Source organism: Diceros bicornis, chromosome 33, assembly GCF_020826845.1.
Source record: "Diceros bicornis minor isolate mBicDic1 chromosome 33, mDicBic1.mat.cur, whole genome shotgun sequence".
Taxonomy (NCBI): Eukaryota; Metazoa; Chordata; class Mammalia; order Perissodactyla; family Rhinocerotidae; genus Diceros; species Diceros bicornis.
Genome location: NC_080772.1, coordinates 8,956,879 through 9,533,594, shown reverse-complemented (window position 1 = coordinate 9,533,594; position 576,716 = coordinate 8,956,879). Strand labels below are relative to the sequence as shown.

The 576,716-nt window shown below is 39.7% G+C and overlaps 1 protein-coding gene across 1 annotated transcript; it reads right to left on the bottom strand.

Moving 5' to 3' along the window:
- Positions 1-107,707: 107,707 nt before the first annotated feature.
- On the bottom strand, positions 107,708-505,653 carry XKR4 (XK related 4). Its single transcript, XM_058528716.1, has 3 exons — positions 504,501-505,653; positions 252,500-252,699; positions 107,708-112,386 (listed from the first exon to the last, which is right to left on the bottom strand). Exons 1-3 carry the CDS (start codon positions 505,304-505,306, stop codon positions 111,440-111,442), a joined length of 1,953 nt encoding a protein of 650 aa, XP_058384699.1. The 5' UTR covers positions 505,307-505,653; the 3' UTR covers positions 107,708-111,439.
- Positions 505,654-576,716: the final 71,063 nt, after the last annotated feature.

Sequence of the window (576,716 nt, the reverse complement as noted above, 5' to 3'; positions counted from 1 at the left end):
GAATTTATTAAAATTCCTTTAAACATTAAACATAAATGATTAAAATTCCTCTAAGTATTTACGGTCTACTTAAGACGAATAAATCAAAATATACACAGTTAACCCAAATGCTTAAGCATTGATTGCAAACTTATTGTTGGTTTGCAACCTCCTCGGGAGCTTCTGGGTGTAATCTGAAACTGGCCTCTGTAGAGGAGGGCAGAGAGACCAAAGAAAGAGGCGGGGCACTCCAGATCGGTGGGTGGCACGTTTAACAAGCAAGGGAACTTACTTGTGAGGCTTGTTTGGGGAGGCTACAAGACAAGTGGATCTCCACACCCACCCACCAAATCTTAAAAGTTTATATAGAGGCCTTAACAGAGGTCAGTCAAGTGTACTGTCCAGATGGTCTCAACAACACATTGCTTTCTCAAGGCTGTGTCCTTGAAACAGCTCCCACTGTGGGAACGGTGGGTGGACTATACATTCCAGGCACAGGAGAGGGAGTGAGCAGCCTCTGACTGTCCGGGTCCAGTTGTCAGGTCAACTGGAGGTCGTGTCCTCTCATCACCTTCTCCAACACTTATTCAATCAAACTCTTCTCAACATTAAATAAAATCACAAATCCCATCTATCTAATGCTTCAAATGCCTTAAGAAGCAGAAAAGAAATGCACAGAAGTATAGCAATAATTATAAAACTGATTACCCTTACTGATACCAGTTACAAATGTGCTAATGCTATGGATTGACTGATTGATTGATTTCTTATATTTTTCTGGACTTGTCCTCCTAGAGTTGTAGATAGTTTTACAAAAACTAGGAAAAAAAGAATACCTCCTCAGACTAGCTGAGGTTGCAGAATCTGGTTGTTAAGCAATTGATTCTTGGTCAGGACCCAACATCCATTGTGCAGTCTAAGACTTAAATGTGAGCCTATATAAAAAGGCTGAGTTGCTCTTTATAATTCGGTTTCTCTTTTACATCAATGAGAACTTTAAGTCCATATCTTTCAGGAGGCTTTTGGTTCTTGAAGCTTTATGTATTTCCAAAAAATGATATATTCTTTAACTTTCATGTGGTCTGCATTACCAAGCTTATCTTGCCATTATGACCCAATTTCTTAATATTACTGCAAATTTATGAGTTGTATGCATTATATTTAATAAGATCATTCAGAGTTTTCATCTAGATGTGAATAAGGGATAATTAGGGATAATTCCATCTTTGGGACGTTTGGCTAAACTTGGAACAGTTATGTATGACAACTAGTATTGATGACCTGCTAGATCCTGCTTTCACATGTGGATCTCATAGTTTGCTGACGATCTGTTCACTTTTTAAAATATTTTTTTTTATATTGGATAATTTTTATTTTTTTATTTTATTCTGACATTTTCAATCTGCTCTTAAGCTCACCCAATGAATTTTTAATTTCAAGTATTGTACTTTTCAGTCATAGAATTTCCCTTTGGTTCTCTTTTTCTGGTTTTTATTTCTTTGCTGAGATTTTCTGTCTTTGCGTTAATTATGAGCGTATTTTCTTTTATGTCTTAGAGCGTAGTCATAATAGCTGTTTTAAAATCTTTGTCTACTAATTCCAACCTCTGGATCATCTCAGAGTTGGTATCTGCTGCTTGTCTTTTCTTTTAAGTACGGGTCATGTTTTCCTGTTTCTTTGTATGTCAAATAATTTTGGAACATGTCCTGGATATTGTAAGTGTTATACTATATAGATTCTGAATTCTGATGCTATTACAAAAAGCATTGATGTTTTGTTTGGGCAAGTAGATAATTTGTTGAACTCAAACTGCAAACTCTGTCTTCCCTGTTTCACTCTAGCCTGGAATTCGTCCATGCAAGTGTGATTTGGGGGTTGGCCATGTTTATACACAGAATTTGGTTCTCTAGCTCTCTTCTTTCTGAGATTTTCCTCCTCGTTTTCCAGCTGTTGATTCTGCCCAATCTCAGTTCTCTTATTATTCAAGCCAATAAGACAATTTTTTTTCCCCTTAAATCCTATGTTTAGCCACATGGTATAGACTGGGACCTCCCTTCAGGTTAAAAACCATACAAATGGGAAACTCACTCAGTGCTTTCTCTTCTCCCTCGTGTTGATCTCTTTCTACTATATTCCTGCTTTTGTTTGTTCTTTAGTATCTTCAGTATCTTTAGTATCTGTGGTTGTTTCTACATTTCATCCAGAGTTTATAGTTGTTATTTGTGGGAAGATTGGTCCAATAGGATCTACTCACCCATTGCCAGAACATCTTTTTAAGATCAAGGGTTCATCCTAATTTTTCCGATTTACCATAATATATGTTGCTCTCCCTACTCTTTTTTACAGTATAAAGTCTCATTGGCCATTAAAACCTTTTACTGCATTATTAGCAATGATTGCAAGGGGAAGGCTTCCTCTAAAAAGGAAGTACAAAAAACGTTGGCTAAGTCTTGTTTAAATGTAATCCTATATTGTTTTGCAAGAGGTTCTGGTGTAATGGTCTGTGTAGATCCTGATTCCACCTGATGACAACTGTATGATTCGGGGCAAGACTGTTAACTTCTCAAAGTTTTAGTTTTCCTTTTTCTAAAAGAAAGACAGTGACTCACTGTTCTGTCTATGTCCACAAAGTTGATATTAGAATTAAGTGATATGCTACACTTAAAAGCATTTTAAAATGAAAGCAATTATAATAACTTCTCCACCTGGTCTCACCAAATATTCTGAGTGTTAAGAGGGAGGATGAGAACATAGTGGCTTTAGCCCCAACTCTTGCCCTCTCGTCCTTCATAGGTTGCGAGTAGAGGACCAGGATAGGGCAGTACTCTCAGGGAGGCCTGAGGCTGGCCACTGAGAAAAGACCTCACCACAGGGCAGTACTTTAGGATGGTGTTCCAGCTTCTGATCCTCAATTTTACACATATTTAACTTTAGTTTTACCAGTGTTCCAGAACAGATCAGACTGACTCAACTAACCAAACTCACAAGACTCTAGTATGCATACCAGAAAGCTAATTTATTAATTTGTAGAATATTTGTGTCTGATGTACAGGGTGCTTTGCATCAAGGTATCAGTACTTCTGTAAGCTAAATTAATAATTCACAAGTTGTTTCCTGACACAGAAATGGGGCAAAGAGAGATGAATAATAATTATTATACTAATAAAATTTCTGCCATCGCCGAGTACTTTTTGTTCCTTTTTGTTAATTTTCACAACAACCTTGCAAAGAAGATATTATCTTTCCTATTTTGCAGTTGAAGAAACTGAAACTCAGAGAATTTAAAGGTCTTCCTCGGGGTCATAAATCCTGGAAGCATTGGAGCCACTTCTCTGGCTGGGGTGAGATCAGACGAAGCATCTTGGCCCTACAAGAAAAAGCAGAGCTCTCTAGGGATAGGGAGATTTATGTCTATGATGCTGTGTCTGCACATTCGAGGTGCTGGATAAAGACTTGCAAATTCTCTTTCTCGGATGCCCTATTATCTAGGCTCCATCTGACTGTTCTTCTTCGGTATCCCATTGCTTTCCCGACTGTCTAAGACAATTAATTTGTTAGTTACGTTCACATTCCAGTCCAACCTCCTGATGTTATGGCCAACACCGAGCTTGTTGGATTAGTGAGTGTCCCCAAGGCTTTTGGGGAAAACAGTCACATGCATTTGCTAGGCTGAGACAGTGAGACTCTGCCGAGGGCTAATAGTGTTGTTCCCCTCAAGCAGGTATTCTTTACACACAGTTCAGCATTTGTTAAATGAGCTCAGGAGAAACTGATATTCTATTACCTAAAACTGTATCTTTCTTTATGTTCAAAATAAGATAATGAATTTCTGATATACACTGACATTTTAGCTTATTTGGAGTTATCTTTCATTTTTTAGTGTTGTTTTCACTCATAGATGGACCATACAAGTGATCCAATTCACTGAGGGCAGAAGTCAATTCCATTGAAATATCCATACGTATTATGATAGTAACATTTTCTGAGCTGAACAAATGCCTGTTACTGCCTATGTGCCTTTTTTATCTTCATAAAAATCTCTGTAAGGTAGATACTATTATCTCCATTTTTACAGATGAGGAAAATGAGGCACTGAGATGGTAAGAAATTTGCTTAAGGTCACACAGCTTGTTAACGGTGAAGTTGGAATCAAACCCAGGCCTTCTGCCGATATAGTGACCTTCCTGGTGGTTAAAGTTATTAATTGCTACGGGCTGAACTGTGTCCCCTCAAAATTCATGTGTTGAGGCCCTAACCCACAGTACCTCAGAATGTGACTGTATTTGGAGTAGGGCCTATAAAGAAGTGATTAAGGTAAAACGAGCCATTAAGGTGGGCTCTAATCCAATCTGACTGGTGTCCTTGTAAGAAGAGGAGATTTGGACACACGAATTTCCTCTCCTCCTCTCCCTCTTCCTCCTCCTCCTCCTCCTTTTTCTCTGTCTCTCTTTCTTTGTCTCTCTCTGCAATCTTTCTGAACCAGAAGACTTCTTGATAATCATATTAAAGGGTTTAAATTTTAGATAGAAAAAGAAATCATGGGTCCTAGTAGAAAGCACCTGGCCATGCATGGTTGATTCTAGCATTTCTGAGGTCTTTGCTAACTTTTGGCCTCCCTCAGCTGGCCGGCCTCAGCGTCTCCCCACCACCATGGTTGCCTTGTGTGGCAAGGATGTGCACGTGGCAGTGAGCCTCAATGCATGTGAACCAGCTTTCAGCTCTCCTCCAGGGTCTGTCTACTTTGGAGGAAGTGGGGCAGGTTTGTATTCTGCCACGTAGGGAATCCTGAGATGGCCCATGCTACACTTGTGAGTTAGTCTAGTGATGCTCTTGTGCCCTCTAGAACTTAGCTCAGGGTGGCTGACTGGCTGCTTAGTGTGGCTCTGACTTAAAATGCCCCAGGAAGCTTTTTCTTATTTAAATCCTCAGTACCTAGCTGTTTTAGTATAGGTTTTATTATTATTCAGATATGGTGAGGCCAACAGATTAGAAGATAATCACCATTGGAAAGATAGTTTGCTACTCACAGTTCCCAAGAAGAGGGGACATATCATGCCAGGCAGGGCCATATGGGGAAGCACCAGGGTCAGCCAGGGGGCAGAAGGAGTGAGGGGGTAAATGTGAGCAAGAGATTTTATTGTGGCTCCCACAGGAGAGGCAAGGTGAGGCATGGTGAGTAGACTCAGGATTGGCCTTAATTTGCATCATTTCAGTGGGCTCTGGGGCATAGGGGCTGTCCTTGGTTGTCTGGTACCTGGCTCTGGGATGGTTAGGGCAGGGGGATAGTGGCTCAGAGTGTGAGTGCCCCATAAAGGAGGCAGTTGGGTGTCAGCTCTGAATTGGTTGGTTTGCATTTGAAAAGTGCACTGGCAGGCAATCTGTTTACTGTCTCTAGGAATTGACTAGGGACAGTCCCTCCAGGGTCAGCAAGGCCCAAAGATGAAAGCATCAGAATAAAAGATAGGATTAATACACCAGCACAAAGTTATGCTCTGGGACTAATGAAATTTTGCCCATCTCCCGCACTAAAACACAGGGTCGCAGTGCTGACATGAAAGGCAAGGTGCCTGCTCTGGTGCAGTGGAACTGATGGAGCATGTGATCCTCTTGGGTTTCTTTTACTACAGATTTCGCCTTTGCTATTTTCACAAGAATTTTTGGGGGATTTGTGCATGAAAGAGAGGCAGCAGGAGGATCGTTTCCTTGTGGCTTTCAGGCCCATGTGCACCTGGCCAGAGAGCGCCCTGTGCAGCGCCCCCCGCCCCAGGCAGGCTGTGGAGGTCTTCTTCACCCCATCTGAGACAAGAGGGCCATTTGAGTGCGGACACGTTGCTAAGTGCTGTAATACACTTGACTTCATGGAACCTCACATCGCCCTCTGAGGTGGATATTATATTTGTTCCAGCTCCTCAGATGTGGAAAGGTAGATACCGAGAGATGAATAACTTGCCTGAGGTCACACAACTGGTAGATCGGGTGGAATTTGAATCCAACTTGTGTGAGTGCAAAGCTATATTCTTGGCTGTCATGCAAAGATGCAACCTCGGTTCTTGGTGTGACACCTACCTTGGCTCTGATAAAGCAAAGAAGTTGACATATAAATACATTTACACCTTTTTATCTCCTCCACCCCATACCCAGACCAAGGTATAGCATTGCAATATCTTTTACAACCTGAAGCATCTTGCTGACAGTTTGGCTATATGGACTTGGGACAGTGGAGAGGGAGGGAACTCTTCTGAGGACTTTCCAATGAGCTTCTCTCACCCCAGATCTCTAGGTTTATGATGACAAGAGATTTTCACATATTGAGGTATGTGGGGTAACTAGTCAGGTTCAAAACTGATTCAGCTTGAACTAAAGAAGCCTGACTTGAACTAAAGAGGCCTATCAAACATATGTTGTACATCTGCTTTAACCATTAAAGTAAAGAATACACTCTCTTAAGATAAGAATCATACTTCCCCTCCTATGAGGCCAGTAACGCCCTATCGGTAATGCCCTATTGGTAAGTATCATATTAGTATTCCTAAAATCAGTTCCCTTTTTCCGACATCAGGGTCACATCAATCTGCTAATTTGAAACTGAATACCTCTTTGAAACTTGGATGAATATGTATCCCGGGCGTGTTTAATGTATGTTCTTTGTTCTAAAAATGTATAAGACTATATTGAAAACCATGCTTCTCTGGACACTTTCTTCCATTCTGGAAAAGGCCTGCCTGGGTTATAATCCTCACTCTGGCTCAAGTAAAACTCACCTATCTCTCATATCTATAGAATCATTGTTGGTTATTTTGTATTGGCAATGAGTTTAGGAAGAAAAAGAAATATTGACAGCACATTTCCTGGAGCCTCAACACCACCAGGATTTTAGGTGGAACGTGAAAGAGTCTGGCAGGAAGCCCCAACCAGGCTGCCCCAGATGCCATCTTGTACCAACACGCGGGTAGTCCAGCCCTACCTTCCTTTCTGACGGTGGCCCATAAATCAAGGGGTTGGGTCCAAAGTAAGTCCTAAGTGGGGATGATCACAGCGTTTATTCTGGCTGTTGTTTTCTGCTTTTCCAGATTTTAGGGAAGTTATGCAGAAGAGATGGGAAAGGAGACAATTTGAGGTCCATCCTTTATTGCCTGTGGCTGTGTTTTTACAGAGATGTCCACATAGTGGTAAGGGTAAGTGAGAAGAGAAAAATGAGAGTTTCAGTAGGGATTCTAAATGGGTCTTGTTTTTTCAGGCTCTATCAGGCCTATTCTTAAGGCAAAATGATGCCAATTGTCACCCTTGCCGTCAGCAGTTCTGCTGCTCTGAGAGCACAGATGAATATGTGGAGTGTTGACACGTCTCTTTGTTCACGCTCCTGCCTGGAAATCCGGAAAACTTACCTCATTTCTATGGCTTGAATGCATGATATGCTAGCTTGTCAGGAAAGGTTTTAACAAGAAAAGTCAGGCAATTGCAAGTCAAATTGCCTGTCCTGAGGAACTAGAAAATCTGTTCCAGGGAAGAAGCTTTCTGCGGGGCTGCCCCTGCTGGCGTTGGGGCTCCCACAATGCCTGTGGGTCCCTGGCTGTTCTTCACGCTAAGGATTCCTACATGAGTTTGGTTTGTCTCACACACAGACACTGGTCTCTCCCCGCTTCCTTGCAGGTTCTTAGCCTCAAAAAGTCTAGAGTGTGTCTTAGAATTCTGCTTTTTGACAAGAGGAAAAAGCTCAGGTCAATGGCTAGGTGAATGCCACGGGCATGGTGTAGTTAGGTCAGAGCAGGGCATTGCCCTTACAGACATGTTAGGGACATTGTATTAACTAGATTATCTCATTTTCTCTATTCTTTTTTTTTGGTGAGAAAGATTAGCCCTGAGCTAACATCTATTGCCTGTCCTCCTCTTGTTGCTGAGGAAGACTGGCCCTGGGCTAACATCCATGCCCATCTTCCTCCACTCTATATGTGGGACGCCTGCCATAGCATGGCTTGATAAGAGGTGTGTAGGTCTGCACCCAGGGATCCAAACCTGTGAACCCCAGGCCGCCAAAGCGGAGCATGAGAACCTAACCACTACGCCACTGGGCCAGCCCCTTATTTTTTGTATTCTTAATGCTCTGGCATCTGGGTCTCACTGACCATGCAGAGAGACTGCCCCTCTCAGGGCTAGCTAATTCCTAGAGATAGCAAACAATTTGCCTGCAAGCCTGTCTTTGATATACAAACCAACCAACCCTAAATCCATACACCCACCCACCTCCTTTTGTCAGACTTCTGCAGTTCCAGACACTATTCTTCTGCCCTAAATGACCTCGGGGCCAGGTACCACTTAACTAGGGACTGCCTCTATAGCCCAGAGTCCCCTGAAATTATTCAAACCATGCAATCCCAACCCTGCTTAGCTGCTTACCCTGCTTCACCCATTCCTTCCACAATAAGGCTTTTGCCCACACGTTCCCATAACTCCTTCCACCTCCTGACTGGCCCTGATGCTTTCCCATGTGGCCCTGCATGATGTGGCATGGTCCTCTTCTTTGGAACTGTGAGTTACAAACCAATTTTCCAATCGCAGTCATCTCCTGATCTGTTAGCTTCACCATACCTGAATAATAATAAAACCTGCATTTAAAACAGACATGGGAGAGCTTATATCCCCTTAGGTGGAGTCATAACTGGTCCACAAAGACTATTTATTAATGATAATCATTTTAGGAAGATTCTATAATTCATCATGATCTTGTCAATATTTTTACTATTGAATTGGGTAAAAATATAGAAAGCATATCAAAATTTTGGATGAAAAAGTTTGGGATAGCTTATAGGTTAGAAGATAATACAGTCATGTGTTGCTTAACAACAGGGATATGTTCTGAGAAATGTGTCATTAGGTGATTTCATTGTTGTGTGAACATTATAGAGTGATGTACAAACCTAGATGGCACAGCCTACTACATATTGAGGCTATATGGTACTAATCTTATGGCACCACCATCTTATATGTGGTCCATGGTTGACTGAAATGTCATTATGAGGCTAATGACTGTATCAAGTTTTAAAAGTATCTTGACACTTTAAATTTATCACTAATGCAAACAAGGGAAACTTGAACAGAATAAATGTAATGAACTCTATTAAGAAATCAATTGCTTAATGGTAGCTTAAATGTGGTTCATATGAAAAAGATCTAGAGGTTGTAGGATATAACATGGTGGCTCTAAAAAGTACAACATAAATATGGGGTTCAGTACAACCTGTGTTAATGTCCAGGTCAAAGGATCTGATAGTTTCACATCGTACACTTACATATCATGTGGAAAAGGTTATATCCTGTGTGACCGTTGCTTTTTGAGAGAGCTGCTTATGAATTGGAATATATCCATAAAAGGATGACCATTCATGTGGATGAAAAGGGTTAAAAATATCTGCCTAGGTGCAGGGAGGAGGAGAGTTGGAAAGCAGGAACCTCTTAATGGGGTTCCATATTATTAGAAACTCTCTGATGGATGGATGATCAGGAATGAAGTCCTAGGGTCTCAAAATGGAAACATTTTAGGCATAATTGGAGTGAATCTGGGCCCAACTTTAAGTCCAAGTAGTTGTGTGTGTGTAGGCTCAGCGGATGAAGGCAGGCGGAGTAGGGTTGAATCTGGTGTTGCTTGTGACTGAGTGGAAAAGTGAATGATGTTCCATTTGAAAGTAAACTAAAGATTTGTTAACTTAGGGAACCAGTGAGACAGCTACTGTTGGTCTGATGCAAAACAGGAACTCTACAACCTGCACGGAGCCTTGGGCCAAGAAGAGAAACAACTCAGTAATGGCGAAGGAGGCACTGAATTTTTCAGATACTATTTTCCACAGCAAAACTTGTGTGAGAGTAGAAACAGCAGACAACAATGTTTCAATCTCTAGTTCTGTATTTGCCGTGAATTTGAAAAGAGGATTAGTTTCTTTGGATTTCTATAAGGACAAAAATGGGGTGGGAGGTTCCAAAAGAAAGAAATTGGATGTCCTATTAATGTGAGAAGATGAGGTCCCCAGAATTGAAGGTAAATATTAAAAAGAGAGGTGATTTAATTATTCCCAAGGCTAGTGAGTTGGAACCTACTAGTAATACTAGAATTGTCTACATTTGTGTATGTATTTCCTCTTTATTTAAAACCATGAGTCTAAATAATTACTAAATTCTTCAATAGAAAGTGGGAAAAATTGTGTTTAGGAAATTTGTATAACACATTGGCAGGCTGCTTGGAAACACGTATCACCATTTAGCCTTTGAGAGCTAAAATTTCACTCTTGTCTTTGGTTTTATTTTGGAGGAGTTTATTTGGAAATATAATTTATAAGCTATGCAACTGTGAGGTTTTTTTTTGTCCCTCTCTCCGAGCTTTAGTTACCACCCTGGAACTGCTATGAGATTGCATAACATCATGTTTATGGAAATGCTCAAAACCAAACCAAACAAAAGAATGACCAGAATTATAATGGGGTGGAAGCCGTTGACTGAAATAAACACATCCAGAAGGTTAAGGCTTATACACGTAAAGGGGTTGGATTCATTCTGTGTAGACAGAAGGCACAGAGCTAAGACCCACTGAGATGTTCATGGAGAAGTGGATTTTGCCTTTACACGAGGAAGAGCTTTCTAGGAATTAGTGTTGTTTGAAAGTGGAATAAATGTTTCTGAATCACAGAAAGTATTCAAACAAGGAATAAATAATCACTAGTTGGAGATGTTGTAGATGAAATCTCTGCACTAAGTGAACACTTAGACTTGCTCACTTCGAAGATACTTTCTCACTCTAAAATTCAAAGCAAATTTCTTTTTTTGCAGGGAAATATTCACCCTGAGCTAACATCTGTTACCAATCTTCCTCTTTTTCTTTTTTTCCCCTCCCCAAAGCCCCAGTGCATGGTTATATATGCTGGTTGTAAGTCCTTCTAGTTCTTCAATGTGAGCTGCTACCACAGCATGGCAGCTGACAGACTGGTGGTGTGGTTCTGTGACTGGGAAGTGAACCTGGGCCACCAAGGTGGATAGAGCACCAAACTTTAACCACTAGGCCATCAGGGCTGGCTCCAAAGCAAAATTTTAAATCCTTTTTGGGCCTAAGTTTTCTCACATATAAGATAGTATATACTTCATAGGATTTTATTAGTCTATCATTCTTTTTATTATAAAAATATTTTAAATGACTAAATTATTTTTCTTCAATCACATTGATAATATTTCTTTGGGAAAAGAAGCATAAATCAGAATAATTACATAGGGTAAATCTGATTTCCACTCTGAAGCTAATGTTAAAGACAAAATGATCTGCCTCTTCATACTTACTCCCAGCCCTGGATTACATGGCTTGGCCTGAGTGGTCAATTTTGTCCCATCATCTCGGCCTCTGTTCTGTAAAGGCGATCAGCAAGATTGGGGGTGTTGGAGAGGGAGGTAGAATGAGGCTTTACAATGTTATTGCTGACTTTTTGCTGTTTGAAGATCTTGAAACTAAGCCTCAACTTCTTTGAGAAGTTTCTCTTCTTTTCAACAAATTGTGAACAAATTAAACTGGCTTTATCAATTTCATAGCTGGGGAAATTGTAAATCTTTTTCCTACAAATTTTTGGCTTGATAGGACTCTCTGTTAGCTTGAAAATAAAGAAAGAAGAGATTAAAAAAAAGCCCCCACACTGACCAGGTTATGAGTTATAATATGAAACAGAATTTGGAAGAGGCCTTCCCTGATTTTATTTTAAATCGGTCACTACTTCCGAACTCAAGTATAACAAATTCCATGTGAGAGGCTCTAAGTCTGGGCATCTGAAATGAGATTGATGGCAAAATGGTGGACAAAGATACCTGTTTATAAATTTTGTGAGTGAAATTGGAGAAACATGGAACTTTTTATTGACACTCTGGAGTCCTCCTTGTCTTAGTTTTATAACCTGGGGAACAAAGTGCCCTGAACTTTGGACACACCTCCTTTATTTGGTTTGATAATGCTGCCTCATTAATGTAGTTATTTAGACATGAAAGTTAATTAAAACACCCGATGGATACGCCCTGCTACCTGAATTCTTCATGGTCTATTATAATGGATGGTTATTTTGTTTATTCATAATAACTCTGTTGGAGTGGCCTTTCTGGTTGGACTCAGGATAATTTTTCTATGTTATAGTCACACCTTTTACAAGACAACTTTTTTCCTAGATGGAATCTTGCATGGAAGAATGGCCAAAGAAAACCGGTGAAATAAGATCTATTGTGGCTGGAGCAGTGGGGGGAGTCCTGGACCCCAACTTTTTGGCCCTTCTCTTTCATATGATTCTGCTTAAGAACACATTGGTCTGTCCCATATTTAAACAGGAAAATTCCATACCCCTCTAAATTACTGACCATTCAGGACATCCTATTTACAAATAGCGGTTGTTCCCTGGCAAATTGCTAGTTTCTTTTCTCAGGCTGATAAGTGGGCTTTGAGAACTTATTCCACTGTTGATGGTTGCTATGGAGAAACAGGTGAGGGACTAGGTTGTTCAGAGTCTTTGCTGCCTTTGCTTTTGGAAGGAACTAGTCACAGTTAAGTCACACGAACTGCGTATGTATCCCAGTTACTGATGTGTACACACAACTTGTAAATTAATACTATTGTGAGATTCAGAATCAGCAGGACAGACAGTCTAGTGAGAAATTAGACAGGTATAAGGAGTTTAAAAGAGAAATATATTTTGCTTTCCTTTTATTCCCCTTATAAAAAATGTACATTCATGATTTGAACTGCTTTTAGATGCATTAGGATCATACCCTCTGGTCCTATTTGCTGAAGATATGGGTTTATAGTCACAAGCAGAAGTAGTCTTGAGAGGGGTCCTGCTCTATAAGTACTGTCAGAAAGAACAGTTTAAAACAAACTACTCTCAAATCTTTTACGTCAACATTTACGAGAAATGCCCTTCAAAATTTAATTGGCTGATAGTCAACAATTGTGTGCAGTTGGATCAACTCATTTAGATACCCAGGAGTACATATTCCAACTAATTCTGCCCTGGAGGCTTTACCAGCACACTGTTTAATTGTTTCATCATTGGGTGCATCATTGAGATTTTATTTTTTATGGCAAAAGTGAGAAGTTTATAAGTGTCATATATTTTTTCTAGGCCAAAAGGATATCAGTGATGTCCTCCAGTGTGGAATTTTGGGACCCAGCCTTAAAGCAGGCATAGATTCCAACAACATTTTTCACAGAAATAGAACAAAGAATCCTAAAATTTTTATGGAACAACAAAAGACCCCAAATAGACAAAGGAATTCTGAGAAAAAAGAACAAAAAGCTGGAGGTATCACACTCCCTGATTTCAAAGATACTACAAAGCTATAGTAACCAAAATAGCATGGTTACTGGCACAAAAACAGACACACAGATCTATGGAACAGAACTGAGAGCTCAGAAATAAACCCACACATCTATGGACAGCTAATTTTTTTGTGTGTGTGTGTGAAGAAGATCAGCCCTGAGCTAACATCCATGCCAATTCTCCTCTTTTTGCTGAGGAAGACTGGCCCTGAGCTAACATCCATGCCGATCTTCTTTACTTTATGTGGGATGCCGCCACAGCATGGCCTGACAAGCGGTGCGTTAGTCCGCACCCAGGATCTGAACCTGGGCCACCAGCAGCGGAGTGCGCACACTTAACTGCTACGCCACGGGACCGGCCCCTGGACAGCTAATTTTTGACATGGGAGCCAAGAACATACAATGGAGAAAGGAAAGTTTCTTCAATAAATGGTGCTGGGAAAACTGGACAGCCACATGCAAAAGAATGAAAGTAGACCATTATCTTACACCATACACAAAAATTAACTCAAAATGGATTAAAGATTTGAATGTAAGACCTGAAACCAGGAAATTTCTAGAAGAAAACATAGGCAGTACGCTCTTCGACATTGGTCTTAGCAACATATTTTCAAGTACCATGTCTGACTGGGCAAGGGAAACCATAGAAAAAATAAGCAAATGGGCTACATCAAACTAAAAAGCTTCTGCACAGCAAAGGAAACCATCAACAAAATGAAAAGACAACCTAACAATTGGGAGAAGATATTTGCAAACCATACATCTGATAAGAGGTTAATATCCAAAACATATGAAGAACTCATACATCTCAGCAACAAAAAAACTAACAACCCAATTGAAAAATGGGCAAAAGACCTGAACAGACGTTTCTCCAAAGAAGATATACAGATGGCCAACAGGCACATGAAAAGATGTTCAACATCATTAACTACAGGGAAATGCAAATCAAAACTACAGTGAGATATCACCTCACTCCCATCGGAATGGCTATAATTAACAAGACAGGAAACAACAAGGAGAGGATGTGGAGAGAAGGGAACTCTCCTACACTGCTGGTGGGAGTGCAAACTGGTGCAGCCACTATGGAAAACAGTATGGAGATACCTCAAAAAATTAAGAATAGAACTACCATATGATCCAGCTATTCCACTGCTGGGTATTTATCCAAAGAACATGAAAACACCAATGCATAAAGATATATGCACCCCTATGTTTATTGCAGCATTATTCACAATAGCCAAGACTTGGAAGCAACCTAAGTGCCCATCAAGGGATGAATCGATGAAGAAGATGTGGTATATATACACAATGGAATACTATTCAGCCATGAGAAACGATGAAATCCAGCCATTTGTGACAACATGGATGGATCTTGAGGGTGTTATGCTAAGTGAAATAAGTCAGAGGGAGAAAGTCAAATACCATATGATCTCACTCATAAGTAGTAGATAAAAACAACAACAATCACATAGAGACAGAGACTGTATTGGTGGTTACCAGAGGCGACAAGGGGAGGGAGGAGGGCGAAAGGAACGATTAGCCATATGTGAATGGTGATGTGTTACTGCACCAGGTCAGTTTTTGCCTGCCGCCCAGAAAGCCAATCACCGGGATGAGATTGCAGAGAGAGAGGGTTTAATTACAAGGCACCCAAGTGAGGAAAACGGGAGAACAAGTCTCGAATCTACCTCCCCGAAAATAGGGACTCAGGAGTATTTATGGGGAAGGGGGCAAGGTGGTCTGAAATGATTGGAGGTGAGGAGAGATGAGTCAATTGATGATCTGTGCAAGCGTAGTCAGCCTTCATGCCTCTTCATAGGACACATGTTCACAGAATGGCGGCATTAGCATGCCCTGAGGGTGGAGTTCCAACCTCTTGCCAGCAAAAGGGCCCAGTTGATGGGTTGGTGGTCTCAATCAGGCCTGAAGTGGACGAGGGGTTCAGTTCCTGAAAAAAATAGCTCAAACACCCATTCCATGGTGACCCCGGCTCCAGGGGGATATTACCTATAGGAACCTAGTGGGAGTCAGATAGCATATTACCTAAACAGCACCTTAACAATGGGTAAGTTTATCATGCATATTTAAGTCCTCATCTTCCGTTCTGATAAGTTTCTAGGTAAGGCCATACCCCCCCTTCCTCTTGGTAAAGGGAAGAAGATACTTTACAAATGGAGATTTTCTTTACAAATGTAAATATCTTTTATAAAGGGCAACCAGAACTAAGAATGGGCTTAGCACAGACCCACCCAGATACTGGAGATGTCTATGGCGATGTCCTGTTCTGGGGGCAGGCCTCCCATCCCAAACTCCTCTGGTTAGTTAGTGGGGTTGGGGGCCAATTCTGATACCCCATAGTTACTAGCTTCTTAATCATCAATGGCTAACTGTTTGCCGGTTTCAGATGGATTGTAATTAGCCTTTGGGTGGTGAACATGATGTAATCTATACAGAAATTGAAGGATGTAAATTATGTTAAAAATTTAATATGTTAACACCTTAAGGGGCAGTTGGGGCGAGTCTTCTATGAATAGAGTCTATCGATCCTAACTGACTCTGTTCGCGGAAGACTCACCCTAAACTGTTCAGAGAAAATTGAGAACAAGGGAGTGCTACAGAGGGATAAGTTTGGGAGGGTCGGGGTGGAGGGGGGCCAGGTGTGCACCTTGATAGCTGTTTCGCGCCGTAGCAATTCGCGCCATAAAATGTAACTGTCTGAATGTTTTGAATTAACCAATCATGTAAAACCGCGCCAACCTTTTCCCGCTTTATGCTCCCAAATCCTATAAAAGAACTTGCCCCCTAAGGCTCGGGGTCGACCCCTCTGTCTCCTGCGAGGGATACGAGTCGACCCGGAGCTCTGCTCAATAAACCTCTTGCGTTTGCATCAAGTTCGGTCTTCTGTGTCTGTGGGCCCGCGTCATCCCGAGACCTGGTGAGTTGGGATTTCCCTCCCCTTCCCCTTGGGAATCCAACATTTGGGGGCTCGTCCGGGATCCACGCGGTAACCCCAGACTCCGAAGACCCCTTGGAGGTAGGCCTGAGTGACTGAGTGTGTGAGTGTGTGCGGCGCCGCAAAGTATTGTTTTATTGTTTTGGTTTCAGTATTGGGCAGCCGCCGCTTCGGCCCGTGAGGACCGAGCGGCTGCAGTGGCAGACGTGCTGGGAACTGCAGGCTGCAACCCTGGGGGACGCCCCAAGGGACAAGGGGAGTCAGGAAAGCCTGACTACCCCCTTTCAGGTAGAAAAAGAAACGGCACTCTTTTTCCCAGGGAGGACACGAAAACCCCTCCCGTCTGAAACTGCCTTCGGTTGGCTTGTACGGACACCAACCGGGCAAAGTTGTTTTTGTCTTGCTGTGTTTTTGATGTTCATTGTTCTGTTTTTGTTCGTTACGTGGACCTCATTTGACGGGATGGGACAGACTATGACGACCCCCCACTCTTTGACCTTAGACCACTGGACTGAAGTGAGAGCGAGAGCGCACGAATGGGCGGTAGAAATAAAGAAAGGGCGTTGGCAGACTTTTTGCACCTCTGAGTGGCCCTCCCTCAATGTGGGTTGGCCCCCTGAGGGGACGTTTAATCTAACTGTTATCCTTGCGGTGAGGGCTATTGTTTTCCAGGAGAGACCGGGGTCCCATCCTGACCAACGACCATATATTACAGTGTGGCAGGATCTGGTGCAGAACCCACTCCCGTGGGTTAAGCCATGGGTAAAAGCAGAAAAACTAAGCCCCCGAGTCCTGGCGCTGCAGGATGCGGAGACACGGCAAAAATCGAAATCAACTCGAACAGCGGAGTCGGAGACCCCTTCGCCCCCCCCCCCCAGGGGTCTACCCTGAGATTGAGCCTCCTCCCGAATGGCCCCCTTTCTCGCCTCCTCCTTACCCCTCCCCCGCTCCAGGATCGCAATCAGGACGGAGGGCGACTGGCTCGGGTCCCTCCGCTGGAACCCGAAGCCGCCGCGGAGCCACTCCGGACGGGCCTGATACCACGGTGGCGCTCCCGCTAAGAGAGTATGGAGCCCCTGTGGGGCCCAACCAGCTGTCACCCCTCCAGTACTGGCCTTTCTCTTCCTCAGACCTGTATAACTGGAAAAATAACCATCCCCCCTTTTCAGAAAACCCCGCCGGATTAACTGCCCTGATAGAGTCCCTAATGTTTTCCCATCAGCCCACTTGGGATGATTGTCAACAGCTCTTACAGGCACTCTTTACCACGGAGGAGAGAGAAAGAATCACACAGGAAGCAAGAAAGAATATCCGAGGCACCAACGGGCAGCCGGCAACGATAGCGGAAACGGAAGAAGGGTTTCCGCACAACCGGCCCAATTGGGACTATAACACGGCTGAAGGTAGGGAGGCGCTGTCCGTTTATCGCCGGGCTCTAGTGGCGGGTCTCCGAGGGGCCGCAAGGCGGCCCACCAATTTGGCTAAGGTAAGAGAGATCCAGCAGGGGCCCACTGAACCTCCCTCCGTTTTCCTAGAACGATTGATGGAGGCTTACCGCAGGTATACGCCCTTCGACCCATCCTCGGAAGGGCAAAAGGCCTCTGTCATTATGGCCTTTATTGGACAGTCTGCCCCAGATATAAAAAGGAGATTACAAAGGCTAGAGGGGCTGCAGGACTACGACTTGCGGGACGTGGTAAAGGAGGCTGAAAAGGTGTATCATAAAAGAGAGAGTGAGGAGGAAAAGCGAGAGAGAGAGAGAAGGGAGGCTGAAGAGAGGGAAGATAAGAGAGATAGGAGACAAGAGAAGAAACTGACCAAAATACTGGCCGCAGTGATAAAGGCGACAGGGCCAGATCATAGGCAGTCAGGGAACCTGGGCAACGCCCCACGACCAGGCTCGCGCAGACGACAGCCCTAAGACAAGGACCAATGTGCCTATTGTAAGGAGAGAGGACACTGGGCAAGGGAATGCCTGGTTCCTTGCCGGTCTCCTTGGAACACCCCTCTCCTGCCTGTAAAAAAGCCTGGAACTGCTGATTATAGGCCGGTCCAGGATTTGAGGGAAGTGAACAAGAGAGTGCAGGACTTACACCCTACTGTGCCAAACCCATATAACCTACTCAGCTCCCTCCCCCCATCACGGAAATGGTATACTGTCCTGGACCTGAAAGATGCATTCTTCTGTCTGCGGCTGCACCCAAAGAGCCAATTACTTTTTGCTTTCGAGTGGCACGACCCTGACATGGGGGTCGCTGGACAACTGACTTGGACAAGACTGCCTCAAGGGTTTAAAAACTCCCCCACCCTGTTCGATGAGGCTCTCCACAGGGATTTGACTGACTATAGGGTTAAAAACCCTCAAGTGACTCTTTTACAGTATGTAGATGATCTACTGTTGGCGGCGGAGACCCCGGAAGACTGTGAAGAAGGGACCAAGCGCCTCCTGGCCGAGTTGGGTGAGTTGGGGTACCGGGCGTCGAGGAAGAAGGCACAGCTGTGCCAGGAAAAAGTAGTCTATTTAGGCTACACACTAAAGGACGGCCACAGGTGGCTGACCGACGCACGGAAAAAGACTGTGATCCAGATCCCGGCCCCAACCTCCGCTCGCCAGGTAAGAGAGTTCTTGGGGACAGCCGGCTTCTGCCGATTATGGATCCCTGGGTTCGCCACTCTGGCTGCTCCACTGTACCCATTGACTAAGGAGAGCGGGGACTTTGTCTGGACTCCAGGGCACCAAAAGGCTTTTGAGACTCTAAAACGGGCATTATTAGAGGCGCCCGCATTGGCCCTACCAGATTTGACTAAGCCCTTCACCTTGTATGTAGATGAAAGAAAGGGAATCTCCCGGGGAGTCCTAACTCAAGCCCTTGGGCCCTGGAAGCGCCCAGTCGCATATCTATCAAAAAAACTGGACCCGGCAGCCAGTGGATGGCCCTCCTGCTTAAGGGCGATCGCAGCCACCGCCCAGCTGGTAAAAGATGCAAATAAGTTAACTCTGGGCCAACAGATAACCGTAGTAGCCCCCCATGCCTTAGAAAGCATTATCAGACAGCCTCCAGATCGATGGATGACTAACGCCCGAATGACTCACTACCAAAGTCTGCTCCTAACTGAGAGAATTACCTTCGCCCCACGGGCCATCTTAAACCCGGCCACACTACTGCCCGAAGCAGATGATGAAATACCTGTTCACCAATGCGGCGACATCTTGGCATCAGAAACGGGGACCCGACCCGATCTGCCGGATGAGCCATGGGCTGGGGCCCCTAATTGGTACACCGACGGCAGCAGCTTTATGGCAGAAGGTAAGAGGATGGCTGGGGCTGCTGTGGTAGACGGGAAAAAGACTCTGTGGGCAAGCAGCTTGCCGGAAGGGACTTCTGCACAAAAGGCTGAGCTTATCGCCCTGACACAGGCATTAAGGTTAGCTGAAAATAAGACTGTGAATATATACACGGACAGCAGGTATGCCTTTGCTACTGCCCATGTTCATGGGGCTATTTATAAACAAAGAGGGCTGCTTACCTCGGCCGGAAAAGATATCAAAAATAAAAAAGAGATTCTGGGCCTCCTAGAGGCTATACATTTGCCTAAAAAGGTGGCAATCATCCATTGCCCAGGTCATCAGAAAGGCACCGACCCCATAGCTCAAGGGAACCGCTTAGCAGATTTGGAAGCCAAGCGGGCGGCACTAGGACCTATGGTCCTGACTCTCCAGGGAGCTAAGGTCAACAAAACTGTCTCCGGTGGGGAACTAACTAAAGAAGAGAAAGTCCTTTCCGTTGCAGAAGGGCGAGAATATCTATCACATCTACACCGGCTAACCCACTTGAGCCCTCAGAAACTAATTAAAATTATTGAGGCCTCCCCGTACCAGGTGCCAGACTTGAGAAAGGCGGCTGAGGAAATTTATAAGGATTGTAGAGCTTGCGCTCTCACAAATGCTGCAGTTACCAAATACCGCACTGGACATAGACTCCGGGGAGATAGGCCCGGAACCTTTTGGGAGATAGACTTTACTGAAATCAAACCGGCCCGGTATGGAAATAAATATCTTCTAGTATTTGTAGATACCTTCTCGGGATGGGTAGAGGCTTTCCCCACCCGAAAAGAGACTGCCTCTGTAGTAGCCAAGAAGATATTGGAAGAAATCCTCCCGAGATTCGGGATCCCAAAGGTAATTGGATCTGACAACGATCCTGCATTCGTTGCCCAGGTAAGTCAGGGACTGGCCAGTCAACTGGGGGTCAATTGGAAATTACATTGTGCTTATAGACCCCAGAGTTCAGGCCAGGTAGAGAGGATGAATAGGACAATTAAAGAGACCCTAACTAAATTGTCTATGGAGACCGGCGGTAGTGACTGGACAGCCCTCCTGCCCTTTGCCCTGTTCCGCGTCCGGAACACCCCACAGGGACCCTTAAAACTTACACCCTTTGAAATCCTCTATGGGACCCCTCCCCCTTTGGCACAAATAGGGATACATGACCCTGACATTATACCCTCTATACCCTTGTTAGCCCGCTTGAAAGCACTCGAAGCTGTCAGGCGCGACATCTGGAGCCAACTAAAGGAAGCCTACCAGCCTGGTGACCTGCTCATACCGCACCAGTTCCAGGTTGGGGACTCTGTCCTTGTGAGACGACATTGGACGGGGTCGCTAGAACCACGCTGGAAAGGGCCCTACGTGGTGCTCCTCACTACGCCTACAGCAGTTAAAGTGGACGGTATAACTTCTTGGGTTCACGCCACACACGTGAAGAAGGCACCCCAGAATGCAGCAGATCTTTGGAAGGTGGAAAAGACTGATAACCCTCTTAAGCTGCGTTTGCGTCGTGGGGACGGCAGACAGACCGTCCAATCCTAACCCCCACGCTCCTCAACTGCTCACGTGGCAAGTCGTCTCCCAGGTAGGAGATATAACCTGGTCAATCCAAAAAACTGCTTCCCCTTGGACATGGTGGCCAGACTTACACCCTGACCTTTGTAAACTGGCTATAGGAACCCCCGACTGGGATTTCATGGGTCGACGAGGGGGGGCAAAACAAGCCGGAGGATGCCACTCCCCCCCTCGCAAGGGTAAACTAAAGGCATACCCCTTTTACGTGTGCCCCGGTCACCACAGACCTCGTTCAATTGACTCCTGGTGCGGGGGCAAAGAAGACTTCTACTGTAAAAACTGGGGATGTGAAACCAGTGGGACTACTTATTGGGAACCCTCCTCTTCTTGGGATTTAATCAGGGTTAGAGCAAATTATAGCCACCAGATGAGTCGGGGCTCAGAATGCAATACCTGGTGCCACCCCTTACCCATTCAGTTCACAGGGAAGGGAAAAACAATTAAAACCTGGATCGGGAATGGTCATTCATGGGGAATAAGATTGTACAAAGAACGGTACGATGATGGCCTGACCTTCTCTATTTGGTTAAAAATAGAACCCCCCGCCAGCAGACCAATAGGGCCAAACGGGATCCTAGCCGATCAGAGGTCCCCTCTGCCCCAAAAATCCCCCGCCAGCAGACCGATAGGGTTAAATAGCCCCAAATCCCCCCAGGTAAAATCCATAACCCTAAATGGGGCCGTAGATATGGTCACCAGATCTGCTCTGCGACCACCATCTACGCCACCTCCCGCAGTAATCATGCTGGCTATGCCTAGCGGTCAGCCCCCCTTATTATGAAGGAATTGCCACCATGGGGGTCTATAATAACACCCCAGACCACACGACTTGTCTTTGGGGCAAAGAAGGGCGGCTAACCCTAACGGATGTGTCGGGGACCGGTTCAGGACTATGCTTAGGAAAAATTCCCCCAGGCTACCAGGCTCTATGTAATAAGATTGAAAAGAGAACCAGTATCCCTCACCCTGGCTGTACTCCTGGGACTGGGAGTTGCCGCGGGCGTAGGGACTGGCACTACGGCCTTAGTCACAGGAGAAAGGGGATTAACTGCCTTGAGCAATGCTATAGATGAAGACCTCAGGACTTTAGAACAGTCCATCTCTAAATTAGAAGAGTCCCTCACCTCCCTGTCTGAAGTAGTGCTCCAGAATAGAAGAGGATTAGATCTGCTGTTTTTAAGAGAGGGAGGACTCTGTGCAGCTCTTAGAGAAGACTGTTGTTTCTATGCAGACCTCACAGGGGTGGTCCGAGATTCAATGCAAAAATTAAAGAAGAGATTGGACATGAGGCAGCGAAGCAGGGAGGCCCAACAAAGCTGGTTTGAATCCTGGTTCGCTAAGTCCCCCTGGGTGACGTCCTTACTATCCTCCCTAGCAGGGCCTTTGTTAATTCTTTTTCTACTTTTGGTTTTTGGACCGTGTGTTTTCAATAGAATCACTACTTTCATAAGAAAAAGAGTCAATGCAGTGCATGCTATGATGCTCCAACGCCATTACCAAGCTATCCCACGCAATGAGCCACTAATAGCAGACACCGAAAACTAAGTTCTAAGATTAGAACTAGGGACAAAAGAAGAAGTGGGGAATGAAGGATGTAAATTATGTTAAAAATTTAATATGTTAACACCTTAAGGGGCAGTTGGGGCGAGTCTTCTATGAATAGAGTCTATCGATCCTAACTGACTCTGTTCGCGGAAGACTCACCCTAAACTGTTCAGAGAAAATTGAGAACAAGGGAGTGCTACAGAGGGATAAGTTTGGGAGGGTCGGGGTGGAGGGGGGCCAGGTGGGGACATGTGTGTGCACCTTGATAGCTGTTTCGCGCCGTAGCAATTCGCACCATAAAATGTAACTGTCTGAATGTTTTGAATTAACCAATCATGTAAAACCGCGCCAACCTTTTCCCGCTTTATGCTCCCAAATCCTATAAAAGAACTTGCCCCCTAAGGCTCGGGGTCGACCCCTCTGTCTCCTGCGAGGGACACGAGTCGACCCGGAGCTCCGCTCAATAAACCTCTTGCGTTTGCATCAAGTTCGGTCTTCTGTGTCTGTGGGCCCGCGTCATCCCGAGACCTGGTGAGTTGGGATTTCCCTCCCCTTCCCCTTGGGAATCCAACAAAATCAAAATATAATGATGTACACCTGAAAATCGTATAATGTTATAAACCAATGTTACCTCAAAAAAAAAAAAAAAAGCATGCACAGAACTGTGTTTTGAAGAAATATTGGCCCTAACTTGGGAATATTTCTTCTTGTTCATCTTCTAGTCTGACATTAGTCTGATTATGTTCTTAATTTTTATAAGGTGATTCAAATCTATTAAAAATACATAGCTCTTTTTAAAACTTGCAGCAAGAACATGTATTCTGGGCTCTTGTTAGCAAATATAACCTTGAACATAACCTACTTCTTTCTCTGGCTCAGTTTCAGGCAGAAAGAGGGATTCTCTGAGGGATGTATAGTTCCTCTGTCCTTCCTAGATTTGTGTTTCAGAAAGTGTGGTCCATGGGCCCTCGGCACAGAATCACTGAGGGGCTCCTTAAAAATGCTAGGCCCTGACCCCACTGTGCAGCTCTGAAATCCGGCTCTCTGAAATGAGGCAAGAAGACTGCAATTAAATGAGGAGCATTACACTCCGAATTAAGATCCCATGCTCTCTACGTTCTAAATCTACCTGGGACCAAGCCAGGTCACAGAATCAGTTTTACTAAAGAGTGTTCTGGCGTTAAGCCCTCAGAGACCTTGGAAGAAGCAGCTGTGTAGAGAAAGGATCCAATTTTCTGAGAAGCCACGAGTGTTGTGCAATTCCTCCCTGCTCTCTGCCATCAGTGTGGACCTGACCCTGCCAGGAGTGGGAGCAACGGAACTCTTAACTCCCCTCTTTGGTCAGGATTCACCCCACTTTTGTTCCCCATTGGGTCTCAGAAGAATCCTCCAGTTCCTTTTTTATTTTAATCATTAAGTAGAAGTGCAAGATTGCTGTAGCTATTGAAGGAATATTCTTTAGGATGTCGTTCACTGTGTCACTCAGTGCATAGTACATCACTCAGTGTCACCTGGGATAATTTGCCTTAGGTCTCGCTGCTACTGACAGCCATAACCTCTCAAGTAAATAGTATTTGTTGCATCTTATGGGCAATATGATTGTAGTAACCGATCACGTTTTTGGCTTTGCTTTGGTAACTAGGCAATTCAGCATTAAATGCATGGCCCACTTTTCATAATCAACTATGCAGGCTGTTATGGCATATATTTCTATATGTTAACTTTCCTTGTTTTTATCTCATTATGTGACACCAATTCTCCCTTTGCCATGAATTTTTAATCTTTGGGGTAAAATCTTTTAATTGTCTAGCATATATTTTTTGATTCTTTACATCTTTTAGGGATGAAGATATAAATTCAACCAGAAATAAATAAAAACAATAATATGAAAAAATTAAATTTTTGTTTTCCTTGTGGTCTGCACATAAAAGGCATTAATAAAAATTTGCTGAATGAATGAGTGGTGAATTCTAGAGGCGTATAAAAAGAAAATCTGGACATACGCTATTTTAGCAGAGGATACAAGAATAGAACCAATAGTTAATAATAGTAATAATAGCTGATAGTGATTGTGGGCTATGTGCTATAGACATGATTTTACTCAATCCTCACAAGGAATGAGTGAGCTAGGTATAATTAATACCGATAAAGACACCACTCCACAAGAGGGCAATGACTTCCCAAGGTCACCAGAGGGTAAGCGGTGGAGCAGGTTAGCTTCTGCCGTCTTTGTTCCAGGTGTTAATTTGCCCTAACTAACTCAGCTTTTAGCTTAGGTTGTTCTGTTCTCTGAGATCAAGACAAGATTAATGTAAACTCTAGCTTCACGTCCTTCACAAAATCCGTCTTCCCCAGGGTCTCTGCAGATTCCTAGAGGCTTTGTTCCCACCGTCAATTCTGGCTCCAAGTCCCTGCTTGGAGGGGGTTCTTGAACTTTTCTCTCCCCTTCAGTTGTTTTCTTCTCTCTGTTCTGTGCTGCTCCAAGGTGGAACTCGGTTTCTTTGGCTGATTTCCACAAGCCCTCTCTTTTGATGCACTTGTGTGTGGCCAACTTCAGGAAGGTCTGGGGAGACAGAGACTGTTTACAGGCAGAATCCCAAACCACTGAACACTGATCACTGGACACTCTCGTCCTTTAATGTCCTTCGGCTACCTTGCCACAGGAGATTGCTCATCGGCCACTTTCTCCAACAGGTGCCAGGCTTGGGGCTCAGCACCTCTTCCTTCTGCCCCACCCATCGCTTACACAACCCAGAGAGTTGGGGGAGTTAGAGGCATGGGCGGGCCAAAGGTGTGACATGTTGTGTGAGCTTGGGGTAATCCATTTTAAGATCATCAACTTGCAGACCAACTGATCTGCTTGAAAAGGCCCTGTGGCCCAGGTGTTTTTCTGCTGCTTCTTTCCCATTTCCCTTTTCATAATGACGCCCTTTCCTGCTCTACAGAGGAAGGACACGCCTCTCCCCCAATTCAAATTTTATTGCAGTATATTGCTGTGGAGGGTTAAAATCTTCGCACAAAGGAATCATTTGAACTATTGACATGGGTCTAAGAAAGCGATAGACTCTAGTGAGTGGGGAGCTGTTCCTTTTTAAGTCAGGTGGTTTCCAATTCTTGCTTTACAACAAAATTGAAGGAGAACTTGATGGAGTTGTCAGCTGGTAGATCATTTAAAAATACATTTTGAGGATACATAACTACGCTAATTTGGGGAAATAGAACTCAGGGAGAATTCAGCAGTTGAGTGACGTTACTATAATGCCTTCATTCCCATCTACTTATTTAGGTGAGTAAGGAGCTTTCTGCATTTTCATCTATAAAAAAGAAAAATCAGGATAGAATGAATGCTGTGTCCTGTGTCATTTTAGCAGTAAGTTGTAGTCATCTAAGGATATGGAAGCTCATCAGAAAAAGAACTGCGCAAAATCTATTAAGAGGAACATTTCCAATTTTTCTTTTACTCTTCCTGTAATACATTTGATCATTTTCCTCAGTGGTGTACTATTAATAATTATAATGATAATTCAATCCACACATTTTTTAAAATTTAGAACTTTAAATTCATAGGAAATAAACAACCAACTTCCAATTTTAACTTTCATTGATTTAGGGTAATAATAAAAAGGCTTTCAAGAAAAAAATACACTAAATTTGAACAAAATTCTATGGCAGGAGTGGAATGGAACTCCAAGTTTAAGGATAAAACACAAATGTTAACAAAGGATAAGATAAACCTAAGAATAAGAAAAAACAAATGAAGTTCTAGTATTTTCCTCCTGCAACTCAGTAGATCATCTTGCACAGGCCCGAGTGCAAATGTACCCAAGCCGCCTTGGCGGATCCTGCCCTAATCCAGCGGCAGGGCGCTTCTCCTCTGTGTGCAGAGGAAGGGAGGTGGGGGAGGTGATTTGTGATCACACTCCTGCACGAGTCCCTGCCGTGGGTTGGGTGTGCTGTGTACACTGACCTTGTAGTTATTACTCAGTTTTTCTTATTTCAGTATAGCTACTCTTCACTGAAAAATGAAAACGCTTTACGAATACTAACCAATAAAAACAATCTTATCTCTTCTCTCCAGATGGTGCAATAAAGACCTAAAAATATCAAGGAACTTTTCTTAAATATTGCTAGTAAGTGGAAGAAAGAAGAAAAGGGTCCTTGAGTCCTCATTCCAGGGTTATTAGACTGTAATTTGTGATTGTAGGTGTGAGGTGAAGCACATAACTGGAAGATTTTAGCATTATGATTTAGTGTGACTTGCTAAAACAGCCTGCTGAATAACAAGCTTTCTTTTGATGTTTCCTAGAATTGCCTTTTGGAACAGGCCTGATCAAGTTTGTCCCTGCCAGATCTCATGTACCCTTCCCCCAGTTCCTCCAACGGTAACGTCGTGCAGAACTACAGAACAATGTTGAAGTCAGGATTCTGACAGGGTCACATGCTGAACTAACAGAGATTTTCATCGATTGTGTTGGCTACTTCCCTCACCTCCTGGAGCTCAACTGAGGTGAGCATGTCAGCGCTGTGGAGGAAGTCATGGGGAACTGCAGGGGGGATGTGGCAGGAGGGGTGCGGCATGTGACAGCAGCGTCTAGCTGAGGAAAGCCCTGCCGTGGGGACATGTTTTGCTGACTCAGATAATGCCTTGAATCCTGTCTAGGCCCCTCATGATATCCCCCAGGATACGAGCACCTGTGAATTTGGGGTCGGCAGCTATCATGTACAAGAGGGATAGTTAACATCACATCCATTGTGGCCCCATTGAGACAGGAGGGAATCCTTGACTTTGAGAGGGTTGGAGTGGAGAATGGGGGTCTGGGCAAGTGATGCTCTTTGAGATATAATTCACATATCATAAAATTCACTCTTTTAAATTCTACGACTCAGTGGGTTTTAGTATATTCTCAGAGTTGTGCAATCATTACTGCTACCAAATTCCAGAATATTTTCACCACCTGAGAAAGAAATCTCATGCCCATTAGCAGTCACTCCCCATTCCTCCCTCCTTTCAGCCTCAGGAAACCATCTTTGTCTCTACATAAATGGGATCATACAACGTGTGGCCCTTTGTGTCTGGCTACTTTTGCTCAGCATAATGTTCTAGAGGTTCTACCACGTTGTAGCATGTATCAGTACTTCATTCCTTTTAATGGCTAAATAACATTCCACTGTGTGTATATATCACCATTTGTCCATTCATCAGTTGATGGACATTTGGGTTGTTTCCACTTTTTGGCTATCAAAAATATTGCTGCTATGAACATTCATGGAAAAGTTTAATATTTTCTAAAGTGCATGTTACTCAGAGCTCATTTTAGTTGAACAATGCTGATGGGCTAGTCAAGATTCATTTACTCTAGACTCTGTGTTTGTCTGGCTAGTCCAGACGCCATTGTGGATTGAGAGTAAGAAGTAAAATAATCTCTGTTTACATTATTATGCATCACGGATGTGAAGATAACATGTTTATTTGCCCATTTCATCTACATATTTGCAAATCACCCTTAGAAATTTAGTTCAAAGGTGTTGCCAGTTGATTATATCTTCATTGTCATGGCCATGTCACATTTGTATTTGAGAAATGTCTCCTTATATATGAGATCTTTTACGGTTTGACTTCAACCTATTCACTGGCCCAGTGGTTCCCAAACTGGGTGCTTGGGTGCCATTGGGTACTGCAAGAAAATTATAGGGGGGCTGTGGGAATATTTTAAATTTTCGAGTTCAGGGTACTCAAAACTAGGTACTACTGGTTAAGGATAAGTTACAGTTTAAACATTAGATAATAACACATTCGATTGAAGTAATGACTTTGTGAAGCTGAGATTTTGGCAGTAGCTCTGATAAAAATCAAGTACCACATGAAAATCAATGAGGAACAGGAAGCAGGAGTGTTGTGTCCAATCTGATTCAAAGATTTGAGAAGTTACGTGGTGGCCAACTGATACACACCTCTCCCAAATGAGTAATTGTGGTTATTTAAGAATGAAGTAAAAATATGTTTTTTTTCTTTTCTGCGACTTAAATGTTATTTAAACCTAACTACTTAATAAATGAAACTTTTAGATATTTCTTTTGGCCTCAAGAGTGCTATGAAAACATTACTGAGACACAAAGGTTGCAATAAACCAAGAAGTTTGGAACTTTTATTCTAGTCATTTTTTTCCCTAATTTCTAATCTTTGCTACATGGAACTCTCATTATTTCTAAAACATACTCTGCCCTTTCGTGGGTCCACGTCCTTGAATGTGTCTCTGTAACTTGCAGTTGCCCCTTTCTCTCCATTCTTCTTCTCCCTGGAAAACTTTTACCCTTCAAGACTCTTCTCAAACATCCCCTCCTCTGGGAAGCCCTCCTGGACCTCTCCAAGTGTAACGGGTTGCTGAATCTTCAGTGCTCTCATCACATCCAGTTCATTCTCCCACTCTAACGCCCACCACGCTGTGCTGTAATTTGTCTGGATAACTCAACTTCCTCTCCCATTCTGAGTTCCACAACGGCAGAACCACATCTTAGCACCTTCGTATCCCTAGCACAGTGCCTGGTGCATTGTGATTGACGGGTTAACTGCGTGAATGGACAGAGCCATACTGCAAGGTACCTATTGAGCTACCCACCTCTCCTTTAGGATTCACATTTTTCACAGGAAGCAATTTACTATGGTAATATTAGAGAGCACGGTAAATAATTGTGATTGCAGTGCCAATAAAGATTTATCACCAACCAGAGAGACCATTTGAATACAAATTGTGCCCATTTCAAAGGCAATTTCCTGACCACTCCCTCAGAGCACATGTCAAACACAAAAGTTGTGTCAGTCTAAGATCTCCATTTTAAATAATAGAGTTCACTGCAAGTTCAGCCTGAACTGGGCTCAAATAAAATGAAATTGATAGCAGATGAAAGCTCAACAGGTTCCAGAATAATTATAGACTTGTTATGATGTTCTCACTAATTGGAGCACTAGCTCAATGAACCTCGGCTTCTGGAACTGCTACTGGGGGAACTGGCAGATGCATCTGTTTGGTACAAATCTGCGTATTTGCTCATTTGCCAAAAATGTAAAGTAGAGCCCTGAATTAGTTTCAGTTCACTTAATCACTTCCAAGCTGAAGAATCAGCTGAATATATTATAATACTACCCCTTCCCCTCAACATGCCAAATTTCATCCACAAGTGAACATTCAGAAAAGGCGGCTTGAAAGCAGGGTGTCTGGAAGGGTGATGCACGGGGACGGCTGCCTCTGTTGGAAGAATGTGTTACTCTCACTTATCTAACTAGGAGCCGAGTGCTCACACCAAAGAGGAGACTGACAAAGAGACAGTCTCTGGAAACTCTTATTTTCAAGAGTAGGGTTAAACTTGCATTTTCTTAAAGAAAGGCCCTTTTAACTCATGTTTCATTTCCTTTGGCAATGTGTGCATTAATAGATAAGTATTTGCTTCGGGGTTTCAAAAGTTGTGCTTCTAACAGAATTAAAGTTTAACCTTCGTTAGTCCCAGTGGTGTTCTCTCTAAAATAACTCCTGTCACAGCACTTTAATGCCGTGTTCACTTTATTTTATCATGGTCCTTAAATTACGGTAATCCTCCTATCCCTTAGATTCAGTATAAAGCAATTTTGTATTTATATTGTACTTGGCAGACTCAGGTTATCTTCAAGTGCTCTACAAAAAATAAAACTATCAGTCCACAGAGCAGTAACCACCCTGCGGAGATGAACTGGTTATAAAGAAAGGGCTTCACTTCCTCTTTAAAACGCCACTTAACAACACCTCCAACGGTACTAATTACGTAACCTTTATTTCAGAGCACAAGGAGCAGTGAGTGACTGAGTGACCTCTGGGACGGAAATTCATTTATGGGACATGTCCTCAGCCTGCAAGGCCAGCTCCATCGTGCCTGCAGGGGCCTGAAGCTCCCCTCCCCAGGCCCCGCCTGTTTCCTTGGTGCCATGAATCAAGGATCGCCCTGGTCCCTACTGTGTGCCAGGCACCTTCTAGGTACTGAGTGTTCAGCAGTGAAGACAGACAATGTGCCTGCCCCAGGAGTTCACAATCTAATGGGAGACACAGACGGAAAGTAACCTAACCAATAGAAATCAAGATCCTTTTAAAATGATGATATGGCTGAAATAGGGTAGTGGGAAAAGAACAATTTGTGGGTGTGGGGGTAGCGCTGGTGGTCATGGAAGGCTTTTCTGAGGAGGTACCATTTGAGATGAAGCCAAGGACAAGAAGAGACGCCAGGGAAGAGCACAGGTAGAAGGAACAGTAAGTGCAGGACCCTGAGGACTAGAAAATGCAAATTTCTATCCCACCAGGCCTCCCCTCTCTCCTGCCTCCCATCAGATCCTCCTGTGCTTTGCTTCCCTTTCATCTTTCCTATATGTAAATTGGCCAAACATCCCATCTGGTAGACCCCCTGGGTGGGCCAAAAGGGTCTGGGTGATCCAAAGAGCCAGCCATACCTAATCCCCAGAAGGCAGGAGGTCTTAACAAATTACAGGCACTAATATTGGGATCCACAAAAACTAAAACTATAGACCTCTTCTAGAAGATAGTTTCACGGGAGCAGGGTCTGTGTTTGATAAGTCAACCCTGTGAAACTTACAGACCTCTAAGGCAGGCCCTGTTTTAACGTTTTCTGAGGTCTACTAAAATTACCATGAGTCCCGTAAAAAGGTGGGGAGTTGCTCTTTTGCCTGTCTCATCTCTTGGAATGTGGCTGGCCTCTTGCATTCTTTTTAGGTACAGGCGGTCTGAACAAAAGGCAGACTCAGCGCTAATGGCTGTGTTCCTAGCCTGTGATCGGCAAGGCATCCCTGTAGCTGTGGGGACCCACAGCCATCTCCCAGTGGCTGTCATCCGCAGTCATCACATCCCTCATTCTTCCTATTCCAAGAGGATAGTTCCCTTGAGAAGAGATAAAATGAGCGCCAATGGTGACAAGCAAGTGGACAACCTGTTGTCATCTGCCTGGGGTATGAAACAAAAGAACACAAAGATGGGACGACTTTGCCTCATGGGAGTGAGCCTGGGTAAGGGCTGGTGATACTCTCCCCATATGCCTGAAGAATTCCCACTGTTGTTCAAGACCCAGTCCAACTGACTTTCCATCAAATTTTGCCTGATGACACCCAAGGGCACCATTAGTCTGCACAGTTTCTGTGTACCCCAGATCCTTGTACTTGCCCATCCCAGTGAACTGAGTGTACCTGACTATAAATCCAGATCCCTATTTGGACCGTGAGCTCGTCTGTGTTTTACTCGCTTAACTATCTCCAGAGTGCCTGCTCAAAGATGTTTGTTGTAAATGAATAAATAAATGCATGCTATATAATAAATACAGCTCTATCAAAGTAATATCAAAAATGTTGGTTGCAAACCAGCGATAGTAGCAGAGCCCGATGCACTGTGATAACTGGAGGAGGAGAGAGGCGCCTTCCTCAGCGGAAGCCCTGTCCACGGGAAATAAGCACCATCACTCACTTAGGATTGTTAATCTTTCATCCACGTAGACATTTTCTTTTCCTCTGCTTTGGAAATTAATGGACAGAAAGTGGAGGGACTGAGATGTTTTGATGAAATTATCTAGTTACTTAATGGGTCAGCCTGCACACTCTTTTTCTTGCTATAAAGTCTGTCCAAAATGTGTGTTGTGGCCTCTCTGTCTTAGTAACTTAGTAAGTGCAATATTCTGAACAAAATGGAATCTTTTTGTGAAGGCTGAAGCTATTGTAATGTCTTGAGGCCATGATAACATCCAGACCTCTGCCCTGGTTTCTTCTGGAAAATGCATAGGAAATACAGCCAAGTCTTCACTGACCCCAGGGCATGACTGGCACAGTAATTTTTTGAATAAATCTTAAAATAATCTGGTTTCCTTATGACCCATGCTTTTGTACCCAAAGTCATAAGCTATAAAATATTTGGATGGGTTTATGTTTCTGGTTAATCAAGCTTTACTGTCTGCTTTAAACTTAGTGCCAAGAGACATCTAGTAATCATTCTTTGTTTGGAGCGTCCCAGCAGCAGAGAAGTAAATTCATCACCAAGTGACAGTTGCACTCACATTCCAGAGGAGAGACATTCATAAACCTCTCATCTTTATTTATTTTTCTTTCACCCCTACCAGGGAATCTTATAGCTTGATGCTATTAGTAGACAGGGCATGACCTTCCACACTACTGTAATATTTCTTCAGTTGGTGTGCTTAGCAAGAAGTCTCTGGAAAAATGGATATGGAGAGAGCAGGATGTATAATTCCTGCCTTCCTAGGAAATGTCACAGTGATAAGTGGATGATGAATGCTGATGAGCACTGACTACTTCCTCAATCAAGCCCTGTGTGTTCTGGTGTGTGTGTGTGTTTTGCAGCTGCTGTCTAGACTATTCTCTCTATTACCAAACCATCAGGATGATCACAAATAATCAGAGAAAAAAACTGAAATGACATCAGATGCATTATTTTATCCATCTACAATATTAACAATGTGGCTTAACAAAACACTCCTGGAACACATTTTGTCTTAATAATATATCAGTGGCAATAGCTGCAAAGAATTTCTGAAATCTCACTCGAGTCACAGATGTGGACATGTTTTTGTCAATTGAATTTTAACAAAATAATTTTTTTGACTAGACAGTATATAGTGGAAATGGGCTTCATTTTTTGATAATCATCTATATCTGAAGAGAAAAGGACCTGGATCAAACACTTACTGCTTGGGTACTTTTGTCACCTTGTTAACCCTCCTAACCTTGAAAACTTGCCTTAAGGGGTTATTGGGAGGATAAAGCTGGAGAGGAAGGGTGTCACAGGAGAAAAACACTGGCTCTGGAGTCTGACCACCAAGCTTCACTTCTCATTGACCAAGTAACATTGGACTAACTGCCTGACTTCTCTGAGTCCCATTTCCTCATTTAATGGATATGAATAACAATATGGACCTCACAGGATTGTTATGAGGAATTAGATGGAGATATTACAAGTAAGATGACTGGAATCTAGTAGGTGCTTCTTGGGTGTAAAGGCTGTTCACACTCTCCTCATAAGCTGGAAAAAACTCTATTCCCCATATAAGACTCAGATCAAATGACTCAAGTCGAATTGCTTAGCTCAATCAATAAATATTGAGTAATAAAAAATGATGTGAGGGGCCGGCCCGGTGGTGTAGTGGTTAAGTGCATGTGCTCTGCTTCAGTGGCCCAGGGTTCGCAGGTTCGGATCCCGGCATGCACCGACATACCGCTTGTCAAGCCGCGCTGTGGCTGTGTCCCATATAGAGCAGAGGAAAATGGGCATGGATGCTAGCCCAGCAGAAGAAAGCCACAGATGCTTTCCTCAGCAGAAAGAGGAGGATTGGCATTGGATGTTAGCTCAGGGCTGATCTTCCTCACACACACACAAAAAAAGGATGTGAAAGTACTCTGTCAATATTGTTATTATCAATGACAAAATTTAACAATCAAGACACTTGCTTTCCCACTGTAAAATCTCTAAAACTGGATGCAACATATGAGGCAAGTCTTTTTAGGCATTGGACAACAGGCAGCACTGCCTGGTGTCCAACGTCTGAAAACTTGTTGATTACTTTGTTTGATCTTTAGTTTTTTCAGGTGGGATGATAAATCCAGTCCATGTTACTCCATTGTGGCTGAAAGTGGTGGACTGACAGTAGTCTGTGATGAATCAAAGACGCATTTACTAAAAAAATAATAATGAGGGGCATAGCTAAAAAGACAATACAAGAAATAAAATGGAATATTAAAAATTATTTGATTAATCCAAATGAAAGCAGGTGAAGAAAAACAGGAACAACAAAATCATATGAAACAATAGAAAACAAATAAAAAGATTGTAGAATAAACCCAACCATATCAATAATTACATTAAATATAAATGGACCAAACATTCCACTTAAAGACAGAGTATTGTCAAGACAATGGTGGACATGGAGCTGCTCTACCAGACCCTCTTCAAGGAAGGACTTGCTGCCCAGGCTGTCAGAAGTGGGTCTTCCTCTGTTAGCTCCTTCAAGGTTTGCCACAGCTGCAGAGAATTGCCTCACTCAAAGCATGTTCTTCTCAGTGTGGTCCACATCAAATTACTGATTGAGGGAGGGGCATAAAGACCTGGCCATTTCAGCCCAGTGTGGGACAACTCTGACAAGCCGTAATGCACCAGAGCTCTCTGTGGGGTGGGCTGAGGCTCTGTCAAGACTTCAGTGTAGTGTGATTTTTCCCTCTGCCCCATCCTACTTCCAAAGTTGCTGATCCCATTAAATATTCTGCACAGCAAACGCCAGTTCAGCATCTGCTTTTGGAGAATCCAACCTGTGACAAAGACCCAATTATATGCTGTCCATAAGAGAAGGACTTTAAATATAAAGACGGATAGATTAAATAAATAGGTAAGAAAAAATATACCATGCAAACAATAAACTTAAGAAAACTGATGTGGCTATAGTCATATCAGACAAGGTAGAATCCAAAACAAGTAGTGTTACCAAAGATAAAGAGAGCTGTTTTAAATGATAAAAGGGTAAATTCAATAGGAAATCACAAAAATCCTAAATGTGTATGTACCTAATAATAGAGTTTCAAAATATAAGAAGAAAATTGACATAAATAAAGGAAGAAATAGACACATCCATAATCATAACAGGAGAGTTTAACACCACTTTCTAGAAGTAGAAAAAAATCAGTAGGAAATGAAAAGATCTGAAAGCAATATCAATCAACTTGACTCAATTTTTATTTACAAAATACTATAAACAATAATGGCAAACTGTACATTTTTTTTCAAGTGAATATGATATATTCACCAAGATATTATATGCTAGGGTACAAAACAAGTCTAAAATATTGAAATATTGGAAAGTACATTTTCTGACTACAACAGAATTAAATTAGAAAGCAAAAACAATAAGATACCTAGAAAATCACCTGAATATTTGGAAAGTAAACAACACACATTTCTAAGTAATTCATGGGTAGAGAAGAAGTCACAAGCAAAATTAGAAAATATTTTCAGTAAAATGATAATGAAAACACATGTAGCAAAATTTATGTGATGCATCTAAAGCAGTGATTAGAGTGAATTTTATAGCTTTAAAGGCCTGTATAAAAAAGAAGAAAGATCTAAAATCAAATAAGTTTCCAGAAAACAAAAAAATAGAGAAAATTGACAAGTCCAAATCAGTTTTTTGAAAATATTAAAAAACTGATAAAATTTAATCAAGACTTATAAGGAAAAGAGAGAAAGAACACAAATCAACAATGTTAGGAATGAAAGAGGGATATCACTATGGATTCTACAGACATTAATTGGATAATAAGGAAATATTCAGAAAAATTTTATGCCAATAAATTTAATAATTATATAAAAGAGACAAATTCCTTGAAAAACACAAACTACCAAAGCTCACTCAAGAAGAAATAAAGAATCTATTTCTGTAGTTACTAAATAAATTGAGTTCATAATCACAATAATCACAAATCTTCCCACAAAGAAAATTCCAGGCCCAGAGCCTTACCTGATGAAGTCTATCCATTAATAAATAAAGAAGAAAAAATAAATAATACCAGTATGACACAAGCTCTTTCAGGAAATAGAGGAAGAAACACATCCTAACTCATTTTAAGCCTGATACCTAAACCTGACAAATATATTAGTGTAAAGAAAATTACAGACCGATATTCTCTGGGAACATGGATACAAAATGCTTGACAAAATTTTAACAAGTCCATTCTAGCAATAAATAAAAATTATAATACATCGTGAAGTGAGGAATACCAGGAATACAAGGGTGATACAAAATTCAAAAATATCAATCAACTTAATTCATCATTTTATAGTTATGTACCGCGAAGCAACATTTCGGTCAATGACAGACCACATATACAATGGTGGTCCCATAAAATTAGTACCACACATTCTAGGTGTGTAGTAAGCTATACCATCTAGGTTTGTGTAAGTACACTCTATGATGTTCACACAAAGATGAAATTATCTAATGATTCTCAGAACATATCCCTGTGGTTAAATGATGCATGACTATAACAGAATGAAAGAGAAACACTATATGATCATCTCAATAGACGTAGAAAAAGTACCCAATAAAACTCAGCATCCATTCATGATAAAAATTCTCAGCCATGTAGGAGAAGAAAGGATATTTCTCAACTTGATATGGCTAACATCTTAGTGGTGATATATTGAACACTTTCCTTCCAAGACAGGGAGCAATGCAAGGACGTCCACTCCCATCACTTCTATTCAACACTATTTTCTAGCCAGTGAAATAAGGCAAGAAAAAAAGTCATATAGAATGGAAAGCAAAAAGTAAAGCTATCTTTATTTACAGATGATATGATTGTATACACAGAATATCATAAGGAATCTACCAAAAAAAGAAAAACCTTCCAGAATTAATAAGTGAATTTAACAAAGCCACAGGACAGAAATCAATATACAAAAATCAGTTGCATTTCTATATACTGGCACAAAGTAAATGAAAAATGAAATAAACTGCATTTACAATAGCACTGGAAATCATTAAATACTTAGGAACAAATGAGCAAATGATGTACTTCCATTTGGGAAATTATATTCAGGCTATACTAGAGGTAACAGATCAGAAGGTTCACAGGCTAAATTAAAGCATTAAAGTCCAAATCACAAAATCTGGGACTGCTGATTTCCAGTTCTCCTTAGAGCTATGTAAGGAGCTTAGAAGGTGCTCCTCTGTCCTAACAATGAGTAAAAAGCTGAACAGACTGAAAAATCAATAACTCTTATTGGATATCTAAGAGAGGGGAGAACACAACACAAACCACTACCTACAATATTGGAGAAATAGATAGGTGAATACAGGGAGTCACGGCTTACCGGAGCAGAGACTCACAAGTAGAAACCACTGCAGGAAGCAGTGCCCGGTAGGAAAACCGAAACTGTAATTGATGAATTGCTGGAGGCTCAGTGTGGACAAGTCTGAGAGCTAAGAACTCTGGGGCAACCCAATCATAGGAGGACCTCCATAATATTGTGAGATTTACTTCCAGGAGCTCGACTAGCTTCCCACGGTAAATATCAGAGAAAAATCTCCTTGTGTTTCTGGTAGAAGGAGGGAAAAGGAACGACTCTGAAACAGGCCAGAGCACTTAATTCTTAACAAGGTCTGCTTCAGGGGGAACTAGTTAACCAGAGCCTATCTGGATGGGTAGTATTAGAGCCCAATTGACCTGGAGGAAGGGAACACCCAACTCCAGCCCACTCTAGCTATCCTGTCCCACCTAAACGGGGAGAAAAAAACCTGAGAAGCACTTGTGAAGTTCACAGTCCAGAGGCATAGGCTCTCTAAAAAACTGAGAGGTAATCATGGGACTATAGAATGTTTCCCCTCCCTCCACACCTCACCACCACATTGCTAAAGGCCTATTACCAGCCGTTCCTTTTATTTGGTACACTATGTCTGGCTTTTAAAAAAAATATAAGCCATGCCAAAACGCAAAAAACACAGTTTGAAGAGACAGAGCAAGCATCAAAACAGACATGGCAGTGATGTTGGAATTATCAGACTGGGAATTTAAAACAACTATGATTAATATGCTGAGGGTTCTAATGGGTAAAACAGACAGCATACAAGAACAAATGGACAATGTAAGCAGAGAGATGGAAATCCTAAGAAAGAATCAAAAGAAACACTAGAGGTAAAAAACACTGTAACAAAAATGAAGAACACCTTGATGGGCTCGTTAGTAGACTGGACACAGCTGAGGAAAGAATCTCTGAACTAGAGGATGTATCAATAGAATCTTCAAAACCAAAAAGCAAAGAGAACAAAGACTGAAAGAAACAGAATAGAATATCCAAAGACAGCAGGACAACTACAAAAGGTGTAACATATACATACCAGAATACCAGAAGGAGAAGAAGGAGAGAAAGAACAGAAGAAATATTTGAAACAATAATGACAGAGAATTTCCTCTGATAAATAAATGGCAAGCAATAGGATATATTGGAACATATGAGGAAGACATTTGGTGTAAAACTAATTTGGCCTGAGTTCGTTTTTTCAAAAGGGCCCATTGCCTTTGAACATGCATTGTGTAACTGCTTTAAGCAATTAACATGTCCTAAAGAGAAGATTAAATGCCCTTAAGATAGGATGCAACTTCCCCCACGTTGCCATTTCCTTAAGGATAAGCATTTCTCCCTAGGCTAGGATTTGATTGCTGTGCTCATCTTGTGACCACCCAACTCAAGACAACAGACCTGCTACCTGCTGTGTCCATCAATAGCTATGCTGACGGGGCAATCTGACAGGGTGATCTTGTGACTATTGTCATTGTGACATTGCAATCATATGTGATACATGCTCTTTGATGGTATATAACCACTCTGTACACCCCACTTCTTTGGTGCCGTTCCTTCCTTGGGGAAGGAAGGCCCCAGGCTATATGGTCCTCAAAAGTTGGCTCATAATAAACTCACCCCAATTTTGATTTATAGATTGATTATGGATTATTTGCTTCGACACCTCCAAACTAATATCAGACACAAACCCTCAGATCTGGGAAACTCAGAGAACACCAAGCAGGATAAATACCAAAAAAACAAAAAACAAAAACAAACAAAACCCTAAACCTAGGCATATAATTTTCAAACTACAGAAAATCAAAGGTAAAGTAAAAATCCTGAAAGAAGCCAGAGGAAAAAACACCTTACCTATAGGGGAACAAAGATGAGTATCACATTTGACTTCTCCTCGGAAATACTGTAAGGAAGAAGAGAGTGGAATGAAATATTTTAAGTGTTGAGAGAAGAAAACCACCCACCTGGAATTCTGTACCCTGTGAAATTATCCTTCAAAGTGAAGGATAAATGAAGACTGGATCAGACAAGCCAAAATTGAGGGCATCTGCTGCCAGGAGACCTACCTTGCAAGAAATGTTAAAATAAGTTCTTGAGAGAGAAGGAAAATAATATAGGTCAGAAACTCAGATCTACATAAAAAAAGGAAAAGCATTGAAGAAGGAATAAATGAAAGTAAAATAAAAATGTTTACTTTTCTTATTCTTGATTGATGTAATAAATAACAGTTTGTTCAAAATAATAATAGCAACAATGTATTGGATTACATATACTTATATATTATATATATATACATACATATACAAACATAATATGTTATATGTAAGTATATATATACACTTATGTATGCTTATATATAAGTGAAATGTATGACAGCAATGATACCAGAGCGAGGGATTAGTAATATTTTGTTATTATAAGGTAGTCACACTACCCATGAAGTTGTATAGTGTTATTTGAAAGTGGATTTGAATTAGCTGTAAATGTATATTGCCAATTCTAAGGCAAGCATTAAAAACAGTAAAAAAAGAAGTACAACCAATATGCTAAGAAAAGAAAATGGAAACATATAAAATGCTCAATTAAACCACAAAAGGCAGAAAAAGAGTGGAAGACAAAAATGGGAACAAAGAACACGGGTACAAATTGGAAAATAGTAATGAATATGGTAGATATTAATCCAACTATATCAATAATCACTTTGAATGTCAATAGTCTATATGCACAAATTAAAAAACAGAGATTGTCAGAGTGGATCAAAAATAAGACCCCATTTTATGTTGTCTACAAGAAACCCACTTTAAATATAAAGGCATATAGATTAAAAGTAAATAAATTGAGAAAAATATACCATGCTAACACTAACCAAAAGAAAAAAAAAGTAGCTATATTAATTTCAGACAGAGCATTCTTCAAAGCAAGGAAAGTTATCAGAGATAAAGAAAGGCATTTATGATGTAATGATAAAGGGGTCAATATAAAGACAAAAATAAGTGGATCAATTCTCTAAGAAGACATAACAATCCTTAACATGTATGCACCTAACAACAGAGCATCAAACTATGTGAGGCAAAAACTAATAGAACTGCAAAGAGAAGTAGATGAATCCACTAACATAGTTGGAGACTTCAACACCCCTCTATCAGAAATAGGCCCAGCAGGCAGAAAATCATTAAGAGCATAGTTGAACTCAACAAAACCGTCAATCAACTGGATATAATTATATTATATTATAATAGAATATTTCATCCAACAACAGCAGAATGTACATTTTTCTCAAGCTCACATGGAACACTCCCCAAAATAGACCACACTCTGGGCCATAAAAGAAACTTTAACAAATTTAAAAGAATGGAAATCATACAATATCTGCTCTCAGACCACAAAGAAATTAAAGTAGAAATCAATACAGAAAGACAATTGAACAATACCAAAGTATTTGGATACTAGACAACACATTTCTAAATAATACCTGGGTCAAAGAAGAAATTTCAAGAGAAAAAATATTTTGAACTAAATGAAAATGAAAACACAACTTATCAAAATTTGTGAGATGCAATGAAAGTAGTGCTTAGAGGGAAATTTATAACATTGAATGCATATATTAGAAAAGAAGAAAGATCTAATATCAATCATCTCAATATCCACCTTAAAAAACTAGAAAAAGAGGGGCAAATTAAATCCAAATTAAGCAGAAGAACAGAAACAATAAGAATTAGAGCAGAAATCAATGAAATTGAAAACAGGACATCAGTAGACAAAATCAATGAAACCAAAAGCTAGTTCTTTGAAAAGATCAGTAAAATCTAGAAGCCTCTAGCCAGGCTATCTCAAAAAAAAGAGAAGACACAAATTACTAATATCAGAAATGAAAAAGGGAATATCACTACAGATCTCATGGACATTAAAAGGATAATTAAAAAAACTACGAACAACTCTGTGCCCGGAAATTCAATAATCTAGATGAAATGGACCAATTTCTTGAAAGACACAAATTTACTAAAACTTACACAAGAAGAACCAGACGATTTAAATAGGCCTATATCTATTAAAGAAATTGAATCAATAATTAATAACCTTCCCAAACAGAAAGCACCAGGCCCAGATGGGTTCACTGCCGAATTCTACCAAAGATTTAAGGAAGAAATTATACCACTTCTTTACAACCTCTTTTAGAGGATAGAAGCAGAGGAAATACCTCCTAACTTATTCTATGAGGCCAGCGTCACTCTAATACCAAAACCAGGCAAAGACAGTACAAGAAAAGAAAACTATAGACCAATATCTCTCATGAACATAGATGCAAAGATTCTCTACAAAATATTAGCAAATTGAATCCAATAATGTAAAAAAAGATTTACAGACCTCAACTAAGTGGGATTTATTCCAGGTATGCAAGACTGGCTCAACATTTGAAAATCAATTAACGTAATCCATCACATCAACAGTCTAAATAACAAAAATCACATGGTCATATCAATAGATGCACAAAAACATTTGGCAAAATCCAACATCCATTCGTGACAAAAGCTCTCACTAAACTGGGAATAGAAGGGAACTTCCTCAACTTGATAAAGAATATTTATGAAAAACCTACAGCTAACATCATACTTAAGGGAGAGAAACTCAATGCTTTCCCATTAAGATCAGGTACAAGGCAAGGATGTCCCCTCTCACTAGTCCTTTTCAACATCATACTGGAAGTCCTTGTTAATGTAATAAGACAAAAAAAGGAAATAAAAGGTATACAGATTGGGAAGGAAGAAATAAAATTGTCTTGGTTTGCAAATGACATGATCATCTATGTAGAAAATCTGAAAGACTTGACAATTCCTGGAACTAATAAGCTATTATAGCAAGGTTTCAGGATACAAGGTTAATATATAAAAGTCAATCGCTTTCCTATATACAGTAACGAACAAGTAGAATCTAAAATTAAAAATACAATACCATTTACATTAGCACCCCTAAAAATGAAATACTTAGGTGTAAATGTAGCAAAATATGCACAATATTTATATGAGGAAAACTACAAAAATATGATGAATAAAATGAAAGAAGAACTAAATATATGGACAAATATTTCATGTTCATGAATAGGAAGACTCAATATTGTCAAGATGTCAGTTCTTCCCAACTTGATCTATAGATTCAACACAATCTCAATCAAAATACCAGTCAGTTGTTTTCTGGATATCAATAAACTGATTCTAAAGTCTATGTGGAGAGACAAAAGACCCAGAACAGTTAAATCACTGTTGAAGAAGAAGAACAAAGTTGGAGAACTAACCCTACCTGACTTCAAGACTTACTATAAAGCTAGAGTAATCAAGACAGTATGAAATTGGTGAAAGAATAGACAAATACATCAGTGGAACAAAATAGAGAGCTCAGATATAGACCCACATAAATACAGTCAACCCATCTTTGACAAAGGAGCAAAGGCAATACAATGGAGCAAAGACAGTCTTTTCAACAAATTGTGCTAGAGCACCCAGACACTCACATTCAAGAAACTGAATCTAGACGCAGACCTTACAGCCTTCACAAAAATTAACTCAAAATAGATCACAGACCTAAATGTAAAATGCAAAGTATAAAACTCCTAGAAGATAACACAGGAGAAAACCTAGATGACCTTGAGCACGATGATGACATTTTAGATATGATAGCAAAGGCATGCTTCATGAAAGAAGGAATTGATAAGCTGAACATCATTAAAACTGAAATGTCTTCTCTGTAAAAGACAATGTCAAAAGAAGACAAGCCACAGATTGTGAGAAAATATTTACAAAAGACTCATCTGATAAAGAATTGTTATCAAAAAATATACTAAGAAGTCTTAAAACTCAGCAATAAGAAAACAAACAACCCAATTAAAAAATGGGCCAAAATGACACCTCGTTATAAAAAAAGATATACAGATGAGAAATAATCATGAAAAGATGCTCCATATCATATGTTACTGGGAAAGTGCAAATTAAAACGACAACAAGATACCGCTACACACCTATCTGAATGGCCAAAATTTGCAACACAGGTAACAGCAATTGATGATGAGGATGTGGAGCAACAAGAACTCTCATTTGTTACTGGTGGGAATGCAAAATGGTACAGCCACTTTGGTAGACAGTTTGACAATTTCTTACAAAACTAAACATACTCTTACTATATGATCAAGCAATGGTACTCCTTGGAATTTACCCAAATGGACTGAAAACTTATGTCCATACAAAAACCTGCACAGGATGTTTATAACAGCTTTATTCATAGTGGCCAAAACTCAGAAGCAACTAAGATATCCTTCAGTTGGTGAATGGAAAAATAAACTGTGGTACATCCATACAATGGGATATTATTCAGCACTAAAAAGAAATGAGCTCTCAAGCCGTGAAAAGACATGAAGGAAACTTAAATGTGTATTACTAAGTGAAAGAAGCCAATCTGGAAAGGCTATATACTGTATGGTTCCAACTATATAGCATCTGGCAAAGGCAAAACTATGGAGACAGTAAAAAGATCAGTGGTTGCCAAGGCTTGGTGCAGGGGAAAGGATGAGTAGGTGGAACAAAGAGGATTTTTAGGGCAGTGAAAATACTCTGAATGATCCTACAATGACGGATACATGTCATTATACCTTTGTCTAAACCCATAGAATGTACAGCACCAAGTGCAGGTTCATCAATTGTTGATAAAGATGTGGAACGACTAGAACTTTTATACTTTGCTGTGGGAGGATATAATCATGCAACTACTTTGGAAAGTAGTTGTGCCAATTTCTTACAAAATTAAACCTACCACGATGTATGATCCAACAATTCTACTGCTAGGTATTTACTCAAGGGAAATGAAAACATATGTCCATGAAGAGACTTGTATCTGAATTTTAATAGCAGTTTTATTCATGATAACTCTGAACTGGAAGCAACCTAAAAATCTGTCAATAGGATAATGTGTAAACAATACATAAAAAACATAAACAACACAAGGGTGTATACTATATATGCCCTCGTAAGTCTCTGAATCCCCTTACAGCCTTCTATCTCTGCTCACTCCTGATGTGATTGATGATAAACACTGCTTTGTGGACCCCACCTCAATATAAGCAGTGTTAAGAAGAGCTTCCCATGGCAGGTAGCTGAAATAGAATCCAGGTAATAGGAAGAAACCTCCTTACTTCTCCCTTTTCTACCCCCAGAGGGTTTTCACACCTTTTTGAGAGCAAGGGATTATCCTTGATATAAAAAATCCATTGGTGTACAATGGAATATTATTAAGCCATAAAAAAGAATGAAGTATTGATTTATTGTATATTACAAAAATGAATGAATCCTGAAAATATGCTAAATGAGTGAAGCTAGACACAAAAGGCCACATACTGTATGACTCCATTGATATGAAAAATCCAGAATAGGCAAATCCATAGAGACAGAAAGTGGTTGCCAGAGACTGTGGGGAAGTGGGTATGAGAACTCATTGCTAACAGTTATGAGTTTTCTTTTGGGGGTGATGAAAATGTTCTGGAATTAGATTATGGTGATGATTGCACAATCTTGTGAATGTAGTAAAAAAATCACTGAATTGTAAACTTTAAAAGGGTAAATTTTATGGTATGTGAATTATATCTCAAAATCCAATTTTTACTTTTCCATCTTTATCTTATTTTACGTCTCTGCTGCTTTTTCAATCTTAGCAATACTCTCATTCTTGATTCACTTTCTTCTATTTTTCTCTGTGATATATGCTGCTGATTTTACCTCTATTTCTCAGATTATTTCTTTTTGATTTCCACTGGCATAGTCATTCCTTAAAGAGATATTGGTGTCCCTCGAGAGCTTTCATAGGCCTCCTCTCTCTCTGAGCATCTCTCCTCTTGTTTCAGTGATCGTCTATGTCATAATTGATTGGTGTGTCTGTATGTCCCACCCACATCTCTGTCCTGAGCTTCATACCTTATGTCCAACTTCCCACACTTGGCTATCCCACAGGCTCCCGATCTCAGTATATGCCAAACAAGTTATGTGCCTTTGCCTCAAACCAAACTTGCTAGTCCTCTTGTTTTTCCCTGTCTTAAAAACTAGGAACCCTCTTGACAAACCCACTGCTCTCAGAATGGCCTCCCAGAGGGGTTGCGGGCCTCCAGCAGAACGCCACAACAACTGGCTTGGCCCCGTTCTGACGGCCTTCAGTCCTGGTGGATAGAGCACCTCGGGGGCAGATGGAGAGAGGAAGCCACTGGTCCGCTGTGTCCTGTAGTTGCAGCTACAAGGCTTGGACCTCACTACTTGTTTATTTCAAGAGAGAGCCCAAGGATTCAGAACAAAATAATTAAGTGAAAAAGAATCCAGTATAATCAGGAAAATAATTTAGTTTCAGTAACAGGTAAATACCTAATTTTTAGTTCTTTGGAGATGAGAATCAATATGAAGAAAGAAAAAAAAATTGCCTAAATAGTGAAACTGCTTAATTCAATTTCCCTCTTATTGCTTCATGGACATTGTTCATGGATTTCCAAACTAATCTCAGAAAAAAGGTAAGTTGTTTTGTTAGGGAAATATCATCTCATCCTGGTGCATTCATCATTTTAGAGTGACAAAGCAAAATCACATCTGTCTAAACGTAAAAGGAGTTAGAGAGGCTGCAACTACAGAAATAAAACTACCAGTGTTCATAACAACATGTAAACGAACGGGAGAGACCATCTGGTGGATGAGGGAAATGAAGAGGGGACACATGTGGATGCTCACAAAATATAAAAACCGTGAAGAAGGAGGCCTGAGACAGTTATGAAAATTGTCAGGAGCAGAGGGGAGAATAAGTTAGAGCCCAAAGAAATAAAAAATGAATATTGCACAAACTGTCTCAATAAGGAGTTTTCAAATCACTGAACACAATATAGATAAAAGATAGCCTGTCTTTGCCAAAGTGGTTTTCAAGGGCTTATTTCAGATTATAAAGAAATACTAGAGCAATGAAATGGTTACGTTGCATTTGTTTTAGAAAAGGGACAGAGAGAATTAAGATCTACTTCAGATCAAAAAGTCGATGTCCTCCAGGAGCTATGGAAACAGAACTAACTAATGCTTAGAGATAACAGAGCAAATGATGCTAAAGGAAATGCATTGTCTTGTCCATTTTCGTCTGATTGTGGGTTTTAGAGCAAAGAATTGGTGCGTTAGTTAGAGACAGGGCTAAATATGAAACCAGACACTAGATCGTGAATTTTAGCCCCGGCCTTGTTACTGAAGAGGTCCTTGATCTTGGCTAACCCATCACCTTTCCCTGTGTCTCATTGTTTTAAATCTACACATTGAGATTTGTTTGCTTATTTAGCAAGCATTTATGAAGCCCCGGTTGTGTGCTAGGGCTGCATGGCCTTGCATATCTTTAGTTACATAGTTAATGAAAGACACTTATTCTGACATGAAAGGCCATTTTTAGTTCACATCCTTCACTTAAAAGATGGCACAAAGCGAGCCCCAGAAAGGTTAAATAAGTTTGTGACATGTTAGCTGGGAACAGAGCTGGGGTGGAAGCTCCCGTCACCTGCCGCTAGGCTGCCCCACACCGCTGCAGGCTGGAGAGGGAGGGCTGGATTGATGATGCTTCAGGAGAAGAGGAAGGCTCCCATTAATGTGGAGTGAAAGTTCCTTTACTTCATTTGGTAGAAAAATAATATCAGCATTAACAAGTTATTTCCGTTTTTTAAAATGCGTAATAAAACCTCACTGCCTTCCGTTCTTCTGAAACACAAATCTCTCAAAGGAGATTAGATGCTCTAACAAGACTAGTTAATGTTTGCTGAATAAACATTATGTGTGGAGAGGGGCGTTAGAAGTGTTACGTTTAGTATCAGCAGTGTTTTGTGGGGTCGTTACTAGCCCCGTTTACAGGTGAGGAAACAGAGGCCTAACACTGAAAAGACGTGGTGCAGTCACAGGACCCCCTTGAGCTGGTCCGCTAGCCCACTGCATTACCCAGGAGGCGAGAGGAGGTTTGGAGAACTAGACGGAGGTGCTAGCGTCCCAGAACGCTGTCTTCCCAGGCAGAGGCAGGACTAGGCATCCACTCATGGAGTCACTGGCTGCCGGGTGGAAGTGGGAAGAAAACTGAGTAGTGAGGCCTGGGAGGTGGGGACGGATGCTGAAGAGGTCGTGGAAGGTGACCGCCTGCATCGCTCCTAAACATTCCAGGCACTAAACGTTGCCTCTCCACCCACTACCGCCCAGGCCAGGGGCCACACTGCTTCCCTTCCACCCACACCCTTCAGGCCCTTTGTGACTGCGTCTCTCTTTCAAAGCCGTCAATTCTATCATAATTAACACAAGTCATAATACGTGTAATAATATAAAATGATATGAAGGTAAATAATATTCGGAGTATTTAAATGTATAAATGTTTAACACGTGTGTACCTAGTATAGATTAATAAATGTAATAGCCACCATTTATTGAATGCTATATGGGAAGCACTATGAGACATATTTAAATATCCATATAAAATATTACTCCATTTTAAGAACTTGCCTAAGGTCACCAGGTTACCGGATGGTGAAGCCAGGATTTGAGCCTAGTCTGTCTGATTCCCAAGCTTATAAGTAGTGCTTAAATCATACTCCTCCTCATGGTCAAGAGAAAGCAAGAGGATGCACGTTCTTTGCCTCACCGCCCAGGAGAGACTATGTTTCAGACCTGTTAGCATGATAGAGCAAAGCAGCAAGATCAGAGTCAGCCTGGTAGGAGTGACGTGTCCTGGGCCACCTGCCGTGGGGACATCAGAACCAGCACCAGGCATTTAACAGAGAGACACTCAGTATGTCTGATTGAAGGATTGAATGTCTGCATGTGAGTCAGCCTGGAGATATGATGTGCTGGGCTGGGGAGTCCGGGTGTCCCCCAGGCTGCCCTGTACCCACTACCCCTTCCAGCAAATGCCCTTGACCCTCCGGGCTGCCTGCTGCTGCCCCGTCTCTTCAGTTACAGAAGCAAGCACTGGTGATCAATGGTACCGGAGGGGTGCTATGGTGTTACTGGGAGCCAGGAGACACAGGCTCCAGTGGCGTATGCTTTCCAGTAGCTTAGTGCAACCCTGATGAGCGATGGGCCCTCCTAGAGGCTCCAGTACATCCCATTTGGAGGAAAAGTTTGAGTCAGGGGGCCTGGAATGGTCTTTTTAGCTTGGCAAAGAAGAAAGAACATTAACTCTGTGGTTACTGGTTTGACTGTCTGCTGTGTGATCTTGAACTTTCAGTTTAACCTCTCTGAGCCTCAGTTTTTTCATCAGTAAAATGGGAAAAACAGTTTCTACCTCATAATGTTTCTGTCAGAATTAACTGCGTCTCGCCTGTCTGGTATTTTCTATCTCAACATCCACCAGGCTGCTCAAGCCAGAGGCCGGGGACTTGCCCTTAACTCTTCCCTCTTCCTCACAAACTCCATTCCTAATCGCATCCCTGCCTGTCTCAGTGGCACTCACTCCTCTCCGACCCGAAGACTACTCCTGCCCCTCCCCCCACTCATTGTCTACTTTGCAGCCAGAGTGATCTTTCAAAAACACAATTTTGGATATGCCCCTTCCCTTTTGACAATGTTTTGGTAGCTTCCCACTGCTCTGGAAATGGAGCCCGGGACTTCCCAGGCCTTCACGCCCTCTCCAGCCTCATCTCTCCCCCGCCCCACCCTGAATTCACCTTCCGGCCAGACTCAGGCTCTTTGGAGTCTTGGACCCCTGTGCTCCCTTTTGGCTGCAGTCTCCTCTGTTGAGGCCACCTTATTTCCCTCTCTGTCCTCTTCCTCCTTCAGCCCTCAGCGCGGAGCCCCTCTTCTTGGAAGTATTGGCTGAGCCCCAGGTATGCTTAGGTGGCCTCTGTGTGTCCCCTTCTCAGAGCTCGCCACACTGTGTTATAGCTGCCTGTTTACTGGTCCACGTGCCCCACTGAGCTCTGAGCACTGCAAAGTCAGGGATGGTATCAGGGACAATTACCCCAGCACGTGTGACAGCAACGGGCCATAGGGGCACTTCATAAGCATTTGACTGAGTATGAATAGGAAGCGCTGGCTACAGAGCCTGGCAGAGAATAGGTGCTAAATAAATGGTAATGGTTATTTTTTATTATTCCAGCTCTAATATCCTGGGACTACAGAAAACTGACTAATTGCATAGCGGGCATCTGGTTGGCACAGATCTTACTGTGATGAGCCTACAAATTTGCACAATTTAAAAACCAAATATAGACTGCAAGGGCAAAGAATTCCCACTTGCAAATGGAGACGTGCCGATGCGTGCCAAATGGCTGGATCTGGGGACCGTCTTGACAGCTAACCCGCTGTGGCTCACACTGCTGGGAGACGTGATGTGCTCTCTGGTGGGCCTGCTCCTGCCTGCGCCCTGCGGTTTCCTTCTCTAATTGTCAATCCATGCTTTGTGCTCAGCAGCCTTTCTTGATTTCCCAGCTAAGCGTGATTTCTCCTTTCTCTCCACTCTCAAAGTCTCTCTCCTCAAAGCACAGAAAACCTGTGGGTACTGAACTCCTACTGGTTAGTCCACACGGTCATGAATGTTCTATGTCATGTATTATTGTGTGTAATCCCAACAACAACCTCTGAAGAAGGTCCCTTGTCCTCCCATTTTACAGACGGGGAATCTGAGGCTCAGACACTTGCTCAGAAGTAGCAGAGCCCTGGGTCTGTCTTGAGCTAAATTCCATGAGCTTCAACTCTACCAGGAGACAAGGTTGTTTTTGACTTACTTAGGGTGGTAGACTTAGAGATATAATTTTTCTTTTGACTTCTGGTTTTTTTTTTCAATGCAGACATTTGAAGGAATTGAATGCAGTCAAATCCCTTCTCTTTTTATTTATTTATTTTTATTTTTTATTTTTTTATGAGGAAGATCAGCCCTGAGCTAACATCCATGCCAATCTTCCTCTTTTTTTGCTGAGGAAGACTGGCCCTGGGCTAACATCCGTGCCCATCTTCCTCAACCCTTCTCTTTTTAAATGGCTTCTGGATTTTGAATCTTTATTACAAAGGCCTTTCCCACTTTGGGATAATACAAGAATCTCCTAAGATTCCTTTAATCCTTTTATAAAGGTTTCATTTAAAAAAAATGTTGAAATCTTTCAGACATCTGGAGTTTATTTTGGTGTAAAGAGGGAGTTAGAGATCTGACTAATTTTTTCCCCAATGGCTACTGGTTGACAGAGATGTCCATCTTGTTTCACTGATGGAAAGCCGCCTTGTTCCTAACTAAACACTCATCTGTTTATGGACTTATTTCTGGACTCTCTTTTCTCTTCCAATCTCCCTCTATTTCCATACACCACTACTCTTCTGTTGATTGTTGCAGCTTTGTGGCATATTTAACTCTTTGTAAGGCTAGAGTTAAATATTTACTCAAGAACAATTGCCCTATTGTTCTTGTTTTTAGAAGAATTTTTCTCCCTTTTTTGCCTGTTTATGCCATAAATCTTTCTTAAAACTTAACTTCACACATATGACGTAGATGCGTACACATTAAACACATCGATAACTTCCCTTAGGGTTTCTGGACACAAGGACTCATGAGTTGCTTTTAAGCTGTGATCTGCTCATAGGTGGAAAAGATGCTGTGTTCTGCACTGGCTCATGCAAAGCTCAGGGCAGCCAACCAAGGAAGGTGAACTTGCAAGGAGAGAGATGTCGTTAGGGAGGGATCTACAGTTGCCTGAGAATCAAGAATATTAGAGTTGGAAGTGATCTTAGAGATTAACTTGTCGTTTGGTAGATGAGGGAACAATTTTTAGGAATTTAAGTGACTTGGCCAAGATCATACAATTAGTTGGTGGCAAAATCAGGATACTCCTGTCTCTTGGCTGAATCTTGTTTCCACTACACGGTGCCTCACCCTCTCTAGAATCATTAGCAGAGGGTCTTATTTTTGAAGTAAAAGTGTGGGAGACTTTAGTTCTTTCTAGTCCCTCCCCTTTAAACTCACCACAAATGGTACATATTAAAAGAAAATGTACCAGATCTGAAAATTCTGTTCAATTTCTTTTTCATTTAAAGCCTTCTTAGTAAGTTTGCAGGAGTTGAAGCATAAAAATGGGCCTCTAGAAATGTTTTTCTCTTTACCCAAATTAGTAAGGGTAACTTGTACATTTTATATGAATTATATACATCTTTACCTCTGCTTTTCATTGTTTCCATTGATAAAATATCCTAAGCCATCTGGAGAGAGCTGGAGCTTGGCTTCATTTCCGTTTGGCTGCGATTACACTTTGGGCAGTGAGGGGAGGAGAATGGAAGGTCTCTGGAGTAATCGTTTTCCTAGCCAGTGACTGCTGGGTCTAGACATAGCTTGGTATTTTTCTCTGCGGTGATGGAGCAGAAGTCTGCAAGTGGACCCCTCTGAGAGTTTGCTTGGGGAGCAAGATCTCCCAAATGCATACTCACTTTACAGAAAAAAATTGAATGATATTTTCAGACAGCGCAGAGGAGACAGATACCTTCTGAATTAAGATTGACTAAAAATAACTGAGTGTGCAGCTCAGAGCCCATGTTTATCTTCCAGGGTTAAATTTGAATAAAAAAATTTAATCTCTGCATGTCATGCTTATTACTTGTGTGGTATATATCTGTGTTAATTATTTTCTATTTATGTGAAAGGCAGTTTAAAATGTGCTAAAATGTAAACCAAACACATACAGCTTTCTTTCATTTGAGCCAATTTTTTTTATGCCCCATTTTCCAATAATACATATCTTATTCCAGGAAGAAGTCGGGATATTTGGCCAGAGTTAAGTATATTGGATATTAACAGTCTCTGAATTGCACATGGCTATTTATAAAATGCTCTATTTTTGCCATCTGTTCTTCACACTCTCTTGTCTCTTATTCTATGTCCTTCTTTTCCTAAAATGCTAACTATGGCTCCTAAATTAATTTCCAAGTCTTTTTTTTTCTGGCTAGGGTTTCTTTTTGATATTTGATATCATTCAGGGATTGTCTAATGAAGCCTCATCCACTCTGCCCAGCCCCAGATTTTATACTGTTTTCCCTTTTCCTCCAGCTCAGTGGAATGCCGAGCATCCTCTTCTCTTTGCCTCCCTGAGACCCAGGGTGGACTGGAGCCTCCAAAGGGATGCTGGAGGCCTCTTCCTGAGCTGACAAGTCACGAGGACCATCATTTTTTCTGCCCCTCTTCCCAGCCCAGGCCTAACTGCTTGTTGCTGGAGCCAAATCCTCCTCCTTAGTTAGCTCCTTTCATCAAACCTGAGTCCATTTTTAAATCACTGATGTGAGATGAACATGATATTCTTAGAGATCACAAAATGTAGTCTCCCTATTTTATGGGTATGGAGACTGAATCTCAGAGATGGTAAATGGTTTGCAGAAGGGCACATGAGTATTGGTGGAGTAGAATGATTTAATTAGTAGATTTTTACCCCATGTTTATGATAGATTTAAAACATATAAGTGGGAAGTAAAAATAACAACCAACAAATCCTATCAACTAAATAATAATAGTGAAACTCATGAATCCTTATTAACTGCGGGATGACCTTGTGTATTGGTTTGCCAGGGCTTCCACAGCAAAGCACCACTTGGGGGCTTTATTATCTCATGGCTCTGGAGGCCAGAAGTCCGAGATCAAGGTGTCGGTGGATTAGGTTTTTTCCGAGGCCTCTCTCCTTGGCTTGCAGACAGCCTCCTGCTTGGGGTGTCCTCGCATGGCCTTACCTCTGTGTGTGCACATACCCCTCTGCGTGTCCAAATCTCCTCTTCTTTTTTTTTTTTTTTTTAATTGATTTCACATTGTGAAATTTTGGGTTGTACATTTTTGTTTGTCCATCACCATATATATGACTCCCTTCACCCCTTGTGCCCACCCCCCACCCCCACCCCCACTGCCCCTGGTAACCATGGTCCAGTTTTCTCTGTCCATGTGTTGGTTTATATTCCACATATGAGTGAGATCATACAGTGTTTGTCTTTCTCTTTCTGGCTTATTTCACTTAACATAATACACTCCAGGCCCATCCATGTTGTTGCAAATGGGACGATTTTGTCTTTTTTTATGGCTGAGTAGTATTCCATTGTATATATATACCACATTTTCTTAATCCAATCATCAGTCGAGGGGCACTTAGGTTGCTTCCACTTCTTGGCTATGGTGAATAATGCTGCAATGAACATAGGGGTGCATAAGCCTCTTTGGATTGTTGATTTCAGGTGCGTTGGATAGATTCCCAGTAGTGGGATGGTTGGATCATAGGGCATCTCTATTTTTAATTCTTTGAGGAATCTCCATACCGTTTTCCATAGAGGCTGCACCAATTTGCATTCCCACCAGCTGTGTATGAGGGTTCCTGTTTCTCCACATCCTCTCCAACATTTGTTGTTTTTTGTCTTGGTGATTATAGCCATTCTAACAGGCGTGAGGTGGTATCTTAGTGTTGTTTTGATTTGCATTTCCCTGATGATTAGTGATGTTGAGCATCTTTTCATGTGCCTATTGGCCATCTGTATATCTTCCTTGGAGAAGTGTCTGTTCATTTCCTCTGCCCATTTTTTGATCAGGTTGTTCGTTTTTTTGTTGTTCAATTGTGTGAGTTCTTTATATATTATGGAGATCAACCCCTTGTCTGATGTATGTTTTGCAAATATTCTCTCCCAGCTCGTTGGTTGTCTGTTCATCTTGATTCTGGTTTCATTTGTCTTATAAAAGCTCTTTAATCTGATAAAGTCCCACTTGTTTATTTTTTCTTTAGTTTCCCTAGTCTGGGTAGGCATGTCATCCGAAAAGATTCCTTTAAAACCAATGTCAAATAGTGTGTTGCCTATATTTTCCTCTATGAGTTTTATAGTTTCAGGTCTCACCTTCAGGTCTTTGATCCATTTTGAGTTAATTTTTGTGAATGGCGATAGCCCATGGTCCACTTTCGTTCTTTTGCATGTGGCTGTCCAGTTTTCCCAGCACCATTTATTGAAGAGACTTTCCTTTCTCCATTGCATGTCCTTAGCACCTTTGTCGAAAATTAGCTGTCCGTATATGTGTGGTTTTATTTCTGGGCTTTCAATTCTGTTCCATTGATCTGTGTGTCTGTTTTTGTACCAGTACCATGCTGTTTTGATTACTATTGCTTTGTAGTATGTTTTGAAGTCAGGGATTGTGATGCCTCCTGCTTTGTTCTTTTTCTTTAGGATTTCTTTAGCTATTCGGGGTCTTTTGTTGCCCCATATAAATTTTAGTATTCTTTTTTCTATTTCTGTGAAGAATGTCATTGGGATTCTGATTGGGATTGCATTGAATCTGTAGATTGCTTTAGGTAATATAGACATTTTAACTATGTTTATTCTTCCAATCCACGTGCATGGGATATCTTTCCATTTCTTTATATCATCATGGATTTCTTTCAATAATGTCTTGTAGTTCTCATTTTATAGGTCCTTCACCTCCTTGGTAAGGTTTATTCCTAGGTATTTTATTCTTTTTGATGCAATTGTAAATGGTATTATCTTTTTGAACTCTCTTTCTGTTAGTTCATTATTAGCATATAGAAATGCAACTGATTTTTGTAGATTGATTTTGTACCCTGCAACTTTGCTGTAGTTGTTGATTGTTTCTAATAGTTTTCCAACAGATTCTTTAGGGTTTTCTATATATACAATCATGTCATCTGCAAGTAGTGAGAGTTTCACTTCTTCGTTACCTATTTGGATTCCTTTTATTCCTTTTTCTTGCCTAATTGCTCTGGCCAAAACCTCCAGTACTACGTTGAACAGGAGTGGTGAGAGTGGGCAGCCCTGCCTTGTTCCTGTTCTCAGAGGAATGGCTTTCAGTCTTTCCCCATTGAGTATGATGTTGGCTGTGGGTTTGTCACATATGGCCTTTATTATGTTGAGGTACTTTCCTTCTATTCCCATTTTATTGAGAGTTTTTATCATAAATGGATGTTGTATCTTGTCAAATGCCTTCTCTGCGTCTATTGAGATGATCATGTGGTTTTTATTCTTTGTTTTGTTGATGTGATGTATCACGTTGATTGATTTGCGGATGTTGAACCATCCTTGTGTCCCTGGTATAAATCCCACTTGATCGTGGTGTATGATCTTTTTAATGTATTGTTGTATTCGGTTTGCCAATATTTTGTTGAGGATTTTTGCATCAATGTTCATCAGCGATATCGGCCTGTAATTTTCTTTCTTTGTATTGTCTTTGTCTAGTTTTGGTATCAGGGTGATGTTGGCCTCATAGAATGAGTTAGGAAGTGTTCCATCTTCCTCTATTTTTTGGAATAGTTTGAGAAGGATGGGTATTAAATCTTCTTTGAATGTTTGGTAAAATTCACTGGAGAAGCCATCTGGTCCTGGACTTTTATTTTTTGGGAGGTTTTTGATTACTATTTCAATCTCTTTACTTGTTATTGGTCTATTCAGATTCTCCATTTCTTCTTGGTTCAATTTTGGGAGGTTGTATAAGTCTAAGAATTTATCCATTTCTTCTAGATTGTCCAATTTGTTGGCATATAATTTCTCATAGTATTCTCTTATAATCCTCTGTATTTCCATGGTATCTGTTGTAATTTCTCCTCTTTCATTTCTAATTTTATTTACTTGAGCCTTTTCTCTTTTTTCCTTAGTAAGCCTGGCTAAGGGTTTGTCGATTTTGTTTAACTTCTTGAAGAACCAACTCTTTGTTTCATTAATCCTTTCTACTGTTTTTTTGGTCTCAATATCATTTATTTCTGCTCTGATTTTTATTATTTCTCTCCTTCTGCTGGCTTTGGGCTTTGTTTGCTCTTCTTTTTCTAGTTCTGTTAGGTGTAATTTAAGGTTGCCTATTAGGGCTTTTTCTTGTTTGTTAAGGTGGGCTTGTATCGCTATGAGTTTCCCTCTCAGGACCGCTTTTGCTGCATCCCATATGGTTTGATATGGCATGTTATCATTTTCGTTTGTTTCCAGATAGTTTTTGATTTCTCCTTTAATTTCATCAATGAGCCATTGGTTGTTCAGTAGCATGTTGTTTAATCTCCACATTTTTGTCACTTTCCCAGTTTTTTTTTCCTGGTTCATTTCCAGTTTCATAGCCTTATGGTCTGAAAAGATGCTTGTTATGATTTCAATCTTCTTAAATTTATTGAGGCTTGCTTTGTTTCCCAACATATGGTCTATCCTAGAGAATGTTCCATGTGCGCTTGAGAAGAATGTGTAGTCAGCTGTTTTTGGATGGAGTGCTCTGTATATGTCTACTAGGTCCATCTCATCCAGTTTTTCATTTAAGTCTAATATTTCTTTATTAACTTTTTGTCTGGATGATCTATCCATTGCTGTAAGTGGGGTGTTAAGATCCCCTATTATTATTGTGTTGTTGTTGATTTCTCCTTTTAGGTTTGTTAATAGTTGCTTTATGTACATTGGTGCTCCTATGTTGGGTGCACATATATTTATAAGTGATATGTCTTCTTGATGGAGTGTCCCTTTTATCATTATATATTTCCCTTCTTTGTCTTTCTTAACCTGTTTTATCTTGAAGTCTACTTTGTCTGATATGAGTATGGCAACACCTGCTTTCTTTTGTTTTCCATTAGCTTGGAGTATTGTCTTCCATCCTTTCACTCTGAGCCTGTGCTTGTCTTTAGTGCTAAGATGTGTTTCCTGAAGGCAGCATATTGTTGGGTCTTGCTTTTTAATCCATCCTGCCACTCTGTATCTTTTGATTGGAGAGTTCAATCCATTTGCATTTAAGGTAATTATTGATATATGAGGGCTTAATGTTGCTGTTTTGTCACTTATTTTCTGGTTCTTTTGCATTTCCTTTGTTTCTTGTCCCATTTATTTTGGACTGCCAATTCAGTTTGGTTGTTCTGTCTTATGATTCTTCTAGTTTTCTCTTTGTTTATCATATGTGGTTTTGCTTTGATTATTTGTTTAGTGGTTACCTTGAGGTTTGGGCAAAAAATATTGTGTATGAGATAGTCCATTATCTGATAGCCTCCTATTTCCTTATACTAAGTCAATTCAGTCACTTTCCTCTTCCCCTTCTAAGTGGTTCTTGTTATACCTTATTCTATCTTGTGTTGTGGCTGTGTGTTTACAGTGATGAGGTTAAATTTATTTTTGGTGAATTTCTTCCTTTGATCTTTGAGTTTAGTATTTAAGTGGTTGCTAACCTATTCCGGTAAAGATCTACTATTTCTCTGATTTTGTCTACCTACTTTTCTCCTTCCTCCAAGCTTTGTGTTCCCTTTCTCTTCTTTTTTTCAGGCCTGAGGGCCTTCTTGAGTATTTCTTGTAGTGGGGGTCTCGTGGCCATGAACTCCCTTAGCTTTTGTTTATCTGGGAGAGTTACTATTTCTCCATCATATTTAAAGGATATTTTTGCTGGATAGAGTATTCTTGGCTGAAAGTTTTTGTCTTTCAGTATTTTGAATATATCATTCCAGTCTCTTCTAGCCTGAAAACTTTCTGTTGAGAAATCCGCTGAGAGCCTGATGGGAGTTCCTTTGTACGTTATTTTTTGTTTTTGTCTAGCTGCCCTTAATATTGTTTCTTTGTCGTTGACCCTGGCTAGCCTTACCACTAGGTGTCGTGGTGAAGTCCTTTGTCTGTTAATATATATAAGTGTCCTGTTGGCTTCGCTTACTGGTATTTCCTGCTCCTTCCCCAGATTTGGGAAATTCTCAGCTATTATTTCCTTGAATAGGCTCTCTGTTCCTCTTTCCCTCTCCTCTCCCTCAGGAATACCTATAATTCTTATGTTACATTTTCTAATAGAGTCAGATATTTCTCGGAGTCTTTCTTCATTTCTTTTTAGTCTTAGTTCTCTCTCCTCTTCCATCTGGAGTATATCTGTATTCCTATCCTCTAAAGTACTAATTCTTTCCTCCATATTGTCAGCTCTGTTCTTTAAAGATTCCAGATTCTCCTTTATCTCCTCCATTGTGTTCTTCATCTCCATCAGCACTGATAGGTTTTTCTTTATGATTTCAATCTCTTTTGTGAAGAAACTGCTAATCTCATTGAATTGTTTGTCTGTGTTGTCTCGTATTTCGTTGAGTGTTTTTATGATAGCTATTTTGAAATCTCTGTCATTTAGTTTATGGATTTCTGTGTCTTTGGCGTTGATTTCTGGGTGCTTGTCATTTTGTTTCTGGTCTGGTGATTTCATATATTTTTGGATTGTGGTTCCTGTGTTGGTTTTGTTTTTCCTCATCCTGGAAGTCTCTGGTTGCAATTTCCACCTGCCGCCACTGTCTGGTGGTAAAGGGCTGTGTAGTCTAAGCCCCCTGCGCTCTGCCCCGGTTTTTCTGCTGCGATCTGCGGTTTTTTTTTTTTTTTTTTTTCCCCGCTGCGATCCTCGGGTCCAGTTGTTTGATCAGGTCTGCCTCGGATCGCTAGGTCTGGTCGGTTGAGTAGCAGAGTCAGGGTTGCGGGGATGGGGGAGCTCTCTCTTTTGCCCTCTGGGTCCCTGACGTGGGAGGCTTCTCGTTTGCCCCTCTTTATCCGCTCTCTGGGGTGCTCAGATGTTGATGGTAGCCCTGTGGCTCCTCTGAGTCCTCTGTGCAGGAGTTTCCCACTGGCTGAGAGAGTCCGAAGAGCCACGGTTTCCCGCCGAGGGCCGCCCCTCCCCCCTCTCTGGGAGCCCCGCGGACCGGGATTGCTGATCTGATGGGGAGGGAGCGGAGTTCTCCTTACCTCTCCCCACTTCCTCAGGGGGCCCAGCACGTTCTGCTCTCAGATGTGCAGCAGTGTGGATCCCTCCGCTCTAGGTTTTCACTGTCTGGGATTCCATTGTTGGTCTGTGACTGTTGCTTTTGTTGTATCTTGTAGGGGGAAGAGTTCACGGGAAAGCTCACTCCGCCATGATGCTGACGTCACTCCCCCAAATCTCCTCTTCTTATGAGGACACCAGTCAGATTGGATTAGGGCCCATCCTAATGGCCTCATTTTAAATTAATCACCTCTTTAGAGGCTCTATCTCTAAATACAGTCACATTCTGAGGTACTGGGGGTTAGGACTTCAACATATGAATTTTAGGGGCACACGATTCAGTTTATAACATCCTGTGAGGTCAGAATTATTAATATCCCCATTAACTCATGATGAAAGAATGATACAGAGACATTAAGTAACTTGACCACAGTTGCACAACTAATAAATGGTAGAATCAGGATTTGAACGCAGGCAATCTGGCCTCAGAAAACCTGCTGAAAATGTTGTTCAGTGCCAAGTCCTGCTTAGAAAATATTCCATAATGACATTATTGTAATGTTAAGACTCTTCCCCTGAAAAATTTGTGCTACATACAGATCTTTTTCTACAAAGGACAGTTTTTGTTCATTTGCTGTGACTTTAGCCAGTCCATTAGGTTCTTCTTCACTGTATGTAAGAAGGTAGGGGGGGTCTGTGTTACCTGAGGAGTGTATAAACACAGCCATGTCACCTGAGACAGGGATGAAGAGGAATAGAAATGTATAGGACATATTCAAAGCAGATAAATTATCTTTCGAACACCTAATCTTAGATCATCCATAACTAATTAAATTTGAGATCAAGGGTGTATGAATAAGTAATTTTAATCCCAGAATTTTTACTAAGGATACTTGATTACGTCTTCATTTTATAGAAGTTTCCTATTGCCTATTATCATAAGAAATGGAAATGGTCCTATAATAGTCTTATAATCTGGAGGAAATTTCCCAAGGAAATTCAATAACACAACCAAAGGAGAGCTGAATGCCTGTCAAGGAATGACTTTCTGTATTGGAAGGCTGTAGATTCATCATCATCACTGGTAATCCTATCATCTAATGCAGCAGGAAGCCTGTCAACTCCCTTCTTAATTGTAACTTTAACACATTTAGTGACAAAAATAGCTTTCATCACTTCTTCAGATCTTCCACAGGGAAAATGACCTGCCCAGGCTCTGCTTTTATAGAATTTTCATGGTCACTGTCAGCTGGATGAGCCCCTACAAGACAGAGAAACTGCTAAAGAAAGAGTCAAAGTCTTTTCCTCAGCTAAAGGGAAGCTAAAATTTAACCCCTGCTTAACACTTGTCATTAAAGCAAGATGAAAAAATGTGCACAGATTTATGCAGCAACAGCAAAATTTTTCTATAATATTAAAATATAAATAAAGTCTTTTTCAGTCATAAATCCCAAATCTCTTAGTGAATAAATAAGAAAATGCATTTATGAACGTATTAAAGTTTTAAGACCTTCACTTTCCAACTTTAGTGATTAACTGCAATATTACAAAATAAAATGTAATATGGTTATGCTATGGGAAAGCTGTCCATGATAATAGAACAGGTGTTTAATTTCCTCATTAATAACAAAATTTCTAAAATAAAGCAGAGTCTAAGTAAACGTCTCAATTTTAATGACTAAGGTCTAGAAAAATCAGTGGTTGTCTCACTTTTTCTTATTGCTTTCAATGGTTGACTTCCAGTTCTCTGAATGAAACCCAGGCACCTTCTAAGAGACTCTAGACATAACCATAAGGATTGTCGAGTCAAATCTCCGATTTGCTTATGAGGAATTTCTGACCCAGACAAATGTCACCTGTCTAAATCATGCAGCTCCTGCTGTATCTTGATGCCAGGACTAAAATCCACATCTTTGGCCTCCCTCGTCAGCCCTCTGTCCACACTTGTCTTTATGGGAAGATGGTACTGGAGAGTGGTACAGAAACACTTTCCCCAGCACAGACAGCTTTATAGGGTCTTTTAACCTTAGAGAAATTATGATCCGTGTACTAAGGACAGTTTTGTCTAAGGTAATGATACTAGGTACTTCCATTAAGCCCAAATATATTTTTTCCTTGTTGCTAAAATCACACTCACTAAGATATTTACAATTCTAAAGCCAGGTGCAGCTTTTATGTCTTGCACAATAATTAAGTAAGGAAAGCAATCTGAAAAATCCCAAAGCGTGCAAGTTTTACTGCAGCTGCAAACTTGTAAATATAGTGAGCAAATACTTAACAACAATTGCAGTTGATTAGTGAGAAATGGCAGCACGCTTCTTTCTAAAAAGGGTTTGAAGAGCAAACAAATACCTGCCCATGTAGAAACTTCTACAGAAAATAAGAGACATTTATCACATTATTAAAATGGTGCCTTCAGTGATAAAATAATCATAGGTAGATTGGGTCTCTGCACAAAACAAGGTAGGTTTACAAAAACGGGGAAGCTCCTGGCATAAAACACTGTAGCATACTAGTAATCTGAGCTGACATGATGGACTTGTGGTTGGGCTGTAAATCCATTTAGTGTTGCAGAGACCGGAACTAGCCATTGGAATTTTTCCCTGAAGCCTGCGCAGAGTGAGATGTTTGGTAAGAATGGATAAGCCTTGTCCGGTTGTCCATTCTGTTCAAATATTGTTGAGTGTTCACAGGCTAACTGATGAGATGGAGAAATTATGTGCCATGATCCACATCAACAAATTATTTGGAATTGATGGAAGAAGAATGATTCTGCCTGGAGGGCTGAGGAAGCATCTGCATAGGTGGAGTTTGAAAGATTGTCCTTAAAGATGAGTTTGAAGTGTTCGGTCAGACAGAGCCAAGATGTTGGGAGAAGAATGGAGGGCTTCCAGGGAGTGAACAACTTGAGCAAAGACACGGACATGTCAAAGCGCAGATCCTAGTCAGGGATGGGGAGAGTCCTGCGGAGGCAATACGTGCACGAGTAACAAACAATAAGGCTGATTAGAGCCAGCTTGTGACAGGTCTTAAACTTTCGTAGTGCATCCAGTGGGGAAGCATCAGAAATAATGCCCCCAGGGGTGTTGTGAGCCTGGTTCTGCAGCATCACTGCCTTTTGGTTGGGCATCTATCCTTTCTAGGATGTAGGTGTGGAGGCCATCGGTCATCTTACCAAGGGGTGCTGGGACTCTGTGATGACTGAGTCACACGTTCCAAACCAAAGTTATGCCCAAAGCAGAAAATTAGTTACCAAGGTGCTTTCCATTTGACTGGGCACAGTTGTCAGTCTTCTGCAGAATGTACCTCCTTTCCAGCTAGATGAAACCACTGTCTTCTAGATCTTGAGTTCCTCGTGCATTTGGACCTGGAGCCCTGCATCCGCTGACTGCAGAGAACACTGTGACAGGTGTCTGTGGCTCACACTGAGCGCTAAGAAGTTGAGTGGTCTGTACAGCAGGGTATCAATTTGTGATATGATGCAACCAGATTGGATCCTAATTTTTTTCTGCTGCAAATAGTGAAGACACAGTTCCTGGTATCGCTGAAAGGGTGGAGGAGTGGGAGCGTTCCCCTGAAGGCTCTTCCAGTGAGCCAGGGGCATGAGGGGCCTGCAGGTCTGGGGACTATGTGTATCATCCCCGCACATGTGTTCAGTAAGCTCTTGACCTCCAGACAAAACGTATTACAGCCACCTCTGAGCCTCACACACTATTGGGTTTAAGTGCCTGTGAGTTTTGTGCTGAGAAAAGAGGCTGCAAGTTCTATGCTTGAGATAGATTTTAAAAGGTCTTTTCTAAACATTCTAGGTATTATCATCTCCTCCTGTCCCCACCCCCCAAAAAGCATATGTTGAAGTTTTAATCCCCTGTGATGGTTAATTTTGTGTGTCAACTTGACTGCGTTAAGGGAAGCCCTGTGAAGGTATTTCTGGAAGAGATTAGTATTGGATTCAGTAGATGGAATAAAGAAAGCCACCCTCACTAATGTGAGTGGGCATCATCCAATCCATTGGGGGTCTGAATGGAACAAAAAGGTGGAGGAAGGACAAATTCTCTCTCTCTGTTCCTGAACTGGGAAGTCCACCTTGGACATTAGAGCTCCTGGTTCTCAGACCTTTGGCCTTGGACTGGGAGTTGTGTAATTGACCCCTTTGGTTCTCAGGAGTTTGGACTTAGACTGAATTACACCACTGGCTTTCCTAGTTCTCTAGCTTGCCTATGGTGGATTGTGGGACTTCTTGGGCTCCATAACCAAGTGAACCAATTCTTATAACAAATCTCCTTTTATGTATATGTCTACATATCCTATTGGTTCTGTTTCTCTGGAGAACCCTGACTAATATATCCTCTGTACCTCAGAGTGTGACCTTATATGGAAATAGAGTCATTGTAGATGTAATTAGTTAAGGTGACATGATACTGGAGTAGGCTGAGCCTTAATCCAATATGAATAGTGTCCTTATAAGAAGGGGAAATTTGGAGACAGACATGCACACACAAGGAGAACACCATGTGAAGATGAAGACAGAGATGAGAATGATGCTTCTACAAGCCATGGAATGGCAAAGATTGAGAGAGGTAAAGAACAGATTCTCCCTCACAGCCTTTGGAAGGAACCAACCCTGCTGACCCTTTGATTTTGGACTTCTAGACTCCAGAACGGTGAGACAATACATTTCTGTTGTTTAAACCACTTGGTTGTGGTTCTTTATTATGGCACCCCTAGCAAACTAATTCAGGTCTCAGTGACTGAGGAGGAGAGCTGCCCCAGAGGAAGCACCCACCACGGCGGAGAGTATGTCTTAAAAGGAGGTTGGTGGAAAATCGTGGTGATTTTTCCAAAGTCTTCAGGGTTTTTTCCCATAATCAGTGACAGGACCACTGCCTCCTCTTTGTGGAATTTCTGCCAGTTACAATTTATCCAAATGCCCAAGTTCTCTATCTTATGGAGAAATTGGCTAATTTCAGTCAAAGTCTGAACTATGATATATTTTTGGCTATTGTTTAATTTCCCGCTGTTGTTGAGAGTCTGAAAATTTCCACATAGGGGCCGCCCCGTGGCTTAGCGGTTAAGTGCACACGCTCCGCTGCTGGCGGCCCGGGTTTGGATCCCGGGCGCGCACCGATACACCGCTTCTCCGGCCATGCTGAGGCCGCATCCCACATACAGCAACTAGAAGGATGTGCAGCTATGACATACAAGTATATACTGGGGCTTTGGGGGGAAAAAATAAATAAATAAAATCTTAAAAAAAAAAATAAATAAAAGGAAAATTTCCACAGGTTGTCTAAACCAGAGCAGTAGCTCTGAACTAATTAGAGTGAAGGTCACGCTAGTTTATTCTTTATTTAAACTGTTATTAATTGCAGACCTAATATGTGCAATATTTTATTTCAGGTACTACGGAAAATGCAAAGTTAAAGAGAATAAGATCCCTGTCTTCAAATTGGTCTATAATGGAAAATGTGGACTATGAATCAATAATTATAAAACAAATTTTAAATTGATAAGAGCTCTAAGTGAAATTCTATTTCTAATAATGGTGGGCTAGGTTATTCAGACTAATCTTTATGAAAATAATAAATTGCACTGGATAAAATATTTTTAAAATGATACCTTAAAAGCATTGGAGAGATGACAAAGTAGTGGGGAACTATCGGGCTGAATCTGAGGGTAAGGGGAACATTGAACAGGAAGCCAATCCTCTAATTCCTTCTCTGCACTCCCAAGCTCCAAGGGCTGATTCAGCACACATAATCTAATCAGAATCAAGGAGACATATTTCCTTTGGGAGGGTTGGGATACTCTTCCTTGTATTTGTCCTGGAACTGTGAGCTGTGAGTGGCTGATAGCTATTTAGCAACTGCAAGGGGAGAACACCCTAGAATGGAGAAAATAATAATAAGATGGAGCTAAGATATGTGGAGAAAGAGAAACGAAGTCCTGGAGACATTTTCGAGCCCTGGATCAAACTGTGCCTAAAGGGTATCAAGCTGATTCAGTTTTGGTTCAGTTTCACCTCCCTTGTAATGGAAAGATCCTGATATAGGAGCCATCTCTGTGACAGAGATAGTCAAGTCATGATTTGGATGGGTTATTTCTTAAGAACGTCCAAAGACAGAGATCTGGGAAATACCTCCATTCAGGGTCTAGGAAGAGAATAAAAAGCTATACACAGAGACCAGGATCGCAGAAGAGAATCAGGAGAATATAGCTTTTCCGGATCTGGATCCGAGGGAGGAGAGGGAGATATCAGCAGTGTCAACTCATGCAGAACTCAAGGATGATGAGCACTAAGAGACAATTGGGCTTGAGGTCTGGGAGTCATTGGTGACATCTGGGAGGGTCTTTTCAGGGGAATCACATGGGCAGAAACCTGACTGCAAAGGCTCTGAAATACATTGGTGGAAAAAAGTGATAAAACCAACTTTCTTGCATGACATCTGACGGAGGAGGGATGGAGAGGGAAAGGGTGACAGCTATCGGGCAGGGTGGCCAGAGGGGAGGTGGTGAAAGACTAAAGGGAACTTTTTAAGAAGGAGACAGACTAAAAAAGTGTTTTATAGGTAGGATCAGAGATGCCAAAAAAAGTAACTTAAGGAGTAGTTTCTGGAAGTGGCAAAAGGAAATGGAACTGAGGAAAAGGAAGAATAAAGAAGAGCTGCTTCTTAGTTGGAGGCATGAATGAGAGGGGAAAATATGGAATAAGGAGCTGTGAAAGGGCCACTTGTGCTCACCAAATTGGGGGAAGACTTGGGAAAAATGAATGTGACGGAAATATTAACTAAAGGGACACACACGCATAGTAAATTCTCAGTCATTGTGAAGTAAAATATTTTTAGAGAAGAAAGAGGAAGAATGAACTGTTATTTGAGTTTCCACTGATTTATCTATTTATTTATTTTTTAAATCTTATTGAGGTCATATTGGCTTATAACATTGTGTAATAATTGTTAGACTGTAGACTGCATTGTGTTCACTACCAATGGTTTTCATCCCTCACCATATGTATGTGCCCCTTTATCCCTTTTTCCCTCCTCCTACCACCTTCTTCTCTGATAACCACCAATCTGTTCTCCTCATCTATGTGTTTGTTTATCTTCCACACATGATTGAAATCAAACAGGGTTTGCCTTTCTCTGTCTGACTTATTTTGCTTAGCATAATACCCTCAAGGTCCATCCATGTTGTCACAAATGGCATGATTTTGTCTTTTTTATGGCTGAGTAGTGTTCTATTTTATATATATACCACATCTTCTTTATCCATTCATCAGTTGATGGCCACTTGGGTTGCTTCCATGTCTTGGCTATTGTGAATAATGCTGCAATGAACATAGGGGTGCATAAATCTCTTTGAATTGTTGATTTCAAGTTCTTTGGATAAATACCCAGTAGTGGATAGCTGCATCATATGGTAGTCCTATTCATAATTTTTTGAGGAGTCTCCATACTGTTTACCATAGTGGCTGCACTGGTTTGCACTCCCACCAGCAGTGTATGAGGGTTCCCTTTTCTCCACATCCTCTCCAACACTTGTTATTGCTTGTCTTGTTAATTATGGCCATTCTGATTGGTGTGAGGTGTAGAGGTTCCACTGTTTTTGACAGTGGTACAAAGGACCCTTGTGGTGGAGCTCTGGGCAGCTGAAAGGGACTGGCTTGAATTTCTTCAGTCTTCTGCTCATTTGCATAAAGGCCTGAGGAGACAGCCCATTATTTTTTCAGAAGTGAGTATTTCTGAAGGCAAGAACCATGCTCAACCTTCTTGAAATTGCCTCTAATTCTATCAGTGTGCTCTGAGAGAGATGCTTAATGTCCCCTTCCTTATAATGGTTGCCATTGACTGCATTTCTTTTCCATATTCACTGGAACTTTCAATAATTCCATCATCAGAACCAACTAGGTCCTTTCTTCTGATAGGACGGTCTCAAAAGGAAGTGCTGCCTCAGTAGTTGAAGGCAGGCCAACCCCAATCGAGCAATTTAGGTGGGGTGGGGTGGAGGCCATTGTCACTCGAATTATTTCAAAATTCAGTCCCATGAGCAAAGTAAGAATTGCCACTCAGAATGCAAGACACACATTCAAAAAAGAACTCCTTTTTGCTGAGACAAGTGATACCATCCTGGTGCCACGTTCTGTGACACATGCTGTTTTTAGAAACACATTAGGTGTGAGCTCTGGGGAATATTTCTATCTACATCTAAGGCAATGCTAGTGTTTGTATCTGAACGTCCTGCTGTGTGGTAAGTTCTTATTTGTGATTTTCAAACTGAGCTGGGAGGAGCTCCTTGGGGAGCTATACTGGGGAGGTGGGGTGTGAGGAAGGAGTAGAGAAGGGGCTCTGCTGTTTCATAGTGAGGTTTTTGGCATCTGAATAGAACTTTATTTGAACAAAAGGTTCTAAGGAAAAAAAAAAGAAAGAAAACCACTATTTTAAATCAACCAAAGCCTGCTACCAAGCACATTATTGAAAATTAAGCAAGCAGAATTTTTTGAAAGGAAAATTATTATCCTGGTCTGTAGATAAGAACCATTAATAATGTCAATGCCACTAAAAGAAAACTGCTGTTTTACAGTTTAAGACCTTAGAGAACCCCCAAAAGCCATATCTCTTCCCTCTGTCAAAATTATACTCCTCTTTTAGAGATATTTCTTAGCCCTAAGGTCTTGCACAAAACACATGTCTTCCAACAGCATATCCCAGATCCCCCAGTTATCATGAATTTCTTCTCTAGAATAACACAACCCTGGATGTGAATTGGGCTCTGCTGCTTCTCATCTGCCTGGTCTTGGCCAAGTTACTGAACCCCCATGCATCCCAGTTTCACCATTTGCAAAATGGTTATAATCACATCTCTCCTTTAGGGTTTTAATGAAGATTAAATCAAATAACATAAATAGAATGACTTTCTCCCCCCATCTCACCTTCCCTTCCCCTGCAGTTTGTCACCCACTGATGGGTATTAAGGATTCTTAAGATAACAGATACAGGCCTTGAGGGGACATATCATGGGATTAAAGTGTGGAGACTGAGAATGAAGCATTTTGTTGACACTAGTTTTAATCTAAGGAAAGAAAAGAATTTAAGAAATAGCTTATTTTTAGAATCTTAGTGAAGTCCCCAAGCAAAGAACAGAGTTCTATATTTATTAAGTGCAAAAATATTAAACACAAAATGAGAATAATGTATCTTAAAATCTTGTATTGACTGACTCTGGATGATTAAGGACTCACCTACAGAAGTACCCTACACCTTTCTTACAAGTAGTTGGAAAAGAGTACAGATAAAATTGGAAAGAAACCCAAGAGCCACTCACGTGAAAAGAAAGACTGCTATTTTGGTATGGAAAACCATACAATGATAATTTTTTAGACTTTCATTTCAGTTTTTACTGAAGAATAAAGTGGGAAGATTTTATGCTCAGTCATCTTGTGAAGCTGATAGCTTGGATAATGCATAGGATGCTCCAGATCCAAATGGCAAGCAGACATGCATTACTATGATTGGCTGAAATTCCCTGGTTCATTCCGGGGACATCATTTTTGTAAGTGCTTTGTCCAGGTGCTTCGAAGTTGCTTCAAAGCTCTATAGTCAGGGTCTCCCTGGATCTTGCATTTATTCCACCATATTGCTGTTCATGTAGCTTTAAGAACTGTATTATTTAATTTAAAGAGGTTCTTTCTCACATTGAGGCTTGCATTTCCATGGACTCCTTTTGATATTATAAATTTTTCTCTTCACTTATTTTTTCCAAATTGGAGTGGTTCCTAATTAAACAATCACTAAACTATGTGAGATTATGTTGTGAGATCATTGAAACTCAAAATGAAAGAAGATTATCTAATCAAAAATATTTTAGAAAATTTTTGCAAGGAAGGATTTAATGATGTGCCTGGAGCCTATATCTTTGTTTCTTATGCATTTCGTTGGTTTCCTATTAGACAACCTCCCCTATTCTGCATAATTCTTAGTATTTTCTAATAGAATGTATTCATCTTAATAAATTATATAGATTGATCAATTTTTAATTTTTTTAAAAACTTATTTATTTCCCCTGTATTGTGATCAATGCCTGCGCATTTTATCTATGTTCTATTCTAGCAGGTTGTTATGGTTGTTATGAACTGAATGTTCAGGTCCCCTCACAATTCATATGTTGAAACTGTAACCTCCAATGTGGTGGCATTGGGAGGTGGGGCCTTTGGTTAGACGAGGTCATGAGGGTGGAGCCCCACAGGAGATTAGTGTCCTTATAAGAAGAGGAAGGGAACTGGCTTTCTCTCTGTCCCTGGTGGGAGGATACAAGAGGAAGGCGGCTATATGCAAACCAGAAGAGCGCTCTCACTAAGAACCAAATCAGCTGGCACCTTGATCGTGGACTTCCAGCCTCTGAAACTGTGAGAAATAAATGTCTGTTGTTTAAGCCACACGGTCTATAGTATTTTGTTTTAGCGGCTGGAGCTGATTAAGACAGGTTTTCTCTCCTTTCAAATAAAGCTGGATTTGCTCAGCTCCTTGTCAACCATTCCTGAGAAGTAGAGCACAGCTGAAAAACAAGGGAGAGTGTGAGTTGATGAAGTTGTCCACCCAGGTGGGAAGGGGAATAGAGGGATAATACACACCAAGGAACATTTGAGAAGGATGATGAAGTGGGTGGTGTGGACATTCTCTAGTAAAAACCTAAACAGTGATCCAGAAATAGTGTCAGTAAAAACCTAAACAGTGATCCAGAAATAGTGTATCAAAGAACAATACTTATTTCTCTGAATTAATGAGTCATCCAATTGTTTTGGTGTTATAGCCATGGTCATTTCAGTATCTTTCAATGATTGATATTATCATTAATTAATGTCATAATTTTGCAAGTAATTTTTTTAAAAGTTCTTGTATTTGAAACACTAATGAACTTCCAAATAAGAACATCTGTTGTTTTTCTGTTATTCACAACTTTTGTTAATCTTAAAAATAAAGCTATCAAATTTGTTGGAGATGGTTTATTAATTTTATGAACTCATGGTGTTATTTTCTTATTATTTCAATATCAATCCTTAGGCCCCAGGGAATTGAATCAAGAGAGTGGAAAGCTCCTCTCTCCTTCTCCACTTCCTAATCTCTCCCTTCTGTAATTATTACTACGTGACCAGTAAAGCTCAGAGTCAGCAATATTGAACTCCCTTATAAATTTGAAGAGGATATATTAATTTCAACAGTCTGGAAATCCATCTTAAGAATGGAGATAAGCAATGAAAGGACAATTATTAAATAGTCAATAATGCCATTCCCTTGGATAGTGAACTAGGAAAAATCCCCATTGGCTTATTGAAGAATGTGCCAGTTAACATTATAAGTTTGTGTTGATAAATGACTTCGGCCAATATTTTCCTTTTTGATTCAAGCAGTTATCCCTGAAGAGATGAACTACGGTGGAGGCAGGCTTTCCAACTGCAAATTCCTATAGGTGAAATTTTAGCAAAATCTATAATTTGTGCAAGAGTGATGTAAACCACAAGTAGGGTGTACCCTCAGGATTTGATGGTGAAATGAAAATAGGAAAATCACCTTCAGAGATAATTTGTTACTGATGGGGCTGGGAAGAAAGCCTTTTAAATCACATGAAAAAATTCTCAAGGAGGTTATATGAATATAATTTAATAAACTTGGTCTAATTAATGATGACATTTATTATTGTCAAGACAGGGGAGTGATATTCTTCATAGACTGGAAAAGAAATAAGAATTTCTCAATATTTCTTGAGTACAGTACAGTTTCAGGTGACTTAGAAAGAAATATTTTCCCTAGATCAGAGAACAAAAATTTATCTTCAAACTGTGTATCTTACAGCTCCACTGCTACTGTAAATGCATAATTTTGGTCTTTTGGTTTACAAATATGAATCTCGGTATATTAATCAGAATCCGCTTGTGAGCAAGGAGCCGAGATCAATTCAGACTAGCTTAGGAGGAAGAGGAGTTCTTCTGAGCTCCTTCGGAGGCTTCACGTACCTGTGGCGCGGGCAGCTGCACAGAGTCCCGCACTCAGAAGGGCCCTGAGCTTGGAGTTTAAAGCTCGTGGTCCCCCTTTTGACATTCTCAGTAATTTTACCTTCGAATCTGTGTTTTGTAAGTGAAATCTGATGGCACAATGGAGTGTGGCCCAGAGGCTTGGAGCCTTGGCTCGCAGGCCTCCTTGCCTCCCCAGGGCGTGTTCTCCACCGCCGCTTCCCCAAGCCCCGGTGCCCAGGGCGAGGGTTCCCAGATCTAGCAAAAATAAACGAAAACAAACCAGGATGCCCAGTGAAATCTGAATTTCACATAAATGATGAATCATTTTTAAGTTTACGTATGTCCCAAATATTGCATGAGATATACTGCAACATGAGCTGAGACTCAAATTTCACGGGTTTCCAGGATTTTGTCTGCCCCCACCTCCGCGGCCCTCAGCGGCAGGCTGCCCGGGTGGGGAACCGCGAGGATCCGGGTTGGGCGCACACGGCCTTGGCGCGGGGCAGGCGCTGTCGGTGCGCCCCGGGGTGCAGGGTCGCCCGCCACTCATTCAGGTACCCCGCGCGTCCTGGCGCCGAAAGTGCAGGACCTTTGGGGCTCCCCTGTCCACGGTGCGAGGGGGAGATGCCTGCTCAGGTGCTCGCCCCCGAGAGCCGTGGGGACGCTGCGTTCCGGCCCAGGAGTTTGGTGGTCAGGGCTGGCTCGCCCCGGGAGTGTGACGTCAAAAAGCAAATGAAATTCACCGTGATGGATCCAGAAAGGGACCGCGGAAGAAAGCGAAACGCGCTATATTTTTAGTACTTTTAATGACACGTTTTTCCTGCTTTTTAACAAGGCACCCCATAAGTTCATTTGGCGCCGTCGCCGGTCCTGGGCTCGTTTAACGGGCTGTTGTGGTTTTGGAATTTACTGCAGGGGGAGACTGAACCGTGACAGAATCCTAGCTCACTTCTTTGCATTTTTTTGAACTTTAAGTTTCTTCGTAGAGCACAGCTGCCAGGAGCTTCCTGACTGCAGCCTAATAACCAGGGTCAAAGGAGAAAGTTCCAGTCTGAATAACGTTGGGACGCAGTCTGATTGCTCTGGCTTTGGTCCCCTGTGTACCCTCGGACCAGCCTCGGGGGAGTGAAGTAGAGATTGCACAGCCAGAGTCCTGAGTTCATCTCCCTGCTAGCAGGAGAGAGGTGGGGGAGTGGGGAGAACCAACCTAGTTATTATCGGAGGTCACTGTGAGATGATTTCATTTTTCTACCTTAATTTGATTTTTCTACATTTAGTTAGTATGACTCTTTCCTAGGGCTCTTTTACCTCTGAATTAATTAATATAATTAATTTTTTTTTGGTTTGATTATAGAGATTTATTTTTTTTAGCAAATTTTCAGAAACATCTTCATTAAATAACATGAAGAAAAGAAACATATGTTCAACACCTAAAATGTTTTAGGTAGAGATATAGGCAAGACTTTTCTAGGTTATCTTATAAAATCCTAATACCAATGCTTTGTTCCTTATTTACATATAGAGAATCAAATCACCAGAGAAGTCAACAACTTGCTGCAGTTCACACAGTTAGTTATGGCAGTTTAGATTTGAGCCCCTTGAGAACTGGAACCACATCTCACATAATTCCATGTAGTGTAGAGCCTGGCACTTAGTAAGCATTCAGTACATGCTTTTGCTTAACTTTCTCAGTTAAGTAAGAAAAGGGAAGGGTTTGATCTTGTTAATAATCAATCAAGGATTGTAAATTTGTTCCCTAGAACTCTACTATACCTATCATTGAATTTATGACTCCTTTTTTTTATTTAATTTTTTGTTTATTGCAGTAACATTGGTTTATGACATTGTAAAAATTTCAGGTGTACATCATTGTACTTCTATTTCTGCATAGATTACATCATGTTCACCACCCAAATGCTAATTACAACCCATCACCACACACATGTACCGAATTATCCCTTTCACCCTCCTTCCTCCCCCCTTCCCCTCTGGTAACCACCAATCCAATCTCTGTCCCTATGTGTTTGTTTATTGTTGTTATTATCTACTACTTAATGAAGGAAATCATACGGTATTTGAACTTCTCCCTCTGACTTATTTCACTTTGCATTATACCCTCAATGTCCATCCATGTTGTCACAAATGGTTGGATTTCATCGTTTCTTAAGGCTGAGTAGTATTCCATTGTGTATATATACCACAGCTTCTTTATCCATTCGTCCCTTGATGGGCACTTAGGTTGCTTCCAAGTCTTGGCTATTGTACATAACGCTGCAATGAACACAGGGGTGCATGTACCTTTACAAATTGGTGTTTTCAAGTTCTTTGGATAAATACCCAACAGTGGAATAGCTGGATCATATGGTAGTTCTATCCTTGATTTTTTGAGGAATCTCCATACTGTTTTCCATAGCGGCTGCACCAGTTTGTACTCCCACCAGCAGTGTATGAGAGTTCCCTTCTCTCCACATCCTCTCCAACACATGTTGTTTCCTGTCTTGTTAATTATAGCCATTCTGACGGGCGTGAGGTGATATCTCATTGTAGTTTTGATTTGCATTTCCCTGATAGTTAGTGATTTTGAACATCTTTTCATGTGTCTGTTGGCCATCTGTATATCTTCTTTGGAGAAATGTCTGTTCAGGTCTTTTGCCCATTTTTTAATTGGGTTGGTAGTTTTTTTGTTGTTGAGATGCATGAGTTCTTTATATTTTTTGGAGATTAAGCCCTTATCAGAAGTATGGTTTGCAAATATCTTCTCCCAATTGTTAGGTTGTCTTTTCGTTTTGTTGATGGTTTCCTTTGCTGTGCAGAAGCTTTTTAGTTTGATGTAGTCCCATTTGTTTATTTTTTCTGTTGTTTCTCTTGCCCGGTCAGACGTGGTGTTTGAAAAGATGTTGCTAAGACCGATGTCGAAGAGCGTACTGCCTATGTTTTCTTCTAGAAGTTTCACAGTTTCAGGTCTTACATTCAAGTCTTTAATCCATTTGGAGTTAATTTTTGTGTATGGTGTAAGGTAAGGGTCTACTTTCATTTTTTTGCATATGGCTATCCAGTTTTCCCAACACTATTGTTGAAGAGACTTTCTTTTCCCCATTGTATGTTCTTGGCTCCTTTGTCAAAGATTAGCTGTCCATATATGTGTGGGTTTATTTCTGGGCTTTCGATTCTATTCCATTGATCTGTGTGTCTGTTTTTGTGCCAGTACCATGCTGTTTTGGTTACTATAGCTTTGTAGTATATTTTGAAATCAGGGAGTGTGATACCTCCAGCTTTGTTCTTTTTTCTCAGGATTCCTTTAGCTATTTGGAATCTTTTGTTGTTCCATATAAATTTTAGGATTCTTTGTTCTATTTCTGTGAAAAATGTTGTTGGAACTTCGATAGGGATTGCATTGAATCTATAGATGGCTTTAGGAAGTATGGACATCTTAACTATGTTAATTCTTCCAATCCAAGAGCACGGAATATCTTTCCATTTCTTTGTGTCTTCTTCAATTTCTTTCAGAAATGTTTTATAGTTTTCGGTGTACGGATCTTTCACCTCTTTGGTTAAGTTTATTCCTAGGTATTTTATTCTTTTTGTTGCAATTGTAAATGGGATGGTATTCTTAATTTCTCTTTCTGCTACTTTGTTGTTAGTGTACAGAAATGCAACTGATTTTTGTATGTTGATTTTGTATCCTACAACTTTACCATATTCGTTTATTACTTCTAAAAGTTTTCTGGTGGATTCTTTAGGGTTTTCTATATATAAAATCATGTCATCTGCAAATAGTGACAGTTTCACTTCTTCCTTTCCAATTTGGATCCCTTTTATTTCTTTCTTTTGCCTGATTGCTCTGGCTAGGACTTCCAGTACTATGTTAAATATAAGTGGTGACAGTGGGCATCTTTGTCTAGTTCCTGTTCTTAGAGGGATGGCTTTCAGTTTTTCACCATTGAGGATGATATTAGCTGTGGGTTTCTCATATATGGTATTTATTATGTTGAGATACTTTCCTTCTATACCCATTTTATTCAGAGTTTTTATCATAAATGGATGCTGTATCTTGTCAAATGCTTTCTCTGCATCTATTGAGATGATCATGTGATTTTTATTCTTCATTTTATTAATGTGGTGTATTACGTTGATTGATTTGCGAATGTTAAACCATCCCTGCATCCCTGGAATAAATCCCACTTGATCATGGTGTATAATCTTTTTAACATATTGTTGTATGCGATTTGCTAGTATTTTGTTGAGGATTTTTGCATCGATGTTCATCAGTGATATTGGCCTGTAATTTTCTTTTTTTTTTGTGTTGTCCTTGTCTGGTTTTGGTATCAGGGTAATGTCAGCTTCGTAGAATGAGTTAGGGAGCTTCCTCCCTCCTCAATTTTTTGGAAGAGTTTGAGAAGGATAGGTATTAAGTCTTCTTTGAATGTTTGGTAGAATTCCCCAGGGAAGCCGTCTGGTCCTGGACTTTTATTTTTGGGGAGGTTTGTGATTACTGTTTCGATCTCCTTACTGGTGATTGGTCTATTCAAATTCTCTACTTCTTCTTGATCCAGTTTTGGAAGGTTGTATAATTCTAAGAGTTTATCCATTTCTTCCAGATTGTCGAATTGGTTGGCATATAGCTTTTCATAGTATTCTCTTATAATCTTTTGTATTTCCGAGGTGTCTGTTGTAACCTCTCCTCTTTCATTAATACAATTAATATTTTTAAAGTACAAAGTTTGAGGCAGGGTCCCCACCCTGCTATGACCTAACAAAATGCACCCGTCCTCTGCAACTCAGCCCCAGGGAACTTCCGACTGTCAAATTCTCTCTTAAAAACTGCAAACTTTCTTACAATTAGAGTTCCCCTATAATTATGTTAGGGAGACTCACAGATGTACAAATTAGTATTCTTCTTTCCATCTGTTCATTCAACAAATGTGTAGTATATGCCAAGAAGTGTCTTGGGGGCTGAAGTTACTTGCAGGAGAAAGATCTGTAAATTTGTAAACCTTATTAAAACTACTTGAAACTGTCTATCTAGTAAATCCACAGCAGGGCACTGAAGACAGACAGAGTGCTTATACTTTCTTTTCTTCCTTCCTTCTTTCCCCCTTGCTCTCTCTCTCCTTTCTTTTCTTTTCTTTTTTTTTTTTTGGTGAGGAAGATTGGCCCTGAGCTAACACTTGTTGCCAGTCTTCCTCTTTTTGCTTGAGGAAGATTGCCGCTGAGCTAACATCTGTGCCCATCTTCCTCTGTTTTGTGTGTGGGGCGCCACCATAGCATGGCTTGATGAGCGGTGTGCGAGTCTGCACCTGGATCCAAACCCATGAATCCTGGGCTGCGGAAGTGGAGCACATGAACTTAACCACTATGCCACGGGCCAGCCCCTTTCTTTCTTTCTTTTTAAAAAAGGTCAGAATGGGGAGAAATAGGTTTTGAATTGTGAAATAAGAGCAAAGTCTGCCTGTTGTTAATGTACTGGAGCTTCTGAGGGGTGTCTGGATAAAAAGAGAAGGGGCTTCGAGGGGCTGAGTTGTCTAACTGTGCTATTGTCGCCGTGACTTGCAGCTGCGGAGATTGTTCTGTGTTGATTCCTGTACACTAAATGTAGGCGTAGCCTAAATAGCATAAACCAGTTTCCTAGGAAATTATTTTGTGTCCCAACCGCAGAGGGGATCAGAGGCGTATTTCTCACTTTCTGTTGTACACATATAGAATGGCTCATTAGTTCCGCTCATAGTGCCTCATTATTTTTCTTTTGCAAAAAAGCATTTAATACTTTGCAGTGAGAGAAGTGTCGAATCGACTTTGGCTGGCAGATATTAAGGTAGTCTCTTAATGATTTTTGATTGTAAAAAAAAAATAGTTTTGACCTCAATTTAACTTGAAACTTCCCTGTGGCAGTGCCTGGATCAATTTATAAAGAATAAAACATCGGTGACAAGGTTCTTCTCAGCGCATGATGCTGCAAATAGTACTTTTTTGGTGTTAACATAAGTTGTATTGTGTTTTAAATTTCAGATTTCACTTGTTCACTGCTGATGTATAGGAAGGCGATTGACTTCTGTATAGTAGCCTTATATCATGCAACCTTACTATAATCACTTATTAATTCTAGAAGACTTTTTCTGTTGATTCTTTCAGATTTTCTGCATGATGATCATGTCATCTGTGAACAAATACAGTTTTATTTCTTCTTTCCTGCTATGGGCTGAAAGTTTGTGTCCCCCCAAATTCATGTGTTGAAACGCTAACCCCCCCTGGATAATGCTATTAAGATGTGGAGCTTTGGGGAGTTAAGTAATCATGAGGTGGACTCCTCATGAATGGGACTCGTGTCCTCGTACAAGAGACCCCAAAGAGCTCTCTAGCCCTCCTTCAGCCGTGTGAGAATACAATGAGATGTCAGCAGTCTGCAACCTGGAAGAGGGTCCTCACCCAAACCTGGCCATGCTGGCTCCCTGATCTCAGACTTCCACCCTCCAAAACTATAAGGAATAAATTTCTGTTGTTTATAAGCCAGAATACCCAGTCTATGGCATTCTGTTACAGCAGGCCAAACTGACTAAGACGCTTCCCCAACAGAATACCTTTTATTTCCTTTTCTTGGCTTATTGCATTAGCTAGGACTTCCAGTGTGATGTTGAAAAGGAGTGATTAGAGCAGACATCTTTGCCTTGTTCCTGACAAATAGTGAGTATGTAAAGTACCATCTCAGAAGTCATCACTTAGCTTGACTTAAAAACAAACCTATTATATTTTGCATGTTGACAAAGATGAAAAGATAATACCCAGGATTGGTGAGGCTGTTTGGCTAAAGGCAATCTCTTACCCTCATTGTAAGATTGCAAACTGTACATTCAGAGGACTTCTGACCTAGGACATCTGCCTACATTTAAATGGACATCCATTTTAACCTAGAAATTCAATTTCTAGGAAATGCTCATACAAGTGCAAATATTCAAGAACAAATATTGTAGCATTGTTTTTGGTAGCAAAAAATTAGTACCAATCCATTTATGCATCATAAAGATGGATCAAATAAATTATGGTAATTCACAATGGATTATACTATGCAGCTTTAAAAAAGAACACTAGATCTTTTCTATTTACTGACATTGGGAAGATGTCAGTGATATATGTCATTGCGTGAAAACCCAAGTTGCAGGACAGAACATGTAGGATGAGTCCATTTGTGTAAATAAAGGATATTTATAAATATGCTTAGAGAAGCACAGAAAATATTTGGTAGAATTCATGACAAATGGTTAACATTGGTTACCTCTGAGTAGAGGTAATGAGTAGATCACTGGAGAAGAAAGAGGACTATTTTTATTCATTTTATATTTTCTACATGTTAATAGAAATCACGTAAAATATTTAGAATTGGGAAAAAACTGTTATAGTTTAAATACTGCAAAGTGTCTATGAAACGTTTGGGGCCAGTCATTTTCAAATGACTAACAAAATATTTTTTCTCTATTGATTTGCCTCTGGCCACTTAAAAGTAGTAAAATATTCTTTTTATTTATTTTGAAATTTTATATTCCCTTAACAGTACTTGGAAAGAATTGTTTTGGTGACAATAATCTATTATAAAACATCATTGAGGCCTCAAAATATTCATTGGTATTTTTGTTCATTTTGTTTTTAGGATCTGGAGGGATCTATTTAATTTGTTTCTTCATTCCTTTTCTTGAGGGAGTAGCCCTGATAAAGGATTTTTTTCAATGAAGGAGACTTAAATATGCTTATATGTAGGAGGGAAGGAACGAGAAAGAGGCAAAGATTAAAGATTAGGGTAGAATTCCAAGAACGGAAGGCTGAATAAATGCAGAGATTTTCTGAAATGAAGAAAGGCAGAGGGAATTTTGACGGTGATTCTCCGTCTGCTACTTGGGGGTCTTACACCTGCAGGAGCATATGAGGTGTGCTGGGTCAGTGTTGTACTTGTAAACGTCTTACAACAGGCTGTCGAAGAAAAAAAAAATTCTGATTGTAGTATTTGCTGATTCTGTGGCATGAATGCTCCCACCAGGGTCAATTTCAGGATACTAATGGTTTAAAAATAAATAAGCTTATAACATTCCTGGAGATTTATGAATCAGAATTCATGAGCTGGTAGGAGCTGGCTACCTCCAGCACACCACTGGAGGGAATATGTTAAGTCACAGAATAAACATGGTACCTCATTCTAGTGTGTCAATTTTATTTGAAGATTTGGCAGAGAAAATGTTATTTTCATATTAAAACAAACATGGATATTGTCTTAGTCTATTCGGGCTGCTATAACAAAAATACCGTAAACTGGGTGACTTAGAAACAGCAAAACTTTATTTCTCACAGTTCAGGACTGGGAAGACCAGGATCATGGCGCTGGCAGATTCTGTGTAAGAACTCTGTTCTGTGTTCACAGACAGCCATCTTTTCACCGTAACCTCATACGGTGGAAGGGGCAAGGAGCTTTCTTGACCCTCTTTTATAAGAACACTAATCCTCCTTCATGACCTAATCACCTCCCACAAGCCCCAACTCCTAATACCATAACCTTGGAGGTTAGGATTTCAACATATGAGTTTTAGGGGGGCACAAACATCCAGACCATAGCAGATATATTATGAAGTAGAATATGAAATATAATGGACCACATTTCAACATAGTACTGGAAGTCCTAGCCAGAGTAGGTAGGCAATAAAAAGAAATAAAAGACATCCAGATTGGAAAGGAAGAAGTAAAATTATCTCTATTAGCAGATGACACGATCTTATATGTAGAAAACCCTAAAGATACCACAAAAAACCATTAGAACTAATAAATGAGTTCAGTAAAGTTGCAGGATACAAAATTGGCACACAAAAACTAGTTGCTTTTCTATACACTAACAATGAACAATGTGAAAAGGAAATTAAGAAAATAATTTCATGTAAAATAGTATCAAAAGAATAAAATGCTTAGGAATAAACTTAACTGAGGAAGTAAAAGATTTGTATACTGAAAACTGCAAAACATTGCTGAAAGAAATTAAAGACACAAATAAATGGAAAGACATCCCATGTTCATGAATTGAAAGACTTAATATGGTTAAGATGTCCATAATACCTAAAGCAATGTAGATTAAATTTAATTCTTATCAAAACCCCAATGGCAATTTTTGCAGACATAGAATAAACAATCCTAAAATTTGTATGGAACCGCAAAGGACCCCAAATAGCCAAAACAATCTTGAAAAAGAAGAACAAAGTTGGAGGACTCACACTTTCTGCTTTTAAAACGTACTACAAAGCTACGGTAATGAAAAGTGTGGTACTGGCATAAAGACAGACATATAGACGAATGGAACAGAATAGAGAACTTGCCCTTTATCTCCTCATTATCAACGACCCTTAGCTCAAATAATCCATATGCCAAAGAGGCGTGTCTTGGGGTAGTATATTATGGTACTCTTCAATTTGCAAGGGCAAACATGCTGTGTTATTCAGTACCTTATATCCTTCCTTATTTTAGTTTACAAAAATCAGTTGATTTATGAGGGAGGCAGATCTATTGTGGATTTTATATTTTTTTGTAATATTTGTAACACTTTATTTATTTTGAAGTTTTGTTTTCACATACATTATCTTATTGCTGAATTGAACCTCTTTATCAATGTAAAATATATTTGTCCCATATAATAAATTTATTTTATCTGATATTAATACTTTCATTCCCGCTTTCTTTTTTGTTATCATTGGTCCAGTATAATCTTTCAGTGCTTTTAACTGTTCAGTGTCCTGCAAATTCTACGTCACTTGATTTTTTTGTTCTTGTTCCCATTTTATTTTTGTAGGTAAATTAAACAACATATTTTAGTAATAAATTGTATGGTTGGTCCTATTCCTGACATCCTGTTTTGTGTTCCTCATTTGTTATATTTTTTGTTGATTCTTTTTCACTTTGAATTTGATGTCCATTTTTTCTTCTAGTGGCTAGTCTTTAAATTTTAGGAACATATTTAAATTTAATATATTGTTCTATGACTATAAAGATTAAATCACTATTACAATATTTATTTATTATTATTATTTTTTTTGTGAGGAGGACTATCCCTGAGCTATCATCTGATGCCAATCCTCCCCTTTTTTCCTGAGGAAGACTGGCCCTGGGCTAACATCCGTACCCATCTTCCTCCACTTTATATGGGACGCCGCCACAGCATGGCTTAGCAAGTTGTGGGTCTGTGTGCGCCCAGGATCCGAACCTGCGAACCCTGGGCCACGCAGGGGAGTGCGCGCACTTAACCGCTGCACCACCGGGCCGGCCTCCACTATTACGATATTTAAATCCCCTCCTGCTTGGTCCAATTATCTGGCCAAGAAAAGACTCTCAGCAAGGGTCTTTTATTTTTTATTTTACGATTGTTCACTTTGTTGTTAGTGCCGTTGAGTCCATTCTGACTCCTGGCGACCTTGTATACAGCAGAGGAACCCTGCCCAGTCTTTTGCGTCATTCTCTCACCTTCCAGCACTATATCAGATGATGCTCCAGTGCTGTTCATAGGGTTTTCATGGCCAGTGTTTTCAGAAGTAGGTGGCCAGGTCCTTCTTCCTAGTCTGTCTAGTCTGGAAGCTCTGCTGAAACCTGTCCACTGTGGACGGCCCTTGTTATTTGAAATGCCAGTGGCATAGCTTTTAGCATCACAGAAACACACAACCAGCACAGTATGACAACAGACAGACGGGTGATGTGGTTCCCTGACCAGGGAACAGATTCATGCTGCGGCGGTGAGAGCACCGAATCTTAACCACTAGACACCAGGACTGGCTAATTATTCACCACCTACAGGTAATTCAAATGACCTATTGACTACTTGCTTAATTGAGATATTCCACTCTCTCCATGTGTCTCATTCACAATTAGGGCATACCAGGCTTCTGATTATTGAAATTTGTTCTTGAACCAATGAATATGACTACAAATCAGAGATGTGCATTCATAGAGTGCATGTTGTGGTAATTGCTCTTATATGGAAGTCACGTGCATATTTTATACTTTGCATTTGTTCTAAAGTAAAGATACATGAATTTTGCTGGGGAAATGCCTCAGATTATAATCTCTTTTGAAACAATAACTGAAAACGTGTGTACATATGTAATTGACATAAACTGTACTTCTGCGAATGCAGGGGGAGCAGCAGATTCCATAATCAAAGGCTGCAAACTCTCTGAGGTCTTTAGAGGCTCTTGCACACTGAAGGGCTTTGGAGTTGCCCTGGCTCACCTTATCACTGAGCTGCCTCTGAGTGAGCTACCTGTAGTTTCCTGCTGGCAGTTGTGCCTCAGTGCCTTTGCATATGCTGTCATCTCTGCTTGTAATGAAGTGGGTCCATGAGAATTGTTTGAAAACAAACTGCTTGAAAGCTGTTCATAGAAAAAAATAGGATAAAATATTAAGCATTATGGTAAGATTAGGTTAAACATATTGTGTTCGTTTGCTAGGGCTTCCATAACGAAGCACCGCTTGGGGGCTTAAACAGCAGAAATTTGTTGACTTACAGTTCTGGAGACTAGAAGTCCAAGATCGAGGTGTTGGTAGATTTGGTTTTTTCTGAGGCCTCTCTCCTTGGCTTGCAAATGGCCACCTTCTTGCTGTGTCCTCATGTTGTCTTTCCTCTGTATGCACACATCCCTGGTGACTTTTTGTGCCCAAATTTCCTCTTCTTATATTGGATTAAGGTTCATCATAAAAATCTCATTTTAACTTAATCACCTCTTTGAAGGTCCTATCTCCAAATACAGCTGCAATCTGAGGTACTAGGGGTTAGGGGTTCACCATGTGAATTTTAGGGGTGCCTGATTTAATCAGCCTATAACAGATATCAATAAAACAGAGTTGCTGGTGCAGGCTTGAAGATCAGGGAAGAAGGGAGATAAACAAGGTTGAACCAGACACTGATTATTTTGTGTCTTTCTTGTGCTCTCCCCCTCACTCTGCCCCCTCCCTACCTTCAACTTGTCTAGACCACTCCTCACCCTACCAAGTGGTGTGGTACCTGGAAAATACTCAAGCATAAAAGTTCCTGGGAAGCACAAAATTCTAGGTTGAGTTTAGGCATCAGTAGACCAGGTTTGGCCATGCTTAAGATGAGGAAATTCAGTAAAACAGGGAGAAGCTGGGAGATGTTTCATTATGATAGAGGTCAGGTGTTGTCACAAAGATGTTTACTAATATCTTGAGGTGCTGTGAAGGTTTATTTCTGAAACTTCTCTCTGCGTATTTTATCCTTAGAAATCAGCCACCCACATGAAGGCTGCAGCAGACCACAGCATTCCGCTGGGTTTTCAGCTCCCGCTCCTATTCTCCCACCTCACTGGTACTTCTTCCAACTTTGCTTCTCGTGGGAAATGGCAACAATCAACATTCATCTTCTCTAAGTCCAATTTGAATGTATTTTACAAAATATCATTGACTATCTGGTTCCGTTTAGAATTATCAAGAGAATCAATTTATAAATAAAGGAGCTGCTATTTGCCAAGTGTGGCTGCCTTAAACTGACTAGATACTGAAACACCTCTGCTATGGGAATGGAAAATAGTAGTGGAAAAAACATTTTGTGGATCTTGATTGAAACATTTTTGGATCAGCAACTTCAAAATATAGTACCTGTACCTGTTACAACATTTCCAGGGCATTATATTACCTGCCTTTTTTTTTTTTTTTACATCAATTGCTGCTTTTGGCAAAGACTTTATTACTTCCTAATTGCCCTAAATTTCTTTTCTTGTTAAAGACAAGTTTAACAATTGAATTCATTATCTCAAGAATTAACAAAGACTTTAGCTTTTCAGTAACTGCCCATCATTGTATGGGCAGTGCTCCCAAGGAAGTATTAATCTAAAGAAATCTGTAAAAATGTTATGAATCTAATTAGGTTCAGTTAAAAGAGAATAAAATTTCAGATCTGGGAATGGAGGGCTGTTACAAATTGCTATGGACTGAACTGTGTCCCTCCCCCCCAAATTCATATATTGAAGCCCTAACCCCCAACGTGGATGGTATTTAGAGATGGGGCCTTTGGGAGGTAATTAGGTTTCGATCAGATCACGAGAGTGGGGTCCTCAAGATGGGATTAGTGCTCTTAAAGAAGAGGCCATAAAGCTCACAATCTTTCTCTTTCCACGACTGAGGAAAGGCCAGGTGAGTACACAGTGAGAAGGCAGCCATCTACAAGCCAGGAAATGGATTCTCACCAGGAACCAAATCTGCTGGTACATTGCTTGGACTTTCCAGCTTCCAGAACTGTGAGAAATAAATGTCTGTTGTTAAAGCCACTCAATCTATGGTATTTTGTTATGGCAGCCTGAGCTGATGACGACACGAATATCCATACATGATGATCATATTTGAGAGCACTCTACAGTTCCAAGCTCTCTGAACTTCAGGGTAGGGAAAGTCTTCAGTCTATGTAAAAAACAGACTCTATTCCTTATTAGCTCAAAAGTAAATGCTGATGAGTCTGTCTGTGCTATCATGATCTCATTAGGATCCCCCAAACGGGATTAAAATAAAAACATGAATCAGCAACTTGGTGTCTGTGTTCTATGTATCTGGCCCTCTGCAAGGCGCTGGGCACGCGATGGTCAACAAGACACATACGGTCCCTGAGGTTGTGCTTATACACTTGTTGAGGAGATAACAAGAAAATAGACAATCATGAGGGCAAGTGTTCTGAAGGCAGGCCAGGATGCAGTGGGATCTCCAGGAGCCTCTGGAAGGAGTGCACTGAGAAGCTGAGATTGAAGGTGGTGAGGAGCAGGAAAAGCTAAAGGGGCAGGAAGAGGTCCAGGTAGAGAACTGATTGGGAAACTGAAATTATTTCTTTGTGGCTAGAACATGGTGAGGAAAGAGTGTCAGGAGAGATGAACCTGAAAGAGTTCTAGGCTGTGCAGGGCCCTCTAAGCCGTAGGAGTATGAAGTTTACTTTAAGGGCACTGATGAACCATTGAAGTTTGATGGCAACAACTTGATCATATTTGCATTTTAGAAAGGTTGTTCTGGTTTCTATGTGAAATGGATTTGATTAGAACAAGAAAGGGGGCAATGATACCAAATACCTGGAAAGGTTGTAACAATCCAGGAGAGATGGTAAAACCGGGCAGAATTTAGAGATATTTAGAAGGTAGACTCACTTTGGTCATTGACTGAATGTTGGAGGGAGGTGAGGCAGAAGCAGGAGTCAAGGAAGACATCTAAATTTCCGGCTATCACATGCTGATGATAGATCAAATAAAGTAGAGGAAAAAAGTATCCATTGGAGTTTGTCATAAAAAAGTCTGTAAGGACCTTGGTGAGAGCTGTCCCAGTGGCGTGGTGGCCAGACTGAAGTGGCCTGAGGAGTTAGTTAGTGGAAGATAAAGAAATGGAGTTAACTAGGGAGGGGCTATTCACTGAAACACACCATTGCCCATTTGTCATATAACATGTAGTTGGGAGAGAATGATGTGGGGGAATATCAAAATATCGTGTTTCCATGATATGATGATGTTTTGATGATGTTTCTCATAATATTCTTATAGGTTGGGATGAGGTTGCACCAGAGGGGATTTTTGACAGCTCTTCACTCTTGTTATTCCAAGACCTTTGTGCTGGATCAGAGTGGCCCAACTTAGCAACTGCTTACATACCAGAGGCCCTGAATCACTGCTTATTGCCTTGAATTGAATAGGTCCTGCTTGAACATCTGGTCAACCAATTCTCTTGGCTTGATCTTAGAGAGGGCTGGGAGGCAGCATGCTTTCCTCTGGCTTCTCAAAAGAAGTAACACTGTTTGCTCAGAGACCTTTGAAGAAGACCTTAACCAATGAGGAGTCATTTCTGCACCTAACAGTCTCTGTTCTTTTAAGACTAAATGGGTGGCTCAGAGGGAAGCTGCCAAGGGAAGAGTCTTAGGTAAGTTTCCCGGGAAGGAGTCATGTCCTCCAACAGGCCAATTATTTTGTCCTGCCCACTTTCTCTACCTACTCAGTCCTGAGCTTGGTGGACAATCGCACTCCTCCCTTTAGACTCCCTCTAAGCCATCAGTCCTGATGAGGTTCCTTTAAGGGACATGTGTTCCTCCTCTGGCCTTACTGTCAGGAGTCCCCTGTGTTTAAGCCCCCTGGCTCACAAATTCAGTGTGATTCCTGTCCACTCCGCCGAGCATGGCCTTCCCCTCTGCTCTCGATCTCGTGGTGCCAGCATACATCTCTCTGACCCAGTTTTGATTCTGGGAGAAACTCTCGGGACTCTGCCCTTGCCCATACATGTTTCTCCATGGCCAATCTGCACACTCTGCCATGCAGACTGTGGGGTTTCTGGCATGATTCAGGTCTGATCATATAAGAAGATGGAAAGTGGCCTAATCCACCTCTAAGTTTTTTGTTTACCTACTTATTTACTCACTCCATAATCTTAGTTTGGTGAGGCCCAGACATTTCAGTTACATGTGTTTTTGAAAGATCTCTGCAAGATATTTTAAAACTGCCCAGTAATTGAGGGCTTGGAGAGGGGATAGTTAGGCCAGGGAACTCAAATAAAATTTAATTTAGTAGTTCAGATGAGAAATGAGTCAATTTAGTAGTTTAAGGTGAGAAATGATACAGATGTGAAGTAGAACAGTTGGGATAGATTTGAGATATTCCTATAATATAATTAACAAGACTTGGTGACAGAGTGGATATTGGGGAGGAAGAAGGGAGTAGTCAAAGATAACACTGAGGTTTTGGCACTGATGTGCCGTTTATTATGATGCTTAAAGAATGAAGAGAAACTACAAATGATAATGACTTGAGTTCTTTGTATGTCGAATTTCAGGTGGACTCATTATGGAATGATTGGGTGGTGAAGTCTGGTCAGCAAAGTTACACGTGTGTGGAGTCAGGGAGAGAGTTCAAGGCTGAGGATGAACACTATCAATCTATTTAGTTTTCTTTGTTGATTTGCCTATTTTTATGCTTTCAAATTTGAAAATAAACCAATTTGAGGCAGTTTTTAAAGATACTGGTATACCATAAAATTTTTAAAAAGAACATATAATGAGGAATTTTTAGAGTGGAGTTGGCAGTGGAGAACAGAAATGTAAGGATTTAAAAACCCCAAAGTCTATAGCGTACACACACACATATATACAAACACACATATATGTGTACCTTTACATTTTGCTGGAGGGAGGCCTCTGTGTTTCCTATGACTCAATGCATAGAGGGAAATATTTGAGTCACAGTATTCCTAAGGTAGAAATGCTATTTGGGGGTTATAACTATCCGTGGAACTGAGATCTGAAAGACATTTCATGGGTTCCCATAAAGAGGGCATCATGTGACTATAGAGAACAAGATTCTTAACAATATCCATAGAAAACATTTACTAATAAGTGAGATTTTTTTTGAGCCATACTTAAAAAAGTCATTTAAAATAGGCCAGTGGCGTAACCCCAAAAAGTAGTTCATTCAGAGGAATTGCTTATGGGGAAGATGGTGGGATCCAGGTTTACAAGCTATCTGGTTTCAACAAAAATAAAAAGTAAAATCTAGATCTCGAAAGATAACAAATGGTTGCCCATAGGCTGTATCTGGTCAGTAGACACTGTTTTTAACATGAAGAATTTAGAAAATTGAATTCTTTGAATGATTAACTATTAAGAGTTCCTATATAAAAATCCGTATTATACTATATTATATTTTATCTTATTTTATTTTTAGTTTTTGCTTCTCTTGAATCGTAAGAAGACCTGGCACCACAAGGCTTGCCTTCCTGTATGGCAGCCATTGGGCAGCTGTCTCTTTAGATGGGGAGTGTGCTCTTTAGTTTGCCGTAGACTCACTCATTTACATTGCTTGCCTGACTCCTGTAGCTATAAAATTTACAGCCTCTGCTACAGAGAAAGATATGAACTGCATGCCATTCAAGCAACTCTTGATGTGTATTCTTCATTCCAAATTTAGGTAATTATTGAGTGGAAGAAAATATCAGGTTATATACTATGATAAAAATTTGGAACACAGGTAGTATATCTATCAACATTTTTAGAGAAGAGCCATACTTCAACAGCCAATTGCACTTGAGTTGTTTATATCTTTTTGTGAATTCAAAAAATTGTGCCTGAATAGAATGTCATTCTCTTTTCACCAGAGGTTGGAGGAAGGAGGCCTGGCATGCAGGGTAAAGATTTTCCTCAGAAAATTGTTTTGGATTCCCACCAATACGTAACGAATTCTTGATGGAGGTCTCAAATGTCCAGGTATGATAATCTAGTCGTAAACACATTAAAGTTGGTGTTGTACCCACAGAATCAAAATTTGGGTAATGTCATTTCCTAATGAACCCTCCACTTAAACATATTGTGTCCTAAATAATTGAATATATTGACTTGCTACATATATTTAAACATTGCTTAAATTTTGAAGAATATTTACAGCATTTATGATCTAGATGTAGAAATCTTAATTTATAGTCAAAGGGTAGTTAGCTAATAGGTAGGTTGTCTGTAAAGGCTTGACCTAGTTCATGCCAGTAAAATAACTTCATCAGCACACAGAGTGATTTTTTCCAATATATGAGTTGGGTAGAAAGAAAGAGGATGTATCTAATTCACCAAAAAAGAATATCAGATTATTAAGGTGCAAGTTAAAGAGAAAGGGCAGGAGCAGAACACATTCCTATTTCACCCACTGGAAAGATTCACTAAACAACACTTGATGGTCGCAGTGGTTTTGCATAAGTCTCAACAGAGGTAGGTATTTTGAGTTATATATTCTATGAAGTCAAAGGGTAATCAAGGTCAATAATACTAACAAACAATCACAAGCAATTCCTGAAAGCAATAAGGAATGGACCAAGATCAGTGGTGAAATAACTATACCCCAAATCTTTCTGCTCTATGTGAAATTTATTCTGGAAAACCCATTCTTGGACGGTATATCAAAAAGGAAATGGGAACACATTTCAGACAGCATACCTAGTGAGTAAATAGTTCTAAAACCTGGGGGAAAGATGATCTTTTTTTTTCTTTGAATAGGAGTGTATATGTCTGAACCCAGCAAGATGAGATTTTTTTGGTGATCTTCTGTGTATAAGATATACCTAAAACCATAGAAGTGGCCTAGGACAGTGCCTAGAGAAAGAAGAGAAGAGGACTGAGGAAGGAACATCAAGAATCACCACATTTAAGTTTGGGAAGAGGAGGAAGTGCCACCAAGAGTGAGGAAAGGGAGAACACAGAGGCAGGACACACTTGGTGGGGAATCACATCCCTAAATTCTAAGAGGGAAACATCCAACAGTGTCAAAAGCAGCCAAGAAAGGTCAAGTAGTAGGAAGAGCAAAGAGGCCATTGAACTTGGGAATTGGCAACTTAGATTTTCGAGAGTTAGTTCAGTAGCAGTAACATCTATTGTTTATTACTATCTACTAAGAAGTCGTAGCCACTGTGCTGGTTGATTTCCATACAGTATCTCTACCTTCACCATAACCATCCTCCTTCAGATGAGAAAAGTTAGGTTCTAAGAATTTAATGAATTTGTCTATGGTAATGTTCCTTGATTCATTCAATCGAAAAAAAACCCACCATGGTCTGATCCCTACTCTGAAGGAATTTACACTTTTATTTCCTACTTTTGAATGAATAACGTTAAATTTTTAAATTCTTCATTGAAGAAGAATAGAACAAAGGGCAGAAGAGGAGACAGAAAGAAGAGTCGGGGAGAGAGAGGGCGGGAGGGACACAACTTTGGGTTTTGGTTTTGTCCTGGGTGATTTCAGCACTATGGTAGATAGAATGGAAGTGGTCTCAGGAAAGATATGAAAGACAGGGGAGAGTAAACGCAGTGATGTCCCATAAATGAAGTTGAAAATATGGAATTAAAAAACAGGTGGGGGGCCCGCCTGGTGGCACAAGTGGTTAAGTTCGTGTGCTCCACTGCGGTGGCCCGGGGTTCGCCAGTTTGGATCTCCGGCGCGCACGGATGCACCGCTTGTCGAGCCATGCTGTGGCGGCGTCCCATATAAAGTGGAGGAAGATGGGCACGGATGTTAGCCCAGGGCCAATCTTCCTCAGCAAAAAACGAGGAGGATTGGCAGATGTTAGCACAAGGCTGATCTTCCTCACAAAAACAAAAAAAACACAGGTGGGAGTTTAAGCCCTGGGAGAGAAGTAGGAATGTCTCTTATAGACAGTGGCAAGGATGCTCGCAAATACAGATAGATTTTGGTTTTCAGGAGGAGGGCCAGAGTTTGTGTCTATTATTTTGTCTGTGAGACAGAAAGGCAGCAACGGCGTCTGGGGTGTGAGGGGTCAGGGTGGAACAGGGCGCTTGGCAGGCTTGGTCGTATATAGAAAAATGATAAGGAGTTGCCTGGAAATGAGTCGGAGGCTTTTAAAGACAGCACTACCTCAGTTAAACTGTTTAGGAGATTGTTGGCTTTTGATTCTTTTATACAACTGAGATCCTCTTGCCTGTAGGAGGTGCTGTTACACTTCTGACCATCTTGAATAACACAGGGGTTTCTTTGCAACACTCCTTCAGCAATCCTGGTTTCCTGCACACATGTTGAAGGTGGCCATTTCTCAATTCCTCTCTTTTTTAGAACTTTGATTATCTGAAAAACGCAGCATTTTCCTGAAGTCTCTCCAGACCCAACCACTTTCTGTAAACCAGCTCTAGGTACACACCCTTCAGAGAAACTTTCACTTGCTCCCCGACATGGTAATATCTTTTTCAAAAACCTGTCAAATAAATTCAATTCACACTTAGCATAGTTGCCGGTTTCATACTCACTGATCAACTGGTGTGTCAGACAAGACCATTCTCAGATAGCTGCGTATTCAGCTAGAGCCAGTTCTCTTTCTTTTCAATATTTTTTGCTCATTATACCATTATTTGCTTAGTATTCTAATGTCTGACTGCATTTTTGTTTATGGCTTATCAAGACACTTGTTTCTTTGTTCTTTACTTTCAAAATGAAGTTTTAACAATTAATATGGTTATTTAATACAATAAGGATACTTTTAAAATATTTATTATTTTAAATTGTTCCAGGGTGTCTCTTATAAGGAGATACCATAGTTTATTTTATTTCTTATTGTTTGTTTTTCAAGTATTTCCAGTAATCCCTGTTATAAATATGTTTGTATATATGTTTTAGGATATTTGCCCAACTAGTGGGTTCAGTTGCTTTTTTCTGAACATCTGTTGCCAATCTTCCTCCTTTTTTTCCTTTTCTCTCCCCAAAGCCCCAATAGATAGTTGTATGTCATAGCCGTACATCTTTCTAGTTGCTCTATGTGGGACACTGCCTCAGCATGGCTTGATGAGCAGTGCGTAGGTCTGCGCCCACGATGCAAACTGGTGAACCCCAGGCTGCTGAAGTGGAGTGTGCCAGTTTAACCACTATGCCAATGGACTGGCCTGGGTTCAATATTTTTTTTCAGTTGATTTTTGGACATTGTGTTTCTCCTTTATGGGAAGTAATGGAAATATATCCTTAGGCTACTTTCTTATTAATTATAATCTCCCTCTGTCTCTTTCTCTCTCTCATTTGGAATAAAACTTAGGAAATATTTCCCACCCTTGGTGATAGTAATATTCTATTTTTAGAGCTGTGCTTTTTCACAATTATATCTTTAATCTCTATGATATGACTTTGGGTAGGAGATGTCCCTAGTGGTGACTTAGTTATCCTAAGACCATCTGTTGAAGAGGCCATCCTTTTTCTACTAATTTAAAATTATCATATACTAAATTCATTTTTATAATATGTACACATTCTGTTTCTCTTTTATATATTCTTGTGCTGGTAGTACAGTCCTATGGTTTTATAACTTATAGTAAGTTGGGAGGGCACCGCTCCATCAATATTCTTATTTAAAAACAAAACATTTGGTTATTCTAGTGCTTTTATTTTTCCATATAACCTTTGTAATGATTTTGTCAAGTTTTATAAAATATTTTTGTGGCTTTGTTTGGAGTTGTATTGTGTTTCTAGATTAATTAGGGGCAATTGCATTCCTTACAAACTAAGTTTTCTAATTCAGCAATATGGTGTGTTTTTCTTTTTTAAAAATTTCCCCTTAAATAGAAATTTTATTTGTTTTCAGATTATAATAACAATACCCACTCATTGTAGTGAACAAGAAATAGGATAGACAAATAGCCAGTCTTTTCCTCCTTGTTTTTGGATCTCAGGCAGAGTTGAGCTAATCAGACTCATGGTTGAGCTACTTGCACATCACTGGTCCATGGAATGCTCCTTTAAAAGTCAGAAAAGGCTAACCGCTGTAACAAACAACCCCAGATGTCAGTAGCTCAACCCAGTAGAAGTTTATATTTTGCTCATGTCCATTTTGGCTCAGCCAGAGTCCAGTGGGGACTCTGCTCCATCCACTCATTCAAGGATCCAGGCTCCTTCCAGGGTGTGACTCCTTCTCCCACCACACTCCCTTGCAGGCTGTGTTAGATGCTCCCACAATAATCTGTGCAGATCTCTACTTTTACTTTTACCACCAAATAGTATAATAATTAGTGTATCTGGACTCATTTCCCTACTAGACTGCATTCTTTAAGAAGAAAATGTGTTTCAGTCATATTTATAACCCCAATACCATGCATGTCAAGTGGTTGTGATTTTCAGAACTCTTTGTTAAGATCACAGCGTAAAAATATAAATGCTTATAAAAAAGACTAGGAAGAAGTAAATACATCAAAATGGTGGGCTTCAAGTATTTTTACATTTAGCATATGTTACTCTTATAGTCAGGAAAAAAGAAAACTCAGATGAATTACTCTAAAAAAGAAACAAGTGAATTCTTGAAAACCTTTTTCAATCTTCCTCCTTTTGCTTGGGGAAGTTTGGCCCTGAGCTAACATCCATGCCAATCTTCCTCTATTTTTTATGTAGGATGCTGCCACAGCAGGGCTTGATGAGTGGTGTGTAGGTCCGTGCCTGGGATCCAGGCCTCCAAACCCCATGCTGCTCAAGTGGAGTGCGCGAACCTAACCACTATGCCACCAGGCCGGCCCCTCTAATAGTTTTGTTTATGTTTCTATTTGTTATCTGTGGCAGTGACTACACATATAGTCAGAGCTCATGGTATAGTTCCCTTTTAACATTTTACAAAGGGAGGCTTTTATAAACCAGTAGAACTCTTACCAACTGCATAGAAAATAGAAAATTTCTTTAAAACTAAAATTTAGAATACTTTAAGAAAAACAGTTATGTAAAGCCAAAATCCTCATTTTGTAGAAGAATCAGGCACTTAGACATATCATCTTTTTAAAAAGTACTTTTGTTCATTGACAATTTTTCCTTCTATTAGTGTCTAACCAAATTATTTGGTTCTTAAGCTTCTTTGTGATCTGAAACATCCCTTTGCTTTTATAGTGATTCTAGAGAAACATTCTTTAACACTTTTCAGAAATAAAATAAGTGAAATAAATAAGTGAAACATATCCTAGAAATCAGTATAATTTAATTTTAAATTTATTTCACATTTGGCAGAACTCAGCTTTGTTTATTTTTAGATTTAAGTCACTTTGTTTTGAGACTCAGCCTGTGAATACGGCCTTCTCCTCCTCTCGTCCCACCTTAGACCCATGATGTCCTGCTCTCTTCCTGGACTTAAAAAGAATTAGGAACTCAGACTTCTGTTAAAATGACCACAGTGTACTTTATTTAATGATTTTGGTACCTTGTGTTGCAATAAAATAAAAAAAAAATCTACAAAATCCAAATATATAAAATTTCAAGTTTTCTTTTTTTTTTAAAGTTTTACAAGAAAAATCATGTAACCAAGGAAATTTGTTCATTATGAAGCACTACTTTCCACTTCATTTCATCACAAATTGCAACTTACTTAACAGACCAAAATAACTATGGTACTGTAGACATCAAATACTCCACACACTGTGCTTTCACTAGAGCACGTGGGACCGCGCCGGTGATGGCGCCCCCAGCCAATAGAGACACTCTTACAATCCGAACGCTAAAGGAATGTTTGGATACATGGAGTTTGAATATATATATTTACAGGAAGGAACAAAATTTCATAACTAGTTTAATTCTTCATTTCAAATAAAATTCCAAATACATTTGTACAATGTTTACAAAGTAAAAGTACAACAACTGCCAAGGTTATCATTCGGGTCCAGGCACTGTGCTGTACTGGGGGGAATGTCTACACTGTTCCCTAAACACACGTGAAGTCTCTCAGACCTTATTCCTGTCATGGTCACGGGAGAGAGAAGCACGGGAATGGCAATTTTGCACAATCAGAATGTCATGCAGAGAGCTGACAACAGGGAACTGAGTAATGATTGGTCCATTCTCTTCAGTTTGCTGTTCGTCTGCCACCTGTTACATTTTCTTTTCAGAGTTAGATTTAAAACGAAGAAAAAAAATTGAGCAGGGAAAGGAGCACAAGATGTTTAAGGCAAATTAAGCAAATATAGATCAGCTTCTCTTGGTGTTGAGTGGAAATGAGGATTTTACCCCAAATCGAACTTAGATACAAACAAACAAAATTAAGTACAACCCTCTGTGGTTGGGTTGCTTATGTCATATACAAAGTTTTGAAAATTGCTTTGCACCAAGTATGCTTTTGAAATTTTAAGTGAAAAACTTGTTGGTTACAAAGTGCATAATTTCATGTTTCTAAATAAAACAACAGTAGCTGAGGTAGTTAGATGTGAAACTTATTTACTTAAAGTAACTGGAGAATGAAGAACAAATGTCAGAAGCAAAAATCCTTGCCATTTGAAAACAAGTTTATTTGTGCAATGGTTTAATGCTGAGCAAAATGCTTCTATATTTCTATTAGATGTTATTAATCAAACCAGAATATGAGTGATAGTAGTATTTGTTTCCAATTTGCTTGGTAGAGTGTCAGTACAGATAAAGACTGTATCCCCAGTAATTTTGTTTGTAACTCATCCTTTCACCATTTCTGCATTGAAGCTATGACATAAAATGGCAATAATTATCATTACTAGAAAGTTCCAATCCAAACTGTGAAAAGAACTTAGTAAAAACTGAAAAAAGAATCAATAGGAAGGATGCGTTTGCTCTTACTTTTACAATGTTTTTGTCTCAGCCCTAAATTCAATGTACTATTTGGTTTCAAAGGGGGAGGTAACCTCTGGCTCATTGGTTCCCCTCTTGGTTCTCAGAATGGGAAAAACCTAATTTGTATATCCTTCATCATATCTCTCTGTAGGCTGCTGAGCTGTCTGGTAACTGAGAAGAAAAGCAGAAACAATTTGGTAGAGGCAAGGTTCTCATCCAAGGTCCTGTCTCTTCCTGCCTGCCCCTTTTACTAAACAGAAGCTACAGGGGGGACCTTTAATAAGCAATTGACCAAAAGCTTCATTTTTCAACCATCTCACACCATCAGGATATGAAAAGAGTTTTGTGAAATTAATACCCCAGGGATAAGAATGGATATAAAAAAGTTGGGAGACATTCCTTTTGAGCTAAAGAGAATTTTCCATGTGTTTTCTACCATTTGTTAATGGGATAGAATGTTAACTGGAAGTAGCCATGAAAGTTGACAATTACATTTAAAAAGCATCACATACAGGATGATTACATAATGACTGGTCCATGGCAGTATAATCATATATATCTTTGCTAAAAACTAGTTTTCTAAAAGAGTCTCTTATTTTCAAGGAGGACTCTGGAGAGTTTCACATGGGCTGGAAAACCTTAAAAAGGGTAAAATTTATGGGGCATCCAAACCTCCTTTTCTCCAGTAATTAGATGTGTAGGTTGTATCTAATAACACGTTGCCTCTACCTGTTTCTTCATCTAGAATTTAGATTCTACCATTTCAAAGAATTGTCCAACTCTAACACTTAGATTCTGTTTTGTACCTTTGTGGTAAAATCTTCCAGTGACATATTCTGCCCACTGCCCTCCTTTCTTAGCCAACCCATCTGAAAAGCTGCCCCACCTTTTCTTATCACCAGGCCCTTGCGTCTAGGCCAGTCAATTTCAGTTTTTCTTGTGCAAAAACAAAGATGTGAATATTTCCCCTCATGGCAACAAGGATATTCTGCCACACTTGGTGGGAAAAGTATTGATGCTAGGAACTGGAAAAAAAAAAAGCCAGAGAAGTTCAGATTATTTTGACTCACTTCCTATACTCATTTTGAGTCTGAAACAAAAAGATACTTATCTTAAGCCTGTTGTGGCAACATACATTTTTTTTGATAGATCAGATAATTGCCTAGGTTAAATTCATGCTTCAGAAAGCTTAATACCATGCATTAGAAATATTTAACCAACTTGAAATTTTAAGCCTTTGATATATAACTAGCAACTAGATTTTAGAATCCAGAAGGGATTATGTTGAATATATGTTATGTCAGCTCCAGGCACAACATGATTTTTTTTGTGTGTGTGTGAGGAAGATCAGCCCTGAGCTAACATCCATGCTAATCCTCCTTTTTTTTTTTTTCCCCAAAGCCCCAGTAGATAGTTGTATGTCATAGTTGCACATCCTTCTAGCTGCTGTATGTGGGACGCGGCTTCAGCATGGCCGGAGAAGCGGTGTGTCAGTGCATGCCCGGGATCCGAACCTGGGCTGCCAGTAGCGGAACGTGCGCACTTAACCGCTAAGCCACGGGGCCGGCCCCGGCACAACATGATTTTAAACCCACTTATCAAGATAAACTTTCTTAAACCGTATTTAGTATTTTTAAGAGCATGCAAATTTTTCTGCAAAGGAATATAATTATTAAATAAGGGCACATGAATGATATTTATGTACAACAACTTTGCCTCATGAAGTTTAATGATGGTTAAAACATTATCTTTATTGCTAGTATAGTTTCATGGGTGTCTTCCTACTTTACAACATTGTCTCCATGACTCAAAAATGACAAATCATGTTATTTAGCCCTAGTTCTTATCAGGACTAAGTGTTTAAGTAAGAGGAAACATGTTACTTTTGGGGGAAGTTGTGCAGGATGTTCTCTGTGGTTGTTTACCCACCATCTCTTTGTCCCTTAGTAGGTACTCATATCAAGGCACATATAAGTACCTATATGTACCTTGTATATCAATGTATAGCTGAAGCTCTTGTGTAAATAATTCTCTGAAATATTTAAAATATATTTATAATCTGAAAATGAATCAACTCAGAAGTTCCAGGCAGAAATAAGGCTTTACATTCTTTTATTGGGTTGTAAAGGGAGAGATGTGTCATCTTAGAGATGAAAAAGAATTTCACTGTAAACAACATAAAATCTAATCTCAGTAATATCTATTAAAAATTTTCCCTCCTGGTAGCGGATTTCAGAATATGCCTTGGCAATCATTAGTACTGAAATTGGGTATCAGTCATGCGTTTTGGAAAATGTAGCTTGAAATCAGGCATGCAAACTTCTTAGGCATCAGAAGGAGCCAAGTTTTCTGGCTACCTTTAATAAATATTTAATAAAATTCAGTTTGGCTAAGAGGAAAACCATCACTCTATATGAAGCTTCTCAATGTTTGTATGAAAGGACTTAATTTTCTCATTAAAAAGCTGATAATTAAAAAAAAGATCTACATAGACCTCTGAAGAACCAGTTTCCCTTTTATTAAGTGATCAAGAATAATCATACTCTGCTTGGTGAGTTATTGCTGTTGTGTTGCTAAGCCGCCCCCACCGCCCCCACCACAGCCTGTTCCCGGGCTGCACACACTTCTCCTTTGTGCCAGCACCAGTTATCAAGTGTCACAGCACGTTACCAACTCCAGTGATCTTCATAACACCTATGAGGTAGGTAGATCAATAGTATCTCTCTTTCACATATGGGAAAAATGAGGCTGGGGATGAGTTTCTGAGGCTGAAGTGACCGACCAGGGATGAGGACTCCAGGGTGCTCAGACTCCCATACCCTGTGTTCCCATCACCAGACCACGCCCTCCAAGTCCTTGTCTCCAGAAAGGAATATATTCCATAGTGTAAAAGGATACTGTTTCCTAGACTATATTTAAGTATATTTAAACAGTCATCATATTCAACACAGGGATTTTTGGTTTTCTACTAAACCGTAAATTCTATTCAATTCTATATGTAAAAAAGATAACTGAAAAAAAATGCCTAATGTTTTTGTAGTTGCTAATTGATTATCACCTCTTTGTTGCCAATTCACCTAAACATTGAACTGAACATCCTGTCAATAACATGAAGGTGAAAAGATTTGGAAAAGAATTTAGTGAAGTAAAAATTTCAAGGAAAAGGGAAAGCAAAGCCAAATAGGATTGGTATGCATGTGTGTGACTGGGCAGCGGCTCTGTGTCCTAGAGGCTTTCCCAAGAGTGTGACTAGCAAAGAGTCTACCCTGCGAAGGAACATTTACAAAACACAATTAGCACAGAGCAGTGACACCTGGTGACTGGAGGCCCTTGCTACACAAGGTGGAGTATCCATTTGATTTCGCGGAAACTTCTGCCTCCGATGGGAGGAGGGACCCGACAACGAAGGGGCTTGCCAATCCCATGAAGTCGTTCTAACTTGGCACTAAACGCAGAACTTGATACAGTCAAAACACTACCTAAGAACCTACAAAACATTTAGATTTTCTCTGGAAATCCTCTCATGATCTTGCATAGCTGAATACCTTCCAGTGCTCTGCGTGCCTGCTTATAGTCAATGCCTCGGAGCAAGTTCCACAACATAAGCGCACTTAAAAGAAAATTGGTCTGAATAGCTTGCCTGTTTTTCTGCCCAGCTTCAGAGCAGTAAATGAGGTAAGCGCACAATTTGAGGAAATACACACACCACCAATCCAGAGCCAAATCGGATGAAACAGGGAAGAAACGACCACACATAACCACAAATACAAAAGTTGTACAAATATCTCAACCTTCCCTTCTGGAAAGTGACTTTCCCTTTGACGTCATCTTTTTCTTTCTTTTTCTGTGACTACAAAGAAATCACTAATATTCAATATGCAATAACAGTTAGTCCTTGGCAATCAGAGTGACATCAACAAACCAAACTAAAAAAATCTGCATTTTTTTAATTTGGGAAAAATAACTTTTACTTCTATTGATACCATAAAATTTACCATGAAATAATTGCATCAAGCAGTTTAAACTATTTTTATGCTTAAAAGGTATAAGAAATCCTTAAAATTAAAACTTCTATTTGAAGAATAAAAACAACAAATTTGTGTTTTCCTTAAACAGTTCCATCAAGTAGACTTTGTAAATGATTAACAGTATGTGAAGACCAAAGAGGCAACTACAAAATTACGAAACATGGAAAAAGGCTGAATAAAAAGCTTCCTTGCCAGGAAGGGGCCAAGTGGCAGCCCCCCAGAACCGTCGCTCTGAAGGAGGTCTAGGCTGCAACCATGTCTGAATACACCCAGGACAGCCTCCTAAACCTCTGGCATTCATGCGTTTGCTGAAAGTACATAAAAACCAAATAGCATTTGCTCTGCATTCTTTATTTCTCTTTGCACAACAAAGAGATTTTTAGCAGCAGAATATCACCAGCAATAGATTACTGCAGAAGAAAGTTAAATTCCATCACCTACAACACCTGAGCATTTTCTGTCTGTCTAGACAACACCAGACAACCAGATGAAAAACTGTATGATTCAAACATCTGGATTTTCCCGAATATCCAGATGTTTGACATCATAAAGACCAAATTTACTCCTTGAGTGCCCTACTTCTTCACTTTTCATTGAGATATTTGCATTCATGTGGACAGTCTTTATTTTTTTAATAATGCCATAATGTCTACTTCCCTTTAATGAAGATGGTTCAGCAATCATCTGGAAAATTTGGATGTTGAAAGCCCCCAAATGAAAAGAAACTTAGTCATGAGGAAAAATCAGAGCTTTAGGGCTATCAATGGTCTAGTGGTTTTGTCTACACTGAAAAATTGCTTAACTGCCCACTTTTTTTTTCACTTCCATTATTCTGAAAGTCATTCTCACAGAATTATTTTTCCAATTTGGGGATAGATACACACACTAGGTGATGGCAGAATCAAGATCCAAAATATGTTTAAAGGATTCAGCTAATACTTGTAAACCTGGTTTAGCGAATTTAAACACAGAGGCTCTTGGGATGTCATGTTATATTTACAATGGGATGATGAGTAAGGCCATGGTAACCCTGAATCTCATTGCTGTTAAAACGGGGGGTAGGTCAATGGTTCATGTTTTACAAGCAAGAGTACTTACAATACCTTAAAATATCTCATCTTGTAATCCATCAGAAGCTCTTGGCATGCAGAGCTAGCTAGCAGCATAGGGGACAATGACCAAGGAGAACTGTTCCCTTAAGGACAGAGTTAGTCTCAGACATGAAGCCACTGACATCTCCTCTATCTTCCCACTTCTGTCACGCCCCAGCCTTTCATAAGTGCATGCATCTATTGCCATAGGTATGGAATGGCAGGGGCGACCTTGAACCTCAGCTCTATAAAAAGGCAAACATTCCTGACAAGCCACTGACAGGTTTCCTCTTCAATCACACCTGCAGCTCTACATTAATAAAACCTTCTGTCCTACTACCACTTACAGTCACTCTTACGCACGAGCCTTGTTTAAGAGGACTGTTCGTTGCTCCTGTGTCCACACAGTCAACCAACTCATTACACATTACAGAATATGTTTGTGCCTATTTTGGCTTTGGAGTTCAGGAAATTAACATTTTCTTCAACTTATTAGTTTTCACTGCCTTGCAATTGAAAATAAGTCACATGGTGGTAGGCCACTTTTTTTTTAACCATTAAGTTTCAGTGCTGTGCCAAGAGCTAGTTCTGAAAAATGGCTTACCGGAATCTGGGATGCAGCACCATACTGTGCCTGTAACTGGGACAATCACTCAGGAGCTCTGGGTACATCTTGGAGCTAATCCCCAAGATGATCACTTAGGAAGGAGAAATATCTTTGAAACACAAGGAAAATGATCCCTGCTGTTGCTGCTTATTTTGATGTTAGATTGCTCATCAGATAAATCTGTAACTTTCACTCATTCGTCTAGGGTTCACTCCTAAAATTATTATACCAAAAGATTAGACAGAAAACTGAACATATGGACATATGGACAAGAACATATGGACGCCTGAAGCTCTTGCAAACTCTGAAACTATGATCTGAAGTACATCATTCTTACCTTGCAGCTCAAACCTTTCTTTAAAAACAGAGAAGCAAGTGGGAAAGAACCATGATTTTTAGTTATGAGACTACCTGCTTGCTTTTAGGTGAACATTTAGGCATTAAGAATATCAGATTGGTGACCTCAGAGCTCATAATCAAGGATTTGCAGGGTCTGAGAAGCAACAGGAGAGCCAATTCCACATACAAATATATCTCAGTTTGAAACTGGCAATGTTGCTGCCTAGGAAGGTAGGAATCAAATTATTCAATAGCTAAATCCATGCAGATTTTACCTCTAAAATTGAATTATAAATTCAATTTTTATAAATTGGTTATTACAATGCTGACAGCAGTACTCTCAAGAAGCGAAGTAAAGGCAGCAACTGTACTCAGACAGATCGATCATCAAAGAGATGACAATGACATTTTTTCATTTCCAAACACAAGTAGATTTATATGCATTTAAAGCGAGTCTCCATGACCAGTACCCATTCTCTGAGCTATGCAAGCCCCCAGGAATCCATTGACTTTTTTTCTTTTTGTCAAAGCAGTGCTGACTGGCAAAAACAAATGAAGCGGATGAATATTCATAGCATGAATGATGAGGAAGTAGGTAGCAGGAATTCATTAGTGCTCTACTTCACAGAGGTCTTTCTCTTCAGGCCTGGCCACGTCACGGCTGACACTGAACGCGTGCTCCTTTCCACTAACTGATTCATTTTCCCTTGCAGTAGCTTGGCTACAATATTACAAGTCAAGAATTTGCAAGATTAAAGGGTCTGTTGAATTAATTAACTCAAATCACCTTCAGTAAAGCTTGACAAGTTCCAAGATGTTTCTGTAAAAAAGAAGGGAATCGATAGCATCAGCAATATGCAGCTTTGTGACAGTTGAGGCTCGAATTTCTGTGTATGACTGGTTTGCTCCCCTTCCCCTCTCTAGAGGCAGGAGAGATTTATTTCTTTTCACAGAGCACCAAGGGAAATGTTTCATCCTAGGCTTTCAAAACATACGTCAGAGATCCATTTCCTTTTCTATGGACAATACTTTAGAAAGGTTATTGAAGGAAATTAAATACTTTTGTTCTTTGAAAGAAGGATATAAAATGACAATTCTTTGACTAGCAGACAGATCTCCTTTGGTTACTGGATGATGTGCTATTGCTCCCAATTTGAATAGAGTAAAAACTCACAGTGGGGCCAATTGAAAGACACAGGTCCAGGGTTAATTCTAAGTTAATGTACCCAACACACCCAAACACAAGTGCTCATTTTCCAGAATCACAATGGATTGAAATGCTGATGTTGATTAAGATATGTTCTACTGGTTTGTAATCAAACTAGGAATTTCTTATAATGAGGGAAACCCGAAATATATTTTCAACACACTTAGGGCTGTTTTAAGACTTTCTGATAAATGAATTAATGTGAAATAATTAAGAATGTTGATTTGATTTGATACAACTCCATACCAGAATACCACTAGAACAGTTAAGTTAAATTAGCCTAAACACAACATCTCCTTTTGTTAATATTTGTAGTACTTAAATGAAATAAGAATTTGATTAGTTCCATTTTAATGCAAATCAAGTAATAAAGAGAGGAGGTGGGCACCAGCTTAATTTGGTAGATGGAAGTATAATAAAAACATGAAACCTTACATTTTCTGAAATTCTAATAACAGAGTACATGACAGGCTTCAATAATAACACAAAAGAAAATTTTGTGTTGTTACTGTGTGGGTAATATTTGCTTATCAAGTTAATTATTTAGTTTTGATGTTGATCTATTTTGTGAAATGTGATCTTTGCTCTACAAACATCTTATCACTAACTATACTCTTCTTGTCTCGTGCAATGGCTAAAATAGCAGTAATCATGGCAACGAACCACTAGTGGTGGTGTGAACTTAGCAATCATGCCTCAGACTTAGCATCATTATTAGGTCAACTGCTTTATGGATGCTTGATAGAACTCACCAAGGAATTCTTTGAATTATTCTGTACTTTTAGAAATTAATATGCTTTTTTCTCTTTCCTTTTACTCCACAGAGGACCTATGGATTTATACATTCGCTGACCAGAATCACTTCACTTAGAGAAGATTAGTTGTGCAAATTAATAGTCATGTTTAAACAATACTACACTCCTTACATCTGTGGGAAGCCAATCACTGTGGACCATATTATAGCAGAGCTCGGACTGGATGTAATTCCAGCATGAGCATCCACACAAGGTGGGTCTGGCCATCTTGATTCCTGAGGGTAACGCAGCACAGTGCTGCTCTTCTGGGCAATGGAAGTATGGCTGTGAAACAACCTCTCAGGTTGCAATAACTGAGTTTATGTCTGGAAATTTGTGATTCCTAAATAACTAGTATGCTGGAGACGTATTGTTTGTGCTAATGAAGGATGTTTCCTCAATCAGAGAAGTAGCCTAGTAGAAAATTCTTCAGACATTTTAGAGGCGTCCTAATTTCATGCCTCTTCTTAAAAGAAATTCTCAGGAATATCTCCAAAATTTATTCAGAGATGACTGTTTTGAGTCAAACATTACTTGCCAAAGGAGTATTTCAATTTTTTTGTTGTTTTGTGACCTTGATTTAAAACTATCTAGTGTTGGAGAGGCATAAGAACAAATTAAAACATTACTTTTCTCTTTATAGGCAGTCTTCCATTGTTGATTTATCTTTATATTTATATCATTGCCTTATGTTTGTCATTGTGTGTGGCAATTTTTTATTGTGAGGCTTACATAACACCATCTTGGAAAAGCTTACATTTCTTTATTAATCTAGTACAGAATTAAATATCAATATTAAAAAGAGAAGCAGTGTGGTAGAGCAGAAAAGAGTTAGAGTTGACGTCGACACACTCTTATTGTGCTACTAATATCCCAAGTGTGAGCAGCTGGAAGGCGGGTTCCTTTGGCTCTTGGCTGTGTGTTGCCCAGCAATACTCGCCACGTAGATCATCCTTGTGGGACGAACGACTGAAGGAATCCCGATTACAAAAATGACCTGATCTCTTTGGATCTCTGTTGTCTCATCTATAAAAGAAGTGTGCTGAAGTGACACTTAGATCTCTTCTAGATGCTCCTTTCTATAACAAACAATTAGTGACTTCTAATTTAACATAACTTCATAAAGATCTGCCTAAATTTTATCAAAGTAGAAAGATAGGTGACTGCTTGTATTTTTAATATATTAAATTCAGATTGACCACTGCATATCTTTAAATTAACACCAGGGTTGAGAAAATTTTGGTTTATTATTGGCTACCTTGTCAACATCAATTCGAACACCACCATGCATAGCTTACTACACAATACCATTGAATGGTTACAGCTCTGTCACCCTGAAAACCTCAGATATGTTACATCTAAGCTGAGGAGGGAAAGGACATGTCAATTATTTTATAATCAATTCAACAAATATTTGGTCAACATTTGCTGTATACTTTCCATCTAATCTTTCCATCTAAGATAATGTTCCTAGATTTACATGATGGGCAAAGCTGGTGGGATAATAATCCTCTTACATGTTAGATTTTGTGATCTGCAAGACATTGAATAAAATTGAGGGAAATATATGGCAATGGAATAGAATAATGTCACTGCAAACATTTGTTGATCTGTCTTTCCTTCCTTCCTCTTTCTCTCTCTTTTTCTCTTTTTTGTTTTTTTGTCAGATTGTCAAAGTAAGTAGTGGGGTTGAGCTATTTTTCAGTCTGTCTAACTGGATGACAGTAGTGTACATGTATTGAATACAAGAGTATAGCCATCAGGTTAATTTATATTTATCACTTACTTTGGTGTAGAGTAGGGCCATGGAGGGGGACAGTTATCTGAAATGAAAGAGTAGCATCTATCTGCCTACTACGAATTAGGGAGTTGAAGTAAAATTCAATTACAGGTGATAGAGACTTCCACTCCTCATCATTGACTTTTTTATTTTTAACTTTTCATTTTGAAAGATATATTTGACTTTTAAATAAAATTTTCTTTGAAAAATCTGATCATCAGACCATAATTTTGTTTCTCCTGAAACCATGCCAAATCAGGAATAGATTTTTGGTGGGAAAATATTTCTTGGTCTTCTAGAAAGATGTGCGGTTGTTAAAAGCTGTTACAAATTGTGTTCAACTCTCAGCTCAGCTGTTTCCTAGCTGTGAGACCTCTGGTAACTTGTATAATATCTCTGAGTTTAAGTTTTGTCATCTGTAAGTGGTACTTAAGTCACAGACGGCTGTGAGGATTAAATGAGATCACAGAGATGAAGCTCTTTAGCAGAGCACTGGGCACATTATGAGCTCGCAATCATAGTAGGCTACTATCAATATGGGGAACTGAACTACAAGAAAGCCGAAGGGGAAAAGAAACAACAAAAGCAAAAATTTGTTTTGGTCAGTGCTTCCGACTTACATTATGTCATGAAAATACCTTAGCAAAACGATTAGACATTTCAGGGACATTAAACTGTCTCTTATTTAGCAGAACACAGGCCACAAAAGGTGGAGTGAATTTTCACATTTCTGGGCTAGATCATCACATGCAATATTAGAACGTTCTGATTTTTTTTTTTTCTTGCTGAATCTAGAGAAAGAGCTTCAGATGGATGGTGAAACAACATGATGTCCAAGGGAGAGTTTCTGAACCCCTCATTTCTGTGGGCAAATGGCTGTTTGCCACTGCTTCCATTTGGCTTTCTGCTGCGAGTGCGGGCTGTGCGCCTGCTCGCCTCATTGCTGCTGCGAGTGCGGGCTGTGCGCCTGCTCGCCTAATTGCTGCAATTAGCAAAATTAAATGGCTCTTTGTGTTTTTATACAATTCCACCCACATTCTGCAGAGTTTGACTTTTGAATGAGTAATCATCCTGTCGAGGCTCTTGATCACAGGCACAAATTGAGTCTTTCCATGTGCTGATTTTTAGGAAAGCCGCTGGATAAGACATGTGTCCATAGAGAGAACTCTGCAGCGGCCAGCGCAGCCTGCCTGAGTGAGGAGGGAGAAGCAGCCCTACTGTTAAGGCCAGTTCACAGCCCGATACAGGTCAGGGCCACAGACTTGGAAACGAGGTGGGGGAATGGGGGCAGGGGCGCGGTGATAGAGGGAAATGGCCCATCCTCAGCCAATTTGAAACGCTCCAGCTTCAGATGGGGAGAAGGGGTGTTAGGAGTCACAAGCTGGCAGAAGCAGTCATTTTGACTGTTCTCAAAAGTGACATTGGATTGCTGAACATAAATGAACATGAGTTGATCTGCATCGATCACTGAAATTATAGAAACAAGCACCTCAATCCTGTTTTGTTTTCACCGTGCACTTCAGCATCCTCTGAGCTATATTTCTAAAAGACAGTTGGAGCTGTTTTTACAAAGGCTTTAAGGAATTCTCCTTAGAACCATAAAAATGCAGGCATCACATCCAAGTTTTATATAGAAACAGTAATGGCTAATGGAAAGATGTGTGAGAATGCAAGGGAGCATATATTTAGCCTAGAAAATGCTTCATTAGAAAAAAAATCTCTGGATTCTTGTCTAAACATTGTGTCAGAACTTGTTTCAACTCAATGACATTTTGGTACATTTAAAGGCAAATGTGTAACCTTACACAACCCTGGTAAGGACACCAGAGGTTTTCTTTGCTCAATTCAATCAGTTCAGAGAAAGAAACTTTAAAATAACTCAAAACTGTTTTCTATTTAGCTGCTTAAAAGATGAGATCCTTAAGGAGTAATAAAGCTCATTCAAGCTAAAAGGGCTAAATTATATCTAGGTATTTCCAACTGAATTCACAAGTTTGTTGATGTCTTATAGACAAGGACACTCAGCCTGGGCTGATGCTGAAAAAATAGTAGTTAAAAGCTTTTTAGGGGCCGGCCCGGTGGCGCAAGCGGTTAAGTGCACGTGCTCCGCTGCGGCGGCCCGGGGTGCGCTGGTTCAGATCCCAGGTGCGCACCGACGCACTGCCTGGTAAGCCATGCTGTGGCGGCGTCCCATATAAAGTGGAGGAAGATGGGCACCGATGTTAGCCCAGGGCCGTCTTCCTCAGCAAAAAAAAGAGGAGGATTGGTGGATGTTAGCTCAGGGCTGATCTCCTCACACACACACAAAAAAAAGCTTTTGACCTAAATGTCATGTGTCAATAACATACCAATTTATACATGAAAGGGTAGTATATACTTTATCCTTTTCATCTCCGTTACTTTAGCTGTGTGTGTGTATATATATATCTATATACATATACATACAAAATACAATATATATATAATATACACACACATTATATTTAAAAAAACAGTCATTGAGATTTCAGTTATTTCCATTCACTTTTAATTGGTCAATGCTATCACTTCATTTATTCATAGAGCAAAATAAATCAAGCATTTAGAAATTAAGTAGAAATACTTCGTTATACTTTTATCTTCACATTATCTTTGCATTTTATCTTTTGCTAATATTTGAATTGCATATTCTAGCCATGTCAGTAGGAGAATTTATTTCATTTGGGTTTACAGCATTACCATAAATGAATAGTAACCGAGTGTCTGCAAAGTCAATGCTACTGAACTGGACAGAACATAGTTAAGTAGGACAATGTAAATGTGAGAAAAGAATTTAAAGGACATAGTCATTTTGGGGGACCAAACTTTGACTTAATGGAAAAAATATTTTTTCTTCCGCACAAATACTTAAAGTCTCAATATAAGATATATATGTATTCCTTAATCTTAAATATGGTTTCATTTAGAAATGCTAATTTGGAAGTGAAAAAGATTTATAATATTTTTAGAAAATTTCACGGTCCTACGAAAAAAGTGAGGACTAAGACCAGACTCCCCTGTAAAGAATCCAGTAGACTCAGGCCTGGGAAGTCGGAGCCCACAGATAGAATCCAGCACTCCTGGTCTGTGTGCTAACCACAGCTTGCTCCTTTTGGATTCTCCAATTACTCTCTCTGGAGGGTTCAATGGCAGATTGAAAATGAAATCTTAGGAAGAACTCAAATATAAATACAAAAATCAAACTTTGTTCCTTTGTACATTGACAATGTCTCTTTAAATCCTAATACTTTAAACTCTCTGTTATCTGTGTATCTAGAAACTAATAAAAGTTCTTTTCACCACACAGTCTGATGGCAGTGCAGTGCTTTCTGAATCCTGGAAGCAAGAACAAGTCATGATTTTCCTCGGAAGTAAATTTTTTTGTTCTTGTAATCTTGAGAAAGTTTGTAATTTATAACATAGCAGAGATGTCATTTTCTTAAGAAGAATTTTTGACGAACTAAAACATCATAATCTTCAAGTATATTGGATAACAGAGTATTTACAGTATTTGGGAAATCATTGAAAAATTCAAACTTCTTACACCTTCCTGACTGCGTTTTCACCTCTAAGACAAAGCACAATACATTATTTTTTATTCACATAGCACTCATTTTGACTCTTAACATGTTAAATGAGGGATCGAGTTGAGAAATAACTTAGGACTTACATGATTGAAGAGTGATGGGGCCTGTTTGGTGTGATGATTGACATTATTATACCATAATCTGTTATTTATTCATGGAATCAAAGGTATAGTTCAGTTGAGCAATTCAATTTCCAAAGATCATGAATTAAAAGTTGTCTTGGAAATAATGAAGCTAAGAACTCATGGTTCTGCACAAAAGTGAAGAATTTGCCAATATAATCATTTTTTCCTTCTATAAAGGGGGTGGAATGTTTTCACCAATTGCTGATAAGGAGAGAGTCTTCCTGGGCCTTTCCTGGTGACTAGGTAACCTTTTCACATCTGAACAAAAGATTATTATTTTTTAGTGGAAATCTTGCTTGGAGGATCAAATCATGGAGTACTAGGAAAGTATGTCTACTGATAAAAATCATCTATTTTTTAAACATTGCTTTGGGGCTTTGTACCAAAAGAAGTCCCAAGTTGAACCCTCTGTCACTTCCTGTGATGTCATCATGGGGACAGCAGTCTCTGTGGCACACCTGTTACAGGTGGTGGCTATAGAACCTGACTATTTTAGGAGAATTGGACAATCCAAATAACTAAATAATTAAGTTAAACTGACTTTTTTCTTTCTTTTTTTTTTCTTTTTTCATTTTCTTTTTTTTTAGTGACGACTAATATTTAATATACCAGTTGGGTTAATATAAAACCAGGGAAGGAAGTTTAAGACATCTTCCACTGTGGTCAGGTTTGTCATAATGGACGGATGAAAGTAATCATTTACATCTTTGATTTCCTGGGAAACATTGGCCAGTCTTGACAAGCCCTTTCTAGTTAAGCTGATTCTCTCGTCACCTGATATTCTGATAGCACCCCTGGCCAGGTTCCTGGGGGCACCAACATTGCAAAGTAGGGTGATCTTGCAAGAGACAAATGTTCTTAATCTGCCGAGGCAGGCTGATGGAATTTGTGGACCAGTTTCTGACATCCCAAGTAATTATGATGCTTAAAGTATTTTAAACGATTCCAGGTCTATAAAAAAAGTGATGATGCCTATATGTATACCCTATATTTTTTATTACAAAAATATTGAAATAATCCATGAGTTATTCCACTCTGCACCAACTATAAAAAAATACTATCAAAGTTTGACCGGCACTTTTAATGCAACAAAAAAAGCACCATGACCGAGGACACTGGGAACAGAAAGCGGGGAACGTTTACTTGCTGTACGGAGGTATTTAAAACCCAGAAGCTTGTTGTAAGAGTGTGACTTTACAAATGATTCAAATACAAATCTTAGCTGGATCTAGTGGCAAGCCTTCCGTCAGTCAGAAGGATTTTCTCATAGCATATTCACCATTTGTCTGCTCATACTTACTAAAAGGTGTCCCAAAGCCTCTAAAAGACACACCACTTTGACCTTGGAGCGGGGGACGGGGGAGGGGGGGGTCTGTACACAGTGGAGAACGTGACTGCTCATGCTCGCTTTTGCTTTCTTGGGGCTCACGCCGCTCGTTCTCGGTCGTTCAGGGCTTGCGTGTCAGTCCTGCGGTTGGACGGTGTTTGGCACTAGAAAGGTGTGGCGTGGCGGGTTCTGGAATCGCGCCCGCCTGTGATCGCAGAGCCGCGGATTCGGCGACCTGCAGCATCCAGTTACAGCCGGTTCCTCTCCCGCCGCTCTGCCCTTGCGTTCCAATGTGAGCTGCACAGGCCGGGAAATCAGATGCTCATTTTGCCTTTTCCCCCCACTTCCTCTTTGTGTATTTATTAAATTTTTGCAGTTGAATACTGAATCATGATTATCATTTAGTTTACATCACTAAGTTATCGAGCTCCTTGGTCTTGTCAAAAGCCACACACGTGCTGCATAGGATTTCTGTCATGTTCTCAACTGAAAATTTAAAATAAAAAACAAATCCTGAAATGTGTCAAAAACAACCAATCCATCAATTCTAATACACGTGTAAACACACTTGAGTTTGCTGTCCATTGGATAGGCTTTTCACGCATGGTATTGGTTTCCCAATGAGAAAATGGTTTATGAATTTTTTTCTAAGCAGTACTATTTGTTTTTCTGGAGTCTTGAGGGATATATTCTCTCTTTGTTTTTATTTATATTCCTGTGGGAATCAGAGGTTTGCATCAAGAAAAATCACCTAAGCTATTTTGACAGAGGACTGGCGTTGTGTGTGTGTACGTGTGTGTGTGTGTGTATGTGTGTGTGAATGACTGAATATATTTCTATGCAAAGATCAGTTAATCCCATCAAAACACCCTATTGATTGGAGGCAACATTTTCCATTATAATAGTACCCTCTGGTGGATGCGCTGAAAGACTGCGCAGGAGGTCGGTAGCAACAAGGAGTCCTGCTAAGCTGGCACGTTCCCTTCAGGTGGAGCAGGAGACTCTCGGGGCTGCTATTTTGAAAGGAGACCAGCCGCAGGCAGTCAGCTGATGGAGGGTCACACAGTAATCATGACGACGGTCAGACTAAACGTTACAGCTCGTTGCCCTACTCTAGGATGAAGTTTCATTATTGCCACAGCCCTGCTGTCACCCCTTCATCTGGAGGTTGTGGCTCCTCCAAGTCCTTTTGTTTCACAAAGTGGTTTCGTACTCCAGCCGCTCCTGAATGAGGGCATCCTCTTTGTACTGCAGCCTTGGAGGAGACGGGGAACATTCAAAGGCTAAAATGGCCTTTCGGAGGCTTCGGTCCAACACATGTCTCTCCCACGCTGGGTACCTATTCCTGAACAGGTCAATTTTAATGACAGATTCTTCAATCCGTGGTGGGCGGGATGATGGGGTGGATGGGGCAGTGGGCCTCACCTGAAAGACGGGCACGCACCCATCCCGCTCTGCAAATTTCTGGTCACGGTCACTGACGACACTGCGGTTGTTGGAGATGGACCGGAGGGTGCTTGTGGCCGCTTCTGGAGGCAGAGTGAAGGGAGCGACCGGGTCCTCACAAGCACAGCTCGGTGACTGCCCGAATCTGGGTCCGTTGGGGTGAAAGAAGGCATAATACATCAGCATAAAAACAACGCCAGTCAAGAAACTGCTGAACACCACACACAGCGCTGGGATGGCAAACGCATCTGCAATCTGGGGAGCCTTGTAGAGGTACCAGAGGGCACTCAGGGCTGTGTTTTCCAGAAGAATGACAAAATAGTAGATGAAGAGCCTGCAGCGTGTCCTGCCTTCCTTGACATTGAACCAGCTGAAGATATAGATGATGCCCACCACCATGTCGAAGACGATCTCCTCCCATTTGGTGATACAGAATTCCGTCTCACAGTGGACGATCCAGAAGGTCATGATGCACCAGTGAAGGACGATGAAGATCCCAAAGTACAGCTGGAAAACCGAGGCAAAGAGGGCGAAGGTGATGACCCTGGCAGCGATGGTGAAGAAGTGCCAGCAGAACTGGATGACAACAGCCATGTAGCTGATGGGCTTCTTGTCATCTCGAGAGTCCCGGAGGGCCTTCTGGTAAGAGGCCAAGGCCCAAGCCAAAGACACGAGGGAGGCTGCTGCTGTGAAACCTACAAAGGCAAACAGGAAGACATTCTGTCAAAAGTGAGATGCAGTGTTGTCTCCTGAAAATAAGTCACGTGGAGCTGGGGACTTGAGACAGCTAGCTTTGACCTCAGCAAAGCTCTTAATTTCTTTGAGTTTTAGCTGGACTAACTGCTCAGATGAGGCTCCTAGTATCTGTCCTCTTTGGGGCCCCAACCATATGGAGAAGTCATGAAGCTAATAAGAATGCTCCTCAAAACCATCATATGGGGTATGGAATCTGGAAATGGAGTGGGTTTAACTTTCTGTGTATTTGGTGTAAATAGACTAAGGAGAAAGTTTTGTGTAGTGGGAATATAATTGTGGACTGGACGTTGACAGAACTGGGTTGCTGTTTCAACTTTGCTGATTATTACCTGCATGACTTTGGATAATCATTTAAACTGGGGTCCTCATCTATAAAGTGCATGATCTCCAGGCTCCCTGTCGGCTTTGAGATTCTGTGATTGAAAGGGATAAATAATCACAGGAAACTTGAGGGGCTAGCTGGTTCACCCTTCTGCTTCTAAATGAGAATAAATGTAGTTCATTCACAAAAGGAAGTTTACTATTTCTTTTTCTTTTTTTTTTGGTGAGGAAGATTAGCCCTGAGCTAACATCTGTGCCCATCTTCCTCTATTTTGTATGTGGGACGCCACCACAGCATGGCTTGATGAGTGGTGTAGGTCTGCGCCCGGGATCCAAACCCGTGAACCCTGGGCCACCGAAGCCGAGGGCGCCAAACTTAACCAGTGCACCACTGGGCCAGCCCCAGAAAGTGTACTATTTCTTAAAAATAAGAAAAGGAGTCCACAGAACCTCCTTGGCAATGTTTCCTGTGATACCTGGTGTGCAGATTGTCCTAATATAATCTGACACTCTTCCTACAGCTTTCTTCTGCTTAGAAGAAGAAATGTCTGTTCACTGACACTCATCTTTTATTTTTTTATAAATTAAAGATGGTATAGAAATCACTTCTCAAACACTTCTCTTATCATTTTCTGAGCCCCATTTGGTTAGTATTCCTCCTAAAAGTATGTTTCCAAATTTTAAAAATTATTTTTATTGGTTCCCTCCGTTCTTGCTCCATCTTCTGTGTCTGAAACATCACCTCTACGGTCCAGACGTGGACAGGGCTCACCAAAAGCCCACTGGCCTGCTTTAGGAGATAGCTTTTTTGGGGAATTCCACTTTGTCACTGAAACGCTATGTCAATCTGCATTGCAGCTCGTTTACTTAACAAACCGTACCAAGACTTACCAAGACTAAGAACAGTTCTACTACTAAATATACTACTACTACTACTACTACTAAATCTACTACTAGATATAACCAGGCCATGTTAAGAGTCTGTCTCCCACTGTGGAAATAACAGAAGGGAGATTGCCAAGAACTTACAATGGAATTTGTACTTTTCATATTTTGATAGAGAAAAGCTGTCTGTGGTCCTTGAAAAACGAATTTAAAAAGATGACTCTTGTGGGAAAGAGCTACTTGAATTGATAGAAAAAATATGCAAACTCAACAATCATTTCTTACACATTTTTCTTATGATGAACTCCAGAAAAACACAATTACTGATAAAATATTTTCCAACAGCCACTTCTCATATCTAATCTCAGTCAAGCCAGCAGAACACCACATCTTACACAGGACCTTCAGTTTTTACTGGCCAGCACAAAAACCTTTCATTACCTTAACTCTCAGGCAGTTATGGCAATATTTCTGGGTCAGTGAGATTCCAGTACACAAGGAGTTTATGTTAATGTAATTTCTATGTGGTGGAAACACCTATATCAATTATAAAGCAAGTTCAGAAGTGAAAAGAAAGGGATGGAGGAAAAGTTAAAAAAAGAAGAAAGAAAGTGAGAGGATGGGAAATAAAAGTTGATGGAATAATGACTATTTGAACCACATATTATCGACTTAGGATATAAGAGCAAAAGTAGTGCCATTTTAATTTGAACACCTTTGTGGTTGACCTCACTCCTCATGACCTTGCTCCTTATCTGTACCATTTGTGATGGCACGGATTGCTGCTTGAATAGACTGTGTTTTTGTGCGTTTAAGCTCTGCACCCAGTGCTGCCTCTCCACAGGAACGGCTCTCCTGTTTTCACACGCCCGCTCCATTCCTTAGGACTTAAAGAACTACGTCCTTAAGCACAGCGCCACCTTCAGGAAGATGGCTGCATTGGTGGTCAGGCTCCCGCAACGGGAGCCGGCTGGATCAGGCTAGTCAGAACGCTCAGGGTAGTCAGCCCAAGGTACTCGTTTGTACAGGGAGATATTATGAAAGAAAGGCTGTTTTCCAAAGCAGTGAAACATAGCAAAAAAAATTTTACGTACACAACATCATAAAATTATCTTTTGTCAGATTTAAAAGAATTGGAAAATTAGCTTAGTCCAAATCCCCCTGTAATCTTCACCTCTTTTATTGTATGTCTTAAAAAAGTAATTCAGCCTGCTTTTGACGCTGCAGGGAGTTGTTAAGACAATATCTGGCAGTAGAAAAATGAAGATTTTCTATCAGCTTTGCTTTCTATGTAGCTTACTATTTAAGAAGTCTATACCAAAGGCAAATGTCACGTCCATCATGACCACTTCCTTTATGAATTCTCCGTTTTAGCAAGAGTTGCCCTTGTTCATTTGATTATGATTTCTTATTCTTCTGTTTAGCAATTAATTTTTGTAAGACCAATATATGCCTGAACAGAAAATATGGGGCCATTATTAGAATTACTCCTTATTACAAATTCACACCTGCCATGAAATGCTTAGTTCTTTTGCTTTTTACACAAATAATATCAGCTCAGTTGTTTCAAATGCCAAGAGACTTCCTCAGCAAGGCACCACGTTAGTACTGGAGTAGAATTCTCCAGAACTTCTGGTGCATGGTGGCACAGTTCTGGAACACAGAACTCTGAGCACTCCTTTGGCTAACAATGTATATTTTAACTTTTTATTTGAAAATAATTTCAAACTTACAGAAAAATTCCAAGGAAAAAAATAGTACGCTAAACACCTATATACTCTTTCCCCAGATTGTCTTTGGCTTCATGTGCTTTATCATTGCCTTCTCTCTCCCTTTCTCTCTCTCTCTCTCTCTCTGAACCATTTGAGTGTAAACTGCATACCTCATGGCTGCTATGGTCTGAATGTTTGTGTCCCCCCAAATTCATATGTGAAAATTCTACCCCCTAAAAATGATGGCATTAGTAGACAGGGCCTCTAAAAGTTGTTTAAGTTATGGGAATGGAGCTCTCATGAGTGGGATTATTGTCTTATAAAAGAGGCTCCAGAAAGATCCCTAGCCCCTTCTGCCATGTGAGGAAGATAGTGAGAAGGTGCTGGCTATGAACCAGGAAGAGGGTCCTCACCAGAAGATGACTGTGCTGGCACCTTGATCTTGGGCTTCAAGCCTCAGGAACTATGAGAAATTAATTTCTGTTGTTTATAAACTACCCAGTCTGTGGTATTTTGTTATAGCAGCCTGAAAGGACTAAGACAATGGTCTTTTACCCTAAAATATATCAGTTCCTATTTCCTATGAATAGGGACATTCTCTTAGATAACCACAGTAAATTTGTCAACTTCAGTCAATTTAACATTGATGCAATACTTTTTTCTTAATCCACTGTCAATATTCCAATTTCATCAATTGACTTTAATAATGTCCACTATAGGATTTCTTCTTCTAGAACAGAATTGAGTCTAGAATCAGGGATTGCATTTAGTTGTCTCATCAATTTAGTTTTCTTTAATCTGGAATATTTCCACAGACTCTCTTTGCCTTTTATGACATTGACATTTTTTGAAAAGTACAGTACCTCAAAATAAAGAAAAAAAGAGTGTTCGTGTTTTGGGTTTGTCTGTTGTTTCCTCGTGGATAGATTCAGGTTATGCATCCCAAGCTGGAATATTACATAAGTGACATTGAACAATATTTTTCCCCCCACACCATTAAAATACTAAAATATAAGGATTCCTTCAGTAGTCCCAGGAAGCATATAATGTGTCTGTCAGTACTTTCTTTCAAAATAATGAATGGCATATCACTCTAAAATCAAACTACAGAAACAGCTACAGAGGATTTAATGGGATTATATTATTTATTAAAATGTTAAAATAGATAATAAGACCTCAGAAATTACCTAGTGCAACGATCTCATTTTACAGAAAAGAGATAGAGTCTCACTTTGAGAGGTTAAATGATTTATCTTCCCTCCTTCGCCCCATTGTCTCGGATGAAAACTGTCCTTCCAATTCAAACCTAACCCTCCTGCTTCCTGGAGAAAGCACCCCATCAGCCATCCCCTCTCTCTGTGTATCCCAGCTCTTCCTCTCCAAGAGCTCCTTCCCTGGGGATTACAAGTGTGTAACAAGCCTCCTTTCATCCCATGAAATGCCCCTGACTTTATCTCTTTTCTTCTCCTTTATTTCAGACTTGTCTCTTTCTTATTGTTCCTCCTATTTTTTGTTTCTTGTTTCCCATTTTAATCTGCTTATCCTAGAGATATTGGCACTGCTAGGGATGCTGCCCCTGATTCTCTTCCCTTCTCAGCCTTTCTCTGAGTGATTCCACGCACTTCCACGCCTTGAATCATCTCCTCCAACTCAGCAAACATCCATCCCCCGACCCGCCGTCTCCAGCTCCAGACTGTGTGCCTCGCTATTGGCCTGAGACCCCACAGGCCTGCGGTCGAGGTGTGCTGGAGGTACACACGATGGAATACTTGGAAGCAATCTGGCTCTACACGACAACGTTTGCTTTCTCGTGGAAAGAAGACAATTTTCCCCTTATGCTCCCTATTGTTAGCTTAATACCCTTCTCAGAATGAGAGGGAACATGAATTTCCAGATAGGTTGCCACAGTTCTAAGAAGATGGTTTTACGTGCAGCTTGACTGAAATACCATTTTGCAAAGCCACCCAAATCCAAGTGTTCACAAGTGTGCCATTTTGGTGCATTGTGTCTGAAGGGGTCTACAATAAACCACAGTGGCATAAAAATTATTTTGAGTTTTGAAGGCATTTGAGTTCCTGAAATTGCTTATTTGCCTAAAAGCAGTGCCTTCCAAAAGAACTCTGTTGTAAATTCTCTCCCTGGGAGCAACTCTAATTTTCTTTTCTGGGAGAGAAGTCAGCACCATACCCAAATAGACATTGTCACAAAACTCTCATATCTCCCATCTATTTTCCTAAGAGTCCTTTACTTTTCCAAAAAGTCATTTGTCTTTTTCCATAAATGCCCTTACTCCCTCACTTCTAAGAAATAATTTGTTCTCCCGGAAGTGCCCCACCCCATCCCCAGTTAAGATGATATATAATCCCCCAATTTTAACCACTTCCTTGAGTCACATTTCTCTACGAAACCCTGTTCGGTATATATGTAATTACATATTTAATTTACATATTTAAATACATAATTACATTGATTTTTGTCTTGCTCATCTGTATTTTGTTGGTTTAATTTGCAGTTGGTTTAATTCTCAGAACCTGAGATGGTAGAGAGAAAGTTTTTCCTCCCAGAAAACCTCTGCCACCGAATTGAGTTCAGTTGTTCCAAGTATTTTTGCTTTCTCACTGCACCGAAGCCCAAACAACTGATCTGAATTTGAATAAAACAATTTAATCACCATAAAGTTTGTGTCACAGTTTATTCCATCATTTTGAACTGATTTTATATATGTATATGTCTTTGGATAAGGATTGGTAAGGGATATAACAACTTTGGAAATATTATACTCCAAGAATTTTGTTTTTAAAACCTCTAAACCAGGAGGAAGTTACTTCTAACTTCTTAGATCTGTGCATTTGAATTGTTTTAGACACTGCTTAGTAACTCAGAGACTAGTTTCTCAGGGGAATGCTAAGATATTTGCCCATTTTGAATAAAAGTTTTTTTCAGAATAAGAGCTATGAGTCTAATACTAGCTAGTCAGATAACTAGCATTTCAAAGGGAACTGACAGAAATTGACATCACGTAGCCCAAGTGAACAGCGAGGTTTTGAATTTCTTCCCTCTCTTCTCCTTGCTTCCTATGGACATCTTTCCCCGCAGGGCGTCTCCAGGTCTTTCGCGTCTTTCTCTTCCCTCTCCTCCTTCTTCTGTTGTCCTCTCCTCCCCCACTTTGCCCCTGCCCCACCACTCACTCTGTTGTTTTCCCTATTTCCTGCTCCCATTGAACATAACATGGAATTGAATTATTTTCTAAAAATAGTTGTATTAATGAAATAATGTTTGGCGTTGCCCAAATCTAACCTCACAACTGTTCTTAAAACTCACATAAACTCCACATAAGGAAGGAAGGTGCCTGATTTAAGTGTCAGTGGTCTGCTGTAACAGCTCTCCTCCTGCCTCTGCTCTGAATCCTACGGCTCTGCTCCAAATCTGGGTTTGCTCTCAAGGCTTCCCACCAAAGGGACTCATCACCCCTAACCTCTGTTTTTCATCACAAGTAACTTGCTTTCCTATAATCTTCCTCTAATTCGGATATAAATGCAATCTTAATGAGAGATGTAAAGAATTCTTTATATTTTATTTAGGCCTATAGAAAATAACAGCTTAGAGTACGGTTGATGGGAGGTGTGGGAGGGGGTTGTGGGCAAAAGCTCTGTCATCTCAATTTAAACACTATTTCCTTTCAGAAATAATGGATAAGGGGTTAGTATGGGATACAAGACCCTTGGAAATACTATAATCCAAGAGATCTTTTTGATTTTGAAACCTCTAGGTTAAGAGGGGGCTACTTCTGACCCCCAAATGTAAATTCGTTGTTTCCGTGAACATGTTTTCATATCAAATACCCCATCCTCTTCCTTCAGAGCACAGTTTATAATTATGTTTCATTTTGTGCTTGTGTAATTATTGTGTTTCGCACTAGAGTGGACCTTTAGGTAACAATATGCACCTGCCTCGTTTACCTTTCTGTCCTCTAGTGTCTTGTACAGTGCCTGGGATATATTAAGAATTGGCTCTTAGAGAGAAAGAAAGGAAGAAGGAAAGGAGGGAAGGAGGAGAGAGATCAAGGGAGGGGGAGATATCATCCTTATATAGAGACGGAACCACAGGGAGAATGAGATATTCAAAAAATTTGCACAATTCTTCATTGCTCTCCTCTTCTGTTTCTTTGCAATTTTAGTCAGAGCTGTGAATGCCAAAACACTGTGAAATAAAATCTGTACTCCTGTCGTGTTGTTTGTGGTCTGAGTGTAAACAAGAATTCTTGGAAATCCCCAGAGAAGGCTTTATAGGACTGATAGCCTAATTCCCTAGATGTAGGAGGTTCGGGAAACTGAACCAAGTACTCTAATTCTTTGATTCTTCAACAAACAGAGCCTGTCTCTTTCCTTCTCCTGAGGAAGGGCACAACTGCAGCTCTTCCCCTGCAACAGGTCAGCCAAAGTTTATATCTCAGGGAAATATACAGCCACTGGCCCAAGTATGCAGCAAAACTGTAGCTAGGGAGAAAGGGCTCTTATTTTTTAACTTAAAAATTAATTATTATGAAAAATTTCAAACATATACAAAAGCAGAGAGAACAATACAACGAATATACACTTCATGTAGCATCCACTAAAGGGCCTACTGAGTTCTGAAACCCATGACAAGGGGAGAATGACTCTTGACCAGCAGGGAGACGCCTCCTGATGGAGCCTCGGATCAGCTCCTTCCCAAGTCTTCTTGCATCTATCCTTCCCGAATGTTCCTTTCCCTTTACTGACAGAGACAGAAGGGCTGTGTGGAAAGCTAACTCTGATAGCTGATGCTTCGTTGGCATGTCTTAGGAAGCCTGACCTGTAGCTCCCTGGGCCACGTGACCTCCCCTGGCTCATCTTGTCCCTGCCTCTCTGGGCTCCAGACACACTGCCATCTCTCCACTCCTCACATGCTAAATAGGACCACATTCTCTTCCCATAGACAAGAAATGCTAGCTCTCCCTTGAAAAGCCACCTCTCTCCCGTTAATCCCTACTCATCCTTCAGTTTTCAGGTTAAGTGTCATTCCTCTCCTCAGGGAAGTCTTTCCTCGCCCCTATCCAAATCCAGTGCCCCTGTTACAAGTGCCCACAACCCTCTGTGTTTGTTCTTCATTGTACCCCACCCAGCACATCCGCTGTAGTCATGCATCCGTGCAGGTGATGATGGACGTGTCTGCCCAGAAGGGCTGGCTCTGCATCCTATGGCTGACCACCGTGTCCCACCATCTGGCGCTCTCTTGTGTATCATTTTCTGAACTTTGCACGTTTGTCACCCAGTAGCTGCTTTCACATTGTCTTCCTGTTTGCCCACCATCTTGACTGCAGATATCTTCACTTCCTGTCTTTTCACCCCATTTCTTCACTCTACCTGTCAATTTCAACATTTTTTGGAGAAAATTTAAAGTATTTTCTCACCAACAGTTTGGGAATTGATGATTTACAACATAACCCTCCTCAGCTATGGAGGCGAGATTCTCGTATAACCATTTATAACATACACAGTCTTTTCACCGCAAACACAATAATATCTTTCCCTAAAGTTACAGTCCCTAAACAAACAGACAAATCATTGACTTGTAGATGACAATATGATACTGATTTCTTGTAGTAAAAAAATTTTATAGTTTCAAAAGTGAGTTTGAGGCTCATAATCATAGACAAATGGAGAAGGAGCAAGCATTTGTTGGGCCCTTGTTTTGTGCACAGGGATGTGCTTGGTACCTACATCCTTTATCCAATTTAAATTTCATGATAACAGTTTGAGGCAAGTACTGTTTTGTGCTCAGGGAAACAGAGACTCAAAAAGAGGTTAATTAACTTGCCCAAGCTCATCTAATTAGCAAGGAGGGCAGGCATCAGCATTCACAGATCCCAAACTCTGTCCACCACAACAACAGACTGGGATGGTTAGCCCCACCAACAATGGGGGAGATGAGGCATGGACAAGGGCAGTGAGTTCTTGAATCTCCCACAAGCCAAATTCATGGGAGAACAACATGGTGGGTTATAGACGACCCCGGAGGTCCTTTAAGTAGTGCCACCTCTTCAGGCCTCTGCCTCCCACACACCTGGTCCTTCAGGCTCACAGCAACCATGTTTGTTCCCAGGCCGAAGGGTCCCATTTTGGATTCTTTTCATAAAATGGATCAGAAGCACAAACACCTAGGAGGAAAACCAAGCTCTTCTCTTTTTCACATTTTCTGAACTAACAGCCCTCGTAGTGTTCCTGGATTTTCACCTGAGCAAAAACGTTGACCAATTTGAGTTGAATTATTTGATCTGAGAGTAGCAGGTTTCAAAATGAATACCCAGAACCAGAATGGTCTTCCATTTCTGCAGTGGGTTTAGAGCTCGTCTCTTAGCTATGGATATAAAAGCAGTAGATCCACTTGGCTGGACTCATATTGAATTCACCTCGCTGAAATAATGTAATAATGGGAAAAATGTAAAGCCCTCTGTGTTCTGATCTATGTTGAGTCTGGTGAAGGGAAGGCAAGTCATACAAGCTCCATGGGTCTAAGATGGCCTAAACCTTCTTGCACTGAAACCATTTTATCTCTGTTTTAAACCTTGTAATAGTTCTGATTAAAAATATTTAAATGCTTTAATATGTTTAGTTTTTGTAGGGATACACATTATTTTCGTAATCCATTCTGAGGATTTCAACTTCTTTGCAAGGCAAATTGTAAGGCTGCTAAGGAGGTGATAAGGGAAACACTGAATTGAAATTAAAAAAATGTTTTAATATGAAAGTAGTTGAAGAAACTTGTTGGGAGAAGCAAGGTGTCTCTCTTCCTTCTTAACAAATATGGAAAGTTATTTCCTTCTGATTGGAAAAAAAAAAACTCAGATAATCTCACACAGCTCTATCTCATTTTTAAATTTTACATTTTTTTAAACTTTTTATTATATTTTCCCAAGAGGACAAGCATTTTGTGTGTAGGAATTTGAAAACATCTAATATTTTCTCTAGGAAAAAAAAAATTCTGTATATAGAAGGCAAGAAGTCATTGTTCTTAGTACAATATTACAAATTGCATGGTTAAATTTACATTGAAAATAAGATGATAACAGAAATTACTACTCAAAAGACATAAAATAAGTATTTGATGCTCAATAGAAGTAAAGTTTTCTTTAGAGTAAGTTTAGTTTCTATACAGTTTTTTTTTTACCATCACACTATTTTTTCTTGAAGTTTTCTTCCTTGGGATGGTAGGGGGTGTAGTGGGGCAAAATGAAGAGGAATAAAGAGGGAAACAGGGATAGAGGCAGCAGACAGAAGCTGTGTCCTCTCACCTGTCAAAGAGGGACATAGCTGGACAACAGCAAGATTAAAATGACAATTTAAAAAATCCCAACATGTATCAAACATTGCTACGTGGCTGATTTTTTCACGTTTATTACCTCATTTATTTCTTACAGCATCATTTCTTTGACATAAGTATTTTGCCCATTTTACAGATGAGGAAACCAAGGCTCAGAGAGGTGAAATCATCTTGCCCAGGAGGTGGCAAACTTCCTCTGTAAAGGGCCAGATAGGAAATATTCTGGGCTTTGTGGGACACATTGGTCTCTGTCACCAGTACTCAGTTTTGCCATTGTGGCGAGAAAGCAGCCATAGACAATACTTAAATTAATTAAAAAGTAGGCAATGGGTCGAGTTTGGCCCACAGGCTTGAGTTTCCTGAGCCCCTCAGCTAACCTGTGGACACATTTTTAATAAATAGCAGAGGTAGGATTTACACCCACATTTTTTCTGACTTTAAAGTCCTTACACTTTTCCCTAAACTCATTGAAACATTTCGGGCCAATCATGACACCCAGTATCTTTGGGAACACCTCTCTAGGCGGCTATAGGTTATAGTGTGACGGCTGTCTGAATTAAAGCCCAGGGGCCCTGTGACCCACCAACCAAACGAAGAAACAGAACCACAGGAAACCACTTGGCGTCAGTGTATCCCACACACATATGAAGTCTGGGCACGAAGAACTCTCCTGAGGGGGACTCTGCACCTGAAGTTATCTGATAAGGAGCACAAATGCCACACGCAAAACCTCCTTGATCATTTCAAGGAAAGCAGGTGGGCATTTGCAGAGTGGAAGGGCAGGCCGGCCCACTGGGTCAGGCTGGTCTCCTGCACGCTGTGTTCTGCCCCGGCCTGGGGAAAGCCAGCTCCTGCACCTGGCCTGGCCCCGACCACACCGGTGGAAGCGTCTGAGACGGAGTCTTTGTTTCTCTCTCCTTACGTTCCCAAGGTGCCTTTGTGGTCTGCCATGCCTGTGAATCTGGTGTCCCACACGCCACAAATCACCAGCTAGCGTCACCAGTACTGACATTTATTGGCCTATTTAGGGGAATCTGTAATTCAGGGCATCCATGGGAGAATGACAGAGTCTGGGTCTCCAGGGTTTATAATCAAGTGTTAATTCTAACGACAACTACCATCTAGTCACCCACATTCAGAGTTATTTGTGCTTCAAGGACTTGGAAGGAGGCCCAGAGGATGGGAAATGGTGACACTAACCCAGGGTAAATAAAACCAACAAGAGTGAGGCACGCTTGGGTGGCAGGTGGCAGGTGTAGTGGTGGGTGGCACGGGGTGGAGGCCGAGCCAAGGTTCTGTCAGATGACACTGGCATGTGATATTCATGATGACATGAGGTGGCATAAATACCGTGTTTATGGACATCGACAGCCAAAGCTCTTTTCTGGTGGGAAAGTTGAGAGTCTGTTTAAGTGCAACTCTGCCTACTTGCGAGAGAGGAAGATGGAAAGTGCCCATGATGGGAACATTTCCAAAGGAGAGGCCATGGAGAGAACACACCGGCAGAGCCCATCTGTGGGGACGCGTGTTTGGCGCTATCTTCCAACAACAAGGGGTTTGCATCCCGAAGGCCCAAACTCAGGTCCTCCCCTCCTTCCCTCCTTCTCTCTATCCCGCCCTCGATTCTTTCCTCTTATAAACATTTACTGAACACCTTGTAAGTGCCAGGTGCTGAAGACACAAACGCAGTTCCCTAGAGGAACCGAAAGTCGGTGTAGGAGACAGACGTGTGTTTGCAGCACACATATCACAACCTGGTGAGCGGAGTGTAGAGAAGGGAGAAACAGCCTTTGCAGAAGGCTCTGTCTAGCAGGGGGCAGGCAGCCCAGGAAAAGACCAGCACATGCCAAAGCTTGTAGATGTGGCCAAGGCCAGAGTGGGGGTGTTTGAGGAGGAGCGGAGAGCTGACAAGAGGACTATGGACCCAATATACCAGACATGAGCACTTGGACTTGGGCCTCATCCGGAGGCAATGGCATCTACAGTAGCCTCGTGGCAAGGTGTGCGCGAACCTTGACGTGGCAGGGTGAATGAGAGTGCGGGAAACACTCCAGGCAGAGGTGGGAGGCTTTGCAACACGTCTGAGGGAGATGGCGGTGAGGATGGGGGAAATTCATACCTATCAGCTGTGTGACTCTGGGCAACTTGCCTGATTTTACCTATTCTTCCCAGGTTTGAGCGAGAATCAATGAAATAGTGTTCTTCAAAGTATTTTGTGAGCAGAACACTTTCTGTGTAATTAGCCATTCCAAATCCTAGCTTTCCTCTTAATTTGCCCCCTTCTGCCGCGCCCCCCCCAAGAGCCCATTTATGTCTGGATTCAGAGGAGGTTTTACTGGAGGAGGTTGGCTTTAACAGAATAAGAGGACAGAGAAAGAATAGAAAAAGACGTACAATCTATAGGGCAAAGAAATTTTTTCCTCTTTACAGACATGAAATAAATTCTTTTGACAGGATACTATTCCTAAAAATCACTTTAAAGTAGGAGGGAAAAACAGTTGGCATTATTTATGCAGATGGAATATGTACTTCATTTTATTTGGATTAAAGGCAGATAACACAGAAGCCAGTCAGTTGGAAGGAAGGAGGGGATGTGGGTGAAATGGTTTCAGGGTTGCAGAACAGTAGGAGGCAGGAACAGGTTGCGGTGGCCAGGTGTTGAGAAAGCCCAGGTGTCAGGAACAGTGTGGGTCCACAGGATTTTCCTGAATTGAATGCAAGAAAGGAGAACTCCTGAAGGATGATGGGCGGGCCCAGAGCACAGGCGCCCTCCAACCCCAGGACTTCCTGGCCCAGGGGGTCCTCCAGGCTGGAGAGGAGGCAGTGGATCCCCAGAAGGAGGCAGGGAAAAGGGGGCTGGTTGAAGAAGGACAGCAAGAGGGGGGACCCCCCCCCCCCCACGTCGTGTTCAGATCCTTGGGAAGGGCAACGGGCATTTATCTGCTTTTGATTGTTTCTTTTTCCTGGTTTCATTCCTCAAACAATTTGTGGCAGAAATGGGTGCCCTTTAAAAATGCCTTGCTTTTTACAGGATGTAGTTTTCCCTAAGGATCTCAATGTCTCATTGTTTCCCTGGCCTGCAGGGTTCAAGGAGAGCAGGAAGAGGCTCTTTTTCGGGGGTGGGGGTGGGGACAGGAACCCTCAGCTTCTGCCCTATTTTCCGGTGTCTTGCCCCTTGGTTGCCTCATTTTTACTCTATCAATAACAAGAGCGTGGCTGGCTGCTGGGACCATTTAATAATGCAGCAATAAATTGTGCTTTCAAGCCCCGCAATGCCTTTCTAGGTGATTTACAAAAAATGACTCAATACCCCGGGGACACGGATTTGTAGCATTATCTGTTCTTACGGTTGGACTGGCTCAGAGAAAGAGGCCCTGCGAGCACCCCAAGGGCTCACAAATGGCACAAAGCTGGGGTTCCACCTCCCAGCCCCCCGCCCCCACTCTCTCCGCCTTGGGCTTGGTCCTGCGTCCTCTCTCTCTCCTCTTTGGGAGGGTCACTTGGCACACTCCTTGTACACGGCTGTCTGTGAGGCACTCTGTGTGTGCTTTTGGGAAGGAAAAGAAGAGTGCAGGAGAAGAAAGGCTATGAGAGCCTCTAATAATATGAAAATTGCCTCGGATTGGAGAGTAACGAGCTGCTCTTTTCCCGGGAGCAGCAGCAGGTTCCGAGCTGACACCATCCGTGATTTAGAATCAGAGGTGGGGGAGGTTTGCATCTGCCCTGCAGGACTTTGGGAAGTCGACCCCTCTGCGTTACCCCCGCCCCTCCCACAGTTTAGAACCCCGTCAGGCACAGCCTCCTACCTGGACTTCTGGTCTCCATCTCCCTGCTCCAATCGCCTTTTCGCTTTGGGGTTAAAGTGAACTGTCTATGACAGACAACTGATCACATCTCTCTCCTGCTGAAAACCCTTCAAGGGCTTCCTGTTACCCCACAGGATAAAGGAGTACCAGGCTGAAACCGGCAAACCGCCATTGATGATTAAACAGTGTGGGAGATCAAGATTTGGCCACCGCGAAATATGTCTCTTTACCTTGTTTTCTCTGACGGACATGCAACCTCCCCCACTAACTGCCTAAAGAATTTGACATAGAAGATCTGTTCCAGGAAGGAGTTACTATCTGATGGCTGTAATATAATGTAAAATAGATGTTACAATAGGAAAGGCACCAACAAGCCCAACTTATCAAAAATTCTGTCTCTCTGGCCACATTCTCTAGGTGGCCCTGCAAGGAGTTGCCAGACAAACATTTACATTTATAAGGGAAATCTCCATTTGTAAAGGTGTCTCCCACTCTGGGGGGAGAAGGGGATGGCCTCTCTAGAAACTTATCAGCATGGAGGATAAGGCCTTAAATCTACATACCCTTGATGACTGTTTTTTTTTTTTTTGTGAGGAAGATCAGCCCTGAGCTAACATCCATGCTAATCCTCCTCTTTTTGCTGAGGAAGACCGGCTCTGAGCTAACATCTATTGCCAATCCTCCTCCTTTTTTTTTTCCCCCCCAAAGCCCCAGTAGATAGTTTTATGTCATAGTTGCACATCCTTCTAGTTGCTGTATGTGGGACGCGGCCTCAGCATGGCTGGAGAAGCGGTGCGTCGGTGCGTGCCCGGGATCAGAACCTGGGCTGCCAGTAGCAGAGGGCACGCACTTAACCACTAAGCCATGGGGCTGGCCCCCTACATACCCTTGATTACTGTGATTTCTGTCTCCCTCCTCACCCCCAACACCCTCCTTTGTCTTTAGCTGAAGATGGTATTTAAGACGAGAATCTCTGCTATTGTGTTGAGAAACTCAGTTTCCCTGGTTTATCCCATGTATACATGTCATTAAACTTGGTATTATTTTCTCCTGCTAACCTGTCTTGTTAATTATTTGGCCAGCCAGAAGAACCTTAAGGGAAAGGGTGGAGGGGGATTCTCCCTCTTCCCCCACAACAGCTAGTAACTATGGGGGATTGGAATTTGTGAACTCAAAATATGTCTCTGCCTGAATGACATTTTGACCCCCACCCTCACTAACTGACCAAAGGAGTTTGGAATGGGAGGCCTGCTCGCAGAAATGGCCATTACTATAGACATCTCCCGGTACTCCCGTGCTAAGCCCATTCTTAGTTCTAGTTACCCTTTATGAGAGACATTTACATTTGTAAAGAAAATCTCCATTTGTAAAGGTATCTTTTTCCCTGTACTAGGAAGAAGGGGGGGATGGCTTTACTTAGAAACTTATCAGAATGGAAGGCAAGGACTTAAATCTGCATGATAAATTTACTCATTGTTAACTGTGCTGTTTGGGCAATATGCTATCTGACTCCCACTAGATTCCTATAGATGACATCTCCCTGGAGCCTGGGTTACTATGGTAACGGGTGTTTGAGCTATTTTTTCAGGAACTGAGCCCCTTGTCCACTTCAGGCCGGACTGAGACCACCAACCCATCAACTGGGCCCTTTTGACAGCAAGAGGTTGGAGCTCCACCCTCAGGGCATGCTAATGCGGCCATTCTGTGAACATGTGTCCTATGAAGAGACATGAAGGCTGACTACGCTTGCGCAGATCATCAATTACCTCATCTCTCCTCACCTCCGATCATTTCAGACCACCGTGCCCCCTTCCCCATAAATACCCCTGAGTCCCTATTTTCGGGGAGGCGGATTTGAGACTTGTTCTCCCGTTTTCCTCACTTGGTTGCCTTGTGATTAAACCCCCTCTCTCTGTAACCTTGTCCTCTCTGTGACTGGCTTTCTGGGCAGCGGGCAAAAACGGACCTGGTGCGGTAACAAAGCCCTTCCAGAGCCGGCCTTTTTCAAACCCCTCGGCTTCTCTCCAACTTCCTGCCTCTCACGCCCTGTTAGCCCCTTCCTCTCTCTCCCGCTTGGCCTCTGAGTCCCTTCCTCCAGCCCACCTGGGCATCGGAGGCCCCAGCTCACAGGCTCCTGGCTCTGAAGCCAGCCTGGTCACTCCCCACCGCCTCCTGTGGCCATAGCCTTCTCCAGCACCTATCACTGCGTGGGAACCGGCCAGCGTCTGTATGGGATGATTAAAAAGAAAGAATAAACAGAAAAAAAAAAAAGGAAGTAAAGAAATTTAACTCAATTTAGCGATTATTCCTGGAAGTATGAGTTCACAATCACGTTTTGACTCGGACAGGGTTCAGCATCTGTTACCGACCCTAGATTCTTAGGCTCTCTCTGTAGCAGAAATTGACAAGAGGCCCAACCAAAGCCTCAGACCAGGTTTTACTGGGGCTTATGCTCCAGCACAAGAGAGACAGAGGCAGAAGTGGCTCCTTGGTGGGCTCTCTGAACGGGGTGGCTTGAGTCTTTTATAAGGTGAAGGGAGGGGACTGGCGTCATGATCCTCCTCCTCCAGAGGCGTTCTGCTTCGCTCTTCCTGGCGGGGTCCTCTTCGCATGCCCTGTTGGGGTTGGTCCCTGTGCCTGCCCAGTAGGTTCAAAATGGCTGCGTTGCTCACTACCGCCACCCCAGGAACGTGGTACTGTGGTCATCTTGAGGCTTTGTGCGCATGAGGGAGTCAGGGTCGACTGCTTGCCGGCAGTCCTGGGGTTGGAAGGTTGCTTATCTTGACTCCAAAATAGCTGGGCTGGGAGGTACCGGACCTGATTGTTAAGGGTGAGGGGCAGAGTCCCGTCCTTATTCTGCTCAGATCCACTACCCCAAATATGACACCTTGGCATAATGAATATTTCAAGCTGAAAGAATTTGAGAAACAGCAGGTACAGAAAGGATTTTCTGACCTTCCCCTGGTGCAGGTCATAAGACCCTCATGTGAGGAGTGCCTTCCTATTCCTGAAGGAAAGGAGCATCCTTGTCTCCAAAGATGGAGGGACGCTGAGAGGAATCTGAGTGAACAGGCCTGGCTGTTTCCCCAGTTACTACACATGCTTAGCTCACACCCATTTTGTCTTATCATATTTTCCCAGGACTTTCTACTCTTCATCAAACGTGGCATAAAAACACTCAGGTTTATCTGCTTTCTCTGGTCTTCATTTCCTTATTAAGGCTCCTGTATCACGCAAAACTTATGTTAAATAAATGTGTATGCTTTTCTCTTGTTAATCTGTCTTGTGTTACAGGGGCTCCAGCTGAGAACTTGAAGAAGTAGAAGGAAAAGATATTTTTCTCCCTATAGCTCTTACAAATCATCTTTTTAAAGCAACATAGTAAGTGGTTATGAAGATCACAATAGCAAATGAGAAGCTGCGTCAGGTGACATAGTCTCTAGTGAGAGCCTCACAGGCCTTTTCAGAATCTGCTGTATCCTAAACAATGCAGGAAGAGGGGAGAGGCAGTGCCCCCGAAACTGTCCCAGATGACTAAAATATGGTAAAATTTCTCAATCTATATATTATTTGATGTGTACGTGTGACTAAATTAAAGAGTTAAATAATATGAATAGACATTCAGCTATTTCATCTTCATTCCCAAAAAACTAAATATTTAAGTTGGCTCAAAACTATTCTATATATCCTCCTTTCATGGAAAAAAATGGAGGGTTGCTTTATATTAAGAATCACCTCAAAATCAGGTAAATACACTAATCCCTAGTTCAAACCAGTTTGTAGCCTGAAGTTGGAACACCTTTAGAGATCCAGATAAAAAAGAGGTAATTACTCCTTCACAATCACTTCTCACACTACTGTGCTTCGTTTTAGATTCCTTCACACTCACTCATTCAATTCCACAAACATTTACTGGGAGTCTTCCTAGCCTACCTTGCTGTGCCACTAGGCTAACACTGGGAATGCTCAGGGAGATGCTAGTCCTCCATCTCTCTTGAACCTTTTGGGTTTTTTGACCCATATCTGGGCCTAGATCTCTATCATGTGTCCTCCAAAGACTGCTCTGTGATGTCTGCTAGAGCCGTCATCTTGATACTGGCTCAAGACAAGGTTGACATAAGGGAAGCTATATTGCAGAAAAGAAAGACCCTATTGTAACTTTGAATGACCTCTGACAAACTAACCCAGCTAGATATGCACCCTCCAGGAGATCTAACTGCTCTGGAGATTTTACAACCCCTGCTTGTGCTTGTACCTCCCAGCTGCGATAAGATGATAACTTTGTTCTTTTGAGTTCCTTAGGAATGTGATGACCCCCAAACAGAGAGTCTATGCTGATAGCCATCATCAGTGAAAACTGAAAGATCTGGTGTGGCACTCCCAGTCTGTAACACCAGAGTGTCAACATTCCTAACCCCCTCCCCTATAACCCACGGGCCTATATAACTGCTGTAAGATATTGTGCCCCTTAAGATGGTTCTTTGAGACATGAGTCAGCCATCTTCCCCCTTGCTAGCAAGCTGTAATAAATTGCCCTTTCTTTTCCACCATCTTGCCTCTTGATGATTGGCTTTTGTCTCACGGCGAGCAGATCGTGCCCTTTGTGTGGTAACAGTCTCCTTTGGAAAACCTGTCCTGCCCTCTCCCCACCGGTGGCCAGAAGCTCTCCTTCTGTGCTCCCTTACCACTTCGTGTTTGCCTTGATTTTAATTTTTGAGCTATTTATCAGCCTTTCTCTTTTTGTGGAATCCATGAAGGTAGGGACTGAGTTCTATTCATTGTTATACTCCCAGAGACTCAGAAAATGCTTAGCACACTTGATAATTACTTGATAAATTGCACTGAATTGAACTGAACTGAATTTGGAGATGTTCTAAATTGAGGTATCGCTTGGATGCCGTTCTTGCCTATAATAAAGAGACACAAATGACCTTGGTCTGGGACTGTTTATTGCTGTCCTGGGGCCGAGCTAACTCTCTGTGACAGACTGTATAAAACACAAATCATCAGGATTCCAGTCATTCCTTCCCTGACCAAGACGTGTTCCTAATAGGACAGGAGTAAATTAAATCTATGCCACCACGAGGTGTAAAGGTTTTTCAATTAGGATTTTGTATGCTAGCAAGCAGTACAAGAACAGTAATTTCCCAAGACAGAGACTTTTAAATGGAAATGACCAACTCCAGACTCAAGGCTCCTTCCAAATCTTCTAAATTCACCAGAATAAATTATTTTAAGCTTTCTAAAATATGTATGGGGCAATTTTGTTTGTATCAAGGGAAACTTAAGTCTGAGGTCTCAACAAAAGCTCTAGGATCATACATGTCTCAGAATTTTTCAATTAGTGCAATACAAGGAATGGTACAATATGGAGATACTGATATGCAAGTGGTCCGATATCCGTGACACTTACATGATCATTCTGAAGCAAATAGTCACCATTCAGTTTATTCTCAATGATAAACTTGTAAAAAAGACTTGAAGCAGACAATTATAAAATAAACATATCTAAGTAAATGATTAATAGAGAATAAGAAAAAAGAAAACAGTGACACCACAACCCTAGGCTAATGTTACTATTCTAATTGAGCACTTAAATTTATGTCTGAGCTTCTAAGACACCAAAGTTAAAGAAAACAATGGGCTAAATAATTCTCACTGTTGAATAAAGCAAGTAGTACTTGCCTGGTAGAATGTCCTAAAAGTAGCGAACCAGTATAGTCACTGCACTTTTCATGGGAAAAGTGCTGGGTTCGCAGACTATTGTTTCCATTATAAACTTGGTCAAAAATCTAAGCTAACTCAAATATACAGCAGGTCTGTTTTGTATGGACTTTTCCTCTTAGGGATGAGACATAATGAGAACAGCATGGACCTAAAATCTGCATCAAACAGGGCATGAAACCAGCTTCTATCAGATATTGGTAGGGAAAGGGGATGTCAATCATGGACAGACAATGGACGAGTGTGCATATAAAATGGTCTTACATTGCAGAAAAGATGATATTTTAAACAAAATCAGTGTTCTCTGCAAGGTGGAAGATAGGAAGTTGGCCTTGCTAGGGCTTCAGCAAGGTTCTTTGTAAGAGGCTGAGAGAAAGCAGGCAGACATGAAGACATTACTGCTACTGCTGAGTAGTGATTGAACAAGGCATCGCAGGACAGGCCTATTGTGCATGCCTGACGTGCAGCTGTTCCATCTGACTGAGATCTTGAGTAGAGGCACTTGGGGCTGGTGTGTGATTTCTACTGTGAGCTCCTCAGGCCCATATATTTGATTTCCACGTAGTAGATACCCTCAGACCCACTCAAGAGTCATTTCTCTGCTTTATTCACTTTCCTAAGCCCTCCTGGGATGCGCTGTGGGCTGGTATAAATCACCATTAGAGTTGCATCTGCATTTTATGCATTCATGGGAGTGGAGGGACACCAAAACCTCTATCAGGATACAGGCTGTGCATGGGGAGGAAAATTGCATTTTGCGCTTCCATTGCCCCAGGGCTATGACGTGCTGGCTACTGGTCTGTTGAAAGCAAAAGCCAATTGCACAAATCCATATTGGATAGTGCACATCCTGTATGACTAAATATAACAGCCCTGGAAAAAGTTGCTTCAAATGTTCAAATATGTATTTTTTGATATAGGAAGATTATTTAATGCGTGGTGGACATGACCCGATTTGGAACAGATTACTTCATGTATTTTGGTGTCTTCTCCAGCTTTCCTAAGATTTTTGTGTGTGTGTCTGTGAGGAAGATTAGCCCTGAGCTAACATCTGATGCCAATCCTCCTCTTATTTTGCTGAGGAAGATTGGCCCTGGGCTAACATGTGTGCCCATCTTCCTCTGTTTTATATGGGACGCCACCACAGAATGGCTTGACAAGCGGGGCATCAGTGCATGCCCGGGATCCGAACCTGCGAACCCCAGGCCGCTGAAGTGGAGCATGTGAACTTAACCGCTAAGCCACTGGGCCAGCCCCCTAAGATTTTTTCTTTTAAAGAAAAATCAGGCACTGAACAACCAGAAAGAAGACCAATAAGGAAATAGACGACTTGAACAACCAAGGTACCAATTGGATCTAACAGACATAAACAGTCATAAACATATAAATAGACATATTCTGACATAAACAGAATACTCCACTTAGCAACAGCAGAATACTCATTTTTCTCAAGTGCTCATGGAACATTCTCCAGGGTAGACTACATGTTAGGCCACAAAACAAGTCTTAATAAATTTAAAAAGATTAAAATTGTACAAAGTATCTTTTTACAATAGAATGAAAGTAGAAATCAATAGTAGAAGAAAAACATAAATATGTGGAAATTAAACAATACAGTCTTAAACAACCAATGTGTCAAAGAAGAAATCACAAAGGAATTAGAAAATATCTTGAGACAAATGAAAATGAAAACACAACATATCAAAAATTATGGAATGCAGTGAAGCAGTGCAAAGAGGGAAATTTATAGCTGTAAATGCTTACATTAAAACAGGAGAAATATCTCAAATCAACAATCTAACTTTACACCTTAAGGAATTAGAAAAAGAAGAAACTAAACCCAAAGCTAGCAGAAGGAAATAATAAAGATTAGAGCAGAGATAAATAAAATAGTGAATAGAAAAACAATAGAGAAAATCAATGAAATCAAAAGTTGGTTCTTTGAAAAGATCAACACAACGGACAAACCTTTAGCTAGACTAACTGAGAAAAAAAGAGAGAACTCAAATTATTAATATTAGACATGAAAGTGGAGACATTATTGTGGATTTTAAGAAATAAAAAGGATTACAAGAAACTATTATGAACAATTGTATGCCAAAAAATTGGATAACCTAGATGAAATAGCCAAATTCCTAGAAACATATAACCTGCCAAGACTGAATCATGAAGAAATAGAAAATCTGAACAGATCTATAAAATTGGTAACAAGATTGAATCAGTAATCAAAAACTTTCCAACAAAGAAAAGCCCTGGACCAGGTGGCTTCATTGGTGAATCCTAATAAAATATTTAAAGAAAAATAAACGCTAGTTCTTCTCAAAGGCTTCCAAAAAATTGAAGAGGAGGGAACACTCCTAACTCATTTTATGAGGGTAGCATTACCCTAATACCAAAGCCAGACAAAGATAACGTCAAGAAAAGAAAACCATAGACCAATACTCTTGGTGAATATTCATGCAAAACTCCTCAACAAAATGCTACCAAACGGAATTCAGCAGTATATAAAAAGGATTATACACCATGACCAAGTGGCATTTATTCCTGGAATGCAAGAATGGTTTAATATTAAAATGAATCAATGAAAATTATGAAAAATTATGATTGATTATGAAAATCAATCAATGTAATACACTACATTAACAGAATGAAGGGAAAAAAACACATGATCATCTCAATTGATTCAGAAAAGCATCTGATGAAATTCAACACCTTTTCATAATAAAAACACTCAACAAACTAGGAAGATGAAGAAACTACCTCAACATAATAAGGGCCACATATGAAAAGCTCATAGGTAATATCATACTCAAAGGTGAAAGACTGAGAACTTTTCCTCTAAGATCGGGAATAAGATAAGGATTCCTGCTTTTGCCACTTCTATTCAACATAGGATTGAAAGTTCCAATCAGAGTGATTAGGAAGAAAAAGAAACAAAAAGCAACCAAACTGGAAAGGAAGAAGTAAAACTATCCCTGTTCATAGTCAACATAATATTATATGTAGAAAACCCTAAAGAGTTCACAAAAAACTGTTAGAACTAATAAATGAATTGAACAAAACTGAAGGATAAAAAGTCAACATACAAAAATCAGTTGCCTTTCTATACACTAACAATGAACTATCTGAAAAGGAAATTAAGAAAACAATTCCATCTATTACAGCGTGAAGAAGAATAAAATACTTAGGAATAAACTAACCAAGGAGGTAGAAGATTTGTACACTGAAACTATAAAATGTTGCTGAAAGAAATTAAAGACACAAAATAAATGGAAAGACATCCATGTTCATGGATTGGAAGACTTAATATTAAGATGTCAATATCACCCAAAGTGATCTATAGATTCAATGTAATACTTATCAAAATCCCAATGATGCTTTTTGCAGAAATAGAAATATCCATCCTAAAATTCGTATAGAATCTCAAAGGGCCCTGAAAAGTTAAAACAATCTTGAAAAATAATAAAGTTGGAGGACACACACTTCCTGCTTTCAAAACTTATTACAAAGCTACAGTAATCAAAATAACATAGTACTGGCATAAAGACAGACATGTAGACCAACGGAATAAAAAAAAAGAGCTCAGAATTAAACTCTCAAATATATAGTCAAATGATTTTTAACAAAGGTGCCAAGAACATTCAATGAGGAAAAGATAATCTTTTCAACAAATAACCCTGGGAAAATTGGATATCCACATGCAAAAGAATTAAGTTGGATCCTTACTTTACACCATACACCAAGTTAGATAAAAAGGATTGAAGAACTAAATGTTAGAGCTCATTTAGAGAAGAAAATGTTAGAGAAGAAAATATAGGGGAAAAGCTTTATGACGTTGGATTTGGTAATGGTTTCTTGAGTGTGACACCAAAGCATACGCAAAAAAAGAAAAAAAGTAGATAAATTAGACTTGATCAAAATTTAAAACTTGTACATCAAAGGACACTATCAAAAGAATGAAAAGGCAGCCCACAGAATGGGGGAAAACATTTGCAAATCATATATGTTAAGGAATTAACACCCTGAATATATATAGAGAACTCCTACCACTCAACAACAACAAAAAGCAAATAACCCAATTAAAAAATGGGCAAAAGACTTCAACAGACATTTCTCCAAAGAAGATGTACAGATGACTGATGAGCACATGAAGAGATGTTCAACATTACTAATGATTAGAGAAATGCAAATCAAAACCGCAGTGAAATACCTCTTCACTCCATTAGGATAGCTATTACCAAAAAAACCCAGGAATAACAAGTATTGGCAAGAATGTAGAGAAATAGGAACACTTGTGCACTGTTGGTGGGAATGTTAAATGGTGAAGCCACTATGGAAGACAGAAGGGCAATTCCTCAAAAAATTAGACATATAATTATCATATGATCCAGAAATTCCACTTCTGGGTATATACCCCAAAGTATTGAAAGCCAGGTCTTGAACAGTTATTTGTACATTAACATTCATAGCAGTATTATTCACAATAGTCAAAAGGTGGAAGCAACCCAAATGTCCATCGATGGTTGAATGGATGAATGGATAATAGATAGACATACAATGGAATATTATTCAGTCTTAAAAAGGAAGGAAATTCTGACATATGCTACAACATGTATGAACTTTGCGGACATTATGTTAGCAGTAATAAGCCAGTCACAAAAGGATACATACTGTATGATTCCACTTATATTAGGCACCTAGATTAGTCAAATTCAGAGATAGAAAGTAGAAGGGCGGTTTCAAGGGGTTAGAGGAGGGGGAATGGGGAGTTATTGTTTAATGTGTACAGAGTTTCAGTTTGGGATGATGGAAAAATTCTGGGGATGGATGGTGGTAATGGTTGCACAACAGTGTGAATGTACTTAACTCCACTGAACCATACATTTAAAAATGGTTAAGATGGTAAATTTTACGTTTTGTATACTTTATCATAATAAAAACAACCAGGTGCTGTTCCCAGTTAAATTTAACAGTTAAAGCAGAAGTTGAACATTTTTAATGTGTATCAAATTTGGCACTAGATATATTTAGGTTTCTACACAGTTTTTTAAAAATATTTGAATTTATTGCTTTAGATTGATTAGTCTCTCCAATCGCTGTAAGCCCCAGAATTCCCTACTGTATTCCACTTTGTCTGTTTCGCTTAACTCATCACCTCCCAGGGCCCCAAAGTTGTTTGGGTTTGAAGTCCATGTAACTCCACCTCGCACCTCTCCTAGTTCTGTCATCTTGCCAGCACGTCCGTGGGGTGAACAGCTGTTCTCAGTCACCTGTAGGAAAGCCTGGTAGAATGGCAAGACATTGGATCTGGACCTTGGTTTAGACCTAGAATTCAGTGCTAGCTCCGCCCCCATCAGCCTCATGGCACATGGAGCTTTAGTTTTCTTATTTGTAACACAGAGTTAACAACATTAATTTTGTAGGGTTTGGTGAGGGTTAGATGAGATCATAAATACAAAAGCACCTAGTATGTGCCTGTCGGGCCAGCGAGTTCAGCAAAGGTTGGTTTCCTTCTTCTCTTTGCCTCCGTAAGTGATCAGTTGTCCTACGAAAGGGAATGGTGACTGCGCCATGCAATTTTCAGATTAGTGGCGAGAGAGGACGAGGAAATTGTTTTGGAAGTTTGCATGAGGGTCTTCTGTGGTAAGCTAAACTGTAAGATCCTAGATGACAAAGACTGGTCATCTTGTCTTCTATCTATAGGTCTAACATGCTGCTTAATATACACTTAGAGAATAATGGTTGAATCTTGTCATTGTGGTACAATAAGCATCAAAATGACATTCATCTAGCTTTGAAGACAATCTCAGGGAGAAACAAATAGGTCATCTAGACCCTTGGGAATAGAATATGGCTTTCAATTCTGATGAAGATAATACTTTATCGTTGCAGAACTCTGGAGAAAAATTAAGGCTAAGAAAAAAGGGAACTCAAGGATTATGAACTTATTCATTTTTTCCTTCTTGCTGCAATTTTCTCATTTCTTTAAGTTTTTGGCCCAATTTACAGGAGCAGATGTTTTCCCTAGAACTTCTGACCAACTTCCTCCTAACTCTGCCCTTCCTCCCCAGGGGCAGGGACAGTGTTTCCTCTCACCCTTACTTTCAGACTCTAGAGAAGTGGGATGGAAGAAATGAAAGAAGAAAGTGAATGTTCTCAAATTTTTGACACTGGCTATTGTTTTTCTTCCCTCTTACTTTCAAAGAGACGTGGGTGCTCTGTTTCATAGAAAGACGAGGAAGACTCACCTAGGGACTGAGACGTTCATAAACTGGAGGAAAATGTCTAGGCTCCATCCTGAATTCCAGCTTGGGCCCAAACAAAACAAAATCAGAAAGGAGAACTGTGAGCTAAAGATGGAGCAACAGCTGGGTATTTAGCCGACCACTGTGTAAATACATAATTAGAGAGCAAATCAGTATTATTAGTGCACGATGGCTCTCCCTGCCAAGCTGCTGCAATCAGTTGCTTTGAATTCTCCCCATCATCTTTGCAAGTTTCAGCTCTGTGGCCTGATGGGCCTCAGGGCCGGCCCACAATAGGTCACTGCAGATGTGGAGAGCAAGCTCTCTCTGCCTGTTAACAGACGACGCTTCTGGAACACGTTTCAGGTTCTTAACTTGTAAATTTGCAAAAATAATAACAGAAAAGATATTCTGCCAGTCATTATTTTTCCACAGATGAAGCCCTCTGGAGCTGAAAAGCTCCGTTCCCAGGGTCCCGAGGACCAAATGATGTGCGCCACATGGCAGGCGGGAAATGCTTTCCAAACGGCAGGAAGAGCCAATATGAAGAGAGTTGCATTTCTTTAAGGAACATGTTAACAACCTGTTTCTCTAATGGACCTCTATAGTCCAGGCATTTCAAATAGTGATAAAGACTCCTTGATCTCAAGTAATGTAATAATATTCTCAAAGTGTTTTTTCATACATCTTAGTACAGACTGTGATTTGATATTTTTCACATTTAATGTTTAACTGTGGTGCCTATAGTTTCCATAAGATTACTATCTAGAAGTCAGTTAACTCTCCTTCTGGATTCAGAGGATATGTGTTAAGAGTTCTTCATCTAAGCAGGAGAAGTTAATCAAATAAAAAAGATGACATTCCATCTTACATTTGATTCAAATCCAGCAGATAAATTTGCAGAGGCTTCATTTATGTCCAGTGAAGACTTCTTTCTCACTCCAAGCTTTGCCACCTGGGAAGGCACTAGAACGATCTAGTGGTTCAGAGCAGGGTCTCCACGGCACGCTGCCTGGGTGTGAATCCTGGTGCTGTGACATTAAGCAAGTCGCTTCACACCTCTGAGTCTCAATTTCCTCATTTACAAAATGGGAATTCACTTATTTAGCAAATTTTCATGAACTGCCACTTGCAAGTACCCACTGCTAGGGATACAGTAGTGAGCAAACCTCCAAATGTCCTTGTTCTCCTAGAACCCACATTTTAGTGGGGAGAGGAAACGATAGACAAGGCCCAGGAGGGTGACAGTACTCTGAAGAGAATTAAACCGGGACTGGGCCCGGGGAATGTCGGAGCGGTAGGTCTCTAGGGCGGGTGGAAGCCCCGTAGGATGCCATCTGCAGAGCCCCTGGAGAAGTCCGGGAGGAGCCCGTGGGGTCTGTAGAGGAAGCGGTCATTGCAAAGTCCTGAGGTGGGGCAGCCTGCGTGTTAGAGGAACAGCGAGGGGGCCAGCAGGGCCGGCTCCGTGAGCGGCGGGGCCCAGCGCAAAATGAAAAGGTGGGGTTCCGGCCGTCACCACCCCTCAATCAGACGGGAAACCCCCGGAGACCGCAGCCTCCGCGCCAGGACGCACTCGGTACCCGGAGGGGGCTGAGCCTGCGAGATGCTGGGGGCGCGTGGCCACTCCAGCCTCCACACGCCCCGCCAGGTTCCCCCCCGGGAGCGGAGGGCGACCGTGGAGCGCGGTCTTCCCTGGACCATGGCACTCGGGTGGTCCAACGGAGGAGGGGGCGAGGGGCCCGGGGCCCGGGGCGGAGCGGGGCCGAGAGCCCAGCCCCGGAGGCGGGACCCAGTCCCCCGAGCAGGCTCTGTCATCTTCGCTTATCAAACGCACATTCCGAGATGAAAGTATTAATAGCAGACAGCCGCACAGACGGTTAAACCCCAAGCAGGGGTCCTTCGGAGCGGCCCTGCCCCTGCACTGGTCGTGGCGGCGCAGGGGCCCCGGAGAGGGTGCGACTAGAGCGGGTGAGGGGCAGCCCGGGAGCGGCGGTGGAGGAGCCCCGGCCAGCGGCTACATGGAGGGGACCTCGCGGTTCACTCTGCGTGGGGCGGGAAGGTATTGGAGGGTCTTGAGCAGAGGGTGACACTATCGGGCTTGTATTTTAAAAGGATGGCCGTGGCTGTTGTTTGGTCACTAGACTGCAGGGGACAAGGATGGAAGCCAGGAGGCCAGTGAGGAAGGAGCCATTAGAATACTCCACACGGCTTGGAGTAGAAAGCAACCGAAATGTGTAAATTTCAAATTTGAAATTTGCTAAGGGATTGGATGTGGGGTGGGAGTGAACCAGAAGAATCAAGGATGACGCCAAAGTTTTGACCTGAAAGACTATGGAAGAATGGAGTTCACATTTTTTGCGATGGGATCGTCTTAGGATGAAAATAAAGATAACAACAGGACCTACCTCATTGGATTGTTTTGAGGGTAAAAAAGTCAATAAAGGAAAAGTTTAGAACAGTGACATATAATGAACATTCAATAAATATTATTTTCTTCCCACAGCTATGGCACATTTTAAAAAACCCAGTAGAATAAATAAGCTGCATATCTGTTGCTATGGTCCATTTTAAAACATATTAAAATAATAAAAACAAACAAACAAATCCTCCTGCAGTAGTTTTGTAGAGTTCTTATCAGAGCCTTTTTCATAATTATATTTTGATTAGCACATACAAGTTTATAGTCAATCCCTTATATGACTTTCACTGTTCAGATTAAGTGCTAAAAATAACAGGGAAATGGCAATTTGATAAATGGGCATCTGGGAAATACTGCTCAGAATCGTGATTTTAGAGCTCAAAGATTTTTCTCTGGTTATTGAAGAGAGAGGAGACACTTTCACGTAGGAACTACATTCAGAAGTCTGTCTGCTTATCCTGATTCCTCCAGGATGAAAGTCTTTACTTAACTTTTTGGGTATGGGGTTGCGGGAGTGTTGGGTAAGCCCGTCCAGGTTTCATTTTTTCCGGTGGAGATCACTACTGAAGGAAGAACAGACTGGGTAGACTGGTGTGAAAATTTGACTTAATTTTTTCCTACAACGTTTTGGATCTAGTGAGTAAATCCTGATGTATCAAATGCTACTTTTTAATGATGGGACTATAATTTGTGAAAATACTTCAAACATTTGAAAAGTATTACACTAGGAAAATTAATTTTCCACTTCATCCAGAATTAGATATTTAGTGTTTTGTTTGAAGTATAGTATGTATGACATATAGATATTCACAAACAAAATCTCATTCAAAAGCCAAATAGGTTGCTTTTTGGAGTCTAGCCTTCTGTTTTAGTTTTTAAGGAGGATAATTGATCCAGGGTTGCCTATAATTGCAGGTTGGTTTTGTAATAAAAATATGCATATTTCTGTGAGAAGTACTCTGCAATCTTGAAACATTATCAATGCCCATATTTTTTAAATGAATAATCTGAGGCTCAGGAGGTTGACTATCTTAAGATCCTTTTATAAGAGACAGAGTTAGAATTTGAACCCAGGTCTCTGGCTGGCTCAAAGGCTGATATTTTCCAAAAACTACAATATGAGGCTTTTTGGCTGCTGTTTAAAGAGATTTTCATGTTATCAGTCTCTGGTGCAGAAATTGGCTGAGATGCTGAATAGAGATCGTGATTCTGTTGGATGTGGAGATGTTTCCAGAGTCTTAATTTTTATCTATTATGCATTAGAGCTGAGAAGCATTTTCCTTAACCTGAATAGCTCCATCCACTCAGTATACCAAGTACTGATTGCCCTCATTATTATCACTTAACATATATCAAATGCCCACTGTTGCCCTGGGTTCCTTACAGAACACACTATCAAGGCCGTTCCAGTGCAGTCAAGCTTCCAGAGGGCCAGCAGGGGAGCCCTGATTGAGCGACTGAATTAATTTATAAGCAAATATTTTTGAGTTTGTATTCTCAAGTTAATTTGACCTCAATGTTATGCCTGTGGCAATTTTTCTAAACTATTTCTCATATGATTTTTTTGAGGTGTGTAACATATGCATTTGGTAAAGAACTTGTTTTACTGTGAATACATGGATGCAGAGGTTATTAACTTACACAGTGTCTGGGGACTACAAGAAATTAATAACACAGTGAGCAGGAAATCAGTACAGTCTTTGTTTTATCCCTCCCTGAATGGAGAAATGAGAACTGTGTGGATGGGTAGCACTGTTGGGCAAAGGGCACAGTCACCTTTATAGTCTGCTTCTGTGTTGTCAACCCAGAGATAGGCTGACTTTTCATTCTATTGTTTATTAAATAATAATAAAACCTACAATGACTTACTTGAGTTTATGTGCCAGACACTTTTCTAAGAGCTTTATGAACCATAGCTCCTTTAATTCTTACTATAACCCTATGAGATAGGTACTATTATCATCGCTATTTTGTGGATGAGAAGACTAAATCTTAGTGGGCGGAGAGGCTGGCCCAATAAACTCTGCCAAGTATTGTCTGTTGACACAGCCCCATACTTGGTCTTTTATACTCTCCCCTAAACCACTGTGGCTGGAAACCTGCAAACTTCATTTTACAGACTCTTTGCTTTGCGGAGTCCGTGGGAGGCAAAGATATGTATTCATAACTAATTAAATGTGGGAGGAAAATAGAAACTACCTTGTTTCCGGCAGTGGCAGGTGACTGCAGACTACCGCAGTAGTGGCCAGCAGTTCTAGTGCTGCCGGAAGATGAGCATGGATTCCTACAGAGGCATTAGCTAGCAGACCCCAGGCCTTCTGGAGCCTACATGCTGTATCAGTGCAGAAGAGTGTGGGCTCAGATGAGTGTTACTTCCTTCCCGGCTGATATGGCTTTCTGCAGTGTCTGATCTCTGGAGACCTCCAACTTTCCTATCTTTTGCTCTTTCAGCCCCCAGATTTTGTCTCTTAATTCCCTAATTTAAATAACTTTGTGTTTGAGATACCTAGAGGGATTTATAGTTTCCCAAATAAACCAATATATCCATTTGGCCTCTATTATCTTCCTGAGCCCACTTCTAACAGTCTAAGTGTGGATGGGTAGTATCTTTTTGCTGGTCTCAAAGAGCTGTTGGTGGCATATTCACCATTTGCCCTGGTACTGAGGATCCCATCTGCCCCGTCTGTACCACAGCTCTTTAAGGCTGTGCTGGCACAGTGCTCACAGATTCACAGGGCCCCTGTGTCAACAGAGTGACTTCAGATGTTATAGCCGGAAGTTTGACAAAGCCATGTGAAATATTTAAAATCCAATTGAATATCGATATATCATCTGTAAGACTTGGGACTGAAAAACAGCAGAACTCCATAGAATTTAAAGGTCTTCTAAGACATAAAGAAAGACATATATCTACATATCTATATGTCTATATCTGTCTATATCTATATCTATCTATCTATCTATCTATCTATCATCTTAGGAATGAAAAATGCAGAATCTGATTAATTGATCAACCTGAGTGGGAGTTGTGGACTTCTGTGAATAGACTGAAGAATTAGGTAATGTCTTTATCTTGAATCCATGGATGTGGGCCAAGTGACACTCCTAGTGAGTTATGGCATCATTGAAAAAGTGATTATGAATAGGACTCAGTGAGTCTCCTCAGCACTGCCAAGATGAACACAGTGTTGTGGTTAAGATCTGTTCAGTTAACTGAAACGGCAATTGTCTTCCTTAATGGATGAGAATCTTTCAAACAGGATTAAGTATAACGATGGGTAAGAGAAGTAAAATTGTGGCATTAGTATTTTAGGGTTAAGAAGGACTATGTGCATACATAGTGTTTAACGTGCTTGCAATTTTTAAGAAAATATAGTCTATTAGAAAGACAGTCTTACGACTTAAGTAAGTTTATAAAATTTTGATAGACTGCCCACTACTGGATTTTCCCTCTTGCCATAAACAACTAGAAACCTGGACAAAATATATCAGGTGCTGTTTCAGATGCTGAACAGTAGGCAGCACAGGCCTGTATGCTACATAGAAAGGAAACAAATCAGGTGAGACCAACAATTGCCTGGTTTTTGCCTGGAGGCACTTTCTAAACTGTGGCCCAGGAAGGGGAACTCAAGTAGAGCACTGCTCTGAAAGACAGGTATCAGTGTTCAGGAAAGCTGAGATGGCTGGAATTTGTGAGGAAGAACACTGGAGAGAAGGGAATGATGCAGAGAAGGAGGTCTGGAAATCTGCACTGCATCTCCTTGAGTTTTTTGCTGAATACTAAGCAACAGATGCATAAGCCCAGCAATAATAGACTATTGGGGAACTATAGGCTAAACAATTCTCAGAGCTTACGTGGGGCTGGGAGACTGTAAGTTCTGACCATCCAGAAATAAAAGACCCGACTGAACACTTGGAGCGTTAAGAAAAGACCCTGGAAAGACCATGCCTTAAAAAATATGGCTAAATAACCCTAGAGTAATGGGTATCCAGACTTGGCTTAACAAGGCTTAAAAACAGGTCCCCAAAGCATTAGGCCCATCCATAAGTAAATCAACTGCTTGCCAGGTCAAAATTCAACATTCTACAAAAGAAGACAACAAAATTCAGATTCACAATATTCAGCATCCAATAAAAAATCACTGGCCATGTAAAGATGCAGAAGAATGTCACCCATAACCAGGAGAAAAACCAGCCAATAGAAATAGAGCTTGAAATGACACAAATCATGGAATTAACAGACGAGAACTTTAAAAGCTCTACTATAAATTTGCTCAAGAATGTAGAAGAAAATGTGAACGTGGTGAAGTGAGAAAGGGGAGATATAAAAAAGACCCAAATGAAACTTTAGAGATGAAAAATACAATGTCAGAAATAAAAAATACAGTGGATAGGATTAACAGACTATTAGGCTGCAGAAGATAAAAATTAGTGAACTTGAATACAAAACAATAGAAACCATCTAAACTGAAGCACAGAGAGCAAAAAGGCTAAAAATAACCAAAACCAATTGAGCCCCAGTGACCCATGAAACAATAGAAAGCTGTCTATCATATGTGCAATTGGAGTGTCAGAAAGGGGTGAGGGACGGGAAAAATATTAGAAAGTATAATGGCTGAAAAATTTCCAAATTTGATTAAACTGTAAACCAAGAATCTCAACAAACCATGGGCAGGATAAACACACACATAGCCACACACACACTCACACACACAGACACACACACCCCTACACATTCCCCAAAGCACTTCATAGTCAAATTGCTAAAAAGATGCAAGGAAGAAAAAAACTCTTAAAAGCAGTCAGAGACATGTCTTTTGTCTCTGTTATACGCACGGGAACAGAGACAAGAATGACTGCTGACATTGGAAGCAACACAGGCCAGAAGAAAATGGAACAGCTTCTCTGAAGTGCTGAAAGCAAGAAAAGGCTCCTGACAAACTAGAATTCTGTATCTAGAGAAAATGTCCTTCCAAAATGAAGGCAGAATAAAGATATTCCAAAGAAATAAAAGCTGAGAGAACTTGTCACCAGTAGACTGGCACTATAAGACATGTTAAAGCAAGTTTAGGTGTAGGGAAATAATATTGGATGCAAATTCGGATCAACACAAAGTGACAAAGAGTGCCAGAAATGATAAATATTTGCATAAATATAAAATACTTTTCCTCATTTTAAACTTATTTAAAGATAACCAATTGTTTAGGCAAAAATGCTTACAATATGTTGTGGGGTTTATAACACGTGTAGAAGTAAATGGATGATGACAGTAGCACCAAGACTGGGAGGGAGTAACTGGAAGTGTACTGTCGTAAGGGTCTTATACGTAGAGTGGAATCAAGTGATCTGAAGGTAGATGGTGATAAGTTAAAGATGTACATGCAACCAATTTAATGTGTAATTGATTTTGACTTGATTTTTATGTTGAAAACTTACTAAGCTTATGCAGTTTAAAATAACATAGATTATTGTATTTATAAGTGATATAGTTCTAGGAATTATTTGAAAATTTTTGAATGTCAGATCAATGAAATACTTAAAACAGAAATCAAATATGTTAAATGCAAGGATCTTGTTTAAAATATTTGATGCATCATCATCTTATTCTTTTCTTTGTAAATAGGTGTTAGACTGAGGTTTAGAGAGGTTAACTGACTTACCTAAATTAACACAATATGAAGAGCCAAGACTTCATTTTTTCACTCCTAGTGTTATTTTTCTTTCTATAATTTTTATTTATTTATTTTTTCCCCCAAAGCCCCAGCAGATAGTTGTATGTCATAGCTGCACATCCTTCTAGTTGATGTATGTGGGACGTGGCCTCAGCATGGCCGGAGAAGCGGTGCGTCGGTGCGTACCCGGGATCCAAACCCGCGCCGCCAGCAGAGGAGCACGCACACTTAACTGCTAAGCCACAGGGCCGGCCCCCTAGTGTTATTGTTAAACATAACTTTCCATGGTTTTTTGTTTTGCAAAAATATCTCCATGTCTTATTATAAATGTTGTTCTTAATGGATATAAGTACTTCAAACCATCTTTTGTGGGAAAGTCACTAAGTAGTTTTTGAGAGGGTGGCACTGTTACTGTTAAGTTATATTTTTAAAAAAATTAATATAAAATCTGTTAAATTATTATTTTTAAATTTTCTAGAGCAGTTTTAGGTTTATAGAAAAATTGAGTTGAAAGTAGAGGGAGTTCCCATATCCACCCTCCCCCCGCCAAGTTTCCCTTGTTATTAATATCTTGTTGTAGTATCAACATTTGCTACAATTGATGAGCCAATATTGATACATTATCATTAACTAAAGTCCATAGTTTACATTATGGTTCACTCTTGGTTTTGTATATTCTATGAGTTGTGATAAATGTTTAATGACGTGTATTCACCATTTCACTATCAGACAGAATAATTTCACTGCTCTAAAAATCGCCTGTGCTCCACCTATTCATCCCTGCCCACCCTGTTCCTGGCAACCACTGATCTTTTTACTGTCTCTATAGTTTTGCCTTTTCCAGATGCCATATAGTTGGAATCATACAGTATGTAGCCTTTTCAGATTGGCCTCTTTCACTTAGTAATACGCATTTAAGATTCCTCCATGTCTTTTTATGGCTTGGTAGCTCATTTCTTTCTAGCACTGAGTAATAGTCCACTGTCTGGATGTACCACAGTTTATTTATCTAGTCATCTACTGAAGGTCATCTTGATTGCTTCTGAGGTTCTGCAATTATGAGTAAAGCTGCTGTAAACATCTATGTGCAGGTTTTTGTGTGGACCTAAGTTTTCAATCCATTTGGTGAATACCTAGGAGTGTGATTGCTGGATCATTTGATAAGACTATGTTTAGTTTTGTAATAAACTGTCAAACCACCCTCCAAAGTGGCTGTACTGTTTTGCATTCCTTCAGCAATGAATGAGAGTTCCTGCTGCTCCACATCCTCACCAACATTTGATCTTGTCAGTGTTCTGGATTTTGGCCATTCTAAGGACGTGTAATGGTAGCTCATTGTTTCACATGGCTTTTTAAATGTTATTTACTTACATGTTACGAATCATTTGATAGGATCATATTCCTGAGTTGTTAACTCAGGTTAGTAACTTCTGTTCCACCCCCAGAGGCAGGATTGCTGTAGAAGAAGAGCGAGAAATCAAAGGAAAGGGCCAAGGACCCTGCGCATGTGGGGGTTGTGCTGAGTGAGAGCTGAGGCCACTTGGTCTTGGAGAAATAGGTGTGACAGGGTGGTAGGATGGTCACCTGAAAATGCCTCTTCTCTCTGTTCAGGCCAGCTTGGCCCAGATATGCCCACCCAGGTGGGTTTATGTACAATTAGGAAACAGCCATTCCCTCTTTCCTCTCTGCAGCATCCCACAAGCTCCGCCCTGTTTTCTCTGCTTGCCCACTCTAGGTAACGGCGCCCATTCCAGACCACAACAGTGGTCTGTTTTCCCCACTCAGTGTCTCCTGCTCAGCTCCTGGGGCCACAGCAGCAGCCAGCTCCTTTCCTGTGCCCCAGGGGCTGGCTGACCTGCCAAATGGAGAGAAACCACAGGGAATACAGTGACCAGCTCTGCAGCCAATGGGAAAGAAATATTTTTCACAGCTTTAATTAATAAATGATAAACATCCTGGCTGTCTTGTTTCACTCTACAAAGGCAATCATCCACAGGTTATATGGATGCAGATAGATTCTCTAACTCTGTTATTCTGTTAGAGCTCCTCAGCATTGCTCAGTGATGGTAAGCGTCACTGTGCCCTGCACACCTGGAAGGGTATAACTGGAGGTGCACAGAGTAGAGGAGAGACTTGGGGGTTTTCTAGGGCCTCCCCCTGGATCAGAGGACTCCACAGACTTTCATTCCTCTTCTCTTGAACACTCTTTCAGCTCTGTCTGGAGATCCTTCTGAACTCACTTTCTTAACACTAAGTAAACCACTTGTTTGCTTATGCTAATCATTGTGTGTGCATTATTATTAATGTTTAATGAGCTGGACAAGTCTTCATCCTTTGCGGCATCCCTGTGCTATTTCTTATTCCATGCAGCCCACTCCACAGTTCTTTCCTTGTTATCGGTCCTGTGTCAGTTCTTCTCTTCGCCTCTCCTCCCCTCTCCACCATGGCGGGGACAGTCTCTTTGTTCATTACCTTCTTTCAGCATATCCCTTCATTTGTTGATTCATTCATTTAATTAACAAGTATTGAACTTCTGCTTCAGGCAAGGCAGCGTGTTAAGGGCTAACAGCACACAAGACTGATGTCAATTCTTGCCCTCACAGGGCTTGCCAGCTCGTGGGGAGGACCAAGGGGGTAAGTTAATGATGATAATGAAAAGTGTTAATTACTTCCGTGGTTAGAAGTGGTGCTTTGAGGGCATGGGGAGTACTGCCTCCAGCTCCTAACTGGAACTAAGGCTTCCTGGAGAGAAAAATGACTAAGTGGATACTCGAAAGATGAAAGGGATAGACAGGTGAAAAGGGGAGTCCTGGGAGACTGTGCCAGGAAAAGGGAACTGCATGTGGGAAAAGCTGCACACAAGAGCAGTAAGGACCTGAAAGAGGGTCAATGTGGCCAGATCTCGGATTGCAGGAGAGAGTCGTGAAGCTGGGGAGTGCAGGGCAGGGGTGTAGAGCTTAGTAAACCAGGCTGCTTGCGCTTTGCTTTGAGAGTAACGGGAGCCATCGAAGGGCTTTAGGGAGAGCTGTGACACGACTGTCTTCATGTTTTGGAAAGACTTACTATGGAGAGTGGATTAAAGTAGAATAAGAATGTTTAAGAAGATGGTTCAGTAATCCAGGGAAGAAAAGAAGAACAAACTAGAACAAAGGCAGAAGGATAGGGAGAAGGTGATGGATTTCAGAGATGCTGAAAATGAACTGGTGCCCTTGGTGATTGATTTGTTGTTAGGAGAGAGCGAGGAATCAAGCACATTGCCTATAGTTTTGGCTTGGGAAACTGAGTGGACAATGGTGCATTCGCCTAGATAGCTGATAATTGAAAAAGACAGTTTTTTAAAAAAAATTCTAAACTTTATTTTTTAGGGCAATTTAGGTTTAGAGCAAAATTGAGAGGAAGGTACAGAGATTTCTCAGATCTCTTCTGCCCCCACACATGCAGAGCCTCCCCACCATCCACATCTCTCACCACAGTGGTACTTTGTTACAGTATGGGACCTACACTGACACATCATCACCCAAAGCCCATATATTAAGTTACATTACATTGCATTAAGGTTCACTCTGGTGTTGTATATTCTGTGGGTTTGGATAATGTATAATGACATGTATCCACCATCGCTGTATCAGTCAGAATGGCTTCACTGCCCTAAAAAATCCTTTGTGCTCCACCTATTCATCTCTCCCTCCTTGCAACCACTGATTTTTTTTACTATTTCCATAAGTTTTGCATTTTCCAGAATGTGATGTCATTGGAATTATGTAGTATGTAACCTTTTCAGATTGGCTTCTTTCACTTAGTAATATGCATTTAAAGTTTGTCCATGTGTTTTCATGGCTTTACAGATCATTTCTTTTTAGTGCTGAATAATATTCCATTGTCTGGATGTACCACAGTTTATTTATCCATTCACCTACTGAAGGACATCTTGGTTGTTTCCAAGTTTGGGAAATTATGAATAAAGCTTCCATAAACATTTGTGTGCAGGTTTTTGTGTGAACATAAGTTTTTCAACTCATTTGGGTAAATATCAAGGAGTGTGATTACTGGATTGTATGGCAAGAGTGTTTAGTTTTGTGAAAAATTGCCAAATTGTCTTCCAAAGTGGCTGTACCATTTTGCATTCCTGCCAGCAGTGAATGAGAGTCCCTGCTGCTCCACATCCTCGCCAGTATTTGGTGCTGTCAGTGTTCTGGGTGTTGGCCATTCTAATAGGTGTGTAGAGCTAACTAATTGTTATTTTAATTTGAATTTCTGTGATGACATACGATGTGGAGCGTCTTTTCCTGTGCTTGTTGGCCATCTGTATGTCTTCTTTGGTGAGGTGTCTGTTAAGGTCTTTTGCCTATTTTTAATCAGGTTGTTTGCTTTCCTATTGTTGAGTTTTGAGAGTTCTTTATATATTTTGGATAACAGTCCTTTATCAGATATGTGTCTTTTTCAAACATTTTCTTCCAGTCTTTGGCTTGTCTTCTCATTCTCTTGACATTTTTTTTCATAGAACAGAAGTTTTTAATTTTAATGAAGTCCAGCCATGACTTTGTAGGTCATGCCTTTGGTGTTCAAGATAGAGTTTTGAGAGAAAGATGAGTTCAATTCTGTGCTTGTTGGATTTGAGGCCCCTTTGCACACCCATGAGAAGAGGCCCCATTTGGGCGCCCAGTTTACAGGGTTTGGGAAATCTGGTTTTCAGTTGCAAGATGGTAAGTGAGAGAGAAATGGTTTAATTTGGATTCTGCCAAACAGTGATTTGTTTTCTGCCTAAAACTAGGGGAAGAGACCATGTCCCAGGCTAGCCACAGTGGAGGACAGATGACCATGGTGGTGCTAGACCTCAAAGTGTGTTGTTAGTTCTTCAGCCCCTGGATGGGGGTTTGCTTGAGCCTCAGAAGCTGTCAGTAGGGAGAGCCACTAAGGCTCCTGGCTTGAATCAATTAATAGCAAATACTTAGAGATGAACTGGAAGGAGTCGCTGTAATTAACTACCTGAACAGATGCCTCTTCCCCGATAATGGACAATAGTATGAATTAACCCTAGAAACTTAGATCACATTCTGGGAGAATCCTGAATTTTACCTTGATAATGTTGATCCCAAACAGACCATGTTGTAAAGCAGGAGGAACTGAGTTGCAGTGCAGGCATGGGGTTAGGAATTTTTGTTTCCTTTTTCCCTTGACCCCCATGCAAATCAATGTTCTTAAGCAAGTTAAGATGTGGAAAATAAAGTTCCCTTTCTGTACAACTGATGTGGAGTGTGAGATTTTGCATCTTCTATACAAGTCCCTGTGTCACTTCTGGAACATGAAATCCTTTGGTTCTTAAAGTCCATACTGTCCAGTTACAGCATCCTTCCCTAACTATGCTGCTCTGATATTTTGTCCAATACCACCCACTGGTCAGCATCTGCTTATGTTCTTCCTCTTTACCTCATTCCCTGACAGCATCTCCAGCCATTTCAATATATTTCAATATCGGTGTTGGCCTTTGGTTACTGCCTTTAGCCTCACGATTCCTTGACCTCCTCGTCATGAAAATCTCCATCTCCTTACAGCAATCACAAAGTAATAACCGTATTGTTACACTATACTGCTCTGTGTTGAAAAGCTTGGAATTTAGCATGCTCCTCTCACTCTCTTTCCCTTTCTACAACCTCAATTCAGCCTTTAGCTATTAGGACCCAACCAACTTACACTATTCAGTAACCTGCTTCCGGTCTCATTTACTTCCCTGTCCAATTTAGATACCATGGTCAGCTAATTTAACTTGTCTTCAGTAATACTCAAGGCCTTCTTAGCATCTTGTTGCGCCCAATTTTCTATCATTTCATATCATTCATTCTTCATTTCTGCTTCTGGGCTGCAGATCACTGGCAAAGAAAGTGCTGGAACTTTGCCAACCCAATCTACTATTGGTTCACGTTAACTTCACCTGGGCACGTGTCTCTGCTCATCAGTTCCATCATTCATGTCTTTTTGTTTCCCTAGAAGACCTCAGTGATCTTCTAAACTCATGTATATCCTAAAATAATTTTGAAAATCTATGTACACACCCATATATTTTTAAATGGACATACAAAAGTTTTCAGGAAAAGTTTAAATGGTTAAAAAGTATGTACTTTCTGGTATATTGTACTATTGACATTTTAAAATATAAGTATTACATTGCTCCTTTAAATGAATCCAGTATAATGTAAATACCATGGTAATTTGACACCTGCTGTCCATTTAAACACACAGACTAAGCCTTTTTTAACAGACAGAAATTTCACATTATTCTTTTTATTTCTTGAGCTCATGTTCCATTCTGCTCCTCCCAAATTTTATCCTAATGTACTTTTATGCTTAATGTCATTTATTCATCACTCTATAAGACTTCTATATAACAAAATGCCTATGTTTTTTATTTATTTATTCATTTTTATTTACTATGACTAAAAGACTCTGTATTAAAACATTTTTTTCTGAAGTGGGTTATCATGAAATTATTACAGAGTTGCTCAAAACGTCATACATGTGTGGTAGAGTTTGAGAAATATTTATTAAGCAAGCATTTTATTGGAAAGGCATCTCTTAATTAGACAGATAGGAATGGGTATCTGGTTACTTGATGAAAGTAACTGCTGAATTTTTTCTTTGTTTTGTGCACCTGTGTTTTTATACCTGGGCAATGTGTGGGATGGACGAGAGATTTGCCTACTTTGAAGGAAGGGAGGGATGTGAGGGGAGTGAAGAGAGAACAGAAGATGTGCTGACCCATAGGGGCTTTCTCCAGCAAGTCACGAGGAAATAGGGGATCTGGAAATCAATTTCCTTAGAACACTCAATGCCCTGTGCTCGCAGGGTTCCTGGATCCCACTTTGAAGACCAATGTCCTGAAGTCTCCTCTCCTCAAGTCCCAGTTTCCAGGCAGTGAAGAAAGTGGTCCAACGAGACTTTATTTTCCATCCCTGCTATTGCAAAACATCTAACCTCCCTCCTGTCTTCTCTTCTTTCCCCCTTTTTGGAAGATGTATCCTTGCTCATAATGTCAATTTATTTCTTCTCACAAATACTATTTTCTCATGTTTTTAATTGCATCCTCTTTCCCACAAACATCTTCAATTTCTTTCTTTCCAGATGCTTTTCTTTCTGCCAATAAATTTGCCAGGTCTCTCTTGTTCGTGTGTTTAAAAAAAAAAAATTCATTAAAAAAATTCTTCACTTGATCTTGCTGCCTCATCGATATATATCCTATTTCCATTCTCTTTGCAGCTACATTTCTAGAATTGTGTATTTGGCTCCAAGATGTCTACCGTCTCTCAATACTTTATCTCCCACCCCGACCTGCAATGATCAATACCTACACTCCTTCCTAGCATGTTTTTCACTGTGTCCACTCCCCTAAGTACACTGATTTACATTCTCTAGATCGTCTACCTCTCAGATGCCAACTAGCCTGTCTCCTGTTCCTGTTCCCACATGTAGTGGGCTCTAAGCACACCCAGGCTGCTTCTCTTTCCAAGAGATTTATCAAATCTCAGCTTGATGTCGGTACTCTCCTCCGATTGGTGATTTCTAACTTCCTCTGAAAGTCTGCCCATTTGTTCAAAAGTTCAGTTACTGTATTTTTAAAATTTCCCTTGAAACTTCATCTTTGACACATTTTGAAGTGTATTGTTTAGTTTCCCCGTGTTTCCACCTGGCTTCCACCAACAACGCAAGAGTGAGGGCATCAGCTGGCTTTTAAATCCTCCACAGTTTGGCTCAGTGTATTTTACAGCCCCAGTTCCCGTTACTGCTTGCAACAGAAACCCTATTTCCTGCCCAACTCACTGCTCCGTACCACTCTGAATAGGGGACTTTCTGGCTTCGCATTTTTGCTTATATTTAGAATTCTTTGAGGATCAAGTTTCCTTTTAGTTTCCCAAGCAGTCTTTTTAAAGCTATTCTGTTTCTTAGTTTAGAACAAAGTTGTAGTTGAAATTATGGAGATAGAATAAGGAGTGATGATTCTGGGGGGAAAGATATAACCTAAAAAGACCGATCAGACTGGTGTCCAGAGTTTGGGTTCCTAACCATACACCCAATAGGTTCCCAAACAGTTCAGAACATCATGCCTTGAGAATATATGATGGATGTCTATTGCCATCTGAGTGAATGGATCTTTAGTCAATTCCCACTTATATTCATTTGCTCTGAGAATTTGAGTAAGTTCCTCATGTTTCTTGAGTTTCTTTTGAACAGAGATAGCAATCATTCATTTGCAAAATGCCTGAGGTAAGAAGATCTCATACCTGCAAAAGTTTTTTTTATATATAATTAATAACAGCATGGCACGAGGTTTCACAGAATATTATTACAGCATTTAATCTGAGAGAACAAACACATCTAATTGAGGTCTGTCAAATAATGAAGAAAAAAAATTCTTTTTTGGAAACCCAAACTACATTCAATGAAAATTATTAGGCAGCAAATTTAATGCAAACAACTCCTTTTTATTGTAACCCTTTGAATTTATATTGTACTCCTTTCTAAGTTCAAAGAACTTAATTAAATGATATTTTATAAAACCCAACATATAATCATTCAGTAAAATCTACTGGTTAGTAATGAATCACAGAATAATACTTTTCAATGTAGGTTTGTACATGTGTTTATAATTTCTAAAATGAAATTTCACCAGTTAAAATGCTATCCGTCTCTTGCATTGAGTGGCATTTTGACCTGTGGAGGGATCATTCTAGAATTCTTATCCCTTCCTCCATACTGCTTATTAACCATAGTCAGGAACACCGGGAGCCCTGTTACAGACTTGCCCTTATGTCACACATGGCTGGTCTTGAGTGAGCACCCTCGGCAGTGCGTATCATATTGGGGTCCTTGAACTCACTCTATTCTTGGGAGACTTGTGAAAGTGCAGTTTTCCAGGTCTACCCCCAGCCACAGAATCAGAATATCCAAAAGTGATCCAGAAATCTGCTTTTTTTTTTTTTTTTTTAAAAAGTACTCTAAGTAAAGTCAGAGCTCATTAAAATGTATGAATCACTGAAACAAGACATTCCATATTCTCAGGTATAGAATTTCTCTCTACATACCATAATTTGGCTCACCTGCTCACATCCCTGAGGCATTATATATAGTATGGCTATTATTCTACTTACTATTGCTCTCTGCTTCTGGGTGCCACTTTACATTACTTTTGTATCGGCTGGTGGGGATGGAGGTCACTACCTCAGTCTTCATCCTATCAGTAGTCATCATCCTTCCTTACTGCCTTGATATCTGCATACTGTTTAACATCATTGATTATGTACTATATTATTTTGCATGTGTTTATAGGTTCTTAGGTTATTGTTTTTAGTTGCATAACTTGTGTGTATGTTTGTCTCCCTGACTAGATTTTAAAATCCTTGAAGACTGAGAGAATGCCCTGCCTCTTTAATATTCTGGACCAGTGCCTTGCTCAGAACTCTGAGGCCAGCAGGTGTTCATTAAACGTATTTTAACAGACTGGTTTTCTGCATACACACATTTAGTTTTAGAAGAACAAGTATGCCCTGGGAGCTCTATGGTAATGCGGGGACTGGATATCCATGTACAGATTACCTAACGAGATATACAGACACAGCATCAGATGCATAGCTCATTTGGCACCTCGTGAGAGGGAAGGGGCCATTTTGGTGTAGCCTGATTAGCATCCAAGAGGGATTTGTATTTAATTAAAAATGTTAGTAATCATCAGTGCCTGAGAGTCAGGGGAGATGGTTATTAAATATCTGCTCTAATTATAACTTAAATGCCAAAAAATTTGCCTATATTCTAGCCAATTCAATGTATAGTTATTCCAGGAACATCTTAGAATAATAGATGACATTTCACTTAAGCCAATTAGCATTTCCTAAAAATCCAAGAACATTTTAGTTTCTTCTTCTAAAAATAACTTTATACTCTTTGTTTTTCTTATTAAATGGTAGAGTGTTGGTGTGTATATATAGTGTGTTTACAAGAGTGTGGACACTTAGAAAGGCTACCTGAATTGCACCTAAATCTAGATACACCCCTTAGCATTTACAGTCAGATGTGTAAATACTCTGAGAGGGCATAGTCCACGAATATGTGCTAATTAGTGCATAGCATTTAACCACAACTATGAAAATTGAGATCCAGCCCAAAATGTAAGGTTTTATATCCTTGTGGTAACTGCCCATCAGTGATCAGTAAATTAGTACATGTGTTTGTGTTGAAAAGTCAGTTTTTAACTTAATGGTATAAATGAGGTTTTACTGAAGGAAATCATTAGAAGCTACCATATGCAATGTTTCACTACCCTGGTTTATAGACATGCCCTCTATGTGAAGATGTGGATCTGAAGTTTCTTTTAGAACTTAGGCAAGGGGGTACTTTGGTTCCTCTGAGAAACTGGCACATTTATTCCTTTATGAAAACAGGAACTGCATAATTGACAGCGTCTGCCTTTTTGTTTGGTTGCCAAAAAACTTAGAGCTAAGTTTAAAGCTAGCTATGCCAATTGTGTAGAGACTCAACAGCTGAATACCTCTGTTCTTTTATCATCTAGTCTTGACATTCTACTCTTATTATTTTTCAGACGCCCCTACCTGGAATCCTTTATGGAAAAATGTGGAATGAATACGTTAATAAAATAAAATAGGATTGTGGCTTTGTGGTTTAGCAGAGGGGATATATTAGACAAGTCATAGAACTTCAATTTTTATCTGCAAAATAAGCACAATAATACTTTCCTACCTACTTCACAGGATGGCTGTGAAGATTAAGTTAGGCTAGGCCAATTGTAAGGAACAATACAAATGGTATTTTTGTAGAGAAGGTCTCAGCTTTAAAGCCTAAGCTATATTTACTCTGAGGATTCAGACATGTCATTCCAGTACGTGGGAGAGCCCAAGCAAGACTGTCCAGGATAAGAAGAATCCTAGAAAGGACCCGATCCAAGACGAGGAGAGGATTAAGCTGAGCTCAATGGTTGACTAGGATCAATGGATCAATATCAGAGGACGGAATGATTTCATTCATAGCATCTTGGCCCATCCTTATGCCAGGGCCCTGGGGACAGGGAATATACAAATTAGAAGAGCTGTTTCACTAGATCTCTATAAGATACTGAGAATGTGAGGTGACTCTTTTGTAACAAAGGAACAGTGCAAAGCATGAATCTGCCCTTGCTGCCTCCATTTCCTTACCTCCTATTTCTGTTTCAACCACTTCAGTCTCCTTAGTCCACTGGCCAAATTGTCCCCAGCTGCTCTACAGAAATGACTTTGACAAAGGTCAGCGATGACAGCCTATGAGCCAAGTCCAAGGTCTCATCTCACCAGCATCTCAGAATATGGCAGTCTTCATCACTTGCTCTTGAGATGCTCCTCTCTTGACCTTTGGGACACTATCCTGTCACCTCTCTGACCATTTCCTCCCCTCTTCCTGGTTCCTCTGCTGCAGCCCACACTCCAGGATCGGAGAGAAAGGGAGTCAACCCTTACACCTGTGCTCTTGTCACAGTACACACTTTAGGATTGTGTGTATCCTGTGTTTGACAAGTTATAAGTACTAACAATACTCAGAATAACAGTGTAGGTTAATTATTTATTTTTAAAAATAGAACATATTCACATTTAATAGACCAAATTTGCATTTTGAGATGCATCCTTGAAGAAGAGAAAAAAAGAGCCAGTGTGTGGAGAATTGCACCTAACCTTAGCTACACCGCTCAGCATTTACAGACACATATAGAAACATCATTTTTGTAGAGGAAAAAAATTGAGAGCTACACATCCAATCCATTCCTGGCTAATCTACCACCTAAATTCTGATGACTCTAAATCTGTATCTCCATTCCAGAACTTTCTCCTGATTTCTAGACTGACACTTCCAACAGAATCACAATACTTGAGGTGTCCCTCGGGAACTCAAACGCCAACTCTATGTTTTCCTCTTGAATGTGTTTCTCCTTCTATATTCACCAACCCACCTGGAGTTATCCTAGATTCCTTCTTCCCCTGTATACTCCATATTTGGCCACAAAGTTGCTTGTATTTCTGTACCATACTTCACAAACTGTCGCTTCCTTTAAATTAATGGCCTTCGCTCTTCACTGAGCATCAGAATCCTCTGCAAGGCTTGTTACAACATAGATGGCTGGGCCCCATTCCCAGAGTTTCTGATTCAGTGTGTCTGGGGTGGAGCTGAGTATTTGCATTTCTAACAGGTTCCCAGGTGATCTGAAGCTGTTGGTTGAGGGGGTAGGAGTGGGCAAATCACACTTTGGGAATCACTGATTTAAGTCTCCACTATTAGTGCCTTATTTTTTCCTCTAATTCTTTCTCACTTGTCGTAGGTAATGATCTCTTTACTCTTCCTCCCTCTATCTCACAGAACTCCAATGCATCCTCCATGCCAGTGTTGTCAATAGAACTTTCTGGGATGATAGAAATGTTCATTCTGTGCTGTCCATTACAGTATCCATTAGTCACATGTGGCTACTGAGCACTTGAAATGTGGCTACGGCAACAGAGAAACTGAACTTTTTTTTTTTTTTTTGTGAGGAGATCAGCCCTGAGCTAACATCCGCCAATCCTCCTCCTTTTTTGCTGAGGAAGACGGCCCTGGGCTAACATCGGTGCCTATCTTCCTCCACTTTATATGGGACGCCGCCACAGCATGGCTTACCAAGCAGTGCGTCGGTGCGCGCCTGGGATCCGAACCAGCGAACCCCGGGCCGCCGCAGCGGAGCGCGCGCACTTAACCGCTTGCGCCACTGGGCCGGCCCCGAGAAACTGAACTTTTAATTATTAAATTACTATTTAATTTTCAATGCAGCTAGTGGCTATTGGATGATGCAACTCTACACTGTTGCTAGACTGTTCGAAGGCAAGAATCCATTCACATTTCTTCTTTGTTTAAAATATTCTAATGGCTCCACATGGTCCACAGACTAAAGATAGATTATAGTGTAATTCATGTTCAACTTTGAAACCAGTTGGGCTTGATTCAAATATTGGCTCCACGACTTAATAGCTATGTTGCTTTAGCCAAGCGAGTTCATCTTTGATCCTCAGTTTCCTCATCTATTAATGTAAATCACTTATCATAGTGATCAGAGCAAGTGATCAATAAATAGAACTCATTAATTATAATGAGAAAGTGATAATCATTAATAAAAATGGTAGTAACAGTAATAATTATTATTCCAAACTCCCTTGTAAGGCGTACAAGTCCCTTTGAAATTTGGAGCTTGCCTTGATTTCCAATTTTATTTTATTTTATTTATTTATTTATTTATTTTTAAAGATTTTATTTATTTATTTTTTACCCCCCAAAGCCCCAGTAGATAGTTGTATGTCATAGCTGCACATCTTTCTAGTTGCTGTATGTGGGACACTGCCTCAGCGTGGCCGGAGAAGCAGTGCATCAGTGGGCGCCCGGGATCCGAACCTGGGCCGCCAGCAGTGGAGCGCGCGCACTTAACCGCTAAGTCACTGGGCCGGCCCTCCAATTTTATTTTTGATATGCCTGTCTTCTACCTTACCTTCCAGACTCTCTAAATTGTTTGCGTTTTCCCCAAATACTTTCACCTAATTCATGCTTTTGTGCCTTTGGTTGTGTTTGTTTCTTGCCGGTATACCCTGGTGAACACAACTTTTCTATCTATATTAAGCCCAAGGGGTTATCTTATCTATGAACTCCTTCTGCTTCCCCCGTCACATCAGGTAGAGTTGACTGCCTTCTCCTTTTTGTTTGAACAACGCACAATGTTTATCACAGCACTGCTCACCTTTCATTACATTTATCTGTCCACACTTATCTCCTCCTCCTTGACTGTGTTCCTGGAAAGCAGAACCATTTCTCATTTTTATATTCCCAAGACCCAGCACATCACCCATTGCAGACACTAAAGACCTATTTGGTGAGGGAATGTTGGGCCAAGTCCTATGAAAAGGTAGGTTCTGATAGTTCTTTGAGCTATAGAAAACTGTTCAAATCGTTGGTCTCAGATTTTTTCCTGAGTAGCTGTGTGACCTTAGTAAGTTGACTCACTTCTCTGACTTTTACCAGTGGAGGTTGGAGTAGAGGTTCTCAAGACCCCATCCAGCTCCAACACACTCACCCTCCAGTGCCTTCTGCACAGGCTTTTTATTTGACAGTTCTGCTGTATTTCACTGATATGTAATATATGTTTTGGCCCCAAGAAAAATAAATATTGGGTTTTTTGAATAAGAATAAAGATTTAAAATGATTATTTATTATTTTTTCTTGTTTTAGCTAAAGTAGATATCCCAAACATATACAGAAATGTTAAGAACCGAAAATAAGAACTCAAAATCAAACCAAAAAAGCAAGGAAACAGCAAAACGCAGGGTGTGTTCAGGAAATAGTAAGTATCCTGAGTGGCTAAGACACTGGGCATAAGCAGAGGGGAAGACAAAAGTTTGGGAAGGAGGCTGGGACATATTGTGAAGGGGCTGCATTGCCAGGCTATGTCGTTGGTTCTTAATTCAACAGACAATAGGGAACTCTGGGAACATCAACCTGACTACAATGTTTTGGATTAATCATATCAAGAAAGATAAAGAGGTTAAAGAATTTTCAACATTGGGTCCTGGAGTGACATGCTAGGAGCCTGAACTAATGTGTTGGTAAGAATTGAAAGAAGGTTTGGGTGACAAATATTGCAGGAGACAAATATTCTGGCCTTGGATACTGATTAAATATGGGAAGAGAGAAAGATGATGAAAAATGATCCCTTATTTCATGTCTGCCTACTGAGGAGAGTGGTACAAATCCTGGGAATATGGAAACCAAGGAGTTTGAGAGGACTGGCAAGAGTTTGGTTTTGGATATATTGACTTGGAAATGAGGGATGTCTTACAAGAATGCATAGTAGGAATCTGAAAATTAAAACAGGGAGAACCTGAAGGTGAGACTTAGGACTGGGAGTTTGGAAGGGCCAAAGAAAGAATACAAGTAGAAAACCTTGAGTCGAACTTAAAAGCAGAATCTGAATGTTAGATCTGAGTAAGACCTGAGATCAGCTAGTGTAACTTTCTCATTTAACGATGAGGAAATTTGATGCCTGAGACTCCAAGGAAGGCTTAAGGAACTTACTCATATCCTTATATTATGATTTATTCATCTATAAATGAAGGAGGGATTTGAGGCTACTTTCGTGTGTGTGTGTGTGAGGAAGACTTGCTCTGAGCTAACATCTATTGCCAATCCTCCTCTTTTTGCTGAGGAAGATTAGCCCTGAGCTAACGTCTGTGCCCATCTTCCTCTGTTTTGTATGTGGGACGCCGCCACAAGGCTTGATGAATGATGTGTAGGTCTGTGCCTGGGATCCGAACCTGCAAACCCAGTGCAAACCCAGAGCATGCGAACTTAACCACTATGCCACTGGGCCAGCCCCTTGAGGCTACTTTTTAACAGATAAATCATAAAATGATTTTGTTTCTGCCAAGGAAATATTTCATCAGCAGGGAGAAGTGATCTTGCCTGAAGGGCATACTTTCTTAGTTATCCAATGTGTTTTATTTTTTAAAAAATATGACTAGTTTTATGTCCCAGATTAAAAGGGGAATATTAAATATCATATGAAATTAGCGCTTAGAGATGGAGATAAAACTCAGGACCAAAACTAAATGCTTTAGGAAAAAGCTGATCTTATGCTTCTGTCTATTTTCAAATATGCAGAGCCGTAATTGGATAGCCCAAGACAAGAAAGGAAAAGAAGTGGAGCTGACACGGCGTCCTGAACGGTTAACAGAAGAATGTGGTATATTTCCCTCGGCCAAGCCATTTGAAGGAATGATGCGTCCATCTCTCCGCTTGGACACCTTAGGTTAAGAACTGGTTTACACAACAATTAGAAGACTGATGGGCACTGCATTATTGGAAACTTCATCTTCGTGCACTGTTCCCCTGTCTAGAGCCCCTAATTGTCATCTGAGATGGAAACTGGAAATCCCATCTGATTCCTTACTTCTCTCTTTTCAGAAATAAAAAGCTCAGGAAAACATGTCAGAGTATAAAAAACAAACAAAGAAAAAAACTATAAAGGTTAGTAAGTCTGATTATAATTTTTTACATGGTGCAAGTCACTGTAACCAAGTTAGAAAATATATCGAGAAAATACTTGCTATATAGACCATTAATAGAATATTTTTAATATTCAAAATGAGATTACGAAGTAGCAAGCAACAGAAAATTATCCCTAGAGAAAAACAATCAAATAAACGAATAGATATTTTGCAGAAAAAAAGTAAACATTGCCAAAGACCATAATAATCTTAATACTAACCAAGAAGTGCAAGATTTGTTCTCTCATTGCCACATCCATCTCCAATGGTCCCAAGCCAGCAATACTTGCCTATCTTTGGCAAAGATTAAGAATAATGATAATAACCAGCAGTGCTGTGGAAACTAGAAACTAGCACTCTGCGGGTGGGGGTATAAATGTTCTTCAGAAAATTTGGCAATCTGAATCATAATCCTAACGAATGTGCAAACTCTTTGTGATAGGCAGATTTCTAAGAGCCCCCTATTTTCCTGCCTCCTGGTGTATGTGTCTGTACAATCCCCTCCCTGTGAGTGAGGGTGGGACTGTGGCTATGATGGGATAGCACTCCTGTGATTAACTTATGGTATATGACAAAGCTTAAGAGATTTTGCAGATGTAATGAAGGTTGCCAACCATTTGACTATGAGGTAACTGAGAGGAAGATTATTCTTAATGGGCCTGACCTAATCAGGTGAGCCCTTTAGAAAAGTGGCCAGAGGTAAGTGACAAGAAGCATCAGCAGATGCTCTCCTGTTGGCCTTGAAGAAGCAAACTATCATGCTGTGAAGCTGGCCACATGGCAGAGAACAGCTGGCAGCCTCTAGGAGTTGAGGGATAGTCCTACAACCACAAGGAACTGAATTTTGCCCACAGTGTTAATCTTGGAAAGGCTCCTGCACCCTAGACAAAATTGTAGTCTTGGGTGACACCTGAATGCAGCCTGGTGAGATGCAGAGCAGAGAATCCAGCTAAGCTCTGCCCAGATCCTACACTCACAGAAACTATGGGGTAATAATGTGTGTTGTTTGGAGCTGCAAAGTTCACAGTAATTTGTTCCATAGCCATAGAAAATAAATACGTACTTTGTATTTGAGTTACTATGTCTAAGCATGGGAATTTATCCTAAGGAAACAATCAGACACCCAAACAAAAATATGTTATATGAATGTTTATTTTAGCAGTAGTTATTAGTGAAAGACTAGATACAACCTAAAAATCCAACAATAGTGGATTGACTAAACACATTCTGGTATATCGTCTATTATGTGGGGGAATGTAAACCAAAGTAACCAAAGTTAACTGATTATATATGTTGTAAGATCATGGGTGAAGAAATTTGTTTTCCTGTATTTTCTGTTTTTATTTTGTTTGATAAATATCTATTGGTTTTTAAAGCAGCCTTATTGATGTATAATTTAATGCCATTAATATTCATTCAAGTGCACAATTCAATGATTTTGAGTAAATTTACACAGCTGTTCAATCATCACCTTAATCCAGTCTAAGAACACTCTATCACCCCAAAACGTTCCTTGTGCCTGATTGCAGTCAGTCCTCACTCCCACTTCCATCTCAGGCAACCACTAATCTGCTTTCTGTTTCTATAGCTTTGCCTTTTCGAGAATTTTCATATAACTGGAACTATATGTAGTCTTTGTGTATGGCTTCTTTTATTTACAATATTTTTGAGGTTCACCCATATTGTTGCATCTATCAGTAGTTATTCCTTTTGTATTGCTGAATAGTATTCAAGTATCAACATACTGTATTTTGTTTATTCATTCACCAATTGATAGACATTTGTTTTTTTCCCAGTGTTTAACCATTATGAATAATGCTGCTATGGGCATTAGTGAACACGTCTTTGTGTGGACATATGTTTCCATTTCTCTTGGGAAGATACCTGGGAATGGCACTGCTGGGTGATATGTTAAGTGTACGTTTAACTTTTTAAGAAACCACCAAACTGTGTTCCAAAGTGACTATCATTTTACATCACCACCAGCAATGTATAAAGGGTTCTAGTTTCTTCACATTCATGCCAACATCTGGTATTGTCGGTCTTTTTTATTGTGTGGTTTTAATTTACATTTCCCTAATTATTAAAGATGTTGAGGATCTTTTTATGTGCTTACTAGCGATTCATATATTTTGTTTTATGAAATGTCTATTCAAATATTTTGCCCATTTTAAGAAAATGTAATTGCCCGATTGCCAAATTTGCCAAATTGCCAATTTGGCCCAATTGCCAAATTGCCCAATTTAAGAAAAAGAATTTGTCTTACTGAGTTGTATGAGTTATTTATATATACCATATACAAGTCCTTTATCAGATACATAATTTTCAAATATTTTATTTCTGTCTATGGCTTCTCTTTTCATTTTCCTAAAGTTGTTTTTGAAAAGCAAAAATTTTTAATTTTTTATTAAGTCCACTTTCCAATGATATTCTTTTATAGATCAGCCTTCTGATATCACACACATTGAATAAATTTTTGCCTAAACCAAGGTCAGAAAGATTTTCTCCTAGAAGTTTTATAGTTTTAGCTCTTAGATTTAGGTCTATGTTCTATCTTAAATTAGTTTTTGTGTTTAATGTGAGTCAAGGACCTAAATTTATTTTTTTTCTCTTGTGAATATCCAATTGTTCTAGCATTGTTTGTTGAAATGACTCTCCTTCCTTTCCCCATTGAATTGTCTTGGTTTCTTTGCCAAAACTCAGTTGACCATAAAGATTAGAGTTTATTTCTGCACTTTATATTCTGCTCCATTGATTCATATGTCTGTCCTCACTCCGATATCATTACACTCTCTAGATTAGCATACCTTTATGATTAGTTTTGAAATCAGTTAATGTACATTCATCAAATTTGTATTTCTTTATTCACAATTGTTTTGGCTGTTCTCTCTGCATTTCCATATAAACTTTAGAATCAGTTTGTCAATGTCTTTGAAGGGTGCCTGCTGGAATTTTGATAAAGATTGAGTTGAAGCTATAGACATAGAATCTAGGGGAGAACTGCCATACTAACAATAATGTCTTCTAATCCAAGAACGTAGCATGTCTTTTTTCACTTGTATCTTCAAATTTCTCTCAGCAATGTTTTGTAGTTTTTCAGTGTATAGATCTTGCTCTTCTTTTGTTAAATTTAATCTTAAATATTTTATTTTTTAATGTAATTATGAAGGGAATTGTTTTCTTAATTTCATTTTCAGATTTTTGGCCTCTAGTATCTGGAATTACAATTGGCTTTCTAAAAAGTAGACTATTTCTTAGTGCATTTTTCAGTTCACAGCAAAATATAAGGGGAAGGTACAGAGATTTCCCATACAACTGACTTTCATATATGAATCATACATCCTGTGACCTTTTTAAATAGATTTTTTTTGTAGATTATTTAGACTTTTCTACATACAGATCATGTCATCTATGAATAAAGATTTTAAATTTTTCTTTCCAATCTATATGCCTTTAATTTTTTTTTGTTGCCTGATTGTACTAGCTAGATCCCCTGGTACAATGTTGAATAGAAGTGGACATCCTAGAGTGGACATCTTTGTCTTGTTCCTGATCTTAGGTGAAAAGTATTCAATTTTTCACCATTAATTATGATGTCAGCTGTGGATTTTTCTTTATACATGTAAGTATCAGATTGAGGAAGTTCCTTCTATTCCTAGTTCCTTAACAGTTTTTAACATGAATGGGTGTTAGATTTTTAAAAATAACTTCTTATCTTGGAAAAGGTGAAGACTCACATTAAGTTGCAAAAATAGTGCAGAGAGTTCTTGTTCACCCTACATCAAATTTACTCCAGTTATAATATTTTACACAACCTAGTTTGCATTGTCAAAACCAGAAAATTGATGCTGGTACGATACTATTAACCTAGGTACAGAAGCTTTATCTGGATTGAGTGTTAGACATTAAAAAATGCTTTTTCTGCATATATTGAAATGATCCTGTGGTCAGTCTTCCTTTCCTAGGATAAATATCACTAAGTCATCATGCATAATCCTTAGTGGTTTGCTAATATATTTTTAAGGCGTTTTGTGTCTACTTTCATGTGAGATATTGTTCTGTAGTTTTCTTGTAATGTCTTTGTCTAGCTTTAATATTAGGGTAATATTGGCCTGATAAAATGAGTTCTGAGTGTTACCTCTGCCTCTAGTTTTTTGAAAGAGTTTGTGTAGTGTTGCTATTCTTTCTCAAACCTCACCAGAGAATGTATCAGGACACTTGACACAGATCTATTCTGTCAATACACTTGATATAGGTCTATTTAGGTATTCTATTTCTTCAAGGGAGAGATTTGTCAAATTTTTCCATTTCATCTAAATTGTCTAATTTGTTGTCATAAAGTTCATAATATTTTCTTATAATCTCTGGTATGGTCTGTACCAATGTTTCATCTTTTATTGCTGATTTTGGTGACTTTTATCTTCTTTTTTCTTTTTCAGTCTTGGCTTATCAATTTTGTTGATATTTCAAAGAACCAACATTTGGATTAATTGATTTTTTCTGTTGTGTTTCTTTTTTCTAGTTCATTGATTTTTCCTCTGATCTTTATTATTTCCTTGCTTCTGCTTAATTTGATTTTGATTCCATTTTCTTTGTCTAGCTTCTTAAAGTAGAAGCTTAGATTACTGAATTTAGATATTTTTTTCTAATATAAAATATTTAAAGCTGGAAATTTCCCTCTAAGCAATTCTTTAGGTGCATCCCATAAATTTTGATATGTTGTGTTTTGATTTTTCATTTGAGATATTTTCTAAGGTCCCTTGTGATTTTTTCTTTGACACATGGGTTATTTGGAAGTGTGTCATTGAATTTCCAAATATTTTGAGATTTCTCACATTTCTTTCTGTTGTTAATTTCTAATTTAAACTGTGGTTGAACATACTTTGTTAGATTTCAGCTCTTTTACCTTTATTGAGACTTGTTTTATGGCCTAGTATATAGTCTATTCTGGAAAATATTCCATGTGTACTTGAAAAGAATGTGTGTGCACTATTTTATATATTAAGCTAGGTTAAATTGGTTCTAGTCTTGTATATCATTATTAATTTGCTATCTAGTTTTTTTCTATCAGTTATTGAGAGAGGGGTATTGAAATCTCCAACTACAATTATTGAATTTTATTTCTCCTTTCAATTGTGTCAGTTTTACTTATGCTTTTTGGCTCTGTTGTGAGGTGCAAATACATTTATAATTGTTATATCTTCTTTATTAATTGATTCTTTTATCATTATGAAATATCCCTTTTGGTGTCTGGTAATATTTCTTTGCCTTAAAGACTATTTTGTCTAATGTTAATACAGCCCCTCTAACTCTCTAATGGTTACTGTTTGTGTAGTCTATTTTTTCCATACTTTTACTTTGAGCTATTTGTGTTTTTTAATCTAAAGGGTGTCTCTTGTAGACAGATTATAGTTGGATCTTGCTCTTTTATCCAGCCTAACAATCTCTTCCCTATGAATAAAGCATCTAGTCCATTAACGTTTAATGTATTTATCAATGTGATTGGATTTATACCTGCTATTTGGTATTTGTTTCCTATGTCTTGTATATTTTTTGTTCCTTTGTTCCTTTTATACCACCTTCTTCTGTGTTAAACAAATATTTTTTAATGTATCATATTAATTCCTCTGTTAACTTTTTGAATATTTTTTTGAGGTATTTTCTTATGGGTTACTCTAAGGAATGAAAGATGAATGTTTAACTTATTACAGTCTACCTCATATTAATGCTGACTTAATTCCAGTAATACACAGCAACTTTGCAAACAATATAGCCCCATTTCTCTCCTCCTCTTTTGTGCTATTACAGTTATATATAGATAAAATATATATGTATATGTTGTATATATGTATATATTTCACCTATATATGTTACGTACTCAACAATAAAGTTTTACAATTATTATTAAAAATATATTTTTAAAGGAAATTAAGAAAAGAGTCTTTTAATTTATCTACATAGTTACCATTTCCAGAGTTCTTCATCTCTCCCTAAGAATTTTAGTTTATGTCTGGGAATATTTATCAAGACTGAAGGGCTTCCTTTAGTACTGTTTGTAGGTCAGGTCTGCTAATAACACATTCACTGTTTTTGTTTACCTGGGAATATGCTTATTTTTCCTTCATTTTTTGAGGAATAGTTTTTCTGGATACAGAATTCTTGGTTGATGGATTTCTTTTTTAAATCAGCACTTGCATATGTCATTCTACTGCCTTTTGGCCTCCACTGTTTCTAATGATAAGTCAGTCATCAATCATGTTGTTTCACTGTACATAATGAGTCATTTTTCTCTTGCTGCTTTCAAGATTTTCTCTTTGTCTTTGTTTTTCAGTGGTTTGACTATGATGTGTCTAGGTGTGAATTCTGTTGTTTATCCTTTTTGGAATATATGGAGGTTCTAAGATTTGTAGATTATTTTTCATCAAATTTGGGAAGATTTTAGGGATTATTTCTCCACATATGTGTTTTTCCCCTTCCTTGCAGTACTTTCTTTCTGGCACTCTTGTTTCATATATGTTGATACGTTTAACATTGTCCCACATATCTCTAAGGCCCTGTTTTCTGTTTTAAGTCTTATTTTGTTTTTTCTCAGACTGAGATAATTTCTATTGATCTATCGTTCAGTTCACTAATTCTTTTTTGTCTCCTCTCAAAATACCCTGTTGAATGTAACAAGTGAATTTTTCATATTGATTATTGCACTTTTCAACTCTAATTCATTTGGTTCTTTTTGATAGTTTCTATTTCTCTATTGATATTCCTTATTTGTTGAGTCATTGTCATAATGTTTTTCTCTAATTCTTTGAACATAGTTTCCTTTAATTCTTTGGACATACTTATAACAGTTGTCTTAAACTCTAAGTTTGCTAAATACATCATTTGGGTTTACTCAGAGTCAGTTTCTATTGACTACGTTTTTTTTCCTGAGTATGGGTCACACTTTTCTGATTCTTTGCAAGTTTAGTAACTGTTTTTCTTAAAAATTGAAATTTTAGACAATATGTGGTAGTAACTCCGAGTTCTGATTTTTTTCCTGAGGATTTTGTATTGTTTAAGTAACTTTCATGGACTTAAACTTATAATATTTCTTCTCCATGACATGCAGCTACTGATGTTGACCCTGTGTCTGCCTAGCATAATGGTCAGTCAAGATTTGAGTAGAGACTTTTCGCAAACACTTTGAGCCCATAAGGCTTCTATTCTCTGCTAGTCAATCTTTGTGTGGCTCAGGAAACACATTCAGAATTCTACCATTCTCAACACTGCCTTGGTTTTAGCTTCCCAGTAGGCTTTCTTGAGTCTCTGCTGCATGTACATATAGGTTCCCAGTAGGCCAGGAATGTTTAGAGAGCTTACCTAATCCTTCTATGGATCTCTCATATCCAAGGTTTTCCTGTTCAATTTCTCATTGGTCTGCCACTTGTCTCAACTAGGCAGGCAAAGCTGCAGCAATCTCAGGCTGGAAAAGCTCCAGGTTTCCTCTTTTGTTTCCTAATGAGTTTGCCACTTTTAGTGGATAAGGCTATGGGATTTTGACCCACTTCCCCCTCACCCCAAATTGAGTCAGCCCCTTCTGGCACCAAAGCTGATTGTTTCCATGTCCAACCTCAGACTCCTAGAACTACTGTTCTCACTGACTGAACTGGGAGGTGGGAGGGGAACAGTCCTTGTGAAGAAGGTCGTAGACTTCCATTGCCCTTACCTGGAGCCCTACAAAATTTTCAAGAATAAATGCATCTCAATTTACTGTCTGCCTTTAGTCAACTTCCAGAGTCCTAAAATGTTGTTTTGGCAATTTTTTCCAGTTTTATACCTTTTTCCCCCTTAGAGGATTTGCTGTGCTCTTAACACCACCATGGCTGGAAGTTTAATTCATCTACTGTTTATATAATAAACAAATCATAAAATTTGATTTTAGGGCTACTGGAAGAGTCCAATGTCAAGCACGCTTTCAGGTCTGTAAGGACCTTCATCACAGAGCCACAAGTAGTTGCATATCCTTCCATTGCCACCGTCTGATTTTTGGTCTGTATACATGGCTGTCTTGGCTGGTTCACCACGGTTCTTTATAACGTTATGAGCAAGACATAATGTACATGTTTGGTCTCTAGCCTCATCCCTGTTTCATGAAGCAAAGCTCCAGCTAACTAGGTTGATCACACTGCATTTCAATTGATTATTGTTGTGTAGTCCATATGGAAGATCTTCAGTGGTGGAGATAAATGGTGGGAAAGAAACCAGAAAATCAAGAATTATAATCATCTTATTAAAGAGCAGAATCCCAATCAGAGAAAACTAAATGAGGTTTGCTAGTTAGCAAACCCCACCTGGAGCCTTCCACAAACCACTAATCAAAAGCATCTCACTTATGAGCTAGACGTTACACAGATGAGTAGATTTGGGTTGGATTAGTCAAATTCCAGTAGCGTGGGTTTGCCTAGATTCATTTTGATTGTAAAGATCCCTTCAATCAGTGACTTGTAAAAGAAATGTTTAGATTTTCAAGACTAAGTTTTATTTTGCACAAAATGCTTTCATTTCATTGATTGTTCATTGTACACACTGCATTTTGTTCTCTGGCTAGAAGTTCAGGTGTACAGGAAGATGAGCACTTCATTGAGTCACTCTTTTCCAGAGCAGTGACTATTTTATATGAATAAAATAAAGTTTAATAAATTGTCTGGTAATGCCAGGCTTATGAATAGGAATGTACAAAGCATAGAAAAGGAAACTGATTTCTGCCAACCTAAAAATACACTGAAAAAGAAAGGAACTGCAAAATTGTACAAGCTTGGCTGTTCCTACTTTTACTGTTCTTTTTAGCAAAATTGACAGACAGCTTGCCTGCCAGGGAGCTTTGTACCCTTGGCTGACAATCTAAGGAGTGAGGGTGGCAGCTTGGTGTTGTTCAGTTGCTGACTGATATTCTACCAAGAGTATTTGACAGACAGGCACCATTTATTGTGAGAGGTCAACACGACCCTCCTTCAAAATGAGTAGTTTAATAAACCAAGCATCAAAATGGAGTTAAGGAAATCTCAAATTCTCCAGCCTCAAACTCCCAATTCTTCTGCTAGAGAGAAAATACAGATAGAAATGTAAGGAGTTTGTTGGATGTTCCTTAAAACTCTATGGGTTAGAAAAGATCTTAAGAAAAAAATATCCTGCCTGAATTTTATTGCAAGCTGAAAAACGACTGCTGGTGACTAGCAGTTTCTTTTCTGTGAAGGGAGACCTATGAGGTTGTCTTTCAGATAGCAGAGGACAGTCATTTCATGGCATTCAGCAAATGCTCAATGAAAGAATAATGATAATGGTAGATAGTGATACCAACATAGCAGCAAAAAATAGTGTCCAGTGACTTGTCAAGTGGGTCTTTGCTTTCACCTCTGCTGTTCTTTCCTCTCTTTCACCACCTTGTTCTTTCCTCTCTTTCTTGGCCAACCTTCTTGGGGAACTACTCTACATTTACTAGTTTCACTTCCTCCCCTTTCAGCTCATAACAAGAGCACTAGGGGTAAGAGCGCAGCATCTTATCTTCCATGATTTCAACCTTGGAATGATGCACGGATGACTGTATCTGATTTAAGTCATATCCTCTTTCCAATCTTGCCACATAAAATGGTTTCTAATATTATCCTGTGCTCTCTGGCCTTTTTACTATTAATACGTTCCTAGATTTAGTGTGGATTGTCTCATTACTGGCAGATCAACAGATCCTGTCCAGGTAAATGGTCCACATAGGTCTCGATCTGTGCATTTTTGTCATTAGGGGCTTTATTCCCCACTTCAAATCTTGCTTTTTTTTTTTCAACCAGATAGGCTATACCATCATTTCAAAAAATTGGGTGAGAGATAAGACTAAGTTTCTTCTCTGGGGTTAATGAAAATTTGATTTTTTCCTATCCCTTTTGCACAAGAGAGGGAGCAGGGTTTTTGACAGTAAACATATCACTGGGGAGTATAGATAACGTTTCTGTGAGGGTCTGCTTCTTGGAGACTCACTTTGTAGGTGTCAATTGATCCAAGCAGGTGGCCATTTCCTTGGATAGCTGGAGGAATCTCTTCCAGAAAGCACTGCCTGGCAAAGGGCTTCATTGTCATTAGATAGGTTTTGTTTGATGGTGGTTACATGAAGCCACTGTCCCCACAACTTTATTGGGCAAGCTCATCACAATAGAATTACTACTGATCCCCTGCTTAAATTGATAAGCTAAAGCAGATTTGTTTCAGTCCAGCTCTTGGATAATCTCCCAGTGCCAAAATTCTGGAGGAACTGCTGAGCCTGCCGCCAGCCCACTGTAGCATCTAGACACGAGCCCCAAGCTCAGTTTGCACTGGGCCAGATATTTCCACGCAATGAATGAGTTGGGTCTTCAGCACACCTTTCCTCTGCCTTACTGGGAATAAAACTGTAGATTTGGGGTGGGGGCCGAGCCAGGCATTGGAGTGGAGGAAGACAAGATGACAAAGTCCAGAAATACTGAGGTTGAGGATAGTAATCTGCCACTGGCTCACTGAATCAGTCAGTCCTTCACACAGAAATGGTTCAGAGCCCCAGATGGCACAAGGAGGCTTTCCTCCGGAAGATTTCCACAGGCATGCAGTTGGGGGCCTTTTCTACTAGGAAACTTGGGCTCATGCAGCTGGCATTGCAGACACAGGACGGCAGCCTGTTTAGTAAGGCTTGGCACTGAGCATCTGTGCACATGAATAAGAATACCTGGAATAATGTTGTTGCTACTCTTACTGTGGGAACAGTTACTCTTATAATTGTTTTTCTCATTCTGTCAAAGGCTTTTGGTGTGTATTATGTGGACATGTTTTCAGTTCTCTCGCATATTTACCTAGGAGTGGAATCGTGGTGTCATGGAGTGCCTTGGTGTTTAACTTTTTGGGGAGCTGTCAAACTGTTTTCCAAAGCGGTTGTACCATTTTACACCCCCATTCAAAGGTATGAGAATTCCAATTTATCCACATCCTTGTCAATACTTGATATTGTCTGTCTTTGATTTTAGCCATCCTAGTGAGTGTGAAGTGGTTTCTATTCATTTTTGAATCAGTAATTTATGTTTTTCCAGAACTTTATCCATTTCAACCAAGTTTTCAAATTTTTAGGCATAAAATTAGCATATATATTGATAACTTCTTTTATTCCTTTTAAAAATTTGTGTGTTCCTCATTAATTTTTGATCAATACTGCTAAATATTGGTCAATTAATTATTTTCAAAAAAACTTTGTTAATCTTCTCCATTGTATCCTTCCATTTTATTTATTTCTGTTATTATATTTATAATCTCATTTTTTATATTTTCATTCTGCTTATTCTGTTCTTTTTTTAACTTCCTAACTTGGATGCTTAACTCATTGATTCTGAGCTTTTCTTCTTTTTCTAATATAATCTTTTAAAATTTAATATTTTCTTCTAAACACTGCTTTAGCTATATTTCACAAGTAATAATATACAATGTTTTATTATTGTTGTATTCAAGTTATTTTTCAATTTCCATATGGTTTATACTTTGAGTCACGGTTATTTTTTGGTTTTTGACTTTGTTCTTTCAGACTTGTATCTTTAAACAGACAAACACTTATTAAGTTATATTTTTTACTGATTTACATATTTTCTACTGACATATAGTTGTAGTTAGAGAAATGTTCTCAGTGTGAAACCAACTCTGAAACATATTGATACCTTATTTATGGCCTAGAATTTGGTTAATTTTCATAAATGATCCATGTGTACTCTAAAAGAATGTGTATTCTTGAGTTGAGTGCAATGTTCCATGTGTCCACTATTATGTCAAGCTTAAAAATTGTTTTTTTCAAATATTCTGTGTATGTCCTCATTTTTGTCTACTTAATCTGTTATTTTCTGAGAGCTGTGTTGAAGTCTGCTTTGATGTTGGATTTGTCAAATTCTCCTTATATTTCTGAAAATCTTTGATTTTTCTATTTTGTTGGTATATTATTAGATGCTTATAAGTTTAGAAGTATTATATTTTCCTGATGATTTATTTATTTTTAATTGTAATTACCTTCTATTGCTATGTGTTTTACTTTAAAGCTTCTATTTTTTTTCTGATAACTGAATAATTGCACTAGCTATATATATATATTTTTTATCATAGTTATCAAATATATATATATTTTATCATATTTTTACCCTTTAATGTTTTTGAGTCCTTAGATTTTAGGAGCATTTTTTTTTTTGGTAGAAAGAGTCATAAAATTCTTGTGTTTTACTTAGTGATTATAGTCCATTTACAATCACTGTTATTTTCAATATATTTCTATTTATCTCTACCATATAATTTGTTTTATATTTGCCGTACTCTTTTAGTCTTTTTTATTTTCTGCTTTTCTTGCCGTCAATTTGATTGATTAATATTTCCCTCCTCATTTCATTTTTCTTGCTACTAGTTTGGAAGTTATATAATCTATTTGTATTCTTTTAGAGGTTGCCTTAGAAATCTTAACATACGTATTTAACTTAAAGTCTAAATCAGAATCTTTGCCTTCCTCTCAAATAATCCCCAGGCCATAATTTCTTTTAAATCTGATTACCCTCTCCAGATTTATATGCTATTGTTTTTGTCAGGATTTTAATTCTATCTCAAAATCTAAAATCCTCTAAATTAGACATTTTTTATTGTTTAATACCATTACTGTTTGCTTAGATTTGCCTATACAGTGATCTTTTCTCCACCTCCTCTCATCATTCCTTCATGCATCTTACATCTTCTTTATGGAATCACTCTTGTCCTACCTGAAGTTCTACCTATTTTATAAGTTCCTTTAGTGAAGGTTTGTTGATATTAAAATTTCTGAGTTTCGTTATCTATGAAAATGTCTTTATTCAGCCCCTGTATTGAAACATATTTTTGCTAGCTATACACTTCTAGGTTGACAGTTCTTTTCTCTCTACACTTTGAAGATATTACTAGATATTCCTCTAACACTGTCTGGCTTCCGTCTCTGTTCTTGAGGACCAGCTGTTCGTCCAAAACTAACTTCTTTGTAAATAATCTATCTTTGTTCTCCTTCCTCCCACCCCACAGCTCCTTATATTCCTCTATTTATCTTTGTTTCTCTGGAATCCTGGAGCTTCACTGTGTTGTGTGTAGTTGGGGATTCACTTTTGTTTATTCTGCTGAAGATTAATTTTTAGCCTTCGTGAATATGAAGATAGACACATTTAATCAATTCTGGAAAATGCTCAGCCATTCTCCCTTCAAATATTGTCTATCCCCAATTTCCCTTAGTTCATTTGGAACTATAATTAAATATATGGTAACCCTTTCTTACCCCATCTTCTACACATTTTAACATTTAAACAATATTTTCTATGTCTTTGTCTCCTTGTGCTGCATTTCTTCAGACTTCTCTTCCATCACACCAATTTCTTCTTTGGCTGTATCTAATCTGCTGCTTAATCCATCCATTGAGATTTTAATTACAACTTTAATGTTGCATTTCTAGACATTCTATTTGGTCCTGCTGTACCTAATTGTCTCTAATTTCTGCACGATTCTCTTATTTCTTTGAAAATATTAATAATACTTATTTTATATTTTCACTCTGATAATTCCAGTATCTACTGATTTAGTAGATCTATTCCTGAGGTCTTCCGACTCTCACTCATGGTGTCTTATTTCCTTGCGTCTTTAGAGAATTTGAGCTGGGAGACAGCTCATGTTCCCTGGGACTTTATATGTGGGCATTATTTGAGGCATGGATTTAAAGTACATTTGTGTTTCTTTCTGACAAGTGCTTCACGGAAAAAAAATAAACCTATGTCACTTTCAATTAAATTTTTAGCTTGAGGATTTTCAGGTCCCATACATAATATGAATTTAAGACACATCCAGGTCAGAGTAACCAAGTGGTTGGAAGTGCTTATAGGAGACACTTTAATCTTATTTGCTTCTCTGCTCAGAGTCTAGGCTGAGCTATGGAAGTTCCCCTGTGCAAGATCATTTCCCACCTCCTCCCTGCTTTGGCTTTCCCACACTTTGAGGTTCTGGCTTTACATGGGTATCTCTGATTGGCCCTCTTCACTACTTGGGCTCATTAAAATTCAGGTTCTCTGCCACTAGGATGAGCAGATGCTCTCAGAGCAAAAACTGGCTTCACACTCACCACTCCGGATCATGCTTTCCTGTTGTTTGTAGCTTCTCTTGTCCTTATATTCCTGCCAACTCAGCTATGCTTCAATATTTTAAAATATATTTTATCCAACATTTTATAAGTTTTTGTACCAAAAGGTTTTCTTTATCTGTATAATAGGCCATATTGCCTGGCATAGAAAACCACTAATCTCTTCTTTAAATTGATTTGGGCAGACTTATTTCTTGGCATCTTCTTTTATAAGCCTCTCTCTTTCTTATTTTCTCTTTGTGTTTTGCTTCCTAGTTCCATATTTTATTCATCTCAGGCCACGAAGAAGTCTGCTCTGAGTCACTGCTCATTGAACACGCAAAGGTATTTTGGTGCATTGCTTTAGGTGTTCTTCTTTGAGTTGAGTTCAGACCTAAGTTAACTTTTTTCATCTGGTATTGTGCCCCTAGCGTTACGCTTACTGAGTTATTCTGGATCCAACCTCTCTCGCTCTTCAGCTGCTCCAGCTATCACACCTTCTCTCATGATTACCCCCAGGACCTTTTCAGTTTTACTCTTTTCATCTTGATTCTGCCCCTTCCTAGTTTCTTTAAAAGAGGTCCCATGATTCTTCACATTTCTGCTTCTTTGCTCTTTGTGACTCACTTAACATTTCCTTCAAAGAATTTCTCATTCCTGGGCCGGTCCAGTGGCATAGTGGTTGGGTTTCTGTATTCCGCTTCGGCGGCCCAGGGTTAGGAGGTTCAGATCCTGGATGAGAAACCTAATCACTGCTCGTCAAGCCATGCTGAGGCAGTGTCCTACATAGAAGAGCTACAACTCTACAACTATAATACGTAACTATGTACTGGGGCTTTGGGGAGAAAAAAGAAAAAGAGGAAGATTGGCAACAGATGTTATGGCAGGGCCAATCTTCCTCAAAAAAAAAAAAAAAGAAATTTCTCATTCCTGTCATTCATACATCTAAATTGACAGGCCTATCTGTAAACCACATGCAAAATAATTCTTACTCAGTCATGAATTTTAATAAACATAGATCTGTTATTTGCTTGAGTTATTACTTGAGTATTTTCTATGTGCCAGGTCTTACTTTATTCACTATGTAGCGTTATGTCATTTAATCCTCTCAACTATCCCAAGAAGCAGGTATCATTTAAAAATCCCCATTTTATAGATGAGGAAGTTGAAGCATCTACATATTAACTAACATGCCTACATTTTATTGGTATTGAATAGTGGAGATGGATTTGACCTAGACACTTGATTTCAGAGCCCATATCTTTACCAGTATGAAACACTGCCTTCCAATAAATAAAACAATGTATGTATAGTAAGTGGCATTGTCCATGTCACATAGTAGGCACTCAACAAGTGTTTGCTTCTCCTCCTTATATCATTCACATTCTCAGATCCATATGACTTTGGGGGACTGGTGGGATTTCTTTACAACAAGGCTCTAAAATTGACCATGTAGGTAGCTGGCAACCTAATTACAGTAAGGGGAGCTTTGGACTCATGTTACAAACCCTTGAGATTAGATTAGAATCCTTGGACCATCAGCTTTATTGTTACTTAACCCTGATTCACAAATCACATGTAAACGTCTAAATTTAATTTCAGCTAGAAACATCCCTCCTCAATATAGCAAATTGAATGAGCTGCTTGCTAAAGTCATCTCTTGATTCAGATTGGATATCAGAATCCTGCTATCAATACTTTTATGCACAACTTACTTCCTTTACAAAAACTCTTTTTTAAAAAAATTTTTTTTGAACATTTATTTATTTAGTGTGTGTGTGTGTGCGCACGAGGAAGATCAGCCCTGAGCTAACATCCATGCCAATCCCCCTTTTTTTTGCTGAGGGAAGACTTGCCCTAAGCTAACATCCGTGCCCATCTTCCTCTACTTTATGTGGGATGCCACCACAGCATGGCCTGGCAGGCGGTGTGTCGGTGCACACTCGGGATCCAAACCTGGGCCACCAGCAGCAGAGCCCCTGCACTTAACTGCTAAGTTAAAAACTCTTTTTTTTTTTTTTTTTTTTACTATGAAGAACACATATTTAATCTTCAATCTCTGTGTTGAATTCTGAGCAGAAATAGCATATCCCATAACTTTTGTAACATACATTTCTTTTCCTTGTTTAGAAAACTAGATATGGCAGCAATAGCAATGAAAGTAATGAAGAATGCTGAGCACAGACATGTGTGTCTGAGAGCTCTTTCAGCGTGCACAGACCCTGGGCTCAGGTGCACTAGCAGCTGGACCTTCTATGGTATCTGGGTCAATCAACTCTTGAAGTTTGAAAGGTCCATAGAGATAATCAAGTTCAATGCCTTTACTTTGCAGAGGGGAAAATGGAGGCTCAGAGAAGAGAAATGATTTGCAGGGTATGGTCAGCCCTGAACCCTGTGCCCAGTGTCACAGAAGCACAGGACTGAGACATTTCTTTCTTTCTTTTTTTTTGTGGTTTAGAATAAAGAACATTTATTGACCTAATTGTTCTTATAAATAGCTTCACAACTGAACGTGATAGCAAAAAAACCGTGTATGATTTCCATTTGTCTCATTAAGTCTGTGCTATCCATATTTTTCTACTTCTCCTGCAGGAGGAAGACCTACAAGAGATGGAGGATTTAGCCCATAAAGTGGAGACGTAGTCTGGCCACTTTTCTGATTACATGATTGTGAATGACAGCTGGCCAGCTGCATGTGCCCGCTTGTCTGCTGTTCAGAAGTCTCAAGAGGAGCCTCGGTGGGGGTCAGCAACGCGGATTTCCCAGGACGCTGACTGTTATCGAGGCCTCCTGCTTAAGGCTGGAGTTTTAACAGTGTTTCTCATTACAGAATCTGGAATAACTGCTGCGTCTAAAACAGCAGTGTTTGACCTCTTCTAATGTGTACAACTTGAACAGTGCTGCAGTTTATTACTTAATCTTATTTGAAAAAACCTTGTATTTATATGGCTATGGAGAGTTACCCATTTGGCTTTTAGGAAAAAAATGTTTCCTTTACGTCATATGCAGCCATGGTAGGAATATGAGTAATGTTAAGGACCGGGTCATTTCTGATGACATGTCCTTGGCAATAAATTATCAATGTGTGAGGTTAGAGGTCAAAAGACCACGGGGAGAAACGTCTTCTTTGAGTTAAAAGAAAAAAAGTGGACCAAAGAAGCCAAAATGTCTTTCCAAAGTAATGGAAGAAGACTTCTGAGGTCAAATCCGAACACATCTCAGGAATTTTCCAGGATAAACTTCAACTTTTGTGCAACACTATTCTAATTTGGTTGTGGTAAATATAGGCTTCTGATCAGCAACTTGTCAAATACATTTATTTTTAAATTCCTCTTTACTTAAAAGCACATCTGCGGACTATTCTTAGCAGAGCTGTAACACCAGTGCTACCCGAAGTTCTTAATTGACTGCGGCCGTGAGGGACACGCAGGGGTTAAATTTTGGTTGGCTAAATAGTCATTAAAAGTAGAAGCACTGTAAAGTAAAGCACCTAGGCATTCTGTGGGACTCGAGAACCTGCTAATTTGTCTTAATAAGAAAAATGGTTCTGACTGAATATATTATACGGTACATTTTAAAACCGAATCCATAAAATGGCTTGTGCATTAAAGACTAATGTAGAGAGAATAGATTTGCATATGTAAGGAAAATGATGCACTTGATAAGTATGTAGCATTTGAGAAAAATATGCTGTATTGAAAAGTGATTTGTAACAGGGTAGCTAGTTCTGGGCAGCTCAACATGCAGATAATTTTGCAGAGTGTTACATCTTTCCATCCTCAAAAGAACAGTAGCAACCCTTCGAGGACCAGCTGGAAGGTTTCAGGGGCAGCTAACTTATCTCTAAGTATATATTTTAAGTGGATTAGAAAATTAGGCCTAGCTGTAGGCAAAACTATGAAATGGGCAAAATTTTCTGGGACAAAATTTCCTTTCCTTCTGCTGCAGTCATATGCCGGAGTCTTCGTGTTGCTCTGCGCCCACTCCACAGCCCCCTTTAGGGGACTCACACGGTCCAAGAAATGCCCTTAGCTTCAAATTTGTCTCCTTTCCTCTTGTCATAGATGCTTTCCTCTATTGTACTCTATTTAAGGAAAGAGACCCCTCCTCTGACTAGGGCACAATGGTTTACAATGAGTCAATAATTCAAACAAATCCTAATTGATGTGTCATCAAACCAATATATTAACTCTATAAGCGGACTAAATATCTTAACCCAGATAAAATGCTTGCATCTTCTGAAAGCCCTGAGCAAGTGACACTAATGCTGGGATTGGTACACATGCTGATAGATGGATGGGGGCATGTTTTGACCAGCTAAGACTTCTGGTAACATTGTGTGTGTGTGTGGCCCTGTGTTCAAAAGCATGAACATTCCTTAGACTTTTAGAAGTGCCTGTAAGCATGCTTAGGTGTGTGTGCAGTGAACTCTTATTGATTTTTGTGGGATAAGGAGTTGTATGATGGGCTGCAGGGTGAACCCCACTTTGCATATCAGGAAAGGGAGAGCTGCCCGTGTGTGCCCCAACACAGTCATCCAGGGCAGGCAAGGACAGCTCTGGGGCACAGTGTAACTATGCAAAGAATTCTCGAGTTCAACTATCCTTCCACTAAATGAATAAAAAAGCAGTTAAGTAGAAACACTGTGGGGTTAATCTTCCCCACACTGAGTGGGTGGAAATCCCATTACCATGAACAGATTTACACATGTAAGTCCAACACATCCACAGGAGGCTATTTGCAAACGCTGTATGATGAATAATAATAATAAAACTAAAATCTTAAGGCTGTTTATTCTATGCATGTTAATGCAGTGTAGCTTTTGTCTTCACATCAGCAGTCCCATGATGAAACCTCATTTTCAAGCTGGCTTATCTACTATGATTGGATTTCATAGAGTTAACTACTATCTAAACAGTCTTGAAGACTATTTGCTTATATGTATCTATATATATAGACACATATATATACAATTACAGATGAAAGTTTAGTATCAAGTAAAAACAACCAACATGAAAGTTTTCAAATTCACACTAAGTTCTGTCATGAGATACTTTTGAAGCTGCATTTAGTTCTTTTCCATTGGTAGGCCTATTCAAATCTATAAACGTTAAACTAGGAAGACTCCCTTCAGAGCTGATTCAATTATGTTACAAGTTTTAGAGAAGAGAAAGAGAATATACTCTAGATTGATACTGTGGTTCATTGTTGACTTTATCTAATGTATATGTAAGTTAATCATATTCCACATTATATATATATATATATTTTAAGGTAAGTAAACTATTTTAAATAAAAAGAGAAGCATATTATCTTGACTAGGTTTTTCTTTGGTAATAGATAATTATTTAAAGAACTGGACTCTTGCTCTCTCTCTCTCCCTTCCATTCTTCAATTAACAAACATTTATTGATTGTCTACCTCGGACAATTAGCTCTCTTCTCTCCTCTTCAACCTTTTGGATTACGCTTGCTTTTCCAAAGGATTTCATTTCCTTTGGAGAGATGACAATGCTTTTTTCTCTGGAGTGAAATAAAGACTTATAGAAACTAAAACCTCTTTTCATTTACAAATGACCATCAATAGACACATAAGAAAGAAGAACTTTGCTTAAATCAGTAGTCTTAAAAATGAGTATAAAAAAGTAAATAAAGCTTGAGTTTATTTATTTTTGTTTGATTTAGTTTAATTTGTTATTACTGTCTGTTCTTATACTAACCATTGTTCAGTCACAATTATCATAAAAGGAACTTCTAGATTCCACAGGCAGATAACTGTGAAATGCCATCATTTAGGGAATTCTCTATAGATTCACTATTTTTGTATGCCATTAACAAAAGAGAAAATTCCATCTATGGTGTGTTATAATTCCAAGGCAAAGCTTGTTTGTTAATTAATATTTAAGATATTATAAACGAGTTACATTTATAGATATTTAGCTCTTTTCCTCTGTGATACATTTTTGTCTTGATATTTTGAATGGAAAAAAATAATTCTTGGGTTGGAAAAAAAAAACCTCTGGTACTGTGAGAAAAATACTATGTATACCTACAAAAATTTGTATTGTAAATTTAAATTTTAATATATTTTCAGTAAACTAAAAGGCAATGCTTCTTTAAGAGCTAGTTTGTCACCTTGCAGAGGGCAGGCCATGGATAGTGATTTAACCTTGATCAGGAAGGAGGGGAGGTGGATGAAGAATCGATCTGCTACCTGGCTGAGCGAGACCTTGAGTGAACCACAGAAAGACCTATATTGAAACATGTGTTTCATGATCATCCTTTCCTTTGCATTTCTCTGATATTAGGAGGGAGATAAAGTCAAGGAGGGAAGGATCTCAGACTTTAGGGGGCCAAGTATGGCCTTTTCATGGAAAAGTCGATCAAAATAAGGTCAAGGGAGGCAGTTAGACAAGAAGGCTTTCTGGAAGAAAGAGGAACAACAAGGATGTAATCAACATAATTTCTCTGATAAATGGAATTTTCTGAGACCTTCAGATTTCCTCCCATAAATGTTTTCATATTCACAAAGCAATGTATAACATGTATACATGCCCAACTACCCACTACTTAGTTTACGCTAAAGATTACTGCCAGCACTAATGCAGTTTCCCTATCCTGCCCCCACCACCATTATCTGCCTTTTTCTGATTGGAGACAAAGCCAGACTGGATACCAGGATAACACAAGGAGTAGGTGGTTTACAACAGCTCAGGGGCAAAAAAATATGCACTTAACACAGTGCTTACTTTGCACCAGGTGTTGTTTTAAGAGCTTTACAAATATTTAATCTTCACCAACCCCCTAGGAAGTAGGTATTGTCCTCACTTTACAGATGAGAAAACTGAGGCACGGAGAGGATAAAATAGTTGCCCTAAGTCACATAGCAAACAAACGGAGCTAGGAGTCCCTCCCACGCAGTCTGTATCCAGAGCTCACGCTCTGAAATGCTAAATCTTAGCAAAGGCAACCCTCCTGCTGCCCCTACCACCCACGACACACACAAGTCAATGTTTGTATTGCAGTGAGCCTTCTCCTGGATAAATTTAGCCCTTGCAACCATAGAGAGATGGTATTTTAAATTATGGAAAGAGCTAAATGTTACAGTCCATAATGTCACGTGGCACGACGGGATTAACTACCAGTGGCTTTGCTCTCCAGTCCATGAAGAAATGATCAGATGCCAGAACAGCTGAGCAACCCCAAGAGATGCATCCTCTCTGTTTTCCAGGGTGACTACTCAAGTTTTCCTTGAGTAGTTTATTAGCTTCTCCAAGAATACCATTAAGGAAAAATATAGAAGGAAGTATATGATGATGAAGAAAATTTAATACAAAAAGTGTTTATGCTAGGAACTGAAATTTTAGATGACTGTATGTGGCGATAGTACTCAACAATGCTCATAGGGTTAAGAAGTTGCATACACATCTATATATCAGATGTTTTTGATAAATGCCAACAAAGAATTCACTTTGACAGCATAGACACAGGCATGCACACTTCACATTCAAAATAATAGGAACAACATGAGGAATCCGTAAGCTGAAAATGAACCTACATTCCTAAAATCTCAGTAGGCCAAGGTAATTGATCTTTAGTTGTAGTTACTGATATTATTAAATACTGGCATTTAAGAGCATTTTGAACTTTGATTCTGAATTCCTTTTAACTTGAAGTAAATTCACATTCAATCTATATGTAAGTTACACAGCCTAATGATGTTTTGGGGATTAAAGAAATTCTGTCAATTAAAATCCTTAAAAAGCTTCTCTATATAAAGCAAACAGAGGCACTTAGATGTTCTTTCTCTCTTCTAATAATGCTTTGCTTTATCTCAGAGAGAAGACTAAGCTTCAATGTAGCACTTTTAATTATTTCTCCCCTTAATCAAGGTCCAGTCACTTCCACTACATTTGACTAATTACTTACTCAAACACCTTTATGAATACTTTTTTAATTACACTTTTCATTTTGAGATAATTGCAGGTTCACGTGCAGCAGTAAGAAATAACACACATAGATCCTGCATACCCTTTACTCAGTTTCCCCCAATGGTAACATCTTACACACTACAGTACAAAATCACGACCAGGATACTGACATTGACACAATCAAGATGCAGAACAGCTCCATCAGCACGGGGCTCCCTCAGCTTGCCCTCTAATAACCACATCCACTTCCCTCTGTCTCTACCCACTCCTCAACCCCAGGCCACCACTAATCTCTTCTTCATTTGCATGATCTTGTCATTTCAAGAATGTTGCATAAATAGAATCATACATTTGTTTAGCCATTCAGCTGTTGAAAGAAATCGGGATGGTTTCCAGTCTTTGAGTATTATGAATAAAACTGTTATGAATATGAATGAACTGTTATGAAGCTGTTATGAACATTGTGTATAGCCTTTTATGTGAACACAAGTTTTCCTTTCTCCAGGATAAATGCTCGGTAGTACAATTGCTGAGTCATTTGGGATTTACATAGTTAGTTTTTTAAGAAATTGCCAAACTGTTTTCCAGGGTGACTGTAATTTTAATTCCTACCAGCAGTGTATGTGGGATACAGCTTCTTGTTATCCTTACCAGCATTTGTATAGTCACTATTTTCTATTTTAGCCATTCTGATAGGCTTGTAGTAATATTTCATTGTGGTTTTAATTTATATTTCCCTAATGGCTAATGATGTTGAACATCTTTTCATGTGCTTATTTGCCATCTATATGTTTCTTTGGTAAAATGTTCTTCCTGTCTTTTGCCCACGTCTTAGTTGGATTGTTTATTTTTTATTGTTGAGTTTTGAGAGATCTTTATATTTTCTAGATGCTAGTCCTTTGTCAGATATGTGGTTTGCAAATATCTTCTCCCAGTCTGTGGCTTATCTTTTCATTCCCTTAACAGGGTCTTCTACAAAGCAAAGTTTTTAACTTTTATGAAGTCCAATGTATCAATTTTTCTTTTTATGGATTTGCTTTTGGTGTTAATTCTAAAAATTCTTTGCCTGGCTCTAGATCTCAAAGATTTTCATATGTATTATTTTCTAGAGGTTTTGTGGTTTGCATTATACAGTTAAGTCTGTCATCCATTTTGAGTTAATTTTTGTATAAGGTTTAAGACTTAGGTTGAATTTTTTTTTTCCCGTGGATGTGTAGTTGTTCCAGCACCATTTGTTGAAACGGCTATCTTTAGTCTATCGAATTTCTTTTGCATCTTTTTCATAAATTAGTTGGTTATATTTCTGTGTCTATTCTACATGAATTCCATTGACCTATGTAACTATCCCTTCGCCAATACTGCACAGTCTTGAGTACTGTAGTTGCGTAATACATCTTAAAATTTCATAGACTGATTCCTCTTACTTTGTTCTTAACTTTCAGAAATCGTTTGAGCTATTCTAGTTTCTTTTATTTTCCATATAAATTTAGAATAATCTTGTCTATATCTAGAAACAATCTTGCTGGGATTTTTTAATAGCATTACACCCATATTTCAATTTAAGAAGAATTGATATCTTTATAATGCTGTCTTAAAATTGATGAGCATGATATATCTCTCCATTTATTTAGATCCTCTTTGCTTTCTTTCAGCAAGATTTTGTAACTTCTAGTATGGAAGCCCTGTACATGCTTACTAGATTTACGCGGAAGGAGGAGAAGGAGGAGGGCTGCTTTGTTACTGCTGGGTGGAGGCGGATGTCCGGGCTCCCGATGTGGTCTCTATTAACACGGGAAGAGGTTGAGAGGAGGGAACCGATTACTGCCTGGTGGGAAAGAAAGTCCAGGTTCTCTACTTGCCTTCTCTAACACCACCCTGATGGGATTTGGGACAACTTGTTACAGCTTGACTATGGGAGAAGTCTAGGTTCCCGACTCAGCCTTGCTGGTTTGAATAGGAGTGGGATGGCAGTATTTACTGTGGTGTTTAGCTGGAGTAGGGCAATTATTGTCTAAAAGCTTTCTGTCTTGCTAGGATACCCCTCTCCTGGTCTTTTAGCTAGAGAAAGCAGGTTTTACTTGGGGCTTGTTCACCTGTGCCCATTGGCATTTCCGGGTTTCCAGGCTTGCCCTCCAAATCTGGGATATATGAGGCACAAAGAAAACTCAGGGAACACATTATCGTGTTGTTCATTTGGTACCAAGGTCCCTATCCAGTCTGGCTTACTCTGTATATCTTTCAGAGTCTTCTTATGATTGCTTATATAGTGTCCAGCGTTTTCAGCTGTATTTAGTGAGAATAGGGATATGTACACATATTCGATCTTCCCAGAAGTGGAAGCCCTATAACTAATTTTCAGGCACAGTTAAGTTATATAAACCACATCCAGTTTCTGTAGACTGAAAAAAATTACACAACATTCTATTTTTCTCAATAGAATTTAGTTCATACAAAGGATAATCTGCACTTAGAGACTGCCTACAGCAGCACCGTTATGAAAATCTGAGTACTGGTCTCTCAATTAGCTCATCTGCAGAGTCGGAGCAATGACTCTAAGCTACAAGAGAAGGGACCATGGCTCTTTTTCTCCCTTATGGACTTGCAAGACATACTAAAGGTTTAATGAATATTTAAGGAGGGATAAACAAATGACATCTCCGGCATTAGGTAGAGACATTTGGAGATAAAACATTTGTTCAAGAGAGCCTATTATTTAGGTGGGGATAACTAGTCCTTCTAAAATTGAATATGGACAATTCCACAGAGCTTATTACCCAGAATGTGTATGACAAATAGACCTTTTTATCATGCTATTTTATAGACAAATGGAGAGAAGATTTCCTCCTTGCATTATATACTTTCCTGTAACCAAAATTTTAACTTATAGTTAAGAATTGACTCTAATTAATACCATAAAAATATAGCAACTTTGATATACTTGCTCATATCCAACCACAGACACTTTAGAGTTAACACATCCTTTTATTTTTAACCATTTTGGTAAGAATCATCTAATATTCTTTTACTTTGAGCATATCTCTTCCATTTATTGGATGTCTACTCTAAATACAGTGGAGCATTGTTGATAACAGTTCTAGGATAACCGCTGAACATCAAATTCAATAATGCTGCTATTATCCAAGTATATGTGTATATGAATGCAAAATGTAGTATTACAGTAATAATCTAAAGGATTGTTACTAACTATTACCATATTTCATATGTAGCACTGACTTGGTTTGCTTTTACTACCTGGAAATTCTGGTAAATAATTTGCTGTGAAAGGTAACTGTAGGCAGTGGTAAGAAATCATTATTCCACAAATATTATTACATCATCTATGAATTTACAGAAAGTCAGTCAATATTAAAAAAATCAATTCATCTGTATGCTAGACGGACACTATTTCTTTGTCTACAAATACTAAGATGTTTGGACAAAAAGAAAATGTATCCAATTGCTCAACTTTTTAGCACAGTTTGGGTTGGTTTCACAATTGCCGGTGGTAAAAATACCGTGTGATTCCAAACTGCTGGTTTGAGTTGCTTCCAGCTCAATTTGTCCTAAATATCAGACTCTTTTTCAGTGTCTGATCCACGTTTAAGCTTTCTGGTGTCATAATTTGCTCACTCATTCATTAATTCATTCATTTAGTAGTTTTGAACTACTCTGCTTGGGTTTGGAGATCAAAGAAAAGTAATATACAGTTTTTGACTTTATGCATGTACAGGTTTAGTAAGGGAGATATAAATGTAAAAAAGATAATTAAAATATGACTTATTAAGTTCCATAGTAAATGTATGGACAGACCTTTGGGGAACAAACATTAAGGGCACCAAACCCAGCGTTTGTAGTTGTGTGTGTGTGTGTGTGTGTGTGTATGTGTGTGTGTGTGAGAGAGAGAGAGAGAGAGAGATGAGTGGGGTATGCTACGAGTTTTAGGAAAGGCTTCTGGGAGAAGTTATCTGAGCAGAGTCTTAAATACTGAGAAGAAATTAGCCAGGCAAAGATGGAGGGAAGAAAAGAAATAGAGTTAGCATTACTGAAGCAAAATAAATTCTGCAATTGTCCACCTCTAACTTTGAAAAGTCTAGTTCCTTTCACCTAAGCAATAGACATCCATTGCTATGTTCATGAACAAATGTCCTACTTGCAAGGTCTCTACCTGTTTAATGTTTCTGTCAGCCCGGAGGTAGCTCCAGGCGTTCATCTGCTATTTACAGAGAACTCAAGGCAGTTTGGTGTTGCTGAGGCACAAAGAGGGAAGCGAAATGTGATGTGAGTTCAGTCTGGAGACAGGGTGAGGATGGAGGGTGCTGAACATCGAGGGCCTTTATTTTAGACTGAGGGCAAAGAAAAGTCACCCATGGGATTTAAGCAGCTGGGGTTACCCAATTATATTTAGTTTTTAATTTGATCATTCTGATGTTTCTGTGCAGGGTGGTCTTGGAGAAGCCTTGGATAGGAGAATGGCTGTTACAGCAGATCAGTTGAGAGCTATGAAGTTCAAACTAGGAAGTGGCAGAGTGGATGGAGGAAAGATAGTGGGCATGAGAAATATTTAAGAGATATAGTCATTAGTTCTCAGTGTTTGAATGTGATGAAATGAGAGCGAGAAAATCCTAGGACACTCAGACTTCTGGTGTGGGTGACTACGAGGATGCCACCAACACCTATCTACCATAAAGGAAGAGATTGCAGAGGAAGATGCACTTTCTGGTTTGGACATGCTGAATTGGAGGTGTTTCCAAGACGTACAAGTCGAGATGTTCAAGGAAATAACATATGATAGCCAGACGCTCAGCAGAAGGGTCAAGACAGGAGGTCTCCATGTGATAATCATCAGCCTCAGGGTAGTAGTTAATCAAGATAGTGAGAGAGGCTGGGAGAGTGAACAGAATGAAACAATTGGGCAGTCACGGATTACAAGCAAGACTCAATTTCCAAAGGGTGAGGAATCAACATCTAGCTGAGCACATGAATTCCAGAATTGGCATTGATACTACTTTCTGTGACTCTTTGAAATCCTGGATGACCTAACTGTAGGCTGGAATCCCGTTACTCTAGATCTGAGCTCACTGTACGCCTCCAGGGGCCAGGCAAGTGACATCAGTCAGTGAGGCTGCTTGGTTGTAAGACAATGAAGAGACAGCTATTGAGGCCTCTATGCTGGTTTAAAGCAATAGGGCATGGTGGGGATTGAGACAAGCTGAAGAGCGTGTGCCTGTCTAAAGAGGGCAACCACAACTCACCTCAGCTGTGGCCATTACAGAGTACAGGTGGAGGTTGCCAGATCTTCCACTTTTTCATGAGAATTAAGAAATCTAGACTTTTATGTAAAATATTCCACTTTTTTAATCTTGGCAGCTGATTAAAATTTCAAACTCTATGCAGAGGCCCAGGGGAAAATAAAAATATCTGTGGTCTACCACTGTGCAATAGGCAACTTGGGTTGGAGTGACAGAGAATAATGTTGAGGGTCAGGAAGTTGTGAAGTCCCATTCACGAGGACTGCATTCCGTCAATAAGGACTTACTTCGTGCCTAATATGGGCCAGGTTCAATGGATTTAGTGGTAAATAAGGGAGTCAAAAATCCTGAAAAGTGAATTACATATAAGGAGATTGTTTTCCCCTGTGGTTATTCGCTTTGTGATATTGACCTGTGGTTGAAACAAACCCCAGTGTTTGTGATAGAAGAAGCAGTCCAGTACGTGGCTGCTGGTGTGAGATGGGTTCATTTTAACTCTGCCACTTACCGGATGCCACGTGTTCAGCTTTGCAACTACTAGAAACAGACCCTGGAAAGGTTCTTGAATTCTCTGTGCTTCTGTTCTCTTGCCTGTAAAGTGTGCCTCATGATAATACCAACTTACAGAGGTATTGTGAGGATAAAGTGAGATGAGGTCTATAAAGTGGTAAGCCTGTGTTCTGGCTCTGGTTGCCATATTACCTATGTAAAAGGTGAGCTGTAATAATGATTATGATGTCCTACTTGGCACCTTGCCTATGTGTCTAAAACAAGTGATTTTATGATGCTCACGGGATGTAAATGTGACTTTTGCTCATGGAAGTGTGAGTAGCTGTTTGAGAGGCAACTCGACATTTCTGAAAGCTGTACTTTAAAGAAATTGATTCCTGGGGTATAGTGCAATGCCCTGAGGGGATCCTAAGCAGGTGCAAAATCAAATTAGTTGCCAATCAATTGCATATGCTAATATAAATAAGATGCCTCGTGCTGAGCTCCTGGGAAGGCACAGATGTATATTTGGATCCCATAGGGATTGGGGGTTGCTCTTGACAATGGAGTTGCTCCAGGAAAGGTTTACTCCCATCACCACAAGCTGACACCTCTTGTCTTTCAAGTGAACCAATTCACAGAAAATCTCTTCCTGACTCTCTGTGGTGAGGCGGTCCAGCCGACCTCATGAAACAGAACCTGTGAGTTTGATTGGGTCAGATAAGAATTATGCCATATCAAAGAGTCTGTCTTGCAATATAAAGCATTTATTACTTCAGGGAATATTAATTAAGCATTTCTTGTGTGCCAGGCACTGAGCCAGGTGTTGGGTATGAGAACAAATTGGACAAATTCCGAGCCTTCGTGGAGTTTATAGTCTAATGAAGAAGTCAGGCTATTTGGGAAGAAATATTATAAGTTCAGGCTCCTAGAAGGAGAACTTAACTCAATCTGAGGGATAAGCAATGGCTTCCCAAAGGAAGTGATGTGAAAACTGACATTTAAAATTGAGCAACAGAGTAAGCCAGACAAGGAAAGATGATGAAAGCTCCAAGATGAGCAGGAGCAAGTGTTTCTGACATTACCAAGTCAAATAAGGCATCTTTTGATGCAGCTGGTCACAATTTCTTAACTATGTGTCAAGATTTGGTTTTAGGATAATTTTCAAGGCATATGTTGTTGATTTAATAGATAATATTCTTAAAGTACATGCTGACTTGGAGCACTGTCTTGGACTTAATGCCATTTTTAAATGAGCATATTATCTGTCAATTTCATAGATCTCAAAGACATTTGTAAGTGCATCGATGTTACAGAGATAGCTAAGCCATCTCCCATTTATCCCTCTCTCTCCTTGCCCCCTCTCACATTTACATCTGGGTACCTCTTACTGGCTAAAGCAACATTGTCTTCACTGACTTCCTTACCTCAAGTTTTTTTTTCCCACTTTCATTCCTTTTATGCTTTGCCACAAAATTAAATTTCCTGAGATGTAACTCTGATTCTATCATTTCTCTGTTTGCAGTTTCTCATGGATCCCCACAGCCTGAGATGCCAGGAATAAACCATTCAGCCTGGCATTCAAAGCTTTTCATATGATTCCAGCCTACCTTCTCAGCTTCTCCTGCACTCAGCTCCTTGGGAGTCAACACAGACTGCTTGTTCTGCTTTCCTGCTTCATTAACTTTTGCTCATAACATCCTTCAGTTTCTACTGCACATCCCCAGCCTGCATATGTTGAAATATACACTTCATGGACCAGCTCAAATGCTCTGTTGATTGTGAAATCATCCCTCAACCTCCTCACTCCCACGACTGTATTTTCTCCTTCCTTTAAATCCCCAGTGCTGCACCCACATACACAGCTTTAAGTGTACATCTCTTATATTGCACTTGTAAAATTATGACCTATTGGTGTAATGTGTGTACATACTCTGATGCACTTGAGGTAAAGGCTGTGTATTTCTCAACTTTGCATCTTTTATATTTTTTAGCATAGGATTCTTCACATTAAAGGTGATTAACATTTATTGAAATCTGTATTTCTACTAGCTAGCAAATTTTTTTCACTGCTAATTTTATTTATGAGTTGAAAAAGACTTGATTTTATGTACTTGTATTTAGTATGGTCTCAATTCATGGAACCATTAATTTTAGCATTTATACATGATTCCATGTTTATTATTTTATTTTACGCCCTAAGGCTCATGGGACATTAATATGTGTATCAGTACAGCATCTTTCTTGGTGCAAGCACAGAAAGGTGAAAAGGCTCTCTGAAGCCCACTGAGTTAGCAAAGAGCTGAGGTGGGATTGGAACCAAATTCTTTCTGTTCTGGGCCCTGCCATTTACCACCTGCAACTGCTTCCCTCGTGTCTCTTTCTTCCTTCTGAAGACCTAGTTAAATGTAAATATTGTTACTGAAATCAGCATTTTCTCACTATACACAGATGTCAATTAAGATTGAACATGGCTTCTGTAGCAAGTTGAGAGGAAGAATTGCAATTTAGCCTGTGTGGGTAGTCAAGCGCCAGTCTAAAACCCAGATGATTAGCCCAAATCACTCAATGTTTTTTCTTGCAGACTAAATTTGTTAAATAACCACCATTACCTAATACTCAATGGGTGTCGTTGCATATAGACCTGTTGCCTGTTGACCAGACCCTAAGGAGAGAGGGAGAGAGAGGTTTGTGTGCAGAAGGTCTGGGTGTTCTCTTTAGTGGCACTATTCTTTGTTGCTGTTGTTACACTAGGCTTTAGCACTAATATTTGCAGGCCATCACTGAGGCCCACTGGTTGAATCCAAAGCTTCCTTTTTTTGGACCTGCCTCCACCAAGTAGGCTATATGGTAACATAGAAATATCCCTGAACTTAAATTTCAAAGAGAAATTTTCATCTTTTATCTAGCTCCATCATTAATGGCTTTGTGACCTTGAGCAAATTGCTTAAGCTACCAGAAGTTTGGCTACCTAATCTCTAAACAAAGTTATTGTGAGAATCAGATAGGATAACATGTAAGAAATCACTTTATAAACTTCAAAGCACTTCACTAAAGTGAAGTGTTGTCGTTAGAAGAGAGAAATAAAGCAAGGCTTTGAATTCAATTCTATTAAAAAGTTTGAATTAAGTCTAATAGACTTACCTGCTAGTATTTTTCTGGGAGGGGAAGCGTTTTATAAAGCCAAAATAGCATAGAGCTTGCTAGATTATTCTGAAGTATTACTTACAAATACTTGATATTTTTCAACTTTATTAATCAGATTTAATAATTAAACCACAGAGAATGAGTAGAAACCTTCACAATTTATAAAGATAATCAAATATAAAAGAAAGATGTAGCTTAGCACGCTGTCTGAAAAACAATAGCAAAAGGGTACTTATAATCACCCCTCTGGACCTTTTTGCTCCAGGCTAGAGAGAGAGCATGGCTTCCTTTTATGCACAGCCTTTTAAAATTGAGAGAAGTTGACTCAATTTATTGCTCTTTTTTGCCTTCTTAGAGAGAAAGATTTAACCTAAAAAGCAACAGCCAGAGCAAATCTAAAACAAAAACCAAACCACAGTAAATCAAAACAAAACAGAGTTTTCTATATTTACAGTAGCTCTTGACTGAAAATACCAAGGCTTTTCATTAAAATATTTGGAGTGATTCTTATTTCAGAAGTCACACGGCAAGAATTTCACTCTAACTTCAAAAGGACTTTGTGTTGTTATCATTGTGTTATTATAAGGGCTGGATATACGAAGAAGAAATTAGAACGAGAAGCTGATGAAAAATAGAGAAGAACAGTTCCAAAATCTTCTGCATTCTACCCATCCAATTCTCTTAAGAATACTGAGTGATAAACAACAACCAACCAAAACAATACAAAACTTTCTTGAGGATTTGTGTGATGAAAAGAATGGTCAGCTATTGAAGAGGCTGAGAGCCTAGACATCACTGAAGAACAAATCAATCTGTTATTAATTTGTTAAGTAGTAGGACCCTAACGAGGCCTCAGGAAATCATTTTATTGATTCATTATCTACTTAAGAACGTATCATTCCCTCTAGAAGCCTCAGGGAGCTGGATCAATTACATCATGCATCAAAAATATTTGAATACAACAGCAGTAACAACAAAACACTACAATGAAAATTGTTAAAACTAGTAGTACGTATTGAATCACGGAGTCTGGAACGGTCAGTTTTAAAAGATGAGTCCAATACAACAGAACATCAATGAGGTGTTCTCCAAGTTTTGCAATTCAGCGTCTCCTTGGTTTTCGTACTGGTTAACTGAGCTTGGATCGTATGCCAGGCACTGATCTTGGAGATATCTTGTAAACTCAATAGACAAAACCCACACCAGTCCTAATGCAGCTTATAGTCTATCGAGAAAGACAGTCAAAAAACACATCTAAAAAGGAAAAATAGGCGATGTTTGACGGAAATAAACGGTAATGAGAAAAAAGTAGGACAAGGACTGGAGAGGCGAAGTGTCAGAGGGATGTGCGGCCAGGAAGGCCTTGCTGAGATGGTGACTGTTGAGAAAGCACCTGTGCAAGTGCAGCGGCTGACCACGGGGTGTTGGGAAGGGCCATCCAGGCAGAAAGAACAGCCGCTGGCGTGACCCTGTGGAGGCTGGGAGCAGTGGGGCATGTGGGTGTGTGTGTGTAGGGGTGTGTGTGTGGGGGTGGGGGGATGGCTAGTGCTGAGGATGCCCTTCGCTAAAGTTGCAGCAGTGACTTTGTGGGGTTAGCGAGGACTTGAGAAGACCTGGGAAGATGTTGACGGATGTTGAACAGAGGGGTGAGATGATCTGGGTTCCATTTAACAGGATCAGTTTGGCTGCTGTGTTGAAAATAGACTGAGGGGCAAGGGCAGAAGAAGAGTGACTTAGACCAGTTTCTCTGCCTATTCTAAGACTTGGGACAAAGTCATCGCGTCAGAATGATGGCAGTGGAGGGAGTGAGATACAGTTGAATTCTGGATCTATTTTTAACTTAAAACTAACAGGATTTGCTGATGGAAGAGATCTGGGTGTGAAAAATAGAATGGAGTCGAGGATAGCAGCAAGGCTTTTAGCTTGAACAACTGGAAGATTGAATTTGCCATTAACTGAGATGAGGAGGTGTGAGAATTAACAGGTTTGGGGAGAACTATCAGGAGCTCATGTCCGGTTTGAAATGCCGTTGCTACTGAAGGCTCTTAGCTGACTTCTTCTCTGGGCCTTGCCCTCTGCAGGGCGCTGCCTTGCTGAGGTTATGCCTCCCCTCTGAGGGCAGCCTAGATCCAATCCAATGGCTACCTGAGGCAGGGATGGGAAGACTCGTGTGTCTGCTTGTCTTAATGAAGGACCACTGGGAGGCTCCCCAGGGTTGGCTCAGTCCCCTGTGGCAACTTCATCACCGTTCAGTTCCTCCCTTCCTCCCTTAGCCCAGCTCAGCCCAGTCCTACTCCCCATCCCTCACAGCGTCATTCCTGAGAGCACACCCCAATAAACTTTCTGTACCCAAATCTCAGAATGTTTTCATGTGACCCACCTTAAGACACCTTCTGTGGGTCCACCAAATAGATGTTATGTCTTTCTTCTTGGTGTAGCTGATCCCACCAAGTTCCATTCAGTGTCTGCTTTGCAGATAACCATAATGATTGTCTCCCCAACCAGATTGTACTAGGTCTGGTACTGTGCTATGTTTATTTCTATACTTCGCTCGTAAAAGATATTGAACGAATAGTTGTTATGTGGTTAATAGATAACTGTGATGCTCCTGAGTAGAAACTAAAAATGGGAAATTAAGAATAAAAAGCAATGCTTTCAAATTGAGTTCAGATATGTCTGTTTTCCTTTGTGATTCATATACATCAGCAAAATCATAACACCCTATAGCTATCGCTTTCTTGAAATTTTGAGTGCTGTAAGCCTGTTAGCATGATGACCAGTTTGCAATTTGTTGGTTTTTCTCCTTAGGCCTCTACATTTGAATCTGCATTCTATCCAAAATTTGAAAACAGAAAAATCTAGGCAACTATAAGCAATTGTTTTTGTTGACATTGTACCAGACATAGGATTTGACTGTATCATTTGAATGGACTGATCTGTGAACTGAATTAACCAATTCATGAAATGTTTGGCCATTTAGAAAGCCTGTGAAGAAAATAAGAGACATTTCTCATAAACTCATGTTCTGGTGCAGAATGGACTGCAATGCATGATCTAGTCCATTCTCAAAATGTCCACTAGGGGAAAACCCATGTGCCCTCTGAAAGCTGTATGAGGTAAAAAGGACACTAGAGTTGACTGAGTGCTCACCACATGCTGGTGACTTTGTGGGGGCTCTTTCATTTAAGTCTCCCTGTTACCCTAGATAGCAGTGGTGCTCAACCTCGGCTGCTCATTGAAGCGTGTGGGAGCTTTAAAACTTCTGATGCCTGGGTCCCACCCAGAGATTCTGATGTAGTTGGTCTGGGTTGTGGCCTGAGCATTGGGATATTTTAAAATTTAAAACCTCCCCAGTTGATTCTAAGGGGCAGACCAGATTGAGAATCACTGCACTGTCAGGTAAAAAACATTTTTGGCTCAAAGCAATTGTATGGAAAGCAGCTGGCTAAAAGAAATTGATGGAAGCCAGTTGCCTGATATGATCTGGCTGCTGTCCCCTGACATCATGTTCATGATCCCCAGCCGTGATCATGAGCCAGCCAGAAAGAATAAAGCAAGCCTCCCTGCTGCTCAGTACAGTCTGTCCCAGATCACTTTCAGTACATTAATGTCGATCAACTTTCTATCAACAAAACTGATCTCAGCCAGATAATTTCCAGTCAGATCGCTGAGCACTCTGCAGTCACTGTAATTCCAGCAAACGAGACTGAAGCTGAGGTTCATCCCAGTTAAGAAACGAGCAGAGTAAGTAAGAGGTGGGCATGTAATTCAGACCCACAACCAAAATATCTCTGTAAAAGATTCTGAAACTTCCTATGTTAATCCAGAAGTTTTTCTCTAATATGACCTAAATGAAATGAGTAACAGCCATCCTTTGTATAGCCTAAGCTAGCATCCTTCACAGCTTTCTCTTTGCCATACTCTGTAGCTTCATTTCTTCAGAGCTTGTCTCATTGGCCTGATTTTCCAGCCTTCTAATCATTTTCAGTGCATTCCTCTAGAGAGCTCTCCTAGTTCTACACATTCATTTAACTTGCAAGGTTCCAGACCCGGTCTTTAATTACAAATTTAAAAATTATGGCAGGAGTGGAAACATAATAACCTCGTAGTGCTTAGTGCTATGCTTGCTCTTAAAGACATCACTTTGTTTCTACTGCATTAGCTTTAGTTCTACATTACTCCAAGACACAAGTTATAATCATTTTTATCAATGTGATTATTATTAATAATAATGATGGCTTCCATTTACTATACAGCTACTGTACGCCAAATACTGCACTAGAAGATTTTCAAGAGTTATGTCATTTAATGCTTATAACTCTATGAATTAAGCCTTACGTCCGTGGTCACAGTTTTTAACTCGCAGGGTCACAATTAAGCCTAGGTCTCTCCGACTCCGTAATCTATGTGTTTTCACTGCATAATTACTCTGCCCTTAAAACAATTTTCTAATGAGGTTTTAATTCTTTGAAAATTAGAAAAGAAAAAATGTTGCAGGCCAGGAATTCTTCTGTAATAGTACCCTTTGAAGGAGTCTAATGGTTTCCAAATATAAAAGAGGATACTAGTTTCCTGTAATGATAAATTGTTGATGTATATTCAGACTTTTTTCTTCTTCATCTATGGATTCAGCACACAGCCCATAAAAGGAACTCAATAAATGCTTGCTGAATGCAAGGTGAGGCCTGAGAATCTATTTCTTTTCCCACACCGTATGTGAAGATAACTCAGTCGTTATGTATTTAGCTTCTGACGTCTTCATGACTTTATATAACTGCGGTTTTTCTGACCGATTCATATAATCCTTTTTCCACCCTCCTGCGATGTGTAGGCCTGGCACTCCCCTGTCCCAGTACGATGTCCTTGATCTCCCTGACTCACACAAACGTAACAGGGCAATCAGAAGTTCTGAAAGGGAAAACGTTTCCCTTATTCCTGATCTGAATAATCTGAGATAAAATCGTGACTTTGAAAAGGTGGTACATATTGTTGTCCGGCATTTCTTTGTTAAGCTGTCTTTAAGATTTCAGTTCTTTCTTCTGCACCATCACAGACTATTGTTAGCTAGGCAAGATGTGCTCTGCCTGTTTTGACAGGACTAAACATTCTGAACAAGAAACAAGGAGGAGAGATGTGTAAAGAAGAGATGTGGGGCCGGCCCCGTGGCTTAGCAGTTAAGTGCGCGCGCTCCGCTACTGGTGGCCTGGGTTCGGATCCCGGGCGCACACTGAGCCACCGCTTCTCCAGCCATGCTGAGGCCCCGTTCCACATACAGCAACTAGAAGGATGTACAACTATGACATACAACTATCTCCTGGGACTCTGGAGAAAAAAAAAAAAAAAGGAGGAGGATTGGCAATAGATGTTAGCTCAGAGCCGGTCTTCCTCAGGAAAAAGAGGAGGATTAGCATGGATGTTAGCTCAGGGCTAATCTTCCTCACAAAAAAAAAAAAAGAAGAAGAGATGCACACCTAGCTCTCCTGTCCTGGAGGCACTTAATCACCACATTACTTTCTAGCACCTACTTTGAGATGGCTGGAGAAAAATAAATATTATAATTCTTTGATAATATATATGGAAGCAGAGGAAGAGACACACAGCAGGTTTGTCCCCTTCCCAGCATTCTTATTAGACTTTTGATTCAAGATGGATTTGGAAAATTGGATGGGTAACTCCAGTTACAACAGTGAATCTTGTTGTCCTGTGTTACCATTTAAATAGGAAAAACAGTGAATTTGTGGTCGGCAGCCTCCAAGACAGCCCCCAATGATCCCACCTCCTGGTCTTCACGTGCCTGTGTAATGTCCTGTCCTTGGATGTGGGCTGAACTTAACATACAGAATACAGCACATCTGAGATTAGGTTATTAAAAAACCATGTCTTCCATCTTGAGTGCTCTCTTAGAACACTTACCATGGAGGAAGCCAGCTGTCATGTCATGTGGCAGCCCTATGGCGAGGCCCACAGGGCCAGGGGCTGAGGCTGGCCAACAGCTACATTAGTGAGCTTAGAAGCAGATACTCCCCTCCCCACCTCACCCCAGTTGAAACTTCAGATGAGACCATGGTCACAGCTGACTTAACTATAAGCTCATGAGAGACCTTGAGACAGAGGAAAGCAGCTCAGCCATACTCAGATTCCTGTACAGCAGTAACTCTAAGATCATAAATATTTGTTGTTTTAAGCCTCTAAGTTGCAGGATAATTTATTGAACAGCAATAGATAATTAATATAATATTAAACACACAAAAGCTTTCCCTCTACTAAACTCCAATTGTGTTCCCTGTCTCTTGTCTTTTGTGATAAAATACTCATAACATTCTTTTGTGGCGTTCACCCCTTTTTAACTAATATTATAAATATGTGTCATTTCTCCCACTTGTCTGTAAACTTCTGGAGAACAGAAATTCACTGTTATTGATTTTTGAATTCCTTGCACATAGCAGATGAGCCTCACACATAGCAAATACTGAACAAATATCTGATTAGTAAATATGTGAATAAATCCTGCCTTTAAGGACCGAGATGAAGCTGGGTAACTTGATGTTAGACAAGGCTTCTGTTTGACTCACTAATCATTTCTTTGATTTTTCACACATCTTAATATATTAATAACTGACTTGCAAGCATAACGTCTGCTGAGAGTTCTCTTTCTCCTGTAGAAGACACAATTAAATCTTGAGTAAATGACGTGACTTCATCATTTCTTTATGATGTAGGGAATTTATAACATGCAATCATAAATCAAAGCATAATCTCTGTTTCTATAATCAAAAGGACACGGTTTATGTAAAAATGAGTAATCATTTGAAAGTATTTAGAAAATGAGCTTGTCTTCATCTGCAGTACACAGAACTGTTACTAATGAGCAGCAAAGCAATATTTTCACTTAAAAATTTACTCTTATATTCTTGTCCCATATTCGTTTGTTATTGTTATCTTTTAATATAACACCTAACTGGTGCAGGAAGGCGAGGAGGTCACTGAGACCGACTTGGAGAAGTGGGAACTGTGGGCCCGAGGTATGCTGGTGTTACCTGTGTACCAGAATATGTGACAGAATATGTGACTCTGGTTATTATGCACACTGATAGAAATCGGACCGAGTTCTGAAGGACTTAAACAGAACCAGGGTTTTAAAAAATTGTTTGTATTAAAGGACATTTAAAGGGTGCTCTTTTGCTAACATCACAAAAGGAAGTAATCAGGGAAAGAAACTTTAATGAAGTGCAGATTGTCAGACGAAAGTGAAGATATGTCATTGTCATAGGATCAATATAGCAACTGACTTCTTTATCGTCATTTCTTCTCACACAAAGAGGAGACAATCAGTAAAACACTGTCATATATATATGATTATATATATATGATTTTGGACTAAATGTTACTAACTAAAAGAGCTGGAAATGTTAATAAAATTATCTAGGGTGAATCTGGTTTCATTTGTCTTCTGATTTCCACCCTTCAGCATAGACCATCACTGTCAATGGCTTTGTTATCTGACTCAAACACGAGGCTAGTTCTGCTGGTGGCTTTAATTACTTTCTCATCAAAGCCACATTGAACAGTTTCAGAAATTTCTTCTTTGCCTCCTAGGACACCTTAAAGGACAAATGATTCTCCTCCCTCAGTTGTTCATCAGAAATGGCAGGAAATCATTTGTGTTAGCCAACTTCAAGCAGGTTCTTCAAGAGCTGTGTGTGCATGGTGGGAATAGAAGTGTGAGGGCAGTTCTGGAGTCTTCTCACATCCTCAATTCAACATGGTTGGTTCTTCCCCAGCCAAGATTCTCCAATTCAAATCAGGTTGACTAGCAAGAAGGTACTAGATGACTCTTTGGTTTCAACTGTTTCAAATATCTTTTTATAAATGAATTTTTTGAGGGCTTAAAATATTTCAATTTCACCAATGTCATATGACGTCTTGTGACTGAAGGAAGGGGACAGTGTGCACTGGGCAAGCGAATTTATACAAAAGTGAATTTTCATTTTCATGGTTGATCAATGAATGCCAAAGCTTGATAGAGAGCTGGTTCAGAACTCAGTCCACAAACCACTGGGAACTTGCTTCCGTTTCTTTTCTGCTTTCCCTCAGTGACTCTGACTGAGCATACCTCCGGGTGCATTAGCATCCACCCTGCTGCCCCTTTCCAATTGCCAGTCACAGATTTGAGAGTTCCTCACAGTCTGGAGTCCTATGAAATTTTTCAACTTCTTCAAAGAGGTTGAAATGTGACACAACGTTTCCCTGAGCAGTTTCTCCACCTGATTTTTGGGAGACTGAATTTTCCCAGGGAAGTGGGCTTGTCGGGGAAGCCAGTTCCCTGTTCCTGAGCTGACAGGATGTCTTGTCACTGTCCTTCATGGACGAGTGCAGCCTGAGAGCCGTCAGGCTGTGCTAGGCCTGGGGGACCTGGCGCCCACTGTGACTGATCCCTTCTGCACCTGGGCCATTTCACTGCACTGGCGATGGGGCCCCAATACCCTTGATCAATTCCATTTCACTCGGCCTGAAGACAGACTCTGATTGTCAGGGAAAGGAGGAGACCTCCTTCACAAGGCTGCCCTCATTCCACAGAGCCAAGGGGAGTGGGGCTTCAGTTTCTAGCCTGCTTTTCCATTTTGTTTTTGGGCATCAGTGTTAGACAGGACCAAGAACTAACAGAAACGTTCCAACCTCACACCATTCTTAGATCATCTGCATGTGACCCGGAGTCTTTTTTGGAATAATTCAATTTTGAAAACTCACTGAGTGCTTTTCTACTGTTCTGAGTACAAAACTGAGGAATAATAATAATAATAAATAAAAGTTCACACTTATGGAGCATGTATTATGTACCAGGCTCTGTGCTAAGCACTTTACGTATATTATGACATTCAGTCCTCTCAAGAATTTGATGAGGTAGCATCATTTATGATCCTCATCTTACCCATCAGGAAAGTGAAGTGAGAGCGATTAGGTCACTTGCCCGACAATTCAGAGCCCAATAGTGGGGGCCTCAGGTTTCAGGTCCCAGTGGTGCTTCTCCAGGGCCTGGCCCCTTAACCTCAACCCAGGACTCAAGAAAATTGCAGCCTCCTTGAGGATGACACTCGAGAAACTTCGGGTCTCATTAGGCATACAAATAACTAACGTTAGTATGAGACAAAATTAAATAATTGCTAAATAGTAGTAAAAGCAATGCAACGCAGGAGCAGCAGCGAGAGAAAGCTGGTGCTAACTCAGGATGCTGCTGGCTGAGGCATGAACAGAGGTTGGACCAAGACGTAAAGAACTGGAGGGGTGTGCTGGGTCTCAGGAATGGCAGAGCTCGGCATGCTGGGGGTGTGAGCCCCGTGGAGGCCCAGGGTGGGAGAACTGCCTGGAATAGAGTTTGGAACAAAGTCACGAGTGGGTTCAAATCCAAACCAAGATGTGTGGATTTTATCTTGCAGATAGTAAGTATCAGCATTAAATGTTAGAGAAGAATGCCATGAGCCACCTGTGTTCTGGGAAGGGAACTTTGACATCAGTTGCGGGATTCAGTCCAAGGAGGCCTCTCAGGGTCCAAGTGAAAGGTGGAGATTGAGGTGGAGCAGGACAGGTGGGGATGCACGTGAGGAGAAGTAGAGACATGGAACTGGAAGGCCTAGTGACAGCTGCCACATCCGGGGGGAAGACACAGAACCCTGGTTTCCAGCCTGCATGGCACAGAGACTTGAGGAGCTTCCGGTCGAGAGAGAGTGACTCAGGGAAGGAGAGGTTGTGGGAGGTACTTGGGAGCTGAGGACTGGAACCCCAGTGACAGACTCGGCTCTTGTGCCTGTGTGAGAGTCCTGCAGTCCACCCATGTGGAGACACCCAGGGGAGCCCAAAGCAGGGCTTGGAGCCCAGGACAAGATCAAGGCCGGAGCTATGAGTGCAGAGATGCCTGGCACAGTCCCCACAGTGGGTGGATGGTTGAGGAAGGTAGTAGAGAAGGAGAGACGTGGAGGAGGACAGGATGACAAGCACCTTCCCCAGTGGGCAGCAGAGGGGAACTCGGGTTGGGGGCCATCTGAAAGATGCAATGAGAAGGAGGTGAGTCAAGAGATGGGAGGAGGAAAGGCCTTTCAGAAAGAGAAGGAACTTTTACCATCTCTATTTCAAAAGGCCTCACTTATTTTTTTAAAACTGATGATAGAGAGGAATCAACTAGCCGTGGCAAATAGAAATAAAGCATCTCCATCATTTCCCACCTCCAGTCAGATTGTTCAACACAATTTACTTCCAACAGATGAAGATGTGTTTCCACGTAGCTGGGAGCAGTCAATTACAGAGATTAAAGGCAGAAGAGCTACCGCAGCAAAAGTATTTAAGTTTTAGTTTTTTTCTGCAGCTGTGCTTTCTTCACTTTTCAGCAATCAGAATTTCCTGCTCTCTCTAATTTCTGGCTGGAATTGAATGGAAGCGATTTCTTTTTCTCCTACAGGTTTTTTCTTTTTTTTTAAAAGTGATCTTAGGCTAGTAGATTTCCATTATTTTCAGTATTTGTATTATGTATATTGTGTAAGCATAGGAGTGCCTTGTTTAGTTTAAATTATGTCTGCATGCCTAAAGAACTCATACCTCTACCCCCAACTTATAGCTGAGCAAATCAAAGTCAAAGGTCTTCCTAAAATTAAATACTGCAGGTTAGGCAGCTTCAAAAAAATTTGAACTTCTGTTTCACGTGCCATTGACCTCTCCAAACAAATCACATTTCAATATCCGTTCTTGTTGATTCAGGATACTTAGAAACTCAGAGACTTAAAACTGGAAAGTACTGTTGAAATCATCACATTGTCTCTCTTCTTTTTACTGACTGAAGCTCACTCTGGTTAACTGTCTTACCCAAATCCCGTGGTCAGAAATTTCTGGACATCACCCGGAAAAGCCTACAGCTCCCACAGTGGAAGTTTCTTCTGGCCCTGCCCACAGGCTCAGTCCACTCCCAGGGGTGAAACTGGACTTGGGCAGGAAGGATTTCAGAAACTCCAGCAGGCAGGTTGCCGCGCTGGCCACCAGGTCCACGATGTCTTTCTGACACAGCTTTGACCTTCTCCCTAAGGGTCAGTCCTCAGCTGCCCAGTCTTGGTAACTGAATGTCTGCATTGTTCTGTGCCTCAGTTTCTACCTTGGTCCTACGTCTAGTATCGTAGTCCCTCCTGGACACTGGAACCTACTCAGCCCCTGTCCCGCCCCCTCCTGATGCCGTGGCTCTGTCTTTGAGCTCTCGCCAGCGCTTGGGACCCTTCCACCTCCCCACAAGCTGTGAGCTTGGACTGCTTGGCTCCCGCTGCCAACTCTGTCAGGAGACCTCAGGGCTCTCTCGGACCATTGTGTCCACATCCTTCCAGAAGCACTTCCGCCTGATGCTTGGGACTTCCGGCCCCTTTTGTGGTTGCGTTTGCTCCTCCAGGGCCTGCACCACCCCACTGGGAAGGGCTATTCCTGGGTCCTGACCCCACCTGGTCTTCATCACCCTGCAGTTCCATGGGCCATATTCTGAGACATGACACAGAATTAACGAGTAGCAAAGCCGGGACTCAACTCCTGAGCCAGCATTTTTTTCATTGAATCACGCTTTTTCTTTCATTTCCTGAATGACCTGAGTCAGCCACTTACAGCAGTGGAAATGTGAGCAAATTCTTCCCCTTCTCTGGACGTGAATTTCGTTGGATGAAATATCGAGATGATAGTATTAACTTCCAAGAGTCACTCAGAGGATTTAATGAGATATAAGAGTTTATGGTACATACTTGGCCCTCAAAAAATGTTTTATCTCAACTCAGGGCTCTTGTTTTTTACCACTCATCCACTTTCTCCTTATGCTAAACAGTGTAACAGGGAGTTTATAGCAGGGCTACACACTACATATGTGGATATGCACTGGAGCAGCAATGTTGATGGGGCTCTATCTTGGCTTGCTACAGAAGTAACTACTCATTCATGCCTTCGCTGACTAAGCTACTAATCTGGGTGAGTAGTGGGAATGCTTTTGACTGTTGGTATCATGTCTTCAGGTTAGCCATAGATGGACATTGAATAAATATATCATGAAATGGAATCAGTTGGCCCTATGTTCAAGGTCCCACTAAAACCTTTGTTGGCCTATGTATTGTCTTTCATGAAAGAACAGGCATGAAGATAGTTCTCCATGGAAGTGTAAAAGCAAAAATAAAAGCAAAAATTCCGTATGGAACAAAATCAAATAAGACCTCTTAGCTGAAATATGAGCAAGAAGTGGAAGCCTACATAGTGCTTGATCTCCTCAGGGATTTCTCAAGCACCTGCCACTCTACGTATGTTACCTTACTTAGTCCTCACGAGAGCCCTGGAAGAGGGCATCTTTTTTTTTTGTGAGGAAGATCAGTCCTGAGTTAACATCCACGCCAATCCTCCTCTTTTTGCTGAGGAAGACTGGCCCCGGCCTAACATCTGTGCCCATCTTCCTCCACTTTATATGGGACCTCGCCACAGCATGGCCTGACAAGCGGTGCATCAGTGTGCGCCCAGGATCTGAACCTGGGCAGCCAGCAGCAGAGCACGTGCACTTAACGGCTACGCCACGGGGCTGGCCCCTGTAAGAGGGCATTTTTAAACTCACTTTGCAAAAAGGGAAACTGAGTCTCAGAGAGACTCAGAAAGTTCCCTGGTGACACAGGAAGTAAGTAAGTGGTGAAGCTGCGTTTTGAGCCCAGGTACAGCTGACCTGAAGGCCACTCTGCTCCACCCTGTGATTCCGCCTCTCAGTTCAGCAGGCCCATGAACACGAGACAGGGTCCATGACACTAGGGCTGACAGCTGATGATGATGGGACCTATAGGCAACATTGAAGCTCTTCTAAGTCAGTAATTCTCAAGTGGGATATCGAAAATCACTTTAACCACCACTGTAACCCCATAATCAGATGCCTGGAGTTCCCTTCCCTCCCTCCATGGGGCAATGATTTAAGGGGATGAGTATCAAAAGCTCACCTTGAATCCCAGCAATTTCCCCCTTTCACTGGAGACTGCCTCTGCCCCGACCAGGACCTGAATACTTTTTATAATCTCAAGTTCTGTCCATATGAGATGACTCTACATGATCCTTTCTGGCCATGGTCTGTTTGGGGTGGGTGTCACCCAGTGCCACCTGCCTCCCAGGCTCCCTGCGGTCTGGAACTCTCTAGCTGGGGTTCTGCAGACACCTCAGGACTTAATGGGGGCCCATGGTGAGTGGTGATAAGGGTGTTTCCAGGCTAGAGAAGGGTAATTGTACTTTGTTATCATTCTGGTTTCCTGGCTCCAGGATTTTGGACAATACGGGCAATAAGTACAAAAAGATGTGAATCCTTTTCTACTAAGAACTCCTATACTAACTTATTTGTATATTTCCAACAAAGTACTTATTGAATATTTTGGTCAATAGTGATTCCCTGTCTTCCTCTCTTCCTTCTATATTTACTGACTCTCTGAAAGAGTGAAAGGAATCAATAGAGTCTCACTTCATTCACTCATTCATTCATTCTCTCATCTATTCCTTCAATAGACACTTAGTGATTCATATGTATCAGATTCCATATTAGACACTATGATCCCATTTCACCTTTTCAACAATGGGTAGATATTATTGTCCTCACATTATAGCTGGGGCAAATGACTTCCAAAGCATTAAATAATTTGCCCCAAATCACAATGCTCAGACAAGATAAGGCTGGGGTCAAATGCTTGTTGGCACATGTGCTGACAAAGGTTCCTTGACAGGAGAGCAGCAAGTAGTTAGACCTTGGTTCTGGGGTCAGGCCACCCTGGGATCTCTGTAAGTTGGATATATATGCTGTGTCTGCACAGGTAATGCTCAGAGATGGTAGTGACTATTACTCTTATCAAGATTTCTGATACTGAATCCAGAGGCTGGAAGAAAAGACGCAGTCAGGGAAGTAGAGGTTTGAGTAACTGCAGCTGTATGGATAAGCTAAACTTTCCCATTAATATTCCTGATTGTCTTTATTATAGTACTGGTTAAATAAATTTTACAAGTCTTATTACTGTCAAATCACTTTTATCCAAGGTTCATGACTCTAATCAGACGTTTTACACGCAGAGGCTGAGGACGAGAAGAGGCACATCTCACTGCTGAGCCAAGAGTCAACTGATCTGCAAATTGCTTAAAATGGTAAAATCCACGTATGTGTCACTGATGGTTCAGAATCACATGGCTTTGATGATGTTTGTCGCTGTGGGTCCAGAGGCTGGTCAGTCCCACATGCAAACAGCAGGGCTCGCTGAGAGAGAAGGGCACCCACCGCGAAGTCACAGACGCCTATTTCCGCGGCCCTCAGAACACACCACATAAGTGGCAGCAGTGAAATTACTACTGTAAAACTACTTCGTTTTGGGTAAGTTCTTGGACTAAGAGTGTGCTTCTGAGCCCACCTCCTTGTGCAGACACCCTGAAAGTAAACATATTCTAAAATTAAAGGAATTTGGGAATTGAGGAGCGTCAAGAGCGTGTGCCATCAAGGACATGACGTGGAGCCCTCACTAGCTAATCAGGGCCTGCTGAGTCCTTCACAGAGTCAATCCCACACAAGTCATGAGTTACGTTTTCCTATCTTAACTTGTTGCTACATAACTGATAGACTCTTGGAAGCAAAGAGGTGATAACACACTGGCATCTCTCAGCTCTCCTCACCTTAAAAAAAGTGATGAGATTTTTGAAGTTTCAGGAAGCAAACAATAAAGCCAGCTAGCTCTGCTTTCCTGATGACAGTTGCTGTCATAACTGTAATTTAAGCTTTTTCAGGGAGCAAATCCCAATGCGGGCAGCGGCTTTACTGAGTTCCCTGTCCTTTCTACTTCTCCTCTCTCGGCTTGCCCATCCAGGCTGTCAGGCCTAATTTTTTGCTACCCATGTCTAATTTGACCATTACAATACTGACAGCTTGACTTCAAGAGAATGAGAGGGTTTCTCCTCTGATCCAGAGTGTTAGGAGAACTAGGGGATCAATGGTATTTCAGACAAACAGCTCTGCATTCTCACAAAGCAGAGAAACACCTTAAAAGAAATGTCTAAGTCACTCGGTGTATTAAGGCATCAAATTCTTGCACAAATTGTAACTGACATTTTTTTCGTTGTGGAGAGACAGAGATTTTGTGAAGATGTCAAATCGCATAAAGCCACAGCACAACACAGCATCAAAGAAGTAATCTGTGCTTGTTGCTTTGTGAGGCAGGAAGGCAAGTAGGCATTAATATACCCCTTGAGTGAAGTGGATCCAAACATAGTTTACGGCTCTGCCATGATGGGCAGGTGAATGCCTTGCAAGAGTTATCCTTCTTCTCTCTGCCTCTAAATATCTACTTCTCTTTTTCATCTACAAAGCAGCCAGCGAGATGGGCAGGAATCAAGAGCTGTGTATGTTAAGATCTGTGATCAAAGTCTGACTATTGAGAAATGAGATGTACTTGGACAGAGCAGTTCAGGTGTGCGAAACGTGGAGCTTGTTGTGTGTTGATCAGAAAAATTAAAATAACAGTAGGATTAGGAAGATAAATGGACACAAGGGCATTTCTGTAGTTGGCATGGAAAAGGATGTTTACTTGATCTTCAGACTAGAAGCTCTTGGGGAATGACCTACCCCTGCCTCCAAACACACAAGACACAAAGCAACAAGGCAACATGCTGCTCATCGTGGTTGCTAAATATGACTTCAGGTTACTTTTTCTGGTCCCTAAACACGGAATGAAGGGATTATGCTCTAAATATTTATCTATCTATCTATCTATCTATCTATCTATCTATCTATCTATCTCCCATTTTACACACCACACATACATCATTTAACCTTTCTATTGTTAATAGATACCAATAGAAAAAGAGTGTTAGTATTTTGAAATAATATAAGGATACTAGAGAACAGGTTTAAGGTAATCAAATATATATACATATATATCTATCTATTGATCCATTGATCAATAGATACACACACACACACACGTATACATATTCATGTGCCCTCTTTCAGAAACTACCCCTGGGACTGCTCTCTGCTCTGCTTTCTCCAAGGCTATAGCAGGTGGGTGGGGGCATAAAGGGGTCCCAGAAGAGTGAGTAATAAGGGCATTGATGACGTCAAGCTGAAAGAAGTGCAGGGGTGCTCTGGGCATTTTGTGAAATTCTGAGATGTGATACTTGCCAGGTCTCAGCAGTGACACCATAAAGCTTTTCACTGTGGAAAAACCAGAGTTCCTGACTACACGAAGGTCTTAGTAAATTTCTTGAATGAAACAAGTGAGAGAGGCAGGGGAAGCAAAAGAGACCAAGAAGAAAGTTGGTGGAAAAAGGCTAAGTGGAAGCTGTGACCAAGTCTGTTTTGAGTCTCAGAAGACGGGTAACCTTAAACTGTCTCCAAAAGCAACTTGCTTTCCACGGTTTTGCTTATAACGGACACTCAGTGCAGACTTGCCAGGTTAGTACATGGTGAGGAGACAAATGGAAACACAGCCTAATTAAACACAATTAATTACTTAACTGCTGGCCATAAAGTGATGGCTGGCTGCCAAAAAGCTAATGCTTGCCTGCAATAGGATGACGTTTTTCTAAAAGTGAGTCTATTTATTTTCTATTTGTCCTTCACTGGCAGTTGTTCATAGTTTGAACAAGTTCTAATTTACTTATCTTACATAAATTATAAATTGTTCCCACATAAATAGCCTAGCTAGAAAGTGAGAAAATGTTAAAAAGTTAGGGAAACTATTTAAAAGCCCAAGTAATAGGTAAGAGATCATTTTGGACCCTATAGGCAAAATTTGCAAAGTTAATGGAAACTGTAATTCAAGAAAGATGTACATAGAAATCTTTAAATTCTCAAAGCTGATGTGAAATACTATTTTAAAAAATCAACAAAATTTAAGTTAACTACTGATAAAGTTGAATATAAGCACATAATATCCTGTTATGGAAATGATGTTAGATATATTCCGTAGGGACACCACATGGCACTCGGTGGAGTGAACCAGGACCTTGATATCCAAGAAGCCTCTTGCTGCCAACACAGTGTTTTAGGATGGGAGCCAAGCCCCGGACTGCCCTTGCCCTTTTGGATTCCGCTCTGTGATGCTCCTGACCGTGAGCTGAGCTGGCAGGGCTCTGTTGTTCTGACCGTGGCAGCCTGACTCTGGTTGGTGGGACTGCCCTCACTTCCTGTCTCTTGCATTTCCCCACCGGGTCCTCATCTCCGTTCATCTGGCTCCAGTTTGTTAACCTGACCCTGGATCCTGTCTGCTTCCCTTGCTTGAAGCTTCAGTTTGACAGTCATTATCCCTAACGCTACCCTCAGTCTGCTTCACCCCACTGAAGGAGAAAAGCATGCAGTGTCCACTGTCTTGCCCCATGACATATGAAGGTCTTTATTTTCACAGTGAAAATTAAAAGCAGCACTTTGTAGTAAATGCCGCTAATTATCCTGAACACAAGCTGCAGAAACTGATACTCAGAAGACGGGGCATATGGCTGGGTCAGTCTGGTACACGTGGACCTGTGCATGGGCTCCCAGGGTGTGGCAACCCCACTTTCTAAGAAGCACAGCCTTGTGGGCACCGTAAGAATGACAAGGTTCCTCTTTTGGACCCACATTGGCAAATGAGAGACCAGGATGGTCTCTTATGTCCTTAGAAGAAGCCTCGACCCTGAGATCCTTAAAGCAATGGTTAGAAATGTCTTAGAAGACCTATGTACACAGTGGTTCATGGTCGAAGTGACTGGCCTGTGTTGGTGAAGGCGTTCCGGAACAAACACAGCCGGGGACCTGCACAGAGCAGACCCAACTCCACTCCCCACACTGGGTGTGTGCCGTAGTGCAGCGGTTCCCAAATGTGGTGTGGAGACCCCCGGGGTCTGTGACACTCTTCCAGGAGGTTTTCAAGGTAAAAACTGTTTTCAAAATAATACTAAGACATTTTTCACTCTTCTCATGAGTTATTTAGTGGAGTTTTCTAGAAGCTATGTGATAATATTGCAACAGATTGAATATAGAAGATACGAGTCTTCTATTAGCCAGACATTAAAGAGATTTGCAAAAATGTAAAACAATATCATTCTCATTAATTTTTTTGTTTTGAAAAGTAAAGTTATATTTGATAAGATAATTAAAAAATTTTTTTTATTAATGTGTAATGTTTATTATTTTATTTTATTTTTCTTAACATGTAATGTTAATTTTATTGTTAATTTAAAATGAATTAATAAATGCATATTTAAAATTTTTCTCAGTTTTAATTTCTAAGATGGTAAATATTGATATACATAATCAACACAAACACAGCCTTTTAGGGTCCTCGATAATCTTTGAGAGTGTAAAGGGGGCCTTGTCATAAAAAGCTTATGATCCGCTGCCCTAGTGGGACAAATATGGGTTTTGGAGTCAAACAGACCCAGGCTTGAATTCTGACTCGTCCCCAAACTCGAGGACTTTGGCAAGTTTCCTACCTTCTCTGCACTTCAGTTTACTCATCTTTGGAAGGAGGATAATGTTAAGCTCCAGGGAGACCTTGCAGATTAGTTGAGACCCGGCATGGGAAGCAGCGGTGCTAGCAGACTTTCAAGGAGGGGGCACCATGGACGAGGCCGCAGCCATAGCTGTGCCCACAGCCACCCCTCAGGTCCCTTAGCCGCCGACTGGGGAGGTGACCGTCGGTGTCTGCCACTTTGTCCTCAGCCTGGAGCAAGGAGGAGGCTGCTGTTGGTGAACTTGAACGACCTGATTCGCTCCTGTGGGCTTGTTCTCCTTTCCTCTTTATCTTGTCCTCTTCTGAAGATTCACGATAATTAAAACGCCTCCTGCTCACCCTGTGCTTTGCGATACCAGATGGTAGGAGACGGACCATTTCACTCACAAAAGGAGCTGCCCTTAGGACGGCCACAACACATGCCAGCTCAGCCGGCACGTGCTCTCCGGTTACAGGTGGAGCAAGTAAAGCGCAAAGCATCTGACCAGCGGCTACAAGGAGGGGGGACTTGGTACGGAAATGGCGCTACCCATGTATCTCCATTTGGCTGCTGGCCCCGGGCTGCTCCATGCAGATATTGTGCTTTCCCCGGGGCAGGTACCAGGAATGGACCTAGTCGAGTACCGTATCTGTATGGAAAGGCATGGGCAGCCTTGAGCCTGCCAGCTGGGAGCTGGGTCTGTGAGGCTGAGTGGATGCATCATCCACTTGTTTCTCCCACTGTCTGCCTTTAAGACTGTGATCTCAAGATCTGTCTCTGGGTGGGTCCACGTGGTGCTCAGGCCTTCACTAGTCATCTTGGAGAGAGAGTTTCACAAGACACTGACAAAACAGCACAGCATATGCACAGGCAGCTCGTGAATGCAACATTGAACAGGAAATGCAAAGCACAATTACTCCAGATTTTGAAAGCAATATGTAAATATGTCTAAGTCTATGTCATTCAGGAAACCAGTGCTCACACAGCTTGTATAATTCTAGGCCTTTGGATTCACTGTTGGAATAGAAAGGATCTGGATCAGACTTATGGATTTGGAAATGTGGAGAGAATCTGACTTGGCTGTGGATTCTCATGCTGTCTTACTGCCATGCCTCTGTCTCAACTCTGCCCTGACCCCCTCAGTACCACCCAGAGGGATTTCCTTCTTTAGCCTTGTCCCATGACCTCAAAGAGAAAATGATCCCAAAGGGACTGTGTGTGCCTTGTGGTTCCTGGATCATTAAGGTGACATTTCTCCAGGTGTGGTTTAGTGATCACTCGCCTTCTTAGGATCTGACTCAGACAGGCTGCATCAGAATGATCAGGGTGGGGAGACTAAAGGGGGAACTGTATTTATAAGGCCCCAAGATGGTTTTTACATAACCCAAATTTAAGAATCACTGCATAACGATATTACATATTTTCATATCGTGACCTCGATTTAGAGGAAATTTTAAGAGCACACTTGCCTGAGCCAATGGGTGGGGTTTTATTTGAGTGTTTTCACAGAACAGTCCAGAAGAGTGTATAGCTGATAACCGGGACTAGGAAGGAATGAATGGTTTTGGGGGTGTGGTAAGTTGCAGCCCAGTTATGAGCAGGGCACCGGAAACTGGAACTGGGGAGGTACAGGGAATCTAGGTCTGAACTAGATTTTTTGCGGCGTTTCTTAGAGAAAGACGACGTTTAGGCAGCTCACTTTTATGGGGTGGGAAGAAAGATGGTGGTCGGGTGAATCTAAAGAGTGAGAGGGAAATTTGATGCAGCCTGTCACAGGCTAGAGAATTTTGGGTCTAGGAAAGCTCTTTGCTGCTGCTCTTGGTTTCCTCAGAATCTGAAAGGTGTAATTTGGAAAGTTGACATATCTGTTGGCTGTATTCTCTGAAATGATTTTATCTTCATGTTCCTTCAGTGTTTATAGGTGTTTGAGACTTCAGCCTGTTGGAACTGCGCCCAGGGCAAAAGTACAGATGACGTCTTATCTGTCCTGGAGTGTGGGTTTTTACAAGAGCAGCAGATCCTTAGCATGTTGGGGACAATGGGGAAAACTCAGCAGGGTAGGAACAAACTGGAGACAGTGAAGCCCCTGACGCTCCCTCCCTGAGCCCTGAGCGTGCTTGGCTGCTCCTGTGTTGGCAGTTTGTGGTCTGTATCCTACAGCTTTGCTGTGGTTCTATAGGGCTCTCCCTCTCTCTTCTATTCTTGCATTAATTCTGCTCATCCAGCCCTTCTGGCCAGGAAGAAGGCATGATCCTTCTGTCTGTTCTGTGGACGTCAACCAGCCGAGCTCCGCCCTCCCCGGTGGCTTGACTGGCAAGAGTACCCACGTCAGAGAACCGTGCGAACAGTTTCCTTCTCAAGGACAGTGGGATTACACATTTGGATTCCTGTCTGTGCCCGTATTTGAAGATCTCAAGGTCTCTAGTGCATTTCTATACATTTTATGGGTGAGGATAGGAATAGGAACATGCATTTTAAATGACAGATGAAATAACGAGAGAGGTTTAATAAAATCAGGCAAAAGTAAAGATCACAGGGACTATTCTGCTCGCATAGTAACATATGAGCTGTCACTGGGAAGAAGTTAACTCACAAACCTATTGTTTAGCTACTGGCTTGCTCCAGAAAAAGTGGCTATAAATGCCACTTGTTCTTTATGCTGAATTATATCTTCTCTCCTTTGGTTCTTTCTACTTCTTCCCACGTCAGACATCCATCTTCCGCACATGTGGACAATAATGGGTGTAGAAAAGCCTAGGCCTGGAGAGTTTGAAGTGGCTATGCCATACAGTCCTGTCAGGACACTGAAGTCAGAGGCAGAAGAAAACTCCAATCCCACTCTGAATAAATCTCTTTCCCTGAGGTGAACCAAGACAACAACTCAATAACTTACTAACTCTAGATAATCTTTGCTGGTGGTAGACAGAAGAATGGGAAGTACAGTGTTTTTGTGTACTAAAATGTTGCCATGATGCAGAATAAAATTTTGAATTTGAAATATTATGGAACTCAACAGGCATGCAACCTTTTGTAGAAAACTGTTTCTATAAAGCCTCAAATACTCCAAAACATTGTTTTTTCAGATCATAATATTTGAAGAAAAGAAGAACCTTAAAGACTCTTGTGAGAGGGTACCCCTGGCTGCCCTTGCAATGAATTTGCCATCGTGTTTTACTTGGCTTTAAAATTTTCAATACAAATGTCTTCGGATTGCCATCACGCCCTATTTCCTTACAACTCTGTCTTTTCACTCATTTCTAATTCCTTCCTGTCTCCTCCTGATGGTTATGAATCTGGTGGCGGATTTTTTTCAGGATCTTTCTTTTAAAGACGAAGGCCCAGAGAAGTGAAGTGATTTGCCTGAGGCCATAGAGCCGACGAATGCCCAAGCAAAGATTAACACCCCCATGCCCACCACTTCTCCTGTGGGTTCATTAATTGCACCATGCCGCCTTGCCTTCATTTTTTTAATCCAACCAACAAAGAACAAATCTATTCTGAAGTATCTTTAAATAGCATGCTATTCTGGACTGATATGGAAATTTATGAAGACATAAAATGATATCTGCAGAATGACAGCGCTGGACAAGATCTATATAATATCCAGACAAGGACCTTCAGCCACTGATAAGCTTTGCTCCCTGATTTGGCGGTAGGGATGGGGGAGGAGGGTGGCCCATGCAAGTCCTCGTCATCTCCCTTTCTGCAGCCGCTCTGGTGTTGGGGGGCTGGCCGCCTCTGTGAGCAGATGTGGGGTCAGCGTCACTCCTGGAGAACACTGTCGGCTCGGGGAAGCCTGTTTTGGAGAGAGAAATGCTTCAAGGAGGGAGAGAAAGTTCTATCCCTTTCATCTTTTCAAAGCGCACATACACCAGATGGGATGTCAGGAGTCTTTTCTACATATAAAACTAGTTTTCTATCTGTTATCATGTTACCTGAAAAAGACCATGTAGGTTTTCACTAAAACTGGGGGATAGTCTGGGTTGGCCTGATTTCAAATAATGCTGCAGCACATACCTGAGGGCTCCCCAAAAAGGAAATCACCCCCCGAGTGGTTAGGTCAGAGCCCCGCAGGGTGGTTCAGGCCCTCAGGGGTCTCATTCCCTCAGGGGAGTTGACAATCCGGGTGGGGGTGCATGCCCTTAGGGTGGCACCCTGGGATGAGCAGCAGCTGGGCCCCTGCTGAGCAGCCCACTAATCCTGCACAGACTTAGCGAAGTCAGTCAGCTAGCTACGTCAGGACACCTAGGGCTGGGCCAAGGCCTCGGGACTTTTCATGACGTGCAGAAAGGCCTGGAGACCACTGGTCAATCAGTGGCTAGTTCACAACTAGCCAACTGTGATAATGGGACTTAGAATGCACACCTGGGCTTGGGAGTGGTGTGCGTGTGTGTGTGCATGTGTGTCCATGTGTGTACGTGGGTCTCTGTGTGCCTGCATGTATGTGTGTGCATGCACGTGTGTGTGGTAGGGCGGAATAGCAGGAGGGTGCTCCTAGGAGATAAAAAGACACTTGTGCTTCATTAACGGCATAGCTCTGATAATGGCAGAGTCACACCCCACTAACTGTACAGTATTGATCATGGTTGTCCCTCACCGGGCCACTCAGCCACCTCTTACTTTCAGGTCACAAGTTTCCAAACCCAAGCTAACCCACCGCAGACAGACACTTGTTGAGCTCCAGTGTGCTGCTCAGAGATAGGAGGCCACAGTCTTTCCAATACAGCCCTGAGAAGGGCTCTGGCTTTCCCTGCATTGTTCCCTGAGAACCTTTCCGTTGAGATTAGACAATAGAAGCAAGAATTACTGCAGCAAGAAAAAGTTTAAATAAGACTAGCGTTATTTACAGACATGCAGTGTCTAGTGAAGAGTTTAACTGAATGTCCACACAATTCACCTCCTAAAAATTTTTCAATTGAAATAAAGAGAATAATTGAGGCAAAAAGTTAACTTTGTTCCGAGTTATCTAGAATATTGCCTTGTTTCTCACTTTGTATGTGCAGAGAATTAGGTGAGCCAATCATAGAGAAATGATGGGGAAATATCAGTCCTTAAATAAAAAGGCAGAATTTGAAAATTAACCTACATCTTACACTGTTCCTTCATCTTACACTGTTTTATGAGTGGCAATACAGAACTACTCCCTGAAGATGAAAGGGTGACAATGATTATTGTCAGATGTTGGAAAATATATTCAAAGAGATTTCTCAGTAGATTTTGTGCTTTACTTATAAATAACGTGAATACAACTCAGCCCACTATGGCAATTGGAAAGTCCAAAGTAAATACATATAAATTCTTTAAATCATGGTTTTAGTTATCAAAGTACTGTTAAACCTCACTAATTTACTCAAAAAAACCATGGCTGGAAAGGGGATGTAAACAGATATGTGCATTCAGGATATATTCTTTTTCAAAGAAATCACAACAAAGCCCTTTCAGGTCTGCTTTACTCTCCCATCCTAAAGTCAATGTCCAAGCGTGAGGAATGAAGAAATACAAAGGGGAGATGCCGTGGAATAGGTGGAACTTTTTTCAGGCCCTTCATCTATACTGTTCTTTTTCTCTCCCACCCCTTGGGGGCACTGGTGACATGGCTCTCTTTCCTTCAGCCAGCGATGGTCCTAGACTCACCCCCAAGGGCCCTGAATTTTCCATGACATTAATTTCATCCCTGGCAATAGACCTTCCCCTTGCCCTTTATCGCAACAAAACTTTGGCAGGGTATCTGCCCAGCCCTAGAGATAAACCAGTGAAAACAAGGTAGAGATTTGCTGTTGCGGATTTTCCCTGCCGAACAGCACATGCATTTCAAAAGAGGCCTTGAGTCCTGTAAGAATTGAGTAATATAAAAATCCTTAGCACTATTTCAGGGTCGGTGGGAAGATATTTTGTGAAGGGCAGTATTCTCCACTGCTGCTTAAATCATACCTCCTGGATACCACACTGCCACACGCTTTCCACCTAGATCTAAGGTAGGCAGGATGCACCTGACTATTTAAAAACCCTCCTAACTGGGTCTTTGTCCTCATCTCTTGCTTCTTCAGCCCATTCATCCTGCTCACTGTGCTGAGTGATCACCTTTGAGCGCTGAGGGCCAGGTCACTGTCCCCTCAAAAACATTCCCTGGTTCCCCATTATCTACCAAACGAGTTTCGTCTTCTGGACGTCCCGTGGGCTGGGCCTGTCCTGCCCTCCTGGCCTCTCGTTTGATCACACCCTGGCACGAGTCCTGTGCTCGCATGGCTTCACACTACTTTTGATTTCTCAGCACCTGCACTTTTCTACTTCATGGTCATGCCCTTCCGTGGCCTGGACTATCTCTCCCTCCATTTTCTGCTTTCAAACTACAAACTCAGATGTCAAGATTTAGCTCACCTGCTCCTTTCTCCATGGAAATCTGGCACGAGCCCTTATATGCTCAGTGTGAGCTCCCACAGCATCTACCACACTCTTCCTCGGTGATCCTCCACGGAAAGGGGTGCTTGTCAAAATTATTTGAGGGACTTTCTCAGATGATTCCCAACCTCCCTTTCTCTACCCTCAGATCACTTCATAAAGCTCCTCAGGTGGTGTGATACCTCCTCCAGGTGGAGAGGCTGCACACGACTGCTTTGATATATACAGGAGGGCTCATTATCTGAGTCCTCATTATCCAGGTCATTATAACTGTACCACTTCCTGGAGAAGTAAATTATTACTAATAAATTGACCACTTACACAGTTAGCTCCCTCAATCACGCCTCCCTGATTAACCCTAGCATCTACTTCGGCGGTATTTCTTGGTCAGTCTTGCTGATTTTTGGATAGCAGTTCAATGCAAGGTGATTATAAAATGAAGGTGAAAAGATAGGGAATTTCACGAAGTTGATGAAACTGATGATGGGGAACCCTAAATCACAAGCAAGATAAAAGGATATTGGCCAATGAAGACTAGATGGTTGAAGAAGAGAAAATTAAAAAATGATAATTAATGATGTGGTAGGTGCTTCTAAAGAGAATGATTTGAAGAGAACTGATTAAGACATGCTTATGGGAAAGCTGATGAAACTTGTGCATGCGTGCATGGTCTGTGTGGTTGTGTTTTAATTACTCTCTTTGTGATCCTGTTGTGAAAATAAAACAGGAAATGGAAGGTATTATATCATGCTATTGTGTAATTTGTTGGTAAGATTATGTCCATGCCTTCCACCACATGTGTAACTCTTTGTTCTATGAATCAGTGCATGGTGTATGTATAAACTATGTCTCATTAAATACAATAAAACAAGTCTATTTTCATGATGTTTAGTTTTGTTTTTTAAGATAAAGGTTCAATCAATTTTTAGGTCTCCATTTTTTCAATGAAGTTCTGGCCCTTATTTATGAGAGCTATTTTAACTTGACCTTTTCTGGTATCAATTTTCTTCAAATAGTAAGGACCTCCTACAGTTAGTTATGCAGATGTCTAAATACCTTCCTAGGCAGTAAGCATCTTGCAGGCTTGAACCATGTCTTCATTTTTATATCCACAGTACACAGTCAGTATTCAAGGGATATTGAGTGAAGGGGAAGCTAGTTAAAATGAACAGTGAATGTAAAAATTGGGTTGGGTTTTTTCTTGCTTAGGAGGGCTCTGAGAATGGGATTCTCTTGGGCTTCAGAAAAGCAGTCTAGTACCATATCTTGGCTACTGAATTAAGAGCTTGTTTTCGTCCTTTTCTTATATCTATTTCTTGCATTTGTTCTATGTTCCCAGGCAAACTTTCCCTGATCAGTGTCTGTACTATGTTCTGAATGTTTGTGTCCCCTCTGAATTCATATGCTGAAATCCTAATGTCCTATGTGATGGTATGAGAAGGTAGAGCCTTTGGGAAGTGGTTAGGTCATGAGGGTGGACCCTCACGTACAGGATTAATGGCTTATAAAAATGGCTCCAGAGAGATCCACAGGCCCTTCTACCATGTGAGGACACTGGCTATGACCCAGGAAGAGGGCCCTCACCAGAGAACATGACCATGCCAGGGCCTTGATCTTGGCCTTCTAACCTCTAGAACTGTGAGAAATAAATTTCTGTTGTTATAAGTACCCAGTCTGTGTATTTTGTTATAGCAGACCAAATGAACTAAGACAGTCTGCTTTCTTTTTCAATCCTCGTTGTGCCAGAAATGCATCGTTCTGTATGCAGGACAGAAGGAGCTTCAGCTGGTGACTAACTTGCTTGGGCAGAAAGGAATTACTCAGGTAGGTTCACAGGCACAACCTCAAGATGTGAGAAAAGAGAGAAAATTCTAGCTGTCATTTATTTACTTGCGAAAAGGAGACATCTATATTTTATGATTACTGCTTTAAGTTGGTTCAATCTCTTTAAAAAGAATGTTTGCTTATTATTACCAATCCAACATCTATGCTTTGGATATTCACCTGAAGCTGGTAACCAGCTTGTCAACTTCCAACCATGACTTCATTGCCAGGTATAGTGTCATCTACAACCGGGTTGATTATTGCAGAGAGCAGAGCAAGCCAAACTGCTCCAAGGTTTCTACGTATGGTAAAAGAAAACATTTTCTTAATTTTTTACTAAGAAAAGTTTCAAACAAAACAAAAGTGGAAAGACTAGTATAATAAGCCTCCATATATGCATCACATAACTTCAACTATCATTAATATTTTGCCACATTTGCTTCATCTGTTATCCTTTCTTTCTTTTTTCCTTAAGAAGTATATTCCATCCATTTGTCATTCCATCCTTACTTCAGAAGAAAAACAAGAACAGCTATGCTTTAGAAATTTCATATTTTAGAATTTTCTGCTTGATTCCTTGTGACGTTATTTAACTTGATTATATTGCCATTCCTTTCTGGAGAGGAAGTGGTGATGTGCCGTTCTTATTGCTTCATTTTAGGAGATATACGATGTCCTGTCCTGCTTTCTGTGATGCTAAGACAATCTGATCTCTACATTATGACGTTTCCATCACTTTTCATCACATGGCTTCAACCATTAATGATCCTTGCTGAATCTATTACTTCCTTTGGAGTTTCAAAATGATGATTTTTCTAATTCTACCTTCTTTCCAGATTTAGTAACTGAAATTATTTTTGAATAAAAACTTCCCCTCATCAGTTGGGCCAACTTGGTTACCCTGAAATGCAGTTCTTGTAGAAAAGGCAAGATAAATGCTTTGTTGCTTATTTTTAATTGGCAACTTTCAGAGTAAGATGTTGGCATCCAAGTTATTTCCAAAGTGTTTAATAAGCTTTTCTCCTCCTTTGGGCTTTTTTTCTTTTATTTGTGAATAACAATTCAAATATATTTTTAATATATTAATGCATTTCAATCAATTGCATTCGTTGTTATTTTAATTAAAATTGTTTCATCTTTTGCCAATGGAAGTCCCTTCATGTCAGCCTTGGTTTCCTTTTTTTTACTTTTTGGTGAGCAAGACTGGTCCTAAGCTAACATCTCTTTTTGCTTGAGGAAGATTGTCACAGAGCTAATGTCCATGCTAATCTCCCTCTATTTTGTATATGGGATGCCGCCACAGCATGGTTTGATGAGTGGTGTGTAGGTCCGCACCCAGGATCTGGGCCCACAAACCCCAGGCCAGCCCCAGCTTTGGTTTCCTTTTAATATAACCTATGAGTCTCTGGTAGCTTCTTTGCTTTCTAGAATAACAAGATATTCCAGGATCATCTTGTATATTTCCTCCCAAGAACGCCCTTTTGGAAGGGAATGATATTTAGACTTGACAGTCAGGGCTCTTCGTGTATTAACTGCAGTTTTTCATTTCTTCTACTCCTTTTTAGTGGACATATATACAAAATGTATATTTTTGAAAAAAATTATGGGCACATACTGGTATGTTAAATTTGAACTGGAAATAATAGCTTTTTACTTATCTTCTTTCATTTTACGCTTATAACTCTTTTCTTTTACACTGATGGTCTTGGTTCCTAATATTAACATAATTACTTTTTTCATCATTTGACACCATATATAGGACAGTTTCAAAATGATTGCTACTAACATTACAACTGCAGATTTGACTGCTGAAGTTTCAGATTTTTGTGCAGCTCTATTTTTCTTTAGAATATGTTCCACTAAGTTAGTGTAGCCAAAATACTGTTTTAAAGACATTTGAAATAAATCTTGTCTTTGTAGTTATGCTACTACTTGACCTAAAGGTAGATTCATCCATATACTTATTTTTATTTTTTTAGGTATTTTTACATTATTTTATGTTATTTCCAAAGTCAGACCTATATAATAAGGTATATTGAGAGAAGTATCTTTCCATTCCTGTCCCTCTCATCCTATTCTTTCTCATTTTTGTTAATTTTGATTTGTCCTTCTAGTGTTTCCTTTTGCAAAAATAAGATTGTGTGTGTGTATAATTTTTCCTTACATAAAGGGCTACATACAATAAATACGTTCTTAAAAAACTTAGTTTTTAACGTGGAAATTGCTCCAATTAGAACATAGATTTCTTTCCCTTTTTCTTTTCTGCTTACAGCTGGATTACGCCCCATTGTGTAGCTATATCTTAATTTATTCAACCAGTCCCTATTGATGGACATTTGGGCTGATTCCAGTTTTTGTTATTATGAGTAATGCTGCAATGAATAAACTTGTTAAATATTGTTGCATATTTTGGAGGCACATATTCGGGGTAGATTCTAAGAAGTCAGTTGCCAGTCAAGAACAAGCGCAAGGGTGAACTTTGTGAGATATTGTTCAATCCTGGTCCACAGGGTTGCGTCATTGCGCACCCCATCGTCAACACGGGGGGCTCCTGTTTCTCCACAGCCTCCCCAACAGAGAACATCGTCAAACATTTGGATTTTTGTCAACGTTATGGGAAAGAAATGATATTCTACTGTAGCTGCTCTCGTTGTAAGAGAGGCAAACCATTTTTGCATGTTTCATATGCCAACAGAGAATGTTGTCAAACTTTGAGGTTTTTAGAGTAGAGCACTTAATCAAACTCACCATGTAACCTGCCAATTTGGGAATTCAAATTTATTTTTAGGTTTAAAAATTTGGTAGCAGGAAAAGAAAAAGATGAGAATGACTTCCAAGTTCCTTTTTATCTATAATATATCTGTGGGGGCTGGGGGGGCCTCCGTCAGATAATTACACAAATCTCTCAGTGCACCTGGCCTCACACAAGGAGCCAACTCATTGTCATGGTCACCACCTTGGTCCTGGGAAAGCAACCAGCTCCAGGTGGTTTAGGGTCAAAAGTTGGTGTATGGAAAATACCAGCAGGGAGAAAGCAAACAGCGTTTTGCAAATCAATACGTGAGAATGTGATTCAAACACTAAGCCGAGGTTCATGGCCCTGAACTTTATCGAAACAGAATCCTTGCCCCCATACCACAGTCTAAACCTACTCAAACATGGGTTTTAATGGAAGGAGAAAGTTCCAAAGACTCAATTTTACAGGTGTGGACAACATCAGGATCTCCTGAATGCTAAGGAAAAAAATCATTTGATGCAAACATAGTGTGTGTTGATGGGACAAAAATGCAGTACGTACTTTGTGAAGAATTTTTTTCAGAATTTTCTACCATGAAAGCAAATGATACAGGACAGAGACTAATTTCTTTTTGATATTAAAATGATATTTATTATTAAGGTTTTATATTGCTAACCATAAACTTTAGATTGAAACCGACAAATGATACCATTAACCTAACTTCCTCAGTTTTTTGGTGTGATTCATAAAAACATCACTAGAAGCCTAAGGCCAAGAAGTTAACTAGAGGAAGAAAGAGATTTTCTTTTGGTTTTTAAATATACCTCAGCCAGAAGCCTCTCCACGCTCACAAATGAGTTGTTAAATTTATCTCTTGACCTATGGGCAGCCTTACTGGAAGTTGAGATAACCACAGGCCAGTTTCCATTTGTCAAAATTGGGTTCTTTCCCTCAGCATTTTTCCCTGGGATCAAGGGTTACTGCAGAGGCCCCTCTCCAACTTGCACATAACAATTAGAACATAGAAACCAGCCCTTGGCAGGGACTTTCACTGTAAGCCTTGGGTCCAACAGAGGGAAAGAGAAACATTAGATGTATGAGTTCTAGCAGGCACTAGGAACCGGAGGACACAGATATGCTTCCAAGTTCCTGGAAATAGCAGTAGCTAAGCAGAGATGAGAGTGGGTTGCCAGGGACTTAAAGATAGGCATGCAACTGCATTTTATTTCAACAGCTATTTAATAAGCACTGGGACTGGAAGAGCCCGGCAAACTAGAGGCACTCAATAAATATTTGTTAAATGAGTAAATGGTTGTGAAACCCTGGGGTAGACTCCACAGAAGATAAAATCTAGCACTGACTTTATTTTCTTACATGTGTAGTGTATTTGTGTTCCTTCTTTATTACTTGCCAGTTGATTTATTTCATTTTCCCTTGAAATTTCAGATTAAAGTGCACTTCTTCCAATACGTTTTCTGATGGATTCCATGAGACAAACAGTATCCATGAGCCACTATGTAGTCTTCCTCTTATGTTGCTCTTTATTTTAAAGGGTCAATTTTATAATAATCTCTGGTCTGCTGAACATTATATAAATGCTGAGTAGGTTTTAGGTGACTTGGAAGAAACTAGCAAGAAATCATTTTCCATCAGTATGAGGATTGTATTAGTTTGCTAGGACTGCTGTAACAAGTACCACAAACCAAGTGGCTTAAACAACAGAAATTTATTGTCTGACAGCTTTGGAGGCTAGGAGTTGGAGATGAAGGTGTTGGCAGGGCCATGCTCCCTCTGAAGGTGCTGGGAAGGGTCTGCCCCAGCCGCTCTCCTAGCTTCTGATACCTCCCTGACTTGTGGCAGCATAACTCCAGTCCTCACAGGGTGTCCTCCCTGCGTGTGTGCACGAGTCCAAATTTCCCCTTTTAATAGTAGATCAGTCATATCAGATTAGGGCCCACCCTACTGACTTCATCTTAATTAATTACATCTGCAATGATCCTATTCTTAAATAAGGTCACATTCTGAGATACTGGGGGTTAGGACTTCAACATATGAACTTTTGGGCAACACAGTTCAGCTCATAATAGATATCTTAGTGGTGAGATCATCAGTGGAAATCAATTAATTGCTATTCAATGCATGAGTGCAATCCTAGGCTGATAGATCTTCATATGGAGTTAATAAAACCATCATCCTCTCATCGTCCTGTGAGGTGGACGCCGCTGAGGATGCCTGTCAACAGAGAAAATTTAAGAATAAAAAATTGCTCTTTTTTTATTCTAGAAGAAGGCTTTTGAGAGTGTGCCAATAACAATAAGAGATATATCTTGGCCTTAATGGGAATGATCTTATTGGGATGACTGAATACATGTATTAGGATTTATAAAGCAACACAATGGTTAATATTAAGTGACACTCTTCTGATCCGACAATGAAAAGAAGGTAAATATTTAGATCGCTGTGATTGTAAGAACTTAAAATTAGGAGATACTGACTTCCTAAATGGCAGAGTTAGGCGGTCGGCAGAACTTCTCGCCAGTGAAACAACCCTTTAACTGCTGAAAATTAAAAAACAAACAACAACAACAACAAAACCAAACCCCTTAAAGTCTCTGAAAATTGTCCTAAGAGACTATATCAAATGGAGAAGCATCTATTCAAGAAAATCTACTAAATTTGTAAGAACAGCAAGACATTGACATTTGAGCCATGATCTGCTCACATTCACTCCTCCCTTCCCCCAGATCAGTGAGACAGAAGCTCTCTTCTGGGTGGGTAGGGCTAAGAAGACGGGGCTCCCTCTCCTCTGTCTCTCAGTCTAGAGCTACAGTTTCACCAGAGAAGGTGCAAGCTGTTGGCTTCACTCATCAACCCCAGCTTCCAGCTTTGTACTGCCAAAGCTCTATTCCAGGTGGGTACAGCCAAGTGGATGGGGCCCCTTATCCCACTGATTCCCCACTTGTAGAGTTGAATGAATCTCTAATCCAGACACAGCTGGCTGAGAATACTGGGCCTTGGACTCCCCTGCCCTGGCTTGCTCATAGGGCAGAAGTTCCATGCCGGGAGGGGCAAACTGAGAGGACTAAGGTCTACCATCCCTACCCAGAACCCCAATAATAGAGCAGGGATATTGTTCTGGGAGAAGTAGGCTGCTGACCCCAGCCCAGCTCCGGTGCAGTGGCATAAAGGCTCTGCCTAGGGGGAGAGGCAGGCCTTAAGAACAGAGGACTCCAGTGTGTCAGGGACTAACTTTATTTGGAACAAGGCATGTGGAAGTTCATGCCTAAGGGCATTGTCAAAAACGATGGAGATTAAGAAGGTGATCCATGATACTCATAGCAAGAGTGAGATGGTAGATCAGCTAGAAGTTTAACACAGGGAAGCAAGGAAGTAGATTGCTGAGAAGAGCCCTCCTGGGGTCAGAGCAGCTCAAAGACTGGCAATGCCCTGCCCCTAAAAGGGGTACAACTTTAATAGGATCAGACTAAGGGCACAGGATGCCACAGAATGTTGTCAAAAACAATAGAGCATGCAGCTAGTAATTAGTAGAGGCTAATGGCCAGGCTTGGTACCAAAAGAGGCAGACCAGGCAGAAGCTTAATGGGAAGAGCAGGGAAAGAGACACAGAGAGCCCAGCTAACCACACTGAAATTGCCAAATTAAGACCAAGATTTGAAGTCTCTGTGGTTTCATAAGGTATTTTATGCAGTATATAACGCTGTTGATAAGATATTTGCTATATGATATTTGTTAGATCTGGATTTTCAGGTAGAGAGAGACTAGGATATATAATACATGTTATAATGAAGTTTCTTCCTAGAAAAGAACTGAAAATTTGTCTAAAAACAAAACGAAATAAATGTGTTAGAAGAGAGAACACTACCAATTTAAAATGAGGTGCATTAATTCCAGTGGTTTGTACTTCCTCCTCCCATTGTGAAATACAGGGATCCAGAGGGTTTCCTATTTATCCAGTCGCATATTTATCTCTTCTTTGTCACTATATCCCATGATATATTAAAACCAAATTGCCAAAGAGGAAATATGAGTGGAATCACCTTGACTTTCATTTTGTCAGTAATGGGTAGGACTTCAACTTACAGAAACTTCTTATTGAATAAGCAGTTAAAAAAGTGGGAACACATACTGCAAAGATGTCAATCTGCCTGGCCATTATTGCAATGAATGCCTTTTCGGTTCATTTATATTCAGACCATTAGATGGGATTTTTATAAAAAGGCTTTAATCAGTGCTTTGTGAGGTGTACTAATTGGCTACTGGAGACAAGCAGCCGCGATGAAAGATCAAGGCCAGAACTCCCTTTGGAGGGACTGTCAGGCTTCCCCACATCATGTGTGAAGGTTATGCATGGAGTGGGGTTCCCTGGGGCAGACTCAGAAAAGGCCCAACTACTGGTGATGCAATACATTCCCTGAGCCCGGTCAGGGGTCCCTAAGGATTTGAATGTGATTACATTTGGCATCAGGGACATTTCCTTCATGTTGGTGATTATTTGCTCTTCCCCAGTTCTATAAAATAAATAAGCATTTTGATGTCTTGACATTTCATTAGGCATGAGTGTATTCTACTTCAGACAGTAGTTGCTCTGTTTTCAGAGTCTCTTTAAATATGCTTTGGATAAAATGGTTTAAAAAGAAAGTTTAAATATTGTACATATGAAATATCTAAGCAATTAATAAAGAAAAATAAAGGCAGCATACAGAATTTGAAGGCATAAAATACATTTTTGTTTCTATTACATTCACTACCAGTTCTTTTTAGATTCTTTTTGTTGGTACAATAGAATGTCTCTCCTCCTGGTTCTTTCTAATGGGTTGAGCATAATATGCCCATGAGTGAAGTTATGTATTTTCTAAAAGTTGAGACTAAAGATGGATCAATTTTTTAATAAATATACCAAAATGTACACAGCGAAGCTAGAATTATTGATTTTTCAAAGCAATTTTCTTAGAAGGCTGTTCTATCTCCTCTCTTCTGTAATGCTACTTTGCATAACATTCTCTGGAATTTGCTTATTTCATTCACTTATTCAGCAAATATTAATTGAGTACTTATGTGCGAGGTACTCTGTAGAACCTACAGGTACAAAGACAAATAAAATATGATTCTTGACTTCAAGAAGCATATAGCTTAGTGAGAAAGGGAAAAGTAAGGTATATGCCAATGGACGTGTGTTCCAAGTTCTACTGAGGGTCAGAGATGGCTTCACAGCAAAGGAGTAATATCCTAGTAAACTCTTAAAGGGAAGAATTTTGCCAGACTAAAATGGAAAGGGGTCAGGGTTGAGGCCAGTGACTAGCAGGTGAAAATCCACATGGGCCTGGAGTATTGAAGCCTGTTTGCTAGCCTTCAAGGAGGCTGTGTTTCTCAAGCAGGGTGCGACGGCAAATGCAGAAAGACGTGGCCAGACAGTTGGCAGGGCTTCCAATAGAAGGGCTTTCAGTCAATAACACCTATCTCTTTCTCTATATCGCAATTCCTGGTTGACCCTAGAGCATATTGCAAATTCAGAGCATCCTTCTTTACTAGCTTTAATTCTGTAATTTGTTTTTTTACATTTTCTAAAAATCACACCTACTCTCAAAGAAAAAGAGATATATTATCTGTTGTATCAATGACATTCAAAAGAATAGTCACCAGTCACGATGGCAATTCTCAAAGAGGAGTCCCTGGTGTATTTTTACCGTGACAATAACTCACTAAGCTTACCTGTAGAATCTGCTTTGGAGGTGACAAAAATTATTTGAAATTCGTACACTGCGTATATTTGCTAAAGAATCAGACTTATTACCTTACAAACACACCTCATGTGGGCTGATAGATGCTTTCAGAGGCACCTTGCAGTGGCTCTCTGCTATTAGTTTGATTGCTTTCTCAACAGCCTATATTTACTGTCATTATGCCTAATTCCCTGTTTACTAATTTGTAGGTAAATGTCTCCAAGGTGTTTTGCTGCCTCACTATTTTCAGGGATCTTTCTCTTTCCATCAGAATAAACTTAACTCCTTTAGTCATTCTACCCAATGGTTCAGTTAAAAACAGACAAAGCAGAAAGCAACGAGTCCTCACCTGGAATTGCCATTTCTCATTCAACTCTTTGCCTACTATTTTCTCCCTTGGTAAAAATAGTTCAGCAGTTCAAATGGTAAGTTACAAGGCTACCATTTCTAGAGCTTTTTTGTTCCGACCCTGCAGCCATTCTTACTCTAACCATGATCTGACGAGTTAAACACAGCCAATGAAATAATATCAAATAAATAACACACTTGATATCTTACACAGTTTTCCCAATGTACACTTTCCTTTCCTGCAGAAACGTAGAAAAGTATTTTCCCTGCATGGTTTTGCTCTTGCCTTTTTCTACCTGAAGGAAGACCTGCCTTCAACTCGCTCCTCCAGACTTGACCCACAACTTCCTATCGTCAACCTCACTCGTCACCTCCAGGCACGTAGAGCAATTTGCTATTCCTGAAACACGCCCTCACGCCCTGTGCTTCGGCGTGTGCTATTTCCTCTTGAAAATCTCTCCCCTCTAATATTACACTTTCTGCAGTCACATTCTGCACGTCCAGAAATGATGCAGTAATACTAAAGACGATTTGCAAAGGAGACTAATGGATTAGGGCTCAGAATTCTCACTTGACCCCTCCCCTCCCTAATTATATATTAAAAAATAAGAGAGAATGTGAGACAATTTGTGGGTAACTACCGTTTGTAGTACAGTGCAGCGGGTACATGTGCTATCTCTGCAGCCAGCTTGCCTAAATTTGAATCCTGCTTCTGTCTTTTTTTTTCCTTTGACCTTAGACAGGTTATTTTTCTGCACCTCTGTTTCCTTTTAAGTGACATTGGAATAATTACGTACCTTCCCAATCTTCTCACCACCCACTTATGTAAAATTGGGATAATATTAGAACTTTGAAGGCCACTGGGAGGATTAAATGAAATTAATACATTAACAATTAGAACATTGTTCTAATTATTAGGAAAATAGGAATCATTTCAGAAATGTTAACTGCTTAATACATATCATCGTAGAAAATTCCAAATTATAGTACCAATTCACTTAAAATAAAAATCAGTCATACTAAAAACTAAAAAACCCAAATCAAAAATTCTTGCTCTTTGAAACACTCAGAACGTCTAAACGAAGAGTGTCTCAGCTATTTCCTCTACACTTGATTAAGTGATTTCCTCCCCTTTCCCTCATCCCTCTTCAGGATCTTAAGCAGTTCCTGTAGCTCTTTGCTGTGTGTACTGAGGATCAAAAAATATGCCCGAGAGTTGAGATACGTAAAAAGCCTGAGTTGAGATCCAGGAGATCAAAGGCTGCATGAGCGCAGTGCTCCTTCTGTCTCTTTAAGTTTGAGCATTTGCATGTTCATTTCCTCACTGGGTCTTTGCCCTGGTCTGTGTTGTATGCATCTACACCTCTGACTCTCCCCACCGTTCAGCCTATCCACCTGAATATTTTGGGAAAATGAGACCATGTACCTAAAATCCTGAGTAAGAAAAAAAGAGACACTAAAAAACAGCAAATGTTAATAAATGGAACTTCCCTCCAGAATACTAGCTGATAAAGTTTGGTATTAGTCGGGCACTCACCTAACCTTCTGAAACAACACAATTTTTCACAAACGAATCTTCCACTTTTAGGAGGCTATAAGAGTCAATGGAATCAACACCTAATTGAAATCTTCCAGAATCGAAGTTCTGACCTTCCAAATGCCCTCGCTTTCTCCTTCCTTTAATGGCTCCACTGCAGTACTCTTGGCGACATTAAGAATCACCTGATTACCTTTATAGCTATAAACTCTAAAACAAACCACCTCAGCCATATCAGCCAAAATATATCACCCTTCAGTAACTCAGGATCATATTTTATTCTGCTTCTCAAAACCTTGTAGCTGGCATTTTATTCTTTGGAATACATTCACAACTGCTTTTAAAAAGTGGTTATCTGAAAATAAGTGCTACCACTTTGTATAATAGTGTCATGTTCAAAGTGATCTTATTCCAGGTCAGCAACCACTTTCATTCATTACTGCAAATTCCTGTTGGACTAGAGTTAAGTACAAGTCACACTTTGAGTTCTTCTACTAAAATATCAACCTCAGCATCAGAAAAATGATTATTGCCTTTCTTGGCCATTTAGCAGGAGAAAAGTTGACAAAGGCATCTCCACTTATAATGTTCTAAAGATTCAAAGAATAACTCTTTTCTTTAACAGTAGTATTTAGAATATGCATAACATTTGATTTTTTTGAGGAGCTTCATAAGAGAAACACAAAATAACTGGAAGACAAGACTCAGGTCTCTTTCTGACCCTGATTTGACCTCTCCTCTTAGCCCTAGTGTTTAACCTTCTGGATCTCAGCTCCCCATTTGGAAGATGGGAACAGAAGACATTCCACCTGCGGGGAGAGGAAGAGGCTTGAAAGAGGTGGACATACTTTGATGAAATGATGTCATATAAATGTTTGTCACTGGACTTCTACTTAATTTGAAAACCTACTAAACATCCACAAAGAAGTCATGTTTAGAAATTGACAACTTATTGATTCTAAAGTATTTTGCTTTCCCTTGGCAATGAAAATAAAATATTTCTCAGTTAGGAGAAAGAGGCAAAGGAAAAAAATTTGGAACCAATTTAATAACATGATAAAGTAAGAAAGCTGAGATCTGAAATTCATAATATTCAGAGTAATTTTAATTTTTTCTTCTTGAAACGAAAATAATCACCTTTTTCCCAACATGTCTAATAAATTTGGACTCTTAAATATCTGGCTTTATTGTTGACCTTATGTACTACATGCATGGCCAAGTCTCTTGCATCGGATGAGCATTTAATTTATTTTTATATGTGAAATGGTTTTAAAGGATAATTGTTACCTTAATATTAGATTCACCAAACCAGATGAACAGAGTAGTAGTAAAGTATTTTTTGGCTGAAATAAACATGATTGCACTGATTTTGAATCTTTGGTTAGAGATGACCTAGATTGATTCTTTCATCGAATGCATACATCACCTCTGCAGTATTCTGTTGAGGATTGACTATATGAATAAATGATCACAGAGCAGTCACTAGAGATACCAGAGACACATCTGTGAACTCAGTGAAAGGAAGTCCTGGAGGCACGTGGTGGGTTGTTAGAGACCGGGTTCTCCTGTTGGTGACTTAGTGGGAGAGCTCAGCTTCTCTGTTTACAGGGGGTTTAAGCTGGACCTAGTGTCCCACAGGAAGTCGCTTACTCGTTCTCTGAGTAAATTGAAAACATTAACAATTACCAGGAATAAACGAAATAAGAAAAACATAGCAGCTGAAAGTTCACCTAAACTGTGTGTTTTGTCATTATCTGGATATTTGCATAAGCAGAAGAATGTCACAGAACTCAGAGCTGATTTCCCGAGGAGTTTCCTTTTTCTTTCAACATTTAGAATGAATGCTTTTCCTTGATAATTTTGATTATTATAGGAACAGCTTCTACTCTTTAACATGTTAGCACAGACATTTTGCAAACTTATTAATCCCACACTAAGCTCTTACTGAAAGGGGCTAGGGTAAGGAAAGTGGCCACATCACCTTCAAAGTAGCCCCTCGATGACATCGGTCTTTTGATTTTGCTTCCTAAGATGCCACAACACATCTGGTGTCCAGCACTGCCCCCCTTAACTTAAGCATGTGCTTAAACCTGAATATTCCTTAAGGATGCTTGGACATGTTTGAGAGAATTGGATGCTGCCAGATTCCCTCAGCCAGGCTCCCATCAGAACCAACGGAGCAGGAGGGCAGCAGGCAGTTCTTCTGAGGGCAGAAGCTTTCCCTTTGAAACATGACTGTGTATTTAATTTGCTAGAACAGTAAGAGGAAGAACATGTAATTTTTATTTTGAGTTAACATTAAGTGCCAGGCCTTGAGCTCAGTGACTTCTGACATTATGACATAATGTGTTCACAGTGATCGTTATAACATTTGAGGTAGTCCCCCATTTCACAGGGAATAAATTGAGCCTCCGAGAGGTTAAGACATTTGTCTAGTTTTCAGAGCTTGGTGCTCAACTTCAGAGCCCAGGCAGTGGTTCTCCTGTGGCCTCTCTCGGGGTTCTGCCCCGGAAGCACCGTGGGATGTGCAGGCAGCACTGCTCTCAGGGTGAAGGCTAGGCAGTTGGTCACGCCCAACGAAAGTGCATCCTGTTGTGACTGACACTGGAGCCTGAAACAAAACCAGAAGTGGAAGACAGCAGCCCAAATCTACCTATTCTCATTTGACACACAAATCCAAACTGATGAGTGAACACCAGTGCCTGGGAAATTTGCTACAATGCCCCAGAGCACATTTGTAATAACCACATCTCCTATCTGTGCTCTGAGAAATTAAGTAGGAATCAGCAGCCAGCATTGGACTTGACCCACAGTAGGCACTCCATTAACACTTGTGGAAAGAATGAGGGAAGAGGATGTCTCTTGTCTTCTTGAGTCTGCAAACCAAAAGGAATCATTTCCTTGAAACCCAACTGGTATGGTGATTAGCCCAGTCCTGAAAAGTGTAGTTATATTTTTGGTAATTTGGGGGAAAATATGAAGCACTTGACAGCATTTAATGAACATGAAATAATTAGACACCTCTTGAGTTTAGTATATTGCTATTTTACATTCAGAGAAGCTCTGAATGACAAGACGAGTTGACAGGCAGAGAGAGGAGTGTGGAGTGTTGGCACAAGACAGGACCTCTGACTCCCACACTGTAGGCTCCATCACTGACTTCATAATATCTCACCCTATAAAGAATCCCCAAAATTCTGCTCAAGGAATAGTAGAGTAACTTAAAGGGGCAAACCTGGGATAAGAGAGTAACTTACTCTGCTAGTGAAGTTGGGGTGGATGGTAAGTGTAGGACTTTTTGTTTTTGCATAACAAAAAGATAGTATTTCCCCAACATGATTAACTCAGCAATATTGTACTCCATGTGATAAATATAGAGTTGGATTGTTTTCTATCTGGAAGGGGATATAGTGACCATTTAGCATGCCTTATTTTACAGATGAGAAAACTGAGTCTCAGGCAGGGTAACACGTAATCACTTAGCTAGTTAGTAGCAGAGTCAGGACTTGAATTCACTGCCCCTAGTCCATCTGCTTGCCATATTCTATCCTCTCTCTCTTTACCTCTTTAAGTAAATTTTTATTGTGAGTGCATTATGTCTATGTAGAGTTCCCAGAGGAATAATAAAATACCCTTCAACTTAAGAAATTGAATGTTACTGATGTCTATGAAACTCCTTCCTCCCTCCACCTCATCCCCATGGGCAACCACTTTCCTGAATTTTAAGTTAATCATTCTCTTGTTTTTCTCCATATCTGGCTACCTCTCTTGATTTGCAATATTTCTTTTATTATGAGAGCCAAATGCACAGATATTCCCTGAAGCACCATGGATATTTTATAGCTCTAATATAAGATCAGAATTTTAAAGCCATAAAAATAGCCAATTAGGCTTCCAGATCAATCTTGCACTTGCACCCCATTAGTCACTGACTCACTCTCTTTGGCTCTGAGATGACACTGCCGCTTCTGACCATCAAGAACTCACTTTTTGGCATTTCCACATCATTTGATAATGTAAATTTATAAGAATAATGAGCTCCTTTGGGCGATTCTTTGTTTCTCTAAACTCGTTGCACTATTTCGTATCCTACTCATTTTAATGGACTATCGTTTCAAAACCAGAAAACAACAACGATGCAAAACCAGACCTCCTTTCTTTCCAAGCACTAACACTGCTTATGGGGACAAACAAAAACAGTTACACTTAAATGTTGTCAGTTTTAATTTCTATTCCCTGATGAAGACAAAATCTGATTGGTACCATGGCAACATGTTGCCTTGAGCATCGAACAGGTATTACTCGCACACAATCTCGCTCAAAAACTCTCTTTATAAGTGTTAGGAGAGGTGTGATCTTCTCCTAGAAGTCACTAAATTAAAAAAGGCTGAAGAAAATCTAATTAGTGTTTCCAAAAGTGCCTTTCTGGGGTCTGATCATATCAGATTACTGTTTCATATTTTTTTCCTCTATCCATGAGGTTGCAGGTGCAGCCTGACGATGTGCTGATAAGCATCAAGTAAGTGAAAAATTAAGGCAACATTAGGCCAGGGAGGCACAAGAAACTCATGGAGTCCTGGTGGTTTTTTTTTTTTTTAATTTTGATATATCAGGTTGTGGAGTTTTTCCCTCTTTCTTCCTTTCTTCTTTCCTTGAGGGAAAAAACCAGTGATGTATTCCTAATTCCCTGAGTTTATTTGGTGGTACAGTCTTGGTGGTAATGTTAATACCTTGGTTATAAATGATCTGCTTCCTGTTGTCTGTACTGACTCATCAGAGTTAAATATTCCCCATGGAAGAGGGCAATTCTTGAGTACCTGCCATATACAAGGTATGATACAGGGCATTTGCCCTTCATATTGTCTCAGAAAATTCTTCCAGATGCCTGCCCTATGAGGTAGGGCTTACTTTCTCTGCTCCTCTGATGAAGAAACAGATGCAGAGAGCTAGTGAAATGTGCCATAGATCAAAGGTATTAAGTGGTGGAGCCAAAATTCACAACAAGGTTTTCGGACTCTGAACTTTCTCTCCATTATGCTCCTTGAGGAGGTAGCCTGCATCTCTCTCTCTCATTCTCTGGGTAGTGGTGGAGGTGGGGGCAACTGCCTTTGCCATTAGGCATATGACTTTCAAATATTGTGTTATAGTTTGAGAAGTAGTCTGTACCTGTAACCTCAGGTACATTTGTGTTTCTGTGTGTGTATGTCTGTGTGTGTGTGTGCAGAGAGAGAGATGGAGACAGAGACAAAGAGACGGAGACCAAGACAGAGTGAGAGAGAGAGAGAAGGGTGAAAGATGATAAACAGAAAGAAATATAATCACTTATGATGATTTATTAGACTAACACTGTTCACTGAATCCAGACAGCCTCTAATATCAAGAAGATATGGCCAGAAAGGAAACAAACGGTGTACAGATTGGGAAAGAAGAAATAAAACTATCTTTATTCACAGATAACATGATTGCCTATGTAGAAAATCTGAAAGAATCAACAAAAAAAACTCCTGGATTTAATACGTGATTATAGAAAAGTTGCAGGATACAAGGTTAATATACAAACTCAATCGCTTTCCTATAAACTAGCAATGAACAAGTAGAATGTGAAATTAAAAACACACTACCATTTACATTAGCATCCCTCAAAATGAAACACTAGGTATAAACCTGACAAAATACGTATAAGACCCATATGAGCAAAACTATAAAATTCTGACAAAAAAACAAAGAACTAAATAAATGGAGAGATATTCCATGTTCTCGGATAGGAAGACTCAATATTGTTAAGATGTCAGTTCTCACCAACTTGATCTATAGATTCAATGCAATGTCAATCAAAATCCCAGAAAGTAACTTGGTGAATATCGATAAACTAATTCTAAAATTTATATGGAAAGGCAAAAGACCCAGGATAGCCAATATACTTTTGAAGGAGAAGATTAAAGTTGGAGGACTGACCCTACTCAACTTCAAGACTTAGTATAAATCTACAATAATCAAGACAGTGCAGTATTGACCGAAAATTGACAAACAGATCAATGGAACAGAACAGAGAATCCAGAGATAGACTCACATGAATACAATCAACTGATCTTTGACAAAGGTGCAAAGGCAATGGAGAAAAGATAATCTTTGCAACAAATGGTGCTGGAACAATTGGATATCCACATGAGAAAAATGAATCTAGACACAGACCTTATAGCTTTCAGAAAAATTAACTCAAAATGGATCACAGACCTAAATGTGAGATGCAAAACTATAAAACTCCTAGAAGATTACATAGAAGAAAATTTAGATGATCTTGGGTATGGTGATGACTTTTAGATGCAACACCAAAGGCATGATCCTTGAAAGAAATAATGGATAAGCTGTACTTCACTAAAATTAAGAACTTCTGCTCTGTGAAAAACACTGCCCAAGAGAACAAAATGACAAGCCATGGACCAGAAGAAAATATTTGCAAAAGACATATCTGATAAAGAACTATTATCCAAAATATACAAAGAACTCTTAATTTTATTTATTTATTTATTTTCCCTCAAAGCCCCAGTAGATAGTTGTAGGTCATAGCTGCACATCCTTCTAGTTGCTGCATGTGGGACACGGCCTCAGCATGGCCCGAGAAGTGGTGCGTCGGTGCGCGCCCGGGATCCGAATCCGGGCCGCCAGCAGTGGAGCGCATGCACTTAACCGCTAAGCCACGGGGCCGGCCCTACAAAGAACTCTTAAAACTCAACAATAAGAAAATAAACAACTCAACTAAAAATGGGCCAAAGACCTTAAATGACACCTCACCAAAGAAGATATACATATGGTAATAATAAGCATATGAAAAGATGCTCCACATCATATGTCATCAGGGAAATGCAAATTAAAACAACAATGTGATACCATTACACACCTACTAGAATGGCCAAAATCCAAAACAATGACAACATCAAATGCTGGAGAGGAAATTTCATTCATTGCCCGTGGGAATGGAAAATGGTATAGCCACCAAACCACCGTTTGGTGGTTTCTTACAAAACTAAACATACTCTTACCATACAATCCAGCTACTGCATTCCTTAGTATTTACCTGAAGGAATTAAAAACTTATATCCACGTAAAAACCTGCACATAGATGTTTATAGTGGCTTTATTCATAATTGCCAAAACTTGGGAGTAACCAAGATGTCATTCAGTAGGTGAATGGATAAACTAAACAAACTGTGCTACATCCAGATGTGGGAGATCAAGATTTGGCCACCCTGAAATATATCTCTTTACCTTGATTGTTTTCTCTGAAGGACATTTGACCTCCTCCACTAACTGCCTAAAGAATTTGACATGGTGGCTCCTTCCTGGAACAGATCTTCTATCATGATGGCTGTAAAGATAATGTAGGATAGAGGTTACAATAGCAAAGGCACCAAACCTCTTTTATCAAAAAACTCTGTCTCTCCCTGACCACATTATCTACAGATGACCCCGAAAAGAATTGTCCTCCTACCCTCTGAAGTCCCAGGCCACTACCCACCCCCAACACGCTCCTCGCCTTTAGCTGCAATACTTAAGCAAGCAGCTTAGACAGAGGGGCGAGTTGCTCATTTCTGAGTTTCTCCCATGTATACATGTTATTAAACTTGGTACTATTTTCTCCTGCTAACCTGTCTTGTTGATTATTTGGCCAGCCATAAGAACCTTAAGGGAAAGGGCAGAGGGAGATTCTCCCTCTTCCCCCGACACAGACAATGAATATTATTCAGTGGCTAAAAGAAATGTGCTATCGAGGCATGAAAAGACATGGAGGAACCTTAAATACATATGACTAAGTGAAAGAAGGCAATCTGAAAAGGCTACATACTGTATGATTCCAATATATGACATTCTGGAAAAGACAAAACTATGGAGATAGTAAAAAGATCAGTGGCTGCCAGGGGTTGGGGGAAGCAGGGATGAACAGCGGGAGCACAGAGGATTTTTAGGGCAGTGAAAATACTCTGTATGATATTATAATGATTGATACATGTCGTTATACATTTGTTCAAACCCATAGAATGTACAACACCGAGAGTAAACCCTAGGTAATTTTGGACTTTGGGTGATTATGATGTGTCAATGTCGGTTGATCCTTGGTAACAAAGGAACCATTCTGGTGGAGAATGTTGATAATGGGAGAGGCTATGCATGTGTGGGAGTTGGGGGTTATAGAGGAAATCTCTGTACCTTCCCTTCAATTTTGCTGTGAACCTAAAACTGCTCTAGAAAATAGAGAGTATTAAAAAAATGAAGAAGATATGCCATCAATTTTAGGAATCCTATACTTTCCCAGGACTGTAGAAAATATCTCAACACTTAGGATGTGAATGCTAATAAGCTTGCAGGAAAAAGATTAGTTTCGATATCTAATGGAGTGAAGATGATGTGCCTAGAAAATTTAAAGAACATGTATAACATTTTCTTCCCTCATAGATGTATATTCTGTAAAAAAAAAATCAAGGCTAAAAGTATTTCGTGCTAAAAATATAGGTCAGTGGACAGAGCAAGCCTAAGTGGCATTTGCTGGAAGATTTCTGAGGTTTCGAAACCCTCTGGGACAACTCTGAGTTTAAGAGACAAGAGCACAATAATTGCAGTCGGTGTTGGCTCTGGAGGGCGTAAGCAACCTGAGGCCTGACACAGAGCTCTTGTGGGAGAGCAAGTTAACATTTAACTTCAAGGTTTGGTGAAATGAGTTCAAATTGGTCGACATCCATTGAAAATAGAAATAAGATGTGAACTATGAAACCTCATTTCATAGCAAATTCAGAAACATGCTGAGGGTGCTCTTCCTCTTCCATTGAGACAGGAAGGAAGGAAGGGAGAAAATGACACGGGTGGACTGAGCATCCTCCTGCCAGACAGGAGGTTTAGGTTCTTTACATTGTTCATTTTACTTCATTCTAACACAACACTGCAATTTAGATCGTTAAATTATCTTCCAGTCAGAGAAGATAATGCTCAGTGTGGTTAAGTAGCACACTCAAGCTAGAAGATGAGTGAAAATATAAAAGATCTTTCATGATGGAATTTCTCCACGCTGAGGTCCTTTACTGATGGGATGGAGCCCGGAACCCCGGGCTCTGGTCCTAGCTCCATTTGTTACTGGTGGTGTCATCTTTGTTAACACACTAACTTTTGTTAACTACTAGGGTAGGGGGGCAGAAATGGGATTAGAGAAAGATCTTGCTTTTGCTCTGCTTTTCAAGTCTACCCTTTAAAGGTTCCTTCACCACAGTCTTAGGTTTATGTCTCTATCCTTCAATTTGTGCTCTTAGCCACTTCACTAATTTTATTCTCCCCTTTATATGCAGTCTAGAAATTCTACCCTTGCTACCACTGTTTCTTCTCTTCTAATTTACATTCTTTACTTGTTTCCTACACTTTGCACTGAAATGTTCTGGTCTGTGTTGCAGCGATGTTGTAATCATTGAATCTAACAGACCATGTTCAGTTCTCGTCTTGACTGGTCCCCCATGGGCATTTCTTTTGAAACATCTGTCTTGGCTACCACATCACTGCGCTCTTCTGACCTTCCCACCTCTCCCTTATTTCCTTCTGCTTCACTGGCTCTTCTTCCATTCTAGACCCTTAAAAGGTGGTGTCTCCCAGGATTCTGTTCTTGGCCCTTTACTCCTCCATCAATCTGTCTCTAGGTGATTTCTTCTATTTTTATTGCTTCAACTTGCAACTTAGCTCAAGCGAAAGTGCTTATGAAGCCTTTCCCATCTTTTCCAGGTGGAGTGGGTCACTTCCTTCTTTAGGTGTCCACTCTCCTCTGGGTCTACTCCTATCACAGTTCCCATGGCAACATTTGCACTTAATTGTTCATATGTTGTTCATCATTACTGGGCTGGCTCTGTGGGTGTAAATGGTGTTAGTCATCTTCTTTTTTCTAGTATCCAAATCAGTGCCTGCCATGGATAGCTACTCCATAAATTTTATTGAGTAAATAATGCAATAATTAATGATTTCCTTCAGGTCCTAAGTAAGACACTGCAGCCTACTGTTGAGAGATGTGTTGCTGGACCTTAAGAACAAAGAGTGATTTTTCAGGACCCTCAAGTTTCAGGATCAAGTTCATGTTATTCGCCTTCTGTTCTCTGGAGTTGGCAGTGTTACAACACAAGTACCTCGTGCTCTGACTTCCTCCTCAGGGCTCAGCATGTCTGCCTCCCAAGCATTTCTGCATTCAAAATCATTTCACTCATTCTTTAAGGTCCAACATGCCCTCTTTCATGAGATTCCCTAGCATCCTTGAATTTGAAGTAAATATCTCACAAAATACTTTAAAAATGAAATTTGTTTCAAATGGTTTTTATAGCTGCTTCATTTTTCTCTGTTGATTTTTTAAATTTGTGATTTTTTAATATTTAATATTTTATTTACTCAGTCATTTATTCTAAAAGTCTGTATTAAAAATATTTGTTTCCTATTTACATCATAGGAGATGTGTTTTAGATTTTTAAAATTTGAATTTTAACTCAATGTTTTAGCTAACAAAAATCTGGAAGTACATGCCTTCATAGAAGATTACACGCTGGAAACTCCTACGTTTCAGCTCTACACTGGAGAACTTCATGCCCCATGGAATTGTCCAAGTGTTTGAACTGATAATATTATGAATGTTTAAAAAGTTTTGGAGTTCGGGAGTCTTGTCAGTCTCACAGACTCTCTGACTTTTTCTACAGCTGAGTGGAAAGCTGTGGAAATTTAGGATCACAATGAAAGTGCTGACAAAACCTTAGGCAGGCAGCGCTCAGCAGGCCCTGTGCTTCTGCAATCAGGGCCTCACTGTGGAGCTTCGAGGAGTGACTCCCCAAGTGGTTTTACAGGAAGGAGCGTTTCCATTCCAATTGAGTCAGTCGCTCCTTTCCCTCTGCTTGCATCTGGCTCTGACAGTGTGCAGAGCTCTGGATCTCTGTTGCATACATACGCTCTCCTATGCGTGAGCAGTCCATTTAAAAAAATAAGCCTTTCTTGAATCATTCAACGGGAAATGATCCCAGCCCTTTATTCCTTCTGTCATCAAGAAAATATTAGCTCACATGTCTAAAGAATTCTTTCAAATTCAATCTAACTCCTATCTACTGAATAAATGCAAAATATATTTCTAGACTGGAATGTACACTTTATGATGGCAACAGTTTGTCTATAGAGAACAGGTCTCATAGAAAAAACTACTTAAGTGGTTGTGGGAGCTTCCTTCATCTACCTACCCAATCAGAAATGGGTTAGAAAATCCTGATCATGTAACTGTCTGTAGCTTCCTAGAAAAAAAGCTATTTGTGAAAATGCCATAGTAAGCCACTTTTGAATTTTTTAAGTTGACCTCACCTTGTCCTTGCTCAGCAAGCATTTTGATTACTATTCACAGTAGTTATTTATAGTATTTAGAAATATGTGACCCCAAAATGTTCCACTTTGGCACATGGATCATTTTAAGCAGAAGGCAGTCAAGACCCAGCAGACTCAAGAAAAACTTTTACCTCTCCCTTAACCACTTAAAAAAGTTTTGATAGGGGGCCTGGCCCAGAAAGAAAGCTATTACCAAAGATAACTTTTATCTGAGAGACCTATCTGTATGGCAAGGCAAACAGCTAATTACCAAACATCTGCTTTTCTTATTGTCCTGTGAATTATCCTCCTGCTCTTTGAAGCCCCAGGCCCCTCTACCATTCCTTAACCCAGGATGGCATATAAACTTCAACTGCCTGACTTGCCCTTGAGTCCCATATGTTTGGGGCTCCTGTGCATATGAAATTAAATTTGTTTTTCTCCTGTTAATCTGTCTTACATCAATTCACTTATCAGACCAGCCAAAAGAACCTAGAAGGGTGGAAGCAAATTTTTCTCCCCTACACACAGTATGTTGATATTCAGTCAAAGTAAACACCTGCTCTAAGTTTGGGCTAAAGGTCAGGTAAATGGAAAATAAACGTGGGCTTCTGCTTCCTTGAAGGTATGAAGTGCTGAAACACTACTGAAATTTGGGCAGGTTAGAGGTTAGTAAATAAAGAAGCCATGAGAAAGGCAGAAGGAACAGTGAGTGTGTGGAGACACTTCACTGCAGACAGCCCTTTATTTATGTTGGCTTCTCTGTTTCAAACAGGGTTGTAGCAACCACTCTGCACCTTTTCACTAGGTCTTTTCTCTCCATAGCTGTGCATGTACAATTAATCACATTCTCTCTTCACCCACACACAGAACCTAGTGTATCACCCTATGCCTGAACATGCATATGTGCTCACTAACATCTCACAGGGAAGCAGAGAGAAGGAGAAAGAAGGAATATTGAGTGGAAAAATTCCAAGATTTGTGCTTGATTATTGGAGATAATTAAGTAGAACCTAAAAATACTCAGGCCCTTATTTCATATTATGTTCAAAATGATTCAAATTCAAAACTATTTGCAGCTGTGCCGAGGGCTGATATACCATACAGAGTTGATTTCAAGCACTTGAATCAATGATAAACAAATGAAGCTTCTCTCTATTCTTCTAAGTATAACTTGGGGTGGTACCATGACTCAGAAGCTATTGAATATGAAATAAAGAGATCAATAATATCATTACCCCCATGACACTCATCGTTTATTCCGCCACTACTTTTCAATAGAGTGGCCTACACATCATGTCAGTTCTGTAAGTCTCTCTTTACAAAATTGTTGATGGTAATGAGTCTTTAAAATTCAACTCTATATATGTATTGATTAAGCAGACTGGTGACTTGCTATTTTATTGATTTATTAATTGATAATCTCAAGTAGTGAGCAATGCAAAAAGACAGGCTGAAAAGTAAGAAATACAGGAAAATAGGTTGTGCTTCTTTTAAAGCATATATGCAGGGATTTACGTTGCTACTAGAGAGATCTTTCAAGTGTGAGGAATAAATCTAATTATGTGCTATAAAATAACACTCACAATTCCATTGCTTTGAGGAGACTATTATCACCAGCACTGCTGAGCAGACATAGGCATGGACCAAATCAACGGCCTCTCCCTTCTGGTTTTTTTCATGTTGCTATCTTTTCCTTATAGAACATGACAAACTGTTAGGCATCATTTGTGACCCAGCTCAAAGGCCAGCCTTTTCATGAAAACTTCCCTGATTCTTCCAACATTCTCTGACATCTCCTCTTTCAAACGAGGATAGCATGGCATTTCTACTTCCCCTGTATCTTTTTCCATAAGAGATCACTCTGTGTCACCAAAGGGCCTTAATATGGCCACCAATAGGACATAGCACATTGAGTTATAATAATTTTTTTGTCTTTCTTTTCCATTAGATTGAGAGCAGGGGCTATGACATTTGTTTTTTGTAGCAGTCACACCTAGCAAAGGGCTTTGTCACATAGCAGGCATTCATTCTTCTTTTTATTCAACAAATATTCATTGATTGCCTACTATGTGCCAAGTGTGGTGGTCCCATGCTGCCAGGAAGGAATGTGTAATAGCCTTTGAGCGTAGAGTCATCACTGGCATCACCCTTGTTTGTGCAGCCTCTTCTGAGTTTGTTAAACCTGGGAGGGAGGACATGATGTCTTTCTTTTATCCCCAGCAGGGCTTTGCACTAAATGCTATTAGATAAATCTAATATATTTATAAAGCCAAAAGAAATCACAAACTGTTCAATGTAGAGGCTACTGTTTCATAATTTTTGTATGGTTCAGCTTTTTACAAGTTTTCTTCAGTCAGATTTTTGTCAAGAGTTTTGAGGAATTTATGTCTGCTTTCCTCATAATTTTGGTTCAAATCAAAAGTCTCTGATGAAGCTTTTCTTAAAATTTGGTTTCATCAATAATGAACTGCTGCTACTCAATAAAATAAATTTAATAAAGTTTATAAAAGTGGATACAATGAAGTAATGAGGGAAGAAATCAGGACCCTTCTTGGAATTAAGCGTTTCATATTCAAATGGACACTATTAAGAGCTCTTTCCCAAATCTCAAGAGATTTGCCCCATTCTTAGTCCTTGTCACATTTGTTGCCCTCACTCACTTTCTGTGCATTTGGATCAGAAACTTGAGTCATTGCAGAATTCTTCTTAAGAAATGCACTTTAAAATTGCCAGTTTGACATAATAAATCAAAAGCCTTCAAACCCCGCTTGCCCTCGGATCTAGCAATTTCATTTTTGGGTATTTATCTTTGAGAAATAATTAAGGCTATCTGCAGAGATTTAGTTCTCAATGTGTTTATCATAGGATTATTTATTATAGCAAATATAGATGGTAACTTATGATATCAAAAACAGGGACTTAATGGAAAAGGATAATCCATACGTTGGTATATGATGTAGTCATTAGAAATAATACAGAATTATATACATTGTCACGGATGTATGTTCATGATGTGTTGTGAATCAAAGGAGTTTACAAAATAGTATCCATATGATAATGTAATAAATATTAAATCATGAAAGAAGTCTATAAAGAGAAGCAGTAAAATATAATCCCTAATTATTTCTCAATGGCAGGATTTTTATTACTTCTGAGTGGCAGGAAGGTAATTTTTATTTTCTCCTTTGTGCCTATTTGTGTTTTCTACTTTATATTCAATAGCAGGTGTAATAGAGAATAAATAGTTAATATTTAAAAAATTCAAAATATGTAGAAATTTTTAAAATACAGTATTTTTGGAAGAGCTTTTACTATATCCGTCTTATGATAATGAGCAGATCCCTGGTGAGACGGTGGACCCTGAGGCTGAACGTCGGGAAGTGATCAGAGACTTGTGTGCCAGTTAGAGCGATGGGCTAGACGCCCTTTAAGGTCCCTTCCACCACAGAGTCTGTGAGTCCGTCAGAACTGCCTCGTAGGGACAATGGGCTCAAGCAGAGGCTGTGTGGCCCCTTAGAGAGAGGGTGAGCTAGATACACTCTAAGGGCTCCTCTCATTTTATATCATCCCATCTAGAAAATGGAACAGCTCATTCTGGAATACACTCAGATAAATTAGGTGTTTCTAAATATGTTTTGTCACGTTGCTTATAATGTCACATTATAAATTTTTTTAAAGAGGGAACTTTTTTAGGATAAATTTTGCAGAGCTTCACACACCATCATGCACACAATAGACATTCGATAAATGTGTTAATTAACTAATGAAAATAGCAGCGGCAAAGTAGACAGACCTAGAGGGACGCGGGACACAGTCCCACTCACAGACTGGCACGCTCGCCTGTGCTTTTCCTCCCTGCAGAAATCCAGAGGTGGAGCCGGGCACATGCAGAGACAAGGCATTTGGCAGAGGAGGAAGGATGTAGGCCTAGGGGTAGCTGGGTTTCTTCTCTAGCCTGAGCCACTTACATGTAGCTGGGGGTGGCTCTACCTGCTTTACTACGAAGTTGAGCAACTCGAAATTCAATGATTTAGTTCTTGCAAGTCCTCATCAGGATATGACAAATGAGGCATTTTTTCCAGTTAGCTCTGGACAGAGTTTGCCAATGTTTGAGAACAACCCCTTAACCTCTGACTTCCCCAGTAGTCTCATGGGATGCAAGACAGAAAAAGAGCTTTCTTTTCTTCTCTTCCTTTCATGAAATATTCAGGATAAACTGTTGGCAAAAGGGGCAACACATGAGGATTTTGGATTTGAAAAATCAGAATCGAAGTTGGTATAGGTGTTTTTTCCCTGCTCAGCAAAGCTTTCCTGGGCACATGGCCTGTGGGACGGCATTTGTTCGTAACTCGCTCTCAACATCGCAGATAAATACACTTAGAGTGTAAAATGAAATTTTCCAGTAATGACGAGTAAAGATGGAAACTGGAAATGAAGAACTAAAGCCATCTGGAAAAAGTAGAAACATTTGGATTGGTGGATTGGCACCCACTCGCATCTAGTGAAGACTTGATTTCTTTTGCTTTACCCAGATGGTTCCTTACAGGGAAACACTGTTTCTGCATGATGGCTCTACCGCATGAGCATGTACTCATACTCACCTGGCTCTGACAGCCAGGTGACTGTGCTGCATGCATCCCGGGCTGTGGTTTATACAAATTCATTGTGAAGCTTACGTGGTGTGCCATGATCCTCACAGGATTTCCTGGGTTGCTCCATGGAGCATACCACATGGAACACGCACTGAGCCATGCTATGTTGCTGGGGAAGGTCTGTGGAGAATCGTTTGTACATGAATCAGTATCTTCTCTGCCAGCTCTGGGAAGCTAGGTTTACACAACCCAAATGGAGCATTCAGGGAACCACACTCACAAAACTAAGTGACTTTAGAGACCCTCCAGCCCAGCCTGCTCATCTTACAGGTTCTCCAGGCCATCCAAAAGTCCAGGTAGGGTAACTTCTGTCTACAGAAGGTAGACAATTAACCTTCTACCTTTGCTTGCACCATTTAGATAGAATCAAAAGTCCAGGATGAGTTTGAGATGTTGTTGAAAATACGGCTGAGGCCTTGGACCACATCTTACATCTTTAATACAAGAGCAGTATCCTCTACTTGGAGACTAATAGGAGTGCCATTGCCCATCTCTGCTTACTGGGCAGTCTTTCTTCTTCCCTCTCTCCCTCCATCCCTCTTTCCTTCCTGCCCTTCTCTCTCTCTCTCTCTTTCTCTCTCTCTCTCCTGGTGGGGATATGGGATTGGATTGGAAAATCATAACAAGTGTAAACTGGAAACTCTCTAAGTACAGGGCACTGTATTATGTGCCATCTTATCTACCATGTGCCATCTTAGCTATGCATGTACAGCTGGACCTCATCGAGTATTTCTCATATTCCATTCCATAGGTAGGTCTTCCTAGGAAAATACTGGATTCACTGCAGAGCAGCGGTTATGTCTAAGGTGACAGTGTGGAGTGAAAAGAACTGGATGTTCACGTTTAAGTTTCCACTCTGCCCTGATTCCTGGTCTCAGAACAGCAGCCACACTGTTCTTCTGGGGACAGTACAAACTGAGAAACACTTATGCTCTACTTAAACAGTTCTCCACTGAGCCTGTCAGCTTCCAGCACAATGAAGTATCTCTGACTTAATTATTCACTAAGTAAGGAGAGCGGAGAGAGGATTTCCACAGCTAACAGTGCTTTAGGGCTACATCAACTTCTATAAGGAGAATACAATTTTTAGCATCAGTTATAAAATGTCATATTTCTTGTTTGATTTTCTTATTATTTTTAAAAATGCCCTTCAGAGAGTAATAGATGGTTGAAATTAGGTTAAAAAAGCAATTTTATTTCTACCCTAAAAAAATAATAATTTTAGACATAGTCACATATGGAAATGACTTGCAGACTTAGGACTGCTCTCCACCTGCTAAATGAGAATATTTTAAAGATTTTAATTCAGAGCTATTTGCAAATACTTCACAGGTTTCCTGCCCATTGATTATTTGCACTCACAGCAGAAATTTGTGTTTTTACATATAAATCCTAAGAATCTTTTACCATAAATATATATGAAATATACGTCAGACTAGGTTCCCTTATCACATTTATTTTTCTTTTCCTAGAGCAGAAAAGCTCTGTTCTTGTAATTCACATCAATTTAATTTAAAAGCTGGTTCATTTGTAAATGGGATCATCTGTCAGCAGAGGGTTGTATTGAGACGCTGTCTCTGAAGATAGGTTTCTCTTCAAAATGCAAAAGGATTTAGATAGGGTAGTCTGAGCTGATCTTTATTTGCTGGAGGTTTTGCTGTTGTTGTTTTTGCTGTCAGGTATTTCCACTCTTTGGTCTTTTAACACAATCTTCTGCCTACCTCCCTTGTTAAAAAATGGCAACAATAAGAACAATGCCATTTACAATTGCATCAAAAAGAATAAAATACCTAGGAATAAATTTAACCAAGGAGGTGAAAGACCTGTACTCTGAAAGCTATAAGACATCAATGAAAGAAATTGAAGATAACAGAAATAAATGGAAAGACATACTGTGCTCATGGATTGGAAGAATTAATATTGTTAAAATATCCACACTATCCAAAGCAATCTACAGATTCAGTGCAATCCCCATCAAAATATCAGTCATTTTTTACAGAACTAGAACAAAGAATACTAAAATTTGTATGAAACTTCAAAAGACCCTCAATAACCAAAGTAATCTTAAGATAGAAGAACAAAGCTGAAGCCATCACATTCCCTGATTTCAAACTATACTAATCAATACAGCATGGTACTGGCACAAAAACAGACACATAGATCAATGGAACAGAATAGACAGCCCAGAAATAAACCCATGCATATATGGTCAATTAATCTATGACAAAGAAGGCAAGAATATATAATGGGGAAAAGATAGTCTCTTCAATAAATGATGTTGGGAAAACTGGACAGCTACATGCAAAAAATGAAACTAGACCACTATCTTACACCATATACAAAAATAAATTCAAAATGGATTAAAGACTTGAATGTAAGACCTGAAACCATGAAACTCCCAGAAGAAAACATAGGCAGCTCTTTGACATCAGTCTTAGCAATAATTTTTGATCAATTTTCTGAGGCAAGGACAACAAAAGCAAAAATAAACAGATGGGACTACATCAAACTAAAAAGCTTTTGCACAGCTAAGGAAACCATCAACAAAATGAAAAGACAACCTACTGAATGGGAGAAGATATTTGCAAATCATACATTCGATAAGGGGTTAATGTCCAAAATATATACGGAACTTACACAACTTAATATCAAAAAAACAAACAACTTGATTAAAAAATGGGCAGAGGACTTAAAAAGACATTTTTCTAAAAAAGATATACAGATAGCCAACAGGCATGTGAAAAGATGCTCAACATCACTAACCATCAGGGAAACGCAAATCAAAACCACAATGAGATACCACCTCACACCTGCCAGAATGGGTATTATCAAAAAGTAACCAGTGTTAGTGAGGATGTGGAGAAAAGGGAACTCTCTTGCACTGTTGGTGGGAACGTAAATTGGTGCAGCCAGTATGGAAAACAGTATGGAGATTGCTCAAAAAGTTAAAAATAGAACTACCATATGATCCAGCAGTTCCACTCCTGGGTGTTTATCTGAACAAAATGAAAACACTAATTCGAAGAGATATTGCACCCCCACATTCATTGCAGCATTATTTACAATAACCAAGATATAGAATCAAGCTAAGTGTCCATCGGTAGCTGAGTGGATAAAGAAGATGTGGTGTATACATACAATGGAATATTACTCGACTGTAAAAAAAGAGAATGAAATCTTGTCATTTGTGACAACATGGATGGACCTAGAGGGTATTATGCTAAGTGAAATAAGTCAGACAGAGAAAGACAAATACTGCATAACTTCACTGATATGTGTAACTTAAAAAACAAAACAAACGAAAAAACAAAATAAAACAGAAACAGACTCATAGATACAGGAAACAAATTGGCGGTTACCAGAGCAGGGAGAGGTTTAGGGGCGGGCAAAATAGGTGAGGGGATTAAGAAGTACAAACTTCCAGGTATAAAATTAATAAGTCGTGGGCTGTAATGTACTGCACAGGGAACATAGTCAATAACATTGTAATAACTTTGGTGACAGATGGTAACTAGACTTACCATGGTGATCATTTCATAATACACATAAATATCAAATCACTATTATGTATACCTAAAATTAATAGGATGTTGTATGTCAATTATACTTCAATTAAAAAAAAAGATCAACTTAGCAGGCTTATTCCTCATCTTGTGTTCAATGATTGTAGTGAACTTTGGATCAACCTGTGTTTTGACCAATTTAGGAGTGATACAGAACATATTTTCCCTATGGCTTTCTGATTTTGACAGCAAGGCTTGCCTTGCCCAACAACAAGGTCCGGCTCCCAAAGTCTGAAGTAAACCTGATGTAAATGTGCCGAGCTTAGCAGATAAATTGGGGACACCAGGTGTCATGGAAGAGGCACAAATCTAAAAAACATAAATTTTGATCTCTATGTTTAGAATGAGTAACTTCATAAAGACTAAGTATTGCCTTTTCTATTTTTTTCCCCTATAAAACTTTACATAAACCTCTCCAACTGAAAAGGTGATATCATTTTCTTAGACCCTCTCTGGCCTTTCCTCGTCTATCTGCATCATCTTTAGGATAAAAACTTCTCTATGATTTTCTAAATCTTTTAGAACTAGTAGAGACACTTAGTAATCTTGGACCACAGGAAGGCGGCTGACAACCCTCCCACTTTGTGCCTGGGTTTTCCTTTCTAGACAGTTCACAATCGTTTGACTGTAGTAAGGAGTGGCCAACTTGTTCTGAAGATTAGTAATAGATTCTTAGACAGAGATTTAGTTTGTTGTTACCTTTCAATTTCATTTATATCCTCATTTACAGACCATTTCCTAACTCATACACCTGGCCCTATAAGCTTACTGGGCATTCATCGATGCAAAGATGGGACAGAGCTGCCAAAGAGTTTGGAGACCATGTAGTTTAGTTTGTGATCTCTACATTTGAGGAAACAGGGCCCAGAGAGATTAAGTTTGACTTCCACAAGGTCTCACAGCAAGGTAGTGAGATAACCAAAGCCAGAACTTCTCCATGCAGCTCGTGGTCTTTCACCACTAAATGCAGTTGTTGACGGCTAATTTTTACACCTTGCCTTCTCCAAGATTTTCTCTTCTGTGTCTGTGCTAACATCTCACTTTCTCTTTCTTCCAGTTTGTTTTCTAGCATATGAGAATTACACCCCATGGATCTCTTTGATCCTTTTCTCAAACCTCTTGGCCCAAAGCTATTCTAGTGTGGAGCCAGGGTTGGGCCAGGAATTCATAAACAAACAGGTCATTGGCTACCAGTACACCTTTCATCTTTCTTTTCCTATAATATACCTCTTCTCTCCCAATTAAAGCACTCAGCCTAAGCTAGTGTGCTTCTTGTTATAAAAACTTATAAGGACATTGTAGAGATTCCCCAGACCAACCCCATCAAGTCTCAAGTTAGAGCATGGCCCAGAACATGACCGCAACGTGTGTGTATATAGAGGAAGTCACAGCAAGGCTCTGCGGAGATTGAAACAAATGGAGCACATTATAAGACATTAACCATTTAACAACATCTATTCAGTTATAGGATCGACAAATTACCAGGAAACTCTTTATTTAGAAAACGAATACCTATCCATCACCCAACCTCCATTTATTCACCTGTCTACCCACCGGTCTGTCTAATCTTCCTGCTTCTAGAAAAGATTCGAGCAGCAAGCCCTAAAGGAAACGTTGGGCAGATCTGTTATAACTGGAATAGTCTAACCAATGAGATTATCAAACAAAAAAGCAAAACACAAAAATATTAATCTGATTATAATCATTTTATAAAAGGTAATAGTATATAAACAACATATTGTCAAATATTGACATTTTTTGCATATGACCTTCTTTTTAAACATTAAGGTAATCTTTACCATTTTCTTTTAATTTCTCTCTCTTGTTGTTTTTTAATGTCAAAAGGGAATGGTAGAGATTACCCTAATATTCAAAAAAAAATATATATATATATAATATCAGAGAGAGAGTTATGGCTTTTTTTCAAGTTTTTGGAAATTACTCTATCATACAAACCAGAAAGCCTCATTTGACTCTATTTTCATATTGACCAAGTATAAAATCATAAATATTTTTTTCCTACTCAGAGGGCAGCTTAAAGGTAAAAAAGAATTATCTTTCTATAAGTTAGCCATGACAACTGATGGTGAGGAAGAAAATATGAATCATTCGCAAATTCACATGTCAAACAGTAGACATATAACAGGGAGCACCGTGGCCAGTGCCAACAAAGGGTATTAGAACCGTTCCTTGGATTGTAACAAAAGCAGCCAGCCAATCTTTCCCCAAATTCAGAAACCAAATTGCAAGCCCTTACCTTGGAGGGCCTGTAAGCTATGAGTCTGTACGATAATGCAGAGCTGCAGGACCAGCTGTGGAGCACTTTCCAGAAAGGTGGCTAGCAAATGCAGCATACTCACATCTGCATACTCATACACCATTTTCCAGTAAAACCTCCATCTGTCATTCTCCCCACTCTGTCGACTTCGAATACCTAAGTATATTGTGTGGAAATATCTAGAAAGAAAACATGGAGAACAAGAAAGAGATAAGTGATAATTTATAATTCAAACAGCAGGGTTGTTTTTCTTTTCTGCAAGCTACCATGCAAGCACACACAAGAAACAATTACTGTAGCGGCTTATAATTTAAGGCCCAAAATTAACCATTTAAGAGTACTCTTTTTTTGGGGGGGGGGGGGCGGGGGGGAGATCAACCCTGTGCTAACATCTGCCAATCTTTCTCTGTTTTTTCTGAGGAAGACTGGCCCTGGGCTAACATCCGTGCCCATCTTCCTCCACTTTATATGGGATGCCGCCACAGCGTGGCCTGACAAGCGTGTGTCGGTGTGCGCCCGGGATCCGAACCGGAGAACCCCAGGCCGCCGCAGTGGAGCGCGCACTTAACCGCCTGCCCCACAGGGCCGGCCCCCATTTAAGAGTACTCTTATTCTTAAATGTTCACTTCGAGAAGTCACTGCAATTTTTGTCCTCACTAAAGGCATTCCATCGAATTGCAATACAAAGAGTGAGGTGAGATGCGTTAGAACCTCAGGTATAGTAGAAGGGATTTGCTGCTTTGAAAATCTACACGTACTCTCTCTCATGTGCTCAATGGTATTCAGAGACGGATTTCTCCTAGGGCACGATGCGAGTCTGAAGTACTAGAGTGCATGTGCTGTAAACCCTCCAGATGTCTTCTTAAAGACTTATTATTGAAAATTTTAAACATTTACGAAAGGAGAACAAAATATGGTATTAAATCCACTATAGTGTTCACCCAGATTAAGTAATTATTACTTAATTATAATTAAGTATATTGTCAATCTTTTCTCATTTATACTTCCACCTACTCCCTGCCACCAGATTATTTTGAATCAAATTTCAGACACTATATTATTTCATCTGTAAATATTTTATTAAAAATAATTTACAAACATAAATCCATTATTAGACATACAAATAAGGATAATTTCTTAATATTTTATCAAATAGTAATGATATTTTCCTGATTATCCTAAATTTTTTACAGTTTGTTTGAAATACAATCCAAACAAGCCCACACATGACGATTATTGGATATGCATCTTACGCCTCTTTACACCGTGGATTCCCCTTCTATTTCTTTGTTATCCTGCACATTTTCCATTGCCTTGATTTTGATGATCGTCTTCGTGTAGTGTGGTTGACATCTCTGTCCTTTGTGTTCTCTTCAATTAGGTAGTTAGTGTTAGAATTTTGATCAGATTCAAGTTTGACCATTTTGAGTAGGTGATGTTCACAACTTTCTTAAGGAGGTACTAATGCTCTTTTTTATGATGACATCATCCACTGAGGATCACTTCCTAGATCCACTCATTCATTAGGGGTTGCAAAATGGTGATATTCTGAATCTATCACCCTTCTTTCTTTATTGGCTAGAATACTTCTCCAGCCTTTAAGTCAATGTCTCTACAGTATGTTTGGTTTTCTTAAGCTTATTCTCTAGTAGATCCCTTAAGAAAGGTGCATAGGGACAATATTCTCTGAGTTCTTGCATATTTTTAACAGTATTTGGTTATCAATCTTGCCTTGGGTGGGGAGAAGTTTCCTTTTACTGTGCAGACTCTAAAGTCTCACAATTTTTTAAAAATTATTTTATTGAGGTCACATTAGTTTATAACATTGTATAAATTTCAGGTATACATTATTTTATTTTTTAAAATTATTTAAGCCTCACAATTTTAATCAGAATTGGTGCTTATTTCTAGAGTCTGTGAAAGAATTGCACCTACACAATGCAAAGATTCTCAGATACCAAGAGGGAAGAATCATAGGGATACAGCAATGAAAAGCAAAAGCAGAAAAGCCTGGGCAAAAGCATGACCCTCACTGGAGGGTCATGTTGGGTGGCTGTAAAATCCATATTCCATGGAAGATCCAAGATCTGCAATTTATTTATTTGAGCATATTAAATCTGTTACTTCATTGCTTACTAGCATCAAGTATTGTCACAGAAAAGTCTGATAAAAATCTGATATTCTTTCTCTTGAAAGCTACTAGATCTTTTTGCTTGGACATCCAAAGAATATTTTGTTTCTTTTTAAAGATGCGTAGTTTTATTAGAATGTATCTTGATATTGGCTGTTTGGCATCTCAGGAATGTTTCTCAGGAACGTGGTGCCCCTCTTCATTATGTAGTTTCAAGTTTCAACATGTAGTTTCAAGTCTTCTTGAATTATAGTATTTAGTATTTTTTTCTAATTCATTGCTTCGGATTTCTTCTTTGAGGACTCCTATTTACTTATGTTATGTCTTCTTTATCTTTTATGTCTATCGCCTTCTCTGAATCCTTTTAATTTCAAACTGCTTTTTGATTTAAAATTTTTCCTCCTTTCCATCTTCTATTCATCTTATAACTGTGGTTCTTGAATAGCGTCACACTCCTTCTAATTGAGTTTTCATTTCTGAGCTAATTTTTTTAAAAATTAGAATTGCATATTGAGTCATGTCATCTTTCTTGTCAAATCTTAGTTTTTTCTACTCATTTTTTTCTGATTTTTTTCTAATTCTGATTTATATTGTTCTCTCATAGCTTTTATAATTCTCTTAATTTCTTTTAGCTCATTTTGAAATATTTTCTTATGGTTTTTATCTGTTTTCTACATGTGTTTTTCTGGTATGTTTTCATTATCTGTAGGAACGTCATTATTTCCTTACAATAATTTTGATATTTTTCTTGTTGCTAAGCTTTAAAAATTAATTTAGTTTTTCTGTACTTTTAGGAGGGGTAAGTGGGCCAGGATATCTTTACTGGTTTCACAGCTCCTTTACTGGTTGCACATTCCTCTGTTGTTCTCATGAAGTGATAAAAATAATGTCTCCTCTTAACTTTCTGAGATCAGCTGCCTCTATTCTCTTTCCCCTCTGCTTTAATTTGGACCTTCTCTTTCATTTCTTGTGGTAGTCCCTGTCCTGCTCGATTTGGAACCCGTTCCCAGCAGATTCTCCTCAATGCGGAGCCTTGTCTTGGAAGGGTCTTCAGTTTGTTAATAATGAGACTGCTCCAACAGCATCAGACCTTATTGCTTTACAGTCCCCTTGGACTCACCATTGCACTAGATCGTTGAGAAGACAATTCTAGACTCTCTTGCTCCTCTGAGATTGGCCCTCTGCACTTTCCAGTGAGTGCCTGTGGCGGATTTGGAGGTTCTCCTATTCTCAGGGGCTTCCTCCTGCCACTTCCTGCATAGTTGCTGATATCACATGGCTCTTATAAGCTGTCACTAATTTGTCTCTAGGTAATTATGGGGGTATCTCAACACTAAGTTTTATTGCAGGTATGATCACAATTCTTCCATTTTGCTCTGCCTGTTTTAATGGGATAATTTTGGTAGATTCAATAACTATGCTGCAACTGACACTATATTTACAGAACAGTAGCATTTTAAAATACAAAACAGATTTAATATTCCCTTGGGACTTTGACAGCTCTCTATCAATTATAAGATGACATTTGCTATAGCACTGTTTATGGGGACATTCATGAACAGATTTCTGTGATCCCTCACCACTCCACAGCTGCAGCTTGTGGTTAGCCCAGTGCAAACTGCTGGTGTTTCCTTTCTTATACTTCCACACCTTTTCACAAGCTCATTCTTGTGTTGACAGGATTGGTTCCTTCTGAAGGTTGTGAAGAAGACTCCATTACATGCCCCTCTCCTAGCCTCTGGTGGTTTGCTGGCAATCTTTGGCATTTCTTCAATTGTGGATGCATCACCCAACCTCTGCTTTCACCTTCACATGATGTTCTCCACGCGTGCATGTCTGTGTCCAAATATCTCCTTTTTATAAACATACAGTCGTATGGGATTAGGACCCACCCTGTTGATCTCATCTTAACTTGATCATCCGCAAAGACCCTATTCTGTTTCCTAATAAGTTCACATTCACAGGTACAGGGCATTAGGACTTCAACACCTTTTAAAAGGGGGACACAAATTTGACCAGTAATTCTCTTCTATCCATGTTTGATCTTGTTCATCTTATGACTTCTCCTCCCCGGTTTGGTGATTTCCAAATCTGCCTCTCCCACTCCAACCCTCACCTGAGATCCAAGCCGTCTGTCCGCATGCTTTCCAGATTTGCCACAGGCATGTGGAAACAAACATATTCAAGCTGGCTTATTAGCTTTCCTTCCAAATTTGCCCCCTCTCTTACACTGGCATCCACACTGCCATCCATTCAGTCTCCCCAGCTAGGAGCTGGGGGCATGTGAGGCTCCCACCTCTCCCTTCCCCTTATATGTGATAAGAGACTATGTTTTGGAACTTTTATCTCCTTAAAATATTTTGTCCCTCTCTTTTCTAAAGTCTGAATCTCTAGGTTTCTTATTTGGTTCTGTAACCTACAATAGTTCGACCTTAGGCTTAACAGCTCTCTTCCTTAGCACTTCCATCACTAAAGGGGGAAGATAACAGTACCAGTCCCATAGGCTGATCTGGGAATTAAATGAAATAAAAGTGAAGGACTGAGCACAGAGCCTGGTAAATAGTAGGCATTCAATAAATGTTAGTTCTTACTATTAATCAACTTTGAACTCTCTAATGGACTCTTTCCATTGCTTCTAGATGTATAAATTGAATTCAATATCTCCCATATTAAAAACCTCAGTGATTCCCCACTGCCTAGAAGATAAACAAGAAACTCAAAAAAAATGCAGATACAAATTTTTAAGGCTTTTAGTTTACCCTTTCTAACTTAACCTTTGGCCTCTATCCCAGGTCCTATGCCCTTTGTTCTCATCATATTAAAACATTTGCTGCTCCTTGGCTATGAAGTCACACATCAATACCTTTGTCCCTGTGGTTCTCTTGCTTGAATGCCTCTCCATACCCTTTATCACCCTGGAATTTCTATTATTTTATAAGACTAAAGTATCACCTCCCCCTCACCCTCTTTTCCCACTCAGGCAGAACTGGCCATGCCATTGTGTGTGCCCAAACTATCTTTATTTAGACTTTCACCAGGGAAAAATAACATCATTGCTGTATTTATTCATTTGTGAGTTCATCTCACATCCCAGAATATAAACTTTTGGGGAGAAAAGAATGTCGTTTGTCCTTGTACCCCAACGTCTAGCTCAGTTTCTGACGATTAATAGGTACTCAATTCATGTCATTTTATTCATTCAATGAGTATGTATTGAGCACACACAATATTTGCAATTTTATATTTTTTTCTGAGAGATGGGAAGTCACTGGAGAGTTTGGAGCAGAAGAGTGATAAATTTGGCTTGCATTTTAACAAAGTTGGTTATTGTGTGGAAAATAGACGCCAGTGTGGCAAGAGGGGAAGTAGGGACGTCAGTAATAAGACTATTGCAATAAATATGGGTGAGAGGAGATGGTGGCTTTGATTAAGCTGCAGTGGTATTGGTGGTGACAAGGAGTCAGATTTGGATATATCATGAAGAGAGCACTGATAGCCTTTGCATGTTGAGTAAACAAATTCATGAATTAATGCTCACCTTCCTTGCGAATATCACAGAAGTTTTAAATCCAGGACCCCTGTGGCATTAACAAAGACGATAGAGTTTCTACAGATGCCTTCTTGAGCTATTTTATTTCTAGTTTTCCCCTGGGGAGGAGATTATGCATACCCTTAGCCCTGCGCCATAGGCTAAAAAGCTACAAACAGTTCTCCCAGGTCTGTGGCCCACAGCCACTTGAGCTCTTCTGCTGCAATGAAACATTTGTTTTTGTAGCACCTGGAGCTCACATTGTCTGGCTTCCTGGAGTTTCACATAATAAGACAAAATTAAGTCTTCCAATAATGTACATACAAAGTGCAAACCTATAAATCAAGGATGGTAAGAAAAGCTATTTCCAGGTCCAGGATGGGGAGGTTTTTTTTTTTTAATTACAGTAAAATACACATAAAAAATTTACCATCTTACTCATTTTAAGTGTACAGTTCAGTGTCAAGTACATTCACGTTGTTGTGCAACCATTACCAGCATCCATCTCCAGAACTCTTTTCATCTTGCAAAACTGACACTCTGTATCCATTAAACAACAACTCTCCATTCCTCTCTCCCCCAGCCCCTGGCAGCCATCGTTGTATTTTCTGTCTCTACGACTTTGACCTCATGTAAGTGGAATCACACAGTATTTGTCTTTTAGTGACTGGCTTTTTTCACTGAGCATACTGTCCTCAAGTTTCACCCATATTGTAGCATGGGTTGAATTTCATTCCAGATAGGAAGTTTTAAAATGACTGAATCTTTGTTTAGGAGGAAACTGCCCATCCAGACCCAGAGGACATGACCACTGGATGCCCCTAGAAGGACTCAATATGAGTGCTCTTAGAGCAAAGCATGGAGGCAACGGGATTAATTCCTAGACTTCTATACAACATAGCAACTCCTTGATGAGTTCAGCTTATAAAAATTGAAATGGGAAAATATTCACCAATAAGGCTCCATCTACTAGCTTGAAAGCCTAGCCACTAGGAGGCAGGGGGCAGGGGCAGTGTGTGTGGAGTGCCAGGGTGGTATCCTGGTCATATTTTTGCTCTTTTAAAATAATAGGCATAGAATGTGCACAAACAAATCCCTAAAAATTAGCTAAAAAGACATATAGCATAGTGTTATTTATAACATAAAAAATGATTAAACTCCAAATGTCCAACAATAGGGTAGTAGACAAATTACAGTGCATTCATTCATTGTACATTGTTAAGGCAAAACACAGTTTAAAACAGCATATGAAAAGTATCCCACTGATAATTTAAAAAATATATATATGTGTGTGTGTATGTATGTGTACGTGTGTACAGAATAAAGATTAGAAACTTAAACAACAAAATATTAACGTGGTGATCTCTGAATGAGATTATAGATTATTGATTTATTATTTTTGAAATTCATAAACAATGCTATGATAAACTTTCATATAGCTAAGGTTTAAATGCATAAATAGCTTTAATATTTTAAAGGTTTTGGTACATACTGTAAAATTGCTCTCCAGAAAGGCTGTACCAATGGACACTATATGTGTCCCTATTTTCTTAAACCCTTATGCATTATCATTAAAAGAAAAATCTTGTTAATTTTATGGGTGAAATATAACATATGTTTCAATCAGTGACTCTCTTATTACTATTGAGGTTTAACATTTGTAAATATGTATTGGCCACTTGTTTTTATTATTTTGTGATTTGCCCATAGGTCATTTTCAACTTTAATATATTAATTTTTAAGGCCCTTATATGGACCACAGTAACCAAATCATTGACAAATTCCCACCTTGTATCTTATCTATAATATTATAGCCTAGAGTCATGGAGTGCTGTGGCTGGAGGGATTGATCAGTGGTCCGAGGTTACATGGCTGAAAAATGGCAGCTGGACCAAGATCCCAGCCACTCTGATGTCAAGTTTCACAGTCTTTCATTATATCCATCTAGCTCTAATTATTCTGGAATTCACCATATGTAAAAAACAACAGCATTCACTATATTTCTTCTGTCTTCTGCATGTTTTTTTTTTTTTTTTGCTGACAGACAATATGTTTAGAAGTTAAGAATTTTAGTTCTGGAGACAGAATAGAACTACAATCTTGGCTCTGGCAGTTTTAAGACTCTGAGGAATTACTTATATTTCCTAAGCCTTAGGTTTCCTTTCTGCAAAAAACGAAAAAAAAAGATGAAATAATTAAAAATAAGATTAAATGAGGTACATAAATTACCTACTAAGCAGTCAATAAATGTTAGATGTCATTAGTATGAAGTTGTTTTAATTTTTCAGGAGTAACATGGGGAGTAGCAATGGTACCCTAAACTTTGGATTTTCTTTTCCACTGCCTGGGACCCAAGTCATCTTGAGACTCAAGGATATGTGAGGGTCACCTTATCTCAGAGAACTCAAAGTCTGTGGACATTATCTATCTATCTATTTCTATCTATCTATCTATCTATCTATCTATCTATCTATCATCTATCCATCCACTCACCCAACCATCTATCCATATATTTCTGTTGGTCTTTACAAAAAGAAACCAAAATAAAGCAATAAAATTACCCTCTTCTTGAAGAAAATTAGGATCCTGACAAACAATCACCAATGTGATAATATTAAATGTTACATGTTAATATTCCAAATGTGTTTGGAGAAGTCTGGGAATGAGAACCAGCTTGGCCACCCTAGAAGCAGAGCCATTTCTGATTGGGTGTGAGAGGTGCTGTCTTTGAATGGCCATCACCTTTTATTCCAACAAACTTGTATTTGTTCTCTAACACCACGAAAAAGAAGCCAAATTATCCCATGGAGAGACAAAGACAAGACGGTATACCACAAAAAAAGTAAAGCCACATAAGTCTTTGATCTAATTAACATTCTGCTTTCTTGTTCCTTGGGTTATACGATAATGCTGTTCCTTATGGATATTGATAAGTTCTCAAAATCCTGTCCTTGAGTACAGGCCAGCTCTGAGAAGGAGAAAGTTTCTGAAATTGGTCCTCCCACAGCACCTATCCTTTGCTTCTGGTTCATTCGCTGAGGGCCACATGGAATAAATTCAATCCATCTTTTCTACACAACCTTTCAAATATTAGAAGACAATTCGGAGTCCCCAGAGATTTCCATTTCTCCCCCTTCCTGCTGAAAGTTCCAGCATCCTCAGCCATCCTTCCCAGGACAATCCAAGCCCCCCGACCACACTGGTCCCTCTCTGAACATGCTTCAATTTCTCCTTCACAGGACTTGGAATTTTAATTACTTCTAAAAAAAATATAGATTTACATTATATTTTCCCTCACTGTGAAGTGAAGGCTTTCCTCTGCTATAATTGTCATGGCCTAAGTTTATCATAGGTCAACATTCTCTTGCTGCTTTGCCACAGTTTTAACTTATTTATGTAAAATTGGTTTGTATATTTTCCTTTGTGTTCCATTTCATCCATTCATTCAATGAATAACATTTGAAAATTTGATTCTGGAACAGAAATAAAAGATGATTTTATTTTCCCATTATTGTATTACAGCACAGGCCAATGACAGTGAGGAAGGTAAAGGGTGTTATCAGAACTGCTGCTGCTGCACATTTAATGCCTATAAATCACTGAATATCAGGGTTGCCTTCTTTTTTTTTTTTTTTAATTTCCCCCCCTGCCCAAAGCCCCAGTAGATAGTTGTATGTCATAGCTGCACATCCTTCTAGTTGCTGTATGTGGGATGCGGCCTCAGCATGGCCAGAGAAGCGGTGAGTCGGTGCACACCCGGGAACCGAACCAGGGCCACCAGCAGCGGAGCGAGCGCACTTAACCGCTAAGCCACGGGGCCGGCCCCCAGGGTTGCCTTCTTGATTAAAGAAAGTTGACAAGAAAGTTGAAGTCCTTAGAATAATTTTATCTACCTACTTAAAAATTCTAAACTTACACAATATGTGTGTGTATGTGTATGTGAACGTATGCACGTACACACGTTGTATATAAATATGTAACATGAATGGGCAAAAGATTTCAGAATTTTCAAAATTCAGAACATGCAAAAAGTTTCAGAAATTTTGGGTCAAGGGAACTACATAGGCAAAGGCACAAAGCTGGGAAAAACATGCCCTGTATTCTGATATGTGTCTGCATAAGTAGTTCCCGTGGCCTGAAATGTATTTTGTACCTTCATGTTACCTTTTCTTAGAATGGCCTTCTCTCTTTTCTGCATTAAGGAAACTTATATTTGTGGTTTAAAACTCTGCTAATATATCTCACCTCAGAAGACCTTCCTTGATGACCCCCAACCAAGAGTCATTCCCAGTACCCGACTTTGAGCATACCTCCAATAGTGTACTTATCTCACTGTGTTGAAATTATTTGCTTATATGTTGACTTCCACTCCAGGCCCTCCAAAGCTGGAGTGTGCCCATTCTTCATTGAAGCTACACCATTTAGCACTATTTTTTGTACACGTAGAGATTCACCAAATGTGTGTTGCATTGACTTGAGGGAAAAAAATCTCAAATTGTATTTCTTTATAATTAGTTATTTTCATGAGACTGATAAATAACCTACATCATATCAATTTTTGCTTCCAGTTGGAAGCACGTAACAATTTGCGATATTTAACTAACACTAGCACTACTATGAATATTAATGTCAGGAGAGTTTTCTACTTTCTCTAAATCAGCAGTGATGGACATTAGGAGTCTTACGTCCACAACTTAGTCATGAGGAAATGTCATATTGGGCTTTTCCCAAGTTTGTGCTCTGAAAACTGGTGAGAATAAAGAGACTTTGCAATCACAATTGGCTTTCTTCCATTTTGTCAATATGTAAATAGTTTACCACATTTTGGTCATATTATTTTTTAATTGATTCTTTATTCACTGTCAGAAGAGAAGGTTGAAATAGAAGAGAAGCAATGAGTGTGAGAATAAACATGTATTATGTGTCACACACGTTCTCATTTATTCCTCACAACATGGAAAGAAAAATTTGCCCCAGGTGAGTGGGGGATGAAAACACAAACGTGTATTTCAATGTCACATTCTTTCCCCTCTGCCGCTGCTACCTCCCATGTGGGCTGTGTTGACACCTGCCTTCCAGTTGTAAAGCAAGCCCCTGAGAAAGTCCACAGGTCTTCAGCTTTATTCAACATTTGACCAGCCTCATGCAATTCCACAATGTGCTTCCACAGAGCAGGTGGCAAGAGGTCTGATTTCAGGGAGATCTGGTTTCATAATAATTTACTTCTCAGGATTAGAAATTTTTTCCATGTTGACAAAGAGCCCCAAACCTCTCTCTACTAACTGTAATATCACCTGTTCTAGAGACAAATCATCAATGCAAAAACAAAGGAAGACTGGTAATATTTGTCACCCAATTCTAACAAATGAAGAAAGATGTTGGATTGTTCAAAGAAGCTAGACTAACCTTTCACTATGTTTTTTATCTAGTAAATTGCATAAGGAATCGAGAAATAAATATAGAGGAATAGATCCATTTTGTATGGAAATTTAGAATGACATGAGAGGGCTTGTGTCCCAGTGAAAAGTACTTGTATTCCTGAAACAGAAGCAAAATTGTTAAGTTTGCTCTTCCGTGGATGTGTTTTTGGTTTGTTTTTTTAATAGCTACCAGGCCAAGGGCCTTGGAGTTACTTTCTATGTTAAGCACTCTTAGGCTTTAGTTGAGTTTCAAAAAGGGAAGAGGTTTTAAAAGTGAGATATCTTCTGTAAAGAATTACTCCCCTTTGGTGAGAACTGACGATGGGCTAGCCGCCAGGCGTCAGGTCTGCAACTGTACTCCGGGAGACAGAGGCCCCCTGACCAGGGACGGCAGTGTAAGGTCACTTGGAATCATAATAGAGACGGAAGAAACTTGAGAGGCACTGAGTTCCACCCTTGGTTATAGACAGATACGATGGCAATGTTAGCCTCTGTTGTATACCATCCCATCACGGACCCTCGTTGTGACTGCCTTTGCACATTCACTCACCTGATCTGACAAATGCTTCCACTATGCTCTATCCAACCCACCAGTGAAGTCTAGGAACTTAGAATGCTTGTCAGAGATGCAGAGTTGGGTGCCCCAGTCACAGAGAAGAGGACAGCTTGGTCCATATGACACCACAAGTTAGCTTTTGAATGGTTCTTGGCAGCAATCTACTGGGTAGACAGAGCCAAGAAGTTCATGGTTGTGAGCGACCCTCCTAGTCTAATCCAGATCCTTCACACTGCACTATAACCACATGTCTAGTCTGATACCAGGGGAGGAGAGGACGGCTGATAGCCTGTCCCTAGAAAATGATGCTTTGTAGACTTGAAGGCAAAGGCCAAGCAGTCGTGTCTTCTTGGCATCTGTGTTATTATCATCTCACTGGAAAGTCTTTTCTCCCCTCCCATTCTTATAGCCACTGAGCTTCCGAGTCAAGTTTCCCTATTAAAGGTGGAGATAACTGTACCTCCCCGCCAGGCTGCTGGAGGGCTCAAATGAGAGGATGTGTCTTGCACCTGTGCCTGGCTCATGATAGGAAAGTTGCTGCTCACCGAGGTTATTGATGTTCTGGGTTCTTGTATAACGCTCATCTTTTTTACTCTAATAACTGAAGGTAGTTTCACCTTCCGTTCTTCTCATTTTCTTTAGGCATTTTATTCTAGGGAGTGTTTCCATCATGCTGCATTTGGCCTTCGCCTGATCTTGCAGAGGGGCAGATGAAGAAGATTACAAGTCTTCTAAGAAATAAGACTATTTCTAGACTTCCTGAGCATCAAAGGGATCCAGATTGGGGTCCAGGTGGGGAGTGGGGGGACTCAAGAATGTTTTTCTCCTTAGGATTCTGCTTTGCTGTGTTGATGAAAGAAAAATCTCTCTGAAGAGGGCATAGGTGACCAAGGAAGTTTATAGTAATGAAAAGCCTCAGTTCTTTTTAGATATTCATACAGATGGCAGGGAGGATTCATAAAAAGCTATATTTAGAGTTAAAAATTTAGTGTAATTACCAAAAAGTAACATTTAAGAAGGAAAAAAAGTTGTGAAGCTTTGCCATCAAGGGTGAAATATGCCCAAGCATGAGAGAGCAGTGGCTTAAATACACCGCGCTCGTTAGTGCTGATGGGAGATGGTCCTGGTGAAAGTCTCCTCTGAAATGTTAGCATGTCCCACCCCTCCTCTGAGGGGAATACACTCAGAGGGCATTTGCCATCCTCACTGTATGACTGATTCGTTTTCTGATAGGGTCATTCTTATTATTTATTGTCTTGGTAAGGATGCTAATGGAAGATATACTTTTCCTTATATCACAAAAGGTCACTAGGAATTCTGCACCAACTTTGTCAACATAACCTCAATCTAACAATTTTTTGATTTTGTAATTTCCTTAGCATTATTGAAGATGTGCACACAGACACATCTACGTACATAACTCTCCATGCACACACAGACACCACACATAACCCACCCCCTCCGCACACATGGGCACAAAATCAAGTCCAATGATTTTCTGAAGATTCAACTTGCATTTAAATTCTCAGCTCCTTTTCAACAATATTTTCCAAGTGCAAAGAGCAACCTGGACTAAAGTCACAGCCTCGTGTATTACCAACTTCAGACCTAAACATAATATGGCAAAAGAGTAAACTTGAGAGAAAAATTCCAAACATTCAATCTGTCAAGTGTTAGAGAGCTAGTATGTGTTTAATCTGAAATTTAATGAGACTGAGATATCTGTGGGGAAATGAGATGTGTATGACTCATGTTTCAGATAGTCCATATTTATAATAAATACTTCACTCCTTAAATATTTGATAAAATGGTAACCACTGGTGTATCTGTAGTAGTGAACAACTGTTATTTTTACTCTCTGAAAAATGCAGACTAAAATCTGTGCAGAAGAGCCTTAAAGAAATAACACCAATAAACAGTGATTCCAACAAGTAACATTTTCTTTTATTGCCTGGCTACAAACAAAGCTTTACACTATATATGTGTAGTTACATTATATATGTATATTTATCTCCTCAACAGTAGGTACTAATAAGTAACAATACTGTATGGTTTGCCATCTTAAGAAGTTCCTTATTGGATACGTTAATCAATAATGACAACCACAATACCTTTTTTTAACATCAGAATGTCATATCTCTGCTGTCTCCAATTATGCTGAATAATAATAAAAATGACTTAAAATTCTGGCCTATATTTCTATGGTGGAACATTCTCCTAATGGCTATTATTTTAAAATTAGATTCTATTTCCCATTAATCATCCAAAGGGGAAAAAAATGTGTATTAAGAGGGAAAAATGAACTGGATGACTTTACATTTGACACTAGCATTAGAGGTCACAGCTCTAAGAGGGCAGTCTGGGGCTGCCCCTCACCCCGAGAGGACAGAGTGAGCTGTCACCCGCACCACAGAGCTACCTGCCTGCTCACACCCTCCAACTCTGCGCTGTCACAGCTCCCTGGGTGCGCCACCTCTCGCCAGAAGCACAAAAGCGCTCCCAAACCAGTGAGCGTGTTTGCAGCCTGCCTCTCATACGCACTTACGGATATTCGCGATAAGAAAAGAGAGACAGGAGAATATACTCCGGATCTCCCGAGGAATCCTTGAGGGCGACAAGCAGCTGAGCACCTTTTCCTCATTTACCACACTTTTGGTTTTTCCCCTAAGGGCATCACTGCCTCTCAAATTAATAAGGCCTGGGCTTTCTCACGTATGTTTGACTCATGAGCTGCACTTCTGTCACCTCTAGCTCCTGCTCGGATAATCGGAATTAATTTGGTCCTAAGAGAAGAAGAGTACTCTAGCAGCTACAGGTCATGAGACATAGCATTCTTCTACAGTATCAGCTTATGCAAAGTAAAATCATGCTCAATTGGCGTCTCGTATGTGATAAAAGGCCTTTTTATAGATTTTCATTTTATTCTTCTGTGAAAATAAAATTTATCTATGGGATATGGTTATTTTTGTTCTGTTTAAATCTCATGCGTACCTCTCATAAGGATACTTCTTACATAAATAGGTACTCTTCAAGTATTTTCTCAAATCTAGAGTAGGAAATAATAGTTTTTCTCTTCACCAAATAATTTCCCCTGTGATGAGCACATGGCCAGAGCCTCTTGGGAAACTTGGTAAGTTCAGCTGAAACAGGTGAGAAAGTTATTGAACTTGAAAGATTCTTTACGCACTCTTAACAGCTCATAGCAACTAGTACCTAGCCCTCAGCGAGAACAAAAGAAGCATTTCTCCCCAAATTATTCTTTTCTTTAGAGTTCCAATATACTAATATTTTAATAGTAAAATGCGTGTTCAGATGGAAAGGAGTGGCTTGGAGCAAATACAGCAGTGACTACTATTTGATATAGTATTGACACAGTGTAACTAATTCAATCCTTCAAATGATTAACAGAATACTGGCAGGAATTATTAACCATATTTTTTTAAAAAATAGGTTAACAGAATATTTGTTCTTATTATTCAGGAAATAGTGATTATGATAGAATCAGAACCTTCAGCCCAAGCCCTGTTGGATTGATTGTACGACAAATGAGGAAAGTTCTGTGTGTGTGTGTATGTGTTCGCATTTATGTAGTGTTTTATTCTTTTTAAAAGACAAGATGTTGTCTTGCAGCTTTTTAATCCTTGGCTTTAGCAGACTTATGGACATTTATAGTTTTAAAAGCTAACCGAGGGGCCGGCCCGGTGGCGCAAGCGGTTAAGTGCGCGCGCTCCGCTGCGGCGGCCCGGGGTTCACTGGTTCGGATCCCGGGCGCGCACCGACGCACTGCTTGGTAAGCCATGCTGTGGCGGCGTCCCATATAAAGTGGAGGAAGATGGGCACCGATGTTAGCCCAGGGCCGTCTTCCTCAGCAAAAAAGGAGGAGGATTGGCGGATGTTAGCTCAGGGCTGATCTCCTCACAAAAAAAAAAAAAAAAAAAAAAAAAAAAAAAAAAAAAAAAAAAAGCTAACCGAAAAATCCAGAGGCCTGGGGCATCTGACACATCACATCCATTGGGGGCCAAGTGGGGAGGGAGGAGAGTATGAGGAGTGGGCCACGGATGCCTTATCGTGGCTCAGGGTGTGCCATGTTCCTGGGTGGCTCTGGGGTCCTGTCTGGAGCGTCCACAAGCAGATGTACATTACAGCAATGGATTTCACCAGCACCGTCGAGTTCTTGGAGCTGTTCAGGTCCAAATGCAAGCATTTTGTATTTTCTTCCAGACACTTTACTATTGTTCATATTATTGTTCATATCAATATTGTCTTGCCATAATTTTATTATTTATTTATTCATTCATTCATTCTAGGGGAAGAAGAGATTCAAGTATGATCTGTATAGAATCTTGGCGGAATTAAGCAACGTAAAATATAGTGCTGTGGAAAGATGGGAAACAAAAGAACTGGAGTTCTGAATGGATTGGGTGGGAAATATTCTAGTGCTTGCACATGGGAGGGTTTTTGGGGAGCAGCAGTGCCCCCTCTCTTTGCGCCACATGCCCAGCAGGCTTTACTTTGCACGGAGGCCATCAACTGTGCCCTGTGTAGCAAGTTCTGACATGAGAACACTAAATGTTTGCCTGCTCCAAGCTGACGTTGGCCGATTTAATCTACAGTTTATCAGTTTGACCTTGAGTACCTAATTTCTGAGAGTGGAGAGCTGAAAGTCTTCATGAACCAGAGTTTGGAGGTTGTGATATCAATTCAGCAGAAGGAAGGCATGAGAGCTTCCTGTGCAGAGAGCCAGCACTTGTCTTAAGGCTGGAATGTTCCCTCCTGGGGGTGGCTTACATGTAATACAGTACAAAGCGGCTCATGGAGATGAGTCCAGGAGAGGGAGAAGACCTTTCTCCATCATTATAGACATAATTATTTTCTCCTCCTATTTGTTTAGCAATCTGTGTTCTCAACTGTTTTGTCATACCACAATTGGCTGTAAGGATTTGGTACATGGGATGTGAAAAAACAATGTGCTAGTCGTGGAAGGGGGCTGATCCTCCATCCGAGTCGTCTGACAGCGTATAGAGACCTGCACGGGAAGACTGCAGTCAAAGCTTCCATGACCACTTACCAAGCTAGTAATGGTAGAGACTGTTCCCTAGGAATTGTGCCTACAAACAAAAACGTCAGCGTTTCCAAAAGGAACATCCCCTTCCCCTGAAATAATGAGTTCGTTTCCTCATCCATTCATTCAGCAAGTATTTATTGAGCACTTATTCAGAGATAGGCACTCCTCTCGACTCTGGGAATATAGCAGTGAATGAAATATGTACTTACATTCTAGTGGGGGATAAGGCCATAAGCAAGATAAACAAGTAGGAGATAAAATATATAAGCTCATGCTAAGTGCCAAGGAAAAAATAACCCAAGAAGGAGGATAAGGAGTGTCGAAGTACTTGTCAGTTTAGAGGTACTCCCAGGGAAATTCACTGGAGAGATTAAATCTGGGTTAAAATCTAAAGGAGGGAGAAGTAAGCCCTCTTCACTTAAAATCTGAGGAGGAACATTCCAGACAGAAAGTACAGGAGGTACAAGGTACTGAGGTGGGTGTGTGCCTAGTTCCTTCCTGGAGCATCAGGTAGATGGGTATGAGCAAAGGGGGAGCAGTAGGAGACAAGATCAGAGAGGAAATGGGAAGGTCTGATCACGAAGGGCCTGGTAGCCCCTGTATGCACTGTGTGAGTGAGAGAGGAAGAGATTTGAGAATTTGAACAAGTGAGGGACGTGATCTAGCCAACATTTCACAAGGACCCTCTGGCAGCTGTGCTGAGAATAGAATGAAGGGAATCAAGTGTAGAATCAGGGAGGCTGTTGCAATAATCTTGGCCAGTGATGATGGTTGTTTGGACTTGGGTAGCAGCAGTGGAGAACCAGGCAGATTCTGGGTGTTTATTTGGAAGTTAGGGCCAATAGAATTCGCTGTCAGATCAGGCATGGGTGTGAGAGAGAAGAGGAAATGTTGATTCCAAGATATTTGCCCTGAGCTACTGAAAAAATGGAGTTGTCATTTCCTGAGATGGGCAGATTAGCAGATGATGATGAGCCTCAGACCCGGTTCGTAAATCTTTAAATGGAGATCTTGAGAAGGCCATTGGAAATGAGTCTGGAATTCAGGTCCAGATGATTTGGGATGCATTATAGTATTTAAAGCCACAAGACAAAATGAGATCACCCTTACTTATAGCGAAACTGTGCCAATCTTAATAAGCTTGGTATGCCTCCTCACCAGACATGAGAAGGCTTTACTTCAAAAGACAGCATGCCTAAATACATCAGGCGACTCCAGGGCCAGGGAATCTGGCTTTCTTTGGGGAATTGCGAATTCTCAGGAGTCTCTTCCCTCCCAAGGCCTGGAGAGGGGAAAGAAAGCTACCTAAGAGGGCACCAGGGTTGTCTACCTAAGAGGGCACAAGGTTTATTTCAAACTCCTAGGAAAATGTTGAACAGTATGGGTTTGAAATTAATGTGATGATAAGGTTTCCATGATGTCTAAACCTAGATGCAGTTTTTGTTAGCTTTTCTCAGTGGATATGTTGGTGAAAATGACACAGTTATCTTCAGAAAGTTCGTTCTTGTAAAGTAGCCAGAAATGGCTGGGCTGGCTCTTAACTGGGAAGGAAGGAGAAGGAACAGAGAAACCAGGCACTTTCATGGCAAGTGTGAGCTGAGATGCTGACCTCCTGCCCATGGCCCCTTGTCACCCATGCTCTGGTCCATGCTGAGGGTCTTTTCTCAACCCATATGCAGGGCAGCATGAAAGGGCTCAGGAGTTAATGCTCTGGGTCAGTCCTCTGCCAATGACAGGGGGAATGGTTGGATAAATACCCCAGCTGCCTCAGGTGATATAATTTTGAAGCGTGTTCTCTACTGCCTAGAAGAGTCCCTGGTGGGCTTGAGTCTCAGCAGCCTGCAGTGGTGACCTGCCCATTAACACACACTCTTTTGACTGCCTTCCCTCCCACCCTGTCCCATTTCCCCACCGCCTACCAGTGCTTTGTGGGATCACCTTCAAATCAACCACTTACACTCAAGTCCTCCTCTTAGTTACACCACAGGTTCACTGCAGCCCCCCCAGTGATGCACTTTCTTCCTCTGGACACCAATCCTCCAAAAATACTACTGGCTTCACATCAGTGCCTTGTTCAATAACCCCAAAATGGCTCCCAGTTTTCCTGTTGCGTCTTGATCCTTCTGCTGAGCTCTCCAGATTGTCTCTTATCAGGTCCAGCTTCACAGGTTATCTCATTGCATGGCAATGCATGTGTGGCCCATGCAGACTGCTCTCCCTCTGGTCCTGGGTGCCCCTTTTCCTTCCTCCCTTGGTGATTAATCACATTTGTCCTCCCTGCACAAAGTGCGCAACCAAATCCAAGTGAAATTCCTCAGGCTTAGCTCACGCTTTCCGTGACCCCTATTCCTACCACAGTGATTCTTACCCCTGGGGTTCTGTTGAACTCACTCAGCACCAACAGTCTTGGTACCCAATGATCTCTAATTCATGAGTGAACAACAGGTGTTGTTTCGCATGCTAACTCTGATTCATTGGAGATAACTGTGTTGAGAAGCATTCTGAGCTGGCCTTTGAGCTCCTTGGTGTTAGTTAGTGACATCTGCCACTCGATGCACAATAGGCAAGGCAGCAGGTATTTGCTCGAATTGCTTCATGGGCTCTTTAGTCTTGACTCCCACTAGATTATAAGCCCCCAAGGTGGTTTTCCTGTGGTACATATCTGCTTCCTCTTTGTGCCTATCCAAATCATCAGTCTAAACATAGATTCATTAATCTAAACTTAAAGCTGAATTATGAGGGTAAACTCATATATATATATATATATATGTATGTGTGTGTGTATATATTCACACACACACATATTGGGTGTGCCGAGAACCAACATCATCACCACACACATATGATACACCACACAGGCTCAGCTGAAAATGCTTCTCTCTTCGCTGGCAACTGATAGTTATGTATGCAATTGAATGTAAAGGATTTTAAACCATTTTTTTGTTCTCATCTTTGAGCTTTCTGCTACACAGATCTTCTTCTTGTGCTATATCATATTTTATTATCAACTAGTGTCTCCTAGCCAATTTTCTTTAAAAACACAAATTAATCAAGAGAGAATGGGCATGTACACTCATTCTTTCAGGATATAATTTGAGCTGTTCTGGTAACTTATGAACTAAAGTTGTGCATTGTGCTTTGGACTCAATTCAGCAACATCAGTGGTCAACGAGACATGATTTTGTGCTTCACAACATAGAGGAAAATCCAACCGATTTCACACTTTACTTAGAGGATGGCTTTAGTTGACGAAAATTAATACTAGTAAAAATCTAACATTCTTATAGGAATTGTTCTTATAGTAAAAATCATACATTCTTATAGGCTTTTCCTGAACATCTATTGTGGTTTATGGAAATGTGATTCATGATGATGTGTTAAATATTAAAACCAATGTAAGATTTAATTGAAATTTATAGGGCAGCTTTTCTTAATTTATTGTCTATCACATAATTTTTAGCATGCTGCATAAATAACAAAAGACTGCCTACATCCTTCTGTTGTTTTATCATAACACAGAATTAAAATTAAACTTGCTGATATTTAAAAAAACAGAGGTGCCATTGCCACCCAGACTCAAACTTTCAACTTGGTTTAGAATGGCAGCTGAGCAGGAGTACAGGGAACTAGCCTGAGAGAGGTACAACAGTGTACACGAGCAGTTTCAAGGTTTCCTTCTGCCATTCAGCATTCTGGAATGAATGCACACGATCAGGCAAAGGGAATTAACTTTCTGCCCAAAAGACACAGGCCCCAGGTAAAATGCTTCCTAAATGTTTTCTTAGTCTGTCTTCTCAGATGCTTTAAGAAGATGGCGTTATTTCCTCCCTTTGGTCCATGAGGAATCCTCCCCATAAGAGGCTCAGGTCCTTTCGAGAGGTCGCACAGCTAGTAAGCAGTTGAATGGACTGTAGACGCCATTTCCGTCAGCCTTCCAAATCCATGCTGTGTAGACACAGCCAGACCCACTTCCACAGCATCCTAAGCCATGAAACAACCTCAGACTTCCAGTCCAGGGAAGTGTCAGCTACCCATCCCCAAATCACCACTTGGTCTTCTCATGTGAAAATGTAATTTGGGTCAGAACTAACCAGTTCCCTTAATATGGACTTGAACCTGACACACTGTGTGGCTCAGAGCAGCCTTTAAAATGTGAGTTTCTAGAAGGCAAGACTGGGATTCCTATACTGGGTCCTCATACCAAGCAATCTGCTTGTCAACAGGTGCATGAGGCAGTTCAATTTATTCATTGATTCACTTTGTCACAAACAAGCATGGTTTTTCTTGAGCATGTTTTTAAAATTGTGTATATGAATCCCAAATAGCCAAAAATCAAACTCTAGGGCTTGACCTGGCTGAGGAGCCCAGACTCCAAGTGTTGAAGTGTGATTGTGCTTGACCTCTCTCACTGTGCTGCGCCCTGCCTCCCAACCTGCAGCCCAGCTTTCCTGCAGCCTGTGCTGAGGTCACTGGCTTTGCACAGGGGTAACGGGACAGCACCTTGGGGGAGCTGTGGTCTTTTCTCCTGAGCTTCGCCACAGGACTACTCACCCTTGTGGCCACTCTTGACCAGGATGAATCAGAGGAGTCACTGGCTAAAAGCTCCCCTCTTCCCCCAAGACATGTCCACAGTGGTGACCAGCGTGACAAAGCATCCTGGGCTGGCAGTCCCGCGTTTCTTGTCTCGCACTCCTGCCCCCAGGGACCACCTCCCCAAATAAACCACATGCACACTAGCTCTTGTCTCAGGCTCTGCTTTCTGGTGGATCCAGGCTAAGTAAGTGAATCTAGAGCTTTATTTTTCTCATCAAGGATTGTGTGGCAGGGGGGATTAGGTAAGTGACAGTTGCTCAAATTAAAAATGCAAATTTTAAAACAAAATTTGGCAGAGCAATTAGCATTTTTAAAAACAGATCCTTTTTCATTTTTAAGAGCAGATCTCTCTCAAATCCATGTGACTTTCCATTTTCAGAAGGCCTGACAAAATTCTTATATTTTTTACTTGTTGCTCAATTAACTTTGTCATACAGAGCATCCCAAACCAGCCTATTTCTGTAATCAGTTTTTGTTTCCAGGCCGCTCATGCAAGAGACAATACAGGAGACATGCTGTTTATAGTGAAAGGAAGATACTTTGTCTTGACTATGGCAGCAGGGTAATCAAATGTCACATGTTTGACTTTCTTACAACACAGTGAGGAAAATACTCCACCCTTCCTGTCCAGAATAAGAAAACTCCTTATCCTGTTCTCAGAAGGACCACAGGATTCAGAGCTGAGAGAAACTAGTAAAGGGTTTTCCTTTAGAAAACCTTCATCCAAGGTATTTCAGGGATGTTTCACATCATGTGAACTTTTCAGAACCACTCCTTTCATATCTACCTATTTATTAAAGTACCGTTTTATTTTATCATTGCCCCTCCCACCACATACAAATTCTCTCTCTCATCTACCTTCTTCCCTCTCTCCCTTTCACTAGCTTCTGTCTTTTCTCCACGTCATATTTAATATGATATACTCTTCCTAGATACTTGCATTCTTTTCCAGCATAAACTTGCAATGAAGAGTAAGAAAATATGGCCCAGTGCACTTCTGAGCAGCCTTTATTACACATTTAAGGACTGTGATTACTAGCTGAGAAACATGGCCTTGATGCAGAAGATATCGTACAGGAATATTAAATCACATGCAGGCCCTCTTAAAGTGAAAGAGGAAAACATAAAAACTAGTGAAACAAAACATGTGATTTGATTAACGGGGCATTCTAATTCAAGAGGCCAGCTTGGGTTTCAGAAACCTCCAGGCTGACATTTCTAGGAGCTACAATTTCTTTTCTGTTGAAAGGCAGATCTTGGTGGTAGGAGACACTAAGGCCCTTCTCAGCGAGGAGACCGTATTGGCTCCTCATCTGTTATTTCCCGCTGAATTCCTGAATATACTGACACAGCTGCATCCGCTGGTGGGTAAGAGATTGGTGTGATGTAACTGCAACATACAGAAAGGTTTCAGACCTCAATATAAGGCATCATGGTTAAAATACGTATTCACAAAATGTCAACATTTCCACCAAAAAACACTTGCAAATTTGGGATTGTTTGCTTTATGGAGTTCAGCACTGAAATAAATATGTTCACTAGCTCATTTGTTTAATAATAGAACGAATGTTCATTGTGAACCTAATATAAACACATCACTATGCTAGTCACTGAGAGATCCAGAAATGACTAATAACCAGTTCTTGACTTCATGGTGTTTATAATCTAGTAGTAGAGAACTGTAGTGTATTCTGCAAAAATTATAAATCAAGTATTTGAATATACTCTGGAATATTTTTCTCCCTCTCTCTATAGTCTCCATTCCTTTCTTCCCATAGGCGACCATTAAAATGTATATAATATGTATTCTTATAATTGGCCTTTGTTCTTAAAAAACTTTTCACTTAGAAATAATTTTAGACTCACATAGAAATTGAAAAAATAGTACTAAGAGTTCCTGTGTGACCTTCCCCCAGCTTCCCCCAATGACAACATCTTATATAACCATAGTACAATTAACAAACCAGGACACTGACGTTGACATTGGTTTAATACTGTTAACTAAGCTATAGACCTTATTTTGACTTACACCAGTTTTTATAAGCACTCTGTTTCTTTTTTGGTGTATAGTTCTATAAAATTTTATTACTTGTGTATATTCATCTATCACCACAATCAGGATCCTAAATAAATTCTCTTGTTCTACCCAATTTGTAGTTATACCCAACACCAACCCTAACCCTGGCAACCCTGATGTTCTCCATCATTGTACTTTTGACATTTTGAGAATGTTATATAAATGGAATGATATGGTGCTTAACACTTTAAGATTAGTTTATTTTCACTCAGCATAATGCCCTTGAGATCCATCTAAGTTGTTGCATGTATCAATCATTCATTTTTTTCTATTGCTGAGTAGGACTCCATTGTATAAATGTATACCACAGTTTGTCTATCCATTTACCCTTTGAAGGAAATTTAGATTGTCTCCAGCTTTTGGTGATTATGAATACAGCGGCTATAAATATTTAAATATGAGATTTTGTATGAACGTAAGTTTCCTTTCTCTAAAATAAATTACTATAAGTGAGATTGCTGGGTCACATGGTAAATGTATGTGTAACATTCTAAGACACTGGCATTTATTCTTGCATTTGGTCTGTTTGCATGCATTTGTCTACTAAATGGCATTGTGTTAAAAACATTTTGCTTTCTTCTTTCACTCAGCGCCATGTTTTTAAGATCCATAGGTATTGCTATGCATATATCTAATTCACATAAAGATTATTTCCTTTAATTGCTGCATAATATTGCAAAGATGCTCTCTACTTCAAAGAATCCTATAATTAGTCATTTTGTAAAGCAAATGATTCTTTGGAAATGTATATACCCCACAAATAATTTGTTTAGTGAATTTAGGTTTCTACTTATTGAGTTTTCTTAACATACTGTTTATCTTTATTGCCTCTGAGTTTGCTTCATGGTTTTATATATTGATGAAAACATTATCAGGTACTAACAGCAGCTATCTAAGTTTAGACCCAGGTCATGCATACAGTAGAGTCCCTATATTGTCTAAGAACTTGCCAGATTTCATAAAAGCAGAGCTAACCACCCATGCATGGAGCAGCCCCACAGACTCATGCTCCTTCTGTAGGTTGCTATCTAGCACAAAACAGCTGATCTTGGGATCTGTTGATCCCAGGGCTATGGCTGAAGGACCCAGAAATGGCATGAAGTAATCCAGGAGCAGTATCATCATTAGCAAAGGGCCCAGAGAAATTAGCTAAAGGCCTCAAGTAAGTGATTTTCACACAAGACTAGAGGTCACATACCCTTACTCCTTAAGACATAAAAATTTTCCTTTTTTAGAGTAGCCGTCTCATATAGAAGGGGGTAATTTTAGGAAAAGCCCACAGGTTATCTATATATCTACACCTACATCCATACACATCTCAGGCCATTAGGTCATCAGTCGCTTTATTAAAAATACAGTCATGTGTCACTTAACAATGGGGATATGTTCTGAGAAATGCATCATTAGGTGATTTTGTCCTTGTGCAAACATCATAGAGTATACTTAAATAAACCTAGATGGTACAACCTACTACACACCTAGGTTATATGGTACTAACCTTATGGGATCATCATCATATATGCAGTCTGTTGTTGACCAGAACATCATTCTGTGATGCACGACTGTACTTAAAACTTCTGGAAGGCACAGGTGTAGAGGCTAATATTTTGGATGATTACAGAGAGTAGGGAAATCAGTTAAAGATCTAGAGCAACGAAATGAATTTCCAATCAAGAAAAAGCCACATAAAAAATGGTAGGCAATTTTGCGGCATTTTTACTCACCCTTGTCCCACTCTCTCCCCAGCACCATGCAGCATGGTTTGGGGGAAGCAGTGGCCCGGTCCCCAGGTCCTTTCCACAAACCAGAGAAAGCAGAGCAGACAAAATTTATAGCGTTCTAACCTGTCCGGGGAAGCCTGAGCGATTGGTCTCTGTGTCACCTAACCTGGAGCACAGACGGCTAAAAGCAGCACAGCTCAGATTTCAGACTAGTGGAAGCCATGGGAGGCAGTGGCCATGGCTCAAGAAAACTGCAAGGGGACTAAAGACCCATAGACACCTGCAGCAAGAGATTACTGATTGAGGAATACAATAGAACAGCTAAGGGCCTGAGAAGAAGCAGGGGTGAGACTCCTAGGGAAATTAAGACATTTAAAAGCAGTCACATACTCAGGAGAATCAGAAAACACACATACACACTTGCCCAGGGAAAATGCTCACTCAGAAAAGGCCTGAGAAGAACTTAAGCCTTCACACTGGGCTGATTAGTGAAGGTCTCTGATTAGTGGCTTCTGCATGGAGCCAGTCTGCAAAGACTGGGAGAGGTGGTTGCTTTTTCAAATGTCAATTTTTCCACAAAAATCACAAGGCATACAAAGAAACAGAAAAACATGGCTCATTCAAAGGTATAAAATAAATCTCCAGAAACCATCCATGAAGAAAGATACGCATTGGACTTACTAAAGACTTTAAAACAACTGCCTTATATATGCTCAAAGAACTAAAAGAAAACATGCATAAAAAACTAAACAAAATCAGAAAAATGATATATAAACTAAAAGAAAATAGCAATAAAGAAACAGAAATTACAAAAAAGAACCAAACAGAAATTCTGGACTGAAAAAATATAATAACTGAATTGAAAAATTCACTAAAGAGACTCAATAGCAGACTCAAATGGGTAGAAGAAAGAATTAGAAAACTTGAAATCGGGTCATTTGACATTATAGAGTCTGAGGAGCAAAAAGAGAAAAGAATGGAGAAAAGTGAACAAAGTCTGAGGGACTTATGGAACATTATCAAGTGGACCAACATATGCATTATGGTAGTCCCAGGAGGTGGAGGAGGAGAAGGAGAAGGAGCAGAGAGGGTAGTTGAAGAAATAATGGCCAAAAACTTCCCAAATTTTAGGAAAGATGTGTATACACACACACACACACACACACACACACACAAATACAAGAAGCTCAACAACTCCAACTAGAATAAACACAAAAAGACTAACACTGAGTGAGACACTATAATCAAACTGTCAAAAGTCAAAGACAGAGAAAACATTGAAGCAGAAAAAAAATAGTGACATGTGCAAGGGATCCTCAATGAGATTTTCATTGGATTTTACAGGAGAAACCTTGCAAGCCAGCAGGCCATGGGATGACATATTTAAAGTACTGAAAGAAAATAACCTGTCAACTGAGAATTCTGTAACCAGCAACACTGTCCCTCAAAAACGTGGGAGAGATGAAGACATTCCCATGTAAACAAAAGCTGAGGGGGTTCATTGCCACTAGACCTAAATGAAAGGATACGAGGCAGTAACTTGAAGCCATATGAAAATATAAAGATCTCTGGTAAAGGTAAATACCTGGACAAATGCAAAAACCAGCATTACTGTAATTTGGTTTGTAATTCTACTGTTTATCGTTCTACAAGATTTAAAAAACAAAAGCATAAAAATACATATAAATCTTTGTTCATGGGTACGCAATATATAAAGATATAATTTGTGACATCAATAACATAAAGCGGGGGATGGAGTTGTAAAAGAGTAATTTTTGTATGCTATTGAAGTTAAGTTGGCATCAGTTAAAAATAGATTGTTACAACTTTAGGGTATTATTTGTAATCCCCATGGTGACCACAAGGTAAATATCTATAGAATATACACAAAAGGAAATAAGAAGGTAATCAAAACATGTCACTACAAAAAATCAACTGAACACAAAAAAGACAGAAATGGAGGAAATGAAGAACAAAAAAGCTATAAGACATGCAGAAAACAAATTGAAAAATGGCACTAGTAAGTCCTTCCTTACCAGTAATTATTTTAAATGTAAACAGATTAAATTCCTCTGAGCAAAGGATATAGATCAGCAGAATGGAGAAAAAAATAGAATTCAACTATGTGCTGTCTACAAGAGACTCACTTTACATCTAAGAACACACATGAGTTGAAAGTGAAAGAATGGGAAAAGATATTCCTTGAAAAACGTAACCCAAAGAGAGTAGGGGTGACTAAACTAATATCAGACAGAGTTTAAGTCAGAACTGTTACAAGAGACAAAAACGGCATTATATAATGATAAAAGGATCAATTCACCAAGAATATATAATAATTATAAACATGCATGCCCAAACACAGAGCTCCTAAATATATGTAGCAAACGTTGACAGAATGGAAGGGAAAAATAGACATCTCTACAATAATAGTTGGAGACTTCAATACCTCACTTTCAATAATGGATAGAGCACAAGACAAAAGATTAATAAGGAAATAGAGAAATTTAACAACATTATAACTCAATTATGCTAATAGATATATATAGAACTCCACCAAACAGCAGAATACACATTCTTCTTAAGTGCATATTCTCCAAATTAGACCATATGTTAGGCCACAAAACAAGTCCAAATAAAATTTAAAAGATTAAAATCATACAAAGTATCTCTTCTAATCACAATGGAATAAAACTAGAAATCAACAGCAGAAGGAAAACTTAGAAATTCATAAATATTTGGGAAATTAGAGAATCTCTTCAGATAAATAAAAATGGAAACACAACATACCACAGCTTACTTGATGCAGTAAAAGCAGTGCTAAGAAGGCAATTTATAGTTGTAAATGCTTACATTGAAAAAAAGATCTCAAATCAGAAATCTAATTTTACATCTTAAGGAACTAGAAAAAGAAGAGCAAACTAAACTCAAAGTTAGCAGAAGGAGAGAAATAATAAAGATTAGGGCAGAGAGAGATAAAATAAAGAACGGAACAACAAAAGAGAAAATCAAGGAAACCAAGAGTTGGTTTTTGAAAAGATAAACAAAACTGACAGACTTATAGCTAGATAGACTAAGAAAAAAAAAGAGAGAAGACTCAAATTCCTAAAATCATAAATGAAAGAAGGGACTTTACTGTTGATTTTACAGAAACAAAAAGGATTATAAGACAATTCTATGAACAATTGTATGCCAACAAATTGGAAAATATAAATGAAATGGATAAATTCCTAGAATCACAGAACCTACCAAGACTGAATCACGAAGAAATAGAAAATCTGAACAGATCCATTACTAGTAAGGAGATTGAATTAGTAATGAAAAACCTCCCAACAAAGAAAAGCACAGGACCAAATGGCTTCACTGGTGCATTCTACCAAAATTTAAAGAAGAATTTACACCAATCCTTCTCAAACTCTTCCAAAAAATTGAAAAGAAGGGAGCACTCCCAAACTCATTGTATGAGGCCAGCATTACCCTCATACCAAAATCAGATAAAGATACTATAAGGAAAGAAAACCACACCAATTTCCCAGATGAATATTTATGCAAAAATTCTGACCCAAATAATAGCAAACTGAATGCAACAGTATATTAAAAAGATTATATACCATGACCAAGTGAAATTTAATCCTGTAATGCAAGAATGGTTCAATATATGAAAATTAATCAATGAAATACACTATATTAACAGAATGAAGAAAAAAAATTACATGATCATCTCAACTGATGCAGAAAATCATTAAAAAAATTCAACACCCTTTTATGATAAAAACACTCAACAAACTAATAATAGAAGGAAATTACTGCAACATAATAGAGGCCATACATGAAAAGCCCGCAGCTAACAGCATGTTCAATGGGAAAGACTGAAATTTTTCTTCTAAGATCAATAACAAGACAAGGGTGCCCGCTCTTTCCACTTCTTTTAAAAATCACACTGGAAGTCCTAGTCCAAGCAATTAGGCAAGCAGAAGAAATAAAAGGCATTCAAATCAGGAAGAAAGAAGTAAAATTGGCTCTACTCACAAATGGCATGAGATTAAATGTAGAAATCCTTAATGACTCCACAAAAAATTATTAGAATTAATAAATGAATTCAGCATAGGTACAGGATACAAAATCAACACACAAAAATCAGTTGTTTTTCTATACACTAAAAATGAACAACCTGAAGAGGAACTTAAGAAACAATCCCATTTATAATAGCATAAAAAATAACAAAATACTTAGGAATAAATTTATCCAAGGTGGTAAAAGACTGGTACACTGAAAACTACAAAACATTGCTGAAAGAAATTAAAGAAGACACAAATAAATGAAAAGACATCCCATGTTTACGGATTGGAAGACTTAACATTGTTAAGATGTCAACACTACCCAAAGCAATTTAAAGATTCAGTTTAATCTCTATCAAAATACCAATGATGTTTTTTGCAGAAATAGAAAAATTCATCCTAAAATTCATATGGAATCTCAAGAGAACTTAAATAGGCAAAACAATCTTGAAAAAGAAAAACAAAGGTGGAGGTCTCACATTTCTTATTTCAAAACTTACTACAAAGCTACAGTGATCAAAACACTGTAGTACTAGTATATAGACCAATGGAATAGAATAGAGAGCCCAGAAAAACACTCTTGCATATATGGTCAAATGGTTTTCAACAAGGGTGGCAAGACCATTTGTTGGAGAAAGGACAGTATTTTCAACAAATAGTGTTGGGAAAATTGGATAGCCGCATACCAAAGACTGAATTTGGACCCTTACCTTACAACATATGCAAAATTAACTCAACACGGATCAAAGACCTAAATATCAGGAGTTAAAACTAAAATATTCTTAGAAGAAAACAAAGAGAAAAAGCTGCATGACATTGGATTCAGCAATGGTTTCTTAGATATGACACCAAAAGCACAGGCAACAAAAGAAAAAATAGACAAATTGGACTTCATCAAAATTAAAGATTTTGTGCATCAAAGGACATTTAGCAAGAGAATAAAAAGGCCAGCCACAGAATGGGAGTAAATATTTGCGAATCATATATTTGATAAGAGATTAATATTTAGAATATACAAAAAGACTTCTAAAACTCAACAATAAAAAAATAAACTGGTTGATTAAAAAATGGGCAAGTGACCTGAATAGATATTTTTCCAAAGAAGGTATACAAATGGCCAATAAACACACAAAAGATGCTTACCATCACTAATCTTGAGGGAGATGCAAATCAGAACCACAAATAGATACCACTTTTATAGTCATTAGGATGGCTATTATTAAAAAAAAATAACAAACTAACAGAAAATAACAGGTGTTGGTGAAGATGTGGAGAAATTAGAATCTTTGTACATTGCTGTTGGGAATGTAAAATGGTGTAGCTGCTGTGGAAAACAGTATGGTAGTTTCTCAAGAAATTAAAAATAGAATTACCATATGACCCAGTAATTCCACTTCTGTGTATATCCCCAAAATAACAGAAAGCAGGGACTTAAACAAATTTTTGTTCACCCATGTTTATAGCAGTATTATTTACAATAGCCAAAATTATGAGCAACCCAAGTGTCCATCAATAGATGAACAAATAAACAAAATGTAGTATATACATAGTATGGAATATTACTCAGCCTTAAAAGGTAAGGAAATATTGACACGTGTTACAATATGGATGAATCTTAAAGACATATAAAAGTGAAATAAGCCCATCCCAAGAGGACAAATATTGTGTGATTCTACTTATATGAGGTACCTAGAGTAGTCAAAATCATAGAGACAGAAGTAGAATGGTGGTCTTCAGGGGCTGGGAGGAGGGGGGAATGGAGAGTTATTGTTTAATGGGGATGGGGTTTCAGTTTGGGATGATAAAAACATTCTGGAGATGAATGGTGGTGATGGGTGCACAACAGTGTGAATGTACTTAATGCCACAGAACTGTACACTTAAAAATGGTTAAAATGGTAAATTTTATGTTATGTATATTTTACCAAAATAAAAATGATTATATAACATGCAAAGATCCCCAGGGACTCAAAAATGCGGATATCTCTGGCCATTCAGGTATGAGCTGGTCCTGCAGTCCTTTCCCCGCCCTGCTGTCCTGCTCTGCTCAGCAAGATTGGCGAATAGTTGAAGGAAGACGCACTTCGTGATGAGGATGCTCATGACCCCCAGTGAGGAAGATAATGAGCCGTCACATGGAGACTAGTGGAAGCTGCCTGGATATGGATGACTCAGGGATACAGAGGTGAAGATTTCAGAAAGTTTAGGATCTTGGTAGAAAGCTTAGAGTGAGCATAACTTCATTATGGTGAACTGAAGTCACTTTGAGTAGAAGAGGCAAACTTTCAAAAGCATTACATTAAGACGATTTAAATGGCACTTAATTTACTGTGGACCATAATATATATTTTTATAGAACAGTATGTATTTACCAATTTTTTAAACCGAGAGAATTCAGGATTAACACAAATGATAATTGACTGCTTATCAAGTACCAGATACCATATTAAGCCCTTATGAGCATTTTCTCATTTAATCCTCGTTTCCCGCCTCTGAGGTGAAGACAAATATTTCCCTCATTTTTCAGGTGAGGAAATTGGATCTTACTGAGATTGGGTAACTGGAGAGAAGTCACGTAACCAGTGAGTGGCACAGCTGGGCTTTACAGTCAAGTCAAGTGTGTGATTACAGTGCCCGAAGTCATAACTGCTTAGCTCTACTGTCTCGTTTATCTTTGCGACAGGTCCTGGGGGAAGAGAAATATTATATGCCAATAAAAACTCACCAGTAATGTCTGATCTGGCTCAAAGATGATGATAAGCCCTTTTACATATGTTCTTTCATTGCATCCTGGAATTAACTCTGTAAATTAGTTATTTTTTCCATTTTTCCACATGTGGCCTGAGGCTTGGTGATGTTAAATGAAAACCAAAAAGTGGTAGCGCTCATATTTAAACCAAACCTTTGTGCTCTATGTCTGGTCTCTTCCACTACCTCATGTTGCCTCGTGTATTCGGGTGAGTGTGCTTTTGGTAGTTGAAAATGGGCCCGAACATAAAAATACAAAGCAATATTCTTGATGATAAAGTAAGAGGATTTATTTTTGTGAGTGGATTGATTAAAGCCTTAACATTTTATAGTTACCTTTTGTATGGAACATTGGGAAACCTTAATGCATCTTAGAGAAAGAGCAAGGGAAAGAGATCCTCTAAAAAGTCTAGGACGCACAGGCTAGTAAATAGAAATTAAATCTTTAGAACCCCTAATTACTAAGTTATGTCAAATGTAATTACATTCCCTTTAATTTAGTGTTCTACTTTTGTTGGTTAACTTTAGTCCATGTAGAATATTTATGTAGACCTTATAGACTAATTTGGGATTGTAGATCTCCCTTTCCCTCAACTCTTTCCCCATTCTATTTTTCTCCATGATTTTAAATATATCAATTATGAAAACTACTATCCTGGGGCAGGGGCAGGGGCATGAGAAGGTTTAGGAAGCCAACTTTCCTGCTTGAAAAGAAAATACCAGACTATTAAATCAGGATTATTATGAAGATTCTACACATATTCATTGAGGGTCTACCTCGTTCCAGGCACTGATCTAGGCACTGGAGACAGAGCTGTGAACGAGAGGCTCAGATACCCTTGTCTCAGGGTGTCTACAAGGTTGTGGAGTAGAGACCATGAACAAATACATGAACAAGGTAATTTCGGAGAGTAGTAATTTCTATGAAGAAAAGAAAACAGAGCGAGTGCCTGTGTGGTGGTGGTGGATAAATTCGACTAAGAGGTAGGAGGGGACATTGCAGCTGACATCTGAATGAAATGGCAATGCTAGCCTCAAGAAGATTCAGGGAAGGGAGCTGTGGGCAGGAGAATGGTAAGTGCAAAGGCCCTAAGATAAGTATGGGCTTGGCATGTCAAAGAGTAGAAAGAAGTCCACGTGGTGGGATGCCGTGAGTGACGGGAGATGAGACTAGACAGGGAGCCTGACCAGGCCAAGCAGGACTGAGCAGCCTCAGTAGGTGGCTGGCTCTTGCTCACTGTGCACTGTGAAGCCACCTAAGTGCTACTGTGTGGACACTGGATTACACAGAGCACAGGTGGAGGCTGCCGTGCTCTTTGGGTAAGAGATGGTGGTGGCGAGGTTGAAAGGAAGTTGATGGGTTGGGGACATATTCTGGAGGTCAAGCTGATGACACTTTCCAAAGGGCTAGATGTGAGGAGTAAGGAGATGCAATTAGAAAATCTGAGAGGCAATTTAGAAAGTCTGAGACACTATTCAAACATTGTTTTGTTACTGGCGACGTTCTCGGGGACAATGATATTACAATCTAGAGAAGGTACACTACCTAAAGACAGGCTTTATCCCTTCCTTATTCACCAAGTACTGCTTCAGTAACATTGTTGGCCTTTCACTTGAAGCCAACATGTGAAAAATTCAATCCATAGAAATTGGAATGTGAACTTTCCTAAGATTCGGTTGACACCATCACCACACTAGCATTTTGATTGCAAAGCTATATCTCATTTTCTGCTGCTAGAGTTTAACCATGTGAATTTGGCAATTGGCGTCTTATTTGTTCTGACTGAAAGGTCAGGCAGACTTATTTTTCTCCATTTAAAATGTCACAAAAGTCACAGTTATTACAGAGAACATTTGTTTTTACTCCAATATTTTGTGGAGTTCTATGTCAAATATGGTTCTTTATGACTAAAGAACGCTAATAAAGTTTGAAAAGATACTATGCTACATTTACACTTATTAAAGGACATAAATACTATTTGATTGCAAGCTCTCATTCGAGAATGGCTTTGGTAAATTACAACCTCCAAGCAATTTAAACCTACAGTGACGTTAATTATCGTACAGTGGGGAGGCTTATTTTAACTCCAGCTTGATTTCTGTGCCATCTCCAACAATGAATTAATAATATTGTTTGTTAGAAATTAAAGGGCAAACTGCTTTACACATAGTACTTGGGCAGTTTGTGTACTTTACAGGCTCTAATTTCCCTTCATCCTCTTGATTTGGGAGCAGTATAAAGAGGCTTTCAAAGCAAGAAATGGATTTTGAGCATATATTGTAAACATTTCATTTTTCTAAATGGGGGAGAAAATCTAGCAACTTCAGTGAAAGGACCCTGACATAAAGGCCACTGCTAGCCAAACTGTGAAGTCACTCAGGGTTCTTATGATTGTCCTGCTCCCCCGGGTTAGGGGCCTACTGACGTTCTGCTTTGGTTTCTGGACAAGCTAGTCATAATCTTTTGGCTAGAAATGATCTGACATGTTTCATATATGCCTTGGAGTGCACTGAACTGATTGTGTTTCTTCTCCTGGAGCTACTGGCATCCCAGGTGTTGCCTTTTGTAAAATGATTTCAAGCATACAGAAGCAAGTGAGATGAGCTTCTTCATTATTCCCGAAATCATCTTGGGCAACAGTCCCACGTTTGACTGTGGTCCACGCTCATTTCCTGGCCTCGTGTGGCCTCCTTGTCCTTGAAAATTCAAATCAATTAGGCTTAGAAGCTCAAATATACTATTGCAGCCTACATCCACAACCTAAATCCACCTTTCACAACTTTCAAAAGCAGTTGAGGGTAACATTGTGTAGTATAGCTTAGGATCCAGAGAGAATTGATTTATGACCTTATTAAACAAATCACATAATCACTGTGACATTCTTTTTTCATCTGCATGATGAAGACAGTAATACAGATCTTACTTGGCTACTGTGAAAATTGGAACTAAGGCTGTTAAGCACCCATGACAGGGCCTGGAATAGTAAGTATTAAACAAACGGTGGTTATTAGTATCACCATATCCCCATCCAGGTGTGTATAGTCTCCTTGACTGGACAATTGCAGTACACCCCTAACAGGTGTGCCTGTCTCCAGTTTTCTTTCCTCTGTATTTGTTTTCCTAAATATCACTCACATCAGATCATTCTGCAACTCAGACATATTCAGTGGTTTCTGTTGACTACAGGATCAAGCCCAAAATATTTGGTTTGGCATTCAAAATTACACGCTATAAAATTTGACTGAATCCACATTTCATCTTTATCTCTACCCTAAACCCTGAGATACTTATGGTACTGATTTGAAATTTATCATATTCCACCTTGTGTAACAGTTATTTTTTCTTGTGAACAAGCCTTATCTCCCCTACTATATATGAATTTCTGAGAGAAGAATTACCATATCTTACCCTTCTGTACAAATTTCCCTGTAGAATCTATTTGTATAGTGTCTTTTACATGGGAAGTTTATAAAAATTTTTCTTGACAGTGATAAGATTGTAGGCCAAGAAGACAGGTAATTATGTATAACAATGATGGGGAAAGTGAACAATATTTTACTAATGAGTGCTTTTGTATTTAGTCACCTCTTGAATCTTTCTGAAATTAATTAGGAAAGAAAAAATAATATTTAAAATTGGTATAAAGGACAGTTTACATAAAACTTTTCTCACAAAGTCTTCAAAACTCTTTAGGTTTTAACACATTTTATTTATATTCAAATTTAAATTTGAAGCTGAAGACCCCACAGAGTAAATTTTTTACTCATGCCTGCACAGTAAATCAGTGGAAGATTTGGGATCAGCATCAGATCTCCTACTTCATTGTCTGGATAATCAAAACAGATTAATGGAAGGAATTCCTGAAGTTAGGAAGCCCTGGAAACCAATTCAAATCTTAGTCCAATATACATAATTAAACCTAATCTATAAAACTCAAAATAAATATAGAGGCAAATGTATAGGAAACACGTTCTTAAAACATCTTCTTCTCTGTTTTTGTTCTCTGATTATAGTATAGCAATACTAACATCTCCTAAATGGACTACCAAGTCTTTGTGGCTGCCAGCCAAAACACAGCTAAAACTAGGCCACATATCTTTCTCTTTGACTAGGTTTTTTTTTTTCCTCCAAATCTCTTTAATATCCATTAATTTAGCATCTATTTTGTAATACATAAATTTTGTGGTACATAAAAGATGTGGTACATATTTTGAGAGATCTGTAAAAGAAATAGAAGACTCAGTTTTGACTCTCGAAAATCTTTTATTCTTATTGAAGAAATAAGATATACTTTAGTCAATGACCCTAAAGGATCATGTGCTGAGAAAAGTGGTAAAACATTTGTATAGGAGGCCAAATTAAAGGCTTTTACAGTCTGGTATGGTAAGGGGAGGCTTCATGAGGTTGTGAAAAGTAGTAGTGAAAGAACTGGCTTTTGTATTAGACCCTGTTGAGTTTGATTTCTCAACTCTTCCTTTCAGGGGGAAGGAAGCAATGGGAGGTGAAGATGCAGATGTAAAGCAGAGAAGCTAAGGGATTCCAACAACTCTTCTTTTCTTTGTAAAGAAGGATGTTTGGAGAAGGTAAAGAGGTGGATGTCTCAGGTTTGAAGAATGTGGATAAGATTTGAAATAGTCCTTCTAGATACAGAGAGTAAGTTGATCAAAAGAAGAGTAGGGTTATCAAGTGATATTGAGGACAGCATGGGGTGGATGATCATGAATTTCTAATGGTACCAATTTGTCTTGTTGTTGGAACCACTCTGACGGTACTTGGTGGTGCTCAGCTGCTCTGGCTCAGCTGAAGAGTTGGGTTCATCCAGGACTGGGACTTGGCCAGATGCATGTGACAGAAAACGAGAGTATTGTGTCAGTTTAGGATCCATGAGAGGAGACTGGTCTGCAAGGCACAAAGAAGGATGTGTCCTACGCCCGTGAGAGGATTATGTATGACTTTATAGAAGGGTTAACATTGAGTTGAGTCTTGATAAAGGATGCTGTATCTATTATACAGGCAGACCAGAAGAAGCTGTGATGGAATCAGGCAAGATTCAGTAAAGATGGAAAAAAAGGATATGCTTCCCCAAAATAACATTAGGATTTTAGGCATAACAAATGTAATGTCATTAATGTCCCCCTAATTTAAAATCCAAATAAAACATTTCTACTTGTGTGAAAAGAAGCCCAACCACTGTGAGTTTTCATAGTACTTAAGCAAAAAGCACAACACTTCTTCCTCTACCCTTTCCCAAAACAACCACCTTCTATTACCTCTACCCAAATTTGCACATTGGTTCGGTACCGAATTTACACTCGAGATTTAGTTAAGGTCTAAGTAAGTACGTTAACTCTTGCACATTATCAGGGCAACTTCTGACCCTAAAGGGTGAGGTACTGAGATTATGTAGAAGTCAAACAAGGGGGTTGGCTTTATTTTTCTTACCAAAAATATTCATTGTTTGAAACTACTGTTAGTTCTTCTGTTTTGCACTGTTAAAGAACTTTTCAATGACTATTTTTCAGATCAATATATAATAACATTTTCCAGCCTGCCTAGCCTGATATAACCCACCGCAATGCACTGGCTGCTAGGTTCTTAAGCCCTTGTGTTCTGCAAGAGATGGCACAAGGAGATTAAGTCCAGAAATGAGAGAGGACCAAGGGAGAAGTGAGTTTCACATTTCCAGCAAGAAATTGGGGAAACAATGATAATAACTGTGGTTAAGGCTCATTTTTATTTTACTTTTTCAATTAATGCTACCTCCTTTTGATCATGCTGCTTTGCTGAGAAGTATCAATTACGGGTCTCACAATCACATAGACATGTTTCATCTCTACCACTGCCTAAACAGGAAAACTAGAGAAAATTATTCCATCATTCCAAGTAACTTTTCTTGATCTCCAAAATAAAAATAATAACTTATTTCCTAGGATTGTAAACATTAAGAGATGAAAATAGCTTTAGCCTAATATAGGTCCTTAATACTTTGTTGTATTATATTATGTGTGTGTAGCACTTACCATGATATGCCTTGAATTTCACAGTTAAGTGTACTTATGTTGTCTCCTCCGGTAGACTGTAAGCTCCTTAAGAGAAGGAATCACAACTTATTCATCTTTGTAGACCAGCAGCACATGTTACAGTTGCTTGCCCACAAATGGATGTAAATTGGAGAATGATTATTTCCACAGGTTCATTCTTATAACAGAATGGCCTTTAGGGGCATGGCAAATTACTTCAGTGTACTAACCTTCTGGCATCCAACAATGCATGTACCAAAAGAGTGATATATTTCACATGCAAAATGAATTTAGATATTTGCATTTCATGATATTTTAATGGTTAAGGAACGATGCTTTTGCTCTTCTGTAGTAAAACTACTTAAAATTCACCAAAGAATCACAAATTGCAAAATATACTTTACTTCTGAGTATCAAGTAAAAACTTATAAGTCTAGGTTTTACTATTCTTTTGAAATTTTATTAGAAAAGAATCACAGAAAAAAATAGGTATATAAGAGTTCCTTTGATCTGACTTGATTATGAATTTTTTTCAGTCTATTTCTTTTTTTTCTCTCCCACTCTGCAACATAGGATGTCACAATGACCTTAATAAGTTTTCCGTGGAAAAAAATAAATGCAGAGAGAGCAAGCTGCCACAAAGAGAAAAAAATGAATAAAAGTCAGACAATTTACAATTTCTGGGGAGGCACTGCTCCTCCGTTTTGACAATATGTACTGTACTAGAACACTGTTATCCTAATTTAAATACTGAAACCAAATTTTATTATTCCCAAACGCTCTTTCTGTTACAGACCCATATTGCTCTATCTGTTAATTTGTCACATCTGATAGTAGAGAAACTTATAACAACTCTTTCCCTGCAAAGTGGGAAGCACTGTCTTATACGAAATACTGGTGTTGAGTTTAGGTGTCTGATGGCAGCAGACACATCTATTCCTAGGGAAACGTTCCATGTGTGTATCCTCCCTTTGGAGCTGAGAGCTATTTCAAGCCGGTAACCATTCTGTAGTCATCTTTACATACCAAGAGTCCAGTACAATGCTCAACACACATAGGTTCTCAACAGTTTCCAGATGGCAAGCATAAATTCCACTTCCCAATTCTGAGATTTCTCATTTCACAAAAAGGCAAAATTGCACTTTGCCTATTCCCTGTTTTGGGGCCATGCTATGGAGAATATTGTTTGGTTTCTGTTTGAAGTTGGAACAAACTGCTAAAAAGAACAGAGGAGAGGCACTGAAGTCAAAATTGCTCTTTTTTTTAATGCCATCATAGCCTCCTGCACTTTTTCCACTTGATCGTAGGTTCTTGACAAACACTTGCTGATATGAACAGGAAAATTTCATCGGATTTTTACTTTACTCAAGAACAACCACATATTGATGATCAAGATATTTATAATGTTCTTTTTGGCTCTGCCAGACTCAGGACTATCTGGTCTTTGTGTACCTATCGTCATTGATTCAAACAAGATGGAAGAGATGGGCCAACGATGCAGGCTAGTCAGGGTAATTTTTGAGGAAGATGTTTACAAAATAGATCATACTGCCTGTTTCCTACCTCCAACTCTAAAATGATCCAGTGTCAACAGAGACATAAATCCAGGCCAACAATTGAAACAACTTAGCACCAAGCCAACATTGCACCAGTTTTAGTCTGACCCTGAACACTGGTTCTACTAAAAGGGATTATTACTCAGTCTCTGTGAATAAATTACACCCTGGTACTACATTTTCAGAAGATGGCTTCCCATCTATCTTTCTGTTTTTGTTTTTCTTTTGGATTCTTCAATTGCATCTAGATTGTAGCCGTCATCCTTGGGCTCAGCGTTCTGTTCTGAAGCCCAGTCTCTGGGCCAGGACCCTGCTACTTCTTGTGGACCTCTTTGCCACCAATCAAGTCTATACTGCTGGGTGATTTCCACAATATTTCCCTGACATCATGCTTTTCCTGACCACCTGCTGCTCAGGTTGTCCACATCAGTCTCTGTCACCCACAGTAGTGGAGTGACCTCCAGGTACTGATCCTTCCATCGCTGCCTGGGCCCAGCATGAATGATCACTGGATGGAAGGCTATGGCTGACTCTCAGTGAACTCTGAGCTGAAAACTCCAAAGTCCCATTTCTTATCCATAGAGATATCAGAGCCAATACTCATAGTTAACATGGAAATGCTATTTAATATGAATCTTGTTTTCTCAGATGTGTATGAATTATTTTTTCTAACAAAAATGAAATGATGGGGGCATATTTTAATTTACCAAAGCCTTGCCCAAAGAACTTAGACTAAAACCCTAGACTCAAAGAGATACAATGAATCTGAAGTTAGAAAAGTGATGGCTAATTGGGGGTAGAGGGTAGGATTTTTTATTTGTTTTTCTATGATCAATCTTTCAGAGACATTTAGATGCAAAACGGACTAATTCCATGCTACTTTAGATGTAAGTAATTGTTTTGGACACTCATCATCTATGATAGTACACCAAGTAATTCAGATAAATATTTGAAATGAGTGACTATAAAATCTCTCAGAAATGAGCAAGCTAAAGATTATCTCAATTTTTTTTTCCTAGTTTGTAACCTTCCAGAACAGATGTCTTCATATTCTCTGGCACAAAAGAGATTTTTGTTATTTTAGAGGGTAGTGGAGGTGGTAGGAGTAATGGGAGTACCTGTGGATGGGAGAGGGGAATAGTGGGAAAGAAAATAAAAATTAATGTTTAAACATAATGAATTGAGTTGTGTTTATTCTCTTCGGGTATTGCACCATTCTGTCCTGCATAACATAGGAACAATAACTATTTTAGGGTGAAAGAGTCTGGCACAAGAAGGCCCTGGATACTTTTCCAAGGATGACCTTAGGAAGTTCATACAGGCAACCTCCTTACTTTGTACATGAGGAAACTGAGGACCCATAAGGTAAGTGAAAGCAAGATGCACCAGAATTCAGATCTCTGGAGCTTCATGCAGATTCTCTGCCCACCGTGTTACTTAGACATTTATACATACATACATTTGAATCCCTCTCTCTTTGGAGAATTATGTCAAGGTTTTGACAAAACACTGCACTTCTGGTAAATCAAATCTTTACTGTCCTGAACTCTATGCAGGACAGACTCAGTGAGTGAAATTTTAAGGACAATTTGTCTTACGGGAAAATGGCCCAGAAAACGAAAAAACACAAAAAGGAGAGGAAAAATGTAAAATGATATGACAAAGGATAGAATGTAAGCAATGCTTAAAGTTGAAAAAATTTAAACAGTAATCAGCAGGTGCTTTAAACAAACAAAGTTCTAGAGAACTCCAATGAGTTATGCACAGAGAACAAGCCACCACTAATTCAAATGTTCATGCAACACTCATTTCGTGGGAGATACTGGTTACAGATTTAATTGACCAAGTGCCTCTCACATGTCAGGAAAGAAAGACAAGTCCTTAACTATTACAAGCAAATGTAATCAATCTCAGGCTATTTTTAACAAAGGCTACAGTCATCTCCATACTTCCCCCTCCCCTTCTGACAGCCTTAGTTTTTAAGCCATAGAAAGTAAATGTTTATTAAAAGCTTCCCAGACAGCAATTCCTTTCAGTTAGCAGTCACCTTAAGATCCGATATCCTTCTGTTATTCCCTTAAGAATCATTTTAGCTGCAATCTGCACTTAATATTGAATTTGCACCAGAGACATTCATTAGATACAAAGAGTATAAGAATTCCTTTAAGCTTCCATTCTTTTAATTCAGCCCAAACCACTGTGCCTCTGAGTCATATCAAAAAGGAGATTGAGGTAGAGAATGGGTGGAGTGGAACAGGACCAGAGGCAAGAACAAAGTAAAGACAGAGGAACTGGGTATTCAGACAGGTTGGCTGCAATACAGGGACGAGGCAGAGCAGGACCAGAGGAAGGGACAAAGGAGAAGAGGGAGGAATGGGATATTCAAGTGGGTTAGCTGCAACACAGGCAGCTGAGTTTTGTAAAACATCTTTCTAAACTAAAATCAATGTGATTTTCTTTCAACGCCATCCATAAATGATAAATCTCCTTAGCAGAGTTTCAGTTTTAAACTGACTTCTGCTATAATCAACTTTGAAAAAGGGGCTTATCCAGACAAGTCACGACTTTAATCCTGAATCAAAGGTGTATGTTGTCTCCTAGGCATGACCACATATCAGGAATTGTGGGCAGAGGCGTGTGGGAGGGACCAGGTGAGGCTGGAGCTTGCATGTGACTGTTCCCTTCTTTCCAGCCTAAGATCTGGTGCTGCTGCTCACAAGACCAAGGACGAGGGAGATTCGGTGTTTCGGTGGGGAACTTCCTTCAACAGATTTTCAAAAATAAGAGAAAATGCATGTAAACATGCTTTAGAAATTGTAAAATATTAGCATGAGATATCATTGTTATTTTGGAGGGGGTCTACATATAATGGTTCATCTGAAAGCAGGCAGATGTTTATGTTTTAAAGATTCCATTAATGCAAATAGCCGGTTTGAATGATTTCTTTACTTTCTAGCTGATTGTTTTGGCTCCATGTAGCCATAAGCCAAGGTCTAAGATCCTGGGACGGCAGGAACTTCATGAAGCTCATCAATGAGTCTTCTTGTCTTTAGTTCAAGTAACACTAAACCATGAGGGTCCATCCAATTTTTAGGATTTCCAGAGAGATGCTATAGTGTTCCTGTGTTAAGGTTTTTACTCAGTGAAGAGCATAGAAAATATAGAAAGTGCATTAAAAACTCTAGTGTTTCTTTAAATTACTAAAATCATGCATAGCCACTTTCTCTTTTTCACAGAACAATTGTTAAGAACATCTTGGGGATTTTCTGGACTGAAAGGCATAACGAGGTGGTTTTGTACAATAAACAATTCTTCCAATTTGAATGTGCTCTAGGTAATTCCTGGGAATGGCATGGCCCAAGAGTGTGGTCACCAGTAGCAGACCCGTCCAGAAGGTTTCCCTCAGAAAGCAGATTAGTTGTTCTTGCAAAGCTCTGTATTTATTCTGCAACATTGCCCAGAAAATGCTCCTTGTTGACACTCCATGGCTGAACAGCAAACTCACCCATTTATTGCATTTCCAAAAATTCCATTGGAGCCATTGGACTGCAAACTTCTGACATCTAGCACCTGGCTTACTCATCTCTGTGTCCTTGGAGCCCAGCATAGTGCTGGGTACACAACAGCTGGTCCATGAATGAGTGCTAAAGCTAATTGCTAATGAAATTAGTACCTGTCATTTAAAATAGGTCTCCCTGTCCCATTCCATTCAGGCATAAAGTTGACACATCGTTCTAACCTGGAATTGCTCTTTCACTAGAATACTCAGGAAATGCATTTTTAGTCTAAAAGATTGTTAGTAATGAAAATGATGCCATAAAATCACCTAGTTCAGGAATGGCAAATGCAGCATTTTTGCTCTCTCTCGCCTCCCCTGTCCTTGTAGTCAACATCGTTGCTCCATCAGGACATTCCTTCTATGTGGACCTCTTGGATCTTGGAGCCTTCAACACACTGAGCCAGCACTGCAGAAGAACCTGCCTTCCCTTCCTGATCTAGTTTATCCTCATCATTTTATGGATGGGAAAACTGAGGCTCAGAATATGAGATGACTCTCCCAACAGTTAGGTAGGGGGAGAGGGGATTAGCTTCCAACCTTTGGCAGGTTGTTACCCATTGTGTTCCCTCTCTCTCTCTCTGTCAAATCGTTTTTTGTTGTTATTGTTTTGGGGGAAAGAGTAGGATCAAAAGGATTAACAGAAAAGGCAAATTTTGCAAAACTATATATTTTCTTCTATAATCATGAGCAAAATGAGGGCACAGTGACTTAAAAATTCTTAATAGAAAAAAATAGAAGCTTGAAATTGTTTATCTTTATGCCTTGATATCACTTCATAAATATCATCTGGTTGCACACTTGCTGTCATAAAAAATACTTTTTTAACATATTGATGTTGAGAGATTCAACTATATATATGAATTTTTACCATGCTCACAGTATCTAAATAATAATAATAAGAATTAGTAGTAGCAGTAATAGTACTTTAAAGGCAGAATGCTTCATGCTAAAAAGAAAATATTATGGTAAAAAAATTCAATTCCTTAAAGAAAAACATTTCCACTTCAAGATCTTATCAGAAATACTAACCAATTGTCCAGTAATCCTTTTGTAATAAACACAGCAAGGCAAATTTGGCAAGCAAAGGCATTTGTGTCAGCATGGCAGTTTCCCAAAGAGGTGAATGTCAGAACAAATGGTGCCCACCTGCTGTTCTGCAAGGTCAGTGCCCCAGAGATGTGGACTTGGGGCAGGAAGGGTGTCCCGGGATATCAGCAGCCCCAAGAAGACCTATTATGACTACCAGGTCTCCTGGGGTCAGAACATGCATGCCTGGGGCTGGGATGTAATTGAATTACTGCTGGTACAAGGAATAACAGCCCTGACCTAAATTCCGGGTATCTGTCTGCCAGTTTTTGGCATAAGGTTGGCTCGTAATTTGATTCACATTTTAAAATCTTAATTGCTATAATAATTGGGTCTGCCAAGTTCACCATTCAGCCAAGGTCTTAGAAGAATTTTAACCAAAGGATGGAATTTCCATCTGGTGTTGGCTGAATCCTGAAATTACTGCCTCTACTGCTGCTCGTCTTCCTCAGATTCATTTATTTAAGGATTGACCACTTTTGGAGCTCACCTATAAATTATAAGTTAATGTCATTATTGGTGGCTGTCATTGACAAGCATGAGTCTCTTCATTGGAAAAATAGAAAGCTGCAGGCAACCAAGGTTTAAATAACTAGGCCAGAAGCACTCATAACTTGGGAGAAAAACTGGGCAGAATGCCTCACTTCTGCTCTAATTAGTCATTCTATATTGCCTGTTTCCCAGAGGAACGCCATTCTCAACCAGGAGCCCGAGGATCAGAAGATCCAAAAGGCGATCCTTCCCTGGTCAAATCATTGGAGGCAGCAGGTGGCCGGAGCAGCCTTGAAGTTACATGTGACATGCAGCACATTTCCCTTTATGTAGAGGAATGGCATTGAGGAATATGGAATTTACCCTCATATTAACCTTTACTTCTTTCATGCCAATTGGCTTTTGGGGTATTTGACCAGATTGAAGGTAGACACCTCCATCTAGTGGCTTCGATAGCACCCTGCTCTCTCTGAGTGTCTTGGGCCTCTTTTCTGCCCAAACATCATGCTGCTTCTATGAAGCTTGTGCACTTACTTTTCCTGGAGCCAGAGAGTGTCCAGGAAACTGCCAAGGGTAGTGCCTCTAAAGCCCTAATGCCACTTTGATCTTTTCCCGAAGTAAAGTTTAGCAAATTGGCACTCCCTTCATTTCACCCATTACTCTAATAGTGTCTTCAGAATGGGTTGGACACTAAACTCGTACAAACCAGTCTTATAGCTCCTTGCCAATTACTGTTTATCCTACCCTAAAATATTCCTCCTACTCAGGATAGTAATGTTGTAAAAAGAACCCAATGTATATAGCAATTTTATTTCGAAGAGTGAATTAGGGAATCTATCAAAGCACTAACAGACTGGGAAATGCATAATAATAACACTTTTTACTTCTATGGGTTCTATCCACCAAGGGAATTATGTATGCTTTATATAAAGCACAAGATTAAAACAGCAATTAAAATGCTATAAACTCAGAGAAAGGAAGGAGAATAATGTAACCAAACAACTGTGTCATGTGAAGTTCTTTAAGAAAAACTAATCAAATGCTCTGTCTTGTTTAAAGAATCTAAATGCAAAACTGTCCTAAGGGATGAGAATAAAAGATTCCCATCTAACAGCCACCACAATCTGGTCTTGTCTCTTTCTCCTTGTCCTGATCCCACCTAGGAGTTGCAGATAATAGGAGGGCTCTTAGGCTGCAGCTGGTTTTTGAATTCTAGTGATTAGAGCTTTATCAGAAAGATTTAAATTAATTTCAGGAGTAAAAAAAAAGTTTTTACCTTCATTATGAAAAAAGATACTCTTGAAATTTGTGAAAAGAGAATACTTCTAAACAAGAGCCTGATGGGCATTGTTACACTGATGATGGACTATTATTCTACCGCTCTCCCAACAGAAGGAATATCGGTATCCAGGTTAAATTCCAATGATCATTCCCTAAATTGCCTGCATTTTTGACTATATAAAGACTTACTGTTCAAATCCCTCCAAAAGTGCTAAACTGTGATCCTAGGATACAGATCTCTGAGGTGGTGGGTATAATCACAGTTTGGGGGTTAGTATCAACTTGTTAAATATGCAAAGCAACTGTAATGCTGTGGTAATTGATCTGATAAATAAATGAAAACATCAAATTTATTGCTTAAAAGTCTGTCATGCAATGAACCTTGGAAAAAAACAAAGGTTTTATTGTAGGTTGACAAGATATGAATTATTGATATTTAACTAACTTGAGGAAATAGTTTAGTAATCTGTATCAACAGAAATATCCAAAGGTGGTCTCCTATTTTTGGACGGAAATCTCTGATTTTTCCTATCGAAAAAAAAAACTTAGAGTGGGCACAGGCAAAAGTTTATTGTGTCCACACCTAAAAACCACAGAACAGGTTTAGAAGTGGCTGCATTTGCAACTAAAAATCACAAGAGGCTTACAGCTAAAAGGTTTTTGGAATAATTATCCTCATTTGACCATGAAATTAAATTGTGCTAGAACAGGCTGTTTCAGAGCAAATCTAAATGAGAATCTACGGATTTAATTCAGTAGATGGTAGACTACTCTGGACCACAAAATGAGGAAAATTCATAACATTGTTAACATAACCATGGAAGCTCTTCTTGTGTCTAGTTTTTGTTGTTGTTTAAGCTAGATCAGAGAGACATTTTTGGTTGTTTTAGGGTCTATATAAATTTTCTTTTACTTTCTATCATGTAAAAGAATTTTAAACCTACCAAGCGTTAATTCTTTAAAAATGATTATATGTCCCCAGTGATTTCTTTCTCTATAACCCATGGATGTTAACGGGAAAATAGGATCCACTCTGTAGGTAATCATCTCATTGTAAATGAAGAAATTTGAATCCTCTTCTCGGCTGATACTTGTCTCTGCTCAAACTGCGTATGAACCTAAAACCCTACAAATTAACTCAAGTGATTCACTTCAAGATCCAGCTTCTCGGGCCGGCCCCGTGGCTTAGCAGTTAAGTGTGCGCGCTCCGCTACTGGCGGCCGGGGTTTGGATCCCGGGTGTGCACCGATGCACGGCTTCTCCGGCCATGCTGAGGCCGCGTCCCACATACAGCAACTAGAAGGATGTGCAACTATGACATACAACTATCTACTGGAGCTTTGGGGAGAAAAATAAAAAAAGGAGGAGGATTGGCAATAGATGTTAGCTCAGAGCCGGCAGCAAAAAGAGGAGGATTAGCATGGATGTTAGCTCAGGGCTGATCTTCCTCACAAAAAAAAAAAAAAAAAAAAATCCAGCTTCTCCTCACTTTCCAGTGTCACCCTCAGCCATTCCTCTCTCCTTCAATTCAATTATACTGGGCTTATTTAAATTCCTTGAATGTCACATTCTTTTCAGCTGGTTTGATCTCCCTATTTTGCTTGTCTAATTCCTTGTCTTCCTTCATTTGCTCCTGAAAGTCCCCACTAAGCTCCTCCTTGTCACCTGAGGCTGAATTAAAGCCCTCTCCTCTGTGTTCTTCATCACCCCATGTGTCTATCTCCTTCTGATTGTGCTGCTACTTGTCACTTTCCCTGCTACATTGTAAGAGAGAGAAAAGCTCTACCTTGCAGATGCTGTCAATACTCTGCTCATGTCCCTTGGATCCTTTTTTCCATTCCAGGCACATCAGCTCCCCGTGTGTTTTCACTCTTCTAAAAGCCAACGCTTGCATCTTTTTGCCAAAGGGCTGCCCTCAGGCAGTCAGAATTCACTTGGCTGGCTCACGCACAGAGCAGGTAGAGCCTGACCATCTACCTGAATGTGGACTGCCTTAAATAACAACGAACTGGTATGAGGGTATAAATACCCCAGTTCCCTGGCCCCTGGTGGAGATGATGCTGGGGATGATGTACATCATCTCCAGTGCTCTCTGTAGCATTGACCCTAAGCGACCCTCTGTGGCTCTTTGCTTGACCTTCTTCTCTCCTCTGTCCCACTTTCCTCCCCTCCCCTCCCCGCAGTTTTTCCTGGGTACTCCAGAATAAACCCTTTCTCATGAAGCCCCTGCTCAGGGTCTGCTTCGGGGGAATTCAAAGAAAGAGCCTAAGGGAATCCTCATAAATGCTCGTTAAGTGAATTAATGCATCTTGGTAACTGATGCAGATACAGAATCACTCCAAATCACAAAGTTTTACCCCTCTTATTTTACAGATTGACACTCAGAGAGCGTGTGACTTGTCCAAACTTACTCAGTGAGCCAATGACAGAGCAAGTCTACTAACACCAATGTTCCTTCCACTGAACTGTTCACCCTTTGTTCTGTTATTTTGAAAAGTTCCTTTGAAAGGAATAATCAGAACTTTTAGTTCTTTCCATTTTAACCATAGAAGTGGTTATTTAACCATAATAACACTAATAAGAGCTAATATTTACTGAGTTCTTACCATGTGTCAGGCACTAAGCTGAATGATGTATATACACTATCATTATTAGAAACATTCTTTCATTTGAAACTCACAATAACCTATAAATAAGAAATATTATTTTCTCCATTTTATAGATGAGAAAACTGAGGGTTAGAAAGGATAATAACCTTGCCAAACATCATGCACCAGTACATGGCAGATCTGGGATCTGAAACTTGGATGTCTGACCCCAGAGCCCATTCTACTAAAAATTACACACAGTTTCTCACATTAAAAAAATCGATGCAATTGTGCATAGTATTACTTTAAATAGCTCCAGGAAAATATATGTTTAAAGTTTATATTTAGTGTGTTTTGAAGGACCTTGTTTCTAAATTATAGGATTGCCAAGTTCTGAGGTGATGGTTCTTGATCTTTTTTTTAGGGGAGTAATGGAACCCTTTGAAAAATCATAGACTCTTTTGAAAGAGGCACACACATACACATATAATATTGAATACAATTTCCAGGTGAATTAAAGACCCCCTGAATCCACAGAAATACGTTAACACTCCCTGCCCTAAGGTATGTTCAAACATATCATCACTAACAAAAAGCATCTAAATGATTAATGGCATATGATGTTGAGGGAGCCAGTGTACAAAGGTAATTCAATGACCTTGCTCCTCTTTTCTAGTTTTTAATCAAGACAGTTCATAGTCATGGCTGTCCTAAGTGGCAAAGATAACAATTTTTTACAATATTTTTTATTGAGAATTTTATTGAGATAATTGTAGATTCTCCTGCAGTTGTAAGAAATAATGTGGAGAGATTGTTCCTACACTTTACCCTCTTTTCCACAATGGTAACATTTTGCAAAACTGTGATATAATATCTCAACCAGATTATTGACATCTACCAATCTTATTCATATTTCCCCGGTTTCGCTTGTACTTATTTGTACATCTGTATTAAGTTCTATACAATTTTATCATCTGTATAGGTTCGTGTATCCACCACAACAGTCAAGATACTCAACAAGTCCATCACTACTAACACCCATTGTGTTGCTCTTTTATAACCACACTCACCTTCCTCCCACATCCGCCTCCCACTCCCATTCTGAACTCTTGGCAACCACTAAATCTGTCCTCCTTTTCGAAAGTGCTGTTACATCAAAAACGTTATCTAAAAGGGATCAAACGGTATGTAACATTTTGTGGCTGGTTTTCTTCACTCAGCATCATTCTCTGGAGATTCATCCAAGTTGTTGCGAGTATCAACAGTTCACTCTTCCATGGCTGAGTTGCATTCATGATGTGTATACTAGTTTTCTATCGCTGCTGTAACAAATTACCACAAACTTAGTGGCTTAAACCAACACAAATATATTATCTTATGGTTCTCTAGGTCAGAATGAGTGTCACTGGGGGAAAATTAAGGTGTTGGCAGGGCTGTGTTAGTTTCTGGATGTCCTAGTGGAGAATCCATTTCCTTAGCTTTTCCAGCTTCTAGAGGCTGCCTGCACTCATTGGTTCACAGTATCCTACATCCATCTTCAAAGCCAGCGAGAACAAGTTAAGTCTTTCCCACACTGCATCATTCTAACCTCCTCTTTGCCTCCCTCTTCCATTTCTAAGGACACTTCAGGTTAAATTGGGCCCACCCAGAAAATCCGGGATAATGTCTCCAACTCAAGGTCAGCTGATTAGCAACGTTAATTCCATCTGTAACCTTACTTCACCTTTGACATGTAACATAACATGTTCACAGGTTCTGGGAATTAGGATTCGGACATCTGTGAGGGGCCATTATTCTGCCCATTACAATATGTATATACCACACTTGGTTTATCCATTCAACTGTTGAAGAATATCTGGGCTGATTCTAGTTTTTGGTTATTTCAAATAAAGTGCCCATGAAAATTCATGTATAGGACTTTTTGCAAACATAAATTTTCATTTCTCTAGTAAAAGTACTCAAGATTGAAATTGCTAGATTGTATGATAGTGGCATGTTTAGTTTCATAAGAAACTGTCAAGCTGTTTTCCAGAGTGGCTCTATCATTTCACATTCCCATTAGCAAAGTATGAATGATCTGGTTTCTCTACATCTTTGCCAGCAATTAGTATTGTCATTATTTTTAATTTTAGCTATTTTGGTAGGCGTGCGGTGATATCTCATTATGTTTTTAATTTGTACTTCCCTAATTGCTAATGATGTTGAACATTTTTCCTGTGCTTATTTGTCACCTGTATATCCTCTTTAGTAAAATGTCTCTTTATATCTTTTGCCCAATTTCTAATTGGATTGTTTGTCTTTCAGTTTTGCGAGTTCTTTATATCTTCTAGAGACTAGTTCTTTGTTGGATATATGGTTTGCAAATATTTTCTCCCAGTCTGTAGCTTACCTTTTCATTCCCTTTAACAGGATCTTCTGCACAGCAAAAGTTTTTAATTTTGATGTAGTCCAATTTATCAATTTTCCTTTTATGAATCATGTTTTTAGTATCAAATCTAAGAACTCATTGCCTAGTCTTAGAGTCCCAAAGATTTTCTCCTATGTTTTTTTCCTAAAAATTATATAGTTTTAGGTTTTACATTTAAGCCTAGGATCCATGTTGAGTTAATTTGTGTACAAATTGTGAAGTTTAGGTTGAGGTTTATTTTTTTTTTTGCATATGGATGTCCAATTGCTCCAATAACTTGAACAGTAATTCAAGGGAATTCGGACTTTGTATATGGAAATGCAATTGCCCCAGTATCAATTGCTCCCATCCCAAGGCTATCCTTTCTCCATTGAATTGCCTTTGCACCATTGTCAAAAATCAGTTGAGCACATTTGTGTGGGTCTGCAATCTTTCATACAGTGTCTGTTCCTTATATGTCCTTTCTGAACTGTTTTAGGAGCTGATTTTCTTAGTCTCAGTTATATTTGATCTTCTTTGCTGTGTCTCTATACTTGAAAGTTGAATAGTTACCTATAGGAGAAGCTGAGTAGCAAAGTACAATATTACCTTAATAAGCATTTCCTTAAATGAAATCAGCCTACTGTTCTTTTTGACGTTTATAAACCATGTAAAGTTTATCTGCCCACGTGCACAGCTTTCTGACAAAAATGCACACAGCTTTTATTTGTCTCTGTTTAGGGATAGGTAGATATACCCTGCTTTAAACTCAATGGTGGCATCTGAAGTTTGCCTTCCCCAAACATTCTCTAGATCTCATCTTACTCGCCCTCTCTTCACCCGAATTCTACAGCCCCTGCTGCTAGTTCCTCATAGTCAGAAAGGGAAGAACTAAACCACTTATTTACATTTCTAGATGGAATACATTGAAATTCATTTACTCTTAAATGTTACATTTGCCATTCGTTTATACTTTAAAGCTTTTGATGGGCCGGCCCCGTGGCTTAGCGGTTAAGTGCGCGCGCTCCGCTGCTGGCGGCCCGGGTTCGGATCCCGGGCGCGCACCGACACACCGCTTTTCAGGCCATGCTGAGGCCGCGTCCCACATACAGCAACTAGAAGGATGTGCAGCTGTGACATACAACTATCTACTGGGGCTTTGGGGGAAAAATAAATAAATAAAATCTTAAAAAAAAAAAAGCTTTTGATATCTCACTTGGGTAGGAAAGAGTGTTGTCTTCACTGGAGGAGAGTGGTAGAGACATTTCCTGAATAAATAAACAAGTCAGAATTTTTTTTTCCTTCAGTGAGTTGAGAATGGCACTGAATTTGGTGAGTTGCAAAGGAGGATTGCTGCAATCCTAGGCTTCTTTCTCTGACATTACTAGTACTATTCCTCATGTTTAAATAGTGCTGTGTTTGTTAAGTCAACAAGTAATTTTATACAATATTAAAATTTAATCCTTGTGGCCATTGTGAGGTATTACTATACCCAATTTACATAGGTAAAGTCCTTAAGTGACATACTCATACTACATGTACACTTAATCCAAGTCTTCTGACCTCAAGTCTAATATTCAGTTTACTCTAACGAACACAAAGGCAATTTGGAAGTAAGAGATGAGAAACTCCACAGCCTTCCTGGCTCTACTCCCTTCCTCTAGATTCCCTAGAACAACGAAGAGTCCAGGAATTCTCACCCCAACTCAGCATGCTCCTTCTAGAGCAACACTGTTCAACAGTACTTCCTGCAGTGACAGAAATGTCCTATATCTGCACTCTCCAATATGGCAGCCACCAGCCACATGTGGCGGTTGAATACTTGAAATGTGGTTAATGTTAGGATGAACTGAATTTTAATGTTAATTAATTAGAATTTAAATCTGAATAGCTATATATGGCTACTGGCTGCCGTATAGGACAGCAAGTTCTAGTCCTTTCCTCTCCCCATCTTCAATGGCTGAGCACAATTTGGGTGCCTCTTCCTTTCCCTTCATCTCTAACCTTGACCTATTCCCTAGCCTTACAAAAACACAAATAATTATTTTAAAATTTTATTATTTTATTTAAGTGTTTAATAATCTCATTTTTATTATCTCTCTTTTCTGACGTTATGAAACTTACTATTTCTGCCTCTGGTAATAAAGTGTCTGATGAGAAACGTGAGAAACATCCTTATGGACTCCACTTCATCTCTATTATTCTTAAATTAAAATAGAATCCACTTTTACTCTTAGCCTTACGACGCTCAGCCTTTCATTTTTCCCTCCCTCCCACACTAACCTTTTGCTGTCGGGAAACCCTATTCCCTAGGAAGTTCTTCTCCAATGATGTCATCTTTGTTAGGGCCATCGTCCCACTTTAATGAACCTGATTCTGTCTTGCAGCCCTTAAGTGGAAGCTTCTTATTACCCCACATTTAGTAAGACCACACTGGAGGACAGGCCAGCATCCACTCCCCTCTTTAGGGCTATTCCACACACTTACACCTCTTCTTTCCTGTAATATCTAGCTTTATCTCTTCTCATTTCTGTCATACTGAAGTCTTTGGTACCTTGTCCATAGATATACTTTTTATTCCAAGACTCATCATCTTTCAGATGTTTTCAACACCCCCGAGGACAATACATCTAAGACTCGAGGCCTTAACCTCAAGGACTTCCACGGTCACTCCACCTTAGCCACCGTCTATCAGCTCTCCTCGACCTGGTCATCATTCAAAAGTACACTCAAGGAACTCTGAAACACAAACTTTCCAGTCTCTGATTTCCACCTCCTATATATAACTCCTCTCTGAGTGGAAAACTCAGATACAGCTACTGCATCTATTGTTTGACCTATAGAAACTTCTAGGCCTGACACTCATCTTTCAGCCTCCATCTAGTTTTACTTCCCTCAATATGCAGCATAGACTCTGTCATCTATCATTTCAATTGCTCATTTGCCAATAATTTCAACTCTCTTCCTTTGTTGCTTTCTATGACACTCACCTGGTTTATCTGAACTACATGCTTCACCTTTCGTATACCTGAGCTATAACGTGCTGCTGGGAAAGTCGCTCTATCAACATGTTGATGTCTACGAATTCATGGTTCTCCAACCTCAATGGGGCCATCAATACTGCTAGACGATCCTACTGTGCTCCCTATTCACCCCAGAGAGATCTCCTCCAGCCCATAGTTTCAGTGACTGTATGTGAGTTGACAATGCCCAAATCTGTATTTCTGGTACATATCTCTCTTTGAGAGTCCTGGGGGGCAGCTCCCCTTGGATGTACCACAGACACCTCAGACATACCATGTCTAAAATGGTATTTGGCCTCTTTCTCCATTCACTGAGCCACTTCCTCTTACGCTCCCAATCTTAGTGGATTACACCCCCTGCCAATCAGTGCACATAACAGAACTTTAGTTGTCACACTGACCCTCCCTCATCTTCAACTCTTTACATCAAATCACCAAGTTCTCTAGATTTTCTACTACATTTTTCTCAACGTATTCCATCTTTTCATTCCCACTTCTACTACAACCCAGATCACAATACTTTAACAAAAGTCTCACCCTTTCTTCTGTGATCTCAATCAGATCGATTCACTGAATTACCTTTAAGACATTATCTTTCTAAGAAACAAAAATGTCCTTGACTGAAATTCTCCAATGATCTCCATTACTCTCAGAATCAAGTTCACATTCTAAACCCTTCAGCACCTGACTCCACATTCTCTCTCTAATCTCACTGTCTGCTTCTCCTTTCACGCTCTAACTCCACAAATAATAAGCAGGTCATACCGAGCCTCTTTAATTTCCTCCTCTGTGCTACGTGCTCTCTCTTGATCTCTTTGCATTATGCTCCTCATGCTGCCAGGAATATCTGTACTCACCGTTTTGTCCTGGTGGGTACTTATTAGCACCTACTTATTAAAATTAGCAAGGCCAGACGAACCAATTTTGAGAGCCATTCTATAAAATAACTGGCTGTTGTTCTCCAAAATATCAGTGTAGTGAAAGATAAAATGAACCCATTCCACACTGAAGAAAACTAAAGAGACATGACAACTAAATGCAACATGTGGTCCTGGACTGGATTCCACGTTAGAGGAGAAAAAAATGTACTAAGGGCTGGACAATTAGAAACAGTGGAATATGGACCATAGACCAGATAAAAGTTGTAAATAAATGTTAATTTTTTGAATTTGATAACTATATATTAGATGTAACATCTATTGTTACATTAGAGAATATCCTTGTTCCCCTTGGAACACACCGAAGTATTAAAGGGGAAAGGAGCATGATACATCTAACTTAATCTCATATCTCTCAGAAAAAATAAATTTTATATACATTATTATGTGTGTGTATATATATATATATACACAATGGTATATATATGGTGATAGAAGCACGTATACGTGCATCTATGATGCCAACAGAGAGAGGGGAGAAAATGATAAAACAAATGTGGCAATATACTAAACTTGGTAATCTTAGGGTTAAGGGTATAAGAGATCTGTATATTACTCTTGCAACTTTTCTGTAAGTTTGAAGTTATTTTACCAAATAAAATTAAAACGGAAGTTCTAGGATTTTTTTTACTTCCAGTTTTGTAACTGTTGTCAAGCAAACGTGAGAAATTCTGTTCTCATCATTATTTTTGGTATATAAGATCTAAAATTAAAAGGTGTCATAGAAGTTCTTATACTATAAAATATTTTATTTTAAAAAAATTGCCGAGTAAACCCAGAACAAGAGACTGTATGCACTATTTAGAAAAATTCTGAGTGTATATAAAATATTATCATCAGATGATGGAATTGTTGATGGAATTTTACATGATTTTATTTTCTTTATTATTATTCATTTTTTAAAATTTAATACAGTAATTATGTGTAAATTGGTTAATAAAATTGAAAATAAATCTCAACTGCTTTAACAATGAACAGAAAAAGAAAAGAAAGCAAATAGGCTCCATCTCCCCATAGCCTTGGCTGACAGGGCCAGGAGTAGAGCACATTTAGACAGAGCCCTCCTTAGGAACATCTTAGGTAACTTGTTTGTCTACATACCTAAGGAGTTTAATTATGTTTTTCTTAGAGAACCAAGTATTCACAAAAATTTTATAGGTTTAAAAATCATGACAATTTTCCAAGTCTCTTTTCCTTATTTCCATCCCTTTCCCAATAAAAGGGCAACCCTGGCCTTTGCCCTGTAAGGACATATTTTGCATTTCAAATCTGGTCACTTATGACCAGATTGTATGACAGAAACTTTACTCCAAGTCTCAAAAACCCTCTCTAAATTCTGGATCTTATATGCCAATGTTGTATGTTGTAGGCTTTTTGAGGACAGGGACCCTGCTTGTTTCAACATCTGTTGAGTACCCAGCACATATTGATTTTTAACAAATATTTTACACAGAAATAGCATCATTCTAACCCATCTTGCCTAAATTGAACTTGTTCTGCCCTTCTAATTTGATTGGCAATTTTAAGTTAGTATTGGATCTTGGTTTTTGTTAATAAAATTATAATTCAGTATTACTCATTCATCAAACCTGATAGTTCCGGTCTGAATTTGGAGCCCCTTCTGAGGACTTCCCCAAGCACCGGATGCCTCTTCCTGCTGTTGCGTTTACCAGACTGTATTGCAATGGCCTGTTTACCAGTCTGCACCAACCCCCCGGGTCCAACCCAAGAGAATAGAAGCTCCTTGAAGCATTGATTCACATGTCTAGAATGTTGTGTCGCACAGAAGGGGTTTTCAAAGAGTATTTTCTGTTGTTGATAAATCTAATCTGACATCCTTATTTTAGGATAAAGAAATAGAGACCTTGGGCAGTTGAACTTCTTGTTCAGGACCAACAGCTAAATATCTACAGACAGTAGTAAGAACCCAGACTTCTTTATTGCTGGCCATTGCTCTTTCTTTTATAGTATAATTCTATTTTTTCTCATGAACATCTACATATGTTCATAAACATGTACATGTTTTGGTGCAAACAAAAGCTGTAGTGAGTGTGAAAATTGCCAATTTTATCTCAGCAGTCCTGCTTGATTTTCCCAATCTTAAGGTCTCCTCTGACCCTGCCTAGACTTACGCAATTTCTTTATGTCTAAAACTGTTGCTTCCATCTTCTGATCGCAACAGGAGCTCAACTATGACCTTTCACGTATGCATGATTGGTTCCTGATTGTTCACTAACTCTCTAAATTTCCACTGGAATTGGATTCCAATGATGAGTTTCTGTGTGGTACCTGCATTTGTTTTCTCCATAAGCAAAAAAAAGGGTAGTGGCAAATTAGGCGGATGGATAAAAAAGCAAAAAGCCTTCATCAGTGAAATGATTTGCTTATAATTTTAATAGATAATTATGACAGAAACTATTACCTGCTGCCCAGCCTCCAATCTACACCTTTATTTCAATAATAAGATGCCACGTTTTAGCTGGTCATATACACATTCAGCCAAAGCCTCCATTTGTAGTCTCACCAGCAGCAGCAGCTGAGGATGGCTATATGACTAACTTCTAAATAATGGAATTAAAATGGAAGTGATATGTGCAATATCTGGTTCATTCCCTTAAAGAGGAAATATATGCCCCCCACCTTTCTCTCTTTCCCCTTGTGCTGGCTGGAATCCTGGTATGTTGGTGGTAGACGGAGCAGTTAGCTTCAGCATGAGATGGAGGACGTGTGACAAGGATGTCAGGCAACAAGATATAAGGAGCCTGGATCCCTGATGAATGTCCAGCCCCATAGCAGCCCTGGACCATTTATCTTCTTTTTGTATGAGAGAGAAATAAACTTCTATCTTATCTATGTCACCCTTATTCTGAATTTCTCTGTTACAGCAGGCAAACTGATAGCCTATGAAATACAATCTTTGTTTAATGCTATTCAATCAAAGTCTTAATAGATTTGTGGAGTACAAAATAAGAAAAATGGAATAAACATTAACTAAAACCACTTTAACATAAAATGAATACATATGATCAATAAATCTACCCCATTTATAAGCTATCAGGAATAGAAAGATAATTCGTATTTATACTCTAATTGAGCATTTAATTATCATTTTTGGCAATAAGCTTAGAAAACAAAATTCTAACCAAGAAGAAGCTTGAAATCCAGTGAGTACCAAGCAAATGTACCCTGTAAACCAATAAATTCTCAATGATCTTATTTTACACATACACAGCTTTACCCTTTAGTTCCCACCACTCCTTCACACAACCCATTGCTCCAGCTAAACTGAATTCTTTAGTTTGATGCAAGAATCACCTAATATATTGTTGCTTTTTCTTTGTCCATGCTACTAGCACATAGTAGGTGCTCAATAACTATGTGTGGAAAGAATGGTTAAGTATATATTCACCATGGAATACCTGTCCCACATGTCCAAAGGTCTGCCTTATCAAACCTAAAGTACAAGCCTCAGAATTCATCTCCTCCAAGAAATAGTCCCTGATGCTTTCAGCTAGGAAAGACGTCCTCTTTCTCTGTTCTCATAATAGCTTTTCTGTGTCTCTCTCATGTCATTTATCACTACCTTCTGTCACAGAAATTCATATTTATCTCCTCTCCCCTCCTATGTGGAGCTGGAAAGCAATGGAAGGAGAGAACCCATGTCAGAATCACTTTTGCATTCCTTGTACAGATAGCATAGTGTACTACCCTTATTACTAGCAGTACTAACACTTATATTAATACACAGTATTAAATACATATATTTTGTAGACATATTTTTATCATGAATTATCTGAAGTGGTTTTGTTGATTAGGCATGGAGAGAAAATAATAAACAGAAAGAAAATGAGAGAGACATATTAATTTAATACTCTTATATTGACCTCTTAAGGAGCAAAGGGATATAGGATTAAATGAGGCTCATTATGGAAATGTGGTAGGGTAACATTTTCAACTGGTTTTGTATAAATTTCCTCACTATGCTGAGGGCTTCATCTTTCCCCTTCAGCATTAGGACAGAACCAGAAACAAAGGCTGCAAATACTCAGCTATTAAGCAACCAAAGCAGGTGGTCCAAGTGACAGAAGAACGCTAAGGAATACTAGAAGAAGAAATTTTCCAAATCTTGAGATACTAGGCAAACAGATTGAACAGGCCTGGACACAAGGAGGGAGCAAGGGAGCAAGAATAAACCATACCAGGAAGTTGTGAGGTGAACAGTCCAGAGTGAATTGCCCCTCTTGATGCCATCTACTGAGGATTACCATTTACCAGATGTTGTCCATCAATTTTCTAGTTGGAGAGATGCTCATTTGTGTCCAAGCTCTTCCCAACGCCCCCTACCCCCACACTATCCAACTAGTCCAGGAAGACCACCACTCATGAGCCCAGACGTGTGTGTTAGGGAGGTGGCAGGGACATAGATATCTTGGAGTGATGATGGTATGAAGGAAAAACCTGCACTTGACCAATATAGGACTAGTTAATTTGAAATTAGGGTGGCACTACAGGGAGTCCCTTTCCCTGTTCAAGATGTTCTAAGAAAAGATGAATTTTCAATTAAGTCTTTATGAAGATGGTAGAAAGGCCCGGAAGGGAATCCTAGAATGGGAAGCAAACTGGCAGGAATGAGCAAATCACGAGGCAGGAGACTATTGATTGATATTGTGAAATAGTGATGATGGTGGATGATAAAAAATAAAATTGTAGATACAACAAGGTGAGTTGATGGAAGGCTTTGAAGATTCTATATGGGTCCAAATGTTCATATTCCTGTTTCCCAGTGTCCTGAGGATGGGGGATTTTAATAAGCTAATGTTTCAAGAAATCAAATTTAGATGTCGATAGGACATTCAAGAAATTAATCTCATGAAAACTGGAATGGATAGCTTAAATTCAGATCTAAACAAATCAAGAATGGATTGATATTTTTTCCCGAGTATTTCATTTCCCAACTATTAGTCTAGACCTGCCATTTCAAGTTGATTATGACAGAGTGAGTTAAATCAATATTCTAAGCTCAGATTTTTCATTCAATCCTATAAATGTTCATCTATACAAAGAAACAAACAAACAAAAATAGTGCACGTTTAGTACATAAAATATTTGTTTAGGAAAACGGCTTAAAATATGATAGTCCCTATAAAAAATGGGTAAAGCTTTTCAAGTTTCTTCCTAAGATAGAAATAAAAATCTGTAGCTTTACTGAAAAAATACTATAATTTTTAATAAACAAAACATATAAACTGTTTGTTTTAATGACATATAAACTGTTTCTCAGATTTTAAGCAGGTATAGTAAAAAATTTATATGACTTGTTTTACATTTTCTTCTCCAGAATGTAGCCAGTTAGTCACGTCGAAAAGAAGAGAGCTTCTTAGAGTAATTTTATCTTACAAGAATTATTGAAACAATTATTACAACTGAACATTTATAATTTCACATTTGTTCCTTCTTCCTATAAAAGAGCTTAAGTTAAACTATTTGGATTTTAAAATACAACACAAAAAATGGCATTTAGTAACACTAATGAATATGTTTTCTGACCACAATGGCATTGACTAGAAATCAATAAGAGAAAGATAGGAAAATCTCCAAGCACATAGAAACTAAACGACACACTGCTAAATAATCTATGGGTCAAAAAGGAAGTTTCAAGGGAAATAAAAATATATATAACTGAATGAAAATGAAAATACAACATGGGACACAGTTAAAGCAGCAGTAGAGAGAAATTTATATCACTAAATCCTCACATTAGGAAAGAAAAAGAGTCTGAAATCAGTAGTATGCTACCATATCAAGAATCTAGGAAAAGAAGAGCCAAATGAACCCAAAGCAAGTAGAAGGAAGGAAATAATAAAGATTAGAGCAGATGTCAATAAAATTGAAAATGGAAAAATAATGGAGAAAATCAAGGAAACAAAGAGTTTTTTTTTTTAAAAGATTGGTAAAATTGACAAACCTCCAAAAGGGATGATTAGGCACATGTGTGTGGTGATGGATTGTAGTTAGCCTTTGGGTGGTAAACATGATGTAATCTATACAGAAATTGAAATATAATGATGCACACCTGAAATTTATATAATGTTATAAACCAATGTTACTGCAATAAAAAAAAAAATTAAAAAAAGACTGAAAAGAAAAAAAAAGAGGGAAGATACAAATCACCATTATCAGGAATGAAACAAGTGATATGACTACAGACCCCACAGACATCAAATGGATATGAAGGAATGGTAAAAACAATTCTCTAAATATAAATCCAAGAAGTTAGATGAAATGGACCACTTCTTTGAAAAACATAAAGTATTATAACTTCTCCATATGAAATAGATAACTTGAATAATCCTATAACTATGAAGGAAATTAAATTCATAATTGAAAAGCTCCCCTCTCCAAAGTAAATCTCCAGGCCCAGATGATTCCATTGGAAGGTTTAATGAATTGATGTCAATTCTACACAATCTCTTCCAAAGCATAGAAGAGGAGGGAACACTTACCAGTTCATTTTATAAAGCTAGTATTACTTTGATACCAAAACAAGACAAAGGGAACACAAAAAACAAAAAATGAAAACAAAAACAAAAACAAATCCAAACAAACAAAAACTACAGGCCAATATCTCATAAAAATAGACTCAAAAACCCTTAACAAATTATTGACAAACAGAATTAAATGATACACAAAAAAATTATATACCATGATAAATGGTGTTTATTCCAGAGATGCAAGATTATTTCAATATTTAAAAATCTATCTATATAATCCACCTTAGGTTAAAGAAGAAGAATCACATGATCATATCAAGTGATGCACAGAAAATATTTGACAAAATTCAACATCCATTCATGATTTAAAAAAGATAAAAACTGACTGTACTCAGAGAGAAGTCAAGATGGCGGTGTAGGCAGACTCTGAACTCACCTTTCCCGCGGACACAGCCAATATACAACTACTCGTGGAAAAACTACCCCTGAGACAGAACTGAAAGCTGGATAAGAGGAACTCCTGCAACAAAGGACAATCCTAACTGAGGTAGAAGAGGCAGAAACTCCCTTCTGGAGAGGAAAAATGCCGCCTTCACAAGTCGCCAGCTTCACGGTCGCCCGGGGAGCAGCCCACAGGTCTGCAGCCCTCCCTGGAGGAGCGGGGTCCTGAGCCGGGGAGCACTCATGCTGTAGACACTTTGTGGACCCAGCACAATCGAGATGAGTGGCATAATATCTGACTTTGCCTGCTACTAAAACATTGGGGAGTACCCCCAGAAAACATGGTTCACAAAGAAATTAAAACCGGCTTTTAAAGTGCCCACGTGCAAACTCACCTGTCTCAGACAGCAACTGAAAATCACCAGAAAGAAAGGTGCACAGTGCTTTGGTGAAGAGACTCACCTTATAGACTCTGAGTGCATCACAGTGAGAGGTGAGACCTCTCCAGGGACTGGGACATTGGTGGCAGTCATGTTGTGGCCTGGTGTGGGCGTGCTGACACAGATGCCATTGGAGTTCTCCCTTGGGCATGCTAGCCCAGGTCTGCCCCACCCACTAGAGCACCGATTTAATCCAGCTCAGCCAGGGCAGGCAGCCCACCCTAGAGACTGGCCCCACCCAACAACAAGCCCTCAGGCAACTTGTGGGCCTGCATAGATTGGTGACTGGATTCTCTGCAGCCTGGCAACTGAGCCCACTTCAGTGGGGCCGGGCGTGCACAAGGAGCAGGTGGAGAGTGTGGGGCAGTGGTGGAGTGTGTGGGGCTCCTGCCGTGGAGAAACTGGGTCCACTTCAGGAAGTCGGGGCGTGCACACGGGGCAGGACTGTGTTGACTGTGTGTGTGGACCTGTGGGCGGCAGGGCTTGTCAGCTGCAGAAGACTTGTGCTTCTCAAAGTCAGACATAGGGGGTTTGCCCCACCTTTCAAAGTCTGAAACAATTGGGTGCTCCTGTGCCTGAGGCCAGCCCCACCCAGCTGCAATCCTCAGAGAGCTGACAAGAGACCTAAAGGCTGGAGACTTATAGCAATTGTAAGGCCCTAAGCCTAACAACCTGCCATGCTGGGAGCCTAATCACTTAAAAGAAATACTGCAACACAAATGTGGTATTAGAACTTGCAGCCAACTGTGCTGGGGCTCCTCAGAGCTAACAAAGAGACTGAAGGGCCCACAACAACTACAAGCAGCTGAGCATTACAACAGCTGGCCAGGAGCATCACTCGGCCTCCCTGGGCACGTACGGGGGGAGCAAACAGGCCACAACAGAAGGACACACGTAGCCCACATGGGGGTCACCCCTGGAACATTGAGAACTAAGGGAAGCACACGGCAGGCCTCCTAAGGCATCACTTATATAAGGTCACCTATCCAAGAGCAGGAGATGTAGCTGACCTACCTAATATGTAGACACAAGCACAGGGAAAGAGGCAAAATGAGGAGGCAAAGGAATACATTCCAAGTAAGGGAACAGGACAAAACCCCAGAAAAGGAACTAAGTGAAACAGAAATGAGCAACCTACCTGACAGAGAATTCAAACAAAGAGTCTTAAGGATGCTCACTGATCTGGGGAGAAGAATAGATGAACTCAGTGAGAATGTCAACAAAGAAATGGAAGATATAAAAAAGAGCCAAGTAGAAATGAAGAATACAATACTGGAAATGAAAAATTCACTAGAGGGACTCAAAAGCAGAGGATACAGAAGAACGGATCTGTGAGCTGGACAAAAGAACTGAAGAAATTACCCAAGGTGAACAGGTAAAAGAGAAAAGAATTAACAAGAGTGAGGACAGTCTAAGCGACATCTGGGACAACATCAAGCACACTAACATCCGTGTTATAGGTGTCCCAGAAGGCGAAGAGCAAGACAACCGGGCAGAGAATCTATTTCAAGAAATAATAGATGAAAACTTCTCTAACCTAAGGAAGGAAACAGACATCCAGGTACAGGAAGCACAGAGAGCCCCAAACAAGATAAACCCACAGAGGCCCACAACAAGACACATCATAATCAAAATGTCCAAAATTAAAGATAAAGAGAGAATCCTAAAAGCCACAAGAGAAATACAAGTTACATACAAAGGAAACCCCTATAAGGCTATCAGCTGACTTCTCAACGGAAACCTTACAGGCTAGAAGAGAGTGGCATGATATATTTAAAGTGCTAAAAGGAAAAAACTTACAGCCAAGAATACTCTACCCAGCAAGGTTATCATTCAAAATGGAAGGAGAGATCAAAAATTTCCCAGACAAAAAAAAAATTAAAGGAGTTTCTCAACAAGAGACCAGTGCTACAAGAAATGTTAAAGGGACTGATTTAATGGGAAAAAAGAAGACCGCAAATAGGAAAAATTATCTATTTCCATGATAAGAGGGTAATGGATACAAATGCACAAAAAAGAGGTTAGATATGATATCAAAAACATAAAAGGAGGGAGGAGGGAGGGGAGTTAAAAAGTAGAGCTTTCAGAGAGAGGTCAAACTAAAGAGACCATTAATTCTGTATAGAAGGAGAAAGGAACAGAGAAGGACTACTAAAACACAGAAAAAAAAGAAGTTAAAAAATGGCAGTAAGTACATACTGATCAATAGCTACTTTAAACATCAATGGACTAAATGCTCCAATTAAAAGGCATAGGGTGGCTGATTGGATAAAACAACGAGACCCATATATATGCTGCATACAAGAGACACACTTCAGACCTAAAGACACTCACAAACTGAGAGTGAAGGGATAGAAAAAGATACTCCACGCAAATGGCAATGAAAGCTGGGGTAGCAATACTCATATCAGACAAAACAGATTTTAAAACAAAAACGGTAAAAAGAGACAAAGGGCATTACATAGTGATCAAGGGAACAATCCAACAAGAGGATGTAACACTTGTAAATATCTACGCACCCGATGTAGGGGCACTTAAATATATAATGCAATTATTAACAAACATAAAAAGAGAAATAGACAGTAACATAATAATAGTAGGGACTTTAACACTCAAATTACACCAATGGATAGATCATCCAAACAGAAGATTAATAAGGAAACATTGGCCTTAAATGATACACTAGAACAGATGGACCTAGTAGATATATACAGAGCATTCCATCCAAAAACCGAAGAATACACATTCTTTTCAAATGCACGTGGAACATTATCCAGGATTGATCACATATTAGGCCACAAAACAAGTCTCCATAAATTTAAGAAGATTGAAATAATACCAAGTGTCTTTTCTGACCACAATTGTATGAAACTAGAAATCCACTATAGAAGAAAACCAGAAAAGCCACAAATACGTGGAGATTAAACAAAATGCTACTGAACAATGATTGGGTCAACGAAGAAAACAAAGGAGAAATCAAAATATACTTGGAGACAAATGAAAATGAAAATACAACATGCCAGAATTTATGGGATACAGCAAAAGCAGTTCTAATAGGGAAGTTTATAGCAATACAGGCCTATCTCAACAAACAAGAAAAATCTCAAATAAACAATCTAACAATGCACCTAAAGCAACTGGAAAAAGAAGAACAAACAAAGCCCCAAATCAGTAGAAGAAAGGAAATAATAAAAATCAGAATAGAAATAAATGAAATGGAGACTAAAAAAACAATGAAAAAATTAATAAAACCCAGAGCTGGTTCTTTGAAAAGATCAACAAAATTGACAAACCTTTAGCTAGACTCACCAAGAAAAAAAGAGAGAAGGCACAAATAAGTAAAATCAGAAATGAAAGAGGAGAAATTACAACAGACACCTCAGAAATACAAAAGATTATAAGAGAATACTATGAAAAGCTATATGCCAACCAATTCGACAATCTGGAAGAAATGGATAAATCCTTAGAATCATACAACCTTCCAAAACTGGATCAAGAAGAAATAGAGAATTTGAATAGACCAATCACCAGTAAGGAGATCGAAACAGTAATCAAAAACCTCCCAAAAAATAAAAGTCCAGGACCAGACGGCTTCCCTGGTGAATTCTACCAAACATTCAAAGAAGACTTAATACCTATCCTTCTCAAACTCTTCCAAAAAATTAAGGAGGAGGCGAAGCTCCCTAACTCATTCTATGAAGCCCACATTACCCTGATGATACCAAAACCAGACAAGGACAACACAAAAAAAGAAAATTACAGGCCAATATCACTGATGAACATCGATGCAAAAATCCTCAACAAAATACTAGCAAATCACATACAATAAAACGTTAAAAAGATTATACACCATGATCAAGTGGGATTTATTCCAGGTATGCAGTGATGGTTCAACACTCGCAAATCAATCAACGTAATACACCACATTAATAAAATGAAGAAGAAAAATCACATGATCATCTCAATAGATGCAGAGAAAGCATTTGACAAGATACAGCATCCATTTATGATAAAAACTCTGAATAAAATGGGGATAGAAGGAAAGCACCTCAACATAATAAAGGCTATATATGACAAACCCACAGCTAATGTCATCCTCAACGGTGAAAGACTGAAAGCCATCCCTCTAAGAACAGGAACCAGACAAGAATGCCCACTGTTACCACTCCTATTTAACACAGGACTGGAAGTCCTAACCAGAGCAATCAGGCAAGAGAAAGAAATAAAAGGGATCCAAATTGGGAAGGAAGAAGTGAAACTGTCACTATTTGCAGATGACATGATTTTATATATAGAAAACCCTAAAGAATCCACCAGAAAACTTTTAGAAGTAATAAACGAATATGGTAAAGTTGCAGGATACAAAATCAACCTACAAAAATCAGTTGCATTTCTATACACTAACAACGAAGTAGCAGAAATAGAAATTAAGAATACCATCCCATTTACAATTGCAACAAAAAGAATAAAATACCTAGGAATAAGCTTAACCAAACAGGTGAAAGAGCTGTACATGGAAAACTATAAAACATTGCTGAAAGAAATTGAAGAAGACACAAAGAAATGGAAAGATATTCCGTGCTCTTGGATTGGAAGAATTAACATAGTTAAGATGTCCATACTTCCTAAAGCAATCTATAGATTCAATGCAATCCCTATCAAAGTTCCAACAACTTTTTTCACAGAAATAGAACAAAAAATCCTAAAATTTATATGGAACAACAAAAGACCGCAAATAGGTAAAGGAATCTTGAGAAAAAAGAACAAAGCTGGAGGTATCACACTCCCTGATTTCAAAATATACTACAAAGCTATAGTAACCAAAACAGCATGGTACTGGCACAAAAACAGACACACAGATTAATGGAATAGAATTAAAAGCCCAGAAATAAACCCACACATCTATGGACAGCTAATCTTTGACAAAGGAGCCAAGAACATACAATGGAGAAAAGAAAATCTCTTCAACAAATGGTGTTGGGAAAACTGGATAGCCACATGCAAAAAAATGAAAGTAGACCCTTACCTTACACCATACACAAAAATTAACTCCAAATGGATCAAAGACTTGAATGTAAGACCTGAAACTATGAAACTTCTAGAAGAAAACATAGGCACTACGCTCTTTGACATCGGTCTTAGCAACATATTTTCAAGCACCATGTCTGACCGGGCAAGAGAAACAATGGAAAAAATAAACAAATGGGACTACATCAAACTAAAAAGCTTCTGCACAGCAAAGGAAACCATCAACAAAATGAAAAGACAACCTAACAATTGGGAGAAGATATTTGCAAACCATACATCGGATAAGGGGTTAATCTCCAAAATATATAAAGAGCTCATGCATCTCAACAACAAAAAAGCTACCAACTCAATTAAAAAATGGCAAAAGACCTGAACAGACATTTCTCCAAAGAAGATATACAGATGGCCAACAGACACATGAAAAGATGTTCAAAATCATTAACTATCAGGGAAATGCAAATCAAAACTACAATGAGATATCACCTCACGCCTGTCAGAATGGCTATAATTAACAAGACAGGAAACAACATGTGTTGGAGAGGATGTGGAGAGAAGGGAACTCTCATACACTGCTGGTGGGAGTGCAAACTGGTACAGCCACTATGGAAAACAGTATGGAGATTCCTCAAAAAAATCAAGGATAGAACTACCATATGATCCAGCTATTCCACTGTTGGGTATTTATCCCAAGAACTTGAAAAACACCAATGTGTAAAGATACATGCACCCCTGCATTCATTGCAGCGCTGTTCACAATAGCCAAGACTTGGAAGCAACCTAAGTGCCCATTAAGGGACGAATGGATAAAGAAGCTGTGGTATATATACACAATGGAATACTACTCAGCCATAAGAAAGGATGAAATCCAGCCATTTGTGACAAGACGGATGGACATTGAGGGTATTATGCAAAGTGAAATAAGTCAGAGGGAGAAGGTCAAATACCGTATGATCTCCCTCATTAAGTAGTAGATAATAACAACAAACAACACATAGAGACAGAGATTGGATTGGTGGTTACCAGAGGGGTGGGGGGGAGGGAGGAGGGCAAAAGGGATAATTCGGCACAAGTGTGTGGTGATGGGTTGTATTTAGTATTTGGGTACATTGGGAACATGATGTAATCTATGCAGAAATAGAAGTATAACGATGTACACCTGAAATTTATACAATGTTATAAACCAATGTTACTGCAATAAACAAAAAATTAAAAAAAAAGAAAAAACTCAGAAAAAATAGGAATAGAGAACTTCAACCTCATAACGAGTATCTACAAAAAATCTATTTGTTCCTATTTGTAGATGACATGATCCTCTACATAGAAAAATCACAAAGAATATACTAAGAAAACCACTCCTAGAAGTAATAATTGAATTAAGCAAGGTGATTAGATACAAGATAATACACAAAATTCAATTATAATTCTATATACTAGCAATAAACTCCTGGGCACTGAAACTAACATCATCATCTCTTACAATCACTCAAAAAAATGAAATACTTAGGTATATATCTAACACAATGTACAGAATTACATGCTGAAAACTACAAAATGCTGGTGGAAGAAATCAGAGATCTAAAGAAATTGAGAGAGATACTATGTTGCTGGATTGGGCGACTCAGCATAGTAAAGATGTCAATTCTTTCAAAATTAACATACAATTTTAACAAAATGGCTATAAAAAAATCCTAGCAAGATTGTTTGTGGACATAGACAAGATCATTCTGAAATTTATATGGGAAGGCAAAGGAACTAAAATAGCTAAAACAATTTTGATAAGAAGAATAAAAGTGAGAGGAATCAGTCTAGTCAATTTCAAGACTAATTATTTAGCTATACTGATCAAGACTGTGTGGTATTGGCGAGAGGTAAACACACAGATCAATGGAACTGAATAGGGAACCTATAAATAGATCGACGCAAATATGCCCAACTGATTTTTGACAAAGTTACAAAAGCAATTTATGGAGGAAAGGCAGCCTTTTCAACAAACGGTGCTGGAACAATAGGACGTCTGTGGGCAGAAAAACCAAAAGCTGCAGCTCAAGCCAAACCGGACACTTTATATGCAAATTAGCGCAAAATGGAGCCCCGCCTTAAATGTACAACATGAAATGATAAAACCTTCAGAATAAACGTGAGAAATATTTAGGAAAACATAGAAAATCTTCAGGATCTAGCACTAGGCAAATGGTTCGTAGATTTGACCCCTAAAGCATGATTTGTCACCAAAATCATGATCCATAAAGGGAGATAAATAGATTATATCAAAATTTAAAACTTTTCCCTGAAAAAGAGTTTTTTAAAAGGATGAAAAAACAAGCTACAGTCTGGGAGGAAAGATTTACAAACCACATATCTAACAAACGACTAGTATCCAGAATATATAAAGAACTTTCCAAATTCAATAGTATACAAAAAAATAAACAATCCGATTAGAAATTGGGCAAAAATATGGAGAGACTGTCCACCAATGAGGATCTACAGATGGCAAATAAGCACTTAAAAAGATGTTCATTGGGATGGCCCCGTGGCTTGGCGGTTGGGTGCTCGCGCTCCGCTGCTGGCGGCCTAGGTTCGGATCCCGGGCGCACACCGACGCACCGCTTCTCCGTCCATGCTGAGGCTGTGTCCCACATACAGCAACTAGAAGGATGTGCAGCTATGACATACAACTATCTACTGGGGCTTTGGGGGAAAAAATAAATAAAATTAAAAAAAAAAAAAAAGATGTTCATCATCATTAGCCATTAGGGAAATGCAAATTAAAACCACAATGAAATATCCCTAAACATCTATCAGAATGGCTAAAATAAAAAATAGCAACAAAACCAAATGCTGGTAAAGATGCAAAGACACTGGATCATACATTATAGGTGGGAATGTAAAATGGCATGGTCACTCTGGAAAATAATTTGGCAGTTTCTTACAAAACTAAATGTGCAACTTCCATGTGACCCAGCAATTGCACTCTTGGGATTTATTCCAGGGAAATGAAAATTTATGTTCATACAAATGTGCATAAATGTTTATAGCAGCTTTACTCATAATAATAAAAAACAGGAAACCAGGCAGGTGTCTTTCAACAGGTGAATGGCAAACAAACTGTGGGGTATATCCATGCTATGGAATACTACTCAGCAATAAACAAGAACAAACTATTGATATACAGAACAATTTAGATGAATCTCCAGATAACTATGATCAAGGAAAAAAACCCATCCCAAAAGATTACATGCTGTATGATTCCATTTACATAACATTCTTGAAAAGAGAACAGAATAGTGGTTGTCAGGGTTGAAATTAGGGGTGGGTGAAGGAAGTGAGTGTGCTATAAAAGGGCCACAGGAGGGTCTTTGTGGCAGTAGAAAGTTTCTTGACTGTATCAATGTCAACATCCTGCTGGTGATGTACTCAAGATTTGCAAGATGTTATCATTGGGGGAAACTGGGTAAAGGGTACAAGGATCTATCTTTCTATATTATTTCTTATAACTGCATGTCAATCTATAATTTTCTCAAAATAAAAAAGTGAATTAAAAAATACAATAGAAACAAACAGTTGGAGAAAACAATGAGCTTTTGCTTTAAAAAAAAAATAGCCCTGTACTGAGCTTAAATATTCCCTGAGTATCAAATTCATCATTATTTGGTGCACTAGGAAGATGAGACTAAAATTACTTTTACAAGTGAATTGTAATATCTAGTTTCATTTCGGAAAAGTATCTTCAGGATCCATTGTAGAAGCCACAATTTTGAAATTTTTAAGAATAAGATTTTTAAGTGAATTAAATAAATTTCACATTCCTTAGTTTTCTTGGCAACACTTTTAGCCATTATTTTTTAATTATTGCAAAACAGCAAAGCCTAAAATGGTCACGAGGCATGATAGTCTTCACAAATAACAGGGCTCTTTCTCTGAGTTCTTGAAAGCTGCGTTGCAGTCTATATGTGACTGAATCCTGAATGTCTCCCTGGTGGGGCCACCCTGCCCCTGATAACTCTTCATATTCTTCTTAGATGAGAGCAGGAAAGGAAGTGGCAATATGTCTTGTGCAAAGGAAATTCAGTCAGGTTCTAACAGAAAGTCAGAGTTACTCTTTATCCTACTAACTAACTGGGGTTAGCAGTGCTCAGAGAAAGCCTCTTTTTTTCTTTTAGCGGGTTTTTAGCAACAATACACTTCTCTTCGACGGGGCTTCTAATTCCCACAAGCAAAGCCCCTCAGGAATGGCTTTCTGTGTGAGGCCCTCAGGGTGAACACGGATGGGAAAGGACTGCTCCCCACAAGGGGCGAGCAACCTGCTAGTCTGCAGAGAAAGCCTTCTGGCGAGCAGGCTGTCTCTGGCTTTGTTAGCACAGCAGGGTCTGCTGAGCACACAGCACGTTTCAGCCTCAAGGCCGAGATCCCCTCTCTCTCAATAGGTGAAAGATCTTCTGCTCTGCGTTCCCTGACAGGAATCCTAAATCCTCTTAGGAGAAGCTGAAACATCTTGGATATGGGGAAGTAGTATTTGGGGATCCCTAATGCCTGTTCTCACCAGCACTTCAGGCTGAGTAGATGCACCTGAAGTCTCTAATATATGCAAATGTGCTTAGAGCTAAAGTGATTTTCCAAATATGGTCTTGAACTTCACAGCCCAACAGAAGGTTGCCCTTCTGAAATCTCCAGTGACCAGTATCTGATCACTTAGTGTACAGTGTATTCCAACTTTTGGCACTTCTAATTTTCCTATTTATATCTTGATTTTTTGAAAATATAAATTGGTTGAAAGTGTTTGGTGATTTGTTCTTGTATTTTTTTTTTTTTTTTAATTTAAAATGCTTCCTGGGTTACTGCAGTTTTTTTCTTTTCGAGAAACATTTGAAAAATCTCTTTTTGGCCTTAAATTTCCAACCCCAAAGTATAACTTTCTCTTCTGCACCTCAGTGGTCTACAAAAAACCAAAAACAGAGAGCCTCTAACCAAACCGATTTTGTTTGCCTAGTTTTCACATAATACAGATATGGGATGAACGAGAACTAATTTACTTTGAAAAGAATCTGTAAAGCATGGGAAGCAAAACGGGGATGCTGAAAATGAAAAACAATGTAAATCAGGAAGTATCACAAAACTATGCTGTATTCTTGGAAGTTAACAGCCCCCTAAACTAAATAACTTTGTTGACTAAAATATAGTTTAAGGACAAACTTTCTGGACAGTAGTAATTTGGTCCTGAGCAAAAGTCCATGTCAGGTCACTTCACATGTATCTTTCTTTACAACACAGACCTTTTCTCATTTGGCTCTAAATATTTTTAAATCTTGGCATTTTTAAGAAGGGCTCTCCTATTTGACGAGGGGATGGTACTAATCTCATGGAAGGATGTTCCCTACATGTCCATTTGCTGAAGGAAGGAACTCAAAGGCTCTGTGATCCTAGGAAAAGAAGAAAGGAGCCCACCCTCCTAGAGGTCATCAGCTTTCAGCTGAAGGCACATTGCCAGAAAGGCGTGCGGAGATTTCCTGGAGAACACCGGCTGCCGACCGAATGCCCAGGCCAACCCTGCTGTTGGAGGGCTGTCCTTCTCCAGGGATGCTTGCTCCTGCCTCCCTGTGCGCTCACCACTCAAAACACGATCCTCACAACCCGGTATCCCTATGAAGCCAGAACACTTGGCCTCCTACCCAGTGTTCCCAAAGCAAAGAGGCTGCCACTCGGCACAGTGCCTTCGCTAGATGTCTGTTCTGTGCATGCTCAACAGGGTCATGAGAGAAGAGACGCTGCCTAATCTCCAATAGGAGCCCTGAGGACAATGCTTTCTCTGGGTTATCTTCTCTCTCTTCCCATTTTCACCAATTCCACGTCTCCCTTCACAACCCAACTCCAGCCTCCCCATCCACTGACCTTCCCAGACAATCCCACTGTGGTGTGACTCCCTTCTCTTTCTATGTCATTTTTATTTTCAGAACCAGAACTACTCATTTTTCAATTGTCATCTTGAGGTAGGAAACCAGAAAAATTCTCTTTATTTTGCATTGGAGCTCTTTGACAATACCTATGACAATTCTTTCTTCTTGTAGGAAGTAAATGTGACTGTTACTCCCAAGCCAGGTACTGCAGGGCTCCGTGCAGCCTCCTCAGAAGACAGACTCATACAGGCAATGGTGAACAATCGATAATGTCTGCAGAATTCCTGTAAGCCCCCTCTTGTTTCTATTAGAAAATAAACGCAGGCTTGCTTCTCGGTGTCTTGAATGAGCTAATGTCAAATGCCTTGAATAAGGCAAGAGGGGTATGATAGGCTGACATCAAGGACAGTTGGAGGGGTGATAAAAAGGTTTGGAGCAAGTGTTCCTATGTGCCCACAGCCTTGGCTTAGTTTGGCTGAGCTAGGCAAAGTTGTCTACATGCCCCCCAAGACCAAGTGAACTACGTCAGCTTGGAGATCAGAAGCACCTCTGGTGGAGAGGTGGAAGCAAAGTGTGTAATATAGAAACACAGAATAAAAGGACAGAAAAACTCTTTGAGTGGGTACACTTCCTGTTTCCTTTCAATCAAAAAGAATCAGCAAGCTTTGTTCTAAATATACCATTTATCTAAGTATTGCTTCCTTCCTTCCTGTCTCTTCCCCCTCCCCCTCTCTCCCCCTTTCTCTCTTTCTCTCTCACTCTCTCTCTCCAACCAGACTAATTCAATTCTTCATTCTTTCACTCAAAACTGTGGGTTACTTCATTTTTTTTCCTGAAATAAATATTTTTTTCCCATTCAAGTTTTAGCTTTAGAGGATTCCCTCCTTCCCATCTTAGACCTCAAGAGTCTCTCCTCTCCCCTCTTCCTACTCACACACATTTCTTTATGAGAGGACAACTGATATCTATGTTCCTATGCAGCCAAAAATTTTGTAGAAGAAGATAATCAACTTTACTTCATGGATGTGTGTGCCTATTTGATGTATTACTTGATTTTGGATACCCAATTCAGCTGAGATCAGAGGATCAGAGAGGGAAAAAAGTAGGAGATACGTCCAAAGATGGAGCCAGGAGCCATAGGCCTTACCAACCATTGTAAGAACTTGGGCTTTTAGTCCGAGGGAGATGGGCTGTGATCTGACTTGTGTTTTAACAGGATCAATCTGACTGCTATATTGAAAAGAGCCTGAAGGTTGGGGCGGGGGGCAAAACAAGAAATTAGGAGTAGCATTTGCGACTTAGGAGTAGTATTTGCATTAGTAGCAGAGGGTTGGACTCTGGATTTATTTTAAAGGTATAGCCAACAGGATTCCCTAATAAATTGGATGTGGATCGTAAGTGAAAGAGAAGCGGCAATAGTCTAAAAATATGTCCACACTTTTTTTGACAATCCTCCCCTCAGAAGGTGAAGACTAATTTCCCTCCCCTTCAGCATGGGCTGAACTTAGTGATTTACTTCAAACAAATGGAAAATGGTGGAAGTGATGATGTGTGACTCGCAAGACTAGGGCCAAAAAGGGTACTGTGGTTTCCTTCTTGCTCACTCTCTCTCAGTCATTCGCTCTGGGGGAAGCCAGCTGCCATGTCATGAGGACACTCAAGCAGCCGTATGGAGAGGCCCATGCCAGTGAGGAACTGAGGATTCTTGTCAACAGATATACAAATTTAGCCATCTTGGAAGTGGATCCTCCAGCCCCAGTCAAGTCTTCAGATGATGCAGCCCTGCATGACATTATCTCAGCATCCTCATGAGAGATTCTGAGCTAGAGCCACCCAGGTAAGCTGCTCCTGAATTCCTGACATGTGGAAATTGTGAAAAATAAATATTTGTTGTTTAAAAAACAAACGAATCAATAAAATTTAATAAAATAATATTTACAAATATTAATAAGGGTTTATATTATATAATTTAGTAAATTTATTGATATAATTCCTGTATTTTCTGACATAATAAATGGAAAAATATTACCTATAAAGAAATCCAACACCTTGGCTATCATCCCATCATAATTCAAGTCGCTGTATCTCAGTTGCTAAAAAAATAAAAAGTAGGTCCCTAGGCATCAGTAAGAAAGAGGAGAGGAGAAAGCATATTGTTTTTTACCCATGAGTTAATCATATTTGACTTCTGCTCTTATCTGAGGAATTGCGGCAGGGTTTGTAGAGTGGAAAGATGGCTTGGTGGAACTCTCATTTGGCTCTCTACTCTAAAAAATTACCAAAGTGCAAATCTCCTGCTTTGTCCTCTTTCACTTTCCTTGTAATTTCTCAGTAATATCAGCTGTGAAATGTACCGGCCTCATATTAGACCTGAGGAGAATGGGTGGGAGTTATACACAGATTTCAAGGATTAATCATTTTATTGGAGGTTATTTATTTAAAAAAAAGGTTATGGAATGCTTTTTCAGCTTGAGGAAAAGATCACCAGCAATCTCTTCCACAAAAATACACATGGCTGTCAGGATGGTAGTTTCTATTCCAGCATTCGTTTGCTAGATAATTTTAATCACAGTCACAGCTGACATTTGGATAGCACTTTACAGTTTATGAAGCACTTTCATACACACTAAGAGATTTGTCATCTACATCACAGCCCTTTGAGGGAGGTGTTGATGTATAATGTTGGCAGACAGGATCCTGAGTCTCAGGAAAGTTTGGAATTGCCTTGGGCCACAGAGCAGTTGGTGGCAGAGCTGGTATTCAAAAGCTGGTATCCACTATTCCATAGCTGCTTTTCCAAATCGTCCATTTGTCATTAAAAATAAAACACTTAGCACCATGCCAGGCATATAATAATAGCACAATAAATGATTATCATTAAAGGAACAAAAATGATACCTTGCTCTATGAAAGACCCGTGGCTAGAGTTCTTTCATTAGAGTTCGGGATTGGGATCTCTCTGACTCCATCCCATCAGAACACCCACTTGGGTGCCCATCACCTCACAGAGCCAACTGGAGCATTGCTTCTCCTGACCAGGCCCTGGGAAGAAGTAAATGGCCACTGAAGGTGTCAGTGAATCTCACAGTTTCTTTGCCAACGTTGGGAATAATGCAGGTTTAGCCATGAAGGAGCAGCTTGAGACCTGCTTGACAACATGCAGTCTGATAGTTGTGCTGATGTTTGGGATGTAAAATTTTGAAGCGGTCTTTCCTTGCACTGGGGGGGTTGGAAATCATGCTAGGGAGTTCATTTGGGGGTTTTTTGACAAAGCACACCAGAATATAAACAACGAGAGAAGCGACTTAAAAAAACTCCCCTCCCATCATCCCTCAGCCCCCCTCAAAACAAGAATGAGTCATAACAAGTTTTCCTCACAAAGTCTACGTTTTTCTCCTTTTTTACAGATTAACAAAACCTGACATTGGCTGTGAGGCTCACAGTTCAATGTGAGTGGCATGTGTGTTTTCAAATTTTTCATCTGAAATAATATTTTTTCCCGTTCAAGTTTTAACTTTAGGGATTTCCCACTTCTTGTCTTAGACTTCAAGAGTCCCTCCTCTCCCTCTCCCTACTTGCACACATTCCCTTGTGAGAAAATAAGTGATATCCATCTTGCTGGGCAGCCAATCATTTTTTGAATAAAATAATCAACTTCATTGAATGGGTATATGTGCCTATTTGATGAACTACTTAATTTTGGCCACCCAACTCTGCTGAGATCAGAGGATCATTAGTTAGGGTACATCAATATTATCACGAACCTAGTCATTTTTTCCAAAATTATGAATAATTAATATTGAAATTCTCTTAGGAAAGTCATTGCCCAACTCCTGCAGAAAGAAAACCTAAAACCCAAAGAAGTTCTATGATTCGTCCTAGAGGCAAATTGGGATTTTATTTTTCCATTGTTACCTATTGTCATTTGAAATCTGAGCCGCTATGAAAGACCTGTCTTTTCTCCCACATACAAAGCCAAAGGTGGTAGCACATGTAGCTCATCATATTGTAGCATCTTAGCAAAACCATTAGTTCAAATTCAGAATAAAATCTTCTTAGACCAACCTAGAACTGTTAATTAGGAAATTTTGCTTTGATGTTCAACAGGAAGTGGATGAATTTTTAGTCTTCAAACCTATATGTATTATAATATTTTAACTTATAGGATGATTATTATTTAGTTCTGTTTTTCAAACTTTTATTAATTTTAATAAAGCCATTGATATCTCATATTATCATTAAATGGCCTCTGAATAAATTTTATTTTCATATCTAAAATCAAATATTATTTTAATATCCTTTATTAGTTCAAAGTGATTGTAACTCCTTAGGAATGATTAGAAATGGTCATGCTGATATACGTACACTCATTAAAAAATTAGAAATAATCAAGCAAAATGTAGGCTTAACTATGCTTCTCATTTATATGGTCTCATTTTCAGTGTCATGAGAAATTGAGAGGTACGGGCAGCAGAAATGCTGAGAGAACTGCAGGAAGAGGACTTCCTACTCTTGTAATAATGTAGCTATTTACAATCTGATTACCAGCAGAGCACTCACCACCAAATGTTTGTGTGTAAGTAACAGGACACCCTGAGCTAATATAAGCTTACTTAGTGGGTTGCCCATTTGTACATTTATTAAATCCTGCCAGTGCTGTCAATTCCATGTCGGATGACTCAGTACACAGCATACTCTTTTGTGCCAGACAGAAAGAGAAACAATGGCTCACACAACAGAAAAGCATGTCAGTTAATTCTTAGGGTCAAAATACACCATGGGATCAGGGATATTGGGATGCTTTTCTACACTCTCCTGACCTTAACAAAATGGCTTTATTTATTTCAAAAGTAGGCAGTCCTCTCATCAGGTAGCTCGTATTTGAATGAAACACAGAAATTACAAAGCCAAAGAGAAATGATCTGACCACCATTAATGATATTGTTACCTTTAGAAATTTGATGCATCTCTCCAAAAACAATTTAGAAAGCTTTGTCAACTCTTTTTCACCTTAACGCTCACATTAATATTAGCTCACATTGGAAAGAAGAGCAAATACATGGCTTTACTCTGCAAAAAAGTACAACTGCTTTCATCTGTTCCACCCATATCAAGTCATTTCTCTGTTGGCATCTAAATGGTAAGCCTCTCAGGGAACAACATCCCAAGCAATTGGCACTACTCTGGAGGAAATGAGCATGACTTCATGATGAAGACTTGATCACACTGGGTGATGAGGTTGAAAGGAAGAGTTGTCCCCAGCACATCATAATGGTTGCTTTTTAGCATTTGAAGAGGTGGCTCAATCAGAAAATAAAGACTCTTCTCAGACGGTGGCAGCTTTCAAGCCAAAGAAACATGACAGATGGGCTGAAACCATATTTGGTCTACTAAACTATATAATTTGCTACCCTTAACACTTCGGATATATCGAAGTATAGGAGAGAGGATAACAGGTTCACCCCGACAGCAGCTGGCCCACTTAAAAAGTGAGCAAAAGGGCACATCACAATTGAGACAACTCCAGTGAGTTCTGCCAGGTTGAGAGTAGAGCCACTGAAGATATTCTCACCTCAGCGTCATTTGCGAATTTACGGACACACAAAGTGCGGAGATCAATGGCACAGAGCCAGTACCTTAGAACACTTTAGACATGGGAAAAAGGAGCGCGTCCTGGGCTCTGCCTTTCACAAACACACTGGTGGTTAACATTTTTCAAACTTCAGGGAGATGCTTCTCTACATAGCTTGCCTGTGTTCTCTAGATAAAAGAAGACCACAGCTGAATGCCTTGAAGTTTTGTGTTCTTTCGCTCTCGGATTTGAATGTTCTTTGGCGTATAGGGAAGATTTAAACAGTGGAATCACTTAGGCAAGAAAACAGAAAAGTGAATTAATCTTCAGTCCTTCTTCTTAAAAGGCATGGACACAACCGGTTCTTGAATAATAGAGAACTATTTCCCAATAACTCCTGAAAGTCCATTTCTTTTTTGGTTTCTCTTCATGTTCCAATTTGTAGTTTCTGAGATACTCATGAAGTAGGATAGTATCTCAAGAGTTGCCCAGGGAAGCTGAAGAACATTTTGAAATATTAAACAGGTCATTATACAGTTAAACTTGTATGTCTGTAGGTGTAGCTGTAAAGTGAGAGAAGTGCCAGGCTCATTCTTTACTAACTGTCTGGATCCAGCTATTGTTCCCAGAGGTGGTGAAAATCGTACTTTGTGATGGTGATTTATACAATGAAATTAAAATATTTTGTAATATTTTATTAAACGATAAGAATTTGTCATGCATGACTCATTATAATATTTGAGTATGAACGTGATTTCCGATTCCAACTGTTGCTTTGAAAACTTCATTGACAATTCCAGTTGGTACTTCCTTATTGCAATGAAGATTCTACAAATTGAAACGAATGAAAAAATCTAAAAATTACAATAACCCAAGACAAATTGCTAATTTGACATTACTATCTTTAGAACAAAAATTGTGTGAAAATATTGACTATAGCAACATATTTGGTGATTTTGTTGAAATAAAGACAAGAAAAATAATATTTTGGAATAGATATATAATAATGTGTGAGTTATGTGTGCTTCATTGTATTACTTAGCAAATGCTGTTAATTCATAGCCGAATGCTTAGCCTTGTGCATTAATAATAAAGCTCAGTCATCATTGATATTTGGATGACTTTCAGTCATATATAAGCAATATAAACAATATTGACAAGTTTTTTGATTTTGATATTTTAAAGGTTTATTTATCAAGGTAGGGGAATGAACACAATAGAACATGCTTCATTTTTCACAGTTTGTAAGACTGATTTATGACGTTTAAATATTTAGAAAGGGTACATGGGCTTCCATCTGTATTCTTGCCCCATAAACTGGAAATGTTTCAGGAGATAGGTGTATGTCAGTATACATACACACTTATGAAATAGCTCCGCCTGTTATTTTTTTTTAAAGCCAAGATTCCTTTATTTAATTAATTAATTTATTTATTTTGTGAGGGAGATCAGCCCTGAGCTAACATCCATGCTAATCCTCCCCTTTTTGCTGAGGAAGACTGGCTCTGAGCTAACATCTATGGCCAATCCTCCTCCTTCCCCTCCTCCCCAAAGCCCCAGTAGATAGTTGCATGTTGTAGTTGCACATCCTTCTAGTTGCTGTCTGTGGGATGCCGCTTCAGCATGGCCTAAGAAGCGGTGTGTCAGTGGGCGCCGGGGATCCAAACCCCGGCCGCCAGTAGGGAGCGTGCACACTTAATCACTAAGCCACAGGGCCGGCCCCATCTGCCTGTTATTAAATAGTATATCAGTGGATATACTGTTCTATTCCATTAGTAGCACCTTAGCATCAAGGATTTATAAATTATGTATAGAAAACAAATAATGATAACTGAGAGATGCACATAATTGAACAACACTCATTTGGAGGACCATGCGTCCACAGCTCATATTGACATCCATGGGATCTGAGTGAGTGTTCTCAAGGGCAGGATCTGGATGTAAATCCTGGGAGGCAGTCATTCTGTCAAACATTGCTCAATAATCCAACTTGGCTTTTAATTGGCTTCTCCAAGTGCTGTGAGCCTCAGCTATACACAGAGGCAGCCAATAAAGTATAGTCCTTCAGTTTAAATCCTCCATAAATAGTTACAAAATACAAATGTTCCATGGCAATACTGAAGTTTACATAGCTTTGCCTAAAATATAATTTATTTTTTCTATTGTCTAACTGGATTTATTTTGTACTTTTCCTTTCCAGTTCAGATACCGGATGTTGATGTATCTCTGGAATTTGCAAGAAAAGTAAAATTGCCTTTAAAAAAAATGACTGCAAAATGCAATAACAGTTGATGATTTGTTTCTGTCTTGACATTTCAAAAACAGCAATTAATGTGTCCAATATTTACTGAAGTAGTATAAATCAAATTTATCTGTAATTATTTATTTAGAAAACAGTTAAGAAAAATAGTTGACTTTCATAGCAAGACTCAGAAACTGTGAGTTTCTAAGGAATGAATAGCAAATAGAAATTACTTTAGATTTTATCTCTGCATCTCCATCTACAAATTAACGTCAAGAGTTGCACTATGGTTTCTTGGTGCTCAAGCTGTCTTCTGAAAAAGGTAGAAGACGAGGAGTGATGATTGATTTCTGTATGAAGTTATTCTCTGGTTATTATAATTGTTATCTCTGCTATCTATGCTATGACTACTTGAGCAAAGGGAACTAGAAAGGCAAGCAACCTTCTTGTGTATTTCTCAGACCACTGGACTAATTTTGTCCCAAATCTTCTGTTTTGGAAAGAGTAGATTTTATTGATAAGAAGTTTGATATTTTTAGGTAAAAGCACCTTTGGCTTTCCAACTACTCATCACCAACCCAATGCCTTCAAAGAAACTAAGCATTGAGGGTATTCTGTTAAATACAGTCTGAGAGACCCAGGAAAAGACTGGCATTTAAAGACTGGCATTCACTGTGTGAAGTGCAGTTCAGTTACGAGGGGTTCACCGTGTGGATTGGTTTTGGACATTCTAGTAGAGGAAACTGTTTTTACCAATTTGCCAGAAGCCTTAAAAATCCTCCTATTAGAAGCACTGTTAAAGGCGGTTTGGAATAATTAATATGCAAATGAACCACCAAAACGTTTAAGGGAAACAACCTTTACCATTCTAATGGGATGAAGGAGAATCTGGAGAAGGATTCTTCTCCATCTGGAGAAGGAGGACATCTTAGAGAGGCTGGCCCATGTGGAGGCTTCTGGCCAATGGTCATCCAATGAGGACAAGGTGTTTGAGGGGCATTCGGCCAAGGAAAAACACTTCACAATTTTTCTTAGGATCAACCCTATACACCAAGTGATTTAGACTAATTAGTATAAACTAGATAAATGTGGTATGAACTCAGTGAACTGGTGGATACTTGTGAAATTTTCTTGGCTGAGCAAATTGCTCAAGGAGAAATTCATGAGGAGTATAAGTAATAACATGTTGAAATACCAAAAGGTATTTTATGACAAAATACCATTGCTGCAGACCTAGATTGTATGTTGCAGGATATATTTCTTTTTAGGATGATCCAGTTCTGAGGAGAGATTATTGGGTCTAACATTACTAAGATTCTTCCCTGGTAGTCTCTAGCTTAATTATACCCAACCAACAATCCTTGTTTATGTTGTTCAGCCCAAAATGAATCTATTTATTATACAATATCTTGGAGGAGTCAAAGATATCTATGTGATTTAAATTTTCTTTCCCTATGTAACTGAAAATCAAATTTAATTATCATATTCCTTTTTATCAAATAGTTAAGCTGAATTATTCTTTACATTTATTATTATTGTTAAAAATGAGTAAAGAAGACAATTTAGGTGATAGAAACAAACTTATTTAATACTTCGTGAAGCAGATAGTCTCCATTCAGAGAACTGCAGAGTGGGGAAGAAGGCAGGAAGCTTTTATAGGATAAAGGATAAAGAACAAGGAAAAGAAAGATAGAAAATATCTGATTGCCTGGGGCCACATAGTCAACCTAGGTTGGGGTGAGAAGGCCCAGAGTTGGGTTGGCATTTGGGGATTGGCTGACCGGATAGACTGCATTTCTGCTCAAGCAAAGCATGTACAGGGACACGAAAGTGATCTAAGTTTTGGTTTGCTGACATGGCACCCCAGGCAGGAGTGCCTCCATCTTGGGCTTAGAAAATTATTTTAACACTATAAAATCTATTCACCCTATCTTTTACAATAATAGCACATAAGATAGCCTTATGAAAATATTGTATTTTAAAATTACATGCTTTAAAAAACTATTTTTAGGCATTTTATTCTAAGTATCTGTCAAAATAGAAATATGAAATGATAAAAACTTTTACTTTCAAAATTGAAATAATTTTCTTTAAAACTAAAATATCATATCTCACAAATATTTTGTATAGACGTTTCATTTTATAACAAAGATTTTCTGCAAAATATGTAAACTTCTTATTAAATTTTAAATAAGATTTTAGAATTCCAGTTTTCTAATATTTCCCTAGAAAACAAGATGTAATTCCAGATTAGTTTCAACACAGGAGTCTTATTTTTTACCCTAAGCACACACTAAAGAAGTCTGCTTTTACTGCAGTAGGCACTTGTTATAGGTTGAAGTGTGTCTCCCCAAAATTCATACATTTTAGTCCTAAGCCCCAGTACCTCAGAATGTGACTGCATTTGAAAATAGGGCCTTTAAAGGAGTGATTAAGGTAAAATGAGGTCATGAGGGTGGTCCCTAATCCAATATGACTGGTGTCCTTAAAAGAAGAAGAGATTAAGACAGAGACACACACAGAGGGAAGACCATGTGAGGACACAGGGAGAAGACAGCTGTCTGCAAGCCAAGGAGAGAGGCCTCAGAAGGAACCAACCCTGCCGACACCTTGATCTTGGACTCCTGGCCTCCAGAACCATGAGAAAATAAATTTCTGTTGTTTTAGCCACCCAGTCTGTAGTATTTTGTTACGGCAGCCCTAACAAACTAATCCAGTACTAGACATATTATTAGTGACAGTGACACTGACATTATTTTGGTTTTCACATCTGCATTCGTGATTCCCATAGTCATCATCCTTATCTTGCTTCAGGTCCTCAACTTGTTCAATGCTCTCATTCAGTTTGCTGAAACTCCTAGGCACGAACAAGCGAAAAGACTGACTCTGGGCAAACAAGCTTTATTCCTGTTTCATCTTTAGGGGCAAGAATTCAGAATTACAGAGCTTTGCATATACTGTCTCCTTTGAGCTTCACTAGATGGTACTGACTCATAACAGATCTACTAACAAAGGCATAATTAGTCAGCAAAGGCATGGCCACACACACACACACACACACACCCTTCTCTTCCCGACACTATACTGCTTTCATTCTATTCTATTCCTAGTACGCTTGTGGGAAAAATTAAGCTAACAGATATTATAATGTTTTCTCCCATTAAACGTGATTACATCACCTTGTCACACCCCTTAGAGCCAGGCTGAGGCATTCTAGGCATTTTCGTTGAAATTCAGTTAACGGGCCCCAAGTGGGCAGTGATATTTATCAGAGGCGTTTAAGTCCCATAGTTTAGATATCTCCAGACATGATTAACTAATAGAGAAAAGTAAGTCATTCTACAGCTAATTAAAATTTACACTAAAACATAATTCTTGGAATTCTTCTTTAAAGGACGGAATAGAGTAATTAACTATGTATCATAACAGTAGCTAAACACAGAGATGTCATCTGCGTCTAATTTTAAGGGAATGAGAATGTTTAAGTGTACCGGAGCATTTGCTGTGTTTGCTGATTTAGCATGGCTCGGGGGGAGGAGAGGCAGAAACTAGGGGAGAGGCAGGGAGACACCAGATTAACAGGTGCGAAAGACAGTTTTGGTGAGAGATCCTGGAGACAGAGCGGAGGCTGGCAGATGGACAATTAACAGAAATCTGGCATGAAGTGCAAAGATCTTGTCAAAGATGTTCCAGAGCTGCAATCTAGGAAGAAGGCTTCGATTTCAACCAGGGGATTGTCATAAGCTCTGTGGCAAATGGAGAGCCCCATAAATTCTGTCGAAGGCCTTCCCCCGTGCCACCGCTATTTTGGGAGGCTATCCCATTACACAGTGGCTTTACCTGGCAGCGTCTTTAAGGCACTACTCACACAGTTCTCAACTTTATTTACTATCCAATTGCTTGTTAATCTTGGGTTACTAACTTACTCTGAATCTTTTTTTTTTTTTAAGATCAAAAGACTTCAATTCTGTCCTTCCTCTAACAGTGGTAGTACCTGGTCTATTCTTGTATGAAGATGCCTCTTGCCACCTTAGTAACTTCCTGTCTTATGGAGAATGACATCATTCCTTGCTCTGTTAACAATTGTTTCCCTTAGAGTCTATTCCCACTGAAACACCTCTGTAAGCAGCTCTCTCCCCCATTCTGTGCCACCACCACACTTACACACAAAATAGCAAACTCTTAGTTTACCTCTTTGTCTTAAGAGACTGAATATACAAATGGACAATGCCCAGACAAATATATGGACAATATATAGATGCACGATCGATACATACAAAAATAGAACTTGGACTCACAACCTGTAGCAAGCTTCCCAGGAAACCAGCCTCTTATCTACAATAAACGGCTCAGGAAGGCAGCCGGCTGCAAGTCAGACTTGCAGGAAGCCAGATTGCTATCTCTAGAAACAATTCAGGAGCCTAAACAATAACTTCTGTAACAGCCCCAAATGGCCAGGACTTGATTAATAACAGACAGCTTCCTTAATTTTTGTTCCTGCTTCCAACTTAGAACCAACCAGAGAAAGCCAAAAATGCTCCCTTAACCAATCACTGGAATACCTCACTTCTCTTCAGCTTCCTACAGCTTCCCCCCATCAACAGCCTCCAATCAGGGCACACCTGAAGCCTCCCCTTTTTTGCTCCATAAAGCTCTCCCAGCTCCTCTGCTGCCTTTGAGTCACTGGCAAAATGCAAGTAACCTGGTGGACTCCCTTGCCATTTAGCAAACTCAAAATCTTCTTCGCTTTTCTCATTTGTTTGGTCTTTGTTTATTTCTACAATCGTTTCCTTCTCCACCGTCTCTCTTTATTGTTACTTTTTGGAGCCCTTCAAACAAAAACAAGCCATCAAAGATACTATCCTTTTCTTCCATGATTTTATTTCCCCTTAGGGTCATAGTTTACTTTATTTAGTAATAAGCTACTGTCATTCTGCTTTCTAATACCCTCACTCCCTTAGCTTTACATGCATTAATGATTAACTTTGAGATATCATGTTCTCTTGAACTATAAACAAAGCAGTAGAAAAGAAAAGGAGACTTTACAGGTCAAGAATATAGGATCTGATGACTTTCCAGATGGGGGGGTAAGAAAGAAGAGTTAGAAGTCAAAGATAATTGTGATATTGTGAAGCCCAATGATGGGGAATATGGTCATGCTTTTAAAGGTGGCAGTCTGGAGGAAGAACCTTGTAGCAGGAACACTAGCTGTCCACCAAAATGCATGCTCTCCACTCTTCTTGAGCACACAAATAGAACCCATGTCCCAGCATCCCTTGCTCTTAGGTATGGCCAGAGGACAATGTTCTGGTCTATGGGACTGAGAAGTGCTGTGGGCTACTGTGGGCCAGAAGCTTTAAGGTCAAGGTCTACTCCCTGCTTACTCTCTTCTTCTGGCCGAGATGGCCATGTGCAGAGTGGCCTGGAAGCCATGTGTTGAAGAAGGAATGAATGACCTTCATTCATCAACCATCAGCAAAATGGAGCATCTATCCTGGTCTGTCAACTGTTCCATAATCTAACCTTCTGAATAATTTTTGAACTTCTTGTTAAAGCAGTTTAGCCTACGTTATCTAATGTAGGTAAGCTTGAATTATATTCCCAGAGGAGTATAATTAAACTCAAACCACATTACTTGAGTACCTGTAATGCTCCAGACATTATGTTAGATCCCAGGAATACAAACCCGGACAGCACGTGGTGCCTCTTTCGAAAAGCTCATGGTGGGAGTGATCAGATAGGCAAGCAATACAACGTGATCAACACCCTGCAGAGCTGGTCTGAAGCACTGAGGCTTTTGTGGAGGGAACACCTAACTCTTCTCGCAAGAGTGGAGAGGGCTCCAAGATTGGAAGCGTATGAGCTGCCGCTTGAAGCCTCAAAGGTGATTTAATCTAACATTTATCAGATGCACAAACCCCCTCCACAGCCTCCCAGGTGGACCAGAGGAATAACCAGAGTGAGGGAACTCGCTGACGCAAGTGAGTGGATGCAAGAGATGGAGTGGATGCAGAGGATGGATGCAAGCAAGGGTCCCTCCTCTAGAACACTCCTAAATGAAGGATATTTTTGTTTATACTGAGTTAAAGCACGGAGTCAGCGACATCATGAGAATGGTTAATTCATGTTTGGCTGATTATTATAAATAAAAGGTCAAGATAATGACAGCAATGCTGATGACTCCCAAATAACGCTTCCAAAACCGCAGCATAATTGTGCCATCAGCTTAGCACAGTGAACCTCTTTACTAGTTTATTTGTTCAGAACTTGTTTACTGACATTTCTTTAAAGGGGTCTCATTTACCAACCTACATAGGGTCCCTGAGCACTGTCATCAGCATGAAAATGTGTAAAAATTCACAGTGAACAGAGCATCCAGGTTCCATATTCCAGGATTGCTTTGGGTGTCTGTCAACTCCATCTGTGCCTGTGGGGAGCTGGAAAGGAGTGGCTTCTTGAAGGCTAGTGGTGGCTCTGATAGGGTGCTGCCTTTAGAAGGAAGGCTGCTTCCCTGGACCTGGCTCTGAGCCCGGCTGTGATTAACCATGACACAACCTTTGGATGACAGCTCTCAGTCTAATCCCTCCTCCCCTCATTTTTCCTCTGTCCACTAACATATACAATATTCTGGGAAAGGAGAATTTATGTACTGTCAACAACTCTAGTAACATCACATGCACACAGAAGTACATTTTTGTCACGGAACCTAAAATTGAAGACTTTCAGAACCATACTAATGATTTCAGATTAAACAATTTATAAACTGTGCTAAGGGTTTAGTGATCATAAACAAATTATAGAAAGTAAACTATTGCTAATGTTTTCTTCTTGCAACATATGCAATAGTATCTCATTTATGCCCCAACGTAACTATTCAAATCACAGCTTAGTACCAGAAGAGAGACCGAAGAGCAAGCAAACTACTAAAAGCCCTAGAGCAGCCAGAAAACAAAATTTATTCTGAAAGTGCATTACTTTGTGTAGAGCAAGTTCGCCTGGACTTCATTCGGAGATAATTGACTCTTATTTTACACAGAATTCTAACTCTTTGGGTTTCTGTCAGTCTGACACCACTCAGAATAGAGTCTGTAGCTGCTAAATCACCAAACTAAAACAAAACGACACCTTTGAAGTGCCTGTGAGTACTCTAAGTCATCAAGGAAAGAGTTCCAGAATTCTTCTGTTCTTGTAGAGCTTGTGCCACATGTTTTAGCTCAAGTTCATCCAAGATGATTAAAACAGATGTAGGGACTTTGAATGTTTCTTCATTTGTATGGAAACTTATTTATGTAGAACAATATTCTCCGATGAAGCTGATAGACACCCCGAGCCTCCATTGCCTCATCTATAAAGTGGGAATAGTGATACGGTATACTCACAGGGTCCTCGTGGGGATGAACGATCGAGTGTTGGTAAAAACAGCATCCTGCTAGGCGCATTGTTGGTGCTCAGTGAATGCTGCTGCTGTTGTTGCTGTAATTACCATTGCTTGCTGCATGTGTGAGCATTGCCTCCCTATTTAGATCACCATTTTTGAATGCAGGGACCATACACTAAAATTCTTTTTCTATGTTACTTAGTACAGGGCCTTACTTTTGGCAGGTATGTAGTAAATATCTGTTGAATAAAAAACCTGATTACATAATACAAGAATTTTATATACCATGTATTAAAGTATTTATGCTAGCACAATTAAGAGTATCAACGTCAGTTGCGAACTCTTTCCGTTATGGTGCTGAATCTCTGCAACATTTTACCTTAAGGCTACCATTGTATCATTATACATATTTACTGTTAAGATAGAAATAAATTCCTTTTAAAATTACTATCTTGTGAAGTTCTCACCTGCTAGATCTCAATTAAAATGCTGAAAATTGGTTATACTTTCATTTTCTCAAAATGAAAATGAATGACTCTAATTTATAGAGAATCTTGTTACTCCCTCCGTTCATTTTAATCTCGCGAAGGTAAGAGTGTAATGCACTCATGATGCAAAATCAATAGACTCATGTCCTGTTTTGACAACATCTTTTCATAGTAATATATCATCCATTAGTTGATGTAATGTGCATCCAATATAGGGTAAAGCCAAACAGCCCTGATTTTTTTCTCCAATTAATCTCTCAATCTTTCATTTCCATTCATTTCCTTACCTCCTCTTTCATTCCTCAACTAGGATTTTTCTTTTTCTAAATTAACATCACTTAAAAGAGAAACAAGGTTATCTCAGTCTATATGTAACTACAAACTGTCCAGTGGGTGAACAAACCGCAGCACAATTGTACCATTGTACACACTGAGATCACTCTTCTTCCCGCAGAACACTTACGTGTGTAGCAGGAGAAAAGATGCCACGTGCAGCACAAAGATGGAAGGGGCTCCTAGGTGAGTTCATCCTCCCAAATTCAGAAAGTGGTAAAAGGATCACTTTTTGTCAATTATAGAATTATTATAGTCATTATAAAAATAATGAAACTATATTACAAAAACAGAAAAAAATGATAAAATGAATAAAATTCATAAGCCCACCACACTATCACAATCCTTGTTAACATGTTGGTTACAATTTAATGCCTTAAATCTCTTAGTTATGCTGTAGCTAATTTTATCTATCTATCATCAATCTGTCTGTCTGTCTATCTATCTATCTCTTTACCATCTATCTATCACAAGAAATATTCTTCCATTTTTTAAGCCACTTTGGGAATCATTTGTTTCAGCAGCTAGTGTGCATTCTATGTCCTAGAGACAGTTGTTTAAATTTTTCTGGGTTTCACTTATTTAACTGGAAAGTGAGGATAATAACACACCTATTCTACAGAGTTACTGGAAAAAGCAAAGTATACATTACATGTAGATGTGTTTTGTAATCTGTACAGTGTCACATAAATGTTAGTTACTAGCATTAGTCTCTTTGTGTGCTCAAATTTTGTTTATTTGTAATACCTGATAGACCTCAGATGCTTGCATTATAGTAACCCACAAGTTTTTGTTCTGTAGTTTGAATAATCCCAATTATACTTTATTTTGTCTGAGCCTCTAAATTGGCCCTCCCAACCTTCAGCTTCTGTTCGCTTCTCCTGCCGTACTCAGCTGATCTCCTCAGCATCCTCATGCTCTGGTTGTACTGAAACCTGCAAAATGCTTCCCTCCCCATCTCCATCAAAGTTCTCCGTCTGCCTTTGTTCCAGCAGTTGTTAATTTACCACCTCCTCTTTGATATTTCCCTGCATGATGGGAGAAGATGCAGCAAATCCGTTCTGACGATCACTGTTAGTGCATGCAAGTCCCATAATTCCTCTCTCGGCCACCACCGCACACGTAACGCAATTTATCCCACAGGCTTGTGACGTTAATGATATTTAGACTTGATATTAACTTTTTATCTGTGCTTTCTACCTGATTTCAGTAAGAAAAACTCAGAGAAAGAGGCCATATCTCTTGAAGTGGATCAAATTGGCCCAGGGCAAGGAGGGGGGTTGAGGAGGGGGGCCGGTGTGTGAAGAATAGATGGTTGTTCTGGTGATTGCTCTGATAGAGAATCTCAGTTTCCTGATCCTTTAATAGCAATACATGGCCGTGCCATCTAGAAAGTCACAAAACCTTTCATTTTTGATCTTGTATTTGAGCAAATTGCTTTTCCTTCTTTCTCTCTGTATACCCTGTATCCGATACTGGTTGAAACTGATCTCATCTTCAACTTTTTCAAGGTGTATTGAATTTCCATCCTCTCTTGAAAGGGCTGAACACTCCTCCTTTCTCAGCGAGCTATCATTAGTAAATGTCATGGGCATTCTTCCTGCTCTATTATCCTGTTCATGGATGTTCCCTGTGGCCACCCCTAACTGTGCGCCTTTAAGTCAGGTTTGTCTCATGCCACGTGACACACTGATGAGTGCGAGAGGTGGCTCAAGAGTACAGACCATTGGAGACACTGGGCTTGCTCTGTCCCTCTCTTCTGCCTTCACTTGCGACTACACTTGCCCAGCTCCTGGTCAGCTTTGCCTCATAACTGCTCTCATGATCGCCCCATCACACTAGGCTATTGGACTTGTAATTTTCCGTTTACTCTTAGCTGGAACATGGTTTTTACACCCTCACTAATTACTTTTCCTGTTTCCTTCTCTAAGCAATTCATTCCCTCCTCCAAACCTAGCTCTGGCCTTCAGGATTCCACTGCTGAAGGACCAGCTTTCTGGATGGGGGTACTTTCAGGCCAGCCGTGGGGCCATGTGGGGGAGCCAGACCTCTGGAATAATTCCTAGCTGCCTCCAAATAGCATATAAGCAAAACTGAGTTTGGCCCTGAAATAAGCACATGTCTAAAGTATCTATTGAAGCAATTGTAGATTTCATGCGACACATATTTGCTAGTCCTTATTTTCTGACACGTTGAAAAACACTCAGCAGAGGTGATGATCTGCCGGTGGTCTATGTGGTGGAGCTCTACATTCCAAATATTTTTTCTATACGGGTCACAGAACTGACTGGACCACCAGAATTGAGGTTCTGGACTATAATCTATCTGCCAGTACGGAAGCCCTACTTGCTGAAATACCCTCTGCTTGATGGAACACAGGTAGACACTGGTTGCCAGTAGCGTGTACAAACCAATGTCCTATGGTGAGAGCAAACAGAGTGGTCAAAAGAAATGCTTCAGGGTCATCCTTTAAGATAGTACAGATGGTCTGTGGAATTCTGGGAAATAGCTGCAGCAGATAGAACCATCTGGCCACCAGTAGAAGAGAATTTTTTGGAAGACTTTGGGATTCTTCATATATAACACCAGGTCTTAAAATTGGTGTCTTTGGAGGCAAATAAATACTACATAAATGCCATAATTATGTGTGTGTATATGTATACATATATTCCGTCTGTGTTCTGTCTAGACAGAAATAGTCACACACAGAAGAGGAGTGATAAATAATGGCCACACTCACGCATGGCAATTTGCACACTAGTTAATGGCTTATGTAAAAGCGTCTGCCTTGATGACAACTTCTAGACCACGAGAATATCTTCCCTTTACATGGTTTCTAGTTAAAATTACAAATCTCATGGAAATCCAAACACAGTTTCATATACTAAGGTATTAATTGTGGCTATAACCTTGATTTAACAATTTACTTTAAGAACAGACAGCTGAGCACAGCTGTAAATAAATATACTAATCATTCTAACTACACTGCAGATATTAGTCAGGGGCCATTTGTTAATTCGCTTATTTATTCATTCATCAAATACTTATTGAGAGCCTTTATGTTTTTGGTACAGTTCTAGGCACTAGGAGACACAACAGTGAAAAAATAAAGTCCCTGCTCTTGTGGAGAGTAGATTATGGAAAGGAGAAAAGAACTATAAACAAATAAACATAAAATCTGCCAGGAGCTTATAAAGGCAAAGAAAAAATATAAGGTAGGGTAAGGGGAGTCAAGGATGGTGTAGGGATGCTGTGTTAGACCCAAACAAAGTGAGAGAGTGAGCTGGGATGACAAATGGGAGAAGAGCCTCCAGCCAGGAGAACAGCAGATGCAAAGGTCCTGAGGCCAGAGCATGCCTAGAATTTTCTAGTAACAGAAGGAAACCAGAGTAATAGGAGTGAGATGAGCGAGGGAGAGAGTGATAAAAAATAGCAAGCGAGGTCAGGAGGCAGACCATGTAGAGTCTACAAGTACTGTGTCTCAGCCATGGTGCCTGTCCTGGATGGTGAAACTAGCGTGCTTTTACAAAAGAACCCGTGCATGGAGGCTGCTGTGGCCCTCAGCATACTGATAATTATTATTTTCCTAATTTCAATCAAGAAAATGAGAAGTGACCCTAATGGGCTTTTGGCACGTTTCTGCACACCTGAGCGTGGCTCGGTGATTGCACTGACTCAGATGTTTGCTACAGCTGAGCACTGCATCTCAGTCTGCAATAGAACAGGCATCGACTCTGGAACGTGGCACCTATGTTGAGTAACTCGCTGCCTATGTTAAGTAACTCAATAAATTACCTAGTGATGGTTTGCAAGGTGAAAGGGAGAAAGAAATTCATGATTCAAAACAGCATTTATAGCATAATTGAATGGAGAATGACGAGGATCAGAGAGAGAATATCTGTAAACTGCTTTACCATCTTTGGGTGAAAAGGTGTTATATAAATAGCATTACAGTGATTACTTTAAATATGCATTATTTATATCTGCATACGATTTCAGTGCAAAATCTTAATTATCTATTTTTGTATTTATTTCTGCCTTTATCCCTAGAAAAGCGTACCTGCGTACCTGCTTACCGGATCTGGCTTATCCCAAGGAGGCGAGCAGGGGAGGGATTGAGAAGAACGGCGTTAGGTCATGCCAAGGAGACACGGAGGCACGGGGCACAGGGTGCAGCCCTCAGCTGTGACAGGTTGTATGTCCCACAGTGATACTGTGGGCTGCAATATCACCCAGCCCGCGTGTTCTCCTTACAGCGGGACACTGACCCCCGCTGTTAGGACGGATGGAAGGGGAAAGACTGAAGGCAGGGAGACCAGTGGGGAGAGAAGGTGCTGCAGCAGGCAGAGCAGGGTGGTCAGAAGGGACAGGCTTGAAATAAGGTAAAGAGGTAGATGCTGCAGGGCTGTGGACTAGTTCTGTGCGGGCTCACGTGGGACAAGGAGACACCCAGGAAGGAATCGCCACTTTCTGGGTTTCTACTTTGCTGAGAAGGGAGTTGGGTTGTAGCGCCAGCTCTACCGCTGTCTTAGTCAGCTCAGGCTGCTATAACAAATATCACAGGCTGACTGAGGGAACCACAGGCATTTATTTCTCACATTTCTGGAGGCTGAGAAATCCCCGATCAAGGTACTGGCAGATTTTGTTCTTGGTGGGACTCTCTTCCTGGCTTGCAGACAGCTGCCTTCTTGCTGTGTGCTCACATGGCCTTTCCTTGTCAGGATGTGCCGATGGAGAGAGATGAGAGACAAAGCTCTGATCTCTGTTCCTTTTCTTATAAGGACACTAATCCTGTGTGGGGCTCCACCCTCATGACCTCAACTAAACCTAATCACCTCCCAAAGGTCCTGCCTCTTAATTCCATCACATTGGGGCTTAAGTCTTCAACACATGTATTTGGGGCGGGGACACAAGCATTCAGTCTATAACAACCACTATTTGGTCTTAGGCAAGTTACCAAACTTCTCTGAGCCAGTTTCCCCACAAGTTTAATGAAAAAATAATATCTCCCTCAAATATTTGTTGCATAGGTTAATTTTGGAAATTTACATGAAGGACTTGTTCAGACAAGGTCTTCATAAATGTCAGCGACATTCAACTTAACATTTTTTATTAACAAATTAATTTATTTATCAACTTCCTGCCTATGTAGTAATGTCCAAAAATATTTACATGCATGTTCTCCTTTAATATTATGTGAAGTCAAACTCATTTTGAAATTTATCTAAGGCAGTTTTCAGATGATATCTGGGCAATGCTGGTTTTGACCTTGTTCATCAAAGTTCCCCAACTTAGTGCTCTCATGATCTCTCATTTTATTAAAACTAACAACTCTCTCTTCCAGGACATGGATAAAGATTGATTACAATCTAAAAGGAGATACTTTGAATATACTTTTTTTTTTAAGCCAAATCTTCTTCAGTGGAAAGAATTTAATATTACCAGCAATGTCTCATATTCCGAAGAGTGATCCATTAGCCTATTAATGATCAAAATCTATTTTTAAATTCCTCACATGCCCCATCCTCCATGGAGAATCAATGTGGTATTTACAGAAAGAAATCTGCTCTGCTGCCTGTTTCCGAATCCCCATTAGTTTCAAACCAATTTTACTTTCAAAGAAAGCTTGAAGCTTTATTTTTCATGTTTTGCATGAGCCTAGAGAACAAATTTAAAAGGTTGCCAAAGGCCACCTTCCATCCATTTTGAAAATTCTGACAGTTTTGTTTCTATTACTCTTCAGAAAATGAAGGGTTGGCCTTGGTGCAAAGGAACTCAAAATAGAAAATCTTTAAGCTGAACTTTGTTGGAGCAATATTTACAGCAGTGAAAGGAAAACCATTTCTTTAGCATTGTAGAAAGAAGTAAAACCTGAAAAGTGTTCCTGACATTAGAAAAGGTATTCTCAGTTATCTTGAGTCACAGGATGTTAGGCCTGGTCAGACCTCTATACGGTGAGACCTATATATGGTTAGACCTCTAGATGGTTAGCACTGGAATATTAGACCATTGGAGAACTTTGAGGTCAGCTAGGCTGACCCACTCATTCCCCGGGGAAGGAAACTTCGTTCCAAAGAAGTACAATGCTTTTCCAAAGTCACATGATCCGTAATTGTCAGCATCGGACTCAGGTACCGTGCCTAGTCTACTATTCTTCTCTTCTCTCTCCTTCTTTTCCCTTCAATATAATATGGTTTCTCTAAAGTCTCACCTCCCTGGGTATAATGATAGAAATACTATACAGCCTTTTTCATACGTTTCAGAGAAATAAATTCAATACCTCTAAGGCAAGACAGACCCATATTATTTATTTACCAGTTTAATTGAGGTCATAATAGGTGATGGAGTAGAAATGAAACATCGTGAAGAATTTTTGGAGCAAATTGTAAAAGAAGGGAGGGAGCCCCATCAGCTGGAGAATTTTGGTTCTGTGGAATAGTCAGGCTGAAGAGTGAGCAGGTGCAGGGGAGACACTGGGGGTGCATTTACGCGCTTATTCTGCAGGTATTAATTGAGCACCAACCGCAGAGGCTTACGTTCTAGTAGGGGAGACAGACAGCAAACAAGATAAATAAGTCAATATAGAGACTCCCAGGTATTAAAAGCGCTAAGTAGGACACGTAAAGAGGGAAGGGCAATGGGAAGTTTCATACGTTGGTTGAGGGTGTGTGTGCACGTGTGTTGTGTGAGATTTTAGATAGGATGGCTGGGGCACGCCCCACTGAGATGCTGTTTGAAAAGGTCTGAAGAAAATTAGATTTAATTAAGTTTAATAAAAATTTCTCACTTGTAAGTGTAATATATAGTCTGTTAGAATTCAGAACTATTAATTGGTATAAGCCTTCACATTCTACACTAAAAAGTGCCATAAAAATGACCAGCTAGGTGGATCAATAGGGCTAATAATTTACATCATTACAGTGCAAGTACCTTTGGAAGAAATAAATCACCTCCCTCAACTCTCCGAATGTGTGTCACACTCACAAGCGTAAGTGAGCGTCCTCACCCACTCAAGGCTCCACTCCTCGGAGCACGGGTATGTCTGAGGGGCTCTGGGTGGTGGTGGGGGAGGTGGGCTTTGGAGTCAGATACACCTGAGAACAACCCCCACCTACCACTTCTCTAAGAGCTCTGACCCTGGGGCAGACTTCACTAATTCTCTGTACCCCAGTGTCCTCATCCACAACAGGGTGGTGGGTGGTAAGGACTAAACCAGTTAATATAATATTAGTAGCTACCATTCATATAGTGTTTATTAAATGCCAGACACAATGTTAAGTCCTTTACATACATCATTTAATTTAATGCTCGTGATTAAACCAGGTATTATCACCCCACTTCACAAATATGAAAGCCAAGGGTTAGAATGGTTCAAGAATTTTCTCGAGAAGGACGTGAACCCAGAATCATGGATCCGAAGCCCCAAGCAAGGTTCACCACTGGGCTGCACCCCCTGCCCAGGCGTTCTCCTAGGAATGCAGGTGCTGTGAAAGGGGCTGAAGCTCAGGAAGTGCTTGGTCAACGTTAACTTCATCTTCTCCCGCCTCATGCACTATGTTGTAGGATACGGTGGCTTAAAGAATCTCAAGTGTTTTCCAAATGCTACAGCGTCCCTATGAGCAGACCGAAACGTGCTTGCTGAACTAACCCCTTCCCAGCGGCCGGTGAGGGCCTGCCACTGAAGAGAACAGGAGAGCCACTGACCTGAGGGGAGCCCTCTCCAACGGCACACATATAGTTTATGCCAATAAAGGAACGTTTGGGCTTAGCGAGCAAATCAATGCTATTTGCTCAATGTTTGTGACACTTCATTCTACAATCTAGAAAAATAATGGAGGTAAAGACTAGAAAGGTCTGTAGTGACCCAAAACTTGCCTGCCAATTGCAGAACCAAAAGGGTCAGGAGAGTTGTTGAGTTTCCTGGAATCACCATAAAATTCAGCTAAAAGCAAACATCCTGATGAGGGAAACGTAAACATAAGGTGCTCCCATAAGATACGAGGGAGAGGAGGTGGAAAAGGAGAGAGAGGAAGAAAAACGGAGGAGCAAGGGCTACAGAGAGGCTGATGGGGAGCGAAGGCGAAAGAGGAAAGGGCTTGGAGTATTTAGCCTCATTGTGCACCCACCCTCCTTCCCCCCAGGGCCTTACACTGGGGTACAGGAGATCCCCAGGGAAATCTTCGAGTGGAGCCTGAAACCGGGGGTCCCTCAGGAAAATCACTTTCTGCTCCCAGGAGTCCGCGTACAGGAATCAGTGCTGTTAGGCAAGCGTCTGTCTGCCACAGTCCACATCCCTTTCCCACAGATGTGGGCCCAACTACACTGAGGGAACTGGTGAGCAGCTACAACCCCCTGCGGGAAGTCCTTTTTAAGAAGGTGTCTTGACCTGAGTACAGCCATGTTTGGCCATTAACCTACAGCCACCAGCACACAAAGAAATATAAAGCTGCTTTCTGTGTGGTGGGAACTGCCCTTTTTCCTGGGAACGGGCCTTTCTCCCACAGAGATAGTTGCCATTTGTAAGAATTTCAAGGTCCTTTGGGCATCACAGCCTGTGACAGACTGGCCATCTGTGCCGGGCTGGGACGATCACAATGCACATACACAGCTGCCTTTTGGGATGATAGCCAGGTGACTCAGTGCATGTATGCCACTGATAACCATTTGTGCACGGGAACACTGAATGCTTGCTCTGTAAACTCTGTAACTGCTTATATAAACTGCTGGAAACCGAGGCCTGGTGAGAGTCTCACCTGTGGAAGGGACGCCTTGCCCAGGACGTGTGATTACCACCCAGCTGTGTCAATTGAAGGGACTCTCCCAGCAGTGGGGCGTGGATGTTGTGAGTAATTGATTTATTGTGAAGTAATTGATCTGATGTGTTCTCTTTTCGGTCAACCTGGTGTTTCTCTTTCTGGTTGATTTGTGTCATTTCCCTTCAGTCAGTCTAGTGTTTCCCTTTCCAATTGATCTGATGTTTCTCCCTCTTATTATATGACCTATTCAAATCTGCCGCTATCTCAGCCGATCTGGTGTTTCCCTTTCTGATCGACCTGGTGTTTTTCCCTCTTATTATTTGACCTATTCGGCTCTGTTTGCAGACTATCACTTTTACTATCCTCTATATAATAAAATATACCTTCAGTCCATTTGTTTGGAGTGGAAAGTTTCTTTTACGTCTCCGATCGAATCCCCGAACCTCTCATAACAGGAGGTCCTGTATATATCTCCCTAAGTGGAATCGGGAGAAACTTAACTCTTTGTGTCCCAAATAAAGCCAAAGAGTGTTGTACAGGGATTTCTTCACGGGCAAAAATTGTAACTGAATTTTAAATGAATGGGTCATCTTGCTCCAGGAAAGGTAATAATATGGGTTGGAGCATTGCTCCCTGCTCCAAGCGTAGCCAGCAGCCTGCGAGCACTCAGCAGTGAGGCAGCCCCTCTGTGGTCAGCCCACTCGGGGCCATACCAGCACCAGGACAGCCTGGAGGGGTCAAGGTCTCCAGGGAGATCTGCAATCAGGGCAGGTCACACCTGAGGTTCCCACTCCGTCGTGAAGACGTCTTTCTTCTGTATCCTGAAATTTCACTCTCATTGTGATGAAGACATTCAGTTCACCATCTGGCCAAGAGATGGCAGTGTTCTTAAATTTGGGCAGATCCGAAACCAATCTGTTTTCCCATGGCTTGCCCCACTCCCTGGTGGCTGCACATTTACTCTACTAGTCCCCCAGCCCCTGAGCTTTTGAGTCTGTGGTTTACAAAAGACAGCAGGGAAGTGAGAAGCACTCGAAAGGCCCATTCCCCATAGGAGTGCAGATTTGATCACTAAAATACAAACGATCATTAACAACTTAAATTAAGATTGTGCTTAATTAAGTAAATAATAGAACTTGTTTAAATAATAAAAACAATTGCTCAGTAAGGAGTGTTCACTCGTTACCAGACACTAGGCAAGTGCTCACATCATATATCCAAAGCTCTGAGAGGGAGACTCTGGTGTTACCCGCACTTTGGATTTGACATAACTGAGACACAGCTTTTAGGGGACTTGCCCAGGGTCCCCAGCTCAGGACCCAGGGCTGGGATTTGAACCAGGCCAGTCTAGTCGTTTTCAGAGCCTATGGCCTGAACCCCTCCACTGACCACAGCCCATCTCCTGTGGCTCCTGCTGGTGCCCACTGGTGGCAGGGAGGAGCCTGGTGGCCACTAGAAGGGCCACCTCAGAAGAGAGAACAGAGTTTGTGTATAAGGAAAACAATTATGACCTAAGAAACATTTTAAAACTCATAGAGGCTCAAAGAAAACACCAGAATGCAGAAACCAATAGTTTTACTCTAAGTCCTGAAAATGTTTTCCCTTCATTTGAGAGTGCATAGCCACTGTATCAATTCATTATTAATAAAGTGTCACATACTGAACACATCCTTAAAAATTTTAAATGGAAACTTGGTGTGCACATATATCATTCATTCTATACATACATGCATAAGAGTTTAAGTTTTTCCACTTTAAGAAGAACAGAAAGAGACTGCCACAGGATTTTTAGTCCATTCTGCAGACGAGTGGCCGGGATCATCCTCAGATTCTCATAAATAGGAATTCTTTCTCCTCCCATGAGATCTCTCTCTCTCTCCCCCTCAGGTCTCTCTCTCTCATTTTCCGTTGTACACTCTTGCTTTCTCTTTTCCTCTCTTCCTCCATGTGAATTGCTCTTTATTCTCTTTCTCCTCTCTTCCTTCCTTTTTTTATGTTTATCCCTCTCTTTCTCTCTAGAAATATGTTTTTTTATATATTAAACTGTCAACATATATTTATTGAATGAACTCTTTTGACACCATTCTTTATTTTACAATTTAAAATTTTAAAGTTGACTGCTTTCTCTAATTCTCAAGGAAGCCCTAGGAAATTTAAAGTAGTTTTTAATAAGCTTTTATCCTCCCCCCATTGGTTTCCTACTTATATTATGTAACCACGTCAACTGGTCACTGTCTATGCCACAGAACTATCACCAAAGTGACATTCCTGTCCTTCTCCGTGCAGATGACCCCACTTCTCTAGTCTAAATCTCTTCTCTGAGGTTTAAGCTTGAACACCTTTAACATCCAACAAGCATCTCAGATTCACTCCATTACCACTATTTCTAAAAACCCATTCCTCCTTCGCCATTTTCTCTCTCAGTGGATAAAATCATTTTACATCTAGCCTTGCAAGCTAAAAATCTCAAATTGTCTTAAACTCTTCCCTCAACTCAACTCCAACATCCCTTTAGTCACCAATTTCTGCTGATATTATTTCCTAAATATTTCTCAAATTGCTATCTCCTCTCCAACCCAACCTGCACGGCCCTGGTTTCCAGTTTCTCAGACTAATTGCAAATAGTCCCTCAATTGTTGCCCAGAACTCAGTTCTGTCTTCTCCATAGAATCACCAGGGGATTCATTTAAAATGCAATCTGGCCATGCCACTCCTTGGCTTAAACTTTTTCAGGGTTCTGACTATCTACAGATTAAAGTTCAAGCCCTTTAATAAGATCCACAGGGAGCAAGTCTTCTTCACTCTCCACTTCCCTCACTCTCAGCCTCATGCTTTAGCCTCCAGCAACACAAGGCTCAATGAAGCCGCCACCTAATTTTGCTAAGTACCTTTTCCTGGGATACCCTGCCCTCCCCCACCCCCAGGTCACCCTCTAGCTTCCCTGACCTACTGATCCTTTTACACTGTACCTAGGCACAACCCCTCCAGGAAACTGCCCCTTCTCCACCGCCCTGCTCCATGCACCCATGGCATCCTGGGCACACCTCTATCACTCTATCATTGTACTTCTCTCTCCCTACTTCAGTTATCTGGCTATGTGTCTCTCTTATCATTTGCCTGTAAGCTTGTTAGGAGCAGGAAACACATCCTTCACGCACTTTTTATCTCCAGCACGTAGAACTTTACCTGGCATGTCATGAAACTCATTTTTATCTCTCTGGCTCTGACTACAGGTAATTTGTCTATCACAGCTCATGTAATTCATGACTTTACAAACTTAAAAACAGAGCCACTCCTTCATCTCTTAAGGTTAAATATCTCCTATTGGTGTAGTCTTTGTCTAGGAGTTTACTTTAACGTTTAATTGTGAACCTTATACATATATAGATGTGTATTTATTATTATTATTTAACATCACTCTTTAAATTTAGTCATTCATTCACCACCAAGCATGTACTAGTTGTTTTCTTTATGCTTCAACAACACTGTAAATACTGAGACTCCAAAAACAAAAGAGCCAGATTCTGTCCTCATGACATTTACAATAAAATATTTATTTATTAATTGGGTAATTTTGTATAAATAAAAAGTTGTGAGGATATATGCTGAGAAATGTGGAGGAAATGATGATGGATGCTAATAAATGATAGGTAGCTAATTTGAAAAATGCTACATCCATTGAACACTCATTATTTACCAGGCACTGTTGTAGGCACTTCACATATTTTCTTTTCAGTTCTTACGACAGGCTCTGAGAAGTAAAATAACTTGTCTAAGGTCACCCAGCTAGTAAAATTTAAAACCAGGTCTGTCAGATTTCAAAACACAGACCCTTCACTACCCAGAACCAGAAAAGAAAATGTATGCATAGATCAGAATTTCCTCTAAAAAGTCCATGAATGCAGTAGTGGAGACATCCAGGTACCTAATGGAAATGTTGCATTTATAGTCAGGAAAGTGGTGCAGAATAATTAAAAACCTATTGGTTGTGCTTGGTTTTAGCTTAAATTCCACAAACTGAGTGTGGTAATGCTGGTTCTTTCATGGCATCCAGAAACTCCACTGGGCTGTCATGTATGACATTGACTAGTAGAGAAGACGTATTATTACTTCCGAAGTACTATTTGTTGGTAGATAAAACCTTTCAATGTTGGGCGCCCATGGGGAGAAGTAAGTAGTAAGAGGAGCCCTTGGTGATCAGGAAGTTTGCAACCAGCAAATAAGGCAATTGAAAGGTGTGGGAAACCACTTGGAGACTGGACTCCATTCCGCGGCGCCGGGGCCACTGCATGGGGACCAATGGAAAAACGAGGTGCTGGGCGGTGGAATGACTGGCTGGTTTTAGATATCATGTGATTCTCAGGGCTCATGGGAACCAGTTTGGCACTCCCCCTCCCCAGCCTGCAGTATAACCTATTCAATACCTTTCCAGCACCAGGGACAAGATTGTCTAGGGGAATTTCTGTATCACTGTCTTTATCAAAGCGTGAACACTCCTTTCTATTTGATAAAGGATCACTTGTTCCATGAGATCATTTGGCAAGCCATTGAAAAAGAGCCATTTATAGATTTTTCTGGAAAAAGAAAAGCACTTAAAGTTTGTACTTTATCCTGTGCTCTTTGAATTGCTACAAACCAGATCCATGACAACCGTGTGTAATGAAGACGAGGTACCAATTGTGACAGGATTACACACACTGGTTATTTGGTTGGAACAAGCAGTTTCAGTGTGTTTAAAATTTGTTCAGGTCCATTCTCACAGGCACTGCACAAGTTAATAATTTTTCGTATTTGGAAAGAAAGAGAAGGGCTGTGAGAGAAGAAAGATCATACCTCACTTCTATTTTTTTTTTTTCCCACACAACACAGACAGAAAGAAGAAGGAAAGACTCAACTGAAAAATTTAATCTATGTCAATTTAACAACTTCACAGGAAGTCCTTTCACATGTGGAAGAGAAAGAGAAGACCCAGCAAAAGTGGAAGAGGGAAATCAAGGCATACAAGAGAACATGAGATGACCTTTGAGAGATCCCCACCAAACACAACACTGTGTCACAAAGACAATAACCCCCTCCCCTCCTGGCTTTGATCTTTCTGAATGAAAACTGACTTGCAGCCTGCATTAAAGTCCATCATAAATCCTTGAGATAAGACTCTTGGAACAAGATGCAGCCTATGCAGTGTCTGAGAACAAACGTTATAGAACTCTGCTAGCCTTTCATTTTTCATAACGGTCAGTCTGAAAAAATTATGGGGTTGATTATTATTCTACCAGTACTTTAATTGTTGCTATAAAAATAAACCCAGTAAAACTTGTGTATGAAAGTCACCAAAAAAGTGTGTTTCCCTACCATTTATGTGACATAAATCCATCATCCTTGTGAAGAAGCATCCCAGGAAAATGACATGGTGGGATGTTGCCACTGCTTTGCAATTGGCTTCCATGATGGATAAAAGTTTAGTGGTAACTTTTTGCTACCATTGCCCTGAGGAAGGAATAGAATATTTACACAGGAAGGAAAAAGTGTAGCATAGCAACTAAAATTTTCAGATCACCCAAATACTCCATTTTTTGCAAATTGTTTCTGTACACGAAACTCTTCAACAAAGTAGTTCAAGTCAGACAGATTCATTTGCCTTGTGTTTTTGCCCCTTCCCTATGCTTTCTTGTATCATGCTCTACTTGTTCTAGTTTTAGGAAACCTGGAGACCAGTTTACGGCTCTCCTTTCCATCCTCTGCCTGAAAATAGTACAAGACAGGGCAGGCTGGAGGCCATGAGCTCCAGGAATAGCCTGTACGCAACGCATTTGGTCTCTGCGCCATCTGATTTTGACCCACGTTCATTCTCTACTATATCTTCTGTCTCAGACACTCCAGCTGGACACATAAACGAGCTAAGTCCCAGCTCCTCACCTTTCATATCACCTCAGAGACTTCACGAGGGGTCTCTTCCTTCCGAGAAGGCTTTCCCGTAGACCAACTGATCAGTAATCAGTAACCAACACACTTTCTGACATGGACAATATGGATCTCGCTGGCACATGGGCTTTGAGGCAGCTCATCCAGGGAACAGCCCAGTTTGGTGAGGGCAAAACGTCACAGTTTATGCATAAGACTGTGGAATGACAAATCTTTCAGACTTCAATTTATCATTTCCAGCAGCTCCTGGTTTTCCATCTGTGGCAAATCAGGCCACATTGTGCAGTCTCTCATGCCATCCTCCACAGTTAACTACTCGTGTGTTCAGCAGACTCTTAAATGTCTGCATTATTCCAAGCTCAGGCAGTCAACATACAATGATAAAACAAAAGTTGTCCCTGCCTCTCAGGGTGCGTGGTTGAGATCCTTCAGTTTGGGGAAAACAGGAAAATCAAAGGCAAGCAGTTTATCCAGTCCTACATCTGCATTTCTTTTGAACAGGAAATTTCAGCAGACTTCCCAACTTGATGTCAAGAATCTAACTGAAAATCCAAAGACGTCATGGACCAATTTGCTTTTCTTATGCTTAGCGTGCAGCTGCTGCTGTTCTGAACAGCACTCTTCTTATCCCAGTGGGACATACTGAATCTAGTTGGGGAAATTTTCTACAAATGCACATAATTTATATCTGTTGGCAGAGGAATGACATTTTTACAAAGTTTTATCCATTCCAACCGAATGTGGGACAAATATGGATTTTCCATATGGGAGGAAACTGGTACTTTTATGGAAATATGAAGCCTCTGGTACTCATGAGATTGCCAGTTAGTATAATGTGCTGTGAAGAAAATGACTATCATGACCAATAATGACAAACAGAACAAGTACATGATATAAATATTGACCAGATATGGGAGCAAGGCAGGCTTGGGAATGAGAAAGCTAATACATTTGTTTTAGAGACTGATAAACTATGTCTGCATATTTTCCTACCGGTGGCTCAAGCCAGACATCTGTGAAGTCCCTAAGGGCAAAACAAATGTTACCCTAATTACTGTATTTGGGAACAGGTATGACAGCAAAAGTATTAGAACAGTGACTTCATGCTCATTCTGATTCTTTTAGGCTACTGTACTAAATCAAATAAAGGGTAATGGACTTCTTCATGATTTAGAGATTCAAATCTGGATTTTAAAAAAAAAAACTGTGGATTTTTTCACTTATCAAGCTTTCAAATAATGAATAAGAAACAGCTACTCACTATCTCTCTAAGCTTTACGGGTCTATAGGACCCCTTCTTTCCTTGCTTTATAACTAATTATCTCATTCAATGGTATTTATGTCTAAACAAAGTTAATAGGTTGACAGTGGCAACAAAGACAATATTCTATATAAACCTTGCAGAAGAGCCAGCTGCCACTTATATGCAATTTGAAATTCAACATCCCCTACAGGATTTAGCAGCTAACAGTTGTCTCTGACCCCACACATCTTGACCTTAAATGATTATGGGTTATTTTCAGAGGTCTAGACAACACCAGAAGGTGACAACATTGGTAGGGGCAGGTAACAGAAAAGGACTGTATCTTTACCTATACTTATAGCTATACCTATTCCTATAGCTTTTTGAGGGTGTATCTCATTCCCCTTTTGCGATCCTTAGCACTGCCACAGTATGCTCAATAAATATTGTGGATCTGTGAATACATTGTTCTCCTAGAAATAAGGATGAATTATGATGACCATTGAAAGTGGCATAATATGCCTAATAAGAGGGTTTGCATTATTTTAAGGTAAAAGATTGTCTATATTTGAATTATTCAAAAAGTATGAATGGCTTGCCTAGTATGTACTAAGTCCTGGCTTCATTTCTATTTTAATTGACCATTCTAAAATTGACATTCACAGTGGATATTACATTTTTTTCCATTTCAAACAAGATGATCACAAGCCAAAGGATGTATTATATGCGAGAAAATTGTAAAATTACAGCTTTAAAAATTTTTTTAATTTAGGAGAATCTGCAGCCATTGGGCCAGGTAGGATGTACTGCACAAACTGAGATGATGACTATGGGTCGGGCCCATGCTAGGTGATTCTACATATCCTCATAGGAGTGAGAAACTCATTCAGTGCTCTTAGAGAAAAGTCTCTTATGAAACTATAAATTAGACACCCAAAGATACAGAATCACAGCATCAAGAGCCATAGTGTGAAAAAACAAATAAATAAAAGAATTAGACCACCTGTTTTTGTAGATATTCCTCAAGATCTATGGATTTCTTTACAATAAATGTGAGTCATTCTGTCATGTTATTGTTGGAAGAGAGATAATTTTGATTCTATGTGTGGAAACCAATCTGCTGCATCCTTTTTGAAAAAAAAATGTGTTCTTTCATTCACATTCAGCTATACTTTAGCTGTCTCTAAAGTTCATACTTCTTAAATATCCATAACAACTTTCTAGTCAAACCATTAGAAACCTAAGACACTTTCTCTGCAAGAGTTATGAAATTTTAAAATGACCTTGAGGGCCGGCCCCGTGGCTTAGTGGTTGGGTGCTCGCGCTCAGCTACTGGCGGCCCGGGTTCAGATCCCGGGTGTGCACCAAGGCACTGCTTCTCCGGCCATGCTGAGGCCGAGTCCCACATACAGCAACTAGAAGGATGTGCAGCTATGACATATAACTATCTACTGGGGCTTTGGGGGGAAAAAAAATGACCTTGAAAAATGTGTGTTAACTCAAATGCCATTAAGATTTTAGTGGATGAAAAAGGTTTATGCAACTTGCTAATACTAGAAAAAAACACATACTTAACTTTTCAGATAATTTCCCTGATCCAGAAGGTACAAAAAAAGCATTAATAAGTAGTTCCTTGATTATTGAAGTTTTTAGTTTCCCACTCACATTCTTATACATTAGAATACTTCAAATAAAATGATGCTATTTAATAATGTGTAATTCTATATACAAATGATAGTAGTCAATATGGATATAAAGTAAGAATCACAAGAGTTGACACATTCTACAGAATATTAAATCTAAACAGGATACTAAGTTTAATGTGGCTACATCATCAGCTGGTTGTAAACAAAGTCTTTCTATTTCACCTTTATGTAAGTCTTTGTGGACAGTTTTTGGCACATCTTCAGCTGATGCTTAGTGCGATGGAATTGCCAGACAGTTGGAAAGAACATAACCTGTTACGATTGAAGTCCTCAAATATTAAAACTCAATGGCAATTTGAAGTTGTCAACCCACAAAACCACATGAGCAGCATTGTGCACTTGGTCTAGGAATGGAGTCGGCCCACTGGGTGGACAGGGCCAATCATGAGAACTGAGAATTCAGAGATTCAACCGGGAGCTCACATGAAGTTAGGCCTACACAGCCATTTTGATTGTTTATAACTCGAGAAGACAAAGCCAGTCTACAGAGAGAAGAATGACATTGGCATAATCAACAACAATAAAACGTCACAAAAGGGGGCTGGCCCAGTGGTGTAGTGGTTACGTTCACGCAGTCTGCTTCAGCTGCCCTGGGTTCATGGGTTTGGGTCCTGGGCACAGACCTACACCACTCATCAAGCCATGCTGTGGCAGGGAACCACGCACAAAGTAGAGGAAGATTGGCACAGATGTAAGCTCAGGGCCCATCTTCCTTACCAAAATACCAAAAAAAAAAAAAAAAAACCCTCAAAAAACCCCACAAAAGCCTACAAGGCTCTAGAAAAAGGGGGAGGGAAAGAATCATCACTTTATCTCCCACGGTTTCTCAATTTCAGATTTAGTTCTTCATGAATATTGATCATATTCCTATCCTTGAATTGCATGGCACACCCCTTGCGTTAGCTTGAGTGGATTTCATTTGTTATAACAAACAACTCCTGACCAGAATATGAGCTTCTTGAAAGCAGGGACATTGCCTGTTTTGACCTTGACTTAAGAATCACATTTAGCAATCAACAAAGATTGTTGAATGAACTGACTACCTAAAGAGAAATATAAATTCTGCCAAAGGAATCTGGAAAGGATAGATGATGAGGATAGAAGTGGAGCAAGGCCTCGAATACTTGGTAGGACTTAAACGCGAAGAGAAAAGGAAGAAGATTTAGGCAGATGGGAGCACCACCAAAGTGTTTCAGATTTGGATTTAACCAACATTTAGTGTGTGCCTATGCTCAAGGAATGGTGCTAAGTGATTCACAGACATAATTAACAGAATAGGTCACTTTGCTGTTATGCCTCAATGCTGTAACCTCACCTTTAAAATCCAATCTTCCGGGCCGGCCCCATGGCTTGGAGGTTAAGTGCGCGCGCTCCGCTGCTGGCGGCCCGGGTTCGGATCCTGGTTGCGCACTGACGCACCGCTTCTCCGGCCATGCTGAGGCCACGTCCCACATACAGCAACTAGAAGGATGTGCAGCTGTGACATACAACTATCTACTGGGGCTTTGGGGGGAAAAAATAAACAAAATAAAATCTTTAAAAAAAAAAATAAAAGAAAATAAATAAAATCCAATCTTCTTTTCTTTATGTCTCCACTGAGACATGATAGCGCAGTGACATGTGGAAAGGAATGGCTCACAAGTCAGTAGGAAATCGCATTGCTCTAGGGCAACTACTCTGAGACTCCAGCCTGCCTACCTCGGTCCTTGTAGAGCTTTATCTATATGTCAAATTAATAGGGACAGGAGAGAGTCTTGTAAAAGCAGAGGAAAAAGGAAATAAAAAATTTAACTTATGTGAAGGAATATTAAGTTTGAAAGTATGCTGATACATATATCTACTTGTATAAGAACATTTAAATTATTTACGTGCAGGTACCCTATGAAACATGCAAAAACACTGAGGATAAATGAGGTAGAGTGAATATGTGAGTACTTGGAGAAGTAGAAAGGCTCTTTACAAACACAAGGCACTGTTGCTGTTATGTATTATTTTGATATACAATAAAATATTCACCACTGATTGAGAGACACGGAGGGAAAAGCTGTGCAAGACAATTTGATTTTCAGACTTGGTTGATAAGTCTGCTAATTCTGAGCTGTGATGCTAGTAGAGGCAAACACATGTATGCATGAATGTCGAATGACAGAAATTAAATTAAGTTAACAGAGGATGAATGCTCTTGGGTGGGGATGAATTGGCTCTTTAGAAAGCAGATATAGCATTGTATGCCAAGCAAAAGGGAAGATTAAAAATACTGGAAACTCAGCTTCATGTGAAGGATGATAAATATTCCAAGAAGAGGCTTCCAGACTCTCCCTGTTGCATCTTTGGTAGGCGTAAATAAGAAGAAAAAAATAACGTGACTAGTTCCATATTGGTTCCTCAAAGAGTAGCCCAGGAGAGCTCTGTAACCCAAGAGAGAGAGTGTAAAGCATTGTGATTGTAATTGTGAACTACAGGAGAAGAGATCAGATCTTTAGTCTGGCAGAAAATGTAAAGGGGATGGGGGCATGAGGGTGACTGGGGAGTTCCAGCACCATCTCCCTGAGTGCTTAGCAACATTTGCATGTTAAGAGAATATGGAACTTATAGTTGGAGGGCTTGGGTTTCCATCCAACTGTCTCACTTGTTGGCTATATGGGCTCAAGAAAGCCATTTACTTTCACTAGACTTGGTTTCTTCATTAGGAAAATGATGATGATGATAACTTTTGCCCTAAGTAAGGAATTGTGAAAATCGAAAGAGCTAATGCTAGTAAAAGTACTTTCAAAATTGGTGTTATATAAAATCTATCATTAAAAAAATTCCTTTGAGGAGTCCTAGGTCAAGCTTGGGGCCAGGCAGTTTGAGAAGTAGTTTAAGTGGCAGGAAAAGGGCTCATTCTCCTACATCATTCTAGGACAGTTTCTAGCTCATAGCCCCTTGATGTTCCTACTCACACCACTGGAACCTCAGGCTTCATTTGCCATTTGGAGGCAGGTTTTCACTTTGAGAACTCCCCTTGCTATTCACCCTAACCCAATTTGTTCCCTTTGGCTTAAACACATTATGAAGGAGAGGGAGGAGGTAGAAAAGGGAGCAATGCTCATGATGATTTTCCTTAGCCCTGGTCTCCCAAAGAATGCTCCTGCCTTTCCCTCTTCCTCCTGGCTTGGATTTTATGTGACTTTTCAAACACTAAGATGTTTTATCTCTCCCTCTGCAGGTGGGCACTCAGCCCACGCCTGGGGATTCTTCTCAGAGAAATCCAGAGCATAGTGAATAAAGAGGAAAATCCATGACGCTCTGGGAGCCAGATTGTGGCAGCTCTTATTATTCTCATGTTACAAACGAGGAAGGTTGGGGGCTAAAAGATTGAGTAATTGATTCAAAGAACCACTGAGTCACTGATGAAGCTTAAAATGGAATCCAAATCTCCTCAATCTGGACTCAAAATTCAATGAGGTCTTTTCTCTTGAGGCCCAGACACCTTCCAGAATGCTTATTACGCTCAACGATTTTTGAAGGAATTTGCTTTCTACAACTCAGATGGAGGAATAAAGGAAAATCTACATGCCCAATATCAATTATATACTTGGCAGGGAGAAGAAACTCTTTCAAGGGATTAGCATGAGGAAAGCTTCTGTTCCATAAGCCACAAAGTCAAGAGCCAATCAGTCCATTTGATTTGTCTGCAGGTATGACTGGCCATGAATAAATGGGACCAGGATACTCTTTCATTCCTTTCCCCAAATTATGTTCCAGCTGCTGACTTGCTGGGGAAACCACACCCGTGTTCTCTCAGGATAAACTCTTCTCCTAGTCCTCCTTACTCTCTGTGCTGCCCGAATGACCTGCCGCAGATTGTGTCCTTTGCGACTGAGGCGTCGAGTAACAGGAGATTCTCCTCCACACCAGCCTTGCTCTGAGTCCTCTTTCAGGCCCTCATCCATTTCCTCAATCTGGCAGTATAGCCAGATACTGTCAGGTGCTAGGGATACTGCAATGAACAAAGCAGATGCAATCCCCAACTGAAAACATAAAAGAGAGAGGCTATCAGAGAGGGGAAAGGGAATAGGGATTGAAAAGTCTGGCGTGTGTGTGTGTGCCTGGGTGTGCAAGCTCATGTGTGCTCTACTTTAGATAGGGTGGTCAGGAAGGATGAGAGCTGAGTGGACACTAGAGAAAGTGGAGGAGTAAGCCATGTGGGACACTGACGTAAGCGTGTTCTAGGTAAGGGGTAGCAAAAGTAAAGCTCTGCATTCCAAGCTGCTCCACCAGGGAAGAGGTGGTGGACGAGGAGGTGAGGAACAACCAGGGGGGCAAAGTGATGGGAACATCAGAGTGTAGTTGCATGGATGGCTGGGCAGATCGTGTAAGGCCCTATAAGCCATGGGAAATACTTTGAATTTCATTTGGGAAATTCAAATTTCAGATGGGTCACTGAGAGGTGGTTTTAGCCCCCCTGCCCCACTGGGTGGTTTTGAGCAGAGGAGTGAAATGATCTAGCTTGAATAGGAATACCGTCATTGCAGAGTGAGAAGAGACTACTTGGACAAAGAGACCAGTCTTAGACCAAATAGTCTGGGTTAGAGATGAGGGTGACTTGGACCGGGGTGTTTGTAGTCAAGATGGTGAGAGGTGGCTGGATAGGGGCATTTCTAAGACAGAGCTAACTGGAGTTGATGACGGGCTGGGAGTGGAGTGTGAGAGAAAGGAGTCAGAGGGACATGAAAACTCATGGCCCAGTGCAGTAGAAGCCTTCATCTGCTCACTGATATGTAGAGACTCTTGAGGCAGCAGGTTTCTGTGGAAAACTCAAGAGTTCTGTTTTGGACTTAGCAAGCCTGATGTGCCTGCTCGACATCCAAGTAGAGATGCCATAGAGGCATCTAGAGCAGGAGAAACGGGGTCAGCAAAAGACCCCCAAATCTGCAAGAAGCAATCAGCAAGCTAAAGAACAAGTGAGAGCCGGAACTGATTGGCTGGAAGACGTCTGGGCCATTTATTTCAAGGTGTTGTACCACACTGTAGATTTTTTTGATATAAAAGAGGTTTTTTCCTTACTCCAAAAGAAATGTAACTGTTTTTTTGGAAAAATATAAAATACCCAAAAATGAAAAATAAGAATCAGAATATTTAATATTCAGTTTATAGCCATTGCCTTTTTTTCCTAAAGGAGCATGCATGTTCCTGCATGTTGGGTGCTTATCACGTGCACGGCAGGCACTGTGCACACACTCACATTTGTTGTATCACTTAATCCTCACCACTATGTGTCAGAGAAATCCCATAGTCACCTTCCTCCTAGAGTTGTCCCCTTGGTAGAGCCGTGACTGGAACTTGGATTTTCTGATTTCAGAGCCTGGATTTTGCCTACTGCACTCTCGAGCCTTACAGAATTGCAATTAAAACCTGCATGTTGAGTTAATTTTTGTGTGTGGTATAAGATAATGGTCTACTTTCACTCTTTTGCATGTGGCTGTCCAGTTTTCCCAACACCATTTATTGATGAGACTTTCCTTTCTCTGCTGTATGTTCTTGGCTCCTTTGTTGAAAATTAGCCGTCTGTAGATGTGTGGGTTTATTTCTGGGCTCTCAATTCTGTTCCATTGATCTGTGTGTCCATTTTTCTGCCAGTCCCATGCTGTTTTGATTACTATAGCTTTGTAGTATATTTTGAAGTCAGGGATTGTGATGCCTCCAGTTTTGTTCTTTTTCTCAGGATTGCTCTGGCTATTCGGGGTCTCTTGTTAGACACTTTTCCAAAGATGTACAGATAGCCAATAGGCACATGAAAAAAAGATGTTCAACCTCACTAATTACTAGGGAAATTCAAATCAAAACTACAATGAGATATCACCTCACACTCATCATAATGGCTATTATTAAAAAGACATGAAATAATAAGTGTTGGAGAGGATATGGAGACAAGGGAACCCTCATACACTGCTGGTGGGAATGCAAACTGGTGCAGCCCTATGGAAAAGAGTATGGGGATTCCTCAAAATATTAAAAACAGAAATACCGTATGATCCAGCTATTCCACTTCTGGGCATCTATCCAACATGAAAACACTAATTGGAGAAGATATATGCACCCTTATGTTCATTGTGGCATTATTCACAGTAGCCAAGACTTGGAAGCAACCTAAGTGTCCATCAATGGATGAATGGATAAAGATGTGATGTATATATATATACATACATATACACACACACATATGTGTGTGTGTGTGTGTATATATATATACACACACACCATGGAACACTACTCAGCCATAAAAAACATGAAATCTGCCATTTGTGGCAACATACCTGGACCTTGAGCAAAACAAGTCAAACAGAGAAAGGAAAATACCATATGATTTCACTTATATGTGGAAGATAAACACACACATAGATACAGAGAACAGATTGGTGATTGTTAGAGTGGAAGGAGGTGGGGGGAGGGTGAAAGGGGTAAAGGGGCACATATGTGTGGTGACATTTGGAAACTAGACTTTCCGTGGTGAACGTGATGCAGTCTATACAGAAGCTGAAATATAATGATGTACATCTGAAATTTACATAATGTTATAAACCAACGCGACTTCAATAAAATTTTTAAAAAATACACATATGGAGCAACAGAACCCTCTTTTATTGCTGATGGAATGCAAAACGGTGCAGCCACTTTGGAATATACTTTGGCAGTTTCTTACAAAGCTAAACATACTCTTACTACACGATGCAGCAGTCAAGCTCCTTGGTATTTACCCAAACGAATTGAGAACTTACGTTCATGCAAAACCTGCACACGTATATTTATAGCAGCTCTATTCATAATTGCCAAAACTTGGAAGCAACCACTGAAAAGACATGAAAGAAACTTAAATGTACATTACTAGGTGAAAGAAGCCAATCTGAAAGGGCTACGTACTGTATGATTTTAGCAATATGACGTCTGGAAAAGGCACAGCTACAGAAACTGTAAAGAGCTCAGTGGTTGCCAGGGATTTTTGCAGAAGGAGGGATAAATAAGTTGAACACAGGGAATTTTTAGGGCAGTGAAATTATTCTGTATGATACTATAATGTTGGATACATGTTATTATATATTTGTCAAAACCTATAGAATGTACATACAACACCAAGAGTGATCCTTAATGTAAGCTATGGACTTTGGGTGATAATGATGTGTCAATGTGAGTTCATTGATTGTAACAGTGAGAGAGCTGCATAGGCAGGGCCTTTGCAGAGAGCTATGGTGGTCAGGCTGCCACCCCAGGAGGCCTGGAGGACAGAGCATTGACCCAAAGAGGATTATTCTTGAGACTTAAGATCTGATAGAATTTGTCTTGCTAAGTTGGACTTGCTTGGGACCCATCACCCCTTACCTCTTTTCTACTTCTCCCTTTTGGGATGGGAATGTATATTCTATGCCTGTTCCATCACTATATTTTGGAAGCACCTCTGGTTTTACAGATTCACAGCTGGAGAGGAATTTTGCCTCATGATGAACCATTCTGCAGTCTCACTCATATCTGATTTAAATGATATTTAGATGAGACTTTGGACTTTAGACTTTAGAGTTGATGCTGGAATGAGTTAGGACTTTTCGGGCTGTTAGGATGGAACAAATATCTTTTGCATGCAAGGACATAAATTTGGGATGGTTGGGATGGAATGTTCTGGACTGAATGTTTGTGTCCCTCAAAATTCATATGTTGAAAGCCCTAATTCTCAGTGTGGCTGTATTTGGAGATAGAGCCTTTAGGAAGTAATTAAGGTTAAATAAGGTCATAAGAGTGAGGCCTCTGTTAGGATCTGATGGGATTAGCATCCTTATAAGAAAAGACATCAGAGCCTTTACTCCATGTATGTGTACAGAGGAAAGGCCATGTGAGGACACAGCAAGAAGGTGGCTATCTGCAAGGCAGGAAGAAGAATTGATGGCATCTTGATCTTAAACTTTTTGCCTCCAGAACTGTGAGAGAGAAATTTCTCTTGTTTAAGCCACCTAGTGTATGATAGTTTGTTATAGCAGCCCGAGCCATGACACTCATTGGAATTTTCCTCACATAATGGATATCTTTAAATAGAAATCTTTGGACATATTTCAGATAACGTCCATAGAATAAATTCCTTGAATTAAAATTGAATGCATGCTTCCCATGGTGCTCACTGTCAACTGTCCTCTAGGACCCTGGGACTAACCCAGAGTCTTGTTGCAATGTAGGCACACGCCCCTTCTCCTGCATGCTCACCAACATTTTGAGTTATTATTTTTTAAATTACTACCATTTTGAAAGTGATAATGGCATCGTACCAATTATTCTATTTGCATTTCCTTGATTATCAATAAATATTTTTAAACATTTTTATTCACTCTAAAATCCCATTCCCTTTTGAACTGTCCAGGTGACTAGGAATCTTGACTCCCCTTTTTCCCTCTTGCACTGTCTTGTTAAATGTCTCATCTCATTTCCTCTCTCAGAGGTGATTCATGAAGTTCTGAGGTCCAGCCTGTCTCCCTCCGAGTCTTAGCAAGATAATTGATGCTGACACAGTAGGGATGGAACTGGTCAAGGCAACTGTGGGCTGGTCCTCACCTGATCCTTTGTACTCAGAACCTTATACATGGTAGAATAAGGACCCCAAAGAGGTGCGGATGCTGACCTCTACTCCCAAGTGGAGTCTCTGAAGAGATGCACACCGATCAGGACAAGAGCAAAGCTATGGAGCCCTATGGGGGACTGAAAAGACACTCAGATGGAATTAAGTTGAAAGAAAGTAAGAACAAAGCAACTATTTAACATGTAAATAAATGAATGAACATAAGTTGCATTCCAGTTTTGGCTCTTAATAAATCATTTAGGATATAAAAGTGTTATTTTTTTATATAGTAATGTTTCTAGAAGAGATAAGAACCGAAAGTTTAGAACTTTTAGATTTGCAAGTACATTTATAGCCATAATTTATTATTATTATTATCGTCATCATTACTGTTGTTGTTGTTACACATAGCCAGGAAGTTGGGATCATGTTTAGAATTTAATCTACATACTAGTAATAATAATTGTATATTAGCTATAATAGTTATCATTTATTGAGGATCTACCACATGTCAGAGGTTAAGCACTGTATAAGCCTTACGGCATTTGATTAAAATCTAGCTCTGGAACTCTGAAATATCAAGGCAGCAAGAAGCAGAGGTATTTGCATCAAGTTTCTTAAGCCAAACATGAAAAATAACGAAGGATACCTCAGCTGAATGATCAGAACTCTGATGTTCTGTTATTAAGATTTTGGCAAGATGAGGGTATAAAGCCAAGCCAACCTCCGAGAAGGCCAGAAATTCTCTTTAAGCGGGAAACAAAATACATATCCAGGGACACTGGCTGTGCCGGGAGTCTGTAGGCCAGTCCCCAAAGGAACTGTGTTCCTGGGCTGAAGGGGTTGCAGTGAAGACAGAGAAAGGCTAGCTTTTAAGGGCTTAAAAGGAAGAACTCTATTCACTTATGGTTATAGTGCTCGTGGGACATTGAGAAAAGTGAGCACAGCAGCAATGCAAGGACAACCAAGGCTGTCACAGGACAGGAAAAACAGCCACTGAGTGCGAATCTCAGGACCCAGCTCAAAGACTCCAAAGAAAGGAGAAGGGGCTGATGTGTAAGTGCCGTGAGGGCAGGGACATACAAGGGAATATACAAAAAGAAAACATAGGAATATACAAGGAAATATACATAGGAATAGACAAAGTGCTCAATAAATTCTAGGTGAAAGAATGAATGATTGAGTAAATGAATGAAAGGGTTGGAGTTCCAATAACAGAAACACGACGGGCTAAGAGCCAAACTCCTCCGTACACTCAAAATCTATTGTACCCTCATTGTCTGAGGTTAAACCAAAGTCAAACACACTCGTTTTGAATAATTCCTCTTCTTTAAGCAGACGTAAGCACAGAAAGCTAGAAATCTTTATCCTTAAAATGAACTGGATGCTTGGTCCCTACTGGCTAAAGACTCAATCTGATTAGCAGGTAAAATCTTCTGTTATAAGAGAGAGCCAAGTAGTCTTCTGCAGGGTTTTTAGGCTTACTTTTCCTAAGCCAGAGCACAACACTGGAAATAAGGAAATTCTCTCAAGTTGGAATTGCTATCTTCAACATGTGTAATTCAGTCATTGTTTTGTTTTTGAGCTGTGTCAGTCTTGGAAAATGTCGTGGTCATAACTAAACTTAGTGTATTGTCTTATGAAATGACAATTTATTTGGAAAAACTTTTTTTTTTTTTTTTTAGTAATTGGCTTCGGAGACTCGAAGCTGTTCCTTTGCCTGTGTCTTGGAATCTACTGATCTGCCTCCCGGGTTCAGTTTCCTCGTGGGGAAAATGAGGCTTTATTTTCCTCCTATCACCCTTCTTAGTACAATGTGGCTCAAATAATTCGTGGTCACATGAAGTTTTAATCTTCCCCTCCATTTAATCATATTCTCTCCTGTTCTTTAACCCCTATATTTTATTTTTCACTGCCCCAGGCTTATGCCTTGCAGCCTTCAAGCCCCTAATACAAACATCCTCCCAATCTCTTGGGCCTGTCTTATCTCTTTGCCAAGACATCCTCCTTTCGATGCTGGTTAAACTGTCCCAAGATTCATCGATACAAGTGATAAAGCCCTCCAGCTCCATGTCTTTAAATATATATATATTTTATGTATCTAAGAACATGTAGATTGCTTTGTACTTGAATGTTAGCTTTGGTGTCCAATTTGTCAAGACTTTGTTTTTTTAGAGTAGTTTTAGGTTCACAGCAAAATTGAGGGGAAAGTACAGAGATTTCCCATATATCCCATGCCCCCACACATGCATATCCTCCCCCATTATCAACATCCCACACCAGATAGCACATTTGTTACAACTGATGAACCTATATTGACACATTATAGCCACCCAAAGTCCGTAGTTTCCTTAGGGTTTACTTTTGATGTTATGCATTCTGTGAGTTTGGATAAATGTGTAATGTCATTTATCCATTATTACGGTATCATACAGAGTAGTTTCACTGCTCTAAAAATCCTCTGTGCTTCACCTTTTCATCCCTCTCCTCCTTCCCAATCCCTGGCAACCACTGATCTTTTACTGTCTCCATAGTTTTGCCTTTTCCAGAGTGTCATATAGTTGGAATCATACAATATGTAGCCTTTTCAAACTGGCTTCTTTCACTTAGTAATATGCATTTAAGATTCCTCCATGTCTCTTCATGGCTTGACAGCTCATTTCTTTTTAGTGTTGCACAATATTCCACTGTCTAGATATATCACAGTTTACTTATCCATTCACCTGCTGAAGGATATCTTGGCTGCTTGCAAGTCCTGACAATTATGAATAAAGCTTCTATAAACATCCATGTGCAAGTTTTTTGTGGACATAAATTTTCAACTCTTTGGGGTAGATATCAAGGAGCTCCATTGCTGGATCATATGGTGAGTATGTGTAGTTTTGTTAAAAAACACCAACTATCTTCCAAAATGGCTGTACCATTTTGCATTCTCACCAACAATGAATGAGAGTTCCCATTGTTCCACATCCTCACCAGCATTTGATGTTGTCAGTGTTCTGGATTTTGTCCATTCTAATAGGTATATAGTGGTATCTCATTGTTTTAATTTGCATTTTCCTAATGACATGTGATATGGAGTATCTTTTTATATGCTTATTTGCCATCCATACTTTCTTCTTTGGTGAGGAGTCTGTTAAAGTCTTTGGCCCATTTTCACTTGGACTGTTTGCTTTCTTATTTTTGAGGTTCAAGAGTTCTTTGTATATTTTGAGCTGCGTTTTTATATTTAGTTTTTTAAATCCTCATGATTCTTACTATTGGGAATATTTAATAAATGTGTTCTTACTGGCTGACTCATGAGAAATCCCTGGAAAAAAATGATCTGTTTAATTCAGCTCAAAGTTGTGTGCACAGAGACTATGCACCAGGCACTGTACACGCTAGGGACAAGAGCATAACCCTATCTTAAGGATCTTACAGTGTAGAGGGGAGGCAGAAACATATGCAAGCTCAATGAGATGTTCTAAGTGCAATGATAGAGATGCAAGCAAGATCTATGGGGTCACAGTAGCAGGGTGCTTAGTTTAGCCTGGTGGTATCAGAGGTGGATAAGTTCTGGGGAAAGAGCATGAGGTCAAGTGTGAATAAGAAGTGCTTTGGGGAAATGGTTTGCAAGAGTTATTGCTCTTGGGACCTTCTTCAAAGTGTCAACTACCATGCAAGCTGCGTGAAGGAGGCCACTTCTGAAAGCTGCAGGATGCAATGGGAACTTAGGCAAAAAAATTGGAGAGGGGATATCATAAAATTATTATAATATGCCAGGAGGGTCATGGCTAGATATACAAATTTGATAATTTTCCAAATTATTGGAGAAATGGGAGTGGATGGGTTTCTAAAAGAGAACACCCAGCATGAGAAGAGTTCCAGGGCAGAACGTTAGAAGAATGTCCACACATAGAGGCCAAGGAAGGAAGAGGAGCACAATGAACGACGTGGAAACCAGGAGGAGGAGCAGGAGCAGAGCAGCACAGAAGCCAAGGACGGTGCAGGAAGCGAGGTGCACAGAGACATGCTCCAGTTCTCAGGGGCTGGAAGGCAGTGTAAAGATGCTGCTTGCTTTTCAGCTAGTAAGAGGCATTTCTAAGTCGCTCTGAGCTGCAGGCAGCTTGTGTTTTGCATATAAAGAAGCATCATCCGGTAGAGCATAGAGTTTATTGGTATTGATTTGTTGCCTTCCTTTTCTATCTGAACACAATTTGAGCTATCACCCATGACCAAACAACAAGATACTTCATGTATAAAGTGACACAAATTCATGACATCTCTACCCAACACAGAGCACTGAAGCTAACAGTGCTTTTCAAGCTCCAATATCCTAAAAATCTATTGATATTTCAAATGCCACTGTAACAATAAATTATATAATTATAAAGAGCAAAGAACATTAAAACAGAGTCCAAATTATTACATTTTCATATGGGTTAATATGAAAAAATAAAACATGCTAGTTAACCAGCAAAAACTGAAAGAAAATCTTAAAATTTATTCACTCAAATGCGTCAATAACTGTAGAATATAGAGGAAATGTATAGATTGTGAAGTCAGACAGGTCTAGGATTGACTCAACTCCACTATTTACCTATTTGCTACCTATATGAACCTAGATAAATTATTAATGTTCTCTGAATCTCATTTATTCATTCTTAAAATGGAATCAGAACAGCTTTGTTGCCAGCATAATTGGACAATATTTGAGGTTTTAATTTACGTTGTTTTTACTGCTGACTGGGCTCTCATATCAATTCTCTCCTCCTTTTAATAAAAGAACCACCTCTCCCACCAGGGTTTTAGCTGGGCTCCTGGCAGACAGCTCCTGACCGTGTCTGCCCTGTCTTGCGGCCAGGTGCGGCCATATTTAGCTCAGGGCAAAGGGTATGTGCAGAGCGGTGTGTGTAACTCCAGGTAGTCACCTTAGCTATGCTTGCCCTGAATTCTGCTCCCTGCTGCTTGCTGGCTAGAAGATGGCATGGCTGAACCAGCAGGCTTGGATCCAGAGTTGGAAGCCACATGTTGAGAATGGTACCATTGACCTCTTGGTGCACAGCTGTACCTCTGGCTGGGTGGCTTACCCACATTTGGACTGTATTAAAGAGAGATAAACTTCTATTTATTTAAGCCACTGTATTTTGGGGTTACTTTCCTACTGGTTAATTCTCATTTTCATCTTTGATCCCCCCAAATCATACTAGTTCATAGTATCAAGTCAGAGAAAAAATATGACCAAGTCTTTTTTTCCTTTGTTTTCCAAAAGCTTAACTCCTTAGAACTTGGAAGATTTTTGGAGGAAGCAAAAATAACAGAAAGGGATTCTTTGGTAGAAAAAAAAAAATGTCTTGAAAAAGCAGCAGAAGAGTGAGTTTCTTTTTTTTTTTTTAAAGATTTTATTTATTTTATCTTTTCCCGCCAAAGCCCCAGTAGATAGTTGTATGTCACAGCTGCACATCCTTCTAGTTGCTGTATGTGGGACTCAGCCCCAGGATGGACGGAGAAGTGGTGCCTCGATGCGCAACCGGGATCCGAACCGGGGCCACCAGCATCACAGCGCGCGCACTTAACCACCAAGCCACAGGGCCGGCCCCAGAAGAGTGAGTTTCTTGATGTGCTCTCTGTACCCTCAGCCAAGACTAAGAAGGGTTTAAAGTCAGAGAAGGAGAGTTCTAGCAGCCAAGATCATGCATTAGGGCCTGGTTTCCTTGTAGCCCTCCAGGCAGGAAACAGGACCCCATAGCAGAAGAGGCAGATAGAACCGTATTCCCACAAGAAGATTTTGATGCCCAGAGAGTGGCCATGAGCGGTGGAGTCTGTTGGACTGGGAAGGACACTTCAGACTATGGAAATGGATGTTTCAGCAGATTCTTAAGTCAAACAATTACCCAGGGCCAGAGGCCCACGTCATCCTGCCCCAGTGCTTTGGTGATACCCACAAGCTTGAACTGGGCACTAGTCTGGGGGTGGAGGAGGAGGGGACACAGAGTATGGCAGATTATTTTTCCACAAGCCCAGAAGCGTGAGGGGGTCAGAGCTATAAATCAGGTGGAGTTATGGAAAAGAAAGAAAGTGATGATTTCGTTCACATTTGAATTGCTGGGCTGAGATTTTGACATTCTACACCTGGATAAAATGACTTAACAAATATAATATGCATTGCACAGTGTTCATTCCCTTTGCTCCTTATATTGATCATTCACTATATGCTGATCCTCTGCTAATGACCAAGATATGAAAGTGATTGAGACACATTCTCTGTTCCCTCCATTCCCCCATCCCCAGTGAAGGAGAGCAAAATGGGTACAAAGTTTTCTATAAAGCGTGTGGACTCAGAGAAGGAAAAAAACTACCTCTGCCTTGGAGAGTTGAAGACTTCAAATCAGAGTGATATTTGAACTAGACCTTGAAGCTGAAGTGTAACTAGAGGGGACAAAAGGAGACGAGTCATTCTCCACCCTGAGCACACACTTTTCAACCATCAATAGGTGATCGGTTGCCATGAGGATGGTTTTGAAGACCATCATCATTCAAGAAGCAGTGGGAACACAGTGATTGAAAACAACTTCAGAAAGAGCAAGATGGACAGACAGATGGTTAAATGGTGGCTGGTTTCCCACCACCTCTTACTCTCCTCTGAAAACGTGGCCTCATTTTTGCTTTAAAGATAAAATAAACATTCCGGGTGGGAAGTAAGGAAGGACAGACTCAAAGACCAAGACGGGGAAAGGGCCCGTTGATCAGGGAACAGTGAGCAGGTGTGGTATAGAGGAGCTGGGGCCAGATAAGGAAGGATGGAGAGACAGACTGGGGGCAGGTGTGAATCATTGGTCCATCCAAGGTACTGCATTGATTTTAGCCAATCGGTGCTGGCCATCTACAGTGTGAGGACATGATCTGTTAGTCACGCAGTATGTGTGGACAGGGAGTCCACCCAAGGCCAGCTCCATGTGCCACCCACTTGCTTATCTTTCCTCAGGATAAGCAGGCTCAGGTAATTCCCTTCACACCTGCATTTGGAAAGATCTCCAGCCTTGTGTGGACTGCACAGGAGTCAGGTTGAATAAATGATCATATGGGTTAATATGAAGTGCTCATTCATGTGGACTGGGAGACACAGGGCCAGAAACCACTGGAAATCCAGGCCAGTGGTGGAATTCATGCAGTCTCGTGGTGCCTCCCTTTAACAACCTTTCCCATACAAAGGGAAGGAGAAGGGGAAAGACAACAAAGCATGGCTTTCCCCTCTTTCTCTTTAGCTTGCACCTGCCCCCCTTGGTTCCCACCTGTACCTGGGTAGTTATAAGCTGGTGTTTATGCTCCTCCACATGCCCCGACTCACCATGGCCTGCAAGGCCATGCTGGGCCTGTAGACTGGGAGCACTTGCACTTTACGATCAGTGCAAACCAGGTATGATGTCCACGCTGGCCAAGCAGACCCGGAGCGAGATGAGTTGGGATTTGAAATACCATCAGACAACCACAATTTTATGCCAAGAGGCCTGAGTCGGCTCATCACAGATCCAAACTCAATATGAAAAATCATAGCCCGAAGCTCAATTTGAGGCAATTTAATCAAAGGGAGTCAGTTATATAGGCCCAACAAGCCTTGCCAATTTGTAACTTGGCAACCAGCAGCCATGCACTGTTTTGACGGATTCTTTGTCCTCTGTCACCCAGGATCAGGCTGTGGATGAGTTTGCCTTCTTTTCCCTTTCTATTGCTGTGGCAGCATTTGGTGCCAAGGTTTGCCTTCAGGTTCTTATTTTAAAACATGGACAGTTTGTAGGTAAAGGAGAAAGGAGGTAGGGACGGTATTGTTGGAAAAAAAGTACATCTTATAAATGTACTTGCAAAGGATTCTATGACAAATAAAAACAAACTTATGTTCATTTAGTAAGTGTGGTCTTTTCACTTACTACTGTAATTAATAGCTAAAACTCATACACTGCTTACCACATACAAAGTACTGTTCTAAGCACTCTGTCTCCATTATCTGATACATTACAGCAACCCATGAGGCAGATACTCTTAGCATCTACTTTTTACAATCGAGGCAACCGTAGTGGGTTGAATAGTGACCTCCCCCAAATTCATGTTCACTGGGAACCTCAGAATGTAACCTTATTTGGAAATAGGGTCTTCGTAGATGTGATTAAAGTAAGGATTGAGATGAAAGCATACTGGATTAGGGTGGGCCCTAAATCCAATGACTAGTAACAATGTAAGGAGAGGACACACGGAGATACAGGGAAGAGGCCATGTGAATAAGAAGGTGAGATTGGAGCAATGCGTCTACAGGCCAAGGGTCACCAAGGACCGCTGGTCCCCAGCAGAAACTAGGAGAGAGGCATGGAACAGATTCTTCTTCAGAGCCTCCAGAAGGAACCAAACCAATCCTGCCAACACCTTGATTTCAGACTTCTGGCCACCTGAACTGTGAGAGAATAAATTTCTGTTGCTTGAAGCCACCCAGTTTGTATAATTTGTTATGGTAGCCACAGGAAACTGACATAGCAGCTGAGGCCCTTGCCCAAGGACACACAGGTGGGAAGTACAGGGCCAAATAGTCTGGATGCAGAGTCTGCTCCTGATCACTCTGCTGTGCTGTCTCCACAGCAAAGGGTCTGTGGATGTCCCGAGAGATATCCCTGGAGCCATCATACCTGGTTTTCGCTGTGTCTTTAATGAATCTGATTATTATATTCTTGGTGATATGCCTTTCAATATCCCCATTTGCTACAATATTCCTGTGTTTGCTTCAGTGGCTGCCAGATTACAATGCCTGTTAAAATAAATATGCTTCAATTACCTTAAAATCACTCAACATTGCCAGTGTTCCTACTGATATAAAACTACTGGAGTGATACAAATTTTAACAAGAGTTTGGATTTGGAAGTAATAAGATTTTGTGATATGTGTAATGTGGGGTGATTTCAGCAGTCTGGTTCAGACTGCAAACATTTGAGTTCAGAGGCAGTCTTCAGACTCAGCCCCCAAAGGTATTGAATTTGGAGTGACCTAAAGATCCCTGTCTCTTTTGTTTTGATTAACAATTTCAGTTCAAAATTCATGTTTGTTTAGAATGAAAAGTATTTTCAAGTAGCTATAAATGGACAAAGATGAAAAACAAAGTATTTTTCCAAAAATCTGACTTTGCATTGCTTGAAATACAGTAAGAACATTTTTTTTTTTTTTTGAGGCTAATATCCAAATCTATAGGTTGGGTACAAGCCTAACAGCATTTTCAGGTCTGAGGAGCTCCAGGCTGTTAAAATTACACCAGTGTGAAATTGAAAGCCGCATCTATGTAGGTAATGAAGGCTTCTCCACTCATGGTCCATGGGAATTACACTTCGCTAACATTTTTCTTGACCACAGTTTCCTAAATTCTGTGTGATATTAATTCGGACTTCAGGGGCTCGATAATGGCATTGACTCTGGTACTCACTCATAAGCTCCTTCTGGCTCTGACCCACATTTTCTGGGTTTCCCATTTAGGACAATTTTTCTTAGGTAATTTTTGTCTTTCCTCGCTAAGTCCATGATGTAATAATCACAATCTCTGAAATACTATCTTTTGTTTCTGCATTTTTTTCATAGTTTCAATTATTCAGAGTGTTTGCAACAAGTATACTCTTGTTGCATTTTCTTAAGCTAGTATTAAAGGACGATGTTTCAGTGGGGTTAAGGAGACAAAGGGCTAAAGCAAATGTGGGAGAAGCTTGTTAAAATGCGTTAGACTTCACCATTTTGCAGGTTTCTCTTAAAGTCACATTTTAGGCATTTTCACATTTTGGGGGCATTTTTCTCCTATAAATAAGCTCTCTGAATGGGAAATCAGGTCCACTTCACTATGGCAGGTGCCATGGTTCTTAGCCATGTAATTAGATGTGCTCTGCATGTTTGGCATGCCCATACCTTCTCAAAGAATCTACTGCCTTCTAGAGCTTGTGGAGGAAGTGCAGGCATGAGCGCAGCTGATTGGACCAAGTGCTATTCCTGACCTGAAAGGGAGCTACCCACAGTCTGGCCAGTAACTTTGGCCTGGTGAAAAAAGGGTGGGCTGATCAGATTCTCCTACGGGGAATTTGGAATGGGATAAGAGACTGAGTGAGTTAGCAGCAGGACAGAAACCAGTAGACATGAAGGAATATAGATGAATTTCATTCATAGTGGAACTGGAGTGAAACTCCTTGAACTATTGCTTCTGAGATCAAGGAACACGCTCTACTTCCTGCCCTTTCTGAGGCCAGGTCAGTGAGACATCTCTGTGTCCTTGTAATGAATTTCTCTTTACAACTGAGTGACTTTAATTTACAATCAACTGCCTGGATCAAAACACAGAGTGAAAAGTGACCCATGAACAGAACTTTCCCCAAACCAGTCTGCCCAGCCCTCCGTATACCCACTTCGTCTCTCACAAATGCACCGTCCCTCCTTCCTGTCCATGCCCCACTCATAGTGGGCAGAAAAGACACAGATGGACACAGCCTGAAAAGGATGCAGGCACCAAAAGGGCTGAGAGCGACAAAGGATCACACAGATCCAGGAGGCAGAGAGTGAGAGAGATTAAGATGTACAAAGCAGAGAGAACTAGGCCCGTGAGGTGCACCAGGCCATGGAGGGCTCATGGACACACACACTGGTTGATCTCCGTAGGGCTAATTTTATGCGCCAACAGTTGCCCAGATTAAACATGATTTCTGGGTGTGATTGTGAGGGTGTTTCAGATGAGGTCAGCATTTGAATCAGTGGACTCAGTCAAGTGTTTTGCCTTCCCCAGTGTGTGTGGGCATCATCCTATCTGTTGAGGGCCTGAATAGAACACAAAGGTGGAGGAAGGGTGAATTTGCCCCTTTTTGCTTCCTGCCTACCTACCTGAGCTGGGACATCAGTCTTCTCCTGCTCTTGCACTGGGATTTCCACCCTTAGCTCCCTGGACTCAGGGGAGGTCTTTGGACTGGGACTGGAGCTACACCACCAGCTCTCCTGGGCCTCCAGCTTGCAGACAGCAGAGCCTGGGACTTCTCAGCCTCCACAATTGCAGGAGCCAATTCCTCATAAGAAATCTCTTCCTGTATATCTTATTGGTTCTGCTTCTCTTGAGAACCCTGATAATACAATCCCTTGTCTCCTCGTTGGAAATGCCCACAAATGAGATGGGAGAGAATAGAGGAGAAAACAAATGCTCTCTTAAGAATACAGAATTTTTGATACATTGTTATTACTGTTATTTTTAATTAGCTCATGAGTCCTTTTTAAAGTATAGGTTTTGCATACAACAAAATCCTATTACGGGAAAAATTCAGGCTTCTACATGATTCTCTGTATGTTCATAAAAATGAAAAAGTTTGGTCATTCGTCTGATGTTTCCATACAAGCCCCTTGTATACCAAACATACAGGAGACTGACCACAGTTTTCATTTTGATGTCTTGGGGATGAAGTGTCAAAGTGATTGTGGAGTGTGGTTCAGCTTTATGTGCTTTCCAAGCCATCTGCAGGATACTGAGAGAAGCACCGTTTTCAGGCTGTGAACACATAGCCTACTCCACATTCCAAACCATGGCTGGCAGCTGGGTGCTAATGGGCTCTTCCCAGCAGTACACCAGCTGATGGCCTCTTCCTGGCACTTGGTCAAGCATCACTAATGACCAGCAAGTTGCCTGCCCACACCAAAAGTGAGAGTGCCACTTTCCTATTTGAAGAGAGCCATCCAGACTTCCCTCCCCTTGGCCACAAGAGCCAGGGGATTGGATGTGCAGCATAATAGGAAATGATTTCTGAGAGTCAAGATGCCATCCGTGGTCTGGAATGACAAGCTTGAGAAGGGATTCAATTTTGAACCAACAATGCCTTGTCAGGGAGACATAAAACTGGAAAGGACAAAATGTCTTTCTTTTATGAGCCCATCCATCAGTTTGATAATGATGTCAATATCAAAGAAGTATTTGTGAAACCCTCAGTTACACTAAATGGATCTGAAATGATAACTGGCCCTCAGGGCTGGAAATCCATACATGAATATATTGTAGTTAAATATCTCAAGCTCTCTGAGTTTGCTGCTCCTCACGTACACAGGGTGGTAGGGAATCTTTCAAATTAGATCAGTTGAGATGGAATTTGTAGGATTGATAAGTATTTCTGCTCTACAGGTGGGGTTCCTACTGTAGACCCTGTGTCCATGTTCTTCCCCACTCAATCTTTCAGTCAGCTCTTCCCGGATAGCCCTGAAAGTCTACAAAACAGACTCATGAGATCACATCCACCTGCCAAGATTAGCGATCACAAGCCTTATAATTCCTTTGCCAAAAAATATGAATTGGTCTGATTGATTGATCGCCCCCTCCTTTTTGTCTTGGCTACCTCAATTTGAACTCTGCCTGTGTCAGAGTGGGAAGGATAGGGCGGGGTGAAGTAAACAAAGCAAAATCAAAGGGATTAAAAATGACAATGTAAATTAAATCAGTGGTTTCTTCATAGTTAAATGACATGGAAGGGTAGATATTCTCTTATGATTAGCAATGATGGCTTTATTTCCCTTCCCCTCACACTAAAATGATGTATGAAATGAGTATTTTCATCATCCTGTCCCACTTCACTCATGATGTTCTCTGCTTTCCCAATTTACAGAAGTCAAGCTAACCAGGTGTGAATAAAGAACGGTTTCAATTTAATACTTTGATTTATTCTTCATCCTCTAATGGGAAAATCCTTGCCTATAATCGTCAGTATTTTAATTTGAGTTTCTGTAACAGAAAACCAGATTTAGATGAATATAGCTATCACCCTTAATTAGGTAAATCAATCAATCAACAATATAGACTTTAGGACTGGGAGAAACCTCATTATCATCAATTTCAAAGCCTTCATTTTAAAGAGGAAGAAACTGAGGCCTAAAGAGTTCAGGCAGCATGTCACACGCCTCTTAAGTAAAATCACAGAGCTCAGACGTCATCAGCTGGGCAGCTGCCGGTGAGAGGAGAGACAGACACAGAACGGACTGTGAGTGCTGCTGGGGGCTCGGTGGGGCTGGACAGCGCGTGCTGCTGCAGGGACGCTGCCACCAGTCCAAGGAACAAGGAGACAAAGGTGAATGATGGTTTGAGTTTTTCATAAAAGTACTGTTTCTAATTTTAAAGGTTGTCTTCTATTCTGAATTTGTCATTCCTACTTTTTAGGATTAAAATGTCTTTCCGTAAATGTAATAATAGCTACCACAGACAGCAATTTTGAAAATGTCTTTACTAGGAGAAAAAAGAAGAGATTTCCCTCCTTAATTTTTTTCTAGTTTTGATTTTTTTTCTAATTGCTTTATTTACTGCTCTATCATATCTAAAATTCTGGGAAACCACTGCCTTAAGCCATAATGAGTCACTGGAGATTTTTAAATCAGAGAGTAACATGAACAGAGAAGTAATTTGGGAAAATTAATTGTTCTTCAGTGAATAGTATCAACTTTAGTGGGAAGAAAATGAAGTCAGAAAGCCTGCTTAGAAAATAATTGCAACACCATCAGCATAGAGTGAGAGGAATGAGCTAGCAAGGGGGCAGCAAAGGCTGAAACAAAGGGAACAGGCAAAGGAGAGGCAAGAGGCAAAGACGACTATAAGATTTCAAGCCCAGGTACCCAAAAGGATGATTTATGTATTTACCAGGAAAACTGGAGAACTTAGGGGGAAAAAAACCTGGTTAATTTGGCAATAGCTATATTTGGTTTAAGGATATGGTAAATGCATAATGGAGAATGTCCAATTAGAATTCGGCAATGCAGGACTAAGATTCTGTAGGGAGGCCAAGGGAATCCTATGGGAAACCCACAAATACGTAGCAGCCACAAGAATAGAGAGAATAGAGACACACAGAGGACCAAGGGCGGGAGAAGGTAATACATCTTTTACAGAAGGGAAGGATACACGGATGGTGATGGAGACAGAGAAGATCAGCCTGAGAGAGAGAAGAAAGCCAGGAAGAAAAGGAGAGTTTTAATATGAAAGAAACAGTGTTCAATTCCTTCCTCCTTTCCTTCCTTCCTTCCATCCTTCTTTCCTTCCTTCTTTTCATCCATCTATCGATCCATCTATCCACTCATCCATCCATCCCTCATCCATTTATTTATTGAGCACTTGCTGTGTTCCAGACACTGAACTTGTCTCTGAATAAGTCAAGGGTATGGGGGAGGCTGAAACAACTAAAGGAAACTATCAGGTTCTAAGGAAGGGTGGAGTACACAGTGGAGGATGTGCCTTACCTCCATCAGCTCAGTGCCTTCCAGATCCTTCTTTTCTTTACTCTGCTCTTTTGCTCACAACTTCTGGTCCTGCCCAGAAGCCTTGGTTAGAGCTGAGCTGAAATCAACAAAATGTGGACAGCAAATGCCATCAACCCTTTCAGAGTGTAGGTCAGGTATCCTTCGCTGCCTACATTACAGGCAGAATAAATTTAAGCAAGGACCATTAGGCTCCTTATCCAGGGCAGATAGGCTCGGTTTGGGAACCCGGCCATGGGTGTCTGATAGCACGTTTCCAGCTGGGGACAGCAGCTGCTGCTCTGCTCCTTTACAAAGCTTTTATTCAGCTCTTTAGAAAGAAAAATGCTTTAATGGCAAGATATAGAAATTTCTGACAGAAGTGAAGTGATTCTTCTTTAACCAAACATCAGTCAAATGGAAGGGAGCCCCATGATCAGGGTTGTTTAGAAACAACCTTTTCTTTTAATAAATTCCTGAATCCAGAATCACATTTTAGAGACAGAAATAGAAATGTGTGTATGTGTGTGTATACATATATATATGCACATATATACATATATTATATATGCATATTCATACATATGCACATATATACATATATTATATATGCATATTCATATATATATACATACTTGCATTCATACACTTCAACAAATATTTAATGAAACACACAAAATGGAAACAAATAAAATAGTTACAACTACGGTAAGCTATGAAGAATATAGATATGGTGCTACTACACAAGGAATAGCAGGAGGGGGGCTACATTAAGTTAGAGCCTATCTCCTCATTTTGAGACTAGGGTGAAGGCCTTATTAAACTGTTTAAGTTGTTAAATGTTTTAAGTGATTTCTTCAATTAAATTGTAAACAATAACATTACATTGATTTTTTTTTTTCGTTTGTGTAGATTTTACTATTGGATTTAATGATTCCATTTATATTTCACACATGTGCCCAAGGCTTCTGAGAAATGAGAGCCCTGGTAAGAAATCAAACAAATAATGCATAATAAATACAAATGATTTTATGTTAAAATTTGACTTTTCTTAAAAGTTACCATTTCCTGTAGGTTCACCCTCTTTGGATGAAGAGTATTTATTTTTTTTCAGTGGTTCTTTTTGATATCTAATATGTAGAGCAAACCGTACTTAATGACTGTGTTGTAAAATTTGATATATTCAAAGATAGGTATGCCTTCTGTCTCCTATCTTTGACTATCTCGGATCCCACGTGACTGGCATGCTAAAAACAGTCATGGCATTATGTGGCGTACACAGAACCAGAGCAAGTCCTGAAGATAAAGATGGGTCTGAGCTGCACATTCCTGTTCATGCGATTGGACATGGAGGAGGCCCTGGGCTGCACTAAATCGCATCCCGGAGCCCTGTGCCGGGGGCTGCTCTTTCACAGTCCCCCTGGCCTGCCACCCTCTATTCCTCCCATCTGTCTCCTCAGGGTTCTCAAGCTGTTTGTGCAGAAGTACCACCAAAATGTCCCACTGTAACCGTGAGTCAGCAGCTCAGCCAGAGCCCTTTCAAGGCTTATTGGTTCAGGCAACTAATTTTGTTTCCCCATTTTAAGGAAGAGGCATTGATTATCCTTGATCAACATGCACCCCTGTGTTCATTGCAGCGTTATTCACAATAGCCAAGACTTGGAAGCAACCTAAGTGCCCATCAAGGGACGAATGGATAAAGAAGATGTGGTATATATACACAATGGACTACTACTCAGCCATAAGAAACGATGAAATCCAGCCATTTGTGACAACATGGATGGATATTGAGGGTATTATGCAAAGTGAAATAGGTCAGAGGGAGAAGGTCAAATATCGTATGATCTCCTTCATTAAGTAGTAGATAATAACAACAATAAACACACACATAGAGACAGAAATTGGATTGGTGGTTACCAGAGGGGAAGGGGAGAGGGAGGAGGGCAAAAGGGATAATTCGGCACATGTGTGTGGTGATGGGTTGTATTTAGTATTTGGGTACATTGGGAACATGATGTAATCTATGCAGAAATAGAAGTATAATGACGTACACCTGAAATTTATACAATGTTATAAACCAATGTTACTGCAATAAACAAAAAATTTAAAAAAAAAAGTGGAGAGAATGTGGGTTTGGACCCTGACAGACCTGGTTGGGGCACTGACTCTGAGACCTCAGGCTGGATGAAGAGGCTTATTTTATTCATCTGAGAAAGGAATGACGACTCTTACCATGCAGTGTCATCGTGAGGTGAAGTGAGCAGATGGAGGCAACACTCTCAGTGCTGGGCCTACCTTGGCCCCTCAATAGTTATTTAATGAATGAAATCATGGTTTGGACATTGCATATGTTGAATAAGTGAAAATTCTCAAGCATTTGTGCATAGTGTAGTGAGACCATCACATCATTAATGTATAAGAATAATAATAATAATGTCAGTAACTATTTGAGGCCTATCCAATGGCAGAGTTGCTCATGGTCTAGGGAAGGACATAGATGAGAAAACAGACAGTCGTGATGCACGTGATAAACGTCATGAGAAGGTTATGCATAGGGCACCCTGGCAGAAAGTGGAGGGCTCCTGCTACACCCTGGAGGGCGGATGGTGTTGGGGTGTTCCTCAAGGGCTTCCTGAATGAGCTGATTCCCAAGTATGCAAAGATAAGTAAGAGTGGGCCAGGTATACAGGGTGCATTTTATGGAGCAGCCAGATAGGAGGGGCAAGGCAATAAAAAGCCTCACATGTCTTGCTCATGTTCTTGACTTTCATCTTGAAGGTGATGGGGAGGCAGTAAAGGATTCTAAGTTACAGGATGATATAATCAAATTCACATTTTAGAAGGATCACTCTGTCAGCAGCAGGATTCTTCTAACAAGATGCACTGAAAGGAAGGTGGGAGGGTAAGATCTGTTAGAGGGCGATTTTAGCAGTGTAGTCAAGAATGATGAGGGCCTGAACAAATGTAGTGACAGTGGGGATGGAGAGAAAGGTAGTGTTTCAAGCTATTTAGGAAGTAAGACAGGTCACACTGGATGATTCACTGGACATCAGGGGTCCTAAAGAAGAGGAAGGAATCTAGGAGGGATCTTCTTTTATTTTTTTGTGAGGAAGACTGGTTCTGAGCTAACATCCATTGCCAATGCTCCTCTTTTTGCTGAAGAAGTTTAGCCCTGAGCTAACGTCTGTTCTCATCTTCCTCTATTTTGTACATGGGATACCGCCACAGCATGGCTTGATGAGTCGTGTGTAGGTTTGCACCTTGGATCTGAACCTGCGAACCCCAGGCTGCTGAAGCAGAGCACGTGAACTTAACCACTACACCACTGGGCCAGCCCTTAGAAGGAATCTTTTAAAAGTGAGTTGGGAAGACATTTTTCACTCAAGGATGCATCCCTCCTTCTCTACCTCCCGCACTGCTGCCATTCTTCTTGACATTCAGAGTCAAAAAATTTCATTCTGTGAGTAGACAATCATTTCATAGGTCACAGCCTACATGAAAGCCCTCCTTTATCATTCTTTTCATTTCACACCTAAGAAAATTTCTCCTTCAGTCTAATTTATATGCTCAGTTACCCTACTGGGTGTGTGTTTTCTCTCTTCCATGAATTAATGCAAAATTCCTGTAGATCTGAGAAAAAATTTATACTCTTGCCTTAATTTTGAAATTCCTTAAACCACATTTCCTGCTTTTCCTGTCTCCTTTCATGAATCCTTAAATAAATTATATTTTGCTAATCTTTGCATGTAAAGATGTTATTGACTTACCTTCAACAGGTTATGTTGAGGTTCTTGGTTGTATTTTGAAGGACTTTAAAAAATATTGCTTCATTGGTTATTTTGGCCAGGCATCCAAATAGACCATGGTCACTGCGGGTAGCCATGGTAGAGGGCAGAGTTATCTGGTTCATATGGAGACAAGGTCCTAAGACTTTGGCCATCTCCACTCTGGCCAATTCTGGCCACTAAGTGCTTTCTGTATTGCTTCACCTCTTACAAAACAAAATAACTTCCTTACTTTAAAAAAGCAAATAAACTAAAACACTTGAGACATTATAACAACACATTTGATGTGGACTGTCTTGTTTCACTTGCTAGCTGGTGCCTGCTTCTAATATTCTCTAGAAAACAACGATGATTGTCAACACCATACAGTGCAATGCCATTTATTCAAAACAACCTGTCACAGCATGGGAATGGGTTTGATGTGCATATGTCATGGGGACATTTGCTAAGAGTGTGATGGTTTCATGCACAGTTCAGCCTTTGGCTCAGGAAGAATATGACTAAACTGAAAACATAAGTATAGGAGCTATCATTGTGGGTCACTGCTAAACCTGCCATCTGTCTCCATAGGAAGAGAATGGTCCATAGACCATTCCAGGTGCAGATTATCATTAGCATGACCACTTGTCACAGAGCACCATCATAGGGTCAATGACAGCAATGATCCTATTACACAGCCCATTTAGGCTGTAGGAAATGCGAAAAGGTTAACAGGCAAAGAACACCATAAAGTTCATTATACAATCTATGCCACCTAAAGTGCAATTTCTAAATATTATAATTGTGCTATACAATACATATGCTTGTATGTAAATAATTAACTTGCAGAATTAGTCATTATCTTCTAAAAAATGTAAATTGTGAATTGAAACATTATACCTCACCAAAATCAAAAATAGCCAAATGAGGAAGCGAAAGAGTCATTCAAGCTTGTGAAATCTGGAATATGCACAGTCACACAGCGTGACTTGATGTTGCATGAATCCTAAATGAGACAGATGCACTCACTTGAGTAGATTAAGGGAAGCATGGAGAAAGCTCCACAATGAGGGTGGAGGGTACACTAAGTTTTACACCATGTTTTATTCTAAATATTTATAATGTACTAAGTTTTAAAATTATTTTATTTAGTTCACATGTGATACCTTATACAAAAACCAGGATGTGTATTGCTCCTAATATCATAAATGACAGTTCATCAATATCAGAAAACACCCAATTTTTATTATTTTAAAAAATGAGTTTATAGCCCCTCAGTGCTTCTGAAATCATATACTGCAGTAAATGCCATTACTTGAAACCAATGTTTCTATAGAATGAGAAATGCCATAAAGCAACATTTAGAAAATCTCATCTAGTCTTTTCCAAAATGTTTACCAGAGAATAATAAACCTTTATGATTTTCTGTAGGAAAAAAAAAAAAGTGTGGTTAAATAAGTTTAGGAAGTGCAACATATACTACAGCTCACCTCGGTGACTCTCAAGTGCACTTGAGAAAAGAAACTTGCATGTTTGTTTAACCCAGCACTCTCCTAGTCCATTCTCTTTCTCTAGTACTGAACATTACATTTTCATGAAACTAGAGCTCCTTCTAGCATATCTTGGGAAATGTTATTTTAAAAGGATTTTATTGCCCAAATCAATTGTGGAGTGTCAAGAATAATTACATGACACAATTGAGAGTGAACAAAATCGTATGACATAATTGTTGAGCCTGTTCCGTAAAATACACAGAAGACAAATATCTTTCCTTTTAATTTTCTAACCCAATTTACCAGTTCGCAAATTCCAGAACTGACACTATGAAACTTTTATATATTTTCACGTAGAAAGGTAAACTTACTTTTTAGACACAAATACGATTATCCATATTCTTTATATGAGGATTATCCATATTCTTTATTCTAAGGTTTGCTAAATTGGACTCAGTTAATGGGAACTAATTTTAGAAGGTAAGAAATTTAACACTTCTGGAGGTGTGAGGACTATTGCAAAATGAAAGGAAATAGGATACTCAGTACTTAAGAGAACAAAAGAATAAAATTCTTAGAGAAGGGAGGTAAAAATGAAGAGGGAGAGAGAGGAGGGAAGAGAAAATTTCAAAGAGCAGATAAATGAATTTATACAAATTTTAGTGAAGCAATGTTCTTTCCATTTCACTCAATATAATGTAAGTTTAAATAATCTTTTTTTCTGCAAGTTTAGTCATTTCTTTTACAGTTCTCTCTCTCTCCTTTGATTTCTTTCCTTTTCTATGGCAGACATTTATAGCTTGTACAGGAGTAAAGAGAATTTCGGCGGAAGATCAAGCAACTTAACTTTACCATGTCCCACACGAACCATCTCTCCTTGCGTTGCAAACTGTTACCCTCCAGTGAAAGGTGACAATAAACGTCCAAGGGCCAACGAAATCTAGCCATCACTCTGAAGTCTTTCTGTCCTTTATCCCTGTATTAAATCAACTAACAACTCAAGCAACTCAAGGAGGTTGGAGTGGAGGCAAACAACTACAGTTTTCATTCTAACTACTCTAAAGAATTTAGAGGAATTTCAACTACTCTCTAGAAATTCACTGGAAGAATATTAGCTACTTTCTAGAAATGCAGAATAAAAGAAATGCCATCATTTACTTTACATTTTTTGATACAAACCTATATTATATCACTTCCTAAATGTGTCAAATGTCTTGACTTCCATTAGGATTGTAAACTGCTGGAGGGGGGTACTGTGCCTCATTTTTATCTTAGAAATTTCCACAGTGCCTCATTTATTACTGAACACAAAATGGCATTTTAAATACTTTTTGGATAAATGGATTAATAATAATACTAATAAAAAGTAGAGTACAACAGAAGTACTCCGTAGGAGACCTATTAGTCTATGTGGATTTAGAGAAGTGAAGGGTTTGTAAGATTAAGAAACACTATCTATCTCAGTTACTTAGCCAACATCGCACCCTGGCTGTCACTGTTAATTCTTGCAAGAACAGTAGTCATAAAAGCATGTGCATAGTGGACATCCATTGGTTTTGTTTATCCAATCTTACCTGTGGTAACAGCATCAGCGTTTTTCTTTGAGTAACTAAGTATGCCTTCTCATTGCATTCAGTCTCGCTGTCAGTAAGGTGCTCTATGCTTTTTGGTCAAGAGTGGTTCATAAGATACAAGTTCAGTCCGATGCTCTTTTCTTCGAATTTAACATTGAGTGGAGATGATTTAACCTCACGATGTTGCCCTAAGAGACAGTCCTCTATATCCACTACTTGGATCCCTGAAGCTGCCTGGCTCCTCCCATTCTATGGCATAAATGACCTTATATTCCTCACACACACAAAATGTCCCTTCCTTTAAAAAAAAAAATAGCCAGAATCCGGTAAATGAAATTGACAGGGAATCATAATGCCCTCAAGAACCAGACTTCCTTATATATACATATGTAGTGAGGGTTTCAGTCATTAATTCAATAATTCAACCAAGGCATGCCAGGGACTTTGTTCTGAGGATAGAATGGGACAAGACAAAGTTCAGCTTGTGGATCTTTCATTTAAGGAGGCAGAAATAAGGACTTAAATAAATGAATAAAATACTTACGGATTGCTATTAATGTTATGAAGGGAATTAATAAAGTTCTGTGACAGGTAATGTTGATCTACTTTAGATTCAGTGATCAGAGAAGGCTTTGTGAGGCGGATGAAAGTGCCCTCACTAAAAAGACTGAGTCAAGTCATGGCAGAATGTCAATAGCTTTATATGAATAAGGTCTTAATACAGTATTTTTCAAACTGTGGGCTGCGACCTATTCATGGGTTAAAAAATCAATTTAGTGGGTTGTGGCCATTATTTTTAAAATATGGAATGGAATGGAGTAGAAAATATTAGAAAGCATTGTACATAGTAAAGATGAGTGTTTAATGAAACTTTTGTTTCTATGGGTCATGATTCAAAAGTTTGAAAAATGTGATCTAAAAACAACTTCCAAGAAGACAATGATTACACATGCTACAACTAACAGTACTAGCACAAAATTAACTAGGATAGGTAATCCTGTCCCCATAAGATCCTCTGGAGAAGGGGCTGTAAGATAGTGAAGAAGACTAATGGAGGAACTATGACACTAGAGTGCTCGAGGAGTGCATGCTTCTCGCTGCTCCTCACCTCACTCCATTTGGGGAGGCTGGTAAGGAGAGTTACGGCTGGTGGGAGAAGAAACTTCTCGAGCTCAGTTGAAGAATGTGAATGATGACAGAAAGAGGGTCACCAAGAAGTAGCGTGAGCGCCACAAAGATAAAAAAGCAATTTCTCTAAAGAAATATAAACCTTGAGATGATGCCCATCTTGGCTTTGCTGACCATGAGGGCAGCAAACCAGGGCCTTCAGGGTGTGGGGCAGAGAAACTACCACACACTATTTGCCAGGAGACTGGGAACGGATGCTAAGGAGAGCAAATGAACCTTGCTTGGACCTTGCAGGACAAAAGGAGATAGTCTCATTGGCTTTCTCAGAGCCAGAGACTGTCATAACTGTCATTTTATCCCTTTTTATTTTATCATCCCTGTATGCAAGTTAGGTTGACAAAACTCACCTGTGACCCAGGTTGATAAAACACACTGTCTGCTTATCTGCTATAATTTTTTAGGTATTTTATCCATGGGTTGGCAGGCAAGGAAAACAAGAAAACACTTGGAAGACTCCAACCAACAGGGCTGGGCTCCATACTGGTTGGCCACCCTTGCAAATCCTAGTGTTCAAAGCCCAATTCAAATCTAATCTTGCCTGGCAAGGACACCCAAAACACCTGAGCCAATGATGGTTTAGGAGGAATAATAGGTACATCTTGGAGGAGGTGATAATTGAAGGTGGTTTGTAGGTAAGGAGAGGTCTGTCCACATTGGACCATTAGTAGCAATAGTATCTACCATTAATGTAGAATGTACTATAGGCAAGGCACTATATTAAGTACTTTACATTTAATCCTCGTAACAGTCTTATAAGTTAATATCCTCATTTTAAAGATTATGATTAAAGATTAAAATTGAGATTAAGTAACTAGCTCAGGATCAACTAGTTAGTAAGTGATAAAGCTAGAACCAGATACTGGGAGTAGAGGATAGAGGTCTCAGCCCCTGGGGAAAAAAGAGATGGCAAGACCTAGAAGACAGCAAGAGCCCCAACCAAACTGACTGGGTTTTAGGAGCGAAAATTGAGGAGTTTAGTGGAAGACTCTGGTGTGGGGCCATGTTGGCCCATGGAGCCCTTCCCAGTCACACCAGGACCTTCCTCACCTCCCCAAGAGCCGGGCTTGATGGGAATTGGCTCAGAAACTGTAGGTGTCAGTACATGAAGCTAGCTGGTGCTGGAGCAGCAGACACTGCTATATCCTTTAGAGCATTTTTTAAAAATTTGTTTTCTAGTCCAAAAAAAGTAAATATTTATGACCACTGTCACAGCATTGCAGTATTTGTATAGGATATTTAACGTCCAAGAAGACTTACGTGCTTCCTTTCCCTTGTGGCATGTAACTGAACATTTTCAGAGTCTTTGCCTTTGCCACACTTAACCACTAGTTTATTTTATTCATTTGATTATGTAAGCCAAGATTTAAAACCTGTAGTTTTCAATGCTATTGTAAAGTTTTGATCTAGCAAATTAAGGACTGAGTCATCTGGAAGAAAAGATAGATGTCAAATTAGAAGTATATACTCCAAAAATTTTCTACGACTTCCTATTTAAGCAATGGATTTGCTATGGGCACAAACTCCAGCATTTTATGAGAAAACATGCTTCCACTTATTTTTTGAGAATTCTTAATTTTAGCAATACCTATTTGTTGCTTGATGTTAACTTTAAGATTCTAGCTTCTATAATTATCAGGAACCTTACAGGAACCTACTTTAAAGAGTTGCTATAAGATTGCAATGAGGTAATAAATCAATTTATTAGGCCCTTCTTTCATGAAACATGTACGAAGTGCCAGTCATGTGCTGGCCGTGGGGCCATGTGAGGAGATTATAAGAAGAAAATGTGGTCCCAGCTTGTGAGAGCTCGTGATCTTGTTGGGACCTAAGGTAAACGCATGTAAAAAAACATGCATAGGAGAAGCAAAAAAGAACTTTCAATTCTTCTCTTTCCTTAAAGCTCCCATAAGCAGAATATATATAGAAAGTTTAACTTTATTTCTATGCCCTTGTCACCAAAGCAAAGGAACTAGTGAAGGTTATAAGAAAGCAAAAGTTTATGGAAAAGCTTACAAACCTATAAGCCTCAGGTTTGGTTTAAAAGTATTTATTCCAGTGGGAAACAATACTTTGTTGGTTGGCTCTGAGAAGAGGATGGGGGAAGTTGTTGTTTTGCAAGGCCTGGAGTCCAGGTATTTTCCTGATTTATCAGAAATCGACTGAGGAGAGAATATCATTCATCATTCAGAGACACACACATCCTTTTCAGAGCCCAGCCAAAATAACTGTGATATTTTAGTTTTTGGAGCCCCTTGGTAAGCAGATCAATGTTGAGAAAGCTTGAACACACTGAAAACCACTAAGACCCACTTCCACCACTCCACCTCAGCCTGCATGCTCACTGCAGAGCACAGTAACATAGGAGCTGGGTAATCCTAGCCACCAGGGAGCCTTTGCCAAGAATGAATTGCTACTCTCAGCATGAACTGCAAACATCCAGACTGAAGTGGGAAGAGCCGATTCTGAATGGGAAAGGAACCAAGATCCATGGCAAGACCATGAATGAATCAGCTATCACTGACTAGTTAAGGGCCCAGCAAACAACAATGCTTTTAACGGGTACCTTAGACATGACTGCCATTTCCCGTAATTACTCAGAGATGATGGGAACCCAGCACCTGATTGCTTGGGGAATGGCTTACAGAAGTCCAAGCTATGGCAAGGGATACAGGACTCTCCTGCTTTGCAGGGTTCATGCCAGAATAAAGGCCCCTGTCTAAAGAAAAAAAAAGACAGCTTCTAGAATTTGGTGTGAGGTGGATCTCACGGTTTTTAAGATATTAAACTTTCTGAACTGGAGGTGTTTGGAATGCCTGCTCTCATATGTGTGTCAGATGTGGGAACAATTCCTGCAGAACACTAACGGCACCTCAATAAACCAAGTCATGATTCTGAGCAGATGAGAGGGATGCTCCTTTTTGCAGAAATGTAACAACATCTCAAAAATTGTGGAATCATTATCTATTGTTTGTTCAGATTTATACCTACTTCAAAGAATATGATAACTTGCTATAAAGGTGCCTTGTGACTAAAATATTTTACAAGAAGTTTTATATCACAAAGAAAAATAAGATCTCTGGACACACAAAGGTTGGAACTATTTTAAAATTAGGTTTCAAAGAGATGTAAAATATTCCTATTCTTATAACTTAAAAGGGATTAGTTACAATGATTTTGATACTAGTTTTTACCCTTTAAATTTAATTCTAGTGGTGATTTTTGTTTATTTTTATCACTCAAAATCTATGCAGAACAAATGAGACAGTGTTTCAGTCTCTTCTGGTATGTGGATAACTCTCACTTAAATTTTAGGTCATCTTCCTTCATACTACGTTTCATAAAGAGTTTAATTTCTTGATAAAAGCAAATTGAAAGGTCACCTCATCCTAGGGAAAATGTCCCTTGGTTTTAAAGGATAATAACCACCTATCACATGACTAATTGAATCATTTGTTAGAAAAATGGGCTTTCATAACACAGATGTGAATTCAAAATTTAGCTTTACCATTTTAGAGCTGTGTGAGTTTCTGCAGATAATTGTACTTCCTTGGCTTTAGTGTTCTTATCGTTAGAGTAAGTAAGGTAATATGCAGCTTACTGGTTCTTGTGAGGAATAAATGAGAATATTTGTTGAGTGCGGACCCACAGTCCCCTTTCTCCAACTTCTATTACATTTTGAGAGAAAGCTTTAAAAACATCTAGTGAAAAATGAAGGGAGAGAGTCATGTGGAAGAGTTAGAAAAGATCATCTATTATGATTTTCGCTTGTTTTCGTCATTCTAGTACTGAATAGAACAGAGTCTTCCTGTGTGTTTATCTCTGCTCCCATTACTTCCCCCGACCAGAGGTAACTACTTTCCTAAAGTGTGTGTTTATGATTTCACTGTCTTCTGCAAAACAGTCTTCTAAAACTATATTACTTATATTTATATCTATATGTATGTGTGTATATATGCATGTGTCTATCTTTCTATGTAATCTATCTATAATACTACCTGGTTTTGCCCTGTGAACTTTTGATCTCTATAAAAAAACGGTATCATACTTATATAGACTTCTGCAACTGGCTTGTATCTACAACTTATTTGTTTATATTTGTAGATGATTCACTTTAATTTTGAGTAATATTCCATCATTTGAATATACCTCAAAAGTGCAAGTGTATTTCCTAGACTTAGGAAAGGAACAGCTAGGTCAGAGAATATTTATGTGTTCAATTTTGTAAGACAATACAAAATTATTTTCTAATATGGTGGTACCCATTTACACGCCCACTGACAGTAGGTAGCAGGTCTATGGCTTCAAATCTCCTCCAGTGCTTGGTATTACTAGATTTCTTAATTTTTGCCAATCTAGATGATATAAAATGGTATCGCTTTGTAGTTTTAATTTGCATTTATCAGATTACTAATATAATTTAGATATTTTCATACATTTATTAGCCACTAATTTACTTTTTCTGTGAAAGGAATATCCATATCTTTTGTGCATAGCTCTTTTGAACTTTTTTTTTGCCAAAGATATTTATTTATTTGCAATTGTAATGCTTTCTTATTTATACATCTGGGAAATATCTTATTCCAGATCAAGGCTGATTCTTCCATTATCTTTATGGTAATTTTACAAACAGAAATTTCTAATTTTAATGTTGTTGAACTCATCAACATTTTAAGGCTAAAGGTTTTTATTGCTTTGATTAAAACTTGTCAATCCTTTACGGATAACATTTTTTATTGTCTTGTTTGAGAAAATCTTTCCCCACCATAAGTTCATAAAGATATTCCCCTATGTAGACTTCTAAAAGCTTTGCCTTTAAAATTTAAGCCTTTAGTCCATGTGGAATTTATTTTTTGTGTGTGGTATGAAGTAGAGTCCAATTTTAACTTTTCCATATTAATAAACAACTGACTCAGCATGATTGATTGAATAGTTAGTTCTCTCCAGTTATTTACAATGCCACCTGTGTCATAATCAAATGACCACAAATATGTAGGTCTGGTTCTGGGCTCTCAATTCTGTTCCATAGGCTTTGTCTGTCCCTGCACCAACACTACACACTTCCCTGATTACTACAGCTTTGTTGTGAGTCTTCATATCAGACACAGCGTGTGCCACCTTAATTACTTCTTCAGGAGAGTTTTGGCTATGTTTGCCCCTATATCCTTCTATGTACATGTTAGAATCACTTTGTCAAGTTCCTGTGACAGTACTCTATGAATTTTGACTTGATTTTCCTTGATCAATCTGTAGAGATCAATTTGTGGAGAACTGATAATGCATGATTTTTAATCATCCTATCCATGAACATGGTATATATCTTCACTTAATTAGTTCCCCCTTTAAAAACTTCCACCAACTTATAAAATTTTCCCATGAAGGTCTTGTTTATTTTTGTTATATATATTTTTCTTTGGCAGTTTATGTGTTTAGATTCTACTATAAATGGTATTTGGGGGGGAGGAGGAAGATAGTTTCCAATGTAGACAAACATGCCATTTACAAGAAAACAGTTTGGTGTCTTCTTTTTCAACACTCATAATTATTTTTCTTGTTGTATTGCATTAATCAATACCTCAAAAGCAATCCTGAATGAAATGAGCATTAGTGGGCATTTTTGTCTTGCTCTTGATTTTAAAGAAGATGCTTCTAATATCTCATTACAAAGAATAATGTTTGTTATAGGTTTTTGGTAGATAGCCTTTATCAGTTTAAGGAAGTATGTTCTCGTCCTAGTTTCCAAGAGTTTGTTTTTTTAAATTATGATTAGATGTGGAATTTTATCAATTTTTTTTGCAGCTAGTAAGATGACTATGTAGTTTTTAACCTCTTTGTTTGTTATTATGGTGAATTACACTTAGAGTTTTTTTAATGGTAAATTATTCTTGCATTCTTAAGATTAATTCAATTTAATCATGGTTGAATTCAGTTTGCTAGTGTTTTGTATACTAGTTTTACATCTGTATCCATGAATGAGATTGACCAGTAATTTCTTTTTCATACTGATCTTTTCTAGTTTTAATATCATATAATAAGTTAGGGGATGTTCCCATTTTTCTATTCTTTGGGGAAAAAAACTAAGATTAAAATAATTCTTACCTGTTTAATCCAGAAAAAGCCTTATTATGCTATATGCACCTGAGGAATTTTGTTGGACCAGATTAAATTATATGGTCTATGAGTGGGCAAGTTACGACCTCAACAGTAAGTCCTCAGGGCTCCCCCTAATCAGTAGGAGATGTTTGAGGAGTTCTGATCTATCCCATGTTGATGGGATACTCTTCACCAGCTGAATGAAGAGTAAGAGAAAAACAAATACACTTGGCCTTAGCTTTAGGAATTGTTTTTATTGTATACTCTAAACCTGAATCAGTTTAAGAGGCATATGATAAAGATGTTAGAATTCACAATATAGGAAATATTAATTGGCAGTAGAATCACAATTTATTACCTTATTTTGTTAAAGAAACATAGCCTGGAGGAGTAATTTCTGGTATATTTTCTTCTTTTGTGTACAGCTCTAAAGTACATGCATTTTATAAAACAGAATTCTTTCTGACATCGGATAGATAACTTGTTCAATAAATGACATTTTGTGTTGTTTTGCTACTAGTCCCAGATGCAACCATGAACCTCCTTTAAAGTGAAATGGAAAGGCAGTTTCTCTTCCCCTTCCTCCTCTACCCAATTACCTACAGAGAAGTAGGGAACTTCAGGATCAGTGCAACCCTGCCCACTCCACTCCCCAGACCTGAGAATTACACTACAGATTACCATGGTCACTACTGGGATGCAAAACCTCAAGTTCAATGGGATTGAAGGACTTGCCTAAATGATATTATAATGTTTTAAAATAAAAAACCATCACCATCACCATCATCATCACTAAATATATTTTGGTGATATCTATGTGCTTGTGTGAATATGATCAATGAAAGCTGGGAATTCAGGAAAAAGTAATTTTTTCATTTATTTATTTACTCTTCATCAACATATATCAAATACTGTGGTCAAGGTATTCAGCTAAGTATTATGTAGGAAACATAAATAAAATATTCCATTAAGAACGCATTTATTAAGTACCTTTAAGTACAAGGCAGTATGTTAAGCATTGTGAAAATTATGAACTTAAGTCAGCATCATTGCCTTAGATGACCTTAGGGACAAGATTGCTCTCAACATGTTTACAATCTGACATTTTTATTCACAATGTGCATACCAGAACTTTTTAAAAATTCGTTGAGTTATATTTTAGTTACTTCATTTTCTATTTTATTTTGTCTGAGCTTATCCTGTATTAATAATGAGCTTTTATTGATTCAACTCTGTTTACTGACTCAGCAAATAAATGGTAGCCTGCATAAAAAAGACCCTGTAGCCAGGGAAAATATTTGAGATCGTTACACAGGAAGTCTTCTCATGGCCTGATTTCGCTACTGAGTGAAAGGCAGGAGTTGGAGAGGTGGATAAACTTTAATCAGTTTGGACCTGTATCAGAAAATGATTCCACCAAAATGTGTTTAAAATGCCCCTCATTGCCACATCATGTAGAACCCACAAGGTCACAGGAGACAGAGTACATTAAAGGATACATAAGACTGACAGACACTTAAAGAAGTCCAGATTAGTGAGAACTGCAAGGCCAAGCAAGCAGGCAGCAGGAGTTCCAGGGTGAGATGTGGGGCAGCCAGCCAGCAGTATGCAGAGGAATATGGAAAGGGCAAATCTGAACAGGAGTCAATTGACAGTGACTACGTACCAGATGCAAAGATAAAGAACTATCTCCTAACAGTAACTACGAGTCTCGTATAAGAAAATGATAAATCTCAACTCAGACTTTGGAACCAAGAATTGGGTAAGACACCCAGAAAAGAATCAGTAAAACTTGAAAAATTTTCATCAATTTTTAATGAGAAAGAACTAGAAATTTCCTATCCAAACTCTATTGGATATTCATTATTGTTCTGTATGTATGTTTATACTTACTTCATGTATAATGAATAATAAATTATTCGTATCCTTAGTGTGCAATAATTTTCAGCAAATTATATTTTGGAGTTTCCATACTCTTGAATCAATGACCTGCTCCAGCTATTGGTGTAAGCTGATATAAGAATTGGCTGAACACTACCGAACAATTTAATCAAAGTCTACGGCTCAGAAGGGAGAAAAGCCAGGAAGGCAACACACCTTACAGAATGTTGCTTTGAGATTCACTTCTGAGTTACCTGAAGCGTGTCTATATTAGCCTCTGGATTTTTAAGGTCCATGAGGAATACTTGTGGAGAACTATCTTTCCCTATCTATAAGTGAAACCAGTAGGTTAATATTTGATCGAGCATGACGTATTTTAGACACAACTATAAATGGCGTTATTTGACCTCAGTAGTAGAGGAAGCACAAACTCTTTTTTTCCCCATCTTTACTGAGATATAATTGACATATAAGCACAAACTCTTTGAAAGAAAGAAAACTGATGTCCAAATTCTTTCACATGGAATTACCCAGTAAAACTGCCTTACCGGTTATTATTAAAAGGAGAGAGACAGAGTTATTTTAAAAATTGAAACTACTATAGAAACATACTATGTAAGGAACCAGCTCAGGTTGGAAGTGTTAGCACTCCCTTCCTGCCCCAGACACTCCTGGCAGGCGCTTGCCAAGGGGTCTGTATATCAAATCTTCATCTGTGCAATCAAATCGTGATGTGTGCAATGTTCATTTTGACAAAGTACTTGGCGTAGTGAATCTAATTAACTAATTTCCAAGCCCAAATAAATTTGGAGGGACAATCAAATTTTCCTCTTCTTTGAAATAGATTCATAAATAACAAAATGGTAACACTTAAAGCCTCAGAATAAATAAATGTAGACATACTGTGAATGATGTTTGGGTGTTTTAGGAACTTCTAATGAAGTTGTCTTTGACCAATTAATAATTTAAGAACCCAATTTGAATCCCTCAAAACTTTTCCGGTTTTTCTTCTTCTCATAATTACTTACAAATCCGCCATTCTGTTCATGAGAGAGAGATGAAAAATATGCACAAGCTCTGCTAATTATCATAGAGAATGATGAAAATTCACCACATTCGTTAACGTTGATCACACTTACGTGTGGCGGATTTGTCAAAGAAGAGAAATGCCAACTACAAGACCAGAACAAAAGAATGGAGAGGGTGAAGACACCAGATTCTAGAATAGATGAAATCTGTGTTTCTTGGCCTGGTCTCCAATATGAGTTTATTGTTCAACCTTTGGGCAAATCACTGGATCTTCCCATAACTAGGTCTGCAGAAAACAAGTGCCACATAAGACTGTCCTTTGTGTCCAAAACTCTTGGACTCATGTCTAGGAAAAGAAAAGTGAGCTTAAAATTAAAAAAAAAAAAAAGACAGGGATTCTAGTACTGGCCCTGCCACTTAAATCTTACTTGGAAGGTCAAGCAGGAACCCAAGCCACTCACGGGCCCTCTCTGGGAAGGAGTCTGCTCTGACTGATGGTGGCCCTCCCCAGGCTGTGACTTGTGCAGTGAAGAGAGGAGGAGACGCCTCCTGGCCTGCAGAGCAGAGGCAGCAGCTGGGGGACCAGCAGGGGGCGCAGCCAGATCACCCTGGAAGCCATATGCCTGGCTTTGGGCCACGCCTGGACCTTGAGATAAAGCACATCTGCTGATCACACCATAGTAGACATGTGAAAGAACTTTACAAACTCTGTAGTTAGGATTACTATCCCTCACCCTGCCCTCCCCGCAAAACTGCCTTCGAAAAGATGTTTTAACACGATCAGGTGGAGGCCACACAGGGTAGTTTTTAAGAGCACAGGCTCTGGAACTGACTGCTTGGGTTCAAATTCCAGATCTGCCACTAGCTAGCATGACACCATAAACAACTAACACATTAACTGACCTCTCTGTGCCCAGCTTGCTCACCTGTAAAATGGGAACAGCGACGGCAATGTGTAAGGGGTGGTTACGAGGAGCAAGCGTGGTAACACGTGAAGCCCTGGGCACAGTGCCTGTGCCTGGGAGGTGCTAGGAGAGGGGGTGAAAGATAAATGTCGTACACAGACACAGCTCTGCCTCTCTTCCTGCCTCTTCTCTCTCTCCTCAGGGTGTTCTGAGAACTCCTCCCCCAAATTAAAAATTCTCTAAATGAAAGGGAGCTTAGCCAATAAGTGCTCTCTATAATCAGGACCCCAGCTGTCTGATCGGGCACATTCACTTTATAGAGCTGGGTAATGTCCTTACTGGAGTGGATTGACTTTCCGAGATTACCCAGCTGGTTACAGCAGGGCCTCGACTACAAACTTGCTTGCCTGTGAGCCAAGAGTGGATCTTTTTGGAAGATATTAATTTGAAACATGAGAGGAAAAAGGAAAAACAAGAAAACCAATAACAGTGCTAGGGCATAGGCTATGGATGAGGCAGAACATCTCTCTTCTCCTCATCCTCTATATCCAGTGTGTGGTATATGTCTGTCCACCAGAAGGATCACGTTACTTATGAGCAGGGGACTGAATAAAGAGCAGCTTGTCTATTCATATACATCTGCACAGGCCAGGCTTGTGGGGGGATGCAGTGAGGGGCTCCATACTGTAGGGTTTTAAGGTTCCTTTCACAAAAGAAAACAAACCATAGCAACTTCACAACTTCATTCTCATTTAATCACTGTATCTAAAATAACCTAATTAGAAATTCTCTCCTTCAGCTTAAAGGCATTTTCTTGAGTGGTTAACAGGTGCATTGGGGAAAAAAACTGAATGTAGGGAATTTTCTCCATATCTCTACAACTATGTGTGTTGTAGAACCAGCTAGTCTGGTTCCATGAACTCGAGTTTCTTTAACTAAAAAACAACAGAGTTACACCAGAGGATCTATATAGACCATAGGCTTCCATCATTCTGCTAAAACAGGAAGCCAACAGGAGGTTTGTGGGTCAACATGGTATCAGGACACTTATGAACTCTTTTCCCAAAGTCGTTTTGATCAGGGGAGCCGAGGAAGGAGAGAGAGGGCCAGAGGAACTTGGGGCCTGAGCAGGACGGGGGTGGAGGTGGGGTCTAGGCACCAGGGTTGACCACACGGGTTTGCTTGGATCTAATCACACTGCCAATATGAAACTGGTTTGTTTTTTCCCTCTTCTTCCTCTTCCTCTGCCTAGTTTTCTCTTCTTGCGGGCCTGACGCACTTTATGAGAAGATGAGCAGGGATTAAGTCTCCATTTACTAAGCATTCAACAGGGGCAAGAGCTACTGTGTGTCGGGGGGCTGGTGAATTTGTGTTTTGCAAGAGAATGGAGGAAGCGACAGAGGAAGGAGTAGGGATGGGGATAGTGATGATAAGATAATAACAATGATTCCTGCTACAGCAGAACTCAAAATGTAACGAGGTTGACAGGAATGTCACACATATAAGATACCTCTGTGCAAGCACAATATGATTCAACCCTGGGGAACAGAGTTCATGGGATAATTAGGGCTGGGAGATGACTGAAGAAAGGTTTGGGGATAGAGTATGCAAGATTTACACAGCATCCTGAAGGAGAACAGCCTCCCCATTTGTCGAGAGGTGTGCGCAGGAATGGTCCCTTGGGAGCACCAGGGATGTTGGGTTGGATGTTTTTCCACCTGGCAGAGATCGAGTTGGAAGCCATTGCCCGTGCCGCCCTGCCCTGCCTGGCCCCCAGGCCCTGTGTGTGCCAGATGTTAAGTTAGAACTGGCAAACTTGGAGGCTGCAAAAAAAATGCTGTCCTTATGGTTGAGGCCAGGACAATTGAGACTGGGCTGGCAGAGCACCAAGCTATTCATAGCTTCGCCTGCCCTCCCTGCTTGGTGCACTTTCAGAAAGGAATGGCAAACTTCAACATGGTTTTGGAATTTGGGGAGTGTGAAATTTTTCTTCCAAGCCTTGGTTCCTAGTTGAAATGCTGTGAGGTTCACAGCCCTCAGGATGCTGAATTTTTCCTGATTAAGCAGACTATTCCCATGGGGCTGGTTGGCATTCTAATATGTGCCAGTTACTCTGTTGAACCAGACCCGCTCCAATTCCCTTCGTGCAGAATTGGTCTGTCATGCTAAGTCTTGGTTTTTTAGCATAATCTCCCTTCTTCCTGTGATAATTACATGGAATTTCCTTCATCACTTCCGACCTAAATCTTTACTCCTGACCATGAAAAAAACAGTCTCCAAACTGTATTTTTTATCAGAAATTGACCTTTTTCCAAAATCATAAATATGTCAAAAATCAAATACTCACTAAGGTGAATTATCCAGCTTTTTTTGTGACAATATTTGCAGTTTATCTGGCAGTTTCTCTTTTTCAGAGGTTGAGATTTTCTTTATCATAGTTGTAGGCTGGTTCCTACTCTCATCTCTGGCTCATATTCAGTAAATGTATACAAATAACAACAACAAAAAACCAAATAGTTATTCTGGACAAAGGAAATGTCACATATTTCATATGCTATTTTTATGTGCCATAAGATGTGCCACATAAAGTTCTGACCATGAGAGGCTCCAGAGACAAATCACTTACTTGAGCTTTTGTGTCCAGTGTTTTATCAAACATAGAAACTTTATTGTGGATTTACCCCTTCCTTGTAATTATTGAATAAACCATATTGCAAAAGAATGGAAATTAAATAGTGTTGATTTCTCTCAGTCAAATTTTTCACTAAAAATTAATTTTTCAAGAGAAGTTGGAGGACACATTCTTTGCCCCAAGCAGATAACCCTGTGATTCTTTTTCCTGAATTTGCTATTTCCAGTCTGCTGACATCCTAAGTACATTTGTTCATTGATTCCACAAGTCTTTATTGAGCCTTTCAGCATGAAAATAGAAGGAACATTCTCCACTTCTGAATTTGAATCGACTTGTAAAACAACAAGTGCATGTCAGACAACCTAAGTACAAAGCAAAATAACACATCTGAAAGTGCAATGTCGTGTATGTCTCATGACATGAAAATGATGAAATGTGATCAACTAGGCAAGAAAGATTTTTGCTCCTTAAAAAACAAAACATAACAGAAGAGGCTGGGCTAATATTCATCTCCTTTACTCAAAATAAGAAAGTTTTTCTTTGCTGTTTATGTTTTAGTAAATACAAGAAAGCATAGAATCAAATGGCTGTTCTTCACTTTTCCAGCCGTGATGGCATTAATCAGAAAACTTCTGGAAAGCCTAGAGAACTGTCTTCACAGCTAGTTAGGGCAGCAGTCAGGAAAACAAGTTACACCTGAACCATCTGATCCAGTAAATGCCTCACGAGGCCCCAGCGTGCACCTGACCAGCCTTCCAGCCCCTCTCCAAGGGGGCCCTGTGGGGAGAGTCTCAGAAGTTTTTTATTTACCTTCGAAAAACATTAAAATGTATCACTGATACATTCTTGTTATCTTCCATTTTATCCTCTCTGTTACTATTAGACACTAAGAAAAGTGTAGAAAATACATTTTTATAAAGTATTCTCAGAGACGAGAAGTTGTACACTTGAGATTCCAGCTCAAAATGTACTTTCCAGGAATCATTTCCTCTTTACCTCACTCCAAATTCTGATCTTTCTTTATTGTCTGAGCCCTCAGATAGGTATTATTCTGTTTTTAACACCACTTCACATTGTGATTTGTTGCTCAAGAACTGTGAATTCATTTCATGTATGTATCTCTTCCAGGAAATTGAAGGCTTCAGAAAGGCAGGGATCTTTCTGTCACTTAAAATAAGGCCACATATTTTCACAGTGCCCAGCGGTGTGGTCTGTACACAAATGTCAGATGAGTGCTCATTAGGACATAGATTTTCTGGACAGCTAGAATCTCCTTTATGAGTCATTCCCTCCAGCTCAGTGGTTCTCAGTCTTGGCTACACATTCAAGTTCCTTGGGGGGTTTACAAGATACCAATGGCTGGGTCCCATCACCAAAGATTGTGAGTTAACTAGTCTGAGTATGGTCTGGACGTTGGGATTGTTTTAGCTCCCTAGGTGTTCTATCTCCAGCCAAGACTGAGAATCATTGCTCCAGCTTCATTCTTCCTCAAACTTCCCTGAGAAGAATAACCTGGAAGCTTATTCACTGTGCAGATTACCAAGCCTATCCTGTCAACTTGATTCAGTGGGTCTGAGATGGAGTCTCCCCATATACAATCTAATCACCTCCCTCCAGTAATTTTCATCATCAGGGAATTTGGGGAGGCATAGACGATGGCTCACGGCTCTCCTGAAAGTAATGAGGTACACTATTGCCAACTCATATTCATCAGCGACATATTATTTTCATCCTACCTTCAAGTCCCTTTTCCCCAGTGACTGCAGACATAAGGTGTGCTCAGATGCAATTTGGGCAGCAGAGGAGGCAGGGAAAGGGAGGATAGTGTGGTATTGGTCTAAAGCCAAGGTACAGGTTTTGGAAACAGGGGCACCGGTTGGCAGGCATTCATGTCTGCTTTATCATTATTACAGACAATGAGTCACAGCTGGTGCCCACTGTGACGTGCACACTACATGCCTGTTGTTTTGTCAAACACTCTGGTAGCTATTCTACACCAAGCTCCTTGCCGCGCATTTTGCTAAGCCTGAAATTGTCTGAACTTGGCTACACATGGAACAAGCACTCAATGAAGTGGTCTCATCAGCCATCTCAAATGCCTGTGACTTAGGGATACCCCTCCAGTTATGCCTGGATTCAAGGGCTCTCCCTAAAGGTCCATGTGAGTGAATGGGCAGAGCTGCTCTGCACACTGGGCAATGACTTTGGGAACTGCCATATCTAATGGCTGCTCTATTGGACCTTTTAGAAGTAGTCTCATTTCTTTCTTCAAATCTTCATCAATGATGACACATTTTAGTCTGTCGTTTGCTTAGAATCAGAATTAAATCTTACCCAAACAGAGGCACTCTTATGCTTTGAAAGGATTACAGGTATGCTGAGATCCCTGGGCATGGCCTGGAAGTAGCAGGAGACCCCAGACCAATGGTCTCCAGCCATAAATGCTGGTCATTTCCGGGTGAGCCATGATGACAAACACTGGGAAGCATGGTCTAAAGAGCTTTACTGGTAAGCCAAATGCTGAGCAGTAAATGTGATGTACATGAGAAGCACAAAGATTATATCACTGGTAAATATTAAAATGTTAATTGTTGGTCTGGAACTGTTTGGAAGGCATTGAAGATGAATTCAGAGTCTGTGAAGGGTCTCCTTGGAGAGGGCATCCTTTTGGGGTATCTCTCAGTCTAGAAAGTACATTGTTTAGCTCTTTCCTATAAACCTCCTAAGGCAACTCCCAGCTTCCCTCGGTAGCCATCCAACCCCGTGCTATAAATCATTTCACTTCTTGTAAGGCCTCAAGCCTATTGGCTGTAATGACATATTGAATTTCAGGTCCCTCACGCCCCTGGCTGATTACGTATTCACTAGCTTTTAAAAGGCAAGTCCAAGCTATTGAGTATCCTTCACATTTGGAACCAATTCCCTTCTTAGGATTTCATCCTTATTAGAATCTGAAGAGCTGTTGGCACCAGTTCCTTCCTCTTCACACTATTTGCCTAAGTGAGAAAAGTTCTTGAGCAGTCACTATTCTTTAATGCGGGTAATACTGAGCAAAACTAATATCAAAGCCTCCATTTTGTAAATAAAGAAATTAAGTCTCGGTTTTAGCAACCAAAGAATGATGCTCCTTTTTAATATTAACGGGACATCTGATTTAACAACAGATTTCCCAAACAACATAAATAGAGGCCCCATTTGGAGAATTAGATATTGATTGGAAGCTTCCCCTTCCTATAAATGCCCAACTATGTCAGCACCAAGAGGCTGTGCAAACTCAGCGGGAACCCACGGCTAGTTCAGTACCGTTCCAGAGCCATCAGAACGTTAGCCCTCAATTTGGCCATGCAGGCATCCCTCATTTCACAGAACACTGGAAAATTCCAGAATCAGATCTAAAGCTTCATTCCTTATACCTCATCATTACAAAGCTCCCCAACAGCTCTCTCCTACAGACCGGGAGGAGGTGAAGCTGGAGGGAGGAGGAGGCTGCCCCCTGCACAGCAGCTGTGTACTCCCCAGTGAATTATAAAAATTCTCTGGGTCTCAATTTTCCTAGAAATGCTATGAGAAAAATGACATATTTTAAATTACTCTGGAGTCCAGAGATGACAGAGATATATAAACCTTACATAGTATTCTCCTTACTGCTTAGGTTAAACTAAGTTATCATTATAACAGCATGGGCTCTGTCACCATACCAAATGTTGGTATAGAAATGTCCCAATGACGTGACAATTTTTCAGATGCATTGTCATCTCAATTCAACTGCAGCCACAAACATTTTTGAGTGCCTTCTATTTGCCTGCACTGTCCCTGGCTCTGCAGATATAAACTGAAAAGACAGAGAAAGTACTGATTAATCTTGATTTCTTCAAGACTTTCAACTATGAGATATAAAGTCAACTTTATTAACGATTTACTTTTAGATTCACATTTGTTCATTACCCGTGCCGGAGCCAATACCTATTCTTAAAACAAAAACGAGCAAACAACAACAGCAACAATGAAATCTCTAAAGAGATTTCTACGATGTTCTGCTGGAAGGAAATGCTACTCAAATAAGTAGTACATCATTATTAGTTAATATGAACTAAAAGGATATTTTGGTTAGATTCAGCTAGTCTACCATTAACTATGATTCAAGACTGGTACAGCTTAGAGCAACTGTTTACAAACATTTAGTTTGTTACCTTACGTTTAAACTGTTTAGCCATTATTAAAACATTAAAAACATAGTTTCTGCTGACATATGCCCCAAAAGTCAAGGAGGTGTAGACTCTGCGATAGAGTCCATTGTGCTACAAACAGCTTCTCTCCCTCAGAACTTTCATAAACAAGGCTTTTTTTTTGTTTAACAGTAAAAATCACACTAAATCATACTACCGTGTCAACATATTATTGCAAATCTGAATTAGAGAATGACCTGATTTATCAGATAAAAAAATGATTTTTAACTCACTTCTAAAATGCTTTAAAAGGCTATGATCACTTCTATTTCCAAAAACATTTTACTGATATTTTTACATTTAACTTTCCTGGCAAATAAATCAAACATAAACTTGCGAGTTGCCTAAAATGTCTATCAAAAGTTCTGAATATTTCACTGTATTTGTAATAATTGTTCTGGTTATCTTTATCCTCAATATCTCTTATTGGAACTATAAATACAGTACAGACGTATCCACATGGTATTGTCTAACTGATGTGAATTGCTGCAGTGAGGTAGTTAGGAGCTGAGGGTTCTGGAACCCGTCAGTATGTTTGATAGGTTCTACAACTTGCCAGCTACATGACCTCAGGCAAATAACTTAACCCTTTTAAGCCTCAATTTTTCAACTAAAAAATGGAGAAAATGATAGCACCTATCTCAGAAGGTATATTGAGAGAATTAAAGGACAATGCAGGTTAAGTGGTTAGGACAATACTTGTCACATAGTAAGCCTCAGATAAATGTTAGTAGTTAATTACACAGCTATTTTATATACAGTCCAACACTAACCCAGCCATTGATCTAGAGGAGTTTTTATTTGTTTGTCTATTTTTTCCAATCTTAGTGGTACTAGCTGTTATCAGGAGAGTTGGGATACTGAAGAGGCCATCAAATGAAGAGTTCAAAGACTTTGTGCGTGGATCCTGTAACTTATTAACTCTGAAACTATGTGCAGGTCATTCACGCCCCTGAGCCTTTGTTCCCTCACCTGCACAATGGTGTCATAACCCTCAGAGAGGTTTGTGATAAAGATGAAATAAAATAACCATATACAGAAGTATTTTGGAAATTGCACAGCCCCTAAGAGATGTAAGGTATTATTAATGAGTGATTCATATAAAAGGAAATAATGATGAATTGATAATGATAACCAACAATTATTTAGTGCTTACCATGAGGCAGACACAGTGCTAAGCACTTTAGATGCATTATCTCCTGTCCCTAAGTGTAATCTGAGATCATATAAAGGGAATTTCGCAGTTTGGCAATCTATAAATAGCTGAATTGCTGATTTTAACCTCTCTTCTTTTACCTTATTATTATCTTTTAAAATCAAAGTCTGACCCAGTCCACTGTAGTTTTGGGAAATGTCTTTGACCTTCCGTCATTGTGCTATTACCTCTAGCTCTGTAATGGACCATTTTACAACACCACATTAATATGGAAGAAGGAGTACTACAAATGCATTTACTGCCTTCATCTTGTTGCCTACATCAAGATAAGTTTTTAACAGCTTCTTTATACGTGAGCTGAATATTTTCTTTGCTTTTTAAAATTGCTTTCCATATCCCTTCCAATTGCAGGGAGCTGAGCTGTTTACAGTTGGTTCAAAGGTTAGACTATCAATTTGCTAAATTTAAGGTCAAATTATATTTTCTGTAGACATTGAGATACATAATATCTCTCACTATAAAACAGAGAGGGTTGAGATGTACTTGTTATATTTGCCCAATGTTACTAAAGGATTCTGGGCCACCACCTACATTTATGAAGTTGTATATTGTACAGCCTGTACAAACTGTAGGGGCACCATTCACACTGTAATGATCATTTATTTATTATGACAAATTTCTGACAGATGAGTATATTTTTCTAATATTTTCTAAAATATGAATATAATAATTTTTCCAACAAAATTGGTATTTTACTACAATTTTCTAATTGATAAATGTATTCAAAGGTGGAACTCTCTTCTTAATTTACATGAAGGTAAATTAAGGTATGGGTTGTATCTATATACATACATATATTTATATAACATATTTATATATAATAAAAAAGTTTATATATTTATAAAGTTTTATTTATAACTTTTCTTGACAGAGTTTCAATAATTTAATCCTCTTTACGAGTTCTAAGTTGTTTTTTAATATTTTTATTGATTTTTGATCATCTATACTATATTCTATAAAAAGGTTATTGAAATACGGGAAGCTGTGTTTTAGATTTGGCATTAAACACCAAGTTGTTCAGGTAGAGAAATGACAGTTAACATCCTTGTCACGACCAGTCATTACTGTGATGAAATCACTCTCGGGATAGCATAGATATCTCAGTCCATAAAGACCCAATCTAGTTGACGCACAGAGAATTTTTACTCTTCACTTTTTGGCAGCTATATTGGAATCAATAGTAGTCATGATGGAGATGTTCCAACACTTCATGAAAATAGTCGTAGGGCCTGATATTATCAATTAGGCAAAACCTTTGATTTTAAGAAAAACACTTTATTTGGACCGTGCAGATAACTTTAGTTGGGCATTTATTTTTTATGACAGTCTCAGGATTCTTAGGACCACCATAAAATTAGACAGATCTTTAGTGAAAATTTCTTACTGTACTTTTAATCAAGTATCTTAGTCATAAAACTTCATTTTTAAAAATTCAGCTGAAGCCAATGCTTTGGTGTTGGACAGATTCCATTTTAAAATTTAAAATATAGAGCTCATAAGGAGCTCATTTTATCCATTCATTTAATTACATTAAAATTATCACAAAAAGTGGATACCTTTTGTTCACAAAGTAACAAAAATCCAGTTTTTGCAAGAAGCTCATTAATGGTTGCTGTAGCTAAGGATACTTCTTATTAAATGCTGTTAATACACTAGCAATACATTACTTAATATGAAGGTGTGTGGATACACTCCATTAAAAGAGTCAGAGAACAAAAGAAAATCAGATTATAATTTGAGACAATGATTGAACTGAATCATCAAGAGTTGTGGCAGCCTTAAACTTGACTACCCAAAAGCATGAGTGACATTATCATAGCACCTAAAACTGCAATGTAAACTACCAGGGCTAGGGTTCTCCTTACTGACATCCATAACGAATAGATTATAGAAAGGGAATATGGATTGTTTTTCCCTCCATACATCTTCTCTCTATTCAAGGCTGTGTTACCAGTTACTTAACTTGTATCTATCAATTGTACCAGAAATGGCTGTAGATGAGACAACTCAGAAACCTCCTACTGACCATACTGTAGAGATGCTCTCTGACCAACTCTTTTAGTGTTCAATTACATGACATGCATTATGTGTATGCCTGGGAAGCACCAAAGAAAGAGAGGTCCACCCTTCTTTCCTTCTATCTTATGCTGTCTTGAAGATTCTAACTCATTCTCCCTCGTTCTAATTCATTCTTGATCTTTTAATAGAAATTTAGATATTAACACTGTTTTTTCTGATTCTTTCTTTTATTCAACAAATTCAATTGTTTCCTAATTTTTTCCAGCACTTAAATTACTTAAATAAATCATGTCTTGATTCCCATATAACATTTGCTTTCACAAACCCATAATCTGGTTGAGTTTTTAAGGTTGTAAGAAAATAATGCAACGTTTTTAAGATGCTCAATTATGAGCTTTAAAAATATGGATTCAAAATCCTTAGCGAAGCACAACCACACATTCATATGGGGGTTACTATATTTACTACAAAGGAGTAGAGGGAAATTGCCTCTTTTTGAGAGATCACCGTGAATCAGCTACTATACTGTCCTCTGAACAGTATAAGAAGGCATTTTGGGGCCCAGAGAAGAGAAACGCTTTGCCTCAGGCTGCACGATCAGCAAATGGCAGAGCTCAATGCAAGCACAGTTCTCTCCAGAACTAGTGGCTGCTCTCTCTACCCCACCTAGTGCTTCCCTGATGTCTCAGATGGCAGCATAAGGACATTGCCCTCAGCTCCGAGAGCTAGAGAAGAGAAGATCTTCAACAGGGTCTGGATAAACTTGGGCTGTGTCCTTGGTGACACAAAGCAGCAGACGGCAAGCCAACCATTTGGCTGACTCACCTGGAGAGACGTGAGAAACCATAGATTCCTAAGCCATGTGACCAGAGATTCTGATTTGGCAGATTTAGGGGCGTGGCCAGAGCTTCGGTATTGATAAAATGTAAAAATACCTTGAAATGGTTTTGATGGGTAGTCTCCTTTAGAATCCATGGGTCAGTATCGTAAACAGTAGTCTTCAAATATTTGTATACTCAAAAGAATTTTGAAAACTAGACACCTCCTCTGACAGTGGAAACACAAAATTTTTCTTTATAAGTTTTAAAAATTGTAAAGGATATAAAATTGATGCCATTTTAAATTTTAACTGTTATATCATCCTTTTAAATATTTGCATTGCAATCTAAATATCCAAGCGATTTGATAGCCAAAACTGTCCATTTAAAAAATATGAGGAAAATACAGAACCACAAAAGGCCCCCAATAGCCAAAGCAATCATGAGAAACAAGAGTGGAGCTGGAGGCACCACACTCCCTGATTTCAAACTATATTAACAAAGCTATAGTAACCAAAACAGTATGGTTCTGGCATAAAAACAGATACACAGATCAATGGAACAGAATAAAGAGCCCAGAAATAAACCCACAAATACATGGTCAATTGCTTTCCCACAAAAGTGTCAAGAATATACAATGGGGAAAGGACAGTTTCTTCAATAAACGGTATTATGAAAACTGGACAGCCACACGCAAAAGAATGAAACTGGACCACTATCTTCCCCCATTCAGAAAACTTCAAAATGGATTAAAGACTTGGACATAAAACCTGAAACCATAAAACTCCTAGAAGAAAACATAGGAAGTAAGCTCCATGGCCTTTGTCTAGGTGATGATTTTTTGGATTTGACACCAAATGCAAAGGCAACAAAAGCAAAAATAAATAAGTGGGACTACATCACACTAAAAAGCTTCTGCACAGCAAAGGAAACCATCAACAAGATGAAAAGGCAACCTACCAAATGAGAGAAAATATTTGCAAATCACGTAAATAAGGGGCGATAAGGGGTTAATATCCAAAAATATAAAGAACACATACAGCTCAATAGCAAAAAAGCAAACAACCTGATTAAAAAATGGGCAGAGGATCTGAACAGACATTTTTCCAAAGAAGATATACAGATGGCCAACAGGCACGTGAAAAGATGCTCAACACTGCTAATCATCAGAGAAATGTGAATCAAACCCACAATGAGATCTATCTCATACCTGTTTGAATGGCTATTAAAAAAACAAGAGATAATAAGTGTTGGTGAGGATGTGGAGAAAAAAGAACACTTGTGCACCATCGGTAGGAATATAAATTGGTGCAGCCACCAATTTATGGTGGTACCTCAAAAAATTAAACAGTATGGTGGTACCTCAAAAAATTAAAAATAGAACTACCATACGATCCAGCAATTGCACTTCTGGGTATTTATCCAAAGGAAATGAAAACACTAACTCGAAAAGATATCTGTCTGCACCCCCATGTTCACTACAGCATTATTTACAATAGCTAAGACATGGAAGCAAGCTAAGTGTCCATCAACGTATGAATGAAGAAAATATGGTGTGTATGCGTGTGTGTGTGTATATATATGGAATATATATGGTATATATACATATGGAATATGGTGTATATATTATTCAGACATAAAAAAGAATGAAATTTTGCCATTTGTGACAACATGGATGGAACTTGAGGACAGTATGTTAAGTGAAATAAGACAGAGAAAGACAAATATCGTGTGATCTCACTTATATGTGGAATCTAAAAACAAACAAAAAAACTAAACTCAAGATACAGGGAACAGATTGGTGGTTGCCAGAGACAGGGGCTGGGGGCTGGGCAAAATGGGTGAAGAGGGCCAAAAGACACAAACTTCCAGTTACAAAATAATTAAGTCCTGGGATGTAAAGTACAGCATGGTGACTATAGTTAATAATACTATATTGCATATTTGAATGTTGCTAAGAGAGTAGATCTTACAAGTTCTCATCACAAGAAAAAAAAATTGTAACTGTGGTGATGGATGTTAACTAGACTTACTGTGGTGATCATTTCACAATGTATACATATTTCAAATCATTATGCTGTACACCTAAAACTAATACAATGTTATATGTCAATTATCTCTCAATAAAAAATATGTAAACATTATTTTTTAAACAATTAGACTTTTTTATAATTCCCTTTTCTTCTTGAATTTTTATTTCCATTTTACATCCTTCATTATATTTTAGGCTAATATAATATATTTTTATTTTCAAAATTTAATTGATCATGCTATTAGACTTTTCTGAAACAAAAATTATGTATACATATGAAAATGAAAAAAATTGATGTGACTGTAGATCTCTTTTTTTTTAAATTTTATTTATTTATTTTTCCCCCAAAAGCCCCAGTAGATAGTTGTATGTCATAGTTGCACATCCTTCTAGTTGCTGTATGTGGGACGCGGCCTCAGCATGGCCAGAGAAGCAGTGCATCGGTGCGCACCCAGGATCCGAACCCGGGCCGCCAGCAGCGGAAGGTGCGCACTTAACCGCTAAGCCACGGGGCTGGCCCTACAGATCTCTAAAGTGTTAAAAAAATTTGTTTTAATTTCATTATGTTATTATTAGTGTACAATTGATCAAAAACATAAATATATTATAGTTTTGATAGATTATTAATATTAAGAGTGACATTTGACGGTAAATGCATCTGTTTAGATGGACAATGCTTTTTTTCAACTAGTTCATGTACTTGTTTGTTAAAAATTATTTATTGCTGGAAGGGACAGGGATCAATAACAACTCCATTCCTTTTTTTCCCCTTTTTTTAGAATTGAGTGCTCAAGAGCTTTATTCACATAAATAGACGGGAATGCAAGGAGTTTCCTTGTAGTGACTTACTCAGCTCATTGTATTCTTTCCAAGTTATATGTCCCAAATCATATAGTCACCTATCAGGAAATAATTTTTAATCATCCATCACCTGACAACTTCCTTAGGTCCTCCTTCACTTTTGTTGAAAGCAAAGAATTGGAAACCACCTAGCTTGTAAAAGGATTTATTAATCATAGTTGTCACCCATTCGTTAGCATCACTGATTTCTTTCAACAACATTGTTCCAGTTATCCCTTTGTTTGACACCTGGGAGGCCTTTGAGTCCCAGGGCTATGAATCATAGTAGGGTTCCACGTGGGTATGTCTTTCTTTTGTAAAGTTGGAAAAGGCTGACTGTGAAAGAGGTAGGAGAAAGGCAGAGCTGTGTAGATTCATTGTAGAATAACGCAGAGGGAAGTGGACGATCTGAAAGCTCTCTGACCCGTGCGCCCTGTTGAGAGCTATTATGTTTCTTCAAAGGAACGTTTATACAGACTACTGCCTTAAAGTATGCTGACAGTCTCTCTACAACAGGTTCATGCCCACGGGGTAGCTAAGGAAAGAATGGTGTCAGACAATCATGGTGTGTGGGCCTGAGGCACCCCAAACCTGAGTCCTCACTGGGGAGAAGGGATGCTTACCTGCCTTGCTTGTGAGGTCCCCTAAGTGGGTCAGCCCTGAGACTCCACGTAGCAGCCCCGTCGTTCCTCAAGGAGGAGAAGATTTCCCTGAAGCAGCCAGAGAGAGTGGACTGGCACCTCGCAGTCGTCAGGGTTTATGAGGAGCTGACTAAAAATATTCCAGGAAAGTCTGCAGGGCTGAATGACATGTCATTTCACTGGCTCCCGGGGGCACCAAACTGTCACTCTGCAGAACAGCCAGATCATTCAATGGGATTAAGGAACCACTCTTTCTCTGAGACATAGGAAATCCGACCTGGCATTTGGTTACTTAGGTACTCTGAAAGAGGGCAGCTACCCACTGGAACAGACCCTGAAGACAGGTGCGTGCTGCAGGGTGTCTAGGGCACAGATTGAAAGGTAGCCTGAGAGGGGACCTGAGCAGGGAGCCCCTTGCTGGGGCTAAACGCCCAGGGAGGCCCTGGCAGGGCCCCACGGGGAAGAGGGCAGAAGGCCAGCAGAGCCTGTGGGGGTCTCACGTTCTCAGTCGTCGTTTGTGTTAGGAGAGTGGGCAGTCGGGTGACCGGCTTAACTGACCAGAAACACAGCGTCTGTCCTCAGCTGTCTCATACCCAGAGCCCCCAAAGGCTGGCAGGGGCACCACTCAGTACCCTGCGGCTTCTAAGAAAATCACAAAGACAGGCTCCTGTCTTTCCCTCGAGCTCGGTGGGCTCTGCATTGCTTTGAGTCTTTTCTAGCCTGGTGATTCTTGTTTCTGCAGACGAGAGTCACTACAGGAGAGAATTCCAGAAACTTGCTCTTAGGGGGCATGGTCAGGAAGGGGAATGCAGGAGTATGGACCCGAGAAGTGTGGGTGAGGGGCCCACAGTGGGACCCCGGGCCACCCCAAGCAGCAGCTCTGAAGACATGCCTTGATAAGAGAACCAAGCCTCAGAGGGAGTAGAGGTTAGGGCACAGGGGGACTGGCCGGTGTGGGAAACGTCCTAGCACTTCTGTAAGTGGGAAAAAGGGAGAAAATGTGCAGAGAACTTGTGTGGGAAGAAGGACTGGGGTAAGCTAAAGACAAAGAAACCGTAGACAGAGACGGGAAAGGGAACAAGAAGTGTAGAAATTAAAAAAGCACCCATAAGATTAATCACACAGAATGACTGGAGTTGAAAAGGAGAAAGAGGAGCATAAATAAATCAGGGTATTTGCCTCAGGCCACAGAATTTGATGCCTTGTGGGGGAAAACGGGAATGCAGGTCTAAACCAGTCCAATATATTCAGATCTTTTGCATCCCAAGACCTCTCTAAAGTCTCCCGAGATACTTTCACTCCCATCCCCACTGCATCCTTTCACGGGACAAAGGGGAAAGGAGGGGAAGGATGGAAGCAGAAGAGATGAAGAAGGGCCTCTGCAGGGGGAGTGGGGGCAGCCCCAGGCCCGCCTCCTTTCTCTGGCTACCCAGCCACATCTAACACGCTCGGGGGAGTTGCTCAGCCACCAAATGGGGATCTGAGCTCCCCAGCGCCATACTCACATCCCCCCTTCCACCCCATGAGCCTGCCTAAGGGCTCCAAACTCAACTGCAGAGTGGGTTTTCCTCTATCAAGTGAAGCTTGCTGCAAACAGGCCACTTAGTGTTCACTTGTTCTCATCCCCATTTGCCCCACAAACCTAACTAGAGTAAAGACTCCATTCAAGATGAACGGAGCAATGACTGCATTCTTTTACACATGTACAATTTACTTGCACAGTACCAGCTAATATGTTGCCATATAACTGATAAAATAAATCTAGAATTCTCCCCCATGGTCTGCCTCAGCAACCCAAGAGTCTCCAGTTATTCACATGGCTCTGTATTTCAGATTAGTTTTGATCCAGTATGAAAAACGTTGGATGTTCCTTTCAATCTACTAGGTTTTATTTTTTCTGCCTAAATGCACAATACACAAGTATATAAAAATTAATTACACAAAGTGTATGCATTCATTTTAAATAACTGATTAAACTACAAATAATTCAAAATTTCCCAAAATTTTGTCATATAAGTGTCAAAGTAATCATTTTTTAATGTTTTGATAGAAAAGAAAAGCCTCCTAACTTACTTTGTGGGTTTAGGTTACAAGACACTTCTGACTATAATTCTCTGTGGAATGGATAGCACAGGAATTCCAACAAAGAAGTTAAGGGGCTTTGCAAGAATTGTATTAAAAAAAAAGGAAACTGGAAATGGAAGCATGGCCCAACCCTGTGTTACAGCAACACAGCACATGTTTATGTAATGGTTGAATGACTTATTGCTAACCATTTACTTGGACATTAAAGCCATACTCATCATACCCTTTAAATGAATACTTGTGAAGAGAATGGGCAGATCCATAGGGAGCAGATCACGGTCTTGAGCAAAAGGCAGGTCCTGAGCACAGAAGGGCTAAAGGTCTACTGGCAGACATTTGGTTCCATATAAAACCTAAGTGACTAAACTATTATGGATAAGTTGAACAAATATTATAAACATGCAGAAAGTTGGCCACTACACAATCCCTTCTATAAGTTGCATTCCACGACAGACACAGAATTTGGGAGTGGCAAGCCTATGGCAAAGCTGACAGGGCCTGAGGGTGGCTAGAGGAGGGGGTTGAGGGTCCTCACAAACACTCAGTGTATGGAAGACTCATCAAAACTCACAAAACAGGACACAGAGGGGTTCCTCAAAAGCATACCTATTCATCCAGCCTTTAAAGGACAGAAGGGGATTTTTCCACGGAGCCATTGACTAAGGCGATCTCCGTTACAAATCTTAGGAAAGACCAGAAAAGCCCTATTAACCTGATTGCTCCTCCTCATTTTAGTTCTACAGGGCTCTGTAAGGGCCTCATGTTTAAATAACATCTGATTTTCATCCTAAAGCCCTATTTTCCAAATTTTAGTAAATAGGGAAGCCCTCTGCTGACAAACAAAAAGGTTGGTATTATCGCTAAGTCTATCTACAGAGAGAAAAGGTGAGTCCCTATATTATATTGTTTTAAAGACTGAAAAAGCCCTGGTTTCAGTATCTTAAAAAATTGCAGTTCTCAGATTTGTCAAGACTGCACACCACATACGTGTTTCCATAAGGCGAAGTAGCCCTGGATTCTGGTGTTCAATTCTTTTTGCTGTTGGTCCAGAACACAACCTACTTGAAAAATATTTGAAGACCCCTGTCCTTCTGCTTTAGCATATCATGTTATCTTTCAAAAAGTATTATTCCTTTCCACGTACACTTTTATTCTCTGTTTAAGCCTACATAGCAGTGTCTCCTAAACTTAAATGATCATAAGAATCAGCTGAGTTCTTCTTAAAAATATAAATTCAGAGTCCCATCTCCTAGACATTGTGATTCTCTAGTTCAGTAGCAAGCCCAGGAATCTAGGTTTGTAAAGAGTGCCCAGGTGAATTTAGGGAAAATTTTGGAAACATTGTGATAAAGAATTGTTGAATTAAACAGGGGCCACTTTTTACACCTCATAATTTTTGAAAAGAAATATTTCTTTTCCTCATCATATAGCTATGGCCACAAAGGAATTGTTCTTCTCTTATTACAAGTCTTTGAAGGCTAGTAATTATTTCCCCTAGATCATTGGGCATAGAAAATAGTACTTGGTGAGCAAAATGCTTGACAGTCATCAGTCATTCTTGCTCTGAGCTCAGCCACTCCAGCCTTCTGATCCTGCTCTCAGATCCTTGGGAAAAGTAAAATGCACCAGCAGCCATGGACAGCAAACCTTCACAGGCTCCGTTCATAAACATGGCCCCATAAAAAGTCATTTCAAAAGGTTCCAAATATAGATACAGATCGAAGTGAACCTGTTTCAGGTAGACTTGGAATTTATTAGGTGCAGTGATATACTTCCTTTAGGTTTGTTTCTCTAAACAAGGGAGTCAATGATTGTTTCCAGAACTGGGATTTTGGTCTTGGTTCATGAAAATCTTTCTGATTAACAAACGAAATTTCTTTAAGAAATAAAAAATATAGTTTTAATTAATTAGAATATGACAGAAGGGCCTGCCATGTGGATTTTCAGGTTGTGTGGACACTCATTTCTAACTCCCTTTTATTTTCCTAATAAGGGATTAGTACAAATACAAACTCAGCATAGATTATATCGCAATATAGATTAGATAAAGATTACATATCTATATAGATGCAGATTTTTATCAAAATCAAATGGTAGCAGAAAGGAGACTTTAAAATGAACAGGAAACATAAATCTTGACAAATACAAACATTCATACACCAGCTGTGCCTTGGCAGACATTTCTTAAGAAGATTCAGAACATGTGCATCTTTGAAAAGAAGTTTGAAAAAAGATTGTCAGCTAACAGGCAAAGCTCTATCTTTTTCAGATGATGCTAAGCCTCTTTTACTAGTTATGTATTTATATTTGCTCATTCTTAGGAAAAAATCTGAAATAAACTAAGTTAAACAGAGGTCACAGTTCCATTGAAATCACAATTAACTCATCAATTTAGGAGTCAGGGACCTAGTAGAGCAGAGGGAGTAGTTCAAGATTCCAATCCTGTGTATCTAAACTTGTACTTTGAATTATAACTGTGTGTTTAGATCTCTAGTTCCCAATCAAGATGAAAAAAGAGATTTGTGTAACCTATCACCTAGCACAGAGCTGGTACCTCATATACTTTAGTTCAATAAACAATAACAGAAATTAATTGAACACCTGCTATGAGCTAGATTCTGTGTTAAGGACTTTAAATTGCATTATCTCATTTAACTCTCCAAACAACTCTATAAGTAGGTATTATTATTATAATAATTGCCATTTTATAGATGGGGAAACTGTGGCTTAGCAAAGTTAAGCAACATGCCCAACTTCACACAATTACTAAGCATTCTAATTACTTGTCACTTCTCTAGGAAGTGGTGGAACAAGGATTTAAACCCTAGCAATTTAACCCAAGACCCAAAACTGTTGAGCATTTCTCTCTACTTTTTTTATAGACACCAACTCCCTTGGTTGAATATCAGGAATTCAGTGTCTCTATTTAAAAAAACTTTAAAAAATGTTCCCTTCTTTAAGAAATCTGAGAGAAAGTGAGAGAACACCCAAGATGGAAGCCACAGTCGTTTTTCTTTTTAAATTTTTTTTTTGTGAGGAAGATCGGCCCTGAGCTAACATCCATGCTAATCCTCCTGTTTTTTTTTTTTTTTTTTGCTGAGGAAGACCGGCTCTGAGCTAACATCTATTGCCAATCCTCCTACTCTTTTTTCCCCAAAGCCCCAGTAGATAGTTGTATGTCATAGTTCCATGTCATAGTTGCACATCCTTCTAGTTGCTGCATGTGGGACGTGGCCTCAGCATGGCCGGAGAAGCGGTGCGTCATCGTGTGCCTGGGATCCAAACCCAGGCCGCCAGTAGCGGAGCACGTGCACTTAACCGCTAAACCACAGGGCCAGCCCTGTTGCCTTCTTTAAAGTTGGGGGGTTGATGAGGTTGGATCTGTTGAACCACTAGACTATCTTAGAAAAGGGTATATTCTCAGCCCGGGGTCTTATTCTTACTATTTGGCTTCTTTTAATCACTAAGGATTACTTTGGACAAATTGTGGACTATTAAAGGGTCTCAAAGAGTTGTGAGGTTCCTTTTTTAAGGGAAATGAGTTTTCTTGAAAAACCCAATTCCTACCATTATAAAGTAAAATTAAGAATAAATCAAATCAAACTGATTTAATGGTTATGGCTAGAAATGTAAGACAATAAATGTGACTATTTCTCATGAAGCATTACTAAACAACTTTAAAAAGAGATTAGTTACAAGAAGTGTTCTATTGATTTAATTCCAGTTGTAACTTTAAATATATAGTCCTATAAGTTTCTATGAATCCAGACCCAAGTGTCTACATAAATATCTGAATTTCTGAAACAAAATTAATAGCATTCTTTTAACAGATTATTTATAGACTTTTGAGAAAATTATACTGGCACCAGGAAAAAGTCATGATTTTTGTCTCCATTGCAAAAAGCAAAAAACATACACACACTGAAGAAGGATCTTAAATTTCCAAGTAGATAGAGAAAATTCAATCTTTAAATGTTTGTGAAAAGATAGTTTATATAAATAATTTGAATTTAAAAAGCAAGGGGAAAAAAGGAAACGACCCTCCTAAACATGTTTCCTGGGACCTCCTTGCAATTTTTGATCCATCATATTATTTTCAACAATTCGTGATCTGGTCTTACTTAGCTCCATTTCTCTGTGCCTACCATAGTTCTTGTTTGCTATATATACAGAATGAATAAACACACAGGATTATCCAGGATCTGAGAAAACATAAAACATCCCCAGACAGAGACAGAAAATAACAGCCTTGAGGTTTATTAGAGTTGTAGGTGTTTTGCTAAATGTAATTTTTAAAAAAATGCAGTTATCTCTAAAGTAAAATTCTTATGTCACATTGTATCACTTAAAACAAGATCTTGATGGCCTGGATGGTCAGATTCCTGAGAAGAGAATACTACTCAGCTAGATTCACACATCCAACAAGGTCACCAAAGTGCCTTAATAATCACAGGCTCATGCTTTGAGAACTTTGAGAATTCCCAAATTCAATCAGACATTTCCAGTATATACTTTCCCCCACTGTTTAGTTTTTCCAAGTATTTATTACTGTCTTAGTCTATTCCTGCTACTATAACAAAATACCACAGACTGGGTGGCTTACAAACAGCAGAAATGTACTTCTCACAGTTCTGGAGTCTGGAAGTCTGAGATCAGGGCGCCAGCACGGTCGGGTGAGGGCTCTCTTCCAGGCTGCGTGCAGACTTCTCCCTGTGTAATCACAGGGCCAAAGGGGCTAAGGAGCTCTTTGGAGCCTTTTTTATAAGGCACTAATCCCATTCCTGAGGGCTCCACCCTCACAATTTAAGCGTCACCCAAAGGCTCTACCTACTAATACCATCCCCTTTGGGAGTTAGAATTTCAACATATGAATTTTGAGGGGACACAGACATTCAGACCATGGCAATTATGTTTCCTTAGTTCCATCACTATTGATAGCAGGTGTTTTTACCTTTTTGTCCTGGACACAGAGCTTCTCCCACTAGACAAGAGACCTGCATGTCATGACACTGGGTGCAATGCTAGGCAGTCTAGGTTCCTGCACAGAAACACTGCAGCAAATGATTCCAATTCGTGCTGTAGAGTAGTTACAGTAAGCCACTGTCCTTCAAACCGCTAGTCACTAGGTTGAAATTGAGAATGTCAAATCCGCGAATGCCAAAGGTTCCTGTATTAAATTGTGCATGACAGATACACATTCTCTCAGACCTAAACAAATGTTCCCTATGGATTAGGCACTGTGTTATGTAAATGCCAGTCTCAAGAAAAAAATAAAGCACAACTAAGAGGGGTTTATCTTTCTTCGTAATTACTTCTTTAGTAATCACAGCTCCTATAATTGCTTGTTCCCTAGAGACTGGCCACTTATTTAGTGACTATGTAATTACTGATTACAAATATAATAGTCTGTTATTTCATTACTATTATTATCCTAATCTAGGGAGCATAATTTCCTTCAAGAAAAGCAGGATATATTATGAAGCACATTTGAGGATGAAAAAGATATATATTCTGTATAAAAGAATTCACAGTTGATTATCTCAGATGGATCACTCCTATTTGGACTTTTAAAGCCAAATCTTGTTTCCAAATTCTTACTGATATTATCATCTCTTTGGCTTCAGCACTTTGTTAACATAAATGGGGTCCATGTATCTGCAGGAATCAGAAGAGAAGAACTTTAAAATCTAAACTATTATTTCCCTGCCCTTTAGGAAAAACACAAATTAGCAATTTTGTCATGAGGGTCAAGCTTGTGCTTATCCTGATCTTTTGCATTATTCTGAAACATGAAACAGTCCATTGCCAGCGAGGGTGGGGAAGCTGGATTACTGAGTTTGCAGCTTGCTTTTATCACTCTTTTTGGGGTACACTGAATGTCTGGAACCTTAGAGAGACCCTTACTGATATAAATACGAAGCACTTCCCAAAGAGAGATATAAATAGTTTAACAATTACCAACCATTTTTTGTGATCAATTTCATGCTTTGGTTCCATTAACAACCCCATTGGCTTTTTTGACTTTAAGTTCATAGAAACTTAACAATGACTTGGTCGCATTAAGGCCTCAAGTGGCCCAAGATGGCAGGAGAGTTAATAGCTGATTAGGTTCCATAGATGGAATCAAACTCTTAGACTGTCTTCTGGAAAATTTCTACTGTCCATTAATAAGTTAATAATCTGTAATTTCAGCTACAGTCATGATGCATTTAGTTCTCTAATGAGAAATCCATATTTTAACCAGGCACTTTTTACCTAACCACAGAAAGTGATAGCAAACCCTTAAGAGTCCAGAGTTCTTGAATTCCAAATAATGCTTAAATATTTACAACTGTTTTTCAACAAAAGTTTACCTAGTTGCATTTCTATTACTCTAAATATTATACTAATGGATATGCTAGCAGGAAGACCTTTCATTAGTTTTGAATTGTCTTACAATTATTAAAAGGTCATTCAAATTGTGGTTATTTTCCATTTGTGTCCATCAGAAAACTCAGTTGATGTGAAAAATGGCTTCATGAAAGGGAGTGCATGTACACTAGATGAATAAAAGAGTTAAAGGAAGAACAAAGCAAGAGAAGATAACCTTTCAATAGGAATTATTGCCTCAATGTCACTAGGTAGAAGTGGGATTTCTAAACTCAAACATATCAATACTGAAAAAATTACTCTAGGTTGTTTACATAGTGATAGATGGGCTTTGGTTTGAAATGGTTTTGCAAATGAGATTGCCTCAAGCAGTAAAAACAGGATCCCCATATTTCTCTGACCGCTTTTCATCATGCCAAGCTATTAAAAAATAAATTTGCTTTGTGTCACTGCTTAACAACACAATGTCTCAGATCAGCTTATACGCAAAACTATTGTTTGTCTGTGTTGTTTTTTTTTACAATTTAAACTGAACCTCAAACGACATAAGATTAGATGAACTATAATTAATGAACGGCTTTCATTATTGAGCATCTTTATTATTGAATATTAAGATATAGATATTAATACCTTTTCGGAGTTAAGCAATTCGTCAGTTGCATATTACTATGCTGTGACTAATAATAATTTAGGCCTAAAAAAGGGAAATAGAAATACTCCTGAGAAGAGTGGTTTCTATTACCTAAACACAACACACATCTTGATTAAAAGACAGAAAAGCTAAGGTTAATGCTGGAGAAACATTGCTTTGGAAACTGTAAAGTGAATGATGTTTACCATAGTTATCACCGAGATCATCACCACCCTTATTTAACATGTACTCAACAGTGAGACCCAGCCTGGCACAGAGATTTATAAGTAGTTTATTTCCAAAAAAGCACCAATGTAATTGTACAGACACATGGAATGGATACACATGAATATGGAAGAGAATAGCAGAAAAATACACAATTCCCATTGTGAAAAGTCAATGGTTAGAATTTTCCAGAAAGAAGTAAGTAATATTCTGCCAGCAGAGCGCTTCAGGGGACCATGATGCCTACAAACAAGGGAAGCCAAAGGGCAAAATAACACAAATTGTGGCAACAAGAAAAACAGAGATTTTCAATTCTCAAAAATATTTATGAGGCATCTGGTTTCAGCTTGGAGATGTGGAAAGTGTCTCTCCCACTTTTACAACAAGGAAAAGGCCAAACAAACAGCAAATTAACACCTTTTTTTAAACCTACAAGAAAATTGAGGCTGGAGAGCAACCAACCAAGATGATATCTGGGGAAAGAAAGGCATCTACAGGGAGAACAGAATCTAAGCATTTGCTTACCTGGAGCAAATACTGCTGGACACCATATGAGCTGGTCAGAAGATTCAGCTAAATACGTTTCTAACAAATTACTAAAGGCTAAATGTGGGCTATCGGGAGGAGTGAAGCCGCTGGGGATGCAGAATGGAAGGATTCATACTCTCTGGTGGGATTCCTCTCCATGAACCCTACCAGGCACCCAGGCAAGTTTGGTGAGAATCTTGAGAAAGCTTCCTGGGTAGAGCTGACTTGTGGGGAGGAACAGTAATTGTCCTAAATGTGTACACACCTACAGAGATTCAAATTACATGAGGCAAAGCTAACAGAACTGAAAAGAGATATAGACAAATCCACAATTGTAGATAGAGACTTCATAACTCACCTCTCTCAGGAACTGATAGAACAAGTAGGCAGAAAATAAGTAGGGATATAGATGACCTGAACAACACTATCTGCCAACTTGACTTAATGGAATTTTCTAGATCATCCCATGCAACAACTGCATAATAGACATCCTTTTCCAGTGCACATGGAGCATTCACAATAGACCATATTCTGGGACATAAAAAAAACCTTGGAAAATTTAGAAGAATAGAAATCATACAAAGTATGTTCTCAGATTATAATGGGATTAAACTCTAAATCAATAACAAAAAGATACACGGAAAATCCCCAGGCATTTGGAAATTAAACAATACATTTGTAAATATCCCACAGATCAAAGAGGAAGGGTCAAGGAAAATTTTTAAATACTTTGAGTAAAATAAAAATGAAAATACATCACAAAAAATTTGTGGGGCACAGCTAAAGGAGCACTTACAGGTAAGTTTGTAGCATTAATGCTTACAATAAAAAAGAAGAAATGTCTGAAATCATTAACCTAAGCTTCCACCAGAAGAAACCAGAGAAAAGAGATCAATTTAAACCAAAAGTAAGCAGAAGAAAAGCAATAATATTATTTATTTATTTATTAAGTATTTATTAGAGCAGAAATAAATGAAACTGAAAATAGAAAAATAATGAGAAAATCCATGAAACCAAGAGCTAGTTCCTAGAAAAGATCAATAAGATGATAAAATTCTATTCAGACTGAAGATAAGAAAAAGGAAAGAAAATACAAATTACCAATATTGAAAACATTGGGAAGGAAAATCAGTATTGACTCCATAGACATTAAAAGGATAATGATGGGATACTGTGAACAGCTGTATCCTCATAAATTGGACAAATTAGGTGAGATCGATAAATTTCTGAAAGATGCAGACTACCAAAAGTCATTCAAGAAGAAACAGGTAATGTGAATAGTCTCGTATCTATTAAAGAATGGAATTGTAGTTAAAAATCTTCTAAAAAAGAAATCCAGTCCCAGATGGCTTCACTGATCTAGAACTAATAAGTGAGTTTAGCAATGTCACAGGATATAAGGTCAATATACAATAGAAAGTTTTATTCCTAAATACCAGCAACGAGCACTTGGAATAAAAAAAAAAAAAAAAACACCATTCACAATAGCAACAAAGAGTGAGCACAAAAACAAGCAAGCATGTGTGAGAAGAAAGTATATGTATGATCTATACGTTGAAAATTACAAAATGCTCATTAAAAAAATTAAAAGTTGAATAAATGACGAGAGATACCATATTCATGGATTGGGAAACTCAATGTTGTTAACATCTCCATTATTCCCAAATTGATTTATAGCTTCTACACAATCCCAATCAAAACTCCAGCAAGTTTTTTTGTAGATATTGACAAGCTAATTCTAAAATTTATATGAAAGGCAAAGGCCAAACCAATATTTAAAAAGAAGAACAAAGTTGAAGGACTCACATTTCACAATTTCATAACTTACATAAATTTATAGTAATCAAAACTGTGTGATATTGGGGAAACTATAGAGACATAGATCTATGGAAAAGAATAGAGGGCCCAGAAATAGATGCACACAAATGTAGTCAGTTGATTTTTGACAAAGGCACAAAAGCAATTCAATGGAGAAATGAATCTTTTCAGAAATGGAAAAATTAGACATCCATATGCAAAAAATAAACCTTGATGCTTACCTTACACCTTATGCAAACACTAACTCAATAAGGATTATAACTAAATGCAAAACATAAAACTTCTCAAAGAAAATATAAGAGAAAAGCCGTGATCTTTATTTTTGCAAAGAGTTTTCAAAATACGCCAAAAGCATTATCCATAAAAGAATAAATTGATAAATTGGACTTTATCAAAATTTAAAGCTTTTGCTCTGTGCAACAGAATGTTAAGAGAATGAAGAGACAAACCACAGACTAGAAGAAAATATTTGCAAATCACATATCTGATAAAGAAGTCCTTTCCAGAATATATAAAGAACTCTTAAACTGGAACAATAAGAAAACAAACAACTTGATAAAAAATTGACAAAAGATTTAGTAGACACTTCACTAAAAAAGAATTATGCATGGTAAATAAGCATATGAAAAAAAGCTCAACATCATTAGTCATTTAGGAAATGCAAATTAAAACCACAAGGAGATACTACTACACATCTATTAGAACAGATAAACAAACAAAAACACTGGTAATGCCAAATGCAGGTGAGGATGTGGAGCAACTGTCACTGTCATACAATACTGGTGGGAATGTATGAGAATGTTATGGCCACACTGGAAAATCGTTTGGAGTCTCTTATATAGTTACACATACATTCCTCACACAACATAGCGAAACCACTCCTAGGTGTTTACTCAAGTGAGTTGAAAACTTATGTTCATGCAAAAACCTATTGACAGCTTTATTAATAAATAATTGCAGCCTTACTCACAATTGCCCCCAAATGGAAACAACTCACATGTCCTTCAGTAACTGAATGGATAAGCTGTAGTACATCTATCCACACAATGAAATACTACTTGGCAATAAAACGGAATGAGCAACTGATTCATGTATCAACAGGGATGAATCTGAAATGTAATTTTCTGAGGGAAAGAAGCTAGACTCAAACAGCTACATATTATATGATTTCATTTATATTACATTCTGGAAAAGCCAAAGCTATAGGAACAGAAAAGCGATCAGTCATTACCAGTCTGGAGGTGGAGTGAGGGGTTGACTACAGAGAGGCATGAGGGAAGTTTGGGATTTATAGAACATCGTGTATGATACTATGGTGGGTAGATACATGACTCTCTGAATTTGTCAAAACCCATAGAACTGTATACCATAAAGAGTGAATTTTACTCTATTTAAATAGAAAAAAAAGTCAACTAGGATGTGGGAGGAATCAAAGATGGAACACAGACTGTGACAGATTATGTTTCAAAGGGACTGCTACATAACCACACTGAAGGGGATGGGGAGGAAAGATGCTGACCCAAGCCACTTTGGAAAACAGAGTTTTGACTAGATCTTGTGAGGCTAAAGACAAAAGAGCTGTATGCAAACACTATATTCTAATTTGTAAATTTGTTTCTCATAGGGTTCAGGTTAGTGACTGTAAGACGACTTTAGATGTACACTAGGGCAGAAGAAATAAGGAAATGTATCATACATAATGAGAGTCAGGGTCTCAATTTTGGAGAATGAAGCTACAAATAAGCAAAGGGGAATGTGAGAATGAACCCTGTGGTGCTGGACTGGAGTTCAATCTATCAGAATGAACTCATGTTTATTTAATAGATAGATAGACATACAGAAATATAGAAGTGTGTATACATGCATTGGTATACTTAAATATATATCCTAACTGTCTGCTGAAAGAGACTAGAAGCTCTGACCCCCAAGTAGCAACCAGCATGCCTAGTGTCCAGATCTTGGATTCTAAATAACATTCTCCAGTAAAAGGAATCAGGGCTTCTTGGAGAAATTGCTGATTATAGGACTGGGATAGGAAAAATAACAGATGAGCCCGGAGCATCTTGCTGTGCCAAAAAGTAAGAAAGTACATAAGTACCCCCTCCCCCCAAAAAACAAATCATGGGTCATTTGAAAAGGACACAGAGGCCATTATATCACTATGGTAATAACTGCTGCAGGCAAAAATCCATTGATGAGTGCGAAAATTAGCAGGTAAAACTTTGAGGAAAAACAGGATAGCCTCAAAGTCTCCTCCAAAATATTAATTACTATGGTGGTTTTAACACATGTCCACTAATTCTTTAACATTCCTTCCTCCAGGAGGCAGAGCTTAAGTCCTCTTCCCTTGAGAATGGGCTGGACTTAGTGACATGCTTATAAAGAATACAGTGTGTAGAGAGAAAATAGCATCTTACAATGGAGGAAGAAACCTGCCAGTACCTCAAAAATATCAAGATCATAAAACAAAGTAAAGATGGATGGAGGAAATTGGAGAGAATGGAGGAGACTAAGGAAAATTGATAACAATTTGTGGGATCCCTGATTGGATCCTGAAACAGAAAAAGAACATTAGTGGAAAAACTTGGAAAATCTGAATCCAGTCTATAGTTTACTTAACAGCATTTACACTAATTATTGATTAATTGCATTCATAATATATACTATATTAATATCAATTTTTAAATTTTGATAATTATCCCATGGTTACGTAAGGTGTTAGCAGTAGGGGATTCTAGATGAGAGTATATACCAGAACTGTACTATCTTTGCAATTCTTCTGTATGTCTAAAATTATTTTTTGAACAAAAACTTTAAAACATAATTGTAAGTTACTCAAGGAATTATGACCCACATTGTATGGTAGCCTGAAAAATTCACAGAAGTAGAGTGTATCTTTAAATGTAAGAAAAATGTGCAAATCAATAACTGGTGCATACAGCATTGAACAGGGATTCGGTCCCCAGGTATCTGCTGAGGACTTGTGACCTGAGGGCCATATGCCATGTGTAGAAGACACAATACTGAACCACATATAACCTCAGCCTTGAGAAAGTAATAAAATTTAGATGTTTAAAATCAACAAAAACAAATAATTTCAATTCAGTCTAATGTAATGAAAATCAAGAGAAGGGAGAAATTAATTCAGTCAGAGAGAGTTCAGAAAAGATTCGTGGAGGAAAGGACTTTTAAGCTATTGGGTCTTAAATTATCCAATGAATGCGGAAATTCTCATCTCCTCTCTGCCCTCATTGCTTTAAGGTACACCCCCCTCTCCAATAAGTCAATGTCCAAGTCCTCTTTGTTTTACCATTCAATTTTCTCTCCTTTCATCTTTTTCCTCCCCTTCGTCCCCGAAGTCATGGTCCTTATCATCTCCTACTGGCCTAGATGCAGCTGGATCCTCATAGGTTTACCTGCCTTTCAACCTTCACGCTGCTGCCCAGGTGACCCTTCTAAATGAACATGAGTTATTCCTCATTCGTTCCACAAATGTTTATTGAATGGCTACTACATATCAGGTAGTGGGCCCTCAGCTTGCTTAAAATGTTTCAATAAAAATCCCCAATGTTATCTTATTAAAAAAAATTTAAAAATAAGTAAATAAATAAAAATCCCCAATAAATGTTCCTGAAAGTATGAATAGAAGGAGGGCATGGAGAGAGGGAGAAAGAGAGCAAAGGAGGAGTGTAAAATGCAGGCCCATGAAGGAGGAGGTATAGAGGCTTGTGGAATGGTCATCAGAGTGACCCACGTACGAGATGCACGTGGGTGCCAGCAGATGACACTGCTGAGAGACTAGGTCCAGAACGAGACATACAGAGAGAAGGAAACAACAATAATTTTAAACTCTACTGGTTAATCCTCACAAAGAACGAACTGGAGAATATAGATGCTTATTTGACAATCAAGCCTAAGTACTGGAAGAACACTGGAAGCCAGAGTAGGGATGATATATAAGACTTAGTCCACTTGCTTAGAATTGCAAATTTCCTTTCTTGAGACGTGGTAGGAACTTGGATCTATTCATAAAAGTCCTGCCAATAGGACTCTAAGTCCAAATTTACTTAAAGTTTTATTCAATGGGTTCATCAATCAATTTGCACTGATATCATCAAACGTCAGCATCCTTCATCAATATCACTCTTTAGTAAGTTTGCTGTGATCTGTGTCAGGTAGCTTCTCATTATTTGAGAGCAGAATGAATCTCTCATTTGTTACCAAGAAAGCATGGAGAGGGAGAAACAATTATACAAAAATACACGATATTTTTGTACAAATATACACAGTCACACTAAAAAAGTGACTTCCAAGGTCCTCTGGCCACATTGACTCCCTGAGCTGTAACAGCACAAGAGATGCATAGGGAATGAGTTACTTCTTAAATAAAGTAGGAAGGTAGCCTTCATTAGAGCTATGAAATCTGCATATTCATTTTCCTGGCCAAAGACTTCGATACACCAGCTACATATCCAACCAATTCATGCTCATTCACATAGAGATCTATTTACACCCCACTGCTTGCAGCCTTGCCTATACAGATAATCTCTGATGGATTAATGGTCAACCAATGCTGAAATATGTTATGCCATCGATGGTGTTTATAGATGTGACTTCTGACTCATGAATCTTTTCAACTATCTAACCTCAGATGATTTAGTTCATTTGAACTACTATTTATTTCAAATAGAAAGGTTTATAATCCACGTGTTGACATCAAGACATAGCTCATTATGCATATAATTATAATAATATTGTGTTTAAACATCACTGCATTAAAAGAATGACTATAATCAAGGTCTTCTAGGGGAACACTGGATAATTCTAGTTTCTGCCAGAAGAGGAAGAAACTCTTCTATAAAGCCTTCTCAGAAATTTCCTATTTTCATTGAAAAGAAAATATGATCATATTTAAGTAAGTTACTAGTAATTTTTATTATAATATGATATTAATGGAAATAGCACAAAAGACAAATAAAAAAGAGTAAAGCTGCGAGGCCTCCTACAACATTCCATTACACCAGCCACACTTGACTATTTATTACAATCCATTCTGTACTATTGCTGTGTGTCCAGGAAGCCAAAGCAAAGTTGTATCATTACCTAGGCAATGAAAATAGACTCGCTTATTTTCTAATGACAAATGTAGAAGAACAAATGCCCTACCCCAGGCTAGCCTCAGCTTTGACATTTGCAGATCTTAATGTAAAGCTGAAACTTACTCCTTCAATCTTTACAAAAAGTTGATTAATAAACCAGATTTTAAAATATAAATCATTTTTAGGCTATGGATTATTTTCTAATGATCAACAGCATAGCACAAAAGCAATTAATTGGTAGAAATCCATGGATGGATACCAAACTGAAAATGTGCGAGATGACCTGTTTAGGGGGCCAAACAATATCCCTCTTGCTAAAACTGAAGAACTTTAGGACTGAAAGGAATTTTGAGAAGACTTGCATATCAGCACTGGCATACAGCAGGCACTCACTCAGTGCAGGATGAGCGAATGAATGAATAGGTAGAGTGTCCTCATGCTTCTGTTGTTGGACAGAGTTGAACTCAAGCTGTCTCAGGAAAATTAACCTGTCTTATTTTAAAGTATCTAAGGTAGATATTTCAAATACTGTTTGGTAATTGAACTGACAGTTATTATTGTCAGGATCCTTTCTACTAACAAACTGTAATACTCTATTACTCTATACTAATCTATGGTTCCATGATTTCTAGCTTGTTCTGCTGCATTTAAGCTCACTTCTTCTTGGACTATATTTCAGGAAAAATAAAGGACAGGTTCTTATTTTCACTCTTATTTCCCTAGTGCTCAGATAAATCCACTTTACCTCACCACACTCCACTAACAAGAGGCAAGAAAGTGAGCATTCTGAATTCTTTGCCACTTGAAGAGTAGGATTGGACTATTCTGTGAGGAAGATGAGGCAGCTGTGGCCACAGTAATAACCAACAGCCTGAAGCAAGAGAGGGTATATATAAGTGGCTATTTTCATATTTGTAGACCCAGAACTGTTAGAGATGACAGAGTTCTTCAAGGGTTTTCTATTTTCTAGTCTTCATGTTATATATGAGGAAATGAAGGTCAAAAGAAATTAGATTAATTTACTAAGGTCACATTGACTAGTTAGGGTCCCGTGGGTTCTAGAACACAGGTCTTCTGATGGTTATCAGAGTCCTGTCTTCTACCACAGTACATAAACCCTGGCAGGATGTACTCCCAGGAGAACACATGTTAGCATGAGAGGAGAAGCCCTCTGCCAGCTAGGGTCAGGAGATCCATTTTAGTAATAATACTGTAACTATTATTGTAGGGAACACTTTTTAAAATATGACAGGCACTGCACTAAAGGCTTGACGTTCAATGTCTTTTTTAACCTTCACAACAACTCATTGAATTAGGTGATATCACCATGTCCATCTTACAGATGGGGAAATGGAGCCACTAATTTAAATGGTTAGCCCCAGATTACACAGTAGTTGGCATGGCTTGTCCTTGAAAATGACCCAACTAGGTCATTTAACATCTTTCAGCTATTACTTAGTCAAGACAATGAGGGCATTGAACTCTAAGGCCATAGAGTTTGTGAAATAAATATAAGGAGTAACATTTTCTGCTTTGTAGCAATTTTCCTAGAAGACCTCCAATGTCTTTTATCTCTGCCCATTTGTATGCCCCCAAGGACAAGAATGTGTGTGACCTTGGTAAAACCAGAAGACAATGCAAAAATTGCTGACAGTGGTTTCTCTTCCTGGGAAATCACTGCTATTAAGGGGTTTTGTTTTAATCCTTGATAAGACAAATTCCAGATCACCTCCATAGGGCAGGGGTGTTCCTAAGTGCACTAAGTCTCATCCTGGCAGGGCACTGGTCCTTGGCTGCCTATGTAGCTCTGGCTACATATTTGAGAGGATTTGAGGGGAAGGGACTGGAGTTGAGCAGGGAAGCTGTGGAAATCACATTTGTAAAAAATCTCCTTTCAAAGGATAAAGAACAATAATGAGAAATGCAAAACAAATCAGAACCATCTCAAAGCCGACAATAGCCATGCTATAAAACCAAATCCTCGGGGAAAGAAGCAATGTGACATTTATAACTTCAGAACAATGACATCTTTCAGTTGGTGTCAGTGAACACTACCTACAAGGAATGACAAAGAGCACATATCTTTTCCAAGCAGGAGAGAATGTGCTGGGGCTCCAGGCCTGCCTGCTGTGACCCACAGAGCTAACTAAAGTCAGGGAGAATACCTTTCAAAGCCAATGGGAGATCCAGGCATGAGTTTGCTTTATGAGGAACATGTCTAGTAGGAAAGAGATTCAAAGGTGGGCACAAGACCCTCCTCCTGCTATTGGTATGCTCTGCCATGCTTAGGCTCTGCCTGCAAATTCACTGTGCTTGAGATGGCCCCTGGGTGGGAGCTCAATACTTCCTGTGTTGTTAAGCATCCTTACAAATGTAGGAGTCAATCAAGGAGAAGTATGTTTTCTTATAGTTACAAAGGGTAGACCATTGACATTTATGGATTTAACATTTCTGCTTATGATGAGTTGAAAATTATTAGGCAATTACACCTGTTATTTTGTAATTTGGCTGAGCACAAATTTGCCTTGTGCACACCGAGATCGATGTTGGTGTGCAGAAGTGAGTTAGCCAGGGAGTGAGGTAACTGATCCACACTCCCACATCTCAACCCATCACCATCATCCTTGGCTCACGGTGCCCAGGAAATCATCATACCATTGTTTACTTGTGAAAAAAAAGAAAACTGGCCATCCAGCAGGAGAGAATTTCAACATATGTGAAAAGTACACCAAGGTGTGCCATGAGGCTTCCTAACAGGAAACACATGATTCTCAACGGAAATAAGATCAGATCAAAATCAGAAGCCTGTCCATATTTGACAATTTAGACATTTACAAAGGACTAGAGAGAAAACCCTTGTGAATGTCTGGTGCCTACCATAAGTTGAATATATTTGTTTCAGAAAAAATGTCTTCATGCAGTGCTTCCAAACCTGACAGACAATCAGAACTAACTGGGCCATTTTCCTACATCCGCACACACCACTCTCACACGCCAGGCCCCAGCCCGCAAGCAGGAGTCCTAAGGACACAATGGAGTATAGGACTCTGCATTTAAGTGTGTCTCTTCTACAGGCAGTGGTTGAGGGACTGCACTCAGGACGCATAGCTGGCACAGCTAGATCCATTGTGAGCCCTTCCAGTCATGGAGGCACCTAATCTGTCTATGTTGTGATGTTAATTCCCAACTCTGGATGCTATATTTATAGAACATATACTTCTGAGCTCCTTGAAAAATGATGCGATGTAAGTTTTACATGCCAGAGATAAATATTAATAGCTGTGCACAATTTGTTCTTCCGTTCTGACAATATAGATCTGCGTTTTGTCACAGGCCACCTGCATCTCTATGATTTACTTTATTAGGTAACTTAGAAAGAGGATGTGTGCTTATCTCAAGCTTTAGAAGGGAGTCTCAACTTCATATCTGTCAAGTACAGAGAGAAAAAAAAAATCACATTTGTTTTAACAGGGAAAGATTCGCCCGGAGCTAACATTTGTTGCCAATCTTCCACTCTCTCTTTTTTTTTCCTCCCCAAAGCCCGAGTACATAGTTGTATATTCTAGCTGTAAGTCCTTCTAGTTCTTCTATGTGAGCTGCCGCCACAGTGTGGCAACTGACAGATGGGTGGTGTGGTTCTGCGTCTGGGAAACGAACCCGGGCTGCTGAAGTGGTGAGAATGCTGAACTTTACCCACTAGGCCATCAGGGCTGGCTCAGATGTCACATTTTTATGGGGATTAAGAATTTCATTCTATAGAGTGTGGAGCAACTATTAAGTGACTTAACCTATCTCCTCTAATCACAGTAGCTAGCAGAAAGGGGTCCTATACCCCCAAACATCTAAATGTGTACTTCTTCTAAAACTTATGGACCACTCACATAATTTATATATGCTTATTTATTTACTATTTGTTTTAAATATTTGTACACACTAGTATGTTCTTTCCCATCTTACAAGTGAGTGACTCAAAAGCAGATCTTTTTTTTTTATAAACAGAACCTAAAATAAAGCTTAAATAAGCATAATGCTCTACTTCTATTCTGACAGTGCTGATGTTCCTTGGTGTCTCTATGGCCAGGACAAAGGCTGAAATTCTGAGTGCGATGCTTTCTTCTTGGACCTAGCATCGAGACAAAACTCTGAACGTGTAGCAAAGTGTTTAAAAAAGACTTCTTGAGTCATTAAATGACCAAGCATAAGTCTTGATTATGTCAGCAAAAATTCCTAATTACAAAACTGGACATTTAAAAATCAGTCAACATCCATTGGTCAACTAGCTGCATCTCTCACACAGTTTCAGGCCTTTGGAAGCTAGACCTTATATTATTCTCAGTTATTCAGAATCTGCCTGAATTGATTCCATAGCAACCAAAATACTGGATACAAAACTGCTTTCTGACAAAGCCAATTTCTATTAAAGCTTTGAGTTACAAAACCTAAGCTTATTATAAAAATTTCTCAAAAGGCTCTTCAACCATCAGGTGAAATTTTGGTTTTAAATCTCTAATTCACCACCATTTCCTGGGTTTCCTGACAAATCTCATATAGACGATAATAATGTTCAAAATACTATCTTTGGTTGTATTCTGAGCTAAATGCAATAGCATTTTATTAGTTGTTGTTTTCAATTATACCATTTAACACTAATGTGTATGTGCATATAAAATTCTGAAGTCTACTAATACAATTACTTTCTTCCAGTTTACCATTAAAAGACATATTGCTTTGGTCACATCTCTCTGATTGTCTTCTCATCCGAGGAGGAACTTAAGACTCCTAATCCTGGAGAACAAGCTGAGACACACAGGCCACGACATGGGATAGTTGGTGGAGACAACTACGCCATGTCCCAGGCCACTCTGTGAGAGATGCTTCTGACACCGCTAAATCAGCCGCATCTTAAACCTCTTGAATGATAAACCATCCCTGAATTATCTCTAACTGGTTTACGATTATCCCAACTAGGAAAGACTAGTGACAGTTGCTACTCCAACTAGCTGATAAACAGAGTTAGAAGAGGCCAAAGCCCCAAGCCTTCCAATCTTTACCCGTGTACTACTCACACCTTATGATAAGGAACCATTCAGTCATGGATGGAGGGTAGCGGGAACTAACCTAAAATCACAGGATGGTTGCTTTATTTTTTTCTGAAGAAAAAGTTCATTTAGACATTCAACAAGCATTACTGAAAGTCACATGCCAAGCACTGTGCAAGGACTGGACACTCAAAGATATAGATGTGGTCTCCATCCTTCTACTCTAGCGCAAGAAACATCCTTTTGTTCTTTGAGAGGAATCCTTTTTTAGAGGACGCAAAGAAACCAGCTTTGCCCTTCTTTTAGGTGAATGCAAGATCCATTTGTACCTTTGCTTTTGCTGTAAATAGAAAGTGACCTATAAAAGCCAGGTGGCTTGATGTATTAGGAGGCTGGGCTTATGCAAGACATCTAGAAGATGTTTTTTCAGACATTTTTCTAACATGAAAAAGGAAACTTAACATTGAATTAAATATCCACTTTATTAATTGGTGGTATTATCTTACAAGACAAGCATGTTTGGGAAAGGCTATTGCGCCAGGCCCTGCAACCATACGTTAGTTCAACAAACATTTTCTTACAATGTGCCTGGCACTGTGCTAGGTAGTGGGTTGCAGAGATGAGGGAAACTATAAGAATAAAAGTCAGCTCTTCTGTGAGGAGATCAGAAAAAGTGTTGGAAGAACAGTGAGAAGGGCAGTCCAAGAAGAGAAGATAGCACAATTAAAGGCATAAAGCATGAATGTAACATGTTCTAAAGCTATACATCTTCCTATATTTATGGGGCATGAAGTACAAGACAACGGAGGAAGGGGAATATTTAGAAATTAAGCTAGAGAAGTAAGGATGTCTTAAGGAAAGAGAGCGAAGTCATACTGATAACAACAACAGCAACAACACCACACATTTATTGAGCCCGCGTGACATGCCAGGAATTGATGCCAGTGTGCGTGCGTTAACCTGTACCTAGTCCTCGCCACACTGCTAGGACAGGGACTTATCATCAGCTGAGTGCACTGGGGAGGCAGAGCAGGACAGCTGCAGGGGGTGAGCATTTGTAGCAACTCAGAGTCTGGGAGAGCTTATGAAGCTAGCGCCACATTAACGCAAGTAACACAAGTACTTGCTCCAGCTGCAAAACTGTGTGGAAGCGACACTGACATCGCTCCCTGCTGCCATGAGGAATAAGCACGTTCCACAGTCAGAGGAAAAGAAAAGAAAACGATTTCTTTGTGTGTTGCAACCAAGCCAAACCAACCAACCAACAAAAACCCAAAAGAACAGGGTCAACCCATTTTGCTCTAATTCCCGAAATAAATGAAACCTTGAACACATCCTGTAAATCATTGGTATTCTAACAGAAGTCATTTTCTCCCTGGGTTTTCCATTGCTGATGTCTGATAATGTGCCCCAGCATATCCACAAAGTGGATATGCTAATCTTGTGAGAAAATGACTGTTTTTCTTTATGAACAAACTGTAAACCTGATAAATTTGGTGACGTCATGTGTGTGTTTTAACTACCTGTGCCATTTTAAATTTGGCTAGCTCCCATGTACTTCTGCACAAGTTAGTTTCTTTCCTTTTCTAAATGCTTTTGACTCTGAGTCCTTCTCTTTTTTAGTGTAAGAAAAGGGAAATTTAAAAATTATATATGTATTATATCCATGTGTGTGTATGTATGCATTTTATTTGTATAAAGAAACTTTGAAAGGATGCAGAAGAAAATATAAAAATTCTTGCCCATTTAGAGCAGAGGAGAAACTGGGTAAGGCAAGTATGGGAGTCAGATTTTTCACATGATTAATTTTTGAACCATGGAAATATATTACCTATTTAAAAATAAAATACAATTATAAAATCCTATAAGTTTGCATACGATTATTATTTTCATTTTAGAATTGAGGAAACTGAGGTAGAGAAAAGGTGAGTAACGCCTAAGGCCCTTATCCTGTGGGTGAAGGGAACCAGTGAAGAATGTCAACGACTGGACACATGTATGTTATAAAGGTCTCTGAGGAGACAGAAGAAGAATAAAGTGGAAGGGCTGGAAATGGAGGCAAGGAGGCAGCCAGAGAGCAATGGCTGTAGTTCAGGGGAGGGGTGGTGAGGATCTGAACTCAGGAAGTGCAGATGGAGAACAGGGAACATGGCTAAGACACCAGAAGGTGACATAAACTGAACTTGTTACCCCATTGGCAGGTGAAGGGAAGAAAGAGTGTAGGGCAATTTCTGGGTTTATGGCTGCAGAGTGAATGGACTGTAGCATCCCAAACAGACAGGGAAAACCAAGCACCATCAGACGAAGAATTCAGTCACACTACGCAATGACGCAGGGATACAAGTCAGGGCTGGAAATGAAGACTAGGGAAACCTAGGGTGATGACTAGGTGAAAGGACACAGTGAATCTATGAGGTAAGACCTATGTTGTCCATTTTGTAGTGGAACCACGGAAGCCCTGAGCTCTTGAGAGACTTTCAAAAGGTCTCCAGCTAAGTATTAGATGTGGGAATCAAACCCACGCTTGCCTGGCCCCAGGCCCGGTTTTCTTTCCTTCTCCCCACTCTGCCTCCCATCAGATGCCACAGCAAATGCCCGTAAGGATACATTTTCTATCAAATGCCTCACAAATAAAACTCAGCACTATCACCTCAAAAATAGTCTTTAGTTACTCAGAAATGAATTTTCATTTTTTCTATCATAACTACTGAAAATCATCTTCATTATTTCTGAGCTATTTTTTCATTGTATACATATGTAAGTATTTTGATCCATTTTTCTGCCCATATCTGAAGAAAGACATACAATCTATGAAGTAAATACATTAGCTATTTTCAGTAAATATTAACTTTTAGAAGGTATATAATAATCTGATGCTAAAAGTACCACAGAAGAATTGACAGAAAATTATTAGCTAATACTTCCAGGAAGCACCAAGTTCACTGCTTAGGAAGGAAGGGTTGCGAGACTTTGACCTTCTGCGGTGTGACGGGGAAACAACGAGCTATGTGCCTCACCCTCTCCCAGGTACCAAGCATTCGCCAATACCCAGAAAGTCAGAGAGAGATTTTAGCCCAGAAACTCAAACTGTGGGGCAGCCGCTGCTACCCCAAGTGCTCTATGTTCTGTCGACTAACTGAAATCTTTCCGCAGAGCCCATCATCACGGTCTTTATATCTTCCAGACTAAAATGAATGCAGCCAATAGATATAGAAGGCGATGAATGCATATGTCTCATGGGTATCTATATTAATTTCCTATTGCTGCTGTAACAAATTACCACAAATTTAGTGGCTTAAAGCAATATAACGCACCGCTTCTCCCGCCATGCTGAGGCCGCGTCCCACATACAGCAACTAGAAGGATGTGCAACTATGACATACAACTATCTACTGGGGCTTTGGAGGAAAAAAAAAAAAGAGGAGGAGGATTGGCAATAGACGTTAGCTCAGAGCAGGTCTTCCTCAGGAAAATGAGGAGGATTAGCATGGATGTTAGCTCAGGGCTGATCTTCCTCACACACAAAAAAAACAAAAGGTGGCAGCAGGGTTGTGCTTCTTGTGGAGGCTCTAGGGGAGAACATGTTTCCTTGTCTTTGCCAGCTTCTAGAGGCCACCCACATTCCTTGACTCACAGCCCTGTTCCTCCATCTTCAAAGCCAGCTACAATGCATCTCTCTGATCCTTCTTCTGTAGTTACATCTCCCTCTGGCTCTCTTTTTCTGCCTCCCTCTTCCACTTTTAAGGGCTCTTGTGATTACGTTACGTCCATCTGGATAATCTAGGATAGTTTCCCTACTTTAAAGTCAGCTGATTAGCAACCTTAATTCCATCTGTATTAGTAAGTCCCTTTTGCTTTGTAGCCTAACATATTCACAGGGATTAAGATGGGGACATCTTTGGGGGGCCATTACTCTGTCTACCACAGTATCTTACATACTCTACTAGTTCATCTTGCATAATCCAAGAGTGGTATGTTTGGCATATGGTATAAACTTTTGGTTGAAGTATATGAAGAGAAAAACATGAGTATGAATATGTATTTAAAAGACAACTATTGCCTGTTTTGTTAGAGTATAAGGCAATGTTACTTTCATAATTCAAGACACATGCAATACTATAAAATGGCAGATGAATAAAAGTTAAACTAGGGTTAAGAGGATGTTAGCTTACTCTGATTACGCTTATAAGAATCAATGTTGGTTAGGAGGAGAGTAAGAACTCCTTACATTCAATGATATGGGATTCAATGATTTGGGATTTCTTGGCTATGTAAATATCCGTATCCAAATTTTAACTTTGAATAGTAGATATTTCCATTGTAGCTCTACAATTTTAAGTTTTTATTTAATTGGAGAAACAACTTAATATCAGTTTGTCTGAAATCAATGAAGTTTAGTTGGATGGAACACAGAAAAATGAATCATTTTTGCACACTAGTGTTTCTGAGCACAAAGGAGGAAAGATGTCTCGATACTGAGTGCCCATTCAGTCATTATGGTTTTGTGAAACGACCAACCCTGATGCTGGATTCCTATCCACCTGGTAGTATGTTGGAAATGGGACATTATACACTAAGGATCTTGAGAAAGTTACAAGTTCGTGCCCTTCTATAACCCTGAATTGATGACTTTCATATTGGCTTGGCATTTTTACTGTTCAAATTCAATCTTTGCAAAAAGATGAAACTACTCATGGGCATTATTGCCATTTTGCCTGCTCTGCCATCTTCCTCCTTGCAGTGTTCAGTCGAAAAAGGTTAGTTAGAAACCACCACTGGCAGAAAGACTCAAGAGCTACAGAGCCTTCCCCAGCACCGAGGTCATGGGAAATAAGATGAGTTTTAGATTTTAAACTATATGTAAGACATTATCAAAGGTCACCAGGTATAAAAACTTCAAATTGTGTCAATATTTCAAAGAGCACATGTTAAAAACTTGACTGCTTACTCTTCAAAATTTAGTATGCAACATGTGTCTAGAAAAAATAAAAACTAAATCAAAAAATATTTTTAAAGGAACATGATTTGAGAAAAACTATTTCTGAAATGCTCATTAAGAAGTGGTCTATCAAATGTGAAGTGAATTTTCCGTAGGCCTGCAGTTTGCTAGGACTGGTCCATGGCCACAGTTAATCAGTTGACTGGATACAGACAGACTGGTGGACTCAGAGCGTTCAGTGTATACACTTCAGAGGTAATTGCCACGTCCTTGTTTGTAAAATAAAGGCAAAAAGTCCTGGAATTTCTTGCTCATATGAAGGAAGAGAGTATGATCAGCAAGAAAAAGCTGAGAAGGTGATTTGGAAAGTCTCCAAAAGTGTAAGGATGATCTGGAAGAATTTTTACCACAACTCTGACAAGAGAAGTTACAGTAGACGGGCATATGAATTAAGAACAACCACAGAGTAAACAAAAACTAAAGCAAATAGATGAGATAATACAGGGTGAGTAGACAACAGGGCATCCATTTTTCCCACAGTGAGACTCAGTATCATTCATTTTATTTACCTCAAAGCAATATTTCCAGAGTGATTTTCCTGACTCTAGAAAATAAAGCATAGAATAGGAGGGAAGTGTACAGAAGTGGGAAAATGGATGTATTTTTAAATTATTATAAAGTAACAACCTATCAGCCTCTCATGTAACTTAGAATGAAACAAAACAGGGTGAAGGATTCAATATTTGTCACTCATTTCCCACTTCCCAATTTAAAACAGCCATCTTTGCTCTATATCCTTGATGCAAAATGCACCATAAACAAAACAAAAAAGCAATGCAAATGAGTACAACTCTTCAATTCAAGGTCCCACTTGTTAAGAAATGAAGAAAAATGAATGTTTGGCCAATTAGAAGAGTTACAGGTTCAAGTAGTAAATGAGAAATGAACATTTCACTGGACTATCATGTAGGACAATAGATTTTCTATATCATTCTTCCCTTCTTAAACAGTGGGTATTATTTTTAAAGAGTCTAGAGTTTCCTAATTTTCATGTCTGTATTCTATTCTGCTGTAAAGTTAGCTTCTCTCCGAAATACCTACACTTATCTTAATGAAATGACCAATTCCTTCCCATACTTGACCTATCAGCTTCATTTTACACTTGGTCATTCCCTCCTCCTTGAAATTCTGCTTTAAGTGGTTTCCTACACCTCACACTCTCCTGGTCGTCCTTCTACTTCTCTGGCCACCCCTTCTGGCTTCTATGCTGGTTCACCCCCCATCTCTCTGAGTGCTAAATATTAGGGTCCTCAAAACTCAATCATTGCACCTCTTCTCTTTTCAATCCATGCTCATTCCCTCGGGGATCACATCGACTTGTGTGACTCTAAAACCCATCTATCTATAAGCTGGTGACTCCCAAACATATACGTCCAATCTGGATACTGTACTAGTTAGTGTAACACTAATTTCTATAACAGATAAAGCAATAAATATTAATGCAACAAAAGTTAATTTCTTGCTCCTCAAGTCTCTAATAAGCATTCCTAATTGGCAGGTGGCCTTAGACCTGGTTATTCAGATACTAGGCTTTTTCCATCTGTGGTTCTACTGCCTTCTGCTAGAAGTCCTCTAAGGATGGGGAAAGAGACTAGAGAGCATCACGCTTGTGAGGTTTTCACAGCCTATGCTGGAAGTGATGCATATCACTTGTGCTCATATTTTCAGGCTAGAACTGAGCCACAAAGCCAGACTAACTGCAAGGAGACCAGGAAATATAGTCTAGTGAATGCCGTGGAGGAAGAAGAAAGTCTAATAAACATCTCAATCTTAGCATACCCAAATAATAACCCCTAATATTCCTCCTCAAAAAACACCTCATTTTTTTTCCAGAGTCTTTCCCATCATGTTAAGTGACAACTTAATACTTCTAGTCACTCAGGCCAACCAGGGTATCATCCTGGATTCTTATCTTTCTCTCACATCTCACATCCAGTCCATCAAGAAATCTGCTAACACTACCTTCAAAATAGATACAGAACCAGACCACTTCCCACCACTTTTACTGCTACTATCCCAGTTTAAGCTTCTATCCTTCCTCCCTTAAAATTACGGCAAAAGCATTTAACGTCTACTCTTGCCTTCTTGCAACCTATTCTCAACTCTTAGCCTAAATGATCCTTTTAAAATGTAAAGCTGATATGACTCTCTGCTCAAAGCCCTCCAATGTCTCCATATCTCACTCAAAGCAAAAGAGCATCTTCGCTCTGTTCCACCAGCTGGTATTGGATTTGGGCCCATCCTTATTCCTGCTCTTTGCCTCTGCACTCACTCCTATTCAGAAATATTGACCTTCTTGCTGCCCTTGAACATGCTATGCAAGGCCTTTCTTAGATCCCTCCACCTGCATATCCCCTAGATGGCACATTGCTCACCATATACCATCTTCTCAGGCAGATTTAAATCATTCCTCCACTCCACCCAGGACTTCTTGTGCCATTCTCACTTTATTTTTTCTGCAGAGCACTTATCATCATACAAATCATGTGCTTTTCTTAAGATGTTAAATTGTGTTTCCTTCCATTAGAATGTGAGCTCCACACAGGCAGAGACCTTTGTCGACTTTTTGTTTGTTCATTTTTGCTGCTGCATCCACAGAGCTGGGATAGTGTTTGGCATGATAGGTGCTTAAGATGTATTTTTAAAAAGAATAAATGAAACATTTCTCTTTAAAGACTCAGGCTAGATGCCTGTTCTTATGCCAACCAGCCAGTCTCCTCATGCTCTATCAGCAGGATGACAGTGCTGGAACTTCTCTATCGATTGGGATCCAATTATCCCTAAGTATCACCACAGTATTGTACGTCATGGCAAAAGAAAAGAAGATACCTTCTATGGCCAAACACACAGAGACAGTTGGATGGTTGATTATCTATTGCCAACACAACATTTATTGGGCCACAGTTTGTGCAACATTAGCACTGTTCCTTCCTTCCTTCCCTGACTCATTTGCTTGATAGCGACAGCCAACTCCACAGACTTTGCTACATGTATAGGTTTTCCCTGCACCCTACTGATTTTGTTCAAAGTAATGCCCAACGTCATTTCTGAACACATCACACTTGACCCTGAGTGTGAAAGATACACAAAGAGCAAAGGTAAAAAGTATCCTGACTCATTTTGTTTGTACTTAAGTAGTTACTTTCTCTCAGGACATATAATCATTAACATCCTATTTTTCCACAAATTTCTTTGATTCTCAAGACCATATTTTATGAGCTTTCAGATGAAGAGATGAAGATTTACGTCAATTTGATTCTGAAATGCCTCTTCGCTGACATTGATTATGACACCAAAGTTAATTGTCAACATTCAGAATTTAGTAAATGTTTTGTAGATTATTTCCAGTTTTTGGCTTTTCTTTTACACACTTCATGATATTTGCAAGTTTAGTACTGCCAAAATTTTGTATAAACTACTCAGGCAAAAAATATCTTATTTGCTGGTACCGATGATTAATGTTTTGTAACATTGAGAAAATTAAAAATATATAATCGTCATGAATACTAATGGTGCATAATATATATGAAGGTCATTACATGGTCAAGGAAAGATCTTAAAATAGCCGGCATTTTGATTAGCCCTGATTCCTCTTTTGTCTTCCATACATGGATTCATTAATACACCTCTAACATGTCATTAGTTTCACATTGAGAGGTTCTTACAAATTAGCACTCTAATTTCAAATAAAGACCAGTTAAGCAACTTGGGCTCTTCATCCAAAAAGGAACTACTGGAAAAAAACAAGTATATTGAGTTTTCATTGTCTCACCCTCTATGGGACCTGATCATCCTAATTCCCAGGGCTGTCCTACTTCCTCTGTGCCACTAGGCCATAATTTCACAGATTTTGCCTTTCGACAAGAAATGAATACCTTGCCTCAATGTGAATTCAAGGGACTAATCCTGAACACCGGGCCTGGAGGACCCTGGAGAGGTAGGGGCAAGTCAGGAAATCTTCTCTGGAAATTGGAAAGCAGAATACACCACTTTTTGGTATGAAAAATAGCCCTTATTTTCAACCTGAGCACTGGGGAATATAGATCAACTTTTGTTAGGAAGATTTGGAATAAAACATGAAACAATTTTTAAAAATTGGCAATGGTACTTATACATGGATCAGATTTGAGTCAGTCTTATTCTTTTGCTCTCTCTCTCTCTGCAATCTTTAAATAAAAACATGTTAGAAAATGATCCACGCTCTCCTTCTCCCTTCCTCACGGTCCAGCCAGCTCAGGGGCTGGTTCTGTGTGTATTTGTTTTGCCCATTGTACCACCATAAGGGCAAAAACAATTCCTAACATTTCCTGAGGACTAATATATTCAGGACATTGTGCTAGCAGTTGTGGAGAATACCCAATCTCTATCCTCAAGGTACTTATATTTTACTTTTCAAGGTATCCACCAGCAAAATGTGAATATTAGCCTCTTAGAGGCTAGATCTTGGAACATGTGGGAGTTATTTCTAGTCCAGAGGCATTTCCTCCACCAAGCGGCAATGGCTCACAGCATCCTGCCCGCCAGGATAGTGGAAGAGTGTCAGGAGAAGAGAGATGGAGAAAGAGGGGTGGATCCCAATGCCTACTGAACACGGGAGGGGGGGGGGGCGCTGAGGGGCGGCACGGGGCTGAGGAGGATGCCCATGTTCCCTGCCGGCGATGCTCAGGTGAGCTCCTGTGGGGCTGGTCTGGGGCTCTGGCCTGGACAGAAGAGAGGACAGAGGTCTCAGTGTGGGTCACAGAAAAGGGTGCAGGAGCCTCCTGAAGCAATTGTGTGCATGTCACATGTGTGTGTGCACATACCCGCACTCACCCTCGAATATTCATGCTGGCGTTAGAGAGCTGGGCCCTTCTTAGTCAGCTTTCTCACTCTATTTTAAAGAGCATTTATATAGTATTTATAATAATGCTGATCATTTAATATGGTTACCTGAGCTATGGAATCAAAAGGCAGAGTCCATAGGGATAGATTAAGAATATTTAGAAGTCTTTGTTGAAGTGAAATTCTATTTGGAACCATGCAGGTCACCTACAAAACCTGAGCTGCCCATTTGCCATTTAGTTGTTCCTGCTTCTTCTCTCTGGGGTCCACAGGGTCTTCACGGTCTCTCCCTACAGACCCTGCCTAAAGGCAACCTATTTGAATGGAATGATCCGAAAGTCACTCACACTTAAATGCAAATGGCTAAGGGTAAGTAAAAGTCTTCTCTTCCCAGAGTTATCAGCACGTTAACAGAGATTGGAGCCTTCAGTTTAAAGAATTAAGCTTTTGTGTTCCAGCAGGTATGTGTATGTATAGCAGGGCAGGCCATGGATTTATTTTAGGAAGGAGACATTCTCATATAGCTGAAATTACGACATAAATGCTCTTGCCTGGTGACAGGTAAGGCCAGGACTAGAAATGTGTATGAATTCCAGCCCTTTTGCACACTGTGACCTTAGTGGAAATTGTCAAGAAAGCATTGCACAACTTTATATATTTGTGTAATATATATTTCATAATACTTGACTATATTTTTTAAATTGTTCCCACTTATATGTTCAAAGATACATACTGTTGAGTCCAGATATTTTGCAGTTTAGCTCAGAATAACCATTTCATACGGACAGATATAATACAGTTTTCTTATCAGAAAAAAAAACTTCTGGTGTAGATTTTGGACATTTCTAACTGAGTAGTTAGAATAGTAAAAGGGTACAAGTAGTCCAATTTCACATGGTAATGCCCTAAATTGTACTCTTGACACCCCATAGATAAATGTGCTTTCTGTACATCTAGCCTGTTTTCAAGGAGGCACTCTCAGGTACTAGTGGGAAGAACATCTTTTCTGCAACCAGACTCGGGTTTGTTTCCTGGCTTTAAAAATAATGATCATAACAATAATATCATTTATTCAATGATTACTATGCACCAAGCTCTGAGTAAATCATTTAAATACATTATCTTATTTAATCCTCACAACATTTCTGTAAAGAAGATATTATTATCCTCATTTTACAGATGAAGAAGCTGCTGTTGTAAGAACTTAAGAAAAGCAGTTCATTCAGCTACTAAGGTATGGAAATGATGCTAACATTTAGGTCTATATGATGCCAAAGACCATGGGCTCCACCATGAACTCACTTATTTCAAAAGGCACTTCTTGCTGCCATGCTCGGTGCACAGCAGAGTGCTGGGTGCCATGGATACAAAGACAAACAAGGGCTGGTTTGTATCCTTAAAGCCCTTCCAGTCTCATCAAGGGATCTGGGCGTGCTCTCTGTGACCACAGTAGACTGTAATGAATGTTATGAGAGGATGAGAGACAAAGTTGTCCAGGGCTCAGAGAATGCTCGCAGTCCGACTTCAAGTCAGGTCAGGGAGGGCTTCCTGGAGGAGATGATGCTCGAGATGAGCTCTAAAGGACAAGTAGAAATCATTTAGAGAAGGATGGCCAATTGGTAAGGGGAAGATCATGTGAAAATATTTTTCTAGAGTCTTGAAACCATATGATGCCGTCAGCTCTTCTCTCAGATCGAAGGTCTATAGTGGGTAGAAGAGCAGAAGGAGACACTGGCAGGAAAGCAGAGGTCAGATCATGAAAAATTTATCTGAATATCATAAGAGGCACCCCAGGATTTTAAGGAAGGGCTGACAGGAACACATTGGTTTTTAAGACCTTGGATATTCAACTTTTCTAAAGCACAGTTTTGTCGCGGGTAAAATGAAGAAAAGGACTTATCAATGATTAAAAGAGTTCATGCATACAAAGCAGTAGGTGGCACCTGCTGGAAGCAATTTCTCAGTGACCACTAGTGAGGAACCAGGTGCTTCCCAACAGTGTATGTAATAACCTGTCTGATCTTCACTGCAGCCGTCGGAAGTGGAAACTACTGTGCATCCACGTTTAACCAATGAAGACAGGTGGAGGGAGGTTTGAGCATTGCTTATCTTGTCTTTTCCTGCCTCTTGAGATGGTGGCTGTAAGGACCCATCACTGCCCAGCCCATAGCAGGTGCTCGGGGACTCCAGGTTCCTCTCAGGACCTCTGGGAGAATCCAGGAGTTAGGATGTGAACCATGATGTGAAGAGGCAACCAACCAACTCCATTGCATGGGAAAATGTCAGTTATATGTTTGACTAAATCTAAGCCTGTATCTTAAATTCCAGGAAACTTGTCTACAAATGAAATAAATCCATCTGTAAAAGCAGACACAAGAGCTCTAGTTTTATTACATCTGCATTGCACCTATGACTGTGCAAAATGAGCGTCGCTGCTGCTGTCCAACTCACGAATCCCCCATCCAATGTGCGCACGCCACATGAGAAGCACTGCTGTCACCAGTTCCAGGTGCTGGCTGGCAAGACCCCAGGGAAGAGAATCACCACTGAAGGAAAAGCCCAGAACACGAATCCTACTTTAATTAAGGAAGCCGTTGCACAGCTCGCTGGTCGCTGACGTGTCCCGAGAGCACTCTTGCCTTTCCATTAAATCTCTCGTCTGCTGTTAAACACTCCATCCACTGGAATATAGTATATAGTACCTTTAAACTTTTGCGTGGGGGTCTTATTTATGCAATTTCATTTATTTACTTATCTATTCAGAAACATTTAATGAGTCTCAATTATATGAGACACTGTGATAAGTGCTAGAAATATAAAGATAAATATAACATGGTCCCTACCCTCAAGAAGCTCAGACTAGTGAAAATATTAGGTTGAACCACATTAAATTGCCCTTTTTACAGGAAGACAGTCAAATTTAGGCAATTCTGTGTGGTTCAACTAATATAATAATGATGATGGTGATGATAATAAATAATGATTAAAAAATGCACATTCACACAGAATTATGGAAATGCAGAATGAGGCGCATGAACTTCCCTGAGAGGGTTAGGGAAGGCTCTGCCAGGAACTGTGTTTTGCAAGATGAGCAGGCCCTGCACAGTCTCACCTTTGGATTCACTCTAGACCTTGTCATTGCCAATAGCTGCAGCTGGCAACCACTCTGATATCTCAGGCCCATGCATTTCACTAACCATCACCTCTTTTCCTTCCAGTTCAAATCTGGAGAATTCCAACTCCAACCATACTGGAACTTTTGATCCATTGATCCTACCACCTCCTCACTCTCCCTCACCCTCTCTCCCCTCCTTTCCCAGTTTATATTGCATGCCAACTAATTTAAACACTCCTTACATTGCATACATATTGCTGCATTGTTCTCACTTGGAAAATAACATATCCTGATTAAATCGAACTTTCCACCTACTTCAGATCTGCACCCATGAGCTGAATACGGCTGGAATGAAAATGCAACCACAAAGATGGTCTCACTTTGCTTCCACGACCATAGCCCTATTGCTTCTAACAATACCATACTTCCCTTGTGCATTTATTCCCTACATTCCTAGATGGCTATTATACAACTTCTCTTCTTCACTCAAATCCATAGTACCACCTGCCCATCCTTACTCTTATCCAATGATCTCAATTAAAGAAGCAATCAGAGAAAAGCCATATCTATCACCGCGCCAATGCACCTACTACATCACCACCTGAATCCATTGGCAATGTGATGCAGTCTGGTACCATAGATGACCTAGCCCTGTGCATATCTCAAGCCATTTCCCCTATTTGTGCCCTAGAACCCATCCCTTGTCCAACATCATCAATTTCCCCCTCTGCTAGATTATTCCCATCAGATATTATTTCCCCCATCTTAAATAGACAGAATCTTATCTTGCCTCCTTTTGATGCTCAACTTTGCATCAAAATTTCTTTGAAGGGTCATCAACACTCAATGTTTCCTGTTCATTCCTTTTCTCATGTTCTCTCTTAGTTGAAGGTTTTCAGTCTTTCATCCTTACTGTTCCACTTAAACTACTCATATCAAGGACAACATGACCTCTTCAATCTTTGCTCAAAAGATACCTTGTCACAGTATTAAAACTGCATGCTCCATCAAAACCTCATCATACTCCTCTCCTCTTTCTGGTTTTATAGCATTTATTGCCTTATAACATAAAATATGTGTGTACATGTACATATATATGTGTGTACATATATATATATAAATCATTTATTTTACTTATTGTCTCTTGTCTTCCCCACTAGAATTTAAGCTCTATGAGGGCAGGGATCTTTACTTTGTTCAATGATATATCTCAAGTGCTTTGAAATGTATGGCATATAGTAGACACTTAATACATGTTCATGGATTTAAAAAGTACTTCCAAAAATGTCTTGAGATATATATGTTTTCCTCATATTTTAAGGAGAATAAGCATAATATTAAGAGTTGAAATAACGTTTTAAGTTACTAAAATCGACTATATCTCATCGTGTCCATTTTGGATAACATTGCATTCCTTTATCGTTATTCATTTAATCCTAAGAGAAAAATATTTCTTCAATGCAAAAAACCTTACTACTCAAGTTACATACTTGTTTTGTTCTCTAAGTAAGTAAACTCGATGTCCTATCCATAGATAAACATTCCCAAGAACTGATTCCAGAACTATATAGACCAAGTCAGAAAACCAAAGTATAAGAGGTAAACATGTAAAGCAATATGTTCTGGCTACTATACTAAACAAAGTTGACCACAAATCTTCCATGTGAATGGTGATATAAGTCATAATAATACCATACAATTGCATCTTGAGCAGGCATTGAAAATATTTACTAAAGAGCTTATAAACGTGGGGAAATATTTATTATGATAAATGAAAAACACAAGGACACAAAGTTCTGTGCACAGTGGGATCAGAATCGCATAATAAGTGCAAAAAAAGAGAGTTTGGCTTTAGGTGGTACAACCATGGATGATTTTTAAGTTTTATTTTTATTTTTCCTTATTTGTAAATTTGCTTATAATAAATTTAAAATAAATTTAATAAATTTAACATAGAAAAGACATACTTTTCAGTTTTTTTATATTTTCCTAAATTTGATTTGACTTGTGTGTCATTTTACAGGCAATTTAACAATTTCCTTTCCATTCATGCATCCAACAGCTAAGCATTTTCAGCAGTTTGTTGTAAAGCACTTACAAAAAGGGTAATCTGGAGGGTCATTTCCGGGACTGGGGTGCTCTCAGTCAACAAAGAAATATCCACAAAAAACTTGAAGTCAGATTAGGTCCAGGTTTATCTGTTCCCTGTGATATATGAAGTCCTCTTCCTCCACTGACTACTCTCCACGAAAATATGTTGAAAGGATGACCTAGGCCCCTCCAAGAAAGAAAGGAAAGGAAGGAATGGCTCTTCAGTGGATTTGAAGCAGTCAAAGCAGATGCCTTTGCCCAGCCTTGCAGGTTACATTCTCTCTCCTTAATACTTTTAGCCCAGTGCTCCCAGAAGCTCATGGTTATACCCTGGATTTAGTTCGCTATTATCTAATGTGTATGATTAGGACAATGATGCCCAGGAGACATTTCTGGGTGACATAACTCCAACTTGCTGCTCTTATATGTGAGCTCTGCCTGTGGGAATCCTAACACAACTCCCTATGGTAGACTGAGCCATATGGCAGCCATTCTGGGTGATGACTCCCTGCCTTCTAGCTGAGAGACTTGGCATAGTACCAGGAGTGGTATCAAATTCAAAAGCTGTAAGCATCTTGGTGGCTAATAGGAAAGAGGAAACAAAGAAAGGATATCAACTATGAGTTGGTAAACCCACATTCCAGAGCAGAGCTGTCTGAAATATATACATCTCAGGTAAATAGAAGCAGGAAATGTTAAGAATTTCCCAATTACCTTTTTCTTTTGTCTGGATCATAATGATTTTCTATATTATTCTAATTTCACAATGACTGCATAAGTTCTACTTGTAAGCTTCCTACTACTTCTAGTACTAAACCTATTCATAAATATCTCTATAAATAATGTAGGACATGGATCAACGTTCGGTCAACAGATAAAAACATCAGTAATGTTCGTGACTTGCCCAAAGTCACACAATGTAGATGGTAGTTTGTTCTAGAATTCCATAGGATGACTGGGTCATAGAAAGTTGCTATAGAAGGTACAGGAGCAAACATTAATATCCAGAGTAAGGTTGGGATAGGTGACCAATGATAGAATGGTCAACATGAATGTGATGGGAATAGCATCAATTCTGACCAGATAGGGAACCAGAAGCTGGAGTGGGAAAGGTTCCTCAGGGTACACACAGCAGGAAAGGTAATTCAGGATCTTGATAAGTCAGCATAAATCTGGATATTATCAATAAAAGAAGTCAGTACAGCATCAAATGGAATGAGACAGTCCAAGAGTAAGAATTAAGTCGTCCTTGGTAGAGGAGGTAGTAAGTTACCTTAATTCTACTTGTCCTTACTTCCCTGCCAATTGGGCAGAATCCAGACCTTATGTGGCGTAGATCTGAAGGCTTGCTAGGAAAGACCACCGGAGAAAAAACCAAATGTCGGGAAAGAATTTAGGAAATGGATCTTGCACTATATTCTGACATGCTGAAAGTTCAGATAGAGCCAGGAAAAATCCTAAAGCCTTCCATTGCAAAGACAGTGCGCAAGCCAACTGGTCACTTGGCTAAATGGTAGAGGGATGATTTAATGTTTCAGTTCCTCACGCAGCAGGCTTTTGAGTTAAGACGACAGAACAATGAATTATCTGCAGGAACAGCATGCACCTTAAAACACAATGAAAAGTGATTATATATATTCATTCACTGAGCATCAAATTAGAAGATGATGTGATGTTCACCTGTGAAAATCTGCTTTATATTTTACGGTCTGATAATACATTTGAAATTCTGGATATTCAGTTCAGCTCCATTGTTAGTAATCTTCTTAGAGACTGGTTTACACTGTAAGTTTACAGAGACCTGCTGTTAGTGTAGTCTTGCACACCGTGATGTGGCCTTCCTATGGATGGACCACACCCCATTCAGAGTTGGGGTGGTGGTATAACAAAATTTTGACTCCCTGAACACTTAGGGTGTACATCCCTTTTCCTGTCTCTTCATTTCGTTAAGGATTTTTAAACTTTTATTAAAGTTTAAACCTATATCATTTTTTAAAATCAAATAGTATTAAGAGATTTACATTGGGAGAAAAGGCAACCTGTGTCTATTCTTTTTTAGCTTGGATGCCCAATCCCACACCCCAGAGACAAATACTTTCAACCCTTTTAGGTATTCCTTCAAGCATTTATCTCCAATCTCTTTATGTTTCTATTTGTTGTCTTATGAATTCTTGACATGATTACAGAATTAACTACCCACTAAGGTAAAGATTTAACTCTTACATTCCACCTCACTTCTCCCTCCCCTTACCATCTCATATTGTGATGATATAAATAAGCATCGTCTGCTGTTCAGTGTACTTGATTACATGCCCTGACTCACAAATATTTATACAATTATTTGAATTTAAAATTGTTTCATTTTTTTTATTTTTGTTTACTTATATATCAATTGCCAATTTCTTCCCAAGCGTTCCAACAGATTTGCCACAAGCCTAGCAAGATATTTTTCCAAATGTACAAAACAATAGCAAACTATCCACCCCTTGTTTTCCCCATGGAGGTCCCCCTCCCACAGTCACGCTTCTCAGCTCCAGACAAAACCGGCTGCTCCTGAAGGCCACTGTCCTACGTTCAAAGCCCAGTCCCTGTATCTCATGTCTCACTCATTCTTCTTTTGGCTGAATTACATCCTCCAGCAGCTTCTTAAGATAGGTTGTTTCAGAGGTACTTTTTTTGTGTGTGTGTGTGAGTTCTTGCATGTCTGAATGCGTCTTTATTCTGCTTTATGTTTGAAGGATAATTGGCTGAATGTAGAATTTTATATGGAAAATCATATTCCCCTCAGAATTTTAGAGTATATCTCCACTGCTTCCTATTATCTAATACTGATATGAGGGTTGACTGCTATTCCTTGTGGGTGGTCCTATTTTTAACACTTTTAAGATCTATACTTTATCCCTGTTATTCTGATATCTTACAATGGTTAGCATGGGTTTGTGTGTGCCTTATTCTTTTAATTAGACTGGGTGTTTGATGGTCTCTCTTAACTTAGAACTTTATATTCTTCACAATTTTATGTGTTATTTCTTGAATAATATCTTCTATTTATATCTTTTTTTTTTTTTTTTGGAACTTCAATTAGTTATGTTAAACTTTTTGGATCAATCATCTAAGATTCTTATCTTTTTTCTCTTAGTGTCCTTACTTTCTATGAGATTTAATGACTTCTTCCAAACTCTCAAAACTTTTTTTACATTCCTACTTTATTTTAAATTTCCAAGAGCTCTTTATTGTTTTCTGATGTTCCTCCTATTACAATATTCTCTTATTTTACCTTATGTTCAATATCTTGTCTTTTAAAAAAATATTATTATTTTGAAATTTTTCTTTTGCCCCTGTATTACGTTTCTTTTAAGAACTCTTTTAAACAAATGCAGGTGAAGATGTGGAGAAAAGGGAATCCTGTGCACTATTGGTGGGAATATAAACTGGTGCAGCCACTATGGAAAACAGTATGAAGATTCCTTAAAAAATTAAAAGAACTACCATAAGATCCAGCAGTTCCACTTCTGGGAATTTATCTGAAGAAAACAAAAACTCTAACTTGAAAAGACATATGTATCCTCATGTTCACTGCAGCATTATTTACAATAGCCAAGATATAGAAGCAACCTAAGTGTCCATCAGTAGATGAATGGATAAAGAAAATGTAGTGTGCATATATACATACATATATATATATATATGTATATATATATACACACACATACATGCATACACAATGGAATGCTATTCGGCCATTAAAAAAAGAAGGAAATCCTGCCATTTGCAACAACATGCTTGAACCCTGAGGGCATTAAGCTATGTGAAATAAGTCAGACAGAGAAATAATCTCACTTACATGTGGAATCTAAAAAAAAAGAAAAAAAACCCAAAGTCATACAAAAAGAGATGAGATTTGTGATTACCAGAGATGGGGGGTGGGGATGGGGAATTGGAGGAAGGTGGTAAAAAGGTATAAACTTCCAGTTATAAAATAAATAAGTACTGGGGGGTGTAATATGCCCCATCATGACTATAGTTATCACTGCCATGGTATATTTGAAAGTTGCTAAGAGTAAATTCTAAAAGTTCTCACCACAAGGAAATAAAATTTTTTTGATAACTACATGAGGTGACGGATGTTAACTGAACTTATTGTGGTAATCATTTCACAATACAGTCATGCTCTGCATAATGACATTTCAGTCAAAGATGGACTACATATACACCAGTGGTCCCATAAGATGAGTATCATACAGCCTAGGTGTGTAGTAGACTGTACCATCTAGGTTTGTGTAAGTACACTCTATGATGTTTGCACAATGACAAAATCACCTAATGACATTTCTTAGAATGTATCCCCATTGTTAAGTTACGCATAACTGTATATGTAAGTCAAGTCATTATGCTGCACACCTGACTTATACAGTGCTGTACATCAGTTATATCTCAATAAAACTGAGAAAAAAGAACTCATTTTTAAATTTGTTTGGTCAGTTTTTCACAATGGGAATGTTCTTCTAATACCTGGTGATTTTCGCTTTCTGTTCACCTTAAGAGTATTTGTGATTTTGTTTTCTCTGGAGGTATTCACATTCTTCTGAGAATACCGGGAGCATATAACTAGTTGCAGGCTCCCTGGGAGCAGAGTGGGGAGGGGGCTGGAGATCTCATAGATCAGCGTGCAGCATTATATTCGATCTCTGTTTTCATTCTTACATCTTAACCCTACTCTTCCCTGGACCTATTGACTCAAGTCAAGCCTCTCTGGATTGATTTCCCTAGAGAATTAATTTCTGGTCTGCAAAAAAGGTGAGAAAGAAAGTCATCTGTCCACATGGGATAGAGGAGGGAGCTCCTTGAACTGCTCAGGACACCCATGTGCTTAATCGGCCATGTGTAAACAGAAGTCCTCTTGCTTGGTCCTCACATTGTACACCAGGGAGATTTTCTGACGGTGTGAATACAAATTCTGTAGTGATCCTTTCCAGCCAATATGCACCCCAAATCTCCATTCAATTGACCTATTTCCCACCTCAATAAATAAGCTGCTTTTAATTAATTATAACTACTTTCTACTAAAGCATTTTAAGTGAGTTTAGGTTACTCACAGCTGCTAATAACCTAATGATGGGAATGAGTTTCTTATCTCTATTAAAGTGCAGTGTCCTGATGAATAGGCCTTTGGCCCCCATATATCTCCAGCGACAGCTTTTCAGAGGATTTTGCCCAGTACCATGAATATGGAATATGGAAAAGATGCTGCGAGGTCCAAGGCCTAAGGCAAGCCAAAGGAAGCTGGTTAACCGTTCCTACCCAACATTGCACACGGCTTGGTGGAATCTAATATTTGATGTCACTGACCTTAAGTACATTTTTCTCAGAAATCTTTAATCTTTTAAAATAGAAAAAGTTCCCCAAATATTTAGGAATATCAACTTTTTGGGTTTTAAGGTTGCCATACATATGACAGATATACATAGAAAACATCACAAGAATAGCGTAAACTTTTTTCATACAACTTTCTCAAAATTTTGTTTGTATAGAGAAGCAAAAACTATGACTTGAATTGTCATATTTAAAATAATATTATTAAATTTTTTAACGAATTACAATAAAAACATCTCTTGAAATAATTACTGAATTAGTAACAGAATCTGAAAATAGATCTGCAAATTCAAAAGTGTGTTAACACCAGAACAGAAGTGCTACTAACCTTCTCTGTGTATACAGGGAGAGGAATTCAATCTTCTTTCCTGTCATTAAGAGACCTAAATGCAATCAATGGGCCATATACTCTCTAATCTGTGCCTGGAGCTGTAAAAAATGTCAATAGAAACTGTGTTGGAAGATCAAGGGCAATGAGTTTATCAATGTGTTTACTCTTCCTGGGAATACACTCTCATCAAATGTATACTCTAAGCCAACGTGCTTTGTCAATTCCCTGCCATATCTTTGATTTGTCTGTATGTCTAATATCTTCATAAATTAACAAACCTGGCTTTCCTTTTTCCAAGTGGATTTGCATAGACTCAAGACAGCACTGAACCTATCAGTTAGAGGCAGAGGAAATATCTGATATGTCTGCACCAAGGACTTGATCTGTGTTTCCATGCTCAGAAGGGTAAGAGAACTGAGTACTTAACAGTTAGTCAAGGCATTAAAAGAAGCCTTTCAAAGAGGGGGAAACTATTATTAATCTGAGCATGTTGCCTTTGTATTGGAATTCATGGAATGTTCTCGTGGTTCACCATATACAGTAAAGTATGCAGAAACAAGTGATTCAACCTGACCCACATCTCATGTATTTTATTTTTATCATTAAAGTGGATACACCTCTGTGAAGGTAGTTCTTCTCCTAGCAACAGCAGTGCTAATTTCCTCCTGGTCTTCTCTCTGGAAGGCTGAAGCGTTGGTGTATACGCTCTTTGAAGGTCCACAGGTCATAGAACAGTCTTTGAATATTTTCTCCCATTAAGGGTCCAATGCTTTGAGAAATAACTGGCTCTTTCTCCCTTATATCTTCCCTTGGGAGAAAAACTAGAAGGTGAAAGCACTGAAAATGTCAATTTTTTTGATGTTTGCTCCAGCAAAAGTTTTTCTATAGCACACTTGGACCAAGAATTGTATACAAGCTGAGTGAATACAAATAACCCATCCTATTTTAAAATCGGGAGACACTTGAAAGGCCAATTTGATGCTACAACTTATGTGGCAATTAAGGCAATTAAGGTCAACTCTAGTGTGGACCTTGAGTCTCGATCATTCCAAACCAAAGAAGCACATTAAACTCAACCCCATGTGAGCCTAGACTCCCGCAAGGGAGCACCAGAAAAATACTGGTGGAAAGATATCCCCTGGAATAGGATCTATGGCTTCCAGTTCTTCACCATATCAATTCCAAAGCCTTGAGTTCATACTTATAAAGAATACGTGCTATATTTCAAGTTAGGCCATCCAGTTACATTGCATCATTCAATCCTCAGACTTCAGAGGTGAGTAATTGAAGCTTGGAATCATGAAGCAACTTGCCTGGGGTCAAATCTAGTTAAGAGATGAGCTGGAACTGGATCTCGGTGTCTCAGTTCACAATGTTATGTGATCTATTCAGTCCTCTGATAAATACCAGGTCTCATTTGGATTTGATTGCTGAACTGAGTAAACTTACAGAAAAACAAATCAGTTGCCTTTTCCCCTTCACTTTGTGATCAATTATCTAGATGTTTCCAACTTTAAAAATCATCTGTACTAATAACTTTTCTCACTTTTTGTTTAGATGAGTACCACTGCTAGATTTAAGTTACATGAAAGTTGGAAAGAATCAATTAAAAAGTTCTCTATACTTAATAAGTATTAAGAATTTTAGTCTATACAGAAACTGACAAATAACAATGTACACCTGAAATTACACAATGTTACAAACCACTATGACCTCAATAAAATAATTGAAAAAAAAAAGAATTTAGGAATCTAAATGACTGACCCTTCATTCATCATTCCCGGAAGACAAAGTAGAATTTTCAGAGCCTGCGTAATATTTTTTTATTTTTTGCCTCATATACAGCTTCTGTATAAAACCTGCCATTTTTCTGTGAAGGAAAGATAGATGGTATATAACGAACATCTTATCAGATTTCAAATCAGGCCTTAAAACTCTCTGGAGAGTCCTTTAAAATTGTGTAATATCTATTCTCTAGCTTTAAACAGCGTGGAGATGTAAAAGTTAACAAAACTGTCATAGCTACTTCCTCACTGACCTCTGTGAATCGAGAGGTCTAGGGTCCCCTCACAAATATAGCTCATGTTGAAAGCACTTATTCTTTTAATAATAGTCTCTTTTATCAGGAAGTTTTCTAGATAAAGTTAATTCAAAACTACTTTTTTCCATTGTAAGAGTGGGTATTATTTTCACTTAAGTAGACTCTGCTGCAATTAGAAGAAATATGAGATAACATGAGCAATTTGCTATCATATCAGGAGCCTTAAAAAGCTTCATATTATGACCCAGCAATTATACTTCTGCGAATTTAAAGAAATAAAGATACACACAAAAAATTACAAGATTCTTCATTGCATTTTGACAGTAAAAATAGTGAAAACATTAGGGAAATGGTTAAATAAATTATGATGAATTCACCCATTGAATATTGATAAGGCATTAAACTTATGTTTTTGAGAATCATTTAATGATATGAGGAAATGTTCATAATGAAATGTAAGGTGAAAATAGGATACAAAAACCATGTACAGCTTGATTGCAATTCTATCTGTGGACTCATCTGTCTTTGCAGTTCAACAACAGTAGTGAGTGGAAGGCATGGAGTGATTTAAATTTTCTTTTTTTGTACCTTTCTAAATGTTTATCAGAAATATACATTATTTTTATACTTATGAAAAACAATATCTAAATGTTTGTTATGTGCCCTCTAAGTGATAACTATCTATTTTTGTGATATAGCTGGATATCTATACTAGGAAAGACAGCAGAATGCCTGAATTTTTATGTGTGGCTTATTCACTGATCATTTTGTGGTAACATCATGTGTTAGACAGCAAGGAGAGGCATGAGTTTGTGGTCTGATTGGCAGCATGTCTTTTGCTTCAGAGGAAGCGGATGATAGAAATTCACCTCACATTCCTGTCACTTTTCCCTCAGTCTCAGCCTCTTTCACTGTCAGATCTGGTATTCGACCAGATAAATTTTTAAGGTCAAACACTGTCTTTTCAATACATTTGTGAATTTTACTTTGCAAACCAGAAATTTAGGTATAAATTCTAGATATAATAAGATAGTACTATTCTTGTTCACTAAATATTAACATGCTGCTGTGTGAGATAGGGTGTTGATAGGCAATCTGAGTTGGGTTTGGATATGTACTACCTATAGCTTGAGAGATGATAAATAAAAGACAGCCTTGTGCAGACAAAAGTACTAATATGTTAATATTACTAAATTTCCTTTAACTACTGAATGCCAAGTTTACTAATTACTAAACCAAACACTTATTTACAACCAGTTATACCTTGGCAAAGCATCTATTGCTTAAATGTAATGGGGAGGGAAATACTAGCTATTTCACGGACATAAACTTAGACAAATGTATTCACTCATCCTCCACTCATCCATCCACTCCTTCATTCTTTCAAACAATGCTTTTTGGCACCTACTGTGCACCAGACATCGTGGAGACCACTATGAAGAAGACACCAGCCTCTTCCCAGGGTTCTCACAGTTTATTGGAGCATAAAAACACATAAGCATATGTGACATGTGATAAGTATTATATGAGAGATACTTACAAAGGGCTGTGCAAGTCTAGAAGAAGAAATATTTAATTGTCTGCTAACATCTGAACTGGGACTTCCAGGATGACGAGGAGTTTGATGAGCAGAAAAAGGGAAGAGGGAGAAAGCACAGAGAGCACGTGGGGCGTAGGGCTCAGTGGTGTGAAGACACATGGCCTGCTGATGGAACAGTGACAGGCAGGGTGGGGTATGGTAGAGGGGACACTGGCAGGGGTGAGTGAGTTGAGTTGAGGGAAGGGAGAGTTATGCAGGATCATGCGTGACTTGCTAAGTATGAGTGATCTCTTTACAAAGATCACTCCGTAGTTGTTGGATGCTCAAATTATATTTTATCTACATAGTCTGCAATAGCTAAATCTAACCCTCTATTAACAATCTCCCTCCCACTTCCTTCTTCAGCGACTCGTACAGTATACTAAAACATACCGGCATCAGTCTGCAATAAATCTGCTATGTTTGGCGTTAGGAACAGATTTAACCATAAACTGAACCAAAACAAGAAGGGAAAAAAATGGCAGAGAAATGCAGTGGCAGTTACAGTTACCCAAGTGTTTGAGTATAGTCACAAAAAGTGTGTGATGATGAAACTATTGCTCTGATTAATCTCAAGACTCAGTTACACAAACCAGTGACAATTTTAGTAAGCAACCCATGAAATGATGCTTATATCATCTTAGAGTTGTAAAGCATAATCAAGGTCATATTGTTCCACACTTCATGGAAGACAAAACTGAGGCTTTATGCTGACTTGTCCACGACTATACAGTTAAGGGTAGAATGGCCAGGACTGGATCTACATCTCTAGGTTCACAGAGCAGTTTCTTCCTACTGCTCACGGTGCACCATTGGAAGGCAGGCATTTTCAAGATGAATAACAGGTCGATCTGGTTTCCCCTTATCTGGAATTGAGTACTAATAAATAGCCAAGCTTCCCAGTATGAGTTTTGATAGGCAAGCCTCCCTGAGAGGTAGCACCACCGCCACTATGAAAGGTGCCCATGAATTGCGCCATAAGGGGGCACCTGCTTCTGCAGTGGGATGCAAAGAACTAGGTTCAAATACCACACCTAGTTCTTTCCTAATTCCAGTCTGCTGGTTGCCGCCCTGCTAAAGCCTCAGCCAAGCTATAAATACTCCAAAGGGCAGAGCTTGTGGCATCTTCTGAAATGCTCTTTCCAGTTCACGACCATGATCAGAATGATCATCGTGTCAGTTATCAAAAACGGTCCCCATGTTGCCAAGAAACCCTGAGGAGCATTACGTAATGTTTAAATTTAAACTTTTCCTCAATTCCAAAGGCTCCCCACCACCCCATTCAGGCCCACTCTTTTCTTCCTTTCTCTCATTCTCCTACTTGTGTGTGTGTTAAGCTTTTCAAATGCATCACCTCTATGCTGCTGTCCCCCATTCCCGCCTCCCTGCATTTTCTCCTACTTCACAGGCTTAGGGCAGCTCTTTCTGATAATATTACAATTTTTTCTGCCTCATTAGCACTTGGAGAAAAGGAGTTCAATTGAGAAAGAGAACTAGTTGACTGAGGTGAGTGAAGGGAATAATTAGATGATTTGGTGGGCAGTTAGAATACTTGGATGGGTCAAGGACATTATGAAGAAGTCACAAAAACTTGAATGATATAGACACACAGTCAGCAAAGTCTGCCTGCCTGAGATCCAGGGCAAGGGACACTGCCCATTATCCAAATAAATCAATTAAGAACTTGGTCCTAGACAAAAACTAAATAAGACTATGTCTTAGAAGTCAAAAAAAGTTAAACTATGTCCTAAGCAGTATTTTTTGAGTGTCATCTAATTAAGCCATGGGAGAATTTGTCTTATTGCTACTTGTGTCTTTGACATTATATTCATTCTCAAGAATTTAAGGGTTAATAGTAGGAAAGCAAATCATTAAGAAGGAAGGCCCATTCTCTGCTAAGGACTCTTTCTGTGACAGAACCAAAGAAATCTATAACCCAGCTTTGAGAAGTAAATCATCAATTGTAATGTAACTGCACATAATTTTAATTTCCCCTTAGGCTAACTGACCACTTCATGGGTATAGGTTTGGGTTTTAATTGTGAAAGGAAATAAAGAAAAGGAAAAAAATCTTTAATTATTTCAAAGACCAATAATAAATTATAATCCTCTAGATAATTAAGTTGGATAGAATTCAACATGGTTTGGTGGGGGAGAGGAAGGCCAGAATTTAAGAATTTCATGTATTTTACACTATTTGACCTGATGAGTTAAAAGAGAAAGCTCCACATCGCATTCTAGGCCTGGACATGAGACACTCTTCTCCTCGAGGAGATAAGGGTCATCAGTTCCTGGTCAACCTAAGCTATGGTAATTTTGAAGAAAAGGAAGCTATACGCCTCTGTGAAATATTTCCTTCTTAAAACCCAACCTCTTGCAATTCATATATGAGAACTCTCGTATTTATGGAACCACCTGCACATTCGGTGTTCACACATTCATGCTCTAACACGGACCAGTGTGCCCGTAACGCAGTCCCACCACCCCCTTTTTGTAACAGGTTAGAGAAATGAGGAATGGGAGCCCAAGGCCACCTGTCCCTTCCCACCTACACTCCTGTCCTCGAGGGTCGAAAACTGCTATGATTCCACAAATGACAAAAGTCTTGGCTCACAAATGTAGTGGCTTTAGTTTTCTTGATTTATGTCATTCGTTTGGTTATATTTTCCTCTTTTGGCACAATTTCATATTTATGACAGGAAATTACAAAATATACAAAATAGGATCAAAGTACCAAAGCCTGAAGGACTTGTGGTTTTACTTCTTGCCCATCACTGGTAATTTATCAACCTGACATCACATGTTTACAGAGATTCTTCCAAAGTCAAGATGTCAGTGCTCTAAAAACACGACATTTCAAGCCAAATGCGCAGGTTTAGAAAAATGGGGAGAGACAAGTGGTCAAAGCGCCCCCTGCCCCTGCTGCACAGGAGTCTCACAGCAACAGCAAAGCCCCTCCACTCTGAAGCACGGCCACCGGGCTGGAATAAGCAACAGTTGCTGCTCTCAACGTACTGGACATAATTTAGTTTGCCATTTAAGAGTTCAGAGAATCTATAAAGCATGTAAATTAGAATCTGAATCATGAAGTTCAGCATAAAAGAGGGTGTTCCTCATAATTAAAAGATGAAAGAGGCTATTAGATCTCTTCCCTACAGGTCTTTAAAAACAGGAGAGGTATCCCTCCCTTTCAGTATTCTCAGCTCGTCCTGGCCGCTGGTCTAGCTAACCTCTCCACGGCTTTCCCAATCTCTCACTGATGGCTATTGTACTAGTTGATAGGTCACTTTATTTGGTTATTTTATGATCACTGAATTCTCCAAATAAAGCTTCAGTCTCTTCTTTTAAAAAAAGAAGATGTTAATCGAAGCTGTCAGATATAAAATAAAGCAGATGTGAATTGATTTTCTTATATAGCTGCTTTCACATTTACTGGGACACATACACTAAAAAATAGATGTTTGACTTCAAAGATTCCCAGAACCTACTTTAATGATAAGCATGAATATGTTTAATACTATGACCTACCAAATCATACTGCTCTTGACTTTAATAAAGTGCCTAAGTTATTTTCAAAAGCAGCATTTCATTGTATTGGATATAGCATAGCTTCCCCTTCTACGGAAGGATTATCTGTAAATTGCCATATCTGCTGTTGTGGAAGGGAAGTCCAGCACGGGCGGGGGCGGCTGTCTCCCTCACCCAGAGGGCAGTCTTAGAGGCACGGCGGAGGTGCTGGCCTTCTCTCTCCTGCTCAGTGTCAGCCCTGCCTTTCATTCACACTGCCCACATCCTCTCTCTCCCTAAAGACTTTTCACCTTCAGAAACTGAAAAGCAAAGATCTTCATTGAAGATATTTGGGGTTCTTCACCGGGATAGAAGAACAAAAATTATTTTAAGCCTTCTTTTAAAAGACATGAAAAAGATATATTTTCCTCTAGAACTGTGCTGTCCAATATGGTAGCCACTAGTGGCTATTGACACCTAAGTTAACTAAAATTTAAAAATTCAGTTTCTTGGTCACAATTGCCACATTTGCCACATTTCAAGTGCTCAGTAGCCACATGTAGGACAGCACAGATACAGAACATTTCCATCACTGCAGAAAGTTCTGCAATGGAAAATGTTACTCTAGAAAATACGATATTTCTAATAGAATGGTATTTGTCATATTGGAAACTAATTTTCACCTCACTGTAATTACTACATGCTATTAACACTGTTTCAAAAGTCTCCTTCATTACTTCTTAGAAACCAGAGGCTTGTATTTCCCATCCCCAACTCCAAGCTGTCCTTCCTGTCAGTTGTCTCTGCTAAGCTTATAGCAGCTGTTTAGGAGGGCTCCCAGGAAAAGTCTTGGCTTTTGCCCGGGAATTTCAATCTTGTTTGTGGCATAGGCAAGGAATGCATATCTCAGACCTCCTATAACACTAGTAGTCAAGTCTCTTTGCAGAACACAAAAGGTATAACAAAAACAGTGTGCCCTTAGATCATATTTCATGCTCTTTGGTGACTCAGGTTACAATGTCATCTCATTGTTCACATGTCCAAAGCATCAGCTTTACTTCACAGCTTACTCAACCAATAAAAATAAACCTGAGATAATATCTACATTACCAACTGACCCTAAAACATTTTTTCCAGGGCCGGCCCTGTGACTTAGCAGTTAAGTGCGCGCGCTCCGCTACTGGCGGCCCAGGTTCGGATCCCAGGCGCGCACCAACGCACCGCTTCTCCGGCCATGCTGAGGCCACGTCCCACATACAGCAACTAGAAGGATGTGCAACTATGACATACAACTATCTACTGCGGCTTTGGGGGGGAAAAAAAAGGAGGCGGATTGGCAATAGATGTTAGCTCAGAGCCAGTCTTCCTCAGCAAAAAGAGGAGGATTAGCACCAATGTTAGCTCAGGGCTGATCTTCCTCACAAAAAAAAACAAAAAACAAAAAACATTTTTTCCAAATCTAAATGACTGATAATGTCTTTGTTTCACAAATAGATCTGCTTCCAATAATGAAACTGTTCAAATCTCTTCATGAGACTACTGAAGTGAACTAACCAGCCAATACATATTCATTTTGCATCTATCGCACGCAAAATTTATGTGAAGGAAAGATATAAATAGATGGCCCTGTCTTAAGAATTTCACAAGGGAAATGCACCTTCATGAGCATACACATAAATAAAAGAGGTTATTTCAAAATCCAGACTATTTAAATCTGTTTCAGTTTCTTAAGTAGCAAACAAAACATCTTGAGTTAAAGTACGTATGCATCACAACTAACTGAATAGTTGCTAAAATATTTCGATCATTTTGATGAGCTGTAGATGCCATCTCACATTTTATATAATCACTCAGCTAACAAAACAGCTATTAATCCTCTCTACATGCTCCAAATTACACCAAAATGTTGCTGGGGGGAGGGGCACTACAATATGGATCTAAAACACAAGAGCAGACAATCTTGTTAGGAAAATTAAATAAAAAAAATTTTAATGGTAATTGTGGTGCCAGTGATTTTTAAATATATGGATTTTAAATATATTATGTTCAGAAAAAGGAGAAATCAATGTATCCTGAAGTATTTAAGAATGGTTTCATCAACAAAGTAGGATGTGAATGAGCTTTAAAGGAGAGAAGTGGAGAGCATGACTGGATTAAAATTCAAAAATGGCCAAAGGGATGGCCACAGGTATGACGGGACGTGTTCCGTGAAGAAGACAGGGGAGAGGGTGAAGCTAAGCCCATGTTTTGGGGATAGTGGGAAATAATATTAATAGTGGCCTAGCCACGAAGCGTCATAACTGTTTGGATGATAGAAATGCTTTTCATGTATTTGATGAAGGACAGAAGTCAAACAGGCAGCTCGGGGACCCCCTTCACATACAGAACCTCTTTTTTCTGTTGTTTTGCTTTGTTATTGACTTACAAGTTTTTTCCCCAAAAATCTTGGATTAGATGCAAAAATCTAAATATAAGGAGATTTCACAGAAAAGTCTGGCTTTCCTAATTCATTTGAAAAATTGGAAGATCTAAAAACACTAGGTCAAAATCCATCGTGGCAACAAGTGCCCAGAGCTGAACAGCTGCAGACAGCTCTCTTGAAACAGGGATTCCCTGCATTTCCATCGCTGTTTCTAGTTGGGTTTGTGCTCTTGCTGTTGGTTTTCTTATTGTAGGGTTAAAAGAGAAGTGAATTTTTTTCTGGCTCAGTCTTTATCAAATCAGAAAAATGAAACCTAGACCAGGAGCTTCATAGATTTCAAGGAAAATGGAACAAAGCATAATCCTCTATGGACTTAAAGAATATTACTAGATGCTTAATATGCAAAGACCATTACTTGGCCTTCTTCATGCATATGCATTACCTGGCCCCAAAGGTATATGAGTGTGTAACTCCTGTTGGAGAGCATTGACTAGAAGAGAGGCAAAATGAATGTGTAGTTTTACAAAGACTAATCTTATCAGTAATATGCTGAGATATATTAGAGATGACAGAAGATACAGCTGAGGAAACCAGCCAAGAGGTTGTTGCAATAATTCAGTCTTGGAGTGATGAGGATCTGAATTAGGGGAAAAGTAATGAAAAGGGAAAGGAAAAGGGTCAATTTGGTATAAATGACAGATTAGCTATTAGAGATAAAAGTCAGGTAAGAGTCAAAAATCACTCCAGCAGAAATACTGTAGGGATCTGCTTTTGCACTAAGGGTTAAGGTCCTACACTACAATGTTCTTTTCTGCCGTTACTAGAAATTTCCACATGCTTAGTGTACTGACGTGCCCAGAGAAGGACACCCAACTTGTGTGTAGAATTCAATGACAATGAAGAGAACATGGGTCATATAAATAAGGACTCTGAGGCAAGTCCTGCCCTGCCACTCCTTCTCGGTGTGACTATGTAGTCATGGTATGACCATGGTGTCACCAAACCCTAGGGAATTTGTTTTTAATCTCAAAATGCCCTAGATAACCTCTATGGCCTCTTTTGGTTGAAAAATTCTAACATCTTCTATGCGATTTCCTTTTTTGAATAATGATTCCTACTCTTCCAGAAGTGAACAAAATGCAGTATTTACATTACAAAGATATTAGCTCTTTTGAGAAAAATCAAAATTTTATGAAATGTTAAATAATTTTTTTTTTTACACTTTTTAAATTGTCATTAAGAGTGAAACAACTTTGGAGACAACTGGGGGTGCCTACTAAAGCTGAACAGATACATGCTTTATGACGCAGCAATTCCACTCCCAGTCACATACCTAAGAGAAAAGGCCACATATGTTCACCAAAAGGCATTCATGAGAATGATCACAGGAGTACTGTCTGTAAAAGCCCAAATGGGAAATAAATTTCCAAACATACAGCAATAATTGAATGATGTGGTAAATTTGTAAGATAGAATACTACATAGCAATGAGAATAAATGAACCATAACAACAAGGATGACTCTTCTCAGCTTAAATGTTGAGTGAAAGAAGTCAGATAAAATGAATATATATTGTGTGATTCCATTTATATGACGTTAAAAAACAGGGAAAACTAACCTAGAATGTTAAGTCATGCTAGTGGTCACCTTGAGGGACTGACTGCTGGCCGGAGGGCATGAAAAGAGCTGCTGGGTTCTGCTCCTTCCTTGGGGTGCTCGTTACATGGGTGGGCTCATTCAGTGAGTATTCATTGAGCTGCATTTCACTGTGCATGTCTGTGCAAGTATGTTATACTTCACACATTCATGCAATAAATGTTTACTGAAAAACAACAACAACAGAAGACACAAACTCAAAATTTCAAGCTTCAAAGTTCAGAAGATTGATGGATTTACTTACCAAAATTGGGAACTTTAAGAGAAAAAAAAGTGTATAGAATACTAAGAATTAATACACTTATAGGTCCCACTTTTGTTTATTTCTCTGTATTTAAATCTCTGGAGGTCAATTCTTCAAATCTAAGTTGTGAAAAATCATCTAGATACACTTGAAATAAATAGTTTTAAAATATACTTGAGTAAAAATTTTTTAATTAATATTAAAAAACGTAGAAATCTTTTCATTTTGAACAAGTTCTTAGCCTACGTGTGGCTCTGAGGCCTGCCCTTCAGGAGGACCCAGGAGGATAGACTGGACCATTGACAACCTCAGGAGCACTGAGTGGGACCCAGAAGAGGGAACGGTGGGGACAGGGAGAATGGCGTTTAATTAGGACAATGAGGTAGGAAGACAGCAATCAGCCAGCAGTCTGAAGAGAGCATTGTGCACTCCACCCCTTCCATTTCTAGAAGAGCAACTTCTAGGAGAAGAGCAACTTCTCCTACTTTTGGGAAAAATGGAGGGAAAGGAAAGGGGTGAAAGCCAGTTTCAATAACATGGAATTCTCTCATTAAACCAGGAGATGGACAGGATAAGACAAAGTGCTCCGGAGAGCAAGGGTGAGTCAGTGCCCTGCATCCCCGTGGTGGATGAAGGGAAGGCAGGGAGGGGAGAATAGTGTGTTAACAGTTCTGAGCAGCTGGGGGACTCACCAGGGGAATGGCAAGGCCTGAGGGGGAGGAAGGAAGAAACATGACTGCAGTCCTCTGCCTTTCAAGACAGCCAGGCTCTGGCTCCAGCTTACCGCCCTCAGGTTGGGGGGGGTGGAGCCCGGGAAGCATCTTGGAGGAGCCTCAGGATGAGAAGGTGTGCTGTGGCCAGCGTGTCTGTTCTCGGCCCTGCGGGCTCACCTCCTTAGAGGCCCACCTCCTGCTGAGCAACCAATGGGTGTTTATAGCTCATAGACTCCAAACCAAATTCAGTCCAACCCATTTTCTTTTCTGGGAGCTTTCAATTGAGATTCAGGGGTTTGAATCTATGGCAATCTGTTTTGGGGACCACACTGACGGACTAGGAGGAAGTAGACCAGAAGAGGCCAGCCCACTGAGGGAGAGAGAGAAGAAGGAAGAAGAAGCACCGAGAGAAGCAGAAAGGAGAGCCCAGGACACCCAGACACAGAGGACGACAGCTGTCACCCACAGCTGCCCAAGTCCCCACCTGGGGTTCTCCCAGCCTTCCCGGCATCTCTCTCCATTGATTACACCAGTTTCAGCAGATTTCTGGTTTGTATGACCCAACATTCCGTAAGGCAGATGGGATCTGGGGCTCCACGGTAGACTGAAGGTGAGGAGGAGGGGAGTAGAAGAGAAATCAGACTTCCTGACTCTGGTGAGCGGCGACCTCAGGTGATGCCAAAGCAGTGACAGTAGGGACAAGGTAATTCAGGGGGAGGGACAAGAGACAGTGAAAGGGGAGGGAGGACCCCGCAGGGAGATGGAGAGAGAGGCCTGGAGACAGAGGGAGCAGGAGGGGCAATACTGTAACAGCTGGGCTGGTTGGCAGGGTGATCACAGCATCCAGTTGAAAATACTTCCTGCAGCACAGAATGAAAATCCCCAAGGGAATGTCTGCAGTTCATTTGAAAGGTCCCTCAAGACGGCCTTATGACCTAGCTTCATTTCTCTATTTGATAGAGATTATTCTCTTATAAAGAGGCCAAAGTCCATGGGCAAGGAACTCTTTATCACATAAGCCGAGGTCCCACCTCAGGCAACATACAGGACGGAGCCTTGACGGGGAGCCAGGCAGAGGACAAGTGCCTCTCAGACTAGGGACCCATTGCAGCAACACTCGAACGTATATTTAATACTGTATATCCCCAAATACACACTTTTATGTCCATTTCAATATGAAAGAGAAAAAAGAGAGAAGTTGAAAACACCCAGGGCAACATATTTCCTCGCGCACCAACAGTGCTGTGATATGGGTAATCCTCAGTGCATTTGAGGAAAAGAGGCGGAGGGGAAGGCCCAGCAGGAGGTATTGGGTGGGGAGCGTGGGGACCTCTGGCTAATCTTTGGGATGAAGACACACACTGGGCTGAGATCACCAGGTGCTGACAGGTGGGGCTCCAGCAACAGAAACATCTCCTAATAAGCAAACTGAAGACGTTTCTCTGTCCCATGTGGCATCATAATCTGAAGTCTTAAGAACGGTCTGTGAACAAAACAATGGCCCAAATACAAATTTTTTTACAGATTTCCACTAAGACCACATTCTTAAATTTTCACACTTCCCTCCCTAAGAGTTGAAATGGACTCCAGGATTTGAAACTAATAATTATTTGAGTCTGCAGATGAAACTCAACTTCGTGATAATTACAGAGGAAAAGATACTCTGTCAAGACGGTACCAACTCAGAATAACTGAGAGAGATTTTTCATTGTAAAGAAAGAGTTCACCTTGTAAAATGGTCTAAAAAAGTAATGTTTTTCTAATTTAATAAATAAAATAGGATGTGAACTTTTTCAGTAAGACTTTCCCAATTTTTGCTAGCTTAAAAATCAACTGTTAGCTAATTGAAGTGGAAAAGAATCAATGATTTGTAAATACATTAACTTTAATTACACATAATTTGGTAAATTAAGGACATGTGCTTAATGGTATACATATTCAATTAAGTAAAAAGGTTTTATTATTGCTTTTTATTGATGAGGATGATAGAAATAATAGCTAACCGTTCCTGAGCACTCTTTCTGTGCCAGGCACACTTTAAATATATTAGCTCATGAAATGCTCACACAAACCTTTTGAGGTAGCAATTATTATTATTCCCATTCTGCAAATGAGGAATTGGATGTTTCAGTTTGGTATTTTCTCAAAGAAGATAATTGCACTAAAAAATTATTCTCCCTTTAATATTTGATTTATCTTTTCCGCCTTCTTCATTTTGACAATACAGCATTGATATCAAGTATATTTTCCTCTGAGTAACCTGTTTTATTAACATTTCAGTTAGGGCTCAAAAGTACTTAACTAGCACTTCTTACTTTTCCTTACTACAAGTCCTTTCTCATGGATGCATTGGACCCTCCTGCGACACAGATGGGATCAACATTACTACCCTCTTTCACAGAAGATGGAACACAGTTTAAAGCCAGACAACTGGATGGGGATTAGAATTTGGGTTTCCAGAATCTTGTCCCAACACAAAAAAGTATACACATGGGCACCATTTACAGTTTCACTCTCTACTGTCACAGATTAAGTACAGAATTGAAAGATTTCAGACAGAAATGTGAGAGACAGAAGAGCTGCCTTATTTCTTATTCAAGCATGAGCGCCTAATACGTGTTCTTGATCTTATTCCCTCCACTCTCTTCTTGAACTTGCTTCAACAGCTACTTCCTCTCTTTTCCGCATATTCAACTTATCTTCTCGCAAGACTCCTTCGCAGCCACTATCATTTCTCTCTCACCTCCACAAAAATAAAAAATAAGCAAAACTAAACAAACGAAAGAATCATCTCCCTTAACCCTGCATCCCCATCTAGAAACTTTCCTGTCACTTCCCTCAGCATAGTGCCTTGCACATGCTGGACTCTCAATATCTGTTGTCTAAATGGATGAGCTGAAAGTAAGCCTCATTTCATAAGAGAAACACTAACTGAAACTTATGTATAATTAGATGCACGGTCTTTGCTTTGGCAAAGTTTAGCACCAATTCTTAGACACCGTGTTTCAGAAATATCCTGGTACTCTTTAGCAGTCATTATAATTTTAATATATTTGTAGAGCATCTAAGAAAGAAGACTATTTTTATCTATTATATCTTTTTTCTAGAAGATTCTCTGAATTTTTCCTGTGAGTTAACATTAAACTTTTCTCAACTCTCCACGTTGCCCAGACTCCTTCTCTTCCTCATCTTTCTCTCGAGCACACACTCCTGGTTACCCATTAGGGAGAGTGAGAATAGAATGAATTCTAAGACCTACAGATGATCTGAAAGCCTTGTTGCATCTGTTTGCTTCAGTCTCCTCCTCCCCCATCATATCTTTTTAACTAACTTACCAACAGCTAGTAAACTGGCCTAAATGAGCTAAGTGCCAATAAAGGAATAATTGCTGAGACGACCCTAAAGCAGAAAGGGCTTCCTTTGGACTGAGGAGCCATAAACAGAAACTTGCTTTGGAACTAGCCTCTCTCCTGTTTCCATTTTAGGACACCAAAATAATGGCGGGCTTTCAAGAGTTAATGAGCCAGCCTCCTTCCTTCTGTCTTTTCAAAGATAGAAATCTACACTTCTCCCCTCCCCGAAAAAAGGATCTTGGCCTAAAGATCTTGCCCCAGTATTAGACCTTCCTTAGCTATGCAAGATTATAAATTAAACACGCAAAACAGCCCCTCTTTCAGGATACCAGAACATACCTCTTAACACAAATAAGACCACTATGTGTGCTCTATATACTAGATATTATTAAATACTCTATCCAAATTATTCTTTCATTCCAAGGTTGAGTCTTCTCTCTTCTATAACTTTCTGTGAAGTGTGTAGGCCTCATCATTTTTAGCTTTGGATTATTAGTTATTTGGATTATTTCAAGTATTTTTGTATTTTACCTCTTCAATTACATAATAATGACTTAAAGAGCTTGAGAAAACCTGCTATTCTTTAAATCCATCTTTATTTTAACTGAATGCCTTGATCAGAGGAGGCGCTCAGAATTTAACTGGATTGGATAATAATGAGCAACTGAGGTAATCACCTTAAAGGCAAATTTTACAGTGTGTAGGCAGAGTTAAGAAGCCTGGAAGGAATTTCAGAAATTCTCTTGTGTCTCCTTCTCCCCTCTCCTCCTTTCTCTCCCTACCCATTCACTCCCAAAGCCCCCAACTTTCTTTTGACTTGATACAAATCCTTCCAACCTTTTTTCTAACAGATTCTCTGGATATCTTCACAGGAGTTGACATGAGAGTCTAGTCTTAAAGATTACTAAACACGAAATGCTCATGCTAGTTCAGCTCCAGGACCTAAAAACTATTGTTCTCAGAAATGTCTAACATTATCTTTTCTTCTGTGGTTAAGGCCATTTAAAACTGTAATACATGGAGAAAGCCCGAGGGTATTTTTAAAAACTATTTTAGGAGCTAAAATTGTTTAAACTTAAGCTAAAGGATTTAACAGGTTTTCTCATTTCTTTGTATAACTACCATTTTAAAGTCTCCATCACTAATTAAAGAAACATAATCAATTTGTTAAACATCAGATTTACCCACAGTAAAAGGAGAACCTCTAATTCATTTAATATGAGAGAATAAAATTATCAAGACCTATGGATTTGAATTACTCCAATTATTATTGTTGGATTACTGGGCAACCTTTCTGATAACACAAGCAGTAAAGGCTTTTTGACTATTCCTGGTAGCATGAATATTATATTAAAAATACTATTCCCCACATACTACCACTTACTCAAAACTCTCATACGTATAACACTTTGCTGATTTGAGAAAGAAAATTAAAAGATATGGTCTTTATTTTTATTTTATATATTTACAGAAAGCCTCAAAGCAGTAGTTAAACTGAGGAGATACTTGAAGGGTAATTCATTCCGCTCCAATTCATCAAGGATAGGTAAGTGAATATTAGAAATTTTAGATTGCTCTCTCTGAAGGAAGGAAGATACATCTGCCACTCCCAAAACAATTCCCTACTCACCCCAGGCATATCCAATAATATGCCCCAATTATAAAATAACAGTGTGTAATTATATTGTGATTTGTTTGCAGTAAAGGCAAACTCTTGAGAATGTTGAGAGAAAATGTAGGAGAAAAATAAAAGATTTATATCCAGTCTCTTCTTTGAGGAGCCTTCCCACCTCCTAAGACAGGCGAGAATGAGTAGCCAATAGGCAGCAAGTGCAAGAGTGGACCTGCCTAGTGGGTCTGGGACCAGGGGGGTACCTGAAGGACAGTATAAGACTTCCTTCTCTGGCTCAACCATCCCCTTTCCTTTATCTCGACTCTGAGGCTGCAAAAAGGAGTCACCAAAGAATCTAAAGCTGATATTATTGGGTATAATGGGATAAATGCCAAAACCTCAGCTGTGACTTTATGCATCTCCTGCTCTTTGAAAACTCAACTGTCCGGTGGATACATCTGCCGTTGGCTTCCCCTTACCAGATCGCTTACACTATGGTGGCTGCAGAAAGCCATGGTGTCATTAGATTGTGCTTCTTCTTATCAACTGAAGGGAAACAGTTAACATTATAGGTGAAGAAAGATGAAAGCTGTTGGTTCAGATAAGATTTTTGGAGGATCTGCAGATTTCATTATTCTTATTCATTATTCATAAAACACTGAACAAATATTTATTGTGTACCTACTATGTACCAAGAACTGTTATCAAATACAGAAGCATTATAATGTAGTGGTTAAAGGGTGTGAGATTTAGACTAGTGTTTTTGAAATTGTGCATCATAATTGACTTGCATAGTCAATTTAGTATGTTATTACCATCATAAAAAAGAATATATTCCATTCCATATATATAAAAAAGAATAATTTTATCCCATATATATAAAAAAAGAATAATTCTATTCCATATATATAGTTTGTGTCACAAAAAGTGTGACTATTGTTTGATGACATTTTTGTTTCAAATTTACATGCATACATATATACATATATGTGTAAATCTATCTATCTATCCATCTATCTATATCTGTTTGGATATCTATATCTATATCTATATCTGTATGTCTGTCTGTACTGATTCACAATGTAAAATCTGTTTCTTACTATGCATATTTAAAAAAAATAGAAAAAAACAAAACTGTTCTAGATCTCAGTCACTAAGGTTCAAATACCATTTTCTCCACCTACTAGCTATGTGCCTTCAAAGTTCTCTGTACTTCATATTCTTCATCTGCTAATTAGGGCTTGGATTGTGAGAATTACATGAGAATAATTCACCTAAAGTGCTCAATGTGGAACATATGTATATGCTATTTTAACAAAGGGTATGAGATAATTTCACAAAACTTGATTCATTTGGTAGAAGAGCCTGCCAAAACAGGGTTACAGATATTATTACCCCACTTACAAATGAAGAAACTATAGCTCAGAGATTGTAACTTCCTCAAAGTTATGCAGCTAGTAAACAGCAGTGAGAAAGGCAGAAACCAGGTCTGTGATGTTCCATTACACCCCATTGCTTCTCTGCAACCAATATAAGAAATGCCCATGAAAAAAAGGGGCACACTGCCATGCTGGGAGGTTTGAACATAGAATGAACGAATGAACTAATGTAGATAACATTATTTTGACTCCCCTTTCCTCTGCCTTCCTTTTTGTCCTTTCATAGATTTTATGTGAAAGCAACATTTGATGTGAATGTATAGACCTTTCCCTTTTAAATTTTGCTTTCTTTACCTTCACAAAGTAGATACTGGCTATTGTCATCTGCATAAATATACACAAAAAGCTTCCCATAATCACAGAAATATTTCTGGATAAATCCAACTAATTTTAAAAGAAGAAAGAAAAGAAATGTCCCACTTCAAATAGCAGCCACCAATCTAATGTCACCCACTTTCTCTTCTACAATTTGGGTGAACTGATCTGGGCAGCTCCCATTTGGGAGAAAATGTTAATACAACATATATCAATATATATTAGCACTGTGGGGAAAGTATTTTTTCCTCTAATCCATTTTTATAAGCAGACTTTTACTTTCCTTTCAAATTTAGTAATTGAAGAAACTTATAAATTGATTTTAGAGAAAAAATTCTATCTGGGAGGAAAACTCTTCCAAAACATCTAAAAGGCTTAATTTATGAGTCTCAGGTCTCTGTAGCTATTGTGGACTTTCTCACTTTCTAAGCAATCCATAACTGAAAAGGCTCCAACAATATTAACTTTACTGCATCTCCCAGAATGTCAAATTATCTCTTATAAATCTTCATCTCCATTATTTGTGATTAAATATTCAGACAAAATTAAGTGCAACATAATTCTCCCTATCCATCTCTTCTTTTTAATTGATGACAGTTACTGAGTGGAGCAAATATCATCCATTATGTATCAAAATACCTAATTCAAAACTTTGACAACTTTGGCTGGTAAATACATTCTCAGTTTTCCTATGCCCTGGAGTGTTAACTTATTATTCAGTAATCTTCAGTATCAACCGCTTCAAGAAATCAGTCACTTTCTGCTTATTCACAGACACCGATACTTCAGTGCACGATTCCTATTCATAAGCCATCTTTTCACCCTAATCCGTTACACCAACCGCTGAACTAAATCATACAGATAACATGTTCATTTCCGACAGAACTGAATTTGTTGAATTTGATGGGAACTCCTTGCGTGTGTCTTGGGCAGACTTCCGTGCCTTATGCACTGAAACTAGTTTATGCATGCTTCTGTGCAAGATGAAATGCAAGCCTGTCGTTTTCAGGCCTCAGCACAGCAGTTCGAACCAGAGCAGTTTAATACTTTCACCCCCCCACTTACCCTTCATGGTAGATTTTTAAAAAATTTATCTCTCGTCTATTCCATTATCTCCTTTTCCATAAATTTGTGGCTGTTTTCCAATAATTATTCCCTTCCATACAACTATGTATTTGGAGAAATGGAAGCAGCAAGGCAGACAGGCTCTTTCTGGCTCAGGCAAAAATGCATTTCTCTCTTTATTCCCACCTCCACTTCCCAGATGTGTCCAAAGTTTATCATCTTTCAAGGACCAGCCTGGTCACTTAGCCACTTCTCATCTATAGGCTTAAGCCCACCCCAGCCAGGACCAAGCCTGACTGATTATCATATGCTTCCAGCCATCCTCACCAACCTTCAAAGGTGCCATATCCAGTCACACAGGGAGCCGGGCACTGCCAGGGCACCCCAGTTTGAGTAACTAGACACCTGCCTTTTTCCTGGACCTCAGTCTCTTCCTCATTCCTCTTACTATAATTCTACTCTGATAACATCCTGGATATACCACTACCACCTCACAACTAAATTTTCCCACTCATGGGCTCCTCATGAGGCAGGTACACTGTCCATTACTACTAACCTCCTTGAAGTTAAAGGTCTGACACCTCAATTTCTGACAAATGGTTCTAGCACAGAAGTTAATAATATGTCCCTAGAGTCAGATACACCTGGATTTGAAGATTAGCTTTGCCTATTAATTATATGATCTTGGACAAGCCATTTAACTTCTCTCTCGACCTCTTTGTAAAATGGGCAAATAACAGTGCTCACACTATAGGGGTTATGAGAATGAAAGGAGAGCATTTAGGCAAAGCACAGTGCCTGGTGTACAGAACGAGCTCAATACATTAAAGCCACTGTTCTCAGTCCCTGCCATCACGCTCTGCCCATCTGCGAGGATTCCCGTGGCTTGGACATTGGTATGACCCGACTGATGACATGGCAGTGCCCCATCCCTTGGGCCCTGTGCTTTAGCTACCAGATGAAATTGCTCTGCCAGGGCAGAAACATGATCATTTTATCCCTACAATGACTTTCATGAAGCCATGCACAAGTCTAAGCATTAACAGAACTTATACTGCAACCAACATCAGTAAGATGTTGGAAAATCTTTACAAATATCCTTTCAAAAAGCATACTAATCATGCATATGAGCTATTTAACTCAACTAAGTTCAGGGGAGGCTAAAGCCAGACATCTGACGTAGCTGAAGTGGTCCAAGCTTCAAGGCAAGAGGACTCTTATCTAGAAAGACAAAAGAATCTGGATCTTGAAAAGAAAGATCAGATGAAAAAAGAATGATTTCGCTTTATACAAGTAATTAGATGATGTGTACTCCACTTTGTAACAAAGTAATTATACAAATGTTTCTACTTTGTTCAAAGAAAGTAGAGGCCTGTTAGAATGTGCTTAGAACAAGAAGGATCTCAGAAAAATCATCTTAAATAGAAAAAATAAAAACCCTCCAATTTTTTTGTTTGTTTGTTTTGAGCCTCTCTAAAGCAGCACTTCTCAAGTTCAATATGCATACAAATCACCTGGGGAACCTGTTAAAATGCACATTCTGATCCTAATCCGTTAGATTTGAGGTGTGGCCCAAGAGTCTGCATTTCTTTCAAGCAGGTAAGGACCAAACCTTGGGTCTTAAGGTGCTGAGTCTCCACAGTGGCAACGCAAAGTAAACTACCGGTCACTTGGTCACGTCCAGATCGTCAGGGGCGAACTTTAACTTCCCTCTACCAAGGAGACTTGTGCGTGTCTACACACATGTGCATGGGCACACACACACATGCAGCACAAGTCATATGAACTCTGTCGTAGACGACGGGGACCTGGTCATCTGGTCATTCATACCTTGGGACTGGAGTCTAGAAACACCGTCCAGGGCAAAGCCAGAAGCAATGTGCACAGACTTTGCAAACTGATGCTCAATCTGGAGGGGCTCATGTGAGGCAACTAGGGGGAAACTCAGGGACCCCTGGCCCAAGCTGTCCACTCCCCTCCTGCCACTCCAGGTAACCTAGCCCCTGTGTGGGCAGCGTCCCTCTCAGACACAGGGCCCCTCATATCAGGGCACGTCTGTCTCCTTCACCACGGATCCCCCCAACCCCAGCAGAGCGCTGATGCACAGCGAGCATGCTGTACAGTGTGTTGAAAGAATGGAGTACATCTCCTCTACACTGCTTCCCACACCACTGACCACAACCTCCTGTCCTTCCAGGTGACTTCCTCAAACTCCACCAACGGTGCAACTGTCCCTCAAGGTCATGAGGTGTGACAGTCCCTGGACCATTTCACTTTGCCCAATCAGTTCCTTCCTCTTTTCAGTGCATTCCCTAACCAGCGTCCATCCATCACTCTCTTGCAAATGCCTTCAACCTGTGCTCTTCTGTCCTTGGTTCCACACCCCCAGTGAAACCCCAGTGAAGGAGTGAACTTCACTGTCGACCTTTTACAGTCTACACATACTCATTCAAATTAAAATCCAAAGTCCTTACTGTGGCCAACAAGACCCCGGAGTGTGGTTCCTGCTACCTCTCCCTCATCCTCTTCTGCCACCTGCTGTCTGTGCTCTTGCCACACTGTCAGTATCCCAGTTGTGACACTGCTACCTGGGATGCTCCTGTCTCAGCTACCTGCACGGCTGACTCCATCACTTCCTTCAGTTCGCTGCTCAAATGGCACACTCTCCCTGACCACCCTACCTAAAACAGAACCCTCTCCCTGCTTTCCTTTTCTTCATAGCATATATCACCTGACACAGTATGCGTTTATTACCTTTTTTAATTATTGTCTATATCTCCTCTTTGGAATATAAGTCACCGTCTATTTGGTGCCAATAAGAGCACTTGAACAAAAAAAGCTGATTGAATGCTGATGTCTAAATGAATGCTTCTGAGAATCTGAATGCTGCAGAGAAAAATCACAAATCAGGTAGATTGGCAATGCTCCCAAATCAAAGTCATCAAATTCAGCTGGGCCCCCTAACCCTTCATCTTATCAGATTTCTCCATTCAGGTTATTTTTCCATTCTTTTAAGTCACTATTTCAACCACCATTTCTTCACACTTGTAAATCCTGCTCTAACCCACACCCACCCCTCCCGCAGCAGATGGCTCTGTCTCCTAATTCTAACAGAGAATGGAAGTTACCAGATGGCCAGCAGCCCCTGAAATCACACCAGTCCTCCCCTCTCCTTCCTCCACCTGAGAAAGACCATTTCTTCCTGTGCTCTGGACCATTCCTCTCCGCTTCGTAGAAACCTTACACGTGAAACCAAGCTGGTCTCAGATATCATCAACCCCTGCCTCTGCCTCTGCCTCTGCCTCTGCCTCTGCCTCTGCCTCTGCCTCTGCCTCCCCTCCCCTCCCCTCCCCTCCCCTCCCCCTCCCCCTCCCCCTCCCTCTCTCTCTCTCTCTCTCTCTCTCTCTGTCTCTCTCTCTCTCTCTCTCTCTCTCTCTCTCTCTCTCTCTCTCTCGGATCCTTCTCAATCATATTGAAACATGTTTCAGACTCTCCCATTTAAAATACAACAACAAGGCACAAAAGAAAAGGAAAGAGAAGAAAAGAAAAACTAAGTGTTTCCCCTTCTGGGACCCGTATTCCTGTCCAGCTCTCTTTGGGCCCCACAGTCCATCTTTCTAGTGTTGCCACACCCACCCTCCCCACTTCCTCACCTCTCAGTCCTCCACTCACCGAAATCAAGCTTCTGCCCACCACGCTTCAGCAAAACTGCTCTAGCTCAGGTCACCAATGATCAATCACCCTGTTACTAAATCCAGTGAAAGTTCTGCAGTCGAGTAATGAGTTAAGATCCACATAACTGAGGTTAAATTATAGTCAGTGAAGAGAAGTTTGTAAAACTGAAATCCTCCTTTAACTCCACCTCACTTCCTATGGAGGTACAGCTCTAGAAATACACAGTTTTGCCTCCCGGCACCAGACTTGCAGGAATGTTTCAGAGGATACAGAATTTTTTTTATTGGAATTTGCCCAGAGGGAAGAAGTCCCTTGAGGGCATCACTTTTTTATCTGGGAAGATTCTTTTTTTGACTCAGAATATAGGCTCTCAGAATATAACGTGGGTAACCAGCTTTGTAACTAGAAAGAAAAATGTTTTTTTCCCTTAAAACTGATATTTTTGGGTTATCTCTCCATTTTCAAAACTCAGCAGCTATTCACCTCTTCTCAGAATTTTGCTGAAAAATATTTTTCTTGCTATAATGTCAATATTTCCCTATTTTGATTCAAAAATCTCCAGGGTTCAGCTGGAATGTAAGAATGTTTGCAGAAGCTTTCAGTTCGCTTGGGGTTCTCGTTGATGAAAGGTTCAGAGCCCGTCACCATGGGTGAGATGATCCTATAAACAAAGTTTCCTGTACATGTTTCCCAAATTTCGGTTCTCAGTCCACCTTTATGACCAAATACCCGTGTTTCAACTTCCTGAATAAAGTGCAGCTACATAAACAACATGTGGGGCCAGGCCACCCGTGCCGTTCATTTTTCGGAGACATTTTTTACATAAGATTTCTCCCCAAAGAGAAATCAGGAATCTATTTGTTGCACAGGTCAAACATCAGGTGTTGAAATGCCAGGAACTATTGCATGTTTGGTTTGATTGTCAGCCAGAGAAAACCTCCAGGGCCATATCACTAGGTTTTCTTTTGTTTTCAAATTTTTAAGTTTTAAATGAGCTGAAAATATATACACTCATCCAAGACGAACTCAATCACTGTTGCTTTTACTTCATTGCAATGAGCAAGATGCCATCTTAAAATGAAGTCATTTAATCTCGTCTGCTAAGGCTTGCCTCTAAGACAGACTTGACTAAATCTTTCACCCAGAGAAGTGTGAATGAGTGTTTTTGGCTGAAGCAAAGTCAAGGCTGGCTCAGCAGCCCGTGTGTGTCTTCAGTGAGCACTCACTGAGGATGCTCGAGCTTCTGCACTCAGAACTCTAATGAGCGAAGTTCCAGGGGAACTTGTCTCTGCTTTAAGGGTCAACCTCCCAAGCTTCCATGATGGGCACCAATAGCTTTTAACATTCTCTTTAGGGCATTCTGGCTGCCTCATTACAGAATCATTTAAAAGTGGAGAAATCCTGAGTTTGTCAACCAGTTTCTTGCATTCCTCCGTGTTCCCGTAGCTCTCCACACAACCTACTAATGTAGGACTCAGGTTGCATTTTTATGACTGGTTTTCTAATCTGATTGTTCAACCAGATGAAATTTCCCTGAGGCTGAGAAACCACATCCTATTCATCTTTGAATTCTCATTATTTTTTTAAAAAGACTCCTGTTCATATTTTTTGAAAATAGCAAGTTACTACTTGGGTTTATACGTTTTAGGGAAAAGATAAGTCGTATAAATCAATGTGTGCCTGAATTCCGTAATTGTGGTTAATTTGGTGAAGTGCTTGATTGATATATGTTATTTGACTAAACGAATGAGTAAATATCTAGAAAATAACATTTTATGAGATTTCAATGGGGAGACCCAGAAGCAAATTTAGTTTTAATTTACAGTGTTTTTCAGCAGCGAAGTAGGTGGAACTGAAAATTGAATGGAAACTATGTATGGAACTTCTCTTGGTTTGGTTTATTTATTTATATGCCTCTGTTCTCTCCTCCATCTTCCACGTCTACTCTCTGATTACCTCAAAATTTATCTGTTGAATCCACTCCAGCTGGTTTATGTAGAGAAAGATTTATTACAAGGTATTAGATAACTTGAAGAATTTCTAGGGTCATCAAGGAACCAAGCCCAGATGCTCCATGGCCAGGAGCAATGCAGCTGGACTGTGACTAGCCACATCCTGAGACTTCACTTCCAGGGACTCTGTCATAGCAACCACCTGCTGCTCAGCACCTAGGACTACAGGAACAGGACATCAGGATCTCTAGCACGGTTTCCCCAGAAGAACAAAACACTTCCCAGCACACAGCGCTCACCTTAAGTTGCTCACTTCGTCATCCCAAGTTACCACAAATGCAACTTTCTGCCAGAAACTGGGTTCTCTATCTGCATGAAAGGATTGAAATTTTTTTCTTCTTCTGTCCCTCCCTCCTTTCCTCTCTTTTTCTCTTTTTTTTTTTAAGCTTTTCAGTTTCTATCACATAAGATAGAAGGGAGCTGGAGTGGGTGTTCGGTGAGCCAATCTATAATATCCACTACATAAATGAAGGGATAAAAGAATCTCAGCCCCTACAGGTGTAGACTACAGACAAGGTCTGCTTCATGGGTGTGCAACCTGTGCCATAATACAAGGCCCTGCACTTGCTTTTAAGAGACACAAGGCAGATTTCATACATTGAGCAAATGCAAACACAGCTTGAAAACAAAAACGTATTTATTTATTGTAAGTTAAGTTGTTCATCTTGCTGTGTGCTAAAAACATTTTTTCTGTGAACTGCCTACACATGTTCTTTGCCCATTTTTAAAACGGTTATTGGCCATTTTTTTAATTGATTGATAAGAATTTTTATGTTAGGAGAAATAGCTCTTTGTCTATAATATGTAATATGTGTTGCAAAGATATTTATCCAGTTTATCATATGCCTTTTGACATGCTATCACAGCTTAATATAGCCTGTGTGTGTGTGTGTGAAAGGATTTTACCATATTAATGGACAAACCAACTTATTTGTAAAGAAATGAAAACCAGTAAGTGAATATTGGTAGGAAAATACTATTTCTTATGGCTCTCACACACAATCTGTAGCTATCTGAAAAACAGTTGTTAAATTGGATTTCGTTATAAGATGACATCAGGTATACTTATTTCTCCCATCAACACCATTTCCCAGGAAAAAGTCTTCTTGTTAAAACCTATAATTTATGAGTGAAATATCCTCATAGGAGTAAACAGAGGCTAGGTGTTGCCGTGAACGGCTGCCTGGCATTTGGCAGGACATTATTAAACACTTCTAATGAATTATTGAATATAGTATTTCAAGCATGGGTAGATTAATTATCATTGAAGAAAATGTTAGTGATCTTGTATTACACCTGGAAACCTCAGTCTAGCTTTCCAGTTAAAAATAAGGATATTTAAAATGGTTTGGATGCTGTCTAAGAGTCAGAGGAGTAAACAGTAGAACCACAGTCGAATTTTCACGTTATCCAGATGCTGAAAACTGTTGTGAATCTCAACACTCTGATGCCACAGAAGAAACTGTAATAAAAATACAACTGCTTTAAAAGTTTGTGAGACTGCTTTGAAAAAGAAAAAAGCTAAACCACACTAATACAAGGAGACACCATCTCACGACCACTACTACTGTTATTAACAATAATGGGCTTTAAATCTCACAGCAGCCCTGGTGTTCAGAAAGGAGCTGAAAGGACCCTGGAGGATGGACCAATCAAAGCACCTTTTGCCCTGCCTTCAGGAGGAATTCAAGATACTCTGCAGGAACAAGAGGCTGGGAAGAAGGAATGCAGAGGCAGATTCTGCTCACTTCACAGGGAGACCTCAGGAGAGGGTACTGTGATGGGACAGGCAGTGACAGTAAGCACCAATGAATAGTGGAGGAGCACAGGGGAAGGGACCACATTTACAGAGAGGACAGTAGCCAGTACGGGAGAGGTGGACCCAGCCTTCTGAGCCAGGCAGGGGTAAGTCAGGGGAAGCATTTATGAACCATATACAAGTTAAGATTATGGCATCGGGGATGGAGAGGGGGAAGGAATATAGGGCACAATTAAAACAGCAGAATTCATCTGGCGTTATAAATAGTGGCAAAAAAAAAAAAATAGAGGGATTGCTGTGAATGAGTGGACTTGGTGGGCAGGCAAGCAGGTAAAAATGATGTGACGCTACAATTCCTCTTGCCATTTATTTTTGTCCAATCAGAAATGTTAAGTGTAAAATGTAGGTTTAAGGTCTAAGAAAACGGTGCAAATTGCATCTCTTGCTCACTCTAACTCCACAAGACAAAACAAGAAGGGGACCACCTGGAATAATAAATCACGGCTGTCACCAGGGAGCCCTGGGGATCTTCCCTGTGGGACACACACTGCAGGAGCGTATTATGCAAAGACAGGCTTCTGAGGCTGCTTCTGGGAAGGACAGCATAACCAGCAGGGCCAAAGCTTCCACTTTTTAGGGGCCAGGCTCGTCCTGGGTCTGGGATGGAAGGAACACAGTTTTCTCAGTAAGTAGCTGCTCCTGAGTTGTTCTCATTGGGAACCAATGGGCAAATTTAGATTATGTAGTGTCTGCAGGCCGGAGGCTCTGAAGTCCTGGTAGCTAAGCTCTGGGGTCCAAGTCAGTCCCAACTCTGCAGAAATCCAGTCCTTCCATCCACTGGCCTGATGCTAACTGCAAAATTCAACAGGGAGTGCACCAGGCATGCTACAAGGGGATGTCCCGGGCGTCAGATACTTTTTAAAATCATGGATTAAATTCACAAATAAAATAGAACATAAAGAAATTAGGAATTTACCCATCTTTCACTAGAATAAAAATAAAGTCCTCTAATAATTTGCTGATTTTCATTCATTTAATCCACAAATATGTATAAAATGACAATGTGCCGGACATCATCCTATACACCAAGGACACTGCGGTGAGCAAATCAAAGTTTCTGCTCTCAGGAAGCACACATTCCAGAAAGGGCCAGCATTTACAAGTGAAACTAACCAGTGGGAGGCTGACAAAACCAAGAAGTGATCTGAATCAATAACTATATTCCAAAATAAGCAAGAGATATTATGGAAGAAGTGCAACCCAGCATATAAATAATGGGTCGAAGCCAGTTTCTAAAGGTGTTTTTACATAGACCTGATCCACAGCCTGCCTTGCCCCTCCTCTCTCATCCTTCCAGTTCATCTTCCTCTCACTTCCCTAGAAGGCCCCCATATGACACAGGAAAAGCCTCAGGTGACTGTGGGTTTAGTTAATTATTTCTTATACAGAAGAAAAGAAAGACAGCACTTTGCTGCAAGTCACAGCATTTAGACTAGAGTTCATGTGAACCCTATTTCTTTGTCTATTGCTACTCTATGTCATCCTTGTTTTCAATTCAGTGGATTTCAGAACTTTCATGTCTCCGTCAGGTAAAACTTTGTTCTTCCTTTCATGCACACAGTAAACTGATTCTTTAGCATTTCTTTGCTAATTCCAAAAAAGAAATAAGTGTCCACAGACTGCCCATTCACAAATCCTCCCATTCTAATCAACAGACTTATATTTATACGCATGACAGAGAAGCAAAGGTCTCAATCCCTTTTAAAGCTAAGAGGCCTCAACCAGATAGAATGACTGATTCTGTTTAACGAACTTAGCAAATTTTTAGTGTCCTTCTCAGCCAGACAGCCTTACTAGAATCGTCATTAAGCGTCATGTAAAATTTTCAGTTTCACAAGAATTTGTATATAATTTTAAAACGAAAAACGTTGGCGATATGGAGACAAATTTGCGAACATGGATTGAAATGAATATTTAGGCATAATGCAAAGACATTTAACAATGATACCCAACTTGTTTCTATATAGTGCAAATGAAACAAAAAAATTATCTGATTATATCATTTAGGCTAAAAAGGATTAACACTTGTTGCTATCATTGAACAGATGAGAACAAAATTTGTAATTCATTATCCGCTTTTAAGAATTACAGAACTAATTCAGTTCAATTTTAGCTAATATTATAACAATGCAAACAAAAATTCTGACAAGGCCTTTTAAAAGGTAGAGAAACCAGTTTTGTGCCACTCATTTGTGTACACTCTCCAGTCAAGTCCAGTGGAGGCAAAGCCAAAGCTGCGCAGGGGTCGTGACTTGGGCTGCGGCCTCCGCAGGGCCAGTGTGCAAGGCTGGGGCAGAACTCCAAAGCATTTCAGAGGGGTGTGTGTTGCGCTTTTTTTTTTCCTGAAAAACAGGAAGTATTTACCCCATGGTTACATTTTTAAAGAAATAATTACCAAGCAAGTTCAGGAATCCATGAAAATCACTAATCCCAAAGGTACATTAAAAGAAGGCTAATTTTATTCTAATAGTTTTTCTTTTACCCATGTGAAACCAGAGAGTTGGTACAAGACCTCAATGTCTAGATGTCTAGCAGAATAATTTCATAAAACTACTTAAACGCATCACTGAAATAACTGAGGTATTTTACTGGAATTTAAATTTTTACTATTTTACCCATTTCTCATTTCAGAATAACTATGAGACTTGTACTATAAAGCATAGATGCTAATCAGTAAATCACTCCAAAACTTTAGAGTAAATTTAGAACTTGTAACTTGGACAAGTTCATGGTATCTTAACTCTTTCTAGAATGACATTTTGTGCCCCAATTCACTAACTTTGTACCCTCAAACAAGGGACATTCGGCACGTGGTAGTTACTCAAAAGTTATTAAGTGTGGGAATGTAAAATGGTACAACCATTTTAGAAGACAGTTGACAATTTCCTACAAAAGTAAACATACTCTTCCCATAAGACCCAGCAATCACGCTTCTTGGTATTTACCCAAAGGAGTTGAAAATTTATATCCCCACAAAACCTACACACAAGTGTTTACAGCAGCTTTATTCATAATTGCCAAAACTTGTAAGCAACCAAGATATTCTTCAGCAGATGAGTGGATAAATAAATTGTGGCACATCCATACAGTGGAATATTATTCTGCGCTAAAAAGAAATGAGCTATGAAGCCACAAAACATATGGAGGAACCCTAAATGCATGTTACTAAGTGAAAGAAGCCAGTCTGAAAAGGCTATATACTCTATGATTCCAACTATATGACATTCTGGAAAAGGCAAAACTAAGGGTAGAGTAAAAAGATGAGGGGTTGCCAGGGGCGGGGGTAACAGGGATGAACAGGCGGAGCACAGGGATTTTTAGGGCAGTGAAACTATTCTGTATCCTACTGTAATGGCAGACAGATATCATTATACATTTGTCAAAATCCACAGACTCTACAACACAGAGTATACTCTAATGTAAACTATGGACCTCAGTTAATGACAATGTATCAATATTGGTCCATCAACTGTATGAAATGTACCACACTAATATTAAGATGTGAATAACAGGGGAAATTGGAAGTGAGAGGAAGTATATAGGAACTCTGTACTTCCCATTCAATTTTTTCTGTAAACTTAAAACTGCTTGAAAAAAATAGTCTATTAATTAAAAAATAAAAATTTAAAAAATTTAAAAAGTTGTTAAGTGAAGATATACTGAAATAAAAGTCTCAAAAGTACCTTCCTCTAAGAAATCTTTACTGAGCTAAGTGTCAAAGATGGAGCATTCACCACATCCTAACGACCTGAATGGCCCGTTCCATTCAGGGAATGCTCCCTCACCTACAAAGGTCTTTCCCAGGTTGGAGTTCAGCTACCTACAAGAGAACAGAAGTTCATTTCCTAAAGTAAGAAAGGTAAATCCCACTGAAAGCTAAAATAGCATCTACAGCCAAGAGAATTGAGGAAAGGGAGATTGAATTTACAACCAAATTCCTTTTAGGCTCAACAAGAAACCCACGTACAAAGAGCAGTCAGTCACCTTTGGCTCAGGAAGTTAATCAGCAGGCTCCACTATCAGGAACCCCTAATTAACGTCTGCAGGGGAATTTCTTGGCTAACTGGTGTTGATTATAAAAGCAAACCCTCCCTCTGACATGCACATACGTTAATGCACTATTGTAAAAGTTCAGAGTACTTATTACTGAGTTGTCACAGGCCCATTAATTATCTGCTATACTGCATTTAGCTTTACTCTGGTAAATCTTTTTCAATTGCCCATTCTGCATTTACAGAGCATCTTTATTTAACATGCTCCCTACTCTGTTTATGTTTATGCCTTTTCCAATAGCTCATTAAATAGATTTTTTTTTTAATTTTTCCCCCAAAGCCCCAGTAGATAGTTGTATGTCGTAGTTGCACATCCTTCTAGTTGCTGTATGTGGGACACGGCCCCAGCATGGCCAGAGAAGCGGTGCGTCGATGCACGCCCGGGATCCGAACCCGGGCCGCCAGCAGCGGAGCGTGCACACTTAACCGCTAAGCCACGGGGTCGGCCCTTAAATAGAGTTCTTAACCAGTACTATCAGAATCTTTAGCAAGAACCAGCCAAGCCCACTGAAGCGCTTTCATTTCACTCACATCATAGAGCATTCTAAGTTCCAAATATTTTTCAAGTCCATCTCTCACTCACATTTTCTTTTCCCTGCCTCTGAAGAATGCAGGAGACTTCTTTCTCCAATATTTCCAGACTGTGATTTAATCTTTCCCAATGCTAAAAGGTAACTGTTTGAAAATACATATTGGAACCTGTCCCCTGAACCTCCATTCACTAACAGAATCAAGTCCAGATTCTTCAGGAAAGTACCCAAGGCCCTGGTTAGTTTGGCCCCAAACTCACAACTCATCTCTTGACATTCTTTCCTTCACATCTTCCATTTCAGCCCTTTACAGAGCACAGTATAACATGTCTTTGTTCCTTCTTTTCTTTCTGCTTGGAATTCCCTTAGGTCCCCTCAGATGTTACTCCCTTATGAAACCTTCCAGACCAAAGTCTCCCATCCCTCCGCCATCCTCCCAAAACAATCCTATTCCTGCCATTGCTGATGATGTATGCCCCTTTGAGGTGTAAACGGTTATAAGGAGAGACTCTTGCAAGACAGTGAGCTCTTTTAAGTCAGGGAGGGCATTTCATTAATCTCGGTGTGCCCAGAGCTTGCACACAGTGAATGTGGATAAATATTTATAAAATGAATGAATGAAGGCATTTTCACACCAGAGTATCTGAGTTTAATTAAATCATTTCTGCTCTTTCTAGCATATCCTAACCTACACAACCACATGATCAGGCATATACATAGAAGAAAATCATGAGAAAAATAACAATGGTATAGATATACATGTTTCTTAGAACATACTACTTGGGATAAAAATCCAGTAAATAAGAACCCATTTAACGTCATGAACATTAAAATCATATTTGAAACCACTCAGTTTCTCTGGAAAAACTATACTTTGCAAAAATGTCATTTGAACTAAAAAAAAAAATGTACTGTATATACTGTATATTTTTCATGGAACGCTACCAAAAAACAAAAAAATTATAATAAGGCCCAGAATGCAGTTCACAAGCCCTTTCAAGGCAAGTCATATCCACTTTTGGGGGGCATCTTTTAAACAGGCACAGAGGAACTCTCGATTTTTAGAAATGAACATTTGGAATTGCTTTTACAAAAACTAGCTGTGCCTGATTCTGAAAATTTCACGTTGTGTGCATTTGAGAATGAATTTTCTAGCACTTACATACGCTGGGCTATTAGAGAGCTGGGTTCTGAGATAGGTCTTAGGAGTTGAATTTGAAGTTAAGTCACATAGATGTAAATCCTGCTGATCTCAGAGAGAGAGATGTGACTGACAGAGTGGCTTTGCCTTGCGTGCTTGTAGTCGAATTCATAATTCATGAGCATATGTGGGGTAGAATGCTAGTAGATGCTAAGCATGACTGCATGCAAAATGAGGATATAAATGCAGGTTAATTACATACTATTCAGGTGGGACTGGAGCCTACTCAGTATTCTTTAGTGCCATGCCTTTCCCAATGGAAATAACATGTATTTACCAGTAGATATCAGATGAAAGTGACACATTATGGATAAAATTGATCTATAGTTTCTGTGTTTGATGTTTGGTGTGAAATACCAATCCCAGGAATAGTTTATCAGAAATCTAGCCCAGGTGAACAAAACATGAATATTGTCCCCCAATTGGATATCTTATAAGGCGTATAAAAAGAGTTAATATGTTCCATGTGGGTACTAGTTTTCATAGAATTATAGGGCTGGGAGGGACCTTAGAAATTATCCGATGTAACTCCTACTCATCATTTTATTGTTGAGAAGTTTACAGCATAAAGTCAAGACACAGATCTGACCTCCCTTGGTCAGGTGTGTCTCTCCCTTTCCTGGCAGTCAGAGGAAAATCCCATAATTGGTCTTAACTAATTCCCACTGATGTCACAGTAAAATTGGACTCATTGCAGTTTTCAGCACAGTTGCCAGTCTGAAAGGTTGGGAAATGCTTCTCCAAGTGGTTCTCTTGGATTAACCCTGGAGCAGTAAGATAGAGTGGGGACAGCACACGACGGGGAAGCTGAAGTCACGAATGTGAGTGCAGGTACTTGCTGCTTAGTAGCTGTGTGCACTTGGGCAAGTCTCCTACCTCCTCTGAACCTTAGTCACTCATCTTCAAATGGCAACAACAGTAATACCTACCTTGAGAAGCTGATGAGAAGACTGGATGGTTTACTATGAGTGAATGTGCTTGGCAAGCTACAATGGCACTTACAAAGATTTAGTCCTTACTGTCATCATGGAATACTACTTATTAAACTCCCAAATAAGCACAGCGTGTCGCTAGGCCTTAAGCAAGGCAGGAGGCAGGGAAGACAATGGGCTTCACTCACATTAGGGGTTTAGTGTCCTAAAGACTCAGTTTTTGCCAGCAGGTAATCTTATTTGCAAAATCCATGTACTCAACCTGCCTCAGAAGTGAAAGAGCTCACTGCCCTTTCCCTGGTAACTTTAGTCAGTTCCTCTCTTAGCATTCAAAACATTTCACTTCACTTCGGATTTCCCTCTTTTCACTCCTGAAGAACTGAGCTCTGATATCTTCTAGAGCAGCTCTGTCCAACAGAAATATAATGCAAACCACATGTGTAAGTTTAATTTTCTGGTAGTCACATTTAAAAAGCAAAAAAGAGCAACAGGTGAAATTAATTTTAATGATACATTTTATTTAACCCAATATATCCAAAATGTTACAGTTCAACATATAATCAACTTAAAAATTATTAATGAGGTATTTATCGTCCCTTTTTTTCACAGCAAGTCCTCAAAATCCCCTGAGTATCTGACACTTACAACATACCTCAATTGGACCACATTTCCACTGCTCAACAGCCATGTGTAGCTAGTAGCTGCCATATTGAAAAGCCCTGTGGGTCTAGAGCCTGGCAGGGGGACCACACCCACTGATAAAGCTGACTGAGAAAAACTAACTTAGTAACTCTCCATGGAAACACGCAAGGAAACAATCATATCCTAGCACAGAGATGGGGGAAGGAACCCTAGCAACACAAGTGACAGCATAGCAATACCAGCTGTTGTAGGAAAGGGAAATTAGAAAACTAGTACTTTGAAAAGAAGCATTTCTGGGAAGGTTATCCTTTTCTATATTGTTTAGTGTAAAATAAGAAAACTGATAATAGATCTACACAAATACACATCTTTTTTCTTTTCTTTTTTTTTTTGTGAGGAAGATCAGCCCTGAGCTAACATCTGATGCCAATCCTCCTTTTTTTTTTTTTTCCTGAGGAAGACTGGCCCTGAGTTAACATCGTGCCCATCTTCCTCTACTTTATATGGGATGCCGCCACAGCATGGCTCGACAAGCAGTGCATTGGTGCGCGCCCGGGATCCGAACTAGTGAACCCCAGGCTGCCGCAGCGGAGCACGCGCACTTAACCGCTTGTGCCACCGGGCTGGCCCCTGCAAATATACCTTTTATAAGGCACATTCTCTTTATTCTACAATACAGACACTGACATATTTTGTCTATTGTTGAATGTTACATTTCTCAGGAAGAAAATAGTAAAGCATGAAGTCTGGCTGAACCATCTTATTTCTTCCCATGGTATAGCCTGCCTTGTGGGCCTATGGGTCACTGTGAAGACCTGAATTGCACAGAGCGGGTTGGTCATCAGAAATCTTTCCATATTGTTTTATAAACATACTCCCCCTAACTCCCGGCCAGGGCCTAGCCCTGCAGGCCTGGAGTCCTAGTTCCATTTTCTTCTATTCCTTCCTTAGTTTCTCTTTCCCCACATAGATACAGAGGCTCCTTGGTCTATCAGACTCCCGGCTGAAGGTGAGGGATTCCGGAACTCAACCTCCCCATGCACCATCCCTGACTCCCCATGGTGGGGTGTCCTTTGTTCATCCTCATGCTGCTTCTTTTCCAGAAAAGTATAGATAAGAGTGCCACAACCAGTCCAGCTCCACCTCTCTAAGCAGAGAGGGCAATCGTTACGTCTTGGTAAGAGCTACCACTCCTGCATTCCTCTCCTCATTCTCTATCCTCAGTGCCTGGTTACTCTGAGCCCAACACTTTCCTTCGTGTCCACCTCTGTTGAGAAGGTCTGGTCCCTCTCTCATCACCCCTTGTCTGCTCCATCCCAAGTGACCCACTGGCATAAGGTCTGAGGATAGTATAAAACTGTGACAGGTGGGCAGTCAATGTGATGAACTATTTTTTGAGAGATCAGTTGCAAACAACAAAATCATAAAGTAATGGATTTTTAATAGATTTTACTAAAATCTTTTACTCTCTTTGTCAATGGGAGATTTCATATTTTTGCTTGTAATATTGCCTATAAGGAGGTTCCTTTGTGTGTATGTATGTCCCTATCACTGTTAGTTTCTAAGCACCAACTCACGCTATCATACTTGGTTAGATAACTTTGGTGAGAAAGCCAGTGACAATGTCTGAATCAACCATATTTTCCATTAATGTCCTTGACCATTTCAGCTGAAAGGGACTCCTCCCTCCTCGGTGGCAGGAGTAGATGCTACTCGGCTTCTCAAACTTTAATATGCATACTCATCCCTTGGGGATCTTGTTCAAATGCACGTTGTGACTCAGTAGGTTTGGGGTGAGCCTGAGATTCTGCATCTCTGAGACACTTCCAAGAGATGCTGATGCTGCTGGTTGCAGATCCCACCTTGAGCTGCAAGGCAGTAGCTCCACGCTTAGCACACCATCACAGACTGATTTGGGGGGTATGAACATGACTTGGCTCCTTTCCTAAACAGTAAAACTTTTGAGAGCAAATTCTTTTTAATATATTTTCCTTACTATGATTTTAAGCAGATGTTTGTGGAATCCGTGATTAAAAGGTCATCATTGTTCACTTATTTTTGTCACTGTATTCTCAGCAACTGATTACAGTGACCAAGGAGTGACGTAGTCACTGGGCTCCTAATGAATTTGCAGGTGTCAACAGTGGTGACTGAGGACCTGCCCGCCATCCCAGCCCCTTGCCCTCCCCTCAGTGGGATGAGAACCCAACCTCCAGTCTTAGGCCTTACTCTGAATATCTCACCAGGCAGAAATTATATAATGAGAACATCAATGAAACAAATTTCCCTTTAGTTTTACATTTGGAAGCATGAGTATCATGGTTTGCTTTCGTGATGCTCTTGATTTCAGATTCTCACCTACCTTTACTATTAGCAAGTCTGTTTCTGGCCCTTGCTTGGATTCCCAGGTTTTTAATATATTCCCATTTGTGACGATGTGCCTTGGCCTTGACCCTCTGGCGGCTAACTTCTTTCCTATTTCTGATCTGTGTGATAACACAGGACTCTCAAGTCAAACACTCTCAGACAAAGACCTCACTGGTGCCCTCAATATCAAGCTGATCCCATAGACTTGAACATTATCACAACTTGAGTTTTGCCTTCTTTGCCCCTATAACAAACTCATCTAATGGAAGCCTGGCCCGGCTGGTGAAGCCTTGCTTTAACTTTCCTGTGCTATGTTTTATAATGCGGGTCTGCACAATTTTCACACCCCTACTACCAAGGATTTATCCCACCCTCTTATTATGGGATAAAATTCTCCATTTTTGTTCATTTCTCTCATGGCTAAAATTTTCTTCCTCAAGCTAATAAATGCATGCCCTATCTACACCACCCTCCTCTCCTCTTAGCACATCAAAGAATGGGACTCAATGATAGTTTCCAGGGTACTTGGACATCCTTCCTTGATAAAAACTGCAGGTTTCCTCCCCCTTACTAATTTGATTCCAACTTTAAAGCAGGTGGATAATATATCCTTAAATAATTGTAACTATTTGATTACTTTTCAGAAGTGGCAACACAGCTAATATTTATGCTGTCAATAGGCTGATGTTATGTTACCTGTTCCAGTCTAGAACTCAATTTTTCAAACCTGACTATCACCAAATCAGGAAAAATCCATAAGATATCTGTGACTGCTACTCTTACTAGTAGTACATCCCCTGGAAATATGAAACCCTATGGGACGTACTTCCTAATTTATGTTATAATAACAGACCCAAGTATTGTAAATCACTTTGGAAAGTCTTCTGAAATTGACCTACATTTTAAAAAAAGATTGTTGGGGCCGGCCCAGTGGTGCAAGCGGTTAAGTGCCCAAGCTCTGCTGCGGCGGCCCGGGGCTCGCCGGCTCGGATCCTGGGCACACACCGACGCACCGCTTGCCAAGACATGCTGTGGTGGCGTCCCATATAAAGTGGAGGAAGATGGGCATGGATGTTAGCCCAGGGCCAGTCTTCCTCAGCAAAAAGAGGAGGATTGGCAGATGTTAGCTCAGAGCCGGTCTTCCTCACCAAAATAAATAAAAATTAAAAAAGATTGTTATTAATTTTACTTTTGTAAAACAGGAAATTAATGAGTTGAAAGTCCATCAAAACAAGAGAAGCCTTTACAAATCCCTTCCCCTGCTTTCCTCAAGGATCATTTCTTCATTGTTAATCTTACATTGATACAGTGATTATGCCATGAACTAATGATGGAGGCTATGGGGGAGAATTTTGTTACTGTTACTGCTCCAATGGCTACCTTTGTTTTTTGATTATTGACTCTTTGCTTACTGAAAAAAGACCTGAAAAGCAAAGAATTCAGCCCAAAACTGATATCTTTATTCATGTCTATTATTTGTGCTGCAAAAAGAGGAAGTCGGACTGCTTTTTACATGGATGAAATCACCCAGATTGGCTGTTCAGAAAAGTGACTTTGTCCTTCTTAAACAGAGTGTACTTGATGGGAAGTCAAATCAAAGTCGTCTCAAGTCTTGTTAGACTCATATTCACTGTAGATCCCACTTTTTCTCTATATGCGTGATTTTCTCTTTGACTAATCCTCACCCACCCCACACACTGCCCACTGCTCTGTTTATATAAAAGGATTCCCCTGACAGGAAAACAGGGCATGTGCATAAATTAAACAAAAGAAGCAGAACTGATTCAAACAGCCTACTTATGAATCATGAAGATGAGAAAATAGTTTGACATACTTCAGATAATGTTAAAATAAATCCTTAAAATTTTTTTTTTAATTTAAAAATCTGAAATGTTGTCACGGGGTTGAAAATTGGGGTTGAAAATTGTTCAGCTTCACAACAGATCTCTAACATCCTAGAGATCCAGGCAATTCTCATCTAGGAAAGGTTAACGCAATGCTCTCTTCTTCTAGTGGAGTGTAACATCTTCCTATTCTTTAACAAGTACAAGCCTGATACAGTATCTTTGTACAGAGTTTAAATTCAATTTCTAGCATATTAAATCTGTGACAGTGTAACCCAGGAAAAGCTTTTAATTTAAAAGCAAATCTTGCTCTGACAACAGTCTTCTCATTGACATAATGGATAGTTCTTTTTAAGCCCATGAAGCATTGTTCCTATTTGCTAATCATAGCACTCCAGCTGTGCATACCTCACTACAGGAAAGGTAGATGGCAATTTTGGCTTCCCAAGTCTATATGGTATATATTTTAGAATTAGTGAAATGGAACACTTTTAATATCAGCTTCACATATTTAGATATGGGTTTTAAGGAAAATTGTTTCATTAGATTATAACTAAAATTTGGAAATGACACAAAATAAGTTGCACTACACAAATAAGCTTAAGATTCCCTGCTCATTTACGAATAATACCAGTTTCTGGGGTTTAGACACTAATATTATCAACTCTGGAAAACCCCCTGTAGATCCCCTTTGACTTACATGACCAGTAACGGTGGCCTTAGAGGAACATACAGACTTGCTGGTGTGTATACTCTGGGGACTGGGCAAGCAAAAAGAATTTATAATAAGAGCAGGACCAGAATTTTAGACCTGGAAAGAAACCTAGATATTATTTTTTGACCAATCACATCTCACAGATAGAAAACTAAGATCCAGAAGGAGGAAACTGAAAGAAGGTTCACTTTGTGGGGACCAGAGTGCTGTGCGGCATCATCGGCACATGTCGTTGCACACGACACGGAGCAGTTAGTGACCTGCTGGGGTCTGAGCTACCGAGCAGCCAAAGCATCGCTTCTGACTCCCCATTTAGTCCTATTCCCCAAAGGACAGCTGTCTCTCTAAATAAGACCCATTGGTGATATTCTAACTCTGACCTTATCCCTTCATCCCACAGTTAGAAGAGATCTAATGGTGTCCCTCAGACCACCTCTTGCCTCTAGGCAACTTTTGAACTGATTTATTTCCATTTTAACCCTCCTTTAGTTTCTCTTGCAATCAGTAATCTGTACTAGTTCTGTACATAGACTAGACACGGAATTAATGTTTTATAGTGATAAGAATTATGGTCATGATGGTGGCAATGGCAGTAATAGTGAAAGCTACAAACTTTCTTTGTGTAGACAAATAGAAGCCCTCAAAACACCAAAAATCATTCAGTATATAAGTATATTCTCAGACAGCCAAGTGTAGGTAAGAATTAAGTGAAAAATATCTATCCCAAAGCTTCCCAGTCTGACTTTTCTGTCAGCAAGAATAGGAATGCAAAGCTGGGCTTCTAGCTGCATCTGTCTCAGAGGATAACTAGTACTTTGTGAAATTTAGCCCCACTTCCCTAACACTAGTAATCTAAAAAAGAGCTGGGTGATTTGTCATATATTTTCTAGAGAACATTGCACATTTTCTGATTCACTGTACCATTCGAAACTCAAGAAGCAACCAAGCAGCAAGTTCAGCTACACTCTCACAAAGAAGAAAAAATAATGCCCAAGTTTCATTTACAGGTCAGTAAATATTCACCGAGCATGTTCTTATACATGAGTAACTTCATGAGGACTTGTGCATGGTCTTCCTTCCCAACTGGTCATGATAACAGTTACCAACCATCATATAGCAGGAAGGAAGTCACTTAGTATGTTGGTCAGAATTATGCAATGCCATTCAAGACAATATTTCCTGTTGAGAATTATTGAATATGTTTTTCCCTGATATCCATCAACATATTACAACTATTTTATAAGATTACACCTGGTAAGCACTTTCTCATGACTAGCACCACACTGCACCTTATATTTGATAATGCATAAGAATAATAAATCCAATTCTAATTCCTAGTCTTGCTTCCATAGGCTTAGTGTGCCATTCAAATTCTAAAGCAAGTCAAAGAAATGTGCTAATCAGATTAGTCAGCAAGTCCATATAAACGGGGATCATTCTATTTATCTGCTACTCAGTGACTGGTGCTATTTAAATTCATAGGTAGACTATTTCATTCAAACTGTAAAATATAAAGCATATTGAACAGCGAGTTGTGTACTTGGATATTCAAATATTAAGGAATTTTTTTGTACCTAATTCAGGTATATCTACCACATAGATTTATGCATAAATTACTCCAACTCATACAGAAACCCAAGTAAATGCACAGAGGACTACTTGTGTGTGGATTTATATCTGTTAGCTAACTCAGAGATTTAAATACCAAGCCCAACATTCAAGGATGTTGTATGGATTTGTGATGCTCCAGGGAAGATACTGGGTCCATAAACCAATGAATAGATTTCAAAGTGACACAACTGCAATATTTCAAGCAAACTCCTACTTCTTTTATCCACAAAAAAGCAAAGCTTAGTCCACTATGTTTGAAGCAGCATGCAATGCTAGAAATCATCATAAAATCTCAGGGCTGGAAAACGATCTAGTTCAACCCTCTGTATGAGAGTTAAAGTCTCTTCTACTGCAACTCTGCCTACAGTTTTCCAAACTATGCTTAGACACTCCAACGATGCAGAACTTGCTGTTTCTGTGGAATCTTGCTTTATCTTGGGATCTCTTTGACTACTTAAAAAGTTCTTCCTTGAATTAATTCAAAATCTCTTCCTGTAGGTCTCATCCATTTTGTCCCAGACGGTTCATGCAAAAGTCAACTGCCTCTTCCAGATCACCATCTTTCAATACTTACCAGACAGCTCTCAAGTTTTCAGGCTTCTCTTCTACCTAATCATCCTTAGTCTCATCAACCATTTTTCAGGTTCCTTTCTTCCTTCCCATATCAATATTAAATTCTAGCCTAGAATCTGTGCAGAACTATGTGACCTAAAGAGGAAAAGATTTAACATTCTGTCTCAGTTTCCACATAGGCAAAATGAAAGTGTTACCTGAGGGTCGAATAAGAAAGAAGACACGGAAGCCCTCAGAAGATTAAAAAGTGTTACAAAAATATAAGGAACAAGTTTCTAAGGACTAGGAAACCTAAATTTCAATAAGGTGAAGACCACCATATCCTAAAGAAAATTTCTTCAAAAGTAACACAAAATATAGTTTTGCCAAGAATTTACTTTAGTATAAATACAATTAAAAATTTCAACCAATCTGTTCTTTTGAAAACGAACTCTCCCACCATGTTGGGCCTATTTATATGCCCCAATTACATAAAACTCAATCCCCTTAAAATCAATGAATTTTCATAAATGAAAGAGAAGACTGAATTAGAGGGGAATTGATGACATATCCCCTGAAACTTTTAGCTTTTTGCCATTCCTTTGGATAAAGCAATGTTTTAACACTTTTGTTAACAATCCCTCCCCACTTATAATCCTTCAGTGGTTCCTCAATGTCTTCAGAATAAAATCTGAATTCTTTTCCTTGTCCATCCCAACTGATTCTCCAACCTCATCTCTAGTTAGTATCTCTTACTCACTCTCTATTCAAAGCACACACTCAACCTGCCTTGTTCTTTCTTGCCCGGCTGCCTTCACGCATAATCACTTCCAAGGCTCTACAGCCAACGCCCCTCTCTATTCAGAGAGTAGATGTTCTCACCATTCAAACCTTTGCTCAAACATCCCCTCTTCCAGGAGTCTTACCTGAACCACTAAGGTGGTTTGAGTCTCCCGTTTCTATCATAGTGCTTATTTCCCTGTATTGAAATTGTCTGTTCTCTTTTCTGTCTTTCTGATCAGACAGTAGATTTCTTGAAAGAAGATGTGTATTTTATTCATCTTGGGATAATTAGTAACTAGCACAATGCCTTGCACAGCATAGGTCTCAAGATATGATGAATGAACAAATTAATTAATCTGTATCAGAGGGAGCACAAATGCAAAAAAAACGATCATTAAATCAACTCAGGAAAGGGCGCCAATCTTGCCTGACCTCTATCAGAATTCAGAACTAACTCAGAATTGATAAAGTACTTTTTCACTAGACGAACATATAACCTATGTATTCTCTATTTTCCTATCCATTCCTTATTGCTAGAACCTCGTCATCATTTGCAAAGCACTTTTCACTTGTTCACATACATGATGCCATTTAATCATTAACTCCACTACAAGATCATATTACTCAATTGGGACTTAATGGAACAAGCTCAGCATGTCCTAACAGTGTAGTAAGAGGAGCACTGGGCTTACAGTCAGAAGATCTGAGCTCAAGTCCCTGTTCCGCCATTTAACTACTGGTGTGTTGTCAGAAAGATCTCCTAACTTATCTAAACTGCAGCTCCCTCTCCCACTTTGCCATCCTTAGTGAAGGTTAATTGTCATTTTTATACATTGTTGTCCTTCTTATCCAAGTTGGCATTTGCAGGTAGCTAACGGAGCCAGAAAGAGCATAGACTTTAGGATAAGACAGGCCTGGTTTTGACTCTAAGCTACAAAACATAATAGTTGGGTAATCCTGTGCCTGTTATTTAATCTCTCTGAGCCAGTTTTCTCATATATAGAGATACTAATGATTTCCTCTTCGGTGACTGTAAAACTTAGATGACATAAGGAGTATAAAAACATTTTTAAAGCGCCATATAAAATTGTTGTTATTATTATTTTTGTTCAGCCAGGTTTAAGAATAGCATAGAACAGTATTTCTCATATCATTACAAGAGTATTTAATAGATATGCCTTTAAAAAGTTATTGACAACTGCACATTAGCTTATTAAAGGCTCTGAAAAGTCTTGCTGTAGAGAGATCTGTTTAACTCTGTTTAACATGTCATTTTCCCAGTTTATCTGAACATGGACACACATTAATACCTCGTGCAATGTCAAGCATGAGAAGAGCAGAAAAAGCTGTTCTTTCACCCCATCTTCCTCACATGACTCTTATAATAGATATTCAGACACAAAAACCAGAATAGTAAAAATACCATCCATTGATTTATTGTTGGCAATGTGCCTATTTGCTAGAAAACAACTAAATACATACACACATACACAGGAGAAATTCAGGTAGAATTTTAAGAGTGAGTCATAAATTCTGAAGGAAGAAGACATCTGGATATAATTGATCATTGGTATGAAGACTAAAAACTGTTCTGATGGGGTATTTGTGATGCTCACTGGTTGAACTGCACTCTTAGTAACTTCTGGAATTATATGAAATGAACAAGAAAGAAAAGTAGTTTCTCATTCATTCACAGGCACAGTTCCTTTAAAGTCATAAACGCTCTTTTCACATGGTAGCAAAAGTTCACTTCATTATTTCAAATGGCTCTTTCTTAGCATCAACTCCTGTGACTTTAAAAGCTGCCATTAATTTCCCATTAGTAAACAGTAATTAAAATGAATATGTATATTTGCTTTCAGCAGTTACATTTGTAATCAATGTATGAATACGCGCAGATCTTGTCCAAAATGTTTCAAATAGCTATTTCTGAATAAGCAAACACTTTGATGTTATTTCAAAGGATTTTACCTACAGAAAGCTTTTAGAATCTGGCCCTTACCTAAAATAACTAGAATTTCATGGAAGTACAATGAACAGTTACCAACCTAGCTAAAATCTATTTTATTGATCTTAGAAAGTAGCATGTTAAAAACGTGAACAATGACCTCTGAGCTTTGAACCATCCAGTACCCTGGTGTCTGCAATACTTGTGTACAATGCATTGAAAAGAAAAGCTAGAGGAGGCAGAGGAATGTTCCTAATTTAGGGAATCATAGTAGTCTAACATAACGATCTAATACAATAATCTGAGATTAATTGCATTTCACCAGCTTATTATCAAAGGTTATCTACCACCCAGGTTCCAATCAAATATTCTACACTCAGAGAAGCTGAAACAATTACAATGCACCCGAGTGTTAAATTTCATGAACTTTCTGATCCCATTTCAATTTCTTGCATTAGGCTAAAGTTTTTTTTTTATCTCAAACATACTTTATAGAGAGAAAATGAGGCTGATCTTAGATCATGCTTCCACCAAGTTACTCCACCATCCACCAAATATCTTAACTAGGATCCAAGAACAGTTAGATTAGATCCTTCAGATTTATATATTAAACATGTTATTCCCAAAATGTAGACAAATATCTGAAAATATTTACAATACTTCCTCCTAGATGACCATGCGTTAGCAGAATAAACTTCAAAACCTCTAAGGAAAACATCGTATAAACGCTTAACAAAAAGGAGCCATGTGTGACCATAGTTTCTCTGGGGTTGTGTAGGTTAACGCATTTGTCTGACAGCCTGTGGTTTTCCTTCTGCATTCAACCTCACCCTTCTATTCCCCCTCCCCCTTGATAGCTTTCCTGTATGGCCAGTTCACCCAGTGGCTGTGGTCTCACTGAGATGTGTTTAGGCCCTTTTCTTTTCCTAATTATTTCTCACTTTCTGCATTGTATACCCTGAGATATTAAACATCATTTTGAACCAAACATTTTTCAATTGGGAAAATGCTTGGTTTAGAAGGTCTAGTAAACACAGCTATAATTAAAATGACTTCTTCACTTCACAGAACTTGATATCAGATTTTTCATAAAGCATCAAACCATAGGAAACATGGATAGTTCTTCAGCTAATAGAATTGAGAAGTGTTTGCATTATTTACATAAATCTAGAAATTTTAAAAGTGATTGAAAGTAAGTGAGTTCCAAATCCTGTAGAAAGTTTGCAAAAGGTAACACATAGAATGTTAAGCATCAGGTACCACATTATCAGATTAAAACTGATAATCACATGCATCCTAGCCACTAAACAGTTTCAGTAATCAAATCAAGCATTTGAGTTCTTCATCTAACTTGAAGAAGAGCTTCAAGCTATAAGTCTTCACAACAGTCAACCACGGGAAATATAGCTATCACATTTAACTGACATTTCAAAAAGTCCTCTGAGTCCAAACTATGGAGGTTTCCAACAGCAGTTTGTCTGACTGCATATCATAGATCACTTTCCAGAAAGTATCTGCTTGAAAAAAACAAAAGTTTCACAATTTGAAAGATCACTGTCTATGGAAATGCTCACCCTGCTTTACATTTACAGAGCAATGGTCCCGGGAAGACTTGTAAAATAATCACACTTGCTCTTTTCAATGAAAACACTATTGTTCACCATAAACAAAAAGAAGTTATTAGTTCTATTCTACAAATTCTCTGAGTTGTTTCCACATGGAATATCTCAGCATAGTTAACGACTTATAATGTCTTTTATCACAAAAATAACTACAAATGAAATTGAAAAGGATACTGGCACGGCAGAATGTAGCCCCACATCGGTGCACTCGCTGGGAAGTTTCCTCATTTTACTTATACTACACACCTACTAAGTCATGTTAAACCCAAAAAGCTCTGGATGTTAGCATCTAAACACTTCCACATAAAGAATTTTTATAGACAAAATATTGCTTCAAAAAGCTATTAAAAAACATGTGAAAGTCGGAGGAACACATTCTTGAGTATATTGTTTCATTATATTCCTAATTCCAGGCAGTGACTGTTCAAATGATGGTTCCCTCTGCCCAATGAGTTTAGCCTTGTATTCCAGTTTGTAAGTGGAAGTGATATCTGCATAAAAAGACTTAGTGGATCAGATGACAAGGAGCAAAGCAGTCAATGAAGATGCCAAGTACGATTCAAGTTAACAAGTGCAGCACCTCTTTTCCAAGTGTTCTTAGTTATATGAGAAACCAGATGCCGGGATATTGCAAGATAATCAGAAAGTGTACCAGAAAAGTAAGTCTAGGTCCCATAAAGTCCTTACTCATATTTGAAGATAGATATAAATATAGATACAGATACAGATAGTCTCTAAAAAGACAAGCCGTGTCTTTACTAAGCTCTTCACTTGGAGCACAGTACTTCTCCACCAGTGATCATTAAAATGTGAGTACTTTTGAGCAGCAACAACTCCTATCTAACTAGAATTAACAATTTTTCTCAGGGAACAAAAGGAGCCAGCCAAATTGCAACATACATTTCAAATTCAACATAATAAAAAGGGATTTTTAGAAGATGTGACAGGAATCTTCTCCTACTCACTGAAACAGTATCACTGAAAATGGGAGGGGGAGGCGTTGTGGCATATAAAGAGAGAAAAGCCAGTGAAGCAGAGTGGGGAGACAGAAGGGATGAGGTGATCAAAACCACTTTGCTGCCTTTCCCTTGTTTCTCACTTCCCTCCCACCCCAGGTTGTGATCACAAATTCAAAAAATGCAAAACCCAGCTAAAAAAAAAAACACGGCAAGAGTGTGACTAGGGTTACTACCACAGCAACGCTAAACGATATTCGTGCAAAAGCAAAGCAGTGAGGATGTAGTAGCAGCAGCAGATCTCCCCCTCCCCCCACCCCTGATACGGTACCTCCAGATTTGCCCGAGCTGCAAGATGTGGATGAGTGACTGCAGGAGCCAGATGCAGAAGGAGCAGGACGCAGACCTGTGTTTGCCGCTGGCTCGGGTGGCCCCGCTGCTGTTGCTGCCGCTGTTGGTGGCGGCGATGTTGCTCTTGCTGGCGCTGGATGCTTGCCTTTGCGGCGTGGAAGGACGAGCCTCGCCTTCCGCGGCCGCAGACCCACTGCTGACCATGGTCTTGCAATCGGCTCCAGGCTGCGGGCAGCTGGAGGCGGCCGCGGCGCTGTCCTCGGTGCTGAAATCGTGCACAAACCAGCGGAAGCTGAACACTTGCACCGAGAGCGAGCCGAGCACCACGAAGAAGAGCGTGAGCCCGAACCACCAGCGCTGGCCGCGCAAGTAGTAGTCCACGGCGAGCCAGATGTCCGTGCCCACGTCCGCGAAGTACACGGCCACGGCGGCCAGGATCCAGAGGCAGTCCCACAGCGAGTAGCGCCGCTGCTCCCTGCCCAGGCGCAGGCACAGCGCCGCCGAGCCCGCCCCGCCGCCGCCCGGGCCGCCAACGCCGCCGCCCGAGCCCCCCGAGCCGCCGCCCGAGCCGCCGCTCCCGGAGCAGCAGCAGCAGCAGCGCGAGCAGCCGCCGCCGTCCGGGCAGCAGCCGCCCCCAGCCGCCTCCTCGTCCTCGGCTCCCGACCCCGACGGCAAGCCCGGAGCCAATCCCTGCACCGAGCCCGAGTGGTCCGAGTTCTGCAGCGGAGTGAACGCCACGTCGCTGCTCTTCTTCATTTTCAGCCTCCCGTCTGACTTAGCGGCCATGATGCCTCCAAACCGGAGAAGAGCCTTCCTTTATCTGACACCTTTCCCCGCTGTCTCCTCCTCCCGCCACCTCCTCGCCTCGCCCCGGCTTCCCTCCCCGGCGGCGCGGCTCTCCCTCCTCCTGCTCCTGCGCCGCCTCGCCCGCCGCCCGCCGCCGCCCGCCGGGCTGGGCGCTGGGCCGGGCTAGCGGTGCGCCTGGGGCCGGCAGGAGCGCCGCCTGGCTGCCTGCGCGGAGCCAAGCTGCTCGCGGCGCCCAGCGCGCGCCCCTGCCCGCCGCCCGCGCTCCTCGCCGTCCCGGCCCCGCGGCTGCCGCCCGAGCCGCCGCCGCCGCCAGGAGCAGGAGCAGCAGCGGCCGCCGCGGCGCTCCTCGGACCTGCACATTCCTCTCCTCCCCTCGCAAGCGCTCCCTCCTCCCGCTTCCTCTCCTCCACCAGCTGACTCCGAGGGAGAGGATGACCTCATCCCTTCTCTTCCAGCTGCCGCCGCTCCCACCCCGGCTCGGGAGGGGCGAGGGAGGAGGAGGGCCCCGGAGGAGGGGCCGCGACGAGAACCGCGGCTAGGGTGGGGGTGGGGGATTGGCCGATCCCGGGGGCCAGGAGGAGCGACCGAGAGGTTGGAGGGAGACGGTCGAGGGCCCCAGCTCACGGGATTTCGGAGAACGCTAGGTGGACTTGACCGACACTGGGGGAGGGGCAGGAGGGCGCAGAGAGGAGGGGTCCCAGCGTCCAGCCATCGCGGAGGTCGAAGAAGAGTGGGCATGGGCGGGTGCGGCGGCGGCGAGGGCTGGGGAAGCGCAGGCCGCTTTGTATTCCTTTCTGATCTGCGGGTACCTGGAGAACGACCGGGTGTGCAGCTGGGAGACTGGGTTTAACTCGGACGCCAGGGCCCCGAACGCTGGCAGCGGCAGGGGGTGTGCCCGGCCTTGGAGAGCTGGGGAGTGGGAGGGCGTGCAGGGCCCGCGGAGGCGCAGAGCGGAGCGCTAGCCCCGGGCCGCGCGGGCCGCGGAGAGCGGGCGGATCCGCCGGGAGCCCCGCGCCCGCGCCCTCGAGGGAAGGAGCCGGCCGCCCGAAGGCTCCAGGCTTCTCCGGTAGGCAGGAGCGCCCTGGCTCGGCAAGGTGAGGAGGCGGCTCGGCGGCCCGCCGCGGCCCGGGCCCCCGCCGCCTGGCCGATACCCCTCACCGGCTCTCCGCGGCCGGGAAAAGGCCAAGCCGGGAGGAGCGGCGGGCCAGGCGGGCCAGGCGGGCCGGGCGGCGGCCCTCGGCCGTACCCTCCAGCTGGTGGGGAGCGCAGCACCCCTGGCGGCGGCTCGGAGGGCCGCGGGGCGGCGGGGCGGGGCGGGGCTGGCAGCCGCTGGAAACTGAGTACCGGCCCGCGGGCGGGGCGTGGCGGAGCCGGGAGCCGGCGCACCTCCCTTACTCCAAGACAAGAATTGCCTTCTCTTAAAGCTATAGGAGTTGCAGACTTGATGTGTGATCCCACAACTCCAGAGATGACTCGAATAAATTAAATCTGTGATCAGAGTGGTTCACCAAATTAGACAGAGAATATAAAATTTTTGCGGCTTGAAAAGATTCTTAAAAACCCAATATATATAGTATCTTTATTTTTTTTTTAATAAGAAAACTTAGTCTTTGATTTGTCTCACTTAACTATTGCAATGTAAGAGACAGAGAGTGTAATTCTTAAGTTATACTGTGACTCACTTGTTTTAAGACCGGAGGGAAGTGAGGCAACACGCGTTACACTGCCGCTAAGAGCACCAGTTGTGGTCTAAATCTGGAGGCAAAACATAACGCCCTCCCCCTTCTCTGTTGTAGACAGCAGGCTCCGTCTGAAGTAGTGTATGTGCATTCTTAATTAGTAGCCTTAGGAAGTAGAAGTGCCCCAAGTTCTCTGCATGTAGAAATAGCCACCCTTGACATCTTGTGCTACAGCTCATCTGCTATTTTAGCACCAACCTGGACAAAGTGGAATTTGCCCCAGCCCTCGATGCATTGTCCTTTATTCTTACAGACTGTGCCTTACTTGGCCTTTGCCTGACAGTCTATTAGGAAGGTGTTGGGCCACAGAGCCCATAAACCTTATATTGTTGTTGGTGACTGAGTTGATTCTGACTCCTAGTGACCTTGTGTAGAGCAGAGTGGAACTCTGCCCAGTCTTTTTTCACCATCCTCTCACCTTCAGGCAGTATATCAAAGTTCCACTGCTATTCATAGGGTTTTCGTGGCCAATTTTTTCGCAAGTGGGTGGCCAGGTCCTTCTTCCTAGTCTGTCTTAGTCTAGAAGCTCTGCTGAAACCTGTCCACCATGAGTGACCCTGCTGGTATTCAAAATACCAGTGGCATAGCTTTCAGCATCATGGCAACAGGCAGCTGCCACAGTGTGACAACCCACAGACGGTGGTGTGGTTCCCTGACCAGGAAACAAACCCAGGCTGAACCCAGGCTATGGGGGTGAGAGCACCAAGTCTTAACCATTAGACCCCCAGGGTTGGCCCCTAAATATTACAGGGCATGTACAAATCCAGTATTTCTAGCAAAAGGCATGGCCAAGTGGTGAATGAGGGTCAGTGCAGAACCACTGAGCCAGTGAGAATGCCAGGCAAAGGGTGTATTGTTCAGTATAGCTTTAAAATTGGACCTTGGAGTAAGAAAATCCTTTTTTGGAAGACACTCTAGTTCTATTTCCCCAAAGTCCAAATCTAAGATTCCATCTCCAGGGCACTACAGCTGATCTTACTTTGTGCCAAACCATTGGGGAGAGGAATGATCTCTTAGGTAACTGGGTCCTAAGGGATAGAGTGTATTCTCGGTCAAATGCAGCGCCTTAAATTGCACCAGGTGTGAAAAAGCCCTGCAGAGCGTCAGGTCTTGAAGGCCTGGAGCTGACTGAAGGTTCATTTAGGGCAGGGATGTTTCTGATTTAATCGTATCCTCTGCACCTAGCATAGTGCCTGCAGAGACTATTTGCTCAATAAATTATAGTTGAATGAATGCATAAATTTATAGAAAAAAATATTCCACAACAGGAAGAAGGCCACATTCTGTACTAACTGATGTTCCCATGGAAACATAGGAATTATGAGACTTATCCTGTTAGGTTCTAAAAAAGAAGTAACTAGTAATGGTTTCCTTATTAATACATTTATTCAGAACTGTTCAGACTCTTTAAAGTTTCTGTCTGAACCATCTCTGGAAAGTGACAGTGGAAGTTAGTGGAGGGAGTACACAAGTAGGAGGTCAGAGAATGAGCATTCACTTCCAGGTTCTGCTACTTACTGGCGCCATGATCTGGGCAAATTGCTTAATACACTATGAGGATTAATGTGAGGATTAGATGAGATAATGTATATTGCTGGGCTTTGTATACAATATTGTTCTCAGGAGTCTCTAACCCTGTAAGTCTATTACTTACATCTCAGGGTGCAGATTTTAATATCACCTGCTCTCTTGTAATCACTGCACCTGTCAAGGCAGATGGAGATAATGGTGAAGAGCTCAGAGTTCAGGCTCAGACAAAGGTATCCTTGGGCATCTTATGTAAGCTCTCTGGCCCTCATGTTCATCATTTGTAAAGTAGGAATGGTAATGATCTGTAGCATCCAGTTTTGTTGCCAGGAATAAATAAAACAATGCATGTAAACTGTTTGACATCGTGTCCAGCACACTCAACATACAACATTCTGCTAACAGTCTCCATGTTTCTTCCCCCACCTCATGATTTCTGGTTTAACTTTAAAATTTGTGATTAGCTAGTCAACTCTCCCTAAAACGAGATTTCCTCAAAACGCAGTCCTTGGACCATCTGCATCAGAATCTGTTTTTTAATACAGATGCCTGGCCTGTCAGTACTGTGATCTTTTCTCCTTCCAGGTCTTGTCTTCCATCCTGACTTAGAAGTTCATTCCCAGTGTCATAACCTGAACTATATCATTACTCAACAGCTTCATAATCTCAATTTTGAGCGTCCCGCTCTCCGATTAATTCCTCCTAAATGGTTAGCTCATTTCCTCAAGTACCCTTGGACTCAATTCTACCTCATTTTCTTATCCCTTAACCCCATCTTGCCCTCACCTTTCTCCTTACACAGCTTAAATCCCATGGTCAACCACCATTGTCATTCCTTCCAACACATCTTCATCTCTGTTGCTCCTATTACTTGACAAGACACCAACCCTGATTGAACCCTGCTCTCCACCAAATTCAGACCTCAGCCTGTGCAACTGGTTGTGGCTGGAGAAGGGGCACGGCCATGCTGATGTGCATCTTTTGGATCCATAACCTTAAACATGAAGTGGAGCCCAGGGCTGCTCAGCAATCACTCCACGTCTTCCTAGTCCATTTGCTTCTCTACTCATTTAAATTATTATTTCTTTTCTTGTTTTCCCTTCTTAAGCTTTAAACCCCTCCTTCTCCACTCTTGCTCTCAGCTGATGACTCTGCTTCCCATTTCATTGAGAAAAATGAAGCAATCAGAACAGAACCCATGAAGCTCTCAGCACCTTCCCTGCCCACCTACCAGCATTTGTACCCACCTACTCAGCCTCCTGCCTCTACAAGGGGCCCCCTCCACTTGTTCACCAGCTCCCAGGCCCTCTCACTGCTCAAGAGCACAATTCAAAACTAATTTCTGCAATCATCAATTTTCCCTTTCTGCCGGATTATCCCCGTCAGCAGACAAATATGCTCCTGTTTATCCACTGGTTAAAAAACAAAGCAAAGCAAAAAAACAAAACAAAAAACTTCTTTTGATTCCAATTCCTTTTCTAACCACCACTGCATTCTTTTGAAACCTTTTACAACAAACTGACTCTAGAGTTGCCTGACCTGGCTTTCTTCAATCCTGTTCTCCTATGCTCTTGAACGCACTCAAATAAACCAACAATCGCTCCACTGAAACTGCTCTTCCCAGGCCCTGAGCCGTCTAGCTCCACTTGACTAAACGTCTCAGTTCTCATCTTTCTTGAACCCCTCAGCAGCAGTTGACCTAGCTGATCACTCCCTGCTCATTGAAATATGTTCTTGCTTGGCTTTCGCTATACCTCACACTCTTGGTTGTGTCCCTGTCTCAAAGTCTGCTTCTGTGCTAATTCTTTCTCATTTCCTCTATCCTTGAATAGTCTCGGTCCTCAAATCTTCCTCTATGTACTCTCACTCCCTCAATAATTTTATGGAATCGTGTGTTTTAAAATACCAACCACATACTGATGATCCCATATTTATTTCTCTAGACTGAATATGTCCCCTGAACCCCAGAATACACCCAACTGCTCTCTCAACATCTATACTCGGATGCCTAGTGGACATCTCAAATCTAAATAATCTGAAACTGAACCTCAGATCTGGCCCCCCCCAAATCTGCTCCTCCTTCCTCATTTCAGTTGACAACTCTGTCCTTTTGGTTCCTCAAGCCAAAAAAAGGTGGAGTCATCCTTGACCACTTCTCTCTCTTAGACCCCATATCTAATCTGCCAGAAAATATTTTTGGCTCTACCTTCAAAATCTATTTTTATTTTACCATATCTTACCATCCTCCCTGATACCACTCTGATTTGATTCACAATTATCTCCCACCTGGATTCCTGCCTCCTTACTGGTCTTCCTGTTTTCACCCTTGCTCTCCTACAGTTGACATAGCAGTCAGTGATCCCTTCGAAAAGCAAGCCAGATCATGCTATTTATCCACTCACATCAGGGTTGGCTACATAATTTGTGGGGCCCAGTGTAAAATGATAATGCAGGACCCCAGCCAGGGCAGAGAAATCAATCTCCCTTCCCATGGGCATCTGCCCCAACCCACATTAGACAAGCAATCCCTCAGAGATTGCAGCCTTCACACTGGGACACAGACATGCTCAGTGCCTGGATCCTGGGTAGGCGAGACGCCCCTGCGAAAGGCATCTGGTGCTGCCAGCCCAAGAAGGGGAAGTCTATCACCTTGCCTCACCCTGAAATGCCATGGGGCACACGCCTGACCCCAACACTCCCCGCTTCCGTGCCCAGGCCCGCACTGCGGGTGGAGGACAGCAGTGATAATGGGATAGGGCGAGAGTGCGAAGGAGAGGCCAGGCAGGGCTGGAGCACCAGGAGGTGGTGGGTGGATAGCTGAGAACCCATCCTCAGGAGACAGGGAGGCAGGAAAGCGGGAGGCAGGACCACTCGTGAGCTGAGGCTCCAAGCCCCTGGCACATGCTCCATTGTCCCATTGGATTTCACTCACAAAACACACATGCAAGGTTCAAAGATGGCAACTACAGCGTGTTAGAGCATGGGGCCCTTCCCAGCGTGGAGCCCTGTGCACCTGCACTGGTCACACACTCAGGAAGCCAGCCCTGACTCATATTCATCCAACATCTTCTCATCCTGCACCATATAAAAGGGAAACTTTTCTTCAAGGCCCTACATAATCTGACCCCTTGGCAAACAGTTTCCCTCTGACCCTATTTCCTACTATTCGCCCACTCTCTCCCTCCCTCCACTCCAGTTGCACTGTTCTTATGATTTCTCAAACACACCAGGAAGGCCAGTGCCCAGGGTCTTTGCTTGTGCTGTTCTTTCTTTTTGGGGTGCTCTTCTCCATGTATGCATAGGGCTTGTCTCATTTTCTACAAGTCTTCACTTCAGATCCTCCTTTGTGGGATCCTTCACCTCCAGCTTGGTCATTCTTCTTTTGAGTAGGGATCCTCTCTTCATCTCACTCATACCCTGAGTCTCTACATCTAGGCCAAGAGCAAGAGGCCTGGCTCTTTGGCTGTCTGCCTAGGGCCCTTACTCACAGTTCTGATTTCCCGTTCAAGGTTCTGCCTTGTTCTGTGGCAGCTAAGGGGGGGGGCAGGATAACCTCCCCATTCTGGAGGGAGCCCCCACACTTCCCGCTGGTCTCTGAGCTCATCCAGTAGGCTCCAACACAGAAGCTACATCCAAATATGCATTAATGCTAACTTTTGCCCAAAAGATTCATATCACGTGAGTCTGAAGGCTGGAAAGCAAGGTTTATTGGGATCCACCTACAGTGTGTTTCTATTTTCTTACAACCTAAGTTTAGAGAGGGAATATATGGACTCAGGGGAGAGGTAGAAAGTAAAACAGAGTCAACATTAAGTATTTTGACTCAGTTCACTTGACCCTGAAAAGGTAGAGGTGAAGTAAAGGGGAAGACCTAGCTGTCCCCAGAAGTCAGCCAGGAAATTCAGTGGTTAAACACTAGGTGAATTAAGAATTCCCCTTGCAGTGTGTTATGCACTGAGTATTTGTATCCCCCTAGTCTATGGTATTTTGTTACAGTAGCCTGAGTAGACTAAGATGGGATAGTTATCCATATTTATACTCCTCTGTTATATTTTTGTTCACTAATAAAAGCTTCTTTTGAAAAAACAAAAGCTAACCTTAAATTTCTGAAGTAATTGAATGCTACTGAGACAGCTGCTTTGATAAATAAGCCAATAGTATATGTCCCAGAACCTTTCTCTGAAGTCCATCTAGAGAACTACCAAATCTTAGATTTTTCTCTTATAGTATCAACTGTAATTCTGAGAAGTTTATAGGTCCAATCATCTCTAATTAGTGCAGAAGTATCCTCTGGGCCTGTTCTAAGAGTTGGTGGGAACCATCATGTTGGAGCTATCTGCTCTAGTTATTGGCCAGCGACCCCTTCTGTGTGCCAAGATGCCCTTCACTGCACAGTCCCAGGTATGGGAAGATTCTCATCTTCTCCAGATGTCTGGAGCATGCTCTCCTTCGCCTCACCCCAATACCCGTTTTTGTAAGTCCTCTCCATTCTTCAGGCTTCCATTTAAATGAATAGAATAACTCATAGCTTTTTAATGTAAGAAATATGAAATAAACAGTTTACAAACAAGAGGAAATAAAATTATGTTGTATCCTATGTTTTTCAAACACAATTGCATTATTAAGACCTCATGACACATTTGTGAAAGAACCCAGACAGACATCTTACCACCATTTAAAAAAGAGAATCAAATGAGACTTTGAGAGTTTGAAAGACTGCCTAGTATCACAATTCTTTGGAGATAAATTATGAAGATATAATTTTTTCCCCAAAAACTATAGAGATTCTTGAAGAATTTAACATAAAAGAGTGACATGATTAGTTTTGCATTCTAGTAGCAAAGTAGAGAAGTGAAGAGAGATCTTAATAAGACTGTTTATGATTTATGATATTCCACTAATCTTCCATGTCTATACTCTGAGCCCAGAGCCTAACACAGTGTCTGACATATTAACAGACGTTTGATAAATATTCTAGGGAAAAGTTTCCCGGATAAATAATCTGCACCTCTTCTGAGGACCGTTAGAACTATAACTGCGACTTTCAAAAAGCTGAAGTTCCAAAAGCATAGAGACTTATGAAATGCTAAAAAATCAACGAAAATGGCTTTTAAATAAAATATAGAACAATACTAAGGAATTTAAAGTTTAGAAGTAAGTTGGGGAAGGAGCATATTAGTGCTAAGGGATACAAGTATTAAAAATTATCATTAGAGGAATTTGGAGGATTGAAATGCCCCAATATTTTCATTTCCAAATTGGCATAGCAACACGACCTGAGTAAAAGAAAATAAAATGGGATGCAATTTAGGGTCTAAAATGAAATGTTTCCACAGCTGGGAACAGGGGTTTAGATTTGATGCAGAAAGAAAAAAGGAGCCCCGGGTTTCTTTCTATACTTCATAGTAGCCTCCGACTGTAAGTGCGTTTTGTTTCTGAAGTATGTTAGTGAGTCATTCAAGCCTTAAAATGCATTTTCGCATAAGAAAAAAATTATAAATGGTGATTAAGTCCCCAAGCCAGCCAATAAAAACCTGTTTAACCCTGACATGGTTGAAATGTACATTTGCAATAAGAAAGAAGAAAATACATCATTTCCATACTAGCACTTAGACAAATTTTTAAATTACTATAGTATTGAATAAGAAAGAGTTTTATTTATATTAGTGCTGGTACTTGAGAGGAAAGTAAGAGAATTAGAAAGCATATGAGCCTCTTCAGAAGAAGGAGCTTAATTCCTTTCTTACCCTCCACCTGAGCGTGCCCTGCACTTAGTCACCTGCTGCCAAGGAACAGAGTATGGGAGGGGGGAGTAATTTCCCAGTGGAGGAACCTGGCAAACTTTCCCTTGGCTGGTGATCTAGGTAACATCAACAGTGGTAAGTCATGTTGACAGCAGGTACCCCTAAGAAAATGGGATGAGGACTTCTCTGTGGTCTTGTTCCCAAAAACCTACAACCACAGTCTAAACATTAGGAAAACATCAGACAAATCCCAATTGAGGAACATTCTACAAAACACCTGACCAGTACGCCTCAAAATCATCAAGGTCATCAAAAACAAGGAACATCTGAGAAACTGTCACAGCTAAGAGGAAGCTAAGGAAACATGACAACTAAATGTCATCTGGTGTCTGGGATGGGATCCTGGAACAGATATTACTGGGTAAACCGGTGCAATTCAATTAAAGTCCAAAGTTTGGTTAATAGTAGTGTATCAATGTTGGTTTCTTAGTTGTGACAAATGTACCACACTAATGTAAGATGTTAACAATAGGGGAAACTGAATGAGAGGTATGCATAGGAACTCTCGATGCCATTTTTGTAACTTTTCTGTAAATTTAAAACAATTCTAAAACTAAGTTTATTTAAAAACTGAAAAAATTGGTACTTTGAAAAGATTAATAAAGTCAATAAAGTTAAAAGCAACATCAGTCAAGAAAAAGAGAAAACAAAAAATTACCAGTCTTAGGTGTGAAAGAGGGAATATCACTTCAAATTCCACAAACATTAAAAGGATAATAAGCATGAAACTACTGTACAGCCCAGCAGTTGTAGTCCTGGGCATTTATCCCAGAGAAATGAAAATTTATGTTCACACAAAGAGGAATGTTCATGGCAGCTTTATTCATAATAGCCAAAAACTGGAAATGATTCAAACATCTTTTAATGGGTAAATAATTAAACAAATTGTGGTACATCCACACTATGGAATACTACTCAGCAATTAAAAGACACAAACTAGTGATACGTTCAACAACTTGGGTGAATCTCCAGAGAATTATGCTGAGTGAAAAAAGGCAATCCCAAGAGATTACATACCGTAGGATTCCCTTTATATAACATTCTTCAAATGACAAAAATATACAAATGGAGAACAGATTAGTGATTGCCAGGGGTTAAGGATGGAGGGGAGTGGCTATAAGAGGATCCTTGTGGTGATGGAACTGTTCTGTATCTTGACCTATACATGAACCTATACAGGTGATACATGAACATATACAGGTGATAAACCACAGAGAACTGAACACACACACAGATAATAGGGGGTGATATTATGAACAACTTTATGCCAATAAATGAAACAACTGAGACAGAAACTATATGAGAGTTTTATAAATATATTGAAGGAGACCCTCCGCTTTCAAGAGCCTTAGAAGCTGATGGCAAGGATTCTTTATTCTAATTTTACTTCAGAACTTATATCCTCTCTTTTCTTGGATACAGATATATCATTAGCATTTTTAACTCTGGGGCTTTGGGGATGTGGGGGGTAACAAATAAAATTCATGTAAGACAAGGGAGAGGAGATGAGAAAGGAGCGGGACAAGATTTATGAGGAGTCAGTTGGAATCTGGAAGAGGGCTAGGAGGAATGGAAAGAACAAGAATTTTATAATAAAGAGATGACCTTGCAAGACTGCGCAAAATGAAGTGACAGGAAGCGAGTCAGCACACTGTGGCACAGCCCCCTTAGGACAACCTGTGTACAGAGGGTGGGTCAGACACAACGTAACCTCAGGCAAAGGCTCCACCTCTCTGCTCTGAGATGCTCCTTTGCAAAATATGACAAAGGTAGAAGTCATGATACCAAACCAAGTGGGCTCGCCTCCTGGTGAGTTAAATAAGACTCTACACCAGTGGAAATTGTCTCACAAAGTAAAGTGTATTTGCAGCAAATAGGAGGCCATGAGGAATCATTTCCAAAGTCATGGTGTCCCTGAAAAAAGGGAAGCAGGAACTTTTATTTCAGTTGGGGAATGAATATTGAAGAGGGAGAGGCAGGTACACTGCAGAATATGGTAATGAGGCTTAATCTCCTCTTGAAGAGATCTTCGCATTAAAAATAAGGCAAGATCATGGGCATAGCTCTTGTAGGGAAGTTTGGTTAGCTTCAGGGTGGTTGCTGGTTGTGTCTCCTTAACATAAAAAAACAACTTGGACAAACAGTTAAATGCTTCCAAACCCACCCTTGAGTTCCTTGGGGCACTAGTTGGTGACAGGGCTCTTTTGGACACAGAGTCCATTATTCCAGATGTGCACATATGCCTGGGGGGGCGCAAAACAAACGATGGACGATGGCAGGAGACACTAGGTGGGGAATATATTCAAACGCAGGTTGCCAGGTGACTGAGTCCCATTGCTCAAGTTTGCTGGCAGTGGAGAATGACTGAGGAGGGGAAGGGCTGGGGCCGAAGGAGCAGCAGTAGGCACCAAAGCACTTGTATGGACAGCATCCATCATAAGAGATGGATCTAAGAGTGCCTGTAGAGACACTTTTTTTCCACCTTGTAGTGGCTTGAATAGTGTCCTCCCAAAACTCACATCCACTTAGAACCTCAGAATGTGACCTTATTGGGAAATAGAGTCTTTGCAGATATGATTAAGGTAAAGATTGGGGAGAAATCATCCTGGATTGGGGTGGGCCCTAAATCCAATGACAGCATCCTTTTAAGAGACAGAAAAGGACACACAGAGACACAGGGAAGAAAGAAATGTGAAGACAAAGGCAGAGGTTGGAGTGATGTGGCCACAAGCCAAGGAACACCAGGAGCCACCTGAAGCTGGAGGAGGCATGGAAGGATCCTTCTCTAGAGTCTTCTGAGGGTCCATAGCCCTGCCAACACCTTAATTTTAGACTTTTCTCTTCCAGAACTATGAAAGAATCAATTTCTGTTATCTTAAGCCACCCAATTTGTGGTCAATTGTTATGGCAACCCTAGGAAAGTAATAAACACATTACCAAAAATATGCAAGGAAGAGGTCATAATGATGTAATTATATCAACTACCTGTCCTTTGGAACTCAGTGTGGATTTGTTTTCATTTCACCATTTTGGGGATGTGTCAGAATCTAGAATTAATTCTCTTTTAGCCTCTTGCATTTACTGGCCCACACAGTTGTTTCTTTGATGTACGTTTGACCAAACCTGTTTTTGCATGTTTGCAAAGGATAGGAAAAGACAAGTTGGAAAAGAGAAGAAAGGAATACAATAAATATCAAAAAAATATTATTTTATTTATTTATTTATTTTTGTGAGGAAGATTGGCCCTGAGCTAACATCTGCCAATCCTCCTCTTTTTGCTGAGGAAGACTGGCCCTGGGCTAACATCCGTGCCCATCCTCCTCCACTTTATATGGGACGCAGCCACAGCATGGCTTGCCAAGAGGTGTGTCAGTGCGCGCCTGGGATCCGAACCGGCGAACCCCGGGCCGCCGCAACGGAGTGCGCACACTTAACTACTTGTGCCACTGGGGCGGCCCCAAAAAAGTATTATTTTAATGAAAGGAGTGTGGATGCGTGCACATGTTGAATTTTGATATCAAAATTCCAGGAGCCAGGAGAGCTGGGTCCTAAATCTCTGTACCCAAATCACTGGTCATACAAACAAATTGGAACTAAAGCGACTTCCTTGTTACATAGGTTTCTATATGGAAGATACAATTCCAGAGCCAACCATATTATTAGATATAATATCTTTATTTAATCAAGGAATAAACCATTTCCGATCTATTTTCTAGGTCATTTAAGGTTGGGAAAATGTTTTTACATGAAATAGTTCCTACTTATATTTTATAGAATGGTAAGAAATCATATCTGTATTGGAAATAATTTTGTATGAAAAAGTAATACGCAATAGAGTATATCAACTAAAGAGAAGTATTATGCTCTTTATTTAATATATTTATAGACTTCATTCAAATGTTTTTAATAAGTCTTTCCCTCTCCTTCTTGCTCTCCCTCTCTCTCTCTGCCTCTCTGGTTTCTTTTCTTTCTGTAACTTCAGATAATCTAGTGAAGTTATTTGCAATGCTGTGTTATCTACTTTAGTGGGAGTAATAATTTGTTTTGAAATTTTGTCTTCTAATTGTCCTGGATCTCAAATAAAATTATCTCTGAACTCCAACAATGTTTTCCTTTGTAGGAAAGTTATTACAATAAAAAAGTAATAAATAGGAAATTAATAATATTGTTGTTAAAATAAATGAGAGTATTTTTAACAAAAACACAAAAGTGGAATTTTAATAAAGTGACACCAATGGTTTGTTTTTTTTTTTAATTTTTTGTTTATTTATTTTTCCCCCCAAAGCCCCAGCAGATAGCTGTATGTCATAGCTGCACATCCCTCCAGTCACTGTATGTGGGACGCGGCCTCAGCATGGCCGGACAAGAGGTGTGTCGGTGCGCGCCCGGGATCTGAACCCGGGCCGCCAGTAGCGGAGCACGAGCGCTTTACCGCTAAGCCACGGGGCCGGCCCCGACACCAATGGTTTTTAAAGAGAATGCTGACTTTGAAATAAGCCGCTAGGTTGAATCTAACTCTGATTCATGATTAAACAAAAATATAGATCAATTGAATCCAAATTCAACAAAATCAATCTCCTTAAAATTCTCTTTCTGCTTTTTGAGGTCTGTCACTGTTCTGTGTTGTTCTGAAAATGCATAATCAAGAGATAGTATAGTGAATGAGTATACTACAGTGAGTATAGTATAGTACACTACACAGTATAGTGAGTGAGTGTAGCATAGTGAGTATAGATGGTACAGCATACTATACAGTATAGTGAGTATAGTATAGCATACTACAGAGTATAGTGAGAGAGTATAGTATAGTGAATATAGCATAGTATATCATACAGTACAGTGAGTGAGTATAGTATGGTACACTATAAAGTATAGTGAGACTGAAGGGTCACTGCAGTGGGGGCCAGGAGAGCTGGGTCCTAAGTGCAGTATATACCAGGATCCCCCTTTTTGTGGCTATGACATTTGAGGATCTTGGTTAAAAGAGAAAGAAGCGGATACAAGTTCTGGGTCACAGAACCATAGGAGATTTTTGTGACATGATTTTTCTAGCCAGCCTGTGGGGACAAGTTTTCGATGGTCTCCAACCTCACTCAAGTATTTCGGCCAAAGCTTATATGCCAGAAACTCCCTCTCTCACCCCAATATTTCCTAATCATTTTCTAGATTTACTCTTTCTTTGCCCTCTCTGCAGTGGCCTCCCATCACCCAACAACCGACATCCCATAATCAGCAGCTGAAGCACTATTAGGAGAAGCTAAAGTATAACTTTTACTGCAAAGTCTGCTTTGAAAGTTTCATCTCATATTCTTCTCCTGAGTTCTTATCATCACACATCCAGAGCTCAGAGACATTTACAATGGATTTGGGCTTTATGTCACACTTGGAACCAAGGGAAGTTACACTAGATGTCTTATCCCTTGATCCCCCTTTCTCAGCATCAGAGTCATACAAAGCCCAAACATGTAAAGGTGAAGGCACAATGATTTACAACAAAAGGGGGTACAGGTTATCAATAGTTGGTCTTACTTAATAAAGAAGGAAATAAAGAAAAATGAAAGGCGAAACTATGCTGATGATAAAGAACAGAGGGAATAAGTACTAACCAGAGCATAGGTTGCCTCTGCATTGTAAAGTCACATCATCAAGTCCGGATCACCACCAATTCTGGCCAAAGCTCTCTCTTCACTAGTCCCTTCTCTGCCCCCCCTTAGCTGGTCAACCTGGGACGTGTCCTCTAATGCTTTGGGTCTTACTCTGTTTATGTGAGCACAGGGAGGGGCACCCAGTGTTTTGAGGATCCCATACTTCATATTCATGCAGCACCTACTCCAGGGGGATTTTCTGGGGAACCACAAAAGTTGCAGTAGCTCTGTCTTCTAGGGTCTGTTATCTCCAGAGGCAGGTGTCTCTCTTGTTGACCGTAAGTGGATTGTTCTGCACACAGTGCAGATTACAAGTACCAAAAGTGGTCTGAATTTTTTAAATCAATTTCTTCATCAATTCAGCAAACACTGATTACACAACATTCTTAGTGTCTGAAACTGTGATCTGCATAACAGTCTGCAGAAAGTGAGTATAGGGGTGGCTTAAATGAGCCTGGACTTTAGGGAGCCTGGACTTGAGTCATGATTTCATCCTGGACTGGAATTTTGGGTGCTCACCCTTGGGAAAGTTGCTTCTCTGAACAACATTCTCTGAGCCTCGGTGTCCTCCCCTGAAAATAAATTGGAGATTATTGTGTGATGGCTATGAAACTGCTGTAAAAATTACAGACAATATTAGCAATTATAAACAGTAAATTTATATATATTTATAGACAATAAACTTGGCACCTGGTAGATGAACATAAAAAATGGAGAAGGTATGGATCATTCCTTCAAAAAGCTTTTAGTCCAGTGTGGTAAACAGATACACATGCTGGTAATATAGTATGAAAAGTATACTAGCAATACATATAAGATAGACTATGGATTCAAGTCATACGTAATTAAGCCTCTGCAATCAGGGATGGTTTTTCAGAGGAGATGATGTTTGATGACAGTCCCTAAAGAATTAGTCAAAGCTCATCAGGGAGGCAGAGTGGGGAAGTGCATTCCATGCAGAGCAAGCAGAATTTCTAAGAATAAAGAGGCATGAAACAGTATGACATATTTACTGAACTATATGCAATTAAATTTCACAGGAAAGTAAGTACATAGAGACAAGAGAATTTTCAAAACCACAAATCCAAATGGAATGCACTCAAGGTGTAAAATATCTAACTGGAATATGCTCAAGATGGCTACTGAAAAATGGGTCCACGGAAATCTTAATTGTTGTAATAGAAATGTTTCTGGTGTTGATAGCAGCAAATTTCCTTCCACGGCACTTGATCCCCGCTACCCTCAATCCTCCTCTAGGTGGGCTTCCGTCGTTCATACGGAGCATGGAGAGTAGATCCTGAAGAGCCCACAGACCCTGAGCTCGCCTCCCGTTTCCTGCTCCCAAATCACTTCTGCAGTAGGAGCTCCCTTTGAAGTCTGAGAGAGAACTGGACCCTGTTCTAGTGGCTGCTGAACTCTCTTTTCCTGATTAAGTTTCCGAGTTCCTTGGGAAAGAGTATTATAGCAAACTGAGGTAATTCATACATGCCTCAGAAAATATGAAGGTATGGAAGGCAGCGGAAATGGAAACTCCCTATTGTTTGTCTAATAAAACTGGAAGTAATTGAAAAACCCAGCGGCTTTACATTTCAACTTAACTTCTTCATAAATCAGATGTAGATTTAAATTGTTTTTAATTATTCTGATTAAAAAAGATATGACTAAACATAAAAATTAAAATGGGCAATGCTGGAATAATTTTCTTTTCTCTCAGACTTATACTGAGCTTTCAAAAAAACAAAACAAAACAAACAGATAAACAAAAACACCCAGCAACACTTAGCCAGAATTATAATAGGTATTTAATGTTTCTGCTGCTTCCAAAATGGTCTTAGTGTATGTTACAGATAAATTGTGGAAATATAATCAACCACTTGTCAGGAAGAATAAAGATGTGATAATATTTTACATAAACAATCTCAGGAGAGTTTGAATTCAATTGAATTAAATTTAACCATGACAAATTTTTAAGGTGATGATAAATAGAAATTAGTCAGTAAAACATCCACCAAAATATATAGATATCGTTTTGGACAATGGGAAAATCTTAAGGAATTCATAAATATATTAGAACTGTAGAGAGGATTAATGTGAATAATTAAATTAAATAGCATAAAAAGCCTAACAAAATAATTTCTCCACTCAAAGGCAGCTTTTATTTTCTAAATTTACAAAGGTTAGGTCTAATTGTCTGCTTTGCACAGGAACAAGAACAAAGAGAAATGTGATCTCTGACGAAATAACTCTCAGAAGGTAGATGCAAATTAGAATTTTAGTTCGCTTAAGTATGCTGGGGATACATATTGGATATTGTGTGGACTGCCCACCCATTTCAGCTTATCCAAGAACTTGAAAGTCCCTGGAGTTAATTACTGAGCAAATGTCATATCATGTATTCAACTCAAGTATGTTTTTGAATAGGCAAGCTGTAAACAAAATTGGCTTCATTCACAGAGGGTCCAGTTCTGGTTGAGCCCTGGGTGCCATTGAGTCCAGGGGCACAGAGGTCAGTCAGATTTTGTTCTTCCAAAGACAGGATTAGATTTCCTGTTTTCGGAACTTGGGGAAGTCAACTGACTTCTCTGAATCAAGAAAATGGGGAGTCTACAACTTTTTTCACAGGTGATAGGCATGGGTACAAGAGATACTTCATGAAGCAGAAGAGGATCCAACCTGGGTGGGAGTGAGGGAAGTCAAGACTTGTCACTGCTGTGGTTCTAGGATCAACAGAGGGAATAGAGATAAGCTCTAGACTCCTGAATCTTATGTTGCACTTGAACTCTGAAAATAACCCTGTGGATAATCAGAATTAGCTGGAAGCCCTGGAGACGCCTGGTTGGACCCAAGTGTTCTTGCCAAGTCATCCTTGGGGATAGTTGTGTTTCCAATTGTGTTGAAAACATGAATATAAAGACTTATAAGAGATGAGGAATGTGGAAAAGAAGACAGTGATCTTCACTCAGAAACACCGGATCAATTACCGTACAGCCAGATGCTAGTCAGAGTCCCCTGGGGTATCAGGGCAGGATTTCTCATGCTTGGCCACCAGTGAAAGGGCATGCCAACTCTTAAAACAGGATTTGACTACGGTTGTGCTTTTCAAATAACTAAATAAGGCAGGTGAAACCAATGAATGAAATGAGCTTCATTTAATTTCATTGAGGATTTAAAAACAAGGAACTCAAGTGCACTACTCAGCTTGTTCTGAAAGCACACTGTAAGCAATTATTGAAGGTGCCCACACCACACCACCAAATTGACATAATTTCACCATTAGGAAACCTCGAGAAGTATTCATTTTTTATTATATCAGTAACAATTGTAATATATCCAAAGTGGATGTATTCAACTGTGTATTGTTGGAAAAGACTCAACTGAACAAAACTCAATACCTTTTGGCATCCTACCCATCATCTAAATATTATAGACAACAGTGGTAACAACTTTCTTGTAGAGTAATTATGACCAAAGTAGACAGAATCAAAGTTATTAGAATTAACTCAGTATGACACTTGTCAGTACAATCATACTTTCTTATCCCTCTATAGGTCTTTTTACCCTAGTGAATTTTAAAATCTCCTATTTGTTTTTTGACTTAGATGAACTTTTAAGATTCATTTACTAAGAATGCCTCATAGTTAAATATATACACACATATGTGAATATGCACCTACCTACCTACTTATACAGAATCTCCTATATTATCTATATGAAGTATTAGAAAGTTTAGAAAGCAGAAAGAGAAATGTTCTTTTTCTTTGTTAAAATTGGATACCCCAGGGCCGGCCCCGTGGCTTAGCTGTTAAGTGTGTGCACTCCGCTACTGGCGGCCCGGGTTCGGATCCCGGGCACACACCGATGCACCGCTTCTCCGGCCATGCTGAGGCCGCATCCCACATACAGCAACTAGAAGGATGTGCAACTATGACATACAACTATCTACTGGGGCTTTGGGAAAAAAAGGAGGAGGATTGGCAATAGATGTTAGCTCAGAGCCAGTCTTCCTCAGCAAAAAGAGGAGGATTAGCATGGATGCTAGCTCAGGGCTGATCTTCCTCACACACACACAAAAAAAATCGGATACCCCATTCTTCAGTTTGTGACTTCTGTTCCTTTTTCCAATAAAACTTTTCTAGCTTTTCCTTCTAGTGATTTTCCCAACACTCCATTTATATAAGGAACTTGAGAGTTACTCTCCTCTTTAAAAGCCTAGAACTATAATCCCTAAGGGCAATCTTTAATATTAGAGAGGGAAGTTGCCACCCTCACTACTGATCAAAATAAAAACAACATATTTTGAGTGAGTTTTAAGGTCAAAATACGTTTCTCGTGTTGTTGATCCATATGGATAAGCACACTGATCAGTCAGACAGGTGTAGTAAAGTCTAGCTCCCCCTCCTCAAGACGCATTACGACCACTAAAGGAAAGTGTTCTTATTAGTAAGAGAAAACAAATAGATTAGGCGGGGCTTATTTACACATGATAATGAAATATGGTATCAAGGAGAGTTAGCATTGCACACAATTAATGAAAGGCACAGTAATGAAACAGAGCACATAGCTGGTCACAACAAAGTGGATTAGTATAACAAATACTGATAGTAAGTAACCAGACTAGACTCCCAGGATTGAATTAAAATCCATTCAGGCCCTACTGTAGCAGTATAAAAGGAAGTTATATTTCTGAAGAACTGTTATTATGTCATTATTTGTCTACTTGGACCCTCTGAGGAATCACTTGAATTATTACTTATAGGGCCACACAGAAACAAAGATCAACTTCCAAGAGGACCCTGTGGTTCTCTGTTGCGAGAAAGGTTACAGCCTATGGGAGATGACTGGGCAGAAATCATTCCTGAATCTGATTTTTAAAAACAAAAACTTTTCCTCTCAATTCTGAAATTAGTGTTATCACAACATATATCACAACATATGATATCACAACATACCACAACAAATGACCTCTGTGAAAACTGAACAGGTCAGGACAAACATTTAGTCTGTAGGGAAACATCAAGAGAGCTTGGGCAATATCAGGGTCTAGGTCTGATATATGAAAGTTCCCACGTGTGTAGAACTAAAACTTTTCAGGTATATTTTTCTGGTTAATTTTCTCCAACCTCTACACTTTTTATTTCTGATCATAGCAAGAAGCAGATGCCAAATCTTATGAGAAAGGCTGTTCACAGGGTATTTCTAGCCTGTCTGAAAATAGGAAGTGTTAGAAATTTCATAGGAAAGTCAGTTCTTGTTGGCTTTCTGATTCAGTCTTCGCAGACCAAAGCGATTTGAATAATGAAAGCCTGGGAAAAACAATAATATCATAACTATTATCAAAGGTAGTGACAATGTGAGGAGGCAGCAGAGGGTAATGAAAGACCACTGGACTGTGGATCAGGAAACCAGGAATTTCTTTCTAATTCTGAAATTTACCATAAGACCTTGGACAAATCATCTAACTTCCTTTAGGCTCAATTTTGTAACCTTCAAGATGAGGAGGTCAGACTAAATCAGTAGTTCATATATTTAACTGCAGAATAGTTTCTTCAAAACAATATTATGTGGACATTGAATAGTAAAAAGAGATAAAAATTGAGGTGCTCTTTTTGTAGAGAGGGCTGTTGCCATATAATATGTATTCAGTAAATACTTGTTGAATGATTGACTCTAAAACTCCTTTAAGAGGCAGGTGAGGAACTCCACAGAGCATCTTGGCTAAATTATTTTTGAAAAGTCAAATAAAGAGTTAAGGTCTTTCTGGCATAGAAAGAGCCAAAGAGAAAGAGAGAGGCCTCTAGGAAAACCACCACCAACATGAAGTACATGTCTGACTCTCTCCTAGATATCGGGAAGGTTGCATCCATTATTAACATGCTTTGGTTGCCAGGAATAGAAAGCATGATGCAAAGTGGTTTGAGAAAAACTGGTAATATATTGATTAACGTAACTAAATAATAGTAGATCTAGCTTCAGGAGAGGCTTAGTCCAGAGGTTTCCAGGTTGCTAGGCCTGGGCTTTCTTTCTCTGCAGTTCTCTAAAGCACTGGCTTCCTCTGTGTACCATCATCATCTCTAGGCCTTCTCCCCTCCTGGTAGCATCATAGCTGCAGCATTTCAGACCTTAAATCCAGAACACACTATCCAGAGAAAGAAACTCTCTCTCTTCTGGTAGTCCCTGAAGAAGAAAGAGACAGCTTCTCTTCCAGAGGCTGTCAGTAAGCATCTCAGTCTCATCGGCCCAAGTTACAACAGGTGTCCAACTGTCACAAATCCCAGAAGGTGGAACACAGCAATCGAGCATAGGCAAAGCTCATCCCTTCAGTGGGGGATGAGAGCAACCCCACTTGAAGGACACAGCTGAGAATTTATGGAAAGGGAAGGAGGAAAGGCCTTTCAACAAATGGCCAGTTCAGCTATTAACGTTATTATTTTAATTCATTGCTATGTTTCTCCATGTAGACCAAGTAAAAAATTCTTTGGAGAAAAAAAGGTATGTCCGTATATGATCATTACTCTCTCATGCCATCTTATTAAAAGCTACATGGACAACCAGCTACCAGGTGGAAGGACAAGGTCTTGGTTCAAAGAATTGAATACGAGCTAGCTTGAATATATGGGAAATAAACAACAAACTCACAGCATGAGACTTCATTTGTTATTTATTTACACATCATTTTAGCAAAGTACTTAGTAGTGCCCATGAATGGATTACGTATTAAAGAGCTTTAAACTCTACAATGTTATTAATGTATTGTTTTGACATTCTTCATAAATAATTATGGTACCCTTATAATTTCACATGAAGAAATCTGGGAAGTAAAATTAGCATTACTTGAAAAAAGAGAATTACGTGGAGAATAAATGCTGGAAAAAATAAAAGCCGATTCACCAGTAAAGCTTCATCACGAGGAGTTCGTGTCTCTCATGCTCCGTCAACCAACTTTGGGGGACCGGGGGTGGGGGAGGAGACACACTTGCCTCAGGTACAGCCCAAAATAAATCCCAGAGGCAGTGAGCAAACATGCTCACTAATTGCAAGGATAATCTCCACTTCCTCTGAAACCTAATCATCCTACTCATGCCCTGAAAATGAACTAAATTGCTATTTCTAGTATTCATCCTGCACACTGGAAAAAATAATTTGTTGCCATCTAAGATTTTCCCCAAACCACATATGCAATAGATACCCATTGAAAACCTGCTTTTTGCTCTCTATTTTATTTTTCTCAGTGCCATGAGAAGATAGAAGGGAAAGATATGGAATTCTTCTCAAGAACTTTATTTTTTATAAATATTATTTGTTTGGCATAAAATTCTGCAGCAGGAATAAATATCTGGCTCCTTTAAGACATCAGTTGGCTCGTTATGTAGATGAGTGCCAGGTACTGACTGAGGGATATGGAAATAGCTGTCAAAAATCCAAGGACAATATATACCTTCCTTTGAAAATGTGGCTCAGAATAGTGAGAAGGGAAGCCGCGGCTTGAACTACATGGCAGCAGAATGCCAAAAGCACACGCAGAAGCCTTATGCCAAAGAGGGCAAGTGGCCCTTTGTTGGAGAACATTGGGGTCCCCAGAGGAGCCAAAATGCCCTCCTGCGTGTGGGGTTCGCCTCTATGATAACTCACAGCTGAACTAGTGGGCCTAAGGAAGCTCCCGCAACCAGCTCGCTCCCCCTCTGGTGAGGGAAATCTAATAAACGGTGGTTTGGCATTCCGACCTAGGAGAAATTTTAAAGCTTTGCTGAGACTCGTTAAGAGACTTCAACTTATTTTAAGTGACTAAAATCCTGAAGATTTCAATGTTATGGTTTCCGGGGAGCAGCGTGGGTAGCATCCATGCCAGCACATGAGACCCTGGTTTCTCAGCTGGCTCCTTGACTTACCAAGAGAGTACAAACAGACAATTGAATCTCTCTGAGCCTCAGTTTCCTCGTCTGTATGTTAAAGACATTAATATACCCTCTGTCTTTGTAGTTTTTAAATGAAATATGTATAAAGTGTCTGATGCAATATCTGGTGCAAGGGTGTTTGGAAAACACTCATTTCCTTGCCTTTCCTCCTATATTTCCTTCAAACACAGATTATTTTCTGATTTTGAGCTAGTTGCACTAGGATGAGATGATTGAGAAGTAAAGCTGACGATAAAAGCAAAGCAAAGAGCCCAGGTGAGAGATTTATTATTTCATTTTTGGGGGATGCATTATTTGGATATTTTGAGACAAGAAAAAATCTCTGCTTTATGTTTCCTATAAATGAGAGTTCTTGAGCAATAGCCTTTCTTCCTGGTTCATAAACCTCTTGGATGGCAGTCAGGATGGGCAGTCAGTGAGAGCCACATTGAAGCAAGGAGAACAGCTGAAGAGGAACATTTCAGGTTTGAACAGTGGTTCATATTTTGTACATGTAGAAAGCACTACTGGAAAAATTAAAATTGAGCAACATGATAAAGAAGAGTCACTTCAGTGTTGAATTCTCAATGTAAATTCCCAAGTCTGGTCTTTCAGGTGCCAGGTCCCTCCGAAGGTCATGTTGATTCATGCAGGAAACAGACACTCATCAGGGAGGCTGTCATTCTAAAGCTATCCTTATATTAATTGTATTTCTTATTTTATTTGGATTGGTCTACGTTATGGACTGAATGTTTGTGTCCCCTCGAAATTCATATGTTGAACCTGAAGCCCCCAGTGTGATGATATTTGGAGATGGGGTCTTGGGAGATAACTAGGGTTAGATAACGTCATGAGGGTGGGGTCCTGGTCTGGTGGGATTAGTGCGCTTGTAAGAAGAGACATCAGAGAGCCCTCTCTCTCTCTCCATGCACACACACTGAGGAAAATCCATGGGAGGGCACGGTGAGAAGGCAGCCATCAAGAAGCCAGGAAGAGAGCCCTCACCAAGAAGTGAATCAGCTGGCACCTTGCTTTGGACTTCCCAGCCTCCAGAACTGGGAGAAACAAAGTTCTGTTGTTTAAGCCACCTACTCTGTGGTATTTTGTTATAGCAGCTTGAGCAGACTAATACAGCCTATATATTTTAAGACATAGTAATAGAAAATCTCACGTTCTAAAATGTATGCTAATTTGAATCACAAAGTTTGAATCTTTCTGTTTCTTAGAAATTTATGAGTTGTATGAGGTCCATTAGATCCAAAGTCCTTAGCCTGACATTAAAGGCCCCCCGTGATCTGATCCCACATGACTTTCCAGCCCCATTTCTTCCTCGTTTCCCTATGTTCCAGGCAAGCCAGACTGCTTCCTCTTACCTTCTTGTTATGTGTCCATTTGCTCACACTCTTCTCTCCATTGGCAATGCCTTTCTCTCATGCTTGGTAACACCAAGCCTATCTTCTCTCAAATGCTCCTTCCTTTATGAAGCCCTCCTCACATCCTTTTCCACTCTAAAGTAAACTCCACCCAAAGCTAAATTGTTAGAAAGGAAAGAGCATTGATTTTAGAGTCAGCCATCCAGGGTTTAAATCTCCACCTCTTCTAATCTAACAACATCCTATGATGATAGGTTAACCTCTCTGTGAAAATGGTGACAGTAATATCTAGCTTGGAAAGCAGATAGAAAGGCTGAATGACATGCACTCCATGTGCTGAGCACAGTTCTTGGCAATTAGCAGGGGCTCAACAAACAAATATTAATCCTTTCTTCACTTCCTTCCACTGACCTCTTACCTCGAAAAAACACATTTCAAGTACCTGCCTTCTTCTCACACTCTTTTCTAGAAGAATTCCAACCTGCAAGGATCAGGTAGCAGAGTCTGTGATACCTAGTTCTCCCTCCCCCACCCTCACTCCTGCCCTGCAAAAAACAGAAAACAAAACAAACTAAGGAAAATTCCTGCAGGACAAATAGTGTCTGTGAACTAAGAGACCGAGAGGGGAGTAGAAGTTGGAGATAAACATTTGAATGGAGCTACCAGCAGAACAGGGATGGGTGCCTATCATTAGGTTATATGTCCCCAGTGTCATAAGCAGAGAGTCAGAAGCTGGTTGGAAGAACAAGAAGAATGAAGCAAACATACAGAGAGAAGCAGAGAAACCAGGAGACAGGAAATGAGATAGAGCTGGTCCCTAAAGCCAACTTGGTGTCTGTTCTTCACTCATCCATTTATTTATCCAATTATTCCACAAACACTTACCTAGAGTCTACCATGGGCCAGTCTAAGGGGAAAAGAGAAAATAAACATAAAGGCATATGAAGTTGAGGTGCTGATAAGTCCTGTGAGGAAAGACAAAGCAGGGTAAGGAAGATTCGAACAAGGAGCAGGACCCGTGTTATTTTACCTCCGGTCTTTAAGGAAGGCCTCTCTGGCAGGTGACATTGAGCAAAGACCTGAGTGGAGAAGCAGTGAGTCATGCTTATATCTGGGGAGGAGCACTCCCCTGCACAAATGCTTTGAGGCAGGAGGGCTCCTAGCATACTGGCGTTACAGCCAGGGGGCCATGAAGCTGGGGTGGTGGGCGTAAGGGGACAGTGGGAGGGCCAGGGTCAGAGTGGAAGAGGGAGGTGACAGGCCGTGTAGAGTCTGATAGAGCCTTCCTGTGGATTCAGTTTGTTTGTTTTCCTGGATTCTTCTAAGATCTGTCTGCTTCCTTCAAAAGAAGACATTCCCATTTTATTTGAGCAGATTTGAATGGATTTTAGATCCTTGAAACAAAAGAAACTTTCATGGAAAGATGTATTTCTTCTAGCATTTTACAGTTTCTATAGTTCTATCCTTAAGTCTCGGCGCTTTAGTGGGCCTGTGTCCCTGGTGTATGATCTTCCAGGGGCTTCTCAGTTTTGCTTGGTTTTTTTCTCTTTGGATGAGACAGGAAGGCTAGACAGGGCTGGAGTTGGGTATTTCCCAGCCCCTGGGGTCAGCTAGGCTCTGATAAAACTCTAATAGTTTAGCTCTGGTTAAATAGTTTCTGCTGAGGCAGGCCTTGTTAAGAAGAACAGAACGCTCTGGCATACTTCAAAATGGTTCCTTTTCTCCCTCCCTTGGCCAGAAGCACAAGGAGATTTTTCTCCAGTCTTCACTGTGATAATCTGGTAGAGCTCCTGGAGATAAAATTCACAAAAGTGTGGGGGTCTGCTATGACTAGGTCCCCCTAGGGTTTTTAACTCTCACTCTGAGCCTCCAGCAATTTGCCAGTTATAGCTTAGATTTCCTACCCGGGAACTGGTTTCCTGGAGGCTTCTGCTCCTGATCTCCTGCTCTACTAAGTTGTGATTCTCTGTATCTGCCTGTCTCTCCAATTTTGGGGGGCAGCAGTTTGCCCTGTGACCTCAGTTCCCTGGTGGACCTAAGAAGAGTAGTTGATTTCCAGTTTGTTCAGCTTTTTTTGTTGTTGTTGTGTGGACGAGAGAGTCATGAAATGGAAAAATTGCTAGAAAGACACAAACTACCAAAACTGACTAGAAAAGAAATAGAAAATCTAAAAAGACTTATAGCAAGTAAACAGATTGAATCAGTAATCAAAAAAACATCGGGGAAAAAAAAGAAAAAGCCCAGGATTTGATGGCTTCCCAGGTGAATTCACATTCTTTTCAAACATTTAAAGAAGAATGAACACTAATAGCTCCCAAACTCTTCCAAAAAATAGAGAGAACAATTCCTAACTCATTCCTTGAAGTCAGTAATACCTTGGTAATAAAACTAGACATTTATTTTTAAGTTTCTATTCGCTTTAAAATTATGTATGCAAACACCTCCTCTCCCAAATTAGAGTAGAATTGCCCCACTTCGGAGATGGTTTATATCAGCCTTGCGTCCCTCTTTTCGGCACAACGTTGTGTGATGGAACGAATGACTGAGAGCGATGTAACATTTCTTTTGTTCATAATTTACATTCTCTGGCTTTTGCCTGTAAATATAGAGAAGAGAACGGCTGAGAATCAAAAATGAAAAAAAGAAAATAAAGAAAAATAAAGAGCCCAGATGACAGGCTTGTGATTTTATCCCACAGATGTATCCTTTGACATTTTTCAAAGCTCAAGTGTGTATCTATGTCTCATCTATTTGTGTTTACTGCTCTCTTCAAGAGATCTTCAAGACTCTTCCCTGAAAGTAGGTGGGGATATCAGAGAAATGTGGAGAAAGTTGAAAATTAGGTTTAGAGCAATAATTAAAAATTAAATCCCTGTATCAATATTGGATAAAGCATGTTTTACACGGTGATATTTTGAGTAATAGGATATATACGTTAAAATTTGGGGATTTTGTATGGGAAGGGGAATAAACCACATAATAATAAACTAAATAAACAAAATAAGTTTGCATTTATAGAAATCCTTAATGATATCACTTTCTAAGCTTAAAAATCTAAAAGTTTCACAGGGAAAACATAATTCAATTTATTCCTAAAGTGGGCATTATCATTTCTTTTTCTCCTTTCTTAGACTCTGTAACTAATAATTGTTGCATTTGGGCAAGGATAATTTTCTTTTATCAAAAAGTGCAACAAGTTTAAAAAATAACTTTGGCTTCCTACCAGTTCTAATCAGGCAGACTTTAATTTTCCTCACCCCAACCTTCATCTTTTTCTTTTGTTCACTCAGCTTCTCTTCCTTCTTCTTAACTTTCCTCTCCTCTCTTCTCTCCAACAGGTCACAGCTTGCCAGCTATTATCACCTTTAGAAACAATCCCTGGCAAAATGTTCAAAACCTTGGTGACCTAATGAGAATTCCCAGGGTCTTCTCAGGCCACTGTTCTTACCCATTATGCCACCTGATTAGCGAGGCCATATTCAGGCACATGCTGGGCTCTCAGAAAAATGGGTCTCTACAATGTGGTATAATTAAGAGAGAACAGAATCTTGAGTCAGAAAACCTATGTTTGAATCCTCTCTCCATGACTTACCAGTTACGTGACCTGATAAAATCATAATCTCACTGCACTTCATCTTTCTCACTTGAAAAGTGGGTTTTAACGACATCCAACTCAGTGGGGGCTTTGAAGACTAAATGAGAGAATACAAAGCTCTGGTATAAAAGAGCTTCATGCACCTACATAACAACATATATGTCATTGTAACATCAGGCTCTTAATTCAAGAGGGTTCCGCCATCCCAAATTGCTACTCTTCATTCCCAGCTTGAGAAGCAGAGTGAGGGAAATAATAATCACTGTCATATCCTTGATAACAATGGTGACTACTGCTTATTAAGAGCTTACTTGTCACCACATGTTATGCCATACACTTTATATATATTATTTCAATAAATCCTCACAATAACCCAATGAGGTAGAAACTGAAATTCTGAAAAGTTAGGATCACAGTCACTGAATTGTCAAGCTGGGATTTGAACCTGTATCCTCTTTGACACCAAAGCCTGTGTTCTAATAACTACGTACGTAACCTGTTTCCTGACAGCCATTCCGTATTCTCCCATTGGCACCTAAAAGGTCTACTTCTGTTCTTTGGAAAGCTGTACCCACCCTTACTTGTGGCAGAGAGGAGAGTGGGAGGCTCATATGAGGACAATGAAGAAGTGGTGGTGAAGTGGTGAGGTTTCCTCAGGTGGGAGGGTTAGTTATGAGGAGCAACGCATTGTGTCTATTGGAGTCATGTGTCTTGTCTTTAGGCTATCCTTGCTGAAAAAGCTAAAGCCAGTGTGCCAAACTGTGGTAGCTGCAATTTTTGATCCGCCTAGCACATTTTCCCATGCCCTATCTTCTGATTAACACGCCTCCCTCTGTTTGCAAAACTCCTTCCCATTCCTTGAGGTTCTGGTGGAGCTGTCAGAAATGGTGTCCCAATCTCAACCTCCACCTGAAGGGTAGACATGTGACCTAAGCTGGGCCTGTAACAATAATCCATCCCTGTGGCTACAGTTATTAATCCATGGTTGGCGACCTGACTCAGGAAGGCCAATCAGAGTCCATTCCGTGGAATGGCATTTGGATTGGGAAGAGATAAGTCTCTTTATACAAATGATGTTAAGTGGAGATGTGGGAAACTTGTGCTGAGGTTTTCTCTTGCTTTCTACCCTGCCAAAATAGAGTTAGCACATCTTCAGTAAGAAAGAATCAAAAGAAATTATGGGAGACAGGAGAGAGAAAGAGAGAAAAGCCGGCAATATTGTTTGAGTTCTTAGATCCAGCCTTACCTGAGGCCAAGATCCACCCCTGGGTTTCCTAGGAACCCAAACCAACAAATTTCCTTCTTAGAGTTGAGCTAATTTGAATTGAGAATCTATCTCTTGCAATCAAAAGGATCTTGATCCAGATAATTTAACATAGTGAAGAAAGCTAAAAAGCCTAGAGATAGAGATGGAAGTATATCAATATATTTAGAATATACAATTTATAAGATGGTTCCACTCCAAGATAAAACATAATTTGTGTACAGACCTCTTGCAAAGAAGGAACTGTATTTTCTCCCTGGACATTTCTATAATTTCTTTTGTAAAAATGAAAACAGGGGCTGACCTGGTGGCATAGTTGTTAAGTTCGCATGCACTGCTTCAGTGGCACAGGGTTCACGGCTTCAGATCCCGGGCACAGACCCTTGCACCGCTTATCAAGCCATGCTGTGGCAGGCATCTCACATATAAAGTAGAGGAAGATAGGCATGAATGTTAGCCCAGGGCCAATCTTCCCCAGCCAAAAAAGGAGGATTGACAACAGATGTTAGCTCAGGGCTAATCTTCCTCACCAAAAAAAAAAAAAAAAAAAAAAACAGTCATAATCTATAGGGGAAAAACCTTCAAGTGCCAAAATATTTTAATATACTGAACATTCAGATAAAGATAAAGATTCTCTGTGTTTGTATTCTCACCACTAGCCTGAGGCTTATAGAGGAATACTGCCTGAGAGTATTTACTATCATACCCATACCCCTCTCCAAAAGCCGTAAGATAAAGCTTTCAGATCATTTTAGAAAGTTATTTAGTGGTGATGAGGACCACTAATTATGGTTATGAGAACAATTCTCAAGACTCTGAAGTTGAGTTTTGGTATCATTTAAAGTACAGTCCAAACAGCAGCTTAGTGAATCAGATCAAAGTAACAACATGAGGCAATACAAGACCAATTTCTACATTTTAATTTTTGCTTCTTCTCCCACTGCGAAATGCTATTAAAGAATGTTATCAGACCCTGATGCTGTAGATCTTGATGGTCTGGCCAGGTAAGACAACCAGTCATGGGAGATTTTATTTTTTCTAAGAAAAACCGAGATTTCTGTGTGTATCAGACTTAAAGAAGAGAACTTACTTCATCACCTTTGGGCTTTGGAGTGCATTTACTCATTGAATATATTTTAAATTTTGGTACGCACATAACAATTCCAGATTTCCATTTTGAATCCTTCAACCTAGCTGTGTTTCTGTTCAAGGGCTACTTTGCTGACTTAGGCAGTACAGCGAGAAGGTCAACAAACTTAGTCAAAAGATAACTAGTTTTGTGATCTTCACCTCTTTGGATTTTAGTTACTTCACTGTAAAATTATAAGATTGTTGGAAGTCCTCTATATAGCCCCACTAAACTGTAACTTTCTACTAATACAAATACCAATACTAATCTCAAAGAATAGTGTCGTATATTCCTCTCACTTCTACAGGATCATCTCCTTCTCCATTAACGTCTCAGCATAGTTCTGGCATTTAACAAACATGAGTGGCTGTCTTCTTAGCCTAAGTGATCATGACAATCTAGTTGAATTGTGTTCATAAAATATAAGAAATATACATTTTCTACAATCATTCCAAAGAGAAATGCTGACATGTAGTTCATTGATTTGACTTACAACGAAACATATGAAGAAAACAGGAGAGTCAAGCATATTTAAGTGCGTTTATAAATGCTCACTGAAATTTGAGTGAAATGTATGACTTTCTGCATGCTAATATTTTAATAAAGACTATTGTATATACCTAAATTGATTCCCAAAGTTAGACAGTCTGCCTCTGATATTTTAAAATCACGAGTAGAAGAGGGAGTCTAAATATTCTACATATTTTTCCCCATGACCTTCAAGCTGCTGAAGAAAGATTTCTTTGAAATCCTTATCACAACCAGAAAAGGGAGGGTGGATCATAAAAAACTGATCAAAGCAATTCATCTGTTAACTCTTCAATGCTGGCAAGATTCTGGTAGATTTTATAGATTTCTATAAGCTCTACACAAAATTGTTTAGGTGAATGAGAATTTTCCATTGCTTAATTATTTATATTTATTTGTATAATTTGCACATATAGTAAATCATTTATTTCTCATAGCAATCCTACGATGTAGAGACTATTATTATTCTCATTGTACAGATAATTTAACTGAAAGAGAGAGAAGGTGAATAGCTCCCAAAGGTCACAAGCTCACAAGGGGCAGAGCCTGATGATGACCCACGGTCACCCAGCTCCAGGACCAAGCCTGTGACCCTGACAGCACAGTGCCTCTCACCATGAGGAGGAGAACTAGGATTGACTTTGGCGAATTTTGTGTGTTTATATCAGTTAGACCACGGGCAGTTTATATATGAATATTTTAGAATGGTTTCTGTTGAGTGCTATTTAGACGCAAATACTAGGGAGTCCCTGCTTTCGCCTAGGACATTGCTGATAGATAGAACATTGAAGCTGTATGAGGAGGTCACAGCAGGCAACATCTGAGCTGCCTAGCTAAGGGGTAGTGGACTCAGAGGAACAAAGTATTCCAGTGACACAGGAGGACCTGGGTGGGTAGGAGTGTGCCGTCTTTAATGTCAGTGAATGTAGGCCAGAGGCATAAATGTCTAGGGCCTGGAGGATTGCGCAAGAAATTGCATTCTATTGGTCAGTCACACAATGAGGGAGGGTAAGCCCGGGGGAAATAGATGTTACGTATCCATCTGCATAAAGCCAGAGATTTCCTTCAGCAATCAAGGTCCGGAAGCAGTCGTCACACTCAGCTCCGGGGACAAGATGTTCCATAAGCAGATCCCAGTGCCCCGATGAAGGTGGCGGCGGGGCCCGCGGAGGGGCTGGCCGGCGAGGCGGGGCGTCAGGCTGGGGAAGGTCTAAATGCCGACAGGACGCGGGGATTCAGAGCCCAGCGGATTCACCTCCGACTTCACGTGCATCGTTCTGGGCGGTTTAACCAGTGTCACCTGGGAGCCAGTATCCATTAATAAACCACTAGATGGGAACAAAAAAATGAAGCCTTGGAACGCAGCCAGTGAGCCGGCTCTACTGAAAATGCTTGCAACTTCTCTGCTGCTCCAGATGTGAGACTAATATACGACTGTGGATTCAATAAGGAGCAATTGCAATAAAGTGAACTGAAAATGGGGAACGGAAAACCTAGGAGTATATGCTCATTGGCAGTCCCGAGCCTAGGGAAGGTGGACAGAGAGCAGCTGGACATGGAGGCTGCCAGAGATGGTGTGACTTTTCCTTCTTTTCTTTTCTTTTCCTTCTTTTTGAAGAAGCCAGAATCAAAAATAGCAACCAGCTCAGCGAACAGCGTCTACAGCTGCTAAGGAGAGAACAGCCTTCATTCAAATGCGCTGCAGAGAGGACGGCTGGTCACCTCGGTCTGTTCAGCCAGCCTGGTGCACAGATTTAGCAACAGTCAGTGGCAGGAGCTTTGAATATAAAAGACACGGATAGGTATCTGGGATAACTCCAATTCAGTTACATTTTCCTGAAGGAAAACTTACCAAGTCCTTTTCCATTATGCCCAAATTCAGTTCTCTCTGGTTGGCCCAGATTCTTTGTTTTAATGTGGAAATGTCTCAGCCTTCAAAATAGAAGAGATGGGGCTATTAAAATAGAGAAATTAGAGCATTAAAAGTTGAGATATTGTCTGGTTCAGGTTTCTGACTGCACCAAATAGACGGATGGCAGGATATTTGTGTATTCTTTTGGGGTTAATATTCTCTTCTTTAAACCTGAAAAAATGTACTTTCCACGTTATCAACTGACAATCCTCAACTTTGAAGTGGGGTATGTGAGGGATGAGGTCCCCCCCTGGTTGTGATTTGACAGAGGGACTCAGCAAACAGGCATTTAGTGTCGCCAGAGCTGTACACCCTACAGTGGTGGGGCCTGCAGAGAACACCAAATAATGAAGATGCCCACTTTTCCCCCAGGATGGTGTTTATACTCAGACACCGGCAGAGCTGGTGCACAAATAATTTATAATATAAGGCAGCAAGGCAGAATGGATTAAGTGCATGCACCCACGCACACACAAATCCACAAATGTCCTATGGGGATAGAAAGAGGGAGAGTTTATATCAAGGAGAAGGAATCAAGAAGTGACTTGGAGATGGACCTTAAAAAATTAGGATTTTGACAGATGAAGATCTTGGGAAACCATATAGTCATCTAGTTTGGATAAAAGAGAAAAAGCTGAAAAGGAAGGTTGAGCCCTATTTGAAGGGATTTGAAATACTGTTTGAAGGATTTTGAGCAAGAAAGTGACATGGTTGGAGCTGCAGTTTAAGAAAATGTCCAAAATAACAAAAAAGATATTTTACTTTTTATTATCGTTACCCTCTGAACATAGGAAGACCAGTGATCGGAAAGGGTGAAACAGAGTAAGTTCTTGGATTTCATTATGTTGCTCAAGCTCATCCTCCCTTTTAGTTTGGAAAGGCAAGTTTATTTCTCATAGTCTGAGTGTAAAAAGATGGCAATAAATTTCAAATTAAAATCTTTCTTCTAGAGTGCTATAAACATATAGACAAGAAAAAAGAAATATGGTTCCATAGGCTGTCCCCAAAATATTAATTAATATGATACATTCTGACAAAAGTAGGGCAGGTCATTATTACCTTCATGTTCAGAATGATAAGCTCAAGGTTCACCTTCAGGTGTCAGATCCTGGTCCTGTGCCACCCCCACCTGGGGTCTTCCCCAGCCCCTGTCTAACCCCCTCATGTTCCTTACGTCCCTTCCTGGCCTCCTTGTCTAGTAGTTTGTCCACTGGAGTTTTGACATTTAAAAATCTCTTCAGCAGAGTAAGAAGCCCTTCCCTAGCCTTTGTCTCTCTGTCTTCCTTCTTCGTAAATCTATTTTGAGAGATATAGCCTGTAAATGTGGTTGTCAAGGTAAACACGTCTTGTCAGGGAGAAAATCGTGAAGGATTTTGTAACTGATTAGCAATATAATGTGGGAGGGAGACCAAGAAAACAGCCCCAGAAAACTCGCACCCACCAGTGTGGCTATCATAGAGATGGCACAGGAATTCAGGAGAGAATGTGACTGGTGCACCAGAGCAGAGGGTGAAAGGTACAAGAGCTCAAGCCTGAGGAACCAGTGGACACTCACCAGTCACCACAATATTCTAACTCAACAGTCAGAGCCTCACACTTTTTCCCCAGCCCACTCATTTGCCTCCACCCAGGTGGGTAATTCAGTGCCAATACTCTGACTCTTAAAACAGGAAAAAAGGAACCCATGTCAATATCAAGTATTAGAAAGATCTCATTTAAATCAAAAATGAAGAGAAGGATGGTATCTGTGTGAGTAACACTAATTTATTTAATAAAACAGAATTATCAAAACTCACTTCTCCTCTTTCAATGGGTCTGAAAGGTCCTGGGGAGTTGCAGAGGTTCAGACAGTCACATGGACATCAGCATTGCTCCCTCTGCCTTTAGCATCGCCTGCATACACTTTAATTTGATAGTCTTACTGCGTCCAGGCCTCTTGCCTCCTGTGAATTAAGAATGATTTCAGTACCAGAGTGGACTCTGTTTTTTTAATCAATAATGGAAGAGACTGAGATTTTTTTTCTTGAATTTCAAGCTGTCGGGGGAAGAGGGAGAATCTCCCTCTGCCCTTTCCCTTAAGGTTCTTCTGGCTGGCCAAATAATCAACAAGACAGGTTAGCAGGAGAAAATAATACCAAGTTTAATAACATGTATACATGGGAGAAAGCAGGGACACTGCGTTTCTCAACACAATAGCAGAAATTCTCGTCTTAAATATCATTTTCAGCCAATGACAAAGGAGGATTTTGGGGGTGGGGGAGTCAGTTACAGGAGATTACCACTAAAGCACAGTAAACAAGAGTAAGGTTATTATGCAGATTTACGACCTCACCTTCCACATTGATAAGTTTCTAGAAATGAGGTCATCCCCCCTCTTCCCAAGACAGAGAGGGAGATACCTTTACAAATGGAGATTTCCCTTATAAATGTAAATGTTTGTCTGGCAACTCCTCGCAGGGCCATCCAGAGAATGTGGCCAGAGAGACAGAATTTCTGATAAGATGGGCTTGTTGGTGCCTTTCCTATTGTAACATCTATTCAAGGTAAAGAGATATATTTCAGGGTGGCCAAATTTTGATCTCCCACAGTCCCGCCTTTGAAACTAAAAGTTTCACAGTCCTTTTGAAACTTAAAGAAGTTTCATAGTCCAGAAGCTGAGTTGGTAGATTGTTTCATCTCACTGAACACATTTCTTAGTCCTGATAATAGATCAGTTCAATTAAGTTCCTTTTGGAAGGTGGTGATGCAGGTGGGCTCTCAAGGTCACGCCTATATTGTGGAAGCAAGCAATCAAGTATTTAATAGAAGCATTTTTATAAAAGAAAAACAAGGTTAATGGTTGGAGCAAGTTGTAAAGCAGTTTTTGAGTTCAGAGGACAGCCAGTGAAGAAGAATTTTAGATGTCAGCGTCAAAGCATCTTTTGCAGTTTAAAATGTCTTGGATGGTGTCGTCAGGTCATCTCAAGTTTATATCAAGTCCATCAGCTTCAGTTTGTAAGGCTTCAGGAAAAAGGGCAGGTTCAGTTTTTAGTGATTTCAAATGAAAATGATGGAAAAAATCAAAAACGTTAGTTTGGATATCTGTAGCCAGATATTTCAGGAGACTAGAAGAAATCAGGATCCAGTCTAGTCAACAGATATAAAACAAAAACCTCAAAAGACAACAAAACTAGGATCTAATATCTGCAAACTTATACTGAAATAGTTTTTACTGAAATATAATTTTTCTCTCTAAAATCACCCTCATTTTTATTAAGATAGCCAAATTAAAACTAGTTTGCAAAATAAGTCTAGTTCCAATAGAGTTGGCCCAATTATTTACATAAGTACAGCAAGAATAGCAGCTGATCACATAGGCTCTTTTAAACCTGCTTTGCTGGAACTTTTTATAAGGAATCTCAGATTGAACTTTAAAGGTCTCTCGAGGCCAGGAAAGCCAAGCCAAGGATTTTGTCATCAGACTTCGCCTGTAATACCTACAGATTTGGGTGAATTCCTCTCTTCCGAGGTTTCCCAAAATATTTTGAGGTTCCTTGTACCTGCCAGATAAGTGACATTCTTTACTTATCCTGGTAAGTGCTGCTTGGAACATAAAGGTACCAGGCCAATATTTCCACGTGGCTTTATTCCATAAAGTCCAATCTTCATTCCTCAAAAGCTGTATGGTTATATTGCAAATATGATGTTCCAGTCACAACCTTGGTAATAGACCCAGTGTTTCCAATTGTGTCCTGTTATAAGGAGAAGAGATTCTTATTGAACTTATGCAAATAACTATATTGCCATGAAAACAACAATATTCACTCACTAAGAGTTTCTAAATCCTGGAGGGATCAGATAGAGAGAAAAAGATAAATATTTCAATTTTACTTACAAAAATATCATTTACTAAATTGCTGTAAGTCATAGCTATCTCGGGAGAAAAGAGAAAAAGTTTTCCTTAAATCTGAAAAAACAAAACATTAAAAATTCAGCAATACTTCAAATGAAAAATCATAAAAATTATAAGCATCCTTATCAGTTTATTCAGTCCTGTGTAATCTATTCTTGATACCACTCTTTTTGTTAGTGGCTTTATGAAGTCATCAGTTTCTCCATCGGATTTCTGTAATATTTTACCAAGTTCAGTTTTATGATCAGAAAGTTTGTCAGAAACCTGTACAGTTCCAGTGTAAATGTCAGAGTCCTTTCTATGAATTTTTCTGAAGTCGAAACATTTTGCAAAAGCATTAGAGCAAAGAAATAAGTCTGTAAACAACAAGACCTCAAAATGGCAATTGACAAGGAAATTTGGTTAATTTTGTGACATACAACACTTTAAAATAATAATAACCAGAATTATGACTGATAACCAGGACAGATCAGAATTTCAGTAATGTTATACACTTTTAAAACACCTATATCAATAACATTTGCCCACATAATAGCACCTAAGCAGGCTTATCATCACTTGTCTGACAATGCTTTCCATGTAATTTAACATACTGAATAAGCCTAATAAGTCTAGTATCTTTCCCCTTATAGGAAGAGAGCAAATTTCTTTGAGAAGTTCCAGGGCCCTTTGAAAATTCTCAAAGAAATAAAAGTTAAAAAAAAAGACTTTAAGATATGAATTTTGGGGGAGCTTGTCAAAAATATAAACAGTCAAAGCAAACAGAGCATTAACAGTCCAAAAGCCTTAATAGAGAGACCTCAGTCTTTTGAACGTAGGAAATTATTTTAACAGTTTTTTTTTTCTGTCTTTTAGGTAGACTTACTCAAAGGGAAAGAAAAATCTTTTATAACCTCTTTATCAAGTTTAAGCAAATTATCCTTTTATGAGAAATTTCAATTTTGCACCAGCTTACTTCTGCTATTAAAACTCATTTACTTAATTAAATTCATTTCAATCTTAGCCAACTTGACCATGCAAAAACTCCTTTTCCAGAATTCCTCTTCCACAAACCTTCTATAACTTTCTTTTTACATTCAGAATTTGTCCCATGTCTTTCTTTTCCCTTCTAGTACTTGAGGACAAATTTATCTTTCTTAACCAAACAAAATATTTCCATTCTTTGTACCTTTATACATCTTACTTTCCTTGTACACAGACATATTTTTCTTAATTTTCAATCACATATACTAATTAGAAATTTTAACCTTTAGAAACCTTAATTTGTGAGTAAAAACTAAGTAAACCATTATAAACTTTCTTTTACATTAGTATCTTGTGGCTTGGAAAATTTATAAACACTTCATAACTTCTAGAAACATGTTACTTTATAGTATAATCTTTTAATAAAACACATGTTTATCAATAGACCCAAAACATCTTTTAGTTTTCCTGTAATGAAAAGCCAAAAGTAGACAAACGTACATTTAGCAATCAATGTCTAATATCTTATGTTATTTGGAAATGATGATACTCAGTGAATCTTTTATCATAAATTTTAACAAAACTCTAAAGTTTTAAGTCACCAAAAAGAGTTTGGAAGCAGTAACTACCATAACACATAATTATTGTTTAAAGTTCATCCAACATTTATCTTTTTCACAACTATTTAGTTACTTATTCCCAATAACTATTTAGATTGCCTATAAGACTTCATAAGACATTAGATAAAATTAGCCATCATTTAAATTACTATTTTTGTTAACCAGTTCTGTAATAGAAATAACATCAGTTTTTTCCTACAAAATTTCATGCAATTTTCATCACCTCTTATACCTTTAAACATAATTATCATTAAGATTTTTATCAATAGGTCTTGGTCTTCTAACTTTGGACAAGAGAAGCATTTCCAGTCAGACATTTTAAAACATACTCAGGCAAAGTTGATGTAACCTCTTTGTATAAAATTAGCTCAAACATTCCAACCTTTATAATCTTATCAACACTTACACTTTTACATGTTTTCAATTTAATTGTAACCTGAGTCAAGGTCTTAAGACTAGTCAAATTTTTTCCTTCCTTTTTCTGGCCTTAATTCTTAGGTACCAATTAAGCAATTATGTGAGAGCTCTCAAAACATTTTTTTTTTCCCCCAATTTAGAAGTTTTTCCAATTCAAAGGATCCGTCGTCTGGCCATTGACGAGTAGGATCTTTATTTGTATATTTATTCCAATAGTGACTCGAACCAATAAGCCTTTTTAAGGAAAGACCCGGAGGTAACTTTCCACGCTTAGACTAAATCTTTACCATGGACGCAAGAGGCGTCCCTGGTGAGGGCGCAGATGATGTAGCCCCCATGATCCACAGAATTCACTCCCAAAGATATTCAGAGACAGTAAAGACCTTCGTTGCACAGGCGGTAAGGATGTCTCCGGTCTCCCACAATAGTGTGGGACGCCTCCAGTCACAGACCCGCTAATCTGTGACACCGGGCGGGCGATACTGGAATGGGATTTTTCCAGCACTAACAAGCAACGAAGGTAAAGACAACAAAAGCCCTTATGGACTGGGCCCTTTATGACAAACTCCCCTGAGAACTTGGCACAGCCGGACAAAGAGACAGTTCGGAACCCCAGTCTACTCGACTGGCCACCAAGGTGCACCCCGGTAAATGCACCTTCCGTATGGTGGAGACCAAGGAGAATATTCTCACTGGTCACAAAGCCAAGTTTTCAGGACACAGAACAAGACAGAGATTATTCTGGGAGGAAAAGGGATCAAGATCAAAACCAAGAGTACTCTACCAAATTTAAACCAAGAGTCACTAAAAGCCCAAGAAACTAGTTTCCCAAATATTTTCTCCTGCCAATCTAAATTTAGAAAGAGAAAAAAATTCTCACCATTTCCTTCCGCCGGGCTCCGCAGATAGAGATTCCGGGAGGCTGACGTGGTAAGAAATCTTACCTTTTGCCGGCTTTCGTCAGGCGTTCCCGTATCTCATCATCTGCAGTAGTCCAGGGAGAAGGCAGGTCTTCCAGCCAGAGAAGGCAACTTACCAGCCAGTGCTTCTCCTGGCTGGCTCGCCAAAACTGTCGGGGGAAGAGGGAGAATCTCCCTCTGCCCTTTCCCTTAAGGTTCTTCTGGCTGGCCAAATAATCAACAAGACAGGTTAGCAGGAGAAAATAATACCAAGTTTAATAACATGTATACATGGGAGAAAGCAGGGACACTGCGTTTCTCAACACAATAGCAGAAATTCTCGTCTTAAATATCATTTTCAGCCAATGACAAAGGAGGATTTTGGGGGTGGGGGAGTCAGTTACAGGAGATTACCACTAAAGCACAGTAAACAAGAGTAAGGTTATTATGCAGATTTAAGACCTCACCTTCCACATTGATAAGTTTCTAGAAATGAGGTCATCCCCCCTCTTCCCAAGACAGAGAGGGAGATACCTTTACAAATGGAGATTTCCCTTATAAATGTAAATGTTTGTCTGGCAACTCCTCGCAGGGCCATCCAGAGAATGTGGCCAGAGAGACAGAATTTCTGATAAGATGGGCTTGTTGGTGCCTTTCCTATTGTAACATCTATTCAAGGTAAAGAGATATATTTCAGGGTGGCCAAATTTTGATCTCCCACAAAGCTTACCAGTGTTCATAATGAACTTTCTGCCAAGTAAATCAATATAAAAATAAAATTTGTTAGCATTTTAGCTGAGAAGTATCAGAAAAAGAGGTTACACTCGGGTAATAAATGAGAAAATTGGCCTTCTGAAAGTCCCCTGTTCTTCTAGCAGGACTACCCACTCCTCACCATGGGAAGAGAGCTCAAACCTCGGCTTCTAGATTTAGTAGAATCCATGAGTCATCTTTGCCCTGTGCTGACACACTATCTAAGAGAAGGGCAGTCTTTTGGCACCTGGGTGTGAGAGGGAAGCTCTTTCTACCCAGCTGTAAAGTCTGCCTCCTTTCTACCTTTTTAGGAAACACTCTCCTTCCTTTCCAAGCAGGTAGCTTGTGCTGTTGTAAAGCTGGGGTCAGTTGTGCCAGAGAAAAGCCGTCAGTCAGACAGGTTTGATGCTCAGGTGGGAGTGACGGAAGAAGCTTGTTCTTTTCAGGGGTATTTTGATTTAATACAATGCCCAGTGAAACTAATGATTTCTCCAAAACTGTGAGTCTTTGATTGTAGAGCTCCAGACAGCTGGGTATTGGGGTGGAGTGGGGTGGGTGTGAGGGGCGAGTTGCAGGCAGTGGGATGGTGAGGAGGTGGGGTTTCCCGTTAGCCTATGAATCACACTGCCTTGGTCTACTGTTAAGCCCGGGCCTCTCAGGATCCACGGACACTGCTGATTCCCAGTCATCTTGCTGAGGGGATTATCTAGGAATGGGGTAAAACAAGGGACTTGTGTCATGGGCACTTTCCAACTCAGCTCTGACTCTCACTGGTTCTGTGACCTCAAGATGGTGATTTTGCCTCTCTCAGTCTTGGTGTAACCTAATCCGTAAAATGAACATAATAACGATAATTTTTAATGTAATGATGACAATGCAAATCATACTAGTAGTTATACATTCTAACATGAGTGGAAGCTCTAATCCCTGCCGTGTCGCACCAGGATCCTTCCTGTCAATTCCACCCCAAGGAAGAAGTGTGATGTGGATCAAGACCTATGGGGTCACAGTTTGGAATAAAACATTTAAAAGTCTTGTTTCTGCTTGAAAGGTTGTTTGGTGAATCCCAGGCCTTTTGTATCTCTATTTAAAAAAAAATTTTAATAATTCTCTTTTAGGGTGATAAAAGGGTTGAGCATGCGTTTTATTTGGAAAGAAGAGACCCGTGCCCACCTTAGAACAAGAAGGAACAAAGACCAGGGAAAAAAGCCAAAGGAACAGTCTTCTTAGTTCTATTCTTAATCTAGTGCAAGACGGTAAATAGGTTTCCTTTCATGTGCCCCAGAGTGCTCCATGGAAGAGCATTGAGGCCACCTCTGGGTCCTGATGGCACCTCGCGGGGATGCAGAGCATGCAGGGCATGAATTTGCCCTCCCTGGTCTGGCAAGATACCACTCAGGCTCACAAGGGTAAGAGTCCAGGTAGAAATTTGAGTCTAAAGCTGTAGCTTAATAATTCAGCATGCATTTTTGGCTTTAGTGTCCCATTGCATTAATTTTTCCCAGAAATTTACTGGGCTGTGGCTATGTTAGCCCATTGAGGACTTGGGATCCTGCCAAAGTCCCTTTTCCTTAGAATGATAATTCTGGCATTGCTCAGCAAAGCGAAGCTCAAGGTGTTCACTGGAGGCTGGGCCGCTCAGCAGCCCCAAGCTGTAGAGCGGCTGCACAATTCTTTGACACACTTTTAGTCAAGAGAGGAAAGCTTTGGAGAGAGGCTTGTTCACAGGTGGGTCAAGGCGGCCTCGCTTAGGTACCTCAAGTTGCGAAAGCAACTGTGGTCTGTGGACCACGAAATCTGTACATCCATCTGATTAGAGGAGGGAGACGGATCCCTCTGGGGCCAAGCCCACTTGCCCTGGAATAGGCAGAGATCCTGGGGAGAGGCTGTGGTTGGGCCTTTTGGACACTGGTGAATGAAATAACATTTGCTTTTCCTTTCTCCCTCCTTTCCCAGGAAATGCAAAGCCACGGGCACATAGCTTGGAGAGCTTCTTGTTACGAATGCTCACAGGCAAAAAGATTGTCCTAGACCAGGGATGTTTTTCAATTCAGAATTAAGGTATCAGGAATGCAGAAGCTAAAGAGAAATGTTAAAAAGGTGTTCTTTAAATATTTATTAAGGATGCTAAAGAGAATAAGAAGGCCTTGGGGAAGACCTGAGGGCTAGAGTTGGCTGCATTTAAAGTTTCTCAAGTTAGTCAGAAAAATAGTGTTTCTGAAGGCACTCTCCTCAGAGGAGGCAGTCTGCCTAGTTGTGGGAATCTTTTTGCAGTTAACCTATTTATGGGAAACTTCCCCCAAGTGCATTTTAAATTCACTGGTACATTAAATTCACTGATAACTGGTACAAACAGGAATTAAAATGCCTTTCTCTTTTTCTCTCCTCCCTTCTCTCTGTCTATGTCCTTCCACCTCCTAGCACTGCCCCTGCTCTCCTGTACAGCTAACAATGGCATGCGGGTCTAGAACAGCATGGTTAGGCTTCTGGGAACAGCCCCTTGGGTGGGGAGACACTACTATATAAGGTTCTTTTATGCACATGGGATGTTGGCTACTGCAGAGGTCCCATTAGGCTCCAGGATTTGGTGCTTTTGACATCTTGTAGATGTGGGGTGGTGGCTGCAATCCACTGCAGAGTTTACTTAGCTCCTGAAACAGAGACAATGGAAATGGAACAATGTTAGCACTGGTTAAAGAAACTGGATTAATTCCAGCGAGCTGACCCAAACTTTAGTTACTGAGCCAGAGACCTCAGATCACTCCAAGCCTTAGAATAGGACTCATTGGCCAGTGTTGAGTGAAAGCAACACAGTCATGCATTGCTAAACAAGCAGGATAAATTCTGAGAATTGCATCGTTAGGTGATTTCATTCTTGTGTGAACATCACAGAGTGTACTTACACAAACCTGGATGGTATAGCCTACTACACACCTGGGCTATATGGTACAGATCTCATGGGATCACCATCATATATACAACAGATACAAGAATTGTAAATATTTTCTTCAGTCTGTCATTTGCTTTTCAATTTTTTAAGGGTATCTTGAAGAGCAAAAGTCTTAATTTTGATAAAATTTAATTTATCCTTTTTTTTTTGTATTTTTTTCTTTTTCGCTTTCAGTGTTCTAAGAAATCCTTACCTACCTAAAAGGCACAAATATATAATCCCATACTTACTTCTAGAAGTTCTATACTTTTTGATTTTACATTTAGGTCTGTGATTCTTACTGAATAAATTTTTTACTAAAATGTGATGAAGGTGTCAATGTTCACTTTATCCATGTAGTTAATCAGTTGTTCTAACACCTTTTTTTTTTTTTTTTGGTGAGGAAGATTGGCCCTGAGCTAACATCTGTGCCCATCTTCCTCTACTTTATATGTGGGATGCCTGCCATAGCATGGCTTGATAAACAGGGGATAGGGCCGTGCCTGGGATCCGAACCCGTGAACCCCCACCAAACAAAACACGCGAACTTAACCACTACGCCACTGGGCCAGCCCCTCTAACACTAGTTTTTGAAAAGATATTCCTTTCCCCACTGAATTGCTTTGATGCTTTTGTGGAAATAAATTAACTATAAGTGAGACTATTTATGGGATCTATTCTGTTTCGCTAATCTATTCTATTTGCCTGCTGTTTCACCAACAGTACATTCTATTCATTACTGTAGTTTTATGGTAAATCTGGAAATCATGTAGTGTAGGTACTCAAACTTTGTTCTTTTTCAAGATTATTTTGGGGTTTCTAGATCCTTTGCTTATCTGTAAAAAAATTTTATAACTAGTTTATCAATTTCTGCAAAAGAAGTGCTTGCTGCTGTTTTGATTGAGAGTGCATTGAAACTATAGGTCAGTTTGGGGAGAACTGACATCTTTAATAATATTGAATCTTTCAATCAATAAACATACTATATCTTTCTGTTTATTTACGTTTTCTTTAATTTCTCTCAGAGATGTTTTGTAGTTTTCATTGTAGAGGTTTTACACATATTTGGTTATTTTTTTCCTAACTATTTTACCTTCCTTAATGCTGTCATAAAAATTTTACTTGAATTTCATTATCAATTGTTTGCAGCTAGTATATAAAATTATAATGATTGTGTATCAATCTTATATCTCGTTACCTCAATAAATTCAATTATCTTTGCCTTGTTCCTGATCTTAGGGGGTGTGATGGTTAATTTTATGTCTTAATTTGACTGGGCCATGCTGTGCCCAGACATTTGGTCAAACATTATTCTGAGAACGTCTGTAAGGGTGTTTCTGGAGATTAACATTCGAATTGGTAGACTGAGTAAAGCATATTGCCCTCCCTCATGTTGATGGGCCTCATCCAGTCAGTTGAAGGCCTGAATAGAATGAAAAAGGCTGATCCTTCTATGAGTAACAGGGAACTCCTCCTGCCTGACTGCCTTCAATCTAGGACATCAGATTTTCCTGCCTTTGGACTTGGGCTGGAACTATACCATCAGCTCTCCTGGGTCTCCAGCTTGTCAACTGCAGATCTTAGGACTTAACCTCCAAAATTGCACAAGTGAATTCTTATATATATATATGTTATTTGTTCTATTTCTTTGGAGAACTCTGAGTAATGCAGGGGAAAGAATACAGTCTTTGCCATTAGGCATAATGTTAGCTAGGCTTTTGTGATGGCCATTACCAAATTGAGGAAGTCTCTTTTATTTATAGTTTATTGAAAGCTTGTATCATGAACAGAGTTTTCAGTTTGTCTAATGTTTTTTCTTCCTCTACTTAGATAATTACATGATTTGTCTCTTTTATTATGTTAATGTGGTGAATAACATGGATTGAAGTTTCATCATCAAACGAATCTTTTATTTCTAGGTAAACCCCAGTTAAACATGACGTATTATCCTTTTTATATAATGCTAGATTTAATTAACTAATATTTGTAAAGGTTCTTTATGTCTAGGTTCATTAGGAATATTGATCTTTAATTTCCTCTTTTTGTGATGTTCCTTGTCAGGTTTTTGTTTTAGGGTTATGGTAATATTGTTAAATGAGTTGAGAAGCAATAACTTCTCTGTTTTCTAAAAGATTTTGTCTAAGATTACTATTATTCAAAATAGCCATTTGGGCTTCGAGTTTTCTTTAAGGAAAAGTTTCCAATTATAAATTCAATTCATTTAAATAGATAGAGAGCTATTCAGATTTTCTGTTTCTTCGTATGTCAGCTTTGATATTTTTGTCTTTTAAGGAATTTGTCTATTTTATGTAACCTGTAAAATTTAGTGGCATAAAGGTGATTATAATATACTTTCCTTTAATATTTGTATGATCAACAGCAATGTCCTCTATTTTGCTCCCTGTATTGGTAATGGGTGCTTTTTATTTTTCTTGAACAGCATTGGTAGAGATCAATCAATTTTAATAATATTTTCAAGGAACTAATAATGGTTTTGTTGATTTTCTCTATTGCTTGTTTTTTATTTCATTGATTATTGCTCTCATTTTTATCATTTCCTTTCTTCTACTTACTTTGGGTTTAATTTGCTCTAAATTTCCTAGTCTCTTAACATGGGCTTGACTAAAGTCATTGACTTTAAAATTTTCTTCTTTTCTAATATAAAATTTTAAAGAATACATTTTTTCTAAACACTGGTGTAGCTACAGTATGTAAATTTTGATATGTTGTTTTTATATTACCACACAAAATATTTTCTGATCTCCCTGTAATTCTTAATCAAAGGGCATTGCTTAATGTCTAATTATATGGAGAATTTTAAAACATCTTATTGTTAATGGTTTCGAATACCTATTATTTCATTCCTTTCAAATTTACTGAGGGTTTTTTTTTTGTTTTTTGAGGAATATTGGCCCTGAGTGAACATCTGTTGCCAATCTTCCTCTTTTTCTTTTTTCTCCCCAAAGCCCCAGTACATAGTTGTATATCCTAGTTGTAGGTCCTTCTAGTTCTTCTATGTGGGCTGCCACCTCAGCATGGCTTGATAAGCGGTGAGTAGGTCCAAATGCAGGATCCAAACCAACGAACTCCAGGCCGCTGAAGCAGAATGCAAAAACATAACCGCTATGCCACCGGGGGGCCCCTACTGAGGTTTTTAATGGACCAGAATATGGGATATCTTGGTGAGTGCTCCCTGAACACTTGGAAAGGATGTATATTTTGATCTTGTTGGGTGGAGTGTCAACTCCATACATGTCAACTAGGTTAAGATAGTTAATAATGTTGTTCAAACCTATATTCTTACTGATTTTTGTTCATTGTTCTATCGATTACTGAGGGAGAAGTGTTAAAATATTCAACTATAATTGAATTCACATTTAAGATTATGTCTTCCTAGTGAATTGACCTCTTTATCATCATGAAATATCTGTCTTATATCTGATAATAATCCTTGTCTTGAATTCTATTTTGTCTGATATTAATGTGATCACACCAATTTCTTATGCTCAGTACTTCATATTTTATATCATTTCCATGTTTTCACTTTCAGCTTGTCTTTATATTTAAACCTTATCAACCATATGTAGTTAATCTGCTATGTTTTTATCTAGTCTGAACATCTCTGATTTTTAATGATAGTGTTTAGTCCATTTATATTTAATTTATTTTTGAAAAGGTTTTGTTTACATTTATTATCTTTTCATTTGTTTTCTAATTGTCCCTTCTAGTCTTTATTCTTCCTTTCCTGGCTTTTTTAAAAATTGAGCACTTTTTTAGTATTCCATTTTCTTTCTTTTATTGGATTTTTAGACATGCCTCTTTGTTTTATTTTTAGTGGTTTCTCTAGAAGTTATCATAAACATGTTTAACTTATCATCATCTACCTTGAAATCATGTTGTACTACTCCTTGTAGAATGAGACATTACTATACTCTGAGCCACACTCCTCCTGTCCTTCCTGTTGCTGTCAAAATGTTTTCTTCTACACTTTATAAACCCACTGCTACATTGTTCTTTTTGCTTTAAAAAATCAAGAGTCATTTAATGTCAATATAAAAAGAGACAAGTTTCCTTTTGTATTTATATACATGCATATATACGTTTCTTCCTATAGAGTCAAGTTTCTTTACGTTATCATTTCTTTCCATCCAAAATACTTTCTTTAGCCTCTCTTAAAGTGCAGGTGTGCTGGAGACAAATTCTCAAAGCTTTCATTTACTTGAAAATGTCATTATTGCATCTTAATGTTTAAAGGATATTTTTCTTGAATAATAGAATAGAATTCTAGGTTGCTAATTATTTTTTTCCTTTAACACTTTAAAGATGTCTTTCCATCATCTTCTGATTTACATTGTTTCTGATAAGAAATCAGCTATAATTCTTATTGTTGATTGTCTCTATGTAATGTGTCATTTCCTATTGCTACTTTAAAGTGGTTTTTTTTTTAAATTGTCTTTGTATTTCAGCTAACTGCAGAGGGTTTCTCTCCCTCTCTCTCTCTTTTTTGGGGTAATTATTCTACTTGGATATTTATTTTAGTTTCTTGGATCTATGGGTCTATAATTTTTATCAAAAATTAGAAAATTTCTTTTTTTCCTAATGTTCTCAGCTTGACATCTAATTGGGTTGTATTTTACTTTTTTGTTGAGATATAATTGACATGTGACATTATATTAGTTTCAGATGTACAACATAATGATGCAATATTTGTATTTATAGTCAGCTTTGCTTAACAACAGTGATGCATTCTGAGAAATGCGTCGCTAGGCGATTTCATAGTTGTTCAAACATCAGACTGTGCAAATCTAGATGGTATAGCCTACTACACACCTAGGCTATCTAGTACTAATCTTATGGGACTGTCATCACATATGCGATCTGTCTTTGACCAAAACATCATTGTGTGGTGTGTGACAGTATTACCAAATGATCACCACAGTAAGTCTAGTTAAAATCTGTCACCATACATAGTTGCTATTAGTGTTGCCAGTCTTCTCTGTGGTCTAAGGCTCAGCTGATTTTTCCTCATTTCTGAAATGCATCTCTACAGCTAACCAACTTTTCAGTCTGACCATACCTATATTAGATATCGGTCTCATTTATGGAAGCTGACACTGTTTTGGGCTGATCTGTTAAGAGCTTATTTCTTTCTGTAATTCAGTGCATCAGGGCTCATTTGTATCCACCACTCCTCGCTAGCCCTGTAGAAAACATGCTCATAATTTTATCTGGGTTTTTCTTGTTGTTACTGAGGGAATAAAGGTTTCTTATCATTTTCCAAATCTAACCAGAAGCACACCTTTCAGAGGTGGGTTGGGGTAATGTCAAACTGGTACAACATGACTACAAACAAGCAAAGACAAGTTTGGAAAACTGCCCTCAGAAGAATACAGAGGAGTTTTTTCTGATAATTTGGTAATCTTTCTTAGATGGGACATGGGCATCATTAGGATCCTTCATGGGTGAAGAAGGGCAAAATCTCCTCCATCTTCTCATTTCTGTGGAGCAGAATTGCTGAGACAGATTGTTGCCAACGACTATTGGGCAGAGATGGTGGAGGTGGAGCTTTGGAACGGAGAACACACAGTTCTCGCTTTTGTGTGGAACTGCTTGCTCTGGATTACCTGTTTCTTTCCTGGTCTTGTTTAGACTCAATATTTCCATTTTCGAATGTTTTCCCCTCTTATAACTCATCTTCCACGCAGCTGGTCACCTGAGATTTATCTGTGGCTTCTCACACTTAGGAACAGATGACTCTCCCTTTACATGATCAGGTGGGAACAAGGGTAAGATCAGAGGAAAGGGGGTTAAAAGAAGAAAGACAGAAGGTTCATCTTTGGTCCAGCCCTATTCACCAGAGTAAAAGATCACAGGATTTGGAACTCAAGCTTTGCATAGTATTAGAGTCTTCCTTTGCCTGGAGAATTCTATGAGGCCATCTTCTTTAAAATACTTGGTGACTGGACAGCTGACCAATAATTCCTTGTTTTGGGATGTTAGCCAAATGTTTCTCTTCTACAATGCCTAGCGTTTATTTCCTAGGTTTGTTGTGAGAAGTAGATGAGCTACTGTATAGAAGAGGACTTTTCAAACTATAAAGTCCTCTTTGAATAATAATACTATTTATTTTTATTATTATTCTTGTAACCTATATTTCTGTAAAGAGAGAGATTGGTTGCGTCACAAGCATTGGGAAATTGCTGGCTCTGTTAAAGGGAGAGAGAGCTGCCCTGGTGGCATGGACTTCCCATCACAATGAGTTTTCGCTGGGCATCCAACATCTCTCTTGGGTTTTGGTCTGGAAGAGGATGTGCAAAAACAGAACTGACCTCCAGGCAGGAGACGGCTTGTAGCTCCAGCTCTTTTTGCCACAAACCATGTTCTTTCTTAGTCTGCATTATCCTTCCCCGTCAGAGCTGGGTGTTGCTGCCTGTCACGAGGTGACCCTGGCCTGGGCTGGGCGATGAGGGCATCTCTCCTTCACAAATAATGTAAAATAGGTCCTGTGGGCTCCAAATAGCAGACTTGGGCTCCATCATGGCAATTGACTTTCTATTCCATTGTGTGTGAATAAAATCTCATCTCCTGCCTTTTTCCTGGGGACTGAGAAGGATCTGCAGGGTTTACAATTGCTGAAACTTCTGCCTTGTGTCCTGACAACGTGATCTATGAAAGTAGTCACAAGGGTGGTTGAAGACAACCCATATTTAGGGGTCTAGAGGTGAGTATCTTTAAAAACCTTATTTCTTTTTATGCCCATTTTGTAGGCAGCCCATGTAGTGTGGGAAGTAGCCTGGTGAGCTTTGTGGAAACATTTGACCCTTCATGTAGCAGCTTGCTTTTCTCACATATGGAGGAGATTTAGAAGTCTGCGTACTTGCTAAAAGTCCTTCTCCCAAACTCCCTACACACCAGATTGTCTGGTGAGTTTTAAGGATCAAACTTATTTATTCACTTCAAAAACATAAGTGAGTTCTCTTCTAGGAGTCTCCTTCAGATGCAGTGCTTTAATATCTAATTCATGGCCAAGAAAACAAAAGGAAAATAGGATTTACTTGAAAAGGTTATCCAAGTTCCTTCTCTGAACGCTGGCTTTAAGTGGACACTTAGTGCTTCCAGGCCATCTCAGGATAATGCAAGGGTCTGCTTGACCGTGTTCTGACTATTTTACACTCCCAAAACAGAAACTAGTAAATATTAGCCATTATTATTATTCCTTTCAATACTATGAGAAATATACTTCATTATCCCCATTTGATAGAAGTATCAATTGAGGTTGGACAACTTCCCTGAGATTACAAGATGTCAGAGTGATAGAGATGAAATTCAAAATACAGAGCCAAGTCACTCAACCACTACACATGCTGTCTCCCAGCCTCCCAATAAGTAACTTTACAGGATTAGCCAGCTCATCACTAGTGGAGCCAGGATTCAGACTAAGCTCTTTCTGTCTCTCTGGCCGTGCTCTTTCTGCTTCACCTCACCTTCTTTCAAGGTCCAGTGAGACGATAACAGGCAGCCTTCAGAGTGCTAAGAGGCAGGCAGCCTTCCACTCCTTCCCCAGGAAGTGGAAGTAAGATAGTTAAATGTGTTTTACATTTTACATTTACAAAACACTTTCAAATGTTCAATGCTTTCCATGCTCACAATAACCCTGAGAAGCAAGAATTCTTATTTCCATTTTTATTTGAGGAAGCCGTGACCTAAGACTCAGGCCATTTTCCCAAAGTCATTGGATTCAACTTCACTCCACCTCACCTGGCTTCAAATTTTTTGGATTTTGCAGTACACAATCTTACATAAACATTTTACCCTTTAGAAAGTTGAGTTTTTCTTTCCTTTGAAATGAATCAAAGAGTTATTGCACCTTTTGTGAATGTGAAATTTTCATGATTATAAGCACTTTTTCAACTTTAGCATGGCCATTTGGACTTTTCTTGCCAAAGCAGAACTTTGAACCTTACCTGGGTTACCTCTTTATAGCCAACATTATATCCAAGTGGATATGTAAAGGTATATATGATATGGTGTCTGCCTAGTAATGATGAGTTTCCTTCCCTCTCTTATCCGAATCCTCTTTTTACTGGGACTGCTGTATACTCTGCTTTCCACAGCATTCCACAGAAGGTGGACAACAAATCCACTTGAGTGTGTGCCTCCTGCCACGGGGACGCACAGCGGTAAGGGTTTGCTCTCATCATGCTTCCAGGGCTTTCTGGAGTGAGTAGAAGTGGATTTCTGGAAGTATACATTGGCGTCCATGCCTGGGCGGGGATTTTCCTGCCTGACGTAACGGCTGCCCATGTCGCCAGAGATCTGTGTTGGATACATTTTCTTTCAACTATCTAGTTTACTTAAAGGATACATTTGATTTGCTGATATAGAAGGAAATGTGACAGTTTTCCCAGTTCAACAGCCTCCAGGAAAAAAAACACAAAAGCAACAGCAAAAGCATCCAGGATCACGATCAAGCCTCTGAAAAGAGAATTGGGACAATGTTATTAATTCAAAGACAAAGAACAAATGAAATGCGTTTCGTAGAGAGAATGAAAGGTAGAATACCTTTCTGCCTTTTTCAGGATGTGCCACTGATTAGGGAGAAGGTCCCTGTGTCTCTACTCTAAAGATGAACATTTTAAAGTGAACTCAATTCCCTAAGTCAGGAAAATGACTAGAAATCAGTGTTACCTGGCACTTACCCCCTGCCGTGTGATAAGAAAAAGACATACAGACCACTGCTCTAAGTATAACTTAGAAGTTTGCTTTTAAAAGATGACATCGTCTTTTCATTTTAGAGTAACAAACACACATCAAAGTTGAAACAATTTTCTCATAGAAGTAACATGAGTTTCCAAATTTTACTGCAACTTTAATGATTGTAGTATAAAAACATACAAATTAAATGTTTTATTTCAGAGATCTATAATATGGCTTTATGTACACTTTCAGTATATACATGAATATATGTATATTATAATATTTATAATATATTAGATTCTATAAGTATATAGATAACTTTTTCTTTAGGTAAAATATGTTTTGATGCTTGAAGATTTAGAGAACAAATCATTTAAGAGAAAACAAATTTTGAGAAATAAATGTCAGTTAAAAATTTGCAATAACTATTTAACAAGTCCATAAAGTATGAGTATTTTATGTTAATTCAGTTCTTGAGTATTTATTGAACCTAAACTTTGTGCCACATACTGTATTTGGTGCTAAGGGTACAGAGATAGTAGATTGATCCATAATTGCTGTTTTTGTAAGTGAAAAACAGTTAATGGCAATTTAAACAGCAATTTAACATGATTTAATCTAATAAGTAAAACATAATCCTTATCCTTATGGGGCCCAGTCTGGTTAGGAAAACAGACTTATAAACAGACATGAGCAAGTGCAGGGTGAATAATTAGAGTGGATTTTTAATGGTAGGTTATATTTTTTAAAAAGCAAGAGCAGAATGGGTGGTAGGGCAACAGATGGACTAGTTTGCAATGGATTAGAACATTGAATAGGAGTTGAAACAGGAAAATAGATCATTTTTTAAAGTTTGGCTGTGAAGCTGAAAGCATCAATTGTATCTGGGGGTGGGGGTGGTTCAGGATGTATTTGTTTGCTCCTCTTTTAAGAGGAGAGAGGAAAGTTAATGTGCTGAGGTGGGTAAAGGGTCAGGAGGAAGGTTGTGAGAGTGACCCTGAAGAGACAGGACAGGGTGTGGGGTGGGCGGTTTCCGGCACTGAGTGTTTACTTGAGTCCTGAGATTCTATGTACCATGCACACAACTTAGCAAGATTCTATGTACTGTGCATATAACTTACAAGGAGGTGGCACACAACAAATGTTTCTAAACTAAACTAAAATCAATGCTAGATTTTTCTATCTAATTTTGCTGTTTCATTATTCTTCTCCAGGGAAAATAGCTCTTGAGAGTCAATTCTGGGGAAAAGTCTTGAAATTTCATTTATAAATGCTTTAAGTAAATAATGTTATAAAGAGAGAAAAAAGGAAAGAAGAGGAAACAGATATATAACTTTGAACAGAGTCCAGAGAGCATAGTAAAAGAACAGTTGGGGTAGAAGCAGGAAAGAGAGCATTCTTACATGCACAGAGAATGAGCCACGCACAAGGATTAATGATTGAAGACCTGGATAAGAAAAAGGTATTAAAGACGAAAAATAATCATGAAAATGAAAGAAGCTTTTTGAAGCTCAGAGCATAATATTCTAGAAAAGGCAGCAAGAGAACTATTAGTACCCATTGACAGAAAGAATGTTGTTATGAATTACTCCTTGGAATATAATAGCTGTCCCTTTGTCTGACAGAGAGCTAATCCATGTAATGTGTGAATGGAGAAGCAGCAAACAGTTACCATATGCTGTGCTCTGCTGAGAAGGCAAATTTAGAAGAAGGTTCATAGTCAGGATGAGTGTTAGGGTCAAAGAATTCTACTTTCTAACTTAATGGTAAACAGAGAGAGAGAGACCTGAACCGTCAAGGAATATAAATCTTTCTAAAATTCTGAAGTTAAAGTAAAATAAACAAGAACATTTTGAATGGGTCTTTATATAATCTGTGATTAGTTTGCAAATATTTCAGGCCAATTCAACTCCTATTTCAGAGTTTTTCCCCCCATGGAGTACTGTCTTTAAAGGACAAAGGTCATACGTTATCTCTATTGTATAAAGAGTGACAAATGCTGCTATGCTCGTGGCCGGTTGGGACCCTGAGGGCTGCCGTTTTAATTCTCCCCCATCTTAAACCTGTCTCTTTCTCCAGCCTCTGTCTGGTAAGACATCTCCATGAATCTCAACTTGAAAACCATTCTGTAATTTATTTAGCCTTTTAAAAATGATCCTTTGAAAATTATATTTAAGTGTCAAAGTAACCCTCCTAATCCTAATTTTCCCCTTCCCTCCAGGACCTCACCTCTGTCAGCTTCCCTGGAAGCCTGCCCAACAGTCAGCAAGTGTGCCCAAACCACCAGTCAGTGTGCACTGGGTTCCGGGTGCTGCCAAGGATGTGTGTGAATTATGTATGTCTGTTACCGCATCACAGAGGACCCTGCTATGCTGCAGCCCCTTTGCCTTCAGTGTCCCTCACTTTGTCACTAATGGAGGGAAAACTGACTTGACTAAAAGACAGTTGGACTCCCAAACTGCTGATAACTCTTTGTCTGATAGCTCAAAGGTCAAAGAGAGAAAAGATCAAGGAAATTTGAATTATTCTTTAAGCAATGTACAGACATTTTTAAGAGCATGGACTTCAACTCAGATGGATCTAGGTTCAAATCCTGATAATAGCCATTACTGAATTTCAGCAAATGTACAAAGAAGACAATAATCCCTAAGAGTAGCATTGATATATTAGAAATGATATAGGTAAAATTCCTAGCCCTGTTCCTGGCTCGGAGAAACAACTCAATGAATAATAAATAATTATTAATATTATTTTTATATGGCCTATATTTTCTCAATTTTTATAGAATGTTAAAGTTTCCAAAAGACCATCTCAGTGTGACATCAAGGGCCATGATGAAATGGCTTATGACATGCAATGTATCAGAGTTAGTGTAATGTATACACCAGAGTTGCCTGCTTAAGAACACATTGCACATGGGTCAATACTCCTAGCACCAATACTTCCCCCTCATAACATTCTACTTAAACAGTCAATAGACAAATAGGAAGACTGTCATGATTTAGCATATTATTAGCATAATACAGTGTCTGCTTGGAAGGCAACTTTGAACTGTAGTTGGAAATTTGAAACAAGTGATTTTTTTAAAGGCCACTCTGCTTTTTTTGGCAGCTATCCATTGACAGCAGATTACTTTTGCTTTCTTTGTCAAGCACAGAAAAACAGGAAGCACAAAATCAATTTCACTGGGGGTGGGAGAGAGCTGACCAAGAAGCGGGCTGTTTCTCTTCATAGGGGCTGATCCACGTTAGGCAACAAGAGATGGCTCTGAACTCTGCCTGGGTCTCCCTCGGGGCTGTTCCTTGGAGTATTTTTGGACACACAGAGAAATTCTTCTGTACAGGTGGGGTTTCTAGATCTCTCCCAGGACCTGGCTTTTTTTTTTTTTTTTAATGCCTGGTGAGCAGTGGAGTAAGTGGGGGACCAGAAGACTGAGACATGGGTGTAGATCCAGGTTTGCAATGAATTAACTATATGACCTTGATACAATAACTGAACATCGTATGGCTGCTGTGAGAGTACCAAACAAGGAGGAGTTTCACACTCAAATTCCAAGCAGGGACTATATTGCGGGAAAGTGGAGGTGACCCAGAGAGGCTGGTTTGGGCTGTGGCCAACAGGATGTCTCATGCCCAATCTAAAAACATTCAAAGTCCATTAAAAAATAGTCATGTTTCAAGAGAGAAAACTTGTTGGCTGCCAATTTGAGCCCTCTGGACCAGATGATGTGTAAGGTCTTTTTTAGTTCTGTGATTTGAGCCATCCTGGCAGCAGAAAGCAGCACCAAAGACTACTGAAGGATGTGAAACTAGAGCAACTTGCCAAATAACATTTAGCTATGCTTTGTAAGAAAAGCTTGAAGTGTGTAAAAAATAAATTTGCTCTAGTTATATTAATTCTAAAATAAAAAGTAAATGAATTCCAGTTTAATTAGAATTAAATCTAGGATTAATAGATGGCTTTTCAGGAATTTTTAAACATACCAAAAATGTAGTACTTTGAGAAAAATGTCTAATACATGATATTAGCTCCAGAATCCTTTATCGTCTTCCATGCAACTAGATATACCTACCAGTGCTTCCCTTAATGGCCACTCAGCGGGGACTCAATCCATCTGTCTCCTAAAAGAAAGAGGAAGTGTTTTATTTATAGAACGACTAAAAGTGTCCAGTATGGCTTTATGCTGTAGTATTTTAAAATAATGAAGAAACACAGATGCTGCTTCTCAAACTCTTCAGCCCAAGTAGGACTTGATTGATCAATCCCAAGTCAGAGGGGTAAGAACCTAGAAGGCAATGACCCACATTATCACCTGGTGGACAAGCATCTCAATGAAAGAAATTACATGTACTTTAAATGGCTCCTTGATTCTGCAACACAGGGTGTCATATGGACTGTGAGTTCCACAGAGCACCAGAACCAAATTAGGATTTTTTTAAACTTTTTGTTTTGAGATAATTATAGGTTCTTAGGAAATTGCAAAGACAGCACAGAAAGGACCTGTGTAGCTTCACCCGTTTCCTGGCACTGTCTACCTCCCACAAAGAGCAGGCTGTCAAAACTAGGAAACTGACATGGTGTAAAGCACATGGATGGTTCTGTCATGTTATTGTATGTGTAGCTTTGTGTAACTACCACCGCAGTTGAGGTGCACAACTGTTCCATCACCACAAACTTCTCCCACGTGGTACATTTTTATAGCCACACTCATCTCCCTACTCCTCACCATCCCTAAACCTGGCATTAATTTGTTCTCCATCTCTATAATTTTGTCATTGTGTGAAAGTTATACAAATGGAATCATATAGGTTATACAGTGGCTTTTTTGTGTGTGTCTGAGGAAGATTAGCCCTGAACTAACATCTCTTGCCAATCTTCCCCTCTTTGCTGAGGAAGATTGGCCCTGGGCTAACATTCATGCCCATCTTCCTCTACTTTATATGTGGGAGACCTGCCACAGCATGGCTTGATAAATGGTGTGTAGGTCCGCACCCGGGATCCAAACCTGCAAACCCCAGGCCACCAAAGTGGAGCACAAGAACTTAGCCACTACACCACCAGACTGGCCCTACAGTGGGTTTTTTATATTGGATTTGTTTCACTTGGCATAATGTCATTGAGGTTTATCCAAGTTGTTCTACTCCTTTTTATTTTTGTGTCAATTGCTGGGTCACATGTTAAGTGTATGTTCAGTTTTTTAACAAACTAATTTCCAACATAACTGTACCATTTAACATTCCCACTAGCAACGTATGAGAGATCCTGTTTCTCTGCATCCTCACCAGCATTTGTTATTGTCACTATTTTTAAATTTTTGTTGTTGTAACAGGTGTGGAGCGATATCTCATTGTGGTCTTAACAGCTAGTGATGTTGAACATTTTATTTCCTTGTTTGCTCTCCATATATCTTCTTCAGTGAAAAGTCTCTTCATGCTATTTGCCCATTTTCTTGTTGGATTTGTTTGTTGTTTGTTTTTTGCTGTTGAGTTTTGAGAGTTTTTTATATAGTCCAGATATGAGTCCTTTAACATATATGTTGTTTGCAAATACGCTTTCACAGTCTGTAGCTTATCTTTTCATCATCTTAACGGGGTCTTTTGCAGAGTAAAAATTTTAAACTTGATGAAGTCCAATGTATCATTTTTTACTTTTATGGATCATGGTTTTCATGTCCGAGAGATCTTAGTGAAACACTAGGTCCTGAAGTTTTTCTTCTATGTTTTTTTCTAAACATAATAGAGTTTTATATTTTGCATTTAAAATATCATCCATTTTGAGTTATTTTTTGTGTAAGGCATTAGGTTTAGGTTGAAGTTTATATATTTCTTTTTTGCTTATGGGTTGTTCAGTTGCTACAATGCCATTGTTTAAAATGCTTTCCTTCCTCCATTGAACCACTTTTGCACCCTTATTAAAAGTTAGCTGGGGAGGCCAGCTTGGTGGCATAGCGGTTCAGTTTGGGTGCTTAGGCAGCTCCGGGTTCGCACATTTGGATCCTGGGCGAGGACCTACTCATTGCTCATCAAGCCATGCTGAGGCAGCGTCCCACGTAGAACTAGAAGTACCTCCAACTATGTACTGGGGCTTTGGGGAGAAAAAAGAAAAAAGAGGAAGACTGGCAACAGATGTTAGCTCAGGGCCAATCTTCCTCAAAAAAATTAAAAAATAGAAACCCAGGTAAAGAGACCAACAGGAAAATTAATTAAAAAGTTATTACTTAAAAAAAAATCAACTGGGCATATGTATGTGGGGGGTACTATTCCTGGTTCTCTAATCTGTTCCATTGATTGACGTTTCCGCCCTTCCACCAATATCACCCTGTCTTGGTTACTGTAACTATATAATAAGTCTTAAAATTGGGTAGACTGATTCCTCCCACTTCGTTCTTTTTCAGAATTGTTTTTAGCTATTCCAGTTCCTTTTCTTTTCTACATATTATTTTTGAACAATCTTTTCTATATCTACAAAAAAATCTTGCTATAAATTTGACAGGAATTGCATTAAATCTGTACATCAATTTAGGGAGAATTGATATCTTTATTATGTAGAGCCTTCCAGTGTATGAATAGGCATTCCTCTCCATTTATTTAGATCTTCTTTGATTTCTTTCATCAACTTTTTATAGTTTTCAGCATACAAGTCTTATAAATTTTATTAGGTTTACACACAAGTATAACCTCATTATTTTAGGGGGGATATTTTAGGGGATACAGTTTTGTCAACTGTATTATATTTTTAATTTCGGTGTCCACATATTCATTGCTAGTACATAGACATACAATTGATATTTTTGTGTTGATCTTGAATCCTGTGACATTGCTGAATTCAATTATTAGTTAGAAAAGTTTTTCTTTCTTTTTGGTAGATTCCTTGGGATTTTCTACATATACAATCACGTCATCTGTGAGTAAGGAGGGTTTTTCCCACTTCCTTTCCAAATTGTATGCCTTTATTTCTTTTTCTTGCCTTTTTGAAGTGGCTACCACTTCTAATACTGTGTTCAGTAACAGTGATGAGAACTGATCATCCTTGCTTGTTCCTGATGTTAGGGAGAAAGCATTCAATTTTTCACCATTAAATATCATGCTAGTTGTAGGTTTTTTGTACATGTTCTTTGTCAATGAAGAACTTCCCATCTGTTCCTAGTTTTCTGATATTTTAATTATGCATGAGTGTTGGATTTTGTCAAGTGATTTTCCTGCATCAATTGATAAGATTATGTGATTTTTGTGTTAATATGGTGAACTACATTATTGATTTTTGAATAGCGAACCAGCCTTGCATTCCTAAAATAAGTGCCATCTGGTCAAGACATAAAATTCCTTCTATATATTGCCAAGTTATATTTACTAATATTTTATTAGGGATTGTTGTGTCTATATTCATGAATGCTATTGGTTTTTAGTTTCCTCTATTTTGTACTGTCTTTGGTTTTGGTATCAGGATCACACTAGCTTCATAAAATGACTTGGCAAATGTCCCTCTTCTGTTTTCTGGAAGATATTGTGTAGCATTGATGCTAATTCTCCTTTAAATCAATTTTCTAGTGAAGCCATCTGGCCTGGAGATATATTTTTTGGAAGATTTTTAATTATAAATACAATTTCTTTAACAGTGAGGAACTATTCAAATTATCTAGCTCCCGTTAGGTGAGTTGTAGTATTCATGCATTTTGAGGAATTGGTCTGTTTCATGTAAGCTGTCAAATTTATGTGCATAATATTCTCTTATTACACTTTTGATGTAGTTTGTAGTGATACCCTATGTTTTATTCCTGGCATTGTCAATTTGTGTCCTCTATGGTTTTTTTCTTTGTCACTTTTGTTATAGGTTTGACAATTTTATTATCTTTTCAGAGAACCAGGTTTTTGTTTCATTAATTTTCTCTCTTGTTTTTTCTATTTTCAACTTAATTAATTTCTGCTTTATATTATTTCTTTCCTTCTGCTTGCTTGGGTTCTTTTGATCTTCTATTTCTAGATTCTTGATGTTATGTTCAGATTATTGATTTAGAATTTTTTCTCTTTTCTAATGTAGGCATTTAATGCTATAAATTTCCCTTTCAGCATGGCTTTACCTGTGTTCCACAAATTTTGATATGCTGTATTTTTATTTCCTTCACTTACATTTAATTTTAGTTTTCCCCTCAGACTTCCTCACTGGCCCATGGCTTATTTAGAAGTGTGTTGCTTAGTTTTCAAGTGTTTGAAGATTTTCCTGTTGCTTTTTTTTTTTGATTTCTAGTTTGGTTCCACTGTGATCCGAGTACACTCTTTGCGTGATTTAAATTCATTTAAATTTGTTGTGGTTTGTTTTGTGGCCCAAGATATGGTCTATCTTGGTATTTGTTCCTGGGGTGCTTGAAAAGAATATACATTCTGTTATTGGGTGAAGTGCTCTATGTATGTCAGTTGGTATGTTGTTTTTCTATATCCTTGCTGATTTTCTGTCTAGTTACTCTGTCAATTGTTGAGAGCGGGTTGCTGATGTTTACAACTACAATTGTGGATTTTTCTATTTCTTCTGCTGTTCTCAGTTTTGCTTCATATATTTTGCAGCTCTACTGTTTGCTATACTTCTTGGTGGGTTGACCTTTTATTACTATGTGATGGCCCTCTCTGTCCCTGGTAATTTTCTTTGCCCTAAAGTTTACTTTATCTGATATTAATATGGCCACTCCTGCTTAATTTTGATTAGTGTTTTCATGGTATATATTTTTCCATCCTTTTACTTTCAACCTACCTATATCATTATACTTGAAGTGACAGTATATAGTTAGGTCATGCTTTTTTAAATTTCAGTTTGCCAGTCTCTGTCCTTCGATTGGTGCATTTGGACCATTTACGTTTAATGAAGTTATTGACATTATAGGGCTTACATGTATCATTTTATTTTTTGTTTTATGTTTGTTATCTCTGTTTTGTGTTTCTCTGTTTCCTTTTCCTACCTTCCTTTGGGTTAGCTGAAATTTTTTTTCCCCAGAATTCTAATTTTGATTTATTTATAGTGTTTTTGAGTCTCTCTTTATATAGCTTCTTATACAAAGATTTTTAGTGGTTTATTTAGGTATTATACATGCATAACTTATCACAGTCTTCTGGTTCTACCACCTTGAGTGAAGTATAGAAATCTTTCCTCCCTTTACCTTCCTTTACCCTCCCCATTTATGATATAATTGCTTATATATTTTCTCTCCATACATTGAGAATCACATCAGTCAGTGTTATAATGTTTGTTTCAACTGTCAAACACAATTTAGAAAAGAAGAGGAGAAAAAAATGGATATCCATCCCTATTTTCCCTCTTTACCTTGTTCTTTCTTCTCTTCAGATGTTTCAAGAGTCCTTGTAGCATTTTCTTTTTGTTTAGAAAACTTATTTTAGTCATTCTTTAAAAGTAGGTCTCTGGCAACAGTTATCTTAGTTTTCCCTCATCTGAGAATGTTTTGACTTCCTCTTCATTCCTGAAGAATTCTAGTTGACACTTTTTTAATTTCAGCACTCGAAAATATTGTGCCACTTCCTCCTGACCTCCATGGTTTCCGATAAGAAATTCAGTGTCATTCAAATTGTTTTTCCTTTATAGGCAAGATTTTCTGCTGCTTTCAAACCTTTACTTTTACTGTTTCTGCTTTCAATTTTTTTTCTTTGTTTTTACTTTTTTGAAGTTTGACTATGATGTGTCTTTGAGTGGATTTCTTTGGATATATCCTGTTAGAGTTTACTCAGATTCTTGAATCTGTAGATTTATATCTTTTACCAAATATGGGGAATTTTCAGCCATTATTTCTTCAAATACTTTTAGGTCCTTTCTTCCAGGGACTCCAATAACATAAATATTAGGTCTTCAATAATATTATTAAAGTCCTCAAAATCCCATTCTGTTCTCCCTCTGTGCCCCTATCTATTTTCTTTCTGTTGTTCAGATTGAGTAACTTCTCCTGCTCTATCTTCAAGTTCACTGATTTTTTTTTTCTTTATCATCTGCATTTTGCCCTTGAGCCCAACCATTGAGTTTTTCATTTTGTCAGTGCTAAAATTTCCATTTGATTCTTCTTCTCTCTTGTGTTTCTTTGCTGAGATTTTCTACTTTTTCATTCATTTCAAATATGCTCATAATTTTCATTGGATCATTTTTATGATGACTGCTTTAAAATCCTTCTCAGATAATTCTGATAGCACTGCTGTCTCAGAATTTTTGTCTTTTGATTGTTTTTTATCATTCAAATTGAGATTTTTCTGGTTCTTGGTATGGTGAGTGATTTTTAATTGAAATCTAGATACTTTGGGTATTATGTTATAAGACCCTGGATCTTACTTAAATCTTCTATGTGGCTTCTTTTGACACTACCCTAGCAGAAGAATAAGGGAGTGCTGCCTCATCACAGCCAGATAAGGGGTGGAAGTACATTTTCCCTTCTTGACCTACATCAGCACTGGTGGTGGTCATTCTTGCTGAGTGGGATGGGAATGCCTGCCCCCTACTAGGCCTCCACTGATACTGCCCTGGCTGGGAGTGGCAGGAGTGCCTTGTTACTGCTCCCCAAGTGGCCTCCACTTACACCATGGCAGAGGGGGTGGCCTTGTTACCCCTGAGTGGTGGTGAAAGTCCTGACTCCCCACTAATCCTCCCCTGATATTGCCTCAGCAAGGAAGTAGAAGAGCAACTCATTGCTACCAGATGAGATGGAAGTTCAGAATCCTAATGTGGTCTCTTTGACACCTTTGGAAGGAGAGGGCCCCATTACCATCCAGCAGGGGTAAATGTTTTGACTTCTTTCTTGTCCTTCTCTGTTATCACCCTAGATGTTGGAAACCTGGGTTCTCCACTCAGTCTTTGGTGGCAGAAGTGGGGAAGCAGCCATGTATTTTTCCTGTGGTGTTTGGTTAGAGTAGAGTGGTTATTGCCTAAAAGATTTTCTGTCTTTCTAGACTGCTCCTTTCCTAGTCATTTGACTAGAGAGAGCAGAATTTTTATATTTTATTTTTATTATTATTTTTTTTATCTGTGCCCATTGGCAATATTTCAGGTTGCTAGCTTCTCCAGTATTCACTCTTGGACATACGAGGCAAAAAGAAAAACCAGAGAATTCATCTCCATGTTATTGCTTGGGTCCTGATATCCCCAGTCAGTCTTCCTTCTTCTCTCCACCTTTCAGTCTTCTTAAGTTTGTTATACATATAATGTCCAGGGTGTTTAGCTGTACTTAGTGGTGGGAATATAGAAAAGTATTTCTACTCCATCTATCTGGAAGCAGACATTCCTCTAAATAAAACATATTTAGCCCAGATTTTTTACATTCTTGTACTGGTTCATCTTGAACCTCTAGGCATATTTTCAATGTGCTTTCTGACCAAATTATATAAGGATATCATAAATGTAAGATAAAATTTTCACAATAAAAACTGTGATATCCAAAAAATATTCAGGAAAAGGAAACGCATTTTCACTCTGTTTCAATCAAGCATTTATCTGGACAGCACAGCACCTAACAAAGTGTCCTTTCCATTGCTTATATGGCTTCTACTTTAAAGAAGAAAGGCAGGCATTTAGGGGAACTGAGCTGTTTTAGAAACTTATAGGTTTCTTTGGGGGCCAAACTTATACCAGACAGTAACTTAGGGACCAAAAAGAAGTTGCTCTAATAAATAAAAATGTATATTTTGAATGGATAATTTACTCTAAACATATCTCTATTTTTGAGTAGCACAAGGAAAATGTGAAATGACTTTCCTGCCGAGGGCAATTCTCACGTGGGGATTAACAGCTAACATATGACTAGACTTCAACTGACTGGCACAATTTTGGTGGCAGTGGCATATGCCTCAGCTGATTTCCAGTAGGGTGCCTTAGTGGCAAGGCATTTACATTTCTGCTTTCCTCGATTTCTAATTGAAAAGGAGATTGAAATCCAAATTAATGTTTTGGCAAAACAGTATCTAAATGATAATGAGCATACGTATTCATTTGTGGTTAGACATTTAGATTATCATTTAGATTAAGAATAAACTGAGAAGTCTGCAAAGTGATTTTCTACTTAACTTTACCCTCCTAGACACTGCTCTGTATAATGAGCTGGTTCTAGAACATGCACGCTATTTTGAAAAGCTTTAGATCTAGACATTCACTATTTTTCATTTTTAATTATTTATGCTTCATTTACATAATTACTGCTCTCGCTGGTTTGGATGTGACTGAATTAATCAGATACTTCTAATATCAAACTAATTACTTAAATCATAACAAGATACAATTGTGTACAATAAAGTGCAACTTGTTCTTCTATGATTTTGTGGTAAAGCACAAGCCCTCTATATTCCCATAGTTCACAAAATGAATACTTCATATCAAACTTTGCATTATTTATTGTTCTTAAGAATTACTTGTTAAACTGTCAAAACTTATTCAAGATTTTTAATGGCATATTGTCTATAACTTAATTTGCTCTAAGCAGATGACAATAATTCACTTCCTTTCAAAAAAGTAATAAAGTTAAGGCTAGATAATTAAAAATTAGGTAACAATGCACATACTAACAACACTAGCAGACCACATTATTTCTTTCTGGAAAGTAAGTATCAAAGTAAGTATCAGAGTAAGTATCAAAATATTTTCTTTTTTTTGTATAATATAAATAAATCCTAAAATACATGTAAAGTAAGCATTTTGCTGCTTGCAATTGGTGGCAGTGGCATATGCCTCAGCTGAACTGTGGTCTTTTGGCCTTTTGAGAACAGTATCAAACGGATCTAATAAATTCTCAGACTTTAACTTCCAATTGTGTTTCCTAATTAGACAGGACGAGATGCAGGAATGGTCTATTCTGTGCATGATGCTGGGTCTTGTGATAAGTTTTACATGCATGGATCATCCAATTAAACCTCACAATCCTGCTCGTTTACTATAGCTCAGAGAACCTAAGTTTTGTTGTTGTTGGAATGAATGTATTATTATCTTTTTCCAAGTTCTTCCAAAAAGTAAGCTCCAAAATTGGAAATAAAATCAAACTCTGCTAACTCCAGTTTTGCTTGTTATGCTGAGTCTAGTCCAAGGTCTTAAGTTTGCTGTAAAGTGGAAACTTATAAAGTTAGGATGCTCTCTAACAACAGCAATGAACATATAGCTTGGCTATATTACTTGTCTCCCAAAACTATTTTAGAAAATTATTAACAAATTGATAATTATTATGAGTGATTTTTTTTTTTAAAGGAAAAACAAATCACCTGTGATTTTTAGAGTAACCAGTGACTATTCTGTTCTGTTTCTGAACAGGCCTGAGCCAGAAATAGCAGTTCCTTTGCATTTGTGTGTGCCTCCCTCACAGTCATCTTTTCCAAACCCCAGTCAAGGCCTTGCCCCACTTTCACATCCAAGGTTTGCAAAAGAACCAAGACAACTGCTTCCGCAGGGGTTACATCATGGTTAGCAAGGATGAAATCCTCATCTGCACCCTGAGAGAAGCGCAACAAACTTTTATTCCAGGAAAAACAGCTGACTCTGAGTGACGCTGAGTCATAAGCTCCCACCTCCTTTCTTTGTAAGATAAACTTGAGAGCTTGTGTTAAGACCATTTCACATACTGCTGGATCTATAAGCCTTTCCAAGAGGGGCATGCCTGACCAGCTGTGCCCAGAGTTAGAGTTTCTATGATGCAAGAAACTCTAAATGCAAGAACCTCTTGTCAGAAATCCCTTGGAAGAGGTACTTTCAAAATCAAGAAAACCACAACTCAGTACATTGGTTGTTTTTACTTTTAGAGCGCATGGGCAGATGATATGCCGCCTGAAATGAAGACACAAACACCCTTGCCATCAAGTTGTTCCACTCTAAACTTCACTCTGAACTGTTCATTGGTTCAGATTAACCAGAACGAATTATTGGTAAGAATAAAGAGGAGAGAAAAATGAACAAATATGTATTGAAGGCCACTGTACATGTTTTTATCATTTAATCCTCATAACATTCCTGTGACGTTGATATGATTTTCTCTATTTTGCCAGCGAGCATACAGAGACTTCAAAGAGGTTAAATAATTTGCCCAAAACCACAAATCTGATAAGTGACACATAAAAGAGAGAAACAGCACTGAGTTTCTAGTTATTAAGCTTCACTACTCTGCTACACACTACATTTAGTCCCTACGTGACTCTATAAGTTAAGTGTTATTTCTCATTTGATAGATAACTAAGTTAAACCTCGAAGGGGTTAGTGATTTGCCGGATGTCGCTTGGCTACCAAGTCAGGATGCTATGGGATGCTCCGCCTGACTCAGAGCTCGTTATGATCCCACCAGATCCCACTGCTTTCTGTCTGTGTGACTTCAGGGCATACTGCTTGCCATGATGTCACATTGCTCCCGGCAGCAAATACTCATAATCAAAGTATCAAATGTAGAAACTTTATGTTCTGTGAAGCAGCTCAACTTAGTTTAAAAGCCACACATCATCTATTAAAAAAGAATTTTGAGCAGTTTGCTAGTAAAATATGAGGTGGAGGAGTGGGAATCAGGGTAGGACTGTGTGTTGCCTCTTCGTGTTGATTTGTGGCTTCGAAGGCCATTTCCCAGGCTGAGGAGAGAAGGAGCGCAGATTTGGAGCAGCCTGGCCCGAGCGCTAACCTAGACTTGTCTCATTGGGCCAAATTTTCTCATCTACAAAATTATAAAATTTGATTTAATAATAAAAGTAAGACCCCCCGAAATGTTTTTAAAAGGCTATTTATAATGACTAATGAAGCAAAGTTATTGTTGTTCCCATTTATACCGGTTTCGCTCTGAAGTATATAATGTTTAACAACTCTAGTATTCCTTAATGAATGTCCTACTCACTTCCCAAAAGAAAAGCTAAGGTCCTTCTAAACTTGACAGCATCTTGAGAAAATCACTCCCAGATTTATTTTTGTATGTGTGTCATTATTCATAAAACCAGATGAAAAATATAAGCCTGATGGGTAATGCAAAGGAAAACTAGGACTATTAACTTACATTCTAAAGACATGAGGCAGAGAGTCCAAAGATACTTTATCAATTTGGAACATTTTTACCATGACGATTTGTCATGCTGTTTAAAGAATTCCAAAATTAAGTGTGGGTCCTCGAGTAGCTTCTTTTATCCCAAGGGGCCTGTCTGGTTGCCCAGATGGTGCTCCAGGTGAACCAGGGGTCTTTTCATGACAGTCGGGCCTAATGGCAGGTTATCCTTGAGCACAGCAAACTAAGCGGTAGATATAAGAAGCAATGGCCAAATAGAAGTGTATGCACATGTAGATATCACATTTAATTATTTAAGCAACATAACATAAAATGTAATGAACTTCCTCTCTACATATTAATTTAAAACATCCAAATAGAGAATATTTTAAAACATAACAGAAAAAAATGTAGCCATTTGCTCTTATTTGTTTATTTCTGTGCTCTTATGGGACTTAGGCACTCATATTTATTAAGTACATGAAGGCTACTAGGAGGTATACAGTGGACCCCCTTATCCACAGTCTCACTTTCCAAGGTTTCACTTACCCACAGTCAACCATGGTCCAAAAATATTAAATGGAAAATTCCAGAAGTAAACAATTCGTAAGATTTAAATTGCACATCATTCTGAGTAGTGTGATGAAATCTCACGCCATCCCCACTCTGTCCCACCTGGGCAAGAATCATCCCTTTGTCCAGCATATCCACACTGTATACATTGCTGCCTGTTTAGCTCGTTAGTTATGAAAAACATAGCATATATAGGGTTTGGTACTGTCTGTGGTTTCCAGCATCCACTAAGGGTCATGGAATATATCCCCTGCAGATAAGGGGGGACTACTGTACCTGAAGAACTTGACAATAAAAGAATTATGAATATCTTCTGAGTTAAAGTATAAAATCAAAATATAATGAATTGAATAAGAGATCCACAAGGTCATCTTGGGGAGAGAAGATGGTTGCTGTGCTACCATGGTTTGATTGCAACGAACTAAATGAATGAATTGGTCCACAAGAGGAGAGTTTGGCCACCAATGAAGACAAGCAACCAGAAACAATGGCTGTTATTTCAAAAGCTGTCTGCTGCCAGGTTCGCCGTCCAAGGGGAGTGTGGTATAATGGCAAATATATATTTGATCTTTGCTCCCTGGTTCCTGACACAGAGCCCCTAAAACCTTTGGAATTTCTTGAGTGATAGGAGCTTTTGTTGTTCATAACAAACCCCTTTCAACCATACCTGAGTTTATGCTAATGAAGTGGCTCTTGAGGGCTCCTAGATAGCTTCAGGATGGGAGTGGGTTGCCAGAAAGACCAAGGTATGATTAGAGGGTTGGAACCTTCCATCCTTATCCCCACCTCCCAACCTCTGGGGAGGGAAGATGAGCTGAAGATTGAGTTCAATTACCAATGGCCAATGATTTAATCAATCATGCATATATGTACACGTGCGTGTAATGTAACATTTATAGAAACCCCAACAATGGGGTTCAGAGAGCTTCCAGGTTCGTGAACACATGAAGCTGCTGGGAGGACGGCACCTCGAGGGAGGGCATAGAAGCTCTGTGCCTCGCCCCCTCACCTCCAAACCTTGCCCTATGCATCTCTTCTGTTTGGCTCTTCCTGAGTTGTATGCTTGATAATAAACCAATAAAAGTAAGTAAGTGTTTTCCTAAGTTCTGTGAGTCATTCCAGCAAATTATCAAAGCTGTGGAGGGGTCATGAGAACCCTCCAATTTGTAGCCAAGCCAGACAGAAGTGCAGGGACTCTGGAGACCCGGGACTTTCAACTGGCATGTGAAGTGAGGGCAGTCTTGTGGGACTGAGATCCTTAACTTATGGAGTCTGCATTAACTCTGGATAGTTAGTATATTAGTCTGCTTGAGCTGCCATAACAAATACCATATACTGGGTGGCTTAAACAATAGAAATTTGTTTTCTCACAGTTCTGGAGGCTGGGAATCTGAGAACTGAGCGTGGTCAGTTCTTGGTTAGAGCTCTCTTCCTGGCTTGTAGACAGCTTTCTTCTTCCTATGTCCTCATGTGGCCTTTCTTCCACACATGTGTGCAGAGAGAGGGAGAGAGAGAGAGAGAGAGCGCTCTGGTGTCTCTTCTTATAAGGACATGAAGCCTATTGTATCAGGGCCACATTCTTATGACCTCCTTTAACTTTAATTACTTTCTTATTCCAAATACAGCCACACTGAAGGGTTAGGGCTTCAACATATGAATTTGGGGAGGCACAAACATTCCGTCCATAACACTTATTGTCTGAGAATTGGAGAACTGGTGTTGGAAAAGACACCATGTATTTAGTGTCAGGGAAAAGACCACTCAGGAGGCAAACAAAATTTATCTTTAGGAGAAGGTTTTCTTTTGATTAGGAAAGCATTCCCATGGACGTTTTTGGTTCTGCAGGTTTGTGGTCCAGAATTTAGTCTTGAGAGATAGATTGAGAAGAGAAGCTGAACTGCTCTTCAGCCCTGACTGGGATGACCCACTCAATACCTCAACCTCTCGGTTCCTTGACCTCTTCCTATTGAAAGACTTTCTTCTCTCCACCTCAGCCATACACTCTCAAAGTCACATCCAAGATTTGTCACTGAATGAAATTGATCCAACCCAAGTATCCCACATTCTGCCCGCAGCTCCCTCCCCTTCCATGCCCTTGTCACTTGTTACCACTGTGCATTGTTTCAGTGTCAACGGGGCCTCCAAGGATGCCTCTATGGTGTCCCAATCATCTAGCCTCCCTTCTACTTTCCTTCTTTATCCAACTTTGATTTTATGTTCCTCCATTTTAGAGACATTTTGTCACCACTCTAAACTGTCTTTTTTCTCTTTTCATCATATCCATCTCCAATGATCACTTCAAAATTTCTCTACTTTCCTCCAATCTATAACTCCACCCAAACAATCCCCTCACCCAGGAAAGATTAAACTTTCTACTTAACAGAAAAAGTTGAAGCCATCATTTGGAATATCCTTCAACTTCCAACCTATCACCCTGCCTGTGTCTAGAAACATCCACTTTCTTTCTTCTTGTTTTTTTCAGAAGTGCACCTCCTCCAATTGAAAGTTAATTGCCGTATCAGTGTTTTGATCCTAAGGAATCCAAAAGTATCAATTTCCTCTCTATCTAGTATAATTATCCACATCTATCAACCCTATTATTGCCATCTACATGTAAACTCCCCCAACTAAATTACATACGTGATAAACAAAAACCTTCCTTTATCATACATCCCTGTCTAAATTCTGACCTTTTTCTGTTCTCCTACTTTGTAGAAAACTTCCTGAACGACTTGTCCCTACTGATTGCCTCTTTCCTTCCTGCTTCATCTGGCTCATTTCCTCATGGTCCTGCCTCCTCAAGTCTCTCTACTCTGATTTTGGCTCCCATCATTCCACAAAAGCAGCTCTTGTTAGAGCCCCCAGACCTTTATATTACTCTCAAGAGCATTTTCTTTCAGTTCTTATTTTACTTGAAATGAGAAGCAGCTGCATGTGAACTTTCTTCCCTTCTGAAATACCCCTCCTGCAGTCTCGTATGGCACTTCATTCTCCTTCTCATCCTCCTTTCTAGGCACATCCTCCTTTTCACAGCCATGGCATGCTGGTACTTCTCACAGCTCATGTTTAGACTCTTTGCTCTTTTCACTTTGTACTCTCTTCCTAGACAATCATCCACCACCCTCAACTACATCTTCAGATCAAATATTGCTTAAATGATTATAGCCCAGGTCTCTCTTCTGAGCTCCAGCCAGCTTATCCAGTCACTACCAACAATTCCACTTGGGTATCTCAAAGGCAGCTCAAACTCAACATAAGTAAGACTAAACTCAGGACATTAGTCTCCAAATCCTGCTCTTCTCCTAGGGCTGCCTAGTTCTATCTATGATTCTTCCATCTTTTCAGGTGTGCGGTCACAAGTCTGAGAGTCACATTTGTGGCTTTTCCCTCTTTTACTGCTAATATCCAATCCATCACCGATCCCCATTGATGCTCGCCCCTTAACAATTCTCAAGACCTTCCTCCTCTCTCCTCTTCAGTTGATGGTTGCTCTTAGTTCTAACATTTATCATCTCTTGATTAGACTGTTTTCTTGTGCAGACTGGTCTACCTCCAATTCATTCTCCACACTGCAGCCAGAGTGACTCTTTTTTCAAAACTTAAATCTGAGTTTCATCAACCCTCTAAGTTCCTACATGGTTTGACCTCTCTGCCCCTCTTCCCAGCTTCATCATGAGCTCTCATACCTCTCTCCTCCACACTGTCTGCTCTCCAATCACACTGGACTTCTGTTAGTCTCCCAGGTGCTCCAGGCACATTTTCTATGCAGTGTCCCTCTGCTTGGAAGGCTGTGCCTCTCCACCCTTCTCTTCTCTCTACCTTCCCATCTTCCATGTCCACTGATTAGTGTTACCATGACTTCCTGACAGAGGCTCTCTCTGATGCCTAACCTAATCCAGATGCTACTGTTTAATGCTCCCCAAATACCACATTTCTTGTCTTCAGAATACTAACCTCGCTTTGTAATTATACACTGATTTGTGTAATTTTTTTAATTAATATTTGAGAATATAGGCTATATTTGTTTTTTTTCTTTATTGTATCCTGAGACCTATCACAGTGTTTGGCACATAGTAGGAATTTAATAAACATTTTATGGAAATGATGGTATAATTGTATAAAATGGGGCAATGATTTTTATTTATTTATTTATCTTTTTTTCCCCGAAGGAACAAGAACAAGACTTTATTATAAGTTATGGGGAAGACACAAGGATTCCTGGAGGAAGACGAGGAGAGGGGAATGGTCAACTGTAGGTGGCAGGGGGTGT

Excerpts from the sequence above, each read along its gene's own strand:
- XKR4 (XM_058528716.1), bottom strand. The coding sequence starts at position 505,306 with ATGGCCGCTAAGTCAGACGGGAGGCTGAAAATGAAGAAGAGCAGCGAC. Across the intron at positions 252,700-504,500 it reads CAGCTCGGGCAAATCTGGAG|ATATTTCCACACAATATACT; the intron begins GTACCGTATCAG and ends TTTTCTTTCTAG. Across the intron at positions 112,387-252,499 it reads TAGCTTACAGGCCCTCCAAG|GTTTCACAGCAGCAGCCTCC; the intron begins GTAAGGGCTTGC and ends TTGCCTTTGTAG.